Source organism: Chiloscyllium punctatum, chromosome 49 (genome assembly GCF_047496795.1).
Source record: "Chiloscyllium punctatum isolate Juve2018m chromosome 49, sChiPun1.3, whole genome shotgun sequence".
Taxonomy (NCBI): Eukaryota; Metazoa; Chordata; class Chondrichthyes; order Orectolobiformes; family Hemiscylliidae; genus Chiloscyllium; species Chiloscyllium punctatum.
This window is the reverse complement of record NC_092787.1, coordinates 57,102,479-57,679,194: the sequence shown is the minus strand read 5'-3', so window position 1 is coordinate 57,679,194 and position 576,716 is coordinate 57,102,479. Positions and strand designations below refer to the sequence as shown.

The 576,716-nt window shown below is 40.5% G+C and overlaps 2 protein-coding genes across 5 annotated transcripts in view; both read left to right on the top strand.

The window, feature by feature from the left end:
- LOC140469212 (probable voltage-dependent N-type calcium channel subunit alpha-1B) overlaps positions 1–161,291 on the top strand; it is a 624,066-nt gene extending 462,775 nt beyond the window's left edge. Inside the window, exons 21-49 of one of the 2 annotated variants that reach the window (XM_072565527.1) lie at positions 8,648–9,484; positions 11,011–11,225; positions 13,024–13,162; positions 18,852–18,981; positions 24,587–24,646; positions 25,828–25,934; positions 45,228–45,324; positions 47,173–47,333; positions 52,886–53,023; positions 54,739–54,940; positions 57,954–58,118; positions 66,638–66,748; positions 68,361–68,444; positions 79,415–79,531; positions 81,488–81,553; positions 86,599–86,690; positions 92,550–92,700; positions 105,101–105,228; positions 116,864–116,960; positions 119,749–119,854; positions 134,175–134,282; positions 138,428–138,537; positions 142,054–142,184; positions 145,727–145,856; positions 147,552–147,659; positions 149,408–149,440; positions 151,800–152,019; positions 155,537–155,760; positions 158,769–161,291. In XM_072565527.1, the coding sequence (XP_072421628.1) occupies positions 8,648–9,484; positions 11,011–11,225; positions 13,024–13,162; positions 18,852–18,981; positions 24,587–24,646; positions 25,828–25,934; positions 45,228–45,324; positions 47,173–47,333; positions 52,886–53,023; positions 54,739–54,940; positions 57,954–58,118; positions 66,638–66,748; positions 68,361–68,444; positions 79,415–79,531; positions 81,488–81,553; positions 86,599–86,690; positions 92,550–92,700; positions 105,101–105,228; positions 116,864–116,960; positions 119,749–119,854; positions 134,175–134,282; positions 138,428–138,537; positions 142,054–142,184; positions 145,727–145,856; positions 147,552–147,659; positions 149,408–149,440; positions 151,800–152,019; positions 155,537–155,760; positions 158,769–159,329 (4,828 nt within the window). In that variant the 3' untranslated portion in view covers positions 159,330–161,291. Of the gene's footprint in view, positions 1–8,647; positions 9,485–11,010; positions 11,226–13,023; positions 13,163–18,851; positions 18,982–24,586; positions 24,647–25,827; positions 25,935–45,227; positions 45,325–47,172; positions 47,334–52,885; positions 53,024–54,738; positions 54,941–57,953; positions 58,119–66,637; positions 66,749–68,360; positions 68,445–79,414; positions 79,532–81,487; positions 81,554–86,598; positions 86,691–92,549; positions 92,701–105,100; positions 105,229–116,863; positions 116,961–117,382; positions 117,480–119,748; positions 119,855–134,174; positions 134,283–138,427; positions 138,538–142,053; positions 142,185–145,726; positions 145,857–147,551; positions 147,660–149,407; positions 149,441–151,799; positions 152,020–155,536; positions 155,761–158,768 lie in introns of both variants that reach the window. The other variant, XM_072565528.1, reaches the window with a different exon arrangement.
- Positions 161,292–177,076: 15,785 nt separating this feature from the next.
- Positions 177,077–557,861, top strand: LOC140469210 (uncharacterized). 3 transcript variants are annotated; one of them, XM_072565525.1, is made up of 67 exons: positions 177,077–177,423; positions 301,849–301,996; positions 307,257–307,415; positions 325,571–325,766; positions 345,750–345,911; positions 381,498–382,370; positions 388,720–388,755; positions 396,617–396,736; positions 399,732–399,770; positions 400,506–400,559; positions 406,847–406,900; positions 419,521–419,628; positions 422,318–422,371; positions 423,161–423,214; positions 426,079–426,123; positions 437,636–437,689; positions 440,631–440,675; positions 440,853–440,906; positions 444,051–444,095; positions 444,257–444,310; positions 445,740–445,784; positions 447,180–447,233; positions 449,726–449,770; positions 455,375–455,428; positions 461,192–461,299; positions 462,831–462,884; positions 465,040–465,093; positions 466,202–466,246; positions 468,819–468,872; positions 470,361–470,405; positions 472,699–472,752; positions 476,246–476,299; positions 477,881–477,934; positions 480,384–480,437; positions 484,565–484,618; positions 485,107–485,151; positions 491,421–491,465; positions 494,675–494,782; positions 497,858–497,911; positions 498,114–498,167; positions 500,902–500,955; positions 504,586–504,693; positions 505,917–505,970; positions 509,428–509,535; positions 509,910–509,963; positions 510,096–510,149; positions 511,477–511,530; positions 513,367–513,420; positions 514,695–514,802; positions 515,907–515,960; positions 516,112–516,165; positions 516,260–516,313; positions 521,820–521,873; positions 521,984–522,037; positions 522,855–522,908; positions 525,726–525,779; positions 525,865–525,918; positions 526,811–526,864; positions 538,923–538,976; positions 539,717–539,734; positions 542,394–542,447; positions 544,347–544,409; positions 550,045–550,210; positions 551,667–551,773; positions 554,152–554,232; positions 554,335–554,547; positions 556,220–557,861. In XM_072565525.1, the coding sequence occupies exons 1-67, from the start codon at positions 177,309–177,311 to the stop codon at positions 556,364–556,366; spliced, it is 5,640 nt and encodes a 1,879-aa protein (XP_072421626.1). In that variant the 5' UTR covers positions 177,077–177,308; the 3' UTR covers positions 556,367–557,861. The 3 variants fall into 3 exon arrangements, with proteins under 3 accessions (XP_072421626.1, XP_072421625.1, XP_072421627.1); XM_072565524.1 differs by having other exon boundaries at positions 301,846–301,996; XM_072565526.1 differs by lacking the exons at positions 177,077–177,423; positions 301,849–301,996; positions 307,257–307,415; positions 325,571–325,766; positions 345,750–345,911 and adding an exon at positions 374,821–374,907.
- Positions 557,862–576,716: the final 18,855 nt, after the last annotated feature.

Here is a 576,716-nt window from a genome sequence, read left to right as displayed (position 1 = left end):
ATGTCCCTATACCCACCTGTCCTAGCCCTTTAAAGTTCCTATGCCAACTCATACCAATCCATGCCCTTACTCTATTTCCTACACCTACCCTGTGAATCTACCCAATATTTGTGCTGGACACCTGATGAGATAAAGTTCTGCAAAATACGTTTAAGGGCAGAATCTTGTGCTGCACCTGGCATTGAACATGGGAGAAATCTTTCTTGTGCAGGAGGCCAGATTTCAACTTGCTGATGGCAGGACGAAACTAAGGGAAAATATTTGTGGAAGTTTGAAAATGGCAAGCAATAGGAAGCCCTTTCTCGTGCAGCTGCCTGTCACGTAAGCTCACTGAAAGGCAATCTTGCCAGAACTTCCCATGCCTTACCAACGTAGTTCTCCATGAGCAAGCAGTATGTGCCTTGAAATTCACAACTGTCTGTAAGTTTTGTACAGCCAGAAAGGTTATTCAATGGCAGGCAGTGATTGAGGTTGGGTGATGCTAGTCAAATGCAGCACAGAAAGGCTGTCTTGAGGCCAGGAATGAGGAATAATATCTGAGGCAACCAGAAAGGCATGGAGGGAAACAGAGAGAGCAAGGATCCATGATGGAGGCAAGATAAGAGAAGATGTTGTAAGATTCCAGTCAATGCCTTTCCTTCTATTCTTGCAACACCCAAGTGTGGCATGGTGACTCAGTGGTTTGCATTGCTGCCTCACAGTGCCAGGGTCCTGGGTTCAATTCCAGTGTTGGGTAACTGACTGTGTGGAGTTTATACATTCTCCTTGTGCCTGCATGGATTTCCGCTGGGTGCTCCGGTTGCCTCCCATAGTCCCACAATATGCAGGTAAGGTGGATTAGCCATGGGAAATGCAGGCTTACAGGAATAGGGTGGGATGCTATTTGGAGGATCGGTGCAAACTTGATGGGCAAAATGGCCTCTTTCCGTACTGTTGGGATTCTATATCAAAAAAGAAGGGTTCATAACTAAACTAAAATACTGAAATGCGGATTCTGGAGATTTGCAACAGAAATTGCTGCAGAAACCCAACAGGTCTGTAGAGATAAAGCAGAGTTAATGTTTTAAGTCCAGCGACCCAAAAGCGGGGGAGTAGTGGTTCTATTCAGTGTGCAGTAGGCTTGGTGAGTAATGTGGAGGGTAGAATATGGTAGGATGAGATGCTCACCATTTTTGAACACAATAGCTCGAAAAGTGAAATCCTTTGAAGTGGGTCTTTATTTGGGATAGGGGTGGGTGGGGGCAGAATTAATTCTGGCCACAACTGGATACAAATGCTCAGGATAGGAGGAAAAGCCTAATGACCAGGTCACTCCCTGCAATTTGTCCACGGATCCCCTGGGGGCAGCCATGGGTCCAAACAACGCAGTGCTTCTGCTTGCTGTGGTTCAGCTGCTCAGGAATGAGTGGAAGGTAGCTGAGACCCAGGCAGAGCAGTGGCCACAGCAGCATCAGCAGCAGCAGCAGCAAGAAGCCTATGTAGTTTAGGATGCTGGCAACCAAGGGCCAGTGAGACCTTGAGTATTGGTGTACCATCAAATACACCACAAACATATGCCTGCAAACATTGGCAAGGCAATGTCAGGGGCAGCCTAGGATGTCCTACTCTGCCATTCTCCATGTGTGCCTGCTGCTGCAGGAGGACATGCATCAGGCTGGTTTAGGAGGCAATGCAATACTGGTTGCATGAAGAGTCACTGTGCCGATGCATTTCTTAGCCAGTGTCTCTTCTCCATAGCTCTGGTGGGAGCATGTATGTAATTGCACAGTCAGCCATGCAAAAATACACCCAGGAGGTGACCAGTGCCCTATTAAGAAGAGAGAATCTGTTACTTTTGCATCAGATAGCCCAAACTGTGGGGATTTGTTGTGAACAGAGGATTTCCACAAGTGAAAGTGCAATTGACTGCCTGTGTCTGGGGTTCAGAACTATGTTTCGGGCTGAGACCAATGTTCAAGCAGCCCTCAGTGTTCATTAATGAGGGGCTTTCACCCATTGAGTAGGGCTGGTCTGTGGGTGCAGTGAGCCCTTCTTACATGAATGTCTTCACTAACCTGCAGGGACCACAATGTTTGCTCCTGTCAACTGCAGGCTTAGCATAGCAACCTGGTGACAGGGGATACCTACAGACAACCTGGCTAAAGGTATTTGTGCAGAAATTGCATGGTGCTGCTAAGGAGAGGTACAGTGGCTCAATGAAGGCAACTGTATAGATTTTTAGAATCAAAGGATCCTTACAGTGTAGAAGCAGGCCAATCAGCCCATCAAATGCACACCAACTTTCCGAAGGGCATCCCACCCAGTAGTGTGGCCATCAGGCTTATGACCGTGAATCTAATCTAGAATCCATACCCATGGAGGTGAATGTCTCTGTGCTGGTGGAGGGTGCAGGGGAATGCTGTCACCATGCTAATTCTGAGTGTTTAGCATCATCACCCTTGCAGATGAAAGTGGGCCTGGGGGGGATGGCTGCCTCTGCTTTGTAGCATCGGAACCTGCAGTGGAGAACAAAAAGAGTCAGCTTATGTTATGCATAATCCCTTTCCTCAACAGTGATTTTAGGGATTATTCCTGAATGTCCAATCAGCAACACCAGTCTGGAGGCATCCTCAATGGACTGCTGGTCTCTCTGTCTGTACATGCTTCAGGTCTGTCCTTGCCAACAAGTTCTGTGGTTGCTGCCTTTGCTAGTGTCAAGATCTTCATGCTCAGGGACATTTTTATCCAGTTTAGTAACACTCTCGCCTCCTATGAACATTTGTGTCCTGCTACCGAACATAATGTGTTATCCCAGTGGGTGTATAACCACCTCATTTGCACACATGCCAACAACAGCTGCTGAGGTTTCCCCAGGAAGTGTTAAACACCAACTCTGCTACAAATGGTGCAACATTCACAGTCTGAAGTGGCTCCCACACATTCAGTCCACACGCTCCATTTGATAATGAAGCTTGCAACCCAAACTTCTGTCTGACAGCTTGTTGTACTTGCACACCATCTCTGCTTGATAATGTAATGATTACCAAATTGCAGTGACTGCACTTACTATGGCAGGGCAGAGCACATTGTTCTTTCACTGTACCAGGCATTGGCCCCAGGGGTGCTGGTCCCCCTGGAACCTTAGTCTAGGTTTCCCTGGTCAAATAAGAGGGCCTTCTGCTGCTGTCCCTAGGAATTGGAGCATGGTGCCTTTTCTGGATGATGTGGAGGAGAATCTGCAATTGTTGAACCATGAGGCCAAGTGTTGTCTGTGCTTAGATAGAGTAAATGACCAAAATCAACAACTGAAAACAGTTGTAGTTCCCAAAAGCTGTTCAAAAAGCAAGAAAGGTACTTCTGGTTTGTAGCTAGTCAACTTTTAAATATGACACCTGGACTTTCAATCCCAAAAACTCCGTAAGGAGGAGGCATCGACTTCCTGCCAGCCCCTGCCACATGGCACATCCATACAGAGCTGATTAGCTAGCAGCCATATACCGACTATTCTGGCCCGAAGCAGAAGTGTCACCCAATTCCTATCCCTCCAACAACAACCTTACTGCTACCAGAAATCAAATACAGGCTTTACTGTATTGAAAATATCCTGTCATTAATAAGAACTATATTTACAGTCATTTGGAACATAAATAATGTTGAAAGAAAGAGCCAATTTGTCGATGCTTTCTGTCTCGCATTCATCAGGGCATTTTGCAAAAATAACATTGAAGGAGAAAACCAACATTTATGTTGTGTGAGAGGAGATTTTTGATTGGTTGGCAAATGGATCGTAATGGCTAGAAATGTTGCCATGGAGAATCCACCATGAATGACGGTTTACTATTAACTGCCAAACTTTGTTTAGATTACAGACTGGGCAGGTTGGCTCATATGGGTCAGAGAAATGAACCAGTGAATAGCTGTCACCAAGTTTTTGATCCAAACTGGCATAGTGTGTTTATAATATTTCTAAATGCAAAGAACATTGCCCTGTGTGTTAACCTGTAGCTTCCAATACACTCATTGCAAGTCCAACGGACAATTCTGAATTCATTGCCAGTGTAATTCTTCGCACATTCAGAATTGGCCAGCAAATGTTGTCCAGTTGAGAAATCCACACCTAACTTTGGAGATTATGTTGCAAGATTTGCAAGCGTTAGCTGGCTATGTACGTCAACATCTTGTTTGTTGCAAACAGTCAAAGCAAAAGGCTGTCTGATACAATCTATCAGTCTTGAGGACATACCTGACAGCACACAAACACTGAGGTCAATACCCACACATTATGCATTTGTACTCAAAGGGCCCTTGAACTTAAATTCCACCAGCCATACTTAAGCCCATATACCCAGAGTAATAGTTGGAGAATCTAGATTACTAGTCTAATGACATTACCATTTTACCACTGCCGCCTGCATATCACACCATCCCCCACTCATACAAGCCTGATGTTGTCAATAGACAGAGTAAAATAGCAAGAAATCCTTCAAAACAAAATACTTCAAACATTTCATTTCAAATATTTAAAGGCCAGAATTTTAAGTGCATAGGGAGCTTCATTGCATCCCCTCACAATTTCTTTGGACAGTTACTTTTGCCACTCTTGATCTCTTCACAGTTTTGATTTGGAGGTGCCAGTGTTGGACTGGGGTGGACAAAGTTAAAATTAACAAAACACGAGGTTATAGTCCAACAGGTTTAATTGGAAGCACTAGCTTTCGGAGCGACGCTCCTTCTTCAGGTGGTTGTCATCTGATGAAGGAGCAGCGCTCTGAAAACTAGTGCTTCCAATTAAACCTATTGGACTATAATCTGGTGCTGTGTGATTTTTAACTCTTCACAGTTTTGATGAGTTTCTTAACCATTCCAGTAAGCTTGACGATGAACTAATTTATGTTTTTTTTTAAACTCACATTCACTTCTAATTTTAACATTTCTAATTCCAAAGGGTACTTTACCTCCTCCAAAGGATATCTTACCATCCACAAACATATCCCTGGACCATACCCAAAAGGGTACCCATGACTATCCAAAACAAAATGCACAAAGTTCAGAGGTGCACCTCATATTTCATCTTTATACTTCTGGATGACTAAAATCCGATTGGAATGGAGACAGCTGATCATTTCAATGGATAACTGACTCTGTGAACTGAACATGTGCAAAACATGACCTGCCTGTTCCTATGTCTGTGTAAATGGGAAGTGTAGGTGAGATTTGCAAATTCCCAGCTCTCTGTCATGGAGAAAATCCAGGCTGAAGTTTGCATTTCTGTATTGTGAACTAACTGTATGAAGGTGTTACAATAAAGACAAGGGGAATTGTTTTTATGTTTCTTCCTTAAAATGTGGAGATTTTAAACATTGTGGAAAAAAATTGATAGGCCACAAAATTTGCTCTTCAGATCGAGTGATGTCATTAGTACTAATCATGAAATTAGTCATTAATAGAATGATGATTATATTACCATGATATTCAAGTGAAGTGTATTGTTTAATTAACTATTTAGCACATTTATAGAGACTTTTGTGCAGTGGTAGTGTCCTGCTGTCTGGACCAGGAGGCCTGGGTTCAAATCCCACCTGCTCCTGAAGCGTGTGATGACATCTCGAACAAATTGATTAGAAATGAGCTTAGTACCTTTACAGCAGACTCTTGTGATGCAGTGTGTACTATCCCTGCATCTGGACATGAATGCCCAAGTTCAAGTCCCACCTGCTCCAGAGGTGTGTATTAACTTCTCTGAGCAAAGTTAAAAATCAAACAACACCACAATATAGTCCAACAGGTTTATTTGGAAGCACTAGCTTTTAGAGCATTGCTCCTTCTTCGGGTGGTTGTGAAGCAGGACCATAAGACACAGAATTTATAGCAAAGGATGACAGTTTCATGCAAATAAAATGATATAGTTAACAAACCAGGACCTTTGATTCATGTCACACTAAAGGTGACTCCACTATGCTATACACTCTCTCACACACAAACACACACTCTTATATGCTCACACACTCACACAGACACCCGCCACATGCTCACTTTCTCCCATACACACACTCTCTTTCATATATACACACATACACACACACACACATACATCCCCCACACTCACACCCACACAAACACCCTCTCACAGGCTTATACTCCATCACACCCACACACACATTTTACTAAGCTTGCACACATGCAAGCACACATGCTCTCATGTGCTCTTACACTCTCATGCACATACTCTCGCGCCCACATTCTCTCTCTCACGCACACACGTTCAAGTCTATAGGGTGAATTTGTACTTGCTGATACATTCTATTTTCCTCAAAAAATATGCACAACCTATAGGGCAGTCAATGCAGGCAGTCAATCCATATAATATTTTGTAAATTCCACTTTGGAAATAGAACCAGTCTGACTCAAGATTAGGATACAGACAGACTCTGATCTCACACCTTTTATGCATTGTCTGACCTGAGATATCACCTTATTTTTATATAAAATCTTAAGTTATCTTGAGAATGTGACTTAAAAGAAGTTCTGGGATTTACATATTAACGAACCGAAACTTGTAACCCATTCTAAAAGATGAAAGACTTAACAGCAATCTAGGTTTGTTAAGTATATCATTTTACTTGCATGACACTGTAATCTTTTCCTATACATTCTCTGACTTGTGGTCCTGCTTCATAACCACCTGATGAAGGAGCAGCGCTCAGAAAGCTAGTGCTTCCAAATGAACCTGTTGGACTCTAACCTGGTGTTGTGTGATTTTTAACTTTGTCCACCCCAGTCCAACACTGGCACCTCCACATCATTGTAACTCCAGTTACACTTTATTTAATAAGATGCATCCTTTTTGAAGGAATCTCACAGTGAGATTAACAGTGGAGAAAAAAAAAGGAAGATTTTGTCAATTCGTACTGGAAAAGGAGTTTGCAGTTTGTGAGAACCCCTTCAGAAAATCTCTCGAGGAATATAAACTGACTAACAGCAATTTTAGGATTTCTACCTTATTGGGTATCTATAAACTCCCAAAGTGACTGTTGGCTTCAGTAGAATAATGGTGGCGAGTACGCATGGTTTGCATAATCCTCTCATTTGACTGAGCATGATTTCAAAGCCCCGGTGTTTCAATAGTGCACACTTGGTAAAGATTTCCTGTTTAACATTTTTAACCTTTAACTTTGTCATGGAGCGAGTGGTTACATTTTGGAATGTGCTGCTTGAGCCTGTGTAAGGTGGAGGCAGTTTCAATTGAAGTATTCGCAAAGGAATTTGTTTTTTTTATTTGAAAAGGAACAATGTGAAGGGTTTATGGGATGAAGGCAGGGGAATGGCACCAAATAAGATGCTCATCAAAAGAGCTAGTATAGATATAATTGGCCAAATGGCCTCCATCTGTGCTGTAATAAATCGGTATTTTATATGGATTTACGATGTTTCAATATTGATCAGAATCTTGCACACTGAACTATGCTATTTGATACCTCAACAGTTTAATCTGGAATAAAAACAAATAGAAATTCTGACCATGCGATGGAAAAAAAAATCTTGAACATTATTTAATCATTTGAAAATTACAATTTCCTTGGAGGCTAAAATATAGACATTGAGGTCTTTCAGTTTTTGATTTAAAAGAATAGGAAACCAGTTTGCTTTGTCTTTAGAACTTCATAAAAAGTTTCTAACTTTTCAATTTTTCAAAAAAGTTTCAATTATTCCTGCATTGCAAAGGACAGTGAAATAATGTTTAAATAAGCTTAATTAAGGATTTTGTTTTTATTTCCAACAAAAATGCCAAACTGTTGGTTCAATAATTCCCTCACTTAGAGAAATAAGATGCTATCCATGGCCATTACGTTTCAGATGGTGAAAGAGTTACTTTGCAGCTAAAGCTTTCCATGTGCTTTCCACAGTGGAGTTGTTCTATGTCTCAGAGGTCACCTCAATATCTCATTTGAATGCTCCTATCCAGCTTTTATTGTAAATGTGTTTCTTTGTACCATTTGGAGCATTGTTATATGTGTGTGTGCTTAAATTTCCACTCAGTACTTGTGTCAAGTATGATTCTGTGCTTGTGACATTTAAATATAAGACTAACAAGCTGAACATTACTGCAGAACAACAGACCTTAGATTTATATAAGGAATGTTCTCATTCCTTTGTTTCACATTTACCATTCCCAATTCATTTCTTGTTTTGAAATTTTGTAGTTTTCTTCATATGCAAAACGACCATAAAATTTTCCCTTTGATGCAAGCACAGAATCAGAATTTGTCTTATTCACACGTTTACATTTACTCAGGAGCTGTGCTGCTGCTTGATGATAGCACCCAACAAATGACACATTGTTACATCTGAAAAGGGATGGCATTTGCTTGTGGTACTGATCTTCACTTTTGGCAAGGCTGATTGTGTTAGGATTATGGAGAATGTGTGTTTCAGTGCAACAACGACATCTAGGTGACTTTTTATCTAGCCCCATTTCAAAAGGTAGATTTTCCATTCAATCAGAGAGATACTCTCCACTAAAACAAAATTCTATTATTTTCACCCTTCGCTTAAAATTCTGTATGTGGTTAATTTTTCAAGCCAGAGGAGGTTTAAAGTGGACAGAGTTTCTCTAAATACTTCCTGAACGTGCAGCTTTAAATTACATCTTATTACTTGTTGTTTATAGCAAGGATCAACAGAAAGCATTCAAGTCAATGTCTGTCTGGGAACAAAGGACTTCACAACTAAGGCGTCAGCACATCCTTACTAGTCAAGAGGCTCTGTTTAATGAACTTGACGATGAGCAGCGCAGAGTGTACGTCTCCTCCCATCAGATCCGGCCAGATATGAAAACCCACTTGGACCGGCCTCTGGTTGTGGAACCCAGGAAGGACGTGCGGAACAGCAATGTTAAAGTCCGTCAAAACGATTGCCAAGACAGCGAACACGAGAGGTTGGTCCAGCCAGAGAGCTGCGAGGTACCAAAACGGCACCATCGGCATCGGGAAAAGCCGAGCGAGCTCGAGAAGGGGGATGGCACAATTAACAATGGAGAATCTGGGGCCAACAGCAAAGACGAACCACGGCACTCACACAGGAGCCAAAGTAAAGAGACTGAACGAGAGCAGGAGGAAAGGCCGAAGGATGGCAAAGGTGATCGGAGCAGAAGTCGCGAAGGAGGGAGGAGGCACCATCACCACCAGCAGAGCTCAGTGGACGAACCTCCCGAGAAGGAGCACAGGCGTCACCGGTCTCACCGGCATTGCTCAGATCAGCAAGCCAAGGAGGGAAATGGCACAGCCAACGGCACAAAGGGTGAACGGCGGACACGTGCCAAAGATGGGTCACGTTCAGGAAATCGAGAGGGAGACACAGCCGGCAGAAGTCAACACCCAGAGGGAGCTGAAAGACGACGCAGACACAGGCAGAAGGCCCTCTCAACCTATGAGTCGGAGGAGAAGAGAGAGAATGATGAAAAGGAAGGAGAGACTGTTCTACGAGAACGACGGAATCATAAAATGAAGTAAGTTTTCACAAAGTTATTGAGGTCAATATTATATTTATGTGTGGTGAAACAAAGCAGTCCAGCAGAGGTTTCTTTTTAAATTCAACTGACAATTTGTACCTTTTCCTCCATGTTGAAAGATAAGGGGACTTTAAGAAACTTTGAATCATGACACTCAACAGATCTTACCTGCCCTTCAAAAATATTTATTCTGTCTATTCCATCAGCTTGTGACTCTCACACTTTAGATTAAGCTCTTGGCATCAGCCAAAGTAGGATCTGTTTAATTCAACACTGTGTTCAATTCTCCCTGCTGAGCTATAGTTTCGTCTTTTAGGAATCACACCTTGCCCCTTTTGCCTCTGCCAGAAAAGAAAACTGTATCTCTCAGAAACAGAGGCAGGATTCCAGCATCTGAGCATCGCTCTCCATTTTAAGGGATCTGCACAATCTTCCTAATGCCACGAAAATCCTCCTAAGCTCCCTGGCCTAGGAAGTGTTAAACCGAATGATATTGTACAATGGGGAATTTGTGCATCAGATTAGTGCTCAGTGCCCTGTATCCCTATATTTTATTCTTTTGCTCTGTGAAGTCCATGCAATGTGACATCTCTATGGTAACTTATGGAGACTGCTCTCCTCCATTAGCCAACAATAGATGGGTTTACTCTCGTCTCTGATATAACACTGCCTTCTTCAGAAAGCCCATATATTAGTCTGGCTGCAAAATTAACTAGATTCATTTGTCTGCATCCGACCGATCAGAATGCCAGGAGAACTGAAAAATCTTCAGGCCAGAAATCAACCACAGGGTTCTGAACATTTGGTCATTAAAGGCTAATGGACATGAAACACAATATATAAATGGGTAATTGTTTAAACGTAGCAAATCAAATGTGCTGAGAACTGAAACAGAATTCTCCAAAAGAATAGTATTAGAATTGATGGGTCATTAAAACCCATTAAAATCCAATTGGATGATTTATTTTGTAATGACATTACAAAGCATTCTAAATCATGATCATTAAGAATTTTGTTGGCCAGTGCTTCATTACATTTAGCGATTATTGACAAACACCGTGGCTAAAGAAAATCAGTGAGTGGTGAACGCCATTCCTTCTCTTCTTAAGCCAGTAGTGCCAATGTCAATTGTACAGCCACTAAACACTGTCCTCTGTGCACTTACTAGTAGTGGGCTCATCTGCACATCCAGCCATTAACTGAGCAACATACTGATTCTTCTTAATGAAGAGGTCCTCACATATAAGGGATCAATGAAATTGATTGACAATTTGATTGCTTTTTAAAATGAATGTGGAAATGACCAGATAACTGTGTGATATGTATATTGTGACTTTCAAGGAAAAGTCATGGGTCAATTTTAGACCCTTGCCTGTTAAGCTGATGCTGTCATGTCAAAGCTTACAGCTGCCACAGTTTGTACTGAACAAAGAAAATTCAGTTTGTTATTTCTGTTGATCCAAGAGACTGCGGACCATTATGAATAAAGACTTTGCTTTTTAAACATTATCATATTTTCACAGGGAGAGTCAAACACCTGTGGATACGGCCATGTTGGGGACCACATCGCTGCCACCTATTGGTGGTTTGAAGCATGTTCCCCAGCAACCAGAGGATGCCGACAACCAGAAGAATATTAAGCTTGTGGCATTGCCGACAAGAGATACAGAGCACACCGTCACCGTCAACATCCCAGTCACTATCACTGCTCCTCCAGGGGAGACCACTTTACTCCCGAGTAAGTGACACAACAAACTGCACAGCAGAGGGGAAGAAATGGTTCAATATTTGTTTCTTTAGCAACTGGATTTGGTTGGACAAATTCCTATATGTTGCAATCAGATCCATGAAGCATATAAGTATAACAGGGTGAGGTTACTTTTAGACTAATGGCTCACTTGTAATTTTACTGCACAAAAATCAATTCTACAGCTGGTGCTTAGCAACAATGGTCATTAAAATTATGTAGCTGGCTCCCTAAAATACCAGTATGGGCTGGCATAGACATTGACCATTTGCCATTTCTGTTGTTAATTTAAATAGGGAATGGTTACTAACTACACTCAATCATAGTGGGGGTGGAGGGGTCAGGCTAGAGTCATATTACACATGTGCTGTCAGAACAAGAAGGTACTGTCAGACAGTGTCGTTTCAATTACTTCTATTGTTAACAAGCCAAAACTATTTGCAATCTACTGCTGTTTATCTCAGTGTCCCAGCCTTAATATTCTCACCTTACAATGAGGGCTGACCCCAACTCATTGATTTTCTTCCTCTGCGTTTTCTAGGCTCAATGACTGACAAACATGACCATACTGTGTCCCGTCAAACTCTCCAAAGGCAGCTACAACACACGGTTAGCTGCTGGTATCTCTGCCGAGATCTTCCTTTGCACCACCATCAGGTGTTCATCCCAGTGACCACAAATCAGAAAAGCCAGCGAGAAAAGAGGGCCCCTGAACTTGTACACCCAGCAGTTAGCCTCAATCTTCCTTGAAGCTGATGTTTGTTTAGCCACAAGATCAAAACCAGTGACCACACCCTTGACCCTCCAGTCAGTGTAGGGATGTGCAAGGCAAGGCAAAACAGTGAAGAATCATTCACATCAGTTGGTGCATGAGTGGTGAATGGACTCAAGTGATTACAATAAAAATGATGATGATGATCTTTTATCACATAGAAAATGAAATGGTTTACTACTCTAAACATTAAATGTAATATATTTCAAGAACATTTTGGTAACATTTAGGAAAGGTAAATGGGAAATGGCCCTAGTTTAATCCCGAGAGTTAAAAGAATAACATCTGATAGATTCCATTCTGTACTGTAAATCTACCAAAACAGATCTCAGTTTGACAATGTGTTGTACCCTACCAATTTCCATATTCACATTAAGTTGGTACTCTGTACTCTTTTACGTTTGTAAACAATTATAAAATAACAGTTTCATACTTTCTCTAATCTAAACTACCTAACTAAATATGAAATTAATTTTGGCTTACATGGTACTTAAAAATGCACAGACTAGGGAGTTTAGTTGTATAATTTTGAACAGGTGAGTAGAGTTATCTAATGATTCAAATCTTGTCAGAATGGTTAGGAAGTGGGCATAAGAGGTCTCCAATCACTATGCTGAGACAAAGAAACTTTGGATATTATTTTGATATAGATCTATTCAGGAATTAATGCTGTAATACCTTTAGCTACAGAGATTGGTGACTAGTGTACCTAAGGAAACATCCCCATAACTTGTGGCATTTTCTTATGTTGCTCTGGTTGGCAAATTCTCACATATTCTTTATCAATGTATTTATTGGGAAACAAAAACTGAATGCTTAAATATAGCTTATTTGGGCAGGGCTTGCCAATATATTAGAGAATAAATTTCTGTTTCAATATCCATGCAAATTCATATTTTAAAATCAATATACAACAGTGGTTCAATTTAATTGACATAACATGAAACAGATGCAAACTGTATTGGTTACGTCATTTTAGGAGATCAAATAATCCTCATTTTTTATTCTGTTTTTCAGTCAATAGTGTAGGTGTTGATATGGAAAGTACCACAAAAATGGAGGAAAAGAAAGACATCGATGCTGATGATTTGATCAAAAATGGGCCAAGACAGATACCACCATATAGTTCCATGTTCATTTTCAGCCCCACAAACCCGTAAGTACCATTGCTGTAACTCCAGCATATGACCAGGCTAGCCAATAGTTATTAGCACCTCATCACATCAATGGGATTCTTCTAAGTCTATGTTTCTTCTTTCTTTAAATACTTATTCTTCAAGACAATTAGGAAATTACATTGCATCAGATATGCAGAAATAATTTGACTAAAAATAATGGCTTGAATTTTAGATTGTATGTGCCAATAATGAAGGGTGTTTCCCTGAATGTTCCTTTAACGCAATAGAAATAAATCTCTAATGAGTCTTTTGTCTGGCTGATAAGGTAGCTTGCATGCACCCATGGCCAATATAATCATGTATTGCCATATCAGCAGACATACTGAATCAATAAATGTTTCTGCTAACTATGAAGAGATTAATAATACAACAGCAATGATATATAGGAAAATGGCACCAATTACTTTCTGCGAATTGATGGGAGCAGCTAACTTGGAGTTGAAAATTGCCATTCATTAAGTGCTACCAATTGGATAATTATCTCTGAGCAAGAGCTCACTCTTTACGCTAGAATCTGAATATAAAACATCGTAGGACGAGTTTGAAACTGTAACAATATCTCGGAACTCAAGTTAAACATATTGGAATTAACTCCACGGATGGCAGTCAGGTGGTCATTTTTCACCCACAGTTCATTGGGGTTGCAGGAACATCATTAAAACAGGCAGCACAAGAATTAGAATTAGATTTTATTGTCATGTGTACTCGAATACAGCAATACAGGAGTACAGTTAAAAGTGTACAAAGTCACCATTCTCTGACGCCATCTTGGTTACAAAAACCAGAACTGAAAAAAACAACAGCAGAAATAGAAGAAGCAGAGACAAAAGGAAAGAAAAACATTCAGATCTTAAACTGAAAACAACAAATGCTGGAGGTCACAGTGGATCAGACAGTAACTATGGGGAGAGAGCAAGCGAATTAGCCTGATCTCTCTCCATAGGTGCTTTCTGACCAGTTGCGATCTCCAGCATTTGTTGTTTTCAGTGCAGATTCCAACATCTGCAGTAATTTGCTCCAGATCTTAAAGTCCCATCTCAATAAAGGCAAATGAAACGTTCACCCTCCCATACCGGTGACTGGGCAGACTGCAGTCTTTTGCTGATACTGATCACTGAGAGGAGCTTTACTGCCACACAAAGGGTTTTATGAGACAACTTGATATAATTTTGCAAAGAGGGAGATTGAAATATTTGCTGAGAACTCCGGTAGCAGCAAATCAATCAAATCAGAATCCTGTTGGACTTGATGGTTTTTTTTCTTTTTTCTAAGAATATGATTATCTTTAAAAGAGATGAAACACCAATTATAGAAGTTCCAAAATAATCAGGTATGTATCGTTTAAAAAATAAACTAATAGCGCAGTCAAAGCACCGCATGATTTCAAACCCAATACTCTGACAAGTGCTTTTGGGTGAATCTTTCTTCACTGCCTTCACCTTTGGTGGTTACAGAATGACAGTGAGACCAAAATCATAGTGCAGCAACTTGGCCCACTCATGCCACTGAGTGCTCACTGTTGAGATTGCAGACCAAGCCAGAAAATCAGCATTGCTTTAAAACTGGCAGTGACTGTCAATGAGTTATGGAAATTTGGATCTTTCTGTGCAAGTATGACCTCATTACAATCTGGATTCTGTGACAACATGTTAAGAAAGATCAGTGAGCAGTGCCAGTGAAGGTCAATGTTAACCGGCCAAATGCACAGCCACCTTAAGGACCACTGGCAGCCAGTCAGGAGTAACGTGTAAGTTATTTTAGGATTTTGTGAGGCCAAGCAGATTGTGAACATCTCTGCATCAATGGTGGTTGTTTCTTTTGTAGGCAGTTGCTGTGATGAGAAAGTGTGTGGGATAGAAGGCAGAAAGTCAGCAATCAGGATGTTTCAACACAATGATGCTTCACTCCTTTAATCCACAGATTATGTGAGAAGGTGAAAAAGATTCCAGAAGCCAACAGCTGAGAAGCTGTTAATGAAGTCACATTGCATTTAGCTTTCATGATTGCCTAACCTTGTACTGACCATATTCGCATCTTCTCATGCGTCATTAATGGAGCTGCTAGCAGTCGATAAAAACCTCCCCTTTCACAGGGGTCTATCCATCTCCCTCACCCACTGAGATCACCTTCTTCAAAAAAAAAGGAGAACTGATTTACAGAGAGGACAAACCATGTTATTTTTTCCCTCTCTACCCTATCCCCAGCAACAGTACTTCAAGACTTCAAGTGCACAGCAGATTACCAGCATCTCAATGGTTACAATGGCTCAGACTGCCAGTATAGTTCATGGAGCAGATGGTGGGCTTACTGTATCCGCTGCTCACCAGCTGAACAGACTCACCTGCTGTTCAAACCCTATTTGAAACAATGGGCTGAATCTCACATTTTGTTTTTGCCTAAGTCTGAGTTCATATAGATGTTTCTGAGACATTTCCATCACGAGGCCTAGGCAATTTTCTTGCCGTACCTTACCAAACTCACCGCACTAACCCCAATGGAATCCGTCCTGTCTAAATCCAGTCCTGTCTTACCACACGCCAATCCCAGAACGTTTTGCTGATATCAGCCAATATCCCAGAATTCACTGGCATTCCTTGCCACCACCCCAACCCCACTAATCCCTGACCCAGAGCACCTTTAAAAGCCTGTGTGCACCCAGACAGGCACTGTCAGTTCTGAGCTGCCCAGCACTGTTCTGACATTACTTCTGCCCCCAGACGTAGCAGTTGGGGGGAAATCGTCTCCCTGATTTGCGGGCAGGAGCTGCTGCTGGATGGGGTGATGGAGAGATGGGATTTCCTCTTTCCCAGGACCAGCTGTGGAGGCCACAATGCCAGAACATACCAGTTGATCTGCCATCCATGTTAATGCAAGCTCACTCATATGGAGGAATGCCGAGCACTGTAGGGAAGATAGTCAATGACCTTCTCCTTTCTGCCAGCGTAGGTGCCATCATTTTCTCTCTGATACCTAACACTCAAACCTTCCAGCTCAGTGAGCTAGCTTACATACTTAGCGATCAATCTTCTCAAAAATTGCTAACCTAACTCTCACTCTATCTCCACTATCGTGCTCATCTCTCACCAATGTTCATGCTTTGCATTTCACACTATTGCCTGCAACATCATTCACCAGCCACTCTCACCAACCCAACCCACAACATCATAACTCGGCATACCCTCCACTCTGCCTACTGAACTACTCACCAACAGTCAAGCTGTGCCACCCACTTTCATCTCCCTTATTACCCCTCTCTCTCTCTCTTTCTCTCATTCCAGAAGGAAAGCAACTCCCAATAGGACAAAATGAGTGCAAATGGGTAATCTGTCATTAGCTCCTCACCCTTTACTTGGAGAACATCCTTACCTTGTCACCCCAAAGAGTTGAATGCCTGCCTAAACCCCTGGACTGGTTTTGTAAGCTGCCTTTGGCTTGCTGTGCTAATACTCCCTGAGTAAACCTCTTTTGTCTCGAGAAAGACCTGCTGATAAACACCACAGGTTCCCTGCCTTTATGCCAGTGTTAAATGGAAAGGCAAGGCAAGTATTTCTGGCTGAGGGGGCAAAGTAAAAAGAGGCAGAGCAAGGCAGGGATGCTGTCAGCACCCGGGTAGGCACAGAGTGAGCGAGCGCTATGATAGTGAGATGCAGCCTGGTCCAGTCCGTGAGTTATTTCATTTCAGTTAAGCAGATAACTGGAGTGATGTAATTGGACCCGATGTTCTTTGGCATTTGGGAAGGGGAAGATTATTTACTTCAGTTTCCCATCAAGAGGACCATTTTGGAAATTATGTAAACATTGTCACTAATAACATGCTGCTATAAGAGGGTAAATGCCTGCAGCTTTGAAGGAAGAAAGTAGAAAGTGTTTGGAGGGGAAAGTTAAACTGTTCAGTGAAGGTAATGGGATTTTTCAGTAAAAATGTTTTGAACTGAACAAGAACTATGTTACAGAATGTGTCAAGGTGTGCTCCCTTGATAGTCCAGTAGAGATGTAACATGTAACATGCTGCCAATTGTCTTCACGGTGGTAATTAGAAGTCACTGAAGACAGCAACCATTTCAAGAGCTCAGTAATGCAAGAAAGCAGTTTTAAATTAGCGTTTTTAGCTTAGCATTTATTAAAACTAAGTTGACTGTGTGTCTTGTTTTGACTGATGCACATTATTGGATAACCCAGTGCATACATTGGGCCCAAATCTTTTGGTCTCCAGATTGTCGGAGATGGTACATAAGGTTGAAGAAACGTGTCAGAACATCACTGAAGTTTTGACATACTGATTTCCAAATAAATTGCTCTTGAAGTTTGAACTTTCAATAAGTAATTCTCCCTGCTCCTCAAAGCTAGAGTTAGAGATGTTAGACAGTTCCTATGTACTTACCTAAATAGTTATCCATGAAATATTAGACAGATTTAAACCTAGTCTAACTCCTGGTGACTCCACAAATGACCCAGCATCACTCCCACCTGGTCCCCCTCCCACCTAGCCCCTTCCTGACTGCAAGCCCCAAACTGATCACCCCTCCCCACCCTGCTATTTATATCTGACCAGACCTGACTACCTTCCAACACCCAATTACAGATCTACCCACCTCACTCAATTGCCACCTCAGCAAAACAACACACTTAGTTACCCAAACAAACTTGCATTATTTCACTTCTCAAGGGCAATCAGGAATAAGCAATTAATGCTAGTCCAGCCAACAATACCAGCATCCTGTGACAAAATATTTTTGCCATAAGATCAAGATGTCTGTTGTCTTCTCTCTGACATTCCACTGTGATGGAACTCACTGAGACACTTAATATTTGTGGGAAAGCTGGACTCAGGAAGAAATGTGAAGCAATGTCAACTCAGGGAAAAGTTAGAACAGAGTGGCAATCTAATGAATATCATTGTTTTTAGAAGATCCAGGCCAAGAACATTCAGTGGGAAATGAATGGACTATTCAGCATTATTCATACAACAACAATGTCTTGTGCAACACAATAAATAGACTCTTCACCCAATCTCCTGCAGAGAATTACAGATGAAAATCTAAAGCTTTTGGAAGAACAAAATCTAGAAAATTCCTTCACAAACTGTTTCAGGCAATCAAAAATGGTCTCAGAGAGCATGCTGATTAATTATATGAGGTGGTCTCCTTCCCAGCAAAAAAACAGGTCTACCTATCACTTAAAGAAATTTGTAAATAAGAGTGCACCCTCACTAATGAGCCCAGATATACATTCTATTTATGCCAAGAATTGCTAATAAGTTTAATTTGATTAAGTAATACAAATAATTACTTTAATGGTTCACTATAATTCCTTCATTTTAGTTGCAGTTTATCTGGAGGGTGGGTAGCTTATACTAATCTCATTGATATTTCCTGTGAGAATATAACTTTTTTTTAAGTGGGCTTGTTGAATGAACTTCAAAAGAAAAAAATGACTAATTATAATGTAACATGATTTAATTAGTGAGAATTTACTTTATATCATGAAATATTGGCACAAGAGAGAAGGAAATTACAACTTGTATTAAATATGTAAAAAAACAGTTACCTGTGTGCATTCCCAATGAGAATTCCAATAGCTGGTTATGAAGCTATCCATGCATACTCTTAATTCTTGGTGCACTGTATGCAATATGTGATAGTATTCGTTATGACTCCTTTTTCTTAGTATTCGCAGGGCATGCCATTACATTGTCAATCTACGATATTTCGAGATGTGTATCTTGATGGTGATAGCAATGAGCAGTATAGCCCTGGCAGCAGAGGATCCTGTGACAGCAGACTCACCAAGAAATAATGTAAGTTGTTGTAACAGCTAATAAAATGTCCCAGTTCAGCTGCAAATGCTCTTAAAATGTACTTCAATAAAGAACAACTGTATCATTATATCGACAGGATAAAGTCTAACTCGTTTGGTGCACAATAATATGTCCTTGAATCTTCAGAAAGATTTCACATTTGATGTTGGGACATCAATTTTCCTTTACTTTTTATTGGTTGACAACTATCCCACATTCACACAGAGCTTTTATTTCTTTACTTATCCCATTTCCCCTTCTTTCACCTTGCTCTACGATACTTATTGTCATTGAACGCTCCAGCTCTCCACTGGAAACCTTCCATTTTCTCATTCTCCTCAACTTAATTGCTCAAAAAAATTACATTTCTAACTTTTTACAATTCTGATGTAAGGTTGTAGCCCTAAAGCATTCTCTCTCTACAGAAACTGCCTCTGCATTTCTATCATTTTCTGTCTTCATTAATCTTCCTCACCAGGCAACAGAGAATAGGCGTAAATGTGTCATTTATGGGTTGGCAAGATGAGAAGAGTAGAGTGCTACATGGATAAATGCTGGGGCCTCAATTATTTACAATTCATTTCAGTGACTTGGACAAAGGGATTGAAGTTGCTAAATTTGCTTGTAACACAGGTACGCAGGAAATTTAATTGTGAATTGGACCTAAAAGAGTCTGCAGTATATGTACAAGTTACGTGAGTGGTCAAAAATTGACAGATGGAGTACAATATAGTGCAGGAAAATGTGAACCTGTCCACTTTGGCAGGAAGAATGGAAAAGTAACATTTTAATTAAATAGAGAGTCATTGCAGAAGTCTGAAGTACAGAGGGTGTCCGGGAACATGAATCACAAAAGGTTAGTGTGCGGGTTCAGCAATTGATTAGGAACAAAAACAGCATGTTGTCATTTCTTGGAAAGGGAATGTAATATGAAAGCAGGGATTTGCTGCACTTGCACAAGATGCTGGTGAGACCACATCTGGAGGATTGCACACTGTTGCCATCCCCTTATTTAAGGTTGGAAATAAATGCACTAGAAGCATATCAAAGAAAGTTCACTCAATGTCTCCTGGGATTGAAGGAGGTGTTATCTTATGAGGAAAGGTCGATTAGGCTGGGTTTGTATCCATTGGAGTTCGGAACAATGAAATCTTATTGAAGTAATCTTATTGAAAGGTATAAGATCCTGAGGAGACTTGACAGGGAGGGGACAGAAAGGATGTTTTCTGCTATTAGAAAAGACTAGAACTAAGGAACTATGTTTATGACCAAGATGAGGAGAACTTGTTTTCTCTCAGAATATTGAATGTTTTAGTCCTGTCTTCCTCAGAGAATGGTGGTTCCCGCGATTTTCCCTATTTTTGTGGGTGTGAATGTGTTAGGTAATGATTAATACACTGACCCACCCACTAGCAAAATAACACATTGAATCACACACTTATCAGCTCATTAATAGCCGACGGAGTAAGAAACTTGCTTATATGCTACCTATCAGATGCCTCAACGCTGGCAATGTCAAGTCACCGGACATTGCTCTCCAGTCAGAACTTCAGGGTCAAAATGTTCAGCAATTGAGGCCTTTTCTGGAGAGAATCCAGTGATGAGACAGCAAGATTTTTTAATCTGTTTCTCAGAGGATGGGGGTCCTGGGAAGACAGGGTGTTCAAGGGATCGGAAGCATAGTGTTTGCTTCCCAGTCAGTAAACTAGCCAGCTGTCATGGCCATGAGGGAGGCAGATAATCAGGAAGGTGGTGATTTGAGGCCCTTAAGTGGCCTTAATTGATCAGAAAGGGCCTTACTTGCTAATGAGTCAAACCATGGACCTACTTTCCAGCATTTAAATGCAGAGTTGCCAAAAAGAGTACAACTGACGTTCCAGGGACAACTTGCCCAATTATCTCCTGTTCTCAACACCTCTCGAGAAAGGAAAATTCTGCCCAGATTCATTGAATATTTTTAAGGCAGAGGAGCACAGGTTCTTGATTAACAAGTGACTCAACGTTAATGGGGTATTCCTGAATGTGAAGTTGAAGTCAAAATCAGGTTAACAATGATCTTGTTAAATGGCAGGGTGCAGGCAAGGGGCTGAATGTACTTCTGCTCGCAATTTGTATTTTCATGAGTTCCTTACTTGATATTAACCTTTTGTTTTGACCATGCAAAATGAATGAATATTATTTGAATTTGAATCAAAGGGAACAGTCATATGTACATGAGGCTATCAGGTAGTTGCCCGCCAGCTATAGAGCTGGCAAGACAACTTGTTGCCTTTTTTTCAGCTATACCCACCAGATTAAGTGCCAATCAGGCAATAACTAGCCACTGGTGGGCCTTCCCAAGATCAAGGAACATTGGGTAGCCAATCAGAAACCAGCAGAACTTCATTGCTTGATAGCTGCTGGTACGAGAGTCACCCGAGGCCACAGAGGACTGATAGAGCTAGGCTTAGGTGAGTTGCGATGAGCGGTGGACTAGTGTTCACTAGGCAGAGGGAAGGATCACTTTCAGTAGGAAGGGACAGCTGTTGGGCAGTAATGGATCTCAATTCTTGGTGGTGTCAGAAGGCAGTTCTTGGGCCTTCTTGCCATCGACTTAATTGAGGCAGCGGCAGGGAGGCTGTGGGATCGCTGACCCTTCACCCTCCTACCTGATTAAATGTACCACAGCCACCAAAACATCATGTGGGCAGGGATAGTGTTAAATTCCATTCACGTTATGGGCTTCTTAGAGTGGGGATAGAGTCATACAACACAGAAATACATCCTGCTGGTTAAATGTTTTTTATCATGATAGACATGCTCGGACAGTTACTCCACTTGTCAAATTACATCTTTGAGTTTCTTTAGTAATGATATCTCATAATGATCAAGACTTTCTGATAAACCTAGTGCCTGTAATTGACGAAACCACAAGGTATCTTGCATGCATTTTTTTAGTATCTTTTTGATGAAAACCTATTCTATGCCCAAAACCCATCCCCTTGCCACCAATTCGATGTTAAGATGAATATGTCCTATTTACCGCTGTTTGAGAAAGTCCATTAAATTAAGTTCTTTTTTTTCTGCCAACTAAGGCACATTCTAACAATTATGAACTAAGAAATTGATTCATGGACATCAATGATACCAGTAATTGATTCATTAAAATTTTAACATCATTTTCAGTGATGTGTGATGTTGAGTGACAGTCTTCATATTGAATAATATATATTTCTTTCAAAGAACATTTTTCCAGCTATATTAATAGAATGACACCAAGGTCTCATTCTTAAATATAATCAATTAATATTTTGAATGCAAGAAAAGAAGAATCAATTACTTTCTGTTGCGCTACCCAGATGCACTGATACATAGAATATTTGCCTGTTAGTTTCAGTTGTTTGATATTATCTAATCAAAGACTTGAATACTAAGTTCAATTTGAAAGCCATCACAATATGAAGCATAATTTGCACTCAAATTACAAATTACAGCCAAAGCAGAAAATCTAATCTAAATTAGGCTTTCATTGATGCTGACTATATTTTCAGGCTTCTGCAACTTCCAGTTCCAAATAATGTATTATTTTATGAAGTCTTCTTAAGTTGACATAAATAATGAAGGACCTTTGATTAATTTAACAAACAAAAATTACTATTACATTGCAATGAAAAATAGTAAACGTTTTGAAATACCATGTTCTGTGGCTAACAAATCTATCAAAAAAGCAAAATATGACAATAGAAGCATTTACTTAAAGGTATGGGTGGGAAGAATGGAAGTGACCAATCTGAGTCAAGCACACAAATATTTTTCTCTGAGTCATAGATACAACAAATGAGTCTCTTTATAAAGAAAATGCTTGTGTTATGAATTGTTTTAAACAATTATAAAATGCTGGTTTGTTAACGCTTTCAAAAAGAAAAGTCACATGACACCAGGTTATATTCAGAGCCCTGCCAAAAGCTTAAATTCAAATAAACTTGTTGGACTATAACCTGGTGTCATGTGACTTCTGACTTTGTCCATCCCAGTCCAGCACCAGCACCTCCATATCTTTTAAAGAGGAGTTGAAGAAACAGTTGAACAAGAAAGTTGAACAAGAATGCTCCAAGAATAAATATGGACATTTGAAACAATGGCTCTGTGAAACTATGTGTCTCCAATCCTGCTGGGATCTTGAAAGTGTTTTTTGTTGACTGCAAGGAAAGACATTTCAATACTGTTAGCTGCTTTGAGCTATAATTGTTGATTCTTTTGCTGGATTGTAAACTGGGTTCAAAGAGAACTTACGGTTTGACCATCTTTGATAATTCACTTGTGAATGTTTACTTCTTACAAAAGAATTAACTCACCTGATGAAAGAGCAGTGCTCTGAAAGCTTGTGATTTGAAATCAACCTGTTGGACTATAACTTGGTGATGTGTGACTTCTCTCTATGGAAGAGTTAACAAACCAACACTTTATAATTGTTTAAAACAATTCATAGCATGACCTTGCTCTTTATAAAGAGACTCATTTCTTGTAATTACAACCAACAGAAAAAAAATCTGTGCTCTTGATTTAGATTGGTCATTCCTTCCTAATATCTTTAAGTTAAATGCTTCTATTTTCATGGGTTTTTTTCCATAGATTTGTGCAAGTGGTTAGCCGCAGAACATGGTATTGCAAAAATGTTTACCATTTTTTATTGCAACTTAATACCGATTTTTGTTTGTTAAAATAATCAAAGGTCCTTTATTATTTATGTCAGTAATAAACAATTTAAGAAGACGATGCAAAATAATACATTATTGGGAACTGGAAGTTGCAGAAGTCTGGAAATATAGTCAGGATCAATGAAAGCCTGATTTAATTAGATTAGATTCTCTGCTTTGGCTGTAATTTGTCTTCAAGAATGTATATTATAGATGAGGGTGACACTAAGCTAATCTGTCTTGGGAAACTGATGAGATATGACTGACTATCTGCTTTGTACCCCTCCCAATTTTAATTTTCCTGAACTTAATGAAAGTGAAGTCAGCCAGGGAGCAGACTTGGCAGCCAATGCAAACATGTCAGATCTCTGCCATGTAGGTTAGGTCGAGACTACTCCCATTGTCTGTCTGATGAAGCTGCAACAGTGGCCAAGATACCTCTGGCATTTTTAACATTTGGCTTTACTTTTGTGAAGTGAAAATACATTATTTATATAATTTGCAAATTCTGCCTTTAATTGTGGTAACTAGGCAACAGGTTAAAAGTTTTTGTGTTACAGTGCAATTTGTCAAAACATCAACTGTTTTAGGACCCTTGTCTTTTGCTGTTATTTATCAGCTCACCTCTGTGCTGTTGTTTCATTTTTTTTCTGAATACACATCCTGAACCAATGGCAAATCAGTGACACTGACTTTCAAATCTTGTGTCTTTTTTCACCCAGTTATATTTTGTTTGTTTTTATTCTACCTTTCTGAACAATTCTATAATGGGCAGTGCATTCTTTGAAACTTACATGAACCTCTCAGATCAATGAATAAGGCAGTATTGAAATTTGATTATTTGATGTACTAAATGCCAATAAAAATGCATTGATAGCTGATTTGTATGCTCTGAAATCCAAAATTAAAAAAAATACATTTTGCTGCAGGTTCTGAAATATCTGGATTATGTGTTCACTGGCGTTTTTACATTTGAAATGGTGATAAAGGTAAACATTCCCACTACATTCTTACCATTTAAATCATTGTCGTACATTTTCTGAAAAAATAACTTGCATTTAATTATCTTGTATGTCACTGACTGGGAATAGACAATTTCATTTTTTTGTGATCAATGAGGGCAACAGTTCACTGAATTGAGTTTGTGTTTTGTTTAATCATGGTATGTGAGCTCCATTGATTGGACCAGCATTTAGGCCCATGTCCTGTTGCCTGTCAGAAAAGTGGGGGTGAACTGCTTTCTTGAACCACTGCAGTCCTTTTGGTGTAGGTTACTTCATGGTTCTGTAAGGGAGGGAGTTCCAGCATTTTGATCCAGTAACAGTGAAGGATCAGCAATATATTTCCAAGTCAGGTTGGTGAATGATTTGGAGGGGGCTCTTGTGTGTGGTGGCATTCCCATGTGCCGAGGGTCTGATTGCTTGCGCTCAATGAGGAGTGACTGTGATAAATTTGTGCATCAGACAAATGTAAGTCAATATTTTTTTGTTCAGAAGTGTGTATTTCAGAACTGGATTCAAAGGTCTGTACTGTGAATTACTCAACACATTATGAGTTTATTTCCAGTGATTTTTGTATGATGTGTTTTAATTGGAACACTTTTGTGAGTATTAAATTGCTGTGAAACTGGGAGGCTCTGACATGCTTGTTGAATGAGTATAATGAATATCTTAATTGCTTTGAAATCTTTCAGCTGTGACTTTGTAGTACTGCAGAATGAATCCATAGACTTATAAATCTGTAACTCTTCACTGATTTAAAATGTTGGCTGAGTGATCAGATGGATCAAGGCTGAGAGTATGACCCTGAAATATCAGAGTCTGTCTTCCAGCGTTTATTTCCAATTGTAGATATTTCTGTGCTGTCTGCAGTGAAGAGTACACCTTTCCTTTTAAGAGCTGTTATACGCTTTAAATGGCTCCCCCTAACCTGGCCCGTAACTAACAATTAGCGTCTTAATATCGACTTACGGTTGTTCATGAGAACACATCACATATGATGATGACTGTCTCCTATGTGCCACCTTCAAAATATTTAGACCATAGCCTTGAGGTTTCATATTGATTTTGTGTAGTGGGGCTGCTAATCAGAAATAATTGCAACAAATCAAAGAATTATGTTTTTAATTTTTTAAGTAATATTTTAACTGTCCCTCATTTCCTTTCATTAGATGATCAATTTAGGTCTGTTACTTCATCCTGGCTCTTATTTCCGAGACCTTTGGAACATTTTGGATTTCATTGTCGTTAGTGGTGCTCTTGTGGCTTTTGCTTTTACGTAAGTAACAGCCAAACTGTTCCGGTTTTGACTTTTGTCTGTGTCTTAGCCTCTGTAAACTGCACGTTAATTGAAAACATTGTTTGTATCTCACATTCTGTTCAGTTGAACTATTTAAGTGTATTTTTTTATGTTGGGCTATTGTTGAATCTGTTTCAACAATCCTTTAATGTAGAGTATGCTGGATCATGATAAATTGCTGCATAAAAAAAACTCCTCTCCATCCAGATTATTTTACCAATGAACTTAAAAATTAAGTCCTTTTCTTACTAATCTCATAAGGGTGAAAACTCTATATTTGAAATTCCAAGTTGAATGCAAATTCAAAGCCCAGAATTAAAAGATTAATGTTTCTAACAAAGCATTACCCAGTCACCATGAACAAACTACAGAACTAATTCGTTAAGAACTAAAGAAAATATAATTGAGTTTTGTTTTTGTCATTGTTGCTGTTGTCTTGTAATTGTCCTGTTTCCTTTCTTCCTTGGTTACGGGTATCTGAACAGGAGTTTCCTCGGGTAAGGATTTCATTGCAATCTTAAAACAAAATCTTTAAGCTTGTTTGAGGAAGTCAGTACATCATGTATGTTATATATAATACTACATGTGTGATGTCTGAATCAGTGCATGTCTGATTAACCCTTAAAATAATGTCCGACATACTTGCAATTCTAACAAGAAAGCCTACATGTACTAACAAGTTCTGGAATGATTTGGAAATGATTTGTGATAAATTCAGTGACGTTGCAGAGATAACAGTTCTTGCAGAGTGCCTTATGAAGTTAGATTTGTTATTCCATACCCAATGCATTTCCTCCCTCTCTTTCCTTAATTACATTAAATAAAGCAATTTAACTTTAAAAGTCACTCACTCAAAGAAATTTGAAAGAAACTATTAACTTTCCTGAAAATAATCATTAAGATTGATAAGAAAAGCAATTTGAAGAACTATATATTTGTCTGCATTTTTAATTTAGATTTTCATTTCAAACAGAAGAGTAAATTCTGACGCGCTTATTAATACATAAAGCTATCCTTATTTCATAGCTGCAACAGGCATTTCAATAAGGTTAAAGTGCTTATCTTGTTGGGACTATTTTTGTTATAGAACTATTTCAGCTCAGGTTACATGCTTCCATTTTGAAACTGGAATCTATTATCCGGCAGCTAAGGAATTCGTTGTGTAATACATTTGTGCGGAATTTTGAGTTATTCTGACTTCTGGCAACTTGTCCTCCAAAAATATTCCGCCTGTTTCTTTTAGATTTGATATATTTCTACCAGGGAACAGAATTAATGACAATAGTTAATTGATAGAAAGCAGAACCCAAATAATTAAGACATTAATTGCTTAACATTAATTGGCATTGGTAGTGACTGTCAGGAGTTATCGTGTTCCCCTGATATGATTATGTTCGTGACTGCTTTTTAGTCAACAAGACAAATGTTGGAAATCAGAAATAAAAATAGGAAGTTCTGCTAATACAATGTAGATCAGGCAGTATTAAATTCTGAAAGTGATCGTTCATGCAGGATCCATTATGAAAGAGCCCACCCAAAATACACGCCCATCTTCTGAGATGCATTGCCTGGATGAATGCAGCTCCAACAACACTCAAGAAGCTTAACACCATCCAGGACAAAAAGCCCACTTGAGTGGCGTCATATTCACAAGCATCCACTTCCTCTACCACCGATGTTCAGTAGCAGCAGTGTGTTCTATTACAAGATGCACTGCAGAAATTCACCAAAGATCATTAGATAGCATCTTCCAAACCCATTATCACTTCTACCTTGAAGGACAAGGACCACAGATACATGGGCATACAAATTCCCCTCCAAGCCACTCACCATTCTGACTTGGAAATATATCACCGTTCCTTTGCTGTTGTTTAGTCAAAATCCTGGAATTCCTTCCCCAAGGGCATCGTGGCTCAACCTACAGCAGTTCAAGAAGGCAGCTCACCACCATCTTTTCCAGAGCAGCGAGGTACAGACGATAAATGTTCCATAACTGAATACAAAACAAATGCTGGCTAAGCTGCTGCATGGTCCCAACAATTTCTGTCTCCGCTGCTACATTGGGTCACTGTTTTGATCAAAATATATCCATGTTTTGAATGAGGTGTGAAGATTTATTTCAACTATACAGGAGTGAAATACAGTTGAAAAATATAGTGCTTGGGAGGTCAAGTTTATGTGGAAGCTACTGCTGTGTTCGTCTGGAGTAATGGTTGGACTGGATGTGCAATTCTGCATTAGACCTTCTCGATTTTGCTGTCGGTTTTAGAGCAAGGAGGGATTTTGTACACTTTTGCATGGTATGTGCACTGATGTACACATTTCTACTTGTCTCCGTCTACTAGAAACATTTCAGACGTAACCTTTTGTCCACTCACCTGTTAAAACACAAATTAAAACCGTGTGGCTGTTAATCACCAGAGATTAAAAACTCCATTAGACAGAGTTCAGGTGTATACCTTTTTTGGTCAGAATTGTCTTTGAGCTCATGCATCAGAAATTTCCAACACACTGATTAGTTGCTCCCCATACAAACTTAATTGACACAAAACCATCACCTATTCCTTGGTTCCACTTGATCTCAAGCATCCTTGTCAGACTCAATTAGATGATAACAGGAGCTTCTAAATTATGGGAGATTGAATGCGTAATATGCAGAAAAATGGAAAAGCCATTCACATGAGCCAAATTTCTATTTGTAAGAATAGCAGAATGCAGCATCATCCTGTAGTCCATAAGTTAATGGAATGATAATTAGATTCATTTACATGGAAAATGAATGGATTAGATGCTATAGTAGACAGGACGTGTTTTGACCAGTTCAGTTGGGATGTTTCTTTCCTTAGAACTGACTAGTTATTTTAAAATATTTATAAAAGATAAAAATAATTTTGGTTCATGTACAAGAACTTTTATTGAAAGGCTAATGATGACAAATACAGAAATGTGTTCAAATGCATCACATTGGCAAAATAAGGATATCCAGGAGAAATAAGCCTCATTTGGCCTTTTCAATTAGTTGCTTCTACCCACTGGTGGTTCTGTGTGAATGGAATAAGATGAGCGGAATTTCTTAGCAAGAGGTTTTTAGACATTGAGCTTTTACAGCTTTTACTACTGAAGAGAAGCCAGGAGGAAAACAAGAAGGTCAGTCCAATGTATATGAAAATAAAAAAGAAAATCAGAGGAGAGTTGGGGGGAAGAGCAGGAACAAGCTGAGAAAAATTACAACAAGCGGAAAGAATTAAGGCACTGGTAAAGTATGCAAAGAGAAAATATGAGGGATCTATAGAGGAAAGTTTAAGGAGCAAAATAACAGAGTCTTTAAGTACATCTGGAGAAAAGAAGGGAACATTGGCTTATTTAACAAGAGCTATGGGGATGTAAATGAGAAAAAAAAACTTCGATTTTATTTTTATTGCTGAAGTGGGGATTTAGGGGAGTGAGATATGGCTGTGTTAAAAGGGAACTTTCAGAGAAAGCAAAAACCACAAAAACTTAGTGTCACAAGGGAAGGCAAACTAGAAATCAAAATGCTGAATGTGAACAGCACTCAAGATTTGGACAATCTCATCCTGTAGGTAGACATAGAGATAGAATTATTTGAAGTAGATGCAGTCCACTTCAATATCTCCCGAAGTGTATTTGAGCATTGTTCCAATGGATTATGTAATAGCAAATGAGATGTCTTCTTAGAAAGAGACAAGATTTGAACAACATGATTTAAAGGTTGAACTGTCATGAATAAGTTTCAAACTTTGAAGGATTGGTGAAGGAAGCATTTGTAAAGTTACAATCTATTTGAGATGAGTACGGCCAATTTAGAGGTGGCAGGGATGTTCGCTCAGATTTCAGTTTTGATGCTGTCCACTATAACGACTTAAGCAGATGTGCGCCCATGGTTAAGGTAACAAGATATTAGGTTCAATTGAAGCATGTCAGTAGGATGAAGAACAAAGAGTGTTGTCACGCGTGTTTTACTGGAATCACATAGTTTCCAATGTTCATTATAAATTTTGTCAATAACTTAGAGAGAAGAGTATTGCCCAAGGATAGATGGCATTACAAATGGGCAAGTGATCAATGCTGTGTACTTTGTCATAGAATCTGGGGAGGCAATTGAATAGGTGAGAGGTGAAAGATGAAACAATCATGCTCTAAAAGATCTGGCAAACGTGAATTATATTAAAAGGTGCTAATGATACCAGAGGAAAGAAGTATCTGATGGTTTTGGCAGATCATTTTTAAAACTGTTGGTTTACTACTTGTTTTAATAAAACAAGTAAAATGTTGGAATGTATGGGTATAGGAGTGTAACTGAGTCAAAGGAAGTGATTTGGAAGCTGTGTGAGGCATTGCCAAAGCTGTTCAGAGTCTCATGCTCAAATTAGAATTGTTGCAGGGTCCAGGAGGGATTGATTCCTGACCTTAGTAGTCTGAACTCTGAAAAACATAAGACCGCCAGAGGAGAAAAATAACTACGTGTGTGTGTGTGTGTAGGACTCATACACGCACCCTCTCACAGACTTACACCCCTTCACATGCATAATCACACACATACATACTCTCTCTCACAGATACTCATGACCCTCCCCACCACACACACCCCCACATGCATACATACATATATAAGTTTGTGGGGTGAATTTGTACTTGCAGAAATATATTCTACTTTGCTCAAAAACTGCATGAATCCACATAATATTCTGTAAATCTGTTTTTTAGATTAGAATCAGTCTGACCATTGTGGCACAGACAGTCTCACACAGGGTAGCTCACACCTTCAATGCATTATCTGGGTCGACGTGACACCAATTGTTAAAGTTCACTTGAGAATGTAACTTTTAAAAACATTTTGCGATTTACATATGAAAGAACTAAAACCAACATGGTCATTCTAAAAGATGAGAGACTTAACAAACAATCCAGATCTTTTTCAATACATAATTTCAGTTACATCACACTGTAAGCTTTTGCTATAAATTCTGTGTCTTACAATCTTATACTCCACAACCCACCTGATGAAGGAGCAGTGCTCCGAAAGCTAAAGCTTCCACATAAACCTGTTGGACCATAACCTGGTGCTGTGTGATTTTTAATTTTGTGTACCCCAATTCAACCTCCAAATCACGTTCATCAATTGGGCTGAGAAGTGGCAGATGGAGTTTAATTCAGATAAATGCAAAGTACTGCATCTTGGTAAAATAAACGAGTGCAAGACTTGCTTTGACCTTTGAGTATAAGAGTTGGGACATCACACTGAGGTTTTACAGGATGTTGGTGAGGCCTCTTCTACAGTAATAAGAGCAGTTCTGGTTACCCTGTATTACGAAGAATATTATTCAGTTAGAGAGAGCTCAGAAAAGAATTGCCAGGATGTTGCTGGGAACAGACGGTTTGAGTTATAAGGATAGACTTGGATATTTTTCACTGTAGCGTAGGAGGGTGACCTTCTAGAGGTTAATAAAATCATGAAGGGTATAGATAATGTGAACGGCAGGTGTCTTTTCCCCAGGGTGGGGGATTTCAAGTCGAGGGAGCTTATTTTTAAGATGAGAGGAGAAAGATTTCAAAAAGACATGAGGTACAATTTTCTTACACAGAGAATGGTTTGCATGTGGAATGAACTTCCGGAGAAAGTGGTAGATGCAGGTACAGTTACAATGTTTAAAAGATATTTGGATAAATACATGAATAAGAAATATTTGGAAGGACATGGGCCAAGTGCAGGCAGATGGGACTAGTTTTTTGGGATTATGATCAGCATGGACTAGTTAGACTGAAGGGTCTGTTTCCTGTTTACTCTATAACTAGATTCATAAAGAAAATTGTTAAATAAAGATCCAGTGACTTAACCTTGGAGGTTTAAAGAGCTTATTCACCAGCTCCTATTGTTTAGGCAATTTACGATTCATTTTGATATCTACTACTAATGTTTAGGAGCTAGAAAAATAATTTATGAATCCCTTTTCCTTCATTTTGAATTATTGAACTTAGAACATAGCATTGTCATTTGAAATATGTCAAAAGTGTGTACAGTTGAACAGGGAGTGAATTTTAAAGATGAGGCTATTAAATGCCTAGTTTACCATCGGTTGATATTAATGCTGGCTATTCTTTTGGCTGAAAAAGCTGAATGTTAATGAATCTTTAGTTCAAGCCTACACTCCAATCAGGAGCTCAACGCTTCAGTATTTAAGTCTCAATAAATGCTTCAAGCGTGTTTTATTCTGGAATACAAGACTCATTGAAGTAGCTTCTGACTTTTCACACCTCTCCAGGCATAACACAGACTGATATTTTGCTATTCTTTGGACCTCCTTCTATAATTATCTTCACCTCTGACCCTCTTTCACATCCTTTATAAACCTCCTCAAACTATTTCTATTTGACCTAACTCTTGGGCATTTCTCCTAATCTCTTTATTCTTGGCTTAATGATGGATTTTATTACATCCATCTGTGAAGCACCCTGAGCCACATTTTCAACTAAAAGGGCCATATAAAAATCACATTGGTCTGGTGATTATAACTATTCCCACACTGACTAAAGTCTCCAGGAAGGTCCTGCCATCTCAATCCTCACCTGAGGTATGGTGACCCTGGGATTAAACTCACCACGTTTCATCCCATTCTAATGAGAAAGCAGCCCTGTGGTCCTCTGGGACTGTGATGATTTTACCTTTACTTTTACTTTGCATCTGTTTTTTCTGAAGCAAGTAAGCCTGATCTCCACTGCTCACTGATTTAAAAAAAATATTTTTATATTAAAGACAGTTAAAATAGGAGCGAACTTAAATGTGCAATCCAAACTGACAAAGCAATGCTGTACTCAAGAAACACTGACTTGTTTGGGGTGTTATCTTTTGAAAGAGATGTTAACCCAGGTGCCATCTTCCCTTGTAAATAGGCATTGAATGGCCTATGATACTATTTTAAGAGGTCATCATTATTGGTGATCCCTTACAGATGAGGAAGACTCTCATCCACTCTCGGGGTGAGTTTGTAGGTGGCTGGACAGACTGATATGGCTACCGTAAGCCCTGTTACACAGTGGTCATGGGAAGGGATGGATGGAGTGCCAGTGCGTTCCTTTCACTGTTTCTGCCTGGCTTCTGCTTTTTCTCGGCGGTGAGTTTCAAGGTGCTCAAAGCCTTCTCGGATGCTCCTCCTCCACTTTGGACAGTCTTGGGCTAGTGATTCCCAGATCTCAGTGGGAATGCTGCACTTCCCCAGTAAGGTCTTGAGGGTATTTCTGAAGCAGCCCCTCTGAAGCCTGCCTGCTGTCTTGGAGGTGGGAATAGAGCACCTGCTTGGGGAGTTTCATGTCGGTCATGTGGACAATGTACCCAACCTATCGCAGCCAATCAAGGGAGGTGGGGTTGGGGGTCAGTGTCTTGATGCTGGGGATGTTGACCAAGTCACAGATGCTGGTGTCGGTGCGTCTTTTTTCCCAACAGATTTGCAGGATCATGCACGGGTAATGTTGGTGGTATTGCTCCAGCGCCTTGAGGTATCTGCTATAGACAGACCACTTCTCAGATCCAGGAAAGCAGGAACCACCACAGCTCTGTATACCCTGATCTGGGTGTCAGATCTGATGTGGTTGTTTTTTTCATATCCTTTTCCTCAGGCAGCTGAAAGCTGTACTAACACACTGGAGGCAGTGCTGGATCTCTTCATCAAGAGCTGCTTTGGCCAACAGGACACTCCTGGGGTATTGGAAGTGGTCAATGTTCTCTAAGGCCTCCCTGTGGACCTTGATGATTAGGGGTTCACTCCACAAGGCCAGGCCTGGTTGGTGGAGGACTTTCATCTTGCGGATGCTCAGGGTGTGACCAGAGCCCTTATATTACTCTGTATAGGTGCTGACAAGGCCAGGAGAACATCCTCTGAGATTGAACATACACAAGCACCACCCGTGTACTGCAGCTCGATGGCACTGTTTTGGGTGACTTTGGTTTTTGCTTGAAGGCGGTGGAGGTTGAATAATTTTCCACTGCTTCTGTAAGTTAGCTCCTCTCCAGCAGGGAGTTTGTCAGCAGTGGGGTAAAGTATTGCAGTGAGGTAGGTCGAAACAGTGTTGGGGCAATGATGCAGCCCTGCTTGACACTGGTCTGAATGGAGAATGGATCGATGGTGGAGTCATTTGTCATCATCACGACTTCCATGTCATTGTGGAGCAGGCTAAGGATGGTGACAAACTTTAGGGTGCAACCAAAACAGAGAAGGATGCTCCATTATAGAGCATCAATATTTTAAGAGGAGCAAGAGTTTGGCCAATGTCTAAAACAGACAACATTGTAATTTATTTAATTGCTGCTTGTAGTAACTGGCTTAGGACAAATTGATTTTCTGTTTCCAACATTATAACAGTGCATTTTACCGAGCTTGTGAAAGGTACTATATTAATGCAAGTGTTCCTTTCCGTAAACTAAATGTTAATCATTTTGTATACAACCCAAACATGTCTGCTGACCACATTCCATCACACTGATTTTAGAAAAACATGGATCCTTAACACCTGGTTGGAAGAAGCAAAAGGTCTCGGGCGTTTGAAGAACAGTACCTAAAGGCCATAAGATCTTAATGCATAGGAGCAGAAATTAGGCCATTCAGTCCATCGAGTCTGCTCCACCATTCAAACATGGCTGATACGTTCCTCAACTTCATTTTCCTGCTTTGTCCCCGTAACCGCTGATCCTCTTGATACTCAAAAACCTATCCATCTCAGTCTTAAATATGTTCAATAACCTGGCCTCTGCAGCCTTCTGTGGCAATGAATTCCATAGATTCACCATTCTCTGGCTGAAGAAGTTTCTCCTTATCTCTGTTCTAAAAGATTTTCCCTTTACTCTCAGGCCGTGCTCTCATGTCCTAGTCTCTCCTACCAATGGAAACATTTTCCCAACATCCACTCTGTCCAGGCCATTCAGGATTCTGTATGTTTCAATTAGATCCTCCCTCATCCTTCTAAACAATATTAACTACAGATCCGTAGTGCTCAAATATTCGACACATGTTAAGCTTTTCATTCCTGGGTTCATTCTCATGACAGTGATACCTTTGACAATGCAGTACTCCCTCAGTGCAGCATTGAACAATCAGTCTGATTCAGGGATTAAGATAACCTCCTGGGGATAATCAACTGAAGGGAATCATCAACTTGGATTTAATCACATTATCACCATGCAGTGCCAATAGGTAGAAAGCGCACATGTGGAAAATTGAGTGGAATGAGCAATGGGCTGAACTCTGAGATCCTACATGTTAGAATAACCTGTTGAGACTCAACTATGAAGAATGGTTACTTGAGCAAGATGTTGAAGAATGTATATGTGGAAAAGCATGCAACAAGACTTCCAGTAGATTTGAGAAGCAAAATCAATTTCACAGTTTACTTACATACCTTCTTAATAATAACAGTTATTTAAAGCTCAGTTTAGTACTGGTTATATTTCCTCCAAACTTGTCTGTAAATATCAAAGAAAAATAGGGTTAATAAACCATATGCCTATTAAAAGTCTATAAATAAAATCAAACATTATTATTTACAAGGTCAGCCTGCAAATGAATATTTAGGAGGATGAGGGTCGAGAGTGTGGTGCTGGAAAAACACAGCAGACCAGGCAGCATCTGAGGAGTAGGAGAATCGATGTTTTGGGCATCAGCCCTTCATCAGGAATCCTGATTACTGAAGAAGGGCTCATGCCCGAACCGTCAATTTGCCTGCTCCTTGAATGCTTCCTGACCTGCTGTGCTTTTCCAGCACCACACTCTCAACTTTGATCTCCACCATCTGCAATCCCCACTTTCTCCAATATAGGAGAATGGCCAAATTACATGGAAAAATCATTTTAACTTTCCAAATAGGTTAAAATGTAATGACATTTACAAATCGTATCTTGTTATGTAAATAAACATCATCCATGAAATCGTGTAATATAAGTAAATATATAAAAGTGATGATTAAGCTCAAGAAATCACAATCTACTGTAAAGCAACTCTGAGCATTATACACTAATTATCATCATTCTCATTAGAAGCATGCTAACTTTTATTGCAGCATTATTTTGAATACTATTTGTTCTTTTGTAATCAGGCAAATTTTTATTGCCCACAAATGTGAAAAAGTGTCTTGAATTTAAATGACTACAGCAAAACTGAAGAGATGATTATTTTCAATGAATTCTTAGAAGATATTTTCAGAAGATTACAAATCTTTCCATTGTTTTCAATCTGAACAGTTTTCTCATTTCAACTTCGTGCATTTATCTTTTTACGCAGTTAAACATCTGTGCAATTCTGCATGTTACTGTCTGTGGCTATTAAACATTGAGTCAATAGCAATTAGTGCCCAGTGTTGACAGCTTCACCTGTATCTTCATGCATTAACATAGCAACTAGGTGCAGTGTCCAGTAGTGGGGAGCTGGATTAATATGATCAGGCTGCTCAAGCAGCCAATCACGTTTAAGGATTTTCACAGCCAGTCAACCAGGAATGAAAAAACAGTAAGATGAAAACATTCCTAAAATGTTTTACATCATATCAATTAAAGATTGGGACTTAAAGATTGAAATCTTAAAAAAACTTCTGTAAGAAAGCCAATTTAAAGAATAGTTCAGAAAGAATCAATGATTAGTCATACAACAGCACTCCAAAAACTCAAAATTATTTGATAGGGACAGTTCTGATGTTTGTTTTGATTTATCAACCACATCATTATTAAAAATCTTGTGACAATTTAGTAAGAAAGTGGGTTTTGTAACAGCTATTCAAAAGACATTTTCTTATTATTTTTGTTTTCAAGCTTTCACATTTTAAAGGGATGCAAACATTGCTTCATTTGGATATCGAAGGAGATACAGCAGGAAAGTTTAAATTCTTGCTGACTTCAAAAGTTGCCTATTTGCCGGTTCGCAGTGTTGGTGTGCAGCCTGTTATACAACACCGGAGTGCAGTGTTAGAATTGCCTTGCTAGTTTGATACCCTGATGTTGGAAGCAGGGTGAGCCACCATCCCATAACTTGAGATTCAAACTGGATCCTGAGTCAGACAGTTTTGTACTGGGTCTTGGGTCTAGGCAGGTCTTGTGTCTGTAAATGCCTTGGACCTAGCTGATGATTCAGGTTCAGGGATCCTTAGGGGTTATAGGAAAATTGACCCAGTAGCAGCAGACTGGCTATAGCAAGTAAATGCAACTATAGTCTCATGCATTTGTAAAGGACTGACTTTTGTTTTGCTAACACCATCTGTCCACATGTTCTCCACCCCCTTCATCCCCATTCATATGGCCTTGGGAACTGCAGCCCTCATGTCAAATGTCCCTTTATTTTTTTCTCAGATTCTGTCACCCTCGATCAGAGTGATAGTGGCAATGATGCTGAAAGGTCACTGTCGATGCCCTGTTGCCTCCTCCTACAAGAGCTGAGTTCCTCAGTTTGAAATTGGAAAGAATGGCAGTTGGGTATCACCAGAGTGGACAGGAGGACAGGCCAGTCAGGAACCTCATGTAGGAGGCTATGAAAATGACTCCTATCAGAGGGAAACCATCCTGGATTTAATGAGTGACAAAGGGAATGGGGGAAATCCACCAACGAAAGGAAGGCAATAAGGCTTACTTAATGAGCCAGTTAAAATCAATTATCCCTGAGCCCACTGGGATTTAAGAGTGGCCCACATATTATATGAGACTGGTAAAGGTCTCTCTCCCCTCCAGCAAGCCATGTTGTGTTTGCCAGCAGTTCATATGGAGAGTGGAGAAGAGACCTCATTCACAGATAGTCGGTATCTAATTAAGTGTCCTAGCGTTAGAAAACCCACTCCTGCTCTTACATCAAAGACCTAGTGATAACCCCTCCCTGCGACAACCCCCAACTCTGTGAAGGCCCCCATGTGTTACCAACAGTGCCTATCACTTCAGACTTCTGATTGGCTGGCAGCTCCTGGACAGGAACTGATCCGATGGGAGACCTAATACTGTCCAGCTAAGTGGCTGCTGACCTCATAACTGCATTGAGTCACCTGGAGAAAAGCACTCAGGATTCCCAACAGCTTGTGTCAACAAGTGCACCCCTCCCCCCACCCCCCCCCAAATGCGCACACATAATCATAAGCAAGTCAAGAATTCACAATCACATTGATTAGTTTAATAGACAGTTACGGTCAGGGTTTTACAATTGATCAACAATAGGATATGACCAAGATCATAAAACCAGAAGTAAACCATTCTGCCCATGAGTCTGCTCCACTATTCAATGAGATCATGGCTGACCTGATAATCCTCAAGGAGAAAGTGAGAGCTGTGGATGCTAGAGAGTTAAGGTTGATAAAACGTGGGGCTGGATAAAGCACAGCAGTTCAGGCAGCATCTGAGGACTGAAGAAGGGTTATTCCTGAAACGTCGACTCTCTTGCTCCTCAGATGCAATTTGACCTGCTGTGCTTTTTTCAGCACTATGCTTTATCAACTCTGACAATCCTCAATTCCACATTACTGCCTTTTCGCCATCACCCTTGATTCCCTTACTGGTTAATAATCTGTCTACCTCAGTCTTGAATATGCTTAATGACCCAGCCTCAACAGTCCTCTATGGTAAATAATTATACAGATTCAACTATCCTCTGACAGAAGAAAATCCTCCTCATCACTGGTTTAAGTGTGTGCCCTCTAATTCTGAGATTATCTCTTCTGGTCCCAGACTCTCCCACAAAGGGAAACAATATCTTCACATCTATCCCACCAAGTCCCCTAAGTTTCAAAGAGGTTGCCTCTTGTTCTTCTAAATACTAATAAATCCAATCTAATCAACCTCTCCTCATAACACAGTGTCTCTAAACCTAGTATCAACCAAGTGAACCTTCTCTAGACTGCCTACAATGACAGTGTATCTTTCCTTAGATAATAAAACTGTTCGCAGTATACTAGCTATTATCTGACTAATGTATAGTATAGTTTTATTAAGATGTCCCTACTTTTATACTCCATTCCCTTGAAAAAAAAGACCAATGTTTAATTTGCTTTCCCTGTTCTCTGCTGAGATTGGATGATAACTTTTTTATGATTCATGGATGAATACTCCCAAGTCTCTCTTCTGCAGCTTTCTGCAGTCTTTCTCCATTTAAATAATAGTCAGCTCCTCTATACATCTGCCAAAATGCATATCTCACATTTTCCAATGTTATATTTCATCTACTAAATTTTAACCCACATGCTTAACCTGCCTACATCCTTCTGCAGATTCTTTGTATCTTCTCAACATGACTTCCTTTCCCATATATATTTTTGAGTCATATAATCTGTCACATTGGTGAATTATTATCACATTGTTGCAAATGGTATTTATATGTGTCCAAAAGTTATTTGCCACTGCATTGGAAATAGATTTTCCTCTCCATTAATGCATGCAGTGAGAATCATAGAATCATAGTAGTTCAATGTTTGGCTTCTGGCCTGGGACTTTAAATGGGTTGAGTTAGAAACCAACGAGAGTTGAGAACAAAAATTGCAAATCAGGCCATTTCTGCTAACTGTGGAACATCTGCAGAAATAAGCTTCCCTAAAACAGGTCGAATTTCTTCAACGTTGTGCATGTCAGTATTCTTTTTGTGACCTCCATTGCAGAATGTTTGAGTCTGTCAAAAAAGTGACCATGTAATCAAGATGCTGCAACCATCAGAGGACACAACCGATAGTTGTTGGCCACCTCTGAGATGCATAATTGCGGATTCAAGTCTTACTCTAAAAATATAAACTAAAACAAAATCCATCTTTTCATTCTGTGGGGTCGTGCTGCATTGTTGAAAGTGCCATCTTTCAGTATATTAAACTGAGGTTCTCTTAGGGGTTGTAATAAGTTGCATGGCACTGTTTTGAAGATGTTCCAGGAAGTTAACCCCAGTGACTTGACTATACATAACAAAAGTAGATGAGCTGGCCATTTTTTCTATTTGTGTATCCAAACTGATTGCCATGTTTCCTACTGCAGCTATTCCACATTTAAAGGCAGCCTTCCTTTTCTGGTCTTCTAAAAGACACTATAAATCCCAATCTTTTTCAGCTCTGTAATAAAGCAACTGAACAGTTTGGATCAGTTTGGTATCTATTACCTGACTTCAGGTATCAAACCAATTTAATTAATGAAATTGTGTTTAGTTTTAGCTTTAAAAGGTCTGAAGTTCACATTTCAGCACAAACTGAATAATGAAATTGAAATAGAAAGTGTGAGAGACACTCAGCAGGTCTAGCAGCATCTGTGGAGAGAGAAACAGAGTTGGAGTCTCACATCCAATCTGATTCTTCTTCTGAACTGAAGAGAGGTGAAAATGTGATGATTATTGAGGTTGGGGCATGTGAAACAAAGTGGCTGATTGGAGGGTAAGGGAAATTCGGGAGCAAATTTGTCATAGAACAAAAAGCAAAGAAAGTGGTCATTATTGGAGAGAAGTGACAAAGTATTGGTGCAGAGTAAGTGGTAATAGCAGAATATAAGTTAACTCTGAAGACAAAATACAGATAACAATGGAGTAAAGAAATATCAAAATGGATAGAGTTTGTGGTTTGAATTTATTGAACTTGTTGTGAAGTCCAGGAGACTGTAAAACCACTTTGGTTGGAAAATGCCAAAGTGGAAAGTGAAGCGCTGTTCCTCTAGTTTGTGTTCATTACAACACTGTGGCAAGCCTAGTACAGAAATATGAGCATGAAAGCAAAATGGTGGCGTGAAATAGCAAGTGATTGGATCCATGTTTGGTTTCCCTAGTGCAGTTGAGACTGCATTTTATAAAGCAATCCATGAGATTGAAAGAAGTATAAGTCATTGTGCACCTGGAAGCAGTATTGGGCCTTGGACAGTGAGAAGGGAAGATGTAAAAATACAACTTTAAGCAATGTCGTGGGCAGCTTCTATGGGAAAAGGTTTTTGGGGGTGATAAAGGAATGAACCTTTTGGAATGCTGATAGGTCGACAAAATATGTTTGATGGTGGCATTGTGCTAAAGGAGGCAACTCCAAATTTACATCACTTAGCCATTTCAGTGTACCACCTTGCGTTTGTGCTCACATTTCTGTACTAGGTCTGATGCACTATTCCAGTGAAAACCAAAACAAATTCAGGAACAAATCTCATGTTTTCAATGAAGTATTTTATAGCCTTCTGGACTCACATAGTTTTCTGGATTCAACACAAAATTCAACAAGTTCAGTTCATTATTTCTGTCCTCCATTTTAATTCTGCTCCTCCCCTGCCCCCCCACCCCCCACCCCCCACCTCCCAGCGTGAGAGCTGACCTTTAATCTACTATTAACACACTGTCAGGACCATGGTTCCCCTACAGCCATCTAGTTGTCATCTAATATTTACCTGACCTTCAATCTTGTTTCATTTACCCCTCTTCTGACCAACCCACTCTTCAACTGCATAAAACTCATCATGTTGACAGCTCTCTTCAGTTCTGTTAAAGAGCCATATCGGACTTGAAACCTTAACTGTTTTCTCTCCCAAAATGCTGCCAAGTCTGTTCAAGTTTTCCATTATTTTCTGTATTTGTACCAGATTTCCAGGATCCACAGTATTTTGCTTTTATTTGAATAAAGAAGTTGGTAAGCAAGTAAGTGAAGCTAGTTATGGTTATGGAACAGTTGCACCCTTAGAGTTGAAGATGGGTAATTATCACTGTCATTTTGACTTTTGTCTCCTGGATTGAATAAACAGGTCACAACAAAGAGGTCAGTTAATCTTGTCCTACTGTAGTGCAAGGTACAAGATTTCAATCAGTCATTATGAAAAACACCTTAAATCTACCATCTACCATTGCCTGGCAGTTAATTTTTCAATCAAGTCATGTCTTTGAAGGTGCTACTACTGCTACAATTCACAATTGGTCACTTGGTTTGATGGCATGGAGACTTGTGTTGGAACACACAGTTTAGTATCCTGCATTCATAATCTCTTTTGTTTCAAAGGAATATTTGAGATGTGTGTATAGTCGGAGTCAGAATCCGAAATGGTCCGCTTTCAGTTTAGATGTAATTCATCCAGTGTAACATGGACAACAGTAGTTCAATTCCCATTCCAGCTGAGGTAGGCTTCAGATCTATCTCATTGTCCTGCCCCTGAGATTGGTAGACAGTGGTAAATCACCCCTGACAAAAAAACTGCCATAAAAATGGTTCAGGATGAAGCATCAGATCATGAGCCAAGAATGTGTCTTCAGGCAGAGCACATATCATATTTCAAGATCACAGTTGCATGCTTTTCCTTTTCTGTCAGGACTTTAAGGCCATGATTGTAATATCTGTAAGTGGAGCATCATTTTGTATCATAACAGAATGGATTTGCTTCTCCTCTTTCTGCAGTGAGATAATAGAATTTGACAAGTGATGAAGAGTCCCCAGACTTACTTTTATATGTCTTTTGCATTGATAACTGTAGGACTGAAAAGAATTTCAACACTAGTTAAAAGAGTTGGGGTGGCACAGTTGCTCAGTGGTTAGCACTGCTATGTCACAGCGCCAGGGACCCAGGTTCAATTCCCACCTCGGGTGACTGTCTGTGTGGAGTTTGCACATTCTCCCCGTGTCTGCGTGGTTTTCCTCAGAGTGCTCAGGACTTCCCCCACAATCCAAAGATATGCAGTATAGGTAAATTGGTCATGCTAAGTTGCCCATAGTGTTCAGGGATGTGTAGGTTAAGTGCATTAGTCAGGGGTAAATGTAGGGCAGTGGGTCTGGGTGGGTTACTCTTCAGAGGGTCAGCGTGGGTTTGTTGGGCCAAAGGGCACTATAGGGATTCTATAATTCTAATTTATCCTGTGAAACTTTGTCTGGCTAGCAAGAAATGACATAATAAAGGTTGCATGTATTGCAGTTCCCTGAAGAAATTTATTATTTTGGAATCCTACGGATCTTAAACAATATGTGATTTACTTTCATCAAAAAGAAGTAATTTATACTGGAAGTAGAGCCTACTCAGGAAGACAGTAGAGCAACAATGGCAGGAGTTTCTGGGGACTTGAGGACACAATACAGGGGTTCATTCCTAAGAAAAGAAAGATGATGTGGGGTGGGGTGGTGGTAGTTAGATAGCCAAGGCTGACAAAGGAAGTCAGGAAATGTATCAAAGAGAAAGAAAGAGCCTATAAAGTGGCCAAGAGCACTGGGAGATCAGAAGATTGGGAAGGCTATAAAAACAAACAGAGGATAACAAAGAGAAAAATAAGGAAGAAGAGGATCAAATATGAAGGTAAGCTAGCCAGTAATATTAGAAATGATTGTAAAAGTTTCTTTCAATACATAAAAAACAAATGAGAGTAGAAATTGGGCCACTCCAAATTGATGCTGGAAGGCTAGTGATGGGAGCTAAGGAATTAGCTGAAGAACTTAATAAGTACTTTGTGTCAGTCTTCACAGAGGAAGACATGAGTAATATTCCAATAACTAAGGAGAGTCAGGGGATAGAGTTGAGTATGGTACCCTTACAAAAGACAAAGTGCTGGAAAAGTTAAAAGGTCTAAGAATTGATAAATCTCCTGATCTTGATAGGCTACATCCTAGAGTTCTGAGGGAGGTGGCTGAGGAAATAGTGGAGGTGTTGGTTGCAATCTTTCAAAAATCACTTGAATCAGGCAAAGTCATAGAGGATGAGAAAATCACTGTTGTAACCCCCTTGTTCAAGAAAGGATCAAGATGGAAAATTATAGACCGATTAGCCTAATCTTGGTTGCAGGTAAAATTCTAGAATCCATTGTTAAGGATGAGATTTCTAAATCCTTGGAAGTGCAGGGTCAGATTAGAACAAGTCAGCATGGATTTAGTAAGCGGAGGTCATGCTTGACAAACCTGTTAGAATTCTTTGAAGAGGTAATAAGTAGGTTAGACCAGGGATACCCTTGGATGTTATCTATCTAGACTTCCAAAAGACCTTTGATAAAGTGCCTCATGGGAGACTGCTAAGTAAGGTGAGGGCCCATGGTGTTTAAGGTGAGCTACTGGCATGGATTGAGGATTGGCTGAGCAAATGTGAGGTCTTGCACTTTGGAAAAAAAGTATAAAAGTATACAGGCATGGATTATTTTCTAAACGATGAGAAAATTCACAAAGCCAAAGTACAAAAGAATCTGTGAGTGCTAGAGCAGGATTCTCTAAAGGTTGACTTGCAGGTTGAGTCCATGGTTAAGAAAACAAATGTAATGTTGTCATTTATGTCAAGAGGGCTGGAATATAAAAGCAGTGATGTGCTTCTGAGACTTTATAAAGCTCTGGTTAGGCCCCATTTGGAGTACTGAGTCCAATTTTGGGCCCCACACCTCAGGAAGGACATACTGGCACTGGAGCATGTCCAACAGAGATTCACACGGATGATCCCTGGAATGAAAGGCCTAACATACGATGAACGGCTGAGGATCCTGGGATTGTATTCATTAGAGTTTAGAAGGTTGAGGGGAGATCTAATAGAAACTTTCAAGATAATCCATGGCTTAGAAATGGCAGACGCTGGGAATTTGTTTCCGTTAGGTGGGAGACTAGAAACCGTGGGCTCAGCCTTAGAATTAGAAGGGGTCAATTTAGAATGGAAATGAAGAGACATTTCTTCAGCCAGAGAATAGTGGGCTTATGGGATTCATTGCCACAGAGCGCAGTGGAGACTGGGACATTAAATGTCTTCAAGGCAGAGATTGATAAGTTCTTGATTTCGCAAGGAATTAAGGGCTATGGGGAGAGTGTGGGTAAGTGGAGTTGAAACGCCCATCAGCCATGATTAAATGGCGGAGTGGACTCGATGGGCCAAATGGCCTTACTTCCACTCCTATGTCATATGGTCTTATACATATGCAGTTATTGATCATTACAGATTCCTCACTAAGCAAAGATTAAATGTTTATTGCATTAGCTAAGTTTAACAAATACTATTTAAACCATAATGGCATTTAAATATGTATGCGTGAAACTTTATTGGAGCAAACTTTTAACATTGATTGTTCATACAATAATTATATCCTAAACATTGCTTCTTCCAAAAGTGGAATTGGTTCGATATAAGTTGTTATTTTCTCCACCTCAGTAGCGTTTACTTTTTGTCATTCTTGTTTATTTTGTCATTTGTCACCCAAGTGTGCCATCTTTAACTATGGCAGTTTCATCTCCAAATACAAGTATGGCTCCTGGGCATGCCTATGTGTTGAGATGTGGTGTGTGAATTAGTACAGCACAGAATCGATAAAGGTAGATTACATTCAGCTCTGTATACATAATTCTTGATCTTTACATATACAGCGGAAACAAAGGCAAGGATCTCAACACCATCAAATCCCTGCGAGTTCTCAGAGTGTTGCGGCCACTGAAAACCATCAAACGTTTGCCAAAATTAAAGGTATGGAGTCTTTGTATCTTTATGTTTATGCAGAGAATCTTGTGTTAGTTTAAAAAAAAATTGAAGAAAGGATTGTTTTTGCATTAACTCCTGCACCAACTGGAAAGGGGCAGTTGTACATACACACTTAGCTCACAATCTGAACAGGTGCACACGTGCAGAATCTCCCACTGAGATAATGGCTGCCAGTTTAACACCACTAAAGTGACCTGGTTGGAAAGGCGTTTTGCAGGAAACTTGTAGAGAGCTCAGTTTGGACACAGAATTTGAAATCCTCATGTCAGGTTCAAAACTTCTCATCGGAAGATTTTTTTCTTTAATATTGCATTCAAAATATTTCTTGTAAATTGATGTTTAGCAATGGTGGAAGTCCACCCTTAAAAGCATGTTGTCTGGTTTCCAACACTGATTGCCAGCCAGACTGAGGGGTGCTGGGCAAAAACATAATTTACCACTAGAATTAATGAACAGTACAACGCAGGAACAGGCCCTTCGGCCCCAAGTCAATGCCGACCATTCTAAACTAATCCTGTCTGCCTGCACATGCTCTCTATCCCTCTGTTCTCTGTTTGTTCATGCATCGTGTCTAAATGTCTCCTAACCATTGCTGTTTGATCTGCTTCTCCCAACTCCCCTGGCAGTATGTTTCAGGGAACCTATTACCCTCTATGTTAAAAGAAGACTTTCTTTGCACATCTTCTTTAAACTTTCCCCATCTAATCTTAAACCTAAGCAGTTAAATATTTGACGTTTCCATCCTGAGAAAAAGACTCAGATTATCCACCTTATCTATGCCTCTCATATTTTTATTTACTTCTATCAAGTTGTCCTTCAGCTTCCCACACTCCATCAAAAACGATCCACGTTCTTCTAACCTCTCCTTATAGCTAATACCTGTGTACTCCAATCCAGGCAACATCTTGGTAAACCTCTTTTGCACCATCTTCAAAGCCTCCTCAGTCTTCCTAAAGTGCAGTGACCACAACTGCACACAATACTCCAAATGTGGCCTGATGTTTTAAACAGCTGCAACATGACTTGCCAATTTTTATACTCAATGCCCTGACCAATGAAGGCAAGTTCATGTTATATGCCTTACTTACTACCTTATCCACTTGCATTGCCACTTTCGGGGAACTGCAGACTTGGACCTCAAGCTCCCTCTGAATGGCAATGCTCCTTCCATTCCTCTTGCATTTAACCTCCCACTTGTCTGGATCAAACTCCATCTGCCATTTCTCCGCCCAACTTTCCAACTGATCTAAATTTTACTGTATCTTTTGATCACCTTCCTCACTATCTGCAAACTTACTGATCAGACCACCTATATGTTTATATGTATTTTCAACAGCAGAAGTCCCAGCACTTGCAGAATACCATGAGTCACAGACTTCCAATCAGAAAAACTCTTCCACAACTAGCCTCTGTCTTCTGTGACCAAGCCAATTTAGTATCCACCTTGCCAATCACTATGAATCTCATGTGACTTAATCTTCTGGACTAACCTCCCATGAGGTCTTTTTTGAGATGTAACTTTTGACATTTTATTGTTAGCAAGGAGTTGATAGTCCTTTCAGATGCACCAATGGAATTATCATTTTACCTTGTCTTCTCTGGTTAGAGAGAAGCAGTTCTAACTCCACATTTCAAGTCTTGTATCTCTCCAACACTCAAAACTGGTATCACGTTTAAATTAACAGTATTTGCAATACACCCGATGCTATCAGTTGATCTGATGTTCGGACTAAATGCTTTTTAAATACAGATTGCCACTCAGCAATGATTCTGTGAGTCTAGTCTTGTCTGTCACTTCTTGTTAACATCTGACTGCAAACTTGTTTCCTTTAGGCTGTCTTTGACTGCGTGGTGAACTCCCTGAAGAATGTTCTGAATATACTTATCGTTTACATGCTCTTCATGTTCATCTTTGCTGTCATTGCTGTGCAGCTTTTTAAGGGTAAATTCTTCTACTGCACTGACGAGTCAAAGGATTTGGAAAAAGACTGCAGGTAACCATCTCCAGACAGAGGCAATGGTTGTATTAACTGGAAGATCAACATATAGTTGAAGAAATAACAACTTTCAAATTAATTTTGTTGCTTGAACAATTCCATAAGCTGTTTTAATTCTCTTTGATTTAAACAAAATGTCATATCATGGTGTAAATTTCTCCTCTTTAGTGTTCTGGCTGATATTATTTCTCAATTAGTTAAGCTGATTTTCTGGGCATTATTACATTGTTGTTCATAGGAGCTGACTGTGAAAATTGTCTCCTAGTTTCCTACATTAGAACAATTACTACACTTCACATATAATTGGCTCCAAAGCCTTTTGGGATGTCCTGAAATTACAAAAGGCAGACTATCCATACAATCCCTTTCTTTAAAGAAGCATAACCGTCATTTAGGGATAGAATTTGCCTGGCAAAACTGAAGATGGTGGTCGGATACAAAATAGGACCATGGATTTATTTATGGTGCAAAAGTAGGCCATTTGGCCCAGCAAGTCCATATTAGTTCATACAATCTAGTCAACTCCATTCCTACTCGTTCTCCATAACACTAGAGATTTATTTCATTTAAGTATCCACCTGATTTGCTTTTGAAATCATTAATTATGTTTACTTCCACTATACTCCTGGAGAACGGATTTCAGGTCCTACTGCATAAAAATGTTCTTCATCCTATGACCCCCCCCCCACCAACATCAGCCTAAAATTTTAAATCTGTGTCTCCTACAGTCATTGCACCATCAACAAATAGGAAGTGTTCTTTCATTTCTACCTTCTCTAATTATGCTTGTCATTATCTTGTACACTGTTATCAAATCTCCCCTTAATCTCTTTTGCTCCAAGCAGAACAATCCCTGTCTCCCAAACTAGCATTGTAACTAAAACTTTACATTCCTGGAATCATGATGATTTAACTCCTCGACACTCTGTCAATGTCTTTACATCTTTTCTAAAATGCGGTGACCAGAACTGGAAGCAAGTCTGTAGCTGAGGCCTAAACATAGCAAATAGGAGCAATGTAGGCCAATCACCCCCTCAAGCCTGCTCTGCCATTCAATATGATCATGGCTGATCATTGAGCTGAATGCCCTAGTCTCACCCTGACCCCTATCCCTTGATCCCTTCAACCACAGAGCTATATGTATCTCCCCCTTGAAAAAATAAATTATTTTGGCCTCTACCACTCCACAGGCTCACCATTCTCTGGATGCAGAAATTCCTCCTTGTCTCAATCCTAAAACGTTTATCCCTTATCATTAAACTATGATCCTTTGTGGTCTGGACTCCTCCCACTATCAGGAGCATTCATCCTGACTCTAACCTGTCTAGTCCTTTTAGAATTTTGTAGGTTTCGATGAGATTGCCTCCCATTCTTCTAAACTTCAGTGAATACAATCCTAACCAACTCAAGCTCTCCTCATCCATCAGACCTGCCCTCTCAGGAATCAATGTGGTAAATCTTTACTGTGCTCCCTTTATAGCACGAGCATCCTTCCTCCAAAACTGCACACAATATTCCAGATATGGCCTCACCAATGCTCTGTATAATTGCAGTAAGAAATCCTTGTTATTGTACTCAAATCCTGTCGCTATGAAAGGCAACATACATTTTGCCTTCCTTACTACTTGCTGCCTCTGCCTGCTTACTTTCAGTGACTAATGCAGAGGCCACCTGGGCCTAATTGAACATACCCCTCTCTCAATTTACAGTCATTTAAATAATAATCTGCCTTTCTATTTTTTGCTATCAAAGTGGATCGCTTCATATTTATCCACATTCACTCACTCAGGCTTTCCAAATAATGCTGCAATATCTCTGCATCATCCTCACAGCTCACCCTCCTACCCAGCTTTGTGGTATCTATAAATTTAGAGCTATTACATTTCATTCCTTCATCTAAATCATTAACATATATTATGAATATAGTTCTACAATGGTTCAACAAGACCCCTGTGCTTTTGTATTCAATGTCTCTATTTATGAAGTCAGAATCCTCTATATTTCATAAACCATTCTATCAATGTGTCCTGCTATATTCACAAATCAATGCACATGCAACCACTGGTTCCTTTGTTCCTGCACATTTTTAGAGTTTTGTAATTAAATCTATCCTTCTCTTTACTATTTCCAAAACACATTGTCTCATGTTTCTGTATAAAGAATTCTATCTGTCACACATCTACACATTCTGCTAGCCTATTTATCCTGTTTCAGGCATCGTCATATTATCCTTAAAGTTTACCACTCCTTCATGTTCAGTATGTTCAAAAAAATTTTGAAATTTTACTTCACATTCTAGGATCCAAATAATTTATGCAAAGTTTCATTATCTTCATCAACCATCTCTGTACCTTCATCAAAAATTCAATTAGATTAGTCAAACACAATTTTTTATTCATTCACAGGATGTGGGCATTGCTGACTGGGCCAACAAAGTTTCAAAGTGATAAATTGATCGTTCCTTCGAAATAAGTGATTAATTCAAATGACGATTAAAAAGTGTGACCCAGCAGAGCGATCAAACAAAACCATTTTTGCCTTTTTGCTTAAGAACTAAAGCTGGAGGTGGACAGAGCAGTCTGACAATCCTACTTACCAGGGAATAGGAGGCAATTAGGGCCAAGCAAAGGATTGAGACAAACTTGCGTTTGCCTCTGGTGGATGCACGTTCCACGTTGGTCTCTGTGTGATTGAGATGAAAAAAAGATTTGGATGTAATTTGCTTTTCTTCCTGAGTTTTCCTCCTTTCTCAGTGGACTGATGTTGGGAGGAAGGAAGAGAAGACGAGCAGAAGTGCTGTGTAGAGAGGAAGTTTGGAGAAGAGCGAGGTGGTTGTCTTGGGAATTGGGAATAGAGTGGATGGTGTGAGGAACCATCAACCACCATGAAACACCACAGAGAAGGAGGGAAGGAGTTGAGTTGGGAAACACATTTGGAGAAAGGAAGCCATGGAAGATGATCACAAGGGAAGAAAGGGATGGTCAGGTCTCATGTCAGAATGGCCACACATATTGTATAAGGAGGTTGTAAAGGGCCTTTTAGGTAGAGGTAAGATGCTAGGAGGTACTGAAGTTTATCTTGTGCTCTAGCAGCCTCTGGCCCTGTCCAAGAAAACTGTTCATGAATCACCACATGACATAAAAGTGAAGGGTGAGATGAGAGAATCTGGTGCCTGTTAGATTAGATTCCCTACAGTATGGAAACAGGCCCTGCCAATCCTCTGAAGAGTAACCCACCCAGACCCAATTAGATTGGTTAATTAATGCAATTGTTCAGAACAACAGCAATCATTGGCTAATTGACCTATCAATCAGGATGAACGCAATGCCAGATTGGCTGTTTTGGACACTGACCATCCTGATTGACAGGCTGCTTGGCCAATGAGCCTGACTCCCCTTGAGGTACAGCTCCTCATCATTAATGTCATCCCTTTCTCATTGGTCTTAGTTAGATGCTTTCTCATCATATTGAAATTATCCCATTTTCAAATTGGAAAGTCTACGTTAGTTTGTTCCATTCTCTTCTCTGTCTTTAGTGTAAACCCTACTCAAATCTTTTCCACAGATAATTGGCCCACTTTTGCTTACCCTGTTGTCCAGCACCCAACTCAGCAATGTTCTAGTTGGGCACTGATCAACAAAGTTCTCCTGAACAGGTTCTCCTCTTCTTTCTAATCCTTTACTCTACTATAATATTATCCCAATTGATAGTAGAGTAATTGAATTCCCCCAGTATCTACACTCTATGTTCTTGCACATCTCTATGATTTCCCCAACAGATTTGTTTCCCAATTTCTTAGTTACTACTGAGAGCTCTCTGAATACCTCATGAAGTGTGATCACAACTTTTTGTTGCTCACCTCTGAACAAATAGACTCTGTTCTTCTCCCCTTAAGGATAGTTAGTCTTTCCAACAGTGCAATGTCTTCAGTAGAAAGAATATCTTTAATCTTTTTTTCCACCCTTTATTCACATTTGAATGTTTAACTTTATTTTTAGCAAGCAGCCTATAAAAGACAAGTTGAAGCAATTAACCTGATTTGAACTCCAGGACAACTTAGGGTTCAAAATGAGAAACTCCTCCATTGCTCCTAAAATCATGTACAGTTTATTTTAACCCCTAGACTTTCTTTCAATCCTTTCTGCTGGAACCTCACCTATGTTAGCTGCAGAAAACCTCCAGCGAATGTCAGAATTGGGTTTGTGGCAGGATCTGGTACCAGGGCTATCCTGTGAAACTATGGGATTGAGAAGGGTTTCTGTGAATCCATGGCAGGTGAGGCTTAAGCCTGTTGTGGAGGACCCTGAAGCAATGGTTGGATTCCTTCTGACCCCCAAGGAAAATCGGAAAGAAACAGTTTAGCATTTGTCATATTTAATTTTTTTTCTGAACTCTGCACATTCCTCCTAATTTGGCCTGGCAGTAAACTCATAGTGGAGTCCAGCCCAGGCTTCCAAATTAAAATTGCAGTTTGGAACATTGCAATGTGTATGTTAATCCACATTTCGGGCCAGAGCCCTTCATCAGGAATGTCAATTTTCCTGCTCCTCAGATGCTGCCTGACCTGCTGTGCTTTTCCAGCAACACACTCTGAACTCTGATCTCCAGCATCTGCAGACCTCACTGTCTCCAATGTATGTGTGTTAAGTGGACCCTGCCTGATTTGGCCACATCTCTTTTGCTGCCTGATCTGTGGATCAGGTTGAAATTAGAACTGATCAAATCCAGAGAGAATAATGTCCCCGATCAACTTTAAATCTTTTCGTTAATCGAGTGGAGATAAAAAAACATCCAAGATGTGATGAAAATCGAGGAGGATTTATTCTGGAGAAACAATCTTCACCAGATTTCCTCCCAGAAAGTGTTTGTTAAATTTCCACCCACTCGCCTATTGAGTGGCAGTTCTCAATTAGACAAATAAACCCCAACACAGAACTATCACCATATTTATTTTGATATCATCTACATCTTTAGTTAAAACAAAAACTATAAGAGATGTACAGTGGCTTCCCTAGATTTACAAAGCCATCTGATTTAACACTCTTGACATTGAGATAGCCTTGGTTTGTTCTTCTCAAGACCTTGAGGGAAATATTTTACAGACACCTGGACTAACCTTTCACTGTGGCATAGTGTGATTTTCTTAATTTGACTTTGCCAGTGTATTCCAGTCTATGTTTGAAATCCCAGGTAAGCATTCTAGATCAATGGAGCAAGTTCATCCCATTTGAGAATCTATTCAACAATAAAGCAGAAAGCTATGTGTTAATGGGAGCTGCATGTTTAATCTTTCATTCTCAGTGAGTCACATGAATGGTCACTCCGTTCCTCTCTCCACTGACATTGCCAGATCTGTTGAGTATTTCCAACATTTCTTTTTGTTAATGGAAGCCTTTATGATATTCCACAATATCTAATCTCTGAAATATTTTTGTTAAACTTTCTCTTGAGTCATTGAAATTTGAACATTACAATTGGTAATAATTTGTTGAGGAACTTTCCAGACAAAAACATTACTTCTGCTGATTCAGTCACTGTGTATTTTGCAGGGGCCAATATCTCGTTTATGACAACGATGAGATTGAGGCAAAACCCAGGGAATGGAAAAAGTATGAGTTCCACTATGATAATGTGCTGTGGGCCTTGCTCACACTATTCACTGTATCAACTGGTGAGGGCTGGCCAATGTAAGTATTATGTCCATTGGTGTTTGATTATTAGGATTCAATAAAAACATTCTTTGTTTGGGAATTAAGTACTACAAAACTGCAACTTCAGTTGTGAAAATTCAAGTGTACTATGCTTAGCAGGTTTTATGATAGGCTGCAGAAAATACAGTGACACAAGCAACACAATTATGTGGTAGCAGACTTACATTAAGGCAGCCTGATCTATTTCTTTAGTTTCCAATCATAGCTAAATTTAAATTTTGATGGAATGAGTGTTTTTCAGTTGCTACACTCAGGTTTGTCACATCTGATTATATGTTGGTCATGTCTCTTCAAAGTAAGTGACTTTTAAGTAAACCACTTTGTTTCTGAGAGACATGACAAGGTAGTATATAGATCCATTTATTTTCAAATGCTTCATTGCTAAATACAATGCACAACCAATGCAGTGGATCTTGTATGTGACGTTATCTCATTGAGAGAAATTTTATTCATTTTCAGGCAGATCAAAATAATTGGTATTGTCTCTTTCCTTGGCTGAACTTCTTTCTTACAGAAAGAGTTTTAGATAGTCATACCAAACACAATTATGTGAAATAGTAAATGCAGTGTGTGCGCGGTGAGGTGATTAACAGCACAGATTTCAATCAAAGGACCTGCATATTAAATTCAAAGGTAATTCATTTCTTTTAAAAAAAAAGTTTGATATATGATCTTCCAAAAATGCTCTCCTTAGGGTTTCAGTATTCGGTAATGTGGAGAGGAAATTTCGGTGTTTGGTTACTGTTTTCTTGTATCAGCAATTTGTAGAATCCTGGAATATTTTAGATACTAGAACTTAAAGAGTTTTTGATCGAGCTCTGGTGGAAGGATCAGGCTCATGGTGCTGGAAACCTTTCTTATCAGAGATGAGAAAATGTAATGAGGCGATAATAAGGCTGGGTATAAAACATCATACCTGGTTGAAGGACAGGAATACTCATGGATGTGTGAAGGAATGATGTTCAGTGCATTACTACAATAATAACTTTGCAGTGGAGGAGGAGCAGCATGCAAGGAGGGGTTAGAAGGCTCATGCTAGTAAAATGTAAAGGAACACTATATATTAGTTTATGGATAAAACTAAGAGTGGTAGCAGAAGGAGTATAAAGAGAGAAAGATTGTATACCGCCAGAAGCATCAGGGAAGACATTGTCATCTGAGATACAACACTGACGAGGGAGACAATGAGCAGAAATTCCAAGACTTGACAGTATGGCAGATCTCATGTTTGAATGCATGGCTCTCATTATATATTAGTAAAGTGCCTAACATTGCTCTCATTCTCTTGTTACACTGGAAATCCTGCAAGTAGGCTATTTAGTCAGTTCCTGTGAAGCTGTGGTGGGAATCTTGTTGGAAATTATAATTATTTATAGCTCATAGAAACAATGGATTTCTTAACCAACATAAGTGACACGATTTACATACAGCGAATGTGTTGTTCAATATTAAACAGAACCGGTTCATTTACACAGGATTTAAAAGTCATTAAACAATTCAAATATCATTTTAATAACTATTGGAGTTGGTTGAATTTTGGAAGCATCTGGGATTTGGAGTAGACAGTTTAAGTTCCATGTGAACATTTGTAAATGTGGAGTTACAAGTTTTCTACTAATAAAATTAAGATTAGGTGTCTATAACAGATTGTGACTTAACCTCATAAAATATTTGTCTTTTTCTTCCTCAAGCGTTTTGAAACACTCGGTGGATGCTACAGAAGAGGATCAGGGACCCAGCCCCCGCTACCGCATGGAAATGTCCATCTTTTATGTTGTGTACTTTGTTGTGTTTCCATTCTTCTTTGTCAATATTTTTGTTGCGCTCATTATCATTACATTCCAGGAACAGGGTGATAAGGTGCTGTCTGAGTGCAGTCTCGAGAAAAATGAGGTATGCATCAAAATATAATAGTTGATGACCTAATTATTCATGACTCTATTTCTAAATTTCCTTAAAGATGGCTTTTCATCTTTGGGATTCAAGGTCAAACCTAATCCTCGCCAACAAGAGAGAGCCTAACCATTGTGCCTTAACATTACCACTGGTGAATCCCGCACCACAAACATCCAAGGGGTGACTCTTCACCAGAAACTGACTCAATCAGATCTATAAGTACCTTGGTTACAAGAACAGGTCAAAAGCTAGGAGTTCTGTGATAATTAACTCACCTCCTGACTCCCCAAAAACCTATCCACCATCTATGAGGCACAAATCATGATTATTATGGAATACTCTCCACCTCCCTGGATGAATGCAGTTTCAACAACACTCAGGAAACCCCCCAACATACAGAACAAAGGTGAACACATGAATGGGACTCCATCCATCACTTTAAACATTCACTCCCTTCACCAATGATGCACATTAGCAGTAGTTTGTACCATGAATATATTGCAGCAATTCACCGAGCTTCCTTTGGCAGTATCTTCCAAACCCACAATCACTATCATCTAGAATGATGAGGAAAGCAGACACGTGGAAAAACCACCACCTATATGTTCCCCTCCAAATCACTATAAGACCATAAGAACTAGGAGTGCAAGTAAGGCCGTTTGGCCCTTTGAGTCCACTCCGCCATTCAGTCATGGCTGATGGGCATTTCAACGCCACTTATCCGCACTTTCCCTGTAGCCCTTAATTCCTTGCAAGATTAAGAATTTATCAATCTCTGCCTTGAAGATGTTTAATGTCCCGGCCTCCACTGTGCTCCGTTGCAGTGACTTCCACAGGCCCACCACCCTCTGGCTGAAGAAATGTCTCTTCATTTCCGTTCTAAATTGACCCCCTCTAATTCGAAGGCTGTGCCCACAGGTCCTAGTATCCACACCTGACGGAAACAAATTCCCAGTGTCCACCCTTTCTAAGCCATGCATTTCCTTGTAAGTTTCAATTAGATCTCCCCTCAACCTTCTAAACTCTAACGAATACAATCCCAGGATCCTCAGCCATTCATCGTATGTAAGGCCTGCCATTCCAGGGATCATCCGTGTGAATCTCTGCTGGACACTCTTCAGTGCCAGTATGTCCTTCCTGAGGTGTAGGGCCCAAAACTGGACACAGTATTCTAAATTGGGCTTAACCACAGCTTTACAAAGTCTCAGTAGCACATCGTGCTTTTACATTCCAACCATCTTGAAATGAATACAACATTACATTTGCTTTCTTAACCATGGACCCAACCTGCAAGTCAACCTTTAGACAATCCTGTATTAGCACTCCCAGGTTCATTTGTATTTTGGCTTTATGAATATCTCACCATTTAAAAAATAGTCCATGTCTGTGTTCCTTTTTCCAATGTGCAAGACCTCACATTAAGTTTCATCAGCCATTTCTTTGGCCATTCTCCTAAACTTTCTAAAGCTTTCTGCAGCCACCCCACCTCCTCATTACGACCTGCCTGTCAAACCTAAGTTCATATCATCGACAAACTTTGCCAGAATGCCCACAGTCTCTTCATCCAGATCATTCATATAAAAAGTGAACAGCTGCGGCCCCAACACTGAATCTTGCGGGATATCGCTTGTCAGTTGCCAGTTGCCATTCCAAAAAAGAACCTTTTATCCCAACTCTCTGCCTTCTGTCAGGCAGCCAATCTTCAATCCATACCAGTAGCTCACCTTGAACACCATGGGCCCTCACCTGGAATAATATGATTGTTGCTCAATTATCACTGTGTCAAAACCCTGAAACATCCTTCTGAACAGCACTATGGGTGTATCTACACCACATGATTGCAAGAGTTCAGGAAAATAGCTCTCTACCACCTTCTCAAAGACAGTTAGGGATGGGCAATAAATGCTGGCATATCCATCAATGCCAACTCCAAAGAATGAATAAATAAATGGCATTAATTACTTTTTCTCAACTGGAACATTCAATATTGAATACACTTAGGCTTATTTAAACAAGTACTATTATTCCAAATTGATGTCTGATATTTCCAAACTTGCAGAATATTAGATCAAGATTACCATGGTCTAATTTCTTACTTTATAATAAAGTCTACTCAGCCTCAAGTACTTAAAACAATGTGTACAACCATTGAAAATAATTTTTCTATATTTTTGCTCGACATTATTAGAAGAACTAATTGTTCCAATCAATTACTTTGACAAGTTGTAAGATTAAAATAAATCATTCAAAACTCAATAAATGAAACTCACCAAAGGGCTGACCTATTTAAAGCACAGATGCTAGATGGTTTGTATACAGTGATAAAGAGGTGAATACTGCATATACAGCTTAATATGATATACAGATGGAAATGTAAATAGGAGAGATAGTGAATAGACGATTTAGAGAGTTTATAGTGATGGAAAATATTAATGCAGGACAGAAGAAGAACACTCTATGTTTAGGAGAGTGAAAGCAAGATAGAAGGATCATACAGGCTGTCAGCTGACTGAAATGGAAAGAGAACTTCCGACTCAGGCAGAGATAGTGAGAATGAGAGACACAGATTATATAAGAGTAAAGGATGTAAATATAGTATCCAAATGCAGTGTGATTAATAAGTGAGAAGAAATTGAAGAGTGCACAGTGATGAGGGAGCTAATGAAGGAAATGGTGAATGAAAGATGGAGATGAAATGCCTTATGAATGAAAGTAGCCAAATTATGATGGCTATCTGTGAATGTATTTTTTAAATCTCTCCTCACATTTGCAATTACTTCCTGTGCAGTTGCACAATTCAAGATATAAGATTTGCTGTAGCATAGATGAAACAAATTGGAGGTGGTGCAATTGCGGTGCAACTGGTTTTATTTCCTTCTTAGTTAACGCTGCTTTCTTGTTGAAATGTACGACCTAAGTAATCTTTACTTTGCCCTTCAAAGGTTACAAAGCAAAATGGAGTGATAATTGTAACCTTGTTCAATTCAGACCCTTTGTTGTTTTCTTCCAGAGAGCCTGTATTGATTTCGCTATAAGTGCCAAACCACTGACTCGCTACATGCCACAGAACAAGCAAACTTTTCAGTACAAGATGTGGAGATTTGTGGTCTCCCCTCCTTTTGAATATTTTATAATGGCTATGATCGCAATCAATACTGTAGTGTTGATGATGAAGGTAAGGTGTAACAGCTGACACTCTACAAAACTGAGGTAATTTCCACATTGTTATTTGCTGTAATTCAAACACAATAAGGAATTTTGCTTCTGTGTGTGTGACAAAAACAAATTCTTCTACTTTAAAGAATGCCAAGTCTTTTATGTGATATTTTGCCATTGAGAAAACTGGTCTTTTATTTTCACAAGGAATACAGCAGTCTTCAGCACAAGTTAAAAATGCTAGAAATAACTGTCTCTGCATGATTGAACAATTACATTGTCCAGAGCAAGGGTAGTGACAATTTTGACATTGGGCTATATTGGATTAGTCATCCATTCAATATAAATGAAAGATGGAAGGGAAATATAACAGGATGGCTGAGTTGATGTGCCTGTTAGAACATAGAGCAATACAGTACATGCCCTTCAGCCCTTGATGTTGCACCAACCAGTTAAATCAATCTGAAGCCTATCTAACCTACACTGTTCCATTTTCATCCATATGTTTATCCACTAACCATTTAAGTGTTCTTAAATTTGGTAAGTCTACTACTGTTGCGGGCAGGGCATTCCATGCCCTTACTACTCTCCTGAGTAAAGAACCTACCTCTGATATCTGTCCTATATCTATCACAGCTCAATTTAAAGCTATGTCCCCTCATGCTAGTCATCACCACCTGAGGTAAAAGGCTCTCACTGTCGACCCTATGTGATCCTCTAATCATCTTGTTTGTCTCTATTAAGTCACCTCTTAACCTTCTTCTCTCTAATGAAAGCAACATCAAATCTCTCAGCCTATCCTCATAAGACCTTCCCTCCGTACCAGACAACATCCTGGTAAATATCCTCTGCACCCTTTCTGTCACAGAGAATCCAAAAGGCAACTGGGAATTATCATGTTTTAAGCTGAAAATTTAATGTCAAGTAGTCGCTTGGCTTGTGGTTATTACACATTTATATGGTTAAAAGAAATTAACTATATGACCATTGTAAAATTTGGAATGGATGAAATCTCATTCAGGAGTACTTATTGTCTTCACTTGTGATGAATAAGCAATTACAAATATCATGTGAACTTGAATACAGATTGAAGTAATCTGTTTTGTTTATTAGCATACCACATAAATTAGTTGGAGGTCTTATTTAATTCGAAGCTGTTTTTGGAACAGCATGACTATGGTTGATGGATCACTTCATCTTACATTTGCTGGCATTTATATTAAAAAAAACTGATATGATGACAGTCATCTGTGAGTTTCTTGAGAAGAAATTTATAGTTTCCTACCAACACACTGCATGATCAGTGTAATAAAACTCCGATTAGTGCTCATGAGACTAAATTGAGGAAGTTAAAATGAAAAAAATAAATCAGCAATATCAATTTTCATGATTCTATCCGTGGAACAATCAATAAAAAGAAGATAATTGGTAAACAAATCATTGACCACCAAGTCAATCATTGAAACAATGATTAAACTTTCAAAAAAGCATTAGGTTATTCTCAAACAGCAATCTTTATGACATTGACATTTTATTATCTAAAAGGTGTCTAAATATGGAAATGACTGCTTCCGTATGTTACCTTACAACAGGAAGGGTATATTCTGAGTGGTATGTTTCACTCCAAAAGATTTGGGTCAGTTGGCTGCTTTACTTAAAGTGGTTAATAGTAACTTTCTCTCCTACAATGGAAAGATAATTATGTTGCAATTTTTCACTATTGGACGTGGAGATGACAAGAAAGGATGGCATTAGTTAGCCACCCCTAATTGCCCTTGAACTGAGTGGCTTACTTGGCCATTTTACTGCAGGTCTGAAGTCACATGTTGGTCAGACTGGATAAAAATAGTAGATACCTTCCATAAAGGACATTTTTGAAACAGGTAGGATTTTACAGCAATGTTCCAAGAATATTGGCTTGGTCCCCTGAATGAGTAGTCCAATGACAGAACCATTACACCACCATTTGTCCCCACCCACCCCACGCCTCCATTGGATACGTGAGCCATATCACTAGAAAATGGTTTAACCCTTCAATATTGTGCTTTTTAATCAATCAGAACATGCAAGCCATTTAAATAATCTGTTTCACACCTTTTTGTGTAGTGTGGGATATTTAAAGCATAAATACTGCAACTATACATGAAGTGATAGTTTAGCTTTGAATTGTTATGCTACTGTGCAGTAAAATAAGCTACAGCTCACCTAATTCATGACAATAATTGAAGGATTAATGTTGCCTGTCGAGAAAACATATTAGTACAACTTATAAAGACATAGATTCAAACAGGTGCATAGAAAGTCTGACGAGAGAGGGAGCAGTGCTGGAACTAATTTTGGCAACAATGAGGACGAATCTTCGGGTAAAAGATCAGTGGGGGATCATGTTGATGATAATGACAATAACTCTGTAGGATTTAAGGCAGTTATTGAAAAGGACAAAGATGGATAGGGAGTAAAACTTATGAACTGGAAGAAGGTTGATTTTAACATGATAAAACAGGACTTGGCCAAAGTGAAATGGAAACAGTTGTTTGTGGGGAAATTGCCATCAGACCAGTGGACGTCATTCAAAAAGGAAATAGTGAGAATGCAGGGCCAACATGTTCCTGCAAAGATTATGAATGGGATTAAAAAAGGTGCAGAGAATTTTGGATTTCAAGGGGCATACAGCACTGGATCAGAAAGAGAAAAGGGAAGCTTATGGGAAATACTGAGGGCTCAAAACAGCAGACAGAATGTGCAGGTTACTTTAAAAAAAGAAATCAGAAAAGCGAAGAGAGTTTATGAAGAAAACACTAGTGGGTAAAATAAAGGAAAATCCAAGGGCATTTTATGAGCACATTAGTGACTAAATGGAGGGGTGGAGGGGTCAGATATCTCATTGGCTGGACGGCAGATTGACAACAGCGGAGGTTACATTCCTGTACTAGTTCAGGTCAACATGAAGGTCCTGCCTTCTCAACCTCATCCCTCACCTGATGTATGGTGGTCCCAGATTAAACTCACACCAGTCATCTGCCTCTAATAAAAGAGCAACCCAATGGCCCTCTGGGACAATCACTATCGGGGACATTGTAGCTAGGGAGCTTGATGAAATAAATAGTGAAGTCTTGAAAGGAGTCCACATCGCAGAAGATGAGGTGCTGGAAGTCTTAAAACTCATAAGGAAGAGTAATCCCTGGGACTTCATCAAGTATATCCCAGGACAATGTGGGAAGCTAGGGAAGAAATTGCAGGGCCCCTAGCAGAGATATTTGTATCATTGACAGCCAGGTGTGAGGTGCCAGAAGACTGGAGGGTGGCTAATGTTATGCCTTTATTTAAGAAAGGCTGCAAGGAAAGGCCAGAGATCTACAGACCGGTGAGCCTGACATCAGTGGTGGGTAAGCTATTTAAGTGGATTCTGAGAAACAGGATTCATATGCATTTAGAAAGGCAATGTCTGATTAGAGATGGTCTGCATGGCTTTTTGTGTGAGAAATCATTTCACAAACTTGATTGAGCTTTTTGAAGAGGAGATCAAGATGAAGTCAGGGTGACAGACATTGCCGACATGGACTTTAGTGAAGTCTTTGACATGGCAGACTGGTTAGTAAGGTTAGATCACATGGAATCCATGGAGAGCTGGCCAATTGGATACAAAATTGACTTGACAGTAGGAGACAGAAGGTGGTGGTAGTGGGTGGCTTTTCAGACTGGAGACCTGTGACCAGCGGTGTATGGCAAGGATTGGTGCTACGTCTGCTGCTTTTCATCATTTATATAAGTGATTTGGATATGAATATAGGAGGTATATTTAGTAAGTTTGCAGATGACGCTAAATTGGTGGTTTGGTGGACATAGAAGAAGGTTATCTCAGAGTTCAATGGGATTTTGATCAACTGGGCCAGTGGTCTGAGGGATGGCAAATGGAGTTTATTTTGATAAATGCAAGGTGCTGCATTTTTGTAAGACAAATAAAGGCAGGACTTACACAGTTAATGGTAGGGCCTTAGGTAGTGTGTAAAACAGAGTGATCTGGAGTACAGGGGTATAGTTCCTTGAAAGTGGTGTCACAAGTGGACAGGGTGGTGAAGAAAATGTTCAGCAGTTAGAGCATTGAGCATAAGAGTTGGGATGTCATGTAACAGCTGTACAAGACATCGATATAAAAACAATGACTGCAGATGCTGGAAACCAGATTCTAGATTAGTGGTGTTGGAAGCTCTATGCTACTTTCTCCCCACCCCCACCCTCCTCTAGCTTATCTCTCCACGCTTCAGGCTCACTGCCTTTATTCCTGATGAAGGGCTTTTGCCCGAAACGTCGATTTTGAAACTCCTTGGATGCTGCCTGAACTGCTGTGCTCTTCCAGCACCACTAATCCAGAATCTGTACAAGACATCGGTAAGGCCACATTTCAAATATTGCATATAATTCTGGTTATCCTGCGATAGGGATAATTTTATTAAATTGGAAAGTGTGCAAAGAATATTTACAAGGCTGTTGTCAGGATTGGAGGGTTTCAGCTACAGAGGCTGAATAGGCTGGAGCTTTTTTCTTTGGAAACATAGGAGGCTGACTGTTGACCTCATAGACATTTATAAAATCAAGGTGGACATAGATTTACTAAAGAAGTTGAAGTTCTTGTCAACAGAAAGAAGAAGGCTTATGTTAGGATGAGACATGAAGGCTCAGTGAGGATGCTTGAGAGTTACAAGTTAGCCAGGAAAGACCTAAAGAGAGAGCTAAGAAGAGCCAGGAAGGGACATGAGAAGTCTTTGGCAGGTAGGATTAAGGAAAACCCTAAGGCTTTCTATAGGTATATCAGGAATAAAAAAATGACTAGAGTAAGATTAGGGCCAATCAAGGATAGTAATGGGATGTTGTGCATGGAGTCAAAGGAGATAGGGGAAGCCCTAAATGAATATTTTTCGTCAGCATTCAGACTGGAAGAAGACAATGTTATCGAGGAGAATACTGAGATACAGGCTACGAGATTAGATGGGATTGAGGTTCACAAGGAGGAGGTGTTAGCAATTCTGGCAAGTGTGAAAATAGATAAGTCCCTTGGCCTGGATGGGATTTATCCTAGGATTCTCTGGGAAGCCATGGAAGGAGATTGCAGAGCTTTTGGTTTTGATTGTTATGCCACCATTGTGTACAGGATTGGTGCCAGAAGACTGGAGGATATCAAATGTTGTTCCCTTGTTCAAGAAGAAGAGTAGAGACAACCCTGATAATTATAGCTGAGTGAGCCTTACTTCGGTTGTAGGTAAAGGGTTGGAAAAGTTTATAAGAGATAGGATCTATAATCACCGAGAAAGAAATAAATTGATTAGGGATAGTCATTACTTTTTTGTGAAGGGTAGGTCGTGCCTCACAAACCTTATTAGTTATTTAAGAAGGTGACCAAACAGGTGGATGAGGGTAAAGTGATTGATGTAGTTTATATGGATGTCAGTAAGGCATTTGATAAGGTTCCCCACAGTAGACTATCGCACAAAATGCGGAGGCATGGGATTGAGGGTGATTTAGCGGTTTGGATAAGAAATTGGCTAGTCGAAAGAAGTCAGAGGATTGATGGGAAAGGTTCATCCTGGAGTTCTGTTACTAGTGGTAAACCACAAGGATCTATTTTGGGGCCACTGCTGTTGGTCAGTTTTATAAATGACCTGGATGAGGACATAGAAGGATGGGTTAGTAAATTTGTGGGTGACACTAAGGTCAGTAGAGTTGTGGATAGTGCTGAAGGATGTTGCAGGATACAGAGGGACATAGATAAGCTGCAGAGCTGGGCTGAGAGGTGGCAAATGGAGTTTAATATGGAAAAGTGTGAGGTGATTCATTTTGGAAGGGGTAACAGGAATGCAGAGTACTGGGTTAATGGTAAGACTTTTGGTAGCGTAGATGATCAGAGAGATCTCAGTGTCCATGCACATAGATCCCTGAAAGTTGCCACCCAGGTTGATCGGGTTGTTAAGAAGATATACGGTGTATTAGTTTTTATTAGTAGATGGATTGAGTTTTGGAGCCATGAGGTCATGCTGCAGCTGTACAAAACTCTGGTGCACTGCACTTGCAGTATCGTGAACAGTTCGGTTCACCACATTATAGGAAGGGTGTGGGAGCTTTGGAAAGGGTTCAAAGGAGATTTACGAGGATGTTGCCTGGTATGGAGGGAAGGTCTTACGAGGAAAGGCTGAGGGACTTGAGGCTGATTTCATTAGAGAGAAGACTTCATTGACACATATAAAATGATTAGAGGGTTAGATAGGGTGGACAGTGAGAGCCTTTTTCCTTGGATGGTGATGGCTAGCACAAGGGGGCATAGCTTTAAATTGTGGGGTGATAGATATAGGACAGATGTCAGTGGTATTTTCTTTACTCTGCGAGTAATAAAGGTGTGGAATAGCCTGCCTGCAATAGTAGTAGAGTCACCAACTTTAAGGCCATTTAAATGGTTATTGGATAAACATATGGATGGAAATGGAATAATGTAGGTTAAATGGGATTCAGATTGGTTTCACAGGTTGGCACAACATCGAGGGCCGAAGGGCCTGTACTGCACTATAATGTTCTATGTTCTATAGATAGGATGAAAAGCCAAGGTCTTTTCCCCAGAGTAGAGGAGTCCAAAACTAGACTGCGTAGGTTTAAAGTGAAAATGGAAAGATTTAAAAAGGACTTGAGGGGCAACTTTTTTACACAGGTTGGTGGGTGTATGGAATGAGCTGCCAGAGGAATTTATAGAGGTGGGTACTATTACAACATTTGAAAGGCATTCAACATTATATAGAAAAGAAAGGTTTAAGGGATATGGGCCAAATGTTGGCAAATGGGACTAGATCATTTTAAGAAATCTGGTTGGCATGGATGAGTTGGGCCAAAAGATCTGTTCCTGTGCTTTGTGACTTTATGACAAGATGATAAACAGGGAAGGGGTTGGGCCCAAGTGTATAGAACCAGGAGACATTTGCTGAGATTTTAAATGGATACTTTGTATTCACTATGGAAAAGAAAGATGTAGATATGGAAATCAGGATGGTGGTCTGTGATATATTTGAATAAATTCACATTGAGAGAGAGATGGTATTAGCAGTTTTAGCAAGTTTGAAACTTTGAAATTCCCAGGCTCAGATGAGATATATCCCAAGATACTGTGGAATGCTAGACTGGAGATTTCAGAATCTCTGATATTAATTTTCAAATTCTCTCAGACACAGGAGAGGTGCCATAGGACTGGAGGGCAGCTAACATGGTAGCACTATTCAGGAAAGGTAGCACAGATAAACCAGGGATCTATAAGCCAGTCAGATGACCATCAGAGGTATGGAAACTTTTAGAAACAAATTCTGGGGCACAGACAGTCTCTACTTAGAGAGACAAGGATTAATCGATGGTAGTTAGCATGGCTTTGCCAGGAGGAGACAATGTCTAACAAATTTGATTGCATTTTTCAAGGAGGTGATTAGGTATCTAGATGAGGTTAATTCAGTTGATCAGTAAGGCAGTTAAGAAAAACTTGTATGGGAGACTGGTCAGGAAGATAAGAGTCCATGGAATCCAAGGGGATTTGATAAATCGGATTTAAAATTGGCTGAGTGGCAGGAGGCAGAGGGTGATGGATAAAGTTTATTTTGTAAGTGGAACTTCTCATCCAGTGGCATTTATAGGGTACAGTGTTGGCTCCCTGTGTTGTGTGCAGTGGATATTAGTGATCTGGACATAAATGTCGGAGGTATAATTAATTAATTTACTGTTGACACAAAAATGAGTGCTTTGGTAAATAGTGAGGAGGAAAGTCTTAGATTCCAGGACATTATAGACAGGCTGGGCAGAGCAGAGCAGTGAATTTAAACCCGAAAAGTGTGAGATGATTCATTTTGGATGGACTAACAAAAGCAATGGAATAAATGATAAGTGAAAATACCCTAGGATGTACGATGGATTTGAGGCAGCTGATTATGCACTTCCAAGATCCTTTGAAGGCAGTTGGATAGGTGAATCAGGTGGTTAAGAACGCATATGAGACAATTATTTTATTAGTTGGTGTTAGATGTGTAAGTCTTCACAACATTTACAAAGTATTTAGATGCATACTTGAAATGCCAAACCATACTTGGCTGCAGGCCAATGCTAGAAGGTAGGATTTGAGAAGATTGGTGCTTAATAAGAGGCATGTCTAACTCTAGTGGCAGTATGGGAAGTTGTTGCTAGTGCACCATTAGTTGATGCTTGAAATTGGAGTGAGTTATACAGTGTAATTTTATATAAACTCGGGAATGAATGAAGAAAGGAAATACTGATGTAAATTTCATATGGACATCGATGAAGTATGAATACACTTATGTATTTGAACAATCAACCTGTAATGGAAATCTGTTTTCCAAAATCCTCAACATAGCTGTGTTTAAGGAAAGCAAATGACTCTCTTTTTGGGCAGGAAATTATTTTACTCCTTGTACAAAAACTATAATCTTGGTTTATTTTTTATCAAAGTTCTTCTAAGGACTGATACTGATTCTTTGTGTTTTTTTTTCACATTTCATGTAGTTTTATAATGCTCCTGAATCTTATGACAGAATGCTGCAGTACCTGAACATATTATTCACTTTTCTGTTTTCCATGGAGTGTGTGCTGAAGCTTATTGCATTTGGTATTCTGGTACGTTATAATTCAATTCAAATAACAAACTAGTTGTAATGTGATATATTAAAAAATAATCTGTATCTTGGAATGAGAAAAAAAGATCTTGTGAAGATATTGACTCAAATATAGTTTTGCAATCAAAGAGAGAAAATTAATGTTTTCTTCAGCCTGTCAAAAGCTGCAGCTCCATAAAGCAAATATCTAAGTTCATAAGTAATCAGTGGTTGTTTTTGTCTGTTTCAGTCTTAACTCTATGTCAGCAAGGTATTGCTTTAAACTGCTTCAGAATTTGAGTACATGATCTACTCTGTTACGATATGACCGCTTGTTCTTTGGATAACCTGCCACTTGGAGACCAAATGATCTCATTTTAAATAAGGGCAGCAAATTCTTCTTATTTGTATTCCTTCCTCAACAAATTTTGCTAAAGCAGTCGCTGATGGCATACACTGTACCCTGTCAGTACATGTTAACTGTCTCATTTGCCCACATGGCAATAACTTTGCACTTTTCACATTCATTTGATTTTATGAAGGACTCTTTGGAATGTTACTGAAAGATACTTTGTAAATGCAATGTAAAACCATTCTATTTATTAGTAGAAGATGTTTTCTATTTTTAATCTGCAAAATTTTTGATACTTTTTAATAACTCTAACTTTTTAACAACTCTAACTCTAACTGTTAAGCATAGACCTGCTTAATCCAACTATTTCTGATACTGTCATTATTTTTCTTTAACTTAAAGATTCTTAATTGCTTTAATAAACTGAGGTAACTATGGCATGCCAAAAAAGAAGAAAAAGATCAGTTAGTTTTAAAATTATAATCAAAGTGGAATTCTTGTATCTTATTATTTAATTGATGCTGATTGTCATGTTAATGATAATGTCTAATGGTCAATTGCTCGTCAGGGATTTTTTAACTGCTAAGTTAGTTTGTTGCAGACAGTAAAACAGTTTGTAAGTTGGAAAACAGACATTACAGAAAACCAAATAATTTCTGTGTGCAACTCGCAAATCATTAGCAGACTCACCACAAGGCAAAGTCTCCACATTGAAAATATGCAACACATGGAATTTTTAAAAGTGAATTCTCTTAAAGGCAAGGTGCACATGCAACACTGATCAGGTACATCGTCTTCTAAGGGTATCAATGATCTATGTACATGTCTGAGATTGGCCTGAAGCAACAAAAGTGCAAATGACCAAATTTCAGTGGTAAAATTCTGTGTTATAATCTTCCTTGAAAAACTGGAAATCTGTATGTGTCCCAGAATCCATACAGAGAAGTCCACTCTCTTGCATTTTGTTAAATTGTCTTTTGACAAACAGCTGCCTGTCCCAAAGCTTTAGTGCAAATGTCTCAGGTTTGTCCAATGAGGCTGTGAAAATGTTTGCACTGCAGACACCACGGCATCAGACTGCCTCCTGTTGGCATTATTGCACTTTGCCACAAAGTATCCTTTGGATTATTTAACATTTATACTACGGGAAGTGGAGCTGAAATAGCAAGATAACTTAGTTTCACAGACGATCTTGCAACATTATCTGAATGACCTCAAAGATGAATACCCAATCTGATGGCAATCTGATCTTGATTTTCCCTTTTTGTTTTGTTTGATTTAGAACTACTTCCGCGATGCATGGAATGTGTTTGACTTTGTAACTGTATTGGGAAGTATTACTGATATTTTAGTCACTGAGCTGGCGGTAAGTGTATCTCCCCTAAATCAAGATATTATTTTAAAATCTGTTTTCTCTCCAATATTTGAGGTGAAATGTGATGTTAAACTGGATTCTTACATAATCTGCATTTGAATTCTTATTTTGGAACAATAGTTAGACTCCAAATTGACCAGTTTGTTTAATTTAAATTGATATCATGAGGATTTGTTGAATTCCTTTATTTACACTGCAACAGAAATTATTTATATGGGATGATGTTTTGGGCTCTGGAAATGTTATGAAAGTTGTTTCAGAGAGTTGTCGTTGCAAATGTACTTTCCAGGCATTTTTCAACTAATAATTGGGGTGCCACGGGGTGGCAAATTGAACTGGAAGAACGTGACGTGGCTTTCTTCTGGTTCATTACTTCTCCAAATTCTTCTCCCTCTCCATAAACCACCACACATTCCCCAGCCCCCACTTCCCCCACCAGCTTCCTATTTAATGAGCATGATGTTGAACTGTATTGATTCGATGTGTTGCAGTCAACACTCTCTTGACCACTCCAGGCTCTGAAGGCACCAGATTGTGGGGGGGAAAATGAAATGAAACAAGTAAAACAATATTTTGCTCCTGAAAACTGGGATTGGATCCAGCCTGCCAGATGGCAGCAGGTTGAAGTCCCATTTTGTCACTGATACCAGCTCGGGCACTTTCAGCCTGGTATCAGCCTCACCAAGAGCCCGCAGCTCAAGGTCTCCCACATTTTGGCTTTAGGTAATACTTAATTTGCCTTCTTCATCTGAAACTGTGATAGGGAGTTGAAATAGGATAAAAGGATTTCATAAAGATATTCAGTTCGGAACATTGGAACTGTACTTCATGTTGTCTCCAAACAATAGAAGTTAGTGCCCAGAAACAACTTTAAATGTGTTTAATGTTGATGATATTCTAACCCAATGCATGGCTACTCTTCATCTCTATAACAAAACTAATGCCAAGAAAGATGGAAAATTACATGTTAGAGATTATTAATGGTGGTATTAACAATCACAAACTTAGTATGGTTCTTTACTTACTATTTTAACTAAGCTTGTTTTTTTTACATGGAGTGTTTGTTAAAATAATGATGGTGGAATCACTTTTGATGCTTATCCATTAAACTTTTCAACATTAATTATTCTTTCACTTTTCTCTGGGGTTGAACATCAATCCTTGTGTTAAGGGAGAGGTCTTTTTTTGTAGCTTGCCTGTGGTGACTGTCACCTTTTCAATGTGAACAACAAACTAATATATTGTTGCTCTTGTTAAATATATAAAAAACAGATTTTTTTTAAAGTAGCTTTCAGCAACTCCAACTGAAATTACAGATGCTTTTGGGGGAAAAAATACAAATGCAGTGCTTCCAGTAAAATGCACTTGCCATAAATAAATCTTTGATCTTGTTGCAAATAACCTTAGCTTTTATGTCAATGCAACTTTATAATGAGCTGTACCTGGCTATGGACTCACCAGTGACCTATTTATTTAATGTCAGCCATGAGGTTTTGTCTGTATGTTTATATAAACAGGTCAATATTCATTGGCATCATTTCTTTTGTCCCAGAATGCCAACTGGGATCTGTCCAGAAATGCCAGCCAAGTTCTGAATTGCACTCAGTTAGTCCTGAATTCTAAAGTTTCTTGAGCTGTGTTCAATCTAACAATGACAGCATACAATTAATTTGAACTTCAAAGTGATGAAATGATATGAAGAATAGCAAAACCACCCTGGTGGTTGACCTACAGGAGTAGGCTGATTTCTTTCATCATTTGTACTTTTCTTGTGATCTTGCTTGATAACATCTTGGCATTAGTGAGCCCCCTAAATCCTAAATTATGGAGCTTTTGAGTTGATCTGCCCTAAAAAGTTATAAATCACACAACACCAGGTTATAGTCCAACAGGTTTATTTGAAAATAGAAGCCTTTGGAGCAGCGCTCCATAAACCTATTGGACTCTAACCTGGTGTTGTGTGATTTTTAACTTAGTCTACCCCAGTCCAACACTGGCACCTCCACATCATGGCTACCATCGACACCACTGTAAGGTTATGTTCGTGATGTTTTAAATGGTGGTGATAACTGCTCTGATTTTGTAAACATCTTTTAATCTTTTCAATCTTTTCAATCTTTTTAACACCAATAATTTCTTAAAAAAATATGGAAGACTTGCATCGCACAATTTGATTTCACAACTGACTTGATTTCTTTGCATGTTACACCTAAGAACTTACTTGAGGTTCCCAACTTGAGAAGGCTGAGATCTCCATGAGACTACATTAAGCAGATAAAAAACTATCATTTATTCCCAAAAGCAACAAATTTAAGATTACATATTCCTTAGTGACCTGGCAGATTTTTTTTTTCAGCATTCCCTCAAGAGGAAATACTAAAGTGTCAGCCCCTTTATGAAACATTTTATGGATTATAGCCTGCATAGCTGCCTGAAATGTCCAATAAGAAGACACAAGACATTGGGCAGAAAAGATTGAGGGGAAAATGCTAAGTAAGAATCCAAAGGAAAAGGAGACAGGATTTCTGCAAATGTGCACAGTTCAGTGCCTATGCATATACACATAGTCAAAACCTGAAAGAGATGGGTGCTTTACATCTTGGATGGAGGCCATCAGTTCCAGATGTTGTCTTACCAGCTGTTTAGGCTAGATTCCCTACAGTGTGGAAACAGGCCCTTCGGCCCAACAAGTCCACACCAACCCTCCGAAGAGTAACCCACCGAGACCCATTTCCCTCTGACTAATGCAGCAAAAACTACTGGCAATTTAGCGTGGCCAATTCACCTGAAATGTACATCTTTGGACTGTGGGAGGAAACCTGTGCACCCAGAGGAAACCCACACATATACGTGGAGAATGTGCAAACTCCACACAGGCAGTGACCCAAGGCTGGAAACGACCCTGAGTCACTGGTGCTGTGAGGCAGCTTTGCTAACCACTGAACTACCATGCTGCCATTTAATAGAAGTACACTTTGCTCTGGGTGTTAGTTTCCACTACTGCTGTCCTTCCTTAGCATTAGCAAGTTAAAATACAAACATTCATATTCAGATGTTTAAGTTTCAAATAAAAATGCATGAAATATGACACAAACTATTATGCAATATTAAATTGAGCTTTCCTGAGGGAAAAAAGGGGTTTCTTGGAAATGCTGGAGAATGTGACAGATGTACACCAGGCGACCCATCTGGCTGATATGTGTGTGATTAAATTATTAAAAGGTTTCTTATTAGATGCATTAAAATGGCACTTCTGCCAGAATCATTTCTAATTAATATACATCCTATCCACCTACAGCTTGTATTGTTTATTCTTTAGTTCAAATCAATAAACAATGCATTTGTATTCATGCAGTTGTAATTTTTATTTGTGTCAGTATATTCCTTTAGGAGCGACAATTCAGGATTACTTTGAATAATCATTCATTTCTAGCAGTTAGTGGGCACAGGTTAAAATGAGGTTGTCTTCTTTTACTTTCCATTAAGTTTATAGCCGTGTCAACTTTGAACTAAAAAGAAATTCCCTTTCTCTCCTGAAGCTGCTGACTAGAGCTGGGCTACAGTTCTTCAGCATCAGTAGGCCTACAAGATCACATACAATGTGCAATTTATTGTTTAGATTAGATTAGATTACCTACAGTGTGGAAACAGGCCCTTCGGCCCAACAAGTCCACATCAACCCTCCGAAAAACAACCCACACAGACCCATTCCCCTACATTTACCCCTGACTAATCCACTTAACACTACGGGCAACTTAGCATAGCCAATTCACCTAACCTGCATATCTTTGAACTGCAGTTATATTTGACACTGGGCAGTGATTACTGCTATTTAACTGTGGTGGCATCACTGTCAAGGCTGATGCTTTTGTCCCCTGATGGTCTTTGCACATAAGATTTCCAGTAGAACAGTCTGGATCACACTGCCCCATGGAACTTGTTTGTGATGTGGGTTTCCATCTGCCCTTTAGTTTTGCATTAATAAAATTGTAATAGTTAAGCTTAGTGCAAAATAAATTTTATGGGAATTGTGTCAGGAGAAATGTTTCATGAAGTGGAAAGATGGTTGAAAAAAAGGACTCTGAGCTTCAAGTTCACAAGTTCTCCAGTGTTGAGCTTTGATGCCAGTGTTTAAAGTTAAACACTGACAAACTGGGCACGGCATCTCCATCCCAATCTCTGATGCCATTGAATGAAACCTTGCATCAGTAAAATGTACGATCCAATAATTGTAAAGTAAAAATATATTCTTCAGAAGGTGACTGTGTTGTACTAAAAATTATTGATTTAAAGTGGCATTCAATGCATTAAAAAAGTTCTAAATACCTAAGTAAGAAATAAATAACAAGTAAGCTATTCCTTGTAACAAAAAATGATGTGCTTAAATTGCTGTCATTTATTACAAGCTGGTGGCAACATAGAATTTTTAGATCTTTTGTGTTACATGTCACATGGTTATTCGATTATAAAATTGCTATTCAATTGGTGACTAGTTGACTAAAAATTGTCGCTCCTTATTTGTGTATTGGCTTTTATTTTCTGGTAAATCTGCAATGACCCCACATTCTGATTTACTTCAAGGTAGTCCTTTTCAGCATCACTGTGCAGGTCATGAGTTCTAACACTGATTTGCTGGACTGTAATATGATTCAAGTGATGTCTTTTTTTTAAAACTGAGTTTGATTTTGCTCACCTGATTTCTCATTTCCTCTTGTTTTTTGTTCCTTATTTTCTCCAACGGTCCTGCTGAATCACGCCATTCAATCAACACACAATATGAAAACCCATGTATTCGTCTGTATGTTGTACACCTGCTGCTCCCTCCCAAAAAAAAAACCACAACCTTTCTTTGCATCCTGCCAACATCAATCATCCATGAACAACATCAACATGTAGCAACGGGTTGGTTTCATCAATTTAAGAACTCTTGTTTGATTGGAATCGGTTTGCTTTATAATTTGCTTTTCTGGTTAATTGGTGCATGAAAAATGGGCAGTGGTGAAGCTTTTTCTTTCTGCTGCTGCTGTGATCTGATGTGCAGGAGTGTGTGGTATTCACTGTAGCAGTTTATTCGGCCCAAACCTGCTTTCCTTTTGCCACGGTGATGACAGACTTTGGGAGTACACAGCCTTTATAATCTATCGAGGAGAGTTTGAAATGTAACCTGAAACAATATGGTTGAACTTTAATAATAGTCTCTGGTTTAAAACAAAAAGGAGGAAATAACTGAAATGAAAAGGAATATAGGAAAGATACTGAGGAAAGAAAAAAACAGAAAATAGTATAAGTATGTTCTTCAGCTTTGCAGTTAAACGTGCTTAATTTACTTTTACCAATAATAATAATTCTCTCTTGATGTAATTCTATAGAATTAGAAATAAACTTTTTTTATTGTAAATTTTGCAAAGTTATAACTAGGTTGGAGGAATTGCTCTGGTGGAGAGCCACTCACTGAACTCAGGAAAATTTTGCTTCACTTGTTCACTTTGATTGTTTGATTGGGAACCAAATTAGTCTTCCCAGGAAGATCCCCCCCCCCCCCCCGATGGTATTTATCAGGTTTGGCTATTGAAAAAGGTCTGCTCCAAAACGTTGGAGAAACACGGATGGGAGAGGAGAAAACATTTAAATGACCTACCAGCTTCAAATCTGGCCTAAATTAGCTTTTTGAATTGCAATGATGATTTGGAATGGGTTTTTGTTCGCATTTTCCATCAGCAGGTTTGCTCAATTCAGATCAAGTCCAATATCATCTGCATTAACATGTCAGAAATATTGATCAACCTGATTTCAATTAGAGAGGAAATCTCAAAAAAAAATCCATAACACTATATTTTTAATCACAGCTGTTCAGTTTGCAGCTTTGCCAAAGGGAAAAATAGTGTATAAAACAGAGAAAATCTGTTGCTAAGTAAGATTACTAAAACACCAAGGGAAGCAATTTAAGCTCCTCTGCTATTGTATCTCAAAAGCACAAGTCACTATTAATATCTGACAAAGGGATGGCCCTACTGAGGCAAAACTGTGCACCCTAAGATTTGTACTATCATCAAATTAACTCCTGTTTATGTCAAAGAGAAAGTGCCGAAGGTCATGCTGGCAAGATATGTAATTCCCCTCTCTACTTTGGAAGAAAGCCCAGAATGGAGTTCAGATCTTTAATGAAAGATCAAATCACATTTCAAAACAGCATGAGTTCTTTAGAAATTCCAATAACAATCCAACCAGGGACTCTAGACATAGGAACTGATAGGTGATAGCAAATGCGTTATGAGTTTGTTGGATCTCAAGTTTGCTTTAAGAATAACCAGTTCTTGGGTGTTTCTCAATGTGCTCTATAAAGAGACAATCTACTTTTGAGCTCCCTTCACCTAAATATGGCAGTATTCTTGAGGTAAAGAAATATAAGTTGACTTTGCAGAGATTCTTTAGGCCTCTGATGGAACAGTGAATAACCTCAGAAATCCTGCAAAGCCTCAGTCACCAACAACATATCTGGTTTCTCAAAGATGTTGGGGCTTTGCTGTAGGGCCCATACTTAGTAATGACATGATCAATTTTCCTAAGAGGGATCAGAGATCATTATGAAACCACTCTTTGAATCCCTGCTGATTTAAAAATGGAAGAACTGGCGTGTCTTCCTGACATTTTGGTGAGAATACCAAACCATCCACTCCTCCCATGCCCACCACACAATCTAACATCCTCAATGCTAATCAGACTTATCTTCTGGGCCAGTATTTGATAATGCTATTTTCTTCCATGAGTGACAGTATTTTCTTGTCTCTAATGGGGTGATTAACACAATTGACATTTAGTAAAATTAGTGTTAAGTCAGCTGTAACCATTAGATACCAGTTTTATTCCAGTCACACATTTCTCTGAATGCATAATTATATTTAATATTCCCAAATGCAAATGTCAAGAAAGCTATTCCCCATTCAAGCATTGAGTTAGGAAATTAATTTGTGTGTTACTGTTAAAGATCCTGATATCAGGACTCTATGATTCTCCAGTTTTCTGATTCTCAAGAATGTACTGAACCATTACAGTCTATCATTCTGTTGATGAGAAAACAAAATGTCACTTCCAAATACTTCACTGTGGTTTCCCCTTTCTCCGATTCCACTAAGACAGAGTCTGTGAGTATATTTAATCATTGATCCACTGCAGAATTAGAACCAACCTTTTTTTTCATAGACTCTCTTTCTCTCTCCCAAAGAAAATAAAGTTTGTAGAAAGACAAGGGTAGAGAAAATGGAAACTTGGTGCATTCTTTCATTACATGTTTCCTTATTCTTTCAATTAACAACCCCAAATATTGATAGTTGAGTGACAAGCCAGCTCTGGGCACAGATATTGAAAAGGAACATGTATGCCAAACCCAAACTTATTTCCAAAGAAGCAAGTTGTAATTAAAAGCACCTTGGGTAAAATTTAATCTGCCATTTCAAATCAATTCCTGATATATAACAACTTACAGGGAATAGAGCAGAAGAAAGAAAAATACAACTGCCTGCTAAATGTTGAAGGCCCAATGTCTGCACTCTAAACAATAATTAAAAACAAACACTAATTGAATTGAGACCAGCCATTGGCTTGGAATGGATTGATTTCTGTAATTTGCCTCACTGTAAAATTTGAAACAAGTTGCAACTTTTCAGAACTAAATGTCAAGTTAACATTTTAAACTCATCATTCAAATCTTAAATAACATTAGAAGTTTTACGTGGATCAAAATAGTGTTGTCAGATTGAAGAAAATATGTGTTCAGAGTCCTCTCATTAAGGGGAAGGCATTTAATTGCAAATTCCTTTGTATTTGGTTTGGCCAAGCTTTGGTTTCTGATGGAGAAATAATTGTTTAGGTGGAGTCTAACACAGGTTGTGAGAAAGCAAGTAAACCTTTAACAAATTCCATAGCAATTAAGTAATATCCTGGTTTTTCAGGGAAAAAAACAAGATTCTGGCCTGGATCTGAGCTTCATTGCTTTGTTTTGCAATTCAATTTCCAGTCAGTCTTTTCTGGGCTTTTGTAGTAGTGGCCCAAACTGACAACCATCAGTTTCTTTAATGTATTTGATTAATGAATTCATCAATTCAAACGTGTTCCTCACGTATCAGCCAAATAATTTGTTTCTGATTACCTCCTTGTTCAAAAATAAAATCAGTTCTTGGATAGTGAGCCTATCACTGAATGCTGATCAAGAAAAACAAGATGTGTCAAATTCAATACTCAAGATCATATGAAAGAATTATTCAGGTGCTTGTTTCCTTAGAGGAACCTGCAGAACCTAGCTGGCAGTATGACTATTATAGCTACTCCTGTGCTTTTACCTTGGGAATAGTCCAGTTGTTGATCACAACCAAAGCTTGGAATTTTCTCCAACTGGGCAGGAATAGGTTAATATTGCATGCATGTTTAAAACTGACTGCTACTATCTCACAAATGCTTCATGCATATATTTATTTTTTAAATATACGCTTAATTACATTTGAACTATATCATCTTTTTGGCATTAAATAGTTTGCCTGTGGGCTCAATGGTCTGATAACCAGGTGAATAAGTCCAATATGTGTAGTATGGACTTCTGTATAAGATATAATATCTGAGTGTATATCTGAGTTCATTTTAACCAATTTTGTACTTTTGATGATTATCATTCACTTTTAAGCAATGGAGTTCAATCTGTTTAATGAGTTGGGTATTCCATTGGATGGATTCTGACATTCACAGGTTGCAATAAAAATAACTCAAAAGGAACACTCTCGAAAATGCTTCAGAGTTTAACATTGCTATTTGCAGATGACTGGATGGTCCAATGCTGAGACATTTTAAACACTCCCACTCCTGAAAAAGAATATTGCTGTTCGGGATCAATTCATTTTACTGTCAAGAAGGATGGTCTCAGGAAGTCTGTGGCATTTTCTAGGAAAATCTTTAACCTTATGTATATTCGTGTTAATAACACAACTAAAATATGCAAGTCCATTAACAGATCCAACTATTATGGCGATAGTGTTCAACTGTATTTTCCACAAATTCATTAACATAGCAGATTTAATTAGGTGCTTGTTTTGATCGGCACAGACTGATGGGCCAAAGGTCCTTTTTCTATGGCGTAGACCTCTAAACTGTAATTGAATGGCTAGTTCACTTAAAGAGCCAGAATCATAGAGTTAGACAGCACCGAAACAGGTCTTTTAGCCCAACTCGTCCGTACTGACCAGATTTTCGAAAGTGAATTAGTCCCATTTGCCTACATTTGACCCCATATCCCTCTAAACTCTTCCTATTCATGTACCCTCCAAATATCTTTTCAATGTTGTAATTGTACTTCGTCTGGCAGGTCATTCCATACAAACACAACCCTCTGTGTGAAAGAATTGCCCCTTAGGTCTCTTTTAAAATTTTCCCTTCTCAAACTAAACCTTATGTCCTCTAGTTATGAACTGCCCTAACTTGCGGAAAATATCTTGTCTATTCACACTATCCATGCCCCTCATGATTTTGTAAACCTGTAAGGTCACCCCTCAACCTTCTGTGATCCAGGGGGAAAAAGTCCCAACTATTCAACCTCTCTTTATAACTGAAACCTGCCAGTCATGTAATATTCTTGTGAGTCGGTTTTGCATCCATTGCAGTCAGACCTAACGGCCTCCATCTGTGTGCCACATTTCATGAATGCAAATTCTAAATACATCTTTAAGTCCCTTCCAAAAACAAAATGATGAAGAAGAGCATATGTTAAAATGTTTCATGAAGATGATTAGCAAATGCAGTGCCAATCCAGTGAAAACTAACCACTTGAGAAATGGGAACTAGAGGCTGTGGAGTGCTGATGCTTGCATATGATAGATTCTTTGCTTATTCTCATGCCAGTCCCATGTCAGTTTTGGTTTGCAAAGGACATTCCTGTTTTTCCTTCCAGAAACCACCTCCAATGCAGGTGGAATTGGAACAGCCACTTGCTCTATCAATTGAAGTCTGCAATCTAATGAGAAACTGCAACATTGTCAGTAACTCTAATTTATCTTAAAGTTCAGTCTTTTGCATAATTTAGGGCAACACTTCATCACGGTTTGTTTGATATCATGGATTCAGAACGCCACTGTGACCCTGTTGGATTGCAAATCTGGAATTCACAATATGTTCGAATTTCCAAAATTGCCACAATAATGATCTGCATCATCCTCAGCACAAGAATAGCAATGGGGTGTTTAAAGAGTTAAGTAGAAATGTTTTAACCTTGCACCATTCATTTTCTGCAATGCTTTCAAATAATCTGTGTTTTAAATGATAACTTAGTTTTCAGAGGTTCAATAAATATAAATTATCTACAAACATTCATCTTTCACAAATCAAACACTTTGGCTTTTTGTGTATTCCAAGGAAAGGTTGGAAGGTGAAACAAAGTCTAATGTTAGTGTTGTTATTAATAAGTGACAAAAAAAAGTCTTCCAAAACCAGAGGTTAAAATGTAATTATGACCTAAGATTACATTAATTATATTATTGAAAGTTTAATATGCATTTGTAAATTAAAATAACATTTCTCTTGACAGGAATATGTTCAATGTGTGTTCTCCATCCATATTTCTCTTTTTGTTTTGCAGTAATATTATTGTACCTGGTGTAAATTTTCTCATCCTAATAAATGCTGCCAATGTTGTCCCTTGGTGACCTTAATTGGAAAAAGAAGTTCAATTCAATTCAGTAAATTATTTCGATACAAGATAAATGTTTTCAATCCAGTTGTTTATTTGTTTATAATGAACCTCTGAAAAATATTCAATTATTGTTAAATTCACATATTTCAAATGAGGAATAGATGTGACAAGTGAAATACAACATTATGAGTGCTCCTTTTAAAAGATTCATTGCAGTGCGAACTCCACTGCTATACTGAGAGGTTTCTGGTTGCTGACAATTACCGTACCCTGAATTCTTTGCTTTCACCAGAATAACTTTATCAATCTCAGCTTCCTGCGGTTGTTCAGAGCAGCACGTCTTATCAAGCTCCTCCGTCAGGGATATACCATTCGTATTTTACTCTGGACGTTTGTGCAGTCTTTTAAGGTACGTCTCAGAACATCATAACTAAACTGAAACAAACTGAAAATGCAGCCTGGACCCAGATAATCTAAAACAGGAAGCATTAAAACCCATATAAGGGCAGCTTGAAGTTTGGATCAATAGAAGAACTGTTCTATTGCTTAGTAATTGTAGTTAACAAGGTTAATTACTTGTATTTTCATGTTGTGCTCAGTGGACCTGAGTTTTATGGTGTAATTCTGCCACCTTCTGGTTATTAGTTGCAGTGGGCACAAATGATCACGGAAGACAGTTGTTAATTGAGCAGAAAATCTGCCAATCCTTCATCTCATTGATGTTAATGTGCAGAGCTTGACTTTTGAGCTAGCATTTCAGACTGATTCAGTTAATGAGTGCAATAATGGCTGGTCATGTAGAGTTCACTGTTTTGTCGTAAACCAAGCTGAACAAAATGGCAGTTCATTTAGATTATGATTTTAAAACATCAGCTGGCAGGTTATACATAGGATGGTGGATGGGGCACCTGAAATGGCCAGCACTTCTAGAGGTTCAGCAGCTCCACCAGAAAAGGTGAGCACTGCTGATGAGGAAGTTCAGGGATTGAGAGGACATGTACAGCCCCTTGCCTGAGGTTGCCAGCAAGATTTCAGTGAGTTGGTAAAAATTCCCCTCACAGGGACATTATTAAGTTGGCTGTCTATACTATTCATAACTCAGAATTTTCCATGGTAACAGAAATATCTGGGTGTCATTTGATGCAGCTTTCTACATTGTTCCCCCATGTTTCAACCCATTCCCCCCAAGACCAGGAATGACCTTGCTAGTAATGTAGGTGTCTTTGTGTCACCTTCATTTGTGCATTGGAAGCATTAATCGGCTATAATCATTGGGTACCGCATTCCAGAACAGATTGAGACAGAAAACGACATTAGCAGGACAACATGGCTTCAACTCAGACTAGAATCTACCTACAGTATGCATTCCCTCAGTGCAGCAAAACTAACTATGAAGTCACATTAATATTGGCATTAAGGTTTTCTCTTTACAATTAAATATGTTATTAACCAAGTTTACTATGTATATAAATAATCGAACTATGGACAAATCCTTCCACCCATTAGACTCTCGCAGATTTAGACTTGATACCTACTCAGGTAGAAACAGATTTTTCAAATGAGATAAAAGGCAAAATGCCAAGTTCCTTGTGCATGTTGTCATTAACTGCAACACTAAAGAGAATTGCTATTTATTTAGTGAACCTGACGTTTTTGCATGTTTGCTTTTAATTTAGGCAATCTAAAACAGAATGTAATTGTATTTGTGCATAGAGCAGATAAGTATTCCATAAAGCAGTGAAAACTAAAAGCATGTTGCTCTGAGAGGGACAGAGTCGTTGTGTCATGCACCTTTCATTAACAGCTCTCGATATACCAAAACCAAGTAGAATGTTGATTTATAGCTTTAAATAAAGTCCTGGCTGGTTTGATTTGGCCTTCATATGGTTTGAGAACTCTTCAACTGAATAAATGTTTATTTCTTGTTTTTGTGAGTTCTTCAGCTTCTATATGGTTTGAACTGCTATCCTACAATGGCTTCAAAAAGGTAGCTACTAGACCAAAATAGAAATGACCATTAAATTGTATGTTTCTTTATGAATTGTCCTCATAGAGTGCCAGAAGAATTTCACTCAAGGCCATAAAACATATGATCAAAATCCTACAAAAAGATCTGCCAGACAATTACGTCAAATTGATACCCATTATTTTCTGAGAATTTGTGAATGTTTCATAGACATAGATTAATTCAAATTTATTGTAGTACCTAACCAACAAATTGTCCAGAGAGCATAAATAGCAAGATATTAAAATAAAGATACAGATCCGTGTGCATTTTATCCAATATTCTGATATACAATGTTCCTATTGTATTGATAGTATGTATAGTTTTTTTTCAGAGATGCTTACTTTGTTTCTTTTGCAGGCATTACCTTATGTCTGTCTCCTGATTGCTATGTTGTTTTTCATCTATGCCATTATTGGAATGCAGGTCAGTGCAATTAATGTTGCAAAGAGCTTTAATGCAGTTCATGCTGAATAAAAGACTAATTACTCATTGACACACAATGAAAATCTGAATATGTTTACTGTACCCAGTGTCCACATTGCATAGTCACCGATTAGCAAAAGAGCTTCTCCCTAATCAGAGGAAATATTTAGTAAAATATGTAAATTAAATGCAAATTAAATTTAATATTTGGGAATGTAAGTCTAATTTACATTAAACAATAACCATTTAAGTTGAAGTGCAAATTGCTTCTCAATCTCTAAAATCAATAGAGATGAATACATGTAATCAAGAATATAAGTAATAATATCATTCGTAAACATGTAAAATGACATTAATGTTTAAAGCAGATAAAATTCTGGAGCTTAATTCTCTTTTTAGTGAGATTTAAATTTTCATTCTGTAGATCATAACATTTAATTATTTGGTAGTATTGACCATGAGTAGAGCTGAAAAAACTCATTTTGTTAAAGATTTTCATCTTGTATCCATCATGACATTCTGCACAAATTCCAGTTCAAGTGTAAAACCAGCACTTGCATTATCGTGACTGATGAGTGCTGGTTGATTGGCAAGTGAACTCTGATTGGTAGAAGACACTGCCATAGAAAATGCATCCATTAATGCTGATTGACAGTTTACTACTGGGCTTTGTTCAAATTTTAAAGTAGACAAGTTGAATCTGATTAGTCAGGACATTGCCTGAGAAATGAAACAGTGAATGACTGTCACCTATTTTGCTGAGTTGATATAAGCACGGTGTGCCTCCATGTTCTTTCTGTTTGGAAAGTACAGGGTGTTGAGAATATATACAGTAAGCAATACATGCAAGTGCACTATACTGTGACCCTGACTGATAACCCTTAATTGAGTGTCAGCATAATTCTTCACACGTTAGGATTATCTCGCAAATATTCTTCAATTGCAGAATCACACTTAGGGTTAGACACTATATTGCAAGCTTTTCAAGTGTGGCCTAGTTGGGTGTAGTTACTAACTTGCTTGTTGTGAACAGGCAAAGGGACATGCTGTTTGACATAATCTGTGAGTCTTTGTGATTACAGCCTATCTACCTGGCATCACGCCAACACTGAAAATCACCTCACTCATTTCTGATGTAGGCAGTCCATCTTTTTGGCTGGACAGCAGCATTTTGTTCATGGTGAACACCTTTCATATTGTTACTGCATTGTAGCAGCATAGAACAGCTAGTTTTACCTGTTATTCAAACCTTTGAGATATTTAGCTTTCGAGGGTAAACTGAAGGAAGCTGGACTTCCTTCAGAGAGTGACTTAAGCCATTCCTTGACTTTGGAGAAAGTGAGGATTACAGATGCTGGAGATCAGAATCAAACAGTGTGGTGCTGGAAAAGCACAGCTAGTCAGGCAGCATCTGAGGAGCAGGAGAGTTGACGTTTCGAGCATGAGCCATTCATCAGGAATGGGGGGAGGTGGCCAAGGGGGCTGAGAGATAAATGGGAGGAGGGTGAGGCTGAGGGGAAGGAGCCTGGAAATGCAATAGGTAGATGAAGGTGCGGAGTGAAACAGTCAAATGAGCTCCCATTTCCCCATTGTTCTGATTGAGAAAATGACCTAGGAATTCTATAATACTGTCTATCACAAACCGACCTTCACTGGTGAATATATGTTCTGGGTATATCTAAGATTATCCTTAAGAACAACCTCATAAGTAGGTCCACGCCATTTGTTCACTGTGCAAACTCGGTGCTGAAATATAGAACATCAAAGCTGTGCTGTGGGATAATGGCTACCCAGTTAAATCATTTCTCACTGTGTATTGCATAAACTTATAAAGGCCCTAATGTGGTCTCTCTTTGTCCTGAAATTTGCCCAGTCTACCTCAGATTGTCATGGAATAGTAAGATATCTCAAATATTTGAGCAGCAAGTGAAACTAGCTGTTTCACCCTGCTTTTATGTGGTAACCATGTAAGTGGGTTTCATCACTAATACAGTGCTGCTGTCAAGGCAAAAGGAAGTTCTGCCTATCGCACAAATGAGTATGTGGTATATGAATTTCAGTGCCATTGTGATGCCTGGTATATACAATGTACATCTCAAAGACAAGCCAATAATATCAAACAGCATGACCGTTCAGTGAAACACAAAAACTGATAGACTAGCCATATACAATGAGCTGCACTGGCAGAATTTGCAACACAACCTTTAACATTAGACGTAATCTGCAATTAGACAGCATTTGCTTGATTATCCTGAGTGTAAGGAATTAACATTGACACTGACATGCACTTAATAATAAAGACCTGGGGAGTGTGCTGAACAAGGAGACTTTGGGATGCAAGATTACAGTTCCTTGAAGGTGGAGTCACAGGTAGACAGGGTACACTTGCCTTTATTGGTCAGTGCATTGAGTATAGGAGTTGGGATGTCATGTTATGGCTGTACAGGTCATTGGTTAGTCCACTTTTGCAATACTGCATTCAATTCTGGTCTCCTTTCTATAGAAAAGGTGCAGAAAACTTGAAAAAGTGCAGAAAGGATTTAGAAGGATGTTGCTGGTGTCAGAGGGTTTGAGCTATAGGGAGAGGCTGAATAGATTGGTGTTTTTTCCCTACAATATCAGAAGTTGAGGGGCAACCTTACAGAGATTAATAAAATCATGAGGGCATGAATAGCATAAATAGACTAGGTCTTTTTCCAGCCTGGCATAGTCCAAAACTAGAGGGTATAGGTTTAAGATGAGAAGGGAAAGATATAAAAGAGTCCTAAAGGGAAACGTTTTCATAGAGTGGATGGTGTGTGTATAGAATAAACTGCCAAAGGAAGTGCTGCAGCCTGGTACAATAACAGTACTTAAAAGGCATCTGGCTGAGTATATGAATGGTTTAGAGGGATATGGGCCAAATGCTGACAAATGATTAATTTAAGATATGGTCAGCATGGATGAGTTGAATTGAAGGGTCTGTTTCAGTGCTGTTTAACTCTATGACTCCAACCAATTTAGGATTGCTAGTTGCGCTCATGTGTAATGGAAGCTCAAAATATTAACACACAGGGCCTTGTCCTTTGCTGACAAAAGAACCATTTAGATGCACCACGCCTGTTTCAAATCACCAAAAAGGCTGACTTTGGTGAAACAAATCCAGTGAATGCTGGAGAAATCTACCAGGTAGTCAAAACATTCTTGAAACGTTAACTCTATTTCCACAAATGCTGCCTGACTGTTCAGGATCTCCAGCATTCTCTCTGTTTGTTTCAGATTTCCAGTATCCGTTGTATGTTGCTTTCATTCAGGTGACTAGATGGTTTATTTTTCAGGTCAGTGCACTAATCAATCAGATTCACCCTGCCTGATTTACAATTTAAACAAAATCTAGATGTTTACTGTCAATCAGCATTAATAGTTGTATTCTCCAGAGTCTTCTTGCTAATCAATCAGACCGTCTCCTCATAAAGTATAAACTTTTTTTTTCTCCTGCATTGGTATTCTTGCAGAATGTTCTAATCAGTCCACAATAAAAATTTCTATTTGTTTCAGCAATTTCCAATGTTACTCAATCATCAATAAATAGTGGTTCCACTCACTGCATTTCATCTAAGTCCCAAACATTCCAATGTTTGTCTGCAGGATCTTGACTGAAACCTTAGTAAAATACAAAGAATGAGTTGCAGTCTTGCTCCAGTTGGAGTCTGCATGACATGATAGATTAGTTCAGTGTCTGAGATCCAACGGCATTCTTTAAAGAATAGGAAGAAGTTCTTTCTGCTCCTGATTTGTAACAATTCCTCAAACTACCCAACCTACAAATGACACATTTAATTTGGTCAGACACTTAAGACAATTAAAATGCCTTATATTAGGGAAATTATTAATTATTTGATTAACTATTTTCCTGTTACTCATCAACAAGTATTCAGTATGAACTAGCTCATTATAAATGTCCTGAAACTTTCTAGAACAAAGTGAGCCCATTCAGCCCACGATATCTGTGCGGCTGAATAAATTAGCCAACAATTCTAATCCCACATTCCAACGCCTCGTCTGTCAGAGAATAAGTCCTATAGAATAAGTATTTGCACCTATACCATATCCTCAGGGTGTTCCAAAGCCCTTAATTTCAGACAAAAAAAGGTGACCAATCTGTGCACAGGAGGGCCTCCCAAAAAGTAATGGATGAAATTATGAGTTGAACTGTTTTAATGATATTAATTGTCTTGGCCTGAATGGGAACTGAACTCCTGGAGTAATCTCTCAAGTCCACCTGAGAGTCTTCTCTACAGTTCATTTGTGCAGGCAGTTCGAGCTCAATTAAACAACTCACCCATGCATTACATGAATAGAATCCCCAAATAAATTCATCAACATTATTCAGGAAGGGCTTAAATAACTGGCTTCCACATTAGTTCAATAAATTCAGTGAATCTTCCCATTGCAGTGCATGAATCGGAAACGTGCAAGTCTGATTGCAATTAGGTACAATTGCTTGATTTGTCTACAAAACCTATCCATTGCAATAAAAGAGAAATGTCAAATTTTACATCACATCCTGATGTAAGATACTCCTTACTGAATCTATCTGGCTGTAACGTTGTTAGTTCAGCACAACGATTAGTTATTTCGTACTTGTCTTGAAATGGTCCAACATAATATCAATCTGATCCCAGATATAATCATTGCCAATTATCATTTAAAGCTGTAAACCAATGTCCACGAAATATTAAAATAAATCTTGTGAATGCCTTTGTTGACTCAATTAGATGTTACATCTCTATGGGTTAAATTTTGTTATTTTTAGTTGTAAAATTAAGTAGTGTGATAATTGTTCTACATTTAAGGTTAACTTTGTAATTCAAGTAACAAAGTGGAATCAGAAGATTGACTTTCATTATTTAAAATTAGTTTCAATTTGTTCAGAAATCAGCTCATGATATAATATGTAAAATAGCTCTTTGCCACAGGTTTTTCAGTGACTATTGGAATATTAAGTATGGGCAAATAACAATTGCTAAGACATAAACTGTAACACTTTGTTTTCTCTTTTCAAGGTATTTGGCAACATTGCACTCGATGATGATGGTGCGATTAATCGCCACAACAATTTTAGGACTTTCTTACAAGCCCTAATGCTCTTATTCAGGTAAAATAACAGAAAATGTGTTTTTTTCTAAAAAAAAATAAGTTTTGCAATGCAAAATGATCTGTGTTAACACAAGCTATGACTATAGTGACAAATATTGTGACATTACAAGTTTCGGGATTGATTCCAATCAATTGTTCTCAGAATATATGCTTTGGATTTTCTCAATTCTTTTCTCTATCTAATCATTTCCAGTCATGGTTTTTAACATCTGAGCGCAATGATCTTTATTTGAGTAAATGCAGTAACTATTACATTGAAGATGATATCAATGTTTTTTAAATTGTGAGTCCAAGCCCCAGAATACAAACTACCACAAAGGCTGAAAAGACTAAAAGCTACAAAGCAATTCAGGATAAGGCATTTTCATAGTGTCATAAAATCCCTACATTGTAGAAATAGGCCATTCAGCCCATCTAATCCACACTGATGCTGCAAAGAGCATCCCACCCAAAGCCTAAGCCATCCTTGTAAGCTATCCTATAACTCTGCATTTCCCATGGCTAATCCATCTAGCCTGCACATCCCTGAACACTAATGGCAATTTAGTGTGGCCAGTGCACCTAATCTGCACACCTTTGGATGTGGGAGGAAACCAAAGCACCCAGAGGAAACCCACAAAGACATGGGGAGACTGTGCAAACACTGCACAGACAGTTGCATGAGGGTGAACTCAAACCCAGGTCCCAAGTACTGTGAGGCAGCAGTGCTAACCACTGAGCCACCGTGCCACCCTTTGGTTTTCAGAAACAGAAAAGCTTAAGAAGAAAATGCTAGTAAAGATGGAGTTCTAGACATTTGAGCTTCTGGTGAAGAATGTGGTTAAACAGAAGATTTCAGTGATTTCAGGTTTCCACAATGGTAAGATGTGGTGAGGCGTGGGAGACAGAGCACAGGAGGCCACTTTTCTTTAAGTCAAAGGAGATAATGAAGTCAATGATATCATCTGGTTAATGAGTTAGAATCGACAGCTGTCACTTGGACTTAAGAGAGTCTTGAAGAAATTATATCTTGCGAAATTGAAGGAAATGTAATTTCAGTTGAGAAGGAGATTTGATACCATTTTCAGCACTATATTGGGGAAGCTGTGGGATTTAGCTGTTAGAAAAGTGACAGGGTGGAAATGAGGACAGAGATCTGAGAATCCTAAGTTAACAAATAACAGACAGAGAATGAACTATGACTTGTCACATTAGATGGACAACTTGGAGGGAAACTCAATAACTGCGTGTATAGCTTTACAGGGATCATGTAGAGTCATAGAATGGTTACAACAAAGAAAAAGGTCACTTGGCTTGTCATGCCCATTACATTTGTAAGGTTGGTTCAGCTAGCTCCATAAACCCTAGCTTCCCAGTAGTCCAGCAAGTTTTTTTTTTTCTGTTCAGGCAACTATTCAATTCCTTTTTGAAAGCCACAACTCATTCTCCACACTCTCAAGCTTGAATTCCAGATTGTAATCACTCACTGTGAAAAGATGATTTTCCTCATGTTGCCTTTGGTTGTTTTACTAATCATCTTAAATTAGTACTTTGTAGTTGTTGACCCTTCTGCCAATTGAAACATTTTCTGAGTTCAGGCCCCCATCATAATATTGAATATTTCTATCAAATTTCTTTCAGTGAGCTCATCTCAAACACAAATAGCTCCAGTTACTCTAAACTATCGTCACAACTGAAGTTCCTTATCACTGGAACCATTTTTATAAATATTTCTGAATTCTCACTGATGCCTTCATCTCCTTCCTAAGGTGTGGTTCTCAGAATTGGACACAATACTCCAGCTGAGGCCGTACCAAGGCTTCACAAAAGTTTACTGTACCTTCCTTGCTTTTGTAACCGATACCTCTATGTTGACTGTGTATAAAGTGCAAGAACTCTTATACTTCATTAAATAGTTTCCGAAGATCATGTTTATTATGAACATCACACCAGATGGCACAAAAACAGTGCTCTATTGTGACCTGATGTCACAGAGCAATAGAAGAAAATGGCACTACTGAATATATCTGATGTGAATAATCCACTGAAGGTGAATATTGGGGGTCAGAGGGAGGTGGGGGTGAACAGACATAGCAGCAGCCCTGCCTACCGGTACTGCCTTCCAGAACAAATGTGCTTCCTGCAGCCAGACCTGTCGCAGAAACTGGCTATCTCTTATTTTGCTGTCTTGTAACAGGAGTAACTTATGTACATGGTCTTCAGGATCTTTTTGCATTAGCACACGTAGCTTGCAGTAAATGTTAACTGGTTGACTTCTCGGTACACTGCCTTCATCAACCCAAGTCAACCTCCCTAGATTCAATTACAAGCAAAGCTTGGCAATTAACACTCAGTCATCATTAACTGGTGCATTGTCTATGGCAATGCCTCTACTCATCAGAAATCACATACCAATAAGGCAGCACTCTGCTCTCATACAGCAGAAATGTTGGCTTTCCATTAAATTGGTATTCCTGCAAATTGTCCTGATGAGTAAAAAGAAAAGTCTTAATTTTTTTTTCAGAATTTTTCAAATTCTTTGCTACCAAATGGTTGCTTCTCTGTTTAGTTAATCCATCATTCCACTAGTTTGTCTATGTCTTTTGGAAGCTTATTGCTGTCTTCCTCATAGTTTACAATACTTCCAAGTGTTATCACTGTAGGTTTTGAAATTGTGTCCCACGCCATCTGTGGCTGTCCCTCAATTTGAGAACGACATCCATTCTGAATCACAGTTTAAGCGACAGATCCTCATGTGTGTGAAGAAGGGGGATTCCTGACCCACAGATCTTTGGACACTTGGGGAAGGATTTCCAAAAGGGCAGTGGGAACCAGAGTGCAAGCTTCATTTCATTTCCTTTCCTTCTTTGAGGCCACTGTACCTCATCATCAAGGCATTTAGATTGAAGTGCTATGCAGCTTGGTGGTCAAGTGGGTGCCATTTTGAATGATTGCAATTTTGAATGGTAGCAAGCTCCTCCCAAAGATAACATCAGTGATCTTCAACGAGAAATTTAGAGTATCTTTTTGAAATGTTCTTTTGCTTCCCAGCATGCAAAGCATTCGAGATGTGACAGGGGGAGGCTCTATCTGGCCCTGGTGTCCGGTCCATCAAAGTTGATTTTACAGGAACTTTGTCTGATTGTTCAGGAAGGGCACTAATGTTTGGTCAATGGTCTGTGGTGACTTCAAAGGATATAATGGAGGCACAGCTGATGCAATTCCTCCCACACTCTTATCATTTATACACATTGCAGACCCCTGCACTTCTGGAGTGTAGAGGCAGCAATTGCTCTGTAGTACTGTATGGTATTTTTCAGGTCTAGTTTTGTAGTCCAGATAGTACAGGCTTTGAAAAGGTTATTGGAAATAAAATCTAATGCCAGTCAAAATGGTTAGTAGAAGGAAAGAATGTAAGGATGTTCTCTGCAAAGACTGTTGCAATGCAAATTAGGGGAAGAAAGGCAAACTAAAAAGATTATTTTAGTCTTTGAAGGGGTCAACTGTGCAGTTAAGATTGCAGTGTGAGCTGGGGATTCACATCAGTTGAGTAAGATAACCTTGGCAGGGGGCCAGTTGGGCATTGATTGATGGACGGACAGATCCACAACAGATGATGCTTTCTTTCAACAAAGTTGCAATTTAACAATTCATAGATTGGATTCAGGGAATTTACAGTGACATGTAATGTTTGCTCAGGTAGGTTCTGACTGATCAAGTCAGCAAATGTAGTTGATAGAATGTTCCTGAGGCTGCAGAAAGATGGGTCTAATTGAAGTGAAATTTAGTGTCAGATCTGACAGAAGATGAAAGGGGACAATTCCATCTGAAATAGTGGCTGTCTAAAACATTATTTAGATCCTCTCAGTAAAGGAGGATATTCTGCCTATCGTTAATCAGTGCACACTAACTGAAAGCATTGCACTCACACAACTCTGAAATGTATTTTACATACTTAAACATAATTCTCTGTCATGTCCTCATATGAAAAGTAAGATAAGTGGTTGCCTTCCTGACTTTTTCTTATTCGTCCATCACTAGCAAGGCCAACACTCATAGAGTACCAAAAGAGGCCATTTGACCCATTGAATCCACACCGACCTTCCAAAGAGTTTCCCAGCCAGACCAATCCTCCACCATGGCTAATCCACTTAGCCTGCATATCCCTGGACACTATAAGGCAATATAGCATGGCCAATCCACCTAACCTATACATCATTGGATTGTGGAGGGAAACTGGAGCACCCAGCAGAAACCCATGCAGACATGGGGTGAACATGCAAACACCACATGGACAGTCACGTGAGGTGGAATCAAATCTGATGTTGTGAGGCAACAGTGCTAACCACTGAGCCACCATGTTGGCCCCATCCCTAATTACCCTGGGGAAGATGATTGTGAGCTGTTTTCTTGAACTGCCTGCAGTATCACAGTGTAGGGACACCCATTTTGATGTTAGGATGGGAGTTACAGGATTTTCACACAAGGACAGTGAAGCAGTGGTGATACAGTTTCCAGTCAGGATAGTGTGTGGCTTGGAGGGGGAGTTACAGGTGGTAATGTTTTCATGCATCTGCTGCCCTTGTCCTTCTGGATGATAGAGAGGTTACTTATGGATTTTATGATCATTCTTGACAGAAAATTGCATACAAATTACATAAGGTTTTAAGTTCTTTTTGCTGCATGTCTCCAACAATGTTCTATTTGCAGATGGATATTTTAACAATGGAATTACCAAGACAGCTGTGGCCTTCATCTGTCTATGTCTATAGTAGAAATATCCCAATTCCAATTAGTGTTGTTTCACAATGGCTTTACGTAGCATCTTCCAGCAATGTTCTTGTGAGTTTTAACCCTCCTCTTCTAAAGATACAAACTCATGCTGACCTGCAGTTCCAAGGGCACAGCCCCCAAGTGCTCAATCAAAGTGTGAGGGAGTGAGTGTTTGACCATCGTATTTTGCTCTGACCACACAGCTGGGCCCAAGTCAGCCCCCACACGGAATCCACCTTCCAGCCAGACAATAATCAGGCTTTAAGAACTTTGGCTGAAATCTTCTGCATCTATCCCAGGGAGTATAGAGCCGACTATGGAGCCTTAACCAGCTCTCCATCAAACAACTGCTGTCACAGTGCTGAGAAAATTTCTGCTTTAGACTTTGATAAGAAAACATAATCCTACACATGTGAAATCTTTGAATGCTATTAGACAACATTAGTATCTGCTAATCCTCAAACATAAGATCACAGAGTCTTACAGCACAAAAGGACATCATTCCACTGGCTCAATCAGCTTTTTGAACGAATTACTCAATTTACTTCCATACACCAGTCTCTCCCCTGAGTCTTCAAAAAACTTCTGTTTAAATCCCATGATCCTCTGAAAATTGTTAGAGAATCCATTTTCATTATCCTTTCAGGCAATGCATTCCAGATTGTAACAACCTTCTTATATGATCAAGCAATGTCCTTGTTTTCATCTAATTTTTTAATGTTTTAAATCTCAATCCACTTACTGGAAGATACCATTTCTCCCAAATGGTTCTGTCAAAATTCTTCATAATTTTCAAAAAACTTAATACTTTCTTGCTCCAACAGGAATAATGACAGCTTTTCCAATCTCTCCCCATAACTAAATCCCCTCATTCCTGGTGAATATTGTCCAGAATCCTCCCCAAGGCCTTGACATCCTTCCTAAAGTGGGATTTAGATGTCCACAGTTGGGATTCATATTTTCTACCTTCACAAAATGAGTAACAGTTGCTATTGTCTTCCTATTTGGCCAAAGTTGATGGGCTTGACTTTGTCTCCACCTGAATTTGTTAGGAGATCAAGACTATTGAATTATATTTTTTAAAAAATGAACATATCTTTTGCAGGAGTGCCACTGGAGAAGGTTGGCATGAAATTATGCTGGCATGTCTGAGCAAAAGCCCATGTGATAAAGACTCAGGCACAGAAGCCAATGAATGTGGAAATGATTTTGCCTATTTCTACTTCGTATCTTTCATTTTTCTTTGTTCTTTTCTGGTAAGTATGAAGCTTTGTAGCACCAAACTATTCAGCACAAACAAATTTCAGGTTTCTTTTCCATGCAATGCAGTGTTTAATCCTTTGGAAATGTTCTCTTCAACTCTTTATGGTGTCTACATCAACCACTGCATGACATGTGCAGGACTATTTAAATGCAAATGAGAAATTTACACTAGGGAACTGCTCATTGCAAATGAAGGTAGAATTTCATAAATTCAAGCACTGATGTGATCCTTTCATCTTTTCAGAGTCCTTGACTAACTACTTACAACTTGAAAGGATAGACAGAGCTAAACTCAGCACATATTTTGGAGAGACCCATCATTTTTCAGTTGTGCTTTGTGTATGGTTCAAAAGATTGGTTATTAGAAAGATAGAAACATAGAATATAGGGATGGGAGTAGGCCACTTGGCCCTTCAAGCCTGCACCATCATTCAATATCATCATGGCTGATCATTCAATTCCAGTATCCCATTCCTACTTTCTCCCCATACCCCATGATCCCTTTAGCAGCAAGGTCCATATCCAGCTTCCTCTTTAATATATCTAATAAACTGGCCCCAACAGCCTCCTGTGGGAGAGAATTCCACAAGTCTAGAACTCCCTGAGTGAAGAAATCTTTCCTCATCTCAATCCTTACCCCTTATTCTTCAACTGTGACCCCTAGTTCTGGACTTTTCCAACATCAGGAACTTCTTCCCACATCTTCTGTCCAATCCCATCAGAATTGTATATGTTTCTGTGAGATCCCCCTCATTCTTCTAAATTCCAGTGAGTACAAATCAAGTTGGTCCAATCTTTCTTCTTACATCAGTTCTGCCATTCCAGGAATCAACTGGTAAACTTTCGCTGGACTCCCTCAATAATAAGAATGTCCTTCCTCAGACTAGTAGACCAAAACTACCCACAATACCCAAGGTGTAGCCTCACCAAGGCCGTGTATAATAGCACAAGACATCCCTACTCCTATACTCAAACCTTCTCACTACCATTAGCTTTCCTCACTGTCTACTGCACCTGCATGTCACATTCGGCTGACTCATCAGTGTAAGTGATTGTACTCTGATCACATTCTTCAGGAAAGCCTTCAGCATCCCACTCACCATCCTCCTTATGGATCAAATTCAAGAAATGTTTGTCACCAACATGGTGATCTAGGTGGTGAATAGCTGGTTTAGTGATACCCTACAAGTTATCATGAAACAGTATAAACATTTGGTGCCCCCTGATTTTTCCTTTGCCTTGTCCTTTTTCACTGCCTGTCCTGGATATCTTCACTAAAAACATTGCTGAATGCTTTGCTTTGTACTTGGTGGAGTGTTTTGTAACTTAATACAAGGTGTAAACTATGAAAAGATGAAACATTGATCCTGTAAAGCAACAAGATATGCATGGTCTCTTGAAAGTCAATGTTGACCCTATGTGGATCTAGTAAGTAGTTTAAATTACTTTATTTTCGAAGACAGACATAATGGAGCTCTCAAAACATAGAATGGTTAATAGATTTTGATCTTTATTTTTTATTTTGATTTCGCTTTCCTATTAAAAAATTAATATATTCTGAGTATTTCAGTCATCTTCAAGAGGGCAGCAATACAGGAAAAGAGGATAAGGTGAGAACCTAACAGTGAATGTATAGAATCTGGACAGCCAACCCCTGCAGTATAACTGATTAATTTATTATTCAGGATCCATGTGTCAGGACAAAAATACAAGTATTCAGACTATGTATAAATTCATCTATAGCTTATATTTTGTATGATCTTCTGTCAAACCAAGCTGTGAAACAAAATGCCTCTGAATCTGAATTGGCATTACAGTTTGCAGATGTTATGTAAAATATTGGGGTAAAATCAATGACAATAAAACTGTGCAAGGTTTGTGCTGCAAATTTCTGATTAGATGTCCAAATAGCACAATATGCCAGGCTGTGCCGTTGAAAGACATCGTTTGAACTGGTGTAGGTAACTGATGAAGAAAAGTACTGTGAAATGACTGCTTTTGGAAGGACATTGTATTTTGTCTTCAAGTTGCAATTAACTCTGCTAGATGTCTGGCATCATGTCTGCTGCCCAACATTTTACCCTATAAGTTGATTCACTTCATGGCTATTTGTTAAATATAGAGGAGTTAATAACTAAGGATTTAAAAACATGAAAATAAATTTAACTTGATTGCTGAGAAAAATAACTTCATTAACTTATCTAAAATACTCTTTTTTTCCTCTTCAAATTATTACTTGAGAACTGTATCATGCCTTGAAATATCACATGCAACAAGGCAATATGGAAGTCACAGGTAGAGTGGATTTGGAGTGATAACAGGATTTACATAATCTTAATTTAACTCATGTTGTAGTTTTATAGAACATAGAACATAGAAGAATGCAGCGCAGTACAGGCCCTTCGGCCCTCGATGTTGCGCCGATCAAAGCCCACCTAACCTACACTAACCTACTATCCTCCATATACCTATCCAATGCCCGCTTAAATACCCATAAAGAGGGAGAGTCCACTACTGCTACTGGCAGGGCATTCCATGAACTTACGACTCGCTGAGTGAAGAACCTACCCCGAACATCAGTCCTATATCTACCCCCCCTTAATTTAAAGCTATGCCCCCTTGTAATAGCTGACTCCATACGTGGAAAAAGGTTCTCACTGTCAACCCTATCTAACCCTCTAATCATCTTGTACACCTCTATCAAGTCACCCCTAAACCTTCTTTTCTCCAATGAAAACAACCCCAAGTGCCTCAGCCTTTCCTCATAGGATCTTCCTACCATACCAGGCAACATCCTGGTAAACTTCCTCTGCACCCGTTCCAGTGCCTCCACATCCTTCCTATAGTATGGCGACCAAAACTGCACACAATATTCCAGATGCGGCCGCACCAGAGTCTTATACAACTGCAGCATGACCTCAGGACTCCGGAACTCAATTCCTCTACCAATAAAAGCCAGTACGCCATATGCCTTCTTCACTGCACTATTTACCTGGGTGGCAACTTTCAGAGATCTGTGTACATGGACACCAAGATCCCTCTGCTCTTCCACACTACCAAGTATCCGACCATTAGCCCAGTACCCCATCTTTTTATTACTCTTACCAAAGTGAATCACCTCACACTTAGCTACATTGAACTCCATTTGCCACCTTTCTGCCCAGCTCTGCAGCTTCTCTATATCCCGCTGTAACCTGCCACATTCTTCCTCACTGTCTACAACTCCTCCGACTTTCGTATCATCCGCAAACTTGCTCACCCAACCTTCTAACCCTTCCTCCAGGTCATTTATAAAAATGACAAACAGCAATGGTCCCAAAACAGATCCTTGCGGAACACCGCTAGTGACGGCACTCCAAGATGAACCTTTGCCATCAACTACTACCCTCTGTCTTCTTCCAGCCAGCCAATTCCTAATCCAAACCTCCAACTCACCCTCAATGCCATATCTCTGTATTTTCTGCAGTAGCCTACCATGGGGGACCTTATCAAACGCCTTACTAAAATCCATATATACCACATCTACCGCTTTCCCCTCATCTACCTCCTTAGTCACCTTCTCAAAGAATTCAATAAGGTTTGTGAGGCACGACCTGCCCTTCACAAAACCATGCTGACTATCCCTGATCACATTATTCTTATCCAGATGTGCATAAATCCTATCCCTTACAATTCTCTCTAAGACTTTGCCCACAACAGAAGTGAGACTCACTGGCCTATAGTTACTAGGATTATCCCTACTCCCCTTCTTGAACAAGGGAACCATGTTTGCTAGCCTCCAGTCCTCTGGCACTACTCCTGTAGACAAAGAGGACACTCCTGTAGACAAAGAGGACTTCTATTGTTCAAAATTGGAAAAGGACTTGGACCAAAATTCTCCCTCAATCCCTAAGCAAGGAAATGATTATAGTAATCATCTCAAGCTATTCCCAGTGCTGCTCTCATATTGATTGATTAGAACTGTAGAAGAATGACATAATTTCTACTTTCTATTCACCCTGGAGAACTCAACTGCAGACACCAGCTTTGGCTCAGTGGATATAGAACATAGAACAATACAGCACAGAACAGGCCCTTCGGCCCTCAATATTGCGCCAACCTGTGAACTATTCTCAGATCGTCCATCTACACTATCCCATCACCATCCATGTGCTTATCCAAGGATTGTTTAAATCTCCCTAATGTGGCTGAGTTAACTACATTTGTACTAGGTCCTCTACTTTTTGTCATTTACATAAATGATTTGGATGCGAGCATAAGAGGTACAGTTAGTAAGTTTGTAGATGACACCAAAATTGGAGGTGTAGTGGACAGTGAAGAGGGTTACCTCAGATTACAACAGGATCTTGACCAGATGGGCCAATGGGCTGAGAAGTGGCAGATGGAGTTTAATTCAGATAAATGCGAGATGCTGCATTTTGGGAAAGCGAATCTTAGCAGGACTTATACACTTAATGGTAAGGTCCTAGGGAGTGTTGCCAAACAAAGAGACCTTGGAGTGCAGGTTCACAGCTGCAAGAGACCTAAGGGGCAACCTTTTTACACAGAGGGTGGTACGTGTATGGAATGAGCTGCCAGAGGAAGTGGTGGAGGCTGGTACAATTGCAATATTTAACAGGCAATTGGATGGGCAAATGAATAGGAAGGGTTTGGAGGGATATGGGCCGGCTGCTGGCAGGTAGGACTAGATTGGGTTTGGATATCTGGTCGGCGTGGATGGGCTGGACCGAAGGGTCTATTTCCATGCTGTACATCTCTATGACTCTATGGCAAGTCGGGCACTCCATGCCCTTACCACTCTCTGAGTAATATATTATGGATTCCACTGAGTCAGAATATTCTAGGTTAAAATCCTACACAAGGCATTTGAACACCTAAAGTACCCTTGTACTGCTGCTGTTTCAAGTGAATGTATGGGTGGTACGGTGGCACAGTGGTTAGCACTGCTGCCTCACAGCGCCAGAGACCCGGGTTCAATTCCCGCCTCAGGCGACTGACTGCGTGGAGTTTGCACATTCTCCCCGTGTCTGCGTGGGTTTCCTCCGGGTGCTCCGGTTTCCTCCCACAGTCCAAAGATGTGCAGGTCAGGTGAATTGGCCATGCTAAATTGCCCGTAGTGTTAGGTAAGGGGTAAATGTAGGGGTATGGGTGGGTTGCGCTTCGGCGGGGCGGTGTGGACTTGTTGGGCCGAAGGGCGTGTTTCCACACTTTAATGTAATCTAATCTAATCTAAAAGTCTGAAATTATTTTTAAAAAAGAGCAGGAGAGTTCCTCCAGGTGTCCTGGCCAATATTCAATCAACATCACTTGGACAGATTAATCAATGATTGCTAAACTGCTATTTGTGGGAATTACTGTGTGCAAATTGGTTGTCTTCTTTTCTTCATTGTATCAGTGGTTGCACTTCAAACGTATTTCACTAAAGTGCTTTGGGACTGTCTGAGGATGTGAAATATGCTGTACAAAAGCACATACTGCATTTTCCCGGCTGGCTTCCTGGTATCAGAAGCTAATTTGGGGTAATTTTGTCTTTGGGCTACAATGTATTGTAGGCAATATTCATTCAGTAATGTGTAATACTTCTCCTGATTATCATTGACTTCAGTGGAAATGAAAATCAAGAGGGATGTATAATGGACAGCTGAGTCAGTCTTGCATGTTCTACCTTATCACTCCAAGTCAAATTGAACCTCAGTTGTTGAAACAAGCAACAGGCAGAACAGTCTAACTGGCAGTTTACCAAACTACACCAGATTTCACTTTCTCTCAGACAGGAGGAAGAACTATGATTAAGCTACCCCAACCTGCATCAGAATTAAAGCAAGATTTTTAATCTCAAAAGCTGAATTCTCAAGAATTATGTACAATCACAATGCTGATCCCCAATGCTGTTGCAGAACACGCATCACTTCCCTTTAATGGTAACGTCCTTTGGAAGAAATGGAAGTGTTTCAAACAGAAAAACAAGAGCTTTGGAATATAATAAAATTCCCAACCAACTGTGTCCAATATCTTCTGCATGCTGCATTGAGGATACAGAGTGCTACGAACTATGCTTTATAGCTCTAGGTGTTAGAAGAGGCATTATGTTTATTACATTTGTCAGTAAAACTGAAATCTATTGATTCAAAATGTAAAGTTTAACTTAGATCATTACATGCCAGTTTCCATTCTTGGTTTTGGATGCATGAAAGGCAAAGTATTTTGATAAAGATTACAAATTTGTTTGCAAGGACAAAGATCATCCATGGACCTAATTGACTGTGACTGATTGCCAGCATTCCATAACTTCTAAAAGATTGAACTGATGAAATTAGAGACCAATTTATTTTAAAATTGCTAACAACCTTTTAATAAGCTCCTTTGACAGTGTTTATATCAGCTTTTGATGCATCGTTTCCAAATTGACAATCTGAGGGAAATTAACCAAAAACTGTAGCCGAGACATTGATGACGGTCAAATTAGCAAAACATCAGTGAACATATTTATCCAACTTTCCTGGTACCTAATATTTTAAAGGATGCGTGAATTTTTATTTGAAGCCAAATAGTATTGCTGTATGGGAGGCCAGTTAGCTCAGTTGGCTATACAACCTGAGTGTGATTCAGAATAACACCCACAGCGTGAGGAAGGGTTGAGACCTGCTTCCTGACCCTGTCTTGAGGCAAAGTAATGGTGTCAAGTACACTTTGGCAACCCGCAATCAATTGAGAATGGTACCAGAAAAAGAACAATACTCCTGAGAAATGGTGGGGCAGCATGGTGCCTAGCACTGCTGCCTCACAGCACCAGGGTTCCAGGTTCGATTCCAGCCTCGGATGACTGTCTGTGTGGAGTTTGCACGTTCTCCCCATGTCTGCATGGGTTTTCTCCGGGTGCTCCGGTTTCCTCCCACAGTCCAAAGATGTGTAGGTCAGGTGAATTGGCCATTCTAACATTGTCCATAGTGTTAACTGCATTAGTCAGAGGGAAATGGGTCCGGGTGGGTTGCTCTTCAGAAGGTCAGGTTGGGCTGAAGGGCCTGTTTCTACACTGTAGGGAATCTAATCTAATCTAATCAAAACAATGTTATTCCAATGATACGTATTCACCTCCTACATCACAAATTAACACTTACTGGCCTCATGCCTATTCAAAGGAAAGAGTTTAAATTTTCTAACAAATTACTCACACATTTGAAAAGAAGCCACATCCAAGATGTTTTTCTCTTTGACTACCTTGAGAGCTGAATGTCTGTATCTGAATCCAAGTGGCTTCTGAGTTCCTGCACAAAAGGGCTGGTCTAAATTTGCTTCCATTTAGCTGCACATTAAATTCATTATAATCTGGCGATTTGTTCACCCCAGAGAAAAAGTTTGCATTTATATTCTTAATGTTTAGCAATAGGTGAAGGCATTTACTGAAAATCATCATATTGCATGGCAATTTCAGTCATATACGTCTGTAAGTGTTCCTTATCCATTTGAAAAGGACACATAAGTACTTAGCACTCAGCTCAATCTACACCAAGTTACTGCAATAATTAAAGTTAGAAATATATATTAACAATTATTTAACAGCCATATTAGAACTACATGAGCCTTACAATTGCAGTCTAATGCCATCTGAAGCCTTTGCTTTGACACTTCTTAAAAAAATTCCATTCTTTCTCTGTAATCTCCTCCTGCCTACAACCCCCAAGCATCACCGTATTCTACTTCTGACTTCTAACACATCCTTGATGTTATTAATCTTAAACTAGCCGTGCTTTCAGTTACCTAAAGTCTAAACTCTGGTTTTCACTCCCTAAATATCTCTGTAAGTCTCCCTTCTAAATGAAAATGCTCCTTAAAACCTAGCTCTTTAATTACAATTTTGGTTATTCATCCTAATATTTTTTTAAATGTCTCAGAGTTGAACTTTGTATGATTAGACTCTTGTAAAACACTCTGGGATTTCCCTTTACGATTTTAAAGATTGTTATATAAATTGGTGTCCTTGTTATCTGTTATCCAGTGTTGCTCATTTGCAGGACTATTATGATATCATAAGACATAAGACGTAGGAGTGAAAGTAAGGCCATTCGGCCCATCGAGTCCACTCCGCCATTCAATCATGGCTGCTGGGCACTTCAACTCCACTTACCCGCATTCTCCCCTTAGCCCTTAATTCCCCGAGACAACAAGAATCTATCAATCTCTGCCTTGAAGACATTTAGCGTCCCGGCCTCCACTGCACTCTGCGGCAATGAATTCCACAGGCCCACTACTCTCTGGCTGAAGAAATGTCTCCGCATTTCTGTTCTGAATTTACCCCCTCTACTTCTAAGGCTGTGTCCACGGGTCCTAGTCTCCTCACCTAACGGAAACAATTTCCTAGCATCCACCCTTTCCAAGCCATGTATTATCTTGTACGTCTCTATTAAGTCTCCCCTTAATCTTCTAAACTCCAATGAATACAATCCCAAGATTCTCAGCCGTTCCTCATATGTCAGACCTACCATTCCAGGGATCATCCGTGTGAATCTCCGCTGGACACGTTCCAGTGCCAGTATGTCCTTCCTGAGGTGTGGGGACTAAAACTGGACACAGTACTCCAAATGGGGTCTAACCAGAGCTTTATAAAGTCTCAGTAGCACAATGGTGTTTTTATACTCCAACCCTCTTAAGATAAGTGACAACATTGCATTCGCTTTCTTAATCACAGACTCAACCTGCATGTTGACCTTTAGAGAATCCTCGACTAGCACTCCCAGATCCCTTTGTACTTTGGCTTTACGAATTTTCTCACCGTTTAGAAAGTAGTCTGTGCTTTTATTCTTTTTGCCAAAGTGCAAGACCTCACATTTGTTCACGTTGAATTCCATCAGCCATTTCCTGGACCACTCTCCCAAACTGTCTAGAACCTTCTGCAGCCTCCCCACTTCCTCAGTACTACCTGCCTGTCCACCTATCTTCGTATCATCGGCAAACTTCGCTAGAATGCCCCCAGTCCCTTCATCCAGATCATTAATATATAATGCGAACAGCTGTGGCCCCAACACTGAACCCTGCGGGACACCGCTCGTCACCGGCTGCCATTCTGAAAAAGAACCTTTTATCCCAACTCCTGCCTTCTGTCAGACAGTCAATCCTCAATCCATCCCAGTAGTTCACCTCGAACACCATGGGCCCTCACCTTGCTCAGCAGCCTCCCGTGTGGCACCTAATCAAAGGCCTTTTGGAAGTCTAGATAGACCACATCCACTGGGTTTCCCTGGTCTAACCTGCTTGTCACCTCTTCAAAGAATACCAACAGGTTTGTCAGGCATGACCTCCCCTTACTAAATCCATGTTGACTTGTTCGAATCAGACTCTGCTCTTCTAAGAATTTAGAAACCTCATCCTTAATGATGGATTCTAGAATTTTACCAACAACTGAGGTTAGGCTAATTGGCCTATAATTTTCCATCTTTTGTCTTGATCCTTTCTTGAACAATGGGGTTACAACCACGATCTTCCAATCATCCGGGACTTTCCCTGACTCCAGTGACTCTTGAAAGATCTCAACCAATGCCTCCGCTATTTCCTCAGCCACCTCTCTCAGAACTCTAGGATGTATCTCATCGGGGCCAGGAGATTTATCAATTTTAAGACTTTTTAGCTTTTCTAGCACTATCTCTTTTGTAATGACAACCATACTCAACTCAGCCTCCTGACTCCCTTTAATTGTTGGGATATTACTCCTGTCTTCCACTGTGAAAACTGACGCAAAGTACTTGTTAAGTTCTCCTGCTATTTCCTTGTCTCCCATCACTAGGCTTCCAGCATCAGTTTGAAGTGGCCCAATGTCTACTTTTGTCTGTCGTTTGTTTCTTATGTATTGAAAGAAACTTTTACTATCGTTTCTAATATTACTGGCTAGCCTACCTTCATATTTGATCCTCTCCTTTCTTATTATTCTCTTTGTTATCCTCTGTTTGTTTTTGTAGCCTTCTCAATCTTCGGATTTCCCACTGCTCTTGGCCACTTTATAGGATCTCTCTTTTTCTTTATTACATTTCCTGACTTCCTTTGTCAGCCATGGCTGTCTAATCCCTCCCTGGATAATCTTTCTTTTCTTGGGGATGAACCTCTGTACAGTGTCCTCAATTATACCCACAAACTACTGCCAGTTTTGCTCTACTGTCTTCCCCGCAAGCCTCTGCTTCCAGTCTATTTTTGTCAGTTCCTCTCTCATCCCCTCATAATTACCTTTATTTAACTGTAACACCATTACATCATATCAAAGATTATCAGTACAGATTTGGCTTTGAAAATGAGAGAGCTGTATTAAGGACATTAATTGCTGATTAACAGCAAGATGTTGAATAATGAACTGGAAGACTCTCTCACAGCCATGTAAACTGGAGCACCTCTCAGCCCAAGTATCCAGTTGACAAAAGCAACATCCCAATGTTTCAATAAGCTAAGCAGACCCTGGAAAATCCCTAGCATCAAGCAGATTGATAGTGATCAAGGACTTGCCTAACATCACAAAGAGGCAATCTATATGGGTTGCAAGACTTCAAACCTCAGTTCAGAAAGATATCATCATTACCAGTCATGCACCATTGTGGAACCAACTCACCAAATCACCAAAACTTAAATTACCCAATTTGTCACAGCATCAAAGCCTCCTTCTTGCATGATGCTGCCACCAGCAAACATTTTTTAGAATTCAGGCACATGTGCATTCATTGCACTGACCTTTCCTGTCCTTGTAAGCATTTTGATGCACTACAGATGTATATTCAGTAAGAACAGATGTCGCTGTATTGATTTGGAGGTTCATTCCTCAGCCCTGACATCATAGTAAATTGAAATAAATCTTTGTGAAAGTCTTTAACCACACGGTGCAGTGAAAGTTTAGGAATAGGAAAGGTTCACTGTATTTTAGTAAATCAACCCCATCTAGCTTTTGTACCTATTTCGAAAAGGAATCTGAAATCATATTTTCATTCATTAAACTTGTGGAATCAGTTAGCAGGATGAAGCAGGCAGTGCTGGCAGTTCACAAGCTAATTTAAAGCTCTATTTTCCTCCGTTTGAAGGAAACAATGTCTGGTTCCCTTCTGTAATTTATATCCTGCCAAAGAAAAAGTGGGAAAAATACTGCTTAAAACATCAGTTTGTTGGAAAAAATAGATTTACGCAAGAAGGGCTTAATTTTGTTTTAAACAAGTAGTGCATAATTTCTTCAGGAATGGTACTTCAAGTGAAGTTTTGATTCTCTTAAAATGGTATCGAGTATAGCAAGCCAAGAAGAACTGATCTTTGAATTGATCTTTCTCCGCAACTTGTCTGTAGCTTCAACACTCTATTTTGCATTCTGTTCTATTATCATGAGGTACTTAAGGTATGATTTGTCTAGATAGCATACAAAACAATACTTTTCACAGAACTTTGGTACATGTGACAATGATAAAATGAATCAAAGAAACTTTTCTTCCTTGTTGAAGCCTTCTTCTGCCACAATCAAATTAAAAACTAAGTAAATATTTTATTCTAGGTCAGATCTGGATGTAATGAACATGAATACTTTGAAATATTTCTAATTACAGACACAAGGATGCACGTTATCAAACATTTAGTAACTCCATCATAGTAAAAAGTTTGTAGAGGTGAACTATAATTCAGTCATTTTGTAATCTTGAACACTTAAATGGATTCACTTTAAAGGTTCTTTGTCCCAAAGAAAACAAATCAAATATCTCTTATGTTTCATCACAATTTAATTTCTTGATAGCCAGGATTATCTTTAATGGTTTACTCCACATTGTCTCTGCACAGGTAATTCCATTGGTCTGAGTAGCCCAGTGAATAATATGGGTTTGACTAGTGACATTCAGAGCAGTATTGTCAAAGCTTTTGATTTGTATTGCATCCCTCTGTTAATACAGCTCAGTACTCTACTTAGTCTTTAAAAGAAGAATACTCTGGATGTTGGAAATCAGAAACACAAATAGAAATTGCTGGAAAAGTTCAGCAGGTCTGGCAGCATCTGTGGAGAGAAAACAGAGTTAACATTTCGGATCCAATGACCCTTCTTCAGAACTCAGGCATCTGCCAGCCTTACTATGTTTTTCCAGAAATTTCTGTTTTTTCACTCTTAGCCTTGTGATCAATTGCAGTGGGAATGAAAACTTCAATAGAGTTGTCTATTGAATTCCTCTCCTTGATTAATCCATTACATTTGCAGTTCCATTTCTTAATTCCTGTTGTTTGCAGTTATTTTCTGTGATATTAATAATTTTATCTTTGTTCATGTTAACTGCATCAACATTGGCTGGTTTCAGTATTTTCAGAAATTGATTTTGCAAATGTTCATTTTCTTGAAGTAACAGTTTTGTATTCATCAATTATTTAATGGGATCATTTTGTTCCTTTTTCCAGATGTTAAATCTTTTTGTAGCTGTTATTATGGACAATTTTGAGTATTTAACACGAGATTCCTCTATCCTGGGACCACACCACTTGGATGAGTTCATTCGTGTCTGGGCTGACTATGACCCTGGAGCCTGGTATGTGAAATAGGCATTATTATGTAGCAATAAAGCCAGACATGTGAAATGATTATGTAATCTTTGAACAGCAATGAGAGTAGTAATGTTGTCAAACACATATGATGTCAAACTGTTAATTTATAGAATACAAACAACAAATTGATTTGAGAGCAATACTATGCCAAGCGTATCATTCATAGAAATATGTTACATCTGGCTTTACTTATCAGTGACTCTATAATCCAAAGATGTAATAAAAGTGAGCACTAGTCCAAAGACGTTGCTGAACATATCACCAGAACACAGCAGAGATCAGCAACTCAAAGCAATATCATAATATGATCACGCCAGCTACATTTTCAAAGAGTTAAAGGGACTGGTAAAATTCTCATAACATTTTCTTTTTAGTTCTATCTTTTTTCACACCAGGAGTCTCATTGTACATTGCACCATTCCCCAGCCAAGATAGTGCCAAAAACAGGCCATTACCGATGCCCTCAAAGTAAAGGTTTCTATAGTATGCATAGTAAAGCCCTGTGGTAACTCAGTCGGCAGTTTCCTCATTTCTCATTGTGACATCTTAGTTGATTTCGCCATTTGTCGAGTCAACTAAGACCTGAAATTCAATTATATGAGCGTCATTGTATGAAGATTCCCTGCCTTTCATGCAATATGCCATTATTGCTACTGACTGACTGACAACCTGCTGAGTGTTTGAGATACAGCAGTGTATTTACAGTTGCTTATCTGCTTCCGCATTGTTTTCTGATGTTTCCATTTTGGTCATGCTTATGTCTGCTCATTCCCATATGAACAGTGATAGGGAGTCAAAAGGCTGGATTTAATTGCTTTTGGTGTATTGACAAAGGAGGACTGGAAAGTAAGTTGTCCACTTGTTCCCAACACTACCATCTCAGCTTGATAAATTGAGCACAGATGGCCAATTACTCACTGCCTGTTGGTGAGGGTAGATTATGGTTGGAAGGGGGTCTTTGCACCTAGGTGGGAGTCTAGCAAAGAGGCTTTGCCATGACAATCAAGTCAGTCATTTGAAGGATCCCTAGCTCTCTGAATCTCTCTTTCCTTTTTTGCAAGCTAAAATAAATCATAAACCATAGGGGTACTGCCAGCTTCACCAGCTAAATCTGCTGCTGCCTGTAGCCCTGGTCATTGTAGCAAGATCTTTTCTTCCTCCTTTGTGTAATCTCATGATAACTGTTGTAAAACATTCCCAAAGCTTTGTCTGTTGAATGCCCGAAAATTACAAAAGTTACATCTGAGTGGCTCTTTAATAATCTCAGTAGCTTGTTAACAAAGAGGGTAGACATCTGATTTCAGTACTCTATGCCATACATTATTGTGGAGACTGCCGCAATGATGGTACATTGCTGCTCCAATAGAATCTCACGTTGTTTTCCCTTCACAGTGGATGTGGTAGTCTGGGGTGATTGGGATTTGCCGCGGCTGATGGCTATCCAACTTGTAGCCATAGAATGTAGCCCAATGTAATGATTTGAGAAACGAATGGTATCACAGAATCCCTCCGGTATAGTAACAGGCCAGTTGGCCCAACAAGTTCAGACTGACCCTCTGAAGAGCATCCCACCCAGATCAATTCCCCAACCTCATTACATTTCCATTTTCCATGACTAATGCACCTAACCTACACATTCCTGAACACTATTGGCACTATTGGCAATTTAGCTTGGCCAATTCACCTAACCTGCACATCTTTGGATTGAGGGAGGAAACCAGAGCACCCGGAGGAAACCCACACAGACACGGGGAGAATGCGCAAACTCCACACAGACAGTCACCCGAGGCTGGAATCAAACCCTGGTTTCTGGTGCTGTGAGGTAGCAGTGCTAACCACTGAGCCACCGTTCTGCCCACAATGGTATTTCATGGTCTGACATGGTCTCACATTGAAATTAAAGGCAAAGTAGGATATTCCGTTCTCGCATGGGAACCGGTTTGGGACCTGTCATAGCAAATATAATTTAGAAATCATTATGCTAATGACCCTAGATTTGTATGGTAAGCCTTCTGGGCAGAATACATCTGACAGAAGCCATAAGATAAATGAAGGAGAGAGTTCCAAAGTGCTCCATAAAGGGAGACCTGCCTGAAGCTAACTGATTGGGTGAAAGTCAAATAAGACCTTTAAAACATTGAAACAGTCTGTGTTTTAAGACATGCCGATGTGATTTATTGACAATCAAAGGCCAACAAAGCTTTGTTGTGACTGATTCAGGCATGAATTTGTTTTGCTGCATGTTCTTACATTTTATGGATATCTGGTGATAATTTAGCATACCTTTGTTATATTCTATTTGCAAGAACTGCTAGCCTTTGGAGAAACTGTTGGGGAAGAATGTAATTAATGCTGGGGGTCACCTGAGACTCTAGATAATCATGTCAGCAATATTAATTAAACTTAAGTTGTCTGATGCATGATGAAGGGACATGATCAGAAGTTATTAAATGCTATCCAAGGGCAGAATTAGTCTTAGGAAAAGCTGAAAAATTGTGACAAAAATACTCAGCACGTTAGACAGAATCTCTGTTGGAGGAAGAAACAGTGGCTTGGGTTTTCTGCTGCCCAGCCACTTCTTGCTCCAGCATAGAAAGGGGTATCACATGGGGTCCTACAGAATTCCTATTTTTCCACTCCACCTGGAATCCTTCGAAAGTCTCCAGTTAAATCAGAGTCTTTGGATGGTTCAGATCAAAATAAGTAAAATACTCATTGAGTAAAAGTTGTTAACGATAATCTACATAATCTAACTCCTGAGTAACTATTAAATAGACATGTCACACCCCCAACTACACTTTGACCAGACCCCTTATACCCCCCAACCCATCCCTCACTCCTGTTAGTTCATACTGTACCCAGCATGATATCCCTTTGGCCCCTCAATCACACTGAACCAGACTCAATACCAGCTGACAGTAATACTGTCCTAGTAGGATTCCAGATTGAAATCTGGCTTGATAGATCATAATTGTAAATTTTTGCAATTGGTTACCATGAGATGGCTCATCACTGAATATATTTAATTAAAGGCTGCAAATGTCCTTTAAGAAAAAAATATCAGTCTATTACACAAAAAAACAAAGCCTTATATCTGAAAGCTCAGAATGATCCCAACATAACCAACACTTCAAAGTTTCAATGTGTTTTTCAACAGCCTCCTTTTAAAGATACACAGTCCCAGACAAATGTCACTTTGATCTCAAAACTTAATTGACTCTTTCCTTACGTAACTGACTCTTGCCAGTTCTCTTTCATGCACCGCTGAGACAGTTTTCGGTCTTCTTTCCAGTAAAAATGGCCTTAAACCTCTTTTTAGTTTCAAACATTCTAGAAACTTAAAAATTTCAATACAAGCTCTCACAACCTGTAGACTTCACAGACGAAAACCTTTTTGTTGGGCTGACTGTTCTCCTGCACTGATAGCTTGATTGTTCTGCTGGGAGGTAGCTTCTCTTCTGAACTGAAAAAAACAAATGTTGGCCTCTGGTTTGTCTTCTCTGTCTGTCGTGAACCCGGCAGTATAAATGTTTGATTATTTAAAATCAGGCATCCTGCTCGGCACTTAACTGAATCACAGACTTCCTAGGAAATAATGTACCTAGGTCAATGTTCCAAACCATTTTGAAAAATTTTTACCTTCGCCAAATTAAAACCACAATCTAACTGCCTCTTATAGAGATGTACAGCATGAAAACAGACCCTTTGGTCTAACTTGTCCATGCTGACTTATTTTTATTTCAAAAATATACTTTATTTTGATTAGAATCCCTACAGTGTGGAAACAGGCCCTTTGGCCCAACAAGTCCACACTGACCCTCCAAAGAGTAACCCATCCAGACCCATTTCCCTCTGGCTAATGCACCTAACACTACGGGCAACTTATCATGGCCAATCCACCTAACCTAACCTTTGGACTGTGGGATGAAACCGGAGCACCCAGAGAAAACCCACGCAGACACGAGGAGAATGTGCAAACTCCACACAGACAGTCGCCCAGGAAGGAATTGAACCCAGGTCCCTGGCGTTGTGAGACAGCAGTACTAACCACTGAGCCACCGTAAAATATTTTGATGATCTGTACAATTGGTCATGCCGTACATACCATTTCTTTGCATACAGAAATAGAGTAATCATTCATATATGCAGGTCTGTACATTGACTCTCCATATATTTAGCTGCGGCTTCAGCAGAGCCCACTTACTGCGTGGGCCCCTGTTCTTAGGCAGGCAGACGTTACACGGTGGTCTTGCCCCACCGCGCCTTGGCAGCAGCTGCCCCAAGCTTCAGCGCGTCCCTCAACATGTAGTCCTGGACCTTGGAATGTGCCAGTCTGCAACACTCAATTGGGATCAGCTCCTTCAGCTGGAAGATCAACAGGTTTCGGACAGACCACCGTTCACCAAGTTGTTGATCCTCCAGGCACAGTTGATGTTCGTCTCAGTGTGCGTCCCAGGGAACAGACCGTAGAGCACGGAGTCCCACATCACAGAGCTGTTTGGGACAAACCTCGACAAACACCACTGCATTCCTCTCCAGACTTCTTCTGCGTAGGCACATTCCAGAAGGAGGTGTGTGACAGTCTCGTCCCCCCCCGCAGCCACTTCGAGGGCAGCGTGCGGTGCGGCAGAGAGTCTGGGCGTGCATAAAGGATCTCACAGGCAGAGCCCTTCTCACCACCAGTCAAGCCATGTCTTGGTGCTTGTTGGAAAGTTCTGGCAATGAGGCATTCTGCCAAATGACTTTGACAGTCTGCTCAGGGAACCGCTCAACAGGATCCGCCCTCTCCTTTTCCTGAAGGGTCTCAAGGACACTACGTGCTGACCACTTCCTGATGGACTTGTGGTTAAAGGTGTTTTTCTTCATAAATTTCTGTACGAAAGACAGGTGATACAGAACAATCCAACTACTTGGAGTGTTCTGTGGCAGCGAGGCCAGGCCCATCCTTCACAACACCGGAGACAGGTAGAACCTCAGTACGTAGTGACACTTGGTGTTTGCGTACCGGGGATCCACGCACAGCTTGATGCAGCCACACACAAAGGTGGCCATCAGGGTGAGGGTGGCATTGGGTGTGTTTTTTCCCTCGTTACCCAGAGCTTTGTACATCAAGTCCCTTTGGACCCTGGCCATCTTTGATCTCCATATAAACTGGAAGATGGCTCGGGTGACTGCAGCGGCACAGGTCCTGGGAATAGCCCAGACCTGTGCCACATATAACAACACTGACCTGATGACCAGGTTTTTACCCAAGATGGAGAGTGACCGCAGCTCCTCACTTTCTTGATACGCTTCCCCAAAGGCTTGGTGCACGCCTCAGCTCCCCCGTTCCAAATACCCAGCACCTTCAGGTGGTCAGTCCTGACGGTGAAGGAGATCGAGGATTGGTCAGCCCAGTTCCCGAAGAGCATGGCCTCACTCTTGCCTCGGTTTACCTTGGTCCCCGAGGCCCATTCGAACTGGTCACATATGCACATGAGTCTGTGCACGGACAGTGGATCCGAGCAGAAAACGGCGACATCTTCCATGTACAGGGAGGCCTTAACCTGCAGGCCCCCGCTGCCAGGAATAGTCACCCCTCTCAGGCTCGCATCCTTCCTGATGGACTCAGCAAATGGCTCTATGCAGCAGACAAACAAGGCAGGAGAGAGAGGGCAGCCCTGCCTGACTCCAGATCTGACTGGGAAGCTATCTGATTCTCACCCATTAATTGAGACAGCACTGACAATGTTGGTGTAGAGCAGTCTGATCCAATTGCAGATTCCCTCCCCAAAGCCCATTTTGGAGAGAACATCTCTCTTATATGTATGTGATATCCTATCAAAGGCTTTATCCTGGTCCAGGCTAATGAGGCAGGTGTCCAACCCTCTGTCCTGCATGTAGGCGATCGTATCCCTGAGGAGTGCGAGACTCTCAGCGATCTTCTTGCCCGGCACAGCACAGGTTTGATCAGGGTGGATCACCGATCCCAGAGCAGATCCGACCTGGTTGGCAATGACCTTTGCCAAGATTTTGTAATCTTCATTTAATAGTGAGATTGGTCTCCAATTTCTGATTTCCTCCCTCTCCCCCGTCTGCTTGTAGATGAGGGTGATAATGCCTTTCCTCATGGATTCACTCATGGTACCTGCCCGAAGCATACTGACATACACCTCCAGCAGGTTCTGGCCAATCAAGTCCCACAGAGCGGAATAGAGCTCAACTGGAAAGCCGTCGCTTCTGGGAGTTTTATTCTTATCGAAGGACTCGGGGGCCTTGGTCAGCTCATCCAGAGATAGCGGCTGGTCCAGCTTCTCCCGTGTTCTGTCATCTAAGACCTCCGTGATAGAGAACAGGAACAACTGGGAGGCCGCACTGCTGGTTGGCTTCGAGTCATACAGACTGGCATAGAAGGACTTGCTGATCCTCATGAGGTCAGCCTGAGATGACGTTATCGAGCCATCTCCTTCCTTCAGGCTGCTGAGCACGGAGCTCTCTTTGTACACCTTCTGGAAGAAGAAACGTGAGCACGTCTCGTCCTGCTCCACCGAGCGGACCCTGGGCCGGAAGATTATCCTGGAGGCCTCTGAGGCAAAGAGCGAGGCTTGCTGGCCCTTCACCTCCTTGAGGTCCTCCGTGACATCCACCCCATCGTCTGCAGCAGGAGCAGGTTCTGCATACTTTCCTGGAGCTGGGACCATTTTCCCTGCCTCTCTCTCGCCTCCTGAACACCTTTGAGGATGAAGAACCTCTTGATGTTCCCTTTTACTGTTTCCCACCAGTCCGCTGGGGACCCAAAGAGGGGCTTTACGGTTCTCCAACCTGCGTAGTCCCTCTTGAGCTCCTCAATGTTTCCTAGGGTCAACAGCTTTGTGTTCAGCTTCCACGTTCCCTTACTGCTCGTCCTGTAGGTAACAGTCGGCCAGCAGGAGGCAGTGGTCAGAGAAGAACACCGGCTTGATGTCGGTGGATCTGACCGAGAGCGATCAGGACACAAACAGGTAATCTATCCTTGAGAGAATAGACCCGTCTGCCCGTGACCAGGTGTATCTACACTGCGCTCCGTCTGCAGGGGTGCTGAAGATGTCGTGCAGCTTGGCATCTTTGACCATTTCCATCAGGGCTCTGGACGTGGTGTCCAGTTTACTGTCCCCCCTGTCAGATCGTCCATCTCCATCAATGATACAGTTGAAGTCTCCGGCCAGAATGAACGGCCTGGCCATAGCCAGTAACAGTGGGAGCTGCTGCAGAACGGCCAACCATTCACTCTTACTCGTACACATTAATCAGTCTCAGAGGAGCATTCCTGTACATGACGTCAGCGACGAGGAGGCGCCCGCCCACCACCTCCTTAACCTTGGAGATGGTGAAGTTGCCTTCTCACAACAGGATATCCAGGCCGGAGGCGCGACTATCGTTGCCCCCCGACCAAACTGACGGCCCAGGGGCCCATGAGCTTGACCATCTCCTGTAGCTGCTGAGGTGTGGGATCCCACACTCCTGCAGAAACAGGACATCAGCTTTATCGTTGGCCAGGAAGGCCAATCTTTAAACACATTGTGTAGCAGATTTAATGTTACACACATTAACACTGGCAATTTTTATCTCCACTTTAACAGTTTATGAGGTTACCAGTGTCCATTTGCTGCTGGTCCTGCCTCTCTGGGGTAGCTATCTGCATTCCTGTGGTGAACATGAACTGTTGGACACTGGCAGGGCTGAGGTAGCTGTCCAGCTTCACGCTGCAGGCATTTCCCTGCTCTGGTGTCTTTGGGTCAGGACCAGGGTTTGCACAGTCCTGTTCTGTGTCTGACAGCGGGGCTGTCTGAGGATCGCTGCTCCCAGTTACCTGGAGCTGTGGGGCAGTGGGTACCACATGCTTCTCACCGGGTGGGGGGGTGGTCTTTACCAACCCCCTAAGAGGGTTCGTTGTTTCCTGTTTGGGGGGGTTCTGCCCTCCTTTCTCCCCACAGCGCTCTGTCTCTTCCTCTGGTGATGACCGTCCTTACGCCCATCCTCACCATCTGAAGAACTGCCTGTAATCTCCTCATGCAGGTGTCGTTTCCCACTTTGCTGGGTGACTTTGGGGAGCCTGGTGAGGTATCCTCTTCCTGGTTTTTACAGGAATCCACTCCTCTGCCTCCTTGGTTTGCTCCTCCTCCATTTCCTCCATCTGTCCTGTAAGAGCTTGAACATGTCCATGCTGACCAGATATCTTAAATTAATCTAGTACCATTTGCCAGCATTTGGCCCATAACCCTCTGAACCCTCCCTATTTGTGCACCAAACCTTTTAAGTGTTGTAATTGTACCAGCCTCCACCTCTTCCTCTGGCAGTTTGGTCTATACACACACCACTCTCTTGTGAAAAGTCTTTTTTATATCTTGCTCCTCTCACCTTAAACCTTTGCCCTCTAATTTTGAACTCCCCTATTCTAGGGAAATAAGCTTGACTATTCATCCTATCCATGTCCCTCATGATTTTATAAACCTCTATCGTCAGCTCTCAGCCTCCGATGCTCCAGGAAAAATACCCCCATGATAACTCACCTTGACTTCCTTTCCACTCATCACCAGCACTGATCCTGGTAAATGGACAGCCCATCTGATGACTGACCAGAATCCTGAATACTATCTGTGCAACTCCACAACTGACAATCCATGAATCTCATTTCTCATTCCCTGGACTGTAGTGATAGTGAGCCTGACAGCTATCCCAGTGGATAATTGACCATGCCCAAACCCCTGGCTGATAACAGACATGTCCTTTCCTGACTTTACCAAGATCAGGCTGGTGCAGTCCCCTTGACTTGACTGAGGACTACAATCTTCGACTTAATGAACTTAGCTTTTCAGTTGAGGTCCAAGCAGTGTGTTTGCTGCATAAGCTGCTGGCACGTGCTCTATTGAGATTGACACATCAGTGAGTCATAAGCAACATGACCGCCTCCCTTGACTGATGACTACTGCCAACCAGGCCAAGCTGCCCAACTGAAAGCAAAGCAGGACAGACAAAACTGTGAGCCTTTAAGGTACATCTGAAGGAGTAAAGCAAGGCAAGACAGAGATGCTGTGAACATCAAAGTAGGTGCAAGAGTAGTGAGTGCAAAGAGAGCAAGTGAGCAGCCCTGAAATGCATCCTGTTGAATCCATGAGATCGGTGCTTGGCCCAAGGTGCAAAGTGTATTTGTAGCAGAATTGTAATGATTAGAGTAAGGGTACACCAAAGTGAAGCATTGAAATGCAGAATGTACTGTCCACGGATAAGAGATGTGATGCGGTTAGGTGGCTACATGTCGTATGCCAATGTGTGTGGACATGGGATGTGTATGGTCACTGCTGTTTCACATCTTTGCATCCAATACAACACACCCTTACTCTGTATAGCTTAGAGCAAAAACAGCAAAAATCTCAGTACCATAAGCTCTGACTGATTAAGTTGTGATTCGAGGTAAAAACAATGACTGCAGATGCTGGAAACCAGAGTCTAGATTAGTGTGGTGCTGGAAAAGCACAGCAGTTCCGGCAGCATCCGAGGAGCAGTCATTGCATTTGAAAATAAGAGCATTGGCCACAGAAAGGAACTATACTGACACACCTTGACTTTGATTACAAATGGATGGTAAATGGTGAAATGAGCTCACACTGTCTTCCAGTTGTAACTCTGAATGTGACAGTCCTGTTAAATCATCAGTCTCCCAACATATAAACAAGCAAAGGTATAACTTTTGCTAGGTTATCCTTGCTAGCAATTGCCTCCAATGTAAATGGTTTCTCTAAACACATTGATGAAGTCAGTCTGATTAAAATATCATTCAATTGTCTCATGAAAATACTTAGATATCTCTGCCTCATTTTAAATTTTGATTTTGATTTTTTAAATTCTGGAGTGCCAGGTAGATAGGATAGTGAAGAAGGTGTTTAGTATGCTTTCCTTTATTGGTCAGAGTATTGAGTACAGGAGTTGGGAGGTCATGTTGTGGCTGTACAGGCCACTTTTGGAATATTGCGTGCAATACTGGTCTCCATCCTATTGGAAGGATGTTATGAAACTTGAAAGGATTCAGAAAAGATTGACATGGATGTTGCCAGGATTGGAGGGTTTGAGCTACAGGAAGAGGCTGAAAGGGCTGAGGGGTGACTTTATAGAGGTTTATAAAATCATAAGAGATATGGATATGGTAAATAGACCAGGTCTTTTCCCTGGGGTGGGGGAGTCCAAAACTAGAGGGCATAGGTTTAGGGTGAGAGGAGAAAGATATAAAAAGGAACTAAGGGGCAACTTTTTCACACAAAGCGTGGTGCGAGTATGGAATGATCTGTCAGAGGAAATAGTAGAAGCTGGTATAATTACAACATTTAAAAGGCAACTGGATGGGTACATGAATAGGAAGGGTTTAGAGCGATATGGGCCAAGTGCTGGCAAATAGAAAAGAGTAGGATGTAAAAATGATGTGAAATATATGAGGGGGTCACATGTACTTATAGAAGTTAATATTCACACTGAATGTGAGGATGACCTGTCACTTCCTAACTATCCATTTTGCAGATAACTTGGTAAAGGCAAACAAAATGGTGGAACTACTAAAGATAAAATCTACATTTGGTGTATAATTATAAAAGCAGATAGCAATATATGCGAAGGATTTATTCAAGAATAACAAGCCCAGTTAATTGAAAATTGAAATTTTAAAATACATCATAGAATGTTCTTTTCAAAAGTTAAAAATGTCAAAATTGATTAATTCATTCATTAATTCAAGCTGGAAGTTTGTGATTTTTCATTTTGCTTTTCTCATTTATTGTTAACCAACTATCAATCAGTTCATGTAACCCTGGACTAATATTTTGAACTGCGATGAAACTCAATTGTAACTATTGTGTGCCCATTTTGATTTCATTTTGAATATGTTTAATGTTAAAACCAATGCTGTCTAGATTTCACATTTAAAATATTTGCATTGTCATTGTGAATGTTGTTTTCATGATAGTCATTCCTCATTATTTTCTTAAGGATCAAGTGTAAGTATAGCTTTCCTCATGAACTGTCTGGGGTTTTCAACCAATAATTACTTCATAAAGTTTTTTTTTGTATGAAAAAACATTATCATGGAGTGAAGTGTCCAGATAAATACTTCAATTCTAATTTGTTTGATGTCAAATGAAAGACTTTTCAGGGGTTGGTACTATTCACAGCTTCTCTCAGAAAAAGCTTACAAATTGTATACAGCTGGAGTTGCCACCCATCCAGTAATACAAATGTTGCATGTATTTATTTTTAAGTTTAAGAACTGTAACTCCTGCATGTTTGTGTAAACCATTTGGAAAAAAAAGACTCCAACCCTAAAACATGAATGAGACCATTTAAAATTCTCAGGTTATGACTAAAATAAGTTATTTCAAAATATATACTTACCTGTGCAAGAGCAGCCTGATGAGGAAGGAGCTTTTGTTTAATGGGTATTTATTTCTTAATGTCCCACTTGGAAATATTTTCTTTTTGTGTTCCAAAATCAATTATTTCTGCATGTACTGTGCTGTCCCTTTAGTTTGTGTGAACCAATCAATTCACTGATAAGTCTTGTTTCATATAAGCTCAATTCTAATGCTCATTTTCTAACTTGTGAAATTCTTTTTCCAGTTACCGGATTCATTATAAGGATATGTACAAATTGTTGCGTATTATCTCACCACCTCTTGGCTTAGGAAAGAACTGCCCACATAGGTTGGCCTATAAGGTTTGAATTTAAACTGATAAGCAGAATATCCAAAAAACAAACTTGACTGCCTGCATTTGAGTAGGAATGATTGACTTGACCATCTCCTCCGTTCAATCCAATGTTTTAGCTTTTATGAGTTTGCTAGAGATTTCTTGGCATGCTGACTTGAAGTATGTTCTCCAACAGGAAGCCATTGTTTACACATCCCTTTTATCATGTGCTAAGCTGTCAATCATTCCTTATTGAAACAGGGATTAGGGAGTCTAGATTTCATTGCGAGAAGACACATTCCAATGCAAAGCCTGTATTTGCACTGGTAAATCTTACATTTCCATTTGGAATCTAATTAACCTGGATTTCTGTGTTTCTTTTTCTTTTTTTTTGTTCCCTTTTCTGTTTTGTGTTTTTGTCTTCGCTTTTGCTTCACTTCTTTTCCAAAGTGGGCGCATCACTTACAATGACATGTATGAGATGCTGAGACACATGTGTCCACCCTTAGGCCTGGGAAAGAAATGTCCTGCAAGAGTCGCCTACAAGGTAGCATATGAACCAAGCACACACAAAACAACTTTTGCGTGTCAAAACCAAATCTGTGTTTTCCTGTGCGTGCTGTTATATTTATGTAACTGTTGTTCATATTTTTCTATTTTCCATTCAGAAGTCAAATTGTCAGTCATATTTTTTGTCTGTCTCTGTTTTGTGAAATGAAAATATTTTAGTTTAGTCAATTAAGAATGATATTTCATAAAGTGTTCAATTACATTTTATAGAAACCTAAATAGGATTTTATTTTAATTTCTGTTGAGTTTCAAGCCCTCCTCTATAAACAAATACTTAATTAAGTGGAGGGATTTTTCCATGCCAAATTCTGTTGCTGATCTTGCATATTACTTTGAATTGCTGTCTTTTTAATGGACACAAATAAATTCACTGCATTTGCAGTATCTTGCAGCTGTAGGAAAATATTTCAAATCAAAGAAATTTGTTCACACAATGAGGCTAACAACAATAGGAGCACCTTCTCCATAACAACCGTAATGGCTTCCAACAGAAGAGTGGAGAGCAGTGATCCAGAGCTTTCTAAAATAAATACTAAATCACATGTTTCTTTTATATACGTTAAATTGAACAATACAAATAGGGTTGTGCAGATGATTTGTCTGTGTGTCAATTTTTGTGTCTGGTATCCAAAAATGTCCTGTCACAAGCCGTTCTTGTTTCATGTCTCACCTCAAGTGTTCTTTCTTTGCATCTCCTTTGATTTTGTGAAGTCACACAGCCATTTAAAATTAATGTAACAATCTGTTTTGCTTTATTTGTTTTTTAAAAAAATTAATACCACATCAACACATTGATTTCTGAAACACAGTTTTAGCAAAACCTGTGAAAGGGAATTAGTTGTGGAATGAATTAAATAGTGCACAAGAATGACACCGAGAAACAGTGAAGTACAAAGAGTGGAGGCAAATAATCTCTATAAGATCATAGAATTACAGAAATTCAGATGTAATTAGAGACAGGCACAAAAAGAGAGACTTATTGCTTTTATTTTCCCCATAAGTGAAGCAATAAAAGAACAACAATTTTAGATAAATCAACCATAAAGATCTTTCTTGATAATTGTGCATTACATATTCACTCATTACCATTGGCATTCAATTATTTGTAAGTCCAGTAATTTATTTTCAGTCATAACAGCTACTAAGTATAACAGCACATGTTTAGTTTAGAACTTAGATGTGCGGTGGAACATTGTGATTGTATCTAGCCTGTACTATATACAGTGACAATATTCCATCTTTAACAATTTGTACTGAGTATTACATTGTTACAAAGATCTTTCTCTTTATTAACTTCTCTGTCCTCTTACTATTCGCAAAAAGAACTTTCTTTAAATCTTATTGTCTGGCAAAAACTCAAAATCTGCTTTTTTTTTTATTATTTTAAAATTCAATTGTAAATCTAAAGTTTGTTCTCTTTTCCTTCCGCAATTGTATATCATTCTGTCAGGTCTTCAAAAGTCTCTTCAGAACAGCAGAACAAATCCCTGTACAGTTCATGTGCCATTGCATTCTAGCATGTACTAAATTGCTCGTCTTTTAAATTGCATGCAAGTCTGCGCCTGTTTCAGCTCTATTGGGGAACTCTCCATCTGTCTGCTCATTGCTATGCATTTCTCTCTCTCTCTCTGTCGCTCACTTCTCTTGCTCTCGAATGGATTCACACTGACTCTATTTCAGTAAGTTGTTTGTTGCATTGTGTTGTATTAAGACTAAAGATGCTCAGTTATGTTAACTCATGGTTTGCTGATTCAAGCTAGTGTCATAGCATTGCAAGCTCTTGCTGGGTTTGCAAAAATTGTGAACCTGTCTTCTTTCAAGTGCTTTATTAGCTAATTCTTCTGCCCTCAGAAGATATTGACTACTGATTTGTTACTTGAAGTGTTTTTAAGTCGTATTTCCATTTGTCCAATTCAGGCAATTGAAAGATTAGGTACAAGATGTGCAATGATTACGAGCAATCCTACTGAGGCCACAAAAAGATAAAGTTGAAGACCAAACCAAAAGAGTTACCAAAACAATACATTTTCTATATTTCCATTGTACAAAATAGGAAGGCGATCTTATATTACTTTCCTAGCACTCTTTTAAAGAGAAGGTTGGGTTCAGATTTGACATGTGTTGCATCAGTAGATGAAGAGGTAACATTGTTAAAAGTGCAGCTTATCACATGCATTGTCTGCTAGCTATATTCAGTGCAGAAAAAGCACTAATTCCCCCATGTCCTTATTGCTATTTGCTCACAGCGGCTTGTAAGAATGAACATGCCAATTGCTGAAGATGGCTCTGTGCATTTCACATCTACACTGATGGCATTGATTAGAACAGCCCTCGATATCAAGATTGCTGGAGGTGAGTGGACAGGCTATATCATCCTGCTGCGTGCAATACTGCATTGGTAGTAGAACTGAGAGCGTTGAATATGCCCTGGAAGGATTGCGTCAAAATGTTTTAATTACAACATACGTTTCCAAGCATACAACAAAACATGACCTAGTAGGGCACTTGTTATTCTGTTACAGTGCTTGATTTTGAGATGTTAGAATGCACCTTACAAATCACAGAATTGTTGCAATGCACAAGGAGGCCATTTGGCCCATTATGTCTACACCAGCCCTCCAAAAGAGTGGTGATTCAGATTAAGCCTAACCTCCAAAAGTAAGTCTATCGTTGAATTGGCCAGCACTGTGTAATTGTTTTGCTGTGTTACAACACTGTCCCAATTGTCGCCATGCATTGAAAATGTAAAAGACAAAGTGCTGTTAGCCTCTGTTGTAATTTTTTTCTTCCCCCGTGATTTAAACTGACAGCTTGGTACAACTTTTTACAACTTTTGAAAGTTGTAAAAAGAACTGTGCCTACTTTTCTCTGAATTTCATTTTAAAATGGAAAGAGGACACTGTTTTGCTCTGTTATTTTCAAGCATGGTAGCTTTAAGATTTTTTTCTTGAAAATGACAGGTATTGAATGCTAGGCTGGATTTCAAAGTTGAAAATGGATCCAGCTCAGCAGATGATCTATTGATATAAAAGACGAACATTTTGAGAGGCTTTAAAAATAGCATATACCTTTGATATCATTTTCTTGTTGGTTATCTAAGTTAGGCATTTAACTGATTACAATTCCTTTTTGCACTGGAATAGTTTCATTTTCTTTTCCTGTATCAATGATGATATGTTTCAATGCAGGATTTAATTGTTACTTTCCTCCAATGATTCTAAAATAATTCATCACTAATTAATGGCAGCCAAAATTGTTAAAGAACTTAAACACAAATCTTGAAGTCAGCTTTCTGGAATAAGAAAGTGTTGGAGCTGAGCAAGAAGACCATCAATAACAATACAGGTCATTGAGAGGAATCTTTAAATCCTAGAGGTGCAGGCTGGAGGTAGGAATGTGACTGAATTAAGCAAGGTGATGGTATTCCTGAACCCATCACCTTCCCTCTTCCACCTGAATTAAGTTCTGGGCAGGAAGGTGGAACTGGGGCCTTCCACCACCAACTGAGGCTGTCAAGGGAACAATTAATGACTACTTAAGGACCGATCTGCCTCCCCAACCCCATCGGCTCAGTTATCTCTGTATGAGATGGGATGGATAAACATCACCTTTCCTGGATCATAAACCATTGCAGGCCGATTGGTGAGGAGCAGGGGAGGATTGGAACTATTCGAGGATGTCCCAATGAACTGATCGAGGGGCTGGACATAGGACATGAGGGACTGTTTTGAGTCAGCTTCCCCCCTCCACCCCGCCCTTTCAATTCCCTAAGTGCACTCTTTGCGATCTCCCCACATTCCCTCAATAAAGAAGTTTAGCTGACACGTTGGTCTTCACAATCTTAATGGTCCTTCCAGCAACTGCTTCAGCCTTCTCCTTGGCATTGCCAGGAGCAAGAGCTGTCAGTCTCTGGTTTACCAGCTGCTCTCATTGAACAGGACTTTAGCCTCCCAGGGATTTAATTTCAGAGAAAGGCTTACCCCTGCCCTTTCAACTCCGCAGTTAGAGGAAGGAATGGCAAGCCTTACACTGGTGGGTCAGCTTGGCTCTCTTTGCAAACAGTATGTGAGTTACTCAGTAAAAGTGCAAGCTTTTGTTCAATATGTGGGGAGCAGCAATATGTAAGTTTTGCAGTTTGCAGGTGAGATGGTCAACTTGTTACGCCTGAAGTTGTTAAAGGTGGAAAATAGGGAGGCGGCAGCAGAGGCTGAGAGTGTAGGAGTGAATGCAGATTATGTTGCAATGGTCGAAGAAAGCAGTGACAGAATGAAACAGAAAACATTGGGAATGCTCCACAGATCTGGCAGCAACTGGAGAAAAATAACATTCCAGTCAACGAGCTCTTATCAGAAATGGGACAGTTTGAGATGTAACTGGTTTTAAGTAAATATAGAGGTGAAGAGTTAGGGGACAGTAACAGTGGCAGTGTTCAAGTTTCATCAAATACGATGGCCTGTAATAGAGTAGAAGGCCTGGAGTCGAAGTTATTCCCTTTGGAGCATGTTTCCTCAGGGATTACTTAGAACATCTAATGGTTGGTATCTAGGTTCTGAGGTTGGTAGGCTGAAGGTCAGAGGACTGAAACTGAAATTGAAATTATTCCAATTGGTTTGCCGAACTTATTGAAGGAAAGTTCAACACACCCTGGCTTTGATATTGGCCACACTTCTACACAGCATTGTAGCTGTAAGCATTGAGCTTGTTGAGTGAAAGGGAAGATAGTTTATGAAGCTAATTTGATTGATTCAAGGAGTTTCATACTGTTAATAGTGAAGCGTGCATATTCCTTTTTTTATATAACCTAAGTAAATAAATATAATTCTATATTTTCAATGAAGTTAAACATTTTATTCTTGCTGCAGTGGATGTCTGACCTAATGAAACGTTGGGCTTCTTGGTCAGCATTATAATACGGCAAGGCAATTGATGAATGTCATTCGGGAGGCAGTGACACAGAGAGAATGTCATCATGCTAGTAATCCAGAAGCTCAGGCTCATGTTCTGATGGCATTGGTTCAAATCACACAGGGATATTTGAATTCAGTAAAAATGTGGAATTAAAAAGCTAGTTAAAGGGCAACCATTGTTGTAAAAGTCCATCTGGTACATGAATGCACTTTATTGAAGGAAATTGACCATCTTTACCTGGTCTGGCATCCATTGGCTGAGAAACCCATGGCAACGGACAATTAGAGATGGACAATAAATACTAGCCTAGCTAGCAACATCCACATCCCATGAATAAATGAGAAAAGGAAATTTACACAGGCTGTCTTATAAAAGTCAGCATGTACCTTTCCACATTAAGTGCTGTTGTCACATGCAAGGTAGCATCTGTACCTCTGGGCCAGAAGTTCTGGGTTCAAGTTCCAAAATGTGTCATAATAGGTCTGAACAGGTTGATTAAAAATACTTGCAACTTCCACGTATCCAAGAGTTTGGATATCCTAAGGATAATAGATTGCCTAAGTAGGTCTAATAATCTGGTGAAGTTTATGAAGCAGATTAGGGCCTGGATACGTAGCTTTTAATAACTGCCAGGAACCCATGCTTATATGTTTGTAAATAATTACGTCACAACACTTTTGGTTTAGTGATATCAGTTGGCAAGCATTTAAGTAGGGCAAGACTAAAACATGGAGTTAGGGAAAAATGTGCAATCTAAGTGAAGCAATCATTTGAATTTGTCAATAAAATTAAGCTTCTACAATACCAGCTGCAAACTGCAATCATTAATGTAAGTCTTATTACTGACATCTTCACTGATCTTTCTCCCTTTGTTCATACCACAATGGCCTAACAGTGCTCACTACATAAACTTCCTGATGTTTATAAATTACTCCCTTCAGTTGACACAGGCTAAAGCACCAGCTGCATGTTAACTTTGTTAGGATCTAACTTGCAGGTCACAACACATCCAACTTTGATCAGTTATTCAAGGCGCATTGTTCTCTATTGACAAACTTAATGTAAGTTTAAAAGCATTGCTTTCTGCATTAAGGTTAAAATTGCTAAATTCAAGTTTTCTCCTGTATTGTATTACTTATACTTACTAGTTTTATTTCTCAGTCTCTTGAACTTTGAGCAAGCAAATAGCTTTAGATGAATATCAATAGATGTATATATTTTTTATTAAAGTTAGTGAAGGGGTGAAAATATACTCCAGGATTCTGAAACAAAAAATGAATTGGAACTTCCTTTTTCCAACTCAGAAGGTACTTGTGTTCCTATGCTTATAATCAGACAATGTATGATTCTGAAAGGAGGAATTGTGAGAATCACATCAGGAAATGTTCCAAAAGTTCTTCAATTCAGCCACACTGAAAATCTTTATTCCAAGTAAAAACATAACTTTCCATTAGAAAACAATAATATATACTGCAGTCAACTTGGGTCAGTAATACGAAAATGATAATTATATAGTAATTAGCAACTAGTGATGAGTAACTGAATAATAGAAATGGCAGTAATCAAAAATCTCAAAACATCTGACAAAATAAATTTATGAGAACTCTTCTCCAAATTTGCAAATTTTTAATGGTTTGTTGTCTTTTACCAGAGAATATAGGTCTCTAGTACCTTCTTTTGACATCCAATTGTATTTTGCAAATCATAAGACAAGCTATTTAATTATAATTGCTTTTCTTGTATTCTGGCCGCAAAAAATTTTTGTGTTTGAGATGGCAGGGTGATATTGTGGAAAGTTAAAATATAACACTTGAATTTTCTTAATTTTCAAGTTGACTGTTTGAAGATTGCAATCAGCAAGAGAGGTAGATTTGTTGCATGATGATGTTCCCTAAAAGAACCAAGCAATATGGTTCTGAATTGACAGAAATAGCAGAGTGAATGGGTCTGGAATTGGCCGTTACTTTTCTGTTTTTGACTCATGCAGGAGCCAGCTTTACTTATCCTGTGTGGGTGGAGTAGTCATTGACATCTGCTGCTGTGGAATATAGATTTGAAAACTGATGCCTGTGTACAGACTCAACATGGCCTGGTCACCTTGTATCACAAAGAGTGATCAAATCAGATCTATGAAGTTGCTGTTTAAGTGAAAGCTGATCTGCTAGAAACCAGAAAAATCTGTTTACTCTTCAGTGGTATGTTCTGCTGTCTCCTCAGTTTAAAACGTCTAGAGGAGAACAAAATGCCACAAGTATGATTAATAGAACTTAAAGAAAAAACACTTTTAACCCTTTTGTAGAATGTTTTCAGAAGATCATTTGAAATATTTCAAAGTTACTTAGTTTGCATAATATTTTACTTTATGCCACATTCCATCTCTCTGCAAAAATGACTTGAGTTTTTTGATATGAGGCAATCGTGACATTTTTAATCATGTACTTAAATTGAATCTATTATTTAAAAGGGTCATTGCTGATATTCATGACCTAACAAACATTGAGTCATATAAGGGTGTCAGTAAATGATGAAGGCATTGATATAACATGCAATGTCAACAGGTAAAGTTTAATCCTGTTTCAATTCTGTCATTGCAAACAGAATTAAATATCAAGTGTAGTATATTAAGGGTATCTGATTCAAAATTGCCCAGTTTGCACCGCCACCAAAGATTAATTCTTTGAATCAAAATATTAAACTGGAATCTTGTTGAAAAGCACTGAAGAGTATAGGGTGAAGGGGTCAATCACTAGGGGACATAGATTCAAGGTGTGGTGAGGTGGAGGGAGGTAGCAGGATATTTGAAAGAGATGAGCCAAGTCTTTCACACAAAGGGTGGTGTGTGCCTGAGACCCACTGCCAGAGGGGGTAGTGGAAGCAAAATCAAGAGCAACATTCAAGAAGCACCTGGATGAATACATGAATTGGTAGGGAATGGAGTGCTACAGATCCTGTAAGTGAAGACACTTTTAGGATGGAAGAGCAAAACGTGTCAGTGCAGGCTTGGAGGGCTGAAGGGCCTGTCCCCATGCTGTATTGTTCTTTGTTGTTTAGACAGCACTTCTTTGTATGGGCAAATGTAATTCATCACATCTTAAACCTTTTGTCAATTTCAAAGTGACTGAAAGTGCAGGTGACATTATGTTGAATTTTTACTTTTATTCCATTAATATCAAGAAATATATAACGAACCCAGAAAGTCAGTTTTAATATCTTTCTACTTCAGAAATTGTATAAAAAGTGGCTTGTGTATATTTTCTAAAAAAAAATTTCTCGAATTGTTGACTTGCATTTGTGATTTTGCATTTGTGTGTTTCAGTAAAGCTTGTAATTATTCTCTGTAAAAGCTTTACCCTCAACTTTCATTTGTTTTTAAATTATATCTTCTAAAACTAACTTATTAGCAACAATTTTAATTTCCCATTTTCAAAATCACACCATTTATCTGATTTATTGAGGCTATTACACCAAAATGGCTTTTTAATATTCATTCAATGGACTTCCAATTCATCCTGCCTCTCAATTGAATCACTGCCCAGCCAACGCATTTTCTTTCTCAACATGTTTTGATGTCTAGCCAGACAGTCCAGAATATTCCACAACATGATTGAGGAAGATTCAGTAAAACTACTTGTATTTGGATGGAAATTATGTTGACAATATAATTGGAGTAATGTGTAAAATATAACTTTTCTCTCGCTGACTTTGCAGTAGAAGCATTAATGTCTTCATGGTTAAAGGAAAGGTAATGACCCACTGATACAAAAGTTGTCTGTAGGCGGATGCACCAAACATAATTTTTAGATATTTTAGATTTTTAGATTTAGATTTAATTGTCATGTGTACTCAAGTACAGGAGTCGAGTAAAAAGTGTATAGTGTTGCCACACATGGCACCATCTTAAGTTCAAAGGTACCTGGGTACAAAAAGGGAAGGTATAAATTAGTAAGAGAAATTACCTTACTTAAGCATTACCTTCGTAGAATAAGTTTAAAAAAAAGAAATAAAGGAATAATTAATAACAAATTCGTTCTTGATTTAAACTAAAAAAAACTAAGTTAAAAGTCCAGCAGTCTTAATGTTCTGTCAATTGATCACACAGTAGTTTCACAAAAGAGACACCCTCACTGATTCAAAAACAGAAAGGAAAGGCATACTGACTACACTCAATGGGTTAAAACAGTGTAGAACTTAGAGACAATGTGGAACATCCATTAGGGATTAGAAATTCACTGACTTAAAACACAAAGCTTGAGTAGTTTATTGTTATCACCATAGCCTTGAGAAAAGAGCATTTTCCAAATGATTGTCATCATTTAAAACATTCATGAGTCAATAGTTGATGAAGGATGATACCCGCTATGAAGAATTTAAGTTTGAGATGGAATGACTTAAGTTTTATTCAAAAGAAATCTATTGGCTTTATATAACACCTTCCATGATCTCGGAGTATAAAGAAAGCTTAATGAGTTTTCTCATGCTTCCTTCCGAAACTTGTCTCATTACCTATGCGCCATGTCTCCATGGCAGCCTGCTCGTCATATTCTCCTCGTCATATTCTCCACTTTGTTACACGCAGAAGTACTGGCTGCTGCTGGGAACTCCCAGGATTCCTGGTAGAGAGACATCTTTAAAGCCGAGCTGTGCACCCAGTCAAGTGCTAGCAGTCCACAGCTGCCCAGCACAATTAATTTTAATTGACCAGGACTTGTTGGACAGAGGATAATTGGCACCTGCTCTGTCGATTGGAACCTGGAGGTCCCGTTGGACAGTGGGTGCGTGCATGGAACATGCCCTGAGATGTTGAAGCCTGATGGAAGTCCAGTGCTGGAGTTGTCAGTTACAGCTCTGACTAAAACCAGGAACTACAATGGTGAAAACTTGAAACAAAACCAAAAACAGAAACTAACTGCTGGAGCAACTCAGTAGGCCTGGCACTGGACTTAGAAATGCTCACTCTGCTTTCTCTCCACAGATGCTTCCAAGCCTACTGAGTTGCTCCAGCAATTTCTGTTTCTTCTTACTGCTTTGACATCCATGTTTGAGAATTGGCACTGTCTGTATTCTATCCAGCAGGAGAGAAAACAGGAAACTAGATATCAGTGAGGTGCAATGAATTAATAATGAGGCTTCCCACTGCCTTTTGGTGAGAATCACTTCTTGACCATCTTTGTTGGAAGATTGGATATTTTGCTCTCGATGGTGGGAAACTTCTTGCTCACGACCTTCTGTTTAGGAGCTGAGCACATTCTGCCCTCTGTCTCTCATGTTAAACAGATTCATTAGATATGGCATTTGCACATTAAACTTGGATTAAAATAGTACATACTTGTGCTATCTTCCTTTGATCCCTCTTTACCAGAGTGATCTGAAAATGCACATCATTCTGAGACTTCCTAATTTCCCTGCCCATTGCATTTGATCATTCATCTCAGCTTTTCCTCTGATTAACAGATAAAAGCAATATCTTCCTTCAGTGGCATTTGGAAGTTTTCCAGTCTTAGTTTTTGTTCTGTCCATAATTTATTTGTGCAACTTGCATTAAGTTTACAAGAACTTACGATCCAAATCCAAATACAATCTTAATGTCTGCCCTCATATGTCGAAATGAATGGCTCTTGCAATGCATTTATAGATATTTCTTTGCAAATTAATAATGGTGATCTCAGGTCCCTCATGTTGGCATGATACCCTGGAGAGGTGGGAGTGATTTACACTTCACATGATTGTAAATGATGCACTAATAATCACGCAAATGACAAGAAAAATGGGTTATGCAGTTCCAACAAAATGCCAACTTTCATTCTCTTTTTGTCCTAGGGCACATTTCTCTCTGTATTTGTTTCTCCTCAATTGATTTAAAGCCATTTTGTGTTAACCAGTACTGCCGTGCTCACCCAGCCTGTACACTAACGTCACCTATTCCAATCCCACTTCCTGGAAATGCTCAGGAATGTGAAATGCTGAGAGATGTTTGTTTTCCTTGGTTATGCAATTTATAAATCAGTCACTTATTCAACATTTTAGGACTGGAGGAGAATTACAGTGGCACTATACTTTTTCTCATAGATGATGTAATCCACAGTAGATTGCTTCAGAAAAAGCCTGGAACCTGTTACATTCTCGAAACCTTTATTGAAATACATGTTTTAATACATATAGATTTCTAGTAGTCAGTCTTGAGTACTCTGCATTTAAATATTGAGGCTAAAATGGTGAGATCATATAACCAAAATGTGATCACTATACAAACATTTGGACATTTAAATAAGCTGGCATAAGAAAATCTAAGAAGCTCACTTATAACAATTTACGTGGAAAAATTAATACTATCGTTTTAACAGGGAGCCTTCAGTGCTACTGTTCAAGTGGGGATAACTCACCCAAAGTGGTCTTTTCTTCTTGTTCTTCAATGAGAAATGCTGGATGTAGCACTACATTTACGTGCATCACTATCTTTGGCAACAGAGTTTTTTGTAACTTGTTCAAGGGATGTTAGCATTGCTGGCAAGGACAGCATTTATTCCCCACCACAAGTTACAATGATGTATGACTTGGAAAAGTTGCAGCCAACAGTATTCCTAAACAGCTATTACATTTGTTTCTCTCGGTGGTGGAGGGCACTGGTTTGCAATATGCTCACTAAGACGTCCTGATAAGTTGCTCCAGTGCTGCAGTAATTGTGCCAGAGAGAGTGTGGATATTCTGTAATAGATGGGATGCTACACTAATGGGCTTCTTTGTTCTGGATTGTGTTCATCTTCTTGAGTGTTGTTGGAGCTGCACTCATCCAGGCAATTGGAAAATATTCTAAACACTCCTGACTTGTACATTAAAAATGGTGGACAACTTTGGTAAGTCAGGTGGTGAATTGCTCGCTAAAAATTCCCAGCATCTGACCTGCCCTTTCAGCCACAGTAATAATGCTGTTGCATCAGTTACATTTTTGCTCATTAAATTTCCTCAGGTGTTAATGGTAGGATGTTCAATGACCCGAAATGTAACTGAACCAACAAGGGTAAATACTGAAGCCACAAGAGCAGTGACAATAATACTATTGAATGTCAAACAGTGATTGTTAACTTGTCTTTTCTTGCAGATAGTCATTGTCTGGCACGTAGAATTATACTTGCTAATTATCACTCCAAATCTGAATATCCCTGAAGAAGGGCTTATGCCCGAAATGTCGATTCTTCTGCTCCTCGGATGCTGCCTGGCCTGCTGTGTTTTTCCAGCACCACATTTCTTAACTCTTGTCTCCAGCATCTGCAGTCCTCACTTTCTCCTAGTTGATCTTAACTTACTACAAATCCTCTTGCAAGGATGCCTACCTTGAAGAAGCTCTCCTCCCTCTACAAGGAGCTCAGTGAGTCCCTCTCTCACTGCACCCCCCAGGTCATCACATCTGCCTTAAAGTTCTTCAGCCACGTCCTGAAACAGACTCACTACCACAGTCACATCTCCTTCCTCAGCACCTACCTACAGAACCGACTGACGAATTCCTGAAGAAGGGCTTATGCCCGAAATGTCAATTCTCCTGCTCCTTGGATGCTGCCTGGCCTGCTGTGTTTTTCCAGCACCACATTTTTCAACTCTGGTCTCTAGCATCTGCAGTCCTCACTTTCTCCTGAGTATCATCCAGGCCTTGCTGCACTTGGGAATACGCTGCTTTAGTATCTCATAGGATACACTGAGGGCTGAACAATATGCAATCATCAACAACATACAAAGGTCATTCATGAAACAGCTGAAGGTATTTGCATGCAGCCATTACCCAAAGGAGCATCCTCTGTGATATCCTGCAGCTGAGATATTTGGTTTCTATTGGTCACACCATCTTCCTTTTTATTTTGTATGACTCTAGCCAACGTAGAGTTTTCCGTTGATTTCAATTGACCTCATTGTTGATGATACACTCTGTCAAATATTGTCTTGATGTCAAGGGCAGTCACTTTCACCTCATCTCTGAAATTTGTTATGTTCATTCCATGTTTGAATCAAAGTTGTAATGAGATCGAGACCAGTGAGCAAACTATTGCTGAGTAAGTGCTGGTTGATTGCACTGTTGATGATATGTTCCATGGCTTTGCTGAGGATGGAGATTGATCGTATGATAATTGGTGGGTTTGGATTGGCCCTCTCCATTGCCAGGTCCTACCTGGCCAATTTTTCATGTTGGTGCATACGTGCCTGTGTTGTAGCTGTACTGGAACAGATTGGCTAGGGGGAAGGCTAGTTGTAGCGTGCAAGTCTTGAGCACTGCAGCCAAGGTGTTGCATCACTTTTTAAAGGCTCCATTGAACAGACCACAAGGAATTCTGTAGGGGGGGAAGCTACCTGAAGACAACATGTAATAATTTAGTCTTTGAAAAATAAAAACAATTTTGCATTTGGTTATTCAATAAATTGAACTACACATTTCTAGTAATATAGTGTGTGTTAAAACATTGAGATCAACTAATTTAATTTTCTTCTGATAAACTATTCAATATCCCTTATAATGCCACAATATAGTATATTTAATTAGAAATACAGTATCATCTGAATTTCTTCCAGGGAGAAAACACAATTTCCAACAAAAGCCAAAGCACAACGAAATTGTCTCTTCATTATTTTTTACAGAATATGCTATCTTAAAAAAACATTCTCACCATGGAAATGAGATTTTGGTATAGAATATAACTGAAGAAAATGAAATTAAGACCATAAGACCATAAGACATAGGAGTGGAAGTAAGGCCATTCGGCCCATCGAGTCCACTCCGCCATTCAATCATGGCTGCTGGGCACTTCAACTCCACTTACCTGCATTCTACCTGTAGCCCTTAATTCCCCGAGACAACAAGAATCTATCAATCTCTGCCTTGAAGACATTTAGCGTCCCGGCCTCCACTGCACTCTGCAGCAATGAATTCCACAGGCCCACCACTCTCTGGCTGAAGAAATGTGTCCGCATTTCTGTTCTGAATTTACCCCCTCTAATTCTAAGGCTGCGTCCACGGGTCCTAGTCTCATCACCCAACGGAAACAATTTCCTAGCATCCACCCTTTCCAAGCCATTAAGGTGGCCAAACACTAAGCAATGCAAATCAACAAACTTAGAGTTTGAAACGGAAGGTGAAATAGCTTCTGTGCAGACAGCTGAATGAGACAGAAAGTATATTGGAAACATTGGGATTGACTCATGGATGTTTACAGCATCGAAGGAGACCATTTGGCCCATCACAGCCATGTAGTCAACAAAGATCTGACTACACTAATCCCATTTTCCACTTTTCGCCAATAGCCCTGGAAACAATGGCAACACAAGTGAATATCAAAGTATGCTTATATATTAAAAGAATGTCTGACTAAACCACCCTCTCAGGCAGTGAGTTCCAGAGTTCTATCACAGGGCTGATTTTCGGCTTACTTTGAAAATGACGATAGTTCCTCAATAAGTAGAAGTGTCAACCTGCTTGAAGGTGAGAAATGGCTATCTACTGGAGATATCTGATTCCTTTATGATTGAGTTGGGACTATATATCTGAATATTAGGTGTATTCACTATTTTGAAATGAAGCTGTGGAGTGTTTGTACACATTCAAAGAGACCAATTTCTTTGCCAGCTGGAGAGGATGCAGGAATTATCTATTTTCCAACAGTCAGTGGAAGCAACCTGTCTGAAATGCATATTTGTGCTGAAATCTAAAGGCTGTAAAGAATGTTGAGATATATCTTGGAAAACATCCACATCCAGTGTTGAGGCATACCTTGGCAAATGTCATCAGCATCATCAGGAGATGAAAGAAGTTGGGAGCCACAGATTATAAGGAATAGAAGAGGCCATGCTGTCAGGTACAGCAGGTAGTGAAGAAGGCTAACAGCATGCTGGCCTTCATAACAAGAGGGATTGAGTATAGAAGCAAAGAGGTGCTTCTGCAGCTGTACAGGGCCCTGGTGAGACCACACCTGGAGTACTGTGTGCAGTTCTGGTCTCCAAATTTGAGGAAAGACATTCTGGCTATTGAGGGAGTGCAGCGTAGGTTCACGAGGCCAATTCCTGGAATGGCGGGATTACCTTACACTGAAAGACTGAAGTGACTGGGCTTGCATACCCTTGAGTTTAGAAGACTGAGAGGGGATCTGATTGAGACATATAAGATTATGAAAGGATTGGACACTCTGGCAGCAGGAAACATGTTTCCGCTGATGGGTGAGTGCTGAACCAGAGGACACAGCTTAAAAATAAGGGGTAGACCATTTAGGACAGAGATGAGGAGAAACTTCTTCACCTAGAGAGTGGTGGCTGTGTGGAATGCTCTGCCCCTGAGGGCAGTGGAGGCCAGTATCTGGATTCATTTAAGAAAGAATTGGATAGAGCTCTTAAAGATAGTGGAATCAAGGGTTATGGAGATAAGGCAGGAAGAGGATACTGATTAGGAATGATCAGCCATGATCATATTGAGTGGCGGTGCAGGCTCGAAGGGCTGAATGGCCTACTCCTGCACCTATTGTCTATTGTCTATTGTCTATCATATGTGTGCTATCTCTTTAAAGAAATAATCAAATGGTCCCACATCCTTTCTTCTTCACTCTGCAATTTTTTTTCATTATTGAGTATATTTTCATTATTGAGAATCTGTCTTAAAAGTTTTGATAGAATCTGCCTAACCACATTTTCAGATAGTGCATTCTGGTTCATGTTTGGAGAAAGTAATGTTCAAAATTGAGCATTATGAGTAATGGGTCCATTGTGGTACAGTGGCAGTGTCCCTACCTCTGATTGAGGATACCTCAGTTCTACTGAATGTGGAAATTTATAATAACATCTCTGATCAGGGTTATATGGAAACATGTTGAGCTATCTCAGTTGCTTTAGTTGTAAATGAACAAATGATAACCAGAGAATAGGATTAACAAAAGTCCAGCAGATAGTTTTTGGTTCTTCCCTGTTCACGTAAATGTGTAGCTGTTTTTTTAACTGCTTCAGAGAGAAGGATATATATACACTTTGTTTGAATAGTTCCATTTATTTGCAAACCTTTCCTGTTAGAACTCAGCCTTCCTTATTTTACTCATTTTCAGCAACATGAGTTCTTCCTTAAGCTAAAACTTGTATCAAGATATGTAATGAAAATTCTGTAAGACATCTCAAATAATGCTTTTGGTTTATTGTAAATACTATTAAACTCAACTATCCTGTAAAATAACAGGTCATGATAGCCTAAGGAACCAGTTGGAATGTGGTCGGATATCTTACATCTATTCATTGAGGTGTTTTCACACTGTCTGTGAAGAGAGTGAATCTGACCCTGCTGACCATTTGCAGGGAATAAAGTTACTAATGAGGCACACATGCTGTTTCACTATCTTCCATCACTCTTTCAACATTTTCCTGTTTTTTCCCTTCTCTGCATTTGCTCTTATCATGGGCATTCTTATATTGTGAAGCAGTCCCTTTGATTCCAGAGGCTATCTACACATCTTACCTGCCCTTACTTCTAAAGTTAAGTATGTAGAGTCATAACTTATCTCCTATTGAACAACAAGTCTGAAGGATTGTTTTTGTAATGCATTGTCAAGATGGAAGCCTAGTGAATGGACAACATGTTGCTTCACAGTGTTGATCTCAAGGGCTTAGGTCTTTCCATTTAGCCTTGCACACATGGTGAACAGAAATACAGCTGCTGTCTGTCTAGAAGTAGATCACAATGGGTACAGAACAATAATTTTTATGTACACCGGAGGCAGGGGCAGAGTCTGACTGTGCTTGTCTTCTCCCATAGGAGGTTCATACCAACAACAATGTGATGCTGAGCTTCGGAAGGAATTAACTGCTGTTTGGCCAAATCTATCTCAAAGGGTTTTGGATATACTGGTGCCTCCACATCGACGTGAGTACTCCTCCTCAGTTAGAAAAGTTGGGTTTTGCCTGAAAAATATGAAATGGCATCAGTTGTGTTTAGTGAGGCAATATTGTCTTGATTTCAATGGATAAATTGGCTGAATCCAAACAAATGAGCCAAGGTACCTGACGACTACTTAAATTCAAGCATTGGTTGGTTAGTTTATTATGGAAAACTTAAGCGAAGAGCCTTGCCTTATGTTGTCGTGTTTTGTAAAGCAAGCATTTGTAAATGTACTTATGTTACCGCAGTCCACATTTTGAACTTTAGAAACAGGTTAGAAACATTTGAGACTCCTTCAAAAAAGTGCAATCGAGAAAGTTGGTAATTGAGAAATTAAATGAAATGGTGTAATGTTGTTCATTCTGCAGTGAATTATTTTAATGATTTGGTACTTGCAGTTAATAAGCCTGATTTGTTATTGATTGAAGAGCTGGATATGGCTACTGAGACAGGATCAGAATGGCACTACATGGCCAATTGCAATATGTAATCCAGCAGAAGCAAGTTAGAAGGAGCAAATTAGTGCAGGTGCTGGAATCTGTACTGAAAGCAAAAATGCTGGAAATCACAGCAGGTCAGGCAGCATACATGGACAGAGATTAAGCCAATGTTTTGAGTCTTCATCAGAGCTGACGTGAAGTGTGGACGGGTCAGCATTTGTGCAAGTTAGAAGAAGCATGCATGCAGAAATATGTGTGATCGAGAATTGTAGTCGGCATGGTTAAATGAGCCTGTGTGAGATTTTCAAGTAAACTAAATCCAAGCTGCTTAACCCATGTTACTTACTGATAACACAGGAAAATACAACAGTCAGTTGGTAAAAGCACCACCCAGTGCTTGACTAAACTATCTTAGACTAAGAATCCTAATGCTATGCAGATATATTCTCACCAACCTGTTTGGGGATGTTATGACACACCACAGAAGCAGGTGGGACTTGAACCTGGGCCTCCTGGCTCAGCCGTACATAAATAGCATCAGTTGAATAGCTTCTTGGATAGTTTTTAATTGCCGTTTTTAGGGACTTTTCTTTATAGATCTGGAGCAGGTGGGACATGACCCAGGCCCTCTGGCTCAGAGGTAGGGACACTACCAATGTGCCACAAGACCATTTGAATAGCTTTTCTGAGGAAGGCTGTCAATCCAGAACGTTAACTCTGATTTGTCTCCACAGATGCTGCCTGACCTCCTGAGCTTTTCCAGTGATTTCTGTTTTACTTTCTGATATACAGCATTCTGCCATTCTTTTGGATTTTAGTTTGAATAGCTTCTTATCTGTTTCTTTTTTTCTCCATTCAGATATGCTCTTATTGAACATTTTTTCCCATCATCAGATCATATGTGCTATTTGTTTCATCCATAAACAATCACCAATAAATCATCCATGTTTCCCAATTGATTTGGTTACACGGAAAGCCTGTTAAGAACAATACAGACCATCAAAGGTGAGGGAGAGAAATCAAAATGAAGTTGGAAGGAGAGATAAAGCACTCTATCCCCTGCGGTGCCCATTTCTCATTAAATGCATCTACAGCATTGGTGAAAACCACATGCTCACTCTCCCAGGATATCCAGGCACAACACAGCTATGGAAGACGGACAGGCAGCCAGCAGATATGAATCTCTTCCACTGTCCGCTGCCTGAATCTGTTAATTGCCAACTTGGCCTGGCCCAGGGCCAGATACATGAGGAGTTCTTCCAGCTTACTCATATCCCTCTGCACCAGATGTCCAAAGATCAGGACTGAAGTGCAACCAAAAGAAGATCAAAACAATTTTCAAATGACTAAAAAGGGAATGCAACCACCCACAATCAATGTGTCCATGCTCAACAGATTCCAGAGCACAGCTGAATAAACAGTTGGGCTGGAAGTCCGTGTACTACCGCAACCTATGGTTACATGGGGTTGCAGGGTGCAAAAGGTGCAATACACAACGGACGTGGAGTGCACCCTCTCCAAGGGCACCTCGGCAGGGGTGTAACCATGATAGAAGGGCAGGCAGATAGAAATTATAATGACAATCGTGACCCTCTGGAACAAGTGGGACTTGAACCTACTTGCCTGGCTCAGAGGTAGGGGGCACAACCCCTTCAAGAACCTCTTGAATATCCTCTTAGTTATTTACTAATCAACCAGTTCAGGCAGATGGGACTTGAACTCAGGCCTTACAGTTGAGGGATAGGAACACTACCACTATGCCTCAAGGGGACCCTTGAATTGTTCCTTATGCTTTTTTAAATTAACCTTTTTTAATCAATCTCTTCAGAGATTAGATTAGATTAGATTACCTACAGTATGGAAACAAGCCATTTAGTCACAAGACCCTCTGAAGAGCAACCCTCCCAGACCAATTCCCCTACCCTATATTTACCCCTGTCTAATGCACCTAACACTATGGGTAATTTAGCATGGCCAATTCACCTGACCTGCATGTTTTTGGATTGTGGGAGGAAACCGGAGCACCTGGAGGAAACCCACGCAGACATAGGGAGAATATGAAAACTCCACACAGACAGTCACCTGAAGTGGGAATCAAACGCAGGTCCCTGGTGCTATGAGGCAGCAGTGCTAATCACTGAACCACCATGTCACTCTAATGTTGTTACACACCTCTGAAACAGGTGGGACTTGGACTAGGACCTCTTGATTTAGAGGTAGGGACACTACCACTGTACTACAAGAGCCCCCTCAAAGTGAGAGCAAATGGTTAGCATTGCTGCCTCTCAGTACCAGGGACTCATGTTCAATGCCAGCCTCAGGTGACTGTCTGTGTGGGATTTCCACATCCTCCCCGTGTCTATGTGGATTTCCTCTGGGTACTCTTATTTCCTCCCAGTGCAAAGATGTGCAGGTTGGGTGGATTGGCCATGGGAAATGCAGGGTTATAGGGATAAGGTGGGGGTGGGGGTGGGAGGTATGTGGGGAGGCGGGTCTGTGTTAGATGTTCTTTGGACACTCAGTATATACTCGATGGGCTGAATGGCTTCTTCCACATTGTAGGGATTCTATGATTCTATTTTACCAAAAATCAGCTTTGCGTTAATTTTGGGGACTCTGTGGAGAGTTTCTCTTCCTGAGCTCTAGTGTGTTCTCATGCAGTTCTCTGCAGCTCCTCTCATTATATGAGGATAAGCCTTGATGGCATCTCACATGTGCTACTATGCACTCACTACTGATGGAAGTACTAGCGACGACCAGGATCTCCTGGGATTCCTGGCCAGTACCATATTTAAAGGCCAACCATGCACCAGACAAGTACTGCCCTTCACAATGCATGTAGTCGGTGGCACAGTGGTTAGCACTGCTGCCTCACAGCGCCAGAGACCCGGGTTCAATTCCCGCCACTGTCTGTGTGGAGTTTGCACATTCTCCCCGTGTCTGCATGGGTTTCCTCCGGGTGCTCCGGTTTCCTCCCACAATCCAAAAATGTGCAGGTTAGGTGAAGTGGCCATGCTAAATTGCCTGTAGTGTTAGGTGAAGGGGTAAATGTAGGGGAATGGGTCTGGGTGGGTTGCGCTTCAGCGGGTCGGTGTGGACTTGTTGGGCCAAAGGGCCTGTTTCTACACTGTAAGTAATCTAATCTAGTGGGAGGGCACTGAAAAAGAAGTACTTCTGTAGGCACAAAGGTTGCATGGGTGACTCTTCATTGTAAATATAGGCTCACAGTTTATTGCTAATTTGCACCATTGTCTGTCTGCTTGACTATCATTGTTACCGAAGTGACAAGAACGGAGATACACAGATTACCTGTCCACAGCTCTATACAATTAAAACCAAAATTGGTAAACATTGGTTTGATTTTTGAGTCTAGAAGGGATATTTGAAATTTCAGGGGAAGATGACTGATAAATCGATTTTCACAGAAGTGCTTTCATTAACTAGAATGTTAAAGATGTGGAATCTTCATCATCCTTTTGTAGGATATTTTACAGTTAGTACTACTGTTTGCTGGCTGACATTTTAAATTTATATGTGCATATTGCCCAATATTTCTGGTCAATACATTGGTTCAATATAGGATAATGAAATAAATCTGAAAGAGGATAACCCATGAAGCTAGCTCCTTATTCAATCATGATTGGTTTCAAGAGTGGGGATTGCTATCACATTTGTCATTTCTTTCTGCAGCCACAGAGTTGACAGTGGGAAAGGTCTATGCAGCGCTGATGATTTTTGATTACTACAAGCAGAACAAAAGTAAAAGAATCCAACAACAGCAGCCAGGCAGCTTGTCACAGGTAATTAGCAAGACTGAGCCATGAACCAACACATGGTTATTCCCCTCTTGATTCTAAAGTTCCAAAAGAGATAGCCCCCTAAATATATTTTATGTTGCTTAAACATAAAAAGCAACTTGCCATCTTCCAAGAGGCACGACTATTTAACTTCTACCTCTGATGATATATAGAGTTTTCAACACTTGTTAAATTATTATCCCAGTAACTGTTTAATGAGTTCACATGTCTGAAAAATTAACAATAATTATTTCATCCCAGTTCCACCAGCAATGAACTTCACTAATTATATGTAAATTTGGTTAGTCACCATGCTGCTTCCTTTAACTAGACTATTTTAGATAACTTTGCATGGATTTCTACAGTAATGCAACAATGCTGCTTCAAAGTCTTTCTGAGAAGAAATCTGTAAATGTTGTGTGTGTGTGCAAGTGAATAGATGCATACCTGTGTACGTGTGAGTTACTCTCCTCCTAGACTGCCACAGAGGAAGGAACTTATTGGGAGTAATTTTCATCTTTACCATTCAAACAGTAACCTGGCAGCATCAATTGCTCAGCCTTTGTAAAAGCCTCCTGATTTTTTTCCCAGTGAAATAAACACATTAAAATTCAGACAGGTTGTACAACAAGTTGTCATAGAGTCATAGAGGTGTACAGCACAGAAACAGACCCTTCGGTCCAACCTGTCCACGCCAACCAGATATCCCAACCCAATCTAGTCGCACCTGCCAGCACCCGGCCCATATCCCTCCAAACCTTTCCTATTCATGTACCCATCCAAATGCCTCTTAAATGTTGCAATTGTACCAGCCTCCACCACATCCTCTGGCAGCTCATTCCATACACGTACCACCCTCTGCATGAAAAAGTTGCCCCGTAAGTCTCTTTTATATCTTTCCCCTCTCACCCTAAACCTATGCCCTCTAGTTCTGGACTCCCCAATCCCAGGGAAAAGACTTTGTCCATTTATCCTGTCCATGCCCCTCATAATTTTGTAAACCTCTATAAGGTCACCCCTCAGCCTCCGACACTCCAGGGAAAACAGCCCCAGCCTGTTCAGCTTCTCCCTATAGCTCAAATCCTCCAACCCTGGCAACATCCTTGTAAGTTTCACAACTTTCAAGTTTCAAGTTTCACAACATCTTTCCAATCGGAAGGAACTTATCGGATTCTGTGTTGTGAACTTCGCCCAAACTGGTTCCTCCAAGATTAGTTGTGAAATTCACTTTTTGTTAATTTTCCCAGATGCACTCTGATGTCCAGCGACACATGAATTCAAAAACAGCAAAGGCAATAACTGTGCAGGTTCTCTCTCTCTCTCTCTCTCTCTCCTGCACTGTCCTCACCATGTGCTTCCATTGTCTGCTCTTCTCCCTTTTAAAACTGCTGTTGTTTTGACTTTTTTTTTCCAAAGTTCCAAAACAATGCAACAGCATATAAAACAGTAATTGCTGCTCCTGGAATTCAAGGAAATCACCTCCAGCACCTAAAATACCTCAACAAAAAGGAGCAGCTCTTACAGCCAGAAATTTTTCCTGCCCTCCATCTGCCTGTAACACTAGGTAACCCTCCCCACCCAGGTGACAAAGTTTAAATCAGCCTGTTTCTGAAAAAGTGACAATGGTGGGAAAGACCATGATACATGAAGTGTATCATTGGAGCCGCATAGCTTTGCTTACTGAAGATTATTTTATTCGACTTTATTCTTGAATCTTAACAAGAAAAACAGTTGCCTTATTATTGAGGTGAATGTTGATCAATTAAAAAGATTTGTGATTGAGGGGAATACTTGAAAGGTAAGGAGCCTGGAGATTGATAGTGTTTGAGACATAAGGTTGAGTTTTTTCAGGTCACGGAAGCACTTGGACAGTGTTCAGGATTGCAGTTTGTGTTTTCTGAAGCCCTCGATTCTCATTCACAAGCTGAAAGTGGAAGGTTTCGTCCACAATCTCCATCCAGTGTGTGTACCCTGGCAGATCGTATTCTTCAGTTTTCTGTTCTGTACTTGTCTCCACTCCTCTTTGGCTCCTTCTGCCAGTTCCCATCCCACTGCCAAGGGGGCTAATGGAAGTCCAGCTCCAAGGACTCTGTAATTGGGCAGAGGTGAAGAAAGGTCATGTCAGATCCTACTTCCTAAAATTGATTACGTTATACACTTTTTTCTCTGGGCAAAAGGGATCTGCTTGACTATGGAGGCCTGAACATGTCACCAAAGCTGAATAACCTTAGTTACCACATCCGATGACAAGAAAGCAAAATGCTCATTACAATTACTTGAGTACTGGGGGAAACGAATCTCCTTCCTGAGAGATCGATAAAGATTTGATTCTTACAAGAGGGACTGTGAAATGCATTAATTTATTTCAATCCCTACATTAAGCTGTAAGATCATTTAACATTTCCTTATGTAATACAGATATAAAATAAAACTTCAATAATTAGGTTAGCTTAGAAAAACCTGAGTGTCCATTTTATTTGTTGGCATCCCATCTGTACAAAGGCTGAACTCTATTGTATTGTTGCAGGTTTGTGTTGTGTGGGTTATCTCCCTGCTGAAGTTGATGTGTGTTTAATGAGTGAATGTGCCAAGGAGACTGCTAAACACAAAGTCCAAAGTAGCCATGTGTATAAGCTGCTTGTTCTTTGTTTAATAGTATCATAAATAATAAAACTGCCATGTCGAGTGGATTTGTAATTGTTCATTTTCCCAGTAGAACTACTATCATTGCTTTGCAAAAGTAATCCATTGTTTCATTGTAAGCATGTTTATAAGACCCTGACACCTTTTATGTCTGCCGCTTTCAAGTCAGTATTAAGTTCTCTTTGTTTCTTTGCATGTCATCTTGTACTCTCAGAGGTCCTTGTCTCTCAATCTTCATTCGGCCATTCCTCCAGCCTGTGCCAGACCTCTGCATGTTTCCTTATCTGTTGAGCTGTTCTCTCCCAGACTGCCATCTCTCCTGACTGTCAATAATCCCCACAATGGAACAGGGACCATATCTTGAGTACAGTGCCACACAGTTTCTATCATCAGGCCTGTGTCACTCCTGTTTGGACTCAGTGACGATATTTGTCTAAAATGCCAAAAACTTTCTTTTAATTCTATTCTTCCTTCAAACCTTTGATAAGAAACCCCTGTGATTGAGCATGGGGAAATAAGTTGGAGAACACATTTCCTTAAAAATACCTTGTATTTTTAAACTGATTAAATAATCTCTTTTCTTCTATGTAATTACATATAATTATGTGATGCAATTCTTTTTAGCAAATTGCCTTCTTTCTGCATGTGAGATTGAAGAACATAAAGCATAGAAGGCAGGTCATCACTGCACGGCACTTACAATATCATCGTGTAGTCATGGATATTTCCATGCAATTGGAATTAACTTGCAGTGGGATCCAGCAACGAATCAGTCTCCTCAGATTTTTGCCTTTTGATTTTGCTTGTACTTTTTTTTTGGTTTGCATCCACAAGTCCCTTTCATTCCAGGCTTGCGCTGTATTATATTTCACACAGACTCGAACATCGTTCTTTCAGCGCATGGTGGGAGCCTTGACACCCACGCAAGAAGAGCCCCCCTCACTTAACAACACAAAGTCCATCTCTCATCCGATGAACAAGAATGCACTCAACAATGGTGGCAACATGTACGTATCTGAAATTTCTATTCAATGTCTTGATGTTTCTCAGACTTAATACAAATTTGTTAGGCATATTGGAATGAGTTACAAGAGAGTGACAGGTATCAGTGGATTCCGAAAAGCACTGGATATCTTGCTGAAGGGAGGGGAGATGGTTATCTGGTGGGGATTAACTGAAATGTGCTAGATATGTATACTGAAACGAGTTAGCCATGTTAAGTCAAATGGTGTTTACTTATTCTGGAAGTTATTGATGTTCCTACAATCAATGAGGTACCAATTACACAGAAACTCTTGTTTTGTTGGGCCATTATTGCTTTACTATAGCATTTTGTGATTTAAGTGGAGATTTTATTTCAACGAACAGTTGTTTGTTGAATCTCATTTATATTAGTCGTTACTCTTGTCAGTTTCTATCCTAAATTAATTAAATATTCAGACACTACAAATTCTGCCAACGTAAAGATGATCTGCTCTCAACTGTATCAGTACTGTTTTCTATCTGTTCATTTTCTCGAAAGTGTGCATAAACAAAGTTCTCTCATTCTATTTATCAGAGATTAATGCAAAGTGAAGCACCAACTAAACTACGTGTCTGTTATTTGAGGGATAACGTTTCGTTGGTACCCCAATGTACGCTTTAATGACACAAAGGCAGGTGGAAAAGCCAGTTGTGATGCAGACACAAGGAGACTGTAAAGGAATATGGATACATTAAGTCAGTAGGTAGAAATTTGACAGATGGAGTTTAACACAGGAAAAGGCGAATTTTTCCACTTTATCAGGAAGAGAAGAAAAGCAATGTACTGTTTAAATATGGGCAGACTGCAGAACTGTGAGGGTCAGAGGGAACCATGTGTCCTGGTGTTTTCACACAGGTGGTGATGCATGTATGGAATGAGCTGCCAAAGGAAGTGGTGGAGGCAGGTACTAATACAACATTTGAAAGTCATTTGACAGGTATGTGGTTAGGAAAGATTTAGAGGGATATGGGCCAGATTCAGGTAAATGGGACTAATTCAGTTCATGAAACCTCGTCAACTTGAATGGGTTGGGCTGAAGGATCTATTTCTGTGCTGAATGATTCTATGGAACATGAATCGCAAATAATTAGGTTACAGGTACAGCAAGTAAATTGAAAGCGATGGAATTTTGTTGTATATTGTGAAGGAATGGAACATAAAAGTGGCAATATTTTACTATTATTGTAGAGGGCATTGGTGATGCCACATCTAGAGTATTGTGTATAATTTTGATCTCCCTATTTATGGAGCGACCACATTTAGGAGCATCTGTAAATGCAAATAGCATAGGCATATTTCATGAATTTTGTATTATGAATAATTTGATGTTTTAATCACAAGCAACAGACTGTTGTGGTAAAATAAACTTATCTATGCAAGCTTTATTATAACAGAAGAATGATCAGATACAAGTTTTGAATTGGATGAGTACTACTTTCGATGTGAGTTGTAACTGTGGCATTAAGAATTGAGAGCCACCTCTCCATTGGTGTTGCTTTCTTGTGAGGCAAATGAAAGACCAAGAACGGATATTTCCATTCTGAGTTACTAGCAGCCAACATTTGAAACAGATGGTATACAGAATGTCAATGTTCGTCACATATCAACTTTTGTTTTCCTTTGACCGGTGATAAAATTATTGGCAGTCGATGGTGACGATTACAGCAATTGGGGTCTGCTGTAATTGTTCCATGAGGATTAGTGGTGCTTTGTTATCAACACCTTTGGAATAAATGGGACAAATCCCAACTCCCAAAAAAATGTCGGGTCAAGTCTTGCTAAAGGTTTAAATACTATATACCATAAAAGAAGTACCCAATGTATCTTCTAATTTTAACCAAAATGGATGAGAGACAAGCAAGCAATAATGTAGACTTGTCAGCTACATAACATAATGAGGTTGCCATCCTTCACTCTAACAGTTATTCTGTACTAATTCATTTAAACCAGGTTTAACCAATCCTGGAGAAAACCAACAGCCTAAAGGCCTGAATCATTAAGTGCTTTTTCAGCATTGCTTCTGGGCCAAGAAGAACAGAAGTGTTGTCTCCACAATTAACAAGTGACCAGGTTTTCCTTCTGTCTCCCCTTTACCTTCCTCCCAAGTAATCTGCATGGTCCGTCATGATCACCATTAGATTCCTTCTACTCTGCTCCCTCATGATCTCTCTTGCTTTCCCAATACACTGACCTGCTCTTGTAGGCTTTAGCCTTGTCAAGTAGGTTCCTGACCACATGAGTGCCATTTGTCAGTCAGGCTGCTTTGGAGAGGAAACCAACAGAAGAAATAATTATAAAAGCCTTGCAATTAAAATCTGCAGATTATTTGTGAAATCTATTCTTCAGCCTTTTCTGGCCCCTCAACAACATCCTTTTGTGGAACTCACCTTGAGGCTAAAATCCAAGCTGACATTTCTGCCAGGTATTTCCAATAGCATCCATCCATGCTTTTAAGAGTAATGCATTTAATGTTTGGCTCCTTTCACTTGAGATGCCAAATACTTTCACATTAATCTTGTTTGACGCTCAATAATCCAAATTTGTCATTTGTCAGAGGATGATAGTGAATGGTCTCATTGATATTAAAGGGATCTGTGTCTTCAAGGCAAATGTTAATCCTCTTGGATCATGGCTTGATGTCATAAATCATGTAAAAGCTCTTCACTGTATTCCTTGCACACCGTGGTATTGCAGAATAACAGATTGGTCTCTTTAACCAATGTTGAGGACATTGTTTAGTCAGCTGCTGTAAATTGTCTAATTATTGCTGTGTGTAACTTTGCATATGTTGTTCAAATACTGAACATCTTCTCACACCCAAATCTATTATAACTTGTTTCCATTCTGATTTTAAGTAGTCATGATTTGGAGGTGCCTGGGTTGGACTGGTGTGGACAAAGTTAAAGATCAAGAGTGTAGTGCTGGAAAAGCACAGCAGGTCAGGCAGCAATCGAGGAGCAGAAGAATCGATGTTTCAGGAATGACTTATTCCTGATGAAGGGCTTGTGCCCACAATTTCGATTCTCCTGCTCCTCGGTTGCTGCCTGACCTGCTGTGCTTTTCCAGCACGACAGTCTCGACTCTGATCTCCAGCATCTGCAGCCCTCACTTTCTCAAAGTTACAAATTACACAACACCAGGTTATAGTTCAACAAGTTTATTTGCAAGCACTAGCTTTCAAGGGTGGAAAGTTAGTACTTCCAAATAAATCTGTTGGACTATAATCTGGTGATGTGTGATTCTTAACTTTGATTTTAAGTAGCTGATTACTAACATAGCTCCTTCATCTGATTGTGTTTCTCTTCATGGAGTCTATATTCTCAGTGCTCATTACATTATACTTTATCAGGGCTGAGTTTTTTGTGTGTCTGAGAATTTCACACCACAGTCTATGTGTCCTTAGAATAAAGAACATATACATCGCAAACTGCCTGGAAATGTGTTGCCAGTCAGGTTATAACAGAGCAGGTTGTTTTCCTTCACAGAGTGGGCAGCACTGTAATAATTACATTTTCTGTCACTTAGTTTGTTTCAAGGTGGGCTCAAAGAATCCTCACCCTGGTTACAGGCCCAGGAGGCATTTACTGAAGCCAAACTACGAAAGCCTGAACTGAGTCAGGCAGATGAAACTCCAGGTCTGCAAAGCAGCCCTCAGGTATGATGTTAATATTTAATTTGCAAGATAATTCTTCAATGCACTTAATAATTCCCATTGACAACTGAGAGTGACTGTGGCCAAAATCATATCTCAAGCTTGCTGTTATTATTTGATCTTGTAAGGTGCATCTTGTCCATTGGATGCATGTGACAATGAATAATATGTGACATTTTGTTAAAGAAATGTTGAAAAGGCCAACATTTAAAGAATGAGGATTGAGAATAGTCCATAGCTGGTTCTTGTGGTATTCATGTTTTTATACTATGGAAATGCAGGTTGTAAGTTTAGTCTCGAGGGAACATGAATTCACAGCACACTGTCTGCCTGAGCACCTGCACCTTCCTACCTCAAAGAGACAACAGAAGGCACGCTACTAAAAGTGTGGTTCTAATTCTATTAGGTAGATAGGTCTGTGTTCCACAATTTCCATGATCAATCAGCATCTAAAAACATTAAAATGGCATGACATTGGTTTCAAGTAATCCACTGTTTAAGGAAGTTAACACTAAAATGTAGATTAGATTCCTTACAGTATGGAAACAGGCCCTTCGGCCCAAGAAGTCCACACCGACCCTCCAAAGAATAACCCACGCAGACCCATTCCCCTACCCTCTCTTTACCCCTGACTCATGCACCTAACACTATGGGCAATTTAACATCACCAATTCACCTGACCTGCACATCATTGGGATTGTGGGAGGAAACCCACACTGACACAAACAGATTGTGCAAACTTCCCACAGACCGTTGCACCGAGGCTGGGATCAAACCTCTGTCTCCGGTGCTGTGAGGCAGCAGTACTAACCACTGATCCACTACACCACCCCTGAACTATTGTGCAATTATGCAAAAAGGAGCTTCTACAAGACACAACCACCTCCATTTTCCAGCCCCTGTGCTGTAATTAAATGAGTATGCAGCTTTCAGCAAGTTGAGATCTGACCTGTGGGGTGACACGGTGGCTCAGTGGTTAGCACTGCTGCCTCACAGCACCACGGACCCAGTTTGATTCCTCTCTGGGACAACTGCGTGCTTGGAGTTTGCACATTCTCACTGGGTCTGTATGGATTTCTTCCAGGTGCTCTTGTTTCTTCCCACAGTTCAAAGATGTGCAGGTTAGGGAGGTTAGCCATGGGAAACAGAGTTACTGGGATGGGATAGGTCTGAGTCAGATACTCTTTAAAGGGCTGGTATGGATTCAATGGACTGAATAGCCTACTTCCACACTGCGGGATTCAATGTTGATAAATAAAACCACTGCTTTATAATCTTCTGGATTCCCTGTTTAATTCAGTAATTTTATACTGTAATCTCAGTTTGTTTCTTTTCATTTGGGTGTTTTAGCTTTTCTTTTTGTCTTGGTTTTGCTATCAGATAACAGCATACCTGGGGGTACACATGATGTGTCTTTGTTTCTCTCTTCACAGATACTACTGAATTTCTCCAGCATTTTCTGTTTTTGTTGTAGATTTACAGTATCCACAGTACTCCAAATTTCAGATACAATACCTTGTCATCTCTGTCATTGAAAGGTCAAAAAGTCCCAATGAAAAATGAACATTGCTAGTTTTTAATTATTTATCTGTTTAGGTGGTGCAACTATTTTAGTAGAGATTTAATCTCAGTGAACAGTGAAGCTATGATGAATTGAATTGAATGGAAAAGTACTGGTGTTGACTTGCTCTTGCACAGGCTGTGGAGATGAGAGAGATAGGGTCTGATTCAAACCAGACTGATCAACCGGGCCTTGAGACCCAAGGACGTGCAGCATCAATGCCTCGATTAACAGCAGAAACCCAGGTAAGTGATTCGCAAAAAAAAGGGAAGTGTAAAGATTTCACATCTTGACATGTGCTTGGAGTATTTTGATGTGCACACAGAATCTAGACAAATCCCAATTTGAAGGAATGTTGTACACTGCAAAATTATCACAAAATGCTCGAGACATTGTCTGTGCTGCAGGATAAGTTCTCCAGCTAATGGTTGGGGAAAAGTGCTATTACCAATCTTCGATTTTGTAATGGTGCAAATGACCTGATTGGTAAACAGTGGTAGAGGGTGAACCTTTTGTGAGTCTTAGTATGAAGAGGCATGACAACCAGACCTAGTTTATTGTGTGATAACAGAGGTAAAAGCTACGTTGGCTTGTTAGCCATAATCATTAAGTGTATCAGGGGCCAGGGATGACACATCTGACCCATAAGGATCTTAAACTAGCCTCCTTCCAAGGCTATACATCATGCAATTTCTAACATTAACCCTTTCAGGCCCATTACCTTATATAATGATGAGATTCAAGCAAGTCTGTAGAGGTGGATCATGAGAAAACAAACATTAAATATACAAGAGAAAGGTTATTGTCCTCTTTCTGTAAAGCCTGTAAGGGCCGTTAGCAATTGATGACATTAAGTGTATGTACAATACACACCTTATTTACTCTGCTCAGTTTTACTTTTTGTCAGGTAGACTTTGATTTTTTTTTAATTTGTTTTTGGGCATCCTTACAAATTTGTTAATTAAGCTTTTTATTGATTATTTTGAGTCTATATTACCACTCAAGAATTTGAAGGTAACGTTAATAAGTACAAGTCTTTGATAATAATGACAGAGCTAACCCACTGGAAGCATTTACAATTCAAGATATAATTTAAAATCAGTTTCAGAAAGAATTCGTACTGAGGCAATTGCACCTAATTTCTGAGTGCCATCTGAAAACATTGAGTGCTTATGTAAGTAAATGTGTGCGTGAAATAAAGTCTCAAAGATAATCAAACAGAAGAATTTAAACCAAAAACCAACCAATACTTTTAAAATTTGATCTCTGGATACCACTAAGATCAAGTTTCCTCCAAAGATTTAAAACAAATCTGTTCACTCTTCTGATGGTGAAGCCCACACTCTGGGTTCATTGTATTCACCTGAGATTGATGTTTACTTTCAAATGAAATATGTACTTTCAGAATTTATTCATTTTCAATGATTAGCCATTACAATGATATTTTTATACTTGTCTTAAAGTAATACCATTGTTTGATAATGCCCTGGTTACAACGCATTCTATTTGTAATATTCGTTTCCTTTATAATTTAAACTATCAGCTTCAATCACAGTACATCTTGCTTGTTCTCTCATCCAGGCTGGTTAAATTATTTGACAAAAATAAACTTGTGATTGCTTGTTGTTGTGAGATCAATTGCTGTAACATTTCATAATTTTTGTGCTTTTGTCTTTCTCATTCCAAACAACATTTGCCTCATCCATCCTTTCCATCATCCCCTAATCTGACTTCTTATTTCACTGACTTCCGTCTTATTCTCGTAATGATCTTTCTGTGTTAATACTGTCACTTGCCCCTTATCTGTTTTTTCCTTATGGTGTCAAACATTCTGGGTTGATTGGTTTTGCTTTTATAAATGTATCTGCTGTTTTGGTTTGCTGTGCTTTTTCTCTGTTTTCACCTCACCCACCTGTCCTAACCTCGCCCTACCCTGTGAATGCTGTGCTATGGGCTGCTTCACTGTGTCGTCTTACTCGGCCCTTTGCTGAAGAAAACATCTCGATCATCTGGGAGTGTCTTTGCAGTATGTAACTTGTATCTCATCCACATTATTTTGTTATTTCAGTCCTTTGCCCTTTATGCATTTTCCTATAATTTCTCATAAACGCAGCCCCAGTTGCACTTGTGCTGCTGAGAGTAGCCAGGCATCATTTCAGACCTATAGTTGCATTTGTACAAACCAAAAGAACTGCAAATGCAGTAAATCAGAAACAAAAGCAAAAATTGCTGAAAAAGCCCTGGTCTCTGGCACTGTGAGGTAGGAGTGCTAACCACTGTGCCACCATGCCGAATGAGTGTATAAAACCCATGCACTATAGTTACAGCTTAAAGAGAGCTGCTACCAAGCATGCTCTCCACTCATTGCATTTGTTAATAAAATTGCATGCTGTGACTACAAATCCTGATTGGTGTGCATGAAATCAACAATGGTCAGTAAGGTCTGAAACATTGGGTGTTTAAAAACAGATTCAAAATTCTATTCAGAATTAAAGTGCCCATAATGAAAAAAAATGATGTGTTAAAGTTCAGTTTGAATTTATTTATACCAGGAATAAACAATGAAAGACTGCTTGGGCTTGTACAAAATGTAGTTGAGTTTTGCATCTAGCTTGCTTATACTTCCATGTAATAGTTATATGCTTGCTTGTTCGAACTTAAACTACAATGTAATGATTAATCAGGCATTCCAGAATGAGCAATAATTTAATTAGAATTAGGTTTTATTGTCACATGTACTCGAGTACAGGGATACAGGAGTATAGTGAAAAGTGTACAAAGTTGCCATTCGCATCACCATCCTAGGGCCAAAGCTAGCTAGGTACAAAATAGAACATAGAACATTCCCGTGCAGTATAGGCCCTTCAGCCTTGATGTTGCACTGACCTGTGAAAGCAATCTGAAGCCCACCTATTCTATACTATTCCATTTTCATCCATATGTTTATCCATTTAAATGTCCTTAAATTTGGCGATTCTACTACTGTTGCAGGCAGTGTGTCTCACACCCATATGACTCAGTTACAAAGAAAATATCAGGTACAAAGTAGGAAAATAAAGGAATAATTTAAACATTAATGTAAATGTTTCAATAATAACAAATATCAGGAAAATTTACTGAAACATGCAATCAAGAAATGCCTTGCTCATAAAAATTAACTAGCTTCCTTGAATTGTAAGATACACATGTATAGAAATCATGGCCTAGTGTGGGTCAATTTAGGCTTATCATCAATCATTCTGAGTGATAACTATTTCTGTTAAACTATGGTTGATTTTTCCAAATAATGCAGTTGGAGTGAATGACTTAAAACCATCAGTATATTTATGAGGTGCATTCTTGCGACAATAGCAATACATAAACTCCTATTTGGCAGTATCAAAAAAGCCTTTAAAGTGTAATTAACAATTGTTTACAACTGGCACTGAGATAAAAGTAAATGTCCAGACTGGATCAGACAGAGCCTGAATATGACATTATGACTGATTGATAAACATATCTGCTTGCCAGAAGATCAACTGCTAAATTTCATTATTAATCCAGTTCATTCAGTTGAAGATGTTTGGCTTTCCAGGAATCCTGTGTTGTTTAATATTTAAAAACCAGAAAGCCAACCTGTGCAGGTCATTTTTCTTCCATTGCTTTGTCAAGATAAATCTTAAACAAATTCAGGTGTTTAAAAGTTCAGGCGTTTGGGGCGGCACAGTGGCTCAGTGGTTAGCACTGCTGCCTTACAACACCAGGGACCCGGGTTCAATTCCCTCCTCGGGTAACTGTGTGGAGTTTGAACGTTCTCCCCGTGTCTGTGTGGGTTTCCTCTGGGTGCTACGGTTTCTTCCCACAGTCCAAAGATGTTCAGATTAGGTGAATTGACCATGCTAAATTGCCCGTAGTACTAGGTGCATTAGTTAGGGGAATGGGTCTGGGTGGGTTGCTCTTCGGAGGGTCGATGTGGACTTGTTAGGCCGAAGGGCCTGTTTTCACACTGTAGGGAATCTAATCAAAATTTTCTAAACACTTGAAAGTTTAAACACAAGAAACTATTCCTCCAATGTTGCTTAGTCAAAATCGTGGAGCTCCCTCTCTAATAACATTGTTGGAATGTCCCTACATTCCAAGTACTCCAGCTATTCAAGAAGGTGGGTCACTCCCATTTTCTCAAGATTGGGGGAGGGAGGGGTAACAATTATTGCTTGCCCAGGCAATCCAAAACCTCCGAATTAATAAAAGAAAAGACATTTGAATTAACATAAGTAACAGTTTGAACTTTTTCTTTCAGTGTTAAGGCTTAATAGTGTCATATTAAGAAGAATTATAGAATAAAATGTTATCATCATCTCTGCTATACTTTGACTTTTATGTGTGTTTCTAATATTGTTGTGTAGCCAATTCCAGACACAAGCCCCATGAAGCGTTCTATCTCTACGCTGACGCCACAGAGAGCTCACGGAATGCATCTTCCTGATTACTCTCTGGAGCGGGTTATCCCAGAACGAATGCCTCATCATCACCACCACCACCATCAGCACCGCTGCCATCGCAGAAAAGAGAAAAAACAACGGTCACTGGAGAGATCTCCTACTAGGCATGCAGATGGAGAAACAGGTAACAAACCAGGATTCCATAAAATTGAAGAATTAGGAATTATATGAAAGATGTGTGAAATTTCTTGGCAGGGACATTTATGAAAGGAGGATATCTTTTAAAGGTACATTTAGTTACTGGGAGTAGGGTAGAGTTGGAGTAGGTAAAACTGAAGATGGTCTTCCATAGCTGTTGCTGCCACAGGTGCTGTATAAAATGAGAATGGGTTATTTTATACTGGATTAGTGGTGCTGGAAGAGCACAGCAGTTCAGGCAGCATCCAACGAGCAGCGATTTCGCTGCTCGTTGGATGCTGCCTGAACTGCTGTGCTCTTCCAGCACCACTAATCCAGTATTTGGTTTTCAGCATCTGCAGTCATTGTTTTTACCTCTTATGGGTTATTTTAGTCTAGCTCTTAGTGCGCTCTGTGTCAACTTTAACACGACCTTGTCCCATAAATGTGTTCCTCAAAAAATGGTGAAATAACTCCATTGAGGCTTGTATCCCCTTACCAAGTCACACTTTAAAAACATATAGAGAGTCCTTGACCCTGATTGAGCTTCCTCAGAGCCAGCTCCCTTAGTGAACAGAATATCTGACATTCCTATTCTTATCTGTCAGCCAGGGCTCCCTAACTGGACAAGGTAACAGCCCCAACAGGGAACTCACATTTTGCGAGGTCCACCTGGCTGACTTCATTACAATGACTACGTGGCAGTGGGAAAACAACAACGTTGGTGTGGTGGGAGTTTTTAGTTTTCTGATGATGAGACTATGACATTGTCCTTCATAAAAATAGAAGGATTCATGTCAGTGACAATCAAAGAATTGTTATGGACCAGACCCCCTTCAAAACATTTCAAGAAAGTAGCCCAGACACTAACGTTCCTTGTTGTTTTAAGAAGGTGTAATTCCAGGAATTATACAGTTGGTCAAACCACTTAATTTCAAACAAAACATAACTTATTTACAAGATTACCAAATGAAACACAAACAAAAGAGAACAGAATACCAAATCACTTAACCTATCTGAAAACTCAACAGATCATCACAACTTAATGCTGCTGTTCCCAATATTTGCAACAATCCCCGTAAATACCCCTTGGCACAAAAGGTAAACTGAAACATAGAGTCTTACAGGAGAGAGGTCAGAGACAGAATACCAGCATGGACTTACTTCTTTGGGTCTAGCAGCTTTTTCAAAAGACGGATTGCTTTCAGTGAATAGCCAGACCAAACCAGAGGTAAGCTGAGCTGGGAGAACTGGCTACACCCCTTTCATTGTACAGGTTTTTTTTAAACTTGAAAGCCTTTTGTCTGAAGCAGTTAGTTATAATCAAACTGACCCTTCAAAGCCAGACCTGTCGTATTTGTTGCTTTTATGATCTCCCCGACAAAAATAAAACAAGGTCAACCTAACCTTGTTAAATGATCAACATCATCACATGATCCAAAACATAATTAAAGAGGGGAAGCTCCTGCATCTTACCTTGAAGAGAGATGGATTACTGAAAGCTGGATGCATGGAGAATTCTGATATAGTCTCCTGTACAAATGAAATGTGGGATCTCCTAAAATCCATAAGATCACTGGACTGAAGCGAACATAATAAGAAAACACGTTCTAGTTTTGTCATTTGTCACAGCTCTGCAAATAAAAATAATTTGCTTCAGCAAATTGCAAGAACGTGTGTCAAGTACCGATCAAAGAACTGGAAAATATTGTCTGCACCGAGCAGATGTGACTCCTGTGTTGTCTGAATATGTTCAGGAGAACTGTATTTGATCCTTGTGAATTTTAAGAATTCTGTGGTGTGGATTTGCAACTCCAAAAGAGTGACAGATGAGAAAAGATATCTTTCCTTGTTGCATCCTCCCTAACTGGTGTATATCAATTATGTATGATCTTATATCATTGCAGAATAAAGAGAGAACTGCATTTAAATAGCATCTTTCACATCCTCAAGGCATCCCCAAAGGTGTTTAGAACTGTAGTCCTTGATGTAGTGCCCACAATGTTTCGGACAATGGATGAACAGTAAGCTTCCAGAAATGTCAAGTTGATAATTACCAGCTAACTGATAATGATGATATTGATTAAGAGATAATTATGAGTCAGAACACCAAAGAGTAACCATTTGCACTTTTTAAAAATAATGCCATTTTATGGAGCAGAAATGACCATAGTTTAACAAGCTGTTCAAGCAACAGATGTTTCCTCCACTAATAACCAAAGAAATGGGGAGTATTATATATGTTGCACTTTCTGCTTGTGGTATTTTCAGCTTGCAGTAAAGCATATTATGAAGCAAAAAATAAAAGCAAAATACTGCAGATGTTGCTAATCTGAAACAAAAAAAACAGAAAGTGCTGGAGAAGCTCAACAGGTCTGGCAGCATCTGTAAAGAGGGAACAAGAGTTAACATTTCGATTCTGATATGACTCTTCAGAAGCAGCAGTCATTTCTAACTCCTACATTTACCTGAAATCCACACTTTCCAGCTGGAATTGCTATGTCTTAATCAGGACTCTGGCTGAATTCTTCACTCCCTACATCAAGGCTGTGAAGTCTATATGCTCCATCCTGTTTTCAGGCTGGCCGAGAACATCTAACTCAGCACACACAGTGGGTAGGGTCTGTTACTTTGTTCTCTTGGATGTAAACTCATCACACACATGGATTGGTGAAATAATGATGTGGGTTCTTTACTTGAAGATAAGACTGTATATAAATAATATTGACTGGCAGCTAAATATCATACCTCATACTTCCATCAATGCTGCTACAGGCTGTCTGTCAACTGGGAATAATATATCACATTTTTCCAAGGAATGTAATAATTGAGAGTGGTTTAAGGTATGCATCTTTAAAGGTATATTCCCATCATATCACAACTTCTTCCTTTTTAATAAGCAAAACATTTCCCTGTACAGAACCAACTATTTACGTAACAGCAAAACAAAATAATATATTTTCCTCAAATCTGAGTCATAGAAAATAAAATTATAAATTTTTGAAATATATTGGCACTTTGCTTATCCATCCAGACTTTGTCCCGACACTTTTACTGGAGGCTTTTCAGAAAAAAAAGGGAACATTCTGCAGATGCTGGAAATCTGAGACAAACACAGAAAGTGTTAGAGATACTCAGCAGGTCTGTCAGCAACTGCTGAGAACTAGAGTTAAAATTTCAATTCCAGTATTACTCTTTAGGACCAAAGAGGTGTCACTTATTTCAAAATGGTGACTCTTTTCTCCCTCTGTTAAGTTCTAAAAAATACAAGGAGGCTGAAGCTTTGTACAGCAGCAATTTTATTCTCAAGGTGTTTACTTGACCATGCAGCAAGTTTGGAGAGAGTTGTTTCCCACTCAAAATGGCTTTATGTTATGAGATTGGACTCTTAAAGTGACAGTCCACCATACTTACAAAAATACACAACACTATCCACGAATAGTGCTTGTGTATGGACACTGACTGTTGAACAAACATCTCGTTTAGTTGCATGTTAATGCTCTGTCTGATAATGTTCCTTGCAGACCAAAGGGATGACTTCAGTTCTGTGGCTCGCCAAAAAGAACAACAATCAAAGGAGCGTTCACGAGGTAGATCACAGGAGCGGAAACCTCCATCCTCCAATGAGAAGCAACGTTACTATTCCTGTGACCGATATGGCAGTCGGGAAACCCCACAGCCCAAGTCAACAGATCACAGCCGGTCAACATCTCCCAATGCAGGCCCAGATTATAGCCTCCGCAGACAGGTGAGAAGAAATTACCACACGGCAGGGAATTGTACTGGTGATGGTCAATTTTTTTGGTATTAACTGATGATGAGAATGTTAAAGTTTTCTTTTGAAAAACAACTGTTAACTTAGAGGTTTTTAAAAATGTTTGAATTATTGACATAGTATTATGGTGAACTCTTCAGACTTAAACTCTAGTTAATTCTGATTTATACTTTAAAAACTGCCTATGCTAAGATCTTTGAAGTTAGAAATATTATTTTTTGCTTTTGTGTCATGTTTGAAGTAATACCTGGTCAGGAGAGTAAAAGGGAGTTTGGAAGGTGAGGCAGGTTAGAGCCAAATACCATAGGAATGTTTAGTGTCTTAAAAGGTAAAGTCACCATAGTCTTACCCGAATATAGGCTGTCCTGTCATGTCAGAGAGACAGGCAGTGGTGATTTAACCTGAAGTTCACCACACCTCAGGTAAGGTGAGAGGTTGAGAAGGGGAATCCTTCTCGATATTGCAGCTGCTGTAGGAATTGAACCAACACTGATCGCATTAATTTGCAAAGCAGCTAATTGAACTAACTGACCACCAATTTTCACTGTATGGCCTTTGACCATTTATGGCCACTGATACTCCATCAAATCTATTCTGCTCACTGCCTTTTTTGTTTGTGGTTTCCATCTCTGACCCCCCTATTCTTAGCTCCACTTTCTCCCTTGCTTGTTTCCACCGACTCGCTATCACTCTCCTATCCTGTTGTTCACAGTGATGAGATGGAAGGAGTAAGTGAATGGGAGGGCTGGTGAGTGGGAAGTAAATGAGTACAAGTTCATAAGAGGACTTTTATCATAGATCAGATATCATAGAGTCATACAGCACAGAGACAGGCCCTTTTTTTTTGGTCAATTTAGGTTCAAGAGAGCTTCTAAGTTTTTAAAGTAAAGATTTGTGATGGCCTCATGGTGATATCATTGCACTGTTAATCCAGAGACCCGGGTAATGTTCTGAGACCAAGTACAAATCTCGCCATGGCAGACAATGGAATTTGAATTCAATAAAAATCTGGAATTCAGAGTCTAATAATGAAACAATTGCTGATTGTCATAGAAAACCCATCTGGTTCACTAATGTCCTTTAGGGGAGGGAACTGCAATCCTTACCTGGTCTGGTCTACATGTGACTTTTGACCTATATCAATGTGGTTGACTTTTAACAGCTTTCTGGCCATTTAGGGATAGACAATCAATGCTGGGCTAAACAGCGACACCCTCAACCCGTGAATTAATAAATATAATATAGATTCAAGAATATTTGGTTTCTAAGGGGAAATAGAGTCATAGAGATGTACAGCATGGAAACAGACTCTTTGATCCAGTGCATCCATGCTGACCAGATATCCCAATCCAATCTAGTCCACCTGCTAGGATCTGGACCATCTCCCTCCAAACCCTTCCAATTCATGTAACCATCCAGATGCCTTTTAAATGTTGCAATTGTCCTAGCCATCACCGCTTCCTCTGGCAGCTCATTCCATACACATACTACATTCTGCATGAAAAAGTTGCCCCTGAGGTCTCTTTTATATCTTTCCCCTCTCACCCTAAACCTATGCCCTCTAATTCTGGAAATCCCAGGGAAAAGACTTCATCTATTTCTCCTATCCATGCCCCTCCTGATTTTATAAACCTCTATAAGGTCACCCCTCAGCCTGCGACACTCCTGGGAAATCAGTCCTAGCCTATTCAACCTCTCCCTATAGCTCAATTCCTCCAATCCTGGTGACATCCTTGTAAATTTTTTAAGCACCCTTTCAAGTTTCACAAAGTATCTTTTATTTAGCACACCATTGTTTTAGATACATATTAGGAATGCATAACCGTAAAAATACTGATTAGATGAGAAAGAATATAGGTAAATAATGCAAGTAAATAAATAATAGAAAGATTTTCATTCATTGCCAAAGTTAAATGCTGAGCTCTCACCCCAACATCAGTCAGAAGATTAGGCTGCAGTTAATAAGCAGGTGTTATGTTCAATGTTTATTGAATCTTGTTCACCCTTGGCACATGGTGTATAGCTACTGATATATCTCTCTTATATAGCATTTTTGTGTACTATATACTAGGGTACCATTTTGAAGAGATAACCACAATGAAGCTATAGGTATTTGTGACTTCTACTTGTAGCCCAATATCCCAATTGCCTCATTACTTTGAGTGAATACCACATTGTACTGGTTGATTCGATCTTCTGGTTTGTCACAACTTGAAATTCTTCTACTCTGCTATTCCAGCACTTTTTTTCTTGAGAAAGTAGAGGTAAGGTTAAGGATTCACCATGATCCTATTACCTAGCAAAACAGGTTTGAGGGAACTTATAGCCTAAGCATGCTGCTATTCCTTATGTTTCTCTTACCATTTCTGTAGTAAAGAAGCCTGAAGGTTCACTATGTTTAACATGTGTAACTTGCTTACATTTACAGCCGTGGTTTCATGAATGCATACAGGTAGTGTGAAATTTGAAGGCATATCACTCCATAAGAACTTAACTTGTGCTCAGTGGTGCAAAGAAAATAGTGCACCATATTTTAACAACTTTTAATTGATGAAAGTAACACCTTTAAACCGTGATTTAAATGTATTAACTGTTTACTCAAATTGACTTTAATTACTATTCTTTAAATACTGCACCAATGAAATTTCTGTTGTGTTTTTTTGCCTATCTCTGTATTCTTCCTATAGATTAGCTTCTTCTGGGGTTTTGCCTTGTATGCTTAATGCTTAGTATTGCTAATTATTTACCTATATTTTCAGTAGTTGATTTTGCCACTGATGATAATCATTTTTCCTTCCAATTCTCTCTGCATCTCTATGTATTTTGCCTCATACTTTACTTTCTCTTTTTGGTGCTTGTCTGAACATTCCACCTTATTTCTTCTGTCATGTGGCTCTGTGCGTCCTTTTTCAATCTTTTTTTTGCTTTCTGTACGTCTGTTCTTTTGTTTTTTGAATTGCTTTGTTCCAATTTTCATCTAGGGCAGTGGTTCGGTTAACGGCAGCCCTCTGCAGTCAGTCTCTGGTGTGAGCACCCCGTGTCGTGGTCGACGACAGCTTCCGCAGACCCCCCTAACACCGCGCCCCAGCGTCACCTACAAAACTGCAAACTCCTCTCCAACTCAGTTTAGCAACCTGCACGGTGTTTTGCCCCCAACTCCTCCAGGGAGACTCAGCCGTGGACGGTCAGAGCACAACACTTTCCTGCGCAGTGACTCCCAGAGCCAATCCTACGCTGGCGATGAGAGCAGACAGCCAATGGTGATGCGAATCGGATCAGACCCTTACCTGGGGCACCGCGAAGCTTGCAACAGCGATGGACTTGCACTGCCAGACGAGACTCTGACCTTTGAGGTGGCTGTTGCCACGACTACGGGCAGGTCCCCCAGGACTTCCTGCATCTCACCTTTCACATCTCAGTCTCACCAAAGCCGCAGAGTCCCAAACGGCTACCACTGCAACCTGGGTATGAGCATGGGTCCTGGGACAGGCGCGGGAGAGCGGCAATATTATCGCGAAACAGATGAAGACGACTGGTGCTAGCATGGCAGTCTAGCAAGACTCTTACAGATTATACATTAATATGATGAGTTTTATCATCTGCAGGGTGTTCTGTCGGAGCTCAGAGTGTATATTAATATGCAGCATTCATGGGGATTTAGAAACTGGAAATTGTTCCAGAAATCTGATTTTTTAAGAGTTGCTTCAGCTTGTTTTTGCACTGAATTTGCAAGTGAAACATGGTTCACTTGAAGTGAAGAAAACAAAAGACTGTTTCATTCTAGAAAACATCTGTTTTTCTATCTCCCTCCCTACATTGGCTATTTCAGAAAACAACAGATGCCAAATTTCTTTACAAATATATTCATAGAAAACTTGATGAAATGCAGTAGCCTGCTCTAGTGAACTACTAGGGCAAAAGGTGAATGAGTTCGCCTGTTCACCAAACAGGTTGTGAGAAGGTGGCTCTCCTTTCATCACAGACTTTGAGTACCAGAGTGGGGGGAGGGGGGAGAGGCGGGTGGGGAAATAAGATATTTTAATGCATATTGAGAGACTAACACAGACAGCAAAACATTTTAAATGTAAGACTTGATGTTAATAATGGAGAAAAATAATGTCTTGAATGGAGCCAGTAAACAAATTCTGCTCTTGTACTGCACTTTGTCTTCACGTTTCTCTGCATTGTCCACGTCTGCACCAAGAACCTCTGCAACATGTTGAGTTCCAAGTTGTGGAGTTGTCGGCACCGTTTCTTTGGCTCCAGAGGCCTTTTGGTGTGCTGCTTTTCACACCTTATTAAATTATTTTGTTGATTTGTTTATTTGACCATTTCTGCCTTTTTCACTTTTCATTCACCATAACGATAACATGGTCTGCAATCCTGATTTTGTAAATTGTTGGTGAAGATGCGCACATAGTCACAGTAACTTCATGGCATGCACTTGTTTTTCATAAGTGTACAAAAAGTCAGCATTTGTATGTAAAGAGGTAGCCTGATGTCATTCCACTATGTATTTCTTGCTCCAACTGTTGAATTCCAAGTGCCTAACCTTTTAAATATCTCCTAAGTCAAGATGCAGCCTTTTACTTTAGTGCATCTCAACTGGTAAGTGGGAACCCTGGGAGATATGGCTAAAAAGCATAGGTGAATGATGCTAGTGGTTGAAATCAAAATGTCCATAAATGGTTTCTTGAGAACCAAACTTGAAATTAGTAATGACATGTTGCAAAAATCAAATTTGAAACATAGAGCCAAAAGACTTTATTTGGTGTTGATAAGCAAATATAGGCTTTCATTTTTTCTGAAGTTAAGACATAGGAAGGTCAGTGCTGAAACAATGTGCGAGCCGGTACAGCATTATGTTTGCTGTCTTTAAAATTCACAGTGCATGTCCAGTCTTATAAACTTGGTTGTAGCAGTTATGAGCACATGTTCTATGGTGTACAGTTTCTATGTTGTAAGGATATGTGGGAAAACATTGCTGTTGCCGTTGTCATGTAAGTCTTTTCAAGAAAATATGTTGAAAATAGCCTACAAAATGTGCACTTTGAAGAGTCAAATGATGAGTAAGAACACTGGGTTACAGAGGATGATCCATGTGTTTGTCAGGAGGGCTATGCAACAAGTTGATATTTGTCAGGCAAAAAAGAATATCGTCCTTTCTGTAGCTTTATCTGCTGGATTTTCCTGTTTCAGGCTTCAGCATGATTGTGACCAAATGTTTTATAGATTCTGTTATAACAAAGGCACAATGATTATTTAAAATTTTAAAGAAATCCATTCTTGGCTGGGTGGGGGAAGGGGACTATATATTGATAAAATTAATCCTGCAATGTTTAACAGGAAATTTTAAGTCAAACGTACATCGTGAATAATGCATGCGCCAATTGTACTCATTATTATAGAACCTACATCTTGCAGAAGGATTGACTTTTTTTAAGGTAAACTTTCCCATGGTTTTGGAAATGATAGTTTGTGATGTGATGTTGGAAATTGATTGTGACGGGGTGGGGTGGGGGGTGGGGGGGTGGTTTAAAGAAAACATCTCCCTTTTTGTGTACTACAAAAGTACAAAAAAGTGTCAACACTCTTATTTAAAATTGTTTTCTCCCAAGTCAGTATTGTGGGGCTGCTGTGGGTAAACAAACAGGAAAAAAAAACTAATAATGACAAAAAATGACAATGGAAACTCTTGCCAGTTCACTGTCAACTGTTACCTGTGGCCTCACCACCTTTTCTGTGTGCAGCTTTAGCACCTTCGAACTGCACTCCTTCCCTTCATCTGTTTACAGTAGGTTGCCAAACTCAAGATACACCCAACTATTTTCACATCCAGAATTCAGTTTATTTGTGGTTTTACTTTGATGAAGTAATGTTGGCATGTGATAAGTGTGTGCATGGAATATTGTTTATCTTGGTACCACTTTTTGATACAATGTATTCATCATCTGTCCATTTTTAATAAGGGAAAGATAAACACATTTATAAATTTGGGAGTTTGTTGCGATAACTTTATATATGAAACAGTGTTGGGTAAATTACTGAGTTCCAACCATGCAACTTGACCGGAGCTAATAAGGTCCTGTGATTAACAGTTTGCTGCCTGATTGATATTTATCAGCCAAACTTTGAACTTCTGCAGTTTCTACTGTTACATTTTGTATGAAGCAGAGTCCTTGAATTAAATAAAACTTAGAAGAAAAATTTCACATGCTTCATGTTTTTCTAATTTGCACAATTTTTAAACAAGACTTCTGCAAATCTTTAAAACAAATGTTAGCTGGCTTTGTTGTATTAACTAATATGTTAAGAATGTATGAATGTTTTGAAATTATATAAAGATGCATCTGATGAGCTGTTCTTATGTTTTTAATTGATGGTTTGCACTTGTACCAAAAAGAACACAACCCTAATTATAATTGGGAGAAAATGTTGTTATGCAACACAGTTACTTTTTGTTTGATGCGACTGACAGAAAATGCATGTCCATGCCCCAAGCTTGAATATTGCATTAAAGTTTTGCCCTGCTAGTCTTTTTATATCACTTCCTGTCTACAAAAAAAAACTTCCTGCATGGGAAGTGGTGAACCAAAAAGGAGACATGAAATTTTTTGGAATGTTTGGTTGGATCTTTTATTTGTCCATGCATGATTGACCAAATAAAGATTATTGAAAAAAATCTGTTATAAATTTGTTGCAAAGTAATAGGCTGTCTACCACAGCCAACAATGAACTTCCTGGCTGTAACTGTGCCATCTCTTCTCAAAGGAGGTTTCAAAAAAAAAGCAAAGCATTAGTTGACTTCAATGTAATGAAAAATTTATTTATAATAATTTTTGATTCCTTGGGTAAAAAATAGGAATAACCCTAACGACAAATGGTGTCTTTTGAGCATTCCTAAGAATAGTTAGGGTTGAGTTATCACTTTAAAGGGGCTGTGTCATCTTGAAGGAAGGGCTTAAGTGGTGGTTACGATAGCAACGTATTTATCTCTGATAATGTTCTCAAGACAAACTTGAGTGTCACACATGGCTTGGCAAAGTCAGTTTTTGGAAATCATGGAGTAACTGTTTTTGACTGTTTCCAAAATTTGATCCTTGTAGGTTTGTTATCTTGCCAATTTTACCAAAAAGGATGGTTGCAAGTATAATGTGACACTGAATTCTTCATATTCTTGTCTATAATAAAATTAGTGAAAAGAGAAAAATATGTTCTTAAATTCTTGGAAACAGTCAATAAAGTGTGAATAGTTTTAAAAAGGCAGGCTTTGATATGCCTGAGCAGCCTTATTTAAAGGATACTGTTATTTCAACACAATTTTACAGACGTTTCCCGGCTTGTAAGCCACAGATGAAAAACAAACCTGATGACGTAGGCCTTTTAAGAAGCTATTACTATTGTAAAACAATTAAATGTATCTGCATTCTGTTTGTTCATCTGAACCCTGTTGTAAGATCAAATCAATGTTGTTGAAGGACATTTGCTCTGAAGACAATCATGATCTTATCAAAGTTATCTCAGTGGTAGATGTCAACATATTTAACAACATAAAAATGTAAAAGAAAAGTTTTACAGGATTCAATCTGGAAAGGAGTCTACTGCATGTACACTGTGGTTCCCAGTGGGAGTGACCATTAGGATGTTATATGCCTGAAGTTAAAGACCAAGGGCACTTCAACATGCTGGAGGTCACTTTCATAACACGGGTGAAAATACAGTATTATGATATATACAGAATACTATATCCCCTTGTGTTTTCTGAAAAATAAACATTGTACTTTGCACATTCTGATATCAGAACGTGCGTGTTATTTTCCTATTCACTCTTTGAATCTCACACTTTAATTCTGTGTTTGCTCTCAGCTCAGAAGTTCCAATGGGGAGTTAGCATTTACAGCGGTGTCGATTGGAATTCTGTGCTGAAACCATGCAGAAATCCTGATACAACTGACTCTGTGGGAATTGTCTAGGAAGTTGAAGTTTCCTTGGGGTAATTACTGGCATCTGGAACCCTCTGACAAAGTGTTCAATTCTGACTTTTCAGAGATGGCACCAGGGTTCTGATTCTCCTAATGGTTCCTCAGGCAAGTTTGGTGGATTAAACTCTCCCATAACTCCTGGGTAGTAAGTACTAAACTGAACCCCTGACTAACCAATGGTCCCACCCTTAAATAAGCTCTCCAACCCCCGATACTGCCCCAGAACAGATACCCCTTATGTCAAGACTGTTCATCTACCAGCCCCTCTAATTTCACACCCCGTAGCCATAGTGTCAACCCCCTGCTTGACCCAACATCTCCATCTATGCCCCTTCACCCAGCCTAAATCCTCATCTGCTCATATGACTACAAACCCCCTCACCCACCTGGCACCCTATCCCATCACCCCTTACCATCCTGTATGATTAGCCACCTTCACCCCTCATCCAGCTGACTACAAAACTTTTAAATAGTGGAATACAGCACCTATTGCTGGAAAAAAATATGGTTCCATGCTGATCCTCTCTGCTCCTGTTTTTGTGGATTCCTGGATTTATCTACATTACTTTGGATGTGAAGGCCCCAGTCAAGAGGTTCTTAGGGTGGGTTCATTTTAAAGGTAGGTGTCAATTTTATTTTCTCAATCAGTCCATTGTTCTCCTTTTCTAAATGACCTTGACATTTATGTTTTTGACTCATCATGATAAAATGTCGGCCATTTCAGCATTGCTAAGACATATATGTGTGTGTAAAGATGTTACTCAGTATAAATGTTAAAGAACATTAGTTGGTTGTAGTAGACATTCTCCATGTTCCCAAATATTGTCTTTACAATCTTGGATCTTGCGTCTCTACACACTCGCTGCAGGTAATATTGTCAATGTTGTATTATTACAATTACTGTAAGTAATTACTGGTCAAAGATGAGCAGACCTCTCACATTACTCCATTACATTGCCCTTCGAATACATATTGGTTGGGAAAGCTATCATATATCTTTCTCAGCCAGCTCAACCTATTTCTAAAGCTTCATTTTCAGATTGTGGCTGTGGAGCTGTTTCCAACCCAATCACGTCCTTTTATACCTTGCCAAGCAGAGAACACTTAGGAAAGGGGTATTGTTTTCTCCCCTCTGCTGTTTCTTCTCGTCCTTTCCTGATGGTGCTGACGCTGTAACGGTGACATGTGATGAGCAATGACACTCAATAAAGATCTACTTTTCCAACCTGAGCCAGGCTAGTGAATATCAGTAGAGCCAAGTTACTGTGAATGTATAACGGCCATGACTGACCCTTGCACTTACCTGATACCCACACTTTCCAGCTGCAAGATGATCAGAACTCTGGCTGAATTCTTCACTCCATGCATCAAGACCCTGAAACCAAGTAAATGCCCTATCCCTTTCTCAAACTGGTTGAGACCAACCACCTCAGCACAGAAGGTGGGAGCTGTTATTTTCATCTCTTAGATGTTAAGTCATTATACACAAGGATTGGTGAAACAATAATGTAGGTTCATCATTTCAAGATAAAACTATACATAAATAATGTTGACTGGGAGCTAAATATTTTACATTTAACTTCTGTCACTACTGCTTCAGGTTGCCTGCCAATCAGGGAAATCCTGTCAAGGAATTTAATGGTGGATAGTAATTTAAGGTATGCACCTTTAGAGGTTTATGTACATCATATCACAACTTCTCCCTTTCTTTTCTAAGCAAATCTTATCTTTAAAGAATCACCTATTTACATGACACAAAAACAAAGTAACTTTTTTTTTCCCAAATCTAAGACATAGCAATAAAGTTATAAGTTTCTGAACCATATCAGCAGTTTGCTTATCTATCCTGACTCATGGTGATTTTGCAGAAATAAAGGCAAAATACTGCAGATGCTATAACTCTGAAACTAATATAGCAGAGTTATAGTGGATTGGGAAAGGTTAGATCTGTTTCTATCTCCACCAATTCTGCTAAAGCCACTGAGATTCTCCAGCATTTTCTGTTTTTTGTACATTTTTTTAGAATACTGGTTCCATGTGCTTTATATCTATTACAGTGTTTCTGATTGTAGCATTGTCCTAATTTGTAGCTGTCTTGTTACACAGCCAGGTTATTTAGTGTTCATACTTGATAGTGTCTTAGTTATGGGTATCATTTGATGACTTCCTCTAGATTTCTGATGCCATCAGTTAGGTTTTGGACAGACAGTTGGAGTGCAATGTAACTTTTGATAATTGAGTAATTCGTTACCCAAATGCTAGTCCTGGGCTTCCTTCATCCTCCCTTGCTCTTTAATCAATGCATCATGTACTGCTGGGATTATCGATCAGAAATTCCAAATTAAAGTTTAGAATGGGTATGTGTACTTGATTCAAACCATGCTGGTCAGCCTATTGGCTGATGATCAGTGTTATAAATTTAGATGATCATCTCCCAGTTTAATCACTGAGTTTTTAGTGATGCTCCATGTGGTCGGTGATCCATGTCATTATCTTGACAATACAAGGACATGTCCTTGCATCTGGTGAAGCTGCAAGCACTGGAACTGTGGTATCCACAAAAAAACCATCCAAGGTGACCAGGGTGAGTTTGTTACAATATTTATAATGGGTCCTGAGGATAGTGTCTCTAAGCTAATGTACGTGGTGATTTGGTCTTGGTTGGATCATCATTTGCCACTTCTTTGGGAACGTACATTTCAGTGTGCAAAGATATTTACATCTGCAAAATCATCCAGTTTTGTATATGGATGACGCTGACCCAGCATTCGGAAGGTGGCATATGCGTCTGTTGGTGCATTGTGCCAAAATATTATTTGGTGCCTACCTTGCAGATTGTCAGTGCATTTTGTGTCGATGGTATAGCCATCCTCATCATCTGACCATATAACTTGGCTCAACATTTTATGGATCATTTCTTAATGCTGCTTGGTACAGGCTCTTGACTGGTAGAAATATTGTACCGCCTGTTTTATTTTTGTTTCTGGCTTCTTTAAGTCCCTTGTTTCGACTTTTGTTTTCAGCATTGATGCTTCCAATTTCTCCTGGCACTGCATGTCTTCCAAATGGCATTAAACTTTGGATGGCATGGTGGCTCAGTGGTTAACACTGCTGCCTCACAGCACCAGGAACCCAGGGTTTGATGCCACCCTCGGGTGGCTGTTTGTGTGGGATTCCTCTGGGTGCTCCGGTTTCCTACCACATTCTAAAGCTGTGCAGGTCAGGTGGATTGACCATGCTAAATTGTCAATTGTGTTCATGGATGTGTTGGCTAGTTGGATTGACCATGGTCAAAAGTAGGCAAAAGTGAGGACTGCAGATGCTGGAAACCAGAGTCTAGATTAGAGTGGTGCTGGAAAAACACAGCAGGTCAGGCAGCATCCGAGGAGCAAGAAAATCGACATTTCGGGCAAAAGCCCTTCATCTCCAAAGTAGGGTTACAGTGATATGGTTAGAGAGTTGGTCTGGATGGGATGCTCTTCATAGGGTCAGTGTTGACGTGATGGGCCAAGTGGCATGCTTCCACACTGTAGGGGTTCTGTGATTGAAAATTTCTTTCTTCACATGTGAGCATGCACCTTTGTCATTACTTTCTACATTTGCCTGTGTTGGCTATCATGCCAATAATGGGTGAATTGCACATAGCCAATAGATTCAGCCTACCCTGTGGTTTGGCTTCATACTTGAGTCTGTTCATACTAGTGCTTCTTTAGTTTGGACAAGGGTGTATTTTTGGTATACATCCCAATACTTAGGGTAGATGCTGCCACAAACTCAATTATTCTATCAGAGTATTCTGCTGTTGTCAACCCACAGTTTAATCCTTTAATTAATTCAAAAATAGAAACAATCATCCTTCTATTGTTGCCTATAATACACAAATTACAGAGTTTATATTCTGAAGTCTTGCTTAATTCCTAATTGAATTTTGAGTGTTGACCATATTTTACTTGGGTTTTTGAGATTGTCATTGGACAGACCTAATGTGGTCAGTCGGTGGAGGTTTTCATTGTTTGCAGCAATTTTAATATTAATAGCTTATTTATCTGTTTCAGATACAGTGAGATCAAACAAAATAGCTCTATCCATTGAAAAACCAAAGTAAATTGAGATTACAGGTGCTTTGTTTGACAATTGTATGTTGGAAATCTTGTGTCCACTTTTCAGGTTTCTGATGTATTTTTAGCTCAAATTTCCAAGAAGAAGCAAGTTTCTTCCAACTACTCTAAGGTTAAATTAGTTCTGAGCTCCAATAGTTTTGGTAGCCACTGCTTTATTTGCTCATATGTATTGCTTGGTGGTGCCATTGAACACATTGATCTATTTGCAGTTTTAAGTTTACGCTTTGCCCACATATGATTTTAGTTAGGAGGAATAGCCATCGGTTTATAACATTGGAAGAATAAAACTTATTTCCAAGTGTCTTCTGATTGTCATTGTATTGATCCTTCTTCCCAGCTCAATTTGCCATATTTAGTTTCAGCAGTAATCAATTCTCCTGTAAGTTTAGAGTCGTAGTCATAGAGTTATACAATACAGAAGCAGACCCTTTGGTCCAACTTGTCCGTGCCGATCAGATATCCTAAACCGATCTAGTCCCATTTACCAGCATTTGGCCCATATTATTTCCACTTAAAGTGTAACCACATCTTGGACTTGCTATTTGATCCGTGTTTCTGCACAATCTTCACAGCAGATAATTCTTACTTTTTAAGCTCCTTCATATTTGAACAACTTTACCTGGATCTGATCGCTTTTGCCTGGAGTGTGGTGTGATCTAAATCGAAGTCATGTTGTGTATATCAAATCTTTTCTACTACCATGGAGTTGAGGCTTCTATTCTGCTCAGTAAATCTTCACAATTGTGCTGTCAGTACCATATGGATGTTGTACTTCAAAAATCTTCAGCAACCAACACGTTACATTCTTCTCGTGGACATAAGCTTACCAATTCATGCACAAGGATTGGTGAAATGATGATGTGGGCTATTTATTTAAATAATGAAAAAACATATGTATAATGTTAACTGGGAGCTAAATATATGCATCACACTCCCATCACTGCTACTTCAGACAGGTTGGAAAATGTGGGATTAATCCATCATATCCTGCCAAGGTATATAATGACTGACAGTACACAAGATACATACACCTAAAGGTGTATGAACATTATATGACAAGAGGACCTAGCTAGTTTCTGTGGATTAATGAGCGTTGAATGTTTGTTTAAATTCAAGACATAAAGGCAACTCATAACAAAGTGATACCCATGGACATCATGCAACACTAACCTTTGATATCATATCCAACCTATGAGGAAAATAAAGAGTTTTCAACAAAATAATCACTGCTGTTAACAGCGATTTTGTATTTTTTGGTCCAAGGTTAGTAATAGTGCAGGCTAGATATGTGAATTCAGCATTTCAGAAGTAACAAGAGTACCAAGAGTAACACTCTCCCAAATCTGTGATTATGCTTATGATATGTTCTTTAGGAAATGTCTACGCAGCAGACCTATTTTCCCTGACCTGTGCAGTCACAGTTCTGAAATTAATAAAAGGATATCAAAGGATTTACTTGTCATGAAGCCAGACTGTGGAATTACTGTGTTAACTACAGGAGTTGGAACTTCTTGCTGTGCAGTAAATTGCTGAATTGCAAAAAACCCTTGGAGCTCTCTTGCAGTGTAAATACATGCATTGTATCTGGGGGGAGGTTTAAAACCAGAGAAATCTCATCTCCTGATATATAATTTGTATGAACTTTCTTGTTTAAGTCTATTAATTATTAAGTTAATTTCCCCATTTTACAGTCATTTCCTTTTGCTCTATTCAATCTCGAGTCAAGAAGATTAGTAAGACCTGAGCCAACACCACTGTGACTGTTAGAATCCATTAGGATCACGGCAGCATTGCACATCACTGACCCCGTGCCCAGCTTTCCAAACCCAGTCCCACCCCATAATTACACAGCTGACAATAATAACTAACAAAACAGTAAACAGTGGGTTTTTGATCTATCACCCACTACAAGAGGGTAAAAAGCTTAGCAGCCTCCAAATAGCTTCAGCATGCAGACCCTTAGTCAAATGATAAACCTGTCATGTCATATCTTTGCTGTTTGAGTTGATTGGCATACAGATGTTAAAAACACAGATGCTGCTACCCAACAATCTTACTTTTCTTTAAATATTTTAAGAGTGTTTTGTGTAAACCTTTGATATTCCAAGGGAAACTAAAAGATAAAATTGAATATTTTTAAAAATATTAGGCAGAGTTCAGAAGTACATGGATACATAACTGATATGTTTATTTTGACATTTTTAAAATTAGATTAGAATCTCTACAGTGTGGAAACAGGCCCTTCGGCCCAACCAGTCCACACCAACCCTCCGAAGAGTAACCCAACCAGACCCACTTCCCTCTGACTAATGCACCTAACACTATGGGAAATTTAGCATGGCCAATTCACCTGACCTGCACATCTTTGAACTGTGGGAGGAAACCGAAGCACCCAGAGGAAACCCACACAAACACTGGGAGAATGTGCAAACTCCACACAGACAGTCACCCAAGACTGGAATCGAATAGGGTGTAGGTTTGCTCGCTTAGCTGTAGGTTTGATATCCAGACGTTTAATTACTTGGCTAGGTAACATCATCAATGGCGTCCTCCAAGTGAAGTGAAGCTGTTGTCTCCTGCTTTCTATTTATATCCTTCTCCTGGATGGGGTTCCTGGGGTTTGTGGTGATGTCATTTCCTGTTCGTTTTCTGAGGGGGTTCATAGATGGCATCTAGATCTATGTGCTTGTTTATGGCGTTGTGGTTGGAGTGCCAGGCCTCCAGGAATTCTCTAGCATGTCTTTGCTTAGCCTGTCCTAGGATAGATGTGTTGTCCAAGTCGAAATGGTGTTTTTTCATCCGTGTGTAGGGCTACAAGGGAGAAAGGGTCATGTCTTTTTGTGGCTAGCTGTTGTTCGTGTATCCTGGTGGCTAAACTTTCTTCCTGTTTGTCCTACGTAGTGTTTGTGGCAGTCCTTGCATGGAATTTTGTAGATGATGTTGGTTTTGTCCATGGGATGTACTGGGTCTTTTAAGTTTGTTAGTTTTTGTTTGAGAGTGGTTGATGGGTTTGTGTGCAACTAGGATTCTGAGGGGTCTTAGTAGTCTGGCTGTCATTTCTGAAACTTCTTTGATGTATGGTAAGGTAGTTAGGGTTTCTGGCTGTGTTTGTCTGCTTGTCGTGGTTCCATGCCTTTCAAGTTTAATAAAAGCTTGAGGAACAACATGGCATATTTCAGCCAGTCATTTGACCAGCTGACCACTAAGCTCAACAAGGTCAGATCACAACCACGGTCCCTTTTTCACAGAATCCCTACAGTGTAGGAGCGGTCCATTTAGCATATTGAGTCCGCACTAGCCCTCCAAAGAGCATCCCACCCAGACCCTGCATTTACCTGTTAATGCATCTAGCCTACACATCTCTGGACACTATGGGCAATTTAGCATAGCCAATCCACCTAACCTGCACATCTTTGGACTGTGGGACTATGCCAGAGTGTCCTGAGGAAGCCACACAGGCACAGTGAGAATGTGCAAACTCCACACAGACTGTTAGCTGAAGATGGATTGAACGTGGGTCCCTGGCACTATGAGGCAGTGGTGCTAACCACCGAGCCATTGTGCAGCTGCATTTTCTTCTGTTTTAGATGATTGCTTTTGGTAGTGCTTCTGTTACTCCGATATATAGCTCTTCTAGACATACCTTTTTCTTATTCCATTACCATCTCCTTTTGCGTTTTGCCACCATTTTCTTTTGTTATTTAATCTTTCTTGCCTTGCATCCTAACAAAGAGCTTCTTTTTGTTCCTCCTTGCCCTCCCCACTTAAAATTGTTACATCTCCAAGCACTGTCAGTTAGGATCATTAACCTGAACTGCTTACTTTGTTTCTATCTCCATGGATACTGCCAGACCTGCTGAGTATTCCCAGTATTGTCTGCTTTTGTGCACTTCTAGTTAAGTTTTGTACACTAATAATCAGAGGAAATGTATATTTACAAATTAAATGCACGAGAGTTGCCCGAGTTATGAATGCCTCAAGCGTATTTAGGGAATCATTTTCACCTACTTTGAATATATTCATATAAATTATTCTTTACATTTTTTTTCAGAGTTTTTTTTCTTTTTACCCCACACTATTGCCTAACTACGGTAGTGCTTATTTTTAAATCCTGTTTATTTTTAAAAATGTTTTTCTTTTTTCTTTTTCTTAGCACCCATGTTGTGTGTGTGCAGGTGTAGGACACAATGAAAGACACAAGGTGCACAAATCTTTATTCAATTTCCACCTCCAGAAACAAAAAAAAACCCAAGTGGCCAGTGACAAGCAATGCCCTTCACATCAAAGGGCAATGCTGCGTGATCAAAAAAGTGAAGGGGAGGGCAGGGATTAAATTAAAAGAGACTCAGAAGGTGAACTAAAGCACTCCACTCCCTGCGGTACCCATCTCTCCCTGAACAGCTCAAGAGTGTTGGTAGACACCGCGTGCTCCTTCTCCAGAGACACCCGGGCTTGGACGTAGCTGCGGAAGAGGGACAGGCAATTGGCCATAACAACACCCTCCACTGCCCGCTGCCTGGAAAATCATCCTTTCCAAATAGCTCTTAATGAGCACTGCCCTTCATGAGCTGATTAGCTAACTTAATTCACAGACATATAGCATCATTTGACAAAATTATCAGAGAGTATTTCTAATTTTTGGAGCACTCCATGTCATTCAGCAATTTATTTGCATCAAAATGTGTTGAAAATAACATCTTTTGATTAATTGAACAGTGTTTTTGCAATCAAACTGAATTAAAAGGCTTCCTGTGCCTTTCTAGTTCTGAATCAGCCTGTTTAGCACATTATCAGCTCGAATAAACATTCACTTCTGGCTAGTTGTCAGGTTGCAGAAGTTTCTCTTCAAAACCAGAAACCACGGTAACAAAGTACTGTTTCTTTTGTTGAGCTTAAGAATATGTTGAATAATAGTTCTGATTATGAATATGCAAGCTGTGATCTGTAAGCAGGCCCATACATCCTACAGGACATATAAAGATTGAAATACTGGTAGCTGCTCATTATTGAACTTCCATTCTGTCACTTCTAATCATCATCAAATGTTCAAGTTTCTGTTCCATTATGTTGATGAACACTGATTTAAAGGGCACCGTCGTTTTGTGACGAGATGGCCCAACCTATGTTGCTCGAGACTGGGAGGGATGCATTCCCATGAAAAGCTGGTGTAATGATTTTTTGCTGATGGCCTTCTGAAGCCTGACTGGCTTTTGTTTCATTTTCATTCACCTATGAGGAAATGGATGTTGCTGGCTGGCCGACATTCATTACCCTTCCCTCGTTGCCCTTGAGAAGGTGGTGGTAAACTGCCTTCTTAAACCACTGAAGTCCAAATGCTGTACATTGACCCACAATGGCCTTAGGGAGGAAATTCCACAATTTTGATCCAGTGACTTTAAAGGAAAGCTGATATATTTCCAAGTCAGGATGGTGAGTAGCTTAGATGGGCACTTGTCGGTTTGTTCACATCTAGTGCACAAATGTAGCAAGTTCATGCCATTCAGTATATTTCAGGGTTGAGCCAGATAGTGAGATATCATTTTCACAAAGACCTAAGAGCAATAAGTGCAATTTAGGCATAAATCTTTGGCTACTGACATTTAAACACGTATTTGCAGTTTCACTGAAGTTGCCATGCCTCTTGTATGTAAGGTCAGCACCACTATCACCTTTATTTTTAAGAACACAATCTGATTCATTAGCACCGCTAAACAAAGGGTAGAACTGGAAACTGTTGGTTCACCGTAATAGGATTTTGCAAAATGAAGTAGGGAAGGCATAGTCAACATGTCAAGTGAACAAAGGAAGAACAACGAACAAAGAAAATTTACAGCCCAGGAACAGGCCCTTCGGCCCTTCAAGACTGAGCCGATCCAAATCCACTGTCTAAACCTGTTGCCCAATTCCTAAGCATCTGATTCCCTCTGCTCCCCACCTCCTCATGCATCTGTCCAGACACATCTTAAATGAATCTACTGTGTCTGCCTCGACAACATCTATTGGCAACGTGTTCCAGGTACCTACCACCCTCTGTGTAAAGAACTTGCCGCTGTATCCCCCTTAAATTTTCACCTCTCACCTTGAAAGCGTGACCTCTTGTTATTGAATCCTTCACCCAGGGAAAAAGCTAAACTCTATCTACCCTGTCTATATCCTTCATGATTTTGTAGACCACAATCAGGTCCCCCCTCAATCTCCTTTTTCTAATGGAAACAAACTTAACCTACTCAACCTCTCTTCATAGCTAGCACCTTCCATACCAGGCAACATCTTTGTAAGCCTTCTCCAAAGTTCCACATCCTTTTGGTAATGTGGCGACCAGAACTGTACACAGTATTCTAAATACGGCTGAACCAACATTGTGTACAATTTTAACATGACCTGCCAGCTCTATACTCAATACCCCCTCCAATGAAGACAAGCATACCATATGCCTTCTTGACCACTCTATCCACCTGTGCAGCAACCTTCAGGGTACAATGGACCTGAACTCCCAGATCTCTCTGCTCATCAACTTTTCACAAGGGTCTTCCATTTACTGTTTAATTCACTCTTGAATTAGACTTCCCAAAATGCATCACCTCACATTTGCTTGGATTGAACTCCATCTGCCACTTCTACGCCCAACTCTCCAATCTATCAATATTCTCCTGTATTCTTTGACAGTCCCCAATACTTTCTGCTACTCCACCAATCTTTGTGCCATCTGCAAACTTCCTGATCATGCCAACAGTGCCCTCTTCCAGATCATTTATGTGTATCACAAACAACAGTGGCCCTAGCACTGATCCCTGTGGACCTGAAAGTGAACAGCCCTTTCATAAACTTTGTCACTTCTGATGGATGCTTACATCAAACACAGCCTTATCTTTTCTTCTAGATGACAAACCTGAAGTGTCCTAAAAAATCTTGGGTTTCTATTCCAAATGTGTAGCATTTTAAATTTTTTTTCAAATCCTGATTCTATATTATAGCGTTTCAACTTGGTTTTTGTATTAAAATAGAAGCTTTGTCTCACAAAATTAAAAATTACAATCTGCTAAACATTGCAGTAATGGATTATTCCTGTGCAGAATGAAAGCCTAGATGATTTACCACTCTCTTCACTCCTTTTGCCTGTATGCTAGTGACAGGGGTAAGCTGTTCCTTTAAGTCTTTTGGGAAACTTCAATGATCCCAATAGGAAACAGTCTAACACTCTCCTTTCGAAGTTCAGTGATATCATTATCACTGAATCCCCTACTATCAATATTTTGGGAATTAACAATGACCAGAAACTGAACTGGGCTATCCAGATAAGACCAGGTCAGAGGCTAGGAATTCTGAGGCAAGTAACTTACTTCCTGTATCCCCATTGGGACTTGTCCATCATCTACTAGGTACAAGTTAGGAGCGTGATGGATACTCCCCACTTGCCTGGCTGAGTGCAGCTCCAAAAACACACAAGGAACTCTGCATCAGCCAGGTGAAAGCAGCCCACTTGTTTATCACCCCATCACCCAGCCTCAATATTCACTCCCTCCCCAGTGACACAGTGACAGCATGGTGTGCCATTCATTTATTAAGTGCTGAACACAATGTTAAAAAGTAAAGATCAGTTGCAGCAATAAAGGGCCATAAATTAATAATCAAGGCTACTGGTTTATACTTTTTCTGAAAATCTGAATGAAGGTGTGGAAGTTGCACTTCAAATATGCCAGAAAGCCTTGTTGTCAGAATATAATTTGGCACATTCAATTATAGTAGATGAATCCCCTGATTGTACATTTAACATTGGATAAGATCACTGTTGTTATAAAATGGTATATCCTCAAGCCCACTGCAATATTTACAATTTGGAAAGTAAGTTATTTTGTGAGCTTTGGTTTTTAATAACACTTACACATGCTTAACTTACCTTGGTTTGTTCTTGCTTGATGCATTTGTTTAGCTAAGCAAGTACAATTCAGCCTGGGTGAATATGGTGAAACATGTTGGTTGGGATATCTGGTCAGCATGGACGGGTTGGACCGAAAGGTCTGTTTCCGTGCTGTTCACATCTCTATGACTTTGACTCTATAACTCACCAAGACTCCTTCAAAATCACCTTCAGTAACCTACACCCTTCTTCACCTTTAAGTTCCTTGCCAAGCTATACACCATTCTGACTGGGAGCTATACCTCTGTTCCCTCACTGTCAGTGTTCCCATTGCTGTTCGTTCAAAATCCTGGGACCCCCTTTCTAACAGCATTGAATTGAATTGAATTGAATTTATTGTCACGTGTACCAAGACATTGTCTTGTGAGCAATACAGGCAGATCACAGAGTTAAGGAGCATAGATAGTAAATATTAGATAAACAGCGCAAATACAAAACGCAGGTACAGACGAATGTTAACAGTTTGTGAGTCCATTCAGTATTCCACACAGTAGGGTAGAAACTGTTGTGAAACCGGCTGGTGCGTGTGTTCAGACTTCTGTACCTTGAGGATGACCGTACACCACAAAGGCACTGGTGCTTAAAGAAGGCAGCTCACTTCCAACTTTCCAAGAGTAACTCAGGATATAAATGCTGGCCCAGCCAGAAATGTCCAAATCCCATTAATGAGTTTTAAAACAAAAGTGTGACTTGTCAGTTGTCCTGTCATTAAGACAGACTGCCTCATTGCTAACAGTAATAAAGCAAGGCATAGAATAATAACAAAGAGCCCACCCTAGAATCATAGGTGGGGGCTAACTAGGATATGTACTACATTAAACTGGTTTAATCTGAATTGAATTACTTTGGTTAGAAGAGCTCAGTGGTTTAAAATGAAACATTCTGCAGATTGAATCTGCAGTCTCTTTCGTTAGGTGACCCCACAGATGATGTTTCTTTTAAATCTATAAGTAACCCATGACTTATGTTCTGTTTTAATTTTACACCGATCCCCCCACTCCCCCGACTCCGTCTCCCGCTCCTTAACTATAAATGTAATGGAGAGGAGCACTCAGTCCCGCTAGCATCCTGCAGCGAGGGTGGGAGTGCATACACAAATCGTTTGTACCTGCCTTTCAGACTCAGCCACCGAGGAGCTCAACCTGGGAGGTGGTGCCCTGACTCTCGGGGTGGGGGGACAACGCTGGAGGCTGGATGATTTGATTAGACACAGAGTGCTGCTGGTTGGCTGTACATTCGACCCCCTGGCTAATGTTGCGGGTGGTTGGGGGAGGGAGAGGGGGTTAAGGAGCAGAAGTTGACTTGAGCAAGTGAGGACCGGCAGTAGTTATTAGCATCTGTCCCCGTTCAATCTCTCCTGAATTCTCACAGCATGGAAGAGTCACTTGGTAGATTTCTGACCAGTTTACGCTGACTTCTGTGGAGCTTTACACTTTTCAAACAAAACAAACCTATTCATTTGATTGAGTTGTCAGACAACGGCTTCAGTCAGGCGAAACTATGGTCTGGAGGAGCTTTGGAGTGGCTTTGATTTTGTCATCCTGTCTCTGTGCGTCCCGCTGTGGACCGATTGCTGAGGGGGACCCAGAGCTGGGGTCCGGGGCACCACTCACAGGTAAGCAGTTGATAACTTTGTTCACTTGCAGTTTGCCAGAGAACCGTCTGAGGAGTCCTTTGCAATGAGGTGATTGTTTATCATTAACTTGCATTAACTTGGCAAAAGGTGGCACAGGACGTGAATGCTGCAATTCAGACACCAGGAAGAACATTTTAACACCTTAGCACAACTTCATCGTTAGTAAATCAGCTTAAAGTTTGATGTACAACATTTGATGTTGTACCAGTTTGTACTGAGCTGTTGTTCATTTCATATCACACTGAAGTAATGTCAGATCATCTGTACCCTGCAGTTTGGAAAACATGTTAATCTGTGAGTGGTTTCGCTCAGCACTGACCTGAGTGACCGTTTGTATCTGGACCAGACCGACAAGTGGCGCTATGTGTCCACTCTCTGCATCGCAGGTACTTCAGAACACAATGCGTCAAAGTCGGCTGTATTCCACTGTCTTCAGTATAGATTAACAACAATTGATCAGATTGGAAGCATTCTATTTCATGTCAGGTCATGCAATATTTTACTATTGTTAAAATCCACACTTTCTAATTATCTAAATACTTTATATCTAATTTTAATTACCTAAATGTAAAATCCAACAGGAGCTGTCAATTTTGTTGAAAGATTGAAGCAACTGTTAATAATTGATTTGTAATTTCAGTAAGATTGTGCAACTGAGTAGTTATTGGAGGTAAGATGTGACTATTATTAATGGGCCCTACTGCACTGTGAAACGTTGAAATGTCTATAGATTTTGGATTTATTTCATTTTCTTTCAACTAAATTGCAGGTGGACCATAACTTAACAAATGCAAACTGCAAAGTCATGACTTTATAATAGCAGCTTTTTCCTCTTTTGGGAATGTTCTGTCATCCTTACAGTAAGATACCAGTGGTGCTGAACTGATTTAACCATCCTCATCTCACCCAAGTGGATCTTCCAGTGTGACCTGCAGAGTTGCCATGTCTGGTTGACTAAGTTTCTTGAGTTTTTTTCCCTCACTGAATCAAACAGCCCTGTTTCTCTATCTCCAATATGCTTCAATGAATAGTCAGTGCCATTTTCCCCCTGGGCTTCTGGCAGCAATACCTCGGAGATTGGACCTTCATTCTTGGCAGGTTTGCAACAATACTGATTCTTAACGATGTGGGTGCTAACTGGGTGGATCCAGAACTGTTTTTCAGCCAGAGTCTCTAGCCACTGGTTATGATTGTGAGCCAATTTAACTCGATTTCCTGCACAGATGCACCACATATGGTTGAAACTGGGATGGTTGTGATCTGCAAGATTCAGCTGCACTAGGCATGCCTATTGTCTAATCTGAAAAGCTTTGACAATATGTTTAATTGAAATGGCATGTTGTAGCTGCCTCAACACCAGAAGGTTTGGGGTCAGGACCCACCTGCTGCAGTATGAGTGGTTGCCTGTCCAAATAAAGGTTTTATTTTATTTAACCTGGGGGTCAAATATGAGCATATTCCATATAATATCTGTTATGATCCCTGATGAAACCACCTCACAATGTTATGATCTGGTCAGAGACCAGTGACCTTTTTTTAGTTAAAATAAATGAAGTTTAAGATCCTGTTTACGTGGTTTTGAACAAACAAATACAGTTTTACCCTACAATGTTAAAACCAGAAAGCAATTTATTATCCAGAATGAAAGACTTATCAAGTAAGCCAGTCAAACTTCAAATGATTGATACCAACAGGCCACATTCCACCTGGATGTTAATGACACTGTGGGTCACCAAATCTCATTAAAACACATTCAGACCCCGTTGGTAGGTATTCTAGTTCTTCACTATTGAGATCTGGAATTTCCTCAAAATCCTACTTTGTCACAGACCACCTCAGCAGAAGCTCATGTATTTGTGTTATTATATATCTATTCTGTCTCTTTTCAGACTGTTCCACTGGATCTTTAAGGCTATGCTCCAGAATCTATTCAAAGCACAATTCTAGCTCTTTTGCAGGTAACTTGTTTCAATAAGCTAGCATTGCATTAGGTTCCAGCAAGCTCCGATATTACTCAGCTTCACCATTCAAATCCTGCTTGTGGACTTCTTTCACCCTTACTATCAGTGAACTGAACAATCAACATCTCCAAGAGGATCACTATAGCCCTGACTATTTCCCACCACATGGAAGGATCATTCCCTGGCACCTGTGCTGGATCTGAACTGCCTACAATCTACTAACTGCAGAACCTGTGCTGCTTTGAGCTATTTATTCTGCTTTAATGCTCTTCCAATTCTGAAATGCAACTAACATTTCCCAGCATATATATTGAAATTAGAGAACAGTTTAAGCTCTATCCTTGTCCCTGACAATATAACCTGCTCTTGGCCCTATGAAGTTACATTTGTCATTCAATATATTTCTCAAGTTAATTTAACTCTCATTCCATTTGAACTGCTACTGCTGCAACTTTCCAATATCTGTCTTGAATGGCTGAGATTAACCCCTCTGATCATAGACTGTCAAGTGGAAATGACCTTCCTGCATTGACCCAATCAACCCTCCCTAGAACTTTATGTGTTTCAGTTAAGATCACCTCTCTTTGTTCCAATTCCAATATGTATGGGCCCAACCTACTCAAATCTCCACATAAGAAAATCCTTATATGTCCATGTTCAATCTACTGAACCTTATCTGGACTACTTGCAATAACAGCACATCTTTCCATAGATAAGGGGACCAAAACTGTTCACAGTATTCTAGATATAAGTCTAACTACTGCCTTGTTTAATTTTAGCAATGTTTCCTTATTTATGTTCTGTTCTCTCTGAAAATAGAGCAGGCCAATGTTCCATTTGCCTTTCCTGTTACCTGCTGAATATGTCTGCTAGCTTTTTGTCATTCAGGCACAAGGACTTTTAAGTCCTTCTGTGCTGGAGCTGTCTGTGGTCTTGCTTAACTTAAATAATATTCAACTCCTTAAATCTTCCTGCCAAAGCACAGATAATCACATTTTTCCTACATTGTATTTCAAGTTTTTGCCCACTCACTTTATCTATCCAATTCCACTACAGGCTCTTTCCGTCATTCTCACAACGTACCCTCCCAACTAATTTTGTGTCACTCAAAAAATTAACAATAGTACATTCATTTCCCTTGTCCAAGTTATTAATATATTGTAAGAAATGTGTCCTTTTGTATTCATCTTTCTTTCAAAAATTGTGGACTGCAAAGATTTTTTTTAAAAATCACAACAATTTAATAGAATGGTTGCATATTTTCATAGCAAGGAATTTGGTATATACCTATACTAGAACACAAGTTTTAATAACTATTCGTTCCTGCAATGTGTAGACAGTAAAGAACTGAGAAGTTGTTTACCAACTGAAAATTATTTATTCTCAGCTAACTGAGCATGTTGGAACTGAAAACAAGTTACAGAGATGCAGACATAGAGAGAGCGAAAGACATAGCTGAGTGTGCTGTTGTCTTATCTGGAAGAAGCTGCCTGTTCTCTGCAGTAAAAAAATCTCAGTTTAAACTTGAAGAAAATCACACATCCTGCAGCAGCTGCTTTGAGCTGTCACCTTTGACTTGATAATTCAGAGACATTTTCCAAGTGAATCAGTCATTCTGTACTTTTTTACAAACCAATTGAAGCTTCCAAAGACAGATAACTGAATACCAAGAGCCTGATTAACCAAAGAAAGCTCTTCTCAACACCAGAAATGGGAAACAAAGACCACTGAAGTAACTTGCCAGTTTTTCGACCTTCACCAGGAATGTGTGTCTGTGTATGAGGGCAATTTATAAGTTTCAGTTAGCAGTGTTATATGCTAATGGTTTATATCTGTTTCCTTGTAGCTATAGTCTAATTATATATATATATATTTAATTCTTGTTTAGTACAGCAATCTGGTCCCTGCTTTCATCGACCCTCGGTCTGAAAATCAGATAAATTGATGTACTCTGCACATTTCAAAGAAAGGACTTCAACATTTTGTATAAGTCTGGGAATATGTTTGGTATTTGCAACTCCAGTGGGTTGTTACAATACATTTTTATTAATTGTGGCCCCTGCACTGATTCCTGTGGCACTCCCCTCTTTACAGGTTGCCATCCTGAGATATTACCTTGAAGGTTCTGCTTATCGATTTAGCTCCCAATTGTTTGAATTATTTTAGAAGAACCTCCTTTCTAGTTCTGTCAATGTTATTGGTACCTATGAGGTTAATGACAACTGGATCCCTCCTTTCCAACTCCAAGTTCCTTTCCAGGGATCTCCTTAGCCCTGGCACCCAACGGACAACACAGTATTGGCTCATGTCCATGGCTGTACAGAACAGTATTGATCTCCCTAATTTTACTGTCTCCTACCATTACTACATTCCTATGTCCTCTCACCACTTGAATGTCTCCCTGTACCGTTGTCTTTCTTTCACTTGTTTTTCACTATCTTTAAGAAGATTTTGGATTTCATTGACTCGAAAGGGAATGTCTTAGTTAGTTCAAAACTCAAATTTTAATTACACTGTAATCAGAAGGAGTAAGGAGTGGAATTTATCAGGAAGGTATTTCAAAAGGATGATTGAATGGTCCCCCATATTGTTATTCTGATGGCCCATCATTTAGTTAATTGACTGCTGTTGTTCATCTCAACGTGACATATTCACTGTTTCTCAGAGTTTCTTTGCAAAATGGCTCTGTTTTGGCAGAGTTGTGCTGCGAAGGGTGATTGGTGGGATTTGTTGACATGAGTCACACTAAGTCACTTGCTTCATTATTGTTTAATGGGATATTGTTGTGCAACATAATATTAATTGTCATTTGTTGAAACTATCTTCGTCTGTCCTGCAGTTGATGACGTTGATCTTCAGTTGATACAGTATTTTAGAATGGTATGTTGCATTTAGTCTCAAGAAAAATTACCAATATAACTTTCCAGATTTCATTTGTGTATTTTGCAATTGAGCTTTGCTCCCCATTGTTGAGTTCTCCCTTTTGTTGCACCATTCATTCTTTCTGTAGCCGTGAAAGGTGCTCTGTGTTCAGTTTGACAGATTTAATGAAGAGATTTTTGAGTCAGCTGGGGAAGACAAATTGGTTGTAAGAGTCAGAATGGAATAGTCTGTAGTTGCACCTGTTCAACTACTGAGCCAGTTTGTACTTGGTTTATCCTCGAAAAAAAAACTGCCCACTCCAACAGAAACTACATCTCAGAACAACACCATTGTTCCAATTATTTATTGCAGTCATTCTGAGGCTGTGGAATTGACGTGCCGCATAATCACCAGTTTCTTTTGCAGTTCCACAATTTGGACTCCAAACGGCAAAATACATGTCACCCGCACTTCCAGTTGACTTCTATTTACTATTTGAAAAAAAACTGAAATCAATCACAACAAAACCTCTTCTAATTATTTTTTTAAAGCCATTCATTTCCTGTTAAATGTTTGAAGGAGCCAGTGGTTTTGCAGGCAGCAGCCAATTTAGGAAATGAGATGCTCTCACCTGACCATAGGGAACATAGTAGAATAGAATAGAAATGCATTGTCGCATAGACTTTTTCATGAAATATACAAGTCGTCCCACCATCGCACTTACATCAATGGCAAAAGTCAGACATAATTTTTAAAAAGTAAAATTGAGACAAAGTTTGTCACAGTTCAGTTAGTGGCCCCTGGGCTCAGGGAATGCCGATTTTGGAACGATGGAATACCCTAAAGACGCAGTCAGAATGAGACTGCCATTCTGGGACAAGACCACATGCCAGGCCGCTGGAATACTAGATCAGAAGCCTCCGCCAAAGAAGACCACCATGTCAGGCCTAGACCACCCTCCCTGGACAAGACTGCCTGCCAGACCGCTGGAATATCTGGAAGATGAAGATGAAGAAGACCTCTATATGAGGAAGAGAGCTCCACGCCGGGACAAGACCACCACACTGAGAGGCTGCCACAGACCTGGAGCCTGGGCCTAGCCTGTGAGTTTGGGCTAGGGGAGCCAGCCCAGGACCTGCTTCTCATTCACTCGGGGACTCCAGCCTGGGGTAGAGCTGTGACAGCCTTGCCCTGGTGTTGCCGCCGGCGGTCTCCTCCTTCACCTGCCACTCTCCAGACTTAAAAGAAAAGAAAATGAGACAAGAGAAAAAGGAAAGATAAAAGGAAAAGAGCTAAAGAGAAAGAAGAAAGCAATCTGACGGGAACAGATAAGCACCTACTACACCACGATCTTAGACTATCATCTTGGAGACGTGAATAGCAGTATTGCCATTTTTGGTGATTATTTTAGAAGACAGAAACATTTCCCTGTTGTGTCTGCTTACCGTCCTAATATTTCCATTAAGGACACTTGTGCTCCTTGACTGCCTTCCTGTTCCTTCTCCTCACTCTGCTTTTTCAAGTATAAATTAACGTTCACATACTGCTCCAGACAACAGTTTGCCAAGTTTGATGGAATGTATCACAGCAAACAGTCAGCTGCTTGTCTCAAGTTGGGTTCTTGCTGTGCATTGGCAAAGGTCCCCTTGGTACCCTCTTTGTTATGTCATTAAGCCCTGCACTGGTAAAGGGCTTATGCCCGAAATGTCGATTCTTGGATGCTGCCTGACCTGCTGTGCTTTACCAGCATCACACTCTCAACTGGCTTTTTAAAGGTGGAATGGGTTCCCCTACCTGGCATTAGATGTGTGGGAGGGATCTGGTGGTGTTCTGTTTTGGTACTCAAATTAATTTGGACTTTAATGTGGAAACTGTTTAGAAAATCAAGAAAATATGTTGTTCTGAAACCAGATTTGGAGTTCACAAAAGTGATGAGAATTTGTTTCTTTTTGCTGTGTTGCAGTTGGAGCTAATGGTATGGAGTGGGCCTTTAATCTTTGACATGGAAAACAAGAGATTTTATTTTTAAAAAACGTGAAAATGTTTAAAGCAAGGCTTCACCCCAATTCAAATAATTCATCCAAAAGTCTTAATTTGGCTATGAATGGTTTGATTTGTTGGGTGGAGTAGCTGTGATATAAATCTCCTACAGCTGTCCAAACACTCAACGCATACTGTACTAATCACATCCCTGCAAACTATTGACCTATGCAGCCTTCTAGAATTGATGTGTGGGGATAGTTAGAGGACAGGATAATCCCAGAGCTTTTAGTGACTGATAGACAAGTACGTAGTATTGTTCCAATTCCTAAGCATTTGCACAGTAGAGATGCTTCTGCTGCAGTGTTGTATCTGTCCTGCCTAAAGCTATTATTTTACTGTGCTCTGCTATGATTTTCAATGGAGAAGCATGAATCAAACGTGGCATTTCAAGCTATATTGCCTGGCATGCTTCCTTACTTTGTGGTAGGAAAACATAAATCTAGCACATTTACAGTTTTAAAATAATGTTGCCTGGAAGGTAGGAATAAGACATATGTAAGTATGTTTCAAAATTACTTTTGGCTGAATCAATGTCAGATGTCAGATTCTCAGGCATTTTGTGAAATTTTGGGAATCCTTCTAGTTCAACGCAGTTATTTTTAGCAATGCATTTGGCTAACACCTCTTAACCAGTAACTCAAGGACATCATAAGAAAGCATGTTAACTTAGTGATTTGGCAATTTGCATGTTTCCAAACAAAATCATTAAACACTTACACTTAAGCTACTTATCCATTACTAAAATCTCCAATAATATTTTTGCAATAGATGGTGCATTTTTAAGGAGGTATTTGTCCCATCTCCTACAGATAACTGTATGTAGGTTCTACTCAAGGTTTGGCTGCTTACCTTCAAATAAACTAATATCACATTGTGGCCTGTAATTCCCAGAATTAAACTAACCATGTCCATTCAGTACACACCATTACATTTTACAACTAACATTTGCACTCAACAAACCAAGTTGATTTTTAAATGTAAATAACTGCATGACTCAATGTCACAAAATATTTGAATATTCATTATTGTTGGGTAATTTGCAATAAGTGATGGTGCTAAACTCCAAGAATACTTTTAGAACCAGTGAATGCCTTAATGTGATTTTTCTGTATAAATTTAAAATCTGATCAATATTAGCGACAAGAAAACCTATATGACTACACACCAGGACTCATAAATATAGTAATAATACAAATATGCTGTAGATTCAAGAGGGGAAGAACATAATTGCAATCTAATTAGTCTCATTGTGGTTATGAGAAAGCCTTTTAATTCTTAATCAAATGAATTCATCATTAGAGGTAAATTGGGATCATTAACGTCATCCATTCTGGACTTGCCATAGGCAAGTGATAAACTCCATCGGAAGGAAATTCTGACAAACTGCTCCTAACTCATCATGATTTTGTCGGAAGTATTATGTTTATGTGTGGGAGAAGTTAGGTGCTGTCCATAAAGTGAGGCTAAGCCTGGGGAACTAGAAGTAACTTACGGCATTTTTTGGAAGAGCTGATAAATATGGTTTTAGCCTCTTCTGTAGACTTGGATTGCAAGGGCATTCGATTGGGTGGTGTGCTAGTTTGTGGGGAAGGAATTTTCCAGACTTATGTTCACTTTGGTTTTTACCTCACCCAGGAGAATTCATAGCTACTGTTGACAACATGGGAAGGAATGCAAGGCAATAAAATTTCCAAATCAATGATAGACATCATGAGCATGGGGAGGTTTGATTAATTAGCTCAAGAACCCCGACCAGAACTTTTTACACACTTTTGTATTCTATCAAGGCAGCTGGTTAAATTTAAATTCAATTAGTACATCTCAAGTATAAAGCGAACCACTGTGATGGTGACCATTAGAATCATTATGAATTGTTGTAAAAGCCCATCTTGTTCTCTAATTACCTTTAGGAAAGGAACCCTGCCATACTTGCCTTGTCTGGCCTAACTATTACCTACAGCAATGCTGTTGATTCTTAGCTGCCTTCTTAAATGGCCTAGCAAGCTACTCAATTGAAGGGCAATTAGAGACAGGCAACAAACACTACATCCAGATCCAAACAAAAATCCAGTGGATGCATGGGAAATTTCAAATGAGATGTTTCGACAGGAAGCTTGTTCCTGAAATTCTGCTGTATGGGTAATATATTTTGTAGAAAGTTTGTTTCTGAGGAATGATATAAGAAGATTTACAATGTTTAAAAGGCAATTAGATAAGTATTTGAATAGGAAAGATTTGGAGTGATATGGGCCAGGAGCAGGCAGAGTTGGGACTAGTTTAGTTTGGGATTATGGTTCGGCATGGACTGGTTGGACCATAGGATCTGTTTCTGTGCTGTATGACTCTATATGACATGGGGTAGAATTGAGTGGCAATAGGTTAATGATTGCAGCACCGACCAATAGGATTAATGTAGAATGATCCATTAAAATTAATATGCATGAATAGTGAATAAAAGGTCTCTTTTTGATTCTTGTTGTTTGTAGATATTTTGGATTTTGTGCTTTGCCTAAATGAGAAAGATACTGAAGTTGGCTGGTACCACAGAAACAGAGTATTATGCAAACTAGAAACCAGGCTATAAAATACTGTCAGAGAACTAAAGTAAATTAAAGAATAACTAATTTTACATCAAAAAGTCATGATTTGGAGATGCCAGTGTTGGACTGTAGTGTACAAAATTAAAAATCACACAACACCAGCTTATAGTCCAAATGGTTTATTTGGAAGCACTAACTTTCAGAGCACTGCTGCTTCATCAGGTGGTTGTGATGTTTATAGGCTATATTATCTGTGTCTTACAATCCTATATTCCACAACCACCTGATGAAGGAGCAGCTGTCCGAAAGCTAGTGCTTCCAAATAAGCCCGTCAAACTATAACCGGGTGTTCTGTGATTTTTAACTTTGTACTGTAGAGTGTAAGATAATGCATTTTAGCAAGAACTATTGGAAGCAGGATACAGGTCATTCTGCTATAACAGTTAACACAAATTTGTGATAATGCAATTGGGGACATTGATTCTAAAGTGCAAACTTTTAAAACATGTGTTGGCTGTAACGTGATTACATTGCCAACACTTTAGGTGCTGCTTCTAAAGTGTGATTTTTCTATAACATGGGGTTGCACAAGAACACAACTGTTGTGTTATAGAAGTATTACCTATATGCTGTGCAAAGAAGCTGACGACTGTAGGTGAAATAAGAGTCCAGATACATACATGTCTGGAAGTCTGACTGTACGTAAAGCCAAAACATTCTACTTCTATAATTATGGTAGTAAGATAAAATAATAAAATAATGGTGTATGCTGCTTGATTCAGTTTTGGACCTCAGAAACTTGTCCTATCACCAATGCCTCAATACTAGTGCTGTGGGGCAGATTATTGTTTATATAGTTAGAAGTAAGTAGTAAGCTGGAAGGATTCCTATGAAAATTTACAAAGTGTTCGAGCAAACTGAGGAACTAAAGTTCAGTAAATGGTATATTATATTGCATTTAATTAAATTCAATATTGTTGTGGTTCTGTTTGCCGAGCTGGGAATTTGTCTTGCAAACGTTTTGTCCCCTGTCTAGGTGACATCCTCAGTGCTTGGGAGCCTCCTGTGAAGTGCTTCTGTGCTGTTTTCTCCGGTATTTATAGTGGCCTGTCTCTGCCGCTTCCGGTTGTCAGTTCGAGCTGTCCGCTGTAGTGGCCGGTATATTGGCCGGTATATGCTCGAACTGACAACCGGAAGCGGCAGAGACAGGCCACTATAAATACCGGAGAAAACAGCACAGAAGCACTTCACAGGAGGCTCCCAAGCACTGAGGATGTCACCTAGACAGGGGACAAAACGTTTGCAAGACAAATTCCCAGCTCGGCAAACAGAACCACAACAACGAGCACCCGAGGTACAAATCTTCTACCAAACTTTGAAAATTCAATATTAGCCAAAGTATGTTGCAAAATACTTAATGGAGTTATGAAATTTTAATTTCAATTACACTCCCATGAGCTTGTGCTGCTGTCTATAGTTTGGAGCCTGAGAGGGTCGGTGAACTCTCCTTTATACCACTAGGTTGAAAGGACTTCGACAGAATGTACTGTATCTCTATAGAGTTGACAAGTGGTGGATGTGCAGCTAAACTAAGTCTGTATCACATCATAGGCTTGCTTTGCTACTACCATCATCTTTAACTGTAGGGATTTTTAGGGCTTGCTTGTGGCCTGGTGTGGTAGTAGAAGATGGTGTCCTGACTTACCTAGGAGAGACCCATCAATTGGACAAGATGTATTTTGTTGTAAATCATGTGAAACCACCACAACTTTTCTTTTAATTTTCTCATTTTTGGTTTGGAATTTTGTGCTGAAGTTGAGAATTGAACTTTGAACATAAACAGCAGCGTGTTTTAAAAAATGGTAGAGAATAAAGATAGATGTTTACTGTGAGTCACTAACCTAGAAACATAATGCAGGTTCATTACTGTAGATGACTCTGTACTGAGCTGTTGCTATGCTCAGGGAGTGGGAGCTGATTGGATGTTGAATTGGTCAATCAAGGGAGGACCAGTGCTGGCTGGCCAATGACAGAGAACATTGAAGAAAAAAGAGAAAACAAAGAATTAAGTGGTTCTGACTAATATTTAGGCAGAGGTAGGTTTATGTTGTGAATTTTTCTAGATGGTGCTGCTTTTGTTCTGCTCTCCCTCCAATTTCATTCCAGTTATCAATATGTTGAATGTTCTGAGAATCCCAGTCTGTAAGAAGTGGATGAATAATTCTGTTGAGGCAGTGTGCACTGATTGGTGACATTGGAATTCAAGTAAACTACAAAGTCTGATTGTCTGTAATACATCTTATTGTCCAAGGATTTTATCATTGGTATGTATCATTCAAGCCGTTATCAAAGTGGCATATTATGATTATTTTCTTGTGTAATTTATTAATTAACTGTTTCTGTCTGTCACTGTGTAATTGGGGGTTTATTATCAAGAAGATTGAGCTTAGACCATAGATTAGATTAATTTGTTTGCCTGGTTGTTTATCTGGTTTATCTATGTTCCATTAAAGTTACATTAAAAATAAATTGTTAAGTTTTGTTTAAGTTACAAACTTGGAGTCCAAGATCCATTATTCATAAAGACTGGTTCAAGAGAGTTGAGCAAATTTGAGGGTCCTTGAATGTTTTAGTATTGTGAATCCAGTGATAGTGAGGCTGATTTCATTTGGCTTGCTAACCCTGTGTCATCACAGCATTCCAGATGTTATTACAGAGGCCATGTGGAGGATTTGGATGTGTGATCTCACTTTTCTGAGCTCTTAAGCCATTCTTCCATCAACTCCAATTGATATCATCATTGCGGATGGTACTTATGCCACTCACTATTAAACTTCACAGAACTTTTCAGACTCATATACATCTCCCCCCAAAATAATATATTTTCTTATTATTAACATTGTACATTTGGGTACATAATTACATTTACCGTCACCCTAATGTAAACTTTACAATATTAACAGATAGTGAGACATTCCTGGTTTTTCATTTGCCCTTGTGGATCTGGTTGAATGGATTATGGTTTGCTGACCATTGTTTGTGCCTGTAAGGTTTCTCTGTTCCATAATGCTGTCAAAGTCTTTTTGTATCTGGTGTCTGACTATGCACTGGGCTAGTTTCTCAGGTACGTCATTTGTCTTTCTGTAACTTCCGAATTGCAATGGATTTTGCTGATCTCTTTTACCTGGGTTCTCCTCTTAAGAGTGCTTCCAGGCCTCTGTCTCACTCATCAGCTGAATAGTTTTCTCAATAGTTAAATCTTCTTTTGACTGCAATAAATTTGACAAAACTCACCAACAATTGTATCCTTTAAAAATTCTTACTTCAAATCATCTTGGTTGCATTTCTCTGCTAATCTAGAGACATCTTTAATGAAATCATTTATGGATTCTCTTGGATGCTGAATTCTTCAATTAAAGCTTCAATTAAATGTTTTCAGAACATTTTCAAAAATATCTCTTGCTTCTTTAACCCTTTGATGAGTTTGAACATCACAGCTATACTTCCAGTTGTATACAAATGTATATTTACTTATTCAGCTTCTGACTTACTATCTAGTTGAAATCTATATTTAACAACAATTTTTTTCAAGATGTTCAGTTCTAAATTCTGTTTGGTCAATCTCTAGATATAAACTTTCCTGGCAATAACATGGATGGGCTGGGCGTCATCCTTCTGCCCCACACCAAATCTGAGATTCTGTGATTATTTCTGCCACACCTTCCTATGTGGTTATACATTATCCTTACCTGAAATGCTCTATACTGTGGTCATAGTTGTGCAGTTGCCCAGTGTTGATATACTGGAGGGCTTTCCTGCCCCTTGCAGCTAAAATGGAAGATTCTCACCTTTCTCACAGCTTCACTAGACAAATTTCTATTTTTGGCTTGTTAAAACACTCCTATTTTCTTAAAGTTTTTACTGAATGAATTGTGCTGTCTCAGCTTTAATATGTTATGGACCAGCCCAAACTCCCTCATACTATGTCAAGAAGATAGTGTAGATCCTAACTTTTTATTATTTTAAAAGTAAGTGTAAGACATTGCGTTCCAGATGCAATTGATTGGTCAAACTATCAATTTTAAGCACAACAAACATTATTTTTACACTTCAGTTAAACTACAAACAAAACAAAAATAAAAGAATTGATGTTACTGGAAATATCGAAACGCTTAACGAAATTATAGATGTATTAACTCCTACTAGTTAACTGTCCAACTATAATAACATGTCGTAAACACACCCTTTGCGAAAGCAAATTCAGTAAAACAGATTGTCTCACATGCGATTCTAGCAGCAGGAAGTGAACCCCAGCTTTCAGCTGTAACAGAGACAGGAATAAGAGCTTCCACATCCAGTTTCAAGTCCCCAGCAATTGCTGAAAACTGAAACTGAAAATCCTGGTTCTGTAGGAGCTTGAACCCATCCATTCATAAGATCATAAGATCATAAGACCATAAGACATAGAAATGGAAGTAAGGCCATTTGGCCCATTGAGTCCACTCTCCATTTAATCATGGCTGATGGGCATTTCAACTCCACTTACCCGCATTCTTCCCATAGCCCTTAATTCCTTGTGACATCAAGAATTTATCAATCTCTGCCTTGAAGACATTTAGCATCCTGGCCTCCACTGCACTCCACGGCAATGAATTCCACAGGCCCACCACTCTGGCTGAAGAAATGTCTCCGCATTTCTGTTCTTAATTGACCCCCTCTAACTTTAAGGCTGTGCCCATGGGTCCTAGTCTCCTCACCTAACTGAAACAATTTCTTAGTTTCCACCCTTTCCAAGCCATGTATTATCTTGTAAGTTTCTATTAGATCTCCCCTTAACCTTCTAAACTCCAATAGGTACAATCCCAGGATCCTCAGCTGTTCCTCGTATGTTAGACCTACCATTCCAGGGATCATTCGTGTAAATCTCCGCTGGACACGCTCCAGTGCCGGTATGTCCCTCCTGAGGTGTGGGGCCCAAAACTGGACACCGTATTCCAAATGGGGCCTAACCAGAGCTTTATAAGGTCTCAGTAGCACATCGCTGCTTTTATATTCCAACCCTCTTGAGATAAATTACAACATTGCATTCACTTTCTTAATCACGCATTAAACCTGCATGTTTACCTTTAAGAGAATCCTCAACTAGCACTCCCAGATCCCTTTGTACTTTGGCTTTATGAATTTTCTCACCATTTAGAAAGTAGTCCATGCTTGTATTCTTTTTTCCAAAGCGCAAGACATCGCATTTGCTCATATTGAACTTCATCAGCCATTTCCTGGACCACTCTCCCAAACTGTTTAGATCCTTCTGCATCCTCCCCACTTCCTCAGTACTACCTGCCTGTCCACCTAACTTCGTATCATCGGCAAACTTCGCTAGAATGCCCCCAGTCCCTTCATCCAGATCATTAGTATATAACGTGAACAGCTGCAGTCCCAACATTAAACCTGTGGGACACCGCTCGTCACCGGCTGCCATTCCAAAAAAGAACCTCTTATCCCAACTCTCTGCCTTCTGTCAGACAGCCAATCCTCAATCCATGCCAGTAGCTCACCTCGAACACCATGGGCCCTCACCTTGCTCAGCAGCCTCCCGTGTGGCACCTTATCAAAGGCCTTTTGAAAGTCTAGCAAGACCACATCCACTGGGTTTCCCTGGTCTAACCTACTTGTTACCTCTTCAAAAAATTCTAACAGGTTTGTCAGGCACGACCTCCCCTTATTAAATCCATGTTGACTTGTTCTAATCAGACTCTGCTCTTCCAAGAATTTAGAAACTTCATCCTTAACGATGGATTCTAGAATTTTACCAACAACTGAGGTTAGGCTAATTGGCCTATAATTTTCCATCTTTTGTCTTGATCCTTTCTTGAACAATGGGGTTACAACAGTGATCTTCCAGTCATCCGGGACTTTCCCTGACTCCAGTGACTTTTGAAAGATCTCAACCAACGCCTCCGCTATTTCCTCAGCCACCTCCCTCAGAACTCTAGGATGTAGCCCATCGGGGCTAGGAGATTTGCCAATTTTAAGACCTTTTAGCTTTTCTAGCACTCTCTCTTTTGTAATGGCAACCATACTCAACTCAGGCCCCTGACTCCCTTTAATTGTTGGGATATTACTCATGTCTTCCACTGTGAAGACTGACGCAAAGTACTTATTAAATTCTCCAGCTATTTCCTTATCTCCCATCACTAGCCTTCCAGCATCAGTTTGAAGTGGCCCAATGTCTCCTTTTGCCTGTTGTTTGTTTCTTATGTATTGAAAGAAACTTTTACTATTCAGGCTGCTTTCATTGTCTCAACTTTCCGAAAATACCGAAGACCTCACAAGCTGTTTATTTGGTTTGAGCAGACTGTTTTGCAACTCTGTTTCAATCTTTATTCATAAAAAAAACACACACAAAATACACTTCTTAAAGCTGTAGTATCCTCACAAATAAATAATGCCTTTTTAATCATGGTTTTCTAGCTTTTAGAGATAGATCTCTCCTTTAATGTTGGATTTTGTTTTAGATGATTCCTGCAGTCACAATATAATCTTTTAATTTTCTTCTTCTGTAAGACCAAGGCATTTGATCTGCCACTTTAATTATATCCTTGCGATGTCCCAGGGACTGCATCCTCCTTTTAAGTTTATTTTTTGGCGCTTGATTTCCCACAGTGCACTTGTGCCTCATGGTGCTCTCTCACGATGGTCGGTGATGCTCAATCTGAGCTGTAACCAGTTTCCTCACTTTTCACTTTCTCAGCCTGTAATTTATTTTTTGAAGGTTTTCCATTGCCCATCAGGGATTTTCATTTTACTGACAGAATGTCTGAAGTCTGTTTGCTCTCAGGCTGTATTCTGACTTGGAGTTGCTCCAAAATACTACTGCCACATAATGGAGTCTGTATCTGCTTCAGAGTAACGAATTCTCCTCTCCTGCTGCTACCTGCTCTTACCAGGTGTTATGACCAGACTCTGGTTGTAGTAGTGCCAGACAGGATACCCCAGATTGTTACACTCCTGCATCCAGAGGGATGAAATGGCTCCACTTCCTTCTGCTCTTTTATTTCCATGGTTGATAACAACAAGGTTAGTTTTTTTTAAAAATCCATATATCTCACAATACTTGAGAGTCTGTAATAAGTTGAGCATTTCCTTCTTCACTATGGCATACTGTCTCCAATGCTTGTTTAATTGTTTGAAGGAGTGCCTGATTGATCTCTGTATCCCAGATTCGGCTTCCTGAAGGAGGACAGCCTTTGCCCTAATGTCACTCACCTTGATGTCCACTTTAAATGCTTAGTGTAAGTTTGGAGCTGCAAGCACTGGGTCACTTACTAAAATGGCCATCAACACTTTGAAAACTGCCTGACATTTCTCAGTCCCTACTGCTTCTGCTTTTTCTGCAGAGAATCAGTCAATATTGTGGTCAGTGTGTTAAAATTTGGGATGGATTTTCAGTAGAACCCACATGTTCCCAATATCCTCATAATTTCCTGTATTGTTGTGCGCATAAGGCACTGTGCTGCTGGTTGTACCTTTGCAACCGTGGACAGTATTTGTCCTTGACCCACTGTGTGTCCTGCACAGGTCACTGAGTCTTAGCAAACTCATTGTTTATGCAATTGGCCACTAGGCCAGCTGCCTGTATTTTCTGGTAGGGTGTATCCGGTTGTTCTAAACTTAAGTGTTTCTTAAATTTTGTACAGAAGCAAGCCAATTAGATACATAACCCAATTATATAAACCTGCTGCTGTCTGGTTCATCAGCCTATGAAAGGTGATTGATGCATGTCAGACTTGAATTGATGTGAATCAATACTGATAAAACCCACCTGGTATTACAAAGGCGGGGTTTTGTTTGAGCAGGCGAAAATATGCTGGTGATTGTCTAAGAATATGAATTCCAATTTTTTTTAGATTAGATTACTTATTGTATGGAAACAGGCCCTTCGGCCCAACAAGTCCACACCGACCCGCCGAAGTGCAACCCACCAAGACCCATTCCCCTATATTTACCCCTTCACCTAACATTACGGGCAATTTAGCATGGCCAATTCACCTAACCTGCACATTTTTGGACTGTGGGAGGAAACTGGAGCACCCGGAGGAAACCCACGCAGACACGGGGAGAATGTGTAAACTCCACACAGTCAGTCGCCTGTTTGGCTTCAACGAATCAGCAGTGTCATACTGTGCATACTAATTGCATCTGTGATGTGTTCGGTCAAGCAACTGTCACGAGAACAAGCAAAACCTGAATTTTCAATTTCACATTCCATAGCTAGCACTGGAAGATACAAACTTACAGCTGCCAGATTCTCGTATTGAAATGTAAGAACACAAGGACATGGTTGTGTTGGAGAAAGAATCATTTTCTATGGGGCAGATGGGGCACATTGGTGGCTTACTGGAATAATTCTATTCCTAATGTAGCACTAACACTTTGGTTGTGCAATACACAATTTTTTAATGTTAGATACTTCAGAGCTCCTGATGCAATTAGGAAGCCTGAGTGTCACACTGAGGCTTTGTTGTGATGAATGTACTGGTTTGGGAGTTCCTTCAAAAAAAACTTGTGTTACCTTTCTTCCCAGTCTCCATAGATTATCTTACATGGAGATCACTGTGCTGAGGTTTAAGGATCGCTGCCAGGCTATCTATAGTCAAGGAGTCGATAGTTTGTGATCGATGCGCGATGCGTGGTGATTGTAACTGCTTGTTTCCTGGAATTTCTAAAGAGGCTGCTCATTTCTCACATGGCGCTGGCAGTGAAAATTAAAGTACAGGATTTTAACAGCGCCAGAGAACGTATATTCACAAAGGTTATTTTCAATATTGGCTATGTGCCCTCAATAATTTATCTCCTTCCTCTGCCTCCCGTTATATCTCAGAACAGTCCCAACTTCCACAGCTGAGGTGATATGAGCCTACTCTGTAGTTAACTCTGGCTCAGAGCCCCTCAAGCCTTTGGATCTAGAGGGTCCATGCCTGCTGAGAGCCTACAGCCCAGATGCAGGCCCACACTCCTTGGCTTGAATTTCTGCAGGCTTTGGGATCACGGTCAATGGGAGCTGGATGATCTTCTACAGTGTCCTGAGAAGAGCCTTTTGGGGTTTTGGGTCTGGTTCTTCCTCTCTGTGGGTGTTTCCCTGTGAGAGAAGGGTACTGGAGGGTGGTGCAGGTCTCCCAGCCCCTTTTTATTTTGCCATTGATGTTGAGCTCCTTTGGTTAGAGCGATGAGGTGCAGGCCCACACCCATCTGCGGCAGACACTGAGTGTTCTGGGCCTGTACTTGGAGACAGCCAGGCACACACAAGCCAGAGTCAGCATGGTACTGATCACATTAATGGATTCCTTCATTCCTCGATCTAATCTACCTGCACCTCGGACAAACCTACCTGCTGTTTCTGTGCCTGTCTTTGCATTCTGTCAAGTCATTAAAGCCAAGACCTCGGGATCATCAAATGCATGGGTCTGAGCTGGTGTGTGGTCTCTGGCAGTCCTCCCCCTGTCACAAGTCTGAGGTTGAAGAGACATGTCAGTGAAGCATGCACCAGAATGTACTCCTTACTCTGTTCTGGAAAGATAACCCACTGAGGTGGAACTCTCCAAGCTGGTGCCTGAGGCTGCTGAAAGCCTTGCCAGTGCATCCACCAAAGATACAGTAACTTCCTCCTCTGAGATGGAGTGGAACTGATGGTGTCAGTTGCTACCTGTTCCAGAGATTCACTGGGTGTTGCAAGCGCTTCCTTAGGATTACAGAGGGTATTGTTTGTCTAAAAATGGCAGGGGGTGGTCCTAAATGTAAGATAGCAGAGAGATGATGGAGGCCCTGTGGAGCACAAGAGGATCATGTATCTTTTTCCTGCCCTGTTCCTCCTTACTCAGGGCACAGCACTGACCTGAGCTTTTCTCTAGACCCAAGCTCGGTTGGTCTTATCGGGTGGCCTCCTGTGATGGTCACCTGGAAAAAGCACTGCATTCTTTTTCCACCACCTAATTCACAAATTTCTCCAGCTCCTGTCCACAAAATGGCTTACAAGCTTTCCTCTGTTCCATAATGGCCAAGTACTATAGTGTCACCACAGCGAGAAAGGTCACTCCAAGCCAAGACCTCAGAATATTTTAAGGTCACCTCAGCAGGTTAGCACCTCCAACAATGCTGCTTGTCATTGCTATGTCAGTCAGTTGACAGGTTGAAACCAGCACTCATAGCACAGGCAAAATTGCTGTCAACTGATTGAAGCTAATAGGGAAATATTGATGACCATAATAAGATGGTATTAGCCACTACTTGTTTTCTCAATTACACCTATACGGTGATGATACCTTAATAACATTATTTTACCTTAACCCTGAAGGTAGTGATTTGTGTCAGTCTGACAGAAGAAACCCTCCAGGTCCCTTCTCAAGTGACCAGTTATTATTTAGGCCTTTGACAGTGGTAATTCTGGCTTGGTCAGATCCAGAATGTCATCACACTCAAATGTAAAACCGATTCTCATTTCCTTTCAATGCAAGTGCAGGACCTGACTGACCTTGTTCCTTTCCCAGTTCTGAGGCCGGAGATGTTAAGGTCTGATGCAGTGCCCCACCACTCTTCTGAATGATCCCCAATGACTTTGCACAAACTTCGCACATTCATGATCTGTGTGGCTTAGTGACAAAATGGCTGATCTTCTTACCTACTGGGATTTCTGATACTAACTTCTTGCACCTGATGCATATTATCAAGGTGATTCTTGCAGGTTGTAAATGGTTTAAAATTTTCTTGTTAGCAAGTTTTGAGAAGATTTGTAGCTCAGGTTAAGCTTCTGGATGTAAATTTGCTTGCTGAGCTAAGAGGTTCATTTTCAGATGTTTTGTCACCGTACTAGGTAACATCAACAATGAACCTTCAGTGGAGTACTGGTGTTAGTGATCCACTTTCTATTTATCACATAAATAGAAAGCGGGTCACTAACACCAGTGCTTCACCAGAGGTTCACTGATGATGTTACCTAGCATGGTGATGAAATGTCTGAAAATGAACCTTCCAGCTCAGCAAGCAAACATGCATCCAAAGTTTTCTTGTGACTATAAAATACAACCCGCAGCTCTTAAGTAGCTTCAAAAGGTAGACGTTCATAGGGAAACTGGAATACCACAGGAGCCATGGGTCAGCGGTCAAATTTACTGAACTATAGAGCATGGATTAAAATTGATGTATGATCCTTGTGTATATCAAATGCTTGTTTACTCTCTGCATAATTAGCATTCTTCTCTATGAATGAATTTTCCAGTTTTTACAATATGTTGGGTGAACAGTGATGTTCACTCTTCATTAACGTACCATGAAATTCAGGACTTGGCTATTTATCACATTGAGCACAACTGATTGCAAGCATGTGGTAGCAATTGACACCATTTTTATTCATTTCTCTAAAATCAGTCTACATCAATGTTCAAAGTGATTTTTTTCCCATTATCACAGACACATTAACAGCATGGGAGAAAATGCGAGCTACCAGAAAACTTTAATTATGCTGGTGGATCTGCTGCAAGCAGTATTATTAGCCATGCTGTTCAGCTATGCTCTCCATTTTTTGATGTTTTTTTCTACTCTACTCCATGTTGGTTTTATGTCCCAAAAGATGACCATTTAGTCTGTCAAGGACCTTGATGTCCTTCCTAAGTGTGGTGCACTGAATTACACAGGACGAGCCAAGGCCGAAGTCTTTTTTTTGTTTATCCACTCATAGGATGCTGGCTTGCCAGCATTTATTACCCATCCTGAGTTACCCCGGAGAAGCTGTCATCTTGAATCACTGCAGTCCACCTGCTGTGTGTTGACCCACAATACCCTTAGGGAGGGAATTCCAGGATTTTGATGCACAAACAGTGAAGGAAAGGCGGTAAATTTCCAAGTCAGAATTGTGAGTGCCTTGGAGGGGAATTTGTAAGTGATGGTGTTCCCATGTCTCTGCTGCCCTTGTCCTTCAAGATGGAAGTGGTCATAGGTTTGGAAGGTACTGTCTAAGTGGTCAGTTTGTAAAAGCCTAGCAAAATTTCCTTATGTTTTTATACTTAGCATCCTGTTTAGAAAGCCATAGCTCTGCTCCTTTGAAATTTTTATAACATACCTCCTCTGATCCTTCTGCTGAAGCAGCACACAGCTCCCCGCAACCTCACTCCCCCCCCCACCCCCGTCACCACCACCACCCCTTAATATAGCATTAATTAAGTTATTCAGTTTCTCCAAGTTTACTTCTGTCAAAGTACAATACTTCACATTCAAACTTTATAAAACTAAATTGCTTCTGCCATTGTCTGTCCATTTCACCAGTTTACATGTCTTCACATCTGGTCTTCTGCTAAACTTTGGATTTCCAAAATTCTGTATGACCCAAAATTTTTGCGATTTGCTGTTCAGGAGTCAAAGCTTTGTTCATCAGTGTTAAGCATGCTCTTAATTCACGCTTTGGATCTTGATGCTTCTGGCAAGACCTTTATTGATTTTGTTGGATATGGACTCCACTGGCTATGCCAGGATTCCCCTGGAGGAAGTGGTGATGAGCAACCTTCTAGACCACTGTAATCCTGGGGGTACAGCGACATAGTGCTGTTTTTGAAGGGAGTTTCAAGATTTTCACTCAGTGACGATGAAAAGCGAAGGCTTCCTTTTGTCGTTCATCCTTAAGCCATCAGCTTCTACATTTGGGTAGCCTGTTGATTTGTTTGTTAATTGACAACCACATTGTTTGGAGACTTGCTTGGCATAGGTGGACAGGGGAAGGTGGTTGACTTTCTTCCTGAAAGGAATTACAACAGTCTAGCAGATTCGTGGCCACCATTTTACTGATACAGGTTTGTTGAACTGAGTTCCAATTCTCAAACTATTGTGGGATTTGAATTTATGATCTCTGGATTAGAAGTCCAATAACACAGCACTTGGTCCACATCCCTGTAAACCCTTTCTATTCATATACCCATCCAGATGTCTTTTAAATATTGTAATTGTACCAACCTCCACCACTTCCTCTGGCAGCTCATTCCATATACACACCACCCTTTGCATGAAAACGTCGTCCCTTAGGTCCATTTTCAATCTTTCCCCTCTCACGCTAAACCTATACTGTCTAGTTTTTGACCTGATTAATTTTATAATATGTTGATACCTCCAAAGATCTGGGCATTTCATTTTTGCTTATGTTTTTTTCATGGATTTATTTTGTTTTAGGTCTTAGTTCAACAATGTCAATGTTTCTCAGTATATGCCCATTTGAGGTTAAGTTCAAATATTTCTCCTCTTCATCTTGGATGCCTTACTGTCCTGCAGACACAACTACTGATCCCATGCAAACAAATAGTTTGGAATAGAAAATCACTTTATTGGTGTTTCAAAGAAAAATGCCTAATTTAAAAATCAATGAGTGTGGTTGTTTTTCTAGTTTTGCCACTAGGTTGTGGCAACTTTCAAAAGCACTGCCTTTTGGTGTCTGGAGTTCTCATGTTTCAGATCAAAGAGTCATCGAGTCATAGAGATATACAGCACAGAAACAGACCCTTTGGTCCTATTTGTCCATGCTGACCAGATATCCTAAATTAATTTAGTCCTATTTGCCAGCACTTGGTCCACATCCCTGTAAATCCTTTCTATTCATATATCCATCCAAATGTCTTGTAAAAGTTGTAATTGTATCAACCTCCTCCACTTCCTTTGATAGCTCATTCCATATACACACCACCCTTTGCATGAAACGTTGTCCCTTAGGTCCATTTTCAATCTTTCCCCTCTCACGCTAAACCTATACCATCTAGTTTTCACAGCCCCACCCCAGGGAAAAGTCCCTGTCTACCATCTTCCACAATTCCAACTATTTCAGTGCAAAATCTCCAAATAGTAGCTTTATTTATCTATTTTTGTAATCGGTTGGACTCCAAATTAGAGACCATTTTGAAATGATGCAGAAACGATGCAAGTTTTTCTGAACTTGTGTTACCATGACATCTGTGGTAGATGGGCAACTGTGAACTTCAACAACTTAATCTGGCAACATTCATGCCATTTTCTAAAGAACGCTTTCTGTTTTAAAAAAACTAATTAAAGATCTTTGATCAGTTCAAACTACTTGAATGAAATTTGAGTCATATTTTCTTTGCAAGTTAGAACAATGGGGAACCAATTTACGCCTTGTAAAACTGGAAGATTTTTGAAAAGTTATGTGATGGTGATCATCAATTGTCTGGATGGGAATTAAAATCTAAGAAGATACCAGCATATAAATTGATTTTTGCCTCAAAAATTACTTCATGAAACATACACCAAGTATAAAATTGAATTGCTGCACATGGTGGTCACAGTTTTCAAATGGTCATAAGCACCTGACACAAAGAGTGGGTCTGTCTTACGGTTTTGTGCATTTTTACAGCATAAACACCTGCTTAATCTTTTGTGCCCATTTATAAGGTGCAGTTAAGTGACTGGAGGTAAAAATTGATACAAACTATTAATACATATTCTGGCTGCACAAGGGAATCAAATTATATGGAGAGTATATGCAGAAACATTATATTTGGGCATGGAGCAATTGGATTGTTTTATACACTGGGTGAATTTATACAAAGCAATTTTTCAATCTGTGAAATTTTAATAAATAAATGGCTCTTTTTTGAAGTGTTCTACCTCTGGGAATAATGGATAACATTTTTGTTCAAATGGAGGTCTTTCAAGATGGATAAAACTGAACTATTTACTCTTTGTAATTGTCATAACCTGTTCATTAGAATCAACTGACTGATTGGGGGCAGAAGGATTCTCTCCTGAAGGATTTTGATAATTCTCTTGGGGATCTGTCTCAGGTGCCAGCCCACAAATTGCCAGCATTATTAAATTTACAGCTAGCTGGGATCTGAACTGCTGACCTCCCTGTTAGCATGCCAGTCACTGTACTCGACGATTGCATCAAATCCTTCATGGTTTATTGGTATTGAAAACCACAAATATTTCACTTGCTTTTTCTTCCTCCTTGCCTAACTCAGGGTTCCGCTTCCTGAAGTGAACCAGAGGGACATCACTGTTTTATGTGACTTCAAGTAACACGGCGCAGATCAAGAGAATACTGGATATGAATAAATAAGTCACATAGCAATTTGCTTCTCAAGACCTCAAATGTTATCATGAGCAAAGTTTGAAGTTTAATAGCCCTTTGAAAGCAAATGTTTAAGTACAAAAGTTCAACCATTTGTATTAACTTACTATTAACCTAATAGTAAGTTCTTCCTTCATTATAAATTTAAGCTGTTTTAGCTGAATTCCAGCTTTCCTGTGATTCTTTTTATCCACCACACTTGTGCATTGCAGAATCCCACATGCTATTCTGCTATTCTGCTGGAGTATTGGGCTTAATTTTCCACAGATTAACAATTACATATAGAGGCTTATGAATGAAATTTCTGAAGGGAGTTTCCGATGGGAGGGTCCAATCAGAACTCCTTCAAAAAGTGGATCCATGCTTCCATTCTAAAACGCTTTTGAACACAGAAATATCAAAGGAAGGCAAACCACGCTCCCTTTTCACAGCAGTCAGCCATCATTGTCTGGAATACCAAGGTCCTGCCAGCAACATAGACAGCTGCTGTCAAACTGTGAGTAGATAAGTTAAGTGTGATGGTGGCTGCTGGGAGAGTAGAAGTCCAGATGGATAGGATGTCAGAGTGCCAGATGGGTAGGGCACCAACTGCATAGAGACACAGCTAGGGAGGGATGGGCTGCCATGTATGGGATGCTAGAGAGTAGGTGGTAGGGTGCCAGGTAAGTAGGGCGCCAGCTGGATAGTGGGTAGGGTGTCATTCAATAGGACATCAAGTGAGAAGAAGATAGGGTGGTAAGTGCCAAAATAAGCAATGCATTGTTTAGGATAGGTTGGGTAGGTGGGAGATATCGGGTCTGACAGGGAGTGGGGGAGTAGGGTCCACCAGCAGGAGGGGATGGGGTTGGCTTGGGTTGGGTACAGTGACGGGAGGGTTGAGTTGGTTCCAGTCTGTTGGGAGGCAAGTTTTATTCAGTCTGGTGGCAGGGTTTTGGGTGTAATCCAGTGCGGATGATGTTCAGATTTACTCTGGTCGGAGAAATCGGAGAATGGAGATGGGAGAAAGTGAAGACTGCAGATCCCGGAGATCAGAGTCAAAAGGTGTGACACTGGAAAAACACAGTTGGTCAGGTAGCATCCGAGGATCAAGAGAGTCAACGTTTCAAACATAAGCTGCTATCAGGAATGTTGGGGGATGTGGGTGCAAGGGGGCTGAGAGATAAATGGGAGGGGGTGGGGTTGGGGGAAGGTAGCTGGGAATGCAATAGGTAAATGAAGGTGGGGGTAAAGGTGATAGGTTGGAGAGGAGGGTGGAGTGGATTGATGGGAAGGAAGATGGACAGGTAGGACCATTCAAGAGGATGGTGCTGAGTTGGAAAGTTGGATCAGGGATAAAGTGGGGGAGGGGAGATGAGGACGCTGATGAAATCAGAATTGATCCCGTGTGGTTGGAGGGTCCCAAGGCCAAAGATGAGGCATCCTTCCTCCATGTGTCGGGTGGCTAGGATTTGGCGGTGGAGGAGGAGGCCTAGGACTTGCATGTCCTTAGCGGACTAGGAGGGGGAGTTGAAGTGATTGACTACAGGGTGTTGGGATTTGTTTAGTGCTTGTGTCCTAGAGATGTTCTCTGAAATATTCTGCAAGTTGATGGAGGAGACCACATCGAGAGCAATGGTCACAGTAGATGAAATGTTTGGACGTGAAGGAAAACCTCTGCCGGGTTTGGAAGAATCCTATGGGACCTTGGTTGGAGGTGAGGGAGGAGGTATGGTCACAGATTTTACACTTCTTGTGGTGGCAAGGGAGGGTGCTGGGAGTGGAGAGCGGTTTGCTGGAGGGGTGTGGACCTAACGAGGGAGTCACAGAGGGAATGGTCTCTTGGAACACAGAAAGGGGTAGGGAGAGAAATATATCTTTGGTGGTGGGTTCTGAGTGTAGGTGGAGGAAATGGCAAAGAATGATCCATTGCATCTGGAGATTGGTGGGGTGGAAGGTGAGCACTGGGGGATTCTGTCCTTGTTGTGGTGGGAAGGTTGGGTTCAAGGGTAATGGTGCAGGAAGTGGAGGAGATGTGCTGGAGGGCATTGTTGACCATGTGGGAGGGGAAATTGCAGTCCTTGAAGTAGGAGGCCATCTGGTTTGGGTGGGTCAGGGTCTGGGATATGTAAGTGATCTAAGGAAAGTGTTGCTGGTTGTGTCTGAGGTAAGTATGGAGTCAGTTGAATAATTATTCAGGAGTTAGACTGTGTACTTAATAGTCTAACTTTTCCTGAGGAACTATTTGACTCAATTTTGTGAGAAACCTCCAAGATCTTGGATTGAATTGGAGACTTTCAGAGGGTTTCAGGCGTAGAGAAACTGAACAGCAGCAGATTCAGCGTCCTCGAAAAATTCTTGTGCATGTGCTGGGAGAAAGCTTCCGCAGGGTCCCCTTGCACAATCCAATCTATGTTGGAATAACAATTGTCTCACCCTCCGAAAATCTGGGCCAATATTTCTTTCGCCACAATAGGCCAATAATTTGCATAGTGGCTGGAACCTTCTCAATATGTACATTGATCCCATTCAAAGGGAAAACTGTAATTCTGCTTCCTTTCCTCATTGTTAAAACGATAGCTTGATTCTCTTGTGTACAAGTGAAGATTAAGGCTTTAGGGACAAGTGACCACAATCATAAAAGTTAGAACGAAGTCATTCAGAAGTGAGATCAGGAAGCAGTTCATCAAAGAAGTAGAAACCTAAATGTTCTCTTTCAAAATGTTGTGGATTCTGTATCAATTTGAAATCATTGAAATATAAAAACATAGAAAATAAGAACAGAAGTAGGCCATTAAACCTTGCAAGCCTGCTCTGCATTCAACATGATCATGGCTGATCAACAAAACTCAGTATCCTGTATCCGGTTTCTCTCCATCCATGTTGATTCCTCTCGCCGTAATAACTATATCTGACTCCTTGAAAGCTTTCAAAAACTTGGCCTCCATGTTTTTCTGTGGCAGAGAATTCCACAGGCTCACCATTGCCTGGATGAAGCAATTTCTCCTCGTTCTCAGTCCTAAATGGCCTATCTGCCCAGTTATCCAGAACATCTTGTATTTACCATGTCCAGTCCTGTTAGACCAGTTTATGTATTAAAACACTTCACCTAAATGCTCTTGTTGGTGAGGCAGACAATTTTATGAACAAGGTATTTCTGATTTTAAAATTCTGTGTGAGCATTTCCCAAATTCCCACAAAACTTAATCGCTGTTGGAGAACGTGGAATAATCCACATTTGAGCTGGGTCGTTGGAATCTCCTTCCTCCCTGATGTTGGGCTGGCTATATTCCATGAAGATTGGCCTTGCAGACCAGGGCAGATCTTCTCCTGGCTCTTCTTCGACTTGTCACATGGTCTCCTGCCACAAATCTTGCTGCAAGTCTTCACTGAGGAGGTGGCTTCGAGATGTATGTTTTTATGCCCTCTCACCCTCGACCTTCCAGAATGTTCTGAAGCCTTTGACTAATGGGGTCATGAGCAGGATTCAAAGTATCCAATGTGGTCAGACCAGCCCCCTTCAATTGTTGCTGTGCAGGGGAGGTGTGAAACGTATGCCCTCGGGCACTGGCTGGAAGTGAAGGTGGCAGAAAATCTGAGCGATACTTCTTCAATGTATAACCCTCAGACTGGTTGTAACTGGTTTCCCCTGAATTTCTGTGATGCCTTTGACCTTGGTTTCCACTGTTGTCTGTAGCCGAAGGCCACTGTTTAATTTAATTCAGTCAATTTTCTGTTAGGCCGGATTTCTTTGGCTGTGCGTCAATTTAGAAAGTCTAATTTTGGGCCTGTGGTAGGGGTATGAAGCAATGTGGGGGAAAGAAAAGTCAAGTAATACAGATCAACTGTGAAAATGCCTTCTAAATTTTTATCCCAATTTGATAGAATTTCAAAGCTTGAAAATTGTCATGACCTCATGGTGAGAACTGTGGGATTTGGGAAGGATTGCTGTGAATCTGGGAATGTGGAAAAATGAGCAATGTTCAGGATTTTCTAATGCTCTATCTTTGCACCGACCTTTTTTGAAGCAGGAATCAGGCCTTAAACAAAATGGTGAGTTAAGATGTATGCACTCTTTAAAAGAACACAAGGTTTTAAAGGGTCCTTCTCAGAGCACCACAGCATCCCAAAATCATAACTCATGACCCCACTGAGGGTCATATCCCACAGTTTTGCAAGTCATGTACCATGATCTATTAGAACAGTAGAATAGATTCACAGGAATAAATGTGGTTTTCCTGTTCCTAATGTTCACATATGTTAAGGCAAACAGATTTTCATAAAATGAAATGAAATCTTTTGACCTGTATTGGGACAATATTTTAATGCCAGTACTGATAGTCTAAGGTTTGAGCTCAGTAATCAGCCAACCATGTTCTTTAAAATTTGGAATAATGTTTGACGTAATAAGGTTTTGCCAGTAAAATAAAACAATGAACTGTAGATTCTGGAGATTTGAAACAAAAACAGAAATTACTGGAGAAACCCAGCAGGTCTGGCAGTGTCGGTAGAGAAAGAAATAGGGTAACATTTTGATTCCGGTGACCGTTCTTCACAATGTTCTAATTAAGAATCACTGGACTTGAAATATTAACTCTGCTTTCTCTCCAGAGATGTTGTCAGGCCTGCTGAGTTCCTATTGTAATTTCTGTTCTTGAGGTTTTGCCAGATCTGACTGAGTTCTGATCAAGGGTCAAGTTAAAATCTATTTCTCTGTTCCTTAGTTGCTCAGCCGCTGATGTATTTCCAGTGCCTAATTTTTATCTCACATTTCTAGTATTAACGCTTTTTAAAGAAACAATCTGCTAGCCTATTCTATTAGTTTAGCAGTATATGATAATACAGCATGCTAACAAAGTTGCTCATTGTTACCAAGTCAGCAGTTAATTATTCTTGCATGCAAAGTCAGCAAAGTGAATGGAATGATTATTTATTTTAATAAATTACTGTACTGTACTTGTTACCGGTTTGCAGTTTGTTTCGTTATTAACTCGTTCAGCAGCACCAACTGAGACTCTGCCGTTTGAAGCCAGGTCACGTCTTTGCTTTGAAAGAATTTTGAATTCTTCAGATTTATATCATGCATCAGAGAACTCATACCAACATCACAGGCTAATAAAGTTACAATGCTACAAAATACATTTGCACCGAATTTCTGGGAATGGTGTGCTTTGTTAGGCTGAAAATTCCAAACAGGTTCTTTAAGACCTGATCAAAATGGTTACAAGAAGATACGCACTTTAATGCAAAACAAATTTATCAACTTAATCTTCTGAATATATATTAGAGACATGTGCAAACAGATGAGTCATAGAGATGTACAGCATGGAAACAGACCCTTCAATCCAACCCGTCCATGCTGACCAGATATCCCAACACAATCTAGTCCCACCTGCCAGCACCCGGCCCATATCCCTCCAAACCCTTCCTATTTATATACCCATCCAGATGCCTTTTAAATGTTGCAATTGTACCAGCCTCCACCACTTCCTCTGGCAGCTCATTCCATACACGTACCACCCTCTGAGTGAAAAAGTTGCCCCTTAGGTCTCTTTTATATCTTCCCCCTCTTACCCTAACCCTATGCTCTCTAGTTCTGGAGTCCCACACCCCAGGGAAAAAATTAGATTAGATTAGATAAGATTACTTACAGTGTGGAAACAGGCCCTTCGGTCCAACAAGTCCACACCGCCCCGCCGAAGTGTAACCCACCCATACCCCTACATCTACATCTACCCCTTACCTAACACTACGGGCAATTTTAGCATGGCCAATTCACCTGACCTGCACATCTTTGGACTGTGGGAGGAAACCGGAGCACCCGGAGGAAACCCACGCAGACACAGGGAGAACGTGCAAACTCCACACAGTCAGTCGCCTGAGGCGGGAATTGAACCCGGGTCTCTGGCGCTGTGAGGCAGCAGTGCTAACCACTGTGCCACCTTTCCGCCCACAAGACTTTGTCTATTTATCCTATCCATGCCTCTCATGATTATATAAACCTCTCTAAGGTCACCCCTCAGCCTCCGACGCTCCAGGGAAAACAGCCCCAGCCTGTTCAGCCTCTCCCCTGTAGCTCAAATCCTCCAAGCCTGCCAATATATTTGTAAATCTTTTCTGAACCCTTTCAAGTTTTACAACGTCTTTCTGATAGGAAGGAGACCAGAATTGCACGCAATATTCCAACAGTGGCCTAACCAATGTCCTGTACAGCTGGAACATGACCTCCCAACTCCTGTATTCAATACTCTGACCAATAAAGGAAAGCATACCAAACGCCTTCTTCACTATCCTATCTACCTGCGACTCCACTTTCAAGGAGCTATGAACCTGCACTCCAAGGTCTCTTTGTTCAGCAGTACTTCCTAGGACCTTACCATTAAGTGTATAACTCCTGTAAAGATTTGCTTTCCCCAAATTATATATTAATGATTTGGATGAGGGAACCGGGGGCATTCTAGCGAAGTTTGCCGATGATACAAAGTTAGGTAGACAGGCAGGTAGTACTGAGGAAGTGGGGAGGCTACAGAAGGATCTAGACAGGTTGGGAGAGTGGTCCAGGAAATGGCTGATGGAATTTAACGTGAGCAAGTGCGAGGTCTTGCACTTTGGCAAAAAGAATATAGGAATGGACTACTTTCTAAATGGTGAGAAACTTAATAAAGCCAAAGCACAAAGGGATCTGGGAGTGCTAGTCGAGGATTCTCTAAAGGTAAACATGCAGGTTGAGTCTGTGATTAAGAAAGCGAATGCAATGTTGTCTCTTATCTCAAGAGGGTTGGAATATAAAAGCAGAGATGTACTACTAAGACTTTATAAAGCTCTGGTTAGGCCCCATTTGGAGTACTGTGTCCAGTTTTGGTCCCCACACCTCAGGAAGGACATACTGGCACTGGAACGTGTCCAGCGGAGATTCACACGGATGATCCCTGGAATGACAGGTCTAGCATATGAGGAACGGCTGAGGATACTGGGGTTGTATTCGTTGGAGTTTAGAAGATTAAGGGGAGATCTAATAGAGACGTACAAAATAATACATGGCTTTGAAAAGGTGGATGCTAGAAAATTGTTTCTGTTAGGCGAGGAGACTAGGACCCGTGGACACAGCCTTAGAATTAGAGGGGGTCATTTCAGAACGGAAATGCGGAGACATTTCTTCAGCCAGAGAGTGGTGGGCCTGTGGAATTCATTGCCATGGAGTGCAGTGGAAGCTGGGACGCTAAATGTCTTCAAGGCCGAGATTGATAGGTTCTTGTTGTCTAGAGGAATTAAGGGCTACGGGGAGAACGCTGGCAAGTGGAGCTGAAATGCGCATCAGCCATGATTGAATGGCGGAGTGGACTCGATGGGCCGAATGGCCTTACTTCCACTCCTATGTCTTATGGTCTTATGGTCTTAAATGCAGCACCTCACATTTATCTAAATTAAACTCCATCTGACACTTCTCAGCCTATTGGGTCATCTCATCAAGATCTCATTGTAATCTGAGGTAACCTTCTTCACTGTCCACTACACTCCAACTTTGGTGTCGTCAGCAAACATACTAACTGTACCTCTTATGCTCACATCCAAATCATTTATGTAAATGATGATAGGTAGTGGACCCAGCACTGATCCTTGTGGCATTCCATTGGTCACAGGCCTCCAGTCTGAAAAACAACCCTCCACCACCACCCTCTGTCTTCTACCTTTGAGCCAGTTCTGTATCAAATGGCTAGTTCTCCCTGTATTCCATGAGATCTAACCTTACTCACAAGTGTCCCATGGGGACCCTTGTCAAAAGCCTTACTGAAGTCCATATAGATCACATCTACCATTCTGTTCTCATCAATCCTCTTTGTTACTTCTTCAAAAAACCCAATCAAGTTTGTGAGACATGATGTCCCACGCACAAAGCCATGTTGACTGTCCCTAATCAATCTTTGCCTTTCCAAATAAATGTTCATCCTTTTCCTCAGGATTCCCTCCAACAACTTGCCCACCATTGACATCAGGCTCACTGGTCTATAATTCCCTGGCTTGTCCTTGCCACCTTTCTTAAAGAGTAGCACCATGTTATCCAACCTCCAGTCTTCCGGCATCTCATCTATGATTATCGATGATACAAATATCTCAGTAAGACACCTAACAATCACTTCCCTAACTTCCCACAGTGTTCTAGGGCACACCAGATCAGGTCCTGGGGATTTATCCACTTGTATGCATTTCAAGACATCCAGCACTTCCTCCTCTGTAATATGGACATTTTTCAAGATATCACCATCTGTTTCCTGACATTCTATGTCTTCCATGTCCTTTTCCACATTAAATACTGATGCAAAATACTTGTTTAGTATTTCCCCATCTCCTGTGGCTCCACACAAAGGCCACCTTGCTGATCTTTGAGGGGCCCTATTCTCTCCCGAGTTACCCTTTTGTCCTTAATATATTTGTAAAAAACCTTTGAAGTTATTAGCTTTAACTACAAATACACATATTATATTATCATAGAATCCCTACAATGTGGAAACAGGCCTTTCAGCCTATTTAGTCCCATTGGACGCTTTGAATAGCATCCCACCCAGATCAACACCCCTCCCCCATCTCTGTAATTCTGCATTTCCCATGGCAAATTCGATGAACCTACACATCCCTATGGGAAATCTAGCAGAGCCAATCCACATAACTTTCACATCTTTGGTCTATGGGAGGAAACCCACACAAACACGGGGCGAACATGCAAACTTTTATATATGGATATACATTTCATATATATATGAATCTCACACTGCCTTCTATCCATGAGGGACTTTGGTGACAGTGGCATTCAGAGCTCTATTTCCGATTTGATGATACTAGTCTCATGAACTTTAGCTCCCCCAATGGTGAAGTGGGGCAAAATCCCAGAAACTAGTAGTATTCAGAATCTAAAGTTATGTGCGGAATCCCCATTCCATAATAATTTAAGTACTTTTCCGACTTTCACAAGAGGCTGAGAAATAAGTCCAGGTAGCACCATGTGACAGTATAACAGGACAGCTCTCACGCTAATACAGCCTCACACGTTTATCTCCCAGTCAAAACAGGCTGATTTTGTATTCTGCCTGTTTTTAATGTACTTTTCCACTTTATGTCAATTGCTCATTGTCATGTCCACTATGCAGCGGAGTGAAAATTTATCTTAAGGCACATAAAAGACAATAATGAATAAGAAAATTGACTTTTATTTTTCATCTGTCACTGGTAAAGTTCAGTTGGAGTGGAATGTGTTAAATGTATTGATCATGTGACCTACTCCCTTCAAACACAAACCTATGTCCCCTGTTTTATCAGCTCTGGAGTGTTGTCCTTTTAAGAACTTAACATACAGATCAGCTAAGTACCCAAATGTTGTCACATGATCACAGGCTCTCTGCACTACATTACGCAAGGCAAAGAGAGTCTGGAGATATAGTGCACTGTAAATATTAGTTTAACTGTAGTATCCTCAAGTAGACAGAATCTATGTGCCTATTTAGATATCAGAATATTGTTATATGGTGCACAGCTGGGACTTTTATTTTGTAAAAAAGAAAGAAGCCAGTTTATATTTCTTCGCACCAAACAATGACAATGTAGAATAACCACAACAAGAAAAAGCAGGAAAACAAAACTTACTTTGCAAACTGTGAGTCACTTCAAGTTGGCCAAATTCATGCAGGTAGTGAGCATATTCAAAGCCAGACTGTCTAAAGGCTGTTTCCGATTGGAACGGTCATCCAGAGTCAGTCCCATGCTGAATGAAGAGAAAACATTTCTAAATGCAAACAAGAGAAAAAGTGTCTGCATCAGGGACAGTGCAGAGCCAACAGAGCAGCCCCTAAAATAAGTTATAAACTGAAAAATAATAGAGTGAAAAACACAGAAATATGCACAAAATTTAATAGAAAAGTGAAAATGGGAAAAAAATAGCAGAAGGATGGATGCCAACTCACCCACCATGAGCTGGAAAACCACAGCTCTCCTGTCCAAATTTCAATCTTTTAAACAACAGATAAAGTCTGCTTCATAGACCAAATAGGTGCAAAACTGGCTCACCAAGCTCTGAAGATACTAATAGCAGTTGGTAATGAGGAATTGTACAGTATCAACACTGTGGCTTAGTTGAAGAAAACCAGAAATCTCCAAAGATATGGAGAGTCCTAGAAGATCAAGGACATGTAAGAGTTATGTTCAGAATTAATTGTTTAGAATTGATGACCCACAGGCAGAAGCTAGAGGAATCAATAAATTACTTTGTCAGTGGATAGAAGGACAGTAAAACTGCATCAGCAATGTAAAGAGCATCTACACCCACACAAGATTCATCAGTATTTAAGTGCAAAATTCTCATGTATTTCCGTCAATAAGATGACTTATCTTATTCACTGATTATTTCTCCTAGTTTGCAATTTCAGAAGAAAGGTGAAAAAATGAGTCAAGAATGCCTGTGGCATACTGGTGTATTTAGTCTGTTCAGTGTGCCTGAAGAAATCATTTCTGACAATGGCCACAGTATACAGGATTTGTGTGCTAAATGGGGCATGAACCATATGGTGTGCTGATCACATTACCCAGATCAAAGAGAGAATAGTTTATGCTGCTAAGCCACATGTCCAGAAATGTAGGACAACAAAACAAGATTTTTATGTTGCTTCTTACACCTACAAGATCCACCTTCAAATATAGAGTTACCACTGCCAGCAAAAAGCCTGGTCAAAAGGCATGTGAAAATGATCTTGCCAAGTTCACCTACTTAGTTGAATTCTCCAAGCTGCAGAATACATTTCTTAGTAAATATAGAAAGATGAAGGTGGTGCATGACCAGCTTGAAAGTGTGTAACTAGCTCATATGAAAACAGAAGTTGACGCCCACATACTCCATAGTGGATACATTGGTACCTGCAGAGATTTCCAAAGTGAGCCTAGATATTATGAAGTCATGACACCAGTAACAGCAACACTGGGGAGGAACAGAAACAGGTGAAGGGAGGTCTACGACACACCAAATTTACACAGTGAACATGAAGGAACACATCTAGATGACAACAGCGTGACTTAATATCAGGACATGAACTAACTCGCTGATTAGGCATCTGTCTGACCAAGAACAGCAAAAAGCAAAACCCTCACTTCAAGAAAGTTATACCATCACAAAACTAGGAAGATTTGTCAAAACACTGAAATGATATCAATTTTAGACTCCTTCACTGTGTATATTTTGCTCTTGTGCAATGCTTATGTATTTTCACTTGTAGTGTACATGAGCTATCTTTGGAAAGAAAGTGATGTATCATTAGCTTAGGAATGCTGTCCCTTTAAGAGTGCAACCTATAAATGAGCTAATTGCCAAGATGTTATTACATGATCACAGGCCATAGGCACTCTGTACTGCAGCACTTGAGGTAACTTTATTCTGTATGGTTTATCTTAGTTTAGCTGTAACAAGCACGTCAGAGATCTTGAAGTAAATGAAATCCACTTACCTCATTTGTGTGATATTTTCATAACACAATATTATTACAGTCAGTTTACTTTTCCCGTTTAAAAGGAAAGTGGAAGTGTTTAAACTTTTTTAAATATCTCTCTGATTTGTCATCAGAATCAAAGTGCTTACTCTTTTGTCTTGGAATCTTCAGAAATTATCTTTGAAACAAAATTCTTTCTTTTAACACATGGTTCAGTGAGGAAGCAGCCTCACTTTCTTTTTAATCTGGAAAGCCACAGTTTTATTAACTCAGAATGTTTCTTCCTTAAGTGGACTGCAGCTGTTCCTTGATCTGGGTGGGAACTTACAAGTTCCACTTCAACAACCAAATAAAACAAATTTAGGGTTTACCAGCATGGACTTTGAGAATTTTATTGTGACCACAATTAGAAATGTACTGAAAGGAGACATTTTCAAGGCTATGGGGAGAGTGCTGGGGTAAATTTGATTAATTGGATATGTCTTTTAAAGCTTCAGCATTACCAATGAGCTGAATAAGTGCTGTCTGATTGTTTGAGGTAATATTGTCATCAGATGCTGGAGCAAAAAGTACACAATATGGTGAGTGTCAGGTGCCTACATTTTTTTTCAAATGGATTTTGGCGACTTTTAGGAGAACTTTACCATTCTTCTCCTCCATTGAACCTGGGAAACATTGGCATGGCTATCATTCATTGCCCATAAATGATGGTAGTGAATTTTTTCAAACCACTGCAGACTTTTCTTTTATTCATTCAGGGGCTGTGCAAGTCATTGGCTAGGCTAACATTTATTGTCCATCCTTAATGGCCCTTGAGAAAATGGTGGTGAACTGCCTTCTTAACCGCTGCAGACCTTGCGCTGTTAGGGGGACACAATCGTCTGTTGCTATTATCGCGAGACTATTATTCCACAGGCCCAGATAACATTCTGAGGATCCAGATTCAAATCCTGCCACAGTGGCTAGTGGTATTTGAATTCAATAAAAATCTGGAATAATAAGTGTAATGGTGATCATGAATCTGTTGTTGATTGTTGGGAAAAACCCATCCGGGTCACTAATGTCCTTTTGGGAAGGAAATTGCCATGCTTACCTGACCTAGCCTACATGTGACTCCAGACTTACAGCAATGTGGTTGACTCTTTACTGCCCTCTGGGCAATTAGGCATATGCAATAAATACTGGCCTAACACCCCCATCTTGTGACTGAATATTTTAAAATAGGTAGACCCACAATGCGACGGAATTCCAGGATTTTGATCCAGTGACACTGAAGACTCCGTGGTTTGGAGGGCAACTTGATAAGGCAGTGCTGTTCCCACTACCACCTGCCATTGCCCTTCTAAATCAAATGGTCATGGGTTGAATGGTGCTGTCTAAAGATCTTTGTTGAATTTCTCTGGAGCATCTGTAGAATAGAATAGAGTAGGCATTTATTGTCACTTATATTTTTTTACAAAAGAAATACAGACACTGCTGTTAACATGCATTGATGGTGGAGGGAGTGAATATTTGTGGATACAGTGCCAATCAAGTGGGCTGCTTTGTCCTGGATAGTGTCAAACCTCTAGAGTGTTGTTGGAGCAGGTATACTCATCCAGACAAATGGGGAGTATTCCATTGCATTCCTGAGTTTTGTCCTGAAGATAATGATCACATCATTTGAGAGTCTGATGGTGAGCTAATCACTGCAGTATCCCTAGTCCCTGACCTGCTCTTGTAGCCGCAATATTTATATGGTTGGCCCAGTTCAGTTTCTGGTCAATGGCAACCCCCAGGAAATTAATAGTGAGGTTTCAGTGATGATGCCAGTGTATGTCAAAGGGCAATGGTTAGAATTTCTCTTACCGGAGATGCAGATGGAGTTTAATTTGATAAATGCATTAAGTTGCATTTTGGGTAAAATGAATAAGGACAGGACTTACACAGTTAATGGTAAGGTCCTGAATAGTGTTGTCAAACAGAGAGACCCAGGAGTTTAAGTAAATAGTTCTTTGAAAGTTGCATCACAGGTAGACAGGTGGTTAAGAAGGCATACTCGCCTTAACAGCTCAGATCATTGAGTAAAGAAGTTGGGATGTTATGTTGAGATTGCACAGAACATTGGTGAGGCCACTTTTGGAGTTCTGCATACAGTTCCAGTCACCCTACTATAGAAAGGATATTATTTAATTGTAAAGTGTGCAGAAAAGACTTACAAGCAGGTTACCAGGAATAGAAGGTTTCAGTTATAAAAATAGACAAGATAGGCTGAAACTTTTTTCACTGGAGCATAGGAGGTTGAGGAGTAACCTTATAGAGGTTTATAAAATCATGAGGGGCATGGATAGGGTGAATAACTATGGTATTTTCCCCAGGGTTGGGGAGTTCAACTCTGGGGGGCATATTTTTAAGGTGAGGGGGGGAAAGCTTTAAAAGAGACCTGAAGATGCATCTTTTCACACAGAGGGTGATTTGTATGTGGAAGGCACTGCCAAAGAAAGTGTTGGATGCAGTTACAATTACAACATCTAAATGACATTTAGATAGGAAATGAATAGGAAAAGGTTTACATGGATATAGACCAAACACAGGCAAGTGTGATTAGTTTAGTTTGAGAAACTTGGTCAGCATGGACAAATTGGATTGAAGGGTCTGCTTCTGTGCTGTATGACTCTATGACTCTATGTTGCTTATCACTTGTCAGCCCAAGACTGGATATTGTCCAAGTCTTCTCCCATTGGAGATGGACTGCTTCAATATCTGAGGAATCATGAGTGTCACAAAGCTAGTCCCTTTTTTTTTCTAAAAGTTGTTCCTTGGTTTAAGGAGACTCTGTCCTTGATATTTTTCAGAGGAGTAATAAACCAGGCCGGGCTCTGATCAGTCTGGTTTGGTACAGAGGTGCAAAGGATTTCGAGAGGACTTTTGTTTGTGTGTAAACAGATGAGACTTCAGGCCAAAGTGGTCATGTTTTAGAAGTGGCATGTCTAAAGAGATGGAAGTGGTCAGCTCTCTAGCTGAGTGAAGCAGTTTAGTTCAATCCTGAACTGGTTGGAAGTTCAACAAGGAGCTGTGTGGAAACTCTCTCTCTCTCTCTCTCTCTTTCTGCCCTTCAACTTGAACCTGTAAGCATGTGTTCCATTTATACTGGATTTTAAAGGGAGTTTGCTTATTTGCGTATTTGGAACAGCATACTTAAGTCGAGTTTGGATAGACTGAGTTCTGTAGGGGTTCTTTATTCTGTTCTTTGTATTTCATTGTGTAATTTTGTGAATAAATATTTGACTGTTTTAATCTGGTAGTCAACTTCGCTAACTTAATCCAGATAATTTTCACTGTCCACTTAGTGAATCAAATTGCAAAGTTATGGTCTGGGCTACCTGCTTAAGAATATTTTGAGTGGTCTGGTCCATAACATGAGTTCTTCTGAATATTGTGCAATTATCAATGGACATGTCTGTTTCTGACAATATGATGGAGGAAAGGTCATTAAAGCAGCTGAAGATGGTCGATTCTAACACACTACTCAGAAGAAGTCCTACAGACATGTCCTGGAGGTGGTGAATGATCTCCAGCAATCACAAATATCTTCCTTTGTGCCAGGCGTCACTCCAATCAGCAGAGAGTTTTCCCTTGATTCCTTTTCCAAGGATACTGCCTGAACTGCTGTGCTCTTCCAGCACCAGTAATCCAGAATCCTATTGAATCTAGTTCTCTTGAGTGTTCTTTGATGCCACACTCGATCAAATGCAGCTCTGGTGACAAAAGCATTCATTGTAACCTCCCGTCTGAAGTTCAGAATTGAAAATCACACAACACCAGGTTATAGTCCAACAGGTTTATTTGGAAGCTTTTGGAGCGCTGCCCCTTCATCAGGTGATTGTGAAGAATAAGATTGTAAGACACAGAATTTATAGCAAAAGTTTACAGTGTGATGTAACTGAAATTCTATATTGAAAAATACCCAGATTGTTTGTTAAGTATCTCATCTTTTAGAATGGCCATGTTGTTTTCAGTTCTTCCATAGGTAAATCGCAAAACGTTTTTAAAAAAAGTTACATCTCAGGTACACTTTAACAATTAGTGCCGTGTCAGCCCAGATAAGGTATTGAAAGTGTTAACTCCCTGTGAGACTGTCTGTGCCACAATGGTCAGAGTGATTCTAATCTAAAAAACGGATTTACAGAATATTACATGCTGTTTTTGAGCAAAGTAAAATGTAACTCTGCAAGTACAAATTCACTCCACAAACTTATTATGTGTATGTGTGCATGTGAGTGTGTGTGGGGGTGGATGGGGGTGTGGGGGGCAGTTATGACTGTCTGTGAGAGGGTGTGTGTATGTGTGTGAATGTAAGTATAAAGGCTTTTAAGTCTGTGAGAGGGTGTGAGTGGGAGTGTGGATGTGTGTGTTTCTGTGTGTGTTTCTGTCTGTCTGTGTGTATAGTGCAATGGGGTCACCTGTAGTGTGACATGAACCCAAGGTCCCAGTTGAGGCTATCCCCATGGGTACCAAACTTAGCTATCAGCCTCTGCTTGGTCACTTTTCGTTGTTGCCTGTCCTGAAGTCAGCCTTGGAGGACGGTCACCCAATGGCCGAAGGTTGAATGTCCTAGACCGCTGGAGTGTCCTCCAACTGGGATGGGGTACTCCTGTCTGTTGATTGTTGTGCGATGTTCATTCATCCACTGCCATAGCCTCTGCTTGGTCTTGCCAATGTACCATACCTTAGGGCTTCCTTGCCTGCAGCGAATGAGATAGACACCATTGGCTGAGTTGCATGAGTATCTGCCATGTACATGGTGGGAGGTGTCCCCATGCATAATGGTGGTATCTATGTCGACACTCTGACACGTCTTGCAGCGACTACCATGACAAGGTTGTAAGGTTTTTTTCCTGAAAGCCAGACAATTTTCTATGAACAATGATCTGTTTGGTGGCTGTTTAAAGGCGAGCAGTGGAGGTGTGGGGAAGGTCTAGGCAAGGTGCTCATCCACATCGATAATGTGGTTCAGATCACGAAGAACATGGTACAGTTTTTTGGCTCCTGGGAAGTACTGGACAATGAAGGGTACCCTGTCAGTTGCAGCAGGTGTCTGTCTCCTGAGGAGGTCATTACAGTTCCTCACTGTAGCACGTTGGAACTGGCAGTTGATGAGTTGAGCATTGTACCCTGTTCTTATGAGAGCATGCCTGAGAACTTGCAAGTGTCCATCACATTCCTCCTCCTCTGAACATTTCCTGTGTATGCGTTGGGCATATCCATAGGGGATGGCTGTTTTAATATGTTTCAGGTGAAAGCTGGAGAAGTGTAGCATCATGAGGTTGTCTGTGGGTTTGCGGTAGAGTGTGGTGCTGAGGTGCCCATCCTTGATGGAGATGCATTTGTCCAAGAATGGGACAGATAGTAGAGAGTAGTCCATGATGAATTTGATGGTGGGATGAAACTCGTTGATATCACTGTGTAGTTTTTTCAGTAACTCCTCTGCATGGGTCCAGTGGAAGAAAATGTCATCAGTGTACCTGGTGTATAGTATTGGTTGGAGGTCCTATGTAGAAAAGAAGTCTTGTTCGAAAATGTTGGCATATTGGTGTGTAAATTTGGTCCCCACAGCTGTTTCATGTGTCTAGATGAAGAACTGGTTGTCAAAGGTGAAGACGTTGTGGTCGAGGATGAAGTGGATGAGTTGTAGGATGGTGCTTAGAGATTGACAGTTGTTGGTGTTGAGTACTGAGTCTGTTGCCATGATGCCGTCATTGTGGGGAATGCTGGTGTAGAGTGCTGAAATGTCCATTGTGATGAGGAATGTACCCGGTTTGACTGGTCCGTTGGTTCAGTGTTTTTGTAAGAAATCTGTAGTGTCACGACAGAAGCTGTGGGTCCCCTGTACAATGGGTTTCAAGATGCAGTTGGCATAGTCAGAGAGGTTCTCACACAGAGTCCCATTGCCTGATACGATGGGACATCCTGGTGTATTGACTTTGTGTATCTTCCAAAGGTAGTAGAAATCACCAACGTGAGAAGTGCATAGAATGAGTGTGTGTAGGGAACACTGAAGAATTGATCAATATGTTTAGTTCATGGTGTGCTGTATGGTTGGATCAGCCAGTAGATGACCGTAGTGTTCCTAGTTGTTCAGTTTTTGGTACACTTCCCTGGCAGTCATCTGTTCTGTTCTGAATGATGTTGGCTCTTCCTTTAGCTGCTGGTTTGATGACAATGTTGTGACTGGTTTTGAGAGCATGGATGGCATTGCATTGTGATCGGGTGATGCTCTGGCCTACCTTGTGGGTATGGCTGATGAATCTGGCATTTATATATTTCCTGACGGTTTGGGGCGGCACGGTGGCACAGTGGTTAGCACTGTTGCCTCACAGCGCCAGACACCTGGGTTCAATTCCCGCCTCAGGCGACTGACTGTGTGGAGTTTGCACATTCTCCCCGTGTCTGCGTGGGTTTCGTCCGGGTGCTCCGGTTTCCTCCCACAGTCCAAAGATGTGCAGGTCAGGTGAATTGGCCATGCTAAATTGCCCGTAGTGTTAGGTAAGGGGTAAATGTAGGGGTATGGGTGGGTTGCGCTTCGGCGGGTCGGTGTGGACTTGTTGGGCCGAAGGGCCTGTTTCCACACTGTAATCTAATCTAATACATGTCAAGCCCAGGGCAGCGACCCTCCGGTGGGGTCCAAGTTGACTCCTTCTTTGGTCACTCCTCTATAGATCCTTGTGATGACTGTTCAGGTTCGTCGATGGGCATATTGGAATCACTGCTGACATCTTGAAAGAATTCCCAGAGTCTCAGTCGTCTGATGAATTTCTCTGTGTCTGCTGCAAGAACCATGGGGTCCATTTTGGTGGTGGGGCAGAAATTGAGTCCCCTGCTAAGAAATTCAATCTCTTCCGGTTAAAGGTATGGTCTGATAAGTTGGCGATTGACTTCCCCGCGGTGATATTATTATCCAATGTGCGCCAGGGTGGGCTTGGCAACTACTGGTGGTGATGCCAAGTTTCTACAGTCTCTTGTTCTTGGTGTGCATGTACATACGTGTGCATGTGCAATATTATTCTCCACAATCACCTAATGAAAGAGCAGTGCTCTGAAAGCTAGTGCTTCCAAATAAACTTTGTACACTCCAGCCCAACACTGACATCTCCAAATTTGAAGTTCAGCTCTTTCTTTCCTGTTTGAATAAAGGCTGTAATGTGGGCAGCAGCTGAGTAGTCCTGACAGAACCCACACTGAACATCAGTGAGCACATAATTGCTAAGCAATTGCTGCTTAACAACACTCTTGATGACACCTTCTGATTAAAAAAAACATATTTTTCTTATCAACTTGTTCTTATGCACCTCTGGAGAAGGTGGGACTTGAACCAGGGTCTTTCAGTCTAGGATGACACCTTCTATCACATAGCTGATGATTGAGAGCAGTCTAATGGGGCAGTAGTTAGATTTGTCTTGCATCGTCAGTATAGGGCATACCCGGTCAATATTCCACATTGCCTGAATAATGCCAGAAGTGTATCTGTACTGCAACAGCTTGGCTTATGGCGCAATCACTTCTGAGCATGTGTCTCTAATACTAAAGTGAGGAAGTTGTCAGGCACAGTGACAGGTAGATTGGAGAGGATTAGTTTATTTTATTTGTCTCCTGTTGACTTTTTCACAACCAATAGCAGGTCCAGTCTGTCAGCAATGTCATTTAGGACTCAGTCAACTCAGCCTGTTTTATTACTACTAAGCCAGTCCTGCTAATGGATATTAATGTTCTCTATAGTTTCTATCACTGTTCCTCTGTATGTCAATCTGTCACTCTTCATCTGTTACTATGTAACTGTCTCTCTCTCTCTCTCTCTCTCTCTCTGTCTCTCTGTCTCTCTCTGTTTCTCTCTGTTCTCTTCCCTCAGAATGTCAACTTTTCAAACTTTGAAAATTTCAATCTAGTTGTATATTCTGTGAAATACCAACGTAGTTGATGTAATGTGGCTATTGACAAGGAAATAGATGTACCTTGTGTACATAGTTACATTAGTTACATTAGTTAATTGATAAATATCCATTGGATCTCCCTGCCAGCATCTGATTGATTTTTGCAGCATGATTCATTGCTGCCCGCTGCTTAAAATATACAATGATAATTGAAAAGAAAGGCTTCATACACAGTGAGCATAATAATGTGCATATTTTCTGGCAATATTCATTTAAACTCCAAATGAAATAGGAATATGTCTTTTGAGATATCAAACCTTGTTCAGGCATCAAACAATTTAAGACTCTTTGCATATTAACTTTACACTTTATGGGCTTTTTTTTCATTTTGAAGCCAAGTATGAGGATGGACATGTTACTTATCCATAAGCTCACCACCCCATTGCTGAGAAAATATCACCAATCAGCTTGGCATGAGTTGACTGACAACCTTCATCAAGTAACCCATCCTATCGCAGTCCTTCATCAAGTAACCCATCCTATCATAGTCCTTCAACAAGTAACCCATCCTATCACAGTCCTTCATCAAGTAACCCATCCTATCACAGTCCTGGGTTCAGAAGGCAGCTGAGTCTTTGTCCCAAAGGCCATCAGTCAAAGCCTGTTTCTCAGACAGAAGGTATATCTTTATCTTTTGTTCTCTGTGGTGTGGAGGTTATTGGGAGAAAGGAGTCAAGGAGATTAGAAGCAAGGATGTGGGGGGGTGGGGGTTGACTTTCAGAGGGTGCCCTGTTGCTTCTTATCTGTGCTTCTGCATGCATATCTCTCCAGCATCAACTGTCCCAATTATTTGCACATCTTGCCATCTCCAGGAAGAGAAACATTTCACCTTTTGATTAGGGTAACATAGACTCTTTCAATTATGAGCTCTGTCTCTGAGTTGTGTGTCATTAACACTTGTTTATTTGAAGTTGTGTGCTATCGCATTTGTGGATTATACTCGAGATATTTTACAACATCAAACACCATTTCTACAAACAAGCCCTTGTTCTCTATGCAGTGGAGTGTGACTTTTTCATAGCACTATATAGGGATAGACCAGGATGCTATGTCACGTTGTAGTCATCATCTTAGAGCTGACTTGAGCACGTCTCCAGACATTTGCAAATATAAAAATAAGAAATCACTGTGTCTCCCATTACTTCTAAACTTCTTAGACCAGCATTTCAACATCATGCAGCAAACCTCTGAGTTAGCTAACCACATTGGATTCATTAGGCATTCATATTTTTCTGTGCAAACCAGGAAAGAGTCAAAATGTCTCAGTCAACCTGTGCAAGAGGCCATAAATCACAATGTGCTTGCCCCTTTCCAACCCCAAGTAATCTCTCGGGGAGCCTCTGGCTTTCCCAACACACCCCACAGATACAGGTTACTGCAGATCAAAGCTGACCATTTGATCTAGGTGTTATCAATCAATATACTGCGGCAACTGATTTAGCATTAGTGTGGAACAAAGTCAATGTTGAAAATCTGATGATTAGCCAAGATTATGTTTGTCTGTAACATTCAGATCTGAGTTGTTGTGTGTAGGTGATCTGAACAGTCTGTCCTCATAAGAAAGCAGACAAGGTCTCTGTTCCATTCTCAGGCAATTCATCAGGAATGTGAACTCACTCCAAAAAAATTGAAGTCTACGGTAAGCAAAATGAAAGTGACTGAGCATATCGAATAAAAATAGATGTTGTGTGTTAAATTAGACGGAGCCCCTATCCATCATACATTGCTTTTGTAATGATTCATTCTGCAATGCTGAGTGAGGATGTAGACTGAGACTACATCTGTTTTCTCTCTAAGAATATTTGCCATGATCCAATATATATAAATTTGAGAAGGACTTCCATGAATCTTGATTTCAATATTTGATACCTCTTCACAAAACAAACCATTCACTAACTTTTCTTATTTCACGAGTTGCTGTTTTTAAAATCTCATGAAATTAGCACTGGAATTCCTTCCACGTCATTTGCACCAAAGTATGTAACTTCACATCTCATGGTAAATAGTGGAGTTTAGCGTTTTTACTGACCATTGCCATTTCATCCCCGTAACTTCTTCCGGACTACAATTATTTTTTGTTCTTCCCATTTTAGCTGCAAATGTAGCCATGACAAGTCCTCACTGACTCTCTAAATCACTGATCCATACTGAGCACAAGAGGAGCTCTAAGGCATAATTCTGTGGCACATTACAACACTCCTTTAATAACTCTGAGAAATTACCCTTAATTTCTGCTCTTCGTAATCCTATATTTTTAATGAAATTTACCATCCTTTCCCTAATTCCATGCTCTTTAATTTTCTCATTTGGTCTGTGGCATGGTACATTATGAAAGAAATTCTGAAAATCCGTGTGCATCTCATCTACATATCTGTCACTTCCTCAGAATGTCTTTTTTTTTTCAGGTTGTTGAGTACAATCATCCTTTCTGGAATGTGTGACTGTTTCTAATTCCATCTAAATTAATTATTTTCAGCGTAATTTTAATCTAACCAGGCTATAATCAAACCAATTGAGTTGACCAGCCATGTTCCACTGTGCTTCAGTTTATTTTCTATTGGCATTCTTGGAAATAAAATCAGATGGAGTCCAAAACAGGCCCCAAGTACGTTAACATTACCCACTTTATCTTGTAGAGGGGCCAAATTAACTGGAAACTTTTTAGAATCTGTTGCTGTTTTTTTTATATCAGAAGTGCAGCCTAATTCACTAATGATATCCATACAGTGCAAGAATATTGTTGAAAAATCCATCTGGCAATCTTTCCAAGGACTGCAGTTGGAATTCAGAAATATGTCACCGAGAATGTTTAACTACAGTTCGGGCACTTATGCTTTTCATTAGATGAATACAAAAGTTTTGTTCCAATTTGAAGTCAAATTGAAGGAACAAATTAAATGTACCTCTTTCAGCGGTGAAAGTTGTACCTCAGCCATCACTTAAGTGTAGTGTTCAGGTTATTATTTTTATTGCAGCTAATCATTGTGGTTATAATTATTGTACTTATTCCTAATTGTCCATATTTATTTAAGTGCTTTACTGTACTGCCTTTTATCTAGATATTAGCACTGCTTGCATGTGGCAGAGTTTCTTTTTTTAAAAAAAACCTCACGGTCGGCAGTTCTATTGAAATTCTGAATGGCTTTTAAATTTGCGATGGCGGCAACACCAGACATTCTTGATTTGCAATGTCAACTTTTTTTAATTGGATCAGTTAGAAATAGAGAAAATGGCAAAATGTCACTCCACATTTTCCAGATTGAATAGTGGGAGAAAATGAGGACTGCAGATGCTGGAGATCAGAGCTTAAAAATGTGTTGCTGGAAAAGCGCAGCAGGTCAGGCAGCATCAAAGGAGAAGGAGAATCGACGTTTCAGGCATAAGCCCTTCCTCACGAATTGAATAGTGCCTGGCTCAATAACTGGTGTTTCTAAAGAACCCTTATGAAAGTAAAGTATTACAACAACGTTACCAAACAACATGTAACAGTAAACCACGTAAGTGGTACTGAGTTGAGAGGAACTCCTTCACCCACAGAGTTGTGAATCTGTGGAATTTCCTACGCAGTGAAGCAGGGTTACCTTGTTGAATATTTTTAAGGCAATGATAAATTTTTGAATAGTAAAGGATTAAGGGTTATGGTGAGTGAGCGGGTAAGTAAAGCCAAGTCCATGAAAAGATCAGCCATTATTTTAACAAACAGCAAAGGTCAGATGGTCTACTCCTGCTCTCCTTTCTTATGCTTTTGTCTCTTCTGTAAGGATCTGTTACACCAGGTGGTCAAAAACCTAGAGTGTCTTAAGAATTGTTCAAAAGAAGCAGAAAGGGAGAAGTCTGAGGAGAAATTCAATTACCTCAACTCGAGGTAATTGAAAGCCTGGCAGCACTCTTATCCCCAAAGAAGAAGGTTGTAGGTTTGAGGCCAGAGAGTTGAACACAAAATCATGGCTCAAATTCAGTATACTACTGAGGAAGTATTGCACCGAGGAAGTGATGACCTACTGGTATTAGTGCTGGGCTATTAATCCAGAGATCTATATAATGATCCAGGGACCTGGGTTCAAATCCTGCCATGGTGGATGGTAGAATTTGAATTCAATAAGAAATCTTGAATGATGACCATGAATCCAATATAATTGGAAAACCCCATCTGGCTCACTAGCGTTCTTCATTGCCATCCTTACCTGGTCTGGACTGCATGACACTACAGACCCACAGCAATGTGGTTGACTCTTAATTGCCCTATATCAGTGAGGGATGGGCAATAAATAATGGATAAGTCAGTGACACTCTCATCCTGTGAATGAATTAAAAAAGAGGACTGCACTAATGGAGGTGCTCCCTTTTGCCTGGTATGTTACACTGAGGTACTGCTGTTCTCTGAGGTGGATTTAAAAGGACCCTTGGCCCAGTTTTAAACACAAGCAGAGTGTCATTCTCAGTGCCCGCACCAATATCCATTGCTTGATCATTGACTAAAATAGATAATCTGATTCACTGCTGCTTGTAGGAACTTGCTGTGCACAAGTTGACAGCTATGTTTCCTACATTATACATTTCACATAGTTTTAAAGCACTCTGAGACACAGTAAGATTGCAAAATGTGCTATATAAATAAAAGCCTTTCTTCTTCATATTTGTTGTCTTGATGCATTGCCAACTGCATCATCTTTAATAGTTATGATGGAGGTCTGTACCAAAAGTTGGAAGAAAAATTCCCAGAAGGGGCAAGTAATTAAAGGCCACTTAATTGTAACATTTTACAGTCTCTGTTGTGTGTCTGTGTTGGATAGCTTTCTCCACCTGTCAAGGTTAAACATTTCCCTAGACAGATATCCATATGTACGATGAAGTCATATGTTGGCCAAGCCTGACAGACATACTTGGCTCATGCTGTGAAAAATGAGACTCCTTTTTTTAACTTCATTCATTGTAGATGTTATTATTGCCAAAAATAACACTTGGTTTGTCCTGGAATAACATGTAGGTCAGTTCAAATCTGTAGTTTGGCAAGATGAAGGGGTTCTAGTAAAAATGGAAGGTGAATTCTATTGGCCCAGTATCCCTGGGAAACATTAAGCTTATCAAGTTACACAATTTATCATTGCAAAGCAGGCAACAAAGCTTGGATATTTAACAGATGCAGTAAAAAGTGACACTGGGGTTACCTCAGTTTCCAGTAACATTACAAGTCAATTAATATTAACTAGTTAACAGTTTGAATGATGCTTACTTTGATAGTAATCTGCTCGATATTAGTGGCCTGATGACTGAGATTTTGCTAATATGATATTTTATTTCACATTTCTAACTGATAGAGTGTGCATATATAAAATACAACCCATTCTATATAGCAATCAAGGAATAACGTTAAAAATATAAGAATTTACTTTTTTTTAGAAAAGAAGATACATTAATATAGTTTAGATATGAACTATTATATACAATAATCATTGTGAGGTGGTGGCATAGAATTAAGGAGGTCATGTTGCAGCTGCACAGGACATTGGTGAGGCCACTTTTGGAATACTGTATTCAATTCTGGTCTACCTCCCATATGAAGGATGTTGTGAAATTTAAGTGTTCAGAAAGATTTACAAGGATGTTGCCAGGATTGGACGGTTTCAGCTAAAGGGAGAGGCTGAATAGGGTGGGGGCTATTTTCCCTGGAGCATTGGAGGCTGAGGGGTGACCTTATAGAAATTTATAAAATCATAACGGGCATGGATAGGGTGAATAGTCAAAGTATTTTCCCCAGTGTAGGGGAGTCTAAAACAAGAGGGCATAAGTTTAAGGTGACAGGGGAAAGATTTAAAAGGGACCTGAGAGGCAGTTTTTTCATGCAGAGGGTGATGCATATATGGAAGGAGCTGCCAGAGGAAGCGGTGGAAACTGGCACACATATAACATTTAAAAGGCATTTGGATGGGTATATGAATAAGAAAGGCTTAGAGGGATGTGGGTCAAGTGCTGTTAAATGGCTTTAGATGAATTTAGGACATCTGGTCGGCACGGACAAGTTGGACTGAAGGGTCTGTTTCCGTTCTGCGACTCCATGTCACTGACACAGAATACTGATGTGTCCAGACCCACAATAATGTGGTTGACCCTTAACTGCTGTCTGAGTAATCAGTAAATACTGTCCTAGTGCCACATCCAAATTTTAAAAAAATTCAACTGGACAGGAAAATCTGTAAACGATTAAAGACTGAGCAAAGTTTTGATAAGTTAGAGAATGTTGCAATAAAATAATTGATGCAATGAGCTAGTTATCTAATTGGGGAACAATTAACAATCTTCACCAAAAAGATTTACAAAAACTCAAAATATGTTATACTTACAGGGTAGCTATCATAGTTGTACCCTGTGCTTGAATATGCCACAAATGTATGCTGAAATCTAGAATGGGGATTTATATCACAATTAGGGTGTAAATAGAAATTGACCTAATTTGTCCAATGCTGATCTTTTAACAGCAGAGCGTAGCTTTGAACTTGATGTGGATCTTTTTGCAAGGTTTGTAGCTCAGGTTGATGTGGATCCTCATAGGATTTCTCTCCCGCCTACAGCCACAGTGGATTTAACTGCAGAAACTTTGTAATGTGTTAGCTGGCAGCTTGCTTCCTGTTGTGAAAAGAAGCTGTCATTCGACTGCAAATCAAGTATCCTTTAGTCTATAACTGGAACTTGAGTAAGATTGTCAGTGGTACTCTGCACATTTGAGAAGGGTACAATTAACAGTCTACTGCAGGGGAGGCCTCTACATTTCCTGTTGGGTTTGGAGAGTATTGGCAATTTGCTTTCAAATTTCTCTGAATTCGACAATACTGTTGCAGGATTGAAAAATCTCAAAACTTGCACCGTTGTTCAGAAGAGATTATACATTTTGGCCCAGCAATTACAGACCAGTCAGTTTAACTGTGGTGCTGGGAAATCTTCACAAAACGATTATTCAGGCTAACATTAATTCAGAAGGACCAGCATGGATTTGTTCAGGAAAATCAAGTCTCATTCAGCTGCATGAGTATTTTGTAACAGAGAGGGTTGATGTGGGTAGTGCTGTTAACATGCTATACATGGATTTCAAAAAGACATCTGATACTGTGCCACACTTGTGAAGGTAGATGCAGGTCATGGAATAAAAAGGACAATAGCAACATGGATGCAAGATTTGCTGAGGGATTGGAAACAGAAAGAAATAGTTAATGGATTTTTGTTGGGCTGGAGGCTTGTTGTGGAGTTATTTAAGGTTCAGTATAAGAACCTAGCTTTTCTGGAGATTTATACATATAATCTAGACACCTCTCCACCTGCACCAAATGTAATAGCTGGGCCACCCATTTTCATCTACCATAATGCCTACCTGTCTCTCCTTTCAGGAGGAAAACAATCCAGATTAGAGCAGAAAGAATCAATACGTACATCAATCCGCTTCTCACCCCTTATATGGCGAGGATCCTGACTCTGACCATCCTGAGCAGAGCACTGAGCTGGTACTGGAGTCTACACCGACTCGCTGTACCAGGACATCTTGAGCAAAAACTGTTCTCTTGATTTGAATGAGGACTGCTGCCAACTACAACAAGCTTCTTGGTTTCGTGTCTGCGTTAACTGGTTTAACACCTTCACCAGAGGCGTACTGTTGTCCCTATTCATGAGTATCTTAAAACCCACGGTATTATGGTCACTACTCCCGAAATGCTCCCCCACTGAAACATCAATTACTTGACCGGGATCATTTCCCAAAACCAGGTCCAGTTTAACCTATTGGTGACTGATTTCTAACATGAGGATTGTTTAAAGCAAGCAGTGAGTTGAATCTCCCAGGTACCTGCTCTGATTTCCTCATTGAGTTTTCCCAACATCATGTTTGTTTTGGTGAGGTTAGTAAGACAGGAGGCTGAATATTACTGAGGTATTAACAAGGGGTTTAAAAACCATTAATCCCTGTCACATGGTATCTCTATGAGAATCTTGACTATGCTGCTAATTAAAAACATTAAAAATTAAGTGAGATGGTTTTGTCATTGGACATGGGCCTCGCTGCATTTGTCACTCAATTTTGCCACACATATCACCAAAGGCCACATTGCACAGACCATAAGATTCCAACCAGTATCTTTCTGTATGATGACCTTGTCCTTGATTCCTTTAATATCTAATATTCATCACTGTTTCTTAGATATATTCGGTGACTCTAAATCAACACTCTGTGTTGTTGATTTTGTTTGAAGAAATTTCTCTTCATTCAGTCCTAAAGGGCCCTCACCCCTATTTCAGACTCCCCAACCAGCAAAACCTTCCTTCCAGCATCAATCCCATCAAACCCACAGGGATTTACAGCTTACAACATAATTTATGACCTAACTCAAGAAAAAGCCTGAAAGTTTTACATAATGTTGCTTTCCACTGCCAACATTTCAACTCTCATTCATCTTTCCCGGTTAAATGAAAGCAAGCCTCATTTATACATTGTTGACTTTTCATTTTGAAACAATTCAGAGGCAACAAGATCCTCTTGTTCAATTCTTCTGTAGTGCGAGAGTGCATTTGTTCTTCTGACTTGGGTTATAAATGAGCAGTAGAGGAAATCTCCCATAATGAAACGTCTGACCTAAATGGTGTAAAGTATGCTTGTGATCCAGCTGATAGCTTGAAAAGCATAACAGGAAATGCTTTGTGTGACCGAAGAAGTTGGATAATCGTATTCCCGGAGACTTCAATCTTCAGAACGCTGACACCATATTTTTCTAAACTATTTTGCTTTGACATATTTTTAATTCCTAAATTATTAATTAAAACAAGTCTGAAACTGCAGGATTTGAAGTAACTTAGACGCACTCTTAAAGGAGCCTTCAAATAATGATGTTTCAAGTTGGTTTAAACTCTTTTATGAGAGAAAAAAAAATTGGACCTGAGTCATGTACATTGTCTAGAATTCTACAGTGTGGAAGCAGGCTGTTTGGCCCATCAGTTCCACACCAACCCTCTGAAAAGCATCCCACTGGACCCATTCCTGTATTTGCCATGATTAATTCACTTAACCTGCAATCTCTGGGCAATTTACCATGGCCAATCCACCTAACCTGCACATCTTTGGACTGTAGGAAGAAACCAGAGCATCTGGAGAAAGCCCACATAGACACAGAGAGAATGTGCAAACTCTCTACAGTCACCCAAGGGTGGAATTGAACCCTGGTCCCTGGTACTATGAAGCAGCAGTGCTAATCACTGAGCCACCCAGCCAACCCTATAAGGCACCCAGCCAGCTGAGTTAACTAATTCTAATTGGTCATACTTTTCTGAATTGCTTGACAATGCTTTTTGTAATTGCTCCTTTTATAATTGTTATAAAGACTGTCATGTCAAGGAATGCAGCTGTGAATTGATGCTCAAAGACTTTTTTTACAAAACAGGCAGAAACGTCTGGCCCACCTGAAACCTTCAGAAGGGTGGATGGGAGGAAATTAATTGGGCAGGAGTCAGTAACTCAGTTTCCTGACAGTAGGTTAAAGTTTTGTTATGAAGTCCTCCAAAACACTTCAGGTGACCTGGTATTTCCAACCTTCAAGTAATTCTGCTGGGGCTTTCCTATCTCGGTGTAATTGCAGCCTTCTTGACCTGACTTGTTAGAAGCATTTGAGTCTCTGTAGATCCCAGCATGGTCCGGATCTCTTGCCTTTCTGCCCACAGTATTTGACATATGTACAGTAAGCTTAAAGCAGATGCCATATCCTTAGCCCTGCCCTCATCCCTGGAACATCTGGACAGCAAAGACACCTATGCCAGACTCCTGCTCCACCTTCAACACCATTATCCCCCCCAGACTGATCTCAAAACTCTGTGACCTTGGTCTCGGCTCTGCCCTCTGCAATTGGATCCTTAGCTTCCTGATACACAGACCACAATCAGTGAAGATAGGTAACCGCACCTCCTCCACAATCACATTGAACACTGGAGCAACCCCCTCCAAGGATGTGTCCTCAGTCCCCTACTATACTCCTGTACATCCACAACTGTGATGCCAAATTTCAAACAAATGCCATCCACAAGTTTGCTGACAACACTACTGTAGTAGGATAGTTATCTAACAACAGCAAGTCAAAATACAGAAGGGAGATAGATGGTACAATGAGAACAACCACTCTCTCAGCATTGGCAAAACTGAAGAACTGACCATTGACTTCAGAAAGAAAGGAGTAGAACACCCCCCCCCCGCCCCCATCCATTTCAATGGAGCTGAGGTGAGAAAGTAGAGAGTGTTAAACTCATCAGGGTGATGATAACCAACAACCTGTCCTGGACTTCCCATGTAGATGCAACGGTCAAGAAGGCACAAAAATGCCTTTTCTTCCTCAGGCAGCTCAGGAAATTTGGCAAGTCTGTTTGGACCCTCACTAACCTATACAGGTTCACTTTTGAAAGCATATTGTTCAGGTTCACAACTGGGGCTAAGGAGTGGTTTCAGTTTGGCTTGCTGATCTTGGAAGCAGAGCAGATGCAACCATTGGGGTGGGAGGCTGGCAGGTCTGGCTTTTGTTTTAAAATGTTCTGGTATGGCAACTGTTCCACCCAGGACCGTAAGGAACTACAGAAGTTGGTGTGCACAGCCCAGACCATCACAGGAAGCAACCTCCCATCAGTGGACTCCACTTACACGACTTGCTGCCATGGAAAGGCTGCCAACATCATCAAAGACCCTTTGCACTCAGTAGTGATCTCTTACAACCTCTTTCAGATGCAGACGCCTAAACACACACACACACACACACACACACACACACACACACACACACACACACACACACACACACACACACACACACACACCAGCAGATTCAGAAACAGCTTCTGCCTAACTGTTATTAGACTGATGAATGGATTCTCTAGCCTCAACTAACACTGATCTTGGTAAAGTCAATCTTGCTTAGCGCAAGCCCTGTGCAATGTAACCTGTACGCTTCTGTCTAAGTCTTTTTGATCCTTACTTACTATGATCTGCCTGTAAACAAATCTTTTCATTGTACTTCGGTACACGTGACAATAAATGAATCAATAAAAGATTGTCAATGCATAAGGAAACTTGACCCACCTGTCTGCACATTTAGTCTGATAAAAAGACCTTCTACCTATTGAATAATTTCATGGTGTCAGTGGCTGAAGGGAAAATAGTGATCCAGATAGCAGGAGAACACTTCTATTCCACAAATATTGTGCCCACTTGAAGAGACATGTGTGACTTACTTTTAACATCTTTCACAGAGGCCTGAACCTCTGGAAAATCTATGGTGCCTTAATTCGGTGCTGAGGTGTTAAGTGTCTGTTCTTCACGGCCAAGGGAGATAGCTTGAGTTGGGAGATTTCTCTATTTAGCAGATCTACATTAGTTTAAAGAGCTCTGTTGTACCCAATTTTCACTTGGATAGGGTTGGGGCTGGGGAGTAGTTGCAGTTTGGGTTGCTGATCCTGGAAATAGAGCAGATGCAACCATGGGGATGGGAGACTGCCAGGTCTGGCTTGTTAAGCCTTTCTCACGTTGTTTTAGGCTCTTGTTTTAAAATGTTATGACCTCTAGTCCTCACCCTGCACATCACCTCATACAGCCAGCCTCATGGCCACTCTGAGTCAACTCCCATCTCTCATCCAAATTCTTGCCTCCATGCAGCCTTTACAATAGCCCCTCTGCCCTACCTATATAGTCACCTCATCGTCTCCATCTGAGCTCCTTAGTGACTCACCCTTTATCCTCTATGAGCAGACCTTGGGAACTCTGTAAGATAAAAAAAAGGCTGAAAACAATATAATACAGTTCACTCATATATCCTCAATAGTGATAACTCTCAATCTTGAAGCCCATTCAAAAGTTTTTAATCCCCTCAAGTGTTAAATCCCTTATAAAAATAATCTACTCACATCAAAACAGGTGAATTATTTAATAGTATCTTCAAACTGTGAATCAAACTGTGATCTCACAACCCCAAGTTTATTAATGAAAGATTTTGAAACTCAGCCATGCATTCATAATGACCTCAGCTGTAAGAACAGTCCAAGGCAAATGTCAATAAAGAGGAGGAGTAAAATAGTGGAATAGCTGGTCATGTTTTTAACTGACACCAGTTACCATGTAAATCTAAGTAAAACAAAACTGCAGATGCTGGAAATCAGAAATGATAAAGAAATTGCTGGAAAAACTCAGCAGGTTTAGCAACATTTGTGGAAAGAGAGGAGAATTAACATTTCAGGTCCGTAAGAGTTCTAAAGGACTATAACTAAGTAAGAAGCTTTACAGTAGTGAGAACTAAGGACCATACCCTGTACTGAGTGGGCTTTCTGATGGTTTCACACTGGATTTGAGACTGTAATAATGATAAATACTGACTCTAGGAATACAAGTAAGTGTTGGTAGATGCGAGTCTGAGGAAGGTTCAGAGTCAGAGTGATGTTTGAGTCTGGGGCTGAATGGAGCAGGAAATGGCAGGGCTTCTTAAATTTTGAAGAAACAGGAGACCACAAGTTCAATATAATGTGGAATTTGAGGTAGCTTGTAATTAGCAATCCACAGTATTTATCTGTTTTTTGTCCCTCCAATTTATTTTTGCAAAATGATATGCAAAAGACAATCCTGGCTTGCAAGAGTATTCCATTCTATTCCTGTGTTTCACATTGCTAGGACTAGAGATTTGTGTGCTGCTGTTTTTAATGGAACCTTTAACTGCTGATTTAGTGAAGCTAATAAGGAGAGCTAACCTGAGAGCAGAAGACAATCATTTCAGAGTCGAGGCAAGGAGGGAATACTGAAGCAAGGGAACCAGGTGGATGTTGGATGAGATTATGGAAATCTGGAATTTTTCAAACTGGCAACTCTGCAGGTAACCTTTCATCTCCAATATGTGAAATGGTCATGTGAGTGTGATTGAAACAAGCGATGTAAATTTCTTAATGTCTCACTGAGTTTCAGGGTCTCTTAATTAAACACGGTAGTTCCTGGGCTGCAGGTTTTATATATTCCATGTGGTTTGCCTTTGCCTGTCAAGTACTCACCTTAGCAACTTTAAGTCAGCAGTGCCTATTTTTTGCAAAAATGTTAATCTACGAATGTTTCAATTATTTAAGTCAAATGATGAAATTTGAATATTGGATAAACTCTCTTGTCTAGTTGCTGATCATTTCTAAAATATGTTCAAACTTTACACATCTAGCTGCTGAAAGTTATACGAGTTGAATATGTTTTGAAATACTGTTTTAAAAAAGCTGGATTTGGACAGCAGATTAATTAGGACCTTATTGTAATGGCATTTGGAATATTTTAAAATGTTGCTTTGAAGTTCACAACAATCTGTAGCAGCAAGGTTAGCAGATAATTACTTGTGACATGTTTCATATAAATTCTTCCTCTCTCTAAGAGCTTATCATCAACACTTCTGGCATGCTCTAATAAAGCCAGATGGACATATGTAGACTTGCAGAGAGGGCTGCATTGAGTATCTGCTGCTCCCTGTATCTTGAAGGCATGATACATGTGCAAGGAGATTGGGTGAAATAGTTCCATGCACTGTAGAGCAAAGGATCTATTCAACTATTGTCATAGAATTCCTACACTGTCGAAACAAGCCTTTGGCCCAAGTCCACACCGAACCTCCAAAGAGTAACCAACCCAGACCCATTCCCCTACCCTATCATTCTAAATTTCCCCTGACTAATGCACCTAACCTACACATCCCTGAACACTATGGGCAATTTAGCACAGCCAATTCACCTAAACTGCACATCTTTGGACTGTGGCAGGGAACCCCCACAGATGGGGGAAGAATATGAAAACTCCACATAGACAGTCAACCTGAAGCTGGAATCGAACTTAGATCCCTGGCACTTCTACCCACTAAGCCACCGTGTCACCCCGAATTGCCCACACTTTGTTGGCAGCAAAGTAGATTTCATGTTAAATCACCCAGCTAGAGGTCGGGCAACAATTGCAGTTAGTTTAATTGTTTCTTTCATAGGTACAATGGACCTAATCACCTCCATTGGAGCCGTCATATTTAAACTGACTTCTGAGAAGTTGCTCCAGGAAAATGTATAGGGTTATCAGTAAGATTAGAGTCCAGTGGAAGGATCCACAATTCATTTATGACTACCCTTTCAACATGTAATTCTGTTTTGTAGATTAAATGCTTGTGACCCAGCGGTCACAATGTTGGATCTAATGAAAGAAGACAGGGTATGTTGTAGGAATCATTCGATGATGACAAAGATGAGTTTAAGTTTTCATTTCAAAATTATTGTATATTTTGAAAAAAACTGTTTATAAATGGTTTATTATAACATTTATACTGTAGTGCAACTGGGAATTGATATGGTGATTTTATATTTAAGAATTTCTTTTACTAGGATGGTTTTGGGTACATTAATGTAACAGAGAAAAACACATGAGGAAAATGGGAATACACTGAGAGTGATGACAAAAAGTTTGATCAAAGATAGGTTTTTAGGAGAGGTTTTCTGGAGGCAAGGGAGATGGAGGGAAATATGCGTTTAGGAAATTAATACGAGAATGTGAGTCTTTGGTGGATTAATGCAAAGTGACTGATAGTGGGGTGAAGGGATGGGACTGCATATGAAGCCCAGTATAAGTAGAACCAAGACTTTGGGATGGGAAAAATGATAGAATTAAAGAAAACTAAAGATGTGGAGGAGCAGGGTATTGGCTTGATTTGATTATTTTGAGTATTTGAAATTTATGATGTTAGAGAAATGGATCCATTAAGAGTCAAGTAGTTAAGAAGGACTTAATGAGAATTAAGTATAGACAACAGAGTTTGAATTACCTGCAGATTATCGAGGTGAAGCATGCAAAATCAGCCAGAAAGGTATAGGTCTAATTATATCTGGAGGTGACAGAGTATGAGTCAGGGTTCCAACAGCATTTGTGTTTGAATCCTGGGGGGAGGTAAACAATGAAAAAGCTGCCATTCTTAGTGTTGAGCGGAATATTGTGTCCTCAAGGTGGAGTTAAACACAGTGTCATGGTGGCAAACAATCCAGGTCAGACAGAGAAGCTGACCAAGGAGAGGAGTAGAATAATTGAAAGGCTTTATTCGGTTGAATGAAATGTGTGAGTGATTATTGTTTTACTTTTTGGGCTCTAATTAGGGTGGAGGATCTGACATTTTTGTTTGGCTATTTTACCAGTCAGAAACAGGCAAAATGTTGCAAATACTTAACCATGACAAAAGAGGATAGCTGACTAATGTAAATGATAGGTTTGATGGTCATGCCACAATAAATGGTTAGTTTTGGAGTAGTATATCAGATAGTATTGGGATGCACCAACCCATAATAACATGGAAAGCTCCGAGGCCTGTTTAATTTTCAGGCAATGATTTTTGGTTTCATCTGTGTAGTTTGAACATTAGAATGTCCGGAAACATTGAAAATATGACATAATCTATTGATTATACTTTCCTTTTAATTTTATAGGTTAAATGAGTGGATTAGAAAGTTAAGATCAAAAGATATGCACATAGTACAGTCAAGATGTGTTTGCTGTAATGATACTTTGTGTGGATTTTCTGTTAATTTGTTGTGGATCCTTGACTTATCTTAGTTAGTAGGCCTCTGTTGTCATAGAGATTAATTTCAACGTGATTGTCCCAATATTAAGGCATTAAATTCATAGCTTTAGGCTGAATACAGTTTTGGGATTAAGATTGACTATCTACAATTCTGTAGGCCCAGGTTTTGTTGTTTTCTCAGTTGCATTGCAGCACTCAATGATTAAGCAACTAACAGCAAGGCACAGTATCAGTCATTTAAATGTGGACATTAGAAAAGCTTGTTGGACGTCTGTTAAATGGTTTCTGTCCTTAATTCGCATTAAAGTTGATTTTGATGTCAAAATGGCACTACTCCTCCACTTCTGTAACCAGGACAGGGTGATAGAAAACAGCTAAGCTAGCTGTTTTGCAATCATCAACCTTTCAGGTTCTGTGAGTTGTGTGCATTTTAGTTATTACAGCTGGGTTTTGAATCCCTGACTTAATAAATTGTGGCTATTGGAATGAATGTTCTATTTTACAAGCACTCTGGAACTGAACTTTCTACATCAGGCTGTTTAGTGCCTGTTTTCACACTTACAATGCTTCAGTTTTGTAATAATTACACCTTTAAAACTCTCGCTAAAAAAATGGTTCCATAGACTCCCCATGGTGGGGGTAAAGAAACGTGTTGAATTTGGGAGCACTGACATTATGCAGGAGAGTATGAGCATATGGTCGAAATCTTAAGCTTGAGCTGCACCTGCTCAGTAAGCGGGAGGCTTTTTAAGAAACGCTTGTGCTCACCAGCCGCTGCCCCCAACCGCCCCCCATCTGCGATTCTCCACTGGAATTCACTGGGCATTTAAATACACTCATCATCTGCCCAATACAATAAATGTATCATATTTCAACCATTTGCACTGTATTATATATTCACAGATGATTTTTGGACATTGATGCCAATACAACACTGGACTGTGGTCTTAGCCATTAGTGTTCAACATTATAGTATACAGCAGAGAAGGATTTAAAAGTTAAAGATCTGAAGTACAGATCACTACTTCTATGTGTTAAGGCTATTCCCACTCTCAACCAATACTCCAAAGCTTTGAAAGTCATATGTCAATTAATTTTGAGAAGCTTTACACCAGATCCTATTTCCCCCTGACTACCTCCAATAAATATTCATTTAATGGTTTGGAGTTAAAAAAGTTACAACACCTATTTCTTGTTCTACCATTTTGGTTGAATGATACAATAATGAAACTATTGACTAGTCACAGCAATCAATCTCTATTAAAATGATCTCCAGCAGATGTAGAAATGACACAAGTAAAATGAATTAACTTGCAGCATTTCATACTTCATGATTATCTTTACCCAAATTTTTATTCAAATTCTTAAAACACAAGTATAATCTATGTTCTGTATGTCAGAAAATCCCTCTAACACTGCATGGAACTTTTCAAAATTGTGGATTTAAATTTGCGTAACTCTATATAGAGGTTGAGTGGAATTATAAGTAACGGCAAACTGCTAATTTTATAAGTGAGAAATTTGGCATCAGAACAATTCATCATAGAGTCATACAGCTCAGAAACAGACCCTTCAGTCCAACCAATCCATGCCAAACATAATCCCAAACTAAACTAGACTGACATGCCTGCTCCTGATCCATATCCTTCCAAGCTTTCCTATTCATGTTCATATTTAAGTGTCTTTTAAACATTGTAACTGCAACACACTCACCACTTCCTCAGAAAGTTCATTCCAAATGCAAACCACCCTCTGTATAAAACATTTGCCCCTCATGTCTTTTTTAAATCTTACTCCTCTCTCCTTGAAAATGTGCCCTTCATCTTGAAATCACCTATCCTAGGGAAAAGACACCTCCCATTAACCCTATCTATACCTCTTATGATTTTATAAAAATATACAAGGTCACCCTCAATCTTCTACGCTCCAGTGAAAGAAGTCCTAGCTTATCCAGCCTTTCTTTATAACTCAAACCTTCCTTATCTGGCAACATCCTGGTAAATCTCATCTGAACCCTGTACAGCTTAATAATATCCTTCCTTTAACAGGGTAACCAGAACTGGATACAATACTCCAGAAAAGGCCACACCAGTGTCCTATAAAATCTCAGCTGCACTCATGCAACCATTCCAGTTTCAAGATAAAGTAATGTTATTCTGTTGGCCCAATTGAGAACAACAATTTCCAAGAAATCTCCAATGATTAGTTTTATGTAACTGATAATTTATTTGTAACAAAAATGGTTATGTTATATTAAACCTCGCAAAGTAATTGTTTTATATGCTATCAAAGTCAACCAAGTCTAATTAATTCATTGAGTCTTACATCTCGTGATCTCGAAAATATTCGTACAGAAAATCTGACATTATATTTTGCTTAGGTCCATGTATACTTCTTGATTAATTATTTCATCGATATACATTTCTGAATACTGCATTCTATTATTTCCCTAAAGAGTAAAATGAAAATATTGCACTCCAGTTTTCCACATGTAAACAACCAAGTGCAATAATTTTATTTACTCACTTTTGCAGCATTGGCTGGTCAAGCTTTATCATAAAATTTAGGAGCTTAGGATAATAAAGGCAATTATGAGTAATGGCAGGGGACATTGTAGATATCTGCATAGTTGTCTCATGGTGACAGTAACCATAACCTCTGCAATGAAATAGAAATACAGGTGAAGAAAAGGGCAGTATAATTACAACACTGAAAATTGTCAAGAAGACCGAAGCAGGCAAGCGTAGAAAGCAGATACTTTAAGGTGAGCAGAGTAGATGGAGGTAATCATGATCCAAGTATTCCTGAAGAGAGACTTCCTCTCTCTTATGTCTCATTCAGATCCTCCTGTTACTTGGTAAATCAAAGAAGGTTAAACACTGACAACACAGGGCTGTTATTTCCTCATCTGCTAAAACTTCAGCAGAGAAAATTGTTTCGGCCTGTGATGCGAACTATACTTGAGGAAATTAATCAGGACAATTCAGTCAACTCTCCTCAAAGGAGCTCATTATATTTGCTAGGATGCAATTAACAAATCATTGCATTCTGTTGCTATAAAGTTGTTTGAAATTTACTAAAGACAACGAATATTACTGAGTGTCATAATCTATTTTTATGGGTGCATAAAACATAGCACTAATTTCTACAAATATATTCAGTTAAAAGAACTAGATCTTTAAAATGATTTCTAGTTTGATTATCAGTTAACTCTCTTAATATTTGTTATCATCAGTGATATATTTTTACAATAATCAGATTGCTAATGAATATTTTACATGACAGAAGACGTTTTTAAGCTCGGTGTTGACAGAAATGCAAGAAAACGGGTTATAAAGAGCAAACTATTTGTGCTGTCTTTGTCAATGAGTACCTAATTTACAAAGAATAGGATTATGATTTAGTTGCATGTGGTGTGCAGAGTGAATTTTCCTGTCCCCAGGTAGTTCATCCCTATAAACTGCTGCCAGTTACAATTCATCTCTAATTTTAAAGAATGACAGCGTCGAATATTTTATGGTAAATTTGAACTCTGGGGGCTGGCTGTTAACTATTTTAATGATCCTCTGAGCCCTATATGATATGGAACTATTCTGTGTCATTCAGTCATACATGTGGCCAATAGTGGAAGGTGTACAACCATCATTGAAAAGACCGAAAGAGTGAATAGCTCAATGCAATGGTAAGGGCTGTATTTTACTCAAGGGAATATTGTGAGTGATAAAAACAAAAAGTGCTGACAAAATGCAGCAGATCTGCTAATATCTGTAGAGAGACAGAAATAGAGTTAATGTTTAAGGTCAACTATTGACCAGATATGTTGGGTGAACCTTAATGCCCGCCATTATGTTGAGTTTGCTGGTGGGGAACACAGCTTCAGGCCACATGGTGTGGTTTGGACAAACTAGGCAATCAGCCTGTCTGAAACTAATATACATGTTTAGACAGTGTTGACATTGCCAGCAAAACTTCCTGCATTGAAACTTAAACTGCAGGAAGAGAGGAGAACTCTGCACAATCCCATTGCCAGCCACACTGAGAGATTCCACCTGGGCAAGAGAACTGCAGTCCAAGCCAAACAACTTTACCAACAATGTCTTTCACAACCACGGGATTTGCCAAACACCTTACAGCCAGTGACATTATTTATAAAGTGTAATCACTGTTATCATGTGGAAAATTCAGGGGGTGGCACAATGACACAGTGGTTAGCACTGCTGCCTCACAGCATCAGGGGCCCAGGTTCAATTCCAGCCTTGGGGAGACTGTCTGTGTGGAGTTTGCACATTCTCCCCATGTCTATGTGGGTTTCCCCTGAGTGCTCCGGTTTTCTAAATTGCCCGTAATGTTAGGTTCATTAATCAGAGTGAAAATGGAGCTGGTTGGGTTACTCTTCGGAGGGTCGGTGTGGACTGGATGAGCCGAAGGGCTGGTTTCCATACTGTAGGAAATCTAATCTAATCTTTCTGTATAGGGCAAGACCCACAAAAATAAGAAGTGATATTGAGTTAGAAGGTGTAGATTCTATGTGGGTAGAGTTGAGGAGCCTCCAAGGAGAAAAGTATCCTGATGGGAGTTATGTACAGACTTCTAGCAGTTATCAGGATGTGTGGCAGAAAATAAATAAGAAAGAAGAGAAGGAATGTAGGGGGACTTCAATGTGCAGGTAGACTGAAGAAATCAGGTTGATAACCGATCCTAAGAAAATAAATTTGTGGAAGGTCTACAAGATGGGGCTCTTTTTGGAGCAGCTTGTGGTAGAGCTCATCAGGGAACAGGCAATTTTGGATTTGATGATGTGTAATGAGGCAGACTTGATTACGGCGCTTAAGGTGAAGGAACATCTGGCGGGCAGCGACCAAAGTATGATAGATTTCACTCTGCTGTGTGAGAGGGAGAAGCTGGAATCAGACGTAATGGTGCTACAATTGTGTAAAGGTAACTATAAAGACATGAGGGAGCTGCTGGCCAGAGTTGATTGAAAGGGAAGACACTGAGTCATAGAGTCATAGAGATGTACAACACAGAAACTGACCCTTTGGTCCAACTCGTCCATGCCATGCAGATATCCTAACCTAATCTAGTTCCATCTTGGCCATATCCCTCGATCCTTCCTATTCAAATACACATTCAGATTCCTTTTAAATGCTGTTATTGTACCAGCCTCCACCACTTTTTCAGGCAGTTCATTCCATACACGCACCACATTCTGCATGCAAAAGTTGCCCCTTAGGTCCCTTTTAAATTTTTCCCTCACCTGAAACTATGCCCTCCAATTCTGGACTCCCCCATCCCAGGGAAAAGACCTTGTCTATTTATCCTATCCATGCCCCTCATGGTTTTATAAATCTCAATAAGTTCACCCCCTAGCCTCTGACGCTCCAGAGAAAACAGCCCCAGCCTATTCAGCCTCTCCCTATAGCTCAAATCCTCCAATCTTGGCAATCATTTCTGAACCCTTTTAATTTTCACAACATCCTTCTGATAGGAGGTAGACCAGAATTGCACACATTATTCCTAACCAATGTCCTGCACAGCTGCAGCATGACTTTCCAACTCCTATACTCAGTCTCTGTCCAATAAAGGAATGCATACCAAATGTCTCCTTCACTATCCTATCTACCTATGACTCCACTTTCAAGGAACTATGAACCTGCATTCCAAGGTCTCTCTGTAAAGCAATACTCCCTAAGACCTTACCATTAAGTGTATAAGTCCTGCTCTGATTTACCTTTCCAAAATGCAGCATCTCACATTTATCTAAATTAAACTCCATCTGCCACTCCTCAGCCCATTGGCCCATCTGATCAAGATCCCATTGTAATCTGAGGTAACCTTCTTTGCTGTCCACTACACCTATAGTTTTGGCGTCATCTGCAAACTTACTAACTATACCCCCAATGTTCATATCCAAATCATGTATATAATTGGTGAAAAGTAGTGGACCCAGTGGAGCAGCAATGGCAGGTGTTTCTGGGGTAATTTGAAAGTCATAGCAGAAATTGATCCTGAGGAAGAAGAAGCATACTAAGGGGAGAAAGAGGCAACCACAGCTAACAAGGGATGTCAGAAACAGCATAAAAGCAAAAGAAAATTTTATGCTGTGGTGAAGATTAGTGGGAAGCCCAAAGGATTATGAAGTCTTTACAAACCAGCTGAGGATAACTAAAAAAAAACAATAAAGGAGGCATAAAATAAAATGTTAGGGCAAACTAGCTGGGAAGATAGAAGCATGTTGTGAGAGTTTTTTTTTTAGATATATGAAAAGTAAGGGAGAGGCCAGTGTAGACATTGGACCATTGGAAAGTTAGGGGGAGAAGTAGTAATGGGGAAAAAAGAAATAGTGGAGGAATGGAACAGATACTTTGCATCAGTCTTCATGGTGGAAGATACTAGTAGCCTGCCAGAACTTCTAGAGTGTTGGGGGGGGGGAGGTGTGGGGGGTAGAGTTGTGTGTAGTGGCCATTACTAAGAAAAAGGAGGTGGGGGGGAGCTGAAAGGTCTGAAAGTAGATAGATAATTTGGATGAGGTGGTTGACACCCCTGAGTCTGAAAGAGATAACTGAGGAGATTGTAAAGGCATTGATGGTGATCTTTCAGGAACCACTAAAGTCAGTGAGGGTCCCAGAGAACTGGAAAATGGCTAATGCAGCATCCCTGTTTAAGAAGAGAGAAAGGCAGAAGATAGGAAATTAACAGCTGCTTAGCCTGGCCTCAGTTGTTGGAAAGATTTTAGAGTCTACTATTAAGGATATGATTGCAGAGTACTTGGAAGTGCATGTTAATATAGGGCAGAATCAGCATGGCTTCATCAAAAGGAGGTCATGTTTGACATTTCTGTTAGAATTCTTTGAGAGGTAATGAGCAAGTGAGATAATGGGGAACCAATGGATGTAATCTATTTGGAAGGCCTTTGGCAACATGCCACATGGGAGGTTGCTAAATAAATGAAGAGCCCATGATATTAAGGGCAAGGTACATCATGGATGGAGAATTGGCTGACTGGTAGAAGGCAGAGATGGGATAAAGGAGTCTTTTTCAGGATGGCAGCTGGTGACTAGTGCAGATCCACAGGGGTCAGTGTTGGCACCACAACTATTCACATTATACGTCGATGACAAAGGAACTGAAGGTATTGTTGCTAAGTTTGCAGATGACACAAAGATAGGTGGAGGAACAGGTATAATTGAGAAAATGGGAGTTTCTGCAGAAGTATTTGGACAAGCTGGACAGTGGGTAAAGAAGTGACAGATGGAATATAATGTGCTTATGTACTTTGGTAAGAACAGAGGTTTAGACTAATTTCTAAATGGGGAAAGGTTTTGGAAATATGAAACAGAAAGCAATCTCTTCAGGTTAACATGCAGCTACAGTTGGCAGTTAGGAAGACAACTACAATGCGAAAATTCATTTCAAGAGGGTTAGAATGCAACAGCGAGGATGTATTGCTAAGACTTTAGGTCAGGCTGTATTCAGAATATTGTGAACAATTTTGGGCTCCCTATCTAAGAAAGGACATGCTGGTGTTGGAGGGGTTCCAGAAGAGGTTGACAGGAATGATCCTTGGAATGAAGCGCTTGTCATATGAGGAGTGGTTGATGACTCTGAGTCTGTACCTGATGGAGTTTAAATGGAGGCCTGTGACCAGTGGAGTGCCACAAGGATCGGTGTGGGGTCCTCTACCTTTTGTCATTTACATAAATGATTTAGATGTGAGCATAAGAGGTACAGTTAGTAAGTTTGCAGATGACACCAAAATTTGAGGTGTAGCGGACAGCGAAGAGGGTTACTCAGGTTACAACAGGATCTGGACCAATGGGCTGAGAAATGGCAGATGGAGTTTAATTCAGACAAATGCGAGGTGCTGCATTTTGGGAAAGCAAATCTTAGCAGGACTTATACACTTAATGGTAAGGTCCTAGGGAGTGTTGTTGAACAAAAAGACCTTGGAGTGCAGGTTCATAGCTCCTTGAAAGTGGAGTCGCAGGGAGATAGGATAGTGAAAAAGGCGTTTGGTATGCTTTCCTGTATTGGTCAGTGTATTGAGTACAGGAGTTGGGATGTCATGTTGCGGCTGTACAGGACATTGGTTAGGCCACTGTTGGAATATTGCGTGCAATTCTGGTCTCCTTTCTATCGGAAAGATGTTGTGAAATTTGAAAGGGTTCAAAAAAAGATTTACAAGGATGTTGCCACGGTTGGAGGATCTGAGGTACAGGGAGAGGCTGAACAGGCTGGGGCTGTTTTCCCTGGAGTGTCGGAGGCTGAGGAATGACCTTATAGAAGTTTACAAAATTATGAGGGGCATGGATAGGATAAATAGACAAAGTCTTTTCCCTGGGGTTGGGGAGTCCAGAACTAGAGGGCATAGGTTTAGGGTGAGAGGGGAAAGATATACAAGAGACCTAAGGGGCAACTTTTTCACGCAGAGGGTGGTACATGTATGGAATGAGGATGTGGTGGAGGCTGGTACAATTGCAACACTTAAGAGACATTTGGATGGGCATATGAATAGGAAGGGTTTGGAGGGATATGGGCCGGGTGCTGGCAGGTGGGACTAGATTGGGTTGGGATATCTGGTCGGCATGGACGGGTAGGACTGAAGGGTCTGTTTCCATGCTGTACATCTCTATGACTCTATAAATGATGATTGAAACTTACATAATGCACAGAAGCCTGCATAGAGGGAATGTGGAGAAGATATTTCCGCTTGTGGATGAAGCCAGGACCTGTGGACACAGCCTCAGAGTGAATGGATGATCCTTTAGAACTGAGTTGAGGAGGAATTTCTTCACTCAGTGGATGATGTATTTGTGGAACTGATTGCCACAGAAGGCTAAGTCATTGAGTGTATTTAAAACAGAGATAGATATATTTTTGGTTAGAAAGGGGATCGAGGATTACAGAGAGAAGGCAGGAGAATGGAACTGAGAAACATATCAGCCATGATTGAATGGCAGAGCAGGCTTGATGGGCTGAATAGACTAATCTTGCTCCTTTATCTTGACATATTATGGCCTTACATTGGAGAATTACAAATTTGCAGAATTGTAAGTAGTATTACTAGGGTGTACAGCTGGATGTGGTTGTTAAAGAAAAACAGATGTATGTTAAATTTCCATTCTGAAGTTTCAATATTGGACTCTAAAGTAGGTACAGTGACATACGTACATAAAACCATGATAGAACATACTGCAATGTTTTTGGGAGTGAGATTGAATCATGATTTTATAAAGGACAAGCCATATTTTTATGTTTTGAAATTAAGAGTCAGCATGCTAAAGGCAGACTGATCTAGAATCTTAGGTAAACTTTCAGAGTCTGAAATTACAACACACTGTAAGATTATTTTATTAACATTCGGGTCTTAAATCATTATACATTTTTATGTAAGCTGAACATTTTATATCATTAAAAAAAATTACCTGGTCTGTCTACAGGATGAAAGAGAATCAGTGTGAACACCTGTCTATTGATCTGATTTGTAAGGATGCCAGAGCAAGCGCAGTGCAACCTGTCTAAAGATGAATTTTTTTTGTGTTTGTAGTTTCCACCATGTTCAGTGTCAACTTTAAATGTTAACAAACAAAGTCAATGGACTGAATTTTATTTGAGTCTGGAGTGATGTGGGCAGTGGTGAAATGTGTGAAAGAATTAGGCCATGTCAGACCTTGATGTCAAGATCAATCGTTGCATCTTTATAATTTTTCACAGGAGGTGTGGCGGGATTCTTGCTAGGCTTACAGATAGTGGTATGGAGGTGGAGGTCTGTCAGTCAATGGGAGTTCACACTTGTTAAGTGTCTTGTTCAAAGCACAAGTTGCCTTATTAATATTCAGCCTCCCACCTTGTCAAAGTTGCCAACCAAGCTAGACATCCGACACATTCAACAAGGAAACCTGACCAAATGCCTGGGGGATTCAGACCACCACTTTCTCCAAAGGATTTCCATGTTGGTAACCTAGGAACCAACACCTCAGGGCATGTGTCAGGGGCACTGACCACACATCCTCCACATCCACAGACATTGCCACCCTGACATGTGCAATCCCTATGAATCCTCATGGAGTATCTGTGAACCCTCATAGAATATTTCTGTTCATCTTTCAGGACACTTCGGGACTTCAGTGCAGCATCTCAGGCTGCAACAGCAATGATCAGTGTAACGCTGCAGCAAGGACACTGCCCTCAGGCACAACCCCATTTCCCCCCACTACAGTAGCTCATGGACTGCACTATGCTGCATCTCCAGTCTGTTCACTTCTTAGAGCATTCACTCACTCAGAACCTACCTGAATGCTCACATCATCACAGCTTTGCCTTTGTAAGCTCTTCCCCCTCAGCTAGAGATGCAAGGCTTATATTACTGCTGCTATGCCCATGCATAGTATGACACAAAACCTATAAACATACCCTGGTCATCAGCAAGGCTCAGTCAGGTCAAGAGGACTGGCCTTCCCTGGGGATATCAGCATAGTAAGACCAGGGCAGTCTCCGACATGAGTCCAAACTTCACCCAGGTGGTCAGAGTCAAGATCCTTCCACATAAAGGGTGAGAATCCAATGTTGGATAGCCCCTCACCCATCTTTACTCTTTCTGCTCTACTCTTTATCCTCCGAGAATGAGAGAGATTAAGTGTTGATGGAGATAAAAATGGTGATACAGCAATCCCTGGTTGGTGTAAGTGGAGAAGTGTCCTGAGCAGTTGGGAGGCATGGTGGTGTTGGATCTTGTGGTGAGTCAGAGCGATTGGGGAAGATATTACAGGAGATAGTGAGAATGGTCGAGCATGAGTCTTGGTGGGAGGTGGGCACAGCAGCAGAGAAAGGGCAAGTGTGAGGTATGAGAGAGGAGATAGTAGCACTTACCCTGGCAGAGTGGTGACGCCCACTGACTTTCTTCCTGAAGTCCCGGGCAATTCTCCTAATGGCTGAGACTGCCTTAATGCTGGTGCAAGTTTCAGACCAGGCTGGCATGGCTTGGTGTCGTGGCTTCTTGTGCTGGTCTGCAGAGGAGTTAGTCACGCCTCAACACCATCCAGTCCAGCAGGACCTCTGGGGTCTTGCACACAAAGTGGGATGCCGGAACAAATGACGGGAATGGTGGAGGGCTGCTCCGGACAGATGGAGCTTGTCTGGGTGCAATACAAGCTTTTAAAGATGGTAGAGGCACAAAGGATGCCCCTGTATTTCTGTAGATATCTGCTGAGACGTATACTATTCCAGCAATGGTGAATCATGAGATGGGACAGGTGGGACAACATGAGAGACATCATCAGGGTGTTGTAGGTCATTAATGAGATGAACATGGCAAGATAGGACAAGAAGACACTCTCGCCTCATGGCAAAAACATTTAGCACAAAGAAACGTAAGATTCAGCTCCATGTGTATTGCATTTGTGTATTGCAACAGTAGTTGAAGAAAAATTAATGCCTTTCAGTCTCTATAAAAGGAAACTATCATCCAGAAAATGAAGGAAGAGTGATGTTGAGCAGTTCAGGTATGGAGGAAAAATGGAAGCAAGTTCAATTAAGGCATTCAGGAGGGTATTGGATGATTATTTAAATAGAAAGAATATGCAGGGATGTGGGAGAAAGGAGATTGGTATTTGAACTCGTGCAATGGGTCTAATGGCTTCCTTCTGCATTGTAAAAATCCTGTGATTATTTTAAAAGTCAATTTCATTTTTAGAGGAGGGGAAACTGAGCAGCAGTGAGGCAGTGATTTTGGAGATGATCCACTGTGTAATCTTTACCACACATGTTAAACTAAAGCCTACAGAAATATTCTGAATACTACATCTTCAAACCAGCTAACTTCATTGTTTTTGTTCTGTCACGTGCTTTATTCAAATCAATATTAAAGAGTGTCCTGAAAACCACAATCACTGCAGGTCAGACAGCATCAACGGAGAGAGAGCAAGCTAACAGTTGGAGCCTAGATGACTCAGACGTGAAGATTGTCCTTGTGATTTCTTGAAGCAACCAACTGGGTCACCCAACCGTAGTGTTTCCTGTATCACTCATATTTACTCCTTGTGAAAAGCTTGCAGCATTCAAGTGTCTTCTGGATATCAAATGCAATAAAGTTTAAATGAGACATCACAAAAGCTTTTTTTAACCATGTAAAATCCACCATCTAATGGTAAAGCTGCAGATTATCTCCATCATCAGCATCATGCCAGTTTTATTTCAACTGAGATCATAAATATTCATCAAAAAAAGCAAACACTTAGGAGAAAAACATTGTCAGGTTAGGTGAATTTGCCATGCTAACTTGCCCGTAGTGTTAGGTGCGTTAGTCAGGGGTGAATGGAGGGGAATGGGTCTGGGTGGGTAGCTCTTCGGAGGGTCGGTGTGGACTTGTTGGGCCGAAGGGCCTGTTTCCACACTGTAGGGAATCTAAGTCTAAATCTAATCTTATCATGTGTGTCGTTGTTGGCAAGCAGCAGCCCATCAATAACAGAGTATTAACTTTTTTTTTTGGTAGTTAAAGAATCCTTACTACTTGTTATGGTCTCAATCTTCAATCTTGATTAGCTCTCTTAGTTGTTCTGAAATCTTACATTGCCTGTCTCTTCATATAATTATTTTTGTCTTACTGTTTATTGTGTTTTATTCTTGGCTTGTTGCTAATAACTGTGCAGAGTGGCATGGTGTGAGGCTGTTTTTTATTGAGGAACATTATAACACTCCAAGATGGCGGTGGTAGGGTCAGTGGTGTTTGGCTGCTGTGCACAGGGCACGGTCACTTATGACTCATGTGGTGTGTTCTGCCGCATCCACGTGGCTTCATCATTGTCATTCCTGCACGGTAGCTTGGTTTTTTGTTTTGGCTGCTCTGGGACATCCTCCTGATGTCCTTTACGGGAAGGCGGGGCCCTGTGAATCTCCATCCCTACTCCAACTTGGATGGCAGCATCAGAAGGCAAGCCAATATCAGGTCAGTTGACTTGGAGCCAGGACCCCACTTGGTTGATGTCCAGTGTCAAAGGAGGTGCGAGGCCCATGCAGCATGACCCTCTCCAGCTCGGTGACAGTGGGTATGGATGCTATGGTGCAGGTGGAGGCTGATAAAGAGCACATTGCCAGGATCCCGACGATGATGTCAAACAGAGGCAACTGGAAGAGTAGAGAGGATGTGGTTTACGAGGAGGGAAAGGTGTGCTTTTGAAGCTGTTTCAGTTTTAGTAATATCAGATTATTCAGTGTTTTAACATTTACAAAATTTATCCAGTAATTTATTATGTAATCCAAAATAGCACCAGAACTTGGTGACGTTAACTGCTTTTCACTGTACCTAGGTACAAGTCACAATATATTAAATAAATAAATAAATTTACTGAATCATTCAGTCACAAACATAATAGTTCTGACACCTTTGATGGCACGGAGTTCTACATGTGATACAGATAGGGAAGAGAGCTAAATTGGACTCAACATACTCTTTAGGTTTAAGTCAGAAGTATGGTTTATTCATGCATTCAAACCTGGGTGATGTGGATCACAACACTGGCACACATAGAAGTTTTAGGAAGTTTAAAAAAGAGTGTACAATTAGAAATACCTTAAAAATGAAACACATTCATTCATGTGATATTGAATTCTTGCTGATCCATCTAGCTGGCTTTATCATGTATACACAACAATGAAACCGTTTCAACAATTTCAATGACAGCTTCAATGATTCATGTAATTGAGCCACTCCAGAAAGCTAGGAGGGAGAAAAGTTGAAAGGGGAGAGGAATTGGATGGGGTCATCAGTATCAGTTATTTTTATACAAGTGATCATTTATTTTAGATTATCCTCGATTTGTGTTAAGGAATAACAAATTTGCATTTATATAGCACTTTCAACATCTCCCACAGAGCTTTATAGCCGTTGAATGAGAATTAATTGGAATAACTTATTTGTTGGGATCAAAGTAAATTATCACGCTGAGTGATAACAAATGTTTCATTTTCCAGACACAATAATAAGTATAATCATCTTCAAGTCCCAACCATAAAAGGATGTGCAGGAGTTATTATAATTATATTCATTTGACGTTATTATGTTGCAATTGTTCGCAGATGTTGTTAACTCATAGTGAGAGCAGATGTTTATCATATTGTCAGTCCCTTTAGAAATTTCACCTTCTGACCCCTAAATTTGCTTCCCCCTTGGAAATCTAGAGAAGGCAAGGATGAGTGAATTTGAGTGTGCATTTTTTTAAACATTGTTTCAATTTTATTTTGCCAGAAATGCTGACATTGTCTCATGTTCAACCCAGTCTGCACGAACACAGCTAATCTCAATGAGGCAGAGAGTGCACAATTGTCCCCAAGGTTTAGGAGGAGAGAATTAGCTGGAGTTGACACTGCTGATTGCCATACATGACTGCAGATAAAAAGCACGCGTAAGGACAGATGTGGCTTTGACATGCATCCTCCCCACTGTTCAACCCCTCACCCCCGTCCCCCCAATACACACTGAACACGCACATGTCTCAAGGTAAAAATCATGGTACTGTGCTGACTTATTTTAAACTTAGTCACAAGCTCTGTTACTTGACAATAGTATCATTTTGAATCAATGCATCACATCAGTTGTTTTCTCATAACTAACATGCAGTGTAATAGGTTGCTAAACTTCTGCAGATGTTGCTTCACAAAGTAGTGGAGAATTTCTAATCAGGTTTTTGTTAAATGAAGTGCTTGAGTAGGTTTGTCTGGTCCTTGCACAGTGTTTGATCGCTTTAGGCTATGTGTGTATGTGGGGGTTGGATAGCTCACTTGGCTGAACAGCTGGTTTCTAATGCAGAGTGACACTAACTGTATAGGTTTAGCTCCCCTACTGGCTGAGGTCACCACAGAAGCCCCGCCTCATTGTCGGGCTCAAGCCTTTGTCTGAGGTATGGTGATCCTTGAGTTAAACTCACCACCAATTGACTCCTTGTCTCTCTGATGGGAGAGCACCCTCTGGGACCAAGGCAACTTTCCCCTTTTGTGAATGGAACTAATGAGTCAAATGACTGACTCCTGACTCTCAATGAGAAAATTGCAGAGAGACTAGACATACTGCTCCTGGCTCTGACTGTATGTTTATTGAAAGTCCTATAAAGTTCAAAGACGTTTTAAGGCATGTATATAAACTGTTCGAAATTAGAACTATGTCTTCATTACTCTGAAATAAATAAGATATACTGCAACTAAGTTCAAAGACAATATTGAATGTACTAACTTTACCATTTAGATGGAAGGTCGTGATGAGGGCATTTAATGTTGAGACTTTAATTTTCTGGTTTAGCTCAAGTGTATAAGGTGTCAATATTCTGAAAATTGTATATTAAGCTACATTCTAAATGTTAGGGTGAAGGGCTCCATGTGAATTATTTTTGCCAGTAAATAGTTCAGTTTACTAACCTATTTTTCCAAACAACCTGGTCAGTGATGTTAATACATGTCACTGGAGCAGGTGGGAACACAGGCCTTCCAGGTCAAGGTTATGGACACAAAGCAGGCCTTCAGTGTACTAATAAGACCTCATGCCTAAACTGCAATTGCACAACATCCATTTGACCCATTAATCCCAACTGATCTAAGGTACACAATTGCTAATTTGTTCATGATGCTTAAGTGTTATGAACAGCCATCGTATCGCTGTGGAACAATTTATAATGGTATTTAGGTCAGATATGCAATTGGACTGACATATTGCGAGCATTTGTTAATGGTTCAAGAGATGTAGGAGTCACTTCACTTCCCCAAAGGGTAAGAGTCAACCACATTGGCATACAAAGATGGGAGTGGGTAATGATGTCAGGTTTCTTTCTCTAAAGAACATTAGTGAACCTGATAGGTTTTTACAACAATCAACTGTTATTATATTAGGCTAGCTCTTTTATTCCATATTTTTATTGAAATCACATTTTACCATTTGTCAGGGTGGATTGCAAATCCATGTCCTCAAACATCAGACTGATCCTCTGGATTACATATCTAGTGATAGTACCACCATGTCACATTCAAGGACATGTATATACAATATATGATTGAGATTAAGTTGGCAAAAAAGAGACTTGGAATAATCCTCAGGCAACAAAACACTTGGCAACCTTTGGAATTAGAATGAGGTTTTATTTGTCACATGTACTCAAGCATAGGGGTACAGGAGTACGGTGAGAAGTGTACAAAGTTTCCATTCTCCAGCACAAAGGTACTGAGGTACAAAATCTGAGGTATAAAGTAGAAAATAAATAAAATTAAGCTTAACTCATTGCCACCAATGCCATGCTAGAATGAGAGGTAAGTAGAAAGGAAAAATAAAACAAGAAAAGGGGAACAAAAATAGACGGAGGGGACGTGCACCAATTCTGCAGCCCTACTCCATTGCCATCTTGACTGTTACTTTAGCAATCAATACAGCAAAAATCTTCAAAGGTTATCTGAGTGTCAGTATGAACTTGAGATCACAATTCGAACATTGCAATTCTGATCATACCATACCTCACTGCAAGACATCTCCAATAATCAGAGAGGATATTGAGCAAAGCAAGAACAATATAGCTATAACAGGAATGGGATGTCATGAAAGATTAGAAAAGTTCAAGCTTTGCAATCCCATCAGAAAATATCCAAAGGGTAGTCCTTTAATGAGGTATATTCAAATGTTAAAAACATTTCAACAGGAGATACTGAGATGTACATTCAAAATCCACTGCTGACACATCGCCATCAGGCCTAATAAATTTAAAAGCCTGAGTAACACTTTGAATGGTCTTCCATTCTTGGAAAGTACAAGAAAAGACATCAGGGATGCTGCAAGCAAAGTGACTCAATAGACAGAGCCCCAGTCTCTGAGTCACCAGTCTCAGGTGTGAGTCCCAATCCAGGCCTAAAAGTCCATGGAATGAGTGTTCATAACATTATTCAGTAGCTGCTAATCAGTCTTACCATTCCTTCCAACATTTCTCCATGATTCTCCTCAGGGAATAAAGTCTCTATGAAGATATGTGACAAACCAATACAGTGCACATAAAGATAATTAGAACTTTCACAATTCAGCTGAATGGGATGTTAAAATAGTGGAGACTGAATAGGTAAGCATGAGTTGCTAAATGTTTGTTTCTGATATTTGACCCTGTACTCTGATGACTAAAGTTGATTGGAAATCATGGTTTCAATGCTATATGACTAGCTAGGCCGATGAACTTCGCGACTTCCATTGGCAAAATATTAGAATTGCAAAGAGATCGGATGTCCTTATACATTAATGTAAAATGTTAAGACAGCAAGTAATTAGGAACATGGACAGAAAATTATCATTTATTGCAAGGAGATTTAAATGCAAAAGTAGGGAAATATGCTTCAATTATACAGGCACTAGTGAGACCACATCTGGAGCACTGTGCACAGTATTCATCATCACCTTACTTAAGGAATGTTGTGAATGTTTTTGAGACAATACAGACTTTACTAGACTAATACCTAGAATGGGATACTTTACTTCTCGAAAAGGCAGTGACAGCTAGGCTCGCAACTGCTGGAGGTTAACAGAGTGATTTGATTGAAACATATAAAATCCTGAGGAGTCTTCAGGCTAGATCATAGAAAATCATATCAGCATAGAATCCCTACAGTTTGAAAGTAGGCCATTTGACCCATCAAGGCCATACTTACCCTATAACTCCACATTTCCCATGGCTAACCCACCTAACTGGACACTGTAGGCAATTTAGCATGACCAATGCACCTAACCTGCATGTCTTGAGACTGTGGGAGGAAACTGGAGCAAACCCACACAGACCCAGGGAGAACTTACAAACTCCACACAGACATTTGTCCAAGACTGGAATGAACCCAAGTCCCTGGTGCTGTGAGGCAGCCATGCTAACCACTGAGCCATAGTGCCACCCACAATGCAGCAAGGATGTTTCCTCTTATGAGAGAATCTTGAACTCGGGGTCACACTGATCAACAATTAGACATTGTGCATCTAAAATAGACATCAGGGGAAGCTTCGAGGTAAAACAATGACTGCAGATGCTGGAAACCAGATTCTGGATTAGTGGTGCTGGAAGAGCACAGCAGTTCAGGCAGCTTCCAAGTAGCTTCGAAATCAACGTTTTGGACAAAAGCCCTTCATCAGGAATAAAGGCAGTGAGCCTGAAGCGTGGAGAGATAAGCTAGAGGAGGGTGGGGGTAGGGAGAAAGCAGCATAGAGTACAATGGGTGAGTGGGGGAGGGGATGAAGGTGATAGGTCAGGGAGGAGAGGATGGAGTGGATAGGTGGAAAAGAAGATCGGCAGGTAGGACAAGTCCGGACAAGTCATGGGGACAGTTACTGAGCTGGAAGTTTAGAACTAGGGTGAGGTGGGGGAAGGGGAAATGAGGAAACTGTTGAAGTCCACATTGATGCCCTGGGGTTGAAGTGTTCCGAGGCGGAAGATGAGGCATTCTTCCTCCAGGCGTCTGGTGGTGAGGGAGCGGCGGTGAAGGAGGCTCAGGACCTCCATGTTCTTGGCAGAGTGGGAGGGGGAGTTGAAATGTTGGGCCACGGGGCGGTATGGTTGATTGGTGCAGGTGTCCCGGAGATGTTCCCTAAAGTGCTCTGCTAGGAGGTGCCCAGACTCCCCAATGTAGAGGAGACCGCATCGGGAGCAACGGATACAATAAATGATATTAGTGGATGTGCAAGTAAAACTTTGATGGATGTGGAAGGCTCCTTTAGGGCCTTGGATAGAGGTGAGGGAGGAGGTGTGGGCACAGGTTTTACAGTTCCTGCGGTGGCAGGGGAAAGTGCTAGGATTGGAGGGTGGGTTGTTTGGGGGTGTGGACCTGACCAGGTAGTCGCTGAGGGAACGGTCTTTGCGGAAGGCGGAAAGGGGTGGGGAGGGAAATATATCCCTGGTGGTGGGGTCTGTTTGGAGGTGGCGGATATGTCGGCGGATGATCTGCTCCCAGGAGGACCATTTCCACCACAGAACACACCAGATGGCCTCCTTCTTTAGAGACCGCAATTTCCCTTCCCACGTGGTTAAAGATGCCTTCCAATGCATCTCGTCTACATCCCGCACCTCCGCCCTCAGACCCTACCCCTCCAACCATAACAAGGACAAACGCCCCTGGTGCTCACCTTCGACCCTACCAACCTTCGCATAAACCAAATCATCCGCCGACATTTCCACCACCTCCAAACAGACCCCACCACCAGGGATATATTTCCCTCCCCACCTCTTTCCGCCTTCCGCAAAGACCGTTCCCTCAGCGACTACCTGGTCAGGTCCACGTCCCCAAATAACCCACCCTCCAATCCTAGCACTTTCCCCTGCCACCGCAGGAACTGTAAAACCTGCGCCCACACCTCCTCCCTCACCTCTATCCAAGGCCCTAAAGGAGCCTTCCACATCCCCGTGGCCCAACATTTCAACTCCCCCTCCCACTCTGCCGAGGACATGGAGGTCCTGAGCCTCCTTCACCGCTGCTCCCTCACCACCAGACGCCTGGAGGAAGAACGCCTCATCTTCCGCCTCGGAACACTTCAACCCCAGGGCATCAATGTGGACTTCAACAGTTTCCTCATTTCCCCTTCCCCCACCTCACCCTAGTTCTAAACTTCCAGCTCAGTAACTGTCCCCATGACTTGTCCGGACTTGTCCTACCTGCCGATCCCCTTTTCTACCTATCCACTCCACCCTCTCCTCCCTGACCTATCACCTTCATCCCCTCCCCCACTCACCCATTGTACTCTATGCTGCTTTCTCCCCACCCCCACCCTCCTCTCGCTTATCTCTCCACGCTTCAGGCTCACTGCCTTTATTCCTGATGAAGGGCTTTTGCCCGAAACGTCGATTTCGAAGCTACTTGGAAGCTGCCTGAACTTCTGTGCTCTTCCAGCACCACTAATCCAGAATCAGGGGAAGCTTTTTTTTCTCTGAGTTTGTGAGACCTTGACATTTTCTCCCTGAAATTGGAAATGGATTTCTTGAATATTTTAAGGCAGAGGTAAGTAGATTCTTATTAAACAAGGAGTTGAAAAAGTCATGGGGTAGGGTGAATTTGGATTTGAGGTTACAATCAGTGCAGCCATAATGTTGTGGAATAATGAACTGTCTCAATGTGCTAATGGCCTACTTACACTCCTTGATAGTATGAAAATTTTTACTCTTGGAAGGGTGCATGTATTGTGTATTCAGAATGTGAAGCAAATGCTTAGTCTAGGAATAGTTCTGGCTAATGCTTCAATCCATGTGTATCATTTAAATTAATATTAATTATCAATTGAAAAGTATTTTCAATTGAATTGATTGTTTAAAACTCACAAATCTCATCATATTATATACATCCTTACTATTTAATTTCTAGGTTGTATTTCCACTACAAATTCGAAAATTCTGAAAGGATAGTCAAGTTAAAGTAAATTTATTTAAATGGCGTGTTACAATATTGGACCTATTAAGGACTGAAGGCAATATTGACTTGCAAAAATGGACCATGACTAAGAGATAATGAACATAGGGAGTATGCATAGGTGGAGCAAATGATTCGGGTATATCAATGCTTCGATCAAAGATGAGTAGGGGATGATGCAGCACACGTGTTTGAGTGTTGAGTGTTGATTTAGTTGATTCCAGCCAGTGGAAAGTTTCCTCATGATTCCCTTCGATTTCAATTTTGCTTTGCTGCTTGATGCCACAGTCAGTCACTTGCGATCATGGTGTCAAGGTTGATCACTTCCACCTCTCCACTGGAGTTTGACTTTTTTGTTCATGTTGGGACAGAGACTGCAATGAGATCTGAAGCTCAGTGACTCGAGCTGAACTTATTGAACAGATTATTATTATTTATGCAAAAGCAAAATATTGCAAATGCTGGAAATCTGAAACAAACACAGAAAGTGTTGGAGAAATTCAGCAGTTCTGGCAGATCAGTGGAGAGAGAAACAGAGTTAACATTTTTGAGTCCAGTAACCTAGCACATATTTCTTTACTCACTACACAGTCTTGAGATTACTGGGGAGAATTTGGGAGAAGGTAGATATAGGTTTTGTTCCTTGAGGGAGCCTGATCTGAGGAATCTTTAAATTTTAAACAATCTAAGACTAATTAGGAGAGGTGATGGCCTCGTGGAACTGTTGCTAGACTATTACTCTAGCAGGTAAAAACTGCAGATGCTGGAAACCAGATTCTGGATTAGTGGTGCTGGAAGAGCACAGCAGTTCAGGCAGCATCCAAATAGCTTCGAAATCGACGTTTCAGGCAAAAGCCCTTCATCAGGAATAAAGGTAGTGAGCCTGAAGCATGGAGAGATAAGCTAGAGGAGGGTGGGGGTGGGGAGAAAGCAGCATAGAGTACAATGGGTGAGTGGGGAAGGGGATGAAGGTGATAGGTCAAGGAGGAGAGGGTGGAATGGATAGGTGGAAAAGGAGATAGGCAGGTAGGACAAGTCCGGGCAAGTCAAGGGGACAGTTATTGAGCTGGAAGTTTAGAACTAGGGTGAGGTGGGGGAAGGGGAAATGAGGATACTCTAGCAATTTAACTGATGGTCTGAGTACCTGGGTTCAAATCCCACTATGACAGATTGGAGTCTGTTCAATTTTTTAAAAAACAATCTGGCTATCATTTACTACATGATGAAGTATCGGGAGATATGGACAATCTGCTTAAAACATGGGATCAGGAATTGGGACTAGAAATCTCTATAGAAACGTGGAATGACATTTGGGAAAACGCCAGAAGAATCACCATCTATAACAGAACTCAGGCTATCCAGCTGAAGATACTTCATAGGGCCCATATACCACCGGATCAATTGGCAAAATTTAAGGCAGGGGCATCTCCAATGTGTCCCAAATGTAAAATAGAGGTGGGCACTCTTGTACATTGTCTATGGACCTGTCATAAGATCCGTAGATACTGGACTAAAGTAGCAAGTGCCCTGACAGAAATTTTAGGAACGGAAATTAAAGTGGACCCCGTATCTCTCCTTTTGGGCGTTTCAAACTTATCCTCCCTGGACATGTACGGGACTATTTTCTATTCTCTCTTTCTGTGCAAGGAAAAATATTTTGGTAAACTGGGTGGCTGAGGGCCCCCCTGGACTTTCAAATTGGCACAGATTAATTATGGAATGTATTCCCCTTGTCTTCCTTACAAATATGGTGCACCGAAAGACCGAATTATTTTATAAAATATGGCAGCCCTTCTTGAATTATATGAATACAGATATTTCGGCTATCCTAACAAGGGCTTTTATTTAATTGAGATTATGAACCTGGCTGGTCCGGGGCCCCTTGGGAGAGGAATCCCGCACGAATATTTTTTTTTACATTTGATGTTAACACATTCCGAGCATGTATCTCACAACCCAATTTCTATGTATCCGCTATTTTTTTTTCTCTTTCTCTTATTTGAATAATGTAAGAGACTTAAATATACACTCTGGTTAGTTGTAGGTTAGATTAGTGGTTAGTTGAGTTTTGTTTATTTTTCTCGGTATTTTTCTTTTGTTAAATTTTGGTTATTATATATTTAAGATTTAATTGTATATCAATGTTTGTACTTGAGAGTTTTGTTTATTTTTGTAAACTTGTAAAAATGTTAAATTTCTAATAAAAATATCTATAAAAAAAACCAATCTGGAATTATCATCTCCTAATGACTATGAAACCATTGCCAATTGCTGGGACAAATCCATCTGGCTCACTAATGTCCTTTAGGGAAGGAAATCTGCCCCCCTCACCTGCTCTGGTCTACATGCAATCCAGGACCCACAGCAATGTGGTTAACTCTAAACTGCCCACTGAATTGGCCAAGCCAGCCACTCAGTTCAAAGGTAGCTAGGGATGGGCAATAAATGCTGGTCAGTCAGTGACACCCATATCCGACAAGTGAATTTAAAAAACAAATTACAAAATATCATTGTGTCATTCATGGATTTCAGTTATCAGTTCCACTCTGCCAATTCCTCACAAATGTAAGGGGCATTTCTTTTTAGATGGCAAGCAAAAAAGTCCCATGTTCTAAATTTAAGGATCAAAAGCAGCTCTTCACATTGTGGTGAATGTATGTTGTGCAACTGGTTTTAACACTTACAGGTCTATTTGTATTCAGTAAACATTGGCAGATTATGCTTCTATTTATCCATTCGATTCAGTAGGAGATGTGTGAATCCTTCCAGGACCTGAGATTCTATTTTTTCCCTTCCAAACTTTGTGTGTTTGTTTGGTACAATGAGCAACAGAGATTCCTTTCGGGTAAAGAACAGGTGCTCATGATAACATCTTGAATTGTGGACTCCAAAAACAAAATTAACCTAATAAAGGCTTTTGATCAAATCTTTGGTTCTGGTTTTGCTAAAAAGTGAGTCCTACTTCAAACCGAATGTAAGTAGCAAACTGGGGCACTGAGTGTTTGATGTTAAATGAAATTATGCAATTTAAAATGGTTTCCTTAGGCATTTACTCTTGTATAATAGGGCCTTGTTTGAAATTGCTTTAAATGGTAAAAGTGAATCTCTGAACTTGGCAATCCTTTCAGTACTGCAAGTTTCTTCCTATACGTAGCAGTTGTCATCTGCTTCAGTGTATCCATTTTATTGCTAACAGCCACGCATCACATCCTGACCATGTAAAACTATCCTTAAGCAATGTAATACATGCAGTTATCAAAAGACAACATTCCTTTATTTATGGGACAAAGAATATCTTTGTGGTTACACAATATATCATGTTTATTATCCCCAGCACAGTTACCTGGGTTAGTATAATTTATTAAATGAAGAAATAACTAAAGAGTGGCTTTTCCTCATACTATTCTTTGTCCGGGTGTCTGGAGATACATTAAAATGGAAAAAGATTCCTGGATTTCCACCGCCTGGCAAGTATTGAAATTGATCTGGCCACTGAGCTTAAAACCTGCGACTTAATAATTCCATGTCAAATCCATAAGAAACAGAATACAACTTCTTTGATATCAATATGATGGGATATAGCCCTTAAATGTAAAACTGCTAAGTGATAGATATTTAATATTCAATTGTCTGATGGATTGTTCACTTCCCCCCTTTAGGAGAACGATGTCAGTAAAATAAGCGAAAAAAAAACTTTTAACCTTTACCTCTTGGGATATTCTCAGCAAAGAAACAACTGTTAAGAAAATGCTTCTTGTATTTTTTTTCTTGTTATAAATTTTTTGTATGTTTTGCCTGGTTTTTAAAATTCATGGCATTTCATAGTGTCTTTCCCATGCGGCTTATTTTCATTTAAAACCCCCATTGTAGCTTCAGAAAAAAAAATCGTCTGACTTTACATCTTAATAAATGTGCACTGAATGTGAATACCTGTCTACTGCCGTTCTTGTGGTACCATATAATTTTCCACAATTATCATTGTGACAAATTCTGCTGTTGAACAGCAACTTTAGTGTTTCAGTTTTTGGAAGGAAAATTAAGAGTACATCTCTCACACTCCACCATATGTACATAGGCACACACACACCACCTCCTCCACCCTGTAAGATACCTATTATAAGAGTTGGATACAAGTAGATTAAGGCAGCCTTCCTTCCTAAGTTAAAAATCACACAATACCAGGTTATAGTCCAACAGGTTTAATTGGAAGCACTAGCTTTCGGAGCTACCTGATGAAGGAGCAGTGCTCCGAAAGCTAGTTCTTCCAACTAAACCTGTTGGATTATAACCTGGTATTGTGTGATTTTTAACTTTGTACACCCCAGTCCAATACCGGCATCTCCAAATCATTCCTTCCTAAGAATTGTTTCCATATTATTTGTTCCTGGGATGTGAATTTCACCAGTATACAGTAAATGGAATTTGTTGCCTATCCCAAATCGCACATCGTGAAGGTGATGGTGAACCATGTGGTGTAAGCATATCCTGTTAGGAAGGGAATTTTGCAGTGACAATGAGAAAACGCATCAGGGTGCTTCCTGCTGCATCTATAGTTTTTTATTCTTGTGTTTCTATCCAGGTAAGCAGAAAAGAAAAGCTTCAAATTTGTGTCTCTTTGTAGTAATGTTTAAATGCTGTTTACTCAGCAATTATTAGGCTTATGTATTTGGACAGTTTTTTTCAACAGCTTTTGTTGTTTATTTTGACAGTTTTATGAGCAATTGCGAATTAAATTTTCTTTAAGTGGAGCTGAATAGCTGCATTTGACAGTTTTATGGGCTGTTTCGAGAATGAAACTTTTTTGAAGAGGTTTTGATTGGCTTTTGTTTATCTTGATGTTTTCATTAGCTAATCAGAGACCTCCTACAAAGGCTGTTGAGAGGTGTGGTGAATAGTCAAGGTCTTTGTCCCAGGGTAGGGGAGTCCAAAATGAGAGGGCAAAGGTTTAAGGTGAGAGTGGAAACATTTAAAAGGGACATAAGGGGCAACCTTTTCATGCAGAGGGTAGTGTGTGTATGAAATAAGTTTTCAGAGGAAGTGGTGGAGGCTGGTACAATTGCAACATTTAAAAGACAGCTGGATGAGTATCTGAATAGGAAGGGTCGAGAGGGATATGATTCAAATGCCAGCAAATGGGACAAGATTAATTTAGAATATCTGGTCGGTGCGAACAAGTTGGACTGAAGGGTCTGTTTCTGCGCTGTACATTTTATGACTCTATGACTCTTGAGTTGTGATCATTGTGAATACTGGCCAAGTAGGATAGGGGACAGTGGGGAGGGTGGTCTTTAAGGGTAGAATATCTAATAATATTTACAGAGCTGGGCCAATGACCCAATGAATGGAGGTGGGCCTTTAACCTGACTGCTCAGAACCCCCTTTCTCCCATCCTGGCCTTGAGCCTATTTCAGGAGGTGATAGTTTTGATTCTTGTCTGTCCACCATCAACCCACCATTGAAATAGCTTGAACAGGCATTACTGGGGAGGAAGCAGTATTGTGATTTCAGAAATGGGTGAACATCACAAGTCTCACCCATGAGGATGGAAATCTGAACTCTCATCTTTACTCTGTCTCTCCTTATGATGCCATGTAAAAGGTGCAGTACTGCCTGTGTGACATTACAGGTATAAACCTAAACCATTCCACTCTGTGTTGCTATGTACTGTGGCTTATTTTGCTTTCTTGTGTATGTTTTCAGAGTGCCAGCATTTTGCTTTGCCCAACTGTAGCACAAATTACACTCATTGGTAAAAGTTGTGAATTGTGAGTGCCAATAGTTGATGGCTGAGTTGTTGGCAGTTGGATTTGTGCCTTTTCTCATTCCACATCCGACAAAAATGTGAAGCTGAAGCAGGGAGAGACAACTTCTTCGAGTCACTTTACAATCAATGCCAAGACCCAAATAGATACCAGTTTGACAACATTTCCCATCACACCAATGTTGAAACATTTCAGGCACAAATGCATAATAAAGCAGTAACATTACAAATAAAAGCTACTGTGCTTTAATGTAGAGGTGGTATTTCAGTACTATGTATTAATTTCGTTGTGTCAAATTTCACTCAGAAGAAAATTGGCAGCCTGGAATGAGAACTACTTTAAGCTATATTTATGCATTTTGCTGCATCATATTCTGGATTAAAGCTCACATTTTCATTAAAGCAAAATATGATATTGTAGAACCATCCAGTCGCTTGATGTAATTTCAATTTGCTTTATATGGGCGTGACCCTGAATATAACTTCAAATACCTTCTCGTCTTTCCATATATGTATTCCAGAAGGAAAATTAATAATTTGCAAGATTAGCAAAATTTGACTTTTCTTTGCACTTGTAGCTTTTCTTAATATTCAGAATAAAATAAATTATTAGGTTTTCTTCTACATTGTGAATCTCCATCATGTGTTGAGAATTTTAACCATAGAGTGTTGAGAATTTGTGACACTAAAGGTCAGGGAAGCGTGTCGTACAAATGTGACAGTGCTGATATACCTCAAGCTTGTGAACTGATAGCAGAGACAGTCATTCAAGATTGCAGTCATTCAATAGCTGCTGACATTCTAAAGGGATCATTGTTGATGAAGTCAAGACTGATAGATTTACAAGAATATGTGTATGGATTGAATATTCATTTAAAGTTGCACTGTACCTTCTTTCATCATCCATTTCTAAATTGTGCAAAAAAACACTGGAGTTGAATTTTGTTTCTGTGCTTCACTGCCAGCTGCCCAATAAATTTTATTTAAATCCTTGCTGGAATATTTCCATTGAGAGTTCCACAGTATAAGTCAGTTTTCATCTCAACTATCACTGGTATACATAAACCCTTATCTTAATGTTTAAAACCATTCTCTGTTGACATAACGGTATTTTCAACCAAGTCTGGCATTGCTTCCTTTTTTTTGTAGACAAATGCATAAGAAACAGTAACAGCGACAACATGGCAACCTGGCTTGATCTGATAAAGCAATTAGCTTGCTGTGTAGAGTGTAATCATCGATCAATGAGCGAGCTTGTCAGACATACATCCTCTGGCGACATACATATTGTAGCAACAATCTAATATGGTCCCTGTTGTTAAGCCTGTCCATAGTTTGTAGAAAGCAAGCTTTCAAATTTAAACTCCAAGGATTTTTTTAAAAATTACTTGCAATAGATCACGTATAATTTTGTTTTGTCCCTGTCCCCTAAAAGAAATCATACTGGTAATCCCAGAGTTACAAATCACACAACACCAGGTTATAGTCCAGCAGGTTTAATTGGAAGCATTAGATTTCGGAGTGCTGCTCCTTCATCAGGTGGTTGTTGATGAAGGAGCAGCGCTCCGAAAGCTAGTGCTTACAATTAAACCTGTTGGACTATAACCTGGTGTTGTATGATTTGTAACTTTGTACACCGCAGTCCAACACCGGCATCTCCAAATCACAGTAATCCCAGAGATGTTTATTTATTTCCAGCTATCAAATGCCATCTGGTCTTTGCCTTCAGCAATCTTGCATTACTTTTGAATATAGGTTTGTCCATTTGTGAACAGAGTTAGGACTGTTGGAAAAGACAATCTTCTTTAGTATAAAATTTCTGCTTGTTGTTCATCAACTATTTCATTTTGAGACTCTCAGAATGTGGGATGGTATTTAGAAATTGAACATAGTGCGGCTCATTCTGAGAGAGGCCAACTCTTCCCTGGTTTTGACACACTGTTTGTGAAACTAAAATTAAGGGTAACTACTACAGTAAGAGTTGGTACTGAATAGAAATTCTGCTTAGTTTCTCATGGTAACAGAGATGTAGAGAATGAAGCTAATTTTGCGTTAGTATACTGAGATCTAAACATTTTTCATGAAATATATATTGCTGTGCACTCAGATTTCTTGTGTATCTTTTTCTTTATATTTTAATCTTTCAAGGCAATGGACAAACATTTTAATGAAGAATTATTTCAAACAATAATCTGAACTAGGTAACATATTAGAAATGTCTATTTTATGAGATTTGATGGTTGAACCATGTAGTTGCAGTGACAAAGAAAGTATTAATGAATCATTTTAAATGCAGTCCCTGTTGTTACATTGGCACTCCCTGCATTCACAAGTTGCACCTCTAACAATGCAGAATTTTGTCAGCCTGTAGTTGAAGTCCTGCTTTACAACATTGTACATGTAAGTGAATGGATTTTGAATCAGCTAAAATCTCAGTGTTAGATTGGGGCTAAATCCAAAATGCCAGAATCAGGTTACATGTTACTTGTTGAGCAAAGCTTCTGCTTATTACTTTGTTCTATTCAGATTTAGTTAGTACAGTTAAACTGCCTCTTGTACATCAGGGAGAAACTGTTTCAGGTGCCATCCAATGTTTGGGGAAAGTGGATACTCTTGTCTACTGTGAGATACATGCAGACAAAGTTTCTCTGTGGCTGACCTTTGTGATACATATTCAGCTATAAAAGCTGGCTCTGTCAAAGGTTCTTTGTACCCCACGGATATCAAGCTGAGACTATTAAGGAACTATAACTTCAGTTCAGGTTTACTTCAGAATACTTCCAGATTTGGCATAGCCATAAAAACAGAGGAATTGATCTGTACACTGTCGAAAGATTACTTGGTGGATCATTGGTGCAGTACAGTGGTCCATTTGACTTAATTTAACCCTGCACTAGAATTGGGAAATATCAGCCAAATTTGGAGTTCTTCATCACAATGCAGTGACTTCTTGATGTACCAAGTGTGAGTGTTGCCAGATGATCATGCAATGCCAATCACTGCCCATTGTATGGTTTGGTAAGTACTGCCATTTTCTGACTGGGTTTATGAGACCTACCTGGTCCAAAATGGTCAAAGAATTCCACCAGGTGTTCTAATGAGAAGGGGCACTTGTTTTAAGATAAAGTCCATTAAGTGAATAGCAATCAAAAACAAGTCATATTATTTAGATAAACATTTTTACAAAGGGTGTTGGGAAACTGAAGATAATAGATCTGTCCATTTCAAATTCTGAAGATGTTTTGTTTATTCTCATCCAAAACCTTCTGATATAATTACATTGGGTGAGTCTTAAAATAGTTCTTCAGCATTAACCTTTGCAGAGCCACTACTTTAAGTCGGAAGTGTGCACATGTGTGTATGTATGCTTCTGCAGACTTTTCATTTCTATTCAGGCTCATGCAGTGAATAACTACCTCATCAAGACAGCATAAGTCACAAAATTTATGAAACAAAGTGTGCTTTGTGGAGGGAAGTTTATTTTTATTAATGCAGAAATGTTTTCACTGATTTTTCTACAACCTCCTTAGTATGCTCTATAATGTCAGCGGGTGTAGTTTCTGAATTGTTACCGAACACTTGTTGGATATTTTCTCTCAATTCATAGGTCTTTCTCCTTACCTATTACGGTTACAAATTCTGTATATGACAGCTCATACTGGCACATTGCAAACTGTTAGTCTTGTACACAATAATGCTTTGACTTTGTATGCATTAAAACAGACAGACTTTGTACCTTTCATGATTTCACGACAGTCCAAAACACTTTACCAGCAAAAAGAATTACAACTTGCCCTATTCTGTCTGACCAAATAAAGCATAGAATTGGATGAAAAATGATTGCCTCGTCTGTCTTGCAAACATCCCAAGAAATATTCATTTCTTTTAAAAAGTTCTGTTTAAAGTTTACTTGATTTCTTTTAGCTCTGTCATGGTGACGTGATGAAATAAAAACTATTTTACTATCGCAGCCATGTTTTTACTCTTAATTGCATTCCCTTGCATAAAAATCCCTCACTTTGGCTGGAAAATTAAGTGTCAGAAGTACTAATCCACTTAACTCACATAAATATTTGGGCGGGATTTGTTCAAAGTTTGTTTAAATTCAACATGAGTTGCTAATCACTTTTTAACAAGGAGGCCCAGTTAATTTTTCAAGGGTATACATCAGTCTTCTTATCAGAGGGTCTGTCTGCAAGCTTTACAGAATGCCTGTTTGGCATCTCTGAAGAGAATTAGCTCTGTGAGAAAGCTGCTTTGGTACATGGGGAAAGGATAAAGAGTGTGTTGCTAATTTCAGACTGGAGCAAGTATCCATGTTGGTTTAGTAGTATCTGCTAGTCATAACAACAATTTGGCTGCCTGCTTTTTTAAAGCAGGGATTGGCCTCCTCTGCCCTGTCTCTCCTGGTACAATAGTCAGACCCAAAAGCTTTACATTGAAACGACTTGTGATTTTGAAGTCATCTCTCATGTCTTAAGCATGTGCACACCTTTCATCTTTCAGGTACTGGACTAAGTTAACATTAGGTGTGGTATCATTTTGTTTTGGTTTGAAGGTTATTATTGTTCCACTGGCAAAACCTATATGATATCAAGACAAGTTCTATTTACATTAGCTTCTTTCCCCCTTTTTTTTGGTTTCTTTTGCAGCTCTTCTGACTTCCGATCAATAAAAGGTCTCTCTCCCGAGTCCAAACATTGTTTCAATGTGTTCATTTTTTTACAATGTCCCTGTAAGAAAAATGTTTCCCAACTGCAATTAAATCAACATTTAGCCATGTCTGGAAGTGTCTGTTCAAGAAAATTGGATGAGATGCATAAATGACAGCTGAAATGATGTCTCTATTTTTATACCATACCTCTTGATGTTCCAGGATCAAATGCAGTGAATGGCCATGTAATCCTGAACCATGACAAAATCACAAAGTGATAACTAAACACAGCTTGGGGAGAGAGTTGCAAACTACAAATTTTCTGCCTTGAGAACTTTTGATGCACAATATACATGCTGTGCTGCAGTTGCAATTTTTTAAACTGAATTACTTTACAATAATTTTTTAGTAAAGCTTAAAATGAGACTCAGTAGGTGAGTTTTTACGAAAGAGGATTTTTCACTGAATATTTTACTGAGACACCAGACTGGGTAGAAACAGTCTTGGTAGTCTGGGATACATGTACATGGCTTGGCTTTACTGTTGCAATTCCATAGAATATCGATGGTATATGACCTGGTATTGTGTACAGTTTTGTCCCCTTTACCTAAGGAAGGAAGGAAATGCAACAAAGATTCACCAAACTGATCCCTGCTATGTCATCAAAACCGTTTGAGGACACAAGGTCTGCATTCTCTAAAGTTTAGGAGAATGAGGGGTGATCTCATTAAAAGCACAGAATTCTTCTAGACTTCGTTAAAAATCACACAACACCAGGTTATAGTCCAGGTTTAATTGGAAGCACACTAGCTTTCGGAGCGACGCTCCTTCGTCAGGTGATTGTGTTGTGTGATTTTTAACTTTGTACACCCCAGTCCAACACCCGCATCTCCAAATCACTTCTAGACTTCAACAGAGTGGCTGCAGGAAGGATGTTTCTCCTGGCCGTAGGCTTGAGAAGCAGGGGACATTGAGGTAAGTCATTTGTCACTGAGGTGAAAAGGAATTTCTTCACTCCAAAGGGGTAATAAATTCTTGGAACTCTTTATCCCAGCGACCTGTGGAGGCTCAGTCATTGTGTAAATTTAAAATTGATAGATTTCTTGGATATTGCAGATTTAAAGGGATATGGGGATAATGTGGGAAATGGCTTTGGTGTAGAAGATTAGCCATAAGTTAAATGATGGTGGAAAATGCTTGAGGGACTGATGGCATTCTCCTGCTCCTATTTCCAATGTTCCTATAAGAGAGTATAGTGTATATTTACAGGAGTTCTCACCCTGATATCAATAAATGTAAAGATGATAAAGACTTGAAAATTGGAATAATTTTTTATGAGAATAGAGGGACTAAGAGTGCCTTAAGTATTTGTAATGGGAAACATAAAGTTGGGTTAAATAGGTTATTGTCAGGTTGGCAAAATGTAACAAGTGGAGTGCAATGGGGTTTCACCTATTTACAACCTCTATTCGTGACTTGGGTAAAAAAACAAAATTTGCTGAGTGTACAAAGAAAGGAAAGCAAGCTGTGAAGAGGATACAAAATAAGATACAAATGGACATTGACAGGTTAAGTGAAAGGGGAACAATCTGGCAGATGAAGTATAATGTGGGAAAAAAGTAGAAAGAACTGGAAAAGTAAAATGCTATTTATGTGGAGACCGACCGCAGAATGCTGACTTACAGATGGAACTGAGTGGCCTTCCATAAGTGCTACAAAAGAATAGCAGTACAGTAAATCATTCAGAGAGTGAATTACGTATTTGTCATTATTGTAAGAAGTAATTCAGTATCAACATCGGGACGTCTTGCTGCAACTATTGATTTCATTAATGAAGCCACATCTTGAGTAATGTGTCCAGTTTTGATGTCCTTGTGTAAGGAGTGATATACTTTGAAAGCAGTTCAGGAATTGTTCAAACACTTCTTCCTGGGATGAAGGGATTGTTTTATGAGGAAAATTTGAGCAACTTTGGCCTGTTTTCATTGGAATTTATGATATGAGAGGGGATTTTATTGAAGCATGTAATATTTTGAGGGGGCTTAACACTTGATGCAGAGAGGTTGTTTCTTCATAGGATAAACTCGAAGTAGGGGCAACAGTTTAAAAATAATGATTCTCCTGCTCAAGACAGAGATAAGGAGAAACCTCTACTCTCAGAAAATCGTTAGTCTTTAGAAATTATTTCCACAGAAAGTTCCACAGAAATTATTTCCACAGAGGTTAGGTCACTGAAAATGGTTGCGACGATGTTAGACAGATTTTTTGAGCTTTCAGAGAGTCTAGGATTATGAGAGATCAGGGAGAAGTCCATCATTTGGTGATTCCTCTTCCAGTGTTTCTGAGATAGAACATTGCAAAATATTATAACTGTTTGGGAGAAAAGAAATTCCTCAGCTCTGTCGTAAAAATATGCCCCTGATTCTTTTAAACAAAGCCCTCTCATTCTGGATTCACCCATGGCGGAAACATCTTTCCCATATCCCCACATTTTCCAGATCATTCAGGATCTTATATACTTCAATCAAATAGCAGTTGTCTCATTTTATTTAGCCTTTTTAATTACATCCGGTACCTTCATGCTAACTTTGTATGATTCATGTGTGAGAACATTTGGCAGTTGTTTTGCATTTATGTGATACTGTTCTTCTTTTAGTCTTCCTGTTAAAGTGAACACTTTCACATTTTCAACAAAAAGCTCACTTGCTATCCCTGAACCACTGAATTTTTTCTTATTTATTGTGTTTCATTCCTTCATAATTTTCAACATCTCAATCAAGTCGCCTCTCAATGACACCTGCTATAACTATGTCCAATTGTCACATCCTTATCAATTTCACACTCTCATACCAAACAGCATCTTCATAAATCTGCACTGTGGGGAGTTCAGAACTGCATACAGTGGGCTTAAGTTTTATACTGACCATTAAAGATAAAATTGCCATTGTCTCTACAGACCATAGAGAGAGATGGCTGATGGTGGTTGAACTTGAGGGTCACCATGCCTCAGGCAAGAAGACCAGTTAAGATGGAGAGTCCTTCATGGCAACCTCAGCTAGTACAGGAATTGATCCCACATTGTTGGCATCACTCTGCATCTCAAGCCAGCCACCATACTAATTGAGCCCCTCGGGCCATGCTAAGTTGCCTGTTGTGTTCAGGAATGTGTTAGTCAGGGGAAACGTAACGTAACAGGGTAGAGGAATAGGTCAAGGTGGGACACTCTTCAGAGGGTCAATGTGGACTACTTGGGCCTAAAGGCCTGTTTCCACATTGTAGGGATTCTATGATTCTATGATTAGCTATTATCTCTATTTTTCATACTTACTGTTGAAAACACAATGTTTGACTTCAACCTAGTTCGATAGTTCCCATTTGAGGTGCTTTACCTCAGTATAATGGATCATTTGGGAGGATTTGTATATTCGAAGGAGGTAACAAGGGTAGAGAGGAATGAGGCAATGAAAAGGTGTAAATGCACAAACGGAATTTATCAAATGCCTGTGTTTAGGGACAGGGAAATGGTGTAGCTCAGAAAATGTCATAGGCAGCTGAGAATTGGAACGGGATACAATAGAAATATCTGAGCAATGGATGAGCTCAAGTTTAAAGCATAGAAACATTGGACTTAAGTGCAGGATAAACCATTCTGTCCTTTTAGTCTGCTCTGCCATTCAATAAGATTATGGCTGATCTGGGTTAAGGAGGTTCAGTCATTGGAATAGATATTGGAATAGAATTAGGCCATATGGCCCACTGAGTCTGCCCACTATCATGGCTGATATGCTCCTCACCCCTATTTTCCTGCCTTCTCCCCATAACCCTTCAACCCATTATCAATTAAAAATCTGTCTGATTCCCCCTTAAATCTACTCATCCACTGCACTTTGGAGTAGCAAATTCCACAGGTTCACAACCTTTTGGGAAAAGTGGTTTCTCCTCAACACTGTTTTAAATTTATTACCCCTTATCCTAAGATGTGAGGCTATCCCAAAGAGTATTGGACTTATTATCTTTGGTGGTGGCCAGTCTTAGCAGCATCGAGATTGTGTTGCTGGAAAAGCAAAGCAGGTCAGGCAGCATTCGAGGACCAGGAGAATCGACTTTTCGGGCCGGAGCCCTTCATCAGGAATGAGGATTAGCAGCAGGACCAAGGAGATGCAGTATCAGGCAGTCTTGGATGGAATGAACATGAGGGTCAACTTGGAATCAAACAGCGTACTGAAGTAATGAATGATCCAAGCATGATTCAATACATCTTTCAGAATCTGATTTGACTAGTTTTCACTTTTTCTCGTGCTCCACCACATAACTTCCCTGCAGTCTGTACTAGTTTAGAAACTGAGGCACTTGAGCTGGAAGAACATAATGGGTTTTTTTTTCTCATGCCTGTTTCAGCTGAATCACCAGAGAACAATCTTTGTAGTGGGGACTGAAGGTATTAGTTTCCAGACTGTGGTGCCAGAATGGTTAAAAGTTAACCAAAACATCTCTGAATAGATCAAACATATTGAAGAAATCTGCCTTCAAAACAAGAAGTGCATGTATGTAACATGGCACAGATTTCTGGATTTAGGATAGAGATTGTTTCCATCAGGTTTCCAGTGCGTAAAGTCGGTTTGGGTGATGCTGTGATGGTTTATACACCTGACAAGCACATGTTGAAGTTTAAAGTTTTTAAACGAAAAACACATGTGAATCTCACTTCAAGCTTCACTTCAGTAACCAGAGCTTTGCCCCTCAGCAACAGCTGGCAACAGTGTTGAAAGTGTTTGTAACACCTGCAGAATTGCACATATGTCATAATACATTCATTGACAATCCCATAAAGCTAAGTAACCTGGTTTCAATTAAGAAAATGCTCTGATTCTCCAAACTTCAAAAGTGCAGAACAAACTTAGCAATTGCTGCATGTCTTTTGATCAGAATGATATGTAGTGAAGAAAACATTATAACTATGTTTAAAACATACGACTGTACATCTTCAATGTATTGAAGGCTGATTATTTGTCATGGTTATTCTTTTCAGTAAGAGAGAGGCAATTTGCTACTGAAGAATCAATACTAATACAAACTAATATGAAAGAATATGGGTTAGGAATTAAGTACTTTCACCGTCACCAAAAAAGTAGCATTAGACAAACTAATGAGGCTAGAGACACATAAATCCCTTGCCTTGGTGCCTTCCATCCGAGGATCCTAAAAGAAGTAGCTACAGAGATGGTGGATGCAATGGTTGTAATTTTCCAAAATCATTGGGTTCTATGGAAGTGCCAGAGGATTGGAAAACTGCTAATGTGATACCCCTATTCAAAAAGAAAGGGAAGCCAAAAGCGGGTAACTTTAGGCTGATTAGTCTAATGTATAATGTTGGAAAAGTCCTGAATCAATTATGGAGGAAGTAAGAGCAGAACATTTGGAAAATCATAATCCAGCCAAGACACGGCATGACTTCATGGAAGGGAAATCATGTCTAACCACAACAGTCTACAATACATATTAATGACTTGGAGGAAGGAAGTGAATGTACTGCAGCCAAATTTTGCAGATGACACAAAAATAGGCAATGATCTCTCCAATGCAGATCATTGGAGAGATAGTGTGAGGAAAAGTAGGCAAAAGTTGGTAAATGGAATATAATTTGGAAATATTTGAAATTCATTTTGGATGGGAGAATGCAAGAGCACTATATTATTTAAATGGAGAGAAACCTGGGTTTGATTTCAGCCGCAGGGGACTGTTCGTGTGTAGTTTGCACATTCTCTCCGTGTCTGTCTGGGATTCCTCGGCTGCTCCAGTTCCTCCCACCATCCAAAGATGTGCAGGCTAGGTGGATTGGCCAGGCTAAATTGGCCATAGTGTCAAGGGATGGGCAGGCTAGGTGAATTAGCAATGCAAAATGCAGGGCTACAGGTATAGGGTAAGGGGGTAGGTCTGGGTGGCTTGCTCTTTGGAAGGTCGGTCTAGACGTGTTAGACCAAATGCCCTGCTTCCACACTGTAGGGACTCTGTGATTCTATTCTATAATTCTTAACTGCAGAAAGCTGCAAATCAAAGGGACTTGGGGTTATTTGTGAATGAAACAGAGAAAGCCAGTGCAGAGGATAATCAGGAAGGCAAATGGAATGTTGGCCCTTATTTCAAGGGGTTCACTGGTTCACCAGTGCCCCTCATAGAATATGAGTTCCCTGATTGGGGTTATTAATCTGGTCCAATCAGGGAGCCCTAGCTGACAGATAAGAATAGGAGTGTCAGAGATACTGGCACTCTGAGAGCTGACTCTGAAGAGGAATACTGGAGTGAAGGACTCTCCATGTATAAATAAAGAGTGACTTGGTGATGGAGTACTGGCATCTTGGAGTTATTTCAGTGGTGACGAGAGAAAAGCATGTCCCTGAAGAAACTGACTTGCAACAGTCTTTTTGGAGTTGGGGAAAGCATTTCTTATATCATGCCTTGTTTAGGAAGCTTGACTCATTCGACCCTGCTGTTGAGACTGGGCCCAGTCTGTGGGAAGAACTTGTTTTATTTTCCAGGCAAACAACATTGGGGCAGAGGAAAAGCAACAAGTCATTCTCCTGAAAGCTTGTGGACCCACAACGTCTTTGTTATTAGGAATCTAACCTTCCCTTAGGCACCAGATATTCAAGCCTTACAAGAAATGACCGACATAATTCAGAAGTCCTAAGACCTCAAACCTCCTCTAACTCTGCGATGCTATAATTTTCACTCAGCAATTCGAGAATTAGAGGAATCTGTATCAGAATTTTTAACTAAGTTAAGATGACTGGGAGAAGCATGTGACTTTGGTTTAACACTTAGAGATGCTTAGACTGTTTGGTATGTGGGATAAATGATGTAAGTATTTTTAAATGTGTACAAGATGAAACCAAACTGGACTTCACACAGGCGCTACAACTGGCTGTTTAATTGGAAAAGGTGGCAAGTGGAACATATATGTTGCAGGGTATTCTGATGGAAATGGACACCCTCACCAGGCAAACAATATTTAAGGAACACCACTTGAATAGCCTGGCTCAGGACATATCCTGAACAGAGGGACTACAAGTTGGCCCACAGCAAAACCACAAAACAAAGCCAAGCATCAGCCAAATGGTTAAACATATCTTCAGTACCCTGGCTGCTTCCAGTATGCACACTCAAAACAGATGAGGAGTCCTATTAAACCTAAATTGAGTAAGATAACTCATAGGCCGGTATCCAGAAGAGTGCATACCCTGGAAAGTCCACCTCCATCTGGGTTTGAACAGTTAATAGTCTGAGGGCATTTTTCCAAGGTGGGAAAAATGTGTTCTCCAGGCTCCCCCCATGTGACCCAGTTGAGCTACAGACAAAGCCACGTTACACCTGTTGGAAGATAAACTGAGAGCGATCTAGGATGCCCTGGCTCCCACTCTTGTCCAGGAACTGAGTTCTTTCCTGGGGCTGGTAAATTATTGCGAAAAGTTCATATCCTAACCTGGCCTCCATCCTGAAACCTTTGCTTCAACTTGTAAAAAAGGGTCAGACTAAGAAATTGTCGCATAGTCAAGCCCTAGCTTTCAGTGAAGTAAAGAAACCGTTATCATCCTCTAATGTATTGGCACACTATGATTCCAAGAAAGGTCTGGTGTTGACATGTGATGCCTCCCTGTACAGCATCAGGATGGTATCAGCTCGCACATGGCCCACTGGAGAGGATCGTTCAAAAGCATATGCATTCAGGACTTTGGTAAATGCAGAGCATAAATATGGCTAGATAGAAAAAGAAGGTTTGGCATTCAAATTTGGCATCAGGAAGTTCCATCAATACCTCTATGATGGAAATTTGTGATAATAACAGACCACAAACCTGTACTAGATCTGCTTACACAGGGCAAGGCAGTATCGCCCATAGCTTCAGGCTGCATTCAGTGAGGGACTCAAATACTAAGTGCATGTAATTGCAGGGTAGAACACAATCCTGGAGGCCAAATAACGAATGCAGATGCATTGAGCCGCTTTTCATTAGCAGCTACGCTACTGCTGGTACCCCAAGACTCTAATGGTGTTAACTATTCTGGACACGCTCTCAGTCACAGCTGACAATATCAGACTTTGGCCACAGGAAGAACCAGTCCTGTCAAAACTACAGCAGCTGGTGTGGATGGGGGAAACCAAAGTGCTGTCATAACCAGAATTGAAACCTTTTTGGACCTGGAGAGACCAGATCACTGTAGAGGACAGCATATTGTTATTGGGAACAAGAGTGATTGTACCGAGCAAAGGTTGCCATCAAATACTGGTTGAATTCCATCAGGACCCTGCAGGGATCCAAAATTAAGTTGTTAGTGAGAAGTTATGTCTGGTGGCTAAGGTACAGCCTCATCAGTGGGGCACTGCCCAGAGTGCCAAGGACAAAAATTTTAGTCGGCAGTTCCCCACATTCAAGGGAATGGCAGGACTCAGTTGCACGTCACCTATGCAGGTCCTTTCATGGGCTTAGTCATTGTAGATGCCCGTTCAAAATGACTGGATGTGAATAGAGCCCATTTAGCAAACAAGAGAGCAATGATAGAAAAACTGTGCACATCTTTTTTAATACACGTAGTTCCAGAAATGTTGGTCACAGGCAAAGGACTATCATTTACTAGCAGGGAATTTGGGTTTTTCCTAAACTCAAACTGGATTTGACAGAAAACGATATCATTCATCCAATAACCTGGCAGAAAGAGCAGTCCAAACTTTGAAGAATGGCTTGAAGAAACAGCCTACATCCTCTCTAGATATCAAGCTATCACAGTTCCTATTTGATTATCAGACCACTGCTGATGCAACAACAGTGATATTCCAGCAGTGTTGCTAGTGGGGTGAAGACTCCGCACCAAGTTAAGTCTGATCTTCCCAGGCCTTGGGGGAAGGTGAAACAGCATCAGGAACATCAGTGCTGGACACGAGACTCTGTCAAATGAGAGAGAGACATTTTGATGCTGGGGATGAAATTTGGTGTAAGAATCACAGAAGTGGCCGCGCATGGTTAAGAGACATGGTCCACATGAGATCAGGACCAATTATGTACAAAGTTCAAATAGATACGAAACTCCTGAACAAATACCTGGACCATATGAAAGACACAGTTACAAAATATGTCCAGCCCCTCGGAACAGTCAGAAAAGCTGCCAGAACTCCTAGTTTCATTCTCTCTGTCGAGTATTAGGATGAGGATTACAGGCAGGTGAGGAAGGAGCTCAAAAATGGTCTGAGGAGAGCCAGGAGGGGGCACGAAAAAGGCTTGGCAGGAAGGATTAGGGAGAATCCAAAGGCATTTTACATGTATGTGAGGAATAATAGAATGATCAAAGAAAGAGTAGGGCCGATCAGGGATAGCATAGGGAACTTGTGTATAGAGTCTGAGGAGGTTGGGGAAGCCCTAAATGAGTTTTTTGTTCTGTCTTTACTAAAGAAAAGGACCTTGTAGTGAATGAAACCATTGAGGAGCAGGTAAGCATGCTGGAACAGATAGAGATTGAGGAAACTGATGTGATGAAAGTTTTGACAAACATTTAAGATTAACAAGTCACCAGGGCCAGACCAGATTTGTCCTCGGCTGCTTTGGGAAGCGAGAAGTGTGATTGCTTTGCCGCTTGCGAAGATCTTTTCATCCTCGCTCTCCACTGGAGTCGTACCTGAGGACTGGAGGGAGGCAAATGTAATTCCTCTCTTCAAGAAAGGAAATAGGGAAATCCCCAGCAATTACAGACCAATCAGTCTCACGTCTGTCATCTGCAAGGTGTTAGAAAGGATTCTGAGGGATAGGATTTATGACCATCTGGAAGAGCATAGCTTGATTAAATGCAGTCAACACGGCTTTGTGAGGAGCAGGTCATGCCTCACAAATCTTATTGAGTTCTTTGAGGATGTTACTAGACAGGTTGATGAGGGTCAAGCGGTGGATGTGGTGTATATAGAGTTCAGCAAGGCATTTGATAAGGTTCCCCATCATAGGCTCATTCAGAAGGTCGGGAAGAATGGGATACAGGGAAATTTAGCTGTCTGGATACAGAATTGGCTGGTCCACAGAAGACAGCGAGTGGTAGTGGAAGGAAAGTAATCTGCCCTGAAATCAGTGGTGAGTGGTGTTCCACAGGGCTCTGTTCTTGGGCCTGTACACTTTGTAATTTTTATTAATGACTTGGATGAGGAGATTGAAGGATGGGTCAGCAAGTTTGCAGACGACACAAAGGTTGGAGGTGTTGTTGACAGTATAGAGGACTGTTGTAGGCTGCAGCGGGACATTGACAGGATGCAGTGATGGGCTGAGAGGTGTCAGATGGAGTTCAACCTGGATAAATGCGAAGTGATGCATTTTGGAAGGTCGAACTTGAATGTTGAGTCCAGGATTAAAGACAGGATCCTTGGCAGTGTGGAGGACCTGAGGAATCTTGGTGTGCAGGTACATAGATCCCTTAAAATTACCACCCAAGTGGACAGGGTTGTTAAGAAAGCATATTGTGTTTTGGCTTTCTTTAACAGGGGGATTGAGTTTAAGAGCCGTGCAATCTTGTTGCAGCTCTATAAAACTTTGGTTAGACCGCACTTGGAATACTGCGTCCAGTTCTGGTCTCCCTATTATAGGAAAGATGTGGATGCTTTGGAGAGGGTTCAGAGGAGGTTTACCAGTATGCTGCCTGGAACAGAGGGCTTACCTTATGAAGAGAGGTTGACTGAGCTCGGACTTTTTTCATTGGAAAAAAGAAGGAAGAGAGGGGACCTAATTGAGGTGTACAAGATAATAACAGGCATAGATAGAGTTGATAGCCAGAGACTTTTTCCCAGGGCAGAAATTGTTAACATGAGGGGACATAGTTTTAAGCTGTTTGGCGGAAAGTATAGAGGGGATGTCAGAGGCGGGTTCTTTACGCAGAGCGTTGTGAGGGCATGGATGCGTTGCCAGCAGCAGTTGTGGAAGCAAGGTCATTGAGGATATTTAAGAGACTGCTGGACATGCATATGGTCACAGAAATTTGAGTGTTTATACATTAGGTTTACCTTACGTGAGGATCAATGGTCGGCACAACATCGTGGGCTGAAGGGCCTGTTCTGTGCTGTACTGTTCTATGTTCTATGTTCTATTGATGACTCCTCAGAATCAGGGATGGACATGATGAATGTAGCTGACCTGATGTCTTTGCCGCTGGAGGAAGAGTGTGAAATTCTATCAAGGTGTTCCTGGCACAAGAGGCGAGCTCCTGTGTGTTGCGCGTTGCACATATCAGATGCCAAATCGGAAGAACATGACCCGGTGTGCTAAAATCCACCAGGAGGCCTTCCAAGCCAAAGGACTGGACTAGGTCCTTGGACCCAGTAGGAGAGGGATATAGTAAAAAGGTAAGCCAGGAGATCTCCTAGACTATGAGCTCCCTGATTGGGGCTGTTAATCTAGTCCAATCAGGGAGCCCTGGCTGTCAGAGGACTGTCAGAGATTTTGGCACTCTGACAGCTGACTCTAAAGAGGCAGTAGTAGAACCAAGAACACTCCATGTGCAAGTAGAAGGGTGTCTTGGTGACAGGATACTAGCCCCTATGCAGTCATTTCACTAGTGAAGTTAAAGCTGGCTTTTGTAAAACGTAGAGGAGAGATCCATTTCTGATTCATAGAGCTTATTGAGATGTGCGTTACAGTGGGAAAAAAAAATGAGTACTGCGTAGATCAGATCTTATAGTCCGCATTGGATGACTAATCGGATTGATTCCATTCTTTCCCTTTTCCTGAGATTTGGATTCAGTTGCAGTGTATAAATGGAATGTTGTTTCAAATGTAAATTCTAAACATCCCGTGAAAGTTTTTTAATAGTCTCAACCTAGATTTAAAAAAAAGACCGATTCATTTGGGACAAATGTGCCAGTTCTTGTTCTCAAGTCAAAACTTTGAAGAATAGAAATAGTGTGTCTCAGAATTTAACAATGTGGGTGTGATTTTTTTGTGATTAACTAATATCCACTTAATGGCCTGAACCCATTGCCCCCCTGAACACATCCCTCCCCAGCAAGGTGAAAAAAAGTTGGCTCGATTCTCAATTGGGAAACCATAGCAATCTGCTTACCAGGTTAGGGGAAGGGCCTCCAACTGGAAACATGGCTGACAGACAAGTGGGTAGCCTAACTCTGACAGCTAGCCGCTGTCCTTGCTGCTGACTCCTCTCTCCCCACATTCCCGATCCCTCAAGAGGAAGAAAATAAAGACCTTCTTGCTGCTGGCTACCCTGAGAGCTAGGCCTTGACTGATAAACTTTATGGCAGAAAAATGTGTTGCTGGAAAAGCGCAGCAGGTCAGACAGCATCCAAGGAGCAGGAGAATCGACGTTTCGGGCATAAGCCCTTCTTCAGGAATGAGGAGGGTGTGCCAAGCAGGCTAAGATAAAAGGTAGGGAGGAGGGACTTGGGGGAGGGGCATTGGGAATGAAATAGGTGGAAGGAGGTTAAGGTGAGGGTGATAGGCCGGAGAGGGGATGGGGCGGAGAGGTCAGGAAGAAGATTGCAGGTCAAGAAGGCAGTGCTGAGTCCGAAGGTTGGGACTGAGATAAGGTGGGGGGAGAGGAAATGAGGAAGCTGGAGAAATCTGCATTCATCCCTTGTGGTTGGAGGGTTCCTAGGCGGAAGATGAGGCGTGCTTCCTCCAGGCATCGTGTTGCCATGGTCTGGTGATGGAGGAGGCCAAGGACCTGCATGTCCTTGGCAGAGTGGGAGGGGGAGATAAGGTGTTCCGCCACGGGGCAGTTGGGTTGGTTGGTGCGGGTGTCCCAGAAGTGTTCGCTGAAACGTTCCTCAAGTACGCGGCCTGTCTCCCCAATATAGAGGAGGCCACATCGGGTGCAGCGGATACAGTAAATGATGTGTGTGTTGGTGCAGGTGAATTTGTGATGGATATGGAAAGATCCCTTGGGGCCTTGGAGGGAAGTAAGGGGGGAGGTGTGGGCGCAAGTTTTGCATTTCTTGCGGTTGCAGGGGAAGGTGCCGGGAGTGGAGGTTGGGTTGGTGGGGGGTGTGGATCTGACGAGGGAGTCGCGGAGGGAGTGGCCTTTCCAGAACGCTGATAGGGGAGGGGGGGGAAATATATCCTTGGTGATGGGGTCTGTTTGGAGGTGGCGGAAATGACGAAGGATGATAGGATGTATCTGGAGGTTTGTGGGGTGGTAGGTGAGGACCAGTGGGGTTCTGTCCTGATAACGATTGGAGGGGCGGAGTTCAAGGGCGGAGGAGCGGGAAGTGGAGGAGATGGGGTGGAGAGCATCGTCAACCACGTCGGAGAGGAAATTGCGGTCTTTGAAGAAGGAGGCCATCTGGGTTGTTCAGTATTGGAGTTGGTCCTCCTGGGAGCAGATGCGGCGGAGGTGAAGGAATTGGGAATATAGGATTGGCGTTTTTACAGGGGGCAGGGTGGGGCAAGGTGTAATTTAGGTAGCTGTGGGAGTTGGTCAGTTTATAGTAAATGTCCGTGTTGAGTCGGTCGCCCAAGATAGAAATGGAGAGGTCTACACATTTTTCAGCTCTGATCTCTAGTATCTGCAATCCTCACTTTCTCCTAGTTGATAAACTTTATGACTCAGAACCTGCCGGCCTTTGGGTGTTAGGTCACTGTTAGGTCTGTAATATTGCGGACCAGCACCCTGTTATTTGTCAGTTCTTAATGAACTGATTGCCAGTCAATCAGGTGAGTTATCTTGCTGGTGGGGGTGACATTTTAGTTACCACCTAACATGCTTAAACTCACATTAAGGAAATTATCGGAAAATTCTGTGTTTATAGCCACAAGTTGATTGTGACCTTGCTACTCTTTGCCTCTCAATAAAAAAAGGAACGAGTTAGAGGTTAAAGAAAATAAATAGTTTGATCAAAGTTAGTATTGGTGTAGATATAAATTCCCTTCCCATATACAACTCCAACCTGATCTTTTTATAATGGAGAAAGTGCTGGGATGAATTATTAAGATATCAGTTCAAAAATATAGAATGACAGTAAAAGGAATATGCTGAAGTCAAAATAAGATGGTGAAAAGTAGGTGGTGCCTAAATTTGGCAATTTTCTGTGCAATGCAGCTCAATTAGTGGGTAGAAATGTTGTTAACATCAGAGTCTGGGTTTTGACCTCTGAGGCAGGTTGCTCAATTCTGAAAATTTCCCATAATAAATAATAAAAACAAAGGAAATGTTGGAGAACCTCAACAGGTCTGGTAGCATCTGTAGTGAGAGGGAAAAACATTTTTTTATTCGCTCATAGGATTTAGTTGGTTTATGGCTGGGGCAGCATTTATTGACCACCCCTAGATGCCCTTGAGGATGTTGTGGTGAGCTGCCATCTTGACCCACTGCAGTTCATGTGCTGTAAATAGACACACAATATCATTTTAACATTTCATGTTTATAATGAGTTCTTCAGGAGAGAATGTTTAAACACTGATTTTTGATTTGTTTTAGGGCAGGATCCGTCTCAGTGTAAAGTCTCTCAAATTGTGAGATTTTACAGGATTTTAACAGAATAAACTTAGGCTGACTGATCTTAAAAACAGATGCCAAGGGATGGGTGTGGAGGTGATTGGTCGGAACACATGATTTAGTTGCTTGGAACTTGTTTCAAATTGTTTGAAAAAATTTCAGGTACTGTACCTCTCACACCCCCTCACCACAACAAACCCACCATGGTCCCCTCATATGCTACATGTTAGCCCATTCTCCGAGTTCAACTGTCTCCATCACAACTGTTGCAATGAGGCCAGCTTTGACAAGGGGGCCTCCGAAATGCCCACCTTATTCCTCAGCAGAGGATTCCCCACCACCATAGTTGACAGGGCCCTCAGCCATGTCCAACCCATTTCCCGCACTTTGGTCCTCAACCCCTCTCTTCCCTCCCACAATAATGATAGGGTCCCCCTCTTCATCACCTACCATCCTACCAAGATCCATGTCCAAAGGATCATCAGTTCCATCACCTCCAGCAGGATACCACCACCAGACATATATTCCCATCCACTCCCTTGTTAACCTTTCACAGGGATCATTCCCTCTGGGATACCCTGCCCCACTCCTCCTCCACTCCCAACATCTCCTCACAGCCGCACAGCACCTATCCCTGGAATCTCTCTCTTCACACCTCTCTCCTCACCGTCCAAGGCTTCAGGCATACCTTCCAGGTGAAGCAACAATTTACCTGCACTTCACTGCATTCACTGCTCACTTTGTAGTCTCCTCTACATTAGAGAGACAAAGCTCAGAATGGGATTTGCCTTGCAGAACACCTACATTTTGTCTGCAGAAATGACCCTTAGACAAGAACTTCATTCAAACACAGTCAGATGCCTCATCAATATTATGCAGTGATTTCAGCTGACATTTTTCACTGAATTTACAGATACCCAGCAATATTAACAGCACTACTTCAAAAAATAAGAGTTCTTAATTTAGTTGTACTCCAGTTTAAGGTTAACCTTTCAAAGCCATCACTTCTTTTGTAAGTTTGTTTTTATGGTATTTTTTTCAAGGATCTGCAAAATACTTCTCTGGTTCAGTTTAGCTTATTTAAAGTTGTAGTGTTTAAGCAGCTGTACTAATTTCCTGTTGCTTTTTCTATGCTGTGTGGTCTGAAATGTATCTCTGTCTAACTCATCACAAAATGCTAGTACATTTCATGAGCTTCATTGTTTTATTAAAAGTTCGGACATTGTGCTGGAGTCATTTCACATGAATATTTTTGAAGAGCTATATGAGTTTGGTAGACGGTGAACCTGATGAGTGTTTTCCGGGATGCTGGTCGACATCATTTTGTAGAAATACATATCACTGCCCTTAATTCTGCCACAAGTGGTCTTGAGTAAAAGATAACCCTGTTGTAGCCAAGGTGCCACCATGTAACTGGGATTAGACCAGAATCGCATCATTGGATTGAAAATCCATCATTTCTACAAATCTACCTTATGCCATTTTTGAAAATATATTATGAATATCAGCAAACACAAATTGTTGGATTCTTGAAAGTGATTTATTATGGCATAGATACCCGTATTCTCTGGGTGCTTTTCATTTAATTTTTACTTGTTAAATTAGATACCCTTACCTTCCTTGGGAAGTCATCCAGGAGTTCATTTTGTGTTCAAAGAACTTATCTGAAATTAAAACCTGCAGGGAGTTTCTTACTTATAATGAAACACCCTGCAACTTGGAAAGCAAATTACAAAGGGCCGTAATCAAGAACCTCCTAGAGACACTAAACCTTCTAAGTATTTAATCCTAGAATACTTAGAATATATTCATCAAATTCCACGTGTTGAGGATTCTGTATTCAGTGCTTTCCATACATAGTTTCTGGGGATGACAGAAGCTTTGATAATCTTTGTGTTGTAGAGGAATCGCCGAGGTGGAAATTGATTGTAGTTAATCTTTAGTGAATATGAGTTCAGAAGCTCACCTCTGGCTCAGATATGACAACAAGGCTACAAGCAGTCTGTTCAATCTCCAATTTTGTTTTTATTCATTCATGGATGCGACATTGCTGACTAGGTCAGTATTTATGGCCCATCCCTAGTTGCCCTTGAAAAGGCAGTGGTGAGCTGCTTCCTTCAACTTACGTAGTCCATTCGCTGTAGGTAGATCCACAATGCCATCAGGAAGGAAGGTCTTCAGCGACGGTGAAGAATCAGCTATGTTTTCCAAGTCAGGATGGTGAGTGGTTTGGAGGGAACTTGCAGGTGACAGTGGTCCCAAGTATCTGCTGCCCTTGTCCATCTGAATAATAGTGGTCATGGGTTTGGAAGGTACTATCCAAAAAACCTTGGTGAATTTCTGCATTGCGTCATGCCAATAGCATCATCTACTGCTACCAAGTGTAGGTGGTGGAGGAAGTGAATGTTTGTGGGTGTGGTGCTGATCAAGAAGGCTGCTTTATCCTGGATTGTATTAAGCTTCTAGAGTGTTATTGGAGCTGCAATCATCCAGGCAAGTGAGGAGTATTAAGTCACAGTGCTGACTTGTGTCTTATAAATGGTACGTGGGCTTTGCAGAATCTGGAGGTGAGTTAATCACTGCAGCATTCTTCACCTCTGACCAGAAAGATGGGGTGGAGCTGGTGAGTGGGAATGAATTTCTGCTTTACGATTACTAAAATGTCAAACAAACATGGAGAGTTTGAGAGAGATGGTGGTCAGGCAGAATTGGCTGTATTCTGTACATATGTGACAGATCATGTTGCTGAGAGATGGTGCTGAGAGGCAGCATTTAGAAATAAAATAAGAAGGTTAGTAGTGCCAAGGACAGATCCTTGGAGACAGTTGAGGAAACTATGTAGAGGAGCGTGACGGAATACTCCCCAGTTGTTTGGGTGAATGAAGCTCCAATATCATTCAAGAAACTCAACACTATCCAGGATGAAGCAGCCTGCTTGACCAGCACCACATCCATAAATATTCACCCACTCCATCACCTATACTTGGTAGCAGTGGCATATGCTATTGGCAAGATGCAATGCAGAAATTCGCCGAGGCTCTTTGGACCGCACCTTCTAAACCTATGACCACTATCGTCAGGCAGACTGGAGCAGCAGATATTTGTGAACACCAACACTTGCAAGTTCCGTCCAAACCACTCACCATCCTGTAATGACAAGAGAAGCCATTAATGGTGATTACTGGCTAGTGTTACATGGATAAAAATTGAATTAAGGGAGTGAAGTCCTACTCCGCTAACTGTGGAAACACATGATCAGCTGTGTTATACAAGCAAGTCCAAAGGATAAGGAGGGATTGTTTACCAATGTTACAGTCTCTTTGTGACTTTAAATGACCTATAAAGCAAATAATGGAAGTACTGTAAATAACAACAATGGATAATGTTTTTATAGAATAAATGCAGCCAAGTTATGTTGGGGGAATGTGTTATTTTAGTGTTGCTCCCATGCTCAGTGATTTTATCCTTCATTTAGCCATTAATTTTGTGGGATGTGACTGGCTTTAATTCTTAGCAAAAGACCAACACCATTGTGTATTCTGCTTATTTTAATATCTCAGTTATGGTAATATTGTGGTGAGATTCCTGAACCATTTCCTTTTGGAAAGGAAGAAACCTGACCTTACTTCATTTGGCTGGCTTGGAATTCAAATCCTGTATCAATACAGTTGACTCATCGCTGTTCTCTGATGGCTGGAAAGCCACTTCACTATCATAACTTTCTCAGGGAAACTTGAGAAGGATACTAAATTGTAATTTTCATGTGCTATGTTTATATAATTCCACTGACTTCCAGAAAAGGGAAAGCAATACGATCTGTTTGATTGCACTTTCTGGAATACCTTTGCACAATGGGGTGAGCATTTTCTTGCCCTGAGTGGTAGTCTAGGAGGTGGGAAGGGAATTAATAAAATATCAGGGAGCAATGTTGGGAAGGCTCCCAATGAAATTCCACCACTGTACCAACTGGAACTATTTAAGCAACTTTATTTAAACAAATTCAGGTGCAACAGAGAGTCACATTTCAGTTTGCCATTTATCGCATGTGGCATGGTGACTCAGTGGTTAGCCCTGCTGCCTCATAGTGCCATGGAACCAGGTTCAATTCTACCCTTGGATGTGTGGAGTTTGCATGTTCTCCCCAGGAGCTTCACCGAGTACCTCCCACAATCCAAAACCATGCAATTTGGGTATATTGGCCATACTGAAATTCATAAAATCAGAGAATCCCTACACTGTAGAAAAGGCCACTTGTCTTATCAAGTCCCCATCAACCCTTTGAAGAGTGTGCTACCCAAACCCACCCAATCTCTATAATCTTGAATTTCCCATGGTCAATCCACCCAACCTGCACATCTTTGGACTGTGGGAGTCAGCCAGAGGAAACTCATGGTGAGAATGTGCAAACTCCACACAGGCAGTCACCTGAGGGTGGAATTGAACCTGGTTCCTTAGATCTGTGAGGCAACAATGCTCACCACTGTGTCAAGCCCAGGGATACACAGGTTAGATGGGTTAGTCATAGGAAGTATAGTGTAACAGAGTATGGTGGGGGGTTGGGGGTGGGTCTGAATGGGATTTTCTTTGGAGGGTTCAGTGTGGACTCAGTGGGCCAAATGGTCTCCTTCAATACTGTAGGGATTCTGTGGTTCTATGTTCTATGATTCCATGTGGCAAGACTGCCAGGTGTAATAAGGTTGCCTCCTACCAACTTCCCATGAGGGGACTGAAGTTCCCACAGCATGAGGCTCAAAGGGAGGCTACAAAGAAAATTTAGTCCTCGGTGCCTTGCTAAATCTTTTAACTGTTTAAGAGATAAATTCTAATTCATCAAGAAATTCAAATTCTCCTAGAAGAAGGGTGGTGTCCTATGTGGACATTTCTGTCCTGGAGCTGTGCAAACTCAAGGAAGCCTTTTGAAGTTCCTTGTAAAGATTGACCACTCTAATTCTTTTGTTTCCTGTGTGGATTCAAATTATGTTCACAGGCCCCCAATTTGTTATAACTCGTCCCAACCTTTTATGGTTCCAGACTGGATATCCCAAACTGACAAACTCCCCAGTGATGGGGGCTGAACTGGTTCCATTCTTTAGTCACCCACCCCTGGTTGGTCACAGCATGTTAATTTCTGAAGGCCCCCCCCCTCCCCTGTCTCCCTTACCAAGTGTTTTACATGGAACCAATGTAACCCTGGTCTTTGTTGAGTTAACAAATGACTGAGTTTATTCATTACTAAATGTAATTATGTGACACACATACACAGATGACAAGGAATCGCAGACAAGACCAAGGAAATATCAAAGTTAAAAGAGATATATAGATCAGTAGCAGAATTCCGTGAAGAATAGACACTCTCTATTGTCACTGTTATGTTGGGTGACAGCGGGAATTGAAAGGGAAGCGATTGATTTGGAAATGGTCAGCTGGAAGATTTTTGTCCTGTTTTCCTTCAGCTCTGTTTCACTTTCTTTCTAGCTTTCAACAAAGAATGAGAAATACGTTATTTTTAATTTGAGATGCAGGAGTGTTTGATGCAGGGCTATGACTTTCATAACACACTAGTCCACTAATGCATGCTGATAAGATAAACTTTTTTCTTTTGAATTCTCGAAAGGGTATAACACAAACATGTCTGCATTTTTTAATGTGATCTATAGTATGTGCCTTCCTGCTCAAGGGGAGTGGGTCAAGGTCAGTTCCTTGCTAACTTTGTAACCACAGGTGATCACAGACCAGTTTGTTTTGATTTTCATCTCGTCTGAAATAACTCCACAGAGGCTGGAAACCCATCACTGATTCACCCTTAGAGTCAATAGATATGAAGCTGGAAAAGCACAGCAGGACAGACAGTATCCGAGGAGCAGAAAAGTCAACATTTCAGCCTGAAACATTGACTTTCCTGCTCCTTGGATGCTAATCTACTGTGCTTTTTCCATCTCCACAGCTATTGACTCTGGCTTCCAACATCTGCAGTCTTTACTGTCTCCAAGTTTGTTTACACTTGCATAGCCCTTGAGATCTGTGTGAAAAGAACCCCTGACACTGCTGTTTATACCTGTCAGCCAGGGCTCCCTGATTGGAACAGGTTAACAGCCCCAGTCAGAGAATCATTCTGAGGTCCATCTGGCTGATCTTGTTAGAATCATTACATCTACCTTTGAAAGATTGCTCTTTAAAGTTCCCTTGGAATCTTCATTCTATATTCTAGGGTTTACATAGAACATAGAACATAGAAAAATACAGCGCAGTACAGGCCCTTCAGCCCTCGATGTTGCGCCGACCGAAGCCTACCTAACCTACACTAGCCCAATAACCTCCATATGCTTGTCCAATGCCCGCTTAAATGACCATAAGGAGGGAGAGTCCACCACTGCTACTGGCAGGGCATTCCATGATCTCACAACCCGCTGAGTAAAAAATCTACCCCTAACATCTGTCCTATACCTACCACCCCTTAATTTAAAGCTGTGTCCCCTAGTAACAGCTGACTCCATACGCGGAAAAAGGTTCTCACTGTCAACCCTATCTAAACCCCTTTGAAAGCTGGTGAATGTATCCACAGTTACTTTTTGACTGTATGTTCTGTTCATAAAAATATAAATTACACGTTCAACACACCAGTCTGCACATTGGGATTCTGAATGTTTGTCATGACAATATCAGGGTATCCCTTTACAATGAATTATTAACTGAACTCCTAAACATCCGGGACGATGAAAACCCATGTTGTTCCTTTACATTTCGTTCACTTTTATCATACCTGCACCAGCTGAGTCTATCTCTTGAATGTTTTTGGAGGACAGTAACTCATTCATGCACAGGACTACACTAATGTTTGCTTCTTCTTCCCTGGTCCATAATTAATGAGCCTAGTGCAAGTATTTTGGGAATTTGGACTTACAGAGAAATGTGCCTTGAATGTGGTGCACACCGATGAGTCAGAAAAACCACTCAGCTTCTCCCTCAATCCTTCAAACTCAGACCAACATTTAAGAGTGGGGATTTTAAGTTTATAATACATTGCAGGTTTTGTGCTTTGCCTTAATTAAATCCCAATTTAGGTATTAACAAGGATTTCATAAATAAATGTTGTTTCAGAAGTGCGGTATCTCCGTTTCAATGGTCTACCTGTCATTCTCAGAAGTTTGAGATCAAGAGTTAAGTGATATTTGTTTTGGAAAGAGGTTGCAAATCCCTGTAGAATATTCTGCTTGTTTGAAGTCTTAATCTTTTTCAGAACAAAATAAATAATAATCTCAACTTCCAGCCATTTCTATTTGATTTTCTGTGGAAAGCTAATTACAACACAAGAAATGAATGAAAGAACATAGTGATCGAGAGAAAGGAAATACCAACACGGTGGAAAGGAATGGGTCAATTAGGGGTGCAATATACTAATGTGCTGATGTAGAGTTAGACAGTGGGCTTGTGACAAATTTTTCCCAAGTATTCTGAACTTATTGGTGGTCGGTAGGATATACCTCAAGTGAGGCTACAGGACTCTAATTCAAAAAAAAGATCAGGATCGTGTGCTATAGATTGGCAGAGATCATGATCCTTATTGTTGTTGCAGACTTTCAACATGAGGAATGCTCACTGATTAAGGAAAATAAAGATGGAGCTGAAAGTAAAGCAAAACTGGTGTAGTGAAAGGCTGGGTCTTCGTATTTTGATAATGAAAAAGGGTATAAGCTAAAACTTGAGCATTTTAATACAAAACCAGCTAAATATTTATTTTCATGTTAATCAAATACAAAGTGAAATAATGAAGGAACAGCACCATTATGGCGGTGTTGCAGCTGTGGCCGTTAGTGGGACGACATGTATACAGTACTGGTCACCCTACTTATGGGAGGATGTTAATGTGTGGGAAGCATTTCAGAAAATGTTACTCCATTAGTACCTGGAATGAGCAGATTGTCTTGTTAGAAGGAGTTAGAAAGGCTTGGCCTGTAACCTCTGGAATTTAGAAGAGTCAGTTGAATGTGGAAAAGATGTTTCCTCTTGTGGGAGAATCTAAAATGGGGGACTATATTTCAAACTAAAAGGGCATCCACTTTAGAACAGAATGAGGAGAATTTTCTTTCCTCTCAGAGGACTGTGAGTCTTCAGAAATGCCTTCCTCACTAGGCGGTGGATGTAGAATCTGTTTAAGACAGAGGCAGATAAATTTGTGATTATCAAGGGAATGAAAGGTTACCAGCGATGTGCGTCAGGATAAAATCAGATCAGGCATGATCTCATCTCATTGAATGGCAGCAAAAGCTCAAAGGGCTAAGTGACCTACCCATGTTTCTTCTTTATTTGTTCATTTGCAAAAGCAAAATAATAGCACAGGCATTTCTTTTAATCTGCATGAGGTTTTTGGCGGATTCATTTTAGACATTTAGTTTCTTGTTTAAAAATGATGACCAAATACTCATTCATTTCTTGATATATGTTAGTGATTGGTTCCCAGTAACATCTTTGCCTCTTTGTGACTGTTAATTTAGAACAGAGAGCAGATGCAGGGGACAGAATCTCAGAATGAGTGAGAAAGGAGAGCAACCTTCTTATTGCATTTCTAGAGAATGCTTTAAGCATATGTTTTTGGGCGGCACGGTGGCACAGTGGTTAGCACTGCTGCCTCACAGCGCCAGAGACCTGGGTTCAATTCCCGCCTCAGGCGACTGACTGTGTGGAGTTTGCACATTCTCCCCGTGTCTGCGTGGGTTTCCTCCGGGTGCTCCGGTTTCCTCCCACAGTCCAAAGATGTGCAGGTCAGGTGAATTGGCCATGCTAAATTGCCCCTAGTGTTAGGTAAGGGGTAGATGTAGGGGTATGGGTGGGTTGCGCTTCGGCGGGGCGGTGTGGACATGTTGGGCCGAAGGGCCTGTTTCCACACTGTAAGTAATCTAAATCTAAACTAATCCAGGGATGAGTTCCATTGAAAACAGTGGTGCTATTGCACTTTCATGTTGATGTGATTTCTACACTAAACAGTCATAAAACATCACTTGCCATGGAATCCCTGGGAGCTGCTCAGAGATATTTTACAGGCTTAATAGTGGCAATGAATTGCCGTGGAGCAGTTGTATGGTCATGATCCAGCAACTAAATAAAAACTGAAAGAACTACAGATGCTGTAAATCAGAAGCAAAAACAGAAATTGCTGGAAAAGCTCAGCACCCTGGTTCTGAAGAAGGTCACTGGAACCAAAATGTTAACTCTGATTTCTTTCCACAGATGCTGCCAGACCTGCTGAGCTTTTCCAGCAATTTCTGTTTTTGTTCAAGCAGCTGCCTGACTCTTCACCCAATCAATTTAAAGAACTCTCAGTGAGACAGAGAATCTAAACCAGGAAGTGAACTTGTCCATTTTGACAGGAAGTTTAAAAGGGAACATATTTTTAAATGGTGAGAGATTGCTAAAGTCTGAGGCACAGAGAAATCTAGATGTCCTGGTAAATGAATCACAAAAGAGTTTGTATGCAGGTATGTCAAGTGATTAGGAAGGCAAATGAAGGAGGTTCCTTTTTTTTTGCAAGGGGGATGGAATGGAATGTAAAAGCAAGGATGTTTTACTGCAGTTGTACTGGGTGTTGGTGAGACCATATCTAAAATACTGTTTTGATCTCTTTCTTTAAGAGAAGACATAATTGCATTAGATGCAGCTGACCACAGGTTCACTTGGCTGATGTCTGGGATGGATGGGCTATGAAGGAAGGTTGGACAAAAACAGAAACTCAGCAGGTCTGGCAGCAATTGTGGGGAGAAAGCAGAGTTGATGTTTTGAGTCCAGTACTCCTTCTTCACAACCATTCTGAAGGAACCTGCTTGTGTTGACCTGTTCCCTACTCCTTGGTCCAAAGTTGTCTGCTGGTAGATCTGGCTCAGGAAGGCTGCTACATATGAGACACTGAGTTGGAAGGTTGGCAATATGTGAGTTGACCAAGTCCTCAGGAAATGGGTCAGGGAGGAGCAGCTCATTTGGCTTGTGGATTTCTCTCAGTCTGCAGATGTGTGGGGTGAGTGATGTTTGTGGGGACTTAAGCAGGGGAAGAGTGTTGAGTGCAGGGTTCCAGCATTGATGCATTTTGTTGACTTTAGTTGAGAGTCAACAAGACAGGTGTGTGTGTGTGTGTGTGTGTATATGCACACGCGGACAGTGGGGGGGGGGGGGGGGGTATCTTTCGCAAGACCACTGCTTCCATAGTACTCGGTTGTGGATGGCGAAAATGCTGAGATCTGGAATGTGGTGGTAGCGGTACACACAAAAGATCGAGTAGGTATGGTTATCGTTTCTGGTTTTGACTTTAACCGCTGTTTTCTTCAAATATCCTCAGAGGCACAAAACCCACTTCTACTCCAAGGGATGTGGGGTTCAGCAGTATTCAATATTCTACCATGCCTTACAGGTCTTCCATGTTTTTACTACCAAGAAAAGAATAGCTCAGAAAGGAAGACAGAAATTGCTGGAGAACCTCAGGATTTCATCTGTGGGAATAGTGCCAAAATATTTTTAAAAAGTGAAGATTCAAAATATAGGAAACATATTCTCTCAGTGTCAACATAATTGGTGTTACGAGCAAGAGATCGTTGTCCTTATTATGGCACCAAGGATATTTATAATACTTACATGAAATTCCTTTCTCCAGTACATTAACAGGAACATTATCTTTTGTACATTGATTAAGGTTCCCGTTAAAGTAGAGAAATAGGGTGCTCTTTACAAATACAGTATATACTCATTCTTTAGTCTCCATGACATCATTTCAAGAACCCTGTTATTTGTGTTGGCTCACGTGGCAAAGAGAAAGGGGGAACAAAGTGATCTATATATAGAGATAAACCAAAATGAATATTCAGAAAGAAACTATCAAATTGTCAAAATAAACCATTTAGCAGGTAACTATGTCAACATTTGACTTCAAAAACAAGGAACGCTGACAAATATTTCCAAAGTATCAACCTGGGCCAAATGAAATAATGAAAATATGGCCAATGAAACGTTTTGAAAATTTACATTCTAGAACTGAAGTGCAGAATGCAAAAGGTGAATTGAACTGTAACTTTCAGCTGAATTTCCCACACTATTGAATAGTCTTCAGCAGATCAGTTCTTCAGAACCAAATCTCTCATCACATAATGCAGATTTGGCATTCCCACCAATTATGCGTATCTGCAGCTCCTGCTGCCAGAGGGTCTGCTGGCATGCTTGTCATGCCATCTCACACAGCCACTAAATCACATTTGTAACCGCTCTGTGTTATTTGTCATCTGCTGTGCCTAAGTTGATTCCTAGCTCTTTCTGCTACCTTCAACTTTGCCTTTTAAAAGTTATCCCTGTACTATTTCAGCTTTGATTCCAAACAGCTTAAATACTGATATTTTCTTTCCTGGATTTCACTTTCGAGCATTCTTTTAGCTCTTGCAATTCAGCTACTTCATCATTGGTCTGGAAGTATGTATGTAGAACTTTTTGCATCTGTCTTACCATTGTAAGATTTGAAAGTGTTTATTTAGTTTAACTTGATTTTGCATGCCTATTAAAAGTCTTGAATTAACCTTTTCAAATTTAGTTCATGTTCTTTAAATTGAACAGACTTATGCAATCAGGCAAGAGTGTAAACTGAGTTAATAAATAATATTAAATTTTATTAGGTGTAGTCAAGTACTGTAAAATAATACTTTCATCTCACAACTAAAGACACTAAGAAAGGAAACAAAATGTATACTTTAAAGACTTTACGCTGAATAGAATCCAGCTCATGAACTAGAAGCTTTTCCTCATTTGAGACTAAATGCCTCCGGTTTCAGACTGAGAGGGGCAAGACTCGCAGACAGAAAAATCTACCTGAAGAATTGCTCTCACTAACTGGTGTTCCTTAAGATCGATCTAAATCCCAGCCTGGGGCAAGAATACTCTCTGACGACAGGATAAATGAAGTATTCAAAATCATGGCTCCCAAAACCTTTTTGGACTCAATTATGGGATTAACCGCAATCTGTTTAATTAAAAGTTGTTGAAATCTAATTTGTTTGTAATGTGGTCATTGTCAATTTGATTGGATGTGCATCCATTGCCTTAAACACCAAGATAATTAAATGTTTTAGCTTGTTAATCTATCTTGAAATCAAACAGGCCTTTATTCATTAGTGTGTCTATGGTTTAAGGGCAGTGCTATTAATAAGACTCTGGAGGTGTCTTATATCTTCCTTTCCCTCGTGGCAATGCATTCATAAGATACAGTTAATGTAATTAGCAGAAATAAATTAAAATGCAGCCTAATACTTATTGCTTATTTTTCAATTATATCCTAATTGAGATTTTCATCAAATTGGTAACCTGTTGCTTGTTGTTGGCTACTATGTAAGAGGAATGGTTTGTATTCTGCCATTCTATTGGTTTGTCACAGCATGTGACAGCACAAGATGGCTTCTTTCTGAGATGATGATTAATATTATAAGACGGCTTCTTTCCCTTGTTAGATTAGCAGTAGATTTACATTGTACAAAGTTTCTGAAAATGTCCATGGTAAACAAATTAAACGTAAACACAAAAGTCTAAAATAAAACCAAGGTCTATGTAGCATGTACATCTCAAAGGCCTCAATTTCTTCCACAGGTCTTTATTTATTGTGTAGGTTTTTGTGGCACACAGGAAGGTGGATTGAACGTAGCATCTTATGAGGCTTTTTTTCCTTTTAGAAGCTTGAGTTTTCTTGATATTAACACATCCTACATCTCCAAAATTATTTATATCTCTGCCCTTCTAACTTCTGCATCACATCTGCTATCTTCTGTTATAATTTATCCTAAATAGAGAAATTTCTCGAAATGTCCACTTCAATCTTCACTCTAGTTTTTTTGAATATATTCTTTCTGAAGATCATAGCTTCACTGTTCAGGTTTACTTGCTTAGGAACAACTTTTCCAAACAGGACATTGGTTAGGCCATTTTTGGAGTATTACATGCAATTCTGATCCCCCTGCCGTAGGAAAGAAGTTGTGAAACTTAGAAGGGTTCAGAAAAGATTTACAAGGATGTTGCCTAGGTTTGAGCCAGAGGGACAGGCTGATTAGGGTGGGGCTATTTTCCCTGGAGTCTCGGAGGCTGAGAGGTGACCTTACAGAGGTTTATAAAATGATGAGGGGCATGGATAGGGTGAATAGACAAGGTTTTTCCCTCGAGTGGGAGACTCCAAAACTAGAGGGCATAGGTTTAAGGTGAGAGAGAAAAGATTTAAAAGGGACGTAAGGGCAACTTTTTCACACAGAGGGTGGTGCATGTATGGAATGAATTGCCAGATGAAGTGGTAGAGGCTGGTACAATTACAACATTTAAAAGGCATCTGGATGGGTACATAAATAGGAAGGCTTTGATGCTGGCAAATGGAACTAGATTTATTTAGGATATTTGGTAGGCATGGACGAGTTGGACAGAAGGGTCTGTTTCCATGCTATACATCTCTATGACTCTGTGACTCAATGTAATGGATTACTGCATTTGTGGCTCGGAGGGAGATTTGAGAATTTTCATTCTTGTGTCTGATAATCAGCTGACTAGTTTGTGCTGCTTAATATCAGTGAATTTGTATACTTGCCCTGCACCTTGCTGCTCCAATAATGTAACTTTACGTAAAATATGCCAGACATACTAGTGTCCTCTCGAATCCCCTGAAGACAGACCATGTGACTTCTTAATAACTCTGGTCAGGATTGTATCCCACAATTAATAAATGAACTTCATGTTTTCCAGGTCAGCCAGTTGTACAATTTGTCTTTATTACCCCCAGGTGCAGAAAACCTTTATCCCCTTTGTGAACAATCACAGCATTTAATCACATGAATCACAGCCAAGTGATTAGTTTGGAAAAAAATAATCCAGAGCTCTTTACCCTGAGTATTCTTTGGAAAGAAGACATAAAGTTTCATTTAGAAATTGCTTTGAAAGTATTTCGGAAGAGTTAACTAGCCTGACTGTCCTGATAAAACATGTTACCAAGAGATTCACAGGTTGGAATAAACTCAAAAATGCCTGTAATCTCTTCCTGTTAATTGCAATGTGTCAATGAGCACTTTCAAAAAGAACTAAAGCCTGAATTTCTGAATGAGATTGAGTTTCCCCCATGTTTCAGCAAGTCAGTTTTCAATAAATAGCGATGCTCTGAACTGTGAATTGAGCTGAAGTTGCTATATGTTATTTGTTTGTGTACATTAATATTAGAGATTTCAGCATCAATACTCTGCATCATGTGAGAATCTCTTTAGACACTGAGTTATTTTAGAAAGATATTCCAAGTTCCAGTTGATATCAAAAAGGGCAACATAGCAGGATTTCATTTTTAAGCTGTTTACTGTAATGAAATACTTAGCACTTTATTTCTGGGTAACTTCAACTTTTAAACACAAATCAAAATTACTGCCATTCCTATTTTGGAACAATTGAGAATAAGCACAACTCATAGGAATATGTTACATTTTCTTTTAGTTAGACATTCAGATCTCTCAGAATCAGTCCATAACGATTATTAACTCCTGGGTATTTACTTTTGTTCTTTCTATTTTCAACATCGTTGATAAATGTGAGGTGTTGCATTTTGTTAGGGAAAATCAAGGCAGGATTTATACTCTGAATGGCAGGGTCCTGGGGAGTGTTGATGAACAAAGAGATCTTGGAGTGCAGTTTCACAGTTCCTTGAAAGTGGAGTCACAGGTAGACAGGGTGGGGAAGAAAGTGTTTGCTAAGCTTGCCTTTATTGGTCAACACATTGAGCACAGGCATTAGGGTGTCATATCACAGCTATACAGGATATTGGTTAGGCCGCTTTAGAAATACTGAATTCAGTTCTGGCCTCCCTGCTCTCAGAAAGATGTTAAGTTTGAAAGGGTGCAGAAAAGATTTACAAGGATGTTACGGGGGTTGGAGATTTTGAGTTGTAGGGAGAGGCTGAATAGGCTGGGGCTATTTTCGCTGGAATGTAGTCACTGAGGGGTGACTTTATAAAGATTTATAAAATCAGGAAGACATGGATAGAGTAAATAGCTAAGGTCATTTTCCCTCAGTAGGAGAGTCCAAAACTCGAGGGCAAAGGTTTGAAGTGAAAGATGTAAAAGGAACTGAAGGGGCAACTTCTTTCAGGCAGATGATGGTGCATGTATGGAATGAGCTGCCAGAGGAAGTGGTGGAGGCTGGTACAATTACAATTTCTAAAAGGCATCTGAATGGATATATGTATAGGGAGGGTTTAGAGGAATATAGTCCAAGTGTTGGCAAATTGGACTAGCCTAATTTAGGATATCTGGTCAGCATGGATGGGTTTGTGGGATATCGGTGGATTAGTGTTACTTCTGCAATTCCATTTTACAAAGGAGGTGAACTCACACCAGTGGGTAATTGTTTTAGTCAAGAGCTGAGTCAACAAGAATGGAAACGATGTAGAGGAAATGTAGAATTGTTTTTGTATTAGCTAAAATTGTATGTCAGAATGAAATGTGCCAATGAACAATAGTAGGCACGGTGGGCAAATAGATAAGATGTTGTGAGAGGATGAAGTTAAGCTAGATACGCCTGTACAAACAGTAGGTATAAACATCTGCTTCCTACTTTTATGAAAACACAGGAACAAACCCCAATTAAAAGGGTCATAGGGATCAGAATGGCCTCGGGAAAGGCACAGATGAAGGGGGTAGATAATGATGAAGAAGGGATATGCCTAACAATGACCTATAACAGGGTAAGGTCAAACAGCCTTGTGAGACCAGAAATAAGCATTTTATCACAGACAAGGCCGGATAAGGCAAGAGGCAAACAGGGGTAATGGAGGCCGGTCTTAGGGAAGTGGATGATGTAAGCAGGGGAGGGAGCAATGTAAAACAACGGACATTAAATCATATAAATATTATGTATGAATTGAACCTAGTGTGTGTATGTCTTCTGCCTCTTAGACACGGGACATCACACCCACTTGCAAGTGTAAAATAAATGACACTATTGATTCAGATCTTGTCTCGGACTGAAATTATTGAAGTGTGTGAGCTTTGTTTCTCACAGGTTGGACTGAAGGGTCTGTTTCTCTATAACTGTATGGCCATTTCTAATTGCAGACAACTGGGGATCCTTCAAGGTGAATAATACATCTTCATTTTCATCCTTCATTTTCAATCTGACATTCTCAGCACTCTTCTGGGCCTTCACAGAATTGGTCTATCCACTTTTAGCGTTGTCCCACTTGTGAACACCTAACAACTTCTGCCCAGTACAACAAACTGGGTGTAGTATAATAGGATGCAAATGTACTAATGATGGTAATGAAGTACTTTGATAACAGAAGAGCAGTAGAAAGCAGACTAGGGAGAAGCATGCAGAGGAATAGGAGTGGAACTCTGTATGAGAGAGCTGAATTTAGTAACATGATTGCCAGTACTGAAGAGAAGAAAAGACTTACCTTAGAATAAGAACAAACTAGGGATGCTACAGACGAAGACTAGGCAAAGCAGAGCAGCCTGTGAGAGTGCAAGTGTAGACACCCAACACCCATGGGAACTAAGAAAGTAAAGTATCCATAAAGACATAAACAGCTGCAGTATGGTCACTGCAGGATTCTCTGAAAGCATTGGGGCTCATTTGATTTCTAACAATAAAATTGCCTGCTTGTTGTCCAACAGTCATCAGAACTTGACTCGCTTTGTGTTGCTGAAATTAAAAACGCAGTGTCAAATCATAATAACTTCCAAATCATACAGTTATAACAACCAATGCTAAACTGGGAGTAAAAATTCAGTGGCAAGGTGGACTGACTCTGGACTGAAAGAGAGTGGAACTCTCTGAAGGTGATATTCTTGTGCCTCTTTAATTTGATCAGGTACAGGCAGAGGTATTCTCTAAATAAGAAAACAGTGTTTCCAGCCAGCAATGTAAACAGAATTCTGCTTAAATGCAACTTGAATTCCAAGTATTGATCTCCGATAGCTAAATGTTGTATATATACATCTCTTATTCTCAGCCAGAAAAAAAGATATTGGTCAGAGTTCTAATTAGTTCTCAATCATTCTCCAGCATTATTTGTTGGGAATATACATGAGTAGGCATTAGCTGTGAACCTATACTGCAAACGGAAAAAATAACTCGCACATCAACAATGCTCACTTGATAATGTACTGTTAGATAGCCTTAGGACGTTAGTTAAGAACCACATTGTCAGTGTCAGGAGTGAAGAAAATAGACAGCTAGAAAATAAGAGAATATTATGATTTTAGGCTCAATGGCAAAGTAGGAAGAGAAGGACGGTGAGACTCAGACAATGTCATTTCAAGAAAGGTATGTATGAGATGAATAACTTGGATTGTTGAGGTTGAACATTTCAGGGACTTTCTCTGCAGGAAAAAGCAGAGTGCTTTGGAGGATATTGTCTTCAGCTTAATGTAATTCACATCTAGTGAACCATGCATGATGAGATTGCTGGGTCAAATGACTTTCATAACATATGCTAACATGTTTATTTCTGGTATGCAGTTTGTATATTCGTGCAACCACTACAATGATGCAACGTCTATGCTATTATATGACTTACCCAGGAAGCTACCGGGTACCAGGTACCTGATCGGATGCTGGAGATCAGAGTTGAAGAGTACGTTGCTGGAAAATCACAGCAGGTCAGGCAGCATCCGAGGAGCAGGAGAATCAACATTTCGAGCATAATCCCAAGCAACTAGTCTATCAAAAAGTTTATTAAAGTATTCAAATCACCATTATAATTTAATAAGCTTCAGTAACAGTGAGCAGCCGGGTGTGTGAAGTGAGAACATAACATTCTGGTTGGATTTGCAATTGACCCATTAGATTCTGTAACCAGTTATATAACTGGTTTTGAAAGGTCACTGTTTAGTTTAACAAGACAAGGAAGAAGGTGAGGAGAGCACTTCATTTACTGTTAATTGATACAATTCTCTTCTTGACTTGTCTTTCAACATAATTCTGAATGAATAGAAAGAACTAACATTTGTCTACCCTGAGGAAGTGATTCCTCCCCCTGCTGAGATTTCAAGGTCTGAAAATATTATTCCAAGCTTCAATTATGAGATGAGGAATAGCTGAACATTATTTGTTTAGCTGCCAAGATGACTTTTTGCATTGCTATAATTCACTCATAATTCAGGACAGGTGCCAGCAGCTGTCACTGTTCTCCCCTCAGGATGAAAAACAGTTTAATGAACTTGACAGCAATTGAACAGCTATTGTAGGTGCTGACATGTAGATCTCCCCCATTTTGAACGGAATTTTTCCTAGATTACGTTTCCTCTGCTCTTTTCAAATTGTTTTAAAAGCAACTATTAATAAAATACGCCTTTCAGATAAAGCAAAACGTGATGATGCAAAATACATTATTCTCTCTGATTGATTAGTTCAGTTTTATTTTAAAACACATGTAATATTATGAGGAATGAATTGAATAGCTAATATGTCTAGAGAGATGGAATGCGGTTGTTGAAGTCTGGTTATTCCACCCTTCAAGCTTGGGATGAACACTTTATACAGTATGTTTTCATGGTTGTGCACATTGAATATTAATGTAAACTGTACAGAGTTCCTACACAGTGTAATGTCACAAAGATTTGCGCAGTGTTTAGAATGGATCGAGGGTCCTTCTTAAATTATACTGAAGTTAATAGCAAATCTTTCTTTCCATTGTCCCAAATGACAGGACTTAACACTTGAAATTGAATCTATACTCTGAATCTTCTCAAAAGAAAGCATTTACTTTCAAAGGCCCCTCAGAAAGTAGAATTCTATGTTGTCATTTCTGAAAGTTAGATAATAATATCCCACAGGCAATTTTGTTGAGCCTGATAAAACATTTATCTCAAAATGTCATTTGGCATTGACATAAGAATATTACTGCATTCTCCAATTGCACAGACTGCAATTGATAACTTCATGCTATTTATTTACAATGGCCCTGTAATCAGTGGGAGCTGTGTTGAAGGGCCCAATCTCACTTACAGGTTGAAGCATCAGTCCACTGGGAAATGGGACTTGAGTACTTTCAAAACAGACTGGGACAAAAATATTTAAGGTAAAAAAGATTATTTCTAACCCTCTGAACGATGCTCTCACTCTTCAGGTACCAGGCCTTGAAGGGGTTTTGGTGATTGTGGATCCCAGTATCCATCCATTGTTATGCTTGGTAAAAAAACTGCAGTGTTTTGCTGCTACCCTCCACAGATAGATGGCCAGAAGATACTTTTATTCTTACTTACTGCCGTGTTCCAAGGATTTTACAAATTGGTCCTCAAACTGTTTGATTGCATTATCAACACACTTTCCTTGACTTCAACACAGAACGCATAGCCCAGAGGCAGGAACACTATCCACTTTGCCACAAAAACTGCTACTGCACCACTCAATCTCCAACGTTTGTCTTTATGCTTGAAATATGCCGATTATACTTCCTACATGACAGTTTGTCATGGTCCGTGGTAGAAATTTGTGTTGTTACAGTCTTTGCATTATCTTCAAAATATATATTGATCCTCATGTTAGAAGCAAAGCACTTGGATTAAAAGACTTCATGAGAATACAATTGAATCTCATTGCTGAACACTACAAAGTGTGTCTTATTTTCTGTTTTTCCAGTAGATGAAGTAGACTTGCTGGACAAGCTTGCTTCCTTTTCATTTGATCTCACCAACATTTCCCTTTCACTTGATGAAGAGAATTGCACAGTCTATGAAGTTGGACAATATTCCACCCTCAGCATACCAAGTCGAGAAGTATTTGGAAGCAGGTACGGACATGTGTTTATTTTAAGGCATGTTTCCAGGTTCATGGGCAAGGTGGTCACCATGCAGATAGGAAGATCCAATTGGGAAATCGCCCAATTTTGCATGCCATGATTTTTATTGTATAGACGGCAGGAAAGGGATGAATGAAGGTGTGGCCATATTAAGCCTTCTGCCTCTGGAGGCAATTTGGAGGTGGCCACAAAGGCTGGTGAGTGCCAAGGCCGGCTGGCTAGACAATCCACCTTAGTGGACTGAGATTTCAGCCAGGGTTTCAATGGCTTGTAGACTCTCTAAGCTTCACCTCCAGCCTTCCACTTTTGCCATATGCTCCATGTCACATTTGTGCTACCTGATACCCCAATGTAGCCTCATACCCCCAAGATACCTCATGACCACATGTCACCTCCATAGACAATATCACTACATCCACCACAGGCAGACCTCATGGATGTGAAGACAACAAACTTTTAACAATCTAAGAGAGATCTCATTCGTACACACTTGATTAATAAAAAAATGTTCTACTTCGAGAAACCTATTTTAACTCCCTTCACAAGTGGTCAATCTGTTATACCACAAACAAACATTTATTCAACAACCAAATGAAAAAGGAGTTAGCCCGTTAATAGCCTCTTAAAATTGCCAATTAAAATGAGGTGAGTAGTTTTGGAGCTTTCATAACTCAGCCAAGCACTTACTATAGGTTAACAGCCCAAGGAAAATACCAACAATAAAGCCTATTCAAATTGCAGGGAAGATGATAATGATTTGTTTTGAAGCTACACCAGATAGGCTATCAATTAATGTACTCTACCCACCCACCCATTCCACCTCCCCAGATATTTTTATTAGAGTCACAGAGTCATAGAGATGCACAGCATGGATACAGACCCTTTGGTCCAACTTGTCCATGCTGACCAGATAGGCTAAATTAATCGACTCTCATTTTCCGGCACCCAGCCCGTATCCCTCTAAACCCTTCCTATTCATTTATCCAACCAGATGCCTTTTAAATGTTGTAATTGTCCCAGCCTCCACCACTTTCCCTGGCAGCTCTCTCCATACACGCGCCACCCTCTGTGTGAGAAAGTTGCCCCTTAGTTCCCTTTTAAATCATTTCTCTCTCACCTAAAATCTGCAATTATCATTATTAGATTAGATTACTTACAGTGTGGAAACAGGCCCTTCGGCCCAACAAGTCCACACCGCCCCGCCGAAGCGCAACCCACCCATACCCCTACATCTACCCCCTACCTAACACTACGGGCAATTTAGCATGGCCAATTCACCTGGCCTGCACATCTTTGGACTGTGGGAGGAAACCGGAGCACCAGGAGGAAACCCACGCAGACACGGGGAGAATGTGCAAACTCCACACAGTCAGTCGCCTGAGGCGGGAACTGAACCCGGGTCTCTGGCGCTGTGAGGCAGCAGTGCTAACCACTGTGCCACTGTGCCGCCAATAATCTATGCCCTCTAGTTCTGGTGTCTCCCACTCCAGGGAAAAGACTTTGTCTATTCACCATATCCATGCCTCTCATGATTTTATAAACCTCTCTAAGGTCACCCCTCAGCCTCCGACGCTCCAGGGAAAACAGCCCCAGCCTATTCAGCCTCTCCCTATAGCTCAAATCCTCCAACCCTGGCAACATCCTTGTAAATCTCTTCTGAACCTTTCAAGTTTCACAACATCCTTCTGATAGGAAGGAGGCCAGAATTGCACGCAATATTCCAAAAGTAGCCTAACCAATGTCCTGTACTGCAATGTGACCTCCAAACTCCTGTACTCAATGGTCTGACCAATAAAGGAAAGCATACCAAGCATCTTCTTCACTATCCTATCTACCTGCAACTCCACTTTCAAGAAACTATGAACCTGCACTCCAAGGTCTCTTTGTTCAGCAGGACCTTACCATTAAGTGTATAAGTCCTGCTCTGACTTGCTTTTCCAAAGTACAGCACCTCGCATCTATTTAAATTAAACTCCATCTGCCACTCCTCAGCCCATTGTCCCATCTGATCAAGATCCCATTGTACTCTGAGGTAACCTTTGCTGTCCATTACACCTGCAATTTTGGTGTCATCTGCAAACTTACTAACTATTCCTCCTATGTTCACATCCAAATCATTTATATAAAGTGATGAAAAGCAGTGGACCCAGCACCAATCCTTGGGACAGGAGCACAGGACTCCTGTCTGAAAAGCAACCCTCCATCACCACTCTGTCTTCTACCTTCCAGCTAGTTCTGTATCCAAATGGTTAGTTCACCCTCTATTCCATGAGATCTAACCTTGCTAACCACACTCCCATGAGAAACCTTGTCGAACGCCTCACTGAAGTCCACATAGATCACATCTACCGTTCTGCCCTCATCAACTCTCTTTGTTACTTCTTCATAAATCTCAATCAAGTTCATGAGATATGATTTTCCACACACGAAGCCATGCTGACTAATCAGTCTTGCCTTTCCAAATACATGTAAATTCTGTACCTTTGGATTCCCTCCAAGATGCATTAAGATGAAGCACCGTAAACAGAATCAGTTTGAACTCTGCGCTGGTTTCAGATTCTGCTGAGTTTCAGTTTCTTGCTGTGTGATTCATGCCCCATCCCTTACTCTCTGGCAGAAATCAGATTTGAGTCCCGATGCCATTTTCCAAAGGTCTTTCGGGTTGAATCTGCTGCAAAACTATCTGCTGTTGGCCGGGCAGGTCCTGTTCTTGTAGTGTTTATTTTTGACTGGCTTGATCGCGAGGCTGCAGGAATAACCAGATTAGAATGGTGCTGGAAAAGCACAGCAGGCCAGGCAGCATCCGAGGAGTAGGAAAATCGATGTTTTGGGCAAAAGCCCTTCATCAGGAAACAGCATCTGCAGTCCTCACTTTTGCCTGCAGGAATAACCAGCTCTACCATCCCTTGCCAAGTTGTTTGTTAGCATTCAATGATCATGAGGCAACTTCCTTAACTGATGCTAAAGAGGCCCAAGCTGGAAGTAGGTTCACGCCTCCAAAGCTGGCTGCGTTCAGATGGTACAACTGATCTGTCAACTTCACTGTCCTTTTCAGCTGGGTCAAATCCATGCCCCTTAAATACAGCTTGTTCTCTGAATTTCAAGTACGAGAGCTACACTCCATTTAAGAGGCATGCCATCTAGGCAAGTCTCAAAGCTTTCAGGAATTAATCTATCCCTTTACATTATTTGGCGAGACTAAAGGGCAAGTACAAATTTTGCAACTGGTATCAACCATTTGTCAATTAATTCAAACTATCAGCCACACGTCAAAACACCACACATGTAGAAAGTTTCATCATGCTTCACTGTATGAATTGTCCAAATACAGTGCAAGACCGGCATTGCAAACTTAGTTGACTGTCATTGTCTGGGTAGAATTTAACCAGTTTCATTTTGCGTGCTTTAGCTAAAAACGTATTGTTTAGTTTTCACAGTGGATTAACTTGAGTTTGTGCATTCCCATGTTCATCTTTAATTGCCTGACTTCCTGCTAATTGTAAAGCCAGAACTGTAGGATGAATATAGCTGAACCCCTTTGAGACCATGGTTAATCACTTACAGGAAGGGTTGTTCAGATGTAATCATTTCGTATTAAGTTGACAGGCTTCTTTAGCTCCCTCCTACACTGAAAAGATGGATAGCTGCCTTTTCTGTCAGTTGTTTATAAGGATGCAGGCTGAATAGTGCTGATGTCAGCAATTTACTGTCAGGGACAAAAGTGGGAGATGATCCTGTTAGCGACTAGACAGAGATTAAGTCACCATTGGGCCACTATTCAAGCTTATTTTTGTTCTTTATTTCCTTCTTTCTTTTCTTTTCTGGTGGTCCAACCAGTTCAGGGTCAGTTGCCTGATCTGAGAACATTCTATCTCCTGGTACCATTTTTTTTTCTCCCCCTCGCATTGCTGCCAGAGAGCAGTAGTCCTTATATTCCAGTGCCTATCCTTTGTATGTGTACGTGGTGAAAACACCAAGTATAAATAACTTTATTACTACTCCACCACCAGGAAAATCACCCACGTGGTCAAGGAACCAGTAACAAGCACTATTCAAGTTATTCACTGCCAAGAGCTGCCAACCTAATTGGAGGGGCAGTACCACCACTATAGCTGGGTGCCCTTGGACATGAATGTTGAGGAGAAAGCAGGGCCAGTGGGTGGGAAGGGTCACGAACTACCAGCAACTGCATTACCGTGAGGGACAGTCTGTTAATGCGAGGGATGGAGTGTCCTCCCACAGGGTGCACGCTGGGAACCAGGAGTTATATAGTCATAGAGCTGTACAGCATGAAAACTTACCCTTCAGCCCAACCTGCCCATGCTGGCCGGTTTTCATTATTAAAACTTGCCCCATTTCCCTGCATTTGGTCCCTATCCCTCTACATATTGTCCAACCTTCCTGAAATTGGCAACATTCCCATGGAGATGTTGAATTCTTAAGAATCTCAATTGATCTCCCAGTGTGTGCACAAGCTCCCATGTGTGTTGTTCATGTTGCTATCTTTCTCACCCCTAGCAAAACGGCCTGTTGGCAAGAGGACATTGGGCTTCCCTCCTGATCCATGCGACTACCATCTTACCAGAACCTCCCACCTTTGTCCTCCTCACCCATTACCCAAAAGACCTGGAAAAATCAGCACTTTCTCAGTAAATTTCTTTGAAGTGGTTACAAAATTGTTTTCTCATCCAAAGTTATCCTAGTTGTGGGAATGTTGGTGCCAACTTAGTATTTTGAGTTTGTTCAGCTGTTCTTTCATGTAGGAGAATTGGAGTTAACATGTGAGGGGAATGCAGCTGTATGGGAGGTCCCCATTTCAGTAGACCAACGGGCACAGTTACAACATTTAAAAGACATTTGGAAAAGTACATGGATACGAAATGTTTGGAAGAATGTCGGCCAAGCACAGGCAGGTGGGGCTAGTTTAGTTTGGGGATTATGGTTGACATGGACTGACTGGACCAACGGGGCTGTTTCTATGCTGTTTGACTCTATGACTCTATAACACTGGAGACATTTAGAACATTCTTGCACACATTGCTTTTCATGGTTGGATAGAGTTTGTCCCGGGGCCAAAAATGAAAAAAAAAACACAATGTGTATGTGACTCAAATTAGTTGCAGAAAGAATGTGGCACAGATTTCCAAACTAAGCTGATGACCAGTGGAATTGTTAAAGAATGCACAAGTAATATCTTAGTACTGCCATGGGTGTTCTCTGTGGATTCACATGAAATTGTTCACTTTTATAGTTTTGCAGATGAATTCAGCCTCCTGATCAAACTGCGCTACACTATGAGAGAAGACACGATCCTTTTCACCATACTGAGTTATCAAAGCCACATCCTGCTCCAAGTCAGACTCAGTCCCTCTGCTTTTGTGTTTGTGACCACCAGGAGACGCCACTATGAGTAAGTTGGACACTAATCCCAAAGTATGAGGAACGTATAAGAAATAAAACAGCAAATGTGTGTGAAAGTTTGAAATGAAAATGTTCTTATATGAGCAGAGTACTGTAGTTTTTACTCCATATTTATTTGTCTTTAGGAATGAGCTGTAGCTTAAAAGGAAAGCATCTCAGAATTTTGTCAAGTTAGTTTTAAAATGAGGGCATTTACTCTACGTGCAGACCCCAGGCTGTACAGCTGCAGAAACATTTTGTAGATGTTTGTTTGATTGAGAATTCCAGGCGCAGGATCCCCATTGATATATGGAATACACTCCTTAGCTTAACACACATTCTATAGAAGACAAAGTCACTTCAAGTGCTCATGGTTTGGAGATGCTGATTTTGAGCTTTCAAAATCCTTTGGAATTTCAACAGGTATTCCTGTTAAACCAAAACACTGACATCTTTAGTAGTGGATCACCAGCTTAAAACTGATGCTGTGTATTAGGCAGCCTGGTGAGTGGGATAGCAGAAGTAAAACCACAAAAGCAGACAGCACAGAAAGAAACCTTTCATCTCGTCATACCTGTACTATCCTTTTGATCTCACTTGGCTGTTTTTTACTCCATGCCCCTGTATTTTTCTTTTTTTTCATGGTCATTTATCCAATTTGTTTTTGAACTTTATTATTGAATCTGCCTCTTTAAAGGAGTGCACTCTGGGGCTAAACAGCTCACTACTAACAAATAAAACCTTTCTCTTGACACCTCTGGTCCTTTTGACAATCACCTTTCATCTGTCTTTTCTGCTCAATTACCATTCTTGCCAATGTATACAATTACCAACACCATTGTGGTTTTGAACACCTCAATCAAATCTTCTCTTAACCTTTCCAACTTTTAAGGAAAGAATCCCAACTTCACCAGTCTCTCTAGATAACTGAGGTTTCATATCTCTGATACCATTCAAATAAAATTTGCCTGAACCCTCTCTAAGCTATCAACATCCTTTCTAAACCTCGATACAGAGAACTTGACATGCTACATTCACAGAATCCCAACCGGGATTGTATAAAAATGTAGCATAGCTTCTTACTTTTCTATCCCATGCCTCTAGGTACAACTTCTCAGCATCTATAACCTTTATATACACTTCTCAACCTGCCATGCAACTTTATCAATAAGGTTAGGTGTCTATAGCCCTTTCTGTTTCTCTGCATCCTCTAACACATTGTAACCCATTTAGATTAGATTCCCTACAATATGGAAACAGGCCCTTCGGCCCAACAAGTTCACACTGACCTTCCGAACAGCAACCCACCCAGACCCATTCCCGTACCCTATATTTAAACCTGACTAATGCACCCAACACCCTGGGCAATTCCCAATTCACCTGACCAGCACATCTTTCAACTGTGGGAGGAAACCGGAGCACCCAGAAGAAACCCACGCAGACATCTGGAGAATGTGAAAACTCCACACAGACAGTCACCCAAGGTGGGTATCGAACCTGGGTTCCTGGTGCTGTGAGGCAGCAGTGCTACCACTGAGCCACCATACTGCCTGTAGATCATATTGTTAGCCTTGTCTTTCAACTAACTGTAGCACGGCATATCTCTCTGTTGAGATTTGCCTGCTCGTTCCTTCAGTCTGTTAATTTCCTTGTAGCCTCTTCTTTGCTTGCTACTCTTGAATACTCATCTATGAACTTTGAAATTGTTCCCTGTATATACATGTCCAGTTTATTTATGTATATCAGAAAGAGCAGTGGTCTTAATGCCAGTCTCTGAGAAGCATCTGTGTAAATTATCCTCCAGTCAGAAAAACCAGCATTCATCACAACTCTCTTGTGCTCCTTACACCACTTCTCCACTTTTCACTGGACACGCCAACCTTACTTTATATAATGGAACACTTCTTGTCTCACTGTGAATTCCACATATTAACACTTTTGCTGACAATAGCTCTTCTGAATTATATATTGCCTCATCTCTCACCGATAAGGATTGACATGTTCCCATATGTCTTAAATTGTAATTTCTTTACTTGCTCTTCCTAGCAAAAATGAGCAAACCTTACACTCACAAGTTTGAGTTTGGCTTTCTGTCTCTCAGCCAATCTCTCATTCATGCTTCCATTGTCCATCTAATTCTATTGGTTTTAATTTCGCTAAAAGGTGTTAGTTGGCACAGCAGAGTGGTCTTGCACTCATTGTCCGATTTATGGCCAACTCACAGGGAAGTCTTGTAGGAGGTCATTCCTTCCAACCTCCCACACAATCATCCGGGTTTGAAACAACCCCTACCTCACTAACCCACACAGGCTCCTCAATCCAAGGATGAACTTCAGCTGCTTCTATTGAACTAAGATCCCAAAATTACATTATTAAATTGGAGAGAGATTTAGCCTTCAATCATCTGATTATTCCAGTTTAAATATATTGCACAGTTAAATCTATGGGGGTTGCTTTTGCTGAAGTTTTGCAATTGAATCCAGTCATGTCCTTTGAAAGAATATTGTTTGAAACAATTCATTTCCTCGAGCATTTATACAATTGCACCTGTCAAACTGCATTGCTGATTAACATGTACCTCATCGCCTTGTTCATTATTTGCCTCAGCTTGACATTTTTCAAATCGTTTTTGTGCGTAAAGTGTTCCAGTGTCCTGTCTCAACTTGCATTCTTTCAATTAGACTGTTAAACATTATCCATGACTAGTGTTTACAAGACGGCTATTACTTATATGTATTCCATTTAAGAATGTAGATGTTCAGTAACCTTTTGAAATGATGATAGTCATGGTGGTGGTGCAGAGATGACCTGACTGGAAGCCATTGATTGTGTTTCAACCGGGGCACTGATAACACTTATCAGAACTGCTGTAGAAATGAATGCTAAGATCAGGGCTGCCCTTAAATACCTTCAATAAAATCTCTTCAAGCATTCTCTAAAACATGCATTCTTCTTCTTTCCTGAAGGCATGGTTTTACCCTGGAGTTATACTCCATTTGGCCAGCATTTCTGAGTGAACTAAAGATCACTGAAGAAATGGAAAACCCAATCCACTGGGGTCTACAATGTTGGTGCAGTTCCTTTAGTGAAATAGAAATTTTATACACTTGTGACAAACTTAAAATTGCACATCTGCCTGGCTGTTAGTTATTAATAATGCAGTCCCAGCACCAAGACTAACATCCTGGATTCTGGAGTTGTACATGTAATAACTTTAAAGTTGTGAATCTTGGCCTTCAAACCAAAGCTTTCCTCTGCCCAGTGTTCAGTTTCTAGCAAATGTTTCTTTTAATTTTCCTTAACCTTTTGCTTCTGATCTTACCCTATATAAAACCGATATCAAACATAAGGCCACTCTCTTTCAACTCCAATTCATCTCCAAATGCCTTCCCTCTTCATTATATGAATAATGCTTATTAAATGATGATCCAGTCCAGGTGAGGTGACTGTTTCAGCTGCATCACTTGGCTGATAACGTGTAGAATATGTTAATTTGATGTCCAATGCAAAAACTATGAGGTGGATCTTTTAAAAACAGATTGCTATTGCAATTTATATGGCTGGAATTCATAAGACTCTGAACAATGTGGGTGCTAAGATTGGAAATTTGGGGGAATCCTGTAAGAAGTCAAATAAGGCCTTTCTCAATTTTAGGAGGAACAAATCACACTTTCCAACACAGCATCAGATGTCAAGTTGGGATTCCCTCAAGATGAGGGAATGGTGGGCTGCTTATTAACAGAGAGGATTGCTTATTATCACCCATAAATCTCACCTCATTAGTCTACCACAGTCTACCCACCAAATAGAAACTAGGTGCCAAGAATTTCAGATATGAATGTCCAAGCAGGTACCTGGCAACTCCAGGTCATTGTGTGTTTTGGCCACTGCCACTTTGAACACCTGGCACTAGCACCTAAGGGCACGCCTTCATGGGCAGCAGTTGCACAGACACATGTTATTAACAATGGTATCAGAGATATAGCAGCTTCACTGCATCATCATTTCCAAACCAGTTACAGCACACTTCTGCACTGTAATGCTGCACTTCAGAGTGCACCGGCCCATATCTTTGCAATGATGGCTTAAGAGAGCCAGCTCACAGATGAACTAGGGCTCATCACCAGCTCTCCTAATGTTCACACACGTAGCACCTACTTGGATGCTCAGGCATTCAAACCTTGCCTTGCCTTGCAGCTTTATGCTTTGCCCTTTCAGCCAGAGTTTAAACATTTACAGAACTGTTGCATGCCCTGCCTCTCACTGCAGATACAAAGTCAGACAGCTTGTCATGCTGGTCAGCAGTCGCTAGTCAAGAGGTGGGCATACTCCATGCTATGTCAGTCACACCTCTGCACCATGTGTCAGTCATGTATAATGCAGCATGTGCTGCAAACAAATGGCCATTTTGCAAAGTCAAAGAGGAGTAGTCCCCATGAACTTGAGGGAGGCATCAATCAGTCAGAGGATCACGGCACAGTAAGTGAAGGCCAGCCCTTCAGGATAATCCAGGGCTTTGGGTTTGGTCAGTCAGACAGTTGGGGCGGATACGATCAGGGGGTCAGTACCTTTTCATTCTGGGGAGTGGGCCACAGTCAGCCTCGTGGGGCCTGTGGGGTCAGTCTGAGGAATTGAGGGAATACAGGTGTACAGACATCAGTCAGGGATCTGGTCACTCAATGTCTATGGCTATCTAGCTGAAATAATCTAGTGGATAGGCTACAGTCCTGTCTGTGGAGATCCGTCCATTAAGTACATTAAGCCTGGAAGCCGCTATCTGAGGAGTGACTGCTGTCTTCAACCATCATCCTATCAGTCACAAGTGTGCAATGGAAATGAATGGCTGCAAGCACACTTGTGGGCAGAGGAAGGGTTTCATTCTGTGAGAATCATAGAATCCCTACAGTGTGGAAATAAGCCCTTTGGGCTAACAAATCCACACAACCCCTCCGAAGAGCAACCCACCCAAACCCATTCCCCGAGTCTATTACTCTACATTTCCCTGACTAACCTACACATCTCTGAACACTACGGTCAAATTAGCATGTCCAATTCACCTAACCTGTATGTCTTTGGATTGTGGGAGGAAACCGGAGCACCCAGAGGGGACCCACGCAGACACTGGGAGAATGAGCAAAATCCACACAGACAGTTGCCCTGGCTGGAATTGAACCCAGGTCCCTGGCACAGTAAGACAGCAGTACTAACTACTGAGCCACTGTGCCGTGAGGGAGTGGACCCTTCAAAGGGTGATGCCAGTAGACACAAAGCCAGACACACCTGCAAATGCTGCAATGCTGTCCCTCTTAGATCCTGTGAGAAGTCCAACACCTTGACCTAAGCCTTCCTGACAGTTTCATACAAGATAATGATTGAACGCAGCTAATGCCAATCATTCAAAACAATTACACTTGGGAAGATGAGGTACAATCAAAGTGACAGTCACCTGTGATATACCCATTGCCTGGTCATGGTGAGCAAGTTCTCTCTTCACACCTTGGTACCTTGGTCCATTGAATGCGGTGTTGGGATAAGTATGGGTAGCTTCAGCAGCTGCAGTGCTGCACTTACAGCGAGACAGAGACGAACACGCACACACGTAATAGTGAGAGCAGAGCAAAAGTGAGCGCTTAGTTACAATTAAGTACCATCTGTGCCACCACTGTGCCCTCAGAGGGCCATCGTTTTTCTCTGCCTTTCACTATGTCTTGTGGGCGGCATGGTGGCACAGTGGTTAGCACTGCTGCCTCACAGCGCCGGAGACCCGGGTTCAATTCCCGCTTCAGGCGACTGACTGTGTGGAGTTTGCACGTTCTCCCCGTGTCTGCGTGGGTTTCCTCCGGGTGCTCCGGTTTCCTCCCACAGTCCAAAGATGTGCAGGTCAGGTGAATTGGCCATGCTAAAAATTGCCCGTAGTGTTAGGTAAGGGGTAGATGTAGATGTAGATGTAGATGTACATGTAGGGGTATGGGTGGGTTACGCTTTGGCGGGGCGGTGTGGACTTGTTGGGCTGAAGGGCCTGTTTCCACACTGTAAGTAATCTAATCTAATCTAGTCTTGGTGTAGACACAATTGCTGAACTGGTGGTCGGTGGGGGGGGGGGAGGGGAGATCTGATCGGGCCACCCAGAGGTGATTTTATCTCGAAGATCCAGACATGCCAAGTGAGTCCTGCCCATGGGCAGGTGCAGCCTCCTCATCTAGAGCCTTACACTTGGACTGAGGGGGACAGGCAGGGTGAAGGTGAAAGGCACCTCTGGAATGCCCTGAGAGGAAACTTCTGAGGGACATGTATGTGTTTCCTGCTTGTACTGGGTGTCTCCTCGCACTACCTGGTTTCCTTCCTGAGCACCAGCTCAGCTGGGAATGTGCAGGTGCCCAGTCTCCAGCAGTCTTCTGAGTGCCACGCCCTTTGTCCCTTGGCCTGCTGTGGAGACTGGCGGTAAATTGTAACCCAACTCTAATGTCCTATAAGATCATGAGGAGCATGGATAGGGTTATCATCCCATTTATACTCCTGAATCAAAGCAAAATACTCAGAGACACAATATGGCTTTATCTCTTTCATCTTTATTTGGACCCTGGAGGGAGAGAGAGAACAATCGCCCATGTGCACAGAGACATGAGCTCATGGTCTTCCCTGGAACAGCAGTTTCTCAATGAACTATATAGTCATTTTACAGGGGGGAGCATCCAGATAAGGCAACATACATATTAATTGGGTGACTGTTACAATGCATGAGTATCAATAGCAGAGACGAAACCCTTTACTGTTATACAACGAATGTTCTTAATTGGATTCATACAATGGATACTTTTCCCCTTGTTAGTTGACCTTGCATACTGAATGCCTCCAATATTGTTAAATGGCTTTACATAATGACTGCTTTTCCACCTTGTTAACCCATTACCCCTGCTTCCAGCACCCCAGTGTTAACTGTAAGTTCTAATCTGATGTGAGTCATGCTCAGCTGATCCTCCTGTTTCACAAAACTCAGAACTTAACTCTTTCCCTGCCTGCTGATACCCTCTACACATTCTCAGAGTAAATAGACAATGTCTTTTTCCTGGGTTGGGGGAGTCCAGAACTAAAGGGCATAGGTTTAAAGTGAGAGGGTAAAAATTTAAAAGGGACATAAGGTCCAACTTTTCATGTAGAAGGTGGTGTATGTATGGAATGAGCTGCCAGAAGAAGTAGTGGAGGCTGGTACAATTACAACATTTAAAAGGTATTTGGATGTGTATGTGAATAGGAAGGATTTAGAGGGATATAGGCTAATGCTAGTAAATGGGACAAGATTAATTTAGGATATCTGGTTGGCATGGATGAGTTGGACCGAAGTATTTGTTTCCGTGCTGTACACCTCTATGACTGTATGACTCTATGATGGGTCAGTATCTGAGCTAGTGGAGGATGCAGTGAGTCCTTCCCCTGAGGTGTCCATGTTGTCTCCCTCACTGGTAGAGAAGGGCATCTCTTGACCAGAGCCACTGCAGACCTGCTGCATGAACCTGCAGGACACAAAAGAGGGACTATCATGACCAAAGGGTGAAAGTTGTGACTTACTAGAATTAAATACACAGCGCAGCTAATGGTAGAGTAAACCAACAATGAACAATGTTCCGTCTTCTCCAGTGAGGGACAAGGAACTCTCTTCACAGGGAGGGAGGAGCTGAATGTCAGGCACTCCACACCCTTCCTGGCCCTTTCAGCTCTGTATCTCCTGCCATGACAGAAAGGGGACAACGGAGAGGGATGAAAGTGGGTGACTCAAGTGTTAGTGCTAGCATGGCCTGAGGAAAAGTGGTGAGGTGTTCTGAATGAGCAAATAGAGAGCACTAAGTTCATGTGGAAGATGGGCGATAGCGAGTGAGGAAAGGTGCTGCAAGCAATAGTGAGAGTGTTAGAGCATGAGCCTTGGTGCAGTCGTGCACACAGAGTGAGTATAAGGTAGGAGAGAAGAGATAGTGGTGCCTACTCTGATGGAGCAGAGAAAATCATTGAGCTTCTTCCTGCATTGTTGGGCCAGTTCACCACACCATAGTCACTGGACCCAAAAGTTAACTCTGATTTCTCTTCACAGATGTTGCCAGATCTGCTGAGCTTTTCCAGCAAATTCCTAATATTGTTTCAGATTTACGGCATCCACAAATCTTTCAGTATTTATTAGATCGTGGAGAGCACACTGACACGAGTAGTTCCCTTGGACCAGGCTGGTATGGTCTGGTGTTGTGACCTCCTCTGGCAACCCTCCTGTGTACCACCCATTAACCAAGACCTCCAGGCATTGTGAACAAAGTGAGCTGTCCATTTGTCCTTCTCTTCCAAGTCTAGGACCAATACTTGCAGTCATACAGGGCAGCTCCAGAATGCCAGCACCACAGCAGGTACACAGTAGCATTACAACACAGCGGTGAATCCTTTTGTTAATTAAACTAAACACCCAGAAAACCTCACCTTACCTTGTAATCTGTTAAAATATGAGTGACAGAACTCCCAAATTCCACTATTTAAAGAAATAGCATCAATTTATTCATTAACTGTAAAAGTGAACATCAAACCATAACTATACACAACATTAAGCCCCCTTTCTCTTAACTGCTTATTACCTGCCTCCAACTCTATATCAATATACTGTTCAAATAAAAAAACTTATTAAAATTGCATCAACCTAATTTCAAAGCCATGCAGCGGCTGTCATTTTCAATGTCTTCTTCTGGCTGAAGATTTCCCTGGGTCACCTTCTATCTTGTTCCTGTGAAGATGTTTCATATGAAAAGGTACCTTTAATAGAGAATGTATTGGTGTCTTGGGTCTCTCTCTTGATGGCAGGTGCTCTGTCCAATTTTCAAGCTGCCTGTCTTTTTTGCATCTCCAACATCGGATCATTTCATTGTTTCGATGTTGAACAAAACAATAAATTCAAAGTCGATTGGGTTTTAGTATCCTGGGGCCATAATTTAAACTGATTGGTTAATTTCAAATTGTTGTCAAAACAACAACTAACTCAGGTATCTATTTCACAGCAAAATGGTACACATTGTCTATTTTCCAGTATACTCTGAAACTGCTCTTATAAGCTCTCAGTGTAGGACAGCATTCACTCTCTTGTAATGGTACAGTACACACCTTAAGCTTCATAACAACAGCATTTTTAAAATGGCAGCATCGCCAAGGATGCCATTCTATTTCCAATATCCCAGTAGTGGCAACTGCTGCTCGCAATGGTGAGTGGTCGAATTGGGCTAATATCAGATAATCAGGGCAGGCTAGATGGTCAATGAGAAATGTGAAAAATCTGTAAGCCGCATAACCACTTCAGCCTGACATTTAAGTATGCTTAGTGACTGGAAGCTTAAACTTCCCTCAGGCCTTTGTTGGTCAATTTCCAGGCTGTCATATTTGTAACACTGTCAAATGAATGACTGCAGTCTCATTTTCAGAGTTAACTGAATGCTTTAAAGGTATAGTTGCTGAAAGAGTGGTGCATGCTGAAAATCGATACACCCATCCCACCTCAGGTGATCAGAAAACATTCATCTGCCTGAACTACTCCTTTTGTAAAAGACTGTGTTGTCACATCCGCTGTCACTTGCTGAATGGGTCAGACAAGGCATCTTCCTGAGGTGCCTCTTGAAGGCATGTTTTTATTGTTGTGTATCAGATCTACTTGTTTAATTACCTGCAATAGGACAGGACTACAAAACATCTTAGAGACTCAAAGCATCACACAATGCATTGAAACCAGACAAGGGCATCTGTTGTAGCTTAGAATCCAAGATTACTAAAACAGAGATCACTTTAAGCCTGAGAACTCTTCCCATTGTGGATAGGAATTTTGCCACAGAGTCCCACTGCAGTTACCTTACACTTTAATGTGCAGCAGAGATAATCACCCATCCACAATTGTACAGTTCCAACTAGATGAATCCTCCATGCTTATTACCAATCCTATTGGGTATTTTGCATGAACACAGGACCTAGTGTGGACAATCCTGTTTGTACAGAAATATCTTTGTTAAAAGCAGATAGTGAGAGGCTAATACCCCCAAGTACTGAAACAGAAGTACGAAAATGTCTTCTCTTCACACGCAAGCACCACTCAATTCTTGTCCCCAATAACTGGGTGCTGCTTTCTCCTCAGGCTCATTGTCTATCTTTGTTGGGAAGGAGGGAGAGTGTAGCTGTGCTAGGATTTGGCACATGGTGAGTGTGCTATAATATGTCAACTCCCTTGTGGACAATGTTTGTGACACCAATCATCAACAGTCCTACCTCCAAAAGTGTGCAAAAACATGAGTCAAATACTCCCTCAGACAAGGGCACATGTTAAAAGGTACTGCATAGATCTTAAGTTCCATGTCAGTCTCTAACCCAGGTTCTAAATAAGTGGTTCTCAAGTAAGGTGGTACTTCAAGCACTTTGAGTTCTTTATACTGAGCTTCTAGTTTCCCTTGTCTTCACTCTCTCTGGGATCTGCTTTCTTTGGTTCTCTCTGGGCTCCTATTTTCTCTAAGCTCTTGCCAACAGTAGGCAGATTCTGCATTGAGAAGAAAGCACTCCCATCACACTCACACATAGATTTTATGCCTCATGTGTGTAACTATCTGACTCTTAAAAACATTCTGGAGAAATACTTCATGCAAGACTTTTCATATTATCATCCCAATTTCACTGGGGGTTGCCCAGAATTGTTAGTCGATTTGAACAATGAACAATTGTCCTTCATTGAATAGAAAAGTGTTCTACTCATGTATCCCTCCCAACCAAGCAAACTCATGCTGAATGCTATATGTGTTTAGAATAGTGGTTCTCAAAAGTTCATTTCAAGCTTTCAGCATGATTTTGCTTGGTTGGGAGGGATACATGAGTAGAACACTTTTCTATTCAATCAATTTTTACCCTCCTGGAAAGGTACAGTGGGGCTCCTCAAATTATGCCAAATATTTGCAGTACCTTGCAACACCTTCATATCTGCTTTACTCCTTCCTATTGCGTGGATTTTTCGTTTTACCAGCAGACTGATAGACGTTGCAAGTTTAGACCGCACATACAACTGCATACATCTAAGTCACAATGTGTAAGACATGATTTATGAGAAATGTTTGGATATTCAAGAATTTCTTTTGTACACTTGCTGCTCTTAACAATCTCAAACTTTGGATGGTTTTGCATTTTAAGTAATCAATACCTATTTCTTTGAGATAATACTTGCAGGATGATCTTCGGCTTTACAAAACTCGAGCACACACTTGGCACAATGTTTTCTTACGGAACTTTGACATTGCAACGAGTATGTGAGACATAGCACAGCTTTCTTGAGGTCAGGCATCTTTCTCACATATCTTTGGATCTACCATTTATTCCTAAACCTGCTTGATTCAACACTGTTGGGGACAAGACCTTTCAGGTCGAAGTAGAACAGCAGCATTATCGTTCTTTGCAAGAATTGAGCACCAATATATATTTTCAGACATATATAAAACTAAATAAATGTGCTCCCAGAAATTTTCAACAATTAAAATTTTTATCAATCCACATTTGTCTATTATTTTGAGTGTTAGCCATTTAAAACAACTTTCCCTCTTCATAGACATATGGCTTTAAGTCAGTTGGGGTAAATCTTAAATTAATAATTTAATTTAGATTAGATTACTTACAGTGTGGAAACAGGCCCTTCAGCCCAACAAATCCACACCGACCCGCCGAAGCGCAACCCACCCAGACCCATTCCCCTACATTTATCCCTTCACCTAACACTATGGGCAATTTAGCATGGCCAATTCACCTCAGGATTATACAAGAGAGTAACTCAGAGTTGAAGAACGTGATTTTTCCATGAGCATTGACTTTCCAGATCTCTCACTTCCCAAAGGGTAATAAAAGACAGGAAAACTTGAAAATGAACACATTGGAGCTTCAATTTGAAATATACAAGATGAGTCAAACCAATATGTGTCACTTTCAAGTTTTGCTTCTGGGTGGTTGGCAGTGAGACTTGTACACCAGTTACCCCAGAGACTGGCACACCAGTTACCCCAGAGACTGGCACACCAGTTACCCCACAGGTTAGCACACCAGTTACCCCAGAGAAGGCCCTTTTAATGGCCACCTCAAAGGTCACTGGTCAATTAAAGATGGCAGGCCTCCCAATCAGATGAACATTCATGTAAATGAGGAGCTGGAGAAGATCATTCAGCCTCTCAAGGCTCCTCCCATATTTAACAAGATCATGGTTGATCTGAGTATAACCACAAATCTGCATTCCCAATTGCCCTTGATAACCTTTCAAAGCCTTGTTTCACAAGAATTCATAGCCAGAGTCATAAAGTACGTAAACTGACTCTTCATTCCAACCAGTCCATGCTGACCATAATCCCAAACTAAACTAGTCCCACCTGCTTGCGCTTGGCTCATATCCCTCCAAACATTTCTTATTCTTATCCTTAACCTAATGTCTCCTACTACCATAAAAATACTCAAGCACTCTGCTTTCATCACCATTTTAGAAAGAGAGTTCCAAAGAATCTCAGCCCTCAGAGGAAAAAAAAGTCACCTCAACTCTGTAATCAGAGGGACAGCACATCTATTACCTTGACAGAGCTAGTGAGTGAAGTGAGCGCTATTGAGGAGATATGTTTAAACAAATACTTCAGAGAATCAAACAGACAGCTTCCTTGAATCAGAGGCATGTCATCCCGATGATTTTGTTTATTAATGTTTCAGGGATGGTCTTTCTGAGTGACAGATGCCTCTTTGATGGAATGGAGCCACTGCTACAATGGTCCACTGGATAGTGAAGGAAAGCTGTCTCTTTTAAACTCGCAGCATCTATGTGCAGTGGCAGCTGTTGTTGAGTTCGCCAAATGACTCCTGTTTGGGGCCTTACTAATGCAGTTAATTGCTCGCTTCTGTTCAGCGGATAGCCTATCATTTTCCCCACCAGTGGCACACAAACCCAGAGTAGGGTATGTGTCAGGGAGTCGCTCCAATGAAGCTCTTCCCAATTTTCAAGGATTCTTTTCCCACTGTGACTCCCATCTGACCCTACCCCATCACTACAACCACCAATCCTATAACTTTGGGTTGGGTATTTCTATCCGATGTACTTTTATAAGGTTAAGTACCCCTCAGCATAGCATAGATGGTATATCTCAATCCTAAGTCTTAGTTAGTTCACTCCTCCTTGAAGTGAAAATAACGTGTAATTATATCCAATATGTCTCCCTTTGCAACACAAATTTCAATTGGGCAGTGACCACTTCCTCAGAGATCTCAAATTCAAGGTATCTGTTTCTTTCAATGCCAAGAAATGGAGAAGCAGATCATTTTGGTGATTACTTTTAATCAGATAAAAGTCACACCGTAAGTTCAAGGGCTTTAGTGTAGGTTGGATCCTCTAACAGAAGTGACTGGTTCCAGAGTTCCTAAGAATGTTATACTGTATTTCCGTATAGTCTAAGATCAGTAGAGGAGTTTAATGGGTCACATGGAACTGTGTTTTTATGTGATTAAATAAAATGACTCCTGCTGATCAGGACAAGAGGGGAAAGGCATGCTGATAAATATACCGATGCTGTCCAGCTGTGCTAGTTTAGCAGAAAGAGGTCACTCTTCTCAGCAGTACATATTCCTGTACTTTGTGATGTGGAAATGGTTTGAGTCTGCATTAACAAGATGCTTCAATTATGCCTTTTCAGTTCTTGAGAAGGAGTGTTCAAACATTTGAAAGATTGTATGAAGCATTCACCTGAAGGCTATAGATTTTTTATTTCAAAGAGCTTATCTTCAGAATCAGTGTAATAATAAGAAGAAAGCATTTCTACAAATCTGTGTGGCAGCATTACTGAAGTCAAAGTGACCTGCAGAACTTCAAAGAGAAGAAAAGTCATCAAAAGGAAAAAGCCCACTGACAGTCTTCATCCATTTTCTATAATTTTGTGATCCAGGAAAGAGGATTAATGACATCTTTAAACATTGCTGAGAAATGCTGTTATGTTTTCCTTTTGATAGGCCACTTCGTTATTCTCACATTCTTTTCACATTGATGTTGCGAATATGAGTCATCTAAAAAACTCATTCCATTAGCTCAAAAATCAAGGACCCATTTCTCCTTGACAGACCACACTGTGTCCTCTTGTTTTAGGTATTTTCTAATCAACCTGTTAGAAGCAGGTGGAACTTGACCACAGGCCTCCTGGCTCAAAGGTAGGGTCACTATCACTGCACCACACTTCATTGAAGCCAATCAGATGAGAGTCAAGTGGACTTTATAATGAATGAGCAATCAGCAACTTTGAAATTAACCCTTGCCTGTCTGATTTGTACCTGACCAAGCTAAGAATGTAGCAAATCACAGTTGACTATTTTTTAGCAATGTACCTCCATGAGGAACAACAATTTGGTCTTAATCTAGCAAGGATTGTTTCTAATTAGCATATTTCTCAACAGTGAGTACTTGAACAGAAAGTAGCTCAGTCAGAAACACACAAATCTTGCAGTGGATTACAGGTACTTCCAGAATGAATAGAGGACTGCTTTTCTTTAATTATTCAAAGGATATGGGCACTACTGGCTTGGCCAGCATTTATTTCCCACCCCTAATTGTCCAGAGGGCAGTTAAGAGTGAACCACATGGTTGCATTTCCGGAGTCATGTGTTCCAGATCAGGTAAGGGCAGCATTTTCCTTCCCTGAAGGAGATTAGTGAACCAGATGGGGTTTTCCTGACAATTGATGTTGTCTTCAATAGAATGACAGCTGGTTAGTGATGCAGAGTGACGTCAACAGCATGGGTTTGATTCCTACTCTGGTTGAGTTTGCCATAACATACCCTCCTTCTCAGCTCTTATTTTTTTATTTCAAAATATACTTTACTTATAGAAAAAGAAATCTATGTATATGTTTGGTTCTGTACGGTAGCAAATCAAGGAAACAAACAAACCTTCGAGTTTGACTCTATCCAAACAAACCAGAGGCATCTCTTATTTAACCAAGACTATATAATTCATAGAATCCCTACAGAGTGGAAACAGGCCCTTTGGCCCAACGAGCTTCCAAAGAATAATCCAACCAGACCCAGATCTATATTTACCCCGACTAACGCACCATAATGCCAGCATGGCTTCAATTCCCATCACCAGTTTGAGGTTACCATGAAGGACTCTCCTTCTCGTCCTCTTCCCTCACCTGAGGTCTTGTGGCCCTCAGGTTAAATCACCACCAGTTGCTTCTCTCGAATGAGACAATAGCCACTATGGTCTGGCAAGAGTTTGGCAACACAGCAACAGAGATTGCACTTAAACTACACATTTCTGAACACTTTGGACAACTTAGCATGGCCAATTCCCTAACATGCACATCTTTGGACTGTGGAAAGAAACTGGAGCACCCGGAGGAAACCCACGCAGACACGGGGAGAATGTGCAAACTCCACACAGACAGTTACCTGAAGCTGGAATTGAACCCGGATCCCTGGCATTGAGAGGCAGCAGTGCTAACCACTGAGTCACTGTATTTATGCATTTCAGGCACCAGGAGGGTCTAATAACTAACCGAATCCCCATTCACCGTCAGCAGAAAGACCTCAGATAGTGATCTTTCCCCAGTGCTCCTTGATGGCAGCTGCTCCAAGCTTTAGTCCCTCAGTACATAGTCCTGGACCTTGGAATGTGCCAGTCTGCAACACTCAGTCAGAGTCGACTCCTTGTTTTGGAAGGCTGACAAGTTTCAGGCAGACCAAAGCGCACCATTCACTGAGTTAGTAGTCACCCAGGAGTGATGTTTGTCTTGGTGTGCATCCCAGAAGAACAGAGTGTAGAGCATAGTGTCCTCAGGACTCTGCTCAGGACAAACTTCAACACAAAGCACTGCATCTCTCTCCAGACTTATTTTGTAAAGGCACATTCTATAAGATGCCATGTGACAGTCTCTACCCTCACTCCAGCAGTCACTTTGACGGCAGCATTGTCACAAAGATAGTCTCTTTTTTTCTAAAACCTGTTCCTTGGCTCAAGGAGACTCTGCTCTTGACCTTTCTCAGAGGGGCAATAAACCAGGCTGGACTCCAATAGTCTGGTTTGGTATAGAGATGAAAAGTATTTTGAGAGGCCTTTTGTTTATATGTAAACAGATGAAACTTCAGGCCAAAGTGGTCATGCTTTAGAAGTAACCTGTATAAAGAGAGAGGAGTGGTCAGCTCTCTATCTAGCTGACCTGAGCAGTTTTAGTTCAGTTTTGAACTAGGAAGTTCAACAGGGAGCTATGTGGAAACTCTCTCTCCTTTCGGTCCTTCAACTTCAACCTGGAAGCATGTGTTCCATTTATGCTGGGTTTTAAAGGGGGTTTGCTTATTGGGACTGTTGTGTGCGTTTGGAACAGCATAATTAAGTCGAGCTGGTTAGGTTGAGTTCTGTAGGGGTTCTTTACTCTGTTCTTTGTGTTTCATTATGTAATGTTGTGAATACATTCTTTGTCTGTTTTAAAATCTGGTTGTCTATCTAGCTATCTTACTCCGGGTAATTTTCACTGTACACTTATTGAAACAAATTACAAAGTTAGGTCTGGGGCTGCCTGCTTAAGAACGTTTTGAGTGGGTCTGGCCTAGTCTATAACAGCATGCAGTGGCACAGACCGATCCTGTGGACTTGAAGGATCTCAACCTTCTTCTCAACCTCTTCCCTTATCTGAGGCTTGGTGACCCTCAGCTAAACCACCACTAGCTATCGCTCTTTGATGAAAGAGAAGACTTATGGGCTGGTAGAATGGTAGTGACTTTATCTGTATCTATAACTTAATTATGCAGTAAGATACTCAGTAATATGAAGCAATAAGCAACTTTGAGAAATCTGTTTTGTATATATTTTTGTGATTTGTATTTACACAATCAAATTTCATAAGTGTTATATTTATTCAAAATGGAATGGATTTAGTACAGCATTCCCACATCTTATTGGTAAAATGATACATTACTGAAGTACAAATTTATGTTATGCCCTAGTGGAACATATTATAATTGAACCAACCAACAACAAATCCTTATTGATTTGCCTTACCCAAAAAAAGTATTCACTTTACCATCCCCCTCATTAAAATATGGGTTATAAGCAAATTAGGTGTATTTTTTCTTTATAATGTGACCATGTCTGCAGCATTGTGTTTTGGTTCTACGCTATAGGTAAATACCCAATAATTATACATAAAATATATTTTTTAATGTAAGGCTTTGTGACATTTTGAAATATTTTTCAGACTTGTCTAACACAAACTCGTGTGTTTTTTATTCTCAGAGAAATTTCCCTTCTTGTAATGTTCTATTAAACATCTCGCCAGACATAAATATAAAATTACAGTTCAGAATGTAGTTTGGCAAAATAGTTACATTTTGTTCCAATTTCTTTTTTTTTAAATTTTGAGCCATTTTATGAACTGTTTCATTACTGACAACCACATATCTTAATTTGTGACAAGACTTGAAACTCTGTCTTTGCTGCAGTCCCTTATCAATAACATTATACTGCTGGCAAAACATGCAAATTCCTTGGATTTCAGTCTATACTTGATAAGCCAGACTTTGGAATTCCTGATCATTCCATAAGTAAATTTACAACTGAATCAAAATGGATTCTAAAGTTGCTATGTTGTGGAAATCGAAGCATTCAACAGCAATAAAAAAAATGTGACAATGCAATTTACATAAGGTGTGTAATGTTATAATGTTAATCGGTACAGTAGTGTGTCACTAACTGGGCTTTCAAATATTCTAGAATCTTAAAGTGTATTTGCATCACTTTACTTATACAGAGGAACCTCAATTGTCAGCATTCAATTAACTGAATTTCGGATTATCCGAATACGATCGCAAGGTCCTAATGCTTGGCTAACTATGTTATCCAGCATTCGATTAACCGAACCGAAATATTCCCCGCCCGTGTCCTTCAGCTAATCAAGGTTCCTCTGTATATGTGGGTTTAGCAGTGATAATTCAGCAAGCTGGGCTTTTGACTAGTGTGCAAATTGTTATTAAGTTATTTTATCTTTGAATTTGGGTATTTGAATATATTATAACATGGTTCTGATCATTTGAAGGTGTAGCTTGCCCTGTGAAATCCCACTGTGGAAAATGTTTTCTCTGTGGCTAACAGTAGCTGCACTCTTCTTCCCACAGGTTTCCTATTGCTTTTCTTTCAGATGGCAAGTGGCATAAAGTTGCAATTAGTGTTTCCTTGAATAAAATGGAGGTGTATGTCGACTGCAAGCTTATTGAGAGCGTCAGGTGGAAGAATTACTTTGGGATGGAAATAACTACAGAAGGGCTAGTCATTATCGGAGGACTGATCGAGGCCTTTGAGACACCTTTCAAGGTAAAAGGATCTGTCAACAAGCCTTTTTAAAAGCAGTAAGGTACATATTCCATGAAATCACTTGCATTGAGTTGAATGGTATTTGCAATTGCAATGAACAAGTTACATTGCAGCCAAAATGCTTTTGCAACAATTTTCCGTCAGTCCCCTCCTTTTAATTCATTTTGTCTCCTACGTTTGAAGTTACACTGGAAAACAACTAGTGCATCAATTTTGAAGTCAAGCATCAAAGGATTCACAAGATGCATATGGAATGAGAAACCACTTCAGTCAGGACCTAAATATTCACATGTTTTCTATATACAAGTTCATGTTGGCACTGATCTTGTTGATCATCACCATTTGTTTGTTTTGCATTGCCTACAGGAGAGCTTAGGTTTATCAGGTCATCAATTAAGTTTATTCAAGCAACCTTTGAAAATTCAGGCCAGTTTTGCACTTGTGAAATTTGGATGTAAGCATTAGTTTTGCCTCTGCTGTCAATAAATGCCGGATAGACAGCAATTTTTTTCTTCACCATCAGAGAACACTGAAATGCTTTTGTTTCATGTTTAGAATACAGGTTCCCCAGTGTGTAACTATTGCCAGCTTTTTAAAAATTTGATCCCCAATTGCCCTGAAGAAAGTGATAACGATCCATGTTTTTCAACTACTACAGTCTTACTGTCGAATAATTCGCACAATTCGGACAGAGTTCCAGGATTTTAACCCATTGACAGCTGTTCTGCATCAGGCCAGACCCCTCAAAATATTTCAAGAAGGTAGCCCAGACCCTAATTTTGCTAGTTGTTTTACGTCGGCGTTGGATATTCCAGGAGAAGTGCAGTTGATCAAACCACCTAGTTTTAAACAAAACAGAATTTATTTACAAGGTCACTGAATGAAACACAAACCACAGAAAACAGAATACCAAATAACTTAACCTCCCTGAAAATCCAATAAATCATCCTAACTTAATGATGCTCTACTAAATACTTACAACAATATCCACAAAACCCCTTGGGACAAAAGGTAAAATCAAACACAGGTTCTTACAGGGAGAGAGTACCAACCTGAACCTGCTTCTTTGGGTGTAGCAGCGTTTTTTCACACTACTGCTAAAAACCAAACCAAACCAGAGAAAAGCTGAGCTGGGAGAACTGGTCATTGTACAAGTGTTTCTTTTAAACATGAAAGTCATCTGCCTGAGGCAGTATCTGATAGGTATAATCACATCGACCCTAAAACTCTTCAACCCCAGACTTTTCAGAGCCTGTGTTATTTACGACCTCTTTGCAAAGAAAAGTCAAGGACAGCATAACCTTGTTAAAGGAGCGGCTTTGTCACGTAATACCCCTGCTGGTCAATGCTTTGTTGATTTACTTAGAGGCGTGGGTGATCTGATTTAATTTAATACATGACATATTGTTGAGGATTCATGAGGGGTGGAGGTAGTACATTTTCCTCTCAGCCAGTTGAGCTGGGTTTTAAGTCCCAACGACCCTCGATGTGTTCAAACATTTCCAGAAAGGTTTGTTTCTTAAAATGAAACAATGTTGGCTTCATAAAAAGAGAACTGGGCTCTTAGATGGTTCATATAGGACAGTGGAGTGTCACGACATCTGAGGCAGGGAGGCCAGGGTGTGGTGATTGTAACAAGGTCACTCGGATGGACCTCATAGAATGTAAGTTCCCTGACTAGGGTTGTTAATCTGTTCCAATCAGGGAGCCCTGGCTGACAGATATTTATTTAAAAAAATTAAGAATCAGAGATACTGACAATCTGATAGCTGACCCAGAATAAGATGACACTAATGTCAAGGACTATTCATGTGTAAATAAAGAGAGACTTGGTGATGAGAGTTATTTCACAGGGTTCAAGCCCCATCTCATCCAAAGGTGTGTCAGAACAAGTTGATTTTATTTTTTGTTCTCATCTATCACTTAGGGAAGGGAGGTGGGCAAGTTGCAAGACTTCCTTGAGGACCTGGCCAATTGGCTATCAACAGATTGAGGCAGTGGGCTGACTCTGTTCTGCAGCTAAACTGATGCCTGGGCGTTCTTAGAGAGGGTGCATGTGAAGTCCACCAACATCCTCATGATTCTTCGAGAGAGGCGGGCACCATCAGGCTTGGAGTGCATTATTTCCCCCTTAAACTCCATTTTAATCGAGTGGTCTACATCTCTTCCTACTCACTCTGATCCCCACCACAGCCATTTTTATTTCTGGGGCATTGCTCCTGGTGGGAAGTTACAACTTGACTGCATTGCTGTGAGTCTGAAGTCCATGTCAGCCAGACCAGGGAAGGACAGCAGATTTTCTTACCTGAACTAGACGGTTTTTGACAGCAATCCAGTATCTTCATGATCATCATTACGGAGGCTGGCTTCGTGTTCCAGAAGTATTAGTTAACTGAATTTAAGTTGCAACAAGTACATAAAACTGAATTCTGTTGCGTATATTGAAGCGATCTTCAAATATTTACTCATGATACAGCTGGCTCTTTGCTGCCTCCTAGGGGACTATGGTGAAAAACCAAGCAATGCTCTACATTTCTTATGAGGAAGTCACTGGGTGATACTTTATTTTCAATATTAGTTCATCAGGTAGCTTCTGTAACATCCAGACCTATTTCTAAGTGATTGCTTGAGACCAGTGTATGTCTGTGTATATCAAATTCACACATATTACAACAGAAAATTAACTTTTATCCTCCTTGCATCAGAGAACCAGATTGGCTGCACTTTATTTTAAACAAGATTCTTTGTGATTCGATGACAATTTGTATTACTAGTTCCTTACAATTTTACTTTCCACGGTTCAAGATAGAAAATGTTATTCTCGAATGGAAAATGATAAAACTATAACTCATTTCAAAAGCTAATGGCGACAGATTGAACACGATAGCTCTTAGTGGATAAGCAGACTGTTAATTTACATTGGGATAGGTTTTGTAGTGAGACTTAAAGAAGAAGATAAATGAAATATTTCAGCAGCATTATTTAATTATTAGCTAAACATCTGCATAAATTACATTGTATTTCTTTCTTCATAACACCCATTTGAAACCTAATTCCTTCATTCAAAATTAGCCACTGATTTTGTGTTCTTTCTCTGATCCAGTAGAAATTCATGCAGCCATTCAAATCAGTCAAAGCTCAACACGTAATGAACATTGGACCACAGTGACATTTCTCATGCAGTTTCACTTATCACTCTGAAGCTGGCTTTGCATCGTTGGGTCATAAACTTTGTAACTGACTTGTCAATTGTGTTGATCGAGTGATAAAACCTTCAATAGGTGATTAGATTCCCTGCAGTGTGGAAACAGGCCCTTTGGCCCAACAAGTCCACACTGACCCTCCAAAGAGTAACCCACCCTTTTCCCTCTAACTAATACACCCTACACAATGGGCAATTTAGCATGGCCAATTCACCTAACCTGCACATCTTTGGATTGTGGGAGGAAACCAGAGCACACCCACACAGACATGGGGAGAATGTGCAAACCTCTACACAGTTAGTCACCTGAGGTTGGGATTGAACCTGGGACCATGGTGCTGTGAGGCAGCAGTGTTAACCACTGAGCCACCGTGCCACCAATTCTTGGAGTGTTCCAAACAAATAGCAGATATGTGAACTGCAAAGGGGAGAATTGTTCTGGCAGGAGTGATTTTTGACAAAAACACTGCAGTGACAACATTTGGGATCATGGCAGCTGGATTCAGTGGGTTGTTATTCTTAAAACCCACTGATTTACCTAGGATTACAAATTCTCTGAGTAGGTAAGTCTCCATGCTGGCTATTTTCCATATAATTCCAATTGTGGTAGTACAAATGGCAGCAATAATCAAAGAATATTTTAGAATCAGCACTCACAGTACTTGAAGGCTTGCATGTGTTAATATAAAGGAAATCCTTTTGAGGAACTACAAATGTAATATGCATAATCATTCCTGACTAAAAGCTGTATGATTTGTTAATATTCCCCAAATGACTTCAATAATTATTGTATATATTATGACAGTAATTAAGGATAGGATTTGAATATTTATACAGCCCAGGGCTTTCCAACAATTTACGTAAATTAGGATACAATAATTGACATATAATTACAAGCACCGCTGAAGAGAGTGAATCATCAGAATGCAGAAATAAAGCTGGGGTTAAAAAGAATTAACTGTATAAATGCAGTCCATGTTAGTGAGAAAGTTGGGAAAGTAGGGTGAGATCAACAGTGAGGATATCCTTGCTACCAAGAGCAAAACGTCCCATTCTCTAGCCAAATTTTGAAAGTGAGATGACAGTTTCACGAGGGAGCAGCAAGTGGCCTAATTGTATGTAATTGTATGCATTAACACCTCAGTGTTAGTTAAAATTGCCTCATTGATCAGCTGTTTCCCATTTTCTCAGATGCTGGACAGAATATACACAGTGACGGTTCCCAGCATGAAGTCAGAGCACGTGCATGGTGACTCCAGCTTGCCACATACTCCTCTTGTCCTCCATCTTGGACAGCAGTCACCGTTACCCATAACACACTCCCATGACCTGTGATCATGCCCATAGGCATTGGTATCAGACATGTACCAGCTCCATCCTACCCTCATGGCACATCTCCAATCCACATGCCAGGTGGTGCACTTTGGAGTACTCTAGTACCTTTCAGCTCTGGTCAGCTCTGGTCCAGTGCAACCATACCAGGGAGTGGGTTTAAGCCAGTTTTACATCTGGTCCCCAAGGGGGTTCTGTCCACAAAATATCAAAGATGGGGTTATCAGACTGACACTGCAGAAGGGATGCTGGGAATTTTGATTGTGAGGATTGGAGGCAACTTTCTGGGATGCAGAGGAGATAGCAACTGTGAAGGGACATAACTCGACCAATAAGGTAGATGATGAATCAGGGCAGAGAAAGGGGATAATGCGGAGAGCAGGCATCATCGACAGTTGGCACCAGCTTGGATTGGGGACATACATTAGTATGTCTGGTGTGATGACTTGGTATGCCTGGAATTCATTGAGTAAAGTGTGGAGATGAACAGTTAAATAAAGAGGTTAACAAAGAACAAACGAATAGTAAATGCTGGGGAACAAAAAAAACCCAGAAATTGCTGGAGAAACACAGCAGGTCTGGCTGTGGAGAAAAAGCAGAGTTAACATTTCATGTCCAGTGGCACTCCTTCAGAATACTTCTCCAATCTTTGACTCAGTTGCCTTGTGTCTCCAACAAATCTGCTTGATGATTCTGTGCCTGTCTGTGCATTTGTATGAAGTTCCGAATTGCTGACACCACAGAGTCCTCTCCTGCCTGAAGCTGAGTGGGTATGTGGTCTCTGGCACACCCTCGAGTGCCAGTGGCCTGGGGCATTTCTTCCTTGACTGTGGCAGAGATGCGTGTGTCCCCAACCCTAACCAGCAAACATACTCACCAAAGTGTCAGTGTCTGAGGCTGCCTTGCTGATGCATCCTCTGATGGACCTATTGTTTCTTCCTCAGAGATAGAGGTCTTGGCAGTGTCACCCACTTGTCTGTGGAGACTGTTACCTACAGCAGACAAAAGAGAGAAAGTATCACAATAAGGACTCCGGGCACACTCACGATAGCAGTGATCGGAGAAGAGCCCAGCAATGGGCAATGATTCTCACTTGGCTGCAGGCGCATGGACATTTTGGTATTCGGACAGGCAGTGCTTGATCTGGTGTACACTTGCAGTTTAAATATGATGCTGGGAGAGAGGGAAGATTTTCTTTTCATTCAGTTAGTGTGGGAGTAACTGGCCAGGCCAGCATTCTTTCACCAGCTCCAATTGCACAGAGGACAGTTAAGAGTAGCTGCTTTGCTACAGAAACAATGAACAGCGTGCCATAGAGGCCCAGTACATAGGTACCAAGTTGGATTTTGGAAAATATTGTGAGGCCTCACAAAGAGAAGCTCAGCATAATTGAAACTAAACCAATCTTTAGTAAAATTCAGACCGCCGAATGCATTTTTAGGCCTGAGTTGAAAATTCTCATCTTTTTCAGTTAGATGTATTCCTCTCTGAATCCACCTCTTATAGAGTCATAGAGATGTACATCAGGGAAACAGACCCTTTGGTCCAACTCGTCCATGCCGACCAGATATCCCAATCCAATCTAGTCCCATCTGCCAGCACCCGGCCCATGTCCCTTCCTATTCATATACCCATCCAAATGCCTTTTAAATGTTGCAATCATACCAGCCTCCACCACTTCCTCTGGCAGCTTACTCCATACACATATCACCTTCTGTGTGAAAAAGTTGCTGCTTAGGTCCCTTTGATATCTTTCCCCTCTCACCCTAAACCTACGCCCTCTAGTTCTGGACGCCCCACTGCAGGGAAGAGACTTTGTCTATTTATCTTATCCATGTCCTTCATGATTTTATAAACCTCTATAAGATCACCCCTCAGCCTCCGACGCTCTGGGGAAAACAGGCCCAGCCTATTCAACCTCTCCCTGTAGCTCGAATCCTCCAACCCTGGCAACATCCTTGTAAATCTTTTCTGAACCCTTTCAAGTTTCACAACATCTTTCCGATAGGAAGGAGACCATAACTGCACACAATATTCCAAAAGTGACCTAACCAATGTCCTGTACAACCACAACATGACCTCCCAACTCCTGTACTCAATGCAAGGAAATAAAGGAAAGCATACCAAACACCTTCTTCACTATCCTATCTACCTGCGACTCCACTTTCAAGGAACTATGAACCTGCACTCCAAGATCTCTTTGTTCAGCAACACTCCCTAGGACCTTACCATTAAGTGTATAAGTCCTGCTAAGATTTGCTTTCCCAAAATGCAGCACCTCACATTTAACTAAGTTAAATTCCATCTGCCACTTCTCATCCCTTTGGCCCATCTGATCAAGAGACTTTTCTGTCTTGTTATTGTGACCCAGACTAGCCTCACTACTGGGGTGTTTCTGGAACAACAACTAGGGAGGTATATTCATAATATTTATTGTTACTTCCAAATTTGATTACCATCATTTTTTCTTTGATGTGATAGTTCTGTTCCTGTGCTATACAAAATTTGTTCAATACAAATAACGCTTAAACTGTTGGCGATCTAATCGCGTTATAGCCAACACACGTTTTACAAGTTCGCATTTTAGAAACAGCATTCCCAATTCACCAATCATGTTACAGCCACGTTAACGGGACCGGCATTATAGCGGAACTGACTGTATTCTAATCTTCTCCTGATTGGATTCCCATGTTTCAGCTTCTGTAAGTGAATGCTGTCAAACTATCTGTTGCCCATGTCCTATTTGACTCCAAGTATTGTTCAGCCATCATCTCCACCTGTATCAGCTGATCATGTTAACTTCCCACTTACAAAACATTTCAGTTTTTCAATTTACTTTCCTTTTCCCCATATGCCTTAATAGCTTTGCACTTCCCCAGCATGGTGATCACTCCTAACCCCACAATCTTCAGATATATCCACACTGTTTCAATTCTGGTCCCTTAACAATTTCCAATTTTGGCTGTTCCATCATTGTAGTGCATCTGTATCTGAGGAATTCACTATCCCAGAGTGCGTTGGATGCTGGAACATTGAATAAATTTAAGAAAAGTATGGACCGATTTTTTTAGCTATTGATGGGTTAAAGGGTAGGCAGGAAAGTGGAGCTGAGGCCGAGATGCAACCAGCCTTGATTGTATCAAATGGCAGAGCAGGCTTGAGGGGCTAAATTAGCTCGTCCTGATTCTAGTTTTTCTGTTCTTATGTTGTTACCTGTACCTTCAGCCACATGGACCTTAAGATCTGGAAATCCATCCTTAACATTTTCCTCTCCACCTTTCTACCTCTCTTGTGTCCTTCCAAATGTTGTTTTAAACCACCTTTTTCAATCAAGCAAATGATATTATCTCATCAGCACAATATCTCCGACATGGTTCAATGTCAAATTTAGTTTGGTAATACTCCCGTGAAGTGCTTTGGGAACTTGTAATACACTAAAAACACTGTTTAACTTTTTTTTCCAATTTTTACCCCTTGCTTCTTCAGGACGGAGACTCACCTTCCCTGAGCAATTGTTTATATTTAATTTATCATGACTTTTTATTATAGTTCATCTACGGAAAAAATTGTGAAAAGTAAAATTACTGTTGTTTACAACAAATTTTTTTTCTAAATTAGTTTTAATCATTTCTAAAATTATTAGACCTTTAATAATTTCAAAACCGTGTGTAAATCCTGAAAAACTGTTTGCATTGCCAGATGTTTCAGCAAGCAGAGGATGTAAATTGGAAAAGAAACCAGGGGGCCATTGAGCTCTATCCTGCCATAGCTGACTTAGAATGGTGCTGGAAACAGCTTCAATAGTAGCTTTTGAAAGGAATTGAATAGGAACTTGAAGTGGGAAAAAAAATTGCAAAGAGCAGGGAAAATGAACTAATTGAAAAACTCTTTCAAAGATATTATAGGGCAAATAACAGCTTGCTGTCCCATATGATACTAACCACAGATTCATCATTTGTGAAGAAACTTCTATGTAGCCAGTGGACTAGCTGAGGAGGTGGTCACAGTGTGTTCCAGTTCACATTCAGCCTGATCCAGTTATTCAACAGTTGTACCTGAGTTGCCTGTCATCCCAAGAACATGGCTGAGGTATTTAGGCCTCACCTTTGAGAAAAGAAGTTATTTGTTAAAACCTTTTAATGTACATTCGATATCTAAAATGGACTTAGTTCTTGCAAATCTTCAATTTATGTTCCGTGCACTTATTTCAGCTCATTTACCACATGGTGCTATATGCATGTCAGGGCAGATTTGTATTGACAGGATTATTGAGGTAGCTGCAAAATAACAGCCAACATTGAAATGAAGGAATTGGTTAGAGGTAAGATTCTTCTTCTAAGGCAGTTTCCATTGACGTAGAACATAAGGTGGAAATAGAACAGAGAATTAGCATTTTAAATTAGAATAACATGGCACTGCATTTCAGAGAAATTAACAGAAAGTGATCCCAACCTGTAGGGACACCAAGCCAAAGAATGACAGTGGGAATGATGATCAAAGTCTTGGTCAGTGGTCGGTTTTACTAAGAAGAAAAAGAGGAACTTAAGGATTTAGGGAAGAAATTCCAGAACAGGCATGATGAGATGAGCAAGGATGGGATAAAGCAACCAGATGACACAATATCGATTCTATGTTTTATTGACTGGTTTCAGTAGGTGGCAGTTAACCATCGACTGGAATCTATCAGAAAAGAAATTTATCACTTGGAAGTCTGAAGCCAAGAAGTGAAATACGAGAAGGTGGTATCTATCAGACAAGCTTTAAAGCTGGAGTCTATCCATCTCCTGAAGTTATTAAACTTGAAGCAAAGTAAATTTCAATTAGAAATGCCCATTCTCTTCCATAAATTCTGAAACACTTCCAGGTGATATACTTCCTCCATTCCTGCATCAAGACTGTTTGGATTTGTAACCACAAAATATTTTACAGCCTCCTCCTCTGCACATTAAGTGAATTGATTTTCCAGTTATATTGCAATGGATTTATGGACCAAGCTACAGATTTATTTTGTACTTATGATTCCGTAGCTCTATAACCATGTGCACTGTATTTTTTCCCTCAACATGCTCTCAAACCTGGGTAGAATTTAGTGACCTCCCCATGGTTGTTTGTTTAATATTCATTCACAAGCTAGGCCAATATTTGGAGGTGGGATATATTTAATTAGGTGATGGGGACTCTGCTAACTTTCCACCTCCAACTGGATTAAGTATGTGGTTTGAAGACTTGTAGATAGCGTTCCCAATTCACTCCAAATTGAGGCCCTTAACTGAGTAATTAATGGAGCCGCTTCCCAATGTTGCTGGTGACATGTTGGGAGATTGCTATTCATGGAGCAGAACAGACAATCCATGCAAGATTGTTTCTGGGATTCTGCGGTTGCAGTGACAGTCCCTTATTCAAAGGCACTCTGTGTCTTATCATAGAATCTGCCACCAAGAAGGCAGGGATTATGTTGCTGTCACTCCACACAACCCCCATTTGCCTTCACTCATCTGGGTCCATGAGACTCAGATGGATAGAGTAATGGTATTAGCCACTGCCTCCTGATGCCACTAAGTTTAATAGAGACGTTGGCCAAGTCAGCAACTCTTAGAGAGTGGGTCTTCTGCCCCTTGGGTCCCTGATCTTGGGGAAGGCCCTCTGCTGTCCAGGGCATGCCTGATTGGGACATGATGCTGCAAGCCATCTTCAAAAGTGATGACACAGGGATCTTGCCAGCTGGCTCCAATTGCTGCCAATAAATTTAGCCTTTATATACACATTGAGATGAAACCAGAAGTGTACAGGTGGATTGCAAATCAAACTTTGTCGAATACTTTATTATTAAAGAGCAAACGTCCAGTTTCCATATATTGTGGATCTTGTCTTATTTTTGAATCTGCTTGGTGGTATTTTTGATAGTTGATGTTACAGCAGTCTGCATGAAATCCAAATGTTAAGTTTCCATTAGTGATTTTTTAGAAGATTTGTAGCTCAGGTTGAAGATAAGTATGTAAGTTAGGTCACTGAGCTTGAAGGTTTGTTTTCAGATGTTTTGTCACCATATTAGGTAACATCATCAGTGAGCTTCTCTGGTGAAGCGCTGGTGGTATGTCCCACCTCTCTATTTATAGGTCTTGGATTCTTAAGGTGGGTGATTTCATTGCCAGTTCGTTTTCTCAAGGGAAAGGAGATAAGGTCTAAGAAACCAAGACCTATAAATAGAGAGGTGGGATATACCACCAGCACTTCACCAGAGACTGTCACTGATGATGTTACCTAGTATGCTGACAAATATCTGAAAATGAACCTTCAAGTAACCCTCACTTACATGCTACACTTCCATTTTCAAGTGCACAAGTTATAAAAGTTAAATCAAATGAAATGATTTTAAGCTGGATCTCCCAGTTGACATTTTCCTGTAGTAAGTTTTCCAGTTTGCAAAGCATCTATGAAATACTTAGTTCTGTGGAAAACAATTATCACTGCAAAATAACACTAGGTTTTATAACAATAATATAACAAAAAAGATCATTATAATTAGGAAAAGAAACTTCCAGGACTCAAGCACTGAAACCGGGTTGATATTTAAAATTATGAAAATGCTGCATTTTAGGAAGGGCTGTCCTTTGAATAAGATGAAACCATTGGATTATCTGCTTGTCCAAGTGCTTGCAAAAGATGGTTGAGTACGAATTGCTTTGCTTTCAATAAGACTGGCAGAAATTTGGTTGCAAATAGTGCAGATATTGGCATAATATTTGTTTAAAGGCAGAGAAACATACTCTCAAGGGCACTGACTATCAAATAAGTGGGGCATGCAACTCTTAAATATTGGTGTGTAGCCTACTATCAGCAGATTATTTCTGTTAAACAATGAAACACTTCCAACCTGTTTTTTTGTGTGGGGAGGAGTTATATATATGAATGACAGACATCTCCAGGAAGTGTTGCAAGCACAAAGATTTGTATGTAAACAATATGTTTATAGAACAGATGGAAAGGTGTGACTGGTGAATTTCGTGTGAAATATGCTTGAATTTTGCACTTGTGGTATAGCTTTACCAAACATTTCTGGAATTCTGTGTTTTTTATTACAGTTGCACAAAATTATTTTCTAAAAATAGTAAACATTTCATCCTGAGTTCTTCAGAGCAATATATTTACACATCATTGACCAGAAACTAGACAGAAATAATGTCAGACAGTTAGGTTAGCTCAGTCGTCTGGACGGCTGGTCTGTGATGCAAGTTAGGAATCCTTCATTGAGTAACTCATTCCCTGACACCTAAAACTTGCCCACCATCTACAACCCAGGAATGTGATGAATACTCCCCACTTAACTGGATGGGCACAGGTCCAACAACACTCAAGAAGCTTGATGCCATCCAGCACAAAGCAGCCACTTGATTAGCACCACATCCACAAACATCCACTCCCTCCATTGCCAACGCTCAGTTGCAGCAGTGTGTACTATCTACAAGATGCACTATACTCATTCACCAAATTTCTAGACAGCACCTTCAAAGCCCCTGACCACTTTCATCTCGAATGAAAGTATCGAAAGTATCGGATAACAGATACATAGGAACATGTATTTCCCTCCAAACTACTCACCATCCTGACTTGGAAATATATTGCCATTTCTTCAGAGTCACTTTGTCAAACTGGAGTCAGAGATCTGTAGCACAAAATAAGACCCTTGGCCCATTGTATCTACATGGGTCAAAAGTAAGCATCTAACTAATCTAATCTCATTTTCCAGCACTTAGCTCATAAACTGTATGCCTTGGCATTTCATGTGGAGATCTAAATTCTTATAGAGACAGAGAGTGATACAGCAGGGAACCAGATCCTTCAGTCTAACTTGTCCATGCCGACCAGATATTGTAAACTGATCTAATCCCATTTGCCAGCATTTGCCTCATCTCCCTCTAAACCCTTCCTATTCGTATACCCATCCAGATGCCTTTTAAATGCTGTAATTGTCCCAGCCTTCACCACTTCCTCTGGCAGCTCTCTCCATACGTGCACCTTCTTCTGCTTGAAGTAGTTGCCCCTTAGTCCCTTTTAAACTGTTCTCCTCTCATCTTAAAACTATGCCCTCTAGTTTTCCCCTACACTAGGAATAAGACCTTGGCTATCCACCTTATCCGTGCCTATAATGATTTAATTACCCTCCATACGTCAGCCATCAGCCTTTGATGCTCCAGGGAAAACAGCCTCAGCCTATTCAGCTGCTCCGTATAGCTCAGACCTTCCAATCCTGGCCACATTCTTGTAAATGTTCGCTGAACCATTTTGGGTTTAATAGCATCCTTCATATAATAGAGAGACCAGAATTGAATGCAATATTTTAAAAGTGGCCTCACCAATGACCTCAGGAATGATGAAGAGCTTCTGCCTGAAACATCAACTCTCCTGCTCCTTGGATGCTGCGTGACCAGCCGTGTTTTGCCAGCACCGCACACTCGACTCTGATCTCCAGCATCTGCAGTTCTCACTTTCTCCCTGTTTATAGACAGAGACAAGGAGGTTAAATCACCAAACATCACTCTCATGTTTCAGAACATGCATGAGCAGTAGCCAAGAGAAAACCACTAGTGATTAACATTTTTCATGATTATTCAAATAATTTGTATAACCTGCAGAGATGAAATATTCATCATAATCAAATAAACCAATCTGCTAGCTCTTGACTATAATTCCATTTTTTGACAGTAATTTCAATCTCTAAATGTTTTCCTTGTTCACACCTGGTGTTGCGTGCCTACTATATATATCTCCCTGTTCATTCTTATGTGGGTGTGCTGCAAATTGTGCGCTCATCACTGCAAAAGAGTTGATAGCTGGGAATTTGTTTAGAATCCTGGTTATCTCCAGAAAGATGCACAAGCTGTACATTTTCCAAATTATTATTCATGTTATTTCATGTTCCTATTAGCCTTTCATTTCCAAACTTGGTCTTTGGTTCATTTAAATAAATAACCCATCCTCCTTTCTCTAAGATAAAATTACACATACTAAAACTACAAAAATATAATTATATATGTATAGTTAGGTTAGCTGCAAAATTACTTACTCAGAAACAATAATTAAACATCGAAATATTGGAGAACCTAAGAATCTATTTAATGTACAATTGGTTTGACGATCTTTTGCAGATCTTGTGATAGTCTCAGAGTTAGACTTCATACATGGGTGGTCTAGACTTGCACGTGTGTTAGAATCCATATTATTGGTGAGTTGATTGTAGTCAGGTGTTGATGTAACAGGTTTATTGCAGACGTTGAAATCTTATACTGGTACTTTTACCAAAGTTTAGGCACTTGAAGCCAAATCATTTCCAAACATTTGCGATCAGTTTCTAAAGGGAATTTCTTGCCAAATAAGAATATTTAGTATTTTGTGATACTGGATACTGGTACCTGTTTCCCATTTTCTTTTGGAATGGTTGAATTGTGCTTGAGATACACTTTAGGGTACAAACGCTATTGATTTGACATCTTACAGAATGCATGGTTTTAATCCTTTCCAGTAGAATCAACTTTCTTGAGATGAAACACTATAGGGTACATATTTCTGCTGACACTGCTTGTTTAAGTGATGAGTATAGAATTTGATTATTCCCCTACTGTATATACATATACATATTCCTGAAAGAATTGATGATGCTTTGACTACAGGTCTTCTTAATCTTGAGGGGTAGGCATGGATCTTATCTGACTACATATCTCTTCCTCTACCTCTCATTGGCAGCTGGGAGGTCTGTGATACAATCTCAGCATTGTGATTGCACCTTTCCTACTTCTGAGCACTACCCATAATACCTCACTGCAAGATTCCTCCAGGGTGTCATCCTTCAACACAGTTGGGATATGCACCCGAACCAATGATGCAAATTCCCCCACCTCTTTTGTTTCCTCCTCTGTCTCATCTAAAACATCACTATCTCAGAACATTAAGTTACCAATCCTTTCCCTCTTTTCAACCATGTGTCTATGATAGCAACAACATAAAAATTGCATGCGTTAATCCAGGCTCTAAGTTCATCATTCTTACATGTTACATTTCTTGCATTGAAGCAAGTACAGACCAAGCCTCCAGTTTTGCTGAGCTCAGCAACATCTCCCTGACTGCTCTTCCTTTTAGCTATATTTGCCTTAGACTCAAGCTCTTCTCCAGTCTCTATACTTACTGATCTGCTCTCTGGTTCCATCCCCCTGCCACACTAGTTTAAACCTTTCCGAATGCCACTATTAAACCACCTGCTAGGATATTGGTGCCCTTCCAGTTTAGGTGCAACCTGTACTTCTTGTACAGGCCTCTCCTTCTCTGGATGACATCCCAATAATCCATATATCTGAAGCCCTCCCCACTATACTGGCTCTTTAGGGGAATAAGCCTGAGATTACTACCATAGAGGTCTGACTTTTTAGTTTATCACCTAACTCCCTCAATTGTCATTGCAGGACCTTGTCACTCTTCCTACCTCTGTCATATGAGCCAATATAGACAATGACTTATGCCTGTTTACCCTCCTGTTTCAGGATACCCTCTGCCCGCTCAGAAACATCTATGACCCTAGCACCAGGGAGGCAGCATACCATCCTGGAGTCTCTCTGGTGGCCATGGAAACCTATCCGTGCCCCTGACTATGAAATCTCCAGTTACGATTGCTCTACTATGCTCTGTCCCTCTCCTGTGTACAACAGGGCCAGCCATGGTGCCACTGCTTTGGCTCTTGCTGCTGCTGCTGCTGCTGTCACCTGATAGGCTAACTCCCTCCAAAATGGAGTAGCTGTTTGACAGGGGGACTCCTGGGGATTCCAGGAGATTCCTGCACTGACTGTCTGCCCTGTCTAGCACTCACCCATCTATCTTCCTGTACTTTGGATGTGACCACATTTCTGCAACTTCCATCGATGATGCTGTCTGCCATTTGTGTGCTCCTTAGTGTCTTCAAATGTCGCTGAAGCCAATCCATTCATTTAGTGAGGAGCTGAAACTGGCTACACTTCCTGATGTAATTATCAGGAATGCTTTTGGCATCTACTATTTACCACATTTCACAGGCAGGAACACAAAACCCCACCAACTCACATGACTAACCCTCTATTAGCTATATTTTACTTAGCTTTCTAAAAATTACAGGCAAAACTTTCTAACAAAGAGCCCCCTTTAACTTACTATCTGAAATCTCTGTACTAACCAGGCGAATTCATAGTCAACTCCTAATAAAAATTTATAGGTTTCTGTGAGATTCCTCCTCCCTCACCCTATATTCTTCTAAACCCCAGTAAACATAGTACTACCCAATCCAATCTGTCTTCAGACATCAGTCCTGCTATCCCAGAAATCAGTCTAGCAACTCTTTGTTGCACTCCCTTGTCGGGAGTGCTGGTTGACTTATTGTACACCAGCTCCCTGGTTCTGACACTGGGCTTACATAATGGGTCAAGATTGATGTGCTGGAAAAGCACAGCAGGTCAGGCAATATCTGAGGAATAGGAAAATCAATGTTTCGGGCAAAAGCCCTTCATCAGGAATATGTAATGAGAGGCATATGCTTCAGAGGCAAAGGAATATCTGACTTTATTAAAACAAGCAAAATTGAAAATATGTACAATAACTGAAAAAGAAAATGAATATTCCAAAAATACCTAATGTTACAGATCAAGCGAAGTGACATTTACCTGATAGCTAACTAGCACCCTAGTTAACCCTTGCAGTCACAACTTGGTACTCTGGGTTTAAAATTACAGAGCTATTAGTTACTGGGTGACAGGGGAAAGGGGTGAGAGAGAGAGAGAGAGAGAGAGAGACATAATGCTAATCCTGGGGTGTTACCTTGCTTCCCTTCCCTGGGGGTGCCCTGCACCGTCAACCCCGAAGTCCATCCTTCCTACCCTATCTAACTGAGCTGGGACAGACGATCTCGATGACCTTATGCTCACCCATAAAGTGGCTTTAGTCAGCTTTGACGTTGGTGGATGTCACTGGTGCTGTTCTGATGGGTATCTCAGCTCTCTGGTCACATGGAGGTTCCTGGATGAGAAGATTATTTGTTCTCTTTCTTTCCCTCATTTGAAGGTGCCAGTGTTACACTGGGGTGTACTGTCTTTATAAACTTTTGTTCCAGACAGCTGCCCCTCGACTTGTATATTGCCTAGTCTGTCTCAGTCAGAGCTCAATGAATCTTAGTTCAAATGTGAATCGCACAAACTCATGTCCCAAGTTCAAAGGGTTTTAGCCCAGGGGATTTTTGCCCTACCTCACAATTCTCCCCCTTACATAGAGTATCACTTCAGGTGGGCAAAAATCATCTAGTCCTCAAGACCAGCTTCCCAGATTATCCAAACGAATCTGCCTATAGAGGGTGCCAACAGGATGCTGGAAGAACACAGCGAGCCAGGCAGCACCAGGAGGTGGAATAGTCAACGTTCCTGGTGTATCCCTTCAGGAATGTTGACTTCTCCACCTCCTGATGCTGCCTGACTCGCTATGTTCTTCCAGCCTCCTTCCTGTCTACTTTGGATTCCAGCATTTGCAATGTTATTTTTGTCTCTAAAGATGGCGCATGGTCCCTTTGCAAAGGAAAACATGAAGGATTAGGAAACTTAACTGCAAATGTTTATATTGATTGGGTCTTATACTAAACAAAGATATTCCCCACAGAATGCCATTGTCTCTAAATTCTGCCCACCCCCCGAATGTCAGGTCTGTTGTAGATGCTGTGGTGTCAGGACCAGTGAGCTCACTATCTGGCCCATAACAGATACAGCACAATCCCCAACTGGCACAAAATCAAACCTTGCGAGATCACATGGATCCAGGTGGGAATTTCAACATCTACCTAACCCCATGGGCCCACCATGATCATGCTATCAAGTCAGTGATCTCCCTCCCAGTGTTCCTGGTAATTTGTTCAAGGGTATAGAAGTGTTTTTGGGACATTTCTACTGCCCTGAACAGGGACCTGAGGCATTCTCGTGGGTGGGGGTGCAGCAGCGGAGTTGGTTGGGGGGGGGGGAGGGAGGGGGGGGTGGTGAGGGGATGGTGGAATGGGGTATCCAAAGTGAGGCACATACGCACATAATCCAGCAGGTTGGTGAAGTTGTCCCTGACAGCGAGGTGAATCGTGGAGGGGTCAGGAGTCACGGTAAAGTGTTCCTGAACCACTTGAACTTCCGCCAAGAGTTAAAAACAAAAACAGCTGTTGCTGACCGGACATGTCAGGTGCTGCTTGTACCGGTAGTTGGACATGCTCATGGTAATATGTTAGGTCCCACCAGCTGAGTATGCCACCTGTGGAGGAACGTGGTCCCGTGCCATTACCTCTATAGTGTAGTTTGTAGATTCTGTGTCCACAGCCTGGAACCCACGCTGGGGTCACGAGAAGGCATTCAGGTGCTGGGGACACATTATTACATGTGCACCCCGGCTCCAACACCCTGACAGGGTCAGTCGCTGATATAGGGCGCTCCCACTTTATGTCACAGGGCGGAACCTTTTTGAAAGGGACATGTACCCCTCCCTAAATGACTCACTCACTCCTCCCTGGGTCCTCGTGACTATCCCATAGGCGTCATTGTCCAGTCACTCCAGTCAGTGGTCTGCTCCCTGGTGTCCCTGTTCAGTTTCCTGAGCCACCACCATCTACCCAGAGGGATATCCCCCTTACAACTGAGACAAACCCATTTACCTCCCACTGCCCAAACCCGGGAGGCCTGGAACAGAGGCATCCCCACAGGTGAACCCAACTGGAGTACCGAATCAAATTCGACCCGAGCTACCCTGGCCACCTTTCCCAGTGCAAGTAGGAGATGGTTCCGGGTGTGCCACCTCTGGTGCTCACTCTGGAGGCTTTTCAACACCTTCCCCCACCACACTCCCGAGTACCATAGACCAGGAACTCCTCTGTATTGCCCCTGCATCCAGTGCTGACACGGATCAGATTGACCAACACCAGCACTCAATTCATTTTCTAGGGTTTTGTCTTGTAAGACACAACAGAGACATGATTATATTATTGTAGGCTCCAGAATATCCCTGTTGTTTGCTCTGCGTGAGCGTTCATTGTCTTTAGCTGAGGTGTTTATGGGGTTTTCTTTTATCTTAAAGCCCTATTCCAGACAGCTGCCCCTAGGCTTGTATATTGCCTAGATGTTCTCTAAAGCACTCTGCAAGTAGGCATCCTGTCTCCCCAATGTAGAGGAGACCACATCAGGAGCAATGGATACAGTAAACAACATGTGTGGAAGTGCAGGTGAAACTTTGATGGATGTGGAAGGCTCCTTTGGAGCCTTGGATGGAAGTGAGGTGGGGGGGGTGGGGGGGGGGGGGGGGGGGGGTGCAATTTAGTGCTTTAGAGAACATCTCTGGGACATCCGCACCAACCAACCCCACTGACCCATGGCCGAACACTTCAACTCCCCCTCCCACTCCTCCAAGGGCATGCAGTTCCTGGATCTCCTCCATCACCACTCCCTTACCACCCAACGCCTGGAGGAATGAACCCTTCCCATCAGTATGGGCATGTTAAAATGACGAAGTATTAATATCATAAAACCAGCAGTCCCTTCAATTCCTTCTCACAAACTGTCACAAAAGCCAAGTTCATTTTCACAGTCAATAGGAACCAATTTCACTTTTCCAAATCTGTGTTTTCAAATTCTTCCTTGATCCATGTTACTCCTCTAAAAACTGCTTTCTGTTTACACGTTCTTGACATACATTTGTGTCAACCTCTTTGCTAATTTCCTATCGTCTTATTTATAATGGCGATTATCTTTTTTAGCTTGTTTGAACAATCGTGAAAGAACCCACGAAAAGAGTACAGCGCAGCAAGCAGCTCAGTTTTTATTTTCCCAAATCCTCAACCTTTCTTCCTGCAGAAAAAGTCTTACATTACAATCAATTCAATTTTTCTGGCTCCATATAGTTTAGTACCTAACCAGAAATAACAATGTAATTGTGTGCATAGTATAATGGTGGCATAAATTATAGCTGAGCACCCTTGCTCAATTATCCTTCATCCTCTGACACTGCTCCAATTGAGGAACACCCTTTGTACAACTTGTGATAATTATAACAATAGTAAACCGTACACAATCATGCAAATCTAGCACTGCGTGTCTGGCTGGCAAAAAAAAAATGAATCTAGGGGCTAATGTTCCTTCACTTCTTTATCATACCCAAACAGAAGTAAAGTAATTATTCTTGGCAAATCATCCATTGCATATTTATTGAAAATGTTCCCCATGTTAGGGAAAACATGCACGAATTTAGAATTTGCACAACGATATCTGGTTGAAATTCAGTCAGCTAATCTACTGATTTGCCTTCAGCTCAGTGGGCATTGTCCAAGTTGTCAATATTAAGTTATTACATTTAAGATTTGGAGCAAATTATTGCAGTGCCTAAATATTTTAATACTTTCTGAAATATGTGTTATTCCTTTCTAGGGGCTAATTCAGCAATTGTTATTTGTAATGGGAGAACCAACTGCAGCCAAAGCACAATGTACTAGATACAACCGGGCTTGTAGGGAGACTTCTGAAGCTGAAACTGTCCTAAATGGCTCTGGTTTTCATCAAGACAACTATTTTCTACCAGTACAGTCTGAGGTATGCTAAACATTTGTATTCTTAATTGAATATTAGGTGAAACATTGACATTGTAAGGTATACTTCACATTTATTGCCAGCTACTCGTGTGTCAATCCTGAACTGAGCAAGTTATAAAACTCCTGATTGTATTTCTACTCACGTTAATCTGACATTAATCTCAGTTTGGACAAACGACTAATTTGTTGGTTTGCAGAAAGTCCCATGTGCTTCTGCAGCTGTTGGGATGTTTACGCTTGATACCAGAGATTTGTGGTAGAATTGTGTTTCATACATATGGATACTTCTAATGCTTATAAAGTACAAACAACTGCTTATTCTTTTCCCCTCTTATGAAAACCATAAATATAAATCTCTGGGAGGGATTACCAGTTTATGGTTTCATTGCTTTATCGTGCTGATTGAAGCCTTACTGGTCTCTAGCTGCTTTTTGCAGGCTACTGAAAATGTTTCCCACTAATTGCATCTGTGTAATTGCGGCACTTTCTCCAGTGGAGTTGAAGTGTATGTGTAGGCAAAACAGAGGTTCAGATTAACATTTCCTGACCGAGTATGCAGACAAGACAGCAGGCAATATAGAACAAAAAGAGAAAATTACACTTCAATTGTTCATATATAATGAAGTAAAGATTTGGAGAGAAACATGAGTCAAGAGAAAACAGAAAGCGAATTAGGAAAGGGTTTTTGAAACCATTACATTTCAAATTATTTTTCTTTTGAAAGGTTGGATCTCCACACTATCAAAAATAATTTTCAGTGCCAGAGAATTGATTGGCAATGATTATCTTACAGCAAAGAATACGCCTTAATCCTGAATCCATCAATCCTAACACTTCAGCATAAAAAAAGTGTGAAAAGAGTGCACAAGTACTGCTACTTTTCACATATTAATGCTGATCTTATTGGCAAAGCACTGTAATAACACTGATTGTCCTACCTTGCTCCTAGCAAGGTAACTCAGGGTACACCTTCTGGATATCTGCATTTAAGTAACTATCTGGAAAATGCTATCATTTTAAAAACAGAATAATTGAGATTATTCTCACTAGTTATTCTCATTGGTTTCCTTTGAGAAAAATCCAAACCATTAAGACCACCAGCATTTTAGTAGTAGTATAGTCACATTAAAAATAATCAGATTGGAGGGTGTGGTGAGTCTTCCCAACGTAATTAGCTGGATATGGTAATTGGAAAATGTTTGTCCTGGCAGTAATGAGGAGACTATCATTTTCTTAGAACCAGAAAAGTGAAATATAGTCTTATTATAATTGAAAATCACAGATATAATTTTAAATTTTCCCCATTGTGTGCAACAAGTTAATAATGGATTGGACATTGTATGTACACTCCTCGGTCATCAAGTGAATTACATAATGGGACCATGATCTAATATCTCCTGCTTTCCATTATCAGTAAGAGCAAAATTATCCCTTGAGTGAAAAATCATATCCTTGGGACTCCATTCCCAAATGCATTGAATTTAGTAAGTTAAATTTTTTAAAAGTGAGTTTTCTAATTTTATTGTCTTATCTCTGCATCAGAATTCTTATTTAATTTGCATTTAAAGCAGAAGAGAAAGCTTATGACAATGACTGGAAATCTAATAGCCCCTTTAGACTGTTATCCAGAATTTGGGAAGGAGGCTCAAACTTCCTTAAAGGTTATTATAAACTGCATTTAAACTGCCTTAAACCTAGGTGTTTGGTCAAATAAAGTTCAAGGGGTTACAAGACTTAAAAGATTTAATTTTGAACAGATTTCATTAATCTTTTTTATCTTCATCAAAAGTAAATTCTAATAATTTGTGACAAGGCAAGCATTGAATTTACCATTTCCTTTGTAAATAATTATTTTAAGGATTGAATTCAAAGTCTAAACTAGTACTATGTTTCTGATTTAACTAACAATTTTTAGTAGATATATATAGCCAAGCAGATGATGCTTCATGAAATATTGAGTGCATTTGATTTGTATAATCTACAACAGAAATCAACTACAAAGGACTTTGAAGTGGCTTTACAGAATGGTTTAATGACTGTAAGGGTGCAGTGTGCTCTCATGCTGACTTTCTATGCTAGTTATTTTAAGGATTCTCTTTTGGATGCATGTATTTTAACCCTTGGCTAACTAAATCTATACTTCTACTCAGCATTCATAGATTTTCAGGTGGGTATTTCTCTCCTATAATTTCACGGAGCTATCGCTAGTAAAAGAAATGTTTCAGTATGTTGCTCTTAACACAGTTTCATGACAAACGTTGCACTGAACCAGAGAAGAAAAGATTTGGACAGGTGATCAAATACTTTGTCAAAGAGATACATTTTCAGGATTATTTGAAAGGAAGATCGAGAAGTCTGGGGGCAAATTTTCAGAGCTAAGGGCTCATGAAGTTGAAGGCAATGACAGCAATTAAGGAGCAATTGAATATTGGAATGTTCAGCAAGCCAAAATTGTAGAATCATTTGTGGGGCGAGTAGGGATTAGAAGTGGGAAAAGGCAAGACCATGCAGGGATTTGAAAACAATGACAAGGATTGTAGAACTGAGGCTGGGAGCCAAGCAAACATGAGAGGGTCTATGTACTTTACTTAGTATGAGTGAGTTAGAATAAAGGTAGCTGGATAGGCTGGGACTTCTCTCACTGGAGCGTAGGACGTTGAGACGTAACCTGATAGAAGTTTATAAAATAATGAGAGGTATGGTTAGAGTTAATTGTAGTTGTCTTTTCCCTGGGATGGGGGTTTTCAAGATTGGGGGAACACTTTTGAGATCAGAGGAGAGAGATTTAAAAAAGACATGGGAGTCAACATTTTTACACAGAGGGTGGGTTCATGTGTGGAATGAGCTTCCTGAGGAAGTGATGGATGTGAGTACAATAACAATGTTTAAAAGACATTTAGCTAAATACGTGAATAAGAAAGGCTTGGAGGGGTATGGGCTAGGAGCAGGCAGGTGGGGCTAGTTTAGTTTGGGGTTATGTTCGGCATGGACTCACTGGACCGAAGGGTCTGTTTCCATGCTGTTTGACTCTATGACTATATGACTGCATGATTTCAGACATTTTAATTCTGTGAGAATTTTGGAATTGCTGCATTGACTGATAGGTGATAAGTAATCAAGGTGATAAGTAATCAAGGTGATAAGTAATCAAGGTGATAAGTAATCAAGGCACTGTCTTATTTTCGGTGAACTAGTGTTGAGCAACCATTTTATTCACTTCTGTTTTGTTGACTTCAAATGTCAGATAAACGGGATCAAATTGTCAGCAACTGAACTTTTTGTCACAGTAGCAAGGAACATGTCACTTTATCAGCAAAACAGACTCTTCAGGGAAAAAGTTAAAAATCACACAACACCTGGTTATCGTCCAACAGGTTTATTTGGAAGCACTAGCTTTTGGAGCAGAACCTTAAGACACAGAATTTATAGCAAAAGATAAAAGTGTCATGCAACTGAAATGACACTGTGATCTTCAGCTGCAAATTCTGTGTCTTATGGTCCTGCTCCACAGCAGCGCACCAAAAGCTAATATTTCCAAATAAACCTGTTGGACCACAATCTAGTATTGTGTGATTTTTAACTTTGTCCATCCCAGTCCAACACCAACACCTCCATATCATTTTCAGGGCAAGTCATTCAAAAGCCTGAAGTAAATATAATGATGGAAGTATAAACTGGGCATTCATAATTGCTTAAGGTAAAAACAATGACTGCAGATGCTGAAAATCAAATACTGGATTAGTGGTGCTGGAAGAGCACAGCAGTTCAGGCAGCATCCAATGAGCAGCGAAATCAACGTTATTCCTGATGAAGGGCTTTTGCCCGAAACGTTGATTTCGCTGCTCGTTGGATGCTGCCTGAACTGCTGTGCTCTTCCAGCACCACTAATCCAGTATTCATAATTGCTTCCATACAGAGCAGTCTCTAAACGCAAAGATTCCACATCACGAAACGCTCTTTGTTCGATTTAATAAAGCAATTACAAGTATAAATGCTGACTTAGATTAACAGAAACATTGCTGACAATGAAAGCAATCTATTTTGACTGTGAGAGATACAACTACATGATGAGTAACTATTACTATTTAGCAAGAGGAGAAAGTTGTGCAAATTGTGAAACAATATCCCAAAGTATATTTCATTGGTTTATGGAATGTTTAACCTCACAATAGAAAGCCAATGTATGTAAAGGACTGTGGAATCCTGTGAAAGTGCAGTATATGATTAGTGCCTTTAGTTGTAAAACAGTCCTAAGATTAAAATGATGCTGAGCAACAAGGGACATGCTACAAAAATCTTCCAAATTAACTCATGTTGGATAACAAGATGGAAGACTCTTCCAGTGCAGTGGTAGTGACCCCATCTCTGAGCCAGGAGGCTTGGGTTTTTGTATTACCATTTGTGAATCAGTTGATTTGAAAAAAAATCTAGGTGACAAGATGGGGCATTATGGTATGACAGCCAGAAATGAATAGCTACAATAGCTTTCATTACATATTATATTCAAATGTAAAGGGAATTCTGATGTTGTGGAATATACTTCTAGAATTAATGGTTGATGCAATTGCTATGTCAACAATCAAAATTAGGTCTTTGGATTTAACATGCTAATGCAGGCATGATGGGCCAAATGGCCTCCTTCTCCACCACAATACTGTGACTCCAAGATAATGGATGAGTAGAAAGGGGATTAAGGGATATATAAACTAGATAGATGACTGTTAATAGAGCCATCAGCAACTGCCAATGCAGGGAGTCATTGTGCAAAACTAATGGTGAACAAGCCTGTTATTCCAATGTCTCAACTGATTGAGGCAATGTCTAATCTGGTGGTCTCTCCAGTTAGTTCAGTCAACCCTGATGACTTTAGTAACATCTCCCAGTTCCTGCCCTTAACCAAATAAAAGGGAAAAGACAGTGATATTGTAGATGGGAGCTACGGTATTCCAAGCCATATTACATTCTTCACTTTTTGATCAGCGCCCGAGAATTTCTAACTGACACCATTATCAGAGTCCCAGCACCTAAGACAGTGAGAACAGTTTTGGAGTAGCTATAGGCAGCCTCCAAGGGTCACCTACATAGAGTCATAGAGATTTACAGCACAGAAACAGACCCTTCGGTCCAACTTGTCTGTGCCGACCAGATATCCTAACCATTCTAGTACCATTTGCCAGCACTTGGCCCATACCCCTATAAACCTTTCCTATTCATATACCCATCCAGATGCCTTTTAAATGCTTCAATTGTACCAGCCTCCACCACTTCCTCTGACAACTCATTCCATATACATACCCCAACCTGTCAAAAAATTGGTTTAAAGAAATTGAGTCATAATAAGAACAGTCCAATTAGTTTCAGTATCCCAGGAGCATATCTGTCAGAGCTTCTGCTCCTGACAACATCGTTCAATAACATTGATATCCTTATCATCTGGGTTATTGCCTGTGGGAAAGTCTGAACGGTAGACAGGTCTCTTACAATATGATCTCTGCACATAGCAACACCTTAAGGATGGTAGGAAAAGAAATAGAACACTAGAGGGAGGTTTTTGATCACTTCCTTTTATGGTCAGATGCTTTTCCAAAGGAGCAGATGTTAGAGATCCCTAAAATCATCCTCTTTTCCCCATATATAAATGAAATAAACATTGCATAGAAAAACTGTCCAGCTTTCTTATGTGGCATAGATAGAAGAGAGAAAGATAATTGTAATTTTATATCGTCGCTCAGGACCTCAGGTACTCACACTTTGCAACCAATGAGGAACGTTTGAAGCACAATCATGCTAGCAATGGGAGAAATATAGTAGCCACATATACACAGCAAATGTCCATGAAAAACAGCAAAATAATTAGATTAGCTAATTAGTCAGTAATGTTGGGAAATAAATATTGAATAAGACACTGAAAACTCAATAATTCTCTTCAAATATGCCTTGGAATCATTGATGTCCATCAAAGAAGGAAATAGGCCAAAACACTACTACTTCATCTCAAGGATAGTGCCTCTGACAGTGCAGTACTTCCTCGTGTTGAATTGAAGTATTAACCTGGATTGAATGCTTATGATTCTGAAGCCTCTATTTTCTGACCCGGAGGTGAGAGTAAACTTTTAAGCGTGCTTTTATTAACCTATGTTTCAAATCAACCTGTTCAGAGATGTCATTAGACACCTCTGGAACAAATGGGACTTAAACCTGGCCCTTCCAGTTGCAGAGTAGAGAGACACTATTACTGTGTTGCAAAAGGGTCCCCCTGAGGTGAGAGTACTGTTGGTCGATTAGAGTTGACACCTGAGTTAACTTTAATCTATGCTTTATATAATGATAAAGGTTGTTTTAGTGAATTGAACTAAACTAAAATTGGTTTCCTGAAGTAAAATCCATTGTGTAGCTGAAGGAAATCATAAGTTTTAATTTATGGAGCACATTCACTAACCTAGAACAAATATATAACCTTATAGATGGGACATTGGGATAGAATAACACAGGATATACGAATATCAAAATTATGAATAGACAATTCAGTCATGCAAACTTGTTTGACCATTCAAAGAGATCATGATGCCTCTTTTCTGAATGCATATTCAATATCTTACATAAATATACATTAATGACTATGTTTTACAGCCAACTGGGATAACTTTGACTGCTAAGAGAGATTATGCAAATACCCAATTTTGCAATTCAGCCTTGACCATCATCTCCTCCAAACCACCACACGTTACTATCAGCCAGATTATCTAGCTGTGATCACATTGGTGTTTGTGGGAGCTTTGTTAACAGCTGTGTTCCTTGCATTATAGCACTCTATACTTTCCAAACGTCTTTACCTGGATATAAAGCATTTTGGGATGTCCTGTGGTCATGAAAAATGCTGTTTAAAGTCTTTATTTTGTTGGAGTCTGGGATATTCCATTGCTTTTGAAGGCCCTGCGAGGCATGATTAAAGTAATATCCGGAAGTGATCTACATCTGGAAATGTATAAATTAATTGCCTATTGAGCAATCTCTGTCTCTGTCTCTGTCTCTGTCTCTGTCTCTTTATCTTCTCTGCCTCTGTCTGTCTATCTGTCTGTCTCTCTCTCTCCCCCCCTCCTTTGCTTTCTCAGAGAATCTTTATTGGCTACATAGCACACTTGTATGCATTCAAAAGATCTGGTTCTGCATAACACAGAGCGGTGAGATGACCATCATGCAAAGATAAGGAACACATGCTGAATTAGTCACAAATATGTCACTGATATCAAATTAAATGTGCAAACTTAAGTTATAGATAACCCAGGAGGCTGAAATCACAAAATATTCACAAAGAATTGCTCTGCTTTGAAACTTCATAAATAAGGTAAACAAAAAAAAGACTTATTGTTCCTTTTTCTAAAGTTGATCATATTTAGATTAAATTAGATTACCTACAGTGTGGAAACAGGCCCTTCGGCCCAACAAGTCTACGCCGACCCTCTGAAGAGAAACCCACCCACCTATATTTACCCCTGACTAATCCACCTAACACTACGGGCAATTTAGAATGGCAAATTCACCTAACCTGCACATCTTTGGACTGTGGGAGGAAACCGGAGCACCGGAGGAAACCCACACAGACACGGGGAGAACGTGTAAACTCCACACAGTCAGTTGCCTAAGACGGGAATTGAACCCGGGTCCCTGATGCTGTGAGGCAGCAGCGCCTTATTTACCACAGAGCAGAATCAATCTTTAACTAAGATAAACATATATGTCACAGAATAGATCTTTATTTCTGTCTGGTTATGCCACTTTTTAGTTTGTTTACTTCTGTAGTGATTCTTCTCATTTTAATCATCGCATTTTCTAACACTCACTAAATGCAAACATGTCACTACATCGGGAGATTTTCTCGGAAATGTCGCCTTAATTCTGGGATAATTAGGCCTGGTTGTTTTTCATTTGTCTATCAAATTTGCCAATCAAAAATGCATAACAACCATTAGAAATATAATCATAAAAAAACTATTACAGCCTCAATGTAGTCAATGCTTGGTACTGGGCATCAATTCCCAGTAAGCGTTGGTTCCCAAGTGTGATATTCTGCCCAATTTAAATATCTCACTGTGAATAACATTGCAGTCAGCCTCACTGATAAGGAGAACTTTTTTTGCAAAGGTGTAACCAATCCACTTCATTACATAATCATACTTCACATTTTTTAATCAGAAAAGTTATGAAAAGAACATTGCTATCACATAATAATAATACCCTGGACAGCTGTGTAATATTTCCAGATCGGTTAGTCAGTGACAGCCATGATACCATTTGAGGGAATAAAGATGTGCATTTACCAGTGAAGCACATCATTGTTCCTAATAATGTGGAATCCATCTTAGTGAATAAAGTAATGAACCAAATTTGTGTTAAATAAACCATCTTTACCATATACTGGCAAGGCATTCACTTTATGACACATCACATTATACAGCACACAAAATATGTTCAATGTGTTAAAATGCAGAGAATTCATCCCCCTTTGTACAGAAACCAAGTTGACCATTATAATCTGATAATAAATTAGTCAGATTAGCAATGAGCATGTTCTTCTGGGAGCAATGCTATGATCAGCTCTATGATATTTATCATTCATATCACTATAGGTTCTCAGTTAGCAGCTAATAAATATAACTAGTATTTACAGAATATTTGACAGAATTGTAACCAGTTTATTATAAAGAATACTTAGACATAGAATAATTAAAGATGCTGAAGGAAGCCATTTGGGCCATTGAATCCATGCCAGCTCAACATGGAGCAATCCAATCAGTTTCATCTCCTGCTCTATTACCCTGATTGTTTATTTCCTTCAACTTCATCCAAAAGCCCCTCCAGGGCACGTTCTTTGCAAAGTCTTAAATCTCTGTTTCCTGGTCCTAGAACTATCAGTTAACAGAAAAAAAAATTATCTCACCTGCATCTGAACTTGTACACCTTTCTCAAATTTCCCTTCAATCTCCTTTGCTTCAAGGAGACAACTCGTTAATAGGCTACCTAATGAATCATACTCCCCTGCTACTTCCCCGAGATCTATATCTTATTTAATTTCATATATTTTCCATTTTTCTTTTGAGTTTCAGGCTGCTTCTACCATCCTTTCAGGCAACTCAGTTCAAATAGCAACAATTCACTCTGAAAAAAACATTTTGCAATCTCACCTCTGGTGGTTTTTGTCAATCACCTTAACCTCTATCCTCTTATTACAGTCTGGAATGTTGTCACTATAGGTCAATTGCTTTCGAATTATTGCATTGATGTTAGTTTTAGTTTTGCATCCGTGTAAAGTGTAAGATATGAAGGCACTACTTTGAGTGCAGGCCGGTGTGCACAGACACATTGAGTTAAGTGTGTACTGTTTTAATCCTTCACATAATTACAGCCACGGGATACAATTAGTTATTACAGTGATCACTGGAACATTTCAGGATTCATTTTTCTTGTTAAAGTGAATGGAGACTTGGCTGTTCCCTAATACAGTAGAATTTGAATGCCTCAATATGAGTATGAAGAAAGTTGCTTTTGTTATAAAATTAGGTGTAATTTACAGCAGAGAGCGGCGGAAGCTGGGCGGAAGTGACGTCGGAGCAGGGAGGCTGTAGGGAAGGCAAGTGATTGCTATTTAAGTAGGTGTGCTCTATGGTCAGGACCAGGGATGCAAGATGTACCAAGAAACAGATAAGGCATGTCAGAAAGACAAGGTCACAGTGATCATGGGCGACTTCAATATGCAGGTGGACTGGGTGAATAATGTTGCCAGTTGGATCCAAAGAAAGGGAATTCATGGAATGCTTACAAGATGGCTTTTCAGAACAGCTTGTGATGGAACCCACAAGAGAGCAGGCTATTCTGAACTTAGTGCTATGTAATGAGCCAGACTTTATAAAAGATCTTAAAGTAAAGGAACACTTAGAAGACACTTAGGGGATAATATGGTAGAGTTCAGTCTGCAGTTTGAAAGAGAGAAAGCAAAATTGGAAGTAATGGTGCTACAATTAAATAAAGGTAATTACAGAGGCATGAGAGAGGAACTGACGAAAATTGACTGGAAGCAGAGCCTAGTGGGGAAGGCAGTAGTGTAACAATAGCAGGGGTTTCTAGGTGTAATTGAGGACACAGTACTGAGATTTATCCCTAAAGAAAGAAAGACTATTCAGGGGGATTAAATGGCCATGGCTGACAAAAGAAGTCAGAAAATGTACCAAAAAAAAGGAGGCAGCCTATTAAGTGGCCAAGAGCACTGGGAAATCAGAAGATTGGGAAGGCTGCAAAAACAAACAGAGGATAACAAAGAGAGAAATAATGAAGGAGAGGATCAAATATGAAGGTGGGCTAGCCAGTAATATTAGAAATGGTAGTAAAAGTTTGTTTCAAACATAAGAAACAAACAAGAAGCAAAAGTAGATTTTGGGCCACTCCAATTAATGTTGGAAGCCTAGTGATGGGAGATAAGAAATATCTGAAGAACTTAGTAAGTAATTTGCATCAGTCTTCACAGTGGAAGACATGAGTAATATCCTAACAATTATGGAGAGTCCGGGGGCAGAGATGAATATGGTAAGGCAATACAAAAGAGGAAGTGCTAGAAAAGTTAAAAGGTCTAAAAATTGATAAATCTCCTGGCCCTAATGGGCTACATCCTAGAGTTCTGAGGGAGGTAGCTGAGGAAATAGCAGAGGTGTTGATTGTGATCTTTCAAAAGTCACTGGAATCAGGATTGGAAAATGACTGTTGTAACCCCCTTTAAGAAAGGATGAAGACAAAAGATGGAAAATTATAGGCTGATAAACCTAACCCCAGTAATTGGTAAAATTCTAGAAACCATTGTTAAGGATGAGAGTTCTAAATTCTTGGAAGTGCAGGGTAGGATTAGACCAAGTCAGCATGGATTTAGTAAGGGGAGGTCATGTTTGACAAACTTGTTAGAATTCTTTGAAGAGGTAACAAGTAGTTTAGACCAGGGAAACCAAGTGGATATTATCTATCTAGACTTCCAAAAGGCCTTTGATAAGGTGCCTCACGGGAGACTGCTAAGTAAGGTGAGGGCCCATGGTGTTCGAGGTGAGCTACTGGCATGGATTGAGGATTGGCTATCTGACAGAGGGCAGAGAGTTGATACAAAGTGTTCTTTTTTGGAACAGCAGTGGTGACAAGTGGTATCCCACAGGGTTCAGTGTTGGGGCCTCAGCTATTCATTTATATATTAATGATCTGGATGAAGGGCTTGTAAGCATTCTGGTGAATCTTGCCAATGATACAAAGTTAGGTTGACAGGCAGGTAGTACTGAGGAGGTGGGGAGGTTGCAGAAAGATTTAGACAGTTTAGGAGAGTGGTCGAGAAAATTGCTATTGAAATTCAACGTGAGTAAATGCGAGGTCTTGCACCTTGGAAGAAAGAATACAGGCATGGACTATTTTCTAAACAGTGAGAAAATTCATAAAGCCAAAATACAAAGGGATCTGGGAGTGCTAGTCCAGGATTCTCTAAAAGTTAACTTGCAGATTGAGTCTGTGATTATGAAAACGAATGTAATGTTGTCATTTATCTCAAGAGGGTTGGAATATAAAAGCAGCGATGTGCTTCTGAGACTTTATAAAGCTCTAGTTAGGCCCCATTTAGAATACTGCATCCAATTCTGCTCCCCCCCACCCCCCACCTCAGAAAGGATATAGTGGCACTGGAGCGTGTCCAGCAGAGATTCACACGAATGATCCCTGGAATGGTAGGCTGAACGTATGATGAATGGCTGAGGATCCTGGGATTGTATTCATTAGAGTTTAGAAGGTTGAGGGAAGATCTAATAGAAATGTACAAGAAAGTACATGGCCTAGAAAGGGCAGATGCTGGAAGCTGTTTCTGTTAGGCGGGGAGACTGGGACTCGTGGGCACATCCTTAAAATTAGAGGGGGTCAATTTAGAAGGGAAATGAGGAGACATTCCTTCAGCCAGAGAGTGGTGAGCCTGTGGAATTCATTGTGACAGAGTGCAATGGAGGCCGGAATGTTAAATGTGTTCAAGGTAGAGATTAATGAATTCTTGATCTTACGAGGAATTAAGGGCTACGGGGAGAGTGGGTAAGTTGAAATGCCAATCAGCCATGATTAAATGATGGAGTGGACCGATGGGCCAAATGGTGTTAATTCCACTGGTATGTCTTATGGTTTATAGGTGTATAATTTGGTATCTACTGTCTCTACATTGAAAACAAATTCCTGATTCAATAGTAAATTGCATGAGTAATGCTAGCTCTTATCTGAGAGTAGACTTCCCGTCTCAATTACAACACTAAGAACTGGGTCACATAATGTTTAGTGTTTTCCCACTTCAAAACATCGGAGACAAGATGGGCCACCATTGGAATTGTGATTACCTTCGGGCATTTGGTTTCTCAAAGGAAGTATGTTGATTTATTTTACCTTCAAATAATCTTAATCCTCAAACTAGAAGTTAAATTCCCAAAACATATGAATCATGAAATTTAATATTCATAACATTCACCTTGATTTCTACTGAATTGACATGTTAATCCACATGTAGTATAGCCCCAAGCATGGGCCAAGAATGCGCGAATAGGATAACTATGTGAAATTAATTTGCCTCATCTTGATATAGCAAGTTCTGCAATAGCATATTACCTAAAAGTCATTGGTTACGCCTTAATGGCAAATCAGATAAATATTGATTTTTAAAACTATAGACACAACCTGATTTGTTTAGTTATAATCTGTCACTGAATTGTACCCCAATGAATTGACAAGCAGAGCAACATCTGGCAAATAACCATACACTTTTCTGTTTATAAATTTTCCAAGGGAGAAGTATACATTTTACATATTGGTGTTTCCAAACTATTATAACATGAATAGGGTGTCATGGTGGACATATTTTCTTGAGGATCAGCAAACGTGGAAACATTCATCTTAAATAGAAACATATTAGAACAGTAAATCGAGTTACATCACAAGGTTGACTTTTAGGATCTATCCTGACTCTGGAAGTAATTACATGTCACAGGATAAAAGAATGTTTTAAGGAAATAAAATGTATTCTTTTTCCAAAATGCATCAATATACTTTGTAAAAAGGCTGCCAGACTCCATTCAATTCCAAATTCCAGATTGTTATTATTATAGTAAACACTACATCGTGACTTACTATGCACTTTCATTACATTTTTAATAATATGCTGAAACATGCAAAGCTAATTCAAGCTGAGCAAGTTTTTAGGTTCATGATGGAAATAATCTCTGTAATGGCATTCTTTTCTGTGAACATTTGGTTTATTTTAGTCCTGGAAGGAATGATTTTTTTTGTTGTTGTTGCGTTATGATCTAGGTAGAGATGACTAACCTTTAAAACAAACTCCTAGTTTGTCTCAAAACGTAATTGTGCCACAACATTTCACATTTTTAACAGAAATCTTTACTATTCAGGATTAAGCAAAGCAAATACTACTAACTTCCCCGCAAAATCATAAGTGGGTCTGAATAAAGTAGTGAAATTGTGCTTTGACCTGAAAGCTGTATCGATACTTTAGGACCTTTCCTTGTTTACCAAAACTCTTCTTTGATCTGAAGTAATTGCACGAGTAATGTTAGCCCTTAACTGAGAGTAGACTTTCCGTCTCAATTACAACACTAAGAACTGGGTCATCTAATGTTTAGTGGTTTCCCACTTCAAAACATCTGAGACAAGATGGGCCATCATTGGAATTGTGATTACCTTCGGGCATTTGGTTTCTCAAAGGAAGTATGTTGATTTATTTTACCTTCAGATAATCTTAATCCTCAAACTAAAAGTTAAATTCCCAAAACATATGAATCATGAAATTTAATATTCAAAACATTCACCTTGATTTCTACTGAATTGACATCACAAGTGAATGTAACCTATAGATAGTGGATTGATGATCATAATATATAGCACATAAGCTTGCAGAAATGAATTAATAGCCTGATCACAATGTATCATGATACTGCGTTAAAAGTCGCAAAACATCCTGACACAGTTAACGTTCTCCATCTTAGTAGATCCCTTGCACAGAGTATAACAGACCTTCTAGTTATTCATGAGAACTTTAAAGTAGAGTAGGATGGATCTGAGAGTCAATGCAGTTCAGTGAACACAATGTTAACATGAATAAGCTCAATTCATTTAGGTTGCGAACAGCAGCAATTTGGGTGATTTAATTATAAAGCATGTGGAAGTTGGCAGTCTGGCCAAGAATCAATTAAAATAGTTTTAGTCTAGTGGTGAAAAAAATCCTCCAAGTGTTCAGCAGCACTGAGGTTGAGACAGATGTGGAGACAGATGATAGATGAACTTGGAAATTGGTGGGCTTGTCTTTTGTTAGTACTCTGGATTCGGTGTCTCAAAACAGCTCATTACCAATGCCTGTGTCCCTATTTGTGTTGTGTCTATGATCTCAACTGTATGTAGAGTTGCTACCTTTTGCCAAATCACTTATCAGACTGTGGACACAGTAAGATGGCGCCTTCCCAGAGGAAGAACTAGTGAAACTTGCAAATGTCACATACTGGTCCAAAATGTCTTGTGTACTTCAAAATGGAGGAACAGTACTTTTGTTTCCACTTATTGGGTAATTTGTTGGTTTTTTTCCCACTTTCAGTTAAACTGGGCCTTACCTTCGATTCTGGAGAACCCCAAGATCTATCTTTGATGGCCTGCTATTTCTCATCTACGTGCTATCCCTTTGTGACATCACTCAACAGTATGCTCAGTTCCATCTCGCTACTGGATTCCCAATTTGTCACACTGCTTGCCTGACATCCAGTACTGGGTGGGCAGAAACTTTCCCGAATTAAATATTGTAAAAACTGAAGTTATTGTCTTTGCACCCAGATGTAGACTCCATTCCCGTGAAGGGCAGTAGCTTTTGAGCGTCAGCAACACCAAAGAGAAAGGTGTGTTAAGGCATTGAAGGAATCTCAATGAAACCTCAACATGGAGGTGTACTTAGAGGTGAAATAGTACGTTTTATTTTCAAAGGGGCTCAATAAGTGAGTAGGCACTTTGGTAGAAAAGAAACCTTGTGAGTGGGAGCATTTGATGCCAGCAGCCCCCTCTCTGTGGGTGGAGTCTCCAGCCCTGATGACCCATTGACCTACGACAGTGAAGTTAACTCCATTGAGGTAACAGCCTCACTGTGCAATAGGGACTGTACCAGCAGCAAAATATCTTCCAAATTACCTTGAATTTAGGTCTTAAATATTTAAATGGTTGTCTGTCTATGGCCAATGGACTGAGGAGTGGCAGATACAGTTTAATTTTGATAAATGGGTGGTGTTGCATTTTGGTAAGGCAGATAAAGACTAGATTAGATTCCCTAAGTGTGGAAACAGGCCCTTCGGCCCAACATGTCCACACAGACCGTCTGAAAAGTAACCCATCTCCCTCTTACTAATGCACAATTTAGAATAGCCTATTCACCTGGCCTGCACATCTTTGGACTGTGGGGGGAAACCAGAGCACCCGGAGGAAACGCACGCAGACACGGGGAGAATATGCAAACTCCACATAGACAGTTGCCCAAGGCTGGAATCGAACATATGTTCCTACTACTGTGAGGCAGCAGTGCTAACCACTGAGCCACCATGCTGCCCGGGCAGGACTTAGATACTAGGAGAAAGTGAGGACTGCAGACGCTGAAGATCAGAGTCAAGCATGTGGTGCTGGAAAAGCACAATAGGTCAGGCAGCATCTGAGGAGCAAGAGAATCACTGTTTTGGGCATTAGCCCTTCATCAGTAATTCCTGATGAAGGGCTTATGCCCGAAACATTGATTTACCTGCTCCTCGGATGTTGCCTCACCTGCTGTGCTTTTCCTGCGCCACACTCAGGACTTATATAATTATCGGTAGGTCCAGGGAGTGTTGTCAAATGAAAAGATCTTGAGATGCAGGTTCACAGTTCCTTGAAAATGGAGTCACAGCTAGCTGGAAGAATATTTGCCTTTCGTGGTCAGTGCATTGAGTACAGGAGTTGAGTGGTCATGTTGCAGCCCTCGATTTGAATAGTGCATTCAATTCTGGTCTCCTGCTATAGGAAAGATGGTGTTAAACCTGAAGGGGTACAGAAAAGATTTACGAGGATGTTTGAGCTATAGATTGGGGCTATTTTCCCTGGAGCATCAGAGGCTGAGGGCTGACCATAAAGAGGTTTGTAAAATCATGAGGGGTATAGGTAGTGTGACTCGCCAAAGTCTTTTCCCCAGGTTAGGGCAGTCCAAAACTAGAGGGCATAGGATGAAGGTTAAGGGGGGAAGCTTTAAAAGGGACCTAACGGGTAATTTTTTCATGCAGAAGGTGCTGTGCGTGTGGAATGAGCTGCTAAAGGAAGTGGTGGGGGCTGATAAAATTACAATATTTAAAAGGCACCTGGATGGGTATATGAATGGGAAAGATTTAGAGGTATATGGGCCCAGTGCTGGCAAATGGGACTACAATGGGTGGTGAGTGCCTGGAACATGCTGCCAGAGGAGGTGGTGGAAGCAGAAACAATTGCAGCATTGAAGGAACACCTGGATGAATACATGTATTGTTCTATGTTCTATTAAATTCAGATATCCAGTCAGCATGGATGAATTAGACCGAAGGTCTGTTTCTGGGCTGTATTCTAAGTGGGCTGTCAAGTTGCAACTCAGCCCAACTCTGGGAAATGTTTGTGATGGCAGGAATAATTAAGGTGCTCTGTGACATCTACTGAGTTCATGAAAAACATACCTAATATAAATTATTTCATAGCTATTGAAGAAAGGGCTTTGAACGCCTGTTGCTTTTTTTCCAGTTTGTTCACATTCATTGAACTAGTTTCATCATATAAGAATAAGATAAATTTCTGAATTATTTAATTCCTAGTCAAATAAAACTATGAAACTGAACTAGCCTGAAGATTAGTTTCAGTTTTATTTGACTAGAAATTAAATAATTCAGAAATGTATCTTGCTCTTATACTATTTAACAATCATGCAAAGGAACTCAAGTTGACACCATGAATTTTTGATATTGTTCTTTTCAGAAGTTATCTGATGTTACAGTGTCTTGTAGAATGGAGCTACACTGGGCACATCTGAAAATTGGTTGCAAGAATTGGGTAAACTCATTATAGTCCGACCAGACCATAGGGCTGTTCTCTCATTAGCAAGAGATGACTGGTGGTCATTTAAACTTAAGGTCACCATGCTTCAGGTGAGGAGAGTCCTTCACAGTAATTTCAGCAGATACAGGAATTGAACCCACATTGTATCAGCCATCCAGCCAACTAAACTAACCAAAGCCCTTATGGAAAAATGTCCTTTCATTGACAAAGAAAATAGATTGAAGACAAGCAGTTGTTTTCCTTTAAAGGTTGTATTATTCAATGCTTTAAATGGAAGTTATTGTTTAGACTTACACTGTCAAAATTATAGCTTAAAGTTATGAATTGGTAGTAATTTTGTTTCAAAGCTTGTTGTGGGTCGAAAGTGTTTTTATAGTGAATTAAACAATGCAAGAGCATTCTGTTTCAATTCATAGCCAACATCTCAGCAGTTTAAAAATAAACCTGGCAAGACTGCAACATTTTCTTATCAACTGGTAATTATATGCTTCCAGTCATGATTTGTTTCCCAATTAAGCAGAATACCACTGTTTTCAATGCAAACTCATATTTCATATTTTAATTATATACACTAATGCTCACTTTGGCTCCAGAATTTTTACCAGAGTCGATACAGTTAATAAGCTGTCTGCCAGAAAATATCATGAGTGTCTCATACATTACAAAGGCCGTGTTCATGCAACTTCCATTTCTTATGGTATGTCTCATATCTGATTTAACATCATATCAGTGTCATAGCATTCTTTGCATGTATATGGTGGAATTATATAGTAGCAATGAGGAATTAATAATAACATTAATTAGGTTGTTGTGTCACCGTAGTTTTAGCAGACTTAGGGGTTGCTATCTTATTGGACAAAAGCGACCGATGGTAACTTACCCCCTTGCCCGAGGTTCAGGTTATGTTGAAAAGGAGAGTCCTTCATGATAACCTCAGACTGATGATGGGAACTGAACTCATGCTGTTAACATCACGCTGCTCTGTACACCAACAAACCAGCCAACCAAGCTAAACCGATTCCCCTATTTTGGATCAGGATTTATTTTTGGTTGGATGCGTTGGGTATTTTAATTATTACTTAAGCTTTTGCTCACTGATGGCAGTTTGACTGCAAAGGAAATATCTGCTTAACACAGAATTTTCCATGGATTATTGGGAGGTTGACAGTAAATATTTTGCATGTAATGTTAGCTTATGATAAACTTTACCACATGGAGTGATTAAAGCAGTCAATGGTACAGAAGTAACCATCTGTTTTTGAATGTAACTTGAGGCTGTTGTGTCTATGGTTAAGGGAGTAAATGAGAGGCAATTTGCTGGCGTGGAAATATCATGCCTGGTTCTTGGAATCACTGAATTCCAGATGTGCACCATGGGTGCTCTGGATGGGTGTGCTATGGTTTGGAGACAGTCTTTTTTTTAGAAGCAGCCTGGGTGGGATGTTCCAGAGGTGCACCCAACTATAGCTCCAACAGATGACAGAGAACATTAAAGTTTCTGTGTGGTGCAGTGGGTTAAAGCATTATTCTTCTTCCTTGGATCTTGGGTTCAAGTGTATTCCACATAACAGTCTTAATGTGGTGCAAGCAAGTTGTATCATGATGGTATATTTATTTGGAGAAAGTGAGGACTGCAGATGCTGGAGACCAGAGTTGAAAAATGTGGTGCTGGAAAAACACAGCAGGCCAGGCAGCATCCGAGGAGCAGGAGAATCGACGTTTCGGGCATAAGCCCTTCTTCAGGAATTTATTTATATATTTATTTGCTAGTGTACTGAAAGTTTGACCAAATAATTCTAAATAGCTTGATCACTGAAGTTTTCTTAATGTTTGGATTGTTTAACATCTGTTAGCTATAGATTTATATTTCAGTTCCTCAGCTTAACACCACTTTTGAAATCACCAATCCTTCACTCCACCAGGCCTAGCTGTCAAATTCTGGAATTCTCTTGCTTAGTACCTTTACTTCACCACTTCCTGACTTGATTCCTGATGAAGGGCTTTTGCCCGAAACGTCGATTTTGAAGCTCCTTGGATGCTGCCTGAACTGCTGTGCTCTTCCAGCACCACTAATATAGAATCTGGTTTCCAGCATCTGCAGTCATTTTTTTTACCTTTTCTAGGACAAACCCTTGGTCATCCAGTCCTATCTGGTTTGACTGTTTATACTGAAACAAAGAACTGCAGATGCTGGCGATCTGAAGCAAAAGCAGAAATTACTGGCAAAACTCAACAGGTCTGGCAGCATCTATAAGAAGAAAGTAGAGTTAACATTTTACCTCCTGGTGACTCTTCATCATAACTCAGTTTTGGTTTGACTGTCTTCCTTCTCCCTTAGCCTTTGCTAAGGTTGCTTTCTGTTTGAAACAATAATCCTATCACTTAAAACATTGGTGAATGAGAAGAAAAGCAAATTAGAAGAATACTGATCAGAAGCAATCAGAATTTAGTTCACATCTTTAGCAATTTCAAATAGATTGCACTGTAAAGTGGAAAGCTCCTATTGATGTGCTGAAGTTAGGTTAAACTACACCAATCAATTGTTGCAGAAAGATATTCGATGTATAATGAACCTGTGACTGCTTGATCTGACATTAAATACAAAATCTAGAAAATTGCACGACTGTTCAAACAATTCAAGGAAAATAACTATATCCTGAAAAGGAAGTAAGGATGAATTTTAATCAGTGAAGCCCCGCTCAGACAGCAGCTATTCTTCACCACAATTAGTAATGTGTTTAATCACTGAATTATAGAAACATAGAATGATCAGGGTGCAGAGGAGGCTAAAATTGCCAAACAATTGCACCCAATGAAGTAACTCAATAAAACTCAGTTTAGTGTTGTGCTGTAGGATCCTAGTCAATTTACACACAAGATCCAGGGATGTGCAGGCTGGGTGGATTAGCCATTGGAAATATAGATTAGATTAGATTACTTACAGTGTGGAAACAGGCCCTTCGGCCCAACAAGTCCACACCGACCCTCTGAAGAGCAACCCACCCTACATTTACCTCTTCACCTGACACTATGGGCAATTTAGCATGGCCAATTCACCTAACCTGCACATCTTTGGACTGTGAGAGGAAACTGGAGCACCCGGAGGAAACCCACGCAGACACAGGGAGAATATGCAAACTCCACACAGACAGTTGCCCAAGGCAGGAATTTAACCCAGGTCTCTGGTGCTGTGAGGTAGCACTGCTAACCACTGTGTCACCGTGCCAATTAGGATTACAAGGATAGGGTAGGAGGTTGGGTCTGGGTGGGATGCTCTTCAAAGGATTGGTATGGACTCAATGGGCCGAACGGCCTGCTTCCAGGCTGCAGGGATTCTCTGATCTATGATCCAACACATGGGAATGAAATAAAGTAGCAGAATACATGTTATAGGAAGATCTTGTGGTGCAGGGGGTAGAGTCTATGCCTCTGAGTCACAAGATTTGGGTTCCAGTCCCAGTTTCTACAGATTGTGTGTAAATAATGTGGTAATGTTTGAGTATGAACTTGTACATCCCCCCTAGTACGCCAATGATGGGAGGGTCACCTGGTCAGCCTTGACCTGATGCAGATTAGTGTTCCTTGAAGCAATCAGTTTTGGCAACAATATTGGCCCATGTCAGATAAAGCTGGCTATGGAAACAGACGTTAGTATATACTTTATCTACCTGATGGGCTACTAGATTAAAAAGATAACATAAAAAGGCAATACACTTGTTGTAAGGTATTGACTGAGGAAAAATGCTGCTCATGAAGAATTTCCCTGGTTTACTTTGAAGAGTGAAGTAGGATCTTGTGCAATTATCTGAGAATGGATTGCGCCTCATCCGACAAAGGCAGCATCTCAGATAGTGCAGTGCTCTTAGCATATGGTCCAGCACTAAAGCAAATTATGTGATTTGCATCTATATTCTTTTAGCATAGTATTTTTGGGAGTGTGCAGCAAACTGACTTAACGTGAGAATTGTATTAAGTAAGTGATCAAAACTATTTAAAGTGGTGTGTGGTATATATTTGATAAGTGGAGTTATTTTACGATATTTGTTTCTTAATATTGGAATTGTTTGAAAAAAGGCTTTCTCATATTTATGGCGTCTGCATATCTTGATTTGTTTTCTCTTGCAAATGTAAAGGTTTGATAGCACAAAAGAAGTGAAAATGGAACATCAATGGAAACTCAATCAAAAATCTGAATCTAATCAGGCAGAAATTTCGGACACAAGTTTCAGGAGACGATTAATAGGGGCTAATAGTAGTTGAAAGTTTACACTGTCTATGATAGCAGTCATGATTTGGAGATGCCAGTGTTGGACTGGGGTGTACAAAGTTAAAAATCACACAACACCAGGTTATAGTCCAACAGGTTTAATTAGAAGCACACTAGCTTTTGGAGTGAAGCTCCTTCATCTGGTGGTGATAAGGGAGTGTCGCTCCGAAAGCTAGTGTGCTTCCAATTAAACCTGTTGGACTATAACCTGGTGTTGTGTGAGTTTTAACTATGATAGCAGTGTTTTCATGTGATTTTCTTCAAAATGGCAAAGTAGCAGAGGGTGGGCTGTTACACTCTTTCGACTTTGTATGTCCACTTTAAGATAGAAAGTGTTTTCTGAATTTTTAAAGTAAATTTAAAGTATAGCCACAGCTGCAAAACAGAGCAGCTAAGAGCCTGGCTGTTCCAAAATACATAGATGTAACAATTGGCTGTTAAATGAATACCTGAGTTTTAACAACAATTCAGATTTAACCTATTAATTTAAAGTATGGCCAGGATACTAAAACACAATTCAGTTTGAATTCACTGTATTGATAACATTGGACCAATGGGAGGGTACGATGTTGGGGGATATAAAACCAGGGTATTTTGAAAATTTGGTCACAGCAACTTCCACTGAACAGCAGAGCAACTGTCGTGGAGCCAGAGAGCTACCTGTCCATCTAACATTGCGTTCTCAAAGAAAAAAGAAGGCACTCTCTATCAAAAGGTACCTTTTCCTGTAAAAAAACTCACAGTAAAAAGAAAGAAGATGATCCAGGGAGATCAGCAGATGGAAGATTGAAGACAGCGGAGAAGAGAGAGACTGTGTGGAGTTGAGATTAAGTTAATGTAATGTTTAATAATTGTGTTATTAGAGCAGAGTTATTAAAGAGTTGGGGTCAGATAGTAATTAATTAAGAAAAGGGGTTTAGATTTGTTAATAGTTTTGTTTGCTGTTCACTATTAGAGTTAGAAAAATAAATTGTTGTTTTTCTTTAAATAGAGGAAATTAGGAGTTCTCTTTCATTCACACTTTTAACAGATTACGAGGTGAGGCAAGCTTTTCTGGGTGTTTGGTTTTAATTAATGAAGGGGTTTGACCTTCACACCGTAACAGGGCCCACTGTCTAATGAAGGACAGTGGGTAGAATTTTAAAATTGATGGCCATTAGTAGGTTCTTCTGCATTGAAGTCTGCCATTTCGGGTGAGTGAAAGAGAGAAAGTATCTCAAGTTAAGGAACAGGTAAATGGAACCGGGTGGTATGTCTCTGAGTCTAGCTGTGCCCAGCTCCATGCCACTCCACACCATGATGCCAGAGATGATATTGTGACGGGATGTGGCAGACTATTAAGGGACAGGACAGGACGATTTAAAAAGCAGTTAAACTGGTAAGTAAAACATACTGGTCTGACTGGTCATATACTTCAACATGTAATGCAGGGTATTGTCGGGTTTCAAGTGATCAATTGTAATAGGGGACTCTCTGGCTATGGTCACCAATGGGACATCAGGATGGTGTGTTGAGTCAAGGATGTCTCAAAGAGGGTGCAGAATATTCTGAAAGGGAAGAGTGACCAGCAGGAGGTCATTGTGAACATTCGCACTAATAGCATACGTAAGGAAAGCGATGAGGTTCTGCAGAGAATATAAGAAACTAGGCAGGAGGTATAGAAGGTAGGTCCTCGATGGTAGTAATATCTGGTTGGAGCAGATGAATGTGTGGCTGGGGAGGTGGTGCATCTCTTCAGGAATAGAAATGACCTGCATAAGAGGGACGGATTCCACCTGAATTGGAAGGGGAACAATATCATTGCGGGGAGATTTGCTAATACTACTTAGGAGGCTTTAAGCTAGTAAGGGGATGGGAACCAAAGCAAGAGCGAGAAAAGGCTACAGCTAGTACAGTAGCTAAGGGGAGCAAAACAAATAGTCAAGGCAAACAAGAGCTTGGCAGAGACCAAGGTAAGATTAATAAATTAAATTGCATTTACTTCAATGCAAGAGGCCTGACAGTTAAGACAGATGAACTTAGGGCCTGGTTCGGAACATGGGACTGGGATATCATAGCAACAGGTCATTACTGCTGTATTACTTGCGAATTCACTGTAACATGGTTGATGAATTGCGAACGTTGTTTCTAAAGCATGAACCTTTTAAACATGTGTTAGCTGTCATGTGATTGTAGCGCCAACACTTTAAATGCTGTTTCAAAGTGCAATTTTTCTATAACACAGGATTACACAAGAACGCAACCATTGCGTTATAGAAGAACTGACTGTATTACAGAAGCATGGCTCAGGGATGGACAGGATTGGCAGCTTAATGTTCCAGCGTACAGATGCTGTAGGAAGGATAGAAAAGGGGGAATGGTGTTTTTGGTTCGGGAGAATATTACAACTGTATTTCAGGAGGACATTCCTGGGAGATTGTCCAGTGAAGTTATTTGGATGGAACTGAGAAATAAGAAGTGGATTCTTGGCATTGTATTGTAGGTGTCTGATAGTCAGCAGGAAATTGAGAAGCAAATATGTAAGGAGATCTCAGATATCCAGAAGAAAAAAATGGTTTGTAGAGAAAGGGGATTTTAACTTTCCAAATTTACACTGAGAAAGTCATAGTGTTAAAGGCTTGGATGGGGAGAAATTTGTTAAGTGTGGGCAAGAAAACTTTCTTATTTGATATGTGGATGTACCTACGAGACAAGGAGCAAGACTTGACCTTCAGTTGGGAAATAAGGCAGGGCAAGTGAATGAGGTGTCAGTGGGGGAGCTCTTTGGGGCAAATGATCATAAGTCTATTAGCTTTAAAATAATAATGGAAAATAACAGAACTAATCAAAACTTTCAAGTTCTAAATTGAAGTGAGGCCAATTTTGACGGGATTGTACAGGAACTTTCAAAAGATGTTTGGGGGAGGCTATTTGCAGGTTAAGTGATGATTAGGAAGTGGGAGGCTTTTAAGAATGCAATAACAAAAATTCAGAGACAGTATGTTCTTGTTACTGTGAAGGGCAAGGTTGGTATGTGTAGAGAATGCTGGATAATGAGAGAAATTGAAGCTCTGGTCAAGAAAAAGAAGGAGGCTGAGATCGAGTGAATCCATAGACGAGTATAAGGGCAGTAGGAGTATACTTAAGAAGGAAATCAGGAGGGCAAATCAGGGACAAGACATAGCTTTGGCAAATAGGGTTAAGGAGAATCCAAAGAGGTTCGATTAATACATTTAGGGCAAAAGAATAACTAGGGAGAGAATAAGGCCCCTTAAAGATCAACAAGACTGTTTATGTGTGGAACCTCAAGAGATGGTTGAGATACAAGTAGTTTATGTGAGTGCTTAATGTGGAGAAAGAAATGGAAGCTAAGGAACTTGGAGAAACAAATAGTCTTGAAAAGTGTCCATATTACAGAAGAGGAGGTGCTGGACATCATAAAACGCATAAAGGTAGATAAATCCACAGGATCTGATCAGGTGTTTGCCAGACCTTTGTAGAAAGCTAATGAAATGATTGCTGGGCCCCTTGCAGAGATCTGTGTATCATCGATGGCCACAGGTGAGGTGATGGAAGACTGGAGATTAGCTAATGTGGTGCCATTATTTAGAAAAGCGGTAAGGAAAAGAAGGAGGTGAGCCTTACCTCAGTGGTGGGTAAGTTTGTTGGTTGGGATTCTGAAGGATGGGATTTATATGCATTTGGAAAGACAAGGACTGACTAGGGATGGTCAACATGGCTATTTGTGTCGGAAGTCGTATCTCATCAACCTGATTGAGTTTTTTGAAGAAGTGACAAAGAAGATTAATGAGGACAGAGAAATAGACATTTGTCTATATGGATTTCATCAAAGCATTCAACATGGTAAACTGATTAGTAAGGTTAAGTCATATGGGATCCAGGGGGAGTTCGACAATTGGATACAAAATTAACTTGAAGGTAGGAGACAGAGCGTGGTGATAGAGGTTTGTTTTTAAGACTGGAGGTCTGTGACCATTGTTGTGCCTCAAGGTTCAGTGCTGCGTCCACTGCTTTTCATCATGTATATAATTGATTTGGATGTGAATATAAGTTGGAAGTTTGTAGATTACACCAAAATAGGTGGTGTAGTGGGCAATGAAGAAGATTATCTCAGAATACAATGGGACCATGATCAGATGGGTCAATGAGGAGAAAGTGAAGACTGCAGATGCTGGAGATCAGAGTCAAAAGGTGTGGTGCTGGAAAAGCACAGCTGATCAGACAACATCCAAGGAGCAGGAGAATCAACATTTCGAGAGTAAACTCTTCATCAGGAAACAGATGGGTTAATGGATGAGGAGTGGCAGATGGAGTTTAATTGAGATAAGTCTGAGGTTTGCATTTTGGTAAAGCAAATCAGGGCAGGACTTATGCAGTAAATGGTAGGGCTCTGGGGAGTGTTTTCAAACAAAGGGAAGTAGAGGTACAGGTACATAGTTCCTGTAAAGTGGAGTCATAGGTCAACTGGGTGGTGAAGAAGACATTTTACAAGCTTGCCTTCATCGGTCATAACATTTGAGTATCTGAGTGGGATTTCAGCGACTCCCTCCATCTCATTCAAGTTCCAACCCTCCAACTCAACACCGCCTTCTTGACCTGTCCTATCTGTCCATCTTCCTTTCACCTATCTGCTCCAGCCTTCCTACAACCCATCATAATCTGCCTCCCACTTGCCTCCTACCTTTGCCCCAGCCCCACCTTCACCCTCCATTTATCTTTCAGCCCCCTTCCTGATGAAGGGCTTATGCCTGAAACATCAACTCACCTGCTCCTCAGATGCTGACTGACTTGCTGTGCTTTTCCAGTGCCACACTTTTCAACTATCAGAGTTGTGGCTGTACAGGACATTGGTTAGGCCATTTTTGGAATACGGCATACAATTCTGGTAGACCTTCTATGGGAAGGATGTTGTTTACCCTGAGAGGGTACAAAAAATGTTTCCAAGGATGTTGCAGAGACTGGAGAGTTTAAGTTATAGGGAGAGGTTCAATGGGCTGAGACCTTTTTACCTGGAGCATTTGAGGCTAAGGGGTGACCTTTTAGAGGTTTATAAAATCATGAGGGGCATGGATAAGGCGGATAGCCAAGGTCTTTTTCCTGTGGTGGGGAAGACCAAAACTTGAGGGCATAGGTTTAGGGTGAGAGTGGAGAAATTTTAAAAAGACCTGAATGAGCAACTTTTTCACACAGAGATTGGTGCGTGTAGGGAACATAGAACATAGAACATAGAACAATACAGCACAGAACAGGCCCTTCGGCCCACGATGTTGTGCCGCACTTCTATCCTAGATTAAGCACCCATCCATGTACCTATCCAAATGCCACTTAAAGGTCGCCAATGATTCTGACTCTACCACTCCCTCGGGCAGCGCATTCCATGCCCCCACCACTCTCTGGGTAAAGAACCCACCCCTGACATCTCCCCTATACCTTCCACCCTTCACCTTAAATTTATGTCCCCTTGTAACACTCTGTTGTACCCGGGGAAAAAGTTTCTGACTGTCTACTCTATCTATTCCTCTGATCATCTTATAAACCTCTATCAAGTCACCCCTCATCCTTCGCCGTTCCAACGAGAAAAGGCCGAGAACTCTCAACCTATCCTCGTACGACCTACTCTCCATTCCAGGCAACATCCTGGTAAATCTTCTCTGCACCCTCTCCAAAGCTTCCACATCTTTCCTAAAGTGAGGCGACCAGAACTGCACACAGTACTCCAAATGTGGCCTAACCAAAGTCCTGTACAACTGCAACATCACCTCACGACTCTTGAATTCAATCCCTCTGCTAATGAACGATAATACTCCATAGGCCTTCTTACAAACTCTAACCACCTGAGTGGCAACCTTCAAAGATCTATGTACATAGACCCCAAGATCCCTCTGTTCCTCCACCTGACCAAGAACCCTACCATTAACCCTGTATTCCGCATTCTTATTTGTTCTTCCAAAATGGACAACCTCACACTTGGCAGGGTTGAACACCATCTGCCACTCCTCAGCCCAGCTCTGCATCATATCTAAGTCCCTCTGCAGCCGACAACAGCCCTCCTCACTGTCCACAACTCCACCTATCTTTGTATCATCTGCAAATTTACTGACCCACCCTTCGACTCCCTCCTCTAAGTCATTAATAAAAATTACAAACAGCAGAGGACCCAGAACTGATCCCTGCGGAACTCCACTTGTAACTGGACTCCATGCTGAATATTTACCATCTACCACCACTCTCTGACTTCGACCGGTTAGCCAGTTTTCTATCCAATTGGCCAAATTTCCCTCTATCCCATGCCTCCTGACTTTCCGCATAAGCCTACCATGGGGAACCTTATCAAATGCCTTACTAAAATCCATGTACACCTTGTTGCAAGAGGAAGTGGTGAAGGTGGATACAATTACAACATTTAAAATGTATCTGGATTGGTATATGAAGGATATGGGCCAAATGCTGTTAAATGGGACTAGGTCAGATTGGGATGTCTGGTTGGTGCAGGCAAGTTAAACTGAAAGGTCTGTTTCCGAAGTGTATAACTGTATGACTCTATGGAGTTCATATGGAGCATGCTTTATTTGTAGAATTAATGGTTTTCTTTACTGTGTTTTTTTTAACCCTTCTGGACACCTATTCAGCCTTGGAAGTCCAGCCTGTGATAAATGCAGTCAACATATTTGAAATTATTGCAATATTGTTTTGTTTTGCTATTTTAGAACATTTGTTAACCCATTTTAGGTCACTGAGACAATGAACAGGTTAAAATGATGCATAGAATTACACATTACTGAACTAAATTTCCTTACCTCATTCTTCATAGAATTTCATTTGTAAAGAAAATCAAGCCAAACTGTGAGAAATCCTTTATAATGTCTTAAAATCTGTGTTTTCCATGTCTGCTTTTATCAGACACTGGCGTGTGTATTTGTCTAGCATACATTTTTTTTGCTGTGATAAGTGTTCAGCTACAACAGATAGTTAAGATTTTTTTACTGTTAAAAATATCTCTGTCTGACTGCTACCAGTACCTTATTAAAGCCTGGTTTACTGTTGAGTGCCGAATCTTTATTGAATCCCTAGATGCTTGCATGTATGAAACTCCTCAAAGAGTTTTACCCAGGTTACTGGCAATTGAAACCCGTCCAAAAATTTCACTTGCATTGTTTTACAATGTGTTAGCCCTGGAAATGGCAGAGTGTGTGCAATCCCAGTTAGTCTCGATGACACATCGGATGAAAATGTCATAAATTCAAATTCACTTGTATTGAAGAGCCATTTGGAAGCTATTTTGCTCAGAACAAAAATAAAGTTTTTTTTCTTCACTTTCCAGGGGGTTAACAACCAGTCAGATAACAACTGCGGGTGAAATTTCATTATGACATTTCAATCATTGAAGCATTTCCTCAACAGCATTAGAAAGGGCAGGGCTTGAATGTGGTCTTCACTTAAAATGTCATTCAGCTACTTAGTTCCATATGTTTGGATCTACTTCGAGCAGTTGATACAGCCTCTCAGCACCATGGTGAAGATCTATTTAATGATCTGTTTATTTGTTACTTTGGCACGGCAGACTGCTATTGTTAACGGTGACAACAATACGGTAGGAAAATCTATTTATATTTATATTTACACAAAAGCATTCTGCCTCTTGAAATATAGCACAGCTTTGCACATTGTCCTGTAGTCTTGGGAGACAGTTTGGCTCCTGGATATGTTTAAATATCCATGTTTAAATATATTTTCTGAAAGGCTTATAAAGCTTGCATTATTATTAAGTAGCCAAGTTTAAAGGTGAATAGCTACAGACTTTTACAAGATACTTTTATCCAAATAGTAGCTTAACTTGAATGTTAAACATGGCTTTTATTAGTGTTGATCCATCAGCAAATATGCAATAATGTGATAACTTTGAAAATCTCCAGTTGTTCAGTTCATTTATTCATTCTATTCTGTTAACAACAGTCCATTTGTCTCACATCAGATTTTCAAAGACGATGTTGCATCTACTGTGGAAATATATTTGAAAGAAGGGAACATTTTCACTTTTTGTTTGGTTATATTAGTTTGCATGCTCGTACTGTGGGCAGTATCTTAGTTCCTAGAAAGTGGAGTAGCAGGTAAATAGGATAGTGAAGAAGACGTTTAGTATGCTTTCCTTTATTGGTCAGAGCATTAAGTACAGGAGTTGGGAGGTCATATTGCGGCTATACAGGAAATTGGTTAGGCCACTTTTGGAATATTACATGCAGTTCTGGTCTCCTTCCTATCGGAAGCATGTTATGAAACTTGAAAGGATTCAGAAAAGATTTACAAGGATGTTGCCAGGGTTGGAGAGTTTGAGCTACAGGAAGAGGCTGAAAAGGCTGGAGTTGTTTTCTCTGGAGCGTTGGAGGCTGAGGGGTGTTCTTATAGAAGTTTATAAAATCATGAGGGGCATGGATAAGGTTAATTGACAAGGTGTCTTCCCTGGGGTGAGGGAGTCCGGAACTAGAGGGCATAGGCTTAGGGTGAGAGGGGAAAGATTTAAAAGGACCTAAGGGGCAATGTTTTGATGCATGTATGGAATGAGCTGCCAGTGGGAGTGGTGGAGGCTGGGACAATTACATTTAAAAGGCACCTGGATGGGTAAATGAAGAGGAAGGATTTAGACTGGCATAGGCCAAATGCTGGCAAATAGGAATAGATTAATTTAGGATACCTGATCAGCATGGACAAGTTGGACTGAAGTGTCTGTTTCCATGCTGTATATCTCCATTACACTATGACTGTACTCCCGGGATCTATGCATTGTTATATCTTCCTCAAATCAAGGAAATGTATTGGTAAGTAATGGGAAGCGAATTTATCATCTAACATTTAAGGTCAACTGTAATAATCACCTGATCAGAGAAGCAGTGTTGACTCTAATTCAAAGTAGAGCTAGTTCCTGAATTGGTGAGCAGTCTGATTGCTTAATTGATAGTTGATAGGTGAGCCATTGTCTTGGCTTGAGTCATGAACTATATCATTCCGCAGCTGTGTGCAGCTTAAAAATCAAATCACAAGCCTGACTCCCTGAAGTATCATTGCACTGAACTTTAAATTTGGAAGTGATTGTTCTTGTGGAAACACAGCACTCAATCTGAAATACTCTGAAATGAGTAAATGTTTCTGTACCAATTATTACTGCTTACTGAGCACATGAAACATACCATCATCATATTCAAGAATATGAACAATCTGCTCAAAGATAATGGACTGCAACTTGTGATCAATTGTGCACAGTAATAATGTTCAAAGAAAACCGCAAAGATCTATGGACCTGTGTAGGCATGGGCCTCCCCTTTCCCAACGTCAGTTTGACTTGGATACCAAGTTAAGGAATCTCCAAGTGTTTAGCTAGGGAATATCCAACCAATCGCAAAGAAGTGTTCTCACAGGTAACAAACCAAACTAAACAACAACATAAACAATTGTGATATATACATGGGATTGAGATAGAACCTAAATTATCATAGCTTTAAGCTTATTTAGAATATCTCTCCAGAAATCTAACATTAAACAAACAGAAGGTTGCTCTTTCAGAGCCAGTGAGGCTATTCAATGGTAATTTTGAACATTTTACGCTATTAAAATTTTGGCTACACTTCATTCAGCAAAGCATAATGTTTTCCACTGTTACTGCAAAAAGGCGATGGGCTTGATTTTCAGGAAGCAGATGCCAGACCACATCCAGGTCCCAAACCCATTGCCTGGTTGTCTGGGAACATGTATCCCCTAATCAGGCCAGATGCAAGCTTGGCTTCCAGCCAGCATTGCCGAGTGCTGCCAGGAAATTGGAACTGACTCCAGAGTTCAATTTTGTTTAACTGCAAAAATTTACTTTATTCATTAGGAATAATGTACATATAGTTAATGAAGCCATTCAAGTCTACACTATCTCTACTTGTAATGAAGAAAACAAACATTGGGGTTTGGCTTTCTCTCTGTTTACAATTAAACTCTTGGCATTTAGCTGAGGCATCAGGGAGGGTCTGATTACTGAATGGACCCCAGTTAATCTTTGGCAGAAAAACCTTACATTGGTGGTCTTACCCCACTGTGCCTTGGTAGCAACTGCCCCAAGCTTCAGTGCGTCCCTCAGCATGTAGTCCTGGACATTGGAATGTACCAAACTGCAACACTCAGTCGGGGTCAACTCCTTCAACTGGAAGACCAGCAGGTGTTGGATAGACCAAAGTGCGCCTTTCACTGAGTTGATGGTCCTCCAGGCACAGTCGATGTTTGTCTGGGTGTGTGTCCCAGGGAACAGACCATAGAGCACGGAGTCCTGCATCTCGATGAAAACCACTGCACCTTTCTCCAGACTGCCTCTCCAAAGGCACAGTCCAGCAGGAGGCATCTGACAGTCTCATCCCCTCCCCAGCCATTTCAAGGGCACCATGGGGTGGCACAGAGAGCCCGAGCATGTATAAAGGATCTCACAGGCAGAGCTCTTCTCATTACCAGCCAAGTCATGTCCTGGTGCTTATTGGAAAGTTCTGGTTTTGAGGCATTCTGCCAAATGATTTTAACTGTCTGCTCAGGTAATCACCCAACAGGATCCACCTTCTTCCTGCAGGGTCTTGAGGATGCTACATGCTGACCATTTCCTGATGGATTTGTGGTCAAAAGGTGTTTGCAAATTTCTCCACAAGGGACAGATGATACAGAACAGTCTGACTACTTAGAGTGTCCTGCAGCAACAAGGCCAGTCCCATCCTTCACATCATCAGGGACAGATAGAACCTCAGTACATATTGACACTTGGTGTTTGCATACTGAGAGTCTACGCACAGCTTGATGCAGCGGGACACAAAGCTGGCCATCAGGATGAGGGTGGCATTAGGTATATTCTTCCACCACTTTGCCCGGTTCTTTATAGATAATGTCCCCTTGTACTCAGTCCATCTTTGGCCTCCAAATGAAGTGAAAGATGACCCAGTTGACTGCAGTAGCCCAGATTCAGGGAATAGGCCAGACCTGCACCACATAGAGCAACACAGAGTACCTCACACCTGACGACCAGGTTTTTACCCGCAATGGAGAGGGACTGGTGCTCCCATCTGCCCAGTTTCTGTGTCACCTTGGTGATATGCTCCTCTAAAGTTTTGGCATATGCCCCGGCCTCTCCGAATCATATTCAGATGATCTGTCCTGACAGTGAGGGGAATGAAGGATTGGGGGCCCAGTTCCCAAAGAACATGGCCTCAGTCTTGCCTTGATTTCCCTTGGCTCCCATGACCAGTTTGAACTGGTTGTAGATGCTCGGGAGTCTGTGTACTGACAGCAGATCCGAGCAGAAAATGGCGATGTCATCCATGAACAGGGAGGCTTTGACCTACAGGCCTCTGCTGCCTGGAGTAGTCACCCCTCTCAGGCTCACATCCTTTCTGATAGACTCAGCAATAGGCTCTAAACAACACACAAACAAGGCAGGAGAGAGTGGGAAGCCCTACCTGACTGTGGATCTAACTGGGAAGCTTTCTGGTTCCCACTGAGACTGCACTAATGCTGTTGGTGTAGAGCAGTCGGATCCAACTACAGATTCCCTTCCCAAAGCCCAATTTGGAGAGCACATCCCACATGTAGGTGTGGGATATCCAAAGGCCTTCTCTTGGTCAAGGCTGATGAGGCAGGCATCCATCCCCCTGCCCTTCAGGTAGACAATCGTGTCACTGAGGAGTGTTAGACTGTCAGAGATCATCCTGGCTGGCACAGCACAGATTTGGTCGGAGAGAATCACTGATCCCAGAGCAGACCTGACCTGGTTACCGATGACCTTCTACAGGATTTTGTGATCTGCGTCCAACAATGAAAATGGTTGCCAATTTCTAATTTCCTCCCTCTCCCCCTTCTGCTTGCAGATGAGGGTAATGATACCTTTCCTCATGGATTCACATATGTTGTACATCTCCAGCAGGTCCTGGCCAATCAAGTCCCACAGAGCCGAATACAAATCAGTTAGTAAGCCGTCACTTCTGGGAGTTCTATTCTTTTCTAAGGACTCGAGGGGCATGATCAACTTATCCAGAGAGAGCAGCTAGTCCAGCCTCTCCCGCGTGCTGTCATCTAAGACCTCAATGGTAGAGGACAGGAATGACTGGGAGCGGGGTGGGGGGGTTCGCACTGTCTATGGGCTTCCTGTCATACAGTGTGGTGTAAAAGGATTTGCTGATCCTCAGGATGTCAGACTGAGATGTTGTTACCAAGCCATCTTCCTCCCTCAGACTGCTGAGCACAGAGCTTCCCCTTTGCACCTTCTGGAAGGAGAATCATGAGCACGTCTCATCCTCCTCCATAGTGCAGATCCTGGACTGTGAGGTTATCTTGAAGGTGTCCGAGGCAAAAAGCGAGGCTCGCTGGCTATTCACTTACTGGAAATCCACGGTGACATCGACCACCATTGTCAGCAGCAGGAGCAGGTTCTGCATTATTTTCTGGAGTTTAGACAGTTTTCCCCATCTCTCTCACCAGTCTGATGGAGACTCAGAGGAGCCTCATGGTTCACCAACCTGTGTAATCCCTTTTGAGCTCCCTGATGAGTTCTGGGGTAAGTAGTTTCATATTCAACTTCCACATTCCCTTGCTGGCTTGCTGGTCATCCTGTAGGTGACAGTTGGCCAGCAGGAGGCAGTGGTCAGAGAGGAACACCAGTTTGACATCAATCGATCTGACGGGAAAACTATCCTTGAGCAGACAGATTTGTTTGGCTGTGACCTAGTGTATGTGCGCTGCATTTCATCTGTGGGGGGGTGTGGTTGAAGATGTCATTCAGCTTGGCAACTTTAACCATTTCCATCAGGAATCCGTTCTGGAATGTCCATCCACATTGATGATGCGGTTGAAGTCTCCAGCCAGGCCTGGATGTGACCAGTGGGAGCTGCTGCAGAATGGGCAACCACTGACTTTTTACTGCTGGAACATAGACCTGAAACAGTCTCAGGGGAGCATTCCTGGAAATAACCTCACAGCAGAATACCCAGGCCAGAGAAGCGGCTATCATTGTCCCCCCGAGCAAATCAATGGCCCACGAGGCCCCAAACGCGACCATTTCCTGTAGCTGCTGAGGTGCAGTATCCCACATTCCTACAGAAACGAGAGGTCTACAATGATATTGGCCAGAAAGCCCAACATGGAAACACATTATGTGTTGGATTTAAAACTACGCACATTAATACTTGTGGTTTTTAAACCCCGTTTATCCATGGCCTTATCACTGGGACAGTCCCTGCATCCTCGTGGTGTGGGCAAACTGTTGGTCCTGTTCTTCCCTGGGATTGTTGCCCCAGTCTGTTGTCATCAGGGCAAGGACAGATGAGTTCAAGGCTGAAAAACAGACAACAGCCAAAAGTCAGTTTGCTGCAGTCTGGCAAAGGTGAGGAGGGAAGGGATCAGAGGGCAGCAGCCTAACAGTACAGAAAAGTAGGCAAATAACCAATGAAAAGGTAATAAATTTGTTCATCCAAAAATAACTCTTCTTTTGGCTTAAACTTTTCTTCAGAATAAACATGATGTAATGTTTCCTCATTTTCAAAGCACATCCACATCAATCTCAATTGGAAAGTTTAGGTCGGATTTCCATTTGACTCCAGTCAAGAAAGAGCTTAACAACCTGTCTTCTGGAAAAGCGTAGAATCACTGACAGCAGTATTTGCACATTTAACGGTATATGTACGAACTTCAGACATCGGCATCAGCTTCAGAGGAGAAATGACAGCAAACGCTGACAATTTCTCCATCATTACTGCAATAAAATCTGTGCTGTTGTGTAACTGTAGATATAACATAATGTGAAATTTAAATTGAATAAAAGCTTAACAGTGCAACTTGATGTCAAAACTAAATTCTGGAAGCATGCTTCATCTCAAAAGATTGGTTCAAAATATTGCTCATACAGTTTGAAAACAGTAAATGATGAACAGATAGCAGTGCTGACATTTTGAAGCAATAGAAGGTGAGACAATAATATCCCAAAGAAAGCAATATAAATCTTCACTCAGTTTAATGTATTCCACATGCTCTGGACTTCAGTCTGAGTGAATGCATTATTACTTATTATGTTTCTAGATTTAAAAGGTAATGAGTTGTTTCTAATTCAACAAACTGCATTTTTTAGAATTATAATTTGTGGAAAAGTTCCCTTTGCTAACTGTTTTCATTTCTCCTCAGGGTTCTGAGTATACAACCCCTAGGACACATGCAAGATCTACCTTGTCTGAGAATCTAGCTCAGGGATCTCCAAGGAAGAATCCTCCTGTGGATATTTCTGTTACAAATGCTGGACTAGGACGGCCAATTGAAAATGATCAACACGGTAGCACAGAACTGCTAAACATTACTTACAATGAAATCACAAATTCAGGACCAGCCTGGCCTGGTATAAATATCAGCAATCCAACATTCATACTTAATTCTACAGGTATTTCAAATGCTATTCCACAAGTTCTTGATTTCAGACTCAATAAAATGCAGGGAAAGAATGACGAGTGGACTAATTTAGAGACTTCTAATAAACTTGATGAACTTATTGGTAAAGAGTTCTACTTCTCAAATACAGAAGATCAAGAAGGTATCACAATCCATGGAGATAAACAGGATGGGGGGTTAGTGGTGTCTGATGAATCCACAATGTCATTAACCACTCCAAAAGCTTACACAGATTTGCAGACAAATTCATCAATTTCAACACCTCGAGATGTGATCTGGTCTCAAAAGGAGACAGGTTCACAGCAGAAGGAAAACATGTTGGCAGAGCATGATAACCTTGCAGACTCGAAGAGGATGAGGTGGTATGAAGTTGACATTGATCTAGAGGGTGAACGTTTCCGAGGTGAGAACAGCAAAGGAGAAATTGGTTCGAAAGCAGGGACCACAGAAATGGATCATATTGAAGAGACATTCCATTGGGAGAATGACAGACATCATGAAATTTCAAAGAGTGCTGGAAACCAAACAGTGATCCATCCAAATCCCAGAGGGCAAATGAGAAAAAGGAAAGGTCGTCCTGGGCCACCCGGGCCACCTGGGCCACCTGGCTCAATAGTAAGTAACCACAAGATCACAGAAAGAGAAAATACAAAGAATTGATATGTCTTTAAGACAAGATATCATTTATGTAAAATAATAGATGGAGCTGAATATCACATAATTTAAATGAACATAGACAGTCTATTATGAAGTCCCCTATTAAATTTGAATCTGAATATTTATACTGTATGTACAAATATAACTGACATCTCTTCAATAAATTAGACAAAAAACACGTATAGCTTACCATTCAGGAACAGTGAAAACACTTTTGTGCAATAGCTATTTGCCACATTTAATCTTAATTTTAGAATTTATTCCGAGCTCTAGGTTTGTTTTTTAATGTCACCGTATCTTCCTCTTGAGCCAATAAATTCTGTCATTCTTTACAATGGTTAAAGCAGTGATTCCTAGAGATCAGCTTGAATCTGTGACCTATCACCAGTGGACAAAGAAGGAAGACAAGTAACAATATTAGAAATATGAAAAAGATTTACAATGTACATATAAAACCATTAAACTTTATTCATATTGGGGATATTAGTAGCCAGTAGGTTGTTTGATACAATTTTATTAAATCACAACTGTAACCACAAATCTCTCCAGGTTATGTTTTTCTCATTATTTCTCTTTCATGTGTTTTTTTTCCCAGTTATGTATGAAATATAGAACCAGAAATGTATTTATCAGGAAATAATTTAAGAGTTAATTTAATTTAAGAAAACAATTTTGCATAAAGCTCTTGACAATCATTATTACTATAATACTAAAATGTCTACTTTATATTCAAGCACAGATACAGAAATTTGCTTGAATGAATCCTTTGGTTATTCATACCAATCTCTGAAACCCTTGATTCATAATATCTAAGATAATCACTTGGTTACAAGCAATTCCAGATTGTGATCCATCTCATATCAAAAAACATTTTTCAAATAATTTTATTGAAAAATTAGTCAAATTTTGTTTCTATCCCTGGTTTATGTCTTCTTGGATTAAGGTCAATGAAAAGGTCTTATGTTTCAGTGCTTAGTATTTACTCATAAAACCAGAAAATACTTCATCATGGCACTTCTACAAACCACTCATGGCTGTATGAATGGAATGAGTAATTCTGCAATACCAGTCTTTCACATCAGAGAAATGACATGGCAGGAGTAGTAGCTCTCATTACCTGAACGGCAAACAGATCAATATACGCAATATTAAAATGCAATAAATAAAACAAACCATTTCATGTCATTCTCTTATGATGAAAGAAAACGTGGTTCTCTGTTCCTGTTTGCAATTTAAATCTCAGAAATTAGATAAACCAAAATAAGTAGAATACATATGGTTTAGATCATGTTCATTTGAAGATTGGCTTAAGTATCACCTCTTGTTATTACACACTCAGTGCACTAACCCGAACTATCCACATATCTTGTGGAAATACTTCCTCCACAAGTGATACTTATGCAAAATGTATACATTCTGTCATTCTTTACAATGGCACCATTTGAGTTGAAATAAATATTGTCTTTAACGGTTAATGGACAGTTTCTATCATTAGAATTTCCTTAAAACTGTTCTTTGCAAACTTGTGGCTGCTAATTCTGTTTGGAATATAACAAATATTCACTTTCTTTCCAGCTAGATTAGGAAATCTAAGATGGAGTTTGCATTTATATACAATCTTTTCATGTGCATTTGGAGAAGCCTAAGACCATAATAGAATGGAGCAGAATTAGGCCATGCATCCCATCGAGTCTGCTCTGTCATTCAATTATGGCTGACATGTTTCTCAACCTCATTCTCCTGCCTTCTCCCCATAATCCTTGATCCCTTTACCAATCAAGAACCTATCTATCTCTGTCTTAAACACACTCAATGACTTGGTCTCCACAGCCCCTGTGGCAATGAATTCCACAGATTCACCACACTCTGGTTGAAGAAATTCCTCCTCATCTCACTTCTATAGGGTTGTCAGTTCAGTCTGAGGCTGTATCATCAGGCCCTACTCTCTCCTGCGAGTGGAAATATCTTCTATATGTCCATTTTATCCAAGTGTCTCAGTTTTCTGAACAAAGAGGATTGATGAGGGCAGAGCAGTAGATGTGATCTACATGGACTTCGGTAAGGCATTTGACAAGGTTCCCCATGGGAGACTTATTAGCAAGTTAGATCTCATGGAATACAGGGAGAACTAGCCCTTTGGATACAGAACTGGTTCAAAGGTAGAAGACATAGGGTGGTGGTGGAGGGTTGTTTTTCAGACTGGAGGCTGTGACCAGTGGAGTGCCACAAGGATCGGTGCTGGGTCCTCTACCTTTTGTCATTTACATAAATGATTTGGATGCAAGCACAAGAGGTAGTAAGTTTGCAGATGACGCCAAACTTGGAGGTGTAGTGGACAGTGAAGAGGGTTACCTCAGATTACATCAGGATCTCGACCAGATGGGCCAGTGAGCTGAGAAGTGGCAGATGGAGTTTAATTTAGATAAATGTGAGGTGATGCACTTTGGGAAAGCAAATCTTAGCAGGACTTATACACTTAATGGAAAAATCCTAGGGAGTGTTGCTGAATAAAGAGACCTTGGAGTGCAGGTTCACAGCTCCTTGAAAGTGGAGTCACAGGTAGATAGGATAATGAAGAAGGCGTTTGGCATGCTTGGTCAGAGTGTTGAGTGCAGGAGTTGGGAGGTCATGTTGCAGCTGTACAGGACATTGGTTCGGCCACTGTTGGAATATTGCATGCAATTCTGGTCTCCTTTCTATTGGAAAGATGTTGTGAAACTTGAAAGGGTTCAGAAAAGATTTACAAGGATGTTGCCAGGGTTGGAGGATTTGAGCTATAGGAAGAGGCTGAACAGGCTGGGGCTGTTTTCCCTGGAGCGTCGGAGGCTGAGGGGTGACCTTATAGAGGTTCACAAAATTATGAGGGGCATGGATAGGGTAAGTAGGCAAAGTCTTTTCCCTGGGGTTGGGGAGTCCAGAACAAAAGGGAATAGGTTTTGGGTGAGAGGGGAGGACATAAAAGAGACCTAAGGGGCAACTTTTTCACTCGGGGGTGGTACGTATATGGAATGAGCTGCCAGAGAAAGTGGTGGAGGCTGGTACAATTGCAACATTTAAAAAGCATCTGGATGGGTATCTAAATAGGAAGGGTTTGGAGGGATATAGACTGGGTGCTGGCAAGTGGGACTAGATTGGGTTGGGATATCTGGTCGGAATGGACGGATTGGACCAATGGGTCTGTTTCCATGCTGTACATCTCTTTGATCTATGACTCTAATCCCCCTCAACCATCTAAACTCCATTGAGTACAGACCTATTCCTCATATAACAAGACCTTCATTCCCAGCATCACTCTTCTAAATGTCCTCTGGGCTGCCTCCAGTACCAGCACATCCTTTCTTAGATACAAGGCCTAAACCTGCTCACAGTATTCTGAATACAGTCTGACCAGAGCATTATACAGCTTCAGGGGTACATCTCTGCTCTTGTATTCCAGCCCTCTTGAAATGAATGCTCATATTGCATTTGCCTCCTACCAGCTAACTGAACCTGCTTGTTCAGTGTAAGAGAATCCTGAACTAGGCATCTTAAGTCCCTTTCTGCTTCAGATTTCAGAAGCCTTTCTCCTTTAGAAACAATCCATGTTTCTTTTCTTCCTAGAAAAGTGCATAACTTCACACTTTCCCACATTGTATTCCATCTGCTAATTCTGTGCCCACTTTCCTTGTCTGTCCACATCCTTCTGCAGGCTCCCCACTTCCTCAACACTACCTGTCCCTCCACCTGTCTTTGTATCATCTGCAAACATCACAGCAATGTTCTCAGTTCCTTCACCCAGATTGTTCATGTATAATGTGAATAGTTGTGGCTCCTACACAGGCCCCTGCCAAACTTCACTCATCACCATCTGCCATCCTGAAGAAGATCTCATTATCCCTGCTCTCTACCTTCTGCCAGTCAGCCAATCCTCTATCCATGCCAGTACCTTGCCCCTAATACTGGGCTCTCATCTTATTTGGCAGCCTCCTGGGCGGCACCTTGTCTAAGTTACTGCTAGTTCCCAGTGGGTTTGCTCCATTCTGTTCTGTTGAGTTGTAATTTCTCGTGGACATTGTATGTCCTCAGCTGTTTGAGCATTCCCGAACTGTTCATCAGTGATGCTTATTCCAGGGATTCTTTCCATTGGCCACACCAGGGTTGAATCCTTCAAAGACATTAAATTTCTACATCCCATCTCTTCAACCAGGGAAAGGCCTCCTACCTGCTTTCTGTCTGGTAACTTATAGAAATCCATCTTTCTCCTATGCTCACCACAACATCTACAGTTGTGGTATCTCTGTCTGGGACACCTTTCCACTTTGTCTAATGTCTCTGTGACAGTCCATCTTTCCAATTCCACGCCATCTGCTTCTGCCTTTGTGTGCAGGTACTAGGCCTTGTATTGCAAAAGCACGTGACCTGGCCCCTACCATAAACTGGCTATGCTGGCTTAGTGCTGGCCAGGAGTAAAAGGAGGTCACTTGCTCCCTTTAGTTTTTTTACCTTAAATTGAAAACGACAGTTTAAAACCTGTTATTCACAAAGCTAATACCTCATGTGGTTAGTTTAAATACAGCAGCATGCCTGTAAGTGCTGATTGAGCAATAAACTATTGAAGTACAGACACCATCATTATAGCAGAACCACATCTTAGTGCTATCCAGTAGCTTCAGTTGAAGTATTCAGGAGCTGGCACTGATCTAAACCTGCTGTTAGCATTCAGTGACTAACATTACTTCTTAGTTACTGCTTTCAGCTAAGGTCAGATGAATGTTTCTCATGATATTTGCTAATAAGAAGAAATTAATTAAGAGAATGCTATGTTCTTAACAAGGGAAGTTTCAACTGAAATCCTTTTGCTGTATTTAGTTAAAATTGTGGTCACAATTTTCTGTTTTAAATTATTCCAGATTGTCATTGAATTACAGCAGGGACACCAATCATCATGTTGACATTTAACATTCTCAAAGTTGAAATCAAGCTGCGCAACTTAGTGATCAATTAGCATTTTTGTATGACACATTTTATCCACATTTTGACTAAAGCTGTGCCTTGTCTAAATAACCTACTATCTTAAATAAAATTTTATGAGGAGCAACTTCACATGGGCTAAGTTGATGGTTTTGCAGTTGGTGTAACGCCACATATTTTCAAACAAAATAATTAAAGACGTATTCATGATAAATGTTTTAAGCACACATCAAAATTATTTCAGCACTGTGTAATGTTGAAAATATTACTCAGTATTTACTGAAAAATAATGCCAGCTCCTCTGGTGTGATTAGATGCACTTTAGAATTTTACAACATAAGAAATCATTTTGTCTGTAACATCTTTGGAGACTGTCTGAAAGAGCTAACATCCTTTGCCCCTGTTCTATCACCTTGGCCTTTCAATTAGTTTATTTTTCAAACCTGTATCCATTTCCTTTCTAAGAGTTATTGATTCTGCTTCTTAGTTTATCCCATCCTAGTGATACATCAAAATCTTTGATAATTATCATAAGTTGCTAATTCATGAGCATACATTTACCTCATAGTGGAAAGACTTTTTCTCTTTTTGCCTTATTATATTTCATCTCTGTATTTCTTCTTCCAAAAATATATCTCCTCACACTCCCCTGCATTAATCTACCAAATAAACTGCACTGTTCTTGTCTTCACATTATCCCCTTTACAATTAGCTATATTTCATACATTTATTATTGTGTATTAATGAAAATGTAAGAATGGGCAGTGAATTCTAGCAAAGCCCAAATCTAACAAACAAATAAAAAACAAAATGCAGGTTATGAGAAAGTAAAGGCATTCAATGCTTTTTTTTTCCTCTATGCTAATTTTTGATGGCTGTGGGCACATTTAAAAATTTATTTAAAAATTGATTTTATATTGATTTGGAGAAACACCAAGCCCAAAAGTAGTGCAAGTTATAAGAATAGCCAACAGCCAAGGTCTTGCAATCCAAAATTGCACAACTATTCTTTGAGAAATTTGGAATAACAGCATCAGGATCATTAATGTGCATGAATGTCATCAAACCCTAATAGAGGAGCTCAGACATTAGAAACCACATTAGAAACCAGGCTCCTGTTTGCTTGAGTATAAACTGAAATAGGATCCCTTATGTAACATACATAAATCATTATGAAAAATAATACATGCTTTTGTTGTGATCGATTGATCTTGGGTTTGAGGTGACATATACAAATCATTTAACCATCCATCTTATGTTTCAATATTACTTGAAGCTTTGGTAGGATTAGGAGTTGAGTTAAAGAGATGCTTTTATAAGATTTTGCATTCATTGTCCTTCTCTCCTTCAATGTCAGGGTGACCCTGGACCACCAGGACCTAAAGGAAACAAAGTAAGTTGTGATCCATAAAATAATCAAATGAGAGGAACTCTTAGCATTGGTTTTGTTTATAGAAAGTAACTTGGTTATGTAGTTGGATATTGCTTGGTAATTTGTGCTAAATCCAAAACAGTCAATTTACCTGCTTGCAATGCAGTATTCATTTGGAGTGAATGCAGATCTTGACCATTTCACATTACTTGTTTTTTTCCAAGTTATGAAGCACAAGTAAACTTTCTTCCAGGTGATGTGATTAGGATCCAAAGCTAAAAATGACATATTTGTATCAGTGGAGCCTTCTACTTCTTTAGTTATAGCTAAGCAACAATGGTATACAAAATCCATGAAACACTATATACTCAGAAGGGATATGACGGCATTAAAACAATACTGAAGTCTGTTCCTTTAGAGATGAAATATAATTTCCTTTCACCCATGCACCACAGACCAAAGTAATACAAAGGAAACCTTGATTTTGGAAATTCCTCACCATTCACCAATTGGAGGAAGTTGCAATCAATTGCTCCTGCACCATTGTGTCTCCCTATGCAAAAACATAATCTCATTTTTTTTACGAAGGAGAGTTTCTCTCATAACTTTTATCACATACTGTGTAGTTTTAACCTTGAAAACTCAGTGTAACAGAGGGAGGAAAGCAAGGTTAGGAGGGGGAGCACCGTAATGGTGGAAAATAAGGTCATACGTCATACAGAGGTCCTCAAAGGCAAGGCCTACTGGATTCTGAATTCTATAAATAGAGACATATCGTGTGTGGAAAAAAAAGAAATTATGATGAATCTCTGCAAAATACAAGTTGAACATCAATAAGAGTTTTATGCCCATTTTTGGGTACCACATTCTAGGAAGAATTAAAAGCTTTTAAGAATGTGCAGAGAAGGCTTATGAGAATAGTTCAAGGGATGTGGGATTTATTTTACATGGCTAGATTACAGACATTGACTATGTTCTCTTTGGGGAGAAAAGGCTGAGACATATTTCAGTAGAGGTGTCAAAGGTTATGAGGTGTCTGGACAGAGTAGGGAGACTGTTTCCTTTGGTAAATGAGACTAATTTGGGTGAACAGAAAAAGAGCCAACTATGATGTAATGTTCTGTGTTTGATTATATGAGTCTGTTTGCTGATTAGTTAAGCCTGGATGTGGTCTCAGAGAAAAATAAATAAACTGGCAAGAGTTGGAAGCCAAGGTCTTAGCATGGAGTAGAAATTTTAAAAGGCCTGTGAATAAACCTGTTGCACACATGGGATACAAGTGTTTTCTGCAGTGCTTTGAGATACATTGAATAACAACAGAGAAAAAGCTTAACTTGTAGCATTTGGTTAGGATCACTGCCTGAGAGTGTGATGAGGTAGATTCCATCATTTTTTTTTTGAAAAGGCGATTATATAAGCATTGGGAATGGACCAGGTACTCCTAATAGTTTCTTTCCATGCTGCAAATATGATGTCACTTTGTAAGCTAGCCCTTATCCTAAACTATCATGTCTCCCATTAAGAAATGGGACACTTCTTCACAGGAATTCTCCCTCCTTACCAACACTTGACCTCTCAGTGGCAAATGTATTTAATTCTGTCTGTCGTCTTATTGTTTTTTGGAATTCTTTCACCACTTTGAGTATACTGAGTATTTGAGTACATTTTGCATACTGCAGCAAGTTCAGAAAGGGCTGTTTGATGCTCTCCCCTGAAGTACTGGGGTGGAACTTTGTATTTTTGGACTGTGGCCTATTTGCTCTGTCAAGAAGAAAGTGAACTGTTTAAAAATACTTTGTTTACCTCTATGCAGACTGCAGCCCATCTGTGCAAAAACCACATCTTTAATGCTGGAGTGAGATCAGGTACAGGATAATAGCATGAATATTCAACTGTCTTTGAACAGTTTAGACCTTGAGTAAATGAATATGTGCAAGGGAAAGAAGGTGGAGTATTCTCCCTTTCCTAGTCACAGCATGGACTAGTCAGTCCAACCAGTCCATGCTTGATATAATCCCAAATTTCAGTTACTCTAGAGAAATGTTCAATCGGCTGAATTTTAGCAGTAATCAACTAAGTTTCAGTTCTGGTGAGTTTCCTGGAGGGTTTCTCTCTGTGAGGACTAGCAAGGATTTTTATGCTGTTTGACAAAACTCACCATATTAACCATGCACTGTACAGCAACAGTGGTGATAACCCCCACTGTGGAACCACTCAATCCAAGTCCAATGAATCAGTGAGAGGATCATCTGTAATAGAACAATTTCTAAGTAATGTGAGAAGACAGATTCACATCACTACAATCGAGGTGGTTTAACACACTCACTTTGGACAGTGGGACTGGAGGATTCTGACAAGGGCATCCATTGAATGCCTCAAGATTGTGTTGTTCATACCATCAATGACACTCCTCCCCACCATCCACAGTAATGCATGTTCTTTGAGGCATTATCATCTGGCCCCACAATCCCCCCCCCCCCCCACCTTTTATCGTCTCTCTGCATCCCAGCATGCAGCTGTAATCCTCAGAATCAGTTTCCCCAACTTCCCTACCACTGCAGTGGCACCTGATACGCTTCCTTTATGTTCATTCTGTTGACCCCCAGGATTGACTATGACCCAACCTTTGACCGAATTGGATGGTCAGCCCCAATTGATCTGTGACTAGACCCTTGAATGAATTCTGTGCATCTTCCCAAATGATTTTTTGCGACTTCCCTGACTGGTTACACTGGACCTGGAGGGCTGAATGGGAACCACTATTGTAATGTGAACCCCCTTACCCTGGCTGCTCCAAACTGAGTGATATGTCCAAGTCCCTACACTGACAGCAGACATTGCCCTTGACTTACTGAGCTAGTACTCCCTGAATGAAGGTGGCTTCCCTTGATCTGACTGAGGATTACTCCCATTAAACTTTGAGTCATGGCATTCACTGTGTATTTCATAAAAGGTGCTACTTTCTGTAACTTGATAATCCTGCAGTTATCAAGAATCTCAGAATGTAGTAGTCTTGCAGATATTACCACACAAGGCCTGGATTATAATCTCCATGGCCTCTTTCCTTCCTTGCCTCACTCCACATTCAAACAGACCAGCCTCTCGAAGGAGCCCTCTGCTAACTTGTGAAAGGTAAGCAGATAATTGCAAATGGAAAATTCTCTTCAACAATGGAAAACCTGTTAATCACATCTGCTTACTCAGCAGCACTCTTCCTGCTTTGTTGTTGGAAGTCTTTGTTTTGATTTTTGTGGGAGCTGCAAACAACAATTTCAGAAATCTCAATCCCGATGCAAGTGTCAGCATATAGTCAGTCATCAAACCAATTGATGTCACACTTTTTCCCATACTTCTCCTCTTTTGTTTCCACACCAGACTCATCACTGTTCCTCTCAAGTTTTCACATCCATAGACCACCTTTCAGTTTTGGCTCCGACTATAGTCTTTATTCATCTGGAGCCCCTTATATTACCTGTCACTGGGATCACAGAGAACATTGACACAGGTGGAACAGTGGCTCAATGGTTAGCATTGCTGCCTCACAGTGCCAGGGACTGGGTTCAATTTCAGCCTTGGACAACTGTCTGTGTGGAGTTTGTGCGTTCTCCCTGTGTCTGTGTGGGTTTCCTCCAACAACCCAAAGGTGTACAGGTTAGATGAATTGGCCATGCTAAATTACCCATAGTGTTCAGTGATGTGTAGGTTAAGGGTAAAAGTAGAGTAGTGGGGCATGGGTTTGGGTGAGATGTTCTTTGGAGGGTCGGTGTGGACTTGTCAGGTTGAAGGGCCTGTTTCCACACTGTAGGGATTCTCTAAAAAAAAACTGAAGAAAATGCAAAATTAGTAGCTATGAATGTGTGCAAAGAAGAGTGTTGAGTTATCTTGGTGCATTGTTTAAAAAAGATTGCAAAGCTTTCATTTACAGCATGTCTTTTGCATCAGTGTGACATAAAAATATTAAACCCGACAAGTACTGCACTAATCTAGGAAGAACCTCAGAGAACAGAGCAGGAACGTGAAAAGCAAACTGAGGTTTCCGGCAGCCAAATTATATACATGTTTAGCATAGCAATGTAGAATTGTATTCAGGATCTGAGTTCACTGTGAAGAGAGACAGAACTGTGTGCAATCTGAGCAGAAAGGGCTATGGTCATTTCTGTCCTCCTGGTAATGCCTTATATTGCTGTGTCTGTAGTGATATTGTAGCCTCCCATTCTAATATCATCTGTGTTCTTACTTGGCCTGATAATCCATTAATGAAGACCATTATTCCCTTAGCTTGAAATTTGTCTTGAAGATATTAATATTATAGTACCTCTGCAGTTTAAAATGGTTGACTGCAATAAATTCTTATCAGTATTCATACTGCTATATAAAATTACAAAGATTTGCTATAAATTAGTGCGCACTGAAACCATGGTGTAACTGAATATTACTGGACATGGTTTTAGAATTATGTTGTTTGTTGAGGATTGGAAGCTATTTTAAGAAATAATTAGACTACAGAATGGGCTAAGTAACAAGATTTCTCTTCTTGAGCACTTTCTGGATGCTGAATGAAGGGATTATTGAGAGAAGAATGTGTTTTGAATGAAAGATGTATTTCCCAAATAGTTAAATAAAGCAAATGGCACACAGAATATTTGCTCCAGTAAAGATTTTCTTCATCTTGACCTTGTGGAATCCTGACCAGGTTCTCTTCCAGCTGGAAATGTTCCTTTTAGGTCTCAGCCAATGAATAACAAAGAAATGTACATTTATTGAGCATTTTTAACATAGTAAAGCATCCTCAGACACTTCTTATGAGTTTTGTCAAACAAAATATAGCGTGTTGCCATACGAAGAGATATTATATCAAGTGACCAAAAACCTGGTCAAAGAGGTTGGTTTTAAGAACTGTCTTCACTGAGGAAGAGCAGGTAGTGAGATAGGTAATGGGAAGGAATTCTAGTGTTTAGGGCCTAGGCAGCTGAAGGTGCAGCCAGCAAAGACGGAGTGGCTAAAGTTAAGAATATTCAAGAGGCCAGAATTAGATGAAAGCAGACATTATAAAATTCGAGTGGATTACCACAGAGAAGGCAACAATTTGGAGTACCATATCCATGTCAGCTCTCTCCTGCAGTACAGTGGCTAGTCCCAAGCAGCCACCTTTTCCCTGTAACACAGCAAATACTTTCTCTTCAGCTAATTATCCAGTTCTCACAGGGTATGGGACTGGACGAAATTATAAAGCTGGAGAGAGGTGAGGCCACATCAATTTAAAAACAAAAAGAATTTTAAAATAAAGCATTAATTAATCAGTATAAGTCAGCACAGGTCTGGTAGGGACATGGAATATTGGAAGTTAAGACATTGGCAACAAGACTTTGGTTGACCTCACATTGTCAGAAACTATAATGTGAAAGATTGGCCAGGATTGTACTGCATTAGCCAAGTCCAGTGCAGCATCAAGGAGCTGGAGCAAAACTGAAGTCAATGAGAATCAGAGAGGGAATGCTTCACTGTTGGAGTCATACTCAGCACAAAGGAAGATGGTTGTTCTTGTTAGAGATCAGTTATCTCAGCTCTAGGTTATCTCTGAAGGAATTCCTCAGGGTAGTGTCCTAGGCCCAACCATCTTCGGCTGCTTCAATGATCTCCCTTCCATCAGGTCAGAGATGAAGAATACCTCAATTGAAAGTCATAAATAAACAATCTGCTTGGGTTTATTTCCTTTGATTAAATTGTTAACATTCTTGCCAACCCCAGAGTAGTGAGGCTTGAGAATCAGCACATATTCCCAAGAGGGCTGTAACAGTACTTACAATATTATCAATGCATGTATTTTCATCTCTGTAACACTGCTCCATTTTGCCCCCTCTCAGTTGTTGAAAATCTGACCATACCCTCGCTTTTCTTTAAATAGTTAGTCATGAGAGATGGAAGGTGGTGGTGAGTAGTCAGTAAAGTGTGGTACTGGAAAAAGCGACGCAGATCAGGCAGCAACTGAGGAGCAAGAGAGCCGACGTTTCAGGCGTAATTCTTCAAAAGAAGGGTCAAGTCTGAAACATCGACTCTCTGTATCCTCAGAACTGCTTGAACTGCTGCACTTTTTCCAGCACCACTCTAGCAACTCTGACTGCTCCAGCATCTGCAGTGCTCTCTGTCTCCCAGATGGTAGTGAGTAGCCTTTTTGAACAACTGGATGTTAAGTCCACCCAGTGTATTGTTAGGAAGGAATGAGATACAGTTGAAAGTCAGGCTGATTAAGAGTTGGAGACACCAGTGTTCCCAGGCAAGTGCTGCTTTGTCCTACTAAATGGCAGAAGTTTTGGTTTGAAAGGTGCTGTCAAACAAGTCTTTGTGAGTTGCTGCAGTGCAATTGGCCACTATACATTAAAGTGGAGGGAGCAAATGTTGAAGGTGGTGGATAGGGTGGCAATCAAGCAGGCTGCTCTGTCTTGAATGGTGCTGAGCTTGTGCAGGACTCAGCAAAGATAATTACTGAATGCCAAGGGATTACATTCTCCCTTGGTGAAGATGGTAATTGCCTGGTACTTGTGTGATGTGAATGTTACATGATACTGATCAGCTCGAGTCTGTATATTGTCCAGGTCATGCTGTATCTGGACTTGAACTGTTGCAGCACCTGAGAAGTTTAAACCATAGCTGAACATTGTGCAATCATCAAAAAAAAGTTCCTCATTTCTGACCTTATGATAGAAGGGAGATCATTGAAGCAGCCAAAGGTGGTTGGGCCTAGGACACTACCCTGAGGAACTCCTTCAGAGGTAACCTAGGATAATTGACCTCCAACAAGAACAATCACCTTCCTTTGTGCTGAGTGTGACTCCAGCATTGAAGTATTTCCCCTCTGATTCTCATTGACTACAGTTTTGTTCAAGCTCCTTGATGCTGCATCTAGACTTGGCTAATACAGTACAATCCTGGCCAGTTTTTCACATGTTATTCTCTGAGAATGTGAAGTCACGCGATGTCTTGTTTTCCATCTCTTACCTTCTAATATTCCAACATTATTATCTGAAAAGGAAGAACTTGCAAACTTATGGGAACAAGGCAGGAGAATGGCAGGACTTGAATTGCTTATTTGGAGGGCTAGCCTAGGCATAACGTGCTGAATGACCTTCTTATGCACTGTAAGAATTCTGAGACTTTATGTTCCCTTTATAACTCCACTGGTTATTTCACAGTTCCTGATGAAAGTATCTTTAAGGCCAAGAACCAGATATCCAAGAAATGGGGAGAAAAAATTGTGTTTGCATTAAATGCACAAATATTTGACCTCTTTTGCTCAAAATCCCAGCAATCACTCTCTGTCCGATTGACAATGTGTTCCTGCTTACAGATACTGAAATGTCTCTCTTGTCTCAAATGATTTTGGAGGAGATATGGACCTAGAATTTGGCAAAGATTACTTTCCCTTTTCAGTCCATCATACCTGCTGACTGACTTTAATAACTGTTAATCCTGAATGTTACTCTAGTCTGATACTCAAACCCAAGCAGGTGCCTCAAGGTTTTAGCCTTGTAACTTTTGAGCATTCTCATTGATTAAATTTAATAAATGTTACACATGTGAAAAATGAAGTTTTAATTGGAAATAATAGTGTTTCATTTTAACTTAATTTCTTTTATTATGTTGAAGATTGTTTAATCTCATTGTCATTTGAGACTGATTGATCATTGCTTCTCTCCTGATTACATTCTGAAAATGTTTAACATTTATAACTATTTATCCAAGTAGTGTTTCCATGTGAAGTCTAATGGTTTTGAAACATTTAATAGCTGCAGTCTGGAAAGGTCAGCTCCCTTATTGTTGATGGTGTTAATTGTGTTGCTGACGTGATGAGGCTACAACTTATAGGTACTGCTGTTGATTTCAGGGTTATCCAGGTGGAATAGGACGGACTGGCCAAACAGGTGTTCCTGGTCTTCCGGGTCCTCCTGGCCTGCCAACAATTTATCCTTGGAGAAATTCCCATGAAGACTGGTTGGCCTTTTTTGTAAGTCACCTCTGCTGTACTCCTCATTACGAATCTGTAATAGTAAGAGCTGGAATAGTTCACTAATCCTGTTCCTTCCAGATGTGGTGCAGCTATTCACATATTCAGCTCAATGTCGAGCCAGGTAATCTGCAGAGACCAGCGAAAGTCAAACCTGTGGCCAGTTCATGAAAACACTGGAGAAATTACTCTCTAGTTCCCCAAAGCAAACTAACTCTAGAATGTTGCAGCATCTCATAACTGACACAGTACAATTGCAGTCTCCTGTTTGCAGAATTTGTTCCAACTGCTGGGTGCACCTTCTCTTGTCACTCTCCCCTCAAATTGTGCAGACATCCACACAACACAAAATATTATGAGTATGGTTTATTCCTCCTTGCATCATCTGAAGGAATTTAAAAACTATCAGTATTTCCTGTCCTTCCTTTAACTTGATTCATTTTAATAAATTACCTGTAAGTGGCCTCAAATGTCACCCATGCGTGTTAGCCATCTACAGTTGTTAATAATAAATAGGTGACACTATGTTTATACAAGGCATGGCTAGGTATTTATTGAAAACATTAAAATGTTAATTACTGTGTCCCAGAAAAAAACGAGAAACTCTAAATAACTAATTCTGCCACAGTAACCATAACACAAAAATCACAACTGTTCTTGAGAGACTTTGCTTTTGTATTATTTATGTCTTTTTATTTCCTTTATTATATTCATTTATGCCATAAAATATAACCTAGTGAAAAGCAACAATTCTCACAAAACACATGACTTATCGGTCACAAAAATTCCTATTGTATCCTCCGATCCAAAGTCCAGTTAGACAGGGTCTTAGAAACAGAAGCAGGAAGCTAAATTGTTATAATTGCATTCTGTTAGGTTCCAGTTTCTGCTTACTGTTGGAATTGTTAAGACTTTCCCACCTCCCAAGTTGAGTGTGAGAAGTGGGATCTTGAACATGCACCGATGTTAAAGAAACGCACAAATACACATTTTTTCACAGAGCTGTTTTATTTAATTGTTAACATATGGAATTAATTTTTCTTAAAGAGTAGAACCCGTCATAAAGTCTTCAAGTGCTCAACAGCTCAACCAATGATCACTTAATGTCTGTTAAATATTTCTGTCTTTTTATTAGTTGAGAGCATAGCTGTACTAACTGACTGCAGTGAAAAAGTAAAAGTTGGATTTATATTCAATCAGGTTTCTCACATTCAGATCTGAATGATTGATTCCTTAAGGTGCTCTATAACCCTTGTTCATGCTAGGTTCAAACATTTAGTTGTACTGTGTTACTAATGTATGTTATTTGCTGTTTAATGGAGCCTCATCTCAAGACTGCCCCAGTTCCCAGACTGATCCCATAGAAAAACATGTTTTGTCCTTGGTTATTAGTTGTTTTGTGTGAAGATAAATGTCTACTAATAGTCTTTTATATTCCTATTTCAACTTTAATATTTTTTCGCCATTATTGAAGTTCTCATTTTGTATTTAAATTCTTGTTGATATTACGTATATTTAAATAGATTTAGTCTTCATTACTAATTGAGATCTCAATGTCATGAGAATAAACCAGGATGTGCTATTTGTACTGGTTGCTAACTGGAGGGAATGCATTTTAGATAACCTACAATTAGGAAGTTTGTAAGTGTTACCCTGCATAATTTGTTTTATATTTACAATTTCCTTGGCTGAATTTCCAAATATTTTGACATCTGCAATAAGTGTGTACGCAACTTTAGAAATCTAACTTGGGGAGAATTCATTCAATTCCATTGAAGATAGGTTCCTTTGTTGACATCCCTCCTTTTATACTTCAACATTGTTTTTTCTTTAGTCATCGTCAGTGCTCTTTTACAAAGACTTTCTTTGTATTAAAAGAATTTCAGCATATTGCCATTGAAACAAGAAACGCAATCAGAGTTTACGATTCAGATTCGATGACCCTTCTTTAGAACTGATGGTAGCTAGGAAAAAGGTTTTTTTAATGCAGAAGATAGGATGGTGAAGGGGACAAGCTGCAAATAATAGATGGATTTAGAACCCAAAGAGAGAGAAGAACAGTTGGACAGACAAAAGAGTGGGTATTGGTTAGCTTGGGAGAATGATTGGATTCTAATGGGTACAGTTAATGGCTAACAATAGATTGTGTTAAAAATCACACAATGCCAGGTTATAGTCCAACAGGTTTATTTGGAAGCTTTTGGAGCACTGCTCCTTCATCAGGTGGTTGTGGAGTGTGTAAGATCATTACACACGGAATTTATAGCAAAAGATTACAGTGCCATGCCACTGAAATGATGTATTGTGTGTAATAGTAGACCATGTGATAACAAGTGCTTCGAAATCGACGTTTCGGGCAAAAGTTCCCTCCTCTCTCTACAAGAATCTCAGGGAGTCCCTCTCCCACTGCAACTCCCAGGTCATTTCCTCTGCCCTGAAGCTCTTCAACCATATCGTGAAACAAACTCGGTACCACAGCCACATTTGCTTCCTCAGTGCATGCCTCCATAACCAACTCATCCCACACGGACTCCGGACCACCTTTAAACCAGCAGAGTTCGGACCCGAACAGGACAAACAGTACTAAAAAAATATTAAGCTTTATTCCTGATGAAGGGCTTTTGCCCGAAACGTCGATTTCGAAGCTACTTGGATGCTGCCTGAACTGCTGTGCTCTTCCAGCACCACTAATCCAGAATCTGGTTTCCAGCATCTGCAGTCATTGTTTTTACCTCATGTGATAACAAGGCCTGGTGTGTGGGGATAAAAGTAAGGAACATGGGAGAAGGTGGCTCAAGCCCTAAATTTGTTGAACTCGATATTGAGTCCACTTGGCAGTAGAGTTCCCAAATGAAGCATCATAAGATTGCAATTCTTTTCAGATGAGTTTCAGATGACTTAAAAGAAGTGAACATAATTTTCCTCAGCTGTTACTTTTAAAAAAGTAACATTAATTTAAGGTTTAATATGATCATTTTATTCTGTATTTTGACAGCAAACACCTTTTTATCAGATATTGCAAGCAGGTTGGCCTGTAAGTATAAAGTCTCATTCATATTATAATAAAGTTCATTACTGTTATAACTCTTATAATTTAATATGTTTCATAAACAACAGATGTTACCATGCCTGTGCTCAAAGGCAAGCATGTCAGTAGCAACATCGTGTTTCAATTGATATAGTTATCTTGCAGGCTTTTGTAAAATCCATATTCCCTTTCCCTCTTTAGGGTGTGTAATTATTTCACGACCTTTAAGGACAGTTAACTTGTTTTGTGCTGTTTTGAGTCAATGAATAGCTCTCAGCAAGTTTGGACAACTTTCTCTCTCAATGTTTCTGTCATTGCCTGAGGAGAGACACCTGGCCTATATGGTGATGCCTCTTTCACCCCTGACAACACTGCAAGTTCAGGGAATTAGCACCATAGACTCATATCTGGTTGTCCTGGAAAGCAGTTCACAACCCAGGGGTTATTTAAAGGTGCAAGAGACCTTACAGAAACCAGCTTGAAGAAAGTCAAAATAACCTGGACCTTCTGTTGAAAGAGCGTTCTAAGGAAAATGTTGGTTTAAAAGGGGAGCAACCACTCTTTTCAAAGGATTACTTCATTACACAGAATCTGCACGTATTCCTTCCACACATTTATATCTCTCTATTCAATTGTAATGTTTAAAAACAGGTGACAATCGAAGAATTATATGCCTTTTTACACTTGGTGTAATTTAACTTTCGATATGTTGATACTGCATTTGTTTTGTGCCATTTTTAGACACAGCGTGGGATTCTAGGACCTCGTGGACAACCGGGAAAGCCAGGACCTCCTGTAAGTAAAAACGAAAAATAGAGACATCAGAAAAAAAATCTCTAAAGAAAATAGCGTGCAAGCTTTTAAGTTAATGGACTTTCATCTGGAAAATAGATCCTTGAGAAGGAGGGGAGAGGTCAGGAAACTTTGAAGAACACATTTCCAAATGTCAAATATTTTGCCCAATATCAGCCTCCCAGGGGCTGGTTTCTGGGTAAGTGGTTATGGCAAGTTGTGAAAGGACATAAAAATATTCTGTCATTTCTACCACATCCATGAGAATCAAATATTTAATCTGCACCAAGTCTTAGAGCAGTAGTTCCATCATTCTTAAAGAGCTCCTCAAAGTCAAGTCCTAAGCTCAACCATCGTCAGCTACTTCATCAATGACCTTGGGGCAGGAGTTGTTCGTTGATCATTCCACAATATACAGCACAATTCAGACAGTTACTGGAGCAGTCTATGTCTATTTGCAACAAGAATGGAACAACATTTAGGCTTAGGCTGTGAAGAGGTTAAGCTACATTCATAGGAACGTAGGAGCAGAAGTAGCCTATTCAGTTCCTTGAGCCTGCTCCACTGTTCTAGATGATCATATGCCTCAATACCATATTCCCACACTATCTCCATATCCCCTGATGTCATTAACTGAAAATCTATCAATATTTATCTTGAAATCACTTAAAGACTGAAATTCCACAGGCTTCTTGGATGGAAAATTCCAAAGATTTGCCACCCTGAGTGAAGAGGTTCCTCCTCATTTCAAACATAAACAACTTGCCTTTTATTCTAAAACTGGGTCCCTTTCATCTTAGATCCCACATCCTCTTGGCATTCATTCAGTGTCAATTCCACGTAGCCCTTTAAGAATATTGTATGTATGAGATTGCCTTTCATTTGTCCAAGCTCTAGAGAATGCAGGCCCAGTCTACTTAATCCATTTTCATAGGACAGTGCCACAATCTCAGGAATCAATCTGCTGAACCTCCACTGCATAACCCCTATGGCAAATATATATTTCCATTGCCATAGGGATGAGAACTGCAGGTGAACTCTCACCAATGTTCTATCCAGCAAGACATTTTTGCTGCAGTAGTCTAGATTGTGCCTGTAGTTAAATTTGCATAATATAATGAACATATCCAACAAGAGAGAATCCAGCTATATTTTCTTGATATTTAATGGTCATTACAATGGCTGAACCCCACACTACCAACATCCCAAGGTTAGCATTGATCAGAATCTGAATTAGACCAGCCATCTGAATAAATGAGGGTGGCATGGTGGCTCACTGGTTAGCACTCCTGTCTTGCGGTGCCAAGGACCTGGGTTTGATTCCAACCTCGGGCAACTGTCTGCTTGGAGTTTGCACATTCTCCCCGTGTCTGCGTGGGTTTCCTCTGGGTGCCCTAGTTTCCTCCCACAGTCCAAAGATGTGCAAGTTAAGTGAATTGGCCATGCTAAATTGCGAAGGTAAAAACAATGACTGCAGATGCTGAAAACCAAATACTGGATTAGTGGTGCTGGAAGAGCACAGCAGTTCAGGCAGCATCCAACGAGCAGTGAAATCGACGTTTCAGGCAAAAGCCCTTCATCAGGAATAAAGGCAGTGAGCCTGAAGCGTGGAGAGATAAGCTAGAGGAGGGTGGGGGTGGGGAGAGAGTAGCATAGAGTACAATGGGTGAGTGGGGGAGGAGATGAAGGTGATAGGTCAAGGAGGAGAGGGTGGAGTGGATAGGTGGAAAAGAAGATAGGCAGGTCGGACAAGTCCGGACAAGTCAAGGAGACAGTGCTGAGCTGGAAGTTTGAAACTAGGATGAGGTGGGGAAAGGGGAAATGAGGAAGCTGTTGAAGTCCACATTGATGCCCTGGGGTTGAAGTGTTCCGAGGCGGAAGATGAGGCGTTCTTCCTCCAGGCGTCTGGTGGTGAGGGAGCAGCGGTGAAGGAGGCCCAGGACCTCCATGTCCTCGGCAGAGTGGGAGGGGGAGTTGAAATGTTGGGCCACGGGGCGGTTTGGTTGATTGGTGCGGGTGTCTCGGAGATGTTCCCTAAAGCGCTCTGCTAGGAGGCGCCCAGTCTCCCCAATGTAGAGGAGACCACATTGGGAGCAACGGATACAATAAATGATATTAGTGGATGTGTAGGTGAAACTTTGCTAAATTGCCCGTAGTGTTCAGGGGTTTGTAGGTTAGGTGGATTAGTCAGGGATAAATGTGGGACAATAGGGTAGGGACATGGGTCTGGATGGGTTACTCTTTGGAGGGTTGGTGTGGACTTGTTGGGCTGAAGGGCCTGTTTCCACATGGTAGGGATTCTAAAACAAAGATTCTACTGTGGTTATGAGTGCAGATCAGAGGTCAGGAATCCTACAGCAAATAAGTCACTTGCTGATTTCCTAAAGATTGTCTGACATCTACCAGGGAAAAGTCAGGGTGTGATTGAATAATTTCCATTTGTTTGGAATGGGGGCATCTCCTACAACTCTTCAGAAGCTCAATATCATCAAATACAAAGTAACATCCACCACCTTCAGTATTCACTCACTCCATCACCAAAGCTCAGCGACAGCAATGTATGCTCAAGGATAGCCCAATCTCTGGCAACATTTTGCACCCATTGCACAGTTTTGTCCGGATTGGAGACAGTACTGCTCTGACATGAGAACTGAAGGACACTGAAATCTAAATCAAGAGTGTAATTGGAAGTGAAACGTAGTTGGCAGTTTAAACTACGTGGAGGAAATCTGGCCACATTTCCTGTGAATGCCAGTGTACACTTGTTTCAATCTCCTATCTCAAGTTGCAGAAGGTGTGGAGTCAGGAATAGGTGACGTAGCAGCACAACCTGAAGCTGTAGGACTGGTCAGCAGGATAGCAAATGAATATCAGGAGTGGGAAGAGTACAGAGTTCACCCTGCTTTGACTGCAAAGTTTTCAGTTAAAGCCTCAAACTCTGATTTCCTCAATGGCTTTGGTAAATGGAAAAAAATTACCCAACTCCTGTTTCTGATGTGAATTGTTCTCCTGATTCTGTGGCTTGTCTGACCTGGCTTCAATTCCTCTGGTACTGTTTTACCCTCTTGTATTGGCTTTCCAGCTTTAACTCTGCCATGCTCCTCTCCTTGTCCTCCAAGTCCTTCTGTTCCTGGAGAAACTCCAGATGTTCCCACAGTTCTTGTAACCACGGTTCTGAAGTTGTTAGGCACTGTGGATTGGGCACGATGATTGATGAAAGCTTGCATGTTTTTGGTTTGGCTGGATTCTGATGACTGAATGCTGGTGGGAGTTTGTTGGCTGCGAGTTGCAGATGGTTTTTGGTTGTTTGTGGTCAACTTTAAGATGGTGATGACTGACTGAAAATTTATGGTCTCAGCAAAAACCTGAACAATATCCAAGCCATCCAGGGAAATTTTTCTTCGTATTTCAGTTGGATGATTAACCTTTAGTATCTTATAGTTCCAGAAATATATCTCATTTTCTTCCTGCCCATTTTAATGTCTTCGAACTACAGGAAATAAAGTATCAATAAAAAAGCACAACTTATTTTGGTGACATTTCTCCAGACTCTCCCAGGGGGTAAACCTAGTGAGTTGACATCAAGGATGTATTTGACCGAGTGTGGCATCAAGAAGCCCGAGCAAAACTGGAGCCAAAGGAAATCGGGGGGGGGGAGCCGCTCTGATGTTTAGAGTCACACCTGGGACAAAGACGATGGTTGTAATTGTTGGAGGTTAGCGATCTCAGCCCGGGGACCTCTGCAGGAGTTCTCAGGTTAGTGTCCTGAGCCAAACCATCCTTAAGTCCTTCATCAATGACCTTCCCTCCATCATTGTCAGAAGTGGGGATGTTCACAGGTCAGGCAGCAATGCTCCTTAAACAGTACTATCCAAACTCACAATCCCTACTCTCTAGAAGGACAGGGCTGGCCGATACATGGGAACACTATCACTTTCAAGATTCCCTCCAAGCCACTCACCATCCTGACTTGGAAATATGTCCCTATTATTTTTGTGTTATTGGGTCAAAATCCTGGAACTTCCTCCTGATTGGCATTGTGAGTCTACCTGCACCAAATGGACTGCAACTGTTCAAGAAGACAGCTTACTAACACCTTCTCAAGGGCAACTAGTAATGGGCAAAGAAGGCTGGTCCAGCCAGTGATGCCCACATCCCAAGAGTGAATATTTTAAAAAAAGAGGTTTAGCCTAAAATTGCTGGTGTGCCATGGATAGGAGTTAACAATGAGCTCAGCGTAAATATTTCTGACTCACCCGGATAAAGCAAGAATGACATTGGCTCGAAGATTTCAAAACAACCCTGAAGCAATATTTACCCAGCACTGCTGTTCTGTCCAATTGAAACTGAATCCCAGCATGATGAATACAGATCTACCCCAATCACTGCCAGTGGTCCTTCTCTGATTAGATGCGGGGTTATCCTTTGTATTGCCCAAAGTTTAGCACTCTCACCCTTTGGTCCTCAGTTGTGGGAGAGCTGTGTGAATATAAAAAGCTAATTACAGACAGCAATAGTACAGGGCAAAAGAGTTTTATGCTGTGACACATGATGCAAAACATGATTGTGGTGTTGGCTTTAGAACTAAACTCTAAGCATGGTGTGGTATTTCAATCATAAAGTGGTTCTGATGAATATTTCCTTGCAAGCAGCAAGCAAAACAGCATTTGAAATGACAGCAAATACAGATGGCACACTGACTGGAGCTGTATTTAGAAATGACATCTTGGTTCAATTTATGTCTGCAGGCACACTTTAAGCTTTGGGGTTGAATTGAATTAGCTTATTGTCATATCTACTCACATGAGTATAGTGAAATGTTTCTGAGTCACCAGTTGTAGCAACACCTTAGGTACAAAGCTTCCTATGTAGAGATTCTTAAAGTAGTCATTTTTTACCTTTTGGCATTTTGAAGTTGGTTTTCAACTTTTTTTCTGAAAAGGTATAATGATGACCAATAATGTGCTTGTTGGATTGAGAGATGAGTATTATACTTCCCAGTTGTTAGTCATTTAAAAATAGACCAGACAATCTTGAAAAGTGATCCTTTGGTTTGGCTAATGAAGAAATAGGCTAATAAGCAGTAATGTAAAACCCTACTATTATAAGTTAGTGATGGAGTTTACATTCAGCCCCTACTCTTCATAGTTCATCTTGGACTATATACCCACTGTCAAGTTATTTCCTGATTGTCAACTACAAATTACGGCTGGCTAAACTTACAGTGATCATAATTATTTATCCTGCAAAATCATCAAAATGCCAATTTACCAACAGCAAATTAAATGACCAGCATTGCTCAAAGCAGTGAGTTTATTGATGTGTACATATTCATATGAGTATTCATGGGCGCGGTCTACATGAAAATGATTCAAGGATGGCAGATCGTCAGAGTATACCAACTCCTGACTAACAAGGAATTTAAAAGGTATTGGTGACAGGAAGAAATGTGGAATGGAGGTTGTAATCAGATCAGCCATGATTTTATTGAATGGTGGGGGCAAGCTTGAGAGGCTGAATGGCCTACTCCTGCTCCTAATACAAATGTTCAAATTTATCAGCTTTTTGCAGCTCATGAGTTCCAATTTTAACTCAGTCTGACTAACATACATGAGGCAGTACTTTATATTTACAAATACTGTGTCATTTTGACTTCTAATGAAGACTGCCCATCCTTGCTCAGATTAGGAGCTGCCTAAACAGGGAAGTTGCAGCTCAATAAAGTGCCTTGCTGTCACTTTAACAGCCAGGATTGGGAGGCTCATCCAATGTGGAACCCATCAGCGTTAGGTTAAGTGAATCTTTTGAAACATTAATTTTTCTGCAGGGCTCAGTCCTCCTCCTGATCTACCGGGGAAACCTCCTTTCCCTTCAGCCTCTTAATCCTTTTCTCTAATGCTCAGCTCTCTCACACCTGCCACCGATCTCTTTAACTTTCTGACGACCATTTCCTTGGGATGTCAGCAGTCTCCAGCCTAATTTAGCTCTCGTATCTACTAATGCTGACCTCATTCTCTATCAGCTTGAGCTGGGGATGGTCCAAGCACATTTCAGTAAGGCCCAAACTTGTTATATTTTGCACTGAATCTTCCTTGGGTTGTGACCGTAATGCTGACTTAAACTCTTCAGTCAGGTTACTTGGTGGCCTTTTGCTCTGATGTACCTTTTTCAGTGAAAATAAGAATCAAATATGCTGTGAAATAAATTGGTAAAATGCTTTTTTTGCATCATTAAGTGATTTAAACTCCCCTGTATATCTTTAATGAATTATGGAAATGAATGTTTTGCAGGGACGTTGTGGAGATCCTGGAATTCCAGGTACACCAGGCTTACCAGGGGACATGGTAAGTGTAATCATAGCAACTCAGTGCCCAATCAGTTGTCCAAGTGTCCAATGTATTATCTTCTAATATAAGTAATATACTTATTAATTGTTCTTTGAGAAGTTGTATTTTTAAAATGAATAAGGGCTTGACCACTGAATGGTTGGGCCATATAGATCAAAAGACACTTATAGTTTGTGCTTTCAGCTGATCCCAGCTTAAGTGATGTTGGGATTGATGAATCACTGTGACTCTTGTCAGAAAGGTGTCTGGAATGGTTTTACATGCACACACATAGTGCACATTGCTGCTGCCAACACTTACGCAACTGATCCTGATATCTCTCCATTCAATGTAAGGATAGTTACAGTGACTCACGGGCCTGGTCACCATCAGATTTCCCTTCAGATTTCCAGGTCATCATTGAAGGTAAATTCTTGTTGAATTCACAATATGCTACACCAAACAGAAATAATTGTGGATTTAAATAAATGTCTTCCAAAGCAAGCTGTATTGACTTTGTGAAAGCAATTCCTGGCTAGTTGGAAGTTTATGGTGTTTTTAAATCCAGGTTTATAATGCTAGAACTCCCACATTAAGAGATGAATTCTTTTTCTGGTTTATTTTCTTAAACCATTGTTGTTTGTTATTTATTAATCAAAGAATACATTCATTCATAGAAAATAGAATGAATCCTTTTGATAACTTCTATGAAAAAAATCCTCTTGATAAAGCAATGCCACCATTGCTGAGAGTTGTAACAATCATGACTGACAGAACATGTTTGAGTTAAGGTTTCAAGTCCAGTGTGACTTCCTCAGAGCTTTTGAGTCTTGGTTCTGAAGAGGAGTTGTACTGGACTCAAGATGTAAACCTGTTTCTCTCTCCAAGATGGTGCCTGACCTGCTGAGTTTCTCCAGCATTCTCTGTGTTTGTTTCTGATTTCCAACATCCACAGTATTGTGTTTTTTTTAATAGTTGTTGATACATCATGTCCACGCTCAAGTGAGTATCCTCTTGCATTGAGCACTAATGAAAAACAAAATGTATGTTCCCAACTAATTAAAGATGGCACCCAGAGCCATCTGTGTCTGCTCAAATGACTTGCTTTGCTTGCCTCAATCTACCTGCTGGTGCAGATTTATGATGGAGTTCGGTACTCCAAGTCAAATGGGGGAGAATCTGTTTCCTGTTGATTTAGGCTGGTGTAAATGCAATGTTTTCATGATGCATTTGTGCTGTTTTGCCATGACTGCTGCCTCATTCACATTCACTGTGTCTGATATGGATATATCTGCAAAAACAGAAACTGAAGAAGGTTCACTGGAATTGGAAAATTATTTTCTTTCCACAGATTCTGTTGAGTTTCCCCAGCAATTTTCTGTTTTTTGGTGTTTCAGATCTCCAGCATCCACAGATCTTTGTTTTATTTTATGGATATATCCGTACTTGGTGTCTAATGTTTTACTTGTGTCACTTTAAGCCATAGAGTGGGTAATGGGTATGTGTTGTCTTCTCCTATTTTTTAGCAGGTCCTATTTTAGATTGTTTTAATTGTTCCCTGTAGCTCCATGTTCTAAGATCCCTGAGCAATCCTGTTGTTATTTTTGCACACACTGGATACGCTGGGACTTTTTTCAGTGGAGCATAGGAAGTTGAGGGATGACCTTATTGAGGTTTATGAATCATGAGGGGTATAGATAAGTTGAAAGGCAGGTGTCTTTTCCTTGTTGTGGGGGATTTCAAGACTCGGGGCATATTTTTAAGGTGAGAGGAGAAGGATTTAAAAAAAGAAATGGAGGCAATTTTTTTACACAGAGGATTCATGTGTCGAATGAACTTCCAGAGAAGGTGTGGATGAGGTACAGTTACAATACTTATAAGACATTTAGATAAGAACCTGAATAAGAGATGTTTGGAAGGATATTGGCCAAACACAGGCTGCTGAGATTAGTTTAGTTTGGGATTATGATTGGCATGGACTGGCTGGACTGTAGGGTCTGTTTCTGTGCTGTACGATGCTGTGACTCGATGTTCACAATGTGGTCCACATGGTAGTGGCAATTAAAAATTGTGCTTCATGAATTTTTTTCCTTTATTTGTCACATTTGGAAGATTGTGGGTTCCAACTAATATTGCACTTCTGAACTGAACAACTCACTTGAGCTTTTCAAGACTGGCCAAAGTATTTTTCCACTCACACTATGAGTACCATGTCTATGTAAGGCAGTTTAAGATGTGGAGCAACAAAAACATGGCAGTGCAATTACCAGCTGAATATAAAGCTCTGAGTTTCTACTCCCTGCAACTCGAAAGATATTGAACTTGGATCACAATCAGATAGTTCCACAAGCCTGAGCATATAGACCATAAACACCTCATATGGAATGATGAATGGATATGCTGAAAGCAGTCATATTGTCATACATCACTTTTTGCATTAGGGTCCAAAAGGAGATATGTAAATACAGTCAGAAGTTGGTTGATGTTTGAGGATAAATACACATTGTTTACTATAACTGCACTAGCCCACCATTCATTGGTCCCAGCCACCTTTTAAAGATTAGCAGTCAGGATTACTGTATGTTGGTTGGATCTTCTAATAGGAAAATAATTGCTATAAACTGAGTTTATAGAAATTGGAGAAACCATAGGCCTACAAGAAATAGGACTTGGAGTAGGCTGTTTGGCCCCTTAAGTCTGCTTCACCATTCACTTTCCCGACCTTTCCCATAATCCTTGATTCCCCTACTGATCAAGAATCTGTGTATCTCAGCCTTAAATATACACAGTTCTCTGTGGCAAGGAGTTCTAAAAACGCTCAACCCTCTGAAAGAAGAAATTCCTCCACACCTCACTCCTAAATTGGTGTCCCTTTAATCTGAGACTGTGCCATCTGGTGCTAGACTGTCCCACGAGGGGAAACATCCTCTCAGCATTTACCCTGTCAAGCCCCTAAAGAATATTATAAATTTCAATTAGATTGCCTCTCATTCCCTGTGAGTAGAGTCCCAACCTGTTTAGACTTTGACAATCCCTCCATACCAGGGATCGCCTGAACTGCCTCCAATAAAATATCTTTGTTTAATTAAGACAACCAACTCTTCACAATACTCTAGCTGTGGTCTCACCAACACAGAATTTCTGTGAGTATGATCATAACCTCCACAATCACCTGATGAAGGAATGGTGCTCCAAATGCTAGTGCTTCCAAACAAACCTATTGGACTATAACCAGGTGTTGTGTGACTTTTAACTTTGTCCACCCCAGTCCAACACCGGCACCTCCAAGTCAAACTATCTGTATCCTTCTTACAATCTGCCTTTTCACCTATTTTTGTGTCTTTAGCAAATTTGGCTATGGTACATTCAGTCCCTTCCTCCAAGTCATTAATTTCTACTGCAAACAGATACCAATACTGATCCCTATGTAACCCCAATGGTTACGGGTCAACAATCTGGAAAAGAACACCTTATCCCTACTCTCTGCTTTCTGCCCATGAGCCAATTCCCCATCCAAGCCAATACACCACCTGCAACATAGTGGGCTTTTATCATATGACTTAAACTTCTGTGAGGTACATTGCCAAGTGCCTTCTGGAAGTCCAAATACAATACATCTATTAGTTGCCTTCTAGTTTGAGACTTGCTTGAAAAACTGAAAAAAATTAGTCAGACACAACATCCCTTTCAAGAAGTCACGCTGACTCTACTTGATTGGTTTATGATTTCCAAATGTTCTGCTACAACTTCCTTAATAATTGATTCTAATACTTTTCCAACAATAGTTATTGGGTTAATCAGCCTATAGTTACTGACCTTTTGCTTCCTTCACTTTTTAAATAGGGGTGTCTCATTAGCAGTTTTTCAATCGTCTGGGACTTCTCCAGAATTGAACAACTTTGCAAAATTACAATCGGTGCATCTTTACATTGGAGCTACCCATTTTAGGATCCTTGGTTACAAACTAGGGTTTGTTTTCTTTGGAGCAGAAGAGACTGAGTGGAGAAATGATTGAGATGTGTTATGAGGGGCATATATAGGGTAGATAGGGGGAACGTTTCACGTGGATGGAGCGATCAATGCTCGGGGACATAGAGGGGCAGGAGGATTAGATGGGATGTGAGGATTTTATCTTCACCCAGAGGGTGCTGGGGATCTGAAACTCACTGTCTGTGAGGGATGGAGGTCGTAACCCTCATAACATTTGAGAAGTATTTAGGTGTGCACTTGCGATGCCAAGGCATACAAGGCTATGGGCCATGTACTGAGAAATGGGATTAGAAAAGTTAGGTGGAGTTTTTGACCAGCACAGGCTCAATGGGCAAAGGACCTTTACGACTAACTCCTCTCAAGATATTTTATGATTAATCATAAAATATCTGCCTTCATGATTCCACTCATATCACCGCAATAAAGCAACCTTCTTCCAGAGTTTCTCTCATCCTGATTTCACACAACAGCTGTCTGCATAAAATAAACAGCACAAAACATCAAGAACAACCACCAACATAGAAATTTGCTCTGTTAAAAAAAAATGTTTTTGGTAAAAACTCTTTGTAATGCTATTATTTCCATTCTCACCTCAACACCATGTTTATCTTTTTATTGTTAATCCTTTTATTGTAGCTTGATTAAAAATATTTTTTTATAAACGCCAAGATTGTGTTGCTGTAGTAGAGTAAGTGTTGCTCACTCTGCTCAAAGGCAAGTCCTTAATGTCTGTTGATGCTTCTTCCTTTGCTGCCCTACTCGATGGTGGCTTCTAGTCTGCTTCAGCCTGGAATAGGAATTTAATCGCATGGTGGCTCAGTGGTTAGCACTGCTGCCTCACAGTGCTAGCAACATGGGTTTGATTGCAACCTCAGGGGACTGTCGGTGTGGAGTTTGCACATTCTCCCCATGTCTGCGGGGGTTTCCTCTGGGTGCTCTGGTTTCCTCTCATAATCCAAAGAAGTGCAGGTTAGGTGAATTGGCCATGATAAAATTACCCACAGTGTCAGGGTTGTGTAGCTTAGGGTGCATTAGTCGGGGGTAAATGTAGACTAATTGGGTAGGGGAATGGGTTTGGGTGGGATACTCTTTGGAGGACTGGTGTGGAACGAAGGCCCTGTTTCCAGACTGTATGGAGTCTATAAACCCCTGCTGTCAGTACTACTTTGAATCATGTGCTCAACAACTGAGTTAACCTGCCTCCCTGTGTGTGGGAAAAGAATAAAATTAAAAGCCTTCAGTTATTTACTTTGCTTAAAGGAATCTTATTCTGTTTTCCTTTCCTCCTGTCCTGAAGCCCCTGACTAATATGGAGATCCAGTGGCTGACACACTCAGTCACTCTTTCAGCTTGAGTTTCAATAGTGAATGCTGGCAAATCATTCCATGGAGAATCTCTCCCTGTTCACACTCTATCGCCAGTACTATGCATTTTCCAATGGAAAATCCTGAATAACAATTCACACCAGGGCTGAATATGTTTATTCTCCATCAGCATTTTCCTACCAGCACCCATCAGATTACTCAGCAAGACGGGAATCGATGCTGAAGTCCTTCATGCTTTAGTCTACCAAGAGTAATAAACAGGATGATTTAGTTAACAAGCCTGAAGTTTAACTGCAGAGATTCAAATGCATCTTCTTGATCCTTACTCATGAAATATGTTGTTTGACACATAAATGGATACAAAAAAATTCTGAGAGTTGACGAGAATGGTCTGCAATATTCCAAAGCAATAGGACAGAATAACCTTTCTGGTGATTAGCTTACTTATAAGACATCAATTTTCTGGCATCACATTGCCACCACATGGTCTATATGTGGAACTACTTAATACACTGACTGGTGCTTCACCTCTTCCTTAAATGGAATGAAGTCATTGGGGACAATTTTAAAGGCAGTGATAAGGCGCAATGCAATTTGCAATTCTGTTAACAGCTTATACCTCCCAGCCAAGTGACTTTATGGAATTTCTTTGGATTCATCGTAGTTTGTAGTATTCAGCTCTTTGTCTCTTTTGATGGGGAAGCAAACTGTAAAACTGACACTTCCATCGTCTTGAAAAGTAATTTTCCTCAATTTTTAAACACATTTGAATGATGGACTGTTTTGATAAGACAAAGTTAATTTGAAATTTCACTTCCACTGTGCAGTTGTGCTGTAAATTAAAATTGGTCTTCTAGTAAGGCAGCTGAAAATGTGTTGCTGGAAAAGCGCAGCAGGTCAGGCAGCATCCAAAGAGCAGGAGAATCGACGTTTCGGGCTTGAGCCCTTCGGATGTGATGTAATGGTGTTACAGTTAAATAAAGGTAATTATGAGGGCATGAGAGAGGAACTGACAAAAATAGACTGGAAGCAGAGGCTTGCGGGGAAGACAGTAGAGCAAAACTGGCAGGAGTTTGTGGGTATAATTAAGGACACTGTACAGAGGTTCATGCCCAAGAAAAGAAAGATTATCCAGGGAGGGATTAGACAGCCATGGCTGACAAAGGAAGTCAGGAAATGTAATAAAGAAAAAGAGAGATCCTATTAAGTGGCCAAGAGCAGTGGGAAATCAGAAGATTGGAAAGGCTACAAAAACAAACAGAGGATAACAAAGAGAGTAATCAGAAAGGAGAGGATGAAGTATGAAGGTAGGCTAGCCAGTAATATTAGAAATGATAGTAAAAGTTTCTTTCAATACATAAGAAACAAACGACAGACAAAAGTAGACATTGGGCCACTTCAAACTGATGCTGGAAGCCTAGTGATGGGAGATAAGGAAATGGCAGGAGAACTTAACAAGTACTTTGCGTCAGTTTTCACAGTGGAAGACAGGAGTAATATCCCAACAATTAAAGGGAGTCAGGAGGCTGAGTTGAGTATGGTTGTCATTACAAAAGAGATGGTGCTAGAAAAGCTAAAAAGTCTTAAAATTGATAAATCTCCTGGCCCCGATGGGATACATCCTAGAGTTCTGAGAGAGGTGGCTGAGGAAATAGCGGAGGCATTGGTTGAGATCTTTCAAGAGTCACTGGAGTCACGGAAAGTCCTGGATAATTGGAAGATCGCGGTTGTAACCCCATTGTTCAAGAAAGGATCAAGACAAAAGATGGAAAATTATAGGCCAATTAGCCTAACCTCAGTTGCTGGTAAAATTCTAGAATCCATCATTAAGGATGAGGTTTCTAAATTCTTAGAAGAGCAGAGTCTGATTAGAACAAGTCAACATGGATTTAGTAAGGGGGGGTCATGCCTGACAAACCTGTTGGTATTCTTTGAAGAGGTGACAAGTAGGTTAGACCGGGGAAACCCAGTGGATGTGGTCTATCTAGACTTCCAAAAGGCCTTTGATTAGGTGCCACACGGGAGGCTGCTGAGCAAGGTGAGGGCCCATGGTGTTTGAGGTGAGCTACTGGGATGGATTGAGGATTGGCTGTCTGACATAAGGCAGAGAGTTGGGATAAAAGGTTCTTTTTCAGAATGGCAGCCGGTGATGAGCGGTGTCCCACAGGGTTCAGTGTTTGGGCCACAGCTATTCACATTATATATTAGTGATCTGGATGAAGGGACTGGGGAAATTCTAGCAAAGTTTGCAGATGATACGAAGTTAGGTGGACAGGCAGGTAGTACTGAGGAGGTGGGGAGGCTGCAGAAGGATCTAGACAGTTTGGGAGAGTGGTCCAGGAAATGGCTGATGGAATTCAATGTGAACAAATGCAAGGTCTTGCACTTTGGAAAAAAGAATAAAAGCACAGACTACTTTCTAAACAGTGAGAAAATTCATAAAGCCAAAGTACAAAGAGATCTGGGAGTGCTAGTCCAGGATTCTCTAAAGGTCAACGTGCAGGTTGAGTCTGTGATTAAGAAAGCGAATGCAATGTTGTCACTTATCTCAAGAGGGTTGGAATATAAAAGCACCGTTGTGCTACTGAGACTTTATAAAGCTCTGGTTAGGCCCCATTTGGAGTACTGTGTCCAGTTTTGGTCCCCACACCTCAGGAAGGACATACTGGTACTGGAACGTGTCCAGTGGAGATTCACATGGATGATCCCTGGAATGGTAGGTCTGACATATGAGGAACGGCTGAGGATCCTGGGATTGTATTCATTGGAGTTTAGAAGATTAAGGGGAGATTTAATAGAGACATACAAGATAATACATGGCTTGGAAAGGGTGGATACTAGGAAATTGTTTCCGTTAGATGAGGAGACTAGGACCCGTGGACACAGCCTTAGAATTAGAGGGGGTAAATTCAGAACAGAAATGCGGAGACATTTCTTCAGCCAGAGAATGATGGGCCTGTGGAATTCATTGCCGCAGAGTGCAGTGGAGGCCGGGACGCTAAATGTCTTCAAGGCAGAGATTGATAGATTCTTGTTGTCTCGGGGAATTAAGGGCTACGGGGAGAATGCGGGTAAGTGGAGTTGAAGTGTCCATCAGCCATGATTAAATGGCGGAGTGGACTCAATGGGCCGAATGGCCTTACTTCCGCTCCTATGTCTTATGGTCTTATGGTCTTATGGTCCTTCTAGTAAGGCAGCCAAACAGCTTGCCAGTAACATAAAATCTACTTGTAAGTGGTAAAAGTTGCTGATTTTAATTTTATTTTGTATCTGTTTTTGAGCTTTGCAATCAACAATTCAAATCTTCCAATAATCTGACAAATCTTACAAGTCCTGAGCAATAGCTAACAGGCTCTGAAGAACATCCAAGTAATTTTAATAATTTCACACCAATGGTGAAGCAGCTGCTGGTCACATTTCGGGATTGAAGTATTGTGGGCTAATTGAATAAATTTATGGTACAGAAGATCATTCAGACCATAAGGCCTGTGCTAGGTGAGAAAGAACAATCCAGTGGAGTTCCTCTTTCCAGTCCTTGCTCTGTAATTACCTAGGCTGTAACACTTCAAGTGCATTTCCAAATATCTTTTCAATGTGTTTAGATCTTCTTGTTTTACCAGTCTTTCCAACTATGTCCCTTTTGGTGAAGAAGTTTCTCTTTAATTGTCTCCTAATTCTTTCTGCAATTACCTTAAATCAACGTTAACAAGCTTTCTGCAGACAGTAGGTTCGTCTTATTCATTGCATCTAGGCTCTTCATAATTTATGTACCTCAATTATATTACCCTTCATCCTCCTCTGCTCCAAAGAAAACAACCTTCTCATGTCTGATCTTTACTCATGATTTTTAAACACATTTTAATTGAAATTCTAACCAGATCATACTGAAGGAGACTGTAATGTAAACAGAGGAATAATCTTGCAGTATTTACATAATTCTAGATGTTACTGTAAACATTTGAGAATTTAGATTGCAATCACTTGACATCTTAAAGTGAAACCTGGTTTCAGAGAAAAGGCAGGTTTTAGCCTGGAGTAGCTGCTATCATCAAGGTTCTGTCAGTGCTTTGTCACTCAGTGCAATGTATACTGATCTCAGTTATTCTGCATTGTCCCTGTGGTTTTAATTAGACAGCTACATGATTTTAAGCATGCCTACATTATTACCCTCACTCAGCTGTAGGATTTTAGTCTTATGGAAAGGTTGACTGTTTGGACCTGGTAAATAGCACCAAATGTACATTACGGAGTTAGATCTATTAAAATGTTATTGTTTTATTTTTCAGATTATAATGGGTCAACTTTCTTATCCTATGTTTTCAATCTTCCCTGACCTGTAATGTTGGAAGGTAGTTTCATGGACATAGATAAACATGCTCACTGGATTTTCATCATGTCTGAACCTTGTCTGTAAATACCACCAGCATGTAATCCTGGGGCCATTACAATCAAATTCAGTCTGATTCTTACATGATGAACATGCTATTTATCTGAAGTCATTAAATGGCAGAATGACCAATTTGATTTCTCACCCCTAGCACACAAGATTGCAAGCTTCCAAGTGCTGTAAAATTGGATCAAAAAAGTTGGATGCTTGATGACTAGCACAGGCACAATGGACCAAAGGACCTGTTTTCATGCTGTAAAAACTCTATGCCTCTATGACCCAGGTGCTAGGAAGATTGCAGTTTCTAAGTCTTTCCAGTCACTGGACCTTTTCTCAGCAGCCAAATTTATTTGAGAAATTTGAAGTCAATTCTACAAAATCCGAAGTGGCAGAAACATAACAGTTAGCACAACACAAAAAAGGTGATAGAAAGGAAGCCTCTCCACTCTAACATACTAGTAGTTGCACGTCTCTGATTTTGGCACTTCAGTGTCGTCAGGTGAGATGAAGAATTATGTACCCGAAAACTCCTGACACCATAGAAAGCTGAGACACCGTTATTGTGGACGCTAACATTAGCAAACTGTAGGATGGTTTATAACCTCATCAGTAATCTAACTGATGTAGTAGCACCTAATTTACTGCAACTCGCACCTCATTAAATTCATAATGTTTTCACATTTGATATCTTTTGAAATTTCTTAACTTGTGTTCTGCCAGTAAGAAGTTCAGCATTACAAAAGGCCCCATTATTGTGAATGGACTATGATGGGCACTTCCAGCATGTCTGTGAAAATTGGTCACGCAGATGATAAATTGTGTGAAATAGTCTCAATAACTGATGGGAGATAAATGTTCTCATTTCTCATGTAAATGCAGTTTTGTGCACTAATTTCCATAAAACGAACAAAACGTTTGTTCCATTCTAAGTCAAACCTTAACAACTGAAGTGTTTTAAAAAATTTTTTAAAAAAACATGAATTTCAGCATAACTGCCAAATAAAAGTGTATTGACCAATCGATGGCTGTCTCCAGAATCTAGAACTTAAATAAATAAACTTTTAACTTTGAGGAGAACATTTAAGAAAATTGCTGGTTTTTGTAGCAAAGATGATACATTGAAAGAGTCAGGAGGCAACAAGTCTAAGGGCAAATGCATTGGGCATGTGAAGGTTTGAGGCCTTACTTACTACGTTAGAACAATTACACTCCTGACCTCCATTCAAAATAGGCAGCTACTGATAGTTCAAATTCTATGTTCTATACATCAATAAGACATCCTACAAGTATGATAGCATCATGGTTGTGTTGCTAGACTGGTAACGTTGAGGTCCAGACTATCCACCCAGAGATGTGAATTCAAATCCAACATCAATAGCTGGTGAATTTAAGTTTAATTAAGAGCTACTGAAACTATCAAATTGTTAGGTAAATACTTCTAGTTCAATTAATCTCCTTTGGAGAAGTAAATCTGCCATCTTTACTTGATAGTATAAATGTTACTCCAAATCCACAGAGATGTGATTCTCCTCTGAAATGGCCCAGCGATACATTCAGTTATGTGACATTCCAGGACATTTAGAGATGGAAAGTAAATGCCGCTTTGCCAATGATGTCCACATCCTATGAATAATTGAGAACAAACCTTCCATATCTTTCCACCCTAATATGCTGTTTGAAAACTTGGGCAGCTATTGTCATTTGGAAATCTGAAATACTTCAAAGTACTTCTCTGACATAGTTCTTGCTTTGCTGGGTACTTATAAGCCCTCATGTATCCTACTGTTTGAAAAGGCTATTTTGCTTATTCAAAAGTGAATTTGACAACACTTGACAAATTTTCTTGACAACATTTCAAAGTTTTGAAGATTGTCTCATTCAGCATTAAGTATTGGAAAGAACTGCTTTAAGTTTCTTTCTTTATCGATGCTCTGTCACGTGTGCCCTGTTTTCTGGGAAAGATTTGAATGTAGCCTTGTTTAACTCATGTTTCTTTTGTTTCTTCCTTGCCCTCCTTAAGGGTATCATTTCCCCTCCACATTCTCTTTCAAGTGACCCAGACTGTAGACTCTCCACGTGAGAAGGGCAACCTTTCAATCCACAACATTTTTTTAAGAAACCATCATCTTGTTTAAAACAGTTGATCTTAGATACAGAATGCTAAATTGCTCAGAGCCATTGAAAAACCCATAGCAAAGCCTTTGACCCCTTTCATCCTATGACATTCCAGCTGACTGGATAAGCACAGCTGCTAATGGAATTGTTTGTATCATGAGAGCACGCATAATTCAGTGCTAATGATAAATATGGAGATGTACATTCTTCTAGGCCTGAGAACTTAAGAATTTCCTTACTGCTTCATACTTTATTTAAAAAGCATTTCCTCGTATGACAAAAAGCCACAGAAAGAAGATACATTTTCATTCATTAATACTTAACTTGTGCTTTTGACAATAAATGGGCTTGCCACAAACAGCTGTCTAATAAAGAAAAAAAACAATGAGCTGGCACAGGCTTTTGCATTTGAACCTGTTGTTTGCATTCTCTTTATTTTTCACATCTGTATTGCAGTCTGTAACTGCAGTGTGCACAGTTCAGGCATAGATTGATTCCGTAATTGCTGCAAGATGCTTCTTTCTAAATGTGCACCATGTCAAAGGGTATCAGTATTCCTTTCGTGTTGATATCCTCATCCATCAGTGACATGGCAGATACTAGCAAAAGTCAACCCAAGTCTGAATAAAATGAGTCCAGAAAGTGAACGATCAATGTCACAAATTAGTGCAGACCTCGGAAAGTTCATGAGTTGCCTGAGCTTTTCACCAGTGCATGTAGATTAAAACAGATGCCAGATAACATGGATGGTATGTGAACAATTTTGCTTCAGGTTAAACATGAGGCACTCAAATAGCCCTTATTTTCTTTTCTTTTCTAAGGGGCTTGAAGGACTAAGGGGCTTCCCAGGCCCAATGGGTCGGAAGGGATCTCCCGGAATCCCTGGTGAACCTGGTCCTCGAGGTCCGTCTGGAATTCCTGGAGAACAGGTAATAGAAAAGACAGGCTCGGTTTATGCTGCTGTGTCACTTGAGAGTATTGTTTCACTATTAACTGTTTGCAAAGTCTCTCCTAATTTCCTGTACATATGGGAGAGCTGTGGTGTTCGTTTGAATGGGGAACACCAGCATTAAATGGTGATGTGGTGCTGCTCCAGGTGAATGGGGAACACCAGCATTAAACGGTGATGTGGTGCTGCTCCAGGTGAATGGGGAACACCAGCATTAAACGGTGATGTGGTACTGCTCCAGGTGAACTTTACCCCTTTTGTTAAATTGGTGTAAAGTATGTATGAGGGTGATAACAGGATTTACAAAGTCTGCTGTTTATGCCTACAGTAAAATCTCTGACATTATAACTGGAATAAATGCAGCTTTCAGCATTCAAGAATCTGTCCATTTAATACAAAACATTATCAATCTTGTGTTGATGCTAAATCCATGGGATGCAAGTCAGTTGTTCAGACATAAGCTGTCTCCAAAATGTGGGGAAACTCTCTCCCTCTTCTTGTTGCAATGTCCCATTGGACCAAGACCGTGGATTCATTTAAACTGCAGTGTTGGTGCATTTACTCTGTAATGACAGGATTTCCTTTCATGCATTCTTCTCAAGTAAAACCACTTCATGCTGATGTATGGGTTTCATGTGAATAACTCCAAATTAAATTTTTCAGGGAAAAACATGGTTTCTGAAATTCAATGCACTTATTCTATAAAGCATGGTGAATGATGTTCAGTCTTGAATGTTGTAGCTGTTACCTTATCATTTTTATGTTGGCTGCACTGTCAGACAGTTAACAAAAGTGCACTGTTCAAGATGATTGTACTTATATATTTAAAGGGGAATACCTGATTTCATAATTAATTAGCTGGAACCTGCCAGTTGACAATGTAAATTTCAAATTTCTGCCCTCTGTTCTTGACCCTACAAACATGAACCAATATTGAACTGTGAAGAAATAATAAATTCTGTAAATCCATGGCTGATTAATGTTGCTAAAATAGGGGATTAGTCAAGAGTAGACTGTTTGGCTGAGCTATGCTATTATGCATTTGAGTCATCTTAACCCATCCTGGTGTTGAACATGAAATGAACCAAATACCTCCTGTGGAAATTTAATAAGAAACTTCTGGGGATCCACATTATTCCAAGCAAACTGTGTACCTTTGTATTAAGATGCTAGGAAGACTTGAAGCTCCTACTGGTTTAGCAGATTATGTTTCATTTTGCTAAATAAATCTGTTAATCCTCTGGATTTAATGAGGGACTCTCTAGTTTGAGTGTCCAATTGTCTGACATGTTCCGAACATCAAAAATGAGCACAGGGATTGATAAAAAGCATTAGCTATACAATCTATCTTTCCTTTGAAAAAGATGTAAAGATTTATATTTATATAGCACTTTTCATGATTGAAGAATATAATTATATAATGAAAATAATTCAGGTTATATCAACACACAGCTATTGAAATTGCTCAAATGGATTTTTTAAAAATTCACAGACAGGCAGGAAATTTGTTTATAATTTTTAAAGGGAAGGCTATAAAAAACAATTTGATAGCTGAGCAGTTCTACAGACCTTACCTATCGTTCATGACCATTTATGTCAACTCTAAAGGTTTGTAGCCCTACACTGTGGAATGAGACCCTTCCTCCATCAAAGAAGGAGTCTTTTTTAATTCAGCCCAAATAGCCCTTTGTTAAGCTTAGGTTTCTCTTGTGTGGATCACAAATCTTCACCCTTTGTCTCTTTCGGCAAAATAGAAACTGGCAGCAAAACGATTGGAACTTCCGGATCCAGATCCAACTGGCCATTATTAAAGGTCCCCAGAGTCTCCATAACACCACCAAAATCTACACCATTGACTCTGCTTCTCTCACCTTATATGCTGCCTGACCTGCTTAGTATTTTCAGAATTTTCTGTTTGATTTCTGATTTACCACAAAATCTTTCTGTGGGAACGTCTAACTTGATTGATCCTCCAAACAGTATAGCAGAAGTACTGCTGTATGGAAGGTGCTGACCCAAGAGATATTATATGAAGGCCAGAATTGTAATTGCTCCAGAGAGACTGGTATCCTGTCACCAAGTCACCCTTTATTTACAGGTGGAGTTCTTGACACTGTTCCAGCTCCCACAGAGTCAGGTCTCAGAGTGAACAGGATGTCTAACATTCCTTTTCCTATCTGTCAACCAGGGCTCCCTGATTAGACCAGATTAACAGCCCAAATCAGGGATCTCAAGTTCTATGAGGTCCACCTGGCTGAACTCATTAAAATCACAACAGGTTTGTGAGGTCACTCTGCATTATTTCAGGGAAAAACACAGGATGTCTTTGGTTGTCCTGAACAGCATTGTCCCTTAACCAATATCATAAAAACAAATTGTTGGACCATTTCATTAAAATTTTAAAGATCTCGCTGTGTGCAAATGGATCATTATGGCACTGCTTCATGGTTTGTAAAATTCCTTGTGATGCCCTGATATTGTAAAAGGTGCATTTTAAAATGACTTCCTTTTTCTTTTCGTTTTACACAGAGATATATTTACCACTGAAAGATAGGAACTGACTTAGCGTCATCCAACCGGGACTCATCCCCAGGCAATGATTAGAGTTAACCGTTTTGCAAAACTAACCTGGTAATGCCTTGTTGTTCATGCTTTCTCCTCTCTGATAGGGACCTCAGGGCTATATGGGAAACAATGGAATTCGTGGAGAGAAAGGGGAGCAGGTGTGTACTGATCTTTCCTGAAATAGAACAATCTTCTTTTTATTAGACGGTATTGGCTTCAAACTGGATGCATTCTCCCTCATCATGCAAGTTTGTCTGCAACATATGGAAGGAATGAAAACTCTTTCCAGCTCCAAACCTCAGTCTCTCCAATTCTCTTCCATTTATATATGTATATATACACATGTTGTGCAGAACTCGGAGACTTCATTCAGTCTGTAATTGGGGAATGTTTTATCAGTGCAAGATAAGACTGAAGCAAATTGAAATCTACTTGTCTGTTACTCCCTTGCCCTTGTACATTACTTTATTTCCCCTCTCTTCCAACGCTGGTAATGGACATGACACATAGTTCCATAGATGGCTACAAAGTAGCGGTGAAGCTGGCAAGCCAAGACTATAACTATCCACAAACTCCTCAGCGATGAAGTCCAGCACATCTGAGTGAACAAGCTCGGACTTTAAATGTTTAGAGAGTATTTCACTGTGAGAGGAAACTGAGCCCAATGCTGTCCACAATTGATGGTCACACACACTGCCGTGCATGAGTCAAAGAAACAGCCCTGGGTTACAACTGCTTACTGTTTAGCAAAACTGAACTTCACTGTTAGTGATCAATGTGGGATTAATTCATTCATTAGAGATTAAAACCAGTAACTATCCCGTCTATGGACCTCAGTCGTAGCTCACACATATCAAGAAAGCAGTTTCAACAGTCAAAATGATGCATTTTCATTGTTGTATTGGAACAATGTTCAGACTATATGTGCAAATGTACTTTTATTTTAGGGATTTAGAGGATTACCTGGACCATTTGGGGATAAAGGAGAAAAAGGAGCCAAGGTATGAAATTGTCTTGAGAAAAGCACAATTCTAATCAAGATTCAATTGTTATTAAGATCAAGTTTGACAACATATACCTTGAATAAAAACACTTAGGAATTTAGGATCATATTTAACTTTAGGTCATAATTATTGACACTGGTAACTGGGTTGAGAATGTTGATGCCTGACATTTCCACAGAATTCCTCCGTTAGCACCTGCAAAGCTGCATCACAAATGCATTTCTAGGATAAAAACAGGAAATACTATAAATATGATTTGAGCTATAGGAAGAGGTTGAATAGGCTGGGGCTGTTTTCCCTGGAGCGTTGGAGGCTGAGGGGAGACTTTATAGAGGTTTATAAAATCATGACGGGCAAGGATAAGATAAATAGACAAAATCTTGTCCCTGGGGTGGGCGAGTCCACAACTAGAGGGCATAGGTTTAGGGTGAGAGGGGAAAGATATCAAAGAGACCTAAGGGGCAACATTTTCACACAGAGGGTGGAATGAGCTGCCAGAGGAAGTGGTGGAGGCCAGTACAAACATTTAAAAGGCATCTGGATAGGTATATGAATAGGAAGGGTTTGGAGGGATATGGGTCGGGTGCTGGCAAGTGGGACTAGACTGGATTGGGATATCTGGTCGGCATGGATGGGTTGGGCCAAAGGGTCTGTTTCCGTGCTGTACATCTATATGGCAGGTCAGGTGACATCTGTGGTATTGACATCTATATTTGTCCTTTATTTGGTCCAGCTCATTGTTCCTTAAATCACCAATTGTGAAGAGAAACAATTTATAAGAGCCAGAGAAGAAGGAGCTTCATTATTGTAATTTCTTGTGGTGTTCTTAATGGCATTTGTAAATATTGAAAATTGTGGTTAATTGGAGGACAAGCACCTTTATTTTCTTAGTTCACTCCTGGGACATGATGTCACTGACTATACACCCCCTTATTGCCCATCCCCTGTTGCCCTTGAGAAGGTGGGGTTCAGCTATCTTCTTGAAATGCTGCAGTCCATGTGTGCTGTCAGTAGACCCACAATGCTGTTGGGGAGGGGATTCCAAGGTTTTGATCGAGTGGCAGAGCTGAATCAGTCATATATCTCCCAATCAGGAGGGGAAGTAGCTTGAAGGCGAATTGGTAAGTGATGGTGCTCCCATATATCTGCTGCCCTTGACCTTCAAGGTAGTAGTCATTGTGGGTTTGGAAGATGCTATCTAAGGAACCTTGGTGAATTTTTGCAGTGCATCTTGTAGAGACAGATGCAAAAATCTACAACACAAACAGAAATTTCTCAGAAAGTTTCAACAGGTCTGGCATCATCCGTGGAGATAAAGCAGAGTTAACATTTTGGGTCCAGTGACCCTTATTCAGCACTGACCCTTCAGAAGACCCTTATTCTGAAGAAGGGTGACTGGAATTGAAGTGTTGACTCTGCTTTCTCTCCACAGATGCTGCCAGACCCGCTGAGATTCCCCAGCAGTTTCTGTTTTCATTTCTGATTTCCAGCATCTGCCGTTCTTCAGTTTCAATCTTTAGTATAAAAATCTACAAATATAGTTTCAAAACTTTGCAACAGGTCCAACATCTGGCATAGATAAACTCATGAAAATCTCCCACTTTAGTGGATGGTACATAACTTAATGCATGATTACCTTGTTCTGGAGGTAGTAATTGTAGGCATTTTAATATTGAGCTGTGAGTCATCAGCACCCACCGTGGAAAGACCTGCACACAAAGACCGCTGGGATTGAATCCACCTCCTTCTCACACCAACCAACCTGCAAAGTCAGGGAACAGGAAGCCTCTTTATCCCCTTCCACTTCCACTCCCCATTATTGACAGAAATCATAAAATCATAGAATCCCTACAGTGCAGACAAAAAGCCCATTGAGTCAGCACCAACCATCCAAAGAGCTTCCCAACCAGTTCCCTAACCTATCCCTGTAATCCTGCATTTCCCATGGCTAATCCACTTAGCCTGCACATCCCTAGATACTACGGACAGTTTAACATGGCCACTCCACCTGACCCGTACAACTTTGGACTGTGGGAAGAAACTGAAGCAATCTGAAGGACATGGGGAGAATGTGCTAACTCCACGCACACAGTCGCCTGAGGGTTGATCAGACCAAGCTGCTCCTGTGGCCAGTTTTCAAGTCTTGCCACCCAACAGTAACCCAAGCCTCTCAATCAGGGAACTTCCCAAGGGAAAAAAAAACAGGCACAGCATGGAGTGAAGGTCTCAAGGCTTAATGCTGGGAAGCTCCTCATTGCCGATCTCACACAATTCTCCATACTTTCCCGCCAAGACCCACATCATTTAGGGGATGGGAAGATTCCACCCTGTAACTTGGTTTCTCCCTGGACAGATGCCACCAGACATATTGCATACTTCCAGTTCTTTCTGTTCCTATTACAAAAAAATCTATCAGGCTGATTATGACCTTAGCACTCTCACACTGCAAGGCAGTAATTTGATTCCTGCTTTTAGTTAAGGATATCAAAAAGGAAAAGAATACGACAGGCTTATCAAACTCATCTTCTGTAATTGCTATCTCTGATCCGATCAGACAGAATCACAGGACAAAAGGAACTGAATGCCTCTCACTTACTCTTTTCTGATCCCCTGCACTTGTTTTTCTTTTACTTTTCAAGTCTGATATCCGAAACCATTTTACCACATTCTTTATGAGTCTTCTAGCCACTTCACTTTTCAATGAAAACCTAAAATGTGAACATCCACCAGGAATGATCATTTCAATTTCCATATATTTTAAAAGACAATGTGGGTGATGCACATAAATATAGACATTGATTGCTTCTTAATTTTGAAACGATCATACTTGTCCCTGTGCCTTATTTCTTTTTGTATTTTAGGGTGTCCAAGGTGAAATTGGACTTCCTGGGACTTTTGGGCCTTTGGTAAGTAATCTGACCACCTTGCACTTGCGAGTATTAAATGGTAGTCAAAGTTAAAAATCACACAACTCCAGGTTATAGTCCAACAGATTTATTTGGAATCACTGGCTTTCGAAGCACTGCTTCTTCATCATGTGGTTGTGGAGTAAATGGTAGTATTTGGCATGCATTGTCAAAGGGGAGTATACTCATTCAAAGGGGGCTCTTATACTTCAGTGATAGTGTCCCTCACTATCATAAGGAGGCATGGGTTCAAATCCCATTGGTTCCAGAGGTGTGTAATAACATCTCCGAACAGGTTGGATGGAAAGCATCTATACTTGTTCGAAATGTATCATCCTGACTATTTTTCTCCAGTGTTAGCTGTAGTTTACATACTGGCCATTGGTTTGTTAGCATATCAAGCTTTTAAATTAATACAGCCCTAAACGTCGTAACACATCACACTTTGTCAAATTATTAGTGAAATACTTTGCTGAGGATCCAGTTTATTAAGAATGTGAACATTTTGCGGCCAAAGAGAATGCCTGGAATGCAGTCTTCTATATTTTTATGCTTATTCAATACATTATGGCTGAATTACTGTGTTTATCAAAAGAGGAAAAATATAACGGTTGCATTTTTTAATCAGCTATACTACCTGTTTCCATTATTTATCAGAGAAATTTGAGTTTGTGTGATTTAAGCCATCCTTTACCACACACACTAGCAGCACAGGACGAGCAGTGAAGAAAATGTTTGGCTACATCATGGATGGCACCACAGGGGAGCTGGCTAGTGATAGACATGAGCTGGCTAGTGACAGAGTGGGGCTGGCTGGTGGCAGATAGGAGCTGACTAGGGGCAGCGTGGGGCTAGCTAGTGGCAGAGTCGGGCTGGCTAGTGGTAGAGTGGGGCTGGTCAGTGGCAGAGTGGGGCTGGCCTGTGGCAGAGTGGGGCTGGCTAGGAGCAGATCAGTGCTGGCTAGGAGCAAAGTGGGGCTGGCTAGTGGCAGAGTGGGGGCTGGCTAGTGGCAGAGTGGGGGCTGGCTAATGGCAGAGTGGGGGCTGGCTAATGGCAGAGTGGGGGCTGGCTAGTGGCAGAGTGGGGGCTGGCTAGTGGCAGAGTGGGGCTGGCTAGTGGCAGTGTTCTGCTGGTTAGTGGCAGAGTGGGGCTGACTAGTGGCAGAGTGGGGGCTGGCTAATGGCAGAGTGGGGGCTGGCTAGTGGCAGATTTGGGCTGGCTAGTGGCAGTGTGGAGCTGGCTAGTGGCAGTGTGGAGCTGGCTAGTGGCAGTGTGGGGCTGGTTAGTGGCAGTGTGGGGCTGGTTAGTGGCAGTGTGGGGCTGGCTAGTGGCAGTGTGGGGCTGGCTAGTGGCAGTGTGGGGCTGGTTAGTGGCAGTGTGGAGCTGGCTAGTGGCAGTGTGGGGCTGGTTAGTGGCAGTGTGGGGCTGGTTAGTGGCAGTGTGGAGCTGGCTAGTGGCAGTGTGGGGCTGGTTAGTGGCAGTGTGGGGCTGGTTAGTGGCAGTGTGGGGCTGGTTAGTGGCAGTGTGGGGCTGGTTAGTGGCAGTGTGGGGCTGACAAGGCAGAGTGGGACTGGCTAGCAGAATAGAGCTGACTAGTTTTCCCCCCATCAACCCAATTGACCTCCCCTCTCAATCCATCTATCTAACTGATCATCTCTCGGAGATGTTCCCGAAAGCGCTCTGCTGGGAGGCGCCCAATCTCCCCAATGTAGAGGAGACCACATCGGGAGCAACGGATACAATAAATGATATTGGTGGATGCTTCCATCTCCGAGACACCCACACCAATCAACCAAACCGCCCCGTGGCCCAACATTTCAACTCCCCCTCCCACTCTGCCGAGGACATGGAGGTCCTGGGCCTCCTTCACCGCCGCTCCCTCACCACCAGACGCCTGGAGGAAGAACGCCTCATCTTCCGCCTCAGAACACTTCAACCCCAGGGCATCAATGTGGACTTCAACAGCTTCCTTATTTCCCCTTCCCCCACCTCATCCTAGTTTCAAACTTCCAGCTCAGTAACTGTCTTCTTGACTTGTCCGGACTTGTCCGACCTGCCTATCTTCTTTTCCACCAATCCACTCCACCCTCTCCTCCTTGACCTATCACCTTCATCTCCTCCCCCACTCACCCATTGTACTCTATGCTACTCTCTCCCCACCCCCACCTTCCTCTAGCTTATCTCTCCATGCTTCAGGCTCACTGCCTTTATTCCTGATGAAGGGCTTTTGCCCAAAACATTGATTTCGCTGCTCGTTGGATGCTGCCTGAACTGCTGTGCTCTTCCAGCACCACTAATCCAGTATTTGGTTTTCAGCATCTGCAGTCATTGTTTTTACCTTCACAGTTCTTATCCTATACATCCCAGCACACTGCCTCAGATCCCCAAAGTAATTTCCCAGCCTCCCTCCCACAGCAATGTCCCCGGTTAATGTGCCGTTGATATTTAGTAGATGCACCTGACTATAGCCCACACCCTCGACAAATGTAAACAGACAGTCCTGACTGATGGCTGACTAGACCCCTGATTGAACTCCCTGACTGGCCTCCTGTGACTCCACAGATTGTTTTGCACTGGGTGCATTCAGCTGACTGTGGACCACTCCCCATACTGTGGAGGAACAGACACCCTGACACTTATGCCTCAAGTGGTTGATGGACCATGCCCAAGTCCCTCAACTGATTTCAGACACTGCCCTTTACTTGCTGTGCTGACATCCCTTGACTGAAGGTATCACCCTTGACTTGATTGAAGACTACTCCCCTTAGGGACAAGGCCATTTGCTTAAAGCACGCTGTGTGTTTCTGCATATGTGGCTCAGACTTGGGGACATGATGTAGAGGTGAGATTGATGCTATTTGGTATCACAGCAACATGTCCAACCCCTTGACTGATCACTGCTGGCAATCATGGCAAGCTGCCTGATTTTGTGTCTGCACTAAAAGGGTAAGTCAGTAGGAATGTACTGTGAGCCTTTTAGCTCTGGCTCAGGGGGCAAAATGCAAAAAGGCAAGGTAAGGAACGATGCTGTGAATACCCCAAGTTGGAGCCTTGAAATGAAGAAAATGCTCTAAGTGGATCGGAGATGAGCCATAAGGTCAAGTTAAGGTTGGTTCATGCCTGATGCCAAGGTCCATGGATGGAGGTTTGCATGCAGTTGCTGGCCAGGGAGTGTGCTCAGAGATGTCAGGGACAGGAATCCAAGATAAAGATGCAGAGAAGCAAGTGACAAGCTGGGGTTGCCTGGTACCCGCTCTGACTTTCATATTCAGCATTCTCGTTGTCAATTTTCTATCCAGCAGGTGGGACAGTGAGAAAATGCACATAAATGAGGTGAAATATGGTAATTATGAGCTGTTAATGCATGCAAAAGGTCATCTTACCACTGACTTGCTAGAAGCTCTTCTCATTGTTCAACATTCGGTTGTAAAATGGAACTTGATGCTCGTGATGTCAAGAATTTCATGGCTGGCCATTTCACAAGTTACCTAACTTTCCCACTAAGGTCCACAACATTCTGTACCTGGGAAGATTCCAAAATAGCACTTACTGTCAGTACTGAGATAGATAGAGCTCTGCATATTTAAAACATCAAGGTATATGGGGTTGTGCAGGAACATGGTGTTCAAACAGAGGATCAGCCGTGATTCCATTGGATCATGGAGTGGGTTTCAAGACCCTACTCCAAGTTTCTCACATAGACTCAAACAGAAAACACTCTTTTCTGGCTTGGTGTGGGATTTATTTTTTCAGCACCCCCCTTTCCCCCCCCCTCCATTCTCTCCCCTGTCTGCTGCAAAGTGGGAACATTCTCACCCAATCTGAAATCTGCACCAATATACTGTGTCCACCATTGTTTTGAGATGTGAGATCAGCCCAAGATCAGCTCATTCCTCTCTTCTACCTGCTGTTAGGAATTGCTTGCCCCTCACTGAATGCCATGATTGAGGTTGGCTATTAGTTGTGTTTTGAATAAGGGTCTTAATGATCTCTTAAACAACATACTCATCCTCCATTACTCTACATTTCCTTCAAATTCCAATAGTGCCAAACTCATATGGAACTTGATAATCACTGGGGGGTTTTGTGTTATAAAACAAATTGAGATCTTTCAATTGCTCTCTATTTTAAAAAACCATTTAATCTCATGCAATGCTGACTTGTCAGGAATCTTGACTGTCTATGATTTAATAACCCTTCTGGGTAGCATGCTATACTAGTTTATAAAATTTATTAGAAAATGCTCATGTTGATTTCCTAGCTTGACGCCATCTATTACATAACCATCTAATGATTCCTGAATGTTCACACAAATCAAAATGATAATAACATGTGTTTTATTTAAAAATAGAATTAAAATATAGATATTATTTTCCAAGCAAACATTCCCTTTTGCCACATTTTGATCATGTGTACCATATCATAAATTAATTAAATCCTTGGCAATGTGTTTCATTAATAACTGTACTGATTAGATGAAGAATGTCCAGATAAACATCAACTAAAGAGTCCTGTAATTAAGCTCATTTTAGCTACTTGTATAATTATGTAGGTTACAGGGGAAAATAGAATAAAAATGATGTTTGAAGTATTTCAGAAATAATTTTAGCCTTGGTGCTGAGAAGGCTTTTAGAAATGATAATCTAAAACAAATTAATGAGCAAAGTTAAAGCTCATGGGATAAATGGAATAGTAGCAGAATGGGTGAAAGTTGGCTAAATGACAAAAACAGAGTTATGGCAAGCCATCACTTTTCAGACTGGGAGATAGTGGAATCTTTATGGGTCAGTACTGAGTGCTTTTAATTTCTTGATCTGTATTACTTATATGGACTTGAGTGTGCAGGGAACAATTTCAAAATTTGCAGATAAGATAAAACTTGGAAGCATTGTAAACTGTGAAAAAGGATTGTGATAGACTTCACAGTGATATAAACAGGCTACTGAACTGATTAGAAAAGTGGCAGATGGAACTTAATGTCAAGAAATATGAAGTGATAAATTCTGATAGGAAGATTGAGGAAAGGAATTCCAATATAAAGGATTAATCTGAAAGTGAATGCAAGATCAGAGTTACCTGACGATGTTTATATATAACAAATGAATGTGTCAGGAAAAATTGGCAAAGTGCTTAGCAAAACAGGTATGATCTGAGTCATATGTAGAGACATTGTGTACAAAAACAAGAAAGTAATGGTGGAAGCTTAGTTCAACTATTATATCTATTTCCAGGCACCAGACTTTAGGAAGAACGCAAAGACATTGGGGACGGTGCAGATAAGATTTATGAGTGCAAATGCATAAGAGGGACTTCAGTTACATGAAGAGATTGAATAACCTGAAGTGGTTTTCCTTAGAGAAGAGATGGTTTGGAAACAACTTGATAATTATGAAGGGCATAGATAGAGTAGAAGGAGGGAATCTGTTCCCAATGGCAGAATGGCGAAGAACCAGAGGACACTGATTTAGAGTGATTCATATCAGACTCAGAGGTGACACAAGGAAAACGTCATGCAGTGAATGATTAGGATTTGGAATTCAGTATTGATTAAACGTTATCATTGTGGTCAATTTATACTTTAAATAATAGAATGGAATACCATCTTGTTTTTAGCATAACTGTCAAAATGCACTTCAGAAGTTTATATTACATGATCCTTTAAGTAGACATTACATCCTCCCACTGTCAGCCCAAAGATGTTCTTAATTCCTGAGAATTTCCTGCTGTTCCTTTCCTTCCTCAGCATTTAATCTGAAAGCTCAAAACTATTCTTCATGGTGTGAGTATTTCTGGAGACCCTCACTCTAATGCAAGATTGGCAAATCTTTCAGCTTCATTTTAACACCTCATGAGCTTTCTCTTTTCCAAATGCAAGCTTCTACTTGCACTGTGACCAGGTTTACAAGAGAGACTTTTGACCTCTAGCTATGCTCCCTCTCTCTTCTTAATAGTAAGAGAGTAACATAACTGTCAATGGTATTTCAGGAAAGCCTGAGACCTTATCTTCAAAACAGCTTTCCCCATTGCAAATAGGATCAGAAGTGGGCCAATTAGCCCTTTGGGCCATCTACACCAAACGTGAATCACACAGGCCTTGCATCCAGGTAGAAGTTCTGATTAGCTGTTCTTTAGACTCAACTCTATCCCAGTCTGGAAGCAAGTGGTTGCTTCATCATAAACCCTTTTATAACCTGACATTCTTAACAATTCCCTAGGACTTAGTTCCATCAGCACCACATTGCCATACCACCTTACCTTTGACTGTAGAAATGAAAAACTTGCACCATTTCCTTGTACAACAATTTTAATGTTATTTTGAATAGCCCCAACATCTTGATTTGCTATCAAGCACACATCAACACAGTCACCCTAAATATAAAGACATGATAATCTTGTAAACCCAAAAATTGTACCTACGGACTGATAGTGTGGTGGAGGAGATTCTGTCATAGCTTTCAGAAAGACATGGATCATTACAATATGTAAACAGAGAATATTTGTAAGATTATTGTGTAAAGGTAAGCGAATGGGATTGACTGAGTTGCTGAAGGAAAAAAATGGCTTTCTTCTGTATTTTTGAACATTCCATACTTAGTCATTAAAATAAACCTTTTTATAATTTAAGCAGACTTCTGGAAATAATAAAGCTAACATACAATATGTTTGTTGTTTTTGATTGAGGTGAAGCAGTTTTTCAGGTTTAATTGAAGAGAACCATAGATGAAAGCCATTCTATCCATTGAACACAGCAGCCCACATAATTTATCCCTGAACAACTTCTAATTGCTCCTCTTCAAATTTACATTTGACTTTTGCTTTTGAAAGGTCCATTTTCTCCTGTGTAAGGACTTAATCAATTACTAGTTAATTGTTTACAACCAGCTTCAACATCCTTTAAAAAGGAATCATTGTTTATGGGAGTCATTTTGAATTCTCAGCAATGTGAAAAACAATTGACACTGCACTGGGGGGAAAATGAAAACTAATAATAATCTGAACGTGCTCAGAAGGGCCTGTGACACTATTTTTCAATACATTTAGCAGATTTAGAGCTCTGTGGTCATGGTTTTAATAGTTTCGTCAAGATAAAATTTAGTTTCAATTATATTTTCTCATGCTCCTCACTCCATGTAGGTAAGTTTTTGCTGATTGCTCTTGTGGTGAGAGCCACAAATTCTACCTGAAATTAGAAGATCTTTCCACTTTTGGAATTTAAGCCAAGCTTGTTATAGGGAGAAACTGTCTACAAATCTCAGTGTTTCATTAAAATGAACACCAGCTCCCATGCCAGACATCCTTGCAGCCTGTCTGATTAAAATTGCCAGTTGCAAATTGTCAGCCTGCACCCTTTTAAGAACTGAGACATAAATGACCAATCACCATTCCTTAAGGAGTCTGCCAGTCAAGCAAATGGAGACTTCCACTCATTAGCCTGGTGTAGATTTGAAATGAGGTTTTAGTGGTTTGAAAATTAAGCAGTTTAAAACATTGTGTCAGTCAGCTCATTCATTATTTATGAGAACATCAATTAATCCATAAAGAAATGACAGTCAGCTGGAGATAAGTCTGTACTTTAGGGAAGATAATCTATTAGAGGGGCTCCTGTAGCACTGCCCCTACCTCCAGTCCAAGAGGCCCAGGTTTGAGTCCTACCTGCTCCAGTGGTGTCTAATAACATCTTTCAACAGGTTGATTGGAAAAATAGCTTAATTAAAACAAAGCTATTTTAGGAAAAAAATAAGATAACAATTTTCACCTTTGGCAGCTTGTGTTGCTCTTAACAGGCTTTTCATATAAATTAATCAATTGGAAAATCCTGCTGATTTACTGATGTTGGTTAATAGATGAAGAACATGCCATGGCTGATTTGGTAATGGGAAGAGCTAACCGTTCAGTTGTGTGACATATGAGGAGAAATAGAATCAGATAGGATTATACTGGATTAGTGGTGCTGGAAGAGCACAGCAGTTCAGGCAGCATCCAACGAGCAGCGAAATCGACGTTTCGGGCAAAAGCCCTTCATCAGGAATAAAGGCAGTGAGAGATAAGCTTGTTCACTGGAGTTCAGAGAAATGAGGGCAATCTCATAGAAACTTATACAATTCTAAAGGACTAGATGGGGTAGGTGAAAGAAGGATGTTCCCAATGACTGGGGAATCCAGAGTCAGAGGTCACAGTTTGAGGAAACAGGATAAAACAATTTAAGACTGAGATGAGAAATTTCTTCACCCAGAGAGTGGTGAGCCTGTGGAATTCGCTACCACAGAACATAGTCGAGGTCAAAATGTTGTATGATTTCAGGAAAGAATAGGATATAGCATTTAAGGCTAAAGAGATCAAAGGATATGGGGAAAACCTGGGAACAGGCAATTGATTTGAATGATTAACCATGGTCATAATGAATGATGGAGCAGACTAGAAGGGTCAAATGGCCTATTCTTGCTCCACTTTCTACGTTTCTATGTAATCAGCTACAATAGGAGATGATTTTCTGAAGTTGCTTTATTTTTGCAAGTTGGACAGCCCATTGCTGAGATGATTCTAGGAGTTAGTGTTGGGTTTCACAATTGAAAAATGGAAAGGATAAGGGATGACTGAGGCCTGAGTTTCTTCGTGGAGACTTATGCAAACAGGAGTGTTCCTTCAGTCACCTCCCAATTTTGATTCATGAATATAAATTCCACAATGAACCTCACACTCACCTTCCAGGTGTCCAAAAGAGGACAACTTAATTAACATTAATGATAAATCTGTTAACCTCCTCTGTCCTCAGGCGGCATGGTGGCACAGTGGTTAGCACTGCTGCCTCACAGCGCCAGAGACCTGGGTTCAATTCCCGCCTCAGGCGACTGACTGTGTGGAGTTTGCACGTTCTCCCCGTGTCTGCGTGGGTTTCCTCCGGGTGCTCCGGTTTCCACCCACATTCCAAAGATGTGCAGGTCAGGTGAATTGGCCATGCTAAATTGCCCATAGTGTTCGGTAAGGGGTAAATGTAAGGGTATGGGTGGGTTGCGCTTCGGCGGGGCGGTGTGGACTTGTTGGGCCGAAGGGCCTGTTTCCACACTGTAATGTAATCTAGTCCTCACAAGGCTCAGACCCACCTTTCAAGTGAAGCAGTAATTTATCTGCGCATCACTTAATCTAGTCTACTAGATCTGCTACTCACAATGTGGTATCCTCTACATTGGGGAGATGAAACACAGACTGGCCAATTACTTTGTGTTACACCTACATTCAATCCGCAGAAATGACTCCGAGCTTCTGGGTGCCTGCCACTTCAACCCACCACTGTGTTCCTATGACAACAGCTCGCTGCAGTACTCCAACATCTCATTTTCTATGTAGGGGCCCTGCCGCCTTTGGGCCTCAACAATTTTCAAGCTTGAACATTTTCTTTTGTGTCCTTTACCCACCCCCACACCTAGACCCTGTCACGACATGGGTTGCTTTCAGCACACCAAACCCATTTTCACATACTTATGGTCCCCATTATCAACTCTGCTTTCTCTCTGGCTTATTGTCATCCATCCTTTTGTCTAACTGTCTTTCTAGCTCTCTGGGCTCCATCTCTACCCATCCACTCACTTCTTTTCCCACACACTCCCATCTTCACCTTTATCGAGCAACTATCAGTCGCTGGACTCAAAATTTAAACCTTCATTTCTCATCACAAATGCTGCCAGACCTGCCGAGTTTCTCTAGCAATTTCTGACCTCCAGCATCCGCAGTTCTTTGTTTTTATTCTGTTCATGACCTCCTGCATTTGGGAGCAGTCATCGCATTATCCTACAATTGGGTATACGGGCGATTTTGACATCACACCTCAATTTCTGCTTCCAAAAGATTTGTGGAAGTAGTAAACAGCACGACATTACTTCCCATTTTCTGCCATTTTGAGAAAATCTCCTTAACTCCTATTCTCAGTTTGAAATTTTGAAATCATCCTTCAAACCATTCTGCTACCTGACTCCACATGCCCAAACTCTCTACACCTGACCGAAACTGTGAGGAAGAGGATCTAGAATCTCAATTCTCAGCCCCAGAAATTGAAGTTCACCTTCTCTTCTTGGGCAGCTGGCACAGAACAAGTCTTAAACATATGAATTTGGGCTTTTGTGTGTCTGGAGTCTTGTGAAGAGGGAGGAGGTAAACAAGCCATTAACAGGTTTGCACAGTGGATGGTTATCAAATTAAATTCAATATAGCAAAGCATGAAGTGCTTCATTATGGTAGAAAGATTCAGCAGACCCACTATTCCTTGGAAGGTGAAGAAACAACTAAAAAAGTAGACAGAATAGAGATCAATGAATAAAAATGCATAAATATATTAGAAACAGTGATACAAATGACAATACAATTAAAAGTAGAGATACATGTAGAATGCCAATAAATTACTGGTGGAGTACTATAGAAAAATAGAGACGTATAGTAAGGCTAGATTTGTATAGAATCTAGGTCAGATCATTCTTGGAGTACTTTTGTCATTTCAGTCTCCATAATAGAAAATGAAACACTCAACAAAGATTTACTTGAATCATGAACTTGCAAATATCAAGAAAGATTGGGCAAGTTGGGGCCACTTATTCTGGAGATTACTTCTTAAGAGATATTTAAAAGTATGAAGAGATTTGATAGTGGGCATAGAAAATATTGTTTTCACGTGTATATGAATTCAAAACAAGGTAACATAAAATATAAGTTAGCCACCAACAGATCAAGGGAAAGTTTAGGAGAAATGGCTTGACATAGTGGTGAGAATTTTCATCTTAGTACCACACTGTATGGTTGAAAAAACTTGCATTGACATGGTAAGGGGAGGCTTGATGTCTATGTGAAGAAAATAGCAGTGTGAAAAGAGGTAATTACATAAGCCTCATATAGTGTATAAACACCACCACATACTAATCAATCCTAATGCCATGTTCTGTGCTATAAATTCTGTGCAATTCAATGTTCTCAGAGGATAATTTTTATACTTTCGATGCTTTGTGATGTTGATGTAGTATTGTTAATTAACATTTTTCAGTGTTCCTGTGAATAGCATTTTTGTTACACACAACAGTGCAAGGAGCCAGAGCTCTGGCAAAAAGTAGATAATTACAACTAGCCATTGCAGTCACTCTTTTAAAATGGTGAATTTAAATTACAAAATGATAATTTTTTAAAATGCATAAAATATTGTAGTGAACTGTAGCATTTGACATATGCATTGGTTGATATATCTGTGGTTGAAGGGACTTTATTTGAGATATAAATATATTTGTGTCATGTTTAGTAAAGGTTACTTTTTTTGCAAATTGAGAAATATCATATTTTATTATACTTTCTGCAATGTCCATATTGAACTGATTTGTACTGTATTTGTAGATAATTTAGTAATAAAGTGTATTTTTGCAACAAAAATATCGATGGTTGAATGGATTCTGACAAATCCATGCAGTTAGCTGGTTTAGCAGCATGCATTTAGTCTATATTTAAGCATTGATCAGATAATGTATTGTCATAATTTCAGGGTGCCAAGGGTTTGAAAGGAATTCCTGGATTACAAGGTCCAAGAGGTCTCCCAGTGAGTATCATTACAAAACCTCACAGATTGATCAATTTGCTACATCCTTCTTTGCATCTTAACAAAACAAGAATGTCTGATAACTTTTCTCTAAAATTAAACATTTCTGATTAAACGATACAAGGTTTAATGAGAAGTTTGACATTGCATCTTTTAAATGAGAGTGAATTTTGGAAGCTTAAGTCTCAACCTTGACTCAGGAACAGCACTCTCACCTCTGAGTCAGGAAGTTGTGGAATTAAGCCTCGCTCCGGAATCATGAACCAGGATGTTTCCCCCAATATGGAGGATGAGAGCAAAGCTGGATGAGCTTTGTTTTGCTTGTGTCTTCTCCTCCAACTCGACAACTTTGATTTAGGCATCTTCAGAGATACAGCAGCTCATCACCTACAAATGGATGACAGCTTGTTAAGCTAAGTTAAGGGTGATCGATTTTTGATGCTGTTTGGAGAATGCCAAATGTCTGATTTGAAGCTTGTGCTCTAGAATGACTTTAAGGGCCCTGTTCCCTTAATCTCAAAACCCCAATGCCTGTCTGACGGTGAGGATGACCCAACATGTTTGTCCATTTCATTTTCCAATTTTATTTTTAAAGTTACTGCATGGTACATGAGGGTGGAGGGTCTGGTCTACCCAAAGGTCCATATACCTTAATTGGACAGGAAAATTCAGGGAATATCACTGGCAATGCCTCCTCCTGGAAAAATGCAAGAACCCTCGTTTAACACAAGGGCCATTCTTAGGGTGGCACAGTGGCTCAGTGGTTAGCACTGTTGCCTCACAGCACCAGGGACCCAGGTTTGATTCCAGCCTTGAGAGACTGTCTGTGTGTTTGTACGTTCTCCCTATATCTGCGTGGATTTCCTCCCATAGTCCAACGATGTTCAGGTTAGGTGAATTGGCCTTAGTAAATTGCCCCATAGTATCTCAAGACGCACAGGCGAAATGGGCTATTCATGGTTATTTTGCTGAAATGGGAAAAGGATGGGGGGCTTGAGTCTGGCTGAGATGCTCTTCAGAGGGTCTGTGAACTTGATGAGCCAAATGGCCTCTGTATGCACTGCAGAGATTCTGTGAACACTAACACCACGTTCCTGACCCAAATTGTAGTTTGAGCACAAAATTTTGATTGACATTGCCAGGGAGGGAGTAGAGGTTCAGTCTTTTGAATGAGATACTAAACCATGGGGAGAAAGTGAGGACTGCAGATGCTGGAGATCAGAACTGAAAAATGTGTTGCTGGAAAAGCGCAGCAGTTCAGGCAGCATCAAAGGAGCAGGAGAATTGACGTTTCGGGCATAAGCCCTTCTTCAGGAATGAGGAGGGTGTGCCAAGCAGGCTAAGATAAAAGGTAGGGAGGAGGGACTTGGGGGAGGGGTGTTGGGAATGAAATAGGTGGAAGGAGGTTAAGGTGAGGGTGATAGGCCGGAGAGGGGGTGGGACGGAGAGGTCAGGAAGAAGATTGTAGGTCAAAAAGGCAGTGCTGAGTCCGAGGGTTGGGACTGAGATAAGGTGGGGGGAGGGGAAATGAGGAAACTGGAGAAATCTGCATTCATCCCTTGTGGTTGGAGGGTTCCTAGGTGGAAGATGAGGTGAGCTTCCTTCCAGGCATCGTGTTGCCATGGTCTGGTGATGGAGGAGGCAAAAGGACCTGCATGTCCTTGGCGGATTGGGAGGGGGAGTTGAAATGTTTAGCCACGGGGTGGTTGGGTTGGTTGGTGCAGGTGTCCCAGAGGTGTTCTCTGAAACGTTCCGTAAATAGGCGGCCTGTCTCCCCAGTATAGAGGAGGCCACATCAGGTGCAGCCGATGCAGTAAGTGATGTGTGTGGAGGTGCAGGTGAATTTGTGGTGGATATGGAAGGATCCCTTGGGGCCTTGGAGGGAAGTGAGGGGGGAGGTGTGGGCGCAAGTTATGCATTTCTTGCAGTTGCAGGGGAAGGTGCCGGGAGTGGAGGTTGGGTTGGTGGGGGGTGTGGACCTGACGAGGGAGTCACAGAGGGAGTGGTCTCTCTGGAACACTGATAGTGGAGGGGAGAGAAGTATATCCTTGGTAGTGGGGTCTGTTTGGAGGTGGCAGAAATGACGAAGGATGATACGATGTATCTGGAGGCTGGCGGGGTGGTAGGTGAGGACCAGTGGGGTTCTGTCCTGGTCATGATTGGAGGGGCAGGGTTCAAGGGTGGAGGAGTGGGAAGTGGAGGAGATGCGGTGGAGAGCATCATCAACCATGTCGGAGGGGACATTGCGGTCTTTGAAGAAGGAGGCCATCTGGTTTGTACGGTATTAGAACTGGTCCTCCTGGGAGCAGATGTGGCGGAGACGAAGGAATTGGGAATATGGGATGGTGTTTTTACAGGCGGCAGGGTGGGAGGAGGTGTAATCTAGGTAGCTGTGGGAGTCGGTCGGTTTATAGTAAATGTCCGTGTTGAGTCGGTCACCCGAGATAAAAATGGAGAGGTCTAGGAAGGAGAGGGAGGAGTCTGAGGCGGTCCAGGTAAATTTGAGGTCGGGATGGAAGGTGTTAGTAAAGTGGATGAATTGTTCAACCTCCTCGTGGGAGCACGAGGTAGCGCCGATATAGTCATCGATGTAGCGGAGGAAGAGGTGGGGGGAGGTGCTAGTGTAGCTGCGGAAGATGGACTGTTCCACATATCCGACGAAGATGCAGGCATAGCTGGGGCCCATGCGTGTGCCCATGGCTACTCCTTGGTGCCAATTTCCTTTTGGTGCCTTAACAGAGCCTACTTTATTCTACCTAACTTACTCTTCATATGTTTATAAAATGAATAGGTATCAAATTAATATGGTCTTCTGCACCAGAAGTTGGTTTTCGAGGACTGGAAACAAAATTACAAAAAAAATTAATTGACCAAGTGTCTTAGATAGTTCTACGATAATAAGCTCTAATGAAATATGCTTAATTTTTAATTTATTTTGCAGGGGGAGTTTGGATTAATAGGAGCACCGGGACTGCCTGGGCCAATGGTATGTACATTTATACATAGTTAGGAAATAAACAAGTATTAAGAATCTGCACATTAGATTAGTAAATTAGATTCATGTTCTGTATGATTCTAATAACCTGCCAGCAAAGTAAGTTGCTTGTTTTGTTACTCTGTGATAAAACTATCCAGAATTGTCATGTTTATTTCATACCCATAGGGTGAAGAAGGACCATCAGGACCAAAGGGTGTGGCAGGTGTGAATGGCTCAGAGGTATGCAAGTGATTAAGAGTAAAAGAACAGAATACTGTAAATAGGAGCAAAAGTAACCCTTCACTCCCACTCTGCCTCTCAATAAGATGTTACTGATCATTTATTTCAATGTTATTTTCCTGCATTATCCCTATAACCTTTGATGTTTTTAATATGTACAAATTTGTCAATCTGTGTTGAACATAATGACATAGCTTCCAAAGATCCTGAGGCAAGGAGTTCCAAATACTTGCCAATCCCTGAGTGAAGAAATTTATCCTCATCTCAGTCCTAAATGGGAGAAAGTGAGGTCTGCAGATGCTGGAGATCAGAGTGGAGAGTGTGTTGGTCAGGCAGCATTCAAGGAGCAGGAGAATCGATGTTTCAGGCTGGAGCCCTTTATCATGAATTCCTGAAGAAGGGCTCTGGCCCAAAAAGTCGATTTTCCTGCTCCTCGGATGCTGCCTGACCTGCTGTGCTTTTCCAGCAACACATTCTCGACTCAGTCCTAATAGGCCTGCCCCTGAAGGATTGTGTATTCTGTTACTGGGCCCTCCAGCTAGGGTAACATCAATCCTGCATCTACCCTGTCTATCCAGGTAAGTATTTTGTAGGTTTGAATGTGGTCATCTCTCATTCTTCCAAACTCCAGCACACATTTAACTCCATTCCTGATAAAGGGCTTTTGCCCGAAACATTGATTTTCCTGGTCCTCAGATGCTGCCTGACGCGCTGTGCTTTTCCAGCACTACACTCTTGACTCTAATCTCCAGCATGTGCAGTACTCACTTTCGCCTATATAACTCCAAGGATAAACCTCCTAATCCAGGGATTAATTTGGTTAAGGTATATTGATTCACTGATGCCTTTGCAATGAATGACATTCATGTACATCTGATTACACTCTATGCCATTTTTAGACTGTTAAAAATTCTTATCAATTTCTTAATCTTCAATCATCAAACCTGCTCCATGATTGAACTACATCATGGTTCATCTTTTACCTTAATGCTGTTTTCTCACAGTATTCCCTTATCCCTTAATGTCTTTAATATCTAGAGACCTATTGATCTTTGCCTTGAGTATACTCAATGACTTATTCTCCATGATTCTCTGGGGCTAAGAATTCTTAAGATTCAGCAACCTCTGAGTGAAGACATTCCTCCTCATCTCAGTCCTAAATGGTCTACCTCTTATTCTGAGGCTGTTTCCCCTTAATTTTAGAATGGTCTCAACCAAGGGAAAGACCCTTCCTACATTTACTCTTTCAAACCCTGTCAGTTAAAAATCACACAACACCAGGTTATAACCAAACAGGTTTATTTGGAAGTACTAGCTTTCAGAGTTCTGCTCCAACTGTATGATTCAAACTGTAGGATTGCCTCTCATTCTTTTAAACCCTGGAGACGACAGGCTCAATCTCCTGAATCACTCATCATAGGATCAGTCCACTTTGCCATGATTCCAACTGGTGAAAGTCCATTGCATTTTATCCATGGCAAGTACATGCTTACTTAGGTAAGGTAAACAAAACTGTACAGAATAGTCCTGGAGTGGTCTCACTACGGCTGTATAAAAATGCAGCAGGATTTCATTCCTCCTCTACTCAAATTCACTTGCACTAAAGAGCAGCATAAAATTTACCTTCCTAATTGCTTGCTGCTTCTGCACATTAGCACTCAGTAACTTAGGAACAAGAACACCCAGGTTCTTTGAGCCATCAGCACTTTCCAATCTGTAACTGTTCAAGAAATATTCTACATTTCTTTCTTTTATATCAAAGTGAATAAATTCATATTTTTCCACATCATATTCCACAGCCATTAGCCTGTCTAAATCCCCTTGAAGTCTCTTTGCATTCTCCCACAACTCACATTCCAACTTAGTTTTGAGCCATCAGCAAATTTGAAAGATGTACATTTGGTTCCCACAACCAAAGCATTGATATAGATTGGGAATATCTGAGGCCCAAGCACTGATCCTTGCATTAAACCTCCAGTCACAGACTGCCAATTTGAGAATGGCCCATTAACTCCCACTGAAACAGAGTGGCATGGGGCAGACAAAGAAATATTAGAAATGGCAGCAGGGTTTCAGAAAATAAATTATGAAAGGTTATTTCTACTCAGGGTATAATAAGAGCACACAAACATAAGCTGATTATGAAAGCATATATTGAAGGATGTGAAGAAACAGCAAGAAAATAAGTCTCAGACAGGGACACAATGATTCAGAAATAAATAATCTCCTTCTATGTTTACATTTTATGTCCAGCTGTGTTTTTTTAATGTTTTCTTTTTCTGTTAATTTCTGGCAGATAGACATTCCTATAAGTTTAATCAGAAATGTTGTTCTACAATTACAATGCAAATTCGAGGCATTCCAAATTGTGGCAGATGCTCCAGTTTATATCTTGAAAATGAGTTACACAAACAGTAAGGACATTCCTATGCAGGAGAAAATCTTAAAAGTGCCATATAAATTCGAAAGTAATCCCAGATCTAGTTTGGTACAGTTCTGCCATCTGTTGGCCATCTGCTCACATTTTGAGCAAGATAATGCAAGTTGAAGTCTGCAGAAAGTATTTGTTGGCCAGAATATGGAAAGTATCAATTGTTCAAAACTATGCACAATTTGACTGAAATCTCCTTGAGTTATTGTTTCACAGGCTAACTGTTCAAACCTAGCAAAGTGACCTCTTTAACTAACACATGCATGTGCAAACTCTCTGCTCTGTTAACAATGCCATTACCTATCCTCCCATGTGCCATTTCACTATCCATGGTTCTTCATTTAATTACTAATCCTTGTCTTCTGGAACTCCCTGCTTACTGTCTTCCAAATAGTTGCATCAGATATTTTAGCTTTTAATTAACAGTGTCAAATCCTGCAATCAAAAAACCTCCTCAATTTTTTTCTCTTAGACTTCTCTTCATTCCACCCTCACCTTTTGATCTTATCTGTTCTTGGTTCCTTCTAATTCCTGCTATGAAGCCATTTTCACAGCCATATATGCAGGGATCATTTATATCGAATGAGGATGTGCTTTTTTCTCGTTTTACCTTTTGTTCGCTGTCAGTATGGTGCCCACAGTGTTGCTATGCAGCATCAATTGCTGGTACGTTGAGGAGACAAGTTCACATATTTTTGTTCTGTTTATAACAGGGGCAGATTGGGTTGCCAGGGTTACCCGGACAGAGGGGCCCTCAGGTACAGTAACTATCAATGATTATCTCTTTTCTAAAGTTATATCTGAATATTTAAGCTCAATGTGTCGAGGAAATCTTTCTTTAATCAAATGTTCATTCAGAATGCTATTTTAGTTTTTAAAAGCAATCAAACATATAATTAAAAGTTCAATTTTGTTTCAGGGACCACAGGGTATGAATGGAAGAAGTGGTCTTAAAGGAAAGAGGGGCCATCAGGTACGAATTTACTGAAGATAAATAATTGTAAAGTATGTTTTTAAGTTTAACTGAGCAATTTGAATAATCTATTTTTAAAATAGTTTATGTATTTTTCAACTAGGTTTTATACTAGCTATCTTGGATTTATCCCCGATTCCATTCATAGCAGCTTCCACTCCTTAAAGATCTCATTTAGTGAAGCCTTGTTGCAATGCTATGGGTGACCTCTGCTTTGCTGCATTAATGCTGTTAACCACATGAGATCAATTAGACATTGATGTGTACATAACCGAGTGCAAAAATGGAGAGCATTAAAAAAGAGGAGAGGAAGAATGGCCTCTCCGTAGACAGGAAAATAAGGAACATCTCCAAAAGGAGAAAGAAAATAAAGTAAACCAGAGAGAGGGTAAGAAACAAGTGAAGAATGTATGAAAAATGCTTGTAAATGCTCTAAAATAAAAACAGATGTAGCAACAGAGACACAACACAACAGCCTGAAACTATTTCTGGAAACTGCAAACACACAATGTTTCATGTTTTTCATGAAGATTGTTTATATATGTACCGATTAAGCTAACAATTAGAGCTGGAATATTGTCAATGTACTCCCAGCAAGAAGACTTTTTTTACATTTCCAGCCTAATTTAGATGGCTAATCTGGTTTGCTAATAACACCTTGCATTGTGTACCATCTATAATGAATGCAGTGTAATTGACATTATACAGAGCAAAACATACCCATAGACCTACACTGCTGAGAAGTAACAGCAGAAGTATAATTAAGAGATAGCGGACAGTTGGCCTAATTTAAGGCTTGAGATCATGTCAAACCATGAACACAAATCTCAAGTGATTTGTGGACCTTGAAAATATTATCTTAAATTAACTACGTATAATGTAACAATTTCAATACGCAGCACATTAGGCAAGAAAGTGAAGCACATTGTACCCATTCTGTCAATGCAAAACATGACTGAAGTATTCCATCTGCCAAATTGTTAAAGTCTGCTCTGTAGGTGTCCACGGCACATGCCATTAAAAATGTTCTGTCTTCACCTATAAACCAGGGCTCCAATGCCTGTTTGAGGTTTCTCTTTGCAGAAGTGGAGAGTTTGTGACTGTAGTATGTCCCATACGGCTACAGTCAGGGCCATGAGGCTCTTGGCAACCAGATCTATGGATCTTAAGAGGGACAGCAGGAGGCTCCAAACACAAAAACAAGTTTGATTTTGTTTTGACTTAGCCCTTTGTGGATTGAGAATAACGAGGGTGTTCTTTTCAATTTCTCAGTCCATATGTAAAGTTAACTGGCTAGGGCAGGTTAGCACATTCCCGCTGTCACTTCTTGATCCTGAGAAATCGGAGTTCCAATTCACTAGGTTCTCTTTTTTTTTGCTCATTGATAGTCAAAAAGATCGCAAACAAAATGTTTCTTCTCACTCCCAAGGGCCGGCCTGGATTAGAAGGACTTGCTGGTACAAGGGGAGATCCTGTAAGTAAAATATTATTAATGCAAAACGCTTTAGTTCTGTCTCCGTTAAGTTCATCCTGTTTCTTCATAGGACATTCAACCAGACCTGACAATTTAATTATGAAAAGCAGTTCAGAATTCATTGTATTAGGCAGTCAATGTAACTTGCACTTCATAATAAAAAAAATTTGGACTTACGAGTCCTATATTAGTGGTGGAATATATTGAAGTTGAAGTTTGTCTTAGCATTCGACAAAGAGGTTGGTGCAGCAACAATCATGTATTCAATGTCCCCTTAACCACCCTTAAGAAGTTCAATTCTATTGACTCCATTACCACTGAAGAATGGTCAGGGTACATAAAAAGCATCTGATACAATAGCGTTCAAGATTGTTTCCAGTGAGATAAAATAAATTTGGTTTCAATGCAAGATCAGTGATTAATTGACCAAATACACTGAACTTACAAATTTTTGGTTCTACTTTGATCTACATCTTGTTGAGACCAAGGTTAGAGGGGTGCATTGTCTTTCTCTGGCTCTGTTACATGTGTACACATGTTTTACCTAGTTACTGATGTGGCCAATTATATATGTATCATGTTACTTTCAGAATAGAGAAAACATCCACCAATGAGATTTCTTGATGAATAAAATTATTAGCCCAGATGTTCTGATCAAGGTCAGAAACCCTACATCCGATCCTGATTAAATTTAAAATTACCCATTTGTCTTTTGACCTTTTCTGCGCTAGAAGACCCAAACAGGGGCCTTCAGTTCTGAATGCGTTCATTCAGGAACTTTCAGGAAGAGGTGTACAAGAAGCTTTTCAAGAGAATGGCTGCATCAGTTTTTTTCAGCTTACACTCTGAGTTGCCTAAAACGGTTTTCTCACAAAGGTGGGAAAGGATGAGTTGGGCAGCTTCTCTCTCTCAGCAGCCTACACCCTCAAGTACATTCCAAACAATATCAGAGAGCTATTACTCCTGACAGCCATAAATGCAGACAAATGACTTCCTGCAGTAAACAAGTCCAGGAAATTAGCTTAAAACATGTGACTCCCAGTAAGTATTTTGTATTGTGGCCTTTAAAAGAAGTCTCTACTTCTTCAGTCTTTCAAATTAACCAAATATCACTATTCTATAAACACAGGTCCTCAAAAAAATGAATAATGGAAGTGCCTTCACAACAATGTATTGCCAAATGAAAGTTGGCAAATTTTTATAGATTTTTATATTGTAGCCACTGTCGTGCTTATTTTTATTTTAACCTGTCCTACTGCACATGGACCTATGATTGTCTTAATATGGCTTTGCAAAATCTAAAACTGAAATCTCCCCCAATGAAATTTTACTGTAAGTCTATACTCTTGTAAAATGTAAAAGGAATTGATATAAATGTAGTAATATGTTTTTCAGGGTGAAGATGGACCACCTGGGCCAAGAGGGGAACCTGGTTCTGAAGGTCCAAAGGTAAAACTATACAGATATCATCTTGAATATGTCAAACAATTTAAGTACTTAAAGTTAACAAAACATTTAGCTACAAGTTGATTTTTTAGACCTACTGATGTTTTACTACATGAACCCATTTATCCCCTAATCTCCAAGCATGTTCTTTGTTAAACATCCACAAATAATCCAAAGGCCGTGTTCTCTCTCTAAATTCAGATATTGCCCTTCATTTTAGTGCTTCATCAATTTTCCCCTAAAAGATACAACGATCCTAGTCTCAATTCCTTGATATGGCAAATCTGATAAACAGTGGAACTGTTTGTTTCACCCTTGTCGTGACTCCATAACTCGAGTAAATAGGCTTTTTCTGATTAACTTGCAAGATCTGCTCTACTCTAATTATTTCTCTTGCTTACACAATCCATATTCCTCCTTTTTTTTATTATTAGTGGCTTCATGTTTATCACATGCTTCCCTTTAAGTTTGTTAGCTTTCAGGTCGCTAGTTTTAATTTACTACTATCCTGAACATCTTTAGTAAGCCATAGATGGAATCTTACTGAATTTTTGTTTTGATGAAATTACTTTGTGTTGAACATTTTACTGAAATTGTTCCCACTGTTTCGATGCCATATCTTGTGGTGTATGTATCCAATCAACCTTCACCGGCATTCCTCTTATATGTATGCAGCTAAGTTCAAGGCTTTTGTTTGTGTTTGGATTATGGTGTTTTCAAACTTATTTTTAATTCATTGGATATAATATTTCTTGGTCAGGCCAAAATTTGTCACTTCCCACAATCAGCCCTTGAGACGGGGAGTTGTCTTCTTGAACTGTTACAATCTATTATCTGTAGGGGCGTGGGGCAGGGGAATATACACCCACAACAACAGTGAAGGAATGATAATATAGTTCCAATTGAAGTTGATATGTGGCTTGGAGGTAAACATGTGGTTGGTAATGCACTCAGTCATCTGCTGTTTTCACCTCTTCAATTCCAGTCCACCATCTACAATGCATAAGACAGCAGTGAGATGGAATACTCCCCACTTGCCAGGATGACTGTAACACCGATATCATTCAAGAAGCACAAAATGTACAGGATAAAGAAGTCTACTTGATTGCAGCTCATCTAATGCGTCCAACACTCACTTCCGCCATGATCAAAGCACAGTGGCAGCTGTATGTACCATCTGCTAGATGCCCTGCCTCCTTTGACAGCACCTTCCAAACCTGAAAGCGCTACCATCTAGAACGACAAGGCAAAAGATACATGAGAACATCAACATCTGCAAGTTTCCCTCCAAGCCATAGTAATGATTTGGAACTATTGTGTCATTCCTCCAGTGTCACTGGGTCAAAATCCCAGAAGTCCCTTTGTGAAAACACTGTGGGTTTACCTCGACATGAACAGAAGTGGTACAAGAAAACAGGGCCAGAAATTACTCATTCCATTTCTGTCCCAGACTCTTAGGAACACCCATCCCAGTCCCTGATCCCAGCACGGCAGTCTCCCTATTGAGTCCTGGGTTCTGTTATTGAGACTAGGTATCTCCCTTTCCTGTGACCTGTAAGAAGTCAACTAACCACCAACATTTGCAGCATAATTAGGGAAGGACAATAAATACTGGCCTAGCCAGCATTACCCACAACCTGCAAATGAAAAGAAAAATGAATAACTAATTAACCCTGCTTTGATATAAATCTATATCTAAAAGATCCTTATATCCTTTTGGTTCACATTATATTTCTCCCAGAAACAGCAACAGTGACCCATGTTTGCTAACTTTTTAGTTGAGCTAATTTGGAACCATTCAACTTCTATCATTGTGTGTTGCCTTCTCTAAAATGGAATCAGTCTTGACTTCATCCTTCACGTTATTTTCCGCTTTGCATCTAAATACATTGTGCTCGCTATTTCTCAACTACCCTCTTGTTCTCACGTCAGTTATTTATCTGATTTCAATTTCAGGACTTACTCATGCAAGCATTCTGCCTTCTCTTCTTAGATGCAGAGACAAATATGCATCAAATGTATAACTCAGCTTTTCATATCAAGTATGACAATTTGAAAAATATGAAAATAAACCTTACTCGGATGCTTCCTGAATAAAATCCAATTGTTAAACGTAGCAGTAATTTCTATTTCAGCTGTGAAAGTAAGATGGAGAAGAGCTGAATGCATCTTTGCACAAATAGACTTTTATTGTGTGATTGCCAACCATTAATGGGCAACAGATATAACAGGTTAAAAGAGTATTGGGTGCAAATTTATGATAGATTGTTAAAAGGACTATATTGCTTTTGAGGTAAATGTGGTGATTTGGAGCTGAGTATAAGTTGCTACTAACGAAATCCTCTTATACTCGAAGATTCAATCCTGTAAGAGCACACTGGTCGATTGTCAAACACTTGCTTTATGAGCAAGCAGATGCTAGTGCGCTGTTCAATTGAATTCTTAATTTAAACTTCTTGTAACTGTGCTTAATCAAATTGCTATATTTCTTTCAGGGAGTGATTGGAATGCCAGGTATCAGAGGTCCACCAGGCGATTCAGTAAGATTGATTTTTTAATTATTTTACAATGTAGCAATTAATGAAACTTGTATAATGCAATGCGATTTCTTTACACCTTCAAATGATGGTCACACAGTCAATGAGTTTAATAAGACAAAAGTGCACAAACAATGATCTCTAAATTAAAGCAAGCAAAGCATTGGGTATTCATTAAGGAAGGAAACAAATGAGAATCTTTCTTGGAAAACAGCAGAGGCAAATTGGAGGAATCCTGTAGGTAATCAGCTGGCTTCCTTCAAAGACTTAGAGATGTACATCTGACCATATGTTGCTGAGTGATATTGTCCTAAAAACCCAGGTGGTGGACTGAGATTAACTGTTGTGTGTTTTTCTTCAGTTCAAAAGTAGTAAGTGTGCATCATTATTCTGGAGAAGGGATAGTGTTTCTGCATTGTAAATCCGTGGTCGCTCCAACATTAATATCAAAAGTGGGCCTTGCCCTTTTCTTTTATGTATGCTTTTCTCAAATATAAACAAAAATATTAGGGGCAGAATTGTCCCGGGTACTGAATGACATGAGCATTTTTGAGAAAGTTAGGAAGGTCATGTGAGATGGCCAGCAAGGAGTTCTCAATATCAAGAGCAAGGAAGTCCCATTTTCCAACCAAGTGTTGAACAATAAGATAGGATTCTCACTCATGAGCGGCAAGACTCTTATTAGTGTGCATTGACATTTCATTATTACCTAATCTCACCTCATTTATACTCAGTTCCTTATTCTCCCATCCACTAGATAGAAACTAGACAGTGATAATTCCCAATGTGTCGGTCAGATCCGCTACTTGGTGCCTTCAGTTGGCCCATTGCGCCACTATCTTGGATGCCATGCAGCAACATCTGAGGGCGACTGAGGGGTAGCGACTGCAAGAACCTCATGTCCACAGACCTTGTCATCTAAGACATACAAACCTCAATGCACCCTCATGGCACATTCCTGATTCATTCGCAAAATGGTGCTGCACACCCACACTGCGCTTTGGAGCTCACCGGCACCTTTCATTGGAATGCTCCTGAGGATAATTTGCATACTGGGACATGCAATATGTAATAAATTCAGCCAGGCCACATCAAAGGACTGTTTGCTCTCTATCTTACCACTACCAATTTTGTGCCTCCTTTAGTGCTAACAGCATCCCTGCCTTGTCTTGCTTTGACTTTTTATGCTTTGCCTCCTAAGCCAGAGTATAAGGCTCACAGTACTTTTGTCTTGCATTAGTGTTTAGCAAAGACACAAAGCCTAAAAGCTTGTCATGTTTAGTCCTGATCACAGCCCTTTATTGCATTTCCCTGTGACAAAGTCATGCCATAGTCCAGGCATTTGATATTGACAACATAGCAGGGTATGAAAGACTGTATGCACTTTTTAATTGATGGACCCTTATCATAATGCAGCTGACTTCGGCAATAGAAAATGGTTCCACTCTATCAATGAAATAAAGTCATCTGTGATCATTGGTATCCCATCTTAGAAATCCATGCCAAATACCCTGGGAGATGCCATGATGTCTATATCCTTGAGAACACTCATGTTCCAGATGTGTTACAAGGATGGCCCTTGGGAGACAAGGGCAACACTCTGCAACCATGGCTACAGCCAGTTCTTCTGTAACACTATAGTTACATTCTTCTGTAAGCCCATGTTATAGAAAAATAGTGCTTTAGAAACAGTGCTTAAAGTGTTGGCAATGTAATCGCATTACAGCCAATACACATTCTGAAAGTTTGCGCTTTTGAAACAGTGTCCCCAATATGTTAATCACATTATAGTGAACTTGCTTGAGCAAAATACATGTTCAAGCAGAACAACCTGTATTGTGTAAATCCCTGACTGGATTTACATTCCAGATGCTGGAGATTCAGAGTCAAAAGGTGTGGTGCTCGAAAAGCACAGCAGGTCAGGGACCATCCAAGGAGCAAGAGAGTCGATGTTTCAAGCATAAGCTCTTCACCAGGAATGTGGAGGGGAAGGGGACTGAGTAATAAATGGGAGGGTGGGGGTGGGGGTGGGGCTGGGAAGGTTTGCTGGGAAGATGGAGGTAGTTGGAGGGGTGATTGTGATAGTCGGTGGGGAGGATGGAGTGGATAGGCAGGAAGGAAGATGGACAGGTGGGACAGGTCAAGAGGGCGGTGCTGAGTTGGAGAGTTGGATCAGGAATGAGGTGAGGGGAGGGGGGATTTGTAAATTAGTGGAGTCGACATTGGTACAATGTGGTTGAAGGTTGTCAAAGTAGAAGATGAGGCGTTCGTCTTCCAGTTGTCAGGTGGTGTGGATTTGGCGGTGGAGGAGTCCCAGGACTTGCATGTCCTTGGCAGAGTGGGCAGGGGTGTTGAAGTGGTCAGCTATAGGGCAGTGGGGTTGTTTGGTGTGTGTGTTCCAGAGATGTTCCCTGAAACTCCCCATGAGTTGGCATCCTGTCTCCCCGCTATGGAGGAGACCACATCGAGAGCAATGGACACAGTGGATGAGCTGAGTGGATGTGCTGGAAAATCTCTGCCAGATGTGAAAAAATCCTTTGACCCCTTGGACGGAGGTGAGGGAGCAGACATGGGTGCGGGTTTTAAACCTCAAATGGTGGCAAGGGATGGTGCTGGGAGTGGAGGGTGGGCTGGTGGGGGGGGGGGGGGGGGTGTGGATCTAATGAGAGAATCACAGAGGGAATGGTCTCACAGTATACAGATAAGGCTGGGGAGGGAAATATATCTTTGGTGGTGGGGCCTGTTTGTAAGTGGTAGAAATGGCAGAATAAAATGTGTTGTGTCTGGATATTAGTGGTGAGGACAAGGTTATATCCTTGCTGCAGTTGGAGGAGTAGGATTCGAAGGCAGAGGTGTGGGAAGTGGAGGAGATGCACTCTAAGACATTGTTGATCATGCAGGAGGGGAAATTGCAGACCTGGAAATAAGAGGCCATCTGGAATATCCGGGAATTGTTCCTCCTGGAAGCAGTTACGGCAGAGGCTGAGGAATTGGGAGCAAGGGATCGTGTCTTTACAGGAGGGATGGGTGGAACGAGGTGTAGTCCAGGTAGCTGTGGGAGTCGGTGGGTTTGAAATAGGTGTCCATGTTGAGTCGGTTGCCGGAAATGGAGATATTCAGGAAAGGGAGGGAGGTATTTGAGATAGACCGAGTGAACTTAAGGTCAGGGTGGAAGGGATTGGTGAAGTTCAACCTCCTCATGGGAGCACAAGGCGGCGCAGATACAGTCATCAATGTAGTGGAGGAAAAGGTGAGGGATGGTGCCAGTGTAACTGCAGAAGATGGACTGTTCCACGTATACTCTGAGGGCCCATGTGGGTGCCCATGGCTACCCCTTTGGTCTGAAGAAAGCAGAAGAATTTGATGGAGAGGATGAGGACCAGTTCTGCTAATCAAAAGAGTGTGTTGGTAGAGGGGTACTGGTTGGGTCAGCGGGGGAGGAAGAGGAAGAAACAAGGGCTTGGAGGCCTTCGCCATGGCAGATGGGGTGTATAGGGACTGGATCCAATGTTGTCCATTCTTTGACCACGGCCATAATAGAGCACTTGTTAGACCACCTGAAGATGAGATGCTGATGCATGGATTACCCAGGGGGTGGGGGAGGGGGTGATGATACTAATGCATGATGGGCCACATGGTTATTACCTAACACCCAGCTGCCTAAACCATTTTCAAGATTAGAGTGCTGCTAGAAAAGTAGTCATGATTTGGAGATGCCGGTGTTGGATTGGGGTGTACAAAGTTAAAAATCACGCAACACCAGGTTATAGTCCAACAGGTTTAATTGGAAGCGCACTAGCTTTCGGAGCGACGCTCCTTCATCAGGTGATTGTGGAGGGCTCGATCGTAACACAGAATTTATAGCAAAAATTTACAGTGTGATGTAACTGAAATTATACATTGAAGAATTGATTGTCTGTTAAGCCTTTCATCTGTTAGAATACAGTGATAGTTTCACTTCTTTCATGTGTAAATCACAAAACCCTTTTTTTTAAAGTTGCATTCTCGGGTTAGCTGTTAACAATGGTGATATCTAGACAATATGTTGAAGGTGTTAGCCCCCTGTGTTCTCTGTCTATGACCTGATGTTTAAATTGATTCTAATCTAAAAAATGAGATAACAGAGTTTTACATAAATTCATGCAGTTTTTGAGCTCAGAGTTCTACATGAATGTATACAGTTTTTGAGCAAAGTGGAATCTAACTTAAACATCAGGAGATAGACAGAGAACACAGGGTGCTAACACCTTCAACATATTGTCTAGCTATCACCATTGTTAACAGTTAATCGGAGAATGCAACCTTAAAAAAAAGGGTTTTGTGATTTACACATGAAAGAAGTCAAACTATCACTGTATTCTTATGAAAGGCTTAACAGACAATCAATTTTTCAATGTATAATTTCAGTTACATCACACTGTAAATTTTTACTATAAATTCTGTGTTACGATCGAGCCCCCCACTATCACCTGATGAAGGAGCGTCGCTCCGAAAGCTAGTGTGCTTCCAATTAAACCTGTTGGACGATAACCTGGTGTCATGTGATTTTTAAGCTAGAAAAGTACAGCACGTCAGTCAGCATCCGAGGAGCAGGAACATTGATGTTTCGAGCAGCAGCCCTGCCAAAACCAGTTCCTTTGTAAGTGTCACCAAATGTTAATTCTGGTTCTATTGCAGGATTCTTGGCTTTGTACCTTGGGAAAATTGGAATGTACAGTCATTCAAATGGTTCCTGATCTTTAATGTGTCATTCTGGATAAATACTGAGGAAAGGCCTCATAGTTCTTGACAAGTGTGGGACAAAATTAGCAGGTTGTACCTTAGGCTATCTGTGTATCAGGTTAATGCTGGACCAAAGTGTTATAGATTAGATTACTTACAATGTGGAAACAGGCCCTTCGGCCCAACAAGTCCACACTGTCCCACCGAAGCGCAACCCACCCATACCCCTACATTTACCCCTTACCTAACACTACGGGCAATTTAGCATGGCCAATCCACCTGACCTGCACATCTTTGGACTGTGGGAGGAAACCGGAGCACCCGGAGGAAACCCACGCAGACACGGGGAGAATGTACAAACTCCACACAGTCAGTCGCCTGAGGCAGGAATTGAACCCGGGTCTCTGGCACTGTGAGGCAGCAGTGCTAACCACTGTGCCACCGTGCCACCCAAAATAAGGCTAATAGTAAGTTGACCATTGATTCTTTCAGATCAGCCAATGTAGCATGTTTGTAGCATGTGAAAGCCCAAAGGATGGAGACAGAGTAATCTTAAAAATTGTTTGGAGGATTAAATGTAATGAAACCCAGCAGTTAGTAATCTGAGTGTCTTCTTAAAATATCAAAGTTCAATGTTTCCAATTGGTCACAGGTACAAGTGAGAAATCTTGCAATGTTGGTTTAAGGCATTCTGGAGCATGCATATTTAATTTAATCATGTATACATTGTTTTGTGCTTCAATGAAGGGAAGTATCACCTGCCTCAATGTGAAGATTGCTCATCTCCACCAAATAAAAGAGAGTTGGACACTCACCTGATGATTCAATCAATATTTGTCCATGTTATTTTAAGACTACTAACCCTTGGTTTTAACACTTTGACAGAGGGCAAGAGCATCAGATGGTGCACATGGGGACCCTGGAGAGAAAGGAGATGTAGTAAGTATCAAGAGATTTCCTTGAAAAATATCACTTTTGCTTTTACTGTTATTTGTGCACAAAAGCCTGATAACATTTTCATATAAAACTGAAACGGCAGGATTACATACTGAAGATTTGCTCACAGCCTCTCTGTGGGAGATTTGCATGGGAACTTATTGTAAATTGTATGATAAGATGTGCAGAACCTTCTACAGGATATCTGTGACAAGTCTGATCAAGGTAAGCAGCAGTATATCATCTTAACTAACCAGACTGAAGAATTGATAATGAGCAATGCTTTGTCTGAGCCAAGAAATATCAGAATATTTAATTCAATATTTAGTCACATGCAGGAAGAGACATGGACAATGAAAGAAAGATTGGATTTTGAGAATGAAGGTTTAATAAAAACAAAATAAGAAATAATTTACTTTCATAACCTTTAGTTATAATTAAAACTTGAAGGAATCAACCTCACACTTGATCTATCTGTACTGCACTCAGAATAAAACTTCATTTACTTAGGTACATGTGACAGTAATAAATCAAATTAAATTACGTTTGTAAAAAAAATCATATTCAGTCCCAGAGATGTTATTTGATATTCATTAAGACTTACTACAGAATTAAAAGGATATTGTACTTACACCAGAAAGCTCAAGACTGAAATTATTGGTGAAATCCAGCCCATTATCCACAATGTTCTTCAAAGTATTATGTTTAAACTTCCTATTGTTATCTGTGCATCAAAATTCAAACAATTGTAAATTTCCAGTATGAATCATGTGAATAAAAATAATCTTTAAAATATTGATCACTGGAAATGTGTGATTCAAAGATTTACATTTTGAAAACACAAAAGCTTGTTAAGTTGTGAACACATTTGTTGTGTTAATAATAATTAATGAAGCTAGAACTGTTGCAAAATTAAAGTGGCTCTTTTTAAATGCACAAAAATTAATTAAATTTGCCACATTAAGTAAACTTATGTTAATTTTCCAAACATCATTCCACTCATCATATTGGAAATTTAGTATACAGCATTCCTTCTAATGTTTTTGTTCCTTGGCGTGGACCTCTGGGGTCCATGCATGGCAGTGATTTCTGGAACAGGAAATTAAAACTGAGATTCACGTCAGCACACTGACTGCCATAAACAGAACATCATACAGCTGGGAGGAAACATTGGAAGTGTCTCAATGCAATGTTAGCAACAAGGGTGGTCCACATTGATTGTCTCTTATACTGCATTGATTGCGGATTGCCCACATTTCAGCAAAATAAACTGTTCATTTAAAATTAGGAAATGGAACAGGGACAAAGAATAGTGGACCAGACTTCTAACTGGCATTGGAACTGTTCCAACTGGTACCAGTTGTAGGAAAGTCTACTCACTTAACTGCCCCTGTGTTTTAATGGCTGTCTACCAATGCTGATTACTGGAGCTTCAATCATAGAAAATGATATAGGCTTCAGTGCAGCACAGGACAATTGAAACTATGCTCTTCATGACATCTGAGGAACAGGGGAAACCCATAAAGGGCAGCAGAATATTGAACTGTGAGGTAAGTTTTTAATGAAACTCTTTAGCATTTTATAGGTATTGCATTTCTAAAAGAAAAATCTTTTATTTGTTTTAAATATTTAATATTATCACTGACTAATTTTGTACTTTATATTTATAACATTGAATGAATTGTTATTTAATAATTCTAAATGTATGAAGCCTTGACTATTTAACAATCAATGTTATTTATACATTCTTTGACAATGTGTGTCGGTGAGTGAAGTAGGTGGCAAGAAGACAGGGGGGAGGTAAGTGATTAAGAGGTTAAGGTGGGACCTGGGTAGACAGGTATCTGAGTAGGATGGAGGTGCATAGGGGGGTAATGTGACAAGTGGGTAGAGTGGCAAGTGAGATGCATTCACACATTTTATACCAGCTGGCTTGCCATAGTCAGGTGGCCCCTACTAAAATTTGCTATCACTATAGTTTTTGAAAACTGTTAAACACAATACTTGGAAGGTGTGTGATGCTGAGATCGAGAGAATATTCAGAGCTGTAAGAGAACTAGCTATTGCAAAAAAACAGCAAGGAAATATTAAAATGACAACACCTGCAACATTGAATCAGAATGGCTGTGAGATTCCCCTTCCCTGCTGTTTTGGGAATGAAAGCATATGTGAAACATTATTGAATTTATTCCAGTCTCAGTAATGAAATAACTACGGAATTGCACGAAGAGGATTAGCCAATATGAATGATTTCCCTGTTATCAGTGCTGAAAAAGAGTACTGCAAGCTGTATTGCACCGAAAACTTCCCTCAGAAACGGAGAAATCAAATAAGAGAGATTCTGAACAGATACCTTGAACCCTCTAGTAATGTTGATGTGAAGGATGTTTACTGTTCAGGAAGCTGAATGAAAATAGCAATTTTCTCACCACATTCTAGATGTTATTCAGGAGATATGGGTGGTTTTATATGTTGCTTGGCATTTGCACTGCTCTGGAGGAGTATCAGTTTAGACAGTATTAGTTAGTGATCTTCTTGGAGTGGTAGCTATTGTAGATCATCTGCTAGTCTATGAATGTGGAGACACAATAGATGAAGCTTTTGTGAACAACAGTCTGACTCTAATGCAGATGTTAAAGAGAATTTGTCAGGTGAACCTGAAGCTGAACAACACAGCGATGCAATTAAAGGTCCCTGAAATCAAGTGCACAAATCATTTCCAGAAAGTGAAAGGATTTCTCCTGGATCTTAACTTGATGAGAACCGTAGCAAAAATGCAGCAACTAACAGATACAAACACAGTGCACTAATTGTTGGATTCATGGACTGTCCAGCAATGTTCTTGCATAAGTTGTCGTGAGAGTGTAAACATTGACACAAGCTTATTACTAAAAATATGCAGTTTTGCTGGGATATAGGATAAGAAGCAGCTCTCTGTCAAATAGAAGAATTGGGAAAACAACTAAACCAGCTCTGAAGGTCATAAGATCAGCAGGGACATGAAATCTGAGAGACAAGTTTCTTGCTCTGATGAAATGTTCACCACAGAAGCAACACTCTCCCCAGGAAAGAGCAGAAACCATACAAATTAAGGAAAATTCTTAATGTGGCATGTTGTTAAATGATATGGATGCTCAGGAGATAATGGATAAAATGCATTTGCAGAAAGTGATGAAAATAGGACTGAGTAGAATTGACACAGTTTACAAATGAATTATCATTTTCTTTTTTTGACCATTTAAATTGAGTCACTTATAACTCTAAATGATAGCGCATGCAAGTTATTTTGTGAAAAGGGAGATGTTTAGAGGAATGAATTTGCACAGAGCGTACTGATTGGCTTTGTATAGTTATGAGACCATTACCTGTGATATACATTGCTTTCATTTCATTGTGGCAGTCATTAAGCACAGTGGCCTAACTTTTCTGATGGCCAGTGCCACTATTCCAGCATAGATGAGAGCTGCTCATTGGGACCCTGAGTAACTTCCATGCAAAATGCAAACAAGGACAAGAGGAGGCCATTCAGCCCTTTGAACCTGCTCTGACATTCAATAAAGTCATGGCTAATCTGATTCTAATCTCAACCCTCTATTCCTCATACCCCTGAAAATCTTTAATCCTTATGGTAATCAAGATTCTAAATACCTCTGCCTTAAAAATAATAGAGGGAGACCTTAGTAAAATCCCTTCTCAGAAGTGTAGAGCTCTATTCTTTCATAATAATGAAGGGGAGAAGTGGTAATCTTCATGAGATTGCTACACCTCAGAAAATCCAAACCAATACTTGAAACATTACCAGGGAGCCAGGACAGAGTTTCATCCCTCTAACCTTTCCTGGGTAACTATTGAGCCATAACTCTTCAAAGTCTCTGACTGTGATTTAGAATTGGAGATGCTTTTGTGGATTCTAGATGCTAAGTAATTGCCTAACAGAAGTTTAAACCTCCTGGACAATTTCCTCATTGTTAGCCATGCTAGGACTTCCACATAATCCCAATGCCCATATCCTGCTGCAAGGATTATCTTCCTAACAGAAGATGTAAGACAATCACTGACTTTAACCTGACAGTTTTAAACCAGACCTGTTCGAACAAAGAGCAACATGTAGAATATGACACTGTAATTACCATCATCTTCAGAATCACACTTGAGTATCTCAATGCTGTGTCATGTTGATTCAAGAGGAACTTCTCATAAACCAAAGGTATTTACCAATGTAGATCCAACTTGACAATGGAGCTATCAGAAAATAGTAGTTGAGCACATCCAACTGGTTAGATGAGCTAAATAACATTTTTGTCTGCTGAAGGTGTGATTGTCTCCTTTTTGGAAGTGTCAAGATATTGAAATGATGGAATGACTTGGCACTGTAGAGAGTTGGCATGTGTTCACCCTCACACTTTAAAAATACATTAGAAATCTCAACCATGAATTCTGATTTTCAGAACTCACTCCATCTTATTTAAAACTTTTCTTAAACTGTTTACTGAATTCCTTTTTAAAGACTGTGATTAATCTGGTTTCAATAACCTTCATGCAAAAGTCAGAATCTCATTTTTCTTTTAATATTTATTGCTCCTCTGAAAATTGAGGAAAAACTTTTCTGAAGTTAGACATTTCTGGGTTTGGAAAAAAGAAGGTTTGCTTTACACCTGATGCGCTATATCTGGCCTCCCTTATGTTAACTGGTGGGAGGCATAATGGGAAATGTTTAATTAGCAGCAATAACCTTGACTGTTATGAGTAGAAAATTCATAAATTAGCATAGATTAAAAGTGTATTTTTGCGATGGCTTCAGCCAGTTGGGGTGATGATGGAAATCAGGCAAGACTGAAACTGCAGAATAAATTCAGTAAGTTTGGAAAAGTGAAAAAAAGAAATTAAAATAAAGAATTAAAGAAGGACATCTGTTCTTATTTTGAAAGGTTCACCACAGATTTGGATAATCTATTATTTAATTTCAAAGTTACCCTTTTAGGTGAAATCAGAAAAACTGGTTAGTTGGAGTAATTTGAATTAACAATGGCATGAGCTACAAATTCACAACATTGAGGCAAAGCAGATATAGATGCCTGTACTGACCAAAATCTTGGAGATTGATGGCTATTTTAGTTCTGATTAGATTAGATTCCCTACAGTATGGAAACAGGCCCTTTGGCCCATCCAGTCCTCAACAGAGTAACCCACCCAGACCCATTGCCCTTCTGATTAATGCACCTAACACTGTGGGCAATTTAGCATGGCCAATTCACCTGACTTACACATCTTTGGACTGTGGGAGGAAACCCGAGCACCCGGAGGAAAGCCGCATAGACACAGGGAGAATGTGTAAACTCCACACAGGCAGTCACCCAAGGCTGGAATCAAACCTGGGACCCTGGTGCTGTGAGGCAGCAATGCTAGCCACTGTGCCACACTATCTGTGAAGAAGATTTGGAATATAGTCCCTACTTGTCATTCTAAAGATTATATCATGCACTGAAGAATGTATTGATTTCAACAAACTGCACCAGTTAAGTTAATATGTTTGGAAATAATGTGCAGTAAAGGTTTCACATCGCAAAAAGGATAACTGTCAAGTGGTAACCAACTGGAACCATTGAGTTTCAGAATTTCCATTTTGGCACCTCAGTAAAACTTCTTTTAAAAAAATCACTGCATACTATTTAATAGAGACTTTACAACATTTCACATTGGGTTTTTAGTCAACAAAAGAAATGATGGAATGTCTGATTTATGAACAATGAACTTTGTTATTTTTAGGGACCACCTGGGTTACCAGGAAAAAGAGGATTCCAGGGACCAAGGGGGCCACCTGGAATTCCTGGAATTCTTGGTCATAAGGGTCAGCTTGGAGCAGTTGGACCTGATGTGAGTACTTCAGAAAGATTGAACATGAAACAAATTGAAACCATTTATTTGTCTCTCTCTATTTCACAGACATAAAAATCTATATACCTGTCATTTTTCTTTTACTCACATATGGAAAGAACACTTTTCATGGTTTGACCTACCTACATCCACACTGTGTTGAACTCAGGATTCATGTGCTCCTCACCTTTTCTATTTTTCCTGAAGGCCTCAAAACTGTGGGTCAACTTATCCCATTAGACTTCCCTTCTTCCAATTTAAAACCAAAATGTCCTGTCACCTATCCATTATTTTTTGGTTCATTACTTTCATTGAAATCCCAGTCCTGTAGTGTGGGCCTTGGGCATTTTTCTTGAGTTTCTCAGTAAAAGATGACCATAGGAGAGGAGGCAGTAGAGTAGTGGTAATGTCACCAGACTGGTAATCAGAACCTCAGGCTAATGGTGTACATAGCAAATCGTGTACTTTGAATTCATTAACAATCTGAAATTAAAAAAGCTATTCTAATGGTGGCCACATATCAATTGTTGTAAAATTCCATCTCATTTACTAATATCCTTTAGGAAAGCAACTCTGTCTTTCTTACCAAGTCTGGCCTGTGTGTGATTCCAGACCCACAGCAATGTGGTTGACTTTTCTCTGAAATGACTCTATCAAATCCTTCAGACCAAGGAGCAATTAAGGAATGGGCAAAAAAATGCTAGCACAGCTATTGACAACCACATCTTGTGAATGACTGAAAAGAAACACAGATTGGTCAAGTATACTTCACTCAAAGTTATCTTGTGAGGGGAAAAACAATATTTCATACCTAACATTATTGAATATTCATTTAAAAGCTTTTGTTTCCCCACGATATAGAAATTAGTATATGGTATCATTGTTATGCAGGTTGGTCATTAAGAGCAGAATTGTCTCAAATGTTACATTTTGTTTTGCACATAATTTTTTTTGTACTGAATGGTTGAGAAACACATATTGAATATTAAGTGGATGGTGAAGACCTATGCTCTGTTCCAGTAATATGTCACTAATTCAGAATTTTTACACAATATTCTATGCAGAACAGCAAGAATGGTCCAATTCTGCTTCATCAACACTTTAGCTAAGAAGGACAATTGCAGGAACGTAATTTCTCCCTTGACACATTGCATTTTGCAAAGTCAAGTCATGAAATTGGAAGTTTCTCTGCAATACATTTTGATTCAAATTTCCATATATGCAAACAGCTTTTGATTTTAGAAGAGAGGTTGAAGTTCGGTAGAAATCCAACAAACCTCTTGTTGAAATTTAATCCCAAAGTGTGTGTTGAGGATGGAAGGTTTAATCTACCCAGTTCAGTTAGATAAATTTTAGCTCATATGAATGGCAATTATGATCAATTGTTTCCTATTTTTTATTCAGTTATGTTGTTATTTAAAGAATATTGAGTCTGTAATATTTTGATGCACTGCATGCTATTTCCTCTCTTTGAGAAAAATGTGTAGTTTGACATTTAGTTAATATTCACCACTTGTAACCATTATTTCAGGGTGAAGATGGAGTCATGGGTCTTAAAGGACAGCAAGGACCTGTAGGACCCAAGGTCAGTTTCAAAATCAGTGAGAAAACCTGTAAGTCTGTGTTTTTAGTGACCGTGTAGTATTAAAGACAGTTTGAGTTCAGCTCTATTGTTTGCTCTACACTATTATTGAAATTAATTGCTTTGGAGATTTTCCCACTAGTGCACTTTGTTGGAACAGTTGAAGAAATCTCAGAAAAATTGTGCTAATGTTATTCAGTGAAGTTATGGAAGACAAACAGGACAAAATGTAGGAAGTCACATTACTGTGCAGATTGGTCAAAATGGATTAGAAAAATTCAACAAATCATGAATCCATGTGCAAGAATACAAAAGATTGTCAAGTATGTGAATTGTGGTAATAATCTTGTCCCTGTCGATCCGATGTATTATACTTAGTTAAAAACCCAACTCATCACCACCTAGGTAATTGAATATATTATCACTCATTTAAAAAATGCATCTTATTGCATTTTTCTTTACCAATTCTGACAGTATGATATTACCAGAATTATTTTGTAGTTTACACATGGTGTTAGTCTGGCAAATATGTGCTTGTTTGACTGTAGGGTTATGCAGGATTTGTTTAGTGGAGCAGGTGAATTACAATGATTAGAAGATAAGTCAAGGATTCATTTCAAGAAATCCTTGTTAGATTTAATTTGTCTGATATACAGCGCAAACCCTGTACATGCACACTACATTCACCCACTTTTCAAAAACTCAGAAATGAATCAGGAAAATGCTGGGTGCACTCAACACACGTATCTGCCGTAATGTTTTGTGCTAGGGAGCTTGAGTTCACATCAGTGAACATCAATGCTTAGAGAATCTCAGTGTAATTAGTGGCGCTTCTAGAATTTAATGGGCTATCAGATTGTAGTTTACCAACACAGAAGCATGTTGAGGTAGGTCACCCTCCAGTTATGGGGTTGGCAATGACAGATTTACCCCAACATTTCCCATCAAAGAATCAGCCTTTTATGTTAACCATCAGTACCTCCTGAATATTACCGAGCTTAAATGTCAGGTTTGTTCCAACTTCCCATCAGATGGGATCAAATCCAACATCTCACACTTGTTTCGATTTTTTTTCTCCCTTAATTAGACAAGAGAATAATTACTATTCCCCGATTAAACAAATTAAAATTATAAGCATATAAATAGCATTAAGCAAAATTGTAAGGTAGTATCAGAGAAGGGATTGGCAGATGAAGTATAAGGTGGACAAATGTGAATTTGTTCATTCTGACAGCAAGAATAGGAAAATAGTGTACTATTTAAAAGGAGAGAGATTGCAGGATCTAGTCATGAAAATGGATTTGATGGTCCAAGGTTATTATGCAGGTGCAGCAAATGATGAGGACAGGAACTGGAATATGATCGCAAGGAAGTTTCACTGCAACTGTATGGTGATTGGTGAGACTACACCTGGAGTACTGTGTCCAGTTTTGGTCTCCTTGTTTGTAAAAAAAAGTAGCTTAGAAGCTATTCAGAAAATATTCACTTGATTTGAATAAAGTACAAGAATAAGAAAAAGTTTGGAGGGATATGGACCAGGAGCAGGTTGATGGGAAAATTTAGCTTGGGATTATGTTCGGCATGGATTGGTTGGACCGAAGGGTCCATTTCGATGTTGTATGACTCTGACTCTTTCCTGGGATGGAAGCCTTATCCTGTGAAGAAAGGTTAAATTGGTTAGACCTGTATTGATTGACATTTGGAAGAATAAGAGGAGCTCTTAATAAAATATTCCATATGTTGAGGGGACTCGATAGGGTGGACATTAGGAGGAGGTTTCCTATTATGCGGGAGACCAAAAATGGGGGATATTGGTTCAGTATAAGAGACCTTCCTTTTAGATCTTTTTATCTCATAGAAGATTGTCAAAGTGAGAAGATAGTGGAGGCTGGGCCTTTAAGTTCAATCAAGACTTGGTCAGATAGATGTTAGGCAGACAAAGAAGTCGAAGTTTATAGGACTGGGGAAATAGGAAAGTTGGGCTGCGATCAGTAGATCAGCCATGATCTTATTGAATGGTAGAGCAGCTCAAAGAAAAAGATAGCCGACTCTGCTTCTATTTCCTAGGTTGCTCTAATATACGTAAAAATAAGTCATAAGACTCAGAAGGAATTTACAATCTCTCCAAATGCTGTTTCTTTTTTGTTATCTATCTCAGGGCAACAGAGGATCTGATGGCCCCAAAGGAATTCAAGGATCCAGAGGGCACAGGGTTTGTATTCTTTGGAAAAATGCTTTGAATGGGTAAGCAGTTATATGTTGGGAAAAAGCTCTACTCTATAGATGATATGTAACACATCATATACTGTGTATTATAAAAGAACATTTTTGCAGCTTTCTATGTGGCTGTTTATTAGACAGCCTCTTTCATCATCAGAGCCTGTGATCCCACTTTTCCATGTGCTCTATCCTTCCTTGATATTGAAGTCTGTTCCACTAATGCTGATTTTGTGATGAGACAAATTTTCTCAATAGAGAGAGAGAGAGAGACAGAGTTAATGTTTCACATCAATAACTCATTCTAATGAAGGGTCATCAGAGGATTTTACCATGAATTGTGAATGTCGGAGGTTAAGGCTGAACTTTAGAAGTTTATAAAATCATGAGGGGCATGAATAGGGTAAACAGACTCCTGGGGTGGGGGAGTACAGAACAGGATACTGATTGAGGATGATCATAACGAATGGTGGTGCTGGCTCGAAGGGCAGAATGGCCTACTCCTGCACCTATTGTCTATTGTCTGTAGAGGGCATAGGTTTAGGGTGAGAAGGGAAAGGTTTAATAGGCACCTAAGGGGCAACGTTTCCACGCAGAGGGTGGTGTGTGTATAGAATGAGCTGCCAGAAGGAGTGGTGGAGTCTGGTACAATAACAACATTTAAAAGGCATCTGGAGGGGTATATGAATAGGAAGGGGTTATAGGGATATGGACCAAGTGCTGGCAAATGAGACTAGATTAATTTAGGATATCTGGTCGGCGTGGGCGAGTTGGACTGAAGGGTATGTTTCCATGCCGTACATCTCCATTACTCTATGAAATTCACAATGCTGCTGTTAGCTAGGCTTGCACTTGTCCAAAAGCTTTCAATTGTGTTTTTCACATCAAGTTACTGCCAACCAAACAACATGGCATCCTCTTCAAGCTATCCCATTGTAAACAGTACTTTATTGAGCACTTCTGTTTCCTGGTACTTTCCAAAAAATACTTATCCAAAATGATGCAACAGTTGAGAATACCTTGCTGAAGTGAACAGATTTTCTGACACTCATCAGTCTGCAGTCTCTTTTGAACAATTATTTCAAGTGATTTTTTTTAAACAGGGGCGTATAGGTCAGCGAGGATTAGTCGGATTACCTGGACCAGCAGTAAGTGAATTTACTGAGAGTTACTTTGTTGAAATTTACATATGTGGGAGAGTGTGGGTGACAGTGACAAAGCAAGCATAAGTTCAAAATGGTCAGAGAATCAGTCTTTTGGCCCATAAACTGATTCTAATAACATCGTCCCATGTGTTATTTGACAACAGATACATTTTAATAGCATACAGTAAAATCTCAAATTCAGTGATGACAAAATGATTTTAGAACTATTATATTATCATTTGATATATCGTAGTTGAAAAGTTTAGTTTTCTAATCACAATCAACCATTCAGTAAGAATCTCTGACCTTAATATAATCAGTTTATCACAATTGTAAATCTAATTTCAGGAAGGGCTATTTACAAATAAAATATATTTATTTCTGGCTCCCTGCACAGGTTTGAATAATTAGGGTGGTATCCTGCAATAAAATTAACAAATGAGACCCAATCATTGTGAATTCAAAGACTCTGCTTTGTTCAGATTGATGTGCAGGAAGTTATGAATGTTTGCCAAAGTGACTGTAGCAGAATAATTCTAGAATCAGATCTCTTTGAGTTCATGACCCTTCTAAAGCTAGGGGGCATAAATCCCTCTCCAGGAAACTATCTTATACTTGTTTTGAGTTCACATGGGCTGCAGAAAATCTCCAACCAACTGCAAAAGCATGTCTGAGAAGTTTCCATTTGCTTTTCTTTCCAAACTCATGGAAAAAGATGTAGTTAAAATCCATCTTTCAATAATAGAATAAAATTTACCATGACATCTGTACTTCACCCTATGTGGTTTCCATTTCCAATGAAACCAATAGAAATTAGAATTGGGTGTTGGACAAAACATGACATCGACTGACCAGAATCTTCCTGAGCAGGCAGAGAGGTCTCCTTGGCAAGGTCTGCTGAATTGAATGCCAATCAGGCATTGAGGAGGCTGACCCGAGTGGGCCTTCACCTGGATTTAGCACCCTGGAGGTGGAAGTCCCTCTTGATGCTGGCCAGTTAGAAGCTTAGCAGTTCCGTGGAGGAGGCTCGGGAATGCTGCCAGAAGGGCACCCATAATTTTGGAGGACCAATGTGGAAGTGATATGCATGGGATATTGGTTTCTGGAGATGGGACTTGCAGGGAGAAAAGTTCAGGGGGGGGTCCAGAAACACAAGCAATGAGGCTCTCAATTAATCGAGGTGGTACAGTGGCTCAGTGGTTAGCACTGTTGCCTCACAGCACCAGGGACCTGGGTTCGATTCCAACCTCGGGTGACTGTCTGTATGGAATTTGCACATTCTGCCCTTGTCTGCGTGGGTTTCCTCTGGGCGCTCCAGTTTCCTCCCACAGTCCAAAGATGTGCATGCTAGGTGAATTAGCCATGCTAAACTATCCATAGTGTTAGGTGCATTAGTCAGGGAGAATGGGTCTGGGTGAGTTACTCTTCGGAGAGTTGGTGTGGACGTGTTGGGCCGAAGGGTCTGTTTCCATACTTTAGAGAATCTAATCTAAATAACGTCCTGCCCTATGTCCGGTGTATTGATGAGGCTCTGATTGCCTTTAATTAGGAACTCCCCCTGCTGTAATATAAAGTCTGCATAACCAACCACTGGTGGCTTCTGGCTGGGATAGGGTGCTGCCACCAACCCTCCTCCTTGTGCCAGTCTGAGGCACTGTTCAGTAGTACATGGTGGAGGATAGGTCACAAATAAATCTGACCAGAAGAGGCTCTTGTCTTTGAAAAGAAGATGTACCTTACTTCATCTGAACACCAATTCCAGCTTACATTAACTCTTAGGTGTAATAACCATGATTAACATGCCACATTGGGACAGGCGCACCTGCAGCTGGGTTAATCCACGCACACGAGGGCTGATGACCTTAAGTGGTCTTTACAAAGCAACTTATGAGTCTTAATTGGCAGAAGGACAGGAGGGCTGACCATGGCTCTTTTCACATAGAACATAATTCTGGTGGAGGCAGGAAGGTTTTGGTAAATCAGTGCCCCACCTAGTTAAAACAAAAACTTCTGGAGAAACTCAGCAGGTCTGGCAGCACCTGTGGAAGAAAGCACAGTTAACATTTAAGGTCTTGTTCTTCATCAGAACCTAATTAAGTTGCCTTTTCTCCTCCAATCTCATTATCTCTGGGAGCATAAAATTCTGCCCCACTAATGTCTAATCTGAGCTCTCTCTCCAAGTTGACCTTCAATCCTGTTTTCTCCTATTTCAAAACACAAGCATCAAGAACAGAGCTATCTTTACACACTAAACATTAATACATGTAATTCCTTTTATGGCTAATCTTAGTATGGCAAGTCCAAACACATAGACTGACTAGAAAATGATAGTGATTCCACTTCAAAAGTAATCACTTGCTATATATTAACATACATTATCTTACCATTGAGCTTTCTTTTTAGTTTAGCCACATTGATTCCAATTTCATCAAACAGTATAGACACTTTCATGATTCAAGAATACCGTTCTTAGCTTTTTAAATTATGTTCAAGTATTAATCATTAGTATGTCTTAGCTATTTTATTCTCCTGCTTCATATGCAGTTTGATTTAAAATATCTTTTCGTCTCTACAGGGATTAAAAGGCCAGCAAGGAATACCGGGTCCTGAAGGAAAGCCTGGTACACAGGTTCCCATTCTGTACTTTTAATACAGATTACAACCATTTTACATTCTTTTGTATTTAACTTTCACTTGTTATTCGCTTGTTTTGTGTTGTGGACAAAATATAGTTTGGTTTCCATTATAGACTTTGTTTTGGGACTGTTCAATTCAATCCCATATGTGTATGGGCCCAGAGGACAAAAAGTGCCTGGATAATTTTGTGCTTCAAATCTGAAAAAAATTACAGATGCTTCCCAGTATCCAATAACAGACATAAAGTGTTGAATTAGAGAAAGCATTGTGAAATAAATGATTTTCTGTGAGATGTATACCAGTGAGTAAGATCAGTTCCATATAGTGGCGCACACTCTGTCAGCTACTGATCTCATCTGGCAGAATTCTTTTGTTTATTTTATTGGGATTTTCCAGTCCACAGACATTTCAATTCTTTCTTAAGTGCCTAATATTAATGCCCATTGCTTAGAAACTTGTGTGTATGACAGAACTCACCCTGGGACAACATGAGTATCTTAAATGTGCAAGTAAGACTTTAATATTATGGTGCTGAATTCAGATTTCAACGCTTAGATGTTTATCCCAACTGACTCTGATTACATTCTTAGAATTTTTGAAACACAAGGCTTAGTTGTTTTGTTGGACAGATTTCAAATCTTCGAGCATTGGCATCTTTACAGAGAAACAGAGTTATTCTCCCACCTTCATTTTACTTCAGGTATCAAGTGTTAACAGTTTTGTCCAGACATTGAAAGTTCACTCAACTGATACCTGGGATGCAAGGGAATGGGGCAGGAATGAGGAAGGGTTGGTCAGGCTGGGCATGTATGAGTGGGAGGTGATGTTATCAAAACATTCAAGATCTTGAGGGCACTTGACAAGGTGGATGCTGGACGGATTTTTCCTCTTGTGGGAGAGAGGGCAGAATTTAAGAAGAGAGGGTCTCATACTTAAGATGGAAATGAAGAGTTTTTTTCTCTTTCAGAGGGTTGTGTGCATTTGGAATTCTTTTCCGTAGAGAGCATTGTAGGTGAAATCGTTGAATATTTTAAAGGTAGAGATACGTATGATTCTTGACTAACAGTGGAGGGGGGACAATGTTTATCAGGGGTAAGCAGGAATGTGAGGTTGAGGCCACAATCCAATCAGTTGTGATCTTATTGAATGGCAGACCAGGCTCGAGGGGCTGAATGGCCTTCTCCTGCTCCTAACTCATACATTGATATGAATACCTCAGTTCGAAACCAGTTGCCAGCCAAAGTCCATCACAATTCACATAGTTTTTCTTTTGGCTGTAGGTTAACTAGTCAGCAAAACTTAGTATATATCCAGCATTCAGTCAAATGTGTTGTGAATTAAATAGATGGAGTTAAGGCAAAAATTTAATTATCATCTGGAGTTGTTGAAAAGAAGAATCTGCAATGGAAATTGACATGTACTTTATTACATGAGACAATGTAGGACAATATCCCCTCTTAATGTTTGTTTGCTCTCACAGGGTACATCTGGAATTCCAGGCGATACTGGGAAGAGGGGGCCATGTGTAAGTTTCTGTGTTTCACATTACTACATGTATGGTCTATCCTGTATTAATTCATTTCTACCCTGGAACTTCCAGGACTATAGATTTCTACTTCATTCTCTTCTCTCTCACTCCTAATTACTGTATGGTCCCTTTGGAATTGGTATCACAGGCAGTCAGTGGAATAAGAGGGCTGCTGGCAGAGGGTCCTGGCAGAGTACAACACCACTCAGACATTAGGGGATTTCTGAATCAGCTGTCTGACAATTACTGTACCTTTCAATCTTCAGACTTGGTGAGTGTTAGATTAGATATCCTACAGTATGGAAACAGACCTTTTGGCCCAACAAGTCCACACTGACCCTCCAAAGAGCAACCCACCCAGACCCAATCCCCCACCTTATATTTACCCCTGACTAATGTACCTAACACTATGGGCAATTTAGTATGGCCAATTCACCTGATCTATACATCTTTGGACTGTGGGAGGAAACCAGACCAAACGCACACAGACAAGGGAGAATGTGCAAACACCACACAGTCACCCGAGACAGGGATCAAACCCGGGTCCCTGGCGCTGTGAGGCAGCAATGCTAACCACTGAGCCACCGTGCTGCCCATTGCGTTAATAGGTGCAACAGTGTGTCCATTTATCCAACAACACTGTATTTGTGAATGACCAATCATTTTAAGACCTATCAATTTGAGCTGAACTTCAATGTGAAAAGAAACATGCAGAACAGAAGTAGCCTATGTTATAACATAGGAATCAGTTGTAGATATTGACTGAAAGAATTTTATATCCATAAACTTAATTGCAGCCTTTAGAAGCTGAGAAAGAAAATCACTCCTGTAAGAACATTTAGAATAGGAATATATAAGGCTTTAATGATTCACTGTAGCTGATAGAGAGAGTGTGTGTGGGGTTGAAAAACTCACATCAGTATTTGTTTTGATGCAACTAGGTAAAATTGGAGCTCAGGGAAGGAAAAACTGAAGCAGGACTGGTTTGGTGAGGCTAGCTATTGATGGATAGCTGGAATTCTATTTGTGAATGAGTACTGAAGTGTAGCATTGGAGTCCAAGGGAGCACAGACCCAGGAAAGAAGGTTGATTGACCAAAATGGGAGTCCTTTATTAGGGCAGTCCATAACAGAGCAGCTCTTGAGTGGGATCAACAAAAATGGAAGAACTATGATTCCTTGTGAAATTTAATGAGGCTTGATTACCCACTATGTCATTAGTGTCTAGCAGAAATTGCTGAGAAATCTTTAGAATCAGTCTTGATTACATTTCTTATTTGATGAGATATTTTCAACTGCAGTCCATAACCCATGTTAGTCATATGTTAATTCTAGCTTCCAAAAAATAAGTTGTAGATGTATTATAGATTGTACTGCAGCTTTACACTGTTATAGCACAGTTAATTATCATTTGTTCAAAACCATGGAATCTTATGGCTTTATTTTCTTCATATGTTCTCTGGATCTCTCCTTTTGACTGCTTTAAACAAAAAGCTACCAAACTCTCATGAGATTGAACAGTAAATGTGTTTGCTTGATTCATAATCATAATACTATTGAAATTTGGTAATATTGCAGTCATGTTAAGCATATAATGTTGTTGGCATTAAAGGTTTATTAATACAAAGTGATAGTGAGGCAACAAAGTTATTGTATGGCTTTAAAAATGCAATGTATTTGTTTTGGTGATAAAGAACGTATAGCTCTATGTAGTTTTGACAAAAGACACTAATGATCAAAGCTTTATGTATCACATTCCTCAGGCCAATTTGCAGAAATACTAAAAAAATGTCACTCAACGGTAGTTCTTGCAGTGTCCATTTCAATGCCTTGACAAATAGGAGTCCAATTGACAACCGTAAGACCAAAAGGAACAGGAGCAGGGAAAGGCTTTTTGCCCTCTTGAGCCTATTCCACAATTCTTTAGGATGATGGCTGATTCATCACTCCTCACACCCGTTTTAATGTCCATTTTCATAATCTTTGAGGCCAGACTGGTCAAGAATCCATCTATCCCAGCCTTAAGGTCCCACAAGGTTTCTGCCCCCATAGCTGTCTATGGCACACATTTCCAAAGATAATCAAGTCTCTGAGAAAAGAAATTAGCGCTGTCCTCTCATACGATATAAATATTGGTTTTCCCTTGTTATTGGCATTCTTGCAAATTGTCCTGATGAATGCAAGATAAAAACTTTGTCAAAATGTGTCCTTTTTCAGCAATACTTTTTTTAATCTCAAAGAATACTACAGTTGCTGTTGAAACTCATTGGAATATTTGTTCATGATGGCAGGGCTTCAGAGGAATAAGGGGTGATCGAGGATCAGATGGACCTCCAGGACCACCTGTAAGGAAATTCACCACTCAAAAGATTTGCTTTGAGTTTGTTATTTAGTCTTGTGACATGTGACACCACAGGCATTTAATATTTCTCATTGTGCAGATACCGGGGTGTGAGAGAAAATCACAATGTAAGGAATATAAATCTCTGATTTTCATGGCTGCATCATTTATGGCTGTAGCTTTTTAATTGCCAAGGCTACAATCTCTGGAATTCCCTCCCAAACCTCTCACTTCCTTTAGATTTCCTTTTAAATCACTTCCTCAATTATACCTCTCTGGCAACTCTTGTTGTCAGGCTTTGACTAGTAATAATTCTGGGAACGTCTTTGGTAAGTTTTGCTACATTAAAGGTGTGATATAAAGACAGGTTTTAAGAAAAAATAAATATTTGCTTTTGGTTTCTTTCATTTGGCAACATTAAGCAAAGTGATTTGAGAACTAGAGAACAATAGAGGAGGTTCTTTAGTAGTGTTAGTTGCAACGTGTATTGTTGAAAACTCAGACATTGAGCGCATTCAAGACTGATATCAATGGCTTTCCCGAAATTAAAGATATCAAGGGATATAGGGTTAACATGTCAAAATAACATTGAAGTAGTAGATCAGCTATGGTTGAGTTGAATGACACAGCTGGCTCAATGGACTGATTGGCCCACTCTTGTTTTTATTTCCTATGTTGGGACAGTTTAATAAAGTCCTGAATTAATTCATGAGCACAATATGGGCATTAAATTCTTATGTGGGGAAACAATAGAATCTTGCTTTGTTTCTGTAACTGATAGTCAGCTAAAGTAATCATGTTCAAAGTCTGGAGTTCCACTTATTTCAAGTATTTTAAAAATTGAGAAAGCCAGGCATTCTCCCGTATTATGTTAAAAGAAGTCTTTGACGCTATCGATGCAACATAAGTTCTCCTTCTAAGCAAAATGATTTTTAAAAATTTTTTTAAACTACACAATCTGAAACACGTGAGTGCATGAACATGTTTTCTGCGTTGTAAGAACATCATTTTCTGAACTAATGCCAAATCAGAAATTCTAGATCAAGTGTATAGTTTAAATAGTTGATAGTTGATAGTTTAAGGAGTCTCAGGAAAGACAGCAGAATGAATTCAGCATTCTTCAATGAAAGGAAATCTGACTATGAGATCCAAAATAGTATTTAGCAAAGTTAGTGGATATTGTTCCTCTAAGCACCTCTTACTCTTTCTAAATTGTAAATTTACTGGCTAATTCTAATACTCACCATATTCACTTTCACTGCATTGAAATTAAGACAAATAATATCCATTTCCTGTGTCATTCCATCAGAGAATCACAAACAAACTCATTATCTCCCTTAGTTTTCACTTTCTGCAACAAAATGCAAGTATCCCTGTTTGCTTGACAGCCAATTGTAGCCTATGTTGTATGTGTATCTTAGCTTTTGAGAGAGTTTGCCTTTTATGATTGCATGTGCTTTGAGTATACAATGTTGTCATTCTGCTTGCCACTTACTTTGCTGTTTGCACAGAAATCATTAGTTTGCTGTAATATCTGCTTTATAACATTTATGATGAGGTTTACTGTTTTAAGCTCATGAGAAATACAAATGATCCGATCAATAGCAAGCAAGGGAAATCAAGAATATATTTTCATAATAGGAGAAAGTGAGGACTGCAGATGCTGGAGATCAGAGTCGAAAGGTTAGGCACTGGGAAAGCACAGCCGGTCAGGGAGCAACCTGAGGAGCTGGGGAATCGACATTTCAGGCAAAGTCTCTTATATCAAGGTCTTATGCCTGAAACGTCGATTCTCCTGCTCCTCAGATGCTGCCTGACTGGCTGTGTTTTTCCAGCGCCACACTGTTTGACATATATTTACATAATCCCCATTTTAAAACAGGGAGCAACATACCTCCTGAATGAATTTAAAATGTTCAAACAACTTCAAAGTTTTATGCAGTTTCTAGATTTGTGTATTCAACACAGAAAGTCAAGCCATTAGCATTTGCTTTGCAATTGGGAACAAAGCTGAAGACTTAAAAGATCCCCAAAATATTTAGACCATTGGAAGACCAGTTGAGAGTAGAAATAAAGGACATTAGCAGAGGCAATGCCTTGAGAACAAAAGCCATTGCAGTTACAAAGAGCTGTGCTCCAATCCAAACACACTGTACAGAAAGAGTATCTTTAAACTACAAGAATAATCATCTGGGATCCCACGAGAAGTGCATACGTGAAGTGATCAAGTAAGTTGAATCTAATCATGTACACAACAAAACAAAGGTTAGTGAACACATGCTTCACACAATCAATCTTGTGAAAAACATCAATATCATCACATGGTCCAAAGTATTAGATTTAGATTTCAACCTTTATTGTCACATGTATTCAAGTACAGTAGTTTAGGAGCACAGTGAAAAGTGTATAATGTCACCACACATGGTACCATCTTAGATACAGAGCTACCTAGAACAAAATAACATAGGCACAAGGTAGTAAAAGAAACAGACGAAGCCTGAAGGCAGCTAATTATTTCTTCCCCCAACTAGTATCTACAAGTTGTTGCCTTTAAATCATTAAGAGACTTTTCTGTTAATGACCTCTCACCCTGTGTGTCCTGCAAAGATCTGAAGGAAACTGGAGAAGAGAATGAAAGTCCTTGCGAGCCAAAGATCATCTCAGCAAACCCTTTTGACTGGTATTACTGAACTGTGGTTACTCGTCTTTTTACTAGCCAAAGTTCAAATGATCTAGCCTCTTGAAAATTTATGAGTATTCATTATTGGTTAGGATTAATATGGGAGCAAGTGTCAACATGCAAATTCTAAGATACAGGTACCCACAGACATAGGAAGCCATGATGAAACTCACACATGTAAACTTTCAGTGTGCAATGTTTCATTAATTCTGTGCAGTTCAATAATGCTGCATGCAAGTACAATCGATCTGCCTGGAGGTTGCATGAAGTTCTACATCAGGACCAGCAGTTGCAAATATATCAGCATGTCATGACCTGACCCTTGTCACAATCTATAGATTAACTGAAACAGAGACACAGTAGAAACTACAGGAAATTATTCAAGAAACACTTGCAGAACTGAATAATGAAGAAGAACAGAACATTTTGCTTCCTTCTGAATTAATGGAGGTCCAATCTCAGCTTTTGACTATGGTGAGACAAATGAAGGTTCAAGAGGAAAGGCTGATCTATTAGCTCAGGGTAGATTGAAGCTTAAGACTACCAGTTCTGAGATGAGGAAGTCTTAATGAGATATGTCTGCTTAGCTCAACATGATAAATGAAGAGACAGAAAGAGAGCAGGATGAACGACAAGCTCTGTTACATGAGTCTAATGAAAATATTGCCTGTTTACAGGACAATTTGGAGCAACTTGGATGATCAGCAGATTGGGCTCAGCAGGATTAATGTTATATGTCGTGTGCAGCAAATGTTCTTTAAAACCAAATATGCAAATATATGCATATATTTTTTAAAAATATATATATCATTCACAGGGGCCTCCCGGGCACCCAGGATCTGATGGAATTCCTGGTCAAACAGGAGGAAGGGTAAGTTTAGCAGTTGTATATATTAGCACAATTATAGTGCTGGACAAAAATGCAAATGGATTAAGGGTTGCACTATGGTGTTATTATGTTCACTGCAGTAGGAATAAAAAAGATTGATGAGAGATTTCATACATTCATTCCTGGGTTAACACATAAACTTGATTATGTATGTGTCCTTTCTTTACTGTTGAACCAAGGAAATGTGGCTACTATATATGTTAGTCTCTTCAAACTGGAATGGCACTATTTTAAAACAATAATCCCTATCTTAATTCTGAGTAAACTTTAATACATTCTTATCCATTGTGGACAACTATATACCTATTCATAACCTGTAAAAAGTGGCTTTTATACATTGCTATTAGTTTGTAGAAGTGTTTTGTTTTTGACAATATTTTGCTCTTTTGGAGAAATTGGTACATTTCATGTCTCATCCCCAAGGTTGCATCTTTGAACAAATTAATTGTTAGATTGAACTGTAGCTTTGTCTTCCTCTCTCCTCTTGCTTCTTGCCACTTCTCTGGCTGGTTGTTATTAGGTTAGGGTAAATATTATAATGCATCATGAGGGTTTTCAATCTTGAGGGTGGTTCTGGTGCAGTGACAGCGTCCCTATCTCTGAGTCAGTAGGCCCAGGTTCAATATATCTATAAACTAATTGTAAAATATCTTCAAATATGTACAATGGAATATGCATTGTCTGATTTGACTCTGAGCCACATTGAGTTACTAGGTAGCATTTTTTTAAAATTGAAAACAGTAAGTATGCTAAAGCTTGGTCTTTGTTGAATTTGTATTAGGGCTTTAAGGCAGGACCTCTATGCTTGTGTCAGTGGCAGGGTCTCTATGTTTGGGTTGGCTTGCATTAGGAGCAGTACCGAAGCCTGTGATTTCTCTCCCTGCTGCTGTAGAAGTAGTAAATATCCCCGACCAAAAAGTCTACCATTGCAATTTTAATGTCCTTTCAACCTGCTTCCCTGGTTCACTTTAGCTGATGTTGTACATTGCACATTGCAACATAATTAATCATCTGCTTACTAATCAAAGTACCACTGAAGACAGGAAGTCCCTGGGTTACAAACGAGTTCCATTTTTAAGTCTGTTCGTAAGTCGAATTTGTATGTAAGTCAGAACAGTTATGTACTGTTCACATCTAGTGTCAATTAGTCAAATGTTTGTCTTAGTATATAGCATATATTTAACTAAAACATCTTAAATATAATAATACAGTAATAATAATGTGTTGAGCATCCACCCGTTCGTTAGTACGAACCGTTACATGTAACTCGATTTTTAAAAGTAATAGGCTTTACGGAGTTCAGTTTTTAAGTACGGGGATTTGTAAGTTGGAGAAAGCCTGTAAAAGTAGCCTATTGTTCTGAGTTAGCCAACTCTCAAAGCGTATTGATATTATAGATGTCACAAGTCCTTCTTGGATTGAGATGGAGCCCTATCTGCTTCTTTGTTATGAATTGGGTTTCTTAAATTACAATAGGTGGGAGAGACACGGTGCATTTTTAAACTAGAGATTTGTAACATTGATTAATAATATGAATGATGATTTATTGTTTTATATTTCTAGGGTCCCCCTGGTAAACCTGGGCTCTCAGGACCGCAAGGACCTGTAGGCATGTATGTAAGTGAGAAGCAAAACTCGTTGTCACATACAAATTAGTAAAAGATCCTTTAGCCAAAACAATTATGCATTCCACAGTATTTGCTTTATGTATATTTATCTCAATTTTTGCTACATCAGTAATAAAGGAGATGTTTTGAGATTGTTTCTGAATGGCATTGTAAAGTGCCTCATGAATAAGACTTGCTCTGTTGTCAAACACAATAACCACGAGATAAATGTTTCCACTCTATTATGCCTCTTTTAAATCCTATGGTTATTCCACTGAAAATGATTGAGATGGTTATGCAGACCAACAATTATTGATCGAAGATGGAGTAGGTGTTCTGCACATAACTTTGAAGGAGTAGGTGGGGAATCTATAGGACAGGAGGCTACTGTTCATTTTGTGGGGATTAACAAACAGAGCAATCCTACTCCCTTTCACCTGACAAACCTGGAAATTCTTGCAGTGATTTTTCAGTGCCGTACATCAGCCTCATTCTTCAAGACTCCAATTAAAATTGAATCGTAGTATGTTTGGTGTAATCGAACCCAAATTTGCATCAATTCATGTGCATTTGCATGGCTCCCCAACTGCTGTAGGCAAGTACCCTACCTGCCTGGATAAGCCTGCAGTTAGAATCAGAAGTGACATGAATGAGATCCAAGTTGGTAAATTACCCCCTTAAATGCCGATCCACCTCTACTGGGTGAATACCGATTTACTTGTTTGTGTACAAAAATAACAATGGCAGAAGAATGTTCAACTGGCTGGACATCTTGCTGTCTTCAAATACTGCAATAGAATTTTTAATATCCACTGAAACAGAGAAGAGGAGACCTCCATTAAATAATCAATATAGTGGGTGATATCTCCAAAGATATTGCACTCTTTCATTACTGCACTATGATATCTGTCCAGATTATTTATAGCTCTGATGCATCACAGTGCAATTGCATTAGGTTATTTGATTTGGCAATTTAATTTTCACATATATAAATTTAACCTAAATAATATTCCATGGTACAATATCCTCTGTTTGATATACAGCTGATCCTCTCATTGTTTTCATGATACATACCTGATATAATTTACGATAGGAGCAAAACAGGTAATATGCACACATGTGACATATTTCATGGTTGCGATCCCAACTGTATATCACACAAAGCATCATTAAAGAGATATTATTTGTAAAGCAGAAAGTCATATTAAAATTGCTATTACAGCATTAATTTGCTAAATGCCTTGTAAATTACGTATTCTATCCATTAGAGTGCATTACGGGTTTATTCCAATCAGGAAAATGATTATACAGAACCAGCTGCACAGAGAAAATTAAGAAGCCTTGAGGAAGATTAAAACTCAGAAGAAGTTTTAAATGCCCACAGTTGAAGCTGAAATGAGAAACAAAATGGGAGCTGGATAAATAATTGGTTCATGTTGGGAATGGGTTTCAACATAAGGGGGTCATTATAGATTGAGATGATGAATTACTTCATGGATGGTAGCCATTTATATGCTATCAGGGTACAAGGTTTTATCAGAACAGAATTCCAGATTTTGGTAGAAGTCTGGGAATAGATATTCTGAATTTTGATCTTTGAAAATTGAGAAGTATTTATGCAGGATATTCCCTCGTAATATTAAATGAGTGAGTTAAGGTCATTGAGAGAGAGTCATTATACAAGATATATGCATATCAACAGAAGAAATGGTCTTTTCTCAACACTACAAGATATGCCATAGTGACTCACTAAGGATTCTTTTACAGCACCTCCACGCCTATTATCCAGAACATCAAGGATAACAGTTGTCACCTGCAACTTCCCCATCAACTCAGATTTCATACTGATGTATATAATGTTTACTGAGCTGCATTGTTGTTCCCTCACTGTTGCTAGGTCAAAATTCTGGACCTCCCTCCCTAACACCTGGCTATGGGTGAACCTACACTATAAGGACTACAGAAGCTCACATGGTTCAACACTATATTGGGTTGGCCAATAAATGCCAGGGACACCCCATACCATGAACGAATACTTTTTAAAAGTCCATGCTTGTTAACTTTACAAGATTTTGAAGTAAACTTCAAATTTTAATGTCCCCCAATTGAGTCTGGGAAGTATGCAAAAATATGAAGTATGCATATTATTTACAATTAAACAGCTTTCACTGCCTTCAGTAAACCAATGTTTTTGAAATAACTGAGATTCTATGAGAGTTAAATAATTCATTCTAATGTATTCTCTAAATAAGCAGATGTGTTTACTCATTGCTTCCTGAGGTGTTGTTTTCAAATTCTGGTAGAGTACACTGGATTTCTTTATGTAACGTGATTGTGATGCATAGTTTTAATTAATTTGATATTCATGTTTTCACTGATCAATACAGAATGTTAATACACTCGTCTGCTAAGACAGAGAGCAGAATTTTGTGTGATTGAAGTGTTCTTTGTTGCCATAGGGATTCCCTGGCCCTTTGGGTTTGCGAGGAAGGTCAGGATCAAGGGGAGGCAAGGTACTAAAGGCTCTTCCTGTTTGTAAAGACGTTTGCTGCACACACTATACCTTAATAGTGGTCTACAATCTAAGCAACAGCTGTTGAAAGTTTACTTCTTGAAAATAATTGTGCCTCCCCTAACAATCTTTCGGTTATCATTAGTGCTGACCATTACTTTCTTCATTCCTATATAATTCCTCTGTCTTTATGTCTCTAGTCTGTGCTCCATGTTAACTTTCTGCTTGTTCCTACTGTGAACCATAATCCAGAACGGAGCTCCATTATCACTCATCCATGGTATACCCCGGCTATCAATCTACCATTTATCCTTCCGCTGAATAACCAAGAGTGTCTTAAAGAGAAGGTATAGATGGATAAATCCACAATTCCCAGATTGCTCATAAACAATATGTAACATGCTGGCAGTTAATTATGTCATCTGTGTCACACAGCTTTATTATCAATGCCTTGTTCCTGTGATACTCGGAAGTTTTCAATCTTAAGTTTTATTTTTCATAATCTGTCCCTTGACAGCTGTCCTCTGTTTATCCAGAAGTTGTGCTATTTTCTTTTACATTTGAATTTCCTATTTTTAACTCTACATGTGTAATCTATTAATATAAAAGATTTTTGTGTTAAAATTGAAGTATAGTCTGTTTCATTGAAATGTTGAAGCTGTGCCTGTAATTAGAATTATTGTTTTCAACATCTGATAATGTGAAATTAAATTACATTTCAAATAAAATAGAATTTTCCTGAGTAATATTACGAAGTGCTAGGTGGGAGATCAATCTGTTTCATGTCTCTGAGTTCTGAGAGGAGAATATTCTTGATTTTGATTATTTTCATTGTATTGATAGCACTGCTGCTTTTAATTTTAAAAAATGTAAGCATATATAGAGGAAGTTTTCTGTCTACTCTCTGTCTTGCCTAGCATTAGGAAACAGCTTCTGTCTTTGGTTGAGTTAGTGACTTTCTTACTGAAAGATGAAGTCTCTTTGATCAGTGTATTTCAGGAAAATAACTTTGCTACATTTGTTAGACAATTTTAAATTAATATAAGCTTCTGGACTCAGGTTCCTGCTTGGTTACACAAAATTAGCCAAGTTAACACACAAAAAAAAATCAAATAATTTCAATGGCAGTTTAAGTCCAACACAAATTGAGTTTGCACAACCTTTTCTTATTTTCAGCTTTATAAATAAAGCTGAAGATGGTTGCCACTCTTATTTTTCCTTCTTGTATATTGATACAGTTATTTTCTAAACTGAGTATTAATATTTTAACTGCTGTGACATTTTAAGAGATTTATATGCCAGTGAGTCAGAAACTAAGATGCAAATGATGTGACCAACTGCCGTGTATAGTCTAGCAAGGAGCAAACTGCCAAGATATTACAGACATAGTTATCTGGACCACAATTTGTGGCCTAAATTGTTAATAAATCCATTTGAGCTTTATTAAGTAAACTGGATCCACATTACTCAATCTGTGTGACTGATGAATAACATGACGTAAACCCAACTGTGTTGATTTCTGGAAGATTTTATGAATTGTGAAAGCTGCAAATAAATTCCACTTCGCAAAACTGGGATAATTTTGAGCACAAAGGTAAAAACAATGACTGCAGATGCTGGAAACCAGATTCTGGATTAGTAGTGCTGGAAGAGCACAGCAGTTCAGGCAGCATCCAAGGAGCTTCGAAATCGACGTTTCGGGCAAAAGCCCTTCATCAGGAATAAAGGCAGTGAGCCTGAAGCGTGGAGAGATAAGACAGAGGGGCGTGGGGGTGGGGAGAGAGTAGCATGGAGTACATAGAGTGGGGAAAGGGATGAAGGTGATAGGTCAGGGAGGAGAGGGTGGAGTGGATAGATGGAAAAGGAGGTAGGTAGGTAGGACAAGTCCGGACAAGTCATGGGGACAGTTACTGAGCTGGAAGTTTAGAACTAGGGTGAGGTGGGGGAAGGGGAAATGAGGAAACTGTTGAAGTCCACATTGATGCCCTGGGGTTGAAGTGTTCCGAGGTGGAAGATGAGGCGTTCTTCCTCCAGGCGTCTGGTGGTGAGGGAGTGGCGGAGGAGGCCCAGGACCTCCATGTCCTCGGCAGAGTGGGAGGAGGAGTTGAAATGTTGGGCTACGGGGCAGTGTGGTTGATTGGTGCCGGTGTTCCGGAGATGTTCCCTAAAGCGCTCTGCTAGGTGGCGCCCAGTCTCCCCAATGTAGACGAGACCGCATCGGGAGCAACGGATACAATAAATGATATTGGTGGATGTGCAAGCAAAACTTTGATGGATGTGGAAGGTTCCTTTAGGGCCTTGGATAGAGGTGAGGGAGGAGGTGTGGGCACAGGTTTTACAGTTCCTGCGGTGGCAGGGGAAAGTGCCAGGATTAGAGGGTGGGTTGTTTGGGGGCGTGGACCTGACCAGGTAGTCGCGGAGGGAACGGTCTTTGTGGAAGGCGGAAAGGGGTGGGGAGGGAAATATATCCCTGGGAGTGGGGTCTGTTTGGAGGTGGCGGAAATGTCGGCGGATGATTTGGTTTATGCGAAGGTTGGTAGGGTGGAAGGTGAGCACCAGGGGCGTTCTGCCCTTGTTACGGTTGGAGGGGTGGGGTCTGAGGGCGGAGGTGCGGGATGTAGACGAGATGCGTTGGAGGGCATCTTTAACCACGTGGGAAGGGAAATTGCGGTCTCTAAAGAAGGAGGCCATCTGGTGTGTCCTGTGGTGGAACTGGTCCTCCTGGGAGCAGATCCGGCGGAGGTGGCAGAATTGGGAATACGGGTTGGCATTTTTGCAAGAGGTAGGGTGGGAAGAGGTGTAATCCAGGTAGCTGTGGGAGTCGGTGGGTTTGTAAAAAATGTCAGTGTCAAGTCGGTTATCATTAATGGAGATGGAGAGGTCCAGGAAGGGGAGGGAGGTATCACAGATGGTCCAGGTAAATTTAAGATGCTTTAGGGAGCATCTCCAGGGCACCTGCACCAATCAACCACACTGCCCCGTAGCCCAACATTTCAACTCCTCCTCCCACTCTGCCGAGGACATGGAGGTCCTGGGCCTCCTTCACCGCCGCTCCCTCACCACCAAACGCCTGGAGGAAGAATGCCTCATCTTCCGCCTCGGAACACTTCAACCCCAGGGCATCAATGTGGACTTCAACAGTTTCCTCATTTCCCCTTCCCCCACCTCACCGTAGTTCTAAACTTCCAGCTCAGTAACTGTCCCCATGACTTGTCCGGGTTTGTCCTACCTGCCTATCTCCTTTTCCACCTATCCACTCCACCCTCTCCTCCTTGACCTATCACCTTCATCCCCTCCCCCACTCACCAATTGTACTCTATGCTACTCTCTCCCCACCCCCACCCTCCTCTAGCTTATCTCTCCACGCTTCAGGCTCACTGCCCTTTATTCCTGATGAAGGGCTTTTGCCTGAAACGTCGATTTCGAAGTTCCTTGGATGCTGCCTGAACTGCTGTGCTCTTCCAGCACCACTAATCCAGAATTTTGAGCACAGTTTGTGCCCAGAGTCATGAAAGACGAAACTCTATTTCCTGCTGCTCTAACTGTGTCTGCAGTTTGGGAATATAATTTGCAAGAGGGTAGCTTCTTGTTGGGCAGGGGTCATCGTTTGAAAGTTCCTTTCACATCAGCAGGTGTGACATTCAGTGGGTCTCTTTCTTTCAGTAGCCACTTGATTTACATCTGTCGGCATTTTTGGCTGTATCAGTCCTTGTTTGTAAAATGCATTTGAAATTGCAAATCAAAAAGTTTCTGAGGAGAAATATAATTTATGACATGCAATGATGTGTTGATATAAAGTTCTTGACTAAAATAGATAAATATTCTTGATTCAACATAATTGAACAAATGTTTTTTTTTCTCCTTGGCAGTTTATCTGCTGTCCTTTTTCTGGGTAGGGAAAATAAAGAAGTTAGACTGGTATTGAATTATGTTGGAGAATTCGTGGGACACTATCTTGACCAACACAGAATGATAAAACCTTGTTTGTCAATAAATGTTGGTAACAAACCTAATTTGCCTGCTACATTTAGTGCTTACAATTAACCCTGTTCCATGTAATTTTATGACTGTGTATAAGAATGTTATTCCCATATGTTTGTCCATTAACTGTGCAATAACTAATTTTAGGGAGAACCAGGTAAAAGGGGACAACTGGGACAATCCGGAAAACAAGGTCTAAAAGTAAGTAAGACCGAAACAAGTATTGTTCATTGCAATATTTTGTGTGAATTACTATACTAAACTAATGAAATTTGTGTTAAAGACTGTCAGTCTCTGGTATCTAATAAAAGTTAAAACAGACAATAGTGTGTTGGAGCACTATTGTACTGCACTGTAGCACATTGGAAATTGCAGTTGGTATTTGACAGTAGTTTGTCCTGACAAACTATTAAGATGGTATTTAGACCTGCAAAATTGAGAATTGTGCAAAGGCCCAGTGTCTCCTGATAGGAGAGAAATTGAAGATAAATGAAGAGAAGTGAGCAGTGCTTTGTAATAGCTAACAAAATATACTATAAGCTTTGTATGTTATAAGCTTCTCCTCATTGCTCATTCTTCCTGTAATATGAAATACATGAAAAGAGATGACAGGAAACTTTGGATATTGCTTTGAATAGGATCGAAGCTCTTGGAACTAATACTTTTATCTAAATTGAACTATTTTTCAGGGTCCATGTGGCAAGCCTGGTGAGCGAGGGCCTCCTGGACCACTAGTAGGTTTGCAGTTCTCTTCAATTACCAGAAATAGTGGTGTCCTTCTCATTGTATGACAAAGAATATCTTGTTTTCATTTTAATGTAGGAACTCATTTTTCTATTATTTACATTAGATGAGTTTCATGAATTCTTTTTGTGTGTTATTGAGGTACTCTTGTAATTTAAAGGTTTTATTGTCATGGAGATGGTTCCATGTTCAAACCTCAGGCCCAGTTATCCTTTAATGAATTTCTGCCCTCATTTGAATGAGTTCCACCACTTCTGTTGTCAAGCGGTGAGAGACCTGGATATATGCAAACTTCATTATGGTATGACATGTAGACAGAGCTATTAATAAGGCATACAGTATTCGAGGCTTCATTAGTTCACTTTTATACGTGACACTGGGATTTGGACCTCAGCTGAAACACTGTGTACAATTCTGGGGATCCCATTTAGGAACAATGTAAATGAAGATAGATTGGAGAAGCTGGGACTGTTTTACTTGGAGAGCAGAAAGCAAAGGGGAAGTTTGATCAAAGTTTTCAAAATCATGAGCGTTATGGACTGAATAGATAGGGAGAAACTGATCTGAATCTAAACAGGTTGTGGCCCACAAAGCACAATTTTAAAATGCTTTGCAAAAGAAGCACAAATGAGGTGAGTAGTTGGGGTATGAAAGTGCTACTTGGAAGTGTGATGGAGTCAGGTTCAAGTGAGGCATTCAAGAAATCATTTAAATAGAATAAGCATTCAGGGTTACAGGGAAAATGCAGGAGATTGACAATAAATCAAAATGCTCAGAGAGCCGGTGCAGACACAAAGGGCCAAATGGCCTCCTTCTACTCTGTAACAATACGCCGATTCTGTTATTTTGCAGCTACTATTTATCTGTCTTTGTTTAATTAAACTTCACTTTTATTCAATTAAGCAAGCTTAGAACATTGAACAATACAGTGCAGAACAGACCCTTCGGCCCTCGATGTTACGTCAACCTGTGAACTATTCTCAGATCGTCCCCCTACACTATCCCAAAGTCATCCATGTGCTTATCTAAGGATTGTTTAAACCTCCCTAATGTGGCTGAGTTGATACATTAGCAGGCAGTGCATTCCACGTCCTTACAGCTCTCTGAGTAAAGAACCTGCCTCTGACATCTGTCCTAAATCTATCACCCCTCAATTTGTAGTTATGCCCCTTCGTACATGCTGACATCATCATCCTAATCCTCTGATCATCTTGTATGTCTCTATTAAATCCCCTCTTAGCCTTCTTCTTGCCAATGAGATCAGGTTCAAGTCTCTCTCTTTGATGATTGTGATCAGGTGTTTGCAAAGTGCCCCTTTTTCCTGACTGGAGGAAACAGAGAATAGATTTTCTAATCAACCTGTTCAGAGATGTTATTAGACACCTCTGGAGCTGGTGGGATTCAAACACTTCATTGTTTTACTAAACTAGACGCTAACAACAGTTTTTTTATAAATACCCCTGGATTGCCAGTCAAGGTTGGTAACTACTTCATCATGTTGTTCAGGTACTTTGCTCCCATTACCCACCCTTTGGTATATCATCAATCCTGGCAATATTTCAATGTACCATATCATAAATACTTGAAGGGACGAAAGGAGTAATATATCAAAGTGATAACACACCTAGAAATGGCCCAACAATACAGGAGCACGAGCATGCACGACATTCATGATGTTTAAAAGCATTGCAAAATGTAGGCCTGAAGCTGAATAAAAGGTGTTCATTTGCAAGGACAACATTTACTTTCTTGGGCTATGTCATTGAATTTATGGTAGATCGTGAGAAGATAAAAGGGAATAAGCAAATATCCATGAACAAGGAGTGTCACTGATGTTCAGTACTTTCTAAGAATCATTGACCAGATCGAGAAATTCTTTCCAAATTTGGTGACAGTTATACAATTCCGAAGGGATCCTTTGTGAAAAGTTCAAACAGTGGCTTTGGATGTTGAGCAGACCATTGCATTTTGGAAGATGGAAGCGAAATTCCGTTCTTCAGATGAGCACATTGAAATCCCAGGTTGCACATAATGATAGCCAAAGCTGCATCTTCCTCATGATTGAGCACATTTCTCAGCTCAGTTCAGGATGATAGTGAATGGAAGCCAGTCTACTTCACCAAAACAACACAATGCAATACTGAAAGAAGCTTTAGCAGTAGCCACAAAGATATGAACATTTCTCAGATAACCTAATGGTTGAAGTTTCAAGTTGAGACAGACCATAAATCATTGATTAATTATTAAATTCCATGGAGTTAGTTAAAATGTCTCAAAAATGCCAGAATTTTGGATTCAAATGAAAGAAAAACAATGCAGGTCCTGGAGATCTGAATTATAAACAGCTGGAGAAACTCAGCAGTTCTGGCTCCATTTGAGACAGAGACAGAGTTAACATTTCAAATTTAGAATAATTCTTCTGCCAGACCAGCTGAGTTCCTCCAGCACTTTCAGTTGTTTTATTAATTTGAGGTTTAGACTCAGATGAGAGTGTCAGCACAACAGTCTGCACACCAGGAACAATGCAAATCACAACTGGTGCTTGGTCTGGAGTTGCAGTAGATAAACCTGAAGGAGTTGAGGATTGAGTACTTACTGCAAAGGTGGAAACATGTTTCTCAGTCATGATTAATTTTTCATCAGCTTTTATTTTGAAGATGTTACAGGAAGTTCAAGAAGACATTGGTTAGGCCACTCTTAGAATATTGTGTACCATTCTGGTCTCCCTCCTATCAGAAGAATGCTGTGAAATTTGAAAGGGTCAGAAAAAAATTGCAAGGATGTGGCCAGGGTTGGAGAGGCGGAATAGGCTGGGGCTGTTTTCCCTGGAGTGTTGGAGGCTGAGGGGTGACCTTATTGCGGTTTATAAAATCATGACGGACGTGCAGAGGGTAAATAGACAAGGTATTTTCCCTGGGGGGGAGTCCAGAACTAGAGGGTATAGGATTCTCTGGCAAACTAGGGAGGAGATTACAGAGTCTTTGGCTTTGATCTTTATGTCATCATTGTTTTCAGGAATAAACTGGAGGGTAGCAAATGTCAAGAAGGGGAGTAGAGATAATCCTGGTGATTATAGACAAGTGAGCCTTACTTTGGTTGTAGGTAAGTGTTGAAAAGGATTATAATCATCTAGAAAATAATAATTTGCTTAGCGATAGTCAGCACAGTTTGTGAAGGATAGATTCTGCCTCACAAACCTTATTAAGTTCTTTGAGAAGGTGACCAAACAGGTGAATGAGGGTAAAGCAGTTGATGTGGTGTATATGGATTTCAGTAAGGCATTTGATAACTTTCCCTATGGTAGGCTATTGCAGAAAATATGGAGGAATGGGATTGAGGGTGATTTGGTGGTTTAGTTGGAAGAAGAAAAGGGTGGTGCTTGATGGGAAATGTTCATCCTGTAGTTCAATTACTAATGGTGTACCACAAGGATCTGTTTTGGGGCTACTGCTATTTGTCATTTTTATAAATGACCTGAATGAGGGCATAGAAGGATGGATTAGTAAATTTGGGGATGACACTAAAGTTGGTGAAGTTGTGGTCAGTGCAGAAGATGTTGCTGTTTCAGAGGGACACAGATAAGTTGCAGAGCTGGGCTGAGAGGTGGCAAATGGAGTCTAATGCAGAAAAATGTGAGGTGATTCACTTTGGAAGGAGTAACACAAATACGGAGTATTGGGTTAATGGTAAGATTCTTGGTAGTGTGAATGAGCAGACAGATTTCGGTGTTCATGTGCATAGATCCCTAAAAGTTGCCACCCAGGTTCATAGAGTTGTTAAGAAGGCATATGGTCTCTTAGCTTTTATTGGTAGAGGGATTGAGTTTTGAAGCCATGAGGTCATGTTATAGCTGGTCAAAACCCTGGTGTGGCCGTACTTGGAGTATTGCGTACAGTTCTGGTCGCTGCATTATAGGAAGTTTGTGGAAGCATTGGAAAGTGTTCAGAGGAGATTTACCAGGATGTTGCCGAGTATGGAGGGAAGGTCTTATGAGGAAAGGCTGAGGGACTTGAGGCTGTTTTCGTTAGAGAGAAAAAGGTTAAGAGGTAATTTAATAGAGACATACATGATGATCAGTGGATTAGTTAGAGTGGACAGTGAGAGCCTTTTTCCTCCGATGGTGAGGGCTAGCACGATGAGACATAGCTTTAAGTTGAGGGCTGATAGATATAAGATAGATATCAGAAGTAGTTTCTTTAATCAGAGAGTAGTAAGGGCATGGACTGCCCTGCTTGCAACAGTAGTAGACTCGCCAACTTTAAGGGCCTTTAAATGGTCATTGGATAAATATATGGATGGAAATGGAATAGTGTAGGTTAGATGAGCTTCAGGTCAGTTTCACAGGTTGGTGCAACATCGAGGGCCGAAGGGCCTATACTGTGTTATATTGTTTTATGTTCTATGTTCTATCTCATCCTGCATACCTGTGTAAACAGTAGTTAAACTCCAATGAAGTCCTTATACTTAGGCAGATGTTGGCAAAGTTTGGGAGCAGATTGACTCCACTTTCAGGCTACAACATGGTAAGTAAGGCTTCACCAGACGAAGGGGCCGTGCTCCAAAGGCTTGTCATCTTAAATAAGTCTGTTGGACTACAATCTGGTGTCATGTGTCTTCTGACTTTGTCCACCTCAATTGTATCGCCAGTACCTCGACATCTTGATCATGGTAGATTACAATTCCTAGTCGATAGAAGTTACTCACTACCATAGTTGAGACAGTGATCAAAACACTAAATCTTTTCCCCACAGGAGTTCCCAGATGAGATTGTTTCAGGTAATGATCTGCAGTTAACAGCTGAAGGCTTTAAGAGATTAACAGCACGGTCAGGAATCAATCCTGTCACTAGTTCTTGTTTTTGTCCACGGGTCAACAGAGAAGCCAAGACGGTGATAAAAACCTGAAATTGTTAATGGTCAAAAACAGTGATAGTGATTTTGATTTATTGAACCACAAATAAATAGGTTTTGAGTAATGGATATTCACCAACAAAGTTACTTATGGACAGAATGTTGAAAGCAGAAACTCCTTTACTACAAAAGAAATTCAAATCAAATATCACATCTCCGGACCACAAGAAAGTGAGATAAATTCAGAATAACCACAAGAAGAAAGAAAAGAATTGATGTAATTCCAGGCACAAAGTGAAGACCTTATGAGCTTTGGCATCAGGCTAGAAATTTTGGATCAGCTAGAGGTCAGCAAACACTGTCTTCGGTAATCTTAAACTTGTTAGAAGTGATGGCAGTGGTAGTAGATGATGATATTGTTATTAATTTAAATACATTGTTGGTATAATGTTAACATAAATGTTGAGAAAAAATTGTCAGGGAATAGAGTACAATGAGAATATTTATACACTGATGTGTACACTGATGTGATATCAGCAACCACATGCTATTAAGACTCTAAGAAGAAATAGCTGAATAACGAAATAACTACTACGGAGCTATAGCACAAAGATCAATATTCTGTATGACAGCATGTAAATAAAAGAGGTTATTGGGATTTCAGAGAGCCAGATGATAGTCCCTCTTAGATAAGGCAGAGGTAGTTAGCCACACTCAGAGTAGGGGCACCAACCTCCAACAAGTTTAAGATCAAGCCTTAATGCCCAAAGCTCATGTGAGGCAGAATCTATATGGACTAATCAACTAAGGATTCTATACTTAGTGATGGATCAATCCATGTTAAAACACCCCATTTTTGTACTGCCAAATGTCCAATGCATGTAGCCAGAAATGCCAATATAATAAATGACCTGGAAGGAAGCACACACTATTGACTTGATCAATTTCATACATTATGGTAGAATGTAATTTTACCTTCACACTTCTTTTACATGTTTTCCTATTTATCACATTTTTGCTCCTTCTGTGCTTTGTATAGCCGTTTGGCTGGGATGGCATACGAGATACCAGCTCTCCTTCTATGCTCTGATAATTTTTTGATTACTAATGAGAGGGAATACTGGTGATCAGCAGAAACTTTTCCTTTGTTGTCTCTCCTCTTACCTTTAAGGTGGTTCACCTTCACATTTTCATTTTAAGAAAGAACAATGAAGAGCTTTTTGTTGCAAATTCCTGTTCTACCATTCTTTGACTCTTCAACTTCAAGAATAATGTACCACCTCAGTAGCAAGATGCATTTTATTTTGCAGGAAATCAAATTGTCAGTTCAAGTGAGACATTTTTTATTCACTCTGTTCTTATTGAAAATTATGATGTTCTATTTGAAATAATTTTCTTTGCATTTTCAGGGCAGAATGGGAGATCCAGGCCCTAAAGGATTAAAGGGGCTTCCTGTAAGTCATCTCGACATAATTTGCAGTTATGAAGTGGATATATATTAACCTTAGTATTTTATACTCGTCAGTGTGCCCTTTATCTGTTAAAGTAATACCAATTCCACAGTTAAGGAGTCTGCATTATTTCATTAGAATTTGCATTTTATTGCTGTCATCAAAACTCGAAAGTGCTCCCTACTCAATTAACTATTTGAAATGCAAAAGCTGCAATTAGTTAGGCAAACTTGGTAGCCCATCTGATACCAGCAGAGGGCCACGTCTTTATACTGAAGTGAATAAACAAATGATCTGCTTTAGTTGATGTTGGTAAGGCTGCTCTGAAAATAGCATCATGGAATCTTTAAACTTGCTGCCAGAAAAGTTCTGCCTTAATTACATCTAATTTGAAAGATCAATGATCTTTTATGCTCAGCACCACACTGTTTTTTGACAATGTACGCAGGTCCTGAACTAAACTTCGAATCTTAACCTGTCTGACCCAGAGATGAAAGTGCTACAAATGAGTTAAAGGGGAATGGCATTTCTGTCACTTTATTGTTATGGTTGTCACTTGAACACTGAGCAATTTAGATCTGCCTGTATGCAGACAAGACTAGGGGAGGTAGTGATGTTGGTGGTAATATCACTGAAGTAGCATGGTGAGATTTGAATTCAATACGAACCTGGAATAAAGAGTTTGCCTAATGTCAATCATGTAACCTCTCTCATTTGTCAGATTACCCAGGTGATTCACTAATGCCCTTTAGGGAAAGAAATCTGCCATGCTTCCTTATCTGGACTCATAACAATGTAGCCGACTCTTCACTGCCCTCTCGGCAAGTAATGCTGCTCAGATGCTGCCTGACCTGCTGTGCTTTTCCAGCACCACATTTTTCAACTCTGACCCTCCAGCAATTCAGTCCTCACTTTCTTCTAGGCATTTACGTGTGGGCAATAAAATGTTGGCCTAGAAAATGATACCTACATCCAATGAATAAAAAATGTGCCTTTAAAGTACAGGAAATAAAATGACAAATGAAAAAAATAAACTATGAACATAGAAACTTATGGTTGCAGTTGGGTATACTTAAATGCATGTACCTGTCTCTATTTGTTGTAGCTGTTTTGTAACCATAAAGTGATATGTCAGTAGTTCTGTGAATTGCGAACAGTGGCACTTTGCAAGCATCGTTGTTGGGAGACATAATATTTTGCAGTCATGCAAAAAAACATTGATTAACGTCAAACCATGGTTGAGAGAATCGGAATTCACTTCTAAAACTGGAAATCAAATATTGTCAGTAAACCATGAAACTGTCAGATTGCCAATGGATGGATTGGAAAGAAGACTGAGGGGAAATTTAATTGAGGTGCCAAGATAGAGTTCATAGAAATGACCTATTTCCTTGAGCAGAGAAGTCAACAAGAAGGGGACATAGATCGAAAAAGAATTGATAGAAAGAGCTGAGGAGTAATTATTCCACAAACGATGGTACTGAGAATCAGGAACTTACTGCCTGATAGGATAATAAAGGCAGCATATTTCAGTGAATTTGCAAACTATTTCAAAGGGTCCACTGCTTTTTGTCATTTATACAAATAATATTGAACATGGGGATACAGTTAGTAAGTTTGCAGATGACACCAAAATTGGAGGTGTAGTGAACAGTGAAGAAAGTTACCTCAGAGTACAATGGGATCTTGATCAGATGGGACAATTGGCCGAGGAGTGCAGATGGTGTTTAATTTAGATAAAAGTAAGGTGCTGCATTTTGGAAAGGCAATACAGGGCAGGACTTATACACTTAATGGTAAGGTTCTGGGGAGTGTTGCTGAACAAAGAGACCTTGGATACCTTGCAGGTTCATAATTCCTTGGAAGTAGAGTCGCAGGTAGATAGGATAGTGAAGAGGGCATTTGGTATGCTTTCCTTTCTTGGTCAATGCATTGAGTGTAGTAGTTGAGACATCATGCTATGGCTGTGCAGGACATTGGTTGAGCCCCTTTTGAAATACTGCATGAAATTCTCCCTGCTATAGGAGAGATGTTTTGAAACTTGAAAGAGTTCAGAAAAGATTTACAAGGATATTGCCAGGGTTGGAAGGTTTGAGCTATAGGAAAAGGCTGACTAGGCTGGGGTTATTTTCCCTGACGTGACAAAGGCTGAGGGTGACCTTTTGTGGTTTTGTAAAATCATGATGGGCATGGATAGGGTAAATCGACAAGGTATTTTCCTGGGGTAAGGGAGTCCAAAACTAGAGGGCATAGGTTTAGGGTGAGACGGGAAAAAATTAAAAGGGACCTAAGAGGCAACTTTTTCAAGCAGTGTGTGGTGTGTGTATGGCATGAGCTGCCAGGAGAAGTGGTGGAGGCTGGAACAATTATAACGTTTAAAAAACATCTTGATTGGTATATGAATAGGAAGGATTTAGAGTGAAATGGGCCAAGTGCTGGCAAATAGGACTAGATTTATTTTGGATATCTGGTCAGCATAGACAAATTGGACCAAAGGGTCTGTTTCCGTGCTGTACATCTCTATGACTCTATGGCTGTAAAATGTGCTTGAAGTGCCCTTACCCTAACAGTATAGACAAAGAGTTAAAAAGGGGGATTGGAATGGGTGGTTCTTCCATCAGCACAGAAACCAAGGTCTCCATCTGCAGTGTAAGGCTCTATGTTTCTATGCCAAAGATGATTCTTATTTCTTTTCACTGATTCTCTTAAGAGAGGGTGAAATAACTGTACAGAGGTTGGTATCCAATGAACAAGTCACCCTTTTATTTACTTGTGCGCAGTACGCTGACTGCAGCCAGCCAGCTCAGAGTCAGTCCCTGAAGCGAGGAGATTCTGAATCCCCTGCTTAGATTGGTCAGCCAGGGCTCCATGATTGGCCCAGGTTAACGGCCCCAATCAAGGATCTCATACTCAATAAGATCCAGCTGTTTCCAATCACTACAGAAGGAAACCTGGTGTATGGATGTGGTTTAGTCCCTACTAACATGTTGAAGCTTCGCTACACCAGAAATGACCTAGCTATATTATCATTTTATTGGCCATCTAGGGGTGGACATTAAGTTTTGGCTGTGCCAGGAATGTCCATTTTACAAGGATTAATTAAAAAAAAACACAGGTCTCACCTTCTATTTATGAGCACTGTCTTGAGATGCCCAAACTATCAGCAATTGTGATTTTCTGTAATTTGTCTAACCCTCATATATTATCTTCAGGGTCAACCTGGAAACCCAGGGAAACATGGTGCTTTTGGCAAGATGGGACCACCAGGTGACCAAGGACCACCTGGAGCAACAGGCCTCAGTGGAAGCCCTGGATATAAAGTATGTTTTAGAATCGAAAAGTAATTGGTTTAATTAAAGATACTTAATACATATTAAATCCTTCCAATAGGCCTGTTTGCAATTGCATGTTATTGCAAATGGCCTCAAAAAGGAATCATCAATTTTTAAAATCTTGAATGCTTCTGTGACTGAGACTTATAGTAGACAATAGACTGTTAGCTAAGCATAAGTATGTTTTTTTCCAGTAATCTACCTAATTTTCTTCATATGGATTTGATTGTACCTCTTTTACAAAAGTGCTATCTTGTTAACTTGAACAGGTGAACACCTCTAATATAAAGTTAAAAATCATACAACACCAGGTTATAGTCCAACTGGTTTAATTGGAAGCACTAGCTTTCAGAGCACTGCTCCTTCATCAGGTGGTTGTGGAAGACACAATTGTAAGACAGAATTTATAGAAAAAGTTTACAGCAAAATTATACATTGAAAAATACCTTGATTGTTTGTTGAGTCTTTCATCTGTTCGAATACCATGATTGTTTCAATTCTTTCATGTGTAAACCACAAAACATTTTTTATTAAATTGAAATTGTATAATTGTACTTGAGAATCTATCTGTACTCATAAAAATGGAGAACTGCATTTTTTCATCAGTTTTTTACAAAAGCATGGACTCTTGCCATCTTTGTTGTACTTTACTGTAGAATGAGTGTAAAATGTCATTTGAAAACATATCCAGGGAGCAGAATTAGTCATAAACTGCCCATAAAATGAAACAGTTACCGTATAAGGAATGTTTCAAAGGAAGGACCTTATAGAGTATTTTTTTACAAATTTGGCATTCAAGATTATTGTCTATCACCAGATGCAAAGTATGTCCTTCTTTACTCTGCCCAGTAATGTGCTGTGGGGCAATACAGGTAATGCAGTTGAGATTATTCAATGTCATTTTCAGTAGTATATGAACATCTAGGTGAGAAAAAAAACCTTCATCCCATCAGACTGGGCTGGACAATTTCAGGTCACAATGATCGATATTGATTTACAATATTTTCTCTTTTTTTTCTTTTAAATATTTTTAAATGTCTTCAATATTTCAGTCTATTGGAAAGTGGTGTTATTCCTGTGACAGATGTGAATGGTGGTGGACAATTGAACAACTCACTGGAGGAGGTTTGACAAATATCCCCATCCTCAATGAGGGCAGAGCCCAGCACATTAGTGCAACATTAAGGCTGAAGCATTCGTAGCAATCTACAACCAGAAGTGCTCAGTGGATGATCCATCTCAGCCTCCTCCAGTGTGTTCCAGTATCACAGATACCAGTCTTCAAGTAATTCAGTTCACTCCATGTGACATCAAGGAACATTTGGAGGCACTGGATACTGCGAAGGCTATGGGCTCTGACAATTTTCCGGCAATAGTATTCAAGACTTGTGCTCCAGAGCTTGCTGCTCCCCAGCCAAGATCTCCACTGGCATCAAATTATCAATGTGGAACATTGCCCAGGTATGTTCCTGTATATAAGAAACAGGACAAGTCCGACCCGTCGGATTGCTGTCCCTACTCTCGATCATCAGTAAAGTGAAAGGTTGCTTCTTCAACAGCAAGCAGCACTTGCTCAGCAATAATGTGACATCCATTTTGTATTTTACCCGGTACCACTCAGCTCCTGACCTAATTGCAGCCATGGACATGGACAAAGAGCCGCATTCCAGATTAAGAGTGACCACTCTTGACATTTAGGCAACCGCATATAACATATGGACTGGAATCATTGGGAATCAGGGGTAAACTGTCTGGTGGTTGGAGACTTTTTTAGCACATAGGAAGATGGTGGTGGTTGTTGGAGGTCAGTCATCTTAGCTCGAGGACACTTCTGCAGGAGTTCCTCAGGGTAGTGTCCTAAACCCAACCATCTTCAGCTGCTTCAACAATGACCTTCCCTCTATCATAAGGTCAGAAGTGAAGATGTTTGCCAATGATTGCACAATATTCAGCACCATTTGTGACTCCTCAGATGCTGAAGCAGTCCAAGTTCAAATGCGATAAGATCTGGACAATATCCAGGCTTGGATTGACAAGTGGCAAGTAACATTCATGCCACACAAATGCCAGATAATGACTATGTCCAATAGGAGACAATTTAACCAGCACTCCTTGACATTCAATGGTATTGCCATCACTGAATCCACACTATCCACATCCTGGAGGTTATTACTGTCCAAAAGCTCAACTGGACTCACTATATAAATATAGTGACAGCAAGAGCAGGTCAGAGGCTAGGAATGTTGCAGCACGTAACTCACCTCCTGACTCCCCAAAGCCTGGCTCAAGATCTATGAGGGACAAGTCAGGAGTATAATGGGAATACTCCCCATTGCCTGGAAGAGTGCAGCTCCAACAACACTCAAGAAGCTTGACACCATCCAGGACAAAACAGCCAATTTGAATGGCACTACATCCACAAGCATCCATTCCCACCACCTCCAGGGCTCAGTAGCAACAGTGTGTACTGTCTACATGATGACCTACAGAAATTCACCCAAGATCTCAGGCAGCACCTTTCAAACCTACTGCCAATTCCATCTAGAAGGACAAAAGTGACAGATACATGGGAAGACCATCACCTTCGATTCCCCTCCAAGCCAACACCATCTTGACTTGAAAATACTTTGCTGCTGTTCCTTCTCTGTCACTGGGTCAAAATCCTGGAATTAATGGTATTGTGGGTCTACCGACAGCACAAAGATACCGCAGTTCAAGACAACAGCTCACCGCCACCTTCTCAAGGGCAACTAGGGACAAGTGATAGACATTGGCCTGCCAGCAATGCCCATGTTCCACAAGAGAATAAAGGAAGCACAACTGGTGAAGGATGAAACATGAGTCAATCTTTTCTCAGTTTAGGTTTATTCAGAGTGAAATATTACAAGTATATACTTCCTAACTCCAGCACATCGCAATGTTAATAAGTGCCAACTGATCAATTTTACTTACCTGCTGAAATCTGCTCAAATAACAACACAATCAATGCCCTCTGAATTCACATAGTTAACCACATTGACATGGAATTAACAAATTGTGTCCTGTAACTTATTACTTTTTCAGGGAAGAGAAGGAGCTGTTGGACCTGAAGGACCTCTTGGACAAAAGGGGGAGAAGGTAAATCTTTCATACTGCAGTATGCAACAATTTCTGAAGATATGCATTTATACTTTAGCCATGCTTTGCTTGGGTATAAAGGACCTACAATATTTTAGCAAGTAATATTCTTCTTGTGCAATGCTAGTTAAAAATAATCCAAGTTTTTAATACATTGCAATTGATTTGGAAACATTCCTCTTCCCAATGATTTAAAATTTAGGGTGAAGTGGGCCCAATAGGAGACACTGGTGTAGCAGGACTGGACGGGGAGCAGGTAATTATTACTTTTTCTTGATTTTCCAATTGCAAAAGAAAATAGAAGAAGATGTCTGATCAAAAGAAAACTTAGTTTTGAATTATGACATGGTTATGCACAAGTAAAATAAAGAAATGTTCACTTTTGTACAGTGCAAAAATTATGCTATTTATTAAAGCCAGTATGGCTATTATGATACATTGATTTCACATATAAATACCGGCTGCAAATTCGTTTATCCAGCAGTTTCTCTTCACATTCTAGAATAGAGCAGTCTCTTGGAGGCCCCCAAAAGAGTCAAATCTAAAAGGAATGATGAATCCTCCCCCTGTTTGCAGCAACACTTACCTAGAGATCTGCTCCATAGCCTGTCCATGATTCTCCATGATTAACTATAGTGTTTATGCTGCATTGGGCCCCAGACTTTTCACAAGTGACGGTCCATTTTCTTCCTTATGTATCATGACAGTCCCCACACACCTTGCTGGTTTTCCAAATAAATCATATCACTCATAATGTGAGGGAGACAATATGATGGTCACGTAGTGGCAAATCACTAGGCTAGTAATCCAGAGGCCGAGAATAATTCTCCGACAATATGAGATCAAAACTCAGTGTGTCATCTGTTAAAATGTAAATTCAATTTGTAAAATCTGGAATTAAAAGCCAGTCTTGGCACTGTCATTGTTTGTCATCTGCCATGTGGAGTAGCAATTTAAGTGTAATAGATCATGATGTGGAATCAGTTTGTGTAGAAATAAAGGATAGAAAGGGAAAGAAATCATGGGTCGAAGTTGTCAATAAACTCCCAAAGAATTGCCTCACTTTAGGGCAAAGAATAAATCAGGAAACAATGGAATTGTGATAGAACAGTACTTGGGTGATTTTATTCTGTATTTTGGTTGGAAAGATCAGACGTTCAAGGATAGCATGGAAGACAAATTTGTGGAATACCTCAGGAATTGATTCTTAGAACAGCACAGTACACAATCTAACTGAAACAGGCTATTGTAGATCGAGGCATCAGTAATGAGCTGGAACTAATAGGAAGATCACATGGTTAAGTGTGCTCTAAGGATTAGTGATCATAACATAGTAGAATTTCAAATTCAGTCTGAGGGAGAGCAACTCAGGTCTTAAACCAGTGCCCACAATTTAAATAAGGACAATTATAGACGTATGAAGGAAGAGTTATCCACTGGTGGCAGGAAAAATAGACTAAAAGAAGGTCATTAGATGAGAAGTAGCAGAAAATTAAGAAGATATTTCATAATGGTCAACAAAAATTCAAGTCAAAAAGAAGGATTCATGAGAAGGATGAGTCATCTATGGTTAACAAAGGCTGTCAAAAAGGTGAAATAGACTGGACAGTGACACTGCAGCCCAGATATGCTTTCACCATCTTTAACCAAACATTCAAAGAAAAACTCTGACTCATGTATGTTTGAACTTTCTTTCATCATTCATTTGATTTTTTATTTCATAACTTAGTTAATATGTTCAGAGGTAATGCATTTTCTAACTTGATAAGGGAACATGACATGTAATATTTGGTGCCTTAGAACATTAAGAGGCTAGAGTAAAAAGGTAAAAAGTTGACAGAAAGTGACAGATAGCAACTAGAGAAAGAGAAGGTGAGAGGCTAGAGCAAGAAGACAAGTTAACAGAGAATAACAGAATGTAACAGAGTCAGCCCACAGGTCAATGACTAATAGCTTGTAGGCATTACCCCGAAGCCCCACAATGCCACAAGCCACGTCACATCCATATTACTTTGCAGTTGACTTAAACAAGCTGATAGTGGGACCTTCGCCCTTCAGTGGGTTGAGATCTTGCCGCTGGGAGTTAAACTGCTGGAAGTATGAACAAACACTGAGGAAATAGGTGTGGATGTCAATGTGGATTTTGATTCTAAGAATTTGCGGAGATGCTGAAAATGTACAGAAAGATAGTTACACATCATATAAGAATTGGAATTCCCATACATCTGACTCTAGTCTAGTAGTATAAAGCAAATGAAAGCAAATAGTGAGAAGATTTCTTTTTGTTAAATAGTGTTTTTGGGGTATAATGATTTTATGTTTATATAGATATATCTTTCATATTTGTTGAAAGATGTATTTGTGGGATTTAAGTAGTTAATTAAAATAATTGTATCTAAGGGTGTAATTAAAGAAAATGTGGAATGAAATCTCTTCGATATTCAGTCCAAATATTCAGAGCAAATAGCTCAGCATATTCCTTCATAAAAATGTTTTCTTGATCTTGGTTTTAAACCTAATTTTTAACTTTCATCACTTGATTTCCCAGACGTAACGCAGGGAGTTGCACTTCTAAATTATTATTTGCCCTTACTTTAATTAATCATACATAAAAACTCAACACCCTCCTTTGTTAGATACAAAGTGGTGGGTGTTGGAATGCTGTCCGTGTGCAATCATGAAATGTACTGTTTTTCCATATAAATTCAAATAGCTTGATAGCAAGACAAAATGATATATTTTGGCTGAGGAATGCAATATGTGGTGAAAGGATGGTGCAGAAGAAAGTGTGACCAACCACGTTAGTAAGAAAATCCACTGTGCCACCAAGTGGACGTTTTCATACCTGGAGGAGACATCACAGGCAAAACATTTCTCAATATGCAACCTAGAACTTTAATCATTTGCAGATTCTGCTTGGAGTTTCTAAAAAAGGCGCTTGCATTCACAGACGTTATTGTAGCAATACTGCCATTGTTTCTCTGTTACAGGGTGTACCTGGGGGTGCAGGTGAAGGAGGCCCTGCTGGAAGGAAGGGAGAACAGGTCAGGATTTTAAATGTATACATATTGAGTGTGATTTCTCTACTTCCTTGACTTTCATATCTTCAAACATTTTCCCTTGGATAATAATGTGAAAAGGAGAAAGTATTTAAAAGGAGAAAGTGAGGACAGCAGATGCTAGAGATCAGAGCTGAAAAATGTGTTGCTGGAAAAGCGCAGCAGGTCAGGCAGCTCCAAGGAGCAGGAGAATTGACGTTTCAGGCATAAGACCTTCTTCAGGATGCTGCCTGACTTGCTGCGCTTTTCCAGCAACACATTTTTCAGCAAAGTATTCAAAAGCCACCCTTCCACAGCTATCATCATCAGTGCAGCATGGTGAGCTATATGGGGGAGTGGCAAGGTGGCTCAGTGGTTAGCACTGCAGCCTCACAGTGCCAGGGACCTGGGTTCGATTCGAGCCTCCTGAGACTGACTGTGTGGAGTTTACACATTCTCCCCGTGTCTGTGTGGGTTTCTTCCGGGTGCTCCGGTTTCCTCCCACTGTCCAAAGATGTGCAGGTCAGGTGGATTGGCCATGCTAAGTTACCCATAGCAGTAGGTGCTTTAGTCAGAGGCACTTAGATTAGTTTAGATTCCCTACAGTGTGGAAACAGGCCCTTCAGCTCCACACCGAACCTCCGAAGAGTAACCCACCCAGACCCATTCCCCTACTTTTACCCCTGACTAACACAATTGGCAATTTAGCATGACCAATTCACCTGACCTGCATGTCTTTGGGTTGTGGGAGGAACAGAGGAAACCCACGCAGACATGGGAAGAATGTGCAAACTTCACACAGACAGTTGACCAAGGCTGGAATCGAACCTGGGTCTCTGGTGCTATGAGGCAGCAGTGCTAACCACTGAGCCACCATGCTGCCCCAAGAATAACCCACCCCAGACTCTATCATCCTACATTTATGAGTAACCAATGCACCTAACCTACCCATCCCTGAATGCCATGGGCAATTTACCTAACCTAGACTTCTTTGGATCATGGAACGAAATTGGAGCACCTACAGGAAACCCATGCAGACATGGAGAGAATGTGCAAACTCAGACTGTCACCCAAGGCTGGGATTGAACCAGGGTCCCTAGCACTATGAGGCAGCAGTGCTAACCACTAAGCCACCGTGCCACTTGTTGGACCGAAGAGCCTGTTTCCACATTGTAGGGAATCTAATCTAATCATATCCAACTGGACCTCTCATCTTCATTTACCAGGACAGTCTCAAGCAAGTTTTGAAAGCACTGCCTCTTGTGACTCCAATTTGAAAATGCTACCACTAGCCAATGGTTTGCTCCTGAACAGTGTGGCTGTGTAATCTGTCAACTGAAGCTGTCATTGATGTCTTTTTTTGATATTGTCAATCCAGTTATTATTCCAGTAGTCAATCTTGATCAAGGTGACTGTATGGGAATTTTCATGGATGTTTTCCCCTTTTTTGTCATTTTTTTTCTCACAGGCATATTGTAAATCTGTAGTTACATGTTAATGAGAATTAGTGCTTCACCTCAGAAGAATAGACTTGCTGTTCTGTTCATACTGGCTCCCTAGTACAGTCAGCCTTTGTACTGTACAGCTATGTAATAAAGTTAACCAGATTAATTTATTATTGGTATAATTTGATGGCATTATGGCTGAAAATGGGTTGGCTGTGACAAGAGCAGTGTCATAATGGGGCCCAGAGTGTGAAGGCGGGTAAAAGATTTGGAAGAAGGCATTGAAGTCCTCAAATTATTGAACTCGATATTGAGTCCTGAGGGCTGCAGGGTCACCAATGGAAAATGCAATGTTGCTCTTCCAGCTTGCGCTGAGCTTTGCCAAAGCAGTGCAGCAGGCCTGAGACAGAGATGTTGTCATGGGAACACAATGGTGAGTTGGAAAGGCAGGCGACCAGAAGCTCAGGATCATTTTTGTCGACAGAACATAGGTGTTCTCCAGAGCGGTCACCCAGTCTGTGTTTCTTCTCAATGTAGGGGAGACCACATTGTGAGCAGCAATGCTGCTTTCATCAAGGTCAACCCATTTTCACCAACTAATGGTCCTGCTTATCAACATTTCTTTCTTCTAGGTTCACCATAATCCATTCCTTTGTCTACCTGGCTGCTGTTCTGTTGAAGTTGTTGCTCAGTTTGCCGAGCTGGTTGATTTCCTGATCAATGTTTTGTTTCCCTCCTGGGTGACTCCTTCAGTGCTGTGTAGCCTCTGGATGAAGCGCTGTCATTGTGATCTGTCCCGAATTTATACTGTTGTGGCCTGTGGTTATACTTCTGGTTTTGTGCTGTAGTGGTCTGTAAATGGGGTCTATTTCAATGTGTTTGATTATGGAACCAGTGGATGAATACCAGACACCCAAGAATTCCCGAGCTTGTCTTTGTATTGCCGGCCCCAGTATCATAAGGTTGTACTGGTTGAATTGGTGTCCTTGATATGAGGGAGATTTGGTCATGTTGTTTTGTTCTAAGCTGGTGCTCATGTATTCTGGTGGTGAGTTTACTGTCTGTTTGTCCTATGCAATGTTTCTCACAATTGCTGCATGGATTTTTTTATATATATCATATTTGTCCTGCATGTTTTAGGTCTTTTGTCCTGGATAGTACTGATGAAGTGTGGCTGTTCGTTTGTGTGCTGCTTTTATTCCCAGAGGACATAGAAGTCTTGGTTGTCAGTTCTGAGACATTTCTAATGTAGGGTCGGGTAGGTGTTGGGGTGGGGCACAGTGTGCCAGGCAACAGCAGCTGAAGCTGTTAGGGTGACCATTATTGGCAAAGACTTTGTATAGGTGTTCCTCTTCTTTTTTTATGGAGTTCTGGGTTGTGGAGTGTGATTTGGCTCATTTATACAACACTGTTTGTAGACGTTGGATGATTATTGTGTAACTGAGGATCTGGTCTGTCTGTGTAGCTTTTCTGTACACTTTAGTAAGGAATTCACTGTCGTTCATTCGTTCAACCAGTATGTCTAAAACTGTACTGCTGTTCTGTTTCTCTGGTGTCCATCTCCATTCATCACATACTCCTTTCCCCTCCTCCTCACCCATTCTCTTCAACATATATACCATCTTTTCCTAGCCACTATCACTTTTGAAGAAGGGTCACTGAATTCAAAATGTTACTTCTCCTTCCTTTTCACAGATGCTGCCTGTCCTGCTGAGTTCCTCCAGCAGTACTGCTTCAGGTCTCCAGCACCTGCACTTCTTTGGGTGTTTTTTCAGACACCATCTTGTTTTTCCTAACAGAGTGCTTCTGAAATGAATGGTCCTGATCCTCTAACTTGCTAGTCCATGGAAATTGCGTAGTGGTGAATAGCCAGAAACTATTTCCAAAACACTACACAAGGCTGAATCCATCCAAAACGCATGTGAATTCCAAAGAAAATAACCTCATACAAAATCTGCTGTATTTAAATTCTACAGTTGTACGTGTATGTCTATTACATTTTGCTTTATCATAAACATATTATATGAACAAAAAAAATACAAAGGACAGTGTATGGTGGAGAAGAATGCTAGTTTCTGAAGAGGGGTTGCAAAACATTGACTCTGCTTTCTGTCTGCAAATGTTGCCAGACCTGCTGGATTTCTCCAACTATATCTATATTACTTGAACCTTATTTGGTTTGGCTTCAAAGGGTGCCCCAGGAAGTCCCGGCATGCCTGGCCCAGCAGGGATTAAAGGAGAAGCAGGAGCTGAGGGATTACCAGGACCTCCAGGAGAGAGAGGAGAATCTGGAGAAAAGGTAATAAATGTTTGAGATGGCTTTGAGTACTGGCCGTAAAATCAACACGATAGGAAGACGACCAGCAACCTCTGCTTCTTGGAAGATTGATCCACTGTTATCTGCCTCTTAAGATTGACTTTTTTCCTCCAAAAGATATTGAACTGCTTTTTGAGCAGGTCTTGATTCTAATCACTTAAGTGACATTCCCCAGACTTAAATAAATCCATTTAGAAGTAAATTTTTAACATATGTCTTAGTGCTCTGAATTCAGTGGGGGGAAAAAAACACATCAGGGTACCATGTAAGCTGCCAATTTGCTTTCATTAATTTTGCAGAAACCAAGATAATTTTCATCTTCATACTTATTGGCTTTGATGACTTTCATCCTCAGCCATTACTGAATGGCGGAGTGGATTTGATGGGCCAAATGGCCTTACTTCCACTCCTATTTCTTGTGGTCTTATTGCTCAAAGTGTAGTGCAAACTATGACCATCTTGAGGACTGGATCCTAATGTGATCAATAGTTGTGTTAATGTCAGTTTGTTGTACTGAAAACAGGAATGATGGTCTTAGAATATGTCCACAAGTAAATAATTAGACATCAAAGAAAGATGTATTACAAATGCAATACTATCAGAACTCTGGTGATAGCAGCAAAAAATGCTAGCTAAAACACAGTTCAAAATATTAAAATTCTTTTCTAACTTCAGGGATTGTTTGAGAGCTTTCAGTTGGCAGAAGCAGGGTTGGCAGCTGGTAGTGTAAATGCATTGAGAACCCAAAACCCAGAGAGTTGCCCAATATCAATGCGCAAGTGAGGAATCTCCATCCATCCCCAGACTTTCCTATGACCAGCACATAACATTGTGATCTCAAACCGGTGGATTTCCAGGACCCCGCCACTTTAAAACCCATCTTGACCAAAACCAACAGCCAAGGTTAATTCAAATTGAAATGGCTGAATTAGTTTTGACACAACACAAAAATTAATATTTCTCAGTGTTTGTCAGAATTCTGAGGTATTTTGTTTGACATTTTGGAGCTTTATGTCTGATGTTAATTTTCCATGTCATGTTAAAACTATTTTTCACTGAACCTGGAAAATCTGATCTTGTTAAATGCATCCTAATTGTGTTGAAATGTCTAAATATGAACACAAAGTTTGGAAATTTCACATGAATAACTGGGTCACCTGGAAAGGAAGAACTGGGTACTTTATTTCTTCCTTTGTGTGTGGCAGGGAGAGCTAGGTCTGGAAGGTGATCCAGGAGACTTTGGGCCCAAAGGAGAAAAGGTAAAATGTTTGTCTTTTAATTATCTATCATGTAGCATATAGACTATATCAAAGCTTGTCTCAAGTGTTAACTCTCTCAGCTTCTATTGCCTGGTTCTTAAAAGTAAGTTATACACAGGATCTTTCCACTTTAATGGGGTGATGCTCTCCTTTTTGTGATCAAAGTGCCTGAATAAAGCATTAGAATCAGTCAGGCAGGGCACTGTTGGGAATATGAGGGAAGATGCCATAAATGCATGCAATGAACAAATCTGCAGTTCCCGGATTTGGTTTTTGAGAAGTGGTTTGAAGAGTGTGCCTGAAAGAAATCAGCAATGTGCCTTCACTTAAAAATAGCTTGGAATTTTTCAAAAAAAAATTGTTTTTATTTATACCACATTTTTTAGTCTAATTGCACAGAATCTTCTGCTCTTGCTGGTGTTAAGCTTGGAGAGGGCAGGGGGATGTGACGAGGTGGAATGGAGGTGTACCTGAACCTCACTGTCTTCCTGCCTCAACCAGGGATACATTCTGGGTGGGAAGGCTCGTAGTCAAAGCTCTTGCCCTTAAGTGGTCAGTTAATGACTGATGGAAATCCCAGACAGAGGTAAAGAGACAATACAAGCAATGCCACTTTCTCACTAGGTCAAAATTGTGGGTGTACCAGAATATGAAGGGCATAGATAGGGTGGATAGGGAGAAATGTTTCTGCTTAGTAGAGGGAAATCATAAGATTTAAGTAGTATTTAAATGAACACTTGAAACACCATGACACACAATGCTATGAGTCTAGTGCTAGAGAATGGGACTCGAGTGAATAGGTGCTCAGTGAGCAACCTGGACACAATGGGCCAATGGGCTTGTCTCCTTACTGTAAGACTCATTGACATTATGACAACAGTGCCTCCCTTATCAGCAGATTTAATAACAAAATCAGGGTTAGACCAGATGGGAATAGAATGCAGCAAGATCTGAGGGAGACAGGGTTGGAATGTGTGAGAGGAGCAGAGAAATTAAGGTGGCTGATGACACAACAGCAGTTGCCAAGAAGAAATCAAGTGGAAAGTAAGAGGCCAGATAGAGCGGGTTGTATGGAGATGGGTGGATGGGTCCTTGGAAGGTGGGGGGGGGAGATGTCTCTTGTCCAAAGAAGTGGGCCTGGAGGCGAAGGCAATGTAACAGCAATTCAACCTCATGTCATGCCCAATATTCATCAACAAAGCCAAGAATAAAAGGATAAAACTATGTCCTTTGCTGAGCACAGATTATTCAGCATCAGAATGAGGAAGGTCAGTGGCTATGGTGACATGACAAGAAGTGAAGTGAAATGAAGAGATCGAAACCAGGGTGGGGGAAGGAGGAATCTAGGTTGGCATCAGTTTCTGTTTTTGGAGCCCATATTCCTTAACACGAGAAAGGAAGAGGAAAGGTTTTTTATTAAATTGTTGGATGAGACCAAGGATGAAATGGAACTGGAGACCAGTACAGCTTTGAGGTAGTGTGAGATGGCGCTGATGCAGAGATAGGAGGTAAGAAAGTGTGCATATGGCAGAGCATAGCACTGAGTGTGAACCTCAGGATGTGGCAGGAGCAGAAAAAAAAAGTGGGTGACACGGTGGCACAGTGGTTAGCACTGCTGCCTCACAGTGCCAGAGACCGGGGTTCAATTCCCACCTCAGGCAACTTCTGTGTGGAGTTTGCACATTCTCCCTGTGTCTGCGTAGGTTTCCTCCGGTTGCTCCGGTTTCTCCCCACAATCCAAAAATGTGCAGGTTAGGTGAATTGGCCATGCTAAATTGCCCATAGTGTTAGGTGAAGGGGTAAATGTAGGGGAATGGGTCTGGGTGGGTTGCTCTTCGGAGGGTCAGTGTGGACTTGTTGGGCCAATGGGCCTGTTTCCACACTGTAGTAATCTAATCTAATCTAATCATTGATGTCTCAAAAATACCTGTAACCTTGGGTTTGAAACGTAAAGGAGGGAACTTCAGCCAGAATTTCCTTGGGGTAAGGGAGGACTGGAGAGTCACTGGGAAAGGAGATGAGTCTGTGAAAGTGAGTTCTGGAAAACACTTTATCAAACACTGGGAGAGAAACAAGCTGAAAAGATTAAAACATCATCCCATCAGGAAGAAAAGATAAATCTCTTGTCAGCTATTCACTATACTCTCCTGACTTTCTTCCTCCTTGTTCAATGTTTCAGCAAAACTCAATGCAAGTTGTAGAATCAACACCTGATTTTTCTGTTAAACCCTTAACAGCCATCAGGTCTCAACAGCGGGTTCAACATTAGGGCATGAACACCATCTTCCATTTTGGTTACTTCCTCATTTCCTATACTTACCATATCTTATGTCATGTGAAGTTGACCTATTTTCTCCTGTTCACACCTATTTTACAAAACAATTGTTCCTTTACCTCAAGTTGTACTCTTTTTGTCTTTAGTTTTGGGTATCCTCCATCTGAATCACTTATTCCTCTTCCCCTCTGCTGACGGCATTAAAAATAACATTGTCCAGCCTTTTTTCAGTTCTAAAGCTCATCATCATCTCTGGTGGCCCCTCGCAGATGAGGATGACTCTCTTCCCTTCTCAGGATGAGTCTGTAGGCAGTTGTACAGACCGATGCGGCTACTGCAGGCAATGTTATACTTGGGGCAGGTAGTGGTCACGGGACAAGGTGAGGGGCGTTGGTCTGGCAGTGCATTCCTTTCACCATTTCCACCTATCTTCCAATTTTTCTCGACAGCAAGACTCAAGGTGCTCAACGCCATCCCAGATACTCCTCCATCACTTTGGATAGTCTTGGGCCAGTGATTGCGAGGTGTCTGTGGGAATGACGGACTCTGCCAGTGAGGCTTTGAGGGTATCTCTGAGGCACTTCCTCTATCCACTTGGGGCCAACCCGCCGTTTCAAAGCTGGGCGTCCAAGCATATTGGACTCGAAGCGTTAACTCTGTTTCACTCACCACAGATTCTGTCAGACTGGCTGAGATTCTCTCTCATCCTCTGTTTTTATTTCAGGTTTTCATCATCCACAGTATTTTGCTTTGTTAACAATATGAAGGCAATCAGAGCTGTGTTAGCTGCCCAGAACCTGAATATAATGAACACAGATGGGTTTTCTAATGGGTGTGATTCTGAAGCATAGCCAAACTGACGCTCAGTACACCATACGTCCAGGTGTAAGAGAGAAGCCTGGAAAAAGCCATCAATCACAAAATTAATAATCTCCTCATCACTTGTATTAATTTGATAATTGCACAAATTACATTTTACAGTGGCGCACCTAAACAATATGAGAATTCGTATCATGTATTCAAACATTTCTACTTTGGATGTTGTATGTTTGGAAAAGTAACATAATTTAGAAACAAAAACAAATTTTATCCAAAATTAAAATGCTGTTGTCAAAATATAATCTAAGGAAGGCCACTGTGCTGTATATTACTAACATCCATTTGTGTGTCTTATATTTCCAGGGTGTTGAGGGCCCACAGGGACCTCCTGGTCCATTTGGGCCCATTGGAATAACAGGAGAACCAGGCAGCCGAGGGCAGAAGGGAGAGAAGGGAGAGCCCAGTTTAATGGTGAGAAATCTTTTACTGTTACAGTCTTAAAAAAAAATCCTGGTCCTTGATCTGCTTAGAGCTGTCACTGAACAATTAAATAGTTCATTTTTCATGTGCATGATCCAATTGCATTACATCTAAGCATAAAAATTAACATTCAATTACCCTTTTTTTCTCTGTCTAGCTAGTTCAGAAGACACATTTTCTCTTGACTTTTCTTAATCTTCCTTCCTGAACTATTGTGCAGTGTGTTTTTTTAATCAAATGCTATTGAACAAATCTAACAGCAAAGCACCCCATTATTTCTTACACTTGTTGAAATCTGACTTATAATTTGCTGCACCAGACACACTTCAAGGTAATAATGTTCCCAGTATATTGCTGTTTAACAGGGTGCAGATGGTTTAATTGGCATTACAGGCCTGATTGGACATCGTGGACAAGCTGTGAGTAAAGAACAGAACTTCATTTGTATCAGTCACACAAGTTAAGTTAAATGGTGTGATCCATTTATTTCTGTAGGTATAAGAATCGAAGTTATGTTTCTCAAATAGGCCTTCGCTTTCCTTTCTTTTCAGGGTGATGTGGGACCGATTGGACCAGAGGGAAAAGTTGGGCCCAAAGGAAAGAAGGTATCCATCAAGTATTCCTCAACAAATTACAGCCATTTAAAACCATTTGTTTTCAATATGGTACTCAATGTTTCAAATACCTGGACAAATATTGTGATCATCAACAGCTTACATTACTTTAGTTAGAATGACCCTTACATTCTGCTGTCTGTCATTTGTTTTGTCTTAGCTTTGAAAATAACTTGTGAACCAGTTGTTGTATAAAGGTAGCTCTCGTCAGGGAAGATTGAAGAATGCTGCAGTTATAAATACTGCAGAACAAGAACAAATAAAGGCAGAAAAAGTTCAGCAAGTCACCCAGGAACTGTCAAGGAGGGGTTGAAAATAAGGCAAGGGGTAAAATACCAAATAAAAAAAATTGCTGGAGAAACTCAGCAGATCTGGCAGCATCTGTGATGAGAAAGCAGAGTCAACATTTCAGGTTGAGTGACCCTTCATCAGGATTGATGGAGGGGAAATGTAGATGGAGTAGTGTGGAATAATAGAGTGAATGGGAGACACCAAAAAGGGATGGTCTCAAGGTATGGACTGGTGTGATGCAATGTTGGGGGAGATGAGCAAAGAAGAAGAATTAGTGACATGTGGACTGAAAAAGCATTTGCATGGGGAGAGAGAGAAACATTCTCAGACCATGTTACAGGCCTTTGTGCATCAATGATATCTAAGATTCACAATCAAAGAAGAAGATATTTCATACAGGTCATGTCTTCACTGGTGAAATTTAAATAATTTTGGAGAATAGCCTGAAAATTTCAAAAGACTGGTGGTAAGGAACACCAGGACTCGGAGCATATCAACTGATCAACAAAATCCACAGGTAGAATGTGGGCAAGACAATTGTTGAGGAATCTGAACTGCTTGCCGATTAGGGGATATGGAAAGTGTTTGTGAGGAATCAGTGTGTCCCAACTTATTGTGTCAGAGAGTAATTGTGTCAGAGAGTGACCAGCATCAAATACAACAAGAAGCTGCAAACACACAAACAGAATATTGATTATATGGTTAATGAGGAAGCAATTTCTGTTTTATTTCTTTCTTTAGTGATCTCATCTCATTTTCTGAGTGTGTTGCCAGTTTCAGTAGGTGCGGCAGGGATATAAGTGACAGACTTGTCACTGAAAATGGCTGTCATGGAGCCACCTCCATATCCAACTGGTGCTATGACACAGTGGATTCAATGATACCATTTGATAACCATTAAAAATTTTGATAAAACACTGACTTCACATAGCAGCCTACCTTCACCAGAGGTGGTATCAGTTGGCAAAAATAATATCCAATTCTGTGAACTTTATTTCCACTCATTCATTTTTTTTTGTTTTTCCAGGGTGAACGTGGGCCTGTGGGAATGCCTGGACCCCAGGGTGACATTGGACTTCAGGTTGGAAAGAACAGACACTTTTTGTAACTAAAATCATTGTTTTAATCTAAAGCCCTAAGCCTACACAAATGTTCAGTAACTCGTTCATTCATTTTTCAAGGGAGTGTTTCCACTTTCTTTTTCTCATGTGAAATAATTACAGATTTCTCTTGAACTGCTTTGTGAAAATTGCACCTTTGTGGAAAGTCCACAGGCTTTCAGTGTTGCACTGAAATGTCCTAGGTTAGCAGATGCTATGATAAAGTCATAATTTCAGTAAAGCAGAGGGGAATATGATGATGCTGGACAGCTGTTTTGAGGTTTGTGTAGTGCTGGAAAAGCACAGCAGGTCAAGCAGCATCTGAGGAGCAGGAAAATTGGAGGGGAGGGGAAATGAGGAAATTGATGTCCACTCATTTCCCCTTTCCCCACCTTATTCCAGTTCCAACCTGCCAGCTCAGCACCATCCTCATGACCTGTCCTATCTGTCAATCTCCCTTCCCACCTATCCACTCCACCCTCCTCTCCGACCTATCACCTTCATCCCCACCTCCATTCACCTATTGTACTCTTAGCTACCTTCTCCACAGCCCCACACCCCTCCCATTTATCTCTCCACCCCGGAGGCTCCCAGCTCATTCCTGATGAAGGGCTTTTGCCTGAAACGTCAATTTTCCTGCTCCTCAGATGCTGTCTGACTTGCTGTGCTTTTCCAGCACCACTCTAATCTTGACTCTGATCTCCAGCATCTGCAGTCCTCACTTTTGCCTAGCATGCTTGAGGTGCTACACTCAAAATATTTATCATTTTGAAAGATTCCTGAAACATTGCAGAACTCTGTGCTGGTTTAAAAAGGTCAGTCATAGTTGAGGCAATCGTCATTGCAGGCTCCTCTTTACAAAAAAACAATTCAGCAATCCAACTGCCTGATTTCCATTTTTGTTCTTCCACTTTGTTGAAATTAAGGTGAATTTCATTTCTTGAATTTAATTTATTCCTTCTCTTCACTCATTTGGACCTGCAGTCTAAACTCTCTTATACCACAGGCTTTACATCTTCGAAAAGCAATGTTTTTAATTTTCATGGCTCTTCACCTCTGATTGTTTTCCTACACTTTGATTGACTCTTCAACTGACTTGCGAATTTTAAGAAAATCTTTCAGAGGTGCAGGGCGGAGTATGAAGGCAGTTTTGCCTGTTGTGACTTCCATTCTTAAACCATGCAGAATTTTCAAAGGAAATCAAGAATTCCACCAGCAGCCAGAAGGAGCTAATCAAACGTCAATAAGCAACTACAGATTGTGAAGTTGGTTGCTTCCTCTCATTGTTTGTCAGCTTTTCATTGACAGGGTTTCCCCTTAGACCATTTAAAAGGCTCATCAGAAAATCCAGAAAATGCCAAGGCTGAGTTACAGCAACAAGGTGCACCGTTTCAGTCTGGTACAAACTTAGCTTGGGGTTGAGGAGAGAGCAGCAGAAAAAGATCACCTGTCAATGTATTGTTTGGGAATGAGTCATTTTGTCTTGATGTTGATTTATGGATTATGAGGCTGTGAGAGTTCGAGAAAAGTAATAACTGACCTGTGCAATAACCTGTCACGTTGGCTGAATATGAACTGCCATTTGTCTTCGACTTGGAGGCAGCCTCTACTCCAGCTGTTCTGAGGAGAAACTATGACAGAATAATCATCAAAGATTTCCTTTTCCTGCATATGTGGTCACACTTCAGTGATGTGACTTGCTTAACATTTACTTCATAATTTATGAGGTGAATTCATTTTTCAAAGAAAGTAAAACAGATGGATATTTCAAACTGTGGCATGATTCTAAAGTCTTTCTTTTTGAATCAAAACATTAGGGGTTACCTGGTGAGAAAGGAGAAGTTGGTGATCGTGGAAACGCTGGGCCCATTGTAAGTGATTAGAATCATAGAAGCCCTATGCTGCTATTTGGCCCATCAAGTGTGCACCGACCCTCCGAACAGCATTGCTCCCACGCACAAACCCCACCCCACCCCGTGACCCTGTGTTTACCATTGCTAATCCACCTAACTTGCACATCTTTGCGCTGTGGCAGAGAACTGAACATAAGGGGACATAAATTTAAGGTGAAGGGTGGAAGGTATAGGGGAGATGTCAGGGGTGGGTTCTTTACCCAGAGAGTGGTGGGGGCATGGAATGCGCTGCCCGTGGGAGTGGTAGAGTCAGAATCATTGGCGACCTTTAAGCGGCATTTGGATAGGTACATGGATGGGTGCTTAATCTAGGATAGAAGTTCTGCACAACATCGTGGGCTGAAGGGCCTGTTCTGTGCTGTATTGTTCTATGTTCTATGTTCTATGAAGCATCCAGCAGAAACCCACAGACAGACAGAACATGCAAACTCCACACAGACAGTCGTCAGAGGCTGAAATCGAATCTGGGGCTCTGGCACAGCAAAGCAGCAGTGCTAGCCACTGTGCCACCTCTGATTATTTTATTATCTTTAAGCAAGTGTAAAGGCATCTCAACATGAGAGGATGGTGGCAGTAGGTTCAATTGAGCATTCAAAGGGAAGTAGACTATTATCTGAAAAGGTTATACAGTAAAATCAAGAGAAAGGTGCTTTCCAAATTGCTCATCCAAAGAGCCAGTGCAGACACAATGGACTGAATGTCCTCCTGTGACAACCTCATGATTCTTGAGTTGCCAAAGGGGGAAAAGTACTGGGTCCATTTGGAAAGATACCACTTAATGACTCATTATATTGAGTCAGACAGTGGTTCAATAGCGTGCACCAAACAGTTTTCTGTTCCCAATCAGAGAATTGAAAATTGCTACCTGGTCCTCCCCCCACCAATTAACAAGCTTCTCTAGGAGTCTAGCGAGTTGTTGGCTTTCTGCCTCACCCTTACATTGAAAGTAGCAGTGGGATGGAAAACTGACACGCCATTCAAGGGCCTTATTTTCAAATCAAGCTCATGCCTGTTCTTCACCCGATGGGAAATTGAAACTCCAGCCCATGGAGCTAAATATGAGCGTTGGCCCGGAATTAAAATGTATATGTCTAAATCTTATTCACTTATATTGAAACTGCCATGAAAAAATGCTATTGGAAATGCGTCATGAATGTGCTAATATATCATTGGAGAATGATTGTATTCCTTCAAATTCTTGCAAACCTGTTGACTACAATTATCTGTTACAGGGTCCACTAGGTCCTGTGGGAACCAAAGGTTTACCAGGACCCAAAGGTGAAATTGGATTTCAGGGAATGAAGGGTGAAGTAGGTCTTGAAGGAAAACCAGGTGCTATGGTAAGTTACATGTTCTGTGACAGGTCAGAATGATCATTTATGGAAAATATGAGAGTGATGGCCTTTTTACTTAATATGGTCTTCGAACATATGACATTGATTAAGCAAGTATATTTCTGGAGCACAATTCCATTCTTATGCTGTTTAATTTTATTCTGGGGATTCAAGGATCACTCAATTCTTAGACTATCAGATAATCCAACATCTTTGCGCTAACTATTTCAATGTCCCTATATTGTTGATTCTTTGAGTCTTTACTGCACATGTTTGATGCAAAATATTCAACTATCAGGCCAGTTTTTTCAGTTCAATTCTACTCCTGTAAGTAAAAATGAAAATTATATAGTTAAAATGTCAGTGCTTTATTTCTGCTTGTCCTATAATATATCTTTCCAATATTCTTGCAGCTTCGCTCTTCAGTTTCTTTGTTTGTAAGCTTATTTGTTTCTCTGTTTCATATTATGAACACTGCTTTTGTCTTCATGGAAAGCCATTCAATTTGGAGGTGATGTGTTATTTTTAAATATTGACCTTTGGCTGAATGATTCACAATATGAAAGATTTGCGGAAGATGACCATTTGGCACAGCTATCTAAAGCTAGCTGTTTCGTTCTTTTGAGGCCAATGATTTGGAAAATTTGATCTAATCTCTTGCATAATTGTTTTTTTCTTTCAGCATCAGTTACAACAGCACAGCTACTGGGAGATGAGAGGAGAATTTTAACTGTTTGATTTATCAGTACACAGGACCTCCAGAAATGCTTGGGAAGTTGGAATTTGGAGCTTCCTTGCGCTTTGCGAAGTTTTAACTTCATATCTTGTGTGTGATGTCAGTGACATGCTCACTATTTTGGGGGCAAGTGACAGACTTGGCTTCTGGTTGGTTGGGGAATACAGGGGAGGAGGCTACTGGACCTGGTAAAGCTAACCCTTGAACTGAGGTAGCAGTCAATGGTCCTCTCAGTTTATGGTGACTTTCATCAGCATTACCTTTTATTTTCTTTCTTCATAACATATTTATTTCATTTCCCCTGAAATGATAATATTAATTTAGTTCCAATAATTCGGGATCCAAAATCAGTGTGACAAAATGTGTCTTTTCAGGGATCAGATGGACCGGTTGGGGAAACAGGCCCAGTTGGGAAACCAGGGACAGAGGTTGGTAATAATGTTTAGGCTCTTGGCCTATATATGACTGAATGGGGTGAATAAAATGGATGTCTCTTCATGAGTTACATAATTTTGCATTTTGTTTTGCAATTCTCTTCCTCATTTTATTGCAAACTTACGTTAGACTCTTAAATATTAGGGTCCTATTGGAGAGCAAGGACCACAAGGTGGAGTTGGCCAACCAGGCAGAATGGTAAATATTACTATTTGAAAAATAAAACAGAAAGCTACATGACCATTGCTCTATGGTATCTTAAGTAGTTCATGCAAAATGTTTGCATTTCTAGGGTCTAAGAGGTCAACGAGGACTGGAAGGCAGAATGGGGATCAAAGGAGAAAAGGTGAATTAAATGCAGAAACAATTGAACTATTGATCTATTTTAACAAGACTTTTGAGGCAGTATTATCTTCACACAGCTCCTTCATGTGCTGATGAACTAATGAAGGAATGCGCAGATTTAAAAGAATTGCTGCTGATTCAGTTTCATATTTGTTGCAATGTATTTATTTTAATCACAAATCTCACGAAGTCTGCGCTTTCCGTAATCTTTATAATTTATAGAATTTCCACAAGATGTCTCTCACCTGTGGGATAACCCTTACTTGGCCTCTCCAGATGCATAGCTCCAAATGCCCCATTAAAATTATAAACTCTGAAAGAATGGAACTAAATCTGAGGAAATCCAAAAGCAGAGTTCTTTAAATTTCACTGACGTTTTACTGCCTAGCTCAAGTTACTTTGTTTTATTTCATTGTTCTTCAGTGGTTTATGGAATTGTTGGCCTTTCAGCTCTCAGTGCTTTTTAAAGATCAATTCAGCAAAGGTACTCACACACAAGTACCTTACAAAATTGTATGTGGGCCTGGTTAAAATGTTAGGGCTTTGCAACATTGAGCTTATTTAAGTCTGAAATAAGCTGAAAGAAAGCCTTGTATTTATATAGGGCTATTCACCTCCACCACATGTATAAGTACATTTTACAGCCAATGAAGTGTAGTCACTGATTGTAACGTTGGAAACGCAACATCAAAGTCCCAAATAAGAAATTTGATCATGTCCGAATAATCTGTTTTTGTTATTGAAGGAAGTTATTGCTGAGGATACATCGGAAAACTTCCCACCCTTCTTTGGAATTGTGCTATCAGATCTTTTACACCTATCCAATGATGGCCCTTGATGTAATGTCTCATCTGAAAGACTGCATTATAAAACAGTGCAGCATCTTCCCAGGAATATGCTAATGGTCAGCTCTGATTTTTGTACTTTAGAACCCACAGGAAACAGACCCATAGTCGCATGAGTCAGAGGCAAAATGTCTACTAACTAAGTTATCACCAATGTTTGGACTAAGCCTCCAGAAGCAGTTTCTGGTATTGTCAGTCTTGGCAAAGACAAGGGCTAGAAATAGAGGCTCTGAAATTTAGCAATCCAGCACTTCCACTTTAATCATAGCCTAGCAAAACTGCCATGTGTTGATCTTAAGTGCATCTTGACCTATATGGAATTGTCACAACCAAAATATATGAGTAACTGGAGCAACTTTCCTGTGCCCAAATTGCCCATTCACTGTGCAGAGTCACAAAAGTAGTACACACCAGTTGTAAGGCAGAAGTACTCGACAGAACATGCTCAATAATCTTTGTATTGCAAAGAATTGTCCTTTTACAAAAAGCACAGTGGGGACATCCAAAAGGAAATTGCCCTTTGCTAATATAGTGGATCACTCTGCAAGTATTGGTTGCCAGCAGCAGACAAGACACTGGCAGCAGTTGCACTGTATAATGACATCCCACCCGTCTGCTCTCCTTTTCTTACCACAACAGAAAAGAATGGTTTGCCTTTTAGCCCCTTTCTTGCAGAAAAGCTAGTACTTTCAAGGCAGGACTCTGATCTGGTGCAAACAGTTTCCACGACCATGAGCTGCCACCTCCACCCAACAATGACACCACTGTGCTAGGAACCCCAAGGTAATTGGAAACTTGAATATCCCACTCCAGACCAGATGCATCATCTCCTGATGGGCTTTCAGTTTGATCGGGGGGCAATGATAGCCACACCTCCAGCCTGGGTATCCTGTTGCGAGGAGGTATCTTCACCATCTCCGAGGTTAAGGAGGTGGTGGGCGGGCACCTCGTCTTCACCGACGTCATGTACAGGAATGCTCTCCTGAGACTGATTAATGTGTACGCCCCAGTGGGTGAGAGTGAACTGTTGGCCGTCCTGCAGCAGCTCCCACTGTTACTGGCTACGGCCAGGCCAGTCATTCTGGCCGGAGACTTCAACCGAATCATTGATGCAGATGGACGATCCGACAGGGGGGACAGTAAACTGGACACCACGTCCAGAGCCCTGATGGAAACGGTCAAAGATGCCAAGCTGCACGACATCTCCAGCACCCCTGCAGACGGAGCGCAGTGTAGATACACCTGGTCACGGGCAGACAGGACTATATGCTCAAGGATAGATTACCTGTTTGTGTCCCGAACACTCTCGATCAGATCCACCGACGTCAAGCCGGTGTTCTTCTCTGACCACTGCCTCCTGCTGGCCGACTGTTGCTTATAGGATGAGCAGTGGGCTGGTAAGGGAACATGGAAGCTGAACACAAAGCTGTTGACCCTGGGAAACATTGAGGAGCTCAAGAGGCATTACACAGGTTGGAGAACCGTGAAGCCCCTCTTTGAGTCTCCAGCGGACTGGTGGGAAACAGTAAAAGGGAACATCAAGAGGTTCTTCATCCTCAATGGTGTTCAGGAGGCGAGGGAGAGGTGGGGAAAACGGTCCCAGCTCCAGGAAAGTATGCAGAACCTGCTCCTGCTGCAGACATTGGGGGTCGATTTCATGGAGGACCTCCAGGAGGTGAAGGGCCAGCAAACCTCGCTCTTTGCCTCGGAGGCCTCCAAGATAATCTTCTGGTCCAGGGTCCGCTCGGTGGAGCAGGACAAGACGTGCTCACGTTTCTTCTTCCAGAAGGTGCACAAAGAGAGCTCCGTGCTCAACAGTCTGAAGGAAGAAGACGGCTCGGTAACATCATCTCAGGCTGGCATTATGAGGATCAGCAAATCCTTCTATGCCAGTCTGTATGACTCGAAGCCAACCAGCAGTGCGGCCTCCCAGTTGTTCCTGTTCTCTATCACGAAGGTCTTAGATGACAAAACACGGGAGAGGCTGGACCAGCCGCTATCTCTGGACGAGCTGACCAAGGCCCTCGAGTCCTTCGAAAAGAATAAAACTCCCAGAAGCGACGGCTTTCCAGTTGAGCTCTATTCTGCTCTGTGGGACTTGATTGGCCAGAACCTGCTGGAGGTGTATGTCAGTGTGCTTCGGGCAGGTACCATGAGTGAATCCATGAGGAAAGGCATTATCACCCTCATCTACAAGCGGAAGGGGGAGAGGGAGGAAATCAGAAATTGGAGACTATTTCTCACTATTGCATGCGGATTACAAAATTTTCTCAAAGGATATTGCCAACCAGGTCAGGTCTACTCTGGGATCGGTGATCCACCCTGACCAAACCTGTGCTGTACCAGGCAGGAAGATTGCTGAGAGTCTCGCACTCCTCAGGGATACAATCGCCTACATGCAGGACAGAGGGTTGGACACCTGCCTCATCAGCCTGGACCAGGAGAAAGCCTTTGACAGGATATCACACACGTATATGAGAGATGTTGTCTCCAAAACGGGCTTTGGGGAGGGAATCTGCAATTGGATCAGACTGCTCTGCACCAACATTGTCAGTGCAGTCTCAATCAATGGGTGGGAATCAGATAGCTTCCCAGTCAGATCTGGAGTCAGGTAGGGCTGCCCTCTCTCTCCTGCCTTGTTTGTGTGCTGCATAGAGCCATTTGCTGAGTCCATCAGGAAGGATGTGAGCCTGAGAGGGGTGACTATTCCTGGCAGCGGGGGCCTACAATTGAAGGCCTCCATCTACATGGATGATGTCGCGGTCTTCTGCTCAGATCCGACAGACTCTTGTGCATATGTGGCCAGTTCGAACGGGCCTCAGGAGCCAAGGTCAACTGAGGCAACAGCGAGGCCATGCTCTTCAGGAACTGGGCCAAACAATCCTTCATCCCCTTCACTGTCAGGACCGACCACCTGAAGGTGCTGGGTATTTGGTACGGGGGGCTGAGGCATGTGCCAAGTCTTGGGAGGAGCGTATCAGCAAAGTGAGGCAGAAACCGGGCAGATGGAAGCTACGGTCACTCTCCATCACGGGAAAATTCCTGGTCATCAAGTGTGAGGCACTGTCATTGCTGTTATACATGGCACAGGTCTGGCCTATTCCCAGAACCTGTGCCGCTGCAGTCACCCGGGCCATCTTCCATTTTATATGGAGATCAAAGATGGACCGGGTCAGAAGGGACTTGATCCCCGGTACACAAACACAAGTGTCACTACGTACTGAGGTTCTACCTGTCCCCGGTGTTGTGAAGGATGGGCCTGGCCTCGCTGTCGCGGAACACTCCAAGTAGTTGGATCGTTCCGTATCACCTGTCCTTCGTGGAGAAGTTTATGAAGAAAAACACCTTTAACCACAAGTCCATCAGGAAGTGGTCAGCACGTAGTGTCCTTGAGACCCTTCGGGAAAAGGAGAGGGCGGATCCTATCGAGCGGTTCCCTGAGCAGACTGTCAAAGCCATTTGGCAGAATGCCTCATTGTCAGAACTTTCCAACAAGCACCAAGACACGGCTTGGCTGGTGGTGAGAAGGGCTCTGCCTGTGAGATCCTTTATGCACGCCTGGACTCTCAGCCACACCACACGCTGCCCTCGAAGTGGCTGCGGGGGGGACGAAACTGTCACACACCTCCTTCTGGAATGTGCCTACACAGAAGAAGTCTGGAGAGGAATGCAGTGGTGTTTGTTGCGGTCCGTCCCGAGCAGCGCCATGACTTGGGACTCCGTGCTCTACGGTCTGTTCCCCAGGACACACACCGAGACGAACATCAACTGTGCCTGGAGGATCATCAACTTGGTGAAAGACGCTCTTTGGTCTGTCCAAAACCTGTCGAACTTCCAGCTGAAGGAGCCGATCCCGACTGAGTGTTGCAGACTGGCACATTCCAAGGTCCAGGACTACGTGTTGAGGGACGCGCTGAAGCTTGGGGCAGCTGCTGCCAAGGCGCGATGGGGAAAGACCACCATGTGACAGCTGCCCGCCTAAGAAGAACAAGGGGCCCACCCAGTCATTTGGGCTCCACTGACGCCTCAGCAGAAGAGCTGGATAGTAAATGTACAGACTTGTATATATGAAAAATAAATTTCGATGTCTGTATGTGAAGCAATGTAATGTGTGCACAACAATGGCATGACCAATTGTATAGAGAGCCAAATAATTTTATGAATAAAGTATATTTTTGAAATAAAAATGCAACAAAGAGCAATTTCTCAGGTTGTGAGAGTGAGAGAAGGGTGTTTTGATTTGGAAACCTTTCCATGAGTTACAGATATATATGGAGTAACCAGATTGGATTTGTATTCTATCCAATAGACAGGCATTGGATTGTGAATATACTCTTGGTAAATGCTACTGCTAATTACTCTATTATCTTAACCCCACCCCTGCCAGCAGATAAATCTGCCCATTCAACCTTACTGTCAGCTTAAAACCTCAACAAGGAGAAATGTCACACTATTAAAGGGACACAGTTAGCTTTACTAGATATAGACTGGGTCCTACAATGAAATATCCTTTGTCTCAGGAGTAATTAGACCTGCAAAACCTAATCTTAATGTGTATCATTTCAAATATTGCAATTTTTAAAAACATGTACAAAACAATTTTGAACGTCGTATATATCTGTAATCAGTGATTAATGTTGATATTTGCATTTTTACTTTAAGGGTGACAATGGGATTGTTGGAATACCAGGAAACCCAGGAAGAGCAGGAAGGATGGTATGCACCCAAAAGCCATTTGAAAATTGCTTCCACTCAAAAAGATTATAATACCCATGTTTGAGAATATTTAAAAATGATGCCATTTAATATTCTTTTACGTGTTTTAGGGGAAGAGAGGAAAAGCAGGATCAAGAGGACTAAGAGGGAAAAAAGGTTTAAAGGTAAAATTGGGTCATATAAACCTGGTTATTTATTTGGGGAACCTTCGGTAATGTTGGGTTGACATTTTTATCTTTGAAAATGGCCATAACTAAAAAGAATTAATCAATTATTTTGTGGTCTGTTATTCTGAGGCCCAGTAATGAATACCTAAATTTTATAACAAGGCGAATCTCTTCAAAAACTAGGCCTTTCATATCACAATACAACAGGAAGACTCTGAGTAAAACTGACAATACAATTTTAACTGGTTATTATAAGTTGTAGGGCTGGAGGAGGTTACAAAGGTAGGGAAGAAAAAGGCCATGGAGGTTCTATTGGAAACAAGGATGTGCAAATATGTACAGAAATTAATTTATTAACTCCTCTAGTGTAATTTTAACTTGGATCTTTTCTGTCCACATGAATGGAACTGAATGAGTGTATTGAAGGCTTTAGCTCTTGAGTGTGCATGATTGGTGAGACCTCACTATGAAGTGAACAGTTAGTCATAGCAAGCACCTACACATAGAGTCTTTCAGCATGGGGCAGCTGTTACACTACAGCTATCACATGGGTAATTCTAACCAGGAAACCCAGCTGCTCTTACCACCTGTCATAAGCATATTGGAAGTATCTACAGATTAATGATCAGCTTGGTTCATCACATTATGACACATCTTGTATGGCTGTCAAGTCCTGTATAGAATGCTACTTCTTCACCACAGACCCTTTTTACCTCATCAGAACTCCACCAGTTAGATCACACCATTGTACAAACGAACCATCCTTGTCGTACTGATTAATGAAAACACTGGATTTAAATTTTTTGTATTTTAGGGCTCAAGAGGTAAAACTGGACCTGTAGGACCACATGGATCAATTGGACCTACTGTAAGTTGTACACTTTTAATGCTGAGTCATTAGGATATTAAGGATTCTAGGATAACGTATCCTCATGTGAGATCCTGCAGATTTATGTATGAGATTACATACTTGCTTATGAATACTTATTGTAAGAATGAATTATAAATTACAGTATAATAACGAATTCTGTATCATAGAATATTAAAAGTAGTTATAATTAACCTCCTGTTTTAAATTTATGCATAATTGTATATTTACACAGAAAGAATACTATACTCTAAATCCAGAATAATTTCTTTACATGTTATCTTTGAATGAAAAATTGAATTGAAAACGGGAATTCTATTAGAATACAACCCTTTCTTGTGTCCTAAGGTGGCTGCTGTCTGTCTATGCATTTTCAGTGTGTGTGTTGCCTTATAGTTTGTCTCTGAAGTTGTTTAAACAGTCTTTCATTGTCCATTGTGTGCCCACAGAAACAAGTTGGATCACTTTCTTTCATGAATTCTTATGGCCAGGTTATAGTCCGGGTTATAGTCCTTCAGCAGGTGATTAGATTAGATTACTTACAGTGTGGAAACAGGCCCTTCGGCCCAACAAGTCCACACTGCCCCGCCGAAGCGCAACCCATCCATACCCCTACATCTACCCCTTCACCTAACACTACGGGCAATTTAACATGGCCAATTCACCTGACCTGCACATCTTTAGACTGTGGGAGGAAACCGGAGCACCCGGAGGAAACCCACGCAGACACAGGGAGAACGTGCAAACTCCACACAGTCAGTCGCCTGAGGCGGGAATTGAACCCGGGTCTCTGGCGCTGTGAGGCAGCAGTGCTAACCACTGTGCCACCGTGCCGTGGTTGTGGAGTACACGTTTGTAAGACACAGAATTTATAACAAAAGTTTATAGTGTGATGTAACTGAAATTGTACATTGAAAAATATCTTGATTGTTTGTTTAGTCTCTCATCTGTTAGAATGACCATGTTAGTTTCACTTCTTTCATATGCAAATCACAAAACCTTGTATAAAAGTTACATTCTCAAGTGAACTTTAACAATTGGTGTCAGCCCAGATAATTTATTGAAGGTGTTCGCCCCTGGATGCTGTTGTCTGTGCCATATGTTTAGACTGATTCTAATCTAAAAAATGAATTAATAGAATCTTACATGGATTCATGTAGTTTTTGAGCAAAGTACAATGTAACTCTGCAAGTACAAATTCGCCCCACAAGGGTACGTGTGTGTGTGTGTGTGTATATGCGTGTGTGGGCTGGATAGGGGGTGGGGAGGGGCAGGACACTGTGTGTGTCTGTGAGAGAGAGTGTATATGTGTATGTGTGAGTGTAAAGGGGTCAAAGTGTGAGAGTGTATGTGTCTGTAGGAGTGTGTGTGTCTGTGGTAGTGTGTGTGTATGTCTGTGTGCATGCGTGTGTGTGTATAGTGCAATGGGGTCACCTATAGTGTGATATGAACCCAAGGTCCCAGTTGAGGCCATCTCCATGGTTACTGAACTTAGCTATCAGCGTCTGCTCAGCCACTTTTTGCTGCTGCCTGTCCCGAAGTCCGCCTTGGAGGATGGTCACCCGAAGGTCCGAGGTAAATTTTCCCGACTGCTGAAGTGTTCTCCAACTGGGAGGGAACACTCCTGTCTGTTGTTTGTTGTGTAGTGCCCATTCATCTATTGCCGTATCTGTTGCCTCCAACCAACATTATACACCAGGTACATTGACAACATTTTATTCCTCTGGACCCATGCCAAGATATCACTGATAAAACTACACAGTGATTAAGGATTAGCAACTCAGCACCTCACTCTACCGCAAACCCACAGATAATCTCACATTGCTACGCTTCTCCAGCTTCCACCCAAAACATATTAAAACAGCCATCCGCTATAGACAAGCCCTACGCATACACCGGATCTGTTCAGATGAGGAGGAATGTGACGGACACCTGGAAGTACTAAGGGATGCCGTCATCAGAACAGGGTACGATGCTCAACTCATCGACCGCCATTTCCGACGTGCCACAGCAAAGAGCCGTAATGACCTCCTCAGGAGACAGACACATGCTGCAACCAACAGGGTACTCTTTGCTATCCAGTACTTCCCAGGAGCCGAAAAGCTATGCCATGTTCTTCGTGACCTGCAACACATTATCAATGAGGATGAGCAGCTCGCCAAGACCTTCCCCACACCTCCACTGCTCGCCTTTAAACAACTGCCAAACCTCAAACAGATCATTGTTCGTAACAAACTGCTCGGCTTTCAGGACAACTCCATACAACGCTGACACAGTAGATGCTGCAAGACGTGTCAGAGTGTGGACATGGATACCACCATTACCCATGGGGAGACCTCCCACCATGTACATGGCAGGTACTGATGCGACTCAGCTAACGTTGTCTATCTCATACGCTGCAGGCAAGGATGCCCTGAGGTGTGTTTCATGGCGAGACCAAGCAGAGGCTATGGTATAGGATGAATGGGCACTGCACAACAATCACCAGACAAGAGTGTTCGCTCCCAGTCGGAAACCTATTTGTTAAAATGACATTTATGATTTTGTTAAAGACAGCAGAAAGAAATACCTTACTCATTTCCTTCAATCAGCACAACTAATATCAGTTGATGTCGAGAGTGTGGCGCTGGAAAGCACAGCAGGTCAGGCAGCATCTAAGGAGTAGGAGAATTGATGTTTCGGGCATAAGCCCTTCATCAGAAACCATTTTCATAATGCAGAGGCTCTCGGTATTTTTTTAAATCTCAGATGAACCATCAGTGTAAAAGTGCAACATAACTGGGAAGAGATTAATTAAGTACTATGTTGTGTCTACAGGGAATGCCAGGACTAAAAGGAGACAAGGGGATTCTTGGTCTGAAAGGTCTAAAGGTATCATTTACTTTTACAATAATTGCTTGAACTGTCAAGAATTGTCACCTAACTTACCAAAGCTAAAATGTCTCTTTTGTGAAAGGGATTAATGGGAGATTCAGGACTTCCTGGGCCTCTTGGGGATCAGGGGAAAAAGGTATGTGGAAGAAATTTAACTACTTATTAAGTCTAAACCAAGCTTCATGTAGTTTATTGATTAGTTTTACTTCTGATGTTTAATTAAGAGCTGAGCTTGAAAAAGCAACAAACTGTGACAATAATGTTAGCTAAAGTTCAAGTCTAGTGTGTATGATACCCCTGATGTTCCAGTAGATGCTAGGAGACTTGGTAAAGAGAGCTATGTTTGATTCTTTGTCCATGCTAACTTAGCTCTCATCAGCCAATTACTGGCAGAGTCAAAGATTATTCTCATGCTACGGTTGCCATATTTCAGACTGGAATGTGGATGTAAATGGAAGAAAGATGAGGGGAGAGTTTTGCTCACCAGTGATCTCCACTATTGACAATAGACCGATCAACTTAAATGGCTAGGTTAACATATGAAGAATGGCAGAGATACCAGAGAGCTGTCAGGTCCCATGAACCTTTGGCTATTAATATTAATTGAAGCTTTTGTTCTTAATACTGTCTTATTGTTTAGCCTTCAAATTTTCTGAGACTGTTTAGTTTTCCATGGAATTAATGCAGTAAGAAACAGTGATTTTAAAAAAAGCATTATTATAGATAAAGTCTCTGGAACAGTTTTAGGATTTATTTATATTCTGATAGACCTAACCTTGGACAAAGTGTTATACCTATTCTCAAATACTATAGGCCTCTACATAAACCCTGCTACATTTGAATTCTATTTAAAAGAACACTTTTGGCTTAACAGATAAACACACATTGTTAAGGTAGTATCGCCTACAAAATCCACTATTAAAAGAATATTCCTTTGGTTCTCAGTGATAATGTTGCATGGTGATGAGTAGGTGCTTGTTCTGAAAGGATTATAGTCTGAAAGCATTTTTGTTTCTCAATGTTTAAAGGGGAATCCAGGATCCAAAGGTCTCCCTGGAGTGCCAGGTCGTAAGGGTGAACAGGTAAATAGCCTAAACTTAATTGAATGTTAAACATAATTAATAGAATGAATTCTGCATGAGCCCATCAACAAGAATTCTGATGACAGTGTTATGTATTTGGGCTTGTCAACTTTGCCCTGTATTTTCCTGATTGGCTTAATATCTATCTGTCAGCTTCAGTTACCCTATAGTGGAGGTTGTCATTTCTGTCTAATATGTAGGCAGTTGATGGACAGGGCAGGGGTAACTGAGCACCCTTGCCTGTACACTGGTTATCAGAAGGTATTACATAATGTCGCCTTCTTATCAAACCATGAAATGGATACACAGCAGAATGAAATGCAGGCTTTTCAGCAACAAGATGTTTCATTTTCACAAGACCAAAGTCAAAAATATGAATAGTTTTACACTCATTGAGACATAAAAATAATAAAATAGCTTTCTTTGTAAATATAAGGGATGATTTTAAACTAACCTACAGTTGGATTTTTACAGGGCCATCCATTTGACACTAACCAATTTTACTGCCTTATGAATTTAATGGAAAGTAGAGTATTAACAAATTAATGATCTGATTGCCGTCTGTTGCTTGTCAAACAAGCTGGATTAAAATTACCCAACCTCTCAAAACTGACGTTATCCACAACATAACAATACCTTCTTGTCCTAAACTAGATTACAGATTGATTGTTGCTTGTGTGATTCATGACTGATTGAACACTGACCCCAACATGATCATGTGAGAAGCATAATAATTACTGAGCAAATCATCGAAGATTCAGTGGCTGAGTCTCCTTCTCAAAAGAATCTAAATATCACTGTCATTATCTCAAAGTGATCGCTCCCTTTGTAGTAAGATCAGACAACTTGCAAATGCAAAAGGAATAGATTAGATACCTCCCTTGATTCCTCACCTGATAAGCCTGACATGTGACTCCAGACCCACAGCAATGTGACTGACCTTTTGCTGCTCTCTGAAATTGTTTAGCATGTGAATGCTCATATACTAATGCCTGTATGTTGAATTCGGTAGCAAAAGACTTTCAGAGATTTACAAATGTGTTCTTGTAAATCTCTGGTTTTGCACAGATATCGATTTCCACCTTTCCATTCTGGACCTTTACTCTGGCCAGAACCTGACCCGCACTGTGAAAGAGCTCAGCACATTTTTTTGTCAACACGCCATCAGATGACCCAACTAAACAACTAGACAACAAACACTGGCAAGCACTGCCCACCAGTGGAAATGCAAAGAGCTTAGGCCCGCCTCACTCTCTCCCTACATTTTCCTTACCTTTGATGGTCTGCATTGTCCTTAATGGTTTTTGCATATAAATGCATCAGTTGGAAAGCACAGTGATTTCTTGGTATTGGTTAATCGATGAAAAATACCTGGGTAATTTGGTAGCGGAAGAAACATAGTTCACTCGTAGGCATTCAGTTGTAAGAGCACTCTGTATATGACAAAAGAAATGCCGAAAGCTCAGGGTGTTCTTGTGGTACAGTGTTCTTGTCCCTAATCCTGATCCAGGAGGGACAGGTTCAAGTCCCACCTGCTCCAGAGGCGTGTGTTAGCATCTTCTAATGGGTTGATTCAGAAAATAACTAGACTAATGTATTAATTAAAGGGATGCAGGTCCACCAGCAATTATTGCCCATCCTTAATTACCCTGGAGAAGGTGGTAGTGAGCTGCCTCATGAGCAAATGATGAGGGAACCAACAAGAGGGACAAACCTAACTGAAACCACCTTCACCAATTTACCTGTAGCCGGTGCATCAATACATGACAACATTGGTACAAGTAACCACTGCCTGATCGTTGTGGAGATGACGATGCCCTGCATTGTTGTTGTGTTGCGTACTACTTTGCTAAAAGGGATAACATTTGGAAGTGAGTTAGCAAACTCAAAATTGGGTATGCATGAGGAAATGTGAGATATCAGTCATCATCACTGGTGAGATGGATGACTCTTTTCCACTCTCCGGGTGAGTCCATAGGTGGCGGAACTGACCAATGCTCTGTTACACTTGGGACAGGTGTTGGTCATGGGAAGGGGATGAGTGTGGCAGCAAGCCCCTTTCCCCTTTTTTGTCCTGGCTTCCACATTTTCCCGGCAGCAAGTCTCAAGGTGCTCGACGCCTTCCCGGATGCTCCTCCTCCACTTTGGACGATCTTGGGCCAGTGATTCCCGGGTGTCAGTGGGAATGCTGCACCTCCCCAGTAAGGCCGTGAGGGTATCCCTGAAGTGCTTCCTCTGTCCACCAGGGGCCTACCTGCTGTTTCAGAGCTAGGAACAGAGCACTTGCTTGGGGAGTCTTGCATCGGTCATGTGGAAGATGTGCCCAGCCAATCGGGGGTGGGGGGGGTTCATTGTCTCGATGCTAGGGATGTTGGCTTGATCAAGGACGCTGGTGTTGGTGAGTCTTTCTTCCCAGCAGATCAATATGAGTAGTAGTAGAATTATGTGCAACCACAAACTCTCACCAACATATTCTGCTCTCTAATGATATCATCAAGCTGCTGATCAACCCTGGTGCAATGAAGCATGCAGGAGTGTATGCTCGGAGCAGCACTGGGCATACCTAAAAATGAGTGTCAACCTGATGAAGCTGTCACACTGGACTACAGGCTTGTCAAATAACGTAAGCAGCATGTGCTACACAAAGCTGAGATCCCAAAAGCAACAATCTTTGGATCCAATCTCTGCAGTTTCACTACATCCAGTTGTGAATGCAGTGGACAATTAAACAACTAACTGGAGGTTGAAGCTCAATAACTAGCCCCGTTTTCAATGAGCCCAACATATCAGAGCAAAAGACAAGGCTGAAGCGCTTGCAAATATCCTCACCCAGAGTGGCAAGTGGATGATCCATCTGAGCCTTCTTCTGAGGTCCAGTATCATAAGATACCAGTTATCAGTCGATTTGATTTACTCCACATGTTGTCAAGGAAGGCTTGAAGACACTGGATATTGAAAATGCTGCAGGCCCTGACAATCTTCTGCTAATAGTACTGACAGTCTGTGCTCCAGAACTAGCCACATCCCTGTTCCAATATTGTTACCACACTGGCGTATGTCCAGCAACACGGAAAATTGCCCAGATACGCTCTATCCACAAATAACAGAACAAATCTAGCCGAGCTAATTATTCCCCCATCAGTCTATCCTCAGTCAACAATCCAGTCAAGTGACATTTATTCAGAAATAACCTGCTCACTGGCATGTAGTTTAGACATCACCAAAGCCATTTAGCTCCTGGCCTGAATTATAGCCTTGACTAATCATGGTCAAAGATCCTGAACTCTAGAGGTGATGCGAGAGTGACTGCCCCTGACATAAAAGCAGTTTTTGACTGAGTGTGGCATCAAAAGCCCTGGCAAAACTGAAGTCAATGGGAATAAGAGAGAAATTCTCCACAGATTGGAGTCATAGCTAGCAAAACGTCACTTAGCTCCAGATTTCAATGCAGGAGATCATCAGAACGTTGCCCTTGTTTCAACCATCTTCATCAATGACATTCCCTCCATAATATGGCCAGAAGTGGGAATGTTTCCTGATGATCGTACAATGTTCAGGTCATTTGTGACTCCTCTGACAGAAGGACATCAGCAAGAAATGAATGGGAACACCACCCACTTGCACATTCCTCTCCAAACTACACATCAGCCTAGTTTGGAACTATAATACCATTCCTTTGCTGTCCATGGTTAAAGTCCTGGAACTCCCTACCTAATAGCATGTGAACCCCACATGAACTAAAAGAAGGCAAGTCAAGACTGATGCTGGTATCCTGTCACTAAGTCACCCTTTATTTCCACATGGAAAGTCCTTGACAGTGATCCAGCCATCAGAGCCAGCTCTCAGAGTGAACAGAATGTCTGACACTCAGGTTCTAATCTGTCAGCCAGGGCTCCCTGATTGGACCAGATTAACAGCCCCAATCAGGGAACTCCTGTTCTATGAGGTCTACCTTAGAATCACTACAAAGACCATCTTCTCAATGGAAATTAGCAATGAAAGTCTGTCCTAGCAAATGATGCCCACATGAGATAATAAATAGAATTCTATGGCATAAGATCAGAATCATAGCTCTGTCCAATTTAGTTTGTTCTTTGCAATTTGCATTTATTAAAAATGCTGCACCAAGCCTGTGTAGAACTGAATTAATGTATTTCATTTGGAGAAATCTGCTAGCTCTTATACCATACATCCCTCCATTTCTTTTTCTCTCCTGTTTAATGTGGCATGGGGCATTTCTATGTCATAAGCATTTAATGGTGTTTTCTGGATGGTCTCAAGAGATACTGCATTATGTTATGAGGAATAAGTGTGCAATCATTCCCATGTTTATATATGATGTTCTGTATATCAATGTATTTTTATATCTGTACAGTCAATCATGTTTGTGACTTGTTTAGCTTACTGCACAAAATAAACCCATAACATTGGCTCCAACACATGCTCAGTAGCTCAGAATCCTGATATAAATCTTTATTGTAAAAATGAGTTGAGTTCACATCAAGTGTTTTCTTCATTGGAAAGAATCAGACATTGTAGAAATTAGGACATTAGTGATTATCTTGATAAAACTTTGAAATAAGCAGCAACTCTGTGTTAATTCCCTCACATCTGGCCTCCAGGATTTGAGCTTTGCATTTTTAACATAATTGCATAAGCTAACTTTTGGCTTACTTGATTCACATGTTCTGTTGCTCACAGACCAAATTTAAAATTGACTCGGGAAAGGAGTGTTCAAAAGCTTTATATATTGCAGTGACAACAAAGCATTATTTAGCCACAAGGGGGCATCTCCTGGCCATATCTAAGAGAGCTGAGATTGCTTCCTTGCACAATATTTATCAAAATGAAAGACATTTATTCTTGTCATTCTGCAACTTGAAAATAACAACAAGCATGAAATTAGGCAACAGAGTCGTAGAGATATACAGCACGGAAACAGGTCCTTCAGTCCAATACGTCCGTGCTGACCAAATATCCTATTTAAATCTAGACCAATTTGCCAGCATTGGCCCATATCCCTCTAAACCCTTCCTATTTGTATACCCATCAAGATACCTTTTAATTGTTGTAATTGTACCAGCTTCCACTACTTCCTCTGGTAGCTCATTCTTGCACCAAACTCTACATGATAGTATTGCCCCTTAGAACCCTTTTAAATTTTTCCCATCTCACCTTAAACCTATGCCTTCTAGTTTTGAACTCCCCCACCCCAGGGAAAAGACCATTTCTATTTCCCCTATCCATGCTGTTCATGATTATAGAAACATCTATAAGTTCATTCCCTCAGCCTCTGATGTTCCAGGGAAACAGCCCCAACCTATTCAGCCTTTCCCTATAGCTCAAACCCTCCAACCCTGGCAACATCCTTGTCAATTTTTTCTGAACTCTTTGAGGTGTCGCAACATCCTTCCGATAGCAGGGAGACCAGAATTGTATGCAATATTCTAAAAGTGGCTGAATCAATGTCCTGTACAGCTGCAACATGATCTCCCAACTCCTAGTCTCAATGCACTTACCAATAAAAGCCAACATATCAAACTCCATCTTCACTATCCTACCTAGGGGCTTGTAGATGGGGAGGTACCAGTATTGGACTGGACTGGACAAAGTCAGAAGTCACATGCATCAGGTTAGAGTCCAACAAGTTTACTTGAAATACAGAGCTTTTGGAGCGCAGTTCCTTTCTCAAGTGGTGAAGACGCAGATGGAACAGTTTAGTTCTGAATTTTCTCGAGTTTAGAAGAATGAGAGGAGATCTAAAATGCGAAAGGGGATTGACAAATATCAATTTGTTCTAAGATCTCTTTGTTCAAAATCATACCCCAGGACCTTACTACCTTGTGAACATCACTGGTTAATCAGATCCTTCTGTTGTTATCCTTTACCAGTAATGGTATGCTAATATGACATGTTTCAGGAGCTATGTGACTCCAGGTCTGAATAGTTTGGATGCGAGCATAAGAGGTACAGTTAGTAAGTTTGCAGATGACAAAAAATGGGAGGTGTAGTGGACAGCGAAGAGGGTTACCACAGATTACAACAGGATCTTGACCAGATGGGCTGAGAGGTGGCAGATGGAATTTAATTCAGATAAATGTGAGGTGCTGCATTTTGGGAAAGCAAATCTTAGCAGGACTTATACACTTAATAGTAAGGTCCTAGGGAGTGTTGCTGAACAAAGAGACCTTGGAGTGCTGGTTCATAGCTCCTTGAAAGTGGAGTCGCAGGTAGATTAGATTAGATTAGATAACTTACAGTGTGGAAACAGGCCCTTCGGCCCAACAAGTCCACACCGCCCCGCCGAAGCGCAACCCACCCATACCCCTACATCTACCCCTTACCTAACACTACGGGCAATTTAGCATGGCCAATTCACCTGACCTGCACATCTTTGGAGCGTGGGAGGAAACCGGAGCACCCGGAGGAAACCCACGCAGACACGGGGAGAATGTGCAAACTCCACACAGAGAGTCGCCTGAGGCGGGAATTGAACCCGGGTCTCTGGCGCTGTGAGGCAGCAGTGCTAACCACTGTGCCACCGTGCCACCCACAATAGGATAGGATAGGATAGTGAAGAAGGCGTTTGGTATGCTTTCCTTTATTGGTCAGAGTATTGAGTACAGGAGTTGGGATGTCATGTTGCGGCTATACAGGACATTGGTTAGGCCACTGTTTGAATATTGCATGCAAATCTGGTCTCCTTCTTATCGGAAAGATGTTGTGAAAGTTGAAAGAGTTCAGAAAAGATTTACAAGGATGTTGCCAGGGTTGGAGGATTTGAGCAATAGGGAGAGGCTGAACAGGCTGGGGCTGTTTTCCCTGGAGTGTCGGAAGCTGAGGGGTGACCTTATAGAGGTTTACAAAATTATGAGTGGCATGGATAGGATAAATAGACAAAGTCTTTTCCCTGGGGTGGGGGAGTCCAGATCTAGAGGGCATAGGTGTAGGGTGAGAGGGGAAAGATATAAAAGAGATCTAAGGGGCAACGTTTTCACCTAGAGGGTGGTACGTGTATGGAATGAGCTGCCAGAGGAAGTGGTGGAGGCTGGTACAATTGCAACATTTAAGAGGCATTTGGATGGGTATATGAATAGGAAGGGTTTGGAGGGATATGGGCTGGGTGCTGGCAGGTGGGACTAGATTGGGTTGGGATATCTGGTCGTCATGGACGGGTTGGCCGAAGGGTCTGTTTCCATGCTGTACATCTCTATGACTGTATAACTCTATGACCTTTCCATTAAGTTTTGTAAGTCCTGCCCTGATTTGCCTTTCCAAGATGCAGCACCTCACATTTATCTAAATTAAACTCCACCTGCCAATGTTTTCTTCTTAGTGATGGATTTAATGTAGAAATAGCATTCACAAATATTTAACATACAATTTAATCTCTGATATTGGAGTCACATTTGCACCATTAGTGCTATTTGATTATTCATTTATAATAAGCTGTGAACTATGAATGATCTAAATTAAGTAGGATAATTAATTTGATTTTAAAAATACCAATGCATAGCAAATGGTTGTGAAGCTTCACAGTTTAGACCTTTCTATCACTTTTGGAATATTGGGTGCTATTCTGGTCTCCCTCCTATGGGAAGGATGTTGTGAAACATGTAAGGGTTCAGAAAAGAGGTGGTGGTGGAGGGTTGTTTTTCAGACTGGAGGCCTGTGACCAGTGGTGTGCCACAAGGATCAGTGCTGAGTCCTCTACTTTTTGTCATTTACATAAATGATTTGGATGCGAGCATAAGAGGTACAGTTAGTAAGTTTGCAGATGAGACAAATTTGGAGGTGTAGTGGACAATGAAGAGGGTTATCTCAGATTGCAACAGGATCTTGACCAGATGGGCCAATGGGCTGAGAAATGGCAGATGGAGTTTAATTCAGATATATGCACGGTGCTGCATTTTGGGAAAGCAAATCTTAGCAGGACTTATACACTTAATGATAAGGTCCTAGGGAGTGTTGCTGAACAAAGAGTGCAGGTTCATAGCTCCTTGAAAGTGGAGTCGCAGGTAGATAGGATAGTGAAGAAGGTGTTTGGTATGCTTTCCTTTATTGGTCAGAGTATTGAGTATAGGAGTTGGGATGTCATGTTGCGGTTGTACAGGACATTGGTTAGGCCACTGTTGGAATATTGCGTGCAATTCTGGTCTCCTTCCTATCGGAAAGATGTTGTGAAACTTGAAAGGGTTCAGAAAAGATTTACAAGCATGTTGCCAGAATTGGAGGATTTGAGCAATAGGGAGAGGCTGGGGCTGTTTTCCCTGGAGTGTCGGAGGCTGAGGGGCGACCTTATTGAGGTTTATAAAATTATGAGGGGCATGGATAGGATAAATAGACAAAGTCTTTTCCCTGGGGTTGGGGAGTCCAGGTCTAGAGGGCATAGGTTTAGGGTGAGAGGGGAAAGATATAAAAGAGACCTCAGGGGCAAGTTCTTCACGCAACATTGCAACATTTAAAAGGCATTTGGATGGGTATATGAATAGGAAGGGTTTGGAGGGATATGGCTGGGTGCTGGCAGGTGGGATTAGATTGGGTTGGGATACCTGGTCGGCATGGACAGGTTGGGCTGAAGGGTCTGTTTCCATGCTGTACATCTCTATGACTCTATGACTCTGTGTTGCCAGGATTGGAGGGTTTGAGCTTTTGGGAGAGGCTGAATAGGCTGGGGCTATTTTTCCTGAAGTGTTGGAAGCTGAGCGGTGACCATATAGAGGTTTATAAAATCATGAGGGGCATGGATAGGATAAATAGACAAAGTATTTTCTCTGGGTTGGGGAAGTGCAAAACTAGAGGGCATAGGTTTAGGATGAGGGGGAGAAAATTTAAAGGGACAAAATGGGCAACCTTGCCTGTATGGAATGAGCTGCCAAAGGAAATGGTGGAGGCTGGTACAATTATACCACTTAAAAGGCATCTCGATGGGTATACGACTAGCAAGGGTTTAGAGGGATATGGGTCATGTGCTGGCAAATGAGATGAGATTTATTTTGGATATCTGGTCGGTATGGATGAGTTGGAGCAAAGGGTCTGCTTCCGTGTTGTGTAGCTCTATGACTCTTAGATGTTATGTTGCAGATGATGTCGTTTCTAATTCATTTGAAACATTACATTGTCCTTCTCAGAGCCAACTAACTAACATTTAATGTAACGTTACAATGTTCATAAGAACTTGGAGCAGGAATAGGCAAATCATCCCCTTGAACTTGTTCTGTCATTCAATATGTTTAAGGCTGATCTCATCTCAGCTTCAATTCCCCTTCCCTGACCAGCCCACCTTTCATAACCCTTCAACCCATTATTAATTAAAAATCTATTTAATTCCTCCTTAAAATTACTCCATGTCCATGTATTCACTGCACTCTGAGGAAATGAATTCTACAGGTTCATGACCCTTTGAGAGAAATAATTTCTCCTCATTTCTGTTTTAAATCTACATCCCTTAACGTAAAACTGTGAACTCTCATTCTGGATTCCCCATCAAGAGGAAACATCCTCTCTATGTCCACTTTGTCAATCCCCTTTAACATTTTACATCTCCTCTCATTCTTCTAAACACGAGAGAATATAGAACTAAACTGTTCCACCTGTATCTTTACTACCTGAGAAAAGAACTGCATTCCAAAAGCTTGTTATTTCAAATAAACTTGTTGGCCTCTAACCTGGTGTCATGTGACTTCTGATTTTGTCCAGCCCAGTCCAACACTGGCACCTCCCCATCTGTCTTCATAAGACAAGCCCCTCATCTTTGGAACTTCAGGTATGGTCTCACTAATGACTTATAGAGTTGCAGCCACACTTTCCTACTTTTATACTCTACTCCTTTGGCAATAAATGTCAAAATTTCATTTCTTTCCTTTTGACCTGCTGTGCCTGGATAATGGTTTTCTGCAATTCATGCATGAGGACACCCAGATCCCTCTGCACCAAAGCACTCTGAAGTTTCTCTCCATTTCAATGATATGTTGTCTTTCTGTTCCTCTGAGCAAAAAGGATAACCTCTCATTTATTCGTTTTAAACTCCATCTGCCATATTTTAGCACATTCACCTAACCTATCCATATCCATTCGTAAATTTCTTATTTCTTCAGTTCAGGAGCTTTTTTTAAAATCAGATTTCAAGGTGATTAGAATTCAAATAGGATGAATACTGATTTTACCAAATGATTTAAAGGGGTGATAATGTGGAATAGAAACTATTCAGTGTACAATTTATATCACTTGTGGAATACTATCATTTGGTCTGCCATTGGATCCAATCAAGAATACAGAATTTTGCACAATATTTCAATTGTGACCTTGGAGACTGCATTAAAATGAAATGTCATAGGATATAATCTGCCTTGTTTACAACACAGAGCTGGTTTACTCTGTGTCCAGCTCAAAATATTAAACAGTAAAGTTGGGAAAATTGGTACATTAGTTGTCTCAAGTTTGTATGTTCATTTCACCCGTTAAAACATGGCTTTTATTTAAGGAATTTGAACTTTGGATTTGTTGCTAAAGTGAACCAGATTTTTTTTAAAATGGAAATCGGTGACAGTTTCCTGACAGCATTACTGAGACTAAGTTTATTAATTAAATTCAAATTCCACTCGAATCTGAGGTAGAATTTGTACCTGTGTCCAAGGAGAAGTAGGCTGGGCCCCTAGATAGCTGGTTCAGTGACATAGCAACTATACCACACCATCCCCTGTCAGAATCATGGATATCACATCTGAAGCATTGTGAATCTTTGGAATTCCCTGTCCTTTGCAGCAGTTGAGGCTACTTTACTGAATATTTTTATGGCAAAGAGAGATAGATATTTGGAACAGTAAAGAAATTCAGGGTCATGGTGAGTGGAGCTGAGGCCACAAAAAGGTCAGCCATGATTTTATTGAATGGCAGAACAGGTTTGACGGGCTAGATAACCTATTCCTGCTCCAATTTCTTATGTTATTATGAATTGGTTTTCAGTCATAAAGAGCAGCATACTTACAACAGACTCAAGGGACTGAAATTAGGCTGTTGGTAAATGTACATCAGTGATTCACTCACTTGAACTTTCCATTCAGATAATTTATTATGGATTCAATTGTTAAGAATGAATTTGGAGACCCGAATTAATCAAAGCTTCAGTTTAATTAATTTATTGGAAAATATTATGTGACAATTGTTATTAATGCTTGCACCAAAAGGAAGAACATTGCAATAATTAATCATCTGCACACCAGGAACGTTAAAATTTCAACACAGTAGCAAATGAAATACTTGAAGTAGAATGCTTCAGATAAATCTGCAGTACCTCAGTGCACTTTCACTTCTATTCTCAGTTTCTCTGCTGAATCAATCTATTTGACGAATATTCGGTGAACCACAGCAAAGTGCTATGATTTATTTTTCCTATTAAGAGTAAGGAGTGGATGGAGGTCCAAAATCTGCCACAACATGGGATCAAACCTCATGCAGTTAATCTGATCCAGACGGCAGCTGTCTAGCCAACTGAGTTAAGCAGCTCACATGTTGTCCAAAATTGTATCCCAATCGCAGACAGAACAAAGAGAAATGGGTCTGAAGGTGTTGTGTCCTGGGTGCATCTGGTCAGTACTGAGACACAATATTGATATGGCATGGGATGACCAGGAAAAATGGAAACATTTGCATTCTGATGTACATTGTTCTCTTGTCTGAATTAGCAAATCATAGACAGGAACACAATGTGGATTTCAGCAACGAAATTACCATGTGGTTTCAATTTCCAAAATATGCCAAAGCAGCTCCTATCAGTTTGACTTTTTTTTCATTTTGTATAAGTATTCAATTCATCTTATTGTTTTAGTAAACCTTCAAAGTGATCATAAAAATAGTATATAACATACATGACATAATAGTAGAAAATTAACATCATACAGCATAATTGGATAAAATGGACAGAAGATAAACTGTTTTGAAACACTTATTCACTTAAGTAACCTAGATTTGTACTAGGTTAATTTTTATGGAGTTTCCAATGTGTTCAGACTTAGTAATGTATGAATAACAGAGGGATATTATTTGTCTCCAATGACAGGGTGACATTGGCCACCCCGGGAATGAAGGGATGGAAGGAATACCAGGATTGCCGGTAAATGCTACTCACCTTAATTAATGTCATCCCATTGCATTAAGGTTTGAAATAGTTTGCTGTACTTTTAATCACAAACTGAATTATCTACTTGAAGATCAAATGTTGTTTAAAAACTGGATGCACAGCGCAAGTTCTGCCCACAGCAAGATTTCAGCTTCTGTCCGCACTTGGTGCATGGTCTCTTGGGGCTGTAGTAGAGATGATTTACAAGCCTTTTGGCTTCAGGATAGAGCAATAAGAAACCAGCTAGGAAATGAGTTTATCACTGATGTGCATTGTTGCTGAGAAGTCCTCATGGAGACATCATCTGAGAACAAGAGCAAGCAGGATCACGATGCCATCACAGATTAACTGCCAGCCAAAACTTTGTGAGCTAATACAAGAAGAATGGTGCTGCTGGTGCCACATCGGAGGCACTTGTTGAACTGTGCTCTCGTAAAAATCAGAACTTAAAGGAAGGACCAAGTTTATTAAATAGGAGATTTTCAGTAGTAAATGAAATAATGGAAAATTCATTAATCCTCAATGATGTGACAAGTAGTCCGTTCAAGGACAACAAAGAACAGGCAACAAATGCTGGCCTTGCCAGTGTTGCCCAAACTGTGTGGAACAATAAAATATTATATCATCTTAGAGTCCTCTCTATCGTGCTGCTTATAGGAGAGATGCAAATATAAATGCAATTTATTCAGGTTGCAATCCTGAAAATGAAACTGTTGTTTTCTGTTTCATTGCAGGGTCGACTTGGACCAAAGGTAAAGTAGTTTCCTATCGGACCAGGAAATGTATAATGTATCTAGTTAACAAGTTTGAATGTTTTAAAAAATGTATCCAGGTTAAAAGTCATTTAAGGTTTCACCAGATCAAGCAAATACAGCTCACAAAATTCAGATCAGAGAAGATGGAAAGATTGTTATATTGTATATAAAAGTGCTCTTATTGATATTAGGACTGAAAGCTTAGTCTTTTTAACTGTCCTGTATCTACTTGCTTCACTATGACAATAATACATTTAAACCAACTTTTTGTTTTACGCAGGTGGTTGTACTTTGGAACGGGGGGCAGGTAGCTCAGTTGACCGGACAGATGGTTTGTGATGCGCAATGATGCCAACAGTATTGGTTTAATTCCCATACTGACTGAGGTTGCCATGAAAGACTCTTCTTCTCAACCTCTCTCCTTGCCAGAGTGTGGTGCCCTTAAGGTTAAACCACCATCAGTCAAACTCTCTCTTTCTTCTAATGAGAGAGCTGCCCCTTTGTGGCAATACCACTCTCCACCAGGAGCCCACTTTGTCAAACTCCACTAAGAGTGCAGTATATTAATGTTGGTGGATTATTCCCTTCTCAGACAAAATTATTTCCTCCTTTCATGATGTAGAACATTTATTTAATGAGTGGATTAGCCATATCGATCAGAAAGTTCCAGAGTCAGTGCACACATATTGTTCTATTAACTGCTCTGAGCCGAGGCACCAGTTATACTTGGTTTTAGTGTGCCTGCATTAGGTGGAAGAGATGGATCAGAATTCTTTGTATCAACCCTTACTGGGGGAGAGAGAGAGAGAGAGATGTTCTTGTCTATGATGTGGAGGAGCTGGTGTTGAAATGGGGTGGACGGAGTTAAAAATCATACAACACCAGGTTATGGTCCAACAGGTTTATTTGGAAGCACTAGCTTTTGGAGAGCTGCTCCTTCATCAGGTAGCTATGGAGCAGGACCATAAGACACAGAATTTATAGCTAAAGATTACAGTGTCATGCAACTGAAATGATATATTGAACAAACCTAGATTGATGATTAGCCTTGCATCTTTTAGAATGGGTTGCAGGTTTTGAGTCATTAATATGTAAACCCCAGAACTTCTTTTAAGTCACATTCTTGAGATAACAAGGTTTTATAACAAAAGGTGACATCTCAACTCAGACAATGCATTAAATGTGTGAGGTTAGAGTCTGTCTGTATCCCGATCTTGAGTCAGATTGGTTCTATTTCCAAAGTGGAATTTACAAAATATTACATGTATTGACTGCCTGCATATTATGCGCTTTTGAGTAAAATAGAATGTATCTGCAAATATAATTCTGCAAATGCAAATTTATACCAGAGACTAATATGTGTGTGTGCATGCACGAGAGAGAGAGAGAGAGTCTACATGTGAGTGTGCACGTACGATGAGGATGGCCCATGAGGATGGCCTCAACTGGGACCTTGGGTTCATGTCACACTACAAATTACCCCATTATACTATACATTCGCATACACACACATGCTTACATACTCACACACCCACAGACCCTCTCTCATACACATGCTCTCTCTAATACACACACACATACACCCCCCACACTCTCACCCACGCGCACACCCTCTCACAGGCTTCTACTCCATCACACTCTCACACGCAAACACACACTCTTCCACATGCACTCACACATGCACACACTCATCCACATCCTCATTCTCTTTCTCTCATGCATGTACATACTCATGTAAGTCTGTGGTGTGAATTTGCATTTGCAGAATTATATTTGCAGATACATTCTATTTTGCTCAAAAAGCACACAATCTGCAGGCAGTCAATCCATATAATATTTTATGAATTCCACTTTGGAAATAGAACCAGTCTGACTCAAGATTCCAATACAGATGGACACTAACCTCATACCTTTAATGCATTGTTTGAGCTGAGAAGTCACCCTTTATTATAAAACCTTGTTATCTCGAGAATGTTACTTAAAAGAAGTTCTGGGATTTACATATTAATGAACTGAAACCTGCAACCCATTCTAAAAGATGAAAGACATAACAGCAATTTAGGTTTGTTCAATATATCATTTCAGTTTAATGATACTGGAATCTTTTGCTGTAACTTCAGTGTCTTATGGTCCTGCTCCACAGTTACCTGATAAAGGAGCAGCACTCCGAAAGCTAATACTTCCAAATAAACCTGTTGGACTATAACCTGGTGTTGTATGATTTTTAACTTTGTTCTTGTCTACGTAATCATTCAGCTCAGGACAGAATTGGATTTTGTGGTGATACCTTTGAGTCTGATGCTACTCATTATCAAGGCTCCCCAAAGGATGAGGTGCAATAGTACTCCAACAAGGAGTGAACAGGGTTGAGTTTTGGCTTTACCAGGAATGGAGTGGTGTCTCAATGAAAATTACAAGACACTAATTACCATCCTGACTTTAATCACTTTTACTGAGGACACACACCAAGCTCTTAATGGCTACTTAAACTTTTACCTAATCTTTGAGTCCTATATGCAAAAATATAGCTTCTCTGTTCTCTATCATGACAATGCATTGGTTAACTGCTACAGTAGTTAAACACAAAGTTATCAATAATAAATAGAGTCTTTAGTATGATCATAAAAAATTGATTAACAATGTTGATGATTTTCAGGGGCTTAAAGGATTTCCAGGAATGCCAGGGATAAAAGGTGCTGTAGGACCACCAGTAAGTAAGGATTTTATTTTGTGCATAAGATCAATATCCATATTTATGTACCTACATACAACTTGTCTTCCAGATTGCTTTTATAAATGTAACCTTTTCTATTGTTGGGTTTGTAGTACATGCTTTGCTCTGGACAAGTGATGGCAAAGGGAAGTAGAGGAGGATGGCTGGATAGGAAGGACAGTAGAGGTGGTTGATGAAATAAGAATTCTTCTCACTATTTATAGTGATCCACAGGTGGACTGTACTGCTCAGAGGAAGTATTTGAAATCAGACGTGGAGCAAAAGGGACACCTTTACTTTTGTGACAATATCAAAGAGAATATATGGCTATCAGTTCCAGTTTAGACAATCTTTATCAGAGTTACATGCTTGAATTATGGAATAAACACAACATATTGAATAAAAGCTTCCTTACACTTTCCGTTTGGTACACCCATAGTCCTTGTGAATGTCGTACATATAGATTATATGGAATTGGAAACAGATTCTGCAACCAGATGCAATCAAGTAAAATCAGAACTTGGGCAAGACAAGGTAGATGATGACTTCAAGGATAACCTTTTGTCGGAATTGAAAGATCATGTAAGAAAATTTAGAATAAAGGAAGTTCTGAAGATACTCCAAATTGTTAAAATGAGGAGAAGATATCAATGGTTTGAATTCCCTGCTGCAGATGCAGGTCTCTTTAAGATTCAAACAGATATATTTTAAAAATCAGAAACGTTCTGACATGCCTCTGTTGCAAGTGGGACTTGAGCCCAACCTCCTGACTCAGAGGTAGGGGGACTACCACTTGCATGGCAACAGTTCTCAAAGTTCAAACAGGTCGATTCCAGAATTATTATTTTGTCTGCATTATTTTGTCATCCAATTCCGTTTTGTTGTAACCCTTCCCTCTTTCCCTGCCCTTCTTTCTTCTTTTTATTGTTGTTTCATTGCTCCTGCTGGGCATCGCTGGGAATTCATGAATTAATAGTGAGTCAACAGCAGATGGTGGAATTTAAATTCAGTGAAAATTTGGAATTAAGAGCATAATGATAACTATTAAACCATTTTTTGGAAAAAAAACCATTTGTTCACTAATGTCCTTTAGGGAAGGAAACTGCCATTCTTACCTGGTCTGATCTACATGTGACTGTAGATCCACAGCAATATGATTACTCTTAACTGCCTTCTGGGCAAATTATAGTAGCCTAGCCAGTGATGTCCACATCCTGTGAATGATTTTTAAAAAGTCAACGTTTTGATACATTCTCCCCATCAAATTGCGCTGTTTGGCATGTTTTATGAGTAGTACATGTATTAAGTTACATTGTAGTATGCTTGAAGAAGCTGAAGCCCAGATTATATTAGATTCCTTACAGCGTGGAAACAGGCCCTTCGGCTCAACCAGTCCACACTGACCCTCTGAAGAGTTACCCACCCAGACCCATTTCCCTCATTTAGTATGGCCAGTTCACCTAACCTGCATGTCTTTGGACTGTGGGAGGAAACCAGAGCACCTGGAGGAAACCCACACAGACACAGGGAGAATGTGCAAACCCCACACAGTCAGCTGAGGCTGGAATCAAACCTGGGACTCTGGTGCTGTGAGGTAGTAGTGCCAACCACTGAGCCACTGTGCCACCCATCATGTTGTGCGCCTATATAACCAACAAAAAAAAAACTTTTTGACCTGTAACAGCAGTCGTATTTGGCTTTGGACATGAAGCAAGGTAATGGGAGAAGAATGTGTCATATTGTTGTTTATCCTCATTGTTGAGTGAATTTATCCAGAAGAAATCCTGCAATTTATTGTTTATCCAAAAGAGGAGGAAGACAGGCATTGAAGTCACTCATTTTGGTTTTAAGACAAATTTGTTAATGATTTGATTGTATAATTTCCATTTCTTTTAGGGCCTCCCAGGTCCTCCTGGTCCACCAGGACCTTCACTGAAAATGCCTAAAGAAGAATTCCAGGTACACAGTATACTAGGAATCTACATGCTTGTCCTACACAAAATGCACTTATTCTCAATAGAAGATGTTAACTCAGACTGGAGAACTTTTCTATTTGCATGAACCACAGCCCTTTACTTTGACTGAAAAAAACCAACAAAATAAACATGGCCAAGAGTTTACAGTCTGAAATTATGAACTCAGTGTTGAGCTGGGAAGACTTTAAAGTGCCTATTTTAAAGCTGAGGTGCTGCCCATGAAGTTTACCTTCACCATGTCTGTCATGTCTCCCTGTATGTCTGCTATTAACCCTCTTCCCCTCCCACCCAGAACTAGACCAATCTTCCCCATGTTCTCAACTTCCACCCCAACAGCTTCCGAATGCAATATATTTTCTACCTTTTGTTTTCTTTCCGACCCGCTAGAAGCACTTTTATTGCCCCAATCTCTCATCCCAGTCCCGTTGCCTGATGAACTCCTCTTGTGATTTAATCTCTTCCACTGTATCGCAGACTAAGGCATTGAGTAAGGAGTGGGTTTGGACAAGAACAGCTCAGAGCCTATTGGGTCTCTAAATTTTCCTAGTTCTGAAGAAAGGTCATGAACTCTGTTCCTGCATGGATGTTGAGCAACCTGCTGAAATTTTTTATTTCAGAAACCTTAAAAGACAGGAAATTGTTCAATGTAAATCAGAACAATGTTGCTAATATGGTCTAAGCATATGAAAATAGATTAAATTACAACTCATTAACATTTTATACCTACTTTGTTATGAACCGAAAAGATTTCCTGAGATTTGATGTACACTGAAAGTTCAAGTAGATATCAATGTTTTAATACATTTCCTCCATACAATGGCAGTATTTGACACACCTTATGAGAAGGACATAAGTTAGGTTTATGTTTCTACTGAGATGCTGACGGTTTAAATGCCATTCAATCTTTCTGGATCTCTGTGATTCGGTCACTCACTTGGCAATGTCTCCACCAACTGACCTGAGCAGCAGGTAACTTGTACACATCACAAATTATATAGAACTCTCTGTATCTTTCCACTGTCCTATTTTGTCCGGATGCCACAGCTTTTAAGCTGCATAACTGAAGCAAGGTATTGGCAGCAGTCCGCAAAGCATTCAAGCAGGTGCATAACAAGTCCTGTCTAAATCCAGAAAATTGGAGAGTTGTCAGCTGAGTGTTCTGAGTTCAGGAGTCCATTCTGAAAATACTAAATACCAGTAGCTGGAACACTGAGTGCTCAAATGTACACTTAATTATGTCACGAAAACAAAGTACAGCAGATTATTTTTCATGTTTATACATGCAATAAAAGTTGAGAAGTCTTTTTGACGTTATACAGGAAAGATATTAATAAGCTAGAGATAGTTCAGATGAGATTTATCAGGATGTTACTAGGTTGGAAGGTTTGAGTTATAAAGAAAGGTTGGATAGATTAGATTAGATTCCCTACAGTGTGGAAACTGGCCCTTTGGCCCAACCAGTCCACACCGACCCTCCAAAGAGTAACCCACCTCCCCTCATATTAATGCACCTATCACTATGGGCAATTTAACATGGTCAATTCACATCTTTGGACTGTAGGAGGAAACTGGAGCACCCAGAGGAAATCCACACAAACATGGGGAGAATATGCAAACTCCACACAGACAGTCGCCCAAGGCTGGAATCAAACCTGGGACCCTGGTGCTATGAGGCAGCAGTGCTAACCACTGAGCCACCATGCTGTCCCAAAACTATTAATTAATTACTGATATTAATGAGGTGATGGCCTCTTGTGCAAGAGCATTTTATTAACCAATGGAGTGTTGAGAGGTGACAGTGTAGAGGTTTATAAAATAGTGAATGGTACGGATAGGGTTAATTACTGGATTAGTGGTACTGGAAGAGCACAGCAGTTCAGGCAGCATCCAACGAGCAGCGAAATCAACATTTCGGCCAAAAGCCCTTCATGAGCGTCTTTTCCCTAGGATGGGGAATTTCAAGAATAGGAGGCATATTTTTAAGGTAAAAGGAGAGAGATTTAAAAAAGACAAGCGGGCAAATTTCTTTACACAGGTGGAATGCATGTGGAATGAACTTCTTGAGGAAGTGGTGGGTGTGAGTACAATTACAATGTTTAAAAGACATTTAAAATAACTACATGAACAGGAAAGGTTTGGAAGGATATAAGACAAGAGCAGGTAGGTGGGACTAATTTAGTTTGGGAGTATGGGCGGTTGAACTGAGGGGTTTGTTTCCATGTTGTCGGACTCTATGACTCTAAGTATCTTAGACACTGAATAATGTATTAACGTGAAGAAAAGGTTCATTTTTAAATTTTGGTCACAAAGACAGGTTGGAATTTTTTAAAAGTTCAGAGGTTAATTTTTCACAGTGCATGTATTTGCAGTGTCAGCGATATTTTGATCCCCATTCCTCGTAACCTTGAAAAACATGCAGATGGGGGATTGGCTTGGATTACTAGATAATATAGTGAGGGACAAGACTAGGCCGGAGTGGTAGAATCGTACCGCTGTTAGATTTACAATACTTTTAACAGACTTTTTTCTGCTGTCATTGCATTCAGTTTCACAACTTGTCATAAAAGAATTTGAACCACATTATTTTGAAGAGGGAGACTCTTTGGTTTTTAAACTTAACACAAGAGCTAGAAATCATAAGGCTTTTAGAAGTTTTAGAGTTATATACCTGTGAGAGGTGTTAAGAGTTCACATGTTCTGTACATAGCGGGTGAATTATAATTACACCATCTTCTTGGTGGTGTCTGCTGAACTGTTCTCCATTATTTCCTTGAGAATTCAAAAAAACATTATTCAATGTAATAAAACAAAGAACTGTGGATGCTGGACATCTTAAACAAAGCCAGAAAAAGCAGGAGGAACTCAGCAGGTCTGTCAGCATCTGTGGAGAGAAAGCAAAGTTAAGGAATTTGCAATGTTCGCTCTGATTTCTCTCCACAGAAGCTGCCAGACCTGCTGAGTTTCTCCAGCAATTTCTATGCTTTATTGCAAGTCTTCCAATTACTCGAAGAGGATCTCATTCTGTTGGGTCTTGTGACTGACTTGAGGCAACCAACATAAACTTCTGTTTTAAACCATTTCCTGTGCTGTAAATATCATATTTCTATTATGATATGTCAACTAGTTTAAATTTCTGAATCCTTGAATTTTTAATACTTTCTTAATTGGCATTATATATGTGGGGGTTAGTCGACAGTTCTGTGCAGGACAGTGTTACCATTAGACAAAATTACATGCATAAATATCTTGGAGAAAGTGAGGACTGCAGATGCTAGAGATCAGAGCTGAAAAACGTGTTGCTGGAAAAGCGCAGCAGGTCAGGCAGCATCCAAGGAGCAGGCGAATCGACGTTTCTCCTGCTCCTTGGATGCTGCCTGACCTGCTGCGCTTTTCCAGCAACACATTTTTCATGCATGAATATCTTCACAAGAAAGCACTAGTAGTTGTTCAATAATTTCCCAATGACATTTCTGAGCTATAGATTTTTAAGTGCTATCCCAGTGACTTGGAAAAATGAGAGTATAAACATCCATTGAAAAAAGTAGGATCTTGTTAAAACTTTAATTTGTTTGCAGTATTTTAATCCACAAGTTGATCTATTTGTCCAAATGTCAAATATTTGTTGTATACACACGGCTCTCATTTGGAGAATGTACTGTCCAAAGCATTCCATGAATTGTGCCCAGTGACGGTAAGTGTGGGAGAACATGCCTCTGGAGCTCAAGGAAGCAGAATGGAGAAACAAGCCAGTAAGTTTGTTTATGCTAATATAAAACACAGAACGGTGAATGTTAGAAATCTAAAACAAAAACAGAAAATGCTGGAGAAAGTCAACAAGTCACCATCCATGGAGAGAAAACAGAATTAACGTTTCAATATCCAGTGTCCAGGAAGAGGAAGAGGGAATTGTTGGTATGATCAGCAAGTTTGCAGATGACACCAAGATTGGTAGAGTAGCAGAAAGCATAAGGGACTGTCAAAGAATACAGAAGGATATAGATAGACTGGAGAGTTTGGTGGAAAAGTGGCAGATGGATTTCAATCAAGACAAATGTGAAGTGATGCATTTAGGCAAGACTAATCCTAGAGCGAATTATACAATGAACAGAAGAGCCTTGGGAAAAGTTGATGGGCAGAGAGATCTGGGAGTGCAGGTCCATTGTACCCTGAAGGTTGCTGCACAGGTGGATAAAGTGGTCAAGAAGGCATATAGTATGCTTGCCTTCATTGGACTGGGTATTGAGTATAAGAGCTGGCAGGTCATGTTAAAATTGCACAAGACATTGGTTCGGTCACATTTAGAATACTGTGTACAGTTCTGGTTGCCACATTACCAAAAGGGTGTAGACGTTTTGGAGAGGGTGCAGAGAAGGTTTACAAGGATGTTGCCTGGTATGGAAGGTGCTAGCTATGAAGAGAGGTTGAGTAGATTAGGTTTATTTTCATTAGAAAAAAAAGATTGAGGGGGGACCTGATTGAAGTTTACAAAATCATGAAGGGTATAGACAGGGTGGATAGAGACAAGCTTTTTCCCAGGGTGAAGGATTCCATAAAGAGAGGTCACGCTTTCAAGGTGAGAGGTGGAATGTTTAAGGGGATACACGCAGCAAATACTTCCCACAGAGTGTGGTGGGCATCTGGAATGCATTGCCAGCAGAGATGGTAGGTTCATTTAAGATGCGTCTGGATAGATGCATGAGTAAGTGGGGAGTCAAGGGATACAGATGCTTAGAAATTGACCGACAGGTTTAGACAGTAATTTGGATTGGCTCAGGCTTGGAGGGCGGAAGGGCCTGTTCCTGGGCTGTAAATTTTCTTTGTTCTTTGATTCTGAAGGAGGGCCACTGAACTCAAAACATTAACTCTGTTTTCTCTCCACAGATTCTGCCAGACCTGCTGAGTTTCTTCAACTATTTCTGTTTTTGTTTCAGTGTGTTGATGCTGCTAGAATAATTCAAATTATATAACAAGATTGTGTCACATTGTAGGCTGGTAGGGATGCCTGACACCAAATTGAACTAGGGAATAGATGATGGTTGAATTAATTAAGAGATAATTGAGTGAGAACTGGGGGTATTATATAGGAAACAAGTAATTTGTATGTTGGAGTTTTATGATATGCAAGTGGAAATAAAAGTCTGACTGGAAAGGTGTATGCCTGACTCTGCTGAACATCCTTTTACCTTCTGCTCAGGTTATTGGAACTGGAGTGGAAGGTAGAATATGTGTGATGCCGCACTGGGGAGTTAACAACATTTGTAGATGCCAAGGAATACCCAATATTTTGCTTGGAGCATGTACATTTAGTAGTCAACATACTCCTGATTGTAATGGCCCAGCATGGGACCCTTCCATTGCAGTTCAGTGAGGGGGTTAACCAAACTCTGATATTTATAAGGGCCTTAAATTATATTTATCATTGTGGAGAAAGTGTTGACTGCATCAGATCACAAAACTGCACATAACAGGCTCTACAGCTTTTGGGTATCTTATACAGGAGGTATTTAATTCAAGTTTTATACCTATTAATAGCAAAAAAGTAATAAATGCAGACACATGTGGCACATTTGAGGAGACACTAAACTAAATTATTTTCCCATATTGCCTTTTGTTGACAGATACTTTTGAGCAAAGCACGTAATACAGTTTCCCAGAAAATTTGGAAAACTCTGGAAGCTTTAAACATAGAAATTCGGTATATCGTTGCCCCACCCACTGGAACCAAGGACAACCCTGCCTCAACCTGCAAAGAACTGAAGCTGTGTCAGCCACAGCTCCGTGATGGTAAAGACCATGGTGAACCAGCCATGTTTCCATAATGCTGGCAAACTTCAGTCTTTGTGTCTACCCACTTCTCGTTGTAACTCAGTCACTTGACATAATGGGCATGTATGACATGAAATCAATGAATCTTTAATGCATTAACAATCTGGACTGAACTCATATTGCATAATGATTTTGGAGTAAGTCATTCCATGCAAAACTGCTGGCATCCTTCTCAGGAAATTGATGAAAGGGAATTTGTAACACGATTCATAAAAGTCATTGATATTTGCTACAATATTGCTACAATAATGTCCAAACCCACCCTTTCATTTACAATAAGGCTGTGTGCAGGTGGTTAGATAGCTCTTGGACTGAGACAATGAGTGTACCTCATTGATGGTATAAAGTATCCGCAGGTAAACAAAGAGGTAATCTTTTCTGAAAAATTAGGAGTTTTACCTGAGAATTTGGGGAGCAGAGGTAGTTTTTCAGCAGACAGGTGACTGCAGGATGACGCAGATTGCAAATGACATTGTTCAAAATGAGTTGGACTCATTTGTCCAACATACTTGCTCTGAGCCTGTTTGCCAATTTGGTGAATATGAACAATTTAAATAAAGTTTAAAACTAAATGCTAAGCTCATCTTCATTTGGTATAATTTCACAGCCTTCATCATAACTCAGGAATATATTTCAGTCTATCCATTGATATGATAATCAATTGGAGCATAAAGTTGAATTTAAATTGTGCCTTTTACTATTTCAAGACATCCCAAAGCACTTGGGCAATCAATGAAGAACTTTTGAACTGCAGTCATATTATAACTCAGGAACAAAGAGGTCAGTAGCATAGTATCAGCATAAAGATGTTAACTACAAACACTAGAACTTGTGCTACTGCTGTGTTTTGGAAACTAAATGCAATATATTTCAGAAAAATAATGGTTTTCTTTGTTGAAGAATAATGGCAAAAAAAGCAACAGTGAATGCATAGCCCAAGCATGTTGCACATGATACGTTCAGTCTTTCCACGACAAATTCTGGCTGAGCTGTCAACCAGGTCCACACTGCATTCTCCACCTTGTTGTTCTTAGGTACTGGCCATTTGCTGCGAATGTAAAGATTTGCACCAGTGACAACTGCTTGACTTCCATATTTGGGTTATTAACAAAGACTTGCAAAGTAAACTTAAAATCATTTTAATTTGAGATGATTACATCCAAAAATGTGCAGATTAGATGGATTAGCCATGCTGAATTACCCAGAGCATCCAGATGTGCAGGCTAGATGGATTAGCCAAGGGAAATCCAGGGATAGGGAAGGGAGGGTGGGTCGGAAGTCCTTGGAAGGTCGGTGTGGACTCAATGGGCCGAATGACCTGCCTCCACACTGTAGGGATGCTAAGATTCTATTAAAAATGGAGGACAGCTGACATCAAAGTCAACCTGATTTTGTTTTCTTTGTTCCTCACTAGGTTTCTATTATATTGACCCTAATCAAGGTTGTCCATATGATGCACTTATGGTCTACTGCAACTTTACAGCAGATGGAGCAACCTGCTTGCCAACTGTGGAGAATGAGGTACTGCAGGCACTGGAAACTAATGAAGTGTTCTCGTCATAAATTGTATCATCCCAGGACTTTAACTGTCCTGTCATTAATACATCTTCCCATTAGTGAAAACAGAATGCTGTAGTTCAGTTAAAGCAATCATGATTTTGTGATAGAATTTACTTCTTCATCTGGGTAATTGCGGAGGAAAGTTGACCTGGGTTCCTACCTACTGAAGGCAATGTCGGGGTTATAATATAGATATCCAAATTTGAAAAAATGATGCAAAAAGACAACACATGCCATGGAGTTATACAGCATGGAAACAGACCCTTTGTTCCAACCAGTCCATGACGAACATAATCCCAAACTAAACTAGTTCCACCTGCCTGTACCTGGCCCATATTGATGTACTCATAAATGTCTTAAACATTGTAATTTGGCCACATCCACCACTTGCTCAGGAAGTTTACTCCACACGTGAACCGCCCAATGTATAAACAATTTGCCCCTCCTGTCCTCTCACCTTAAAAATACACCCCCAATCCTAAAATCCCCCATCTGAGGGAAAAGACAACTATCATTAACCCTATGTATACCCCTCATTTTTTTGAAAATCTTCTATCAGGTCGCCTCCCAAACTCCTATGTTTCAGTGAAAAAAGTCCCAACCTATCCAGCTTTTCTTTATAGCTGAAAACTTCCATATCCAGCAACATCTTGGTAATTCTCTTTTGAACTGCATCCAGCATAAGTATCAAGATTCTATCATATAACATATATCTAGTTAAGCCTTTCTACCAACTATGAACAAAAGGATTACCAGAATGACAGGTGTCAAAAATTGGAAAGATTTACATTTCCCCAAACAGATGTTCTATATTTGATCAAAACATCTGAGGAAAGAATGGAAAGTAATGTGCTGAGGGGAGAAAAAAAATGTATATTAAGTAAGTGATCATCTGTTGAACACAAAGCCATTATAGACTAGTCCCTCATTCAAATGAGTTTAACTTGAGCATCACGACAGCTTAGACAAGGGACAAAACTGAGAAAACAGAGTCTTCATGGTGACCTCAGCTCATGCAGGAATTGAACCCACATTGCAAAACATCATCCAGCCTAGTGAGCTAACTGGAACTCAATATATGCATAAAAAGAGGAAAATAAAGACTTAAGACATGTTGTTTTGATTTGTGAAAGAACTGATGTAATCAAATGGTTAAATGGCCTTCTTCAAAGTTGTATATCTTCTTCATAAAGAACAATGTGCTTTTCCTCCCTCTGTCATCCAGACAGCCATCCATTCCCTGTTCCACTGTCTATGTGCCCCCCAACACAATAAAGACAGAGACCCCTTGTCTTTACCTACCACCCCACCAGTCTCTGCATCCAGCATGTCATCCTTAAACACTTTCGCCAACTCCAAGTAGACCCTACCACCCCAACCCTCTCTGCCTTCCGCAAGGACTATTCCCTTTGACAGTCCTTGGTTTGCATTACTGTCCCCACTGACACCACCCTCCCCCCGCAAACCCACAGGTACCTACCCCTGCAACTGGAAAAGATGTAAAACCTGTTGGAACACCATCCCCTCCCCTCCATCTTGGGCCCCAAACAGTCCTTCCAGGCGAGACAGAGGTTCAGCTGCCTCTCTTCCAACCTCGTTTACTGCATCAAGTGCTCTCAATGTGGTCTTCTCTACATCGGGGAGACCAAATGTAAACTTAGGGAAAGGTTCGCTGAGCATTTCAGCTGGGCCCACAGAGGCCGACCAGACCTCCCAGTCATTGCCCATTTCACTTCCCCATCCCACTCCCTTTCCGACATGACCATTCTTGGCCTCCTCCTTTGCCACAATTAAGCAAATCACAAATTGGAGGAACAACACTTCATCTTCCGTGTGGGCAGCCTCCATCTCCAAGGATTCAACATTAAGTTCTCCAATTTCAAATAACCTCTCTTTCCTTCTCCCGACTCCCTTCCCGCCCCATTCCCCTCCCTTCCACTTCTCCCTGCCACCTACCGGATTCTTTCCTCCCATTGACCAATCAGGTTGTACCCTCTACCTGTCTTCACCTATCACACTTCTCCAACCTGACTCACCACCCGCCCCCCACCTCCTTTATCTGCAGCTCCCCCTACACCCAACCCCCAGTCCTGAAGAAGGGTTACACCTGAAATGTAGATCTCTCCACTTGCTGATGCTGCCTGATTTGCTGTGTTCTTCCAGCCTTCTGCAGCATCTGCAGTTTTTTGGCTCTTCTTCAAAGTTGTACCACTCCAAATTAAAATCCTTATTGCTGCAAAACAACTTTATTGTTTCAGTTCTTTGTTAAGGGGAAGACTTTTTTTTTAAATGGAGAATGAACTCCTGGACTGACAGCCTTTTTTCAAAAAATTACCCAGGTTCCTACAAAAGGCTGGTTCAAAGAGCATCCAAAGGAAAGTGCACATCAGTGGTTCAGCACTACAGAAGGAGGATTTCTGGTGAGATTTAAAGAGTAATTTTAAAAAGAAACGCAAAGTGTCATAGGATGTACTTTCAAACTCTAAATTTTCCAAACCTTGTTTCATTTTCTTCATTTACAGTTTGAATATCCTGGAGTAAACATTGTGCAGCTTCGTTTTTTAAAACTTCACAGTACACATGCCAGGCAAAAACTAATCTACAAGTGTAAACCCGGTCTTAATTTGGTCAAGATGAATATAAGTGATCCCAGAACAATTCAATTCATGGGTGACAACCAAAAGAAGATACATAATGGGCACAAAAGCTTCTCAGTTAATTTTGATGGATGCTCGGTACGTTTTCATTAATTTATGGAATAATACTGTAGCCTTTTATTTATTACTCATGATAACAATATGAAGGAATATTGTGTGACAGAAACTGGTCATGCACAAAATAAATAAGTAGCTATTAATTTGCTTTTCCAATGTCTCACTTGGGAATTGCCCTGCACCATGAAGAAATGTACATTAACAAAGCACTTGCATATATATAGCATCCCGACACATCCTGAGGACATTCCAAAGTGCTGCCTAACTGATAGATTGTGTTTCCCAAGCAATCTTGTTGTTATATCGTGAATGCCCATAAAGCCCTACAAAATATCAGAACATCTACTTTTGGTAGTGTTGATGGAGTGGGACAATGCTAGCTAGGACACCAGAAAAATCTCCTACTTTTTGAATCATGATATAAGAGATTTATAAATCCATAGACATGGACTTACTTGCTCCAAAGCAAGATATCCCAAGAATGATGTCATAGAAAAGCCCTAATTAAATGCAAGTGCTTGTTTTCAAAATTTCCTTTCATAAATAAGATGCTGGCATAAACTTCAGAAACTTGTTGGGAATAAACTTCAGAAACTTGTCCTAAATGAGTGAATGGAGTTTACAAGGCTCAAATCTTCCAATCAGTGTTAGAACTTCAGTTTCTGATGCTGATAAGTCAGAAACCTGCACACTTACCTGGTTATACATTTAGAAGAGTTGAGTTCTGATGTAACATTCTGAGTTCTGTCGATACAGAAATCCCTGCTAAAACCTGTGAAGAGGATTAGTGCAGAAGACATGCCTTTTATATGGCACTAGCTGCCTACGTTAAGTTTAGATGTCCAGTGTGAATGTTAGTGAATGGGTAGAGTGGATGGGGTCAGTGAGGTAAGATGTTAGGGTGGTAGCTAGGTAGGGAAGCAGGTGGGTCAGAGAGAGTCGGTTCAGGGTCAGGTGGGAGAGTCCAGTCAAGATGATCATAGTCAGATGGTCATTGGATGATGGAAACAATCAGGTTGGGTTTGGGGTTAATTGGGTATCTGGTGGTTAATGTGCTCATCTGGCGGAGGGAGTAGTGATTCAGGGAGATATTCAGGCAAATTAGTGGAGCAGTGCTTATGTGAGTGATTGGATTGGATTATTTACATAGTTACTCAGGAGTTAGGTTAGAATGTTTCTGCCTAACATTTATTGGGTAACCATTTACATAAGGTCAGTGGTACTGTCAGAAATCTGGAGACTTTTGCGGAGGGTCATGGGGAGCAAGGGATTCCCTGTTGGAAGTTCAAACTTCCTGGGCAATAGATCAATGCAACAAACTTTTAGGAGGCCAGAAGGTCTTTGCCATTTTTAAAAGCAACTGTCACAAAGTGAATGTCAGTTCTGAATGTTATGTGTTGGCATAAAATTGCAATAAACATTATTAGAATTGAAAATGTACATATCATATTTAAATGCATCAATAACAAATGTAAATGCTTTGAAATGTTTCAGTACAATATTATTATTAAGAACATAGTTTTAGCTCAGTATGTGATTACCTTCACTTCAGTTCATTTGTTATAGTTCCTGTCTTCCCAATTATATGTAAACTGTACACACACCCTGACACTTCTAAATTTGTCCTAATGTTGTAACAGTTACAAGATACCATTGGCAAACAACTGTTTAAAATATTACTGTCTTATTTCAGTTGAATGACCCTGGACCGCATGAGATTGAGTTTGAAGTCACCACTGATGAAGTTGATCTACTACCTCTTAGAGATTTAGCACTCTTTAATAACGGCAATGACACTCAGGAGTTTGGCTTTTCTGTTGGTCAAGTGTGCTTTTATTAATCATGTAATCCAGTCTCTGGAAGACCAATGGACGATACGAATACCTGTTTTGCATCACACAAATAAACCAGCAACTGAGGACAAGACAGTTTTATTTTTCAAATGACTTATTGCAAGACAAGTGCTTTTATAAAAGCTGCATTTTTTTTTGGAAGACATTATTTAGAGAGGCTTCCATTAACCTTTGGACTAAGTTCCTACTGAAGGGCCATGTATTGTTTACACCAGTAATGCAACTTTGAAGAGTTTGCTGTCAACTTCTGCGGTATGTGCCTACCACCTTACATATCTTGGATGGTACTTGACTGAGGATAAAAGCTGGATTATGTTGAATTTTTGTATTCATTAAGCACCGAAAATTAAGCTTTCAAAACCAGATGAATGAGCACTGAACTCACAGAAAATTGATTACAAAATTGATTGCAGTTATTATTGAGAAGCTGCATTTGCACGTGTAAGTACAAACACTAGTGTTGCCTGTCAATATTTCACTATACTATCAACACCTGGCCCACACTTTATTGCTCAAAGCATGACACAAAACTGGATCTTGACTTCAATAATGCATATGTACATCATTTCCTGCTTTATTCTGAGGTGCAGGATTGATATTTATATGCAGTAATTGTGATACAAGCTGGAGGTTTCAGGTCTGTACCGATCAGCAGCAGAGGTTTAGTTACAATTGCTGTCAGTGGATTTTGTCTTGCGGTCACCATGAATTAGTGAAGGTTCAACATATATTTCTGAACTTATTCTCCCAACACTAAGAAGACTGCAATTTCAGATCACATTTGGTTCTTTGTTTTGGTTTACATGCTACTAATAACTCATATATATTTACATAACACTACTATAAAGAGATTGTGTGGCAAAAATACCTCACTGTTGACCATATTGTATTGCTGGACTGAAAGAGATCTTTTAGGCAGCCACAGTAATCTGCCAGCATGGAACAGTTTTGTTTGTAACCTATGGCTGAAAAATCTGACTGGGAGTATTTAACCATAATGTGGGTAATATCTGCATATTAAACATTAATAAAGCATCTCTCCCATCATTCCATAAAAAAGATAGAAAACCATTTCAGGGACTAGCTATTAGAATCAATGCTCAAACATTTATATAGGAGATAGAGAAGCAACATTGCTTACAAAGCCTTTTCTGTTTTTATATTGCTTGTTCATACTTTAATTCTTTCTTAACTTTGATTTTATACATTGGGCCAGTTTTTCTTATGTTAAGTACATATACATTCTGTTCTTTATATACAAGGTGCAAAAGGTTTATTAGTATAAGTAAAAAGGCACAGGCCTAGAATGTTATATTTATGTACCTTACCTGGAAATGAGAAGGCACTTTGTGCTTTCCAGCAATACTGTATCACAGCTCTTATTTTTGTCATTACTTTTGTGTAATATACATCCTCTCTGTTAGAACATAATCCTGAATGAAAGTGATATGCTGGTCATTTTTGCTGATTAAAATTCCAATTTTTGTGAATAAATAAAGGTATTTTAAGTGTACATACTGTGCAGTATCCTTGTGTTTCACTGATGTAAAAGGTCAATGGGCTGGAGATGACAGCTTTGATTAGATTCCCTACACTGTGGAAACAGGCCTTTCGTCCCCACAAGTCCACACCCACCCACCCACCCAGACCCATTCACCCCTGACTAATGCATCTAACACTACAGACAATTTAGCCTGGCCAATTCGCCTGACCTGCACATCTTTGGACTGTGAAAGAAAACCAGAGCACCCAGAGGAAACCCACGCAGACACATGGAGAATGTACAAACTCCACACAGACAGTTGCCCGAAGTGGGTCCCTGGCGCTGTGAGGCAGCAGTGCTAACCACTGAACCACCATGCTGCCCCAAAACTCTTAATTAATTACTGATATTAATGAGGTGATGGCCTCCTGTGCAAGCGCATTTTATTAACCATAATGTACAGAACAGAAATGAGGAAGCAATTGAGAATTGACTTCAAAATTTTTATAATTGGGTCTGCTCAACTTTGAGCTGAAAATGTGTTGCTGGAAAAGCATAGCAGGTCAGGCAGCATCCAAGGAACAGGAGAATCGACGTTTCGGGCATAAGCCCTTCTTCAGGAATGAGGAAAGTGTGTCCAGCAGGCTAAGCTAAAAGGTAGGGAGGAGGGACTTGGAGGAGGGGCATTGGAAATGTGATAGGTGAAAGGAGGTCAAGGTGAGGGTAATAGGCCGGAGTGGGGGTGGGGGCAGAGAGGGCAGGGAGAAGATTTTGGGTTAGGAAGGCAGTGCTGAGTTCGAGGGATTTGACTGAGACAAGGTGGGGGGAGGGGAAATGAGGAAACTGGAGAAATCTGAGTTCATCCCTTGTGGTTGGACGGTTCCTAGGCGGAAGATGAGGCGCACTTCCTCCAACCGTTGTGTTGCTATGGTCTGGCGATGGAGGAGTCCAAGGACCTGCGCCTCACCTTCATCCTCCTATGCTCTCGGATTAACGAGTTCAACACGCGGCGTGACATTGAACAATTCTTCTGCCGCCTTCGCCTCTGCGCCTACTTCTTCAACCAGGATTTCTCGCCCACTCTCTGACGACCCCTTCTCCCACCTCCAACACACACCTTCCACCTGGACACCCCGTGCTGGCCTCTTACCCGCCCTCGATCTCTTCATAGCCAACTGCCGCCGCGGCATTGACCGTCTCAACCTCTCCACCCCTCTCACCCACTCCAACCTCTCACCCTCAGAACGTGCAGCCCTCCACTCCCTCCGTTCCAACCCCAACCTCACCATCAAACGGGCAGACAAGGGAGGTGCGGTAGTAGTTTGGCGCACCGACCTTTACACCGCTGAGGCTAAACACCAGCTCACGGACACCTCCTCCTACTGCCCCCTTGACCATGACCCCACCTCCCACCGAACTCATCTCTGCATACCTCGACAAGGTCCTGTCCCCCTTAGTCCAAGAACTCCCCACCTACATTCGGGACACCACCCACGCCCTCCACCTCCTCCATGATTTTCGCTTCGCCGGTCCCCAACGCCTTATCTTCACCATGGACATCCAGTCCCTATACACCTCCATCCCCCATCACGAAGGACTCAAAGCCCTCCGCTTCTTCCTTTCCCGCCATACCAACCAGTACCCTTTCACTGACACCCTCCTTTGACTGACTGAACTGGTCCTCACTCTGAACAACTTCTGTTTCCAATCCTCCCACTTCCTCCAAACCAAAGGAGTAGCCATGGGCACCCGCATGGGCCCCAGCTATGCCTGCCTCTTCGTAGGATATGTGGAACAGTCCATCTTCCGCAGCTACACTAGCACCACCTTTTCCTCCACTACATCGATGACTGTATCGGCGCTGCCTCGTGCTCCCAGGAGGAGGTTGAACAGTTCATCCACTTTACCAACACCTTCCACCCCGACCTCAAATTCACCTGGACCATCTCAGACTCCTCCCTCCCCTTCCTAGATCTCTCCATTTCTATCTCGGGGCGACTGAATCAACACGAACATTCACTATAAACCGACCGATTCCCACAGCTACCTAGACTACACCTCCTCCCACCTTGCCCCCTGTAAAAATGCCATCCCATATTCCCAATTCCTTCGTCTCCGCCGCATCTGCTCCCAGGAGGACCAGTTCCAAAACCGTACAACCCAGATGGCCTCCTTCTTCAAAGACCGCAATTTCCCCCCAGACATGATCGACGATGCTCTTCACCACATCTCCTCCACTTCCCGCTCCTCCACCCTTGAGCCCCACCCCTCCAATCGTCACCAGGACAGAACCCCACTGGTCCTCACCTACCACCCCACCAACCTCCATATACATCGTATCATCGTATTTCCGCCACTTCCAACCGGACCCCACCACCAGGGATATATTTCCCTCCCCTCCCCTATCAGCATTCTGAAAAGACCACTCCCTTCATGACTCCCTCGTCAGGTCCACACCCCCCACCAACCCAACCTCCACTCCCGGCACCTTCCCCTGCAACCGCAAGAAATACAAAACTTACGCCCACACATCCCTCCTTACTTCCCTCCAAGGCCCCAAGGGATCCTTCCATATCCACCACAAATTCACCTGCACCTCCACACACATCATTTATTGCATCCGCTGCACCCGATGTGGCCTCCTCTATATTGGGGAGACAGGCCGCCTACTTGTGGAACGTTTCAGAGAACACCTCTGGGACACCCGGACCAACCAACCCAACCACCCCGTGGCTCAACACTTCAACTCCCCCTCCCACTCCAAGGACATGCAGGTCCTTGGACTCCTCCATCACCAGACCATAGCAACACGATGGTTGGAGGAAGAGCACCTCATCTTCCGCCTAGGAACCCTCCAACCACAAGGAATGAATGCAGATTTCTCCAGTTTCCTCATTTCCCCTCCCCCCACCTTGTCTCAGTCAAATCCCTCGAACTCAGCACTGCCTTCCTAACCCGAAATCTTCTCCATGACCTCTCCGCCCCCACCCGCACTCCGGCCTATCACCCTCACCTTGACCTCCTTCCACCTATCACATTTCCAACACCCCTCCCCCAAGTCCCTCCTCCCTACCTTTTATCTTAGTCTGCTGGACACACTTTCCTCATTCCTGAAGAAGGGCTCATGCCCGAAACGTCGATTCTCCTGTTCCTTGGATGCTGCCTGACCTGCTGTGCTTTTCCAGCAACACATTTTCAGCTCTGATCTCCAGCATCTGCAGTCCTCACTTTCTCCTCTGCTCAACGTTATTGATTTTAATTCTTTTTAGTGATCATTATGACATAATTAGCAACAAGTCCTCCTTAGTATACACACAGGATGGTTTTGCTTTTAAATATTCCATAAATGATGGAGCTAATTTGTCCTTGATTTGGCGTGACTTTTCCTCAGGGTCAAAAGTGCATGTGGCTGAATGGGCCAATTCCCGAACCACAGCTCTTTGGACACGTAAGGCAGGACATTTCATGAGGTCGAGAGGTCTGGACTCCAGGCTTTGCTTCCTCATTTCGAGGCTGCTCCACCTTATTATTAAGGGTTTTTGGACTCAAAGTGCCATACAGCTTCGTGAATAATCGGTAGCAATCTAGTCATCCCAGTCATCTATGGGGAGAAAGTGAGGACTTCAGACGTTGGAGATCAGAGTCGAGAGTACGGCATTGGAAAAGTACAGCTGGTCAGACAGCATCTGAGAAGCAGGAGAATTGACATTTTGTGCATAAGCCCTTCATCAGGAATGACAAAGAGCTTCTGCTCGAAACATCGATTCTCCTGCTCCTCAGATGCTGCCTGACTGGCCGTGCTATCTCAGTCATCTATGTCAATGCCACTGAGAGTTTCAGAGTTCCTTGTGAAGCATTTTCTTTGTCCTCCTGTGGCCTCGTGAACATTGGAAGCTGTGAAAACAGCACCAGTGGAGGAAACACTTTTCAGCCATCCAGACGTAGTGTCCAGTCCCTCATATTGCCTGAGTGCTTATAGAATTGGCTCCAAGAAGAACTCTAGTGTTTGTTCAACAGGCGTCCCATCCAATCCAAACCAGAGGATGTGCGGACATCATTGCTGCTGAAATTTCTCCTGTCCTCAAGTGTTGGTAATACGCTGTCCAAATCTCACTGCAGGGCAGCAGCTAGGGGATGACAGCTGCCCTGTACATAAATACATTTGTCGACTTGTAAAGATTTTTGTTGTCAAACACTCACTAGTCCGTAAATAGCTGAGCTGATCCAGTGTTGGATTTCTTCATTAATGGTGACCATTTGAGAGGGTTGGGTGCCGAGGTATGGGAAGTGCTCAGTGTTGGGAACAGAAATGCAATACAGTGCGAATGTGCCCCCTGGCCTGCTGTCACTTTGACCATGCGGTACTCATTGCAGATATCTATTTGAACCAGATCAATAAAGATACAGTACAAGCAAGACTGTTGACCTGAAAGCTCATAACACTCAGTGATTTCCAGAAACTTTCTTTTAAAATATCTTGGAGATAGAATATCTGACTACAGAACAGGTGTGGGTTGATATGAGTTTTGATTTGGCAACATTAAAGATAATCTGAGTCTCTGAAAAGCTAGTATCCATTTCGTGTCTTAATATATCATCAGGACATCAGAAAAAAACATTACAATTCCTTCAATCCTCTTTGAACAGTGGTCGCATTTCTTTTTGTGGTCCATTTGAAGTCAGCAAAATCCCAAAATAACAGATCAATGATTAAACAATCTAACATGTGCTGCCAAGATGTATTTACCAAGCTGGTGGGAGGACACCCTGCTCTTTGGTTGGATTGTGTTCTGGCAGCTGAACAGGTCAATAGATTCCTGGTTTAATATTGCATCCAAAGCTCAGCATTTCAATAACATAGCATTATTTCAGCTGCAGAACAAAACTGATATCAACACTGTAGACTCAACTCCAAGGATTTTCACTCAAAGGATGCATGAACAGGCTAGCTGTTAATATTTTTGAGAGAGAGAGCCTGATTTTACATTTCACTCTTGCTAATCTGTCGGAACAAGGAATAGTTCTGTTTATACACCAACGCCAAACAGAATTTCTTTTCACAAATGCACCTTGCTCCCCTCTTTGGTTCTCTTCTTCCTTTTGCCTCCCCATTTTCTCCCTCAGCTCTCCACCTCAGGAAGCAGAGAGATCAAGAATAGGAAAGCTTTCTAGGTGTCCCACATTTTGGTAGAATGTGGCATCTTCCTGCCTCTGTGGAGAACAATTTACTAACTTGAAAACGTTTTTTTCTTGGGGAATAGAGGGTGAGAAAAGGTTAAAAAAAAGTCACAAGTGTGAGAGACAGGTAACTAGAGATTATGGTTTTTAATGTAACTGGAATGATGGTTCAATAGTGGTGAGTAAACTTCCTGTAGGAAATTATGAGTAAGACCCAGTAGGCTGCATTCCCCATTGCAAAAAGGTTTAAAATGTGGCTGTTCAACCATTATTGAGCTCAAATTCTAACTACTTTTCTGGGTGAAAACGGTTTCCAATGCACTCAAATAGAGAGAGGAACGCAAGCCATAGACTTTTACACAGCATTGTCAAAGAGTAATGAATACTTCTGGTGTATTTCAGTGTTGAGTTTTCAGCTGGGTGCTACGTTACAGGCAAGGATGCCCGGAGGCATGGTACATTGGGGAAACCAAGCAAAGGCTACCACAACGGATGAATGGGCACCGCACAACAATCACCAGTTGGGGAACACTTCAGTGGTCCAGGACATTCAGCCTCAGACCTTCGGGTGACCATCCTCCAAGGTGGACTTCGGGGCAGGCAGCAGAGAAAAGAGGCCAGGCAGAGGCTGATAGCTAAGTTCGGTCCCCATAGGGAGGGCCTCAACCAGGACCTTGGGTTCATGTCACATTACAGGTGATCACCATTGCACTACACACACACACACACAGATACTCCTACACACACACACTCTCACATACACTCGGACACAGGTACACACAGACGCGCACACAGACACCCACACACACTCTTATAGACACACACACTCCCACACTCACACATGCACCCCCTCACAGACTTAAGACACTCTGCACTCACTACACACACACACACACACTTTCTCACACTCACAGCCCCCACCCCAGACAGACAGACACATACACACGGACAAAGACCCACATGCACACATATATTTTGTGGGGTGAATGTGTACTTGCAGAGTTACATTGCACTTTGCTGAAAAACTGCATGAATTTATGTAAAACTCTGTTATCTCACTTTTTAGATTAGAATCAATCTAAACATCAGGTCATAGACAGAGAACACAGGGGGCTAACACCTTCAACATATTGTCTAGATATCACCATTGTTAACAGCTAACCCGAGAATGCAACTTTAAAAAAAAAGGTTTTGTGAATTACACATGAAAGAAGTGAAACTATCACTGTATTCTAACAGATGAAAGGCTTAACAGACAATCAATTTTTCAATGTATAATTTCAGTTACATCACACTGCAAATTTTTGCTATAAATTCTGTGTTACGATTGAGCCCTCCACAATCACCTGATGAAAGAGAGTCGCTCTGAAAGCTAGTGTGCTTCCAATCAAACCTGTTGGACTATAACCTGGTGTTGTGTGATTTTTAACTTTGTACACCCCAGTCCAACACCGGCATCTCCAAATCATGACTAATTTTCATACCACAGGATGAGAATTACAGGATTGGCTGGCATTTATTACCAACCCCTAATTGCTCTTGAGAAGGTAATGATAAGCTAACTTCTTGAAAGACTGCTGCCCTTGGGGTGTAGCTACATCTAAAATGTGTTAGGAAGCGAGTTCCAAGAATTTCACACAGTGACAGTAAAGTAATAGTGATATAGTTCCAAGCAGGATGAGGTTTTTATTGGAGGGGCACTTGCAGATGGTTGTGTTCCCATGCAACAACTGGTCTTGTCCTTCTAGGTGGTAGAGGTCATGCATTTGGAAGATGTTGTCAAAGGAATCTTGGTGAGTTGATCCATGCATCTTGTAGATGGTACACACAGCTGGCACTATACTTTGTGAATTATTTATGTGGTAGATAGGATGCCAGTTCAGTGGACATGTTCATCTTGTCTGGTGTTAATCTTCTTGAGTGATGTTGGCAAGTGCAGAGAAGGTCCTACAGCTTTTGTATTGAAGAATATAGGCTTTTCACAAAATTGCTGCCTGAGTTGTTACAATGCAGAAGGAAGTCATTTGGACCTTTGTGTCTGCACTGATTGACAGTGTCAATCTCCTGCTTTTTCCATGTAACTCTGGATATTGTTGCTATTTAATCATTGCTATGCAATGTGCTTATGCATGCTTCAGTTCAACATACTTCCACTACATTCTTGCTACTGAGTGAGTCCAGTGAAGATTCACTGATTCCTAGGATTGCAGGACTGAAAAATGTGGAAAGACTGGATTGACTGAGCTTGTAGTAGCTGAAATTAAGAAAAATCAAGGGGGTTCTCACCGAAACATATAAATCCTAATGGGACTGGACAGGCTAGATGCGAGAGGTATGTTCCCACTGTTGGGAAAGTCCAGAACTAGGGGTCGCAGCCTGAGAATAAGGGTTAAGCCATTCAGGACTGAGATGAGAAAGAATTTTTTCACTCAGAGAGTTGTGAACCTGTGGAATTCTCTGTCACAGAAAGTACTTGTGGCCAGTTGATTAGATATATTCAAGAGGAGCTGGACATGGCCCTTGTGGCTTAAGGTACGAGAGGTATGGAGAGAAAGCAGGAATGGGATGCTGAGATTGCATGATCAGCCATGATCCTATTGAATGGTGCTGCAGGCTCAAAGGGCTGAATGGCCTACTCCTGCACCTATTTTCTATGTTTATATGCATTCCTGACCCTAACCACTCACCAAACGAAAACGTTTTTTTCTAAACTCACGTTTGCCTTTTTTGGAAAAGACTTTAAAATTTTGCTCTTGGTTCTTGAACATTTTATGAGCTGTTTCTCCCAAACTACAGACCCCTCATGATTTTGAAAACTTCTATCAGAACTCCTCTTAATCTTCTGCTCCCCAAGGAAAACAGTCCCAACTTCTCTAACCTTCTTTCATACCTCAAGTGAAGACATGTGAGTGGCTTAGTGGTTAGCACTGCTGCTTCACAGCGCCAGGGACCCGGGTTCAATCCTATCCTCAGGTGACTGTCCATGTGGAGTTTGTACATTCTCCCTGTGTCTGTGTGGGTTCCTCCAGGTGCTCTGGTTTCCCCCCACAATCCAAATATGAAGTCACATGACATCAGTTGGCGACTGACTGTGTGGAGTTTGCACGTTCTCCCCGTGTCTGCGTGGGTTTCCTCCAGGTGCTCCAGTTTCCTCCCATAGTCCAAAGATGTGCAGTCAGGTGAATTGGCCATGCTAAACTTCCCGTAGTGTTAGGTAAGGGGTAAATGTAGGGGCATGGGTGGGTTGTGCTTCAGCGGGTCGGTGTGGACTTGTTGGGCTGAAGGGCCTGCTTCCACGCTGTAATGTAATGTAATCTAGTCTTAATCTTGGAAGCATTTTCATAAACAGCAAAGAATGGATATAGTAAAATGATGTTGAGGAATGAAAGAGTGCAAGTAGTATAGAAAAGTCCAATCAAAAACTGATCTTATTGGTAATTAACTTGTGATCTTCTGCAAATTTTGGACTATTGTGAATTCTCATGCTTATTTTTCTGGACCTGTTTCTCATACCTTGCTATTGGCATCACTCTGCCTCACAAATCAACTGCCTGGGCTAAACATCTCCCCAACAGGCATTTGCTTGGCTGCAATAGCTGAAGAGTACAAGGTATGATGACAAGGTGAAATGTGACTGTAATAAAATGTAGGACCAGAACTAGGCCAATCAGTCCATCGAGTCTGCTCTGCCATTCACGTCGATCATGGCTCGAGTCCTGTAGCGCTTGATGGAGCAGTCAGGCCACTGTTGACCTCACACCATTAGCCCTCAGTAGCCATTCAACCTGCGGCTTGTAGTTGGATAGCTGTGTTGCCCTAACCATCGACCCAGTGGAAAATAGCTCAACATGGGTTGGAGCTCAAAACCAGTATTTCAGCCAACATTGCCCACTTACTTGCCCACATCAGGGCCTAAAATTCCTCCCGATGAATACATTACTAGTTCGTCTGTTTGTGACTTAGCTCCTGGAGAGGCATGACCGAGCACAGCTTTAAAGTGGAACTCTGTCACAGCTGATTGTATTTTAGGCCCTTTAAATCTCATCGATCACACCCCACCCTCATCTCCTGCACACAACCAACATCAATTCTCTGCCTCTCTGTCAACTTGATGCCAACTCATGCCTCGTGATTATGGCCCTCATGTCATCACATTACCCTTTCATACCTATTCCCCAATATACAATATGTAGTACTGCAACAACAATGACGTGTGTGCGACTAGTTCGTTTTTAAAAAGGATCCATTCATAACTCTTTGAAAAGAAACTGGTTTCCTATATCCCTATGAAAATATTAACAAACAGCCCATTAAAGCATCAATTCCAAAAGCTTTAAAGCAATTCACACTTCACAGAGTGATAGTGTTAGGCTCAGGCAGCAAAATATTCTGCAGCTGAGGCATCATCACTGGGTTCATGATTGGAACTGCACTTTGAGACTCAGCAAAGATGCATCACAAGGTCACAGGTAGGAGCCTATGGCCCCAGTAAAAGGAGACTGAGAGACGAGAGGGGGGTGGATAGGATCAGCTGCCACCTGGATCTCAGTGCAGCTTTGGGTCACAGACACAAAGCAGGGGGAAGTTATAACCCCATTTGCTTCATGTGAGATCCCAATTGGAGTCACAATCCACAGTTTAGGAACAGCTGTCCTGAGTTATGGAATTCCATCCCTAAACTTATTCATCTCCATACATCTTTTGCCTTCTTTAAACCATCTCTTTGACCAAACCTTTTGTTCACTCACCTTGATAACATTTATGTGAATGTGCCAATTTTTATTTTGTGATGCTCTTCTGAGGCACAAGGTGTATTATTATATTAGAATGGCTCTATAAATGTAAGTTATTATTGCAGAAGCACCACAATTGTCACAATGGTTATTACATATTGCCCCCACTGTTATCTTAAAGATCGTTAATATTATTGAAGTTATTGCAAGATACATTAATGTCACTGTAATAGCCATCACTTTTATTGTAACATTGTATCAATTAGCTATTAGTGCAATGACCTGCACTTATATAGCTCCTTTAATGATATAAATCACACGAGCGTCATGAGGAAATGTCAGGTCAGACGGTCAAAATTTTGGTAAAAGAGATGGATTTAAAAACAAATCTCTTCAAGGAGGGAGAGAGGTAGAGAGACCGAGAAATGGATGTAAGGAATTCAAGAGCTTCAGCCCCAAGCAGCTGAAGGTACAGGATGTCACCAGAAATCACAGCTATAGTGAGGTAAAGTTGGAAAAGCAGAAGCAACTTGAAATTAGATTGCAGATCCATAAAGTTGCAAAGCCAAAATTAAAACAAAAATAGGGGCAATTTCAACCAATCTTAAGAGTGGAAGATCAAACTTATTCCAGGAAATCAGCAGAATTAATTTCAATTCTTAAGATTAAAACCCCTGAAGACACTGAGAAACCTGGTCAGTGAGTAGGACAGACATTAACAGTCATTGACAGTGCTATGGAACAAGGACACCTCACAGGTACAAACAATGCTCAGTTATTAAACAAGGATGTTTTATCTGTAAAACAGCATGTCGCTTTCAGAACATGTGCCAGTCAGACACATTCACAGAACAAGAAGAAGTCTAACATCCACAACCTGCTTCTAAGGAGATAGAAAATTAAATACTTTCCTAATGGGAAAAGCTGATCCAGACCTGACCTTTTGCCAAAGAGATATTTAAGTCGATGGACATCTTATTAGTTTTAAGCTTGATATAAGAGCAAGTATAATACATTACCTGATCGTGTACCATGAGTTCATGTAAGCAGCAAATAAAACCAATTGCCAAGGGAAGCTGTAGACTGCCAGTGTTTCACTGGATGAACAATAGGCCATTGAAGATGATGTCTGCATCAAGAGGCAGGTCCCAGCAGTGGTCAGCACTTTTGCCTGTGGCGAATGGGAAATTATGGAATTATGGATCTGATGGGCGTTGGTGCATAGGTATTGAGGAAATTTGGGAAGGTAGTGCTGGAAGGTAGCTTGCTAAGGCTCATAGAGTGAAATCTTCCATGAAACTTGCCAAAATTGAATAAAACTACAGACGGCCATTTTTTTGTGAAAATTCATTCCTATATCTAACAATTCAATTTGTACATAGTTGCTATCAAGCAATAAATTATCAATTGTTTAAGAAGAGAGCATCTTTGCATTAGACTGGCAAGGTTTTTTTATTTCTCTCTACCACTCTTGACCAAGCATATCCTGTGGACCCCTCAAAGGAAAGAGTCCATATTACAGAGGAGGAAGTGCTGGATGTCTTAAAATGCATAAAGGTTGATAAATCCCCAGAACCTGATCAGGTGCACCCTCCAACTTGGTGGGAAGCGAGGGAAGTGATTGCTGGGCCCCTTGCTGAAATATTTGTATCATCAATGGTCACAGGTGAGATGCTGGAAGACTGGACATTGACTAACGTGGTGCCACTATTTAAGAAAGGGAGTAAGGAAAAGCTAGGAACTATGGACCAGTGAGCCTAATATCAGTGGTGGGCAAGTTGTTGGAGGGAATCTTGAGAGACAGGATTTACATATATTTGGAAAGACAAGGACTGATTAGGGATACTCAACATGGCTTTCAGTGTGGGAAATCATGTCTCACAAACTTGATTGAGAATTTTGAAGAAGTAACAAAGACGATTGATGAGGGCAGAGTGGTGGATATGATCTACATGGACTTTAGTAAGACATTTGACAAGGTTCCTCATGGTAGACTGGTTAGCAAGATTAGATCTCATGGAATACAGGGAGAACTAGCCATTTGGATACAGAACTGGCTCAAAGGCAGAAGATAGAGGAAGGTGGTGGAGGATGGCCTTTCAGACTGGAGGCCGGTGACCAGTGGTGTGCCACAAGGATTGGTGCTGGATTCACTACTTTTCATGATTTGGATATGAACATAGGATGTATAGTTAGTAAGTTTGTAGATGACTCCAAAATTGGTGGTGTAGTGGACAGCAAAGAAGGTTACCTCAGAGTACAATAGGATCTTGATCAGATGGGCCAATGGGCTGAAGAGTGGCAGATAAATGTGAGATGTTGTATTTTGGAAAGGCATACTGGGCAGGACTTATACACTTAATGGTAAGGTCCTGGGGAATGTTGCTGAACAAAGAGACCTTGCAGGTTATAGTTCCTTTAAAGTAGAGTCTTAGGTAAGTAGAATAGTGAAGAAGGCATTTGGTATGGTTTCCTTTATTGGTTAGAGTATTGAGTACAGGAGTTGGGACGTCATGTTGCGGCTGTACAGGATGTTGGTTAGACCACTTTTGAAATGTTGTGTGCAGTTCTGGTCACCCTCCTTTTGGAAGGATGTTGTGAAACTAGAAAGAGTTCAGATTAGATTGACAAGGATGTTGCCCAGGTTAGAGGATTTGAACTATAGGGAGGGGCTGAATGGTCTGGGGTTGTTTTCCCTGGAGCGTCGGAGGTTTGAGGGGTGACCTTATCGAGCTTATAATATTATAAGAGGCATGGATAGAGTAAATAGACAAGGTCTTTTTCCCTACGGTGGGGGAATCCAGAACTAGAGGACATAGGTTTACAGTGGAATGGGGAAAAGTTTAAAAGGAACCAGAGGGGCAATATTTTCACGTAGAGGATGGTGTGTGTATGGAATGAGCTGCCAGAGGAAGTGGTGGAGGCTGGTATAATTACAACATTTAAGAGGCAACTGGATGGGTATATGAATAGGAATTTTTAGAGGGATATGGGTCAAGTGTTGGCAAATGGGACTAGATTAGGTTAGGATATTTGATCAGCATGGACAAGTTGGACCAAAGGGTTTGTTTCCCTGCTATACATCATTATGACTCTAAAATGGTGGCAGCAAATTTGCCAGATGTCTCATAAAACATTATGAGCAATGGTAAGGATGCATCTTACAATGATTACAATGCTTATTCAATGCTCTCCTCTTGTAAGATATAACATTTCACCTTAAATTGGTATTCTTGCAAATTGCCCTGATAAGTGCAACACAAATATTTTGTCAAATATATATTTTTTCATGAATACAATGCTTTTTATTACTGCAATGCTTTTTTATTACACTGCTTGTATTACAATGTTTGTCATGGAATCATTTTTGTTATTGCACTTCTTTAATACAATTTTTACGACAATGCTTTTGTTATTATAACACCTGTTGCTATGAGAATTTTACGATTGCAATGGTAATTGTTATGATGATACTTTATTGTTGTTACAATTGTTACTGTTAGTACAATCTGTTGCATTGCAATTAAATTGGTGTTACAATTTTCAATGGCTATTATTGCAATCTTTGTTGGTATTACAGTGGCTATTATTAAATCGGCTTTCATTGTAATAGTTATTACTTTTTCATTCATTTATTGTAATGATTATTAATTTTTCAATCTTTGTTGCTTGCAATAGTTATTATTTTTTCAATCACTGTTGCTATTGCAATGGTTATTAATTTCTCAATCTTTGCTGTTATTGTAATGCCTATTAATTTTTCAAACGCTGTCCCTATTTGGAATAGTTATTAATTTTTCAATCTCTGTTGTTATTGTAAAGAATATTAATTTTCTAATCTTTGTAATTGCAAAGGGTATTATTTTTACCATCTTTGTTGTTATTTCAATGGGTGTTATTTTTACAATCTTTGTTGTTACCTCAACGGGTGTTATTTTTATAAAGTTTGTTATTATTGCAATGGGTATTGTTTTTGTCGATTTTCCTGCTCCTCGGATGCTGCCTAACCTGCTGTGTTTTTCCAGCACTACACTCTTGACTCTAATCTCCAGCATCTGCAGTACTCATTTTCACCTGTAATTTTTACCATGTCTTTTGCTATTGCAATGAGTATTATTTTTACAATGTTTGTTCTATTTCAATGGATATTATTTTTACAGTTTGCTGTTATTACAATGGGTATTATTTTTACAATGTTTGTTGCTATTGCAATGGGTATAATTTTTATCATGTCTTTTGCTATGGCAATGGGTATTATTTTTACCAAGAGTCTAGATTAGAGTGGTGCTGGAAAAGCACAGCAGGTCAGGCAGCATCCGAGGAGCAGGAAAATTGACGTTTCAGGCAAAAGCTCTTCATCAGTAATAGAGGCAGGGTGCCTGCAGAGTGGAGAGATAAATGAGAGGGCGGTGGGGGTGGGGAGAAAGTAGCATAGATTACAATAGGTGAATGGGGGTGGAGATGAAGGTGATAGGTCAGAGAGGAGGGTGGGGGAAGGTAGCAAAGAGTACAATGGGTGAATGGGGGTGGGGATGAAGGTGATAGGGCAGAGAGGAGGGTGGAGTGGATAGGTGGAAAGGAAGATAGGCAGGTAGGACAGGTCATGAGGGCAGTGCTGAGCTAGAAGGCTGGAGCTGGGGTGAGGTAGGGGAAGGAGAAATGAGGAAACTGGTGAAAATCCACATTGATGCCATGGAGTTGAAGTATTCCGAGGCAGAACATGAGGCGTTCTTCCCCCAGGCATCGGGTGGTGAGTGAGCGGCGGTGAAGGAGGCCCAGGATCTGCATATCCTCGGCAGAGTAGGAGGGGGAGTTGAAATGTTGAGCCACAGGACGGTGGGGTTGATTGGTGCGGGTGTTCAGGAGATGTACCCTAAAGCACTCTGCTAGGAGGTGTCCAGTCTCCCCAATGTAGAGGAGACCGCATCGGGAGCAATGGATACGATAAGTTATATTGGTGGATGTGCAGGTAAAACTTTGATGGATGTGGAAGGTTCCTTTGGGGCCTTGGATGGAGGTGAGGGAGGAGGTGTGGGCGCAGGCTTTGCAATTTCTGCGGTGGCAGGGGAGGGTGCCAGGATGGGAGCGTGGGTTGTTGGGGGGGGTGTGGACCTGACTAGGTAGTCACGGAGGGAATGGTCTTTGCGGAAAGAGGAAATAGATGGGGAGGGAAATATATCCCTGGTGGTGGGGTCCATTTGGAGGTGACGGAAATGTCATCAGATGATGTGGTTTATGCGAAGGTTGGTAGGGTGGAAGGTGAGCACCAGGGGATTCTGTCCTTGTTACGGTTGGAGGGGTGAGGCTTGAGGGTGGTGGGGCGGGATGTGGACGGGATGCATTGGAGGGCATCTTTAGCCACAGAGGAAGGGAAATTGCGGTCTCTAAAGAAGGAGGCCATCTGGTGTGTTCTGTGGTGGAACTGGTCCTCCTGGGAGCACATATGGCGGAGGCGGAGGAATTGGGAATACAAGATGGCATTTTTGCAGGAGGTAGGGTGGGAAGAGGTATAATGCAGGTAGCTGTGGGAGTTGGTGGGTTTGTAAAAAATGTCAATGTCAAGTCGGTCGTCATTAATGGAGATGGAGAGGTCCAGGAAGGGGAGGGAGGTGTCAGAGATGGTCCAGGTAAATTTAAGGTCAGGGTGGAATGTGATGGTGAAGTTGATGAATTGCTCAACCTCCTCGCGGGAGCACAAGGTGGTGCCAATGCAGTCATCAATGTAGCGGAGGAAAAGGTAGGGAGTGGTGCTGGTGTAACTGTGGAAGATGGACTGTTCTACATAGCCAAACAAAGAGACAGGCATAGCTGGGGCCCATACGGGTGCCCATGGCTACCCCTTTGGTCTGAAGAAAGTGGGAGGATTCGAAGGCGAAATTGTTAAGGGTCAGGACAAGTTCAGCCAAACAAATGAGAGTGTCGGTGGATGGGTACTGTTGGGTACGTCGGGAGAGGAAGAAACGGAGGGCTTGGAGGCCATGGTCATGACGGATGGAGATGTAGAGGGATTGGATATCCATGGTGAAGATTAGGCGTTGGGGAGGCGGGGAAATGGAAGTTTTGGAGGAGGTAGAGGACGTGGGTGATGCCTCGAATGTATGTGGGGAGTTCCTGGACTGTGGGGGTGGGGAATAGGACAGTGTCAAGGTAGTTGGCGATGGGTTTGGTGGGGCAGGAGCAAACAGACAATGGGTCGGCCAGGATGGTCAGGCTTGTGGATCTTGGGAAGGAGGTAAGTTTGTTTTGTTGCAAAGTGTGGGATATAGGTAAATTAATGTTACTTCTGCAATTCTGCAATTCCATCTTACAAAGTAAAATGAACTCACACCAGTCTGTAATTGTTTTAGCCAAGAGCTGAGTCAACAAGAATGGAAACGATGTGGAGGAAATATATAATTGTTTTTGTATTAGCTAAAACTGTATGTCAGAAGGTAGACATTATGGGCAAGTAGATAAGATGTTGTGAGGGGATGAAGTTAAGCTAGATACGCCTGTACAAACAGTAGATATAAACATGTGCTTCCCACTTTTACAAAAACACAGGAACAAACCCCAATTAAAAGGGTCATAGGGATCAGAATGGCCTCGGGAAAGGCACAGATGAAGGGGGTAGATAATGATGAAGAGAGAATATGCCTAACAATGACCTACAGCAGGATGAGGTCAAACAGCCTTGTGAGACCAGGAATAAGCATTTTGTCACAGACAAGGCCGGATAAGGCAAGAGATAAACAGGGGTAATGGGGGCCGGTCTTAGGGAAGTGGACGATGTAAACAGGGGAGGGAGCAGTGTAAAACAATAGACATCAAATCATATAAATATTGTGTATGAATTGAATTTGGTGTGTGTATGTCCCTTGCCTTGTAGACAGTGGACATCACACCCACTTGCAAGTGTAAAATAAATGGCACTACTGATTCAGATCTTGTCTCGGACTGAAATTATTGAAGTGAGTGAGCTTTGTTTCTCACAACTGGGGGCTCGTCCGGGATTTTCTTCCATCACCGGGGGGAGTGGCTGGCCTTGGACACTGGGAAGACGCGTCCCGTTCCCCATTGAGGAGCGGTCTCGTGTCCTGGTTTGGTCTGCTCCCTTGGGCGACTGGTACGAATCCCACAAGAGAGACATCTGAATCAGACAGTGATAGGAGCTCGATAGACAATACGGCACAAAGGGGCCAGGCAACTCTGTGCACAGACCAAGGTAAGAAACCTGACTTTTAAGTATTGCCTTGGTGGCCGGGATTGAGTTTTAGTAGTTAATAAGGGACTAACGAAGGAACTCAATATGGGTTGTGCCGTGGGTAAGGAAAAAGCCTCCGGGAAAACAAAAGAAGGAAAAAGCAATGGAATTGGAGGCGGGGTCCCTTACAACATGCCTCCAGAAAGTCCTTTGGGGAGGATGTTGTGGAATTGGCAAAATAATACTTGTACAGGGGAAAAAGATGATTAAATATTGTTGCTTCATATGGACTAAGGAATCCATTCTTCGTCCCGCCTCTTTTGGCCAAAATTCAGGTCGGACAAAGACTGGGTTTGTAAATATCTGAATTTATTTGTCAATGAGTGAGAGAGAGAGAGAGAGAGAGAGAGAGAATGAAGAGAGCTGTACAGCTGGTAGAAAGTTTAACCCTTTGTGATTTGGTTTGAATGCACATTTGTTTGTTGGTGATTGAATGTTTGCGTTTTATTCCCTGGAGTTTGAGTTCCGGGACAGAGTTTTGAATCTGATTTTTATTATGGAAACTTAACATGATTTCTTTTAAGGTTAAGGATTCTATAGAGATTATGAAAAAAAAAAGAATGATAACTCCTGTTCTTCTTACAGGTCATGACTGCCTTACTATCAGTTTCTAACTAATCTCTTTTATCTTTACATGAAAGCGATTTATGGAGGACAGTTGAAGTTTCAGTTCAACATTAGATTGTGGTAAAAACAAGATCCTATGGTTAATATCTGTGACCTTGGATTCGGCCATTGTTCATGCATTAGAAGTTTTTTTTTAAACTTGAATAGACAAATAATTTTAAGGCAGCTCTGATTATTTCAAGACCTATAGTATTGTAATTGAGCAATGATTGGTCAGCACTACTTAAGAAAACTAATTTTGGATTTAAATTAAGGGACTAAAACTGGGTGATTACAGTGGATTTCAAGATTAAGAACTGTATGCATTTTACATTTTGAATATTAAATACTGAATAAATGAACGTAAATATATAAATATATTTACAAGTTTGGAACAGGCTTTAAAGTTAGTCAAGGATGAATTGATGAATTGGTGTTTGAAGTTATGGGGAGCTAGAAATATTGCAATATTTCTTTAAAAAAAAGAAAAAGGGGAAGAACGTAATGACTTATCCCCTTCGGGAGGTACCAATAGGGGAAAAAGAGATTGGGTTTGTAAGTGTCCCCCTCAGCAGTGGGGAGGTCAGAAAATTTAAAAAAGAAATGAAGGTCCTGGTTGAGGATCCGGTAGGGTTGTCTGAACAAATTGATCAATTTTTGGGGCCCAGTCTGTATACCTGGGCTGAGTTAATGTCTATTTTGAATATACTATTTACTGGGGAAGAAAGGGGACTTATATGACAATAGACAATAGACAATAGACAATAGATGCAGGAGTAGGCCATTCTGCCCTTCGAGCCTGCACCGCCATTCAATATGATCATGGCTGATCATTCCTAATTAGTATCCTGTTCCAGCCTTATCTCCATACCCCTTGACTCCACTATCTTTAAGAGCTCTATCCAATTCTTTCTTAAAAGAATCCAGAGACTGGGCCTCCACTGCCCTCTGGGGCAGAGCATTCCACACAGCCACCACTCTCTGTGTGAAGTAGTTTCTCCTCATCTCTGTCCTAAATGGTCTACCCCGTATTTTTAAGTTGTGTCCTCTGGTTCGGCACTCCCCCATCAACGGAAATATGTTCCCTCCTGCCA

Bases quoted from the DNA above. Each gene is read 5' to 3' on its own strand.
- LOC140469210 (XM_072565524.1), top strand. From the start codon at position 177,309: ATGGTCTGGAGGAGCTTTGGAGTGGCTTTGATTTTGTCATCCTGTCTC. The intron at 465,094-466,201 runs GTTTGTATTCTT...TTTTTTAAACAG, and splicing joins AAGGATCCAGAGGGCACAGG to GGGCGTATAGGTCAGCGAGG. The intron at 497,912-498,113 runs GTAAATCTTTCA...TTTAAAATTTAG, and splicing joins TTGGACAAAAGGGGGAGAAG to GGTGAAGTGGGCCCAATAGG.